The 501,867-nt window shown below is 38.1% G+C and overlaps 6 protein-coding genes across 6 annotated transcripts; 2 read left to right on the top strand and 4 right to left on the bottom strand.

The window, feature by feature from the left end:
* Nucleotides 1–16,992: 16,992 nt before the first annotated feature.
* On the bottom strand, nt 16,993–30,273 carry LOC139730890 (protein SSUH2 homolog). Its single transcript, XM_071641766.1, has 11 exons — nt 29,668–30,273; nt 29,026–29,168; nt 28,256–28,385; nt 27,616–27,676; nt 24,949–25,073; nt 22,282–22,344; nt 20,596–20,717; nt 19,821–19,913; nt 18,946–19,048; nt 18,039–18,143; nt 16,993–17,139 (listed from the first exon to the last, which is right to left on the bottom strand). The coding sequence occupies exons 1-11, from the start codon at nt 30,271–30,273 to the stop codon at nt 16,993–16,995; spliced, it is 1,698 nt and encodes a 565-aa protein (XP_071497867.1).
* A 9,372-nt stretch (nt 30,274–39,645) lies between these two features.
* Nucleotides 39,646–51,167, bottom strand: LOC139730878 (protein SSUH2 homolog). Its single transcript, XM_071641754.1, has 9 exons — nt 51,039–51,167; nt 50,053–50,113; nt 49,174–49,298; nt 46,818–46,880; nt 45,893–46,008; nt 43,361–43,453; nt 42,376–42,478; nt 41,034–41,138; nt 39,646–39,792 (listed from the first exon to the last, which is right to left on the bottom strand). The coding sequence occupies exons 1-9, from the start codon at nt 51,165–51,167 to the stop codon at nt 39,646–39,648; spliced, it is 942 nt and encodes a 313-aa protein (XP_071497855.1).
* A 22,961-nt stretch (nt 51,168–74,128) lies between these two features.
* On the bottom strand, nt 74,129–96,285 carry LOC139730889 (uncharacterized). Its single transcript, XM_071641765.1, has 15 exons — nt 95,553–96,285; nt 94,347–94,505; nt 93,779–93,892; nt 88,963–89,128; nt 88,155–88,409; nt 87,063–87,221; nt 86,196–86,442; nt 83,846–84,090; nt 82,244–82,627; nt 78,337–78,450; nt 77,507–77,744; nt 77,025–77,141; nt 76,036–76,178; nt 75,371–75,577; nt 74,129–74,195 (listed from the first exon to the last, which is right to left on the bottom strand). Exons 1-15 carry the CDS (start codon nt 96,283–96,285, stop codon nt 74,129–74,131), a joined length of 3,348 nt encoding a protein of 1,115 aa, XP_071497866.1.
* Nucleotides 96,286–104,142: 7,857 nt separating this feature from the next.
* On the top strand, nt 104,143–116,588 carry LOC139730888 (uncharacterized). The gene is made up of 11 exons (XM_071641764.1): nt 104,143–104,361; nt 105,037–105,267; nt 105,686–105,845; nt 106,925–107,046; nt 107,682–107,822; nt 109,154–109,286; nt 109,990–110,176; nt 111,320–111,402; nt 112,558–112,655; nt 113,310–113,405; nt 116,309–116,588. Exons 1-11 carry the CDS (start codon nt 104,143–104,145, stop codon nt 116,414–116,416), a joined length of 1,578 nt encoding a protein of 525 aa, XP_071497865.1. The 3' UTR covers nt 116,417–116,588.
* Nucleotides 116,589–127,171: 10,583 nt separating this feature from the next.
* On the bottom strand, nt 127,172–396,763 carry LOC139730887 (putative receptor-type tyrosine-protein phosphatase mosPTP-1). The gene is made up of 29 exons (XM_071641763.1): nt 396,003–396,763; nt 299,258–299,397; nt 294,727–294,946; nt 282,738–282,881; nt 277,620–277,728; nt 274,074–274,255; nt 267,294–267,460; nt 264,767–264,887; nt 216,247–216,432; nt 214,723–214,818; nt 199,539–199,844; nt 197,895–198,033; nt 166,709–166,779; nt 158,743–158,840; nt 149,273–149,363; nt 147,507–147,583; nt 145,665–145,701; nt 144,823–144,920; nt 144,250–144,384; nt 139,181–139,335; nt 138,241–138,376; nt 137,540–137,686; nt 136,360–136,447; nt 135,753–135,823; nt 134,958–135,089; nt 133,067–133,201; nt 131,466–131,629; nt 130,640–130,775; nt 127,172–129,999 (listed from the first exon to the last, which is right to left on the bottom strand). Exons 1-29 carry the CDS (start codon nt 396,058–396,060, stop codon nt 129,055–129,057), a joined length of 4,584 nt encoding a protein of 1,527 aa, XP_071497864.1. The 5' UTR covers nt 396,061–396,763; the 3' UTR covers nt 127,172–129,054.
* A 16,508-nt stretch (nt 396,764–413,271) lies between these two features.
* Nucleotides 413,272–480,253, top strand: LOC139730877 (bis(5'-adenosyl)-triphosphatase-like). The gene is made up of 6 exons (XM_071641753.1): nt 413,272–413,383; nt 418,266–418,385; nt 420,770–420,915; nt 426,199–426,228; nt 430,078–430,146; nt 479,906–480,253. The coding sequence occupies exons 2-6, from the start codon at nt 418,280–418,282 to the stop codon at nt 480,050–480,052; spliced, it is 498 nt and encodes a 165-aa protein (XP_071497854.1). The 5' UTR covers nt 413,272–413,383; nt 418,266–418,279; the 3' UTR covers nt 480,053–480,253.
* The last annotated feature ends 21,614 nt before the right edge of the window (nt 480,254–501,867 follow it).

Genomic DNA, 501,867 nt, shown 5'->3' with positions numbered 1-501,867 from the left:
TATACGAGAAAGGAGGGAGAGCTTGAAACACGAGTAAAGAACTATCTTATATTCAATTCTTTGCATTTATTTGTGCGGGTCAAAATGAACACACATGAACATGCTACATAGTATATACACAGTATTGAGGTTTCCTTCATAAAAGATGGAAGCACTTTCTTTCAGGATTTTCATGAATTCTTCATTCAAAAAAATATCATCCATTCAAATCTACTGACTAAGCACACGCAGCAGAGAATTGCCTTGACATAATTATGTTGTCATGTATGCAGCTGATCAAATTCTGGAATCATGTCCGAACATTTAAGCATCTGAACAAAACAGGAACAGAACAAAAACAATTAACAGAGACTATAAAGTGGGCAAACAATATTGAAAACGTGCTTACATGCATGAACAGTACGCATAAAGTCATACTCAAGCTACGCATGATCCAAAGTTTTCTCACCATGATGTCAATGCAGCTCTGCTGCAGTATCCACAACAACTCTTCTACATGTATTTCATCAAATTGCACAATATTAATATACTACATCTGACGATTAGATCATTCTGGCGGAATTTTGTTATGATTATTTACACTTTACTACAAACTCGTACAAATTACACATCTGGTATTGATAGTTCGAGAAAAAAATTACACGAAAAATAGTATCTACAGAAAATGTTTGAAACAATGTCAATAAAATACACAAATAAAACATTTGTTTATAAAAATATAAACATACCTATTGTATCATATACTATATACAGTATGTCATCAACGAATCATGATATTTCATTTTTATTATGTACATTCTAAACTGAACAAACCACACAGATTTCGTTGTTAAATAATATTAAGAGTGAGCAATGATGTAAGTAAAGGTAACTTATAGCATATCAAAGGGTAACTAACATGCGAACATACTGATGGCGTTATATGAAATTAGTTTCATAAAGGTGCTATAAGCATATTCATAGGAGGTTGAAGTCATGAGATGGTCGACCCCACTCTCCGGTACCAGAGTGACGACGAGCCCCTCAGAGGCTCTCGAGCTATATGGCTAGGAGGGGGATCGACGTCACCCTCGAGAGCTGGGAGAAGCTCTTGTATGGGAGGATAAAAGTAACCACGAATGCAGTAGTCGCAATGAAGAGAAAGGCTGAAAGAACAGATTTCTGAACATGCATCACCCGAGCCATCTTATCAAATATAGGTCAACGCAGACTTCCGATTGGGTCCATGTCATTTGAAAGATAACGATATTATAGATTTTCTAGATGACATCAAGGAGTTATGCAATCTTGTGGATAATTTGACTATTATACAAGTTTTTGCGATAGTCAGTGCATTGGAATTCCATCTAGCCTTATGAATGTGGAGGTTGTCAGCAGATATTACTCTATAACTTGAACCACGCATTCATAAAGTACAATAAGATACCATAAGAATGGGATCGGGAAAAATTGCAAAACATATGATTAGATGGGCTAATAGAGTGAGTATGGCCATCAATAAGTGCAGACTTTTCAAAAAGTGGACATTATTTCTGAAACATGCCCGTCCTGACTCTAGCAACTCTCGATAATACCAAGTTGATGCTGTACAGGGATACAGAATGGTTCGGAACATAATGTATAGAACGTGAATATCGATCAGTTCCTATCTGTATGGCTATCAGCTGCTTTACGACATGTATAACAGTTTTGATATCATTTCTTTACAAGAGATTATCAATGTACACAACCCTAGCGAAAAACACAAATTTGACAGTAACTTTGAACAAGAGTATGATAAGCGAAGACCTGTGGTTTTATGGTTTTTGCAGACATTAAAAAAGGGCTGACGCAAAAGAAAATTAGGATCATCGGGAGGAAGGAGAGTAAGGAGGTTAATAAATTCAACGACTTTACCTTCAGAAATTCGTTGGTTAGTATTCTTTTGGCATTTACACACAAATAAACTTTGATGTGCCTATCTATGTTTTTATCTGATTGTTATCTTCATTTTTTCTTCTTTTTTATATTTAGGAGAACCGTACAAGCAACACCCATATTACTGCCCGAACTACCGAGTCAACAGATAGCACCGCCACCGCTCCGAGCACCACCCTAACCGAACACTGGCTGAAAATACACCACCGCCACCGCTCCGAGCACCACCCTACCAGCAGTACTAGCTTAAGCAGGTTAACGGGCGCCTGGAGCACTATAAAATGATTTTTGTTAAAGATTGTCGTTCTTTGTAAACTATTTATTTTAATGCGAATTACATCGGAGCTGGTTACATGGGAGCTGGTTACTCAGTAAAGTTAACTCTTTGTCTGCCATGAAAAAAAAAAGGTACTTGAAGGGTACCTCGCTTTTGCTTCTGGAGAAAACATACCAGGGTTTCATAGATTTAAGCGGAATAAATATGGGGAGTACCTCATCCCCATCGGCTACCTCATGACTATGGGAACCATTATCAGATGAGGAGGAGGAGGACGGTCTCTATTGAGGAGACTACGTCATGTAAGTAGCCTCTATCGTGTTATCTTTGATAGAAACTTTAGTTATGTTTCACAAGTTGCCGAGATCGTGGTGCGTATGTTGCATGATATATTGTCAGAATGGCATTTCGCTCCTTGTAATTATAGGTAAATTGCCAACTGATGGGTTAATCTGACCACCTGATCTAAAGCCAAGTTCATTTTAATTTTATTGTACTGTGACATTTAGCGATGCATCGAACGGTTTTGACGGGTTGTACGTTTGAGTAGAGTATACGAAGTTAGCACGGTGTCGTCAGAGTCGGAGTTTGTAAAGGCGGTACATACAGAGGAAATCTACGGGTCATGTTTGGTGCTGTAATTCATCGTATATTTAAAGCTGACGTATTAAATCTAAGGTATATATATATATATATATATATCTGCATCTCTTGTCTACGGATATCTCGAGGCAGAAGTATTTCACACTTGACACCCTTGACTAATACCTGTATACACATCACCAACTCGCTGGAACTAAACTGTCATCGCCCGCACCCCTAAACCGTCATCATCAGCAGCTCAAAAAAAAAGAAGAAATCCCTCAGTGCTCAGTATTCCCCAACCGCCGAACTAGACGAAATACGCGCAGGGTATGTCGCATTTTCCAGCGTCATCGAGGCTCACATATCGGGCTTTGAGTAATTTCGCCGTAATAAGTACGGGGATATATTGATACCTAAATGGTATCTTATGTCAATGGATACACAGCTCTGAGAAATCTATCAAACTGCTGCCCGGATGTAAGGAAATACATCAACAGGAGATTCATCTTTTTTTTTTATTTCGAATGCAGACAGGATCTCATGACAAAGTGACGCAAAGTGACCACGGGCCTGTCTTTAAACACATTCCAAAACGCGCACGTGTATGTGCGTGGCGTGTGCCTGGATGTCAAGAGAAGAGAGAGGCAGACATTCATGCATGGGGTAGCTATTCATGGGGTCAGAAGAGACTGCTGAAAATTAAAGCCATTCAGTCGACGTGATGGACACAAGAAGCCCTGCTATACTGGGTTAGCGAGGAACTCAAAGAAAAAAGGGGGGTCAAACTTGGCTCCAAGATCGTAAACAGCTACGAAATCTGGCACTACCCTCGTTAAACAAATTACAACCCCAAAACCAAAAAGGGCGGGCTCTTCAACGAATGCATCGACCTCTTCCTAAAGGCCAAATAAGAGTCGAGCCGGTGGCCTTCCGAATACCTTTCGGAGACTGGCAAAATAAATGCTAAGATCCTAGAGGCAACGTGAAATTACATCGATTCCTACGAGAAGAAAGAGGGGGCGCTGTTAGACGAAAATACAATTGAAAAGAAAGTTGGGCTGCGTGTCGTCTCCAAAATCTGCCTCAACTCTTTCTTGGGCAAACTGGGGCAGCGTAACAATTTTGACTTAACAAAAACCGAATTTTGTGAAAGTCCGGAAAGATTTTTCTCCATCCTCACTAACCCAACTGTAGAGGTCAAGACCGTTGACTTTCCTCACGAAGACCTCGCTCAAGTGCAATATGCCCGCGATGACGACTTTTTAGAAGTGCTCCCAAATACAAATGTCGTGCTGGCAGCATTCATTACTTGCCATGCAAGACTCAAACTGTATACTTACTTGGAAAAGTTGCAGAAAAACGATCTGGACACAGACAAGGCTCTATCATCTACCTCAAAAACGATGATCTAGATGATGTTCCCACTGGAAATTTCCTGGGTGACATGACGGACGAGTTGGAGAAAGATTTCGCGACTGGGAGTTATATTACTGAACTCATTGCGTTAGGTCCCAAAAACTACACCTACAAAGTTTTTTTCCAGTAAAGAGAAAGCCGAAGTTGTGGGGGCTTGTAAGGTGCGAGGAATCACTTTGAATCATAGCAATGCACAACTTGTCAACTTTGACAGTTTTAAAGAGATGATTCGGGGTGAGCGTGGCCTCACTACAGTCACAAACCCCCACAGAATCGCACGCACGAAGGACGCGGGTGTCGTGACGCGAACGGAGACCAAAATCCATCGCGTTGTCTGCGACTTTCGTGTCTTCAGAAGAGACAGGGAAGTATATAGAGAAGAAAACACATGCACCTTGAAATCCAGATGAAAAGAGAAGACATCCAACAACCAGTTGTAGTGCAATGAACATAAAAATAGCAGCTGTTACAGAGCGCCAATGTCTTTAAAGAAGGAATAATTCTGAACACTGTGGTAGAAATTAAGAGCGCAAAAGAAATAAAAAGAAAAGAATCAACGAAGGCCTAAAAAAAAGAAAACAAGAAAAACATATAAAAGACATTATAGGAACCCTTTTATGGAATATTGGCGGGAAAAGTACACATTTTTTATTCAATACGCGACTTTTCGCCAGTTGACTGCGAAGCAAACGGCACTTGAGTGTAAAGTAAACGTTGTCACCTTTTGTTCTTTACTTTCTCCCACGGACTGTAAAAAATAAATCGTATTGACAAAAGCCGAAACCCACTATTCCCCCCCCCCCCCCCCCTGGAGCATAAAGCAAAGAGTGTTCCTGGCTATATAACGAAGGAGAACATCCGCCACCGCCCCGAACACCACTCTACCAGCAGCATTGTCTGAAAATACACCATTGCCATCACTCCGAGCACCACCCTACCAGCATTACTAGCTTAAACAGGTTAGCGGACGCCTGGAGCACTATAAAATGATTTTTGTTAAAGATTGTCGTTCTTTGTAAACTATTTATTTTAATGCGAATTACATCGGAGCTGGTTACATGGGAGCTGGTTACTCAGTAAAGTTAACTCTTTGTCTGCCATGAAAAAAAAAGAAAAAAAACCTGGTGTCCCCGCATTATTATGAGACACTAACGTAGTCATGCTTTGGGAAAACTTTTTGTTGTTTAAATCGATGTAACTTTTACAGATATATGTTAAGTTAGGCATGTAGTGAGCATATTTGTAGGGAAAATGTCAAACTTTGTTTTCATGTAAATTGGAAGGCCAATCTGTGATTGTTTTCCTCTAAGGGGACAATCCATAGACGATTTCATCATTTCACATCATGTAGTATACAACCTGTCTTGTTTCCGTCCAATGAGATGTAAGTATCAAGGCGCTGTCACTGACAAAGTTGATTGCCTGTATTACCGTACCGGCTGTCTCATCACTGTTTCCCGCTACATATTAATCGTTCTCGCAACCAATCAGATCTCTGTACATTATATTACGTGTCACTGTCAAACTTGATTTCGTCCAAGGAGGTACAGGTATTGTGACCGTATGAGGTACAGGTATTGTGACTGCACCGTTGTCACTGACAAAGTTTTTCCATCGCAACCCGCCAGATTCGTATCTTTAACCATTTGTTCTTTCCGATGAGTATCCCGACGGGTGTGATGAACGGTCTATCGTTTATCACTCGATGATAGACATCGAGTATTTCTTCCTCTTGAATGAAATTAAGACAATGATGTTACAATCAACTACTTATCTCTTCCTTTGAGTAGACTCATAGAAAACATAACGATGTTTACCGCAGAAATGTTGTTTGTCTTGTCAGCTAGATTGGGTTCCTCTAATTCATCCATCTCCGTAAAAAAAAAATTGACAAGTTTTTGTCGTCAACGCAATGTTTCTTGACTTATCAGGCAGTTGGACATCCTCATTTGCTAATCATTTTCAGGAACTGACAACGAGATCTTGTGTCTAATATCGCGATTTATGGGTCCCGACTTGTTTCGTGTGCTACCCGTTAGATGATTACGTGTATTATACATCTCGTGTATACTACACTTTTTGTCCATTGGATGTTGTATTCCTCCTTACCGATAACATCAGCAAAACAAAACAAAGAAAAAAACAAGAAAAACATATAAAAGACGTTAAAGTAACCCTTTAATGGAATATTGGTGGGAAAAGTACGCGAAAATCGAAACCGACGCTCCCTCTGGAACGTAAAATAAAAGGTGTTAATCCTGCCAGAAAATACAGGTGTTCCTTCAAAGGAACCTTTTAAACGAATATTGAGGGGGAAGTACAAGTACACAAAAATCGAAACCAAAGGTAAAAAGAATGGACGAAGGCTTGAAAGGTGTTCGACGAACTAAAAAAGAAATGAAACGTATTGATTTTAAAAAAAAATCGATACAGACTTTCCGTCCTGGAAGGTAAAACAAAGAGTTAATCCTGGTAGGACTACCGCCATTCCTTCAAAGGAACTCTTTAAAGGAGTATTGGTGGGAAAAGTACACATTTTTATTCGATACACAACTTTTCGTCGGTTGGGTACGAACCAAACGGCGACGTCTTTTGTTTCTTACTTTCACCTCCGTGAATTATAGATCTCTACATATACAACGATATCACGGAACGCCTATTATCGTCGGGGTTGTCTAGCCCTCCTTGCTAGGTACCGTGCGCTTCGAGACGACTGAAAATGAAAAATACATCGAATATAACGAAATCTCTACGTATACATCGCTATCACGGAACATCTATTATCTTCGGGGTCGCCTAGCCCTCCTTGCTAGGTATCGTGCGCTTCGAGACGCGTGAAAAGTGAAAAATACATCGAATATAACGAAACTGAATAATACACGATGTCCGACTAGGAGACATACCATAGAATACCGCTACTGTAAACATAGTGGTCGATCGATAAAAGTTGGGATATGGTAATGAATGTTAAAGAAATATGAAGGAACCTAATAAAAAACAAGATTGTGAAGCGTAGGTTCCAATTAGGTTTGAGCTACAGATTGATACGCGGAGTATGGGTACAACAAATGACTGAATCGTAGAGAAAAAAAATACAGAAAAAACAAAAAAAAACACAGAAATATACTGAGATATTACGAATTCTTCTCTCATGTAGGTCTCGAAACGTGGATCAATGTATAATATGTACGGTACAGGGTTTAATCGGTTTTAGAAAATCGTTCATTACATGTCTTCAGAGAGACAAGGAAGTATGGAAGACGAGAACGCATGCACATGGAAATTCAGATGAAAAGAGAAGACATACAACAACCAGTCGTAGTGCAATGAACATAACAGCTGTTACAACGTACCAATGTCTTTAAAGAAGGAAGAATTCTGAACATCGCGGTAGAAATTGAGAGTGCAAACAGGTGGGTTAAAGCGGTTCAAAGAACCAACGTTGAAAGCAAAGCTCGAAAAAATAAAGAAATAGAAAGAAAATACAAGAATATTCGGGGGAAAAGTACAAAAAAAATAAAGAAATATAAAGAAAAAATGAAGAAATATAAAGAAAAAATGAAGGAAGGCTTAAAGCGTGTTCGTGAAACAAGAAAACAAGGAAAGTAAACGGTAAAATAAAGAAATAGAAAGAAAAGACAGGAATATTCGGGGGAAATAGTACAAAAAATAAAGAAATAAAAAGAAAAAACAAAGAAATAAAAAGAAAAAATGAAGGAAGGTTTAAAGCGTGTTCGAGAAACAAGAAAACAAGGAAAGTAAACGGTAAAATAAAGAAATAGAAAGAAAAGACAGGAATACATGTATTGCTGGAAAAAGTCCGCGAAAATCGAAACCGACGCTCCCCCCTGGAACGTAAAATAAAGGTATTAATCCTACCCGGAATACAACTACTCCTTCAAAGGAAGCCTTTAAAGGAGTATTGGTGGGAAAAGTATACGCAAAAATCGAAACCGACGCTACCCCTGGAACGAAAAATAAAGGGTGTCACTGGTTATATAAGGAAGGAGAACATCCGAGAGGAGCATCACCCATTTCGATTTCAACGTGTCAACAATGGAAGATTCAACGAATTCAACGAAGAAACCATCCTGTTGCAATGGAGTATCCCCATCGGAGAAGGAGGGATCCTCCCACAAAGGGTCCCCCGCGCCGGAGGGACCATCCGGCAACAAGTTAACATCGGAATCGGAGGGGGGACCTTCTAGTAAGGGGGGTCCTCCCTCGGAGGAGGGAGCATCCTCCAGCAAGAAGGGGGCATCCCCCGAGTACAAGTCTTCTTTCGCGGTACCGCCACCGACAAATTCAATCAATGACGAATTGGACGAGGTACCGGAAGGGTACCTCGCTTTTGGATCGGACGCAAATATCCCCGGGCTTGAAAAATTCTCCCGCAACAAGTATGGGGAATATCTTATACCACTATGGTACCTCATGACAATGGACACGCAGCCATTGTCGGATGAGGAGGAGGAGGAGGACGGTCTCTATTGAGGAGACAACGTCATGTAAGTACCCTCTATCGTGTTATCTTTGATAGAAACTTTAGTTAAGTTATATTTTATATATTGTCGAGATCGTGGTGTGTATGTTGTATGATAAATTGTCAGAATGACATTTTACAAATACAAAACAAAACAAAACAAAAAACCTGCTGTCCCCATTATTATGAGACACTCACATAGTTATGCTTTGGGAAAACATTTGTTGTTGTTTTTTTAATCTGTGTAACTTTTACAGATATATGTGAAGTTAGGTATGTAGTGAGCATGTTTGTAGGAAAAATGTCACACTTTGTTTTCATGTAAACTGAACAAGGACGATACCAAGAAATGCGGTAGTGTTCATTGCCGTGGAAACGTACATTCTGCAACGTGGAAACTGGCTTTAAATTATACCCACATCTCTTGCCTACGGATATCGCGTCCTTTAATCTGCATCTCTTGTCTCCCGATGTCTCCGGCCAGAGTTACAACACATAGTTGCATACATAATCATCATGAACAACGACCTTCTGGAACCGGCAAAGGTCATCGCCCTGATACAAGCTGTGCTTAGTCGATTATGCTACAAACAGTTTCTTGCTGATCGTGCCACGAAGGCGTCTCATTGCCATGGTCTTGTCTACGGATATCTCGTGTCAGAACTGGTTTCCCCTTATCTCATAGCTGTATAATCGTCATGAACAACGGGTTGACGAATCGGACAAACGTAGGTAAGTCCCATTATACCCGCTTTGCTCCATATCCGAGTCAAGAACGCGAGCACTATTTTACCGTGGCAACCGAGAAATCATTCAAACAGGCGCCATTTTCCTCTCTCGTCTCTTCTACAATAAAAAGCAGCCATTTATTCCCGCCATTATTTAAAAAACCCGCCAATTTTCGAACATTCTACCGCTTTCCCGCCAAAAATCAACCGCTATGTTGTTTGTTTACCCGTTGCTTAGTTACCAGAGACGTCCATGACCTTTCTGCGTGATCTCCTATGCAAATTAGCCCATTGTTATGCTAATAACGTTACGTCATCGCACCCATTGTTCGTGCTCACTCAAGCATTTGGGTCTGATTGGACTTCCTTATTCTCTCACGCGTCTCATGATGTGGTGAGCGCATTGTTTCAGAGCAACATAAGGCGAATAATGGCAAACTTTGAGAAAAGCGATAAGGTAGGCTTTGCCATATCATCTTCAAACTTGAAGCAAGATGTGGGCATACCAACACGAGTAGATGGACTTAAGTTGGAGCGAATCCTCGCTCTTATCGAACATATACGATGGCGATGTTTTGACTTTTCAGGAGAAAGAATAATGTTGCAGATTTTTTAAATTTACTTTTGAACATCTGATCTTTAATGTATAGCCGTAACAAAGCAAGTTTGATTTTACAAAAGGGATTAAAAAAGCAGACAGACAAGGAACGAGAGCCTTGACTATAAAACAAGAATATAAAGTTTAAAAAAAAGATGGATGAATTTTCTGAGAGGGGCGGATATGAAACGTTCTAAAAGAAACATCAGAAAGTAGTGTGGAATTATTTCACACTTGATTTCTTCACTATGCATCATCACCGAATGCTTTACAACAGGATGCTCACACTGAAGTGAAGACCAAAAATCATCAACAAGAAAGACCAAAGTTGCCGTTCCCTGCCCGGGTAATTGAGCTGGAGAAGGAATTGATGAGAGCTTTTTGAAAAGAGGAGGCAAGCACGATGCTTTCGATGCGGAAAGGCGGGACATTGGAAGAGAGAGTGCCCTGTTAGACAAGAACACGCAGGTAAGAAATTTGGTGAACAGTGTCTCTGTCAGACCCGTTAGATCGCACTAAATTCGTGTTCAACAAGAGAATCATAACGCACGATTTTAAAACTATGTCGTGTACATGGTTACTGTCAAACGAAGAAATCATTCGAGTTTCTTGCACTACTTTTTTTTGGGGGGGAGGGGGGATTACATACTGTCGGTGAATTTCAGTTTGCATATTGCGATGATAAAGACTAATGTAGATTTCTTACAAGAGAATTTTATAAGGGACAGAAGTGTATATCGTATTAACCATTTTCTGAGAATATCGTTAAGTTTTATCATAATTACATATAGTTCCGGATCCTTGACAAGATTTCGCTGTGATATCCTTTTGTCGATTTTCGCAACCTTATTTTAATATAAACAATAAACGAAGAAAAATGCTGCATGCTTGTTACGTTACCCTCGTGTATTCTATGCAACTGTATAGTTTAACTCTGCATACCTCCATTTCAGTTCAAGAGTTACTGTAACGCTCTTTGGTACAACGCCTTTTTTCTTTACCAATGTGACGTATTGGAAACGAATTGGACGAATTGCACATTAATCGATAGTTATGTGAAAGTTTTTGTGTAGATATCGAATCTGTGATTGTTTTAAGCAGTTTATTTTTGTCCAATATGACAACAATCAGTTGTAACGAAATTGACGCCAACCACAATCTGTTATCATATTGGAATTTTCTATCATATATATGTATGATATGTTTTAAATGGACGAGATGTCGATACATTTTGTTAAAGTTTATTTGGCAAAACTCAATACGATGTAGTCTTATTTCGTGTGCTTTCTTCTTTGTTTGTTTGATTGATTGATTTTCCATCTGACAAGATGGTTGGATAGCCCATATTCGGCTGTATACTAGGTTGGTCTTCCCTCGGGTTCTGCTGGATGACGTGACGGAGCGACTACAACACGGACCATAGTTGCACCAAAGATAGTGCGTGACTTTCAGACAAAGAATATCTACACCACGTGTCAGAAGAACAATTACAAGGTAGTATTTACCAAGAGAGTCCACCTGGACGGTGGAAAGAATTTACCGTATGGTCATATTGACCTCCCCACGGTATGAAAAACAGTGTTTTGTACAGACAGTTCACATTTGAACATTTTTCGAAGTTGCGTCAACTTCAAGATAAGTCATGGACCAACTGACTATCGATCATTTATGTCGATCTAGAGTAACACCAACAACGAAGAGACCATCCACGTCGGACCTGTCGGAGGAGGGGGGATCCAGCAACAAAGGATGCCCAACGTCGGAGGGAAGACCCGGCGTGAAAGGATGCTCTCCGTCGGAGGGAGGACCCAGCGTGAAAGGATGCTCTCCGTCGGAGGGAGGACCCATCGTTAAAGGATGCTCCCCGTCGGAGGGAGGACCATCCACCAACAAGGGAGCATCCCCTCGGAGGGACCATCCACTAACAAGGGAGCATCCCCTCGGAGGGACCATCCACTAACAAGGGGGCATCCCCCTCGGAGGTACCATCCACTAACAAGGGGGCACCCCCGCCTACAAGCCACCATTCTCCGTGCCACCACCAACGAATAGTATAGATGACGAACTAGACGAGGTACCTGAAGGGTACCTCGCTACCTGAAGGGTACCTCGCTTTTGCTTCCGGTGAAAACATCCCGGGATTTCAAAAATTCCGGAGAAATAAGTATGAGGAGTACCTGATCCCCATCTGGTATCTAATGACGATGGATACAGAACCATTGTCAGATGAGGAGGAGGACGGTCTCTATTGACGAGACTACGTCATGTAAGTAACCTCTATCGTGTTATCTTTGATAGAAACTTTAGTTAAGTTATGTTTTACAAGTTGTCGAGATCGTGGTGCATATGTTGCATGATAAATTGTCAGAATGGCATTTTTACTCTTACTGATTTAGACTGATAATTTGGTAGCGCACACATGAGATTGTAATGCAGTCTGTTTTTAGTATCTTATATCGTATGTATATATGTATATGCACATATGCGTATCTATGTTTTTATCTGATCGTTGTCTTTGTTTTTCTTCTTTTTATATTTAGGAGAGCCGTGGAAGCAACAAGCATTACTGCCCGTTCACCGTGCACGCACCACCCTACCATCAGCGCTGCCCAAACTACCGGCTCGGGAGCAGACAGTACCGTCACCACCACTCCGAACTCCACCCTATACAAGTAGGGATATTGTCAAACTTGTTTTCACGTTAATTTAAAGACCAATCTGTGATTGTTTTCGTCTAAAGGGACAATCCATAAACAATTTCATAATTTCGCGTCCACGGACTGCCAAAATACATCGTATTGACAAAAAAAAAAAATCGAAACCCACTCTCCGCCTCAGTGGAGCGTAAAACAAAGGATGTCACGCCCGTAGATTAGGATATCTACGTATACAGCGATATCGTGGAACATCATATTGTCGGGGACAATACGATTTATTTTACTATCCACCAACAAGGGATGCTCCCCTTCGGAGGGACCATCCACTGACAGGGGATGCTCCCCATCGGAGGAGGGACCATCATGCAGCACCAAGGGAGCATCCCCACCCATCTAACCACCTTACTCAGTACCCCCGAACACCATTAGTATTGAGGAACTAGACGAGGTACCGGAAGGGTACCTCGCTTTTGCTTCCCCGGCAAAAATATCGGGATTTCAGATATTTCGTCGGAACAAGTATGGGTAGTACCTCATCCCCATATGGTATTTAATGACGATATACGCAGAACCCTGTGAAGACGACGAGGAGGACGGTCTTTATTGAGGAGAGGACAACATGCCAAAAGGCGTCATCTTTTGTTTTTTACTTTCTCCCACTGACTGCAAGGCTATGCTCGCGGACGAACAACGTGAAAAGGAGTGGCAGGTGGGCTACATTGAGAGAGAAGAAAGGGCCTTCTTTTTCAATGCGACTCTGGGCACGACTCAATGGGAAAGTCCGGTCGACGATGTGAGCGAAACAAACGGCACTCAATCCACCCCCTTGAAGGAGCAGAGGCCATTGGAGGAGGATGAGTGGGCAAAATTTTTCAAACTGCTGCCGGATATAAGAAAATACATCAACAGGGCCAAAATTTTAGCCCCCCTGCAGGAGCAACGGAACGAGATGACCGCTTTCCTGTAGGCCTACATACAAAGAGGGCAATCTAAAGTAGAAGAGCGGGGATGCAGCCGTTCCAGACGATTCCGGAGTCGAAGGCTCATCCATCAATTGAACTCGGAGAGGCTATGCTCGCGGACGAACAACGTGAAAAGGAGTGGCAGGTGGGCTACACTGAGAGAGAAGAAAGAGCCTACTTTTTCAATGCGACTCTGGGCACGACTCAATGGGAAAGTCCGGTCGACGATGTGAGCGAAACAAACGGCACTCAATCCACCCCCTTGAAGGAGCAGAGGCCATTGGAGGAGGATGAGTGGGCAAAATTTTTCAAACTGCTGCCGGATATAAGAAAATACATCAACAGGGCCAAAATTTTAGCCCCCCTGCAGGAGCAACGGAACGAGATGACCGCTTTCCTGTAGGCCTACATACAAAGAGGGCAATCTGAAGTAGAAGAGCGGGGATGCAGCCGTTCCAGACGATTCCGGAGTCGAAGGCTCATCCATCAATTGAACTCGGAGAGGCTATGCTCGCGGACGAACAACGTGAAAAGGAGTGGCAGGTGGGCTACACTGAGAGAGAAGAAAGAGCCTACTTTTTCAGTGCGACTCTGGGCACGACTCAATGGGAAAGTCCGGTCGACGATGTGAGCGAAACAAACGGCACTCAATCCACCCCCTTGAAGGAGCAGAGGCCATTGGAGGAAGATGAGTGGGCAAAATTTTTCAAACTGCTGCCGGATATAAGAAAATACATCAACAGGGCCAAAATTTTAGCCCCCCTGCAGGAGCAACGGAACGAGATGACCGCTTTCCTGTATGCCTACATACAAAGAGGGCAGTCTGAAGTAGAAGAGCGGGGATGCAGCCGTTCCAGACGATTCCGGAGTCAGAAGGCTCATCCATCAATTGAACTCGGCGAGGCTATGCTCGCGGACGAACAACGTGAAAAGGAGTGGCAGGTGGGCTACACTGAGAGAGAAGAAAGAGCCTACTTTTTCAATGCGACTCTGGGCACGACTCAATGGGAAAGTCCGGCCGACGGTGTGAGCGAAACAAACGGCGCTCAATCCACGCCCGTTCGTTTTGCATGCAAAATAGAACAATTCCAGAGGTATCTCCATGACAAAGGCTACCAAAATCGCTGTGTATGTCAATGGTGGAACGCATGGGCTCATATACAAGGGGCCGGAGAATGGCAAATTGTTGACCCTTTTCTTCCATAACGGGCATTATGACGTCATCGTCGCCATGCCCGCTCTCCTCCGTAAGAGCTATTGCTGTAGGGTTTGCTTCAAGGGGTACGATCAAGTATCGAAGCACGTCTGCCTCGATACGTGCAATTGCTGCGAAAGTAAAACAAAACTGTCGGTTAGAGAAGTGGGTACAGTGCCCTGACTGTGGCAGGTGTTTCAAGAGCGAAGGGTGTTTCGAAAATCATCAGACACCCTTGCAAACTGAAAAACAACGATCAATCTGCCAACTATTTCACAAGTGCAAGAAGTGCAACGTTTTAATCGACGTTAGAAGAGAAAAATCCGAAAAAGTGAATATTGTGAAAGTCCGGAAAGACCTGCAGAGGTAAAGACCGTTGACTTTCCTCACGAAAACCTCGCTCAAGTGCAATATGCCCGCGATGACGACTTTTAAGAAGTGCTCCCAAACACGAATATCGTACTGGTAACATTCACTACTCGCCCCGCTCGTCTCGGACTGTACACTTAAATGGAAAAACTTCAGAGAAACGTTCTCTACACGGACACTGAGCCCATCATCGACCTAAAAAAAAGATGATGTGAATGATGTTCACACGGGACATTTCCTGGGCGACATGACTGTCTTGGACGAGCTGGAAAAAGATTTCGGAGTGGGGAGTTATATCACGGAGCTTGTTGCCTTATAGGTACCCAAAACTACGGTTATAAAGTTTTTTCCATCAAAAAGAGAGCCGAAGTTGTATATATGCTTGTACGATATAAGAGGAATCACATCGAATTATCGCAACACACAACCAGTCAACTTTGGCAGTTTCAAAGAGATGATACTTGGAGAACGTAGCTTCACGACCGTCCCAAACCTACAGTTATAAAGTTTTCTCCACCAAACAGAAAGCCGAAGTTGTAGATGCTTGTAAGATGTGAGGAATCACATTGACTTATCGCAACGCACAACTACATGTAGTCAACTTGGACAGTTTCAAAGAGATGATAAGCGGAGAACGTAGCCTCACGAATGTCACAATCCCTAATAGAATCGCGCGCACGAAGGACAATGACCGTGTCCTGTAAAATTGTGTCATTCCATCGCAAAGACTTCAAACAAAGACAAACATGTTATCTGTTGGACTCCATCCATCGGTTTGGAGCTGTTTTGTTGTCAAGCAAACATTCGAACAGACGCAACAACACGTGTATTTCAGTACCAGAAATAACTTTCACACGAATTAAGCCCTCTTTTCATTCTTCTTTTCGTCTGTTGCTGTTTTCCTGTTGCTATGACGACCAATAAACACGGACTTTGTTTGTTTGCCAGTAACTTTACTTACCAGAGAGTGCGTCGACCCTCTCGTGACTTCGACTTCATAATATATGAATGTATACTAATATACCTTTACAATGCTATTTCATAACGTCATCAGTATTGTTCATATTATGTTGTTACTATGTTATTGAGGTACTTTGCGTCATCGCTCACTCTTATGCTAATGAAGTTACGAAACATATCATTGTCATGCTAATATGATTACGTCATTCACATTGATTATGCTCACTCAAGCATTTGGTACAATGGCACTTCCTTATTCTCAGCTCTGGATGAGTTTATCTTTTTTTTCTTAAAGTTGACATTCCTTAGATTTTCTTCTAATAAATATCCATATCATAGTAATGAATAATAAAATCTGACTTTTACAAACCTTTCAAAATGAAATTCAAATTCGACCCCTCTGTTATGTTTTTTGTTCCAGATGCTTACTGCACATTCCAATCATCGAACATACGACGACATCGACATCTGTGTTTTAACCTTTCTCCATTCATAACAAGTAGGGAAAATGGCGATATCAGATTATGCTCACCATTTAATCTAAGTCTTCAATACAAAGTTTACAAATAGACTGGACCCCGATTTTATCGACTTCCGATGTTGATATCTACAAGCTGCAAGAGCGAGACATATATCATCTTTTCAAATGAAATGAGTTGAATTTTGAATTGCTGGATTTTTAACTAACTTAATTTTCCCCTTTTCTGTTTGTTTCTATAAGCAGAAGTATAGACAAAGTAATTTGTAATGTTTTTTTCTTTATTTTACAGTTACTCTACTGACATACTTCTCTAGTTTTCCTCTATTTTTGTTTCGGGGAGGGGGGATCCATCAATATTGCCACCTCACAATATAGAGCACCCCCAGCAGCACTGCATGGGATACTCGGGTGCGTACACCTGCCGCTCGAACCCGTAGACGAAGAATACGAAGGACTTGTCGTTGTACTGACACTTGGCTTCCGCTACCGGAATGACGCGAACGTTATGCCGCTAGGTGACCGAAACGGAAGGGTAGGAAGAAGAACAAATATTACATAACAGAGAGGAATAACGACATCACGTGTTCCATTCCAAAAGCATCAACAGAACAGAATCAATTTATAATGCGATGAATTCCATCGTCAGTAAAAAAACAACTAAAAGGAAAAGAAAAGAAATGAAAATCTTATTTTGCAAAAAGAAAAGAAACTGAATAAAAATAAGCGGAATTACCAAGATTTTTGATAATTGCATTAAGTCACAACTAAAAATATCACATGGATGGAAGAATTTACTTCAAATATATTTAAAACAACAATAGCAAGAGAGCTTTAAGTTTACTGCCAACACGTCATGGTAGGCCTATATGCTGCAATTATTATGGAGTTCCAAAATAATATGTTCAGTGAACCCGGCTTTATGGTTGCTGGACAATTTCATAACGTTTGATGAGCTGAGAAATGATGAATTACACGCATACTAGCGCTGGTCCAAGAATTCCATTGATTGAGAGCAGCGATCATTTTCAATTGCAGATTCAGAAATGGAAACTATGGTATAAAGACAAATGGTCAGAGCGATTTCTTTGACCTAATTTTAATGGTCAAGCTCATTGTTAGTATAAGAAAAATCACTAGTGCTTTTGACAGTACACAAAAATGCACATTAACCCTGCTATGCTTCTTATCACTTGTCACAACAGACTATAAAAGTGTGATGAAATAAGCATTCATCCCCATGGAAAATGATTCTAAGCAACGTCATCTAGCCCGAATTTCTGCACACACTATTGTTGCTAACAATGCTTGCACATGGTTCTAACCTAAGCTATAACAAAAGACTTTTTAGCATCATCACTCAGTACTCTACTCATAGTTTGTGTACCGACACAGAACAATTAAGATACTCACCTGTCTGTGCAGCAGCTCGTTTCTGTAGGCTTGTTCATGACGTTTTACAATCTGGGCGGACGTGTCGTTAATTGCTCTGTCTGGAAAGTGGCTGATTGGCCAGACCTGTTATTCAAAATTTAAATTTCAATACTCTCAGAAACGCCATTTATATATTATATAGACTGCCATTATAACGAAGTCCTCGAGACCAGCAGTTTTCTAGCGTTAAACATGTATCGACATTTCGTTATAAACGGAGTGCACTGATTGGTATTACGTTCAGACGATTTAAGTTAATTGTCACTGACTGGACAGGGGTTAATAATGAGTTGATGCATTGCTTAATTGTAAAGATCATAGTTACAATGATAATAATTGTCATACACACCAGTGTGAACCGTGAGTGTGCTCACTTTAACAAATTTGGATCATCAGAGGCTTTAGTTCTCTTAACGCTGAGCAGTGAACACAATAAAATTGTCAGTGATGTATAAGGTGATTTCAGAATTCTATTTATAGGCCTTTCAATAGCATGTCAACTATAATTCAGACCTGGGGGGCATTTCATGAAGCATTTTGTCCGACAACTTGTCGGACAAAATTTGCTTTCAGCCAATCAGAAGCAAGGATTTCAGTAGCTTTTAACAGTTTGTCAGACGAAATATCCGACAAATTGCTTCATGAAATGCCCCCCTGGTCCCATATACTTGCTATTTTGGACGGCACCCTCAGTGTGCCATGTGGTATGTGTGTGTGTGTGTGTGTATGTGTGTGTGTGCGTATATATATATGTGTGTGTGTGTGTGTGTGTGTGTTTGTGTTTATCCTTAACGTTTTCGGTTTTTTATTTGTTTTTGTTTGTCTGTTTTCTAAAGAGCCCCATTTCCGTGGCTGCTTTGGAATACGGAAGCACTGGAGGACTTACTTTCGGATGTTCCTCCTGGAAGACTGTCTGACCAGACACATTTCGGATGAGTATGTCTGGAAGGTTCGTTCGCTCTACTATGCCTTCCTCCTGGTGGTTAACCCTGAAAAGAGAATCCATTGGGAGATGTTTAAGATTGGTCAATGGTCATCATTGCTTTTATTTCTTCGTGATTTCTTAGAACCTTTGATATGACAAACATAATTCTTATTGTATCAGTGTCAGTCAGTTCAGGTGAAAGTCAGTAGCTTAAATAGTTCAACACGTAACCCCGATAAAATGGTATCAATAACCAAACTTGTGTGGTGATAAGTGTCTTTTTGACAGTAATCATCCTATTTAAACAAAAAAGAAAGTAAAAACCTGATGCCCACGATGCATAAGATGATACGTCTACATGATATGGCATTTAATTTCGACAAAACTTTGAGCTGCACTAGGAACGTGCGGTCAGAACTATTCCAGAAGGCCGATGTAGCCCACATATTGATGTAAGAATTGAATATTATTCTATACAGAAATGCATTTCTGCACAGAAGGCATAAAAATGGTAGTCCCTCTTTTGACATTCAGCAGCGTGCGTCCATCTATGCAGATTTCTATCACAATGCTTATAATGTAGGCCAACCAGTGACCCGTGTAAAAATTGTTTGTGCCATGCAGTTCCGCAAGCTCAAAACGTATACCATTCATTCCAATTGGATAAGCGTTTAGGGGTGTGACCGCTGTTCTAGTTCCTAATTGGCCAATATAGCACTTTCCGGTTAGACGAGATTGGTGAAATTCCCACGGTCACTAGTCCGTATACAAATATTCCTCACCGAACTACAAGAGTACCTGCAGCGTACAAGTTTCATATACGAAGTTATACACACCACTCAACAGTGAGCCTGATGTAGAATTTGAGCTGGGTGTTTCCGTCACAAACTCTGCAGGTAATACGGCCGTAACCGCTGCACCGAAAGCACCTGCATGGCACGAGAATGAAATACATGATAGTGATAACAGTAATAATGATAATAATTATATCAATCTATAAAGTGTAGGACTTAATTATGTACAATATTATGATTCTTCTGCGATGCAAGTTCTGATTTAAAATAATACAATGGTTTTAAAAAAATCGTGTTTTGCGTCTGCAATTTAATGATGGCTGATACAGTTAGAGGTTTTTTAAATTTCTATAATATAGAATTTTACTCGATTATGTGTTTGCCTCTCGTACGATTCCTATGACTTACTTGGTTGTACCAGAATTCTATCACTTCAACAATTTTATTGACAATCGTTTGTTTTGTTTTGTTTTGTTGTTGTTGTTGTTGTTTTTTTTTTTTGTGGTGGTGGTGGTGGCCGGTGGTTGGGGTAAATCTTATAATCAACAGGTACGCAAAGATAGCGACACTTCATAGTTTTCAGTCTACGGTTAGTTCTTCATCTCCTTTAGTTGTCATCATTGACGACTGATATCTGATCGACTTCATCTGTCAGCGTCATCGTTTTTGTTGTTGTTTTTTTATATTTTCAACATAATTAGCATCCAACTGGGCTGTGGTAGTCCATGGATCATGGCAAAAGCCTCAAGTCGGGATATGAAAGATATTAGAAGAGAGAATTGCATCTAATGCTTTTGTTTCAAACGGATTTACGTACGTTTTTCGCCCGTCGCCGCCGCAAGAGTAGCAGATTTCCCTGGTGTAGTAGTGACTTTGCGTCGACGAGTTGTATCGCCGGACATTCCGCATTCCTCTACCGCTGCAACGCCGACAACGGATCTGTGACACAGAAGAAGAGACATTCTTTGTTTGTTTGTTTGTTCATTTCCATGTGAGAAGATGGCTGGAAAATCTATATTCAGCTACGCTATAAAGCTGGTCGTCCATGGGGTCCAGTTGGATGTGAGGTGGGACCACTTCACCGGCCGGGTTAAACACATCCTACCTGCTCTTTGCGTTGAATGAATGAAGCGGGCTCTTATACGTGCATGAGTTGTGACTCTTCACGGGACCTGCATTTTATGTCCTATCCGAGGGACAGAGTGTTTTGCCTCTTGCTAGACGGGACGGTATGCTTACACACAACATTGCTCAGTCCAGACTCGGGTTCAAACCCGGGTCCTTCAGGATTGGGAGGCAGACGTACGCGCTACCGACTGAGCAAACTCAACGACATGTAGGGAGCAACGGTATGTGAACAGATAATGATGATGAAAATACTATAGACAATCATGTAAACAGCCTGACCATGACTATTTTTCTTTAGCTCATGCAGGTTTACACAATAACGATCTCCATTCATTTCCAATCAAATTATACAAAATACATGAATTCTCTTTGGTACTATATATACTATAAACATATAAGAGGATATTTCTTTTCAAGATAACTGAGATACCGATCATCCGCTATCATGTTTCAATATAACAAATTAAATAGAAATACAGCAATGACCGAAGGAAAAATGGAAGTATAATTATTATATCTAAATAAAACATATCTCCAATCTCACCTCACTACCATCTCCTATAAACCATACCTCTTTACTATACACTATCCGACCAAATAAATAAATGAATGAATAAATGAATAAAAAATGAATAACTAAATTAATTAATTAATAAACATAAACCCCACTCCGTCTATACATAATTACCCATCCTTTCCTCCCCTACACTCTCACACAATTTTCTTTACTATTTTCACACAAAGATATTTGTGTTCGAGTGTTCTGATATAACTTGCATGCACCCAATTTCACTGGCTACCACTATAGTTTCGCGTTCCATTTGCATTATTTTCCCCGTTCTGTACCCCTTGGGTTCTTTGCAGATTGGCGTTCTGTCTCTCAAGCGCGAGCAGTGGACGAACAGCGGACGAACACTGGATGAACATTGGATTTCTTTCCGGTATAGGTCTCCGCGCGAACACTGGACGTCGAGCGGAACCGGAAATCCTAGAACGTGGTCATAAGCGCGCGCTTTGCATCACTTAGGCCTACGTACGTTGAAAAACAAACAAACAAACAAACGTGTATGTACACTTCACTGTGCAGTATGCAAGCATGCAATGTGTATGCAAGTAATGACAATAGAATCAGTGATGACAATATTAAAAATCTGTAATGATTTAATAACTAAGGTGTGATAGATATTTTTGAATAAGCTATAAAGAGGAATATCAAATACAGCGTATTATAGAATCCCCCCCTACACACAACACTCGCCGCGTTAATCACACTATGCAACTATGGCCGTTTTAACAAAAAAAAAAACCAAGCAAACAAACAAAACAAAACTAAGAATAAACCCCCCAAAATCAATCGTCAGCATAATTTACTCACCCGCCCTCTGCCGTAGCATCGTGGGCAGCGTACGTATCCACAAGCTCGACAGTTATGACAGGGCTGTGGAGGAGAAACGTGATACTGTATTCACATCTTTAATAATTATCTTAGTCTTTGATATCTTACCTCTTTTCAATCTTAGTCACGACGAATCCCATGCAGGGAATAATTGATTGTTTGATTGATTTCATTTTTGCATTTCTTCTTCATACATAAGTATAAGTCAACTGAACAAAGTTATTAAGTAAAGTTTGAATCTTACAGTGGAAACGATAAAGCCTAAACGATTATCTGAAACGCATAACACTATTCGATGATTTGTTTTTATGATAAAAGAAATTAAATTCTTTCAAGGCTTCCTTACTTAATATATTGTTGTTGTTACTATTCTTCTGACGATGCTAGGATCAACAACTCGATGAGTAAATTATGTATAAGTCTGTTGTGTGTTTGAAGCGCCTTGGGTGTTTTTGTTTTTGTTTTTGTTTTTTTTTTTGTTTTTTTTAGTGCCTAACACAATATTTGACAAGAAAAATGAGTATGAGCTGCGTTTAAAGTTACAAACGAGATATCGAGACTTTATACTAACATTACGCAAGTCAGCACGTTTTTGCAAGGATATGATTAATCAGGTCGGAAATATATTCATACGAGAAATTCTTGTCTGCTGGAGTAATTTAGTTTTTTCTCAGAACCCTCCTGACAGATATATTCATAATCAGGTTATATGGAATAATTCTTGCATTAGAATTAATGGAAAAGTTGTTATTAAGCATAATTGGATAAATAAAGGTATTACGAGAATTTATCATATTTTGAATGAACAGGGTAATTTTCTTTCATTTTCACAATTTAGAAATAAATATGAAATTCAATGCAATTTTTTGGATTTTTTTTCCATCATATCTGCAATTCCTCTTAACTGGAAAAATCTTGTTAAAAAACCTCAAACTCAAGATAAAAATTATCAAGAAGAACTGATTTTTGAAATTAAGAAAGCTCCTAAAGTATGTAGATTTATTCATAGAAAATGCGTAGATAATTTTCGTGAAGTTCCAAAATCACAAGAAAAATGGAATTCAATTTTGATAGAACCAGTCACTGACTGGAAAAAAATCTATCTCATTCCTTTTAAAAGTTCATTGTCGACAAAATTGCGTTATTTTCAGTTCAAGATTCTACACAACATCCTCGGGGTGAATAAACTGCTAAAACAAATTGGTTTGTCAGATTCTGATTTATGTACCTTTTGTTTAGATACAACCGAGACAATTACACATTTGTTCTGGGAGTGCCCTTATACTCAACGTTTTTTGAGAGAGTTCCAAAGACAAGTTTTGAAAGATGAAGTTATTCTCACATTTAACGATTTCATATTTGGAATCTTAAATGGTCCTTTCACTACATTGAATTCTGTTTTTTTATATGCCAAATATTACATATTCGCCACAAGATGTAAGAACGGTACATTATCTTTGGCGTTATTTCAAAAAGCTTTGAAACATTATTATGAAATTGAAGAAATTATATATTTAAAACAAGGTAAAATCACTGTGTTTTTAGATAAATGGAGACATGTTCAACTTATTTGAACTGTCTGATGTTGTTTCGTTACAGTGTATTTCATGTTTCTTGATGATTCAAGGATGGGGCTGATGCAACACTTTCATTTGGTTCGTAGTCAAATATATGGAGGTATTTTCTCTCGGAAACTGGTAACATTCGATTTTGTTTGTAGAAAATAATTCCATACTTGGAATCCACCTTGCATACATTTAGTTGTTGCAACGTCAGGTGGATATTGACGTGTTTACGGGTTGCCTGGAGCAACCTTTGCCGGGGAGGTATGCATGAAAATAGTTTAAAGGTCTATGTACCCGCGAGTTTCTTTTAACGTTGTTATGATGTAATTTTATTTATGCATGCTTTCGGGCAGGGTATGGCAACCCGGTGGCTTTCTAGGAGCCTACCTGGGTGTGGCGTGTGTAATGTAAATGTATACACTGTACATACTTTCGGGCAGGGTGCATCCTTGGCGTTCCAATGGCTTGCCGGAAGTCCGCTGGGGGCCTGCCAGAGCGTGGGGACGGCGGGTGAATTTTGTATGCTAATTTCTAGATTTTCTGTCCATGGGGCCTATTAGTATTTACGAATTTCCTTTTATTAGCTGTACATTGCAATGTGGCTGTGCGTGGCCCTGTCGCTGTGCTCAAGTGTTACACTTGTGTACGGCGGCGGGGCTGTGTGTAGTCAATTGCAATGGTCCTGTGGAAGTTATTCAATGTGCACTCGTCGTCGCCATGTCGGGCGGGCCTGGGCGGGCTTTCGGACTGCCAAAAGTTATTTTATCCTATTTTCGCATTCTCGCATGTACGACCCTTTATAGTATGTTTTTTTAGTAAGAAGATATTTAAATATTTGAAAAAAAAAGTATAAAAACACAGATATGTGTTTAAATTGTTTGTATCAAAGAAATGTTTTTGTGTTGAAGTAATAACTTTGTAATTCATTTATCCTCTGTAAAATTATGTTGCTTCGAGAAATCAATAAATTCTATCATTTGAAAAAAAAAAAAAGTCAGCACGTTTTGGATCAAATGATCCTGGGTGTTAAGTTTTATTTTCAGTTAGGTAACATGTACTTGCTTCTGCGTTCACCACTTACCTTCACCGACGCTGTGTGGGGTACTTCAAGTCGGTGGACGTTGTTCTGAAAGAGAGCTGGTATGTTCACGGGTATGGACCAAGGAAGAGGGGCGGGGCCGTTATACGGACCGTCGATTGGCTGGCCTGCATGAAAGTGAGAGTGAATGAAAGGTTGTATACAGGCCACTATGCAAAAGCGAATACTTAACTGTATAAGGGGATGGTATTATGTGGGTTTGGTTGAGATGGGAATTTCTTATATGAAGTGTTAAATTGCATAGCAGTTCTGAGAGGAATTACAAGTTGTTGTTTTTTACGAAAATCGGTATTGACATGGCTGATATCTAAAAACAAACTCAAAGAAAGTGATTCTAAAAGGTGGACCCACGCACATTACGATCCTTTTTTTTAACTTTGTACTGGAATATCTTAGTCATCTCAAGAGCGATTTCACAAAATACACTTTTAATTCCTCGTGTTTGTTCTTTAATATTAGTCCTACAAAATAGAGCAGTTCGAATTTTAAACAAAGCGTGTCCCTACAAACGAACATATGAGTTATATGATGAGTCCAAAATATTATCTATTGATAATCGCTGGAAGATAGGAAATTTGACTATGTTATTTAAAGTATTTCATAATATGACCCCTTTTTATTTGTCATCGAGGATTAAACTACGAAGTAATTTATACAATATAAGAAATAGTTTTTTAAAATTACAATTACCTAAACCCAAAACAGAGTTTTTAAAGCGAAGTTTTTTTTACAGCAGCATTAAGTTATTCAATTCTTTATCTCAAGAAATACGGAGCATAAATAATATCAACTCTTTCACTCGCTCTCTCAGAAGTTTAACTTTTTAGACAATTTATAAGTTGAACAGATAATTGTGTTATTTGTTACTTTTTCTCAGGTTAAGGTAAGGAAACCTCACTAGTGTTCACTATGTTGTTGTTGAACTCAAATGTGTCCTATTACTAACCTTCTTATGATGTTTTTTTTTCCTCTGTGTACTTTACAATTTCACATTTGTTTCAGTCAAATTGCTTGCTTGTTTGTTTGTTTGTTATTGTTTGTACTTCGCATGTTTCACTAATTATGAAATTCTGGTTAATTATGTTAAATTACCATACTGTCATTGAAAAATATATTTATGTTGTGTTCTAGTTGTAATTAATATTGTGTTAATTTTATCAACGCTTTCGCAAATCCTCTTCATTGTTTATTCTATGTATCTTTCTTGCCTTTAATCAATTTCACCAACCATTTGTATTACCATGCCGACCCTATATTCTTTATACTTCTTTTATATACTATGTAACTAAATCTTGTCTTAAAACCGTATCCGTTCATTTATGACTTATGTTTTTTACTTGAATATTCATCTAATTATGAACTTATTTTTATCATTCCTAACAACGAAGTTGGTTTTATCTTGAAAGTATTATCTAATTCAATTGCATGATTTAATACTTTTTTATACAGTCTTTTTATTCATCATTGTTTTATTCTGTTTAAACCATTCCTTTTTATTCTGTAGACATATTTGATTTCTAATTTGCAAAGCATTTTATATTTAATTTCATATGTTTTGAATATTATTCATATTTTACATGCTTCATTTAATTTGTTACTTATGTTTTTAATTGATTATTGATTGATTATACTTTTAATAAATATGATTTAATTTAATCAGATGATTCAGTATACTACCGTATAAATTTTCAAAAAAATGTTTCAGTTATTGTTTTATTTATCGTTTTTGTATTTCCTAAATCTGTTAGATTATTATTACCATATTAGATTAACAATTGGTAAACTATTGTATGATTTATTTCTTCATTTAATGTTTCAGACTATATTTTTACATTTATTTTGTCTAATCTATTTGTTAATTTCTTTGTTCCCATTTGACCACTGTGCAAAATCTTATATATCTTGTTTTTTCCCAGTTTGCTGTTATAGAGTTATCATACGTTTGTATTTGTTCATTGTTTTGTATACGTTGTATTTTTACATGTATGTGGACCCCTTTGGAAATCAGTCTTGAGCTGAAAGGGCTATCCACCCTATGAATGGAAATGAATAAATAAAAAAAAAAAAAAAAAAAAAATATAAGTGATATTGATTTTCTCGCAAAAAGTGAAAATCTGAATCCACAATTAAACCAAACCTATGCTACCCCTTAAACATCACGCGAATTTTGGCGTTCAAATTCAAGCACGCATGCTCTCTATTGTTGCAGGATGAAGAGAGAGTAAACGAGAGAGGGACAGGGACAGGATTTATACGTAGATGATTTATCTGTTGCAATCTATGAATGTCTTCAAAGACATTGAGAAACTTCAAATACCTATAGTTGTAGAAAAAACATCAAGTAGATATATGTTGTTGGTTTTTTTTTAATGTGATAGATAATGATTTCAAATCAATCCTGGGAATGTCAGGTATATACAGACATTCTGTTTTCAAAAAGATTCAGATACAATTTATATGAGAAGAGTTATAGGTAGAAAGAAAGACAGACAGACAGACTGAAAGACAGACAGAAAAACAAGAAGAAAGAAAGGAATAAAGTTTTAAAAAAGGTGGGTAGACAGACATGGATGATGAAATTATACAGAGTAGCAGAGAATAATATCATGAAGAATGGTGGAGGGGGATAGAAGAGGAATGTGTGCTTACCGACGTATGGTTCATGGACCCATTTGGTGGATCGCTTTTCAGTAAATGTCTCCAAAGTGTACTGCAGAATGATAATCGAAAAATACATAGAATATATAAGCAAAAATCTTCATGATTGAACGATCGCCTAGTGAAAATGCACAAATAATCGTAAATGACGTATGATAAATATAATCGCTTTGTTTGGTTATGAATTATTTGAATCTTCCCATGCATGTCCAAGCCAGTTTGTTTGGGTTTTTTTTAATCTATAAATAAGAGAGAGAGAGCGCATGTAGGTAAGCCTATCAATATATTTTTCAACCGCAAGTAAAATACACCTGCACCCATTTCACTTCACTCAAGAAATTTTCAAGAATTTTCACTTTAGCTCAAACTCGGCTAAGAGGATCTGGGAGACTATGATTTCAACATACGAATATTTCCCGCGTATTGAGGAATGACGCTTACACAAAATGGTCACTTTGAGTTTGAAGGCTAGACATGCTTTCCTTCAAACGAGGTGCTCGTTGTCCTGAAATTTAGAATTTCTCGATTAAAACTTACCATGTTAACAACTTTGACACAAGGAACTCAATGAATTGTTCAATTTGGGCTGCTGTCTTCCGGTTATACTATAATATTATCTACATGTACTTACGTGGAAGGCCGTGGAGTGTTCGATTGTGGTGATGTTGAGTTCCTCGGCAGCCTTCTTGCCCCAGCAGCACTGCTCTGCGACAAACGAGAGAAGCGACTCGCGGGCCTCGGCGTCCGTGATTCTCGGTAGTCTGATAAAAACGAACAGTGTAATACACGTATTTAGTTTCCAAAATAATTATGAATATGGTAGCTATCATTATAGACATCAGTAACAACAATAATGATGATAATGATAATAATAATTATAATAATAATAATAATAATAACAATAATATAATTATTATTATCATTATTAGTATCATTATTATTATTGCTATAGTAATTTCAATTCTTATTGTTATCATCACCATTATCATCATTCTAAATGATTATCATTATTACAAACAAATTTATCCGAGTTTGTATGCTTATGATCGTAAGAATGTTAGCAAAATTGTGAGAATACCTGACGCGTCAGCTCAGATTACTTATCAAAATGTGCAATATATGCGTCTATATTCATGAACATGAATAAATGAAAATAAGTCATATTTAGATACTGATTAACCGTTGTTTATTTTCGACAATTTGTCAATCATTTGCGATGAAAACTTAATCGTGAAGAAAATGATATCAATCTATAAATTAAAAACAATCAATAAACATCATTAAACGAAGAAAAAAAAAGATTTTGAACATACATTTTGAAGGGAACAAATACAAATTGTGTTATTGGAGTTGAGAAGCGCACACAAAACACACGTCACGTCGCAACGCGTTGGTTCTTACTCATCGCCCAGCTCGGGAACAGGGGGCCTGGTGGCTTCCTCGTACGTCGGCGGTGGTGGTGGGAGAAAGTCTAGTCCCATGTCATAACCTTCCACTTTATCCATTGTGTCAAGGGCAAGTTCCTTCTTCTTGGGTTCCGCTTCCTGACACACAAACAAAGTACGAACAAGGAAATCAATAATAATTAGTTTTTAATTAACTATGGCTAAATAATGCCATCAAAATATTATATGTTTCCCATGTATATAAGAGTTTCTCTCTTGTGTTTCCGGTACATTCAATTTTGTTGCTGTTTACAAAGTATTTTCCTTGGGTATCATCTTTTTTAATGATAAGAGGGATAATTTCAACATACTGCAATAAAAATGTTGGGAACAATTTTCCGTATTGCTATTTTATCATTTCATAGCCATCTGCATCGCCTTTATCACAATTTCCATTAGCTGTTCCATGGACATGGTTAGACAATATATGCTAATGGTCGTTATCGCTGCTTAGGGGTTTTAATCATTACGATTAGTAATTGCTGTTTTGACAGGCATCAGTATTATGATCATCATCACTGCTATCACGAATACAAGTAGTAATAAAAGAGTATACTGCGTTGATTTGAGTCTATACAATAGGTCATCTGATTTATACCTCATCGTCGGAATCCCCAGAAACGTCTGTATCTGGAATGTCGTCCCCGTCATATTTGGTCGGTGCAGGCTTTGACGAGGGTGTAGCCGAGCCCTGGTCGGCACCCCCGGGTAGCGATGCGTTACCAGTTTGTACAGGGTTCGGTTGCGTTGGTTGCTGGAGTGGAGGCGGTTGTTGCTGAGGTGGAGGTGCTTGTTGCTGAGGCGGAGGTGCCTGTTGCTGAGGTGGAGGTGCTTGCCCCTGCTGTGGAGGAGGATACCCCTGCTGGGGTGGTGCGTAGCCTTGTTGGGGCGGTTGGTACCCTTGTTGGGGTGGTGCATAGCCTTGTTGGGGCGGAGGGTATCCTTGCTGAGGTGGTGCGTAGCCTTGCTGGGGTTGTTGGTACCCTTGCTGAGGTGGTGCATAGCCTTGCTGGGGTTGTTGGTACCCTTGCTGAGGTGGTGCATAGCCTTGCTGGGGTTGTTGGTACCCTTGCTGGGGTGGTGCATAGCCTTGTTGGGGCGGTGGGTACCCTTGCTGCGGCGGTGGGTAGCCTTGTTGTGGCGGGGCGTAGCCTTGTTGGGGAGGAGGGTAACCTGCCGGAGGTGGAGCGTGCATTTGTGCCATTTGGGACAGTGTTGACAGGTATTATTCTGAAAGAAAGATTATTGATGCAGAGGGATGAAAGTGTGCTATGGTGAAATTGTATCAATATTTAATTGCCCCCCTGCAATATCAATGTATATATAATTGTAAGATCGTAACATTTGATCTACATTTTAACAAACATGTCGGAATGAAAAAGGACCAGAAGGATTCAAACGTGTCACCCTCACCCGTCATATACTGCTTTCTGGGGCAGCGACACTTTTTTCAGGCTATCCCTGGTTAACCTTGGAACAAAGAGCCAGGCTCTGAAATTCCAAAATTGTTATCCTGAATATTCCATGGCGGACGTGGCTTGAATGGAAGAAAGACGTTATTAATGTAGTGGGGTGAAGATGTGACATGGCTCCTCTCTTTTTCTTTTTCAAAGGCGTTTTTTTTTCCAAATCAGAAAATCAAGATGAAAACACGGATTACTTTCAATGTAATGGTCAGAGACTCGAAGTGAAATGCAAAAGATGAAAAAGTATTTATTGATTTTTCTGTTTTTAAGCAGATTAAAATTTCCCTTGGAATAGCCCTACATTTTATTTTCAATGAAACTGCAGATGCTGAAATTCAATTGGTCTTCTTAGCTACACTGTGCACCCCTTCCACACGGTGACTTCACAAGTATAGAAGTAAACTATCGTATGCCTTATAAGCATGGTAATTACTATATGATCATTTGGCAGCACTAAAAATGTTTCCTCTCCCTCCTACCACGCCTTTGAAACTTACCTGGAGGTAAATAAACAGAGTAGGGCCTCTAGGATTTAAAACTAGAAATGTCGCTATGGCGACTGGTATGCCTCCGCCATAATGCATGATTCTCCTAATAGGTCTATAGTTCATGTGGCCAATCTTATGTGTGATTACATTTTCACAAAATTGGAAAAATATTTAGAATTACATGTTTGTGACAAATGTGTTGAATGTTCACCTTCCTCGACCTATGTTTAATTGGATGAATAGGAGAGCATGTATTTGGGGATTTAAGAACTTAACTTGACTTTGACCCTTTCATAAGTTTATGCACTGAGTAATTTTCAAGGCATGGAGAAAAAATTTGAAATCACCTCCATAGACTACTGTGCTAGAATCATTCTCGGACCGAGAATAAATGCAATTGTCATAGAGATCTTCATAGTTAATGTGTTACTCTCATTATTTTTGCATTCTTGTTTGTTTTGTCATCCATCTGAACATAATTAGACAGGTCAGGAAGCTCAGTTTTAGAATTTTTTAAATCGATCAAACACAATGTTAATCAGTGGTTTTAACTGAAGTTTATGGGTCTAACATCTGTAATATTATCAAAAAATTTAATTTTTGTTATAACATAAGGACCCTTGTGACCTTTGACCTTTGACCCCAAAATACCAGTGAATATTTGTCTTGTCATACTCTACCCTCACACCAAGTTAAACGTTCATGTCTTATAGTATGTAAAATACTGTACCAAGTTTTTTTTTTTCACAAAATAACCTGTGACCTTTGACCTTTGACCCCGTGATCCTAAAATCCAAACAAAGTATTATCCCACCCCCCCCCCCCACCCGATATACCCTCATACCAAGTTTGATGCAAAACCACCACACCCGTGACCCTAAAATCCAAACAAAGTATTATCCCCCAGGATATACCCTCATACCAAGTTTGATGTAAAACCACCACACGGTTGCTGAGATATCGACAAAAACAAAACGGGACGGACGTACGGACGTACGGACGTACGGACGGACGGACGGACGTACGTACGTACGGACGACCCGAAAACATAATGCCTCCGGCCACTTCGTTGGCGGAGGCATAAAAAAGGTAAACTAGCTAGATTTCCGCAAATAGATATTTGAGTTGTAATTTTCTTGTGAACGCTTATGGTTGTCTTCTGTGATGAGAATGTACATGTATGAAAGTATCACGCCGCCCATTTTTCCTTTTTTCCTTTGCTTTCTTTCTCTAACGATTATTTCTATTTCGTTGTACTTCTATGATGATGTTATATATATTTGCTTTCTTGAATGTTGTCACATAATTACTTTACCAATAAAGACTAAATTGTAAAAAAAATAATAACAAATTCGAATTGTCACTGTTGTGCAAACAAAAAAAAAAGTTTTTTCTTCCCTAGGATCTTGATCTATCTTTGGATTTCACTTTACAACTGTCCATAGTGTGATAGATAAGGTATTATATCGAATTGACAGGACAACTTGGACAAAGGTAACAAATACATGGTTGAGTGGTAACGATATCTCAGCAAACAGCGTTTGGCACATGTGCATTACCAGTAACGCTGTATACACCATCATCATACTGTTTAAAATATGTAATATCCGATAATGATGTGAAGGCCTCTGTCTAGGCAATGGTAAAAGAGCATAGACAGCCAAAAATAATATTTTGACAGTCAAGTTGTACTTTTAACCCTATTCGCGTCACAAACATTGAGGACTTACAATCCTTATTATTATGATCCTACAGCGGTCTTTCCGCAGGCTTCAATATTATCTACAACAAAATAAACGATTATTAGTATGCTGTTAACAAGAGAAACAGCCTTTGAGTTTGTTCCAACTCTATATAATCTTCAACTATCACACAACAACAAAATATAAGAACTGAGTAAATTTGACTGAATCAGATCTGTTGTACAAATAAAATGTCCCGCCGGGAGTACATGTACTACGTACCCGACTTAAGTGAAGTAAGTCAAGTCGTGAAGAATAAAGGGTCTTTGAAAGTTGATGAGAAAGACTACGCGTATTAAAGAGAAAAACGGGTGCTGTCATGGCAATCACGCACGCTGCCGCGATCCCCGTGTACGTAGTCTCGAGATTTCAAGGCCTGAAGTGAACGATTAGGCGCACTCGCACCTATAAGAGTTTTGTAGGGCAATCATATTAGATCCACAAGCCTGGATTCACACTGAAAATGGCAACAGTATAAAGTCACTCTCTTACTTTACAAAATGATGAAACTATCCCCTGTGAACATTGTTATCATGGGGATGTAACCGCTTTCCAAAGCTATAGTAGGCAGAGTCTCGGTGCACGCGGTGCTGTGCGGTGTCTATCAATGCACTAGTTCAGTGCGTTCACAAATGAAAGTGCACTATGAAAGTCCATAGTATTAAAGTAACCCAAATGCAAAGAGCATTCACATGATGGCTAGCTCCTTCTAAATACAGCCGTATCTTAGAAAAACTTACCAAAACGGAAGGATCGAATAAGCGGAATCGCAAGCAAATGTGAAGTTTTCACTGAGACGAATGGAAACGCTTCGTAGTTAGACAGCGTAAAAGCAAACTCGAGTACAACGTCAAAGGGATCCATTGAGTGCCTATCGTTGACTAGTAACCGCATAACAAACCCTCGCTAGAATTTTGCACACGGCACGCTCAACTACCGGCTTCGCTTAAATTAGATGATTCCAGAATCGAGGGTGATGAGCTGTTATGGAGGTCTATACAGCACTCCTATTAACCAAAAAGAGTTGTTGGCGCGAAACGATGCCCATAGAATTTCAATGTTGTTATCATTGTAGGGCTCATACAGGTATTTTGAGCTCTCTAGCCACTCAACAGAAACAGACAGGGCAGTACACATATTGCTTCGATGGAGTCTCCTGACCAACTCACTTGAAGACAGTTTAGTGGTCAGATTATTTGGCATAGGTTTGCATGCATAAATATTCATACACCCAATCATCACACGATAACAATAAAACATGCAAATATGGAAACAATTATGAAACTAAATATTCATAGGATGTAAATGAATGTGTGAGCTTGGGTGAGTTGAGCATGTTTCAAGCATTCAAAAGAGACCAATCCGTGAGGAGTGAAAAGGCGGGAAAATGTCATGTGATGAGTAGCGTGTAAGCAGGGTGCATGCGCGGATGTGTGTGTGTAGATGTGAATATATGTGATGTGGGCTGATGAATTGGTGTATAGAGAGTTGGTACATGTTATGGCAGATGGGAGGATATAAGCGGCTGTAAAATGTTCAAAATAAATCCCTACATCATTATGGGGTATAGGAAGAGGGTTAATTAATCTTTGGTGAATTGCAATTCGGACGCCACCACCTCTCTGACCTAGCCGATTACGGCGTCAAATCAAGTAAGAACCTAGTCATCTGAGATTACACGGGCAGAGTCCACAACATCATTATCCGACTATGTTCCTGTAATACTGAAAATGTCAGGTCTAGATGTGTTGATAAACACATCCAGTTCATGAATTTTGTTTCGCAAACTCCTCACATTTAGAAGGCAACATGACATACCTTTGGCACGATGGTCCGGATGTGCACTATTTTGCTGTCCATCAGGACCAGGGTTGATTTCCACATCCCCAGATAAAAGCAAAGGAGGAGGAACACACAGATGCTTGAATTCAGACAGGAATGATGCCCTTATGGTCCTGATAGAACGAAGCTGGAAGGTCACACTGGAGTTTGTACACTTTGTGGCCAAAATGCCTGCCATATTGGTAAAGCATGTGCATTCAGCCCCTATTCTGTGTGCAGTATTGTAGAAGCACTGCGTGTGCATAAGTAAGGGCTGTCGAATGGCAGGTGAACACAAAGAATTAATACAAAAGCAACCAACTCGAAGAGACCCATCCTTACAGGCAGGTCACTATTGTGATGAACAATGGACTTCGCAGTTCAGTGAACTTGACTGGATAGTGTAGGCCTACAATAGAATGATGGCTTCATGCATTTGCTGTACTGGTCACGCCGGTCAGTATAAAATGTGAACAGATCATGGACCTACTACTACAAATGGACACTCATCATTTCCTTAATCAATGCATGTCTCAATGTCACAAAAGCACCTTAAACATTTTCCCTGCTTTGATCTCATGATACCCGCCGCCGTCAAGCAGGGACAAAACAGAAAGCAGCTTCGAAATATTACATGCGTACAACAACTGAAAATTTCTGCACGCTTCATTTTGTCTTTCATATCGAGGACGGTGCGCGCCAAACGAAATGCATGTGCGGTTGTGGTATAATGTTTATATATCACCGCTCAGACATTTACATTAGCGAAATATAGGCACTTTGGAAGAGAAAGCTAAGTTTTTAGCTAATTCATCATGATTTGTTATCTCATTTTCCAACGGCCTTTTCCACACATTTTTTCCAGAGTAAAAACAGAAAGTAAGGGAAGAGGATATGTCTGTCTTTAGGCAAGGATGTGTCGAGCGAATCGGTTACTTCCAATCCAGTGAAACGAGATCAGTCATGTCTTCTGAGGTTAGTGCTGCTTCTCGTTATTGGCGTTTATTCAAAGACTTTTCAGTCTGAAAAGGCGCGTCAGCCAAATAGAACCAGAATTAGGGAAACAACTCTTTTGTCAGTAACGATGCGTGATTATGCAATCATCATTTCCGAGACGCCTGAATGTACTCACTTGAGATGCGCATAGTCAGGTGGCGGCGGATCTCAGGTACTTCAAAGTGGTAGGTTTCGTGTCAGCAGGTCTATGAACAGATAAATCGAGTTTCTCTGCACAAATTTTTCCTGAGAGCTGTCCAGCAGAATCCAGAAACTTTGTTTAGAAGACTGATGACGTTGCATGTAGAGATGATGATGTTCATCAATAAATGATCGAGGAATATGAGGAGTTCACCAGAGTGCTTGTGCTTGAGCTTTTGCTTTTTTTTTTGTCCTGAGCAATGGTTGTGTTATAATCATGCAGGCCATTAATTTTTTTAATGTTTTGAATAAAGCAAAGAGCGAGTGTTCTTTGATTGTGGAATGACACAAGATTTTGCAAGCGGTGAAAGACGCACTATCCAGCTGCGCCTCGAAATCCTATTACAAATGTACTAGTATGACGCACTCCATCATGACCATTCAGTATTTTCTAATAACGCTGTGATCGGTGCTGCCGTGCGTATGTGTTTGTTTGTGTGTGTGTGTGTGTGTGTGTGTGTGTGTGTGTGTGTGTGTGTGTGTGCGCGCGTGTGGATATCGTTTTTGGTCAAATAAGTCATAAAATTAAGATTCACATATCTCTGTACAATGTTTTAAACTTTGTGGCATTGTGTACAATGTTGTTTGTGTTTGTACAATAATTTTGTTTTGTTTTCGTAAATGTGAATTGTGGAAAGAAAAGGAATTCGAACAAAGAACAAAAACGAGTTTGTCTGTGTTTGTGTATGTGTGTGTGTTCATATAAAAGATTGGAACATATAGCAACGAATGAAATCGAAAATTTTGTGGAAAAAAAGTGTGTGTGTGTGTGTGTGTGTGTGTGTGTGTGTGTGTGTGTGTGTTTGTAATAGCATCGTAAATGGCAAAGCTATCAAGGAACACAGTGTCAATGCCATATAATTTGAAAAAGAATGGAAAGATTTATATGTTCAGATAAAGGAATTGCATCCAGGCCTTTTTATAAGGAGAGCAAAGCACCAATTCTTGGTCAACCAATCAAATATCAAGATTTTAGAGATAAGATACTAAATCAGAGCATATAAAGTAGCCAGTCTCTCTCTCTCTCTCTTTCTCTCTCTCTCTTTCATTTTCAACATTGAAGGAAACTGGAGGCAAAACACATCAAATTCTCTTTCCTCATAATTTTGAATAAAAATCTCTATTTCAGAAAATATCCTTACCTGAATACATTTCAATTTACAAATTAAAAAAACAAACATTTACATTGTAAATATATGCATACTTACATAATTTTATATATACATATGTAATGCACAAATGTAATCACAATCACATATATATACATTTTTTTTTCCACAGAAAGCGCAATGACATGCACACCTGCACATGAAGTTAAATTAATCTGTTTCCAGAGCAAAAGCTCACAAGTACAACGAGGACGGAATCCTTAATGCATTTTTAAAGACATAATATACATGTAGATAGTCTTGTTACAGTTTCTTCCTGAAGTGTAAGTCCAGCATCATCTTAATTGGTTAACCAGAGAGTATTCAAATATATGCAGCTTCATACAACTCAGCCTCAAAGACACTTATACTTCTGTTTCTGTACAATATCAAAAATAACATTGAATGTTGCAATGAAAAGTGCACAGTCAAACAAACGAATAGACATAAATGTGATAAAAGGGAGTGGTTTAAGGTCTTATTTGGACCATAGAGTAGGAATTACATGCCTCCTCATAGTAACTGTCAACAGAAACTGGAGGACAAGATAGAGCCTACCTAAGAACACGTAAAAAAAAAAAAATATGTGTACTTGGTTTGAGAACGTAGAAACCCACATTTTACAATACATTTCATAAATCAAAGATGAAAAACTACAGAAAGAGTGGTACATATGAAGATAAATAGACCAATATATCACACACTTTCATTTGATTTGTACATCCAACTCGGATTAAAAGAGCAACAATGCTAACTATACTTTAAAAAACTAGACTCTTAAAACTTACCGAAGCTGTATAAGATAGGATGCATGACAGTGACTTTTTGAAATCACATTTTTTCATTACTATCATTATCATTACTATTATTACTACTGGTACTACAGCAACTACTACTACAACTGTATTACTTTCATTATATCTATTGTTGTTATCATCATTATTACTGTTACTATTATTGGCATTATTATTATCATCATCACTTCATTATCATCATCACCATACCAATTATTGATATCTCTATCATTATAATTTGATTACTGATGATATAGTTTGGTCTCCAGTTTGTCAAAATTCAGTACTGTGTGAACCCAGACTCACCTAGAGCTGTATCGATAACAGAGCAGGACGTTCAACTGGCCTTGCTCCGAAAGAGATTGATATCTTTCTTCTGTGTGTACATATGTCAAAACTGCATTAGAATTCCTCCAATATCATTTGCATTTTTCATTCGAATTGAGTTGTATTAATGTGGCAAATATAGGTTATGTTGTTACATGTTATCAGTATCGTTTACATTGAAATCGTTTTCATTATTTGAACTATGTACACTGTGTTACAGGCCCTTTGAAAAACAGCTCTTTATAACTAAAAAAAATACAAGTGATGAAATGAAAGGAAATTAAATTTTTCCATTGAACTACACTTTGTCTGGGAAGGATTTAGTTATGTACACAATATTCAAACTGTATATAACAGTGTTGAATTTCTCATGAAAAGCAATAGGCACCAATTGACAATAGATAAGATCCATACCCTGCACAACTTTGGCACACACCTTCAATGGAGATAACCTTCAACATCACCTACATGTTTTCAGACTCAAATCCGTATGATGATTTGTCATTGCTAAGCATTACACTGCTCTTTAAAGTTTTCCATCTCCTACTTTAACAAGGAAAATTTTCACAGGATTGACATTTTATGTTTTCCTTTAAGTCCAATAACACAGAAGCAAAAGCGTACACTCAGATAAAAAAGAGAGTAGACAAGATGTTCACATTTTCCTCTCTTTGTTTATTTTTGTTTTTGTTTTTCTGTTATCATGCGGTACACATGTTACAATATATCCCACATTGTACACCATGCCCCCCCCCAAAAAAAAATAATAACATGCCTTTATTTTTGTGCTATTCTACACCTAATGTAGTACGCAATATGCCAAAATGAAAATGTTCACTTTAACAGCACCTTTTATATACCTCCATTCATTGTATCAGCTCAGAACGACATTGCAATGTTTTTCTTTCATGAAAGAGTTGTAAAAAACAGAAATGACTGGAATGAAAGCGCTTGGTGCAATGTTGCAATTCAAGCAAGTACTAGCAGTGAAAATATATGCACTATTAGGGAGAAAACTGACACCAATGTTTATGGTTTAACAACATTTCATTGCAACCTATCTTCAGCAGCACAAACATTGTTGTGGAGGCAAGAGAAGTATTGTTAGGTGTCTCCATTTTCACTCCCATAACTATATAAGTGCTTTGATCATTTAAATGTTCATCCTGAAGTAAGTTTCTGTTGGAAACCTTGCATGCACATTTGGAAACATAAAAAAAAATATATAAATATAAATATAAATAGATAAAAAAATGAATGAATATATATATATATATATATATATATATATATATATATATATCATTCACTTAATAACAGTAACAGCAAAGTTTTGTATTTGTTTTTTTGTTTTTTGTTTTTTTGACAAGGTTTATTTCTACTCAATATCCAGTGGGTTAAGCCACATAAATCCAGATTTATGAAAAATTTTGGGTCTTAAGTCAAAAAAAAAAAGGAGGATTTTGTGCCACTGTGGGATGAAGAATGATGTATTTGTTGAGTACAAGTATGTCATGAGGGCTACAAACTTGGACGTTAGTTGCTCTGACATGAACCTTTACACAATTTGGATGTGAATGGGGCCAAGTAAGCCTACAATATACTACAGCCCCAACAGCACTGCATGGGATAATCCGGGGCATATACCTTGTTCTCAAAACCGTAAACAAAGTATGTAAATGACTCATCTTCATACTGGCACTGGAGTTCCACAACTGGTGTCACTCGTATTTGATGGCGCTGTGTGCAAGAACAAAAGTGCACATAGATTTTTAACTTAATCACATTCTGACAATCAAACAAACGTGGGTACATATCTGACAGGTACAGAAAGAACTGAGAAGGGTTTGCAAACTGATGTTTTTCCTTCAATTGCATCAAATTTATAATGTACTCATATATGCAAATATCTATATGTATTCAGAAAATTTGATTTTTGTATTGAGTAGGGATAAGAGGATAATAGATAAATAATTATTCCATGATTATGCAGTCTATTTAGTCCCGTTCATTAAAAAAAAATAACAATGATAATGCTGAATGGTTGTCTACGGAAAGCAGTTTATGTTCAGTACACTCCATACCTGTGCACCCCTAAATTCAGAAAAATAGAAATAACAGGAAGAAAATCATGCAAAAATAGGAATTTTCACCCTTCTCCGTTTCATTACTATTAGCACTTGTTGATAAAGACAGAAATTCAAGGTTGAATAAAGCTTCTTCTTTCCTAAAAAAAAAAAAAATAGGAATGTTTCTATAGGTTGGAACAATTGGCTGGTACAACACCCAAGAATCAAACGCCCCAACAGCCCCAAAACGCCCAAAACCCTGATTGCCCCGGCAGCATAGGGACAGTCCACATAGTAGCCCAAGTCTGGTTTCCAAACCATTAATTTTGCTAACTGTAGTCGCTTCCATAAAATGCCAAAGTAATTGCTAACTGTATAGTTCCTTCCATAAAATAGTCCCACAGCTGCCTTTGCCCAGCATCCCTCAGCAAAGGCAGCCACAGGACCATCCAGCTCAACCTGCTACCTTTGTCGTCGTTAGAGAGCATTAATACTCTGGGAAGCAAAGTAGGACAGGCAGCTGGTGTGGTAGTCAGACTATACAGTGGACTCCCATTATGACGAAATCCTCAGGACTGGCAGTTTTCTTTCGTAATATTGAAATTTCGTTATAACTGAACAAATAAACAATAAAAACACATAGAGTGGATATTGTTGCAGCCTGAATTTCTACTAACTTGTAAGCGGAATTTTGTTATAAACGTGTATGTTATAACGGGAGTGCACTGTAGTTCTTAGTCTAGTTGTATTAAAGATAAGATTTCTTTGGACTGTCCCAAGGAAGCTGGACCTAGTGTAAATTCAAGGTTAATTGAGCTCTTGGAACAGCAAGTGCTGATTAAATGCTTATTAAGCCCGAAAAATAGAGTCTCAGGTCTGCTTTGCCACCCCCATCCCACCCCCTACACTCACCTGCCGATGAAGCCTCTCCTGACTGTAGGCATGGGCATGCCGCTGGACCAACCTCTCTGAACCGCTGTTCACTTCAGCCACAGGAAAACATTTTATTGGGCACACCTGACAATTACAGGAAGAGAGAAACAGTTAATAAATTTAAAATATATATATATTTATATTCCATGTGAGATTGTAATCTTAGCTCCTACACTTTGCACGAATTCAGTTGTCGTGGGTAGATTAATTAGGCAGTGGTCCTAATTGTTTCCCTGTCTGATGTTAAAATGCTTTTTAACCTGCTGCTGACGGACTGATTTTGCTATAACACATATTTCACAAAGACACCTGCCCATGTATTCTCGGGAATCGTCTTCAACAGGTTGATACACATATTGTGAAGAGTTTATACGTGATATTGTTTGACTTTAAACATCCAGTCCTTGAAAAGCTAGACACCTGCTACAGATATTGATTTTTTTTTCATTCACTTTTCCCAGAGATTACATCACACATGTAACACAACATTGATGCACATTATCACATTCAGAAGGCCATTGTATTTCTAGGAGTGAAGCTCAGAGGAAAGAAAATTATAGTGCTTCCTTCCTAGTACAAAGAGCAAAAGACAATTTGCAAAAAAGTCAAATGAAACCACTGTAGAAGCGCTTATATAGCTCCATGCTAAAACATATACACCAAATGGGTTGCAAGTGGAAGGCATTACAAACTCTATACTGAGACAGGTAAAGACATTTAGCAAAAACATTTTTAGATCTATATACAGATCATTTCTTGTGAGAGTCACAGTGTCAAGTAGACAATTATCATCACCCATAAACATACCTACCATATCATTCATACAGTGCTTTGTGAAAGACTTGGTAGCATAAACTATAACTTTATGGCTTGCTTTCTTAGACCAATTTTCACAGACGTCATGAAACTGCCAATCATTGAGCAAGCATGTATAGCACACATAATCCTCTTAATTCCTGTTGTATTAACATATCTCTCATGGGACCCAACACTAGCTGCAAGAAGGTCAAGTTCAATGTCCTGCTATTTGTTTTGTTTTGTGCTGTTCTTAAGTGTGTGTGTGTGTGTGTGAGTTGTTTGTTTGTTTGTTTGTTTGTTGTTGTGTTTTTTTTTGTTTTTTTTTGTTTTTTTTTTTTTTGGGGGGGGGGGGCAGGGGATGGGGGTTTCATCCAAATCCTTCTGATATAGTAACTAAGCGCCTCAGGACAGGTCCTCTTCCCTCCCCCCCCCCCCCCCCCCCCAGAAAAAAATGGAGGGGCAGGGACTAGGAGATGTTACAATGTATATATGTACTGAGCTGTCAATTATCAAAGAGGATCACCTTGGGACTCTCCTCGTCAAAGACTGTTTTTCCTGTGACATTTCGGATGAGCTCGTCTGGTAAAGCTGTTCTTTCAACGATATAATCCTCCATATGGTTTTTCCTACATTGCAGCATTAATACAGGGATAAAAAAACGATCAAATTCAAGTTGAATTTACTTAAAACAATAAAATATTCAAAATAATGGCATAATACAATGAAGCAGTTCTGCAATACTTCAAATGAAAGGCTTGGGAACCCTAGAAAACAGAGCCTGTGGATGGGGCTCCTGCAGTATGAGTATATAACATATACCATATCCTACAGGATGGCACAATAAAACATATGTTCAATGGGTACAAGAATTTACAGAAGTATAAATAAAGCGCATGCATACAAGTGCAAGAAAGAAAATTTACAGTTGATATCTTAGAAATCCAAGTTGCTGTCCGATGCTGAAATGCATTGCTGTATGAAACATTTTTCCTCAGCAAGTAACTGATATTAAGACATCATCAAGAGACATCTACATTAACATCAATTGACACATTTCATTTTGTTGAAACATTACCATCAATAAATCAAATTATAATTTCACGATTAAGAATGTTTCCAAAAGGAAAGATTTCTTAACACTCAAGTATTTCAGTTTTCCTTCGTTTTCCAGGAACATGATCAAATGAAGAAGGTAAAACATCATACTTCTCTCTCAAAAAAGAAAAAAAGAAAAAAAAAGAATCAATACTGCTGGCAACACTATTATTATGATAATAGTAACAACAATAATTGCATTCACTATGATAGTTCTAACAATGATGATGATGATAATCACGATCATGATCATCATCATCATCATCATCACCATCATCACCATCATCACCATCATCACCATCATCATCATCATCATCATCATCAACATTATCATTACCATTTATTACATCCATCCAGGGCCAGTTATTAATTCATTGCTCTGGATTGTAAATCCATCACTTTGTAGCACTTACCACTCCACAGTGAGCCTGATGTAGCACTTCAGTTGGCCCTGCCCGATGCAGGTTCGGCACATCACCCTTCCACTTCCATCGCAAGGGGAGCATCTGCACAATCACACGGGGGAAGTTGTTTTCAGGAGTGACGTCGATCCATAATTTATAGAAATTTTGAATTGGTACTCCTCCCACCCCTCCCCCCAAAAATGGAAATGTTGCTATGGCGACTGGTATGCCTCCACCATAATGCATGGTTCTCCTGATACGTCTATGGTACAATGTCTTGACAATGCGTGATGACAGTTTCAATAACTGGCAAAATATTGAAATGACAGGTTTGTCACAAATGTGTTGAATGTTCAATTTCCTTGAACTAGGTTTACCATATTGTCTGAGAGTGCAGGTAGGCCTACATGTATTTGGGATTAGAAGATTTTTACTTGACTCTTGACCCTTTTAAAAGTTTATGCATTCAGTAATTTTCAAGGAATGAAGAAAAAGTGTAATTTTAGTATTGAATAGAAAAACATTTTGCATCTTAGCCTGGCCTTTCACCCTTGACCTTTGACCTTATGACCCTAAAATTCCAAAGAGAATCACTGTCAGGTACAACATGCATAAAAATATGTACTAAGTTTCATGATACCTTTCAGTCACTTTCAATATGTGGAGGAAAAAGTAAAATATCGCACTTTCACTTGAGCTTTGACCCCGTGACCTTTGACCTTTTGCGGGAAACTTCCCAGAGAATCTCCATTGGGTAATACATGTTTTAAAGAAAAATCCTGCAAGTATTGCATAAATATGAAATTTGAAGAGTTGAACTTGATCTTGGACCCCTGACCTCTGACCATGACCCCTGAATTTCCTAGATAGTCCCTGCCAGTCAGTACATGCATATGTACATGTACCAAGTTCCGTGAAGAAACCTTGAACCATTTGCGAGATATGGAGAAAAAGTGAAATTATAACATTTTAACCTGACCTTTGACCTTTTAACCTTTGACCTCATTACCTGAAACTCTCTGGAGAATCTTCATTTGGTAGGACATGTATACACTAAGTTTCAAGAAAATATCTTCAGGCATTGTATAGATACACTGTATGGGGAAATAGTGAAATTTGGAACATTTGACCTTGACCTTTAGATCTTTGGTCTCTTGCTAATTTCACTCAAAAACTATTTAATTAATAGCCCCATCATACATCACCTTTGGACCAAAGTTTGGTGAAATTGACTTCATCCAGTCTTGTGTTATCGCATAAACGGATACAATTTCATGATTTGACCTTGACATTTGACCTCTAGCCGATTTCACCAAAAACCTAATCAAGTAATTGTCCCATCATACTTTATACTTGGACCGAGTTTAGTAAAATTCCACTCAATATCACTCAAGTTACGCAAGTATAAATGGGGACAGATGTGAAGATGTGAAAATGTGAAAATATGAAGATTTTTTTCTTTTTTCAACCAATTTGGAATGAGAAGTGGCAGCAGAAAATGTGAAGACCTTTGTTTTTGTTTAATATTTTGCTTTGCTTTGTTATTTTGTGCTGTTGCTTGTCATGACCTATTGTCATTGGATCATTGCCCCCCCCCCCCCCCCCTTGGCAAAAAGCTACATCCACCCCTGCCATTGTATACAATAATTTTAACCTTCATGTATTTCAAGTGTTGAATGGCTCAGAAAGCCCTACAGCATTGTACACACTGTCTAATGTCCCTGGCACAGAAGGGGCTAAGAATTACACACCACTTTAGCCAATGTCACATTATCTTCTTATGCTGCTAGGATTTTCTTACGAGAGCTCAGCTGATAGCAGAGGACCCTCACTATAAAGCTAACATTGTTAATAAATATGGAACAATTTCATCCAAGGTAGATATGAAGATGTTTGGACTCTTTATCTAGATTTCAGTTGCTATCAAAATGTCACTTCAGAGTACAAAAGTTTTGTTTAGTTTAGTTTAGTTTAGTTTAGTTTAGTTTTGTTTAGTTTTGCTTTGTTTTGTGGTTGTTGTTGTTGTTGTTTTTTTTTTTTTTTGGGGGGGGGGGGGTTCGACAATACATCTGCATTTACTCCAACCTCTCATTCCAACAATCATTTCCTGAGTTTACGCAAGAACTCACAGTGAGATTTTGTAGCACAGAAGTCACATTTGTAAGAGGGCACTCAAGAAAGAATTTCTTTTGTCATGCTTTGCCTGATATAATGAAGTTCTAATTGGGTAATTTCTCTAGCTGTGTCACTATGTGTACATTCCCACTGTTTAGCACCCCCCCCCCCCCCCCCCCATGACATCTTCACTCTTTATACATTCGTCAGTATTTAACTCTGGGCAACCTTTTTATTTTGTGTCATACATTTGTAGATGGTCATGACCCTTTTATATCATTATTCGGAGACTGAGTTACCATTAAGACTAAATCAAAGGCTAACTGTAACTTTTATGATAGAATGTGTCATACTATTTTCCTGCATCTTCTCTGGTATCAGCAGCTCTAAGAGATGATTTTGAGTAATGTCATAATTGATACTGACCGTTTCCTGCCATCTCCACCACATGAGTAACAGATCTCATGGTCAGTGTAGCTATGGTCACCATCGTAGCGACTGACGATCCTCCAGCCATCCCCACCGCACCAGGAACACATGGTCTGTGCCAAGACGGAGCAGGGGTATCCAGTTACAACCAATGCATGCACACTGCACACACACACACTCACACACACACACACACACACACACACACACACACACACACACACACATTAGTAGTACAACCTGTTTTTCTGGCCATCTGTCAAGAGTGGCCTAGAGATATAGACAGCTTCTGCACTCGTTGTATGAACATCAAGCAAATGTAGCGTCAAGGAAACATGAGTATGGTGTTTTAAATTCATTCTTCCAGGATTCTTAAATCCAATGTATAGTTTGTACCTAGACAAATAAAGTTCGCATAATACAGGCAATGGGTTAGAGCAATTAACAGCATTGTTCAATGATTGGTCAAGCACAAAAATTGTATCAATATTACATAACGTGGTGCACATATGGCAAGTTTTGAGTGAATTTTATAACCTTGACAGGGAATAATTTTCCTGATATCGCATAGCAATTTGCTATTCATTTGGTATACTGCTATACAAAATGTAATTTGCATAGCAGTTTCATTACATAGACTTGTATACCATTTTGGTGAAAATTAAATGTTCATCAACAAAAATTGCTATTCAATTTTGAGAAGGAAAATTATTCCCTGCTTGACATAAGCTTTGCAAACTAATCTAACTATAATGTAGGGCCTATGTGTACTTGGGTACACCATACTAACGTACATCCTCTCTTACAGGCTGCATAGTGTCAAGTTACTTAGGAATATCTTTGTTTGAAAATTCCAGTCATCTATCATGGGTCTTCAGCCTTTCATTGATTCCTGCATAATGCTTTACGGGTAATAACTTACCGTTCCACGTCCAGAACATCTGACGCATTGTCGATAGCCAGAGCCCCGACAATTATGACAAGGCTGCCAATTAGAGAAAAACAGAAATGCTAAGAATTCATAATTGAAAACAGAATGATTCCTATATACCCCCATAAATACTATGTGTGGGTGGGGGTATAAAAAATCTAGAAATGTCACTACGGCGACAGGTGTATGCCTCCGCAATAATGCATGGTTCTCCTAATAGGTCTATAGTACAATGTCTTGACAATGTGTGATGACAGTTTCACACAGTTGGCAAAATATTAGAATGACAGGTTGGCCACAAATGTGCTGAATGTTCACTTTCCTAGAACTAGGTTCAATTGGATGAATGATTAAAACATCAGAGTTCAGGTATTTGGGGGAACTGATGATTTTTACTTGACTTTTGACATTTTTATAAGTTTATGCACTGAGTAATTTTCAAGGTATTGAGAAAAAGTATAATTTCAGTATCAAATGGTAAAATAGTATTATCTAAACCTGGCCTTTGACCTTTGACCTCACAGTTCCAAAGAGAATCACTGTTAGGTAGAACATGCATAAATATGTAAGTTTCATGATAATACCTTGAGTTACTTTTGAGATATGGAGGAAGAAGTGCAATTTAGCAATTTTTCTTGACCTTTGACCTTTTGGCAAGAAACTTCCCACAGAATATATATTGGGTTATACATGCATACATCAAGTTGAAAAAAAAAATCCTTCAGGCATTGCATAAATATAAGGAAAGTAGTGATATTTTGAGGAGTTGACCTTGACCTTTGACCCCCTGACCTTTGAACCATGACCCCAACCTCCCTAGATAATCACTGCCCATCGGTACATGCATATTATATGCTAAGTTCCATGAAGATACCTTGAACCATTTGCGAGATACGGAGAAAAACATGAAATTTAAACCTTTTTTTCACAAAATAGCCTGTGACCTTTGACCATTGACCCTGTGACCCTAAAATCCAAACAAAGTATTATCCCCCAGGATATACCCTCATGCCAAGTTTGATGCAAAACCACCTCACGGTTCTTGAGATATCGACAAAAACAAAACGGGACGGACGTACGGACGGACGGACGACCCGAAAACATAATGCCTCCGGCCACTTCGTTGGCGGAGGCATAAAAACTGTATTGTCAACACTTATCCCCAACATACCACAATCATTTCTGATAGAATATTCAAAGTTACATACTGATGTTCTTCAGTCTCTACATGACCACGATATGAGTAACCAACCATATGGTAATGTTTTTGATATCCATGTCACCAGTTTGAAGAAACTGTTGACAAATTTATACTTATCGAGTTGCATTAATTCGAACTACTCTCCTCTCCTCAGCAAGAGCTGAAGACAATAGCCTGGAGAAAGTTTGAGAATTCCCCTGGAATCACCTGCTTTTGTTGTTGTGTTGTCAGCTGTTTTCAGCTTTTTCATGACCTGGGAGGTGTTATTCCAGGATTCAGTGTTCAATATGACCCCTATCCTTTATTCCAATTTGCAAAACAAAACAAAACAAAACAAACAACATGTCTGTGTGTCATCCCATCACACTTTTTCATAATTCATGTCAAAACTCTTTCACTGTAGAGCAAAAACAGCAAATTTTTCAACCCTGACCTTTGACCTACACAAGTCTAACCAATGCTTTGGTCTGTCACACCAAGATAGAATTGACAGAAAGACAATTGGGTTTCTCTACAACAACCAAAAAAAAAATGTAAGTGGGAAATTTTCCCAAAATATACATTAGGATTGAGTGAGTGCAGCAAGTTAAGTAGAACACTGTGAGAGTTCGAGGGAAATCTGTTTTTGATAGTCCGCTCAAAATTTATGAATTTCACAATTTTGGTGTAGACATCGCAGCATAAGTCAATTACAACAGTCTGTAATGTCCCTGCAGGATGACGATATAGGCCTAAAGAAAAGATTAAGAGAACTTCAAAAAATTTCAATTCGTAAAAAAAGTGTTTATTCCTTTAGCTTGTAACTGACATATTGTTCCCTTTGCTTCCTAAAAGTAGCAAGTCACTCACTCTTTCACTATGGTGGAAAAATTAAATTTTGTGGAATTGTCCTTATATTTTCTTTATATGATTCTTCTCCAATGATGTCACACATTCTTGCAGTCTTCTCATCCAGTGATGGCAGCACCAAAACCTTATAAAAATTCATAACTTTTGAACGGATTGTCTCATTTTTCCAAAAATGTCACTGATGTGTTCTACTTATACTGCATTCACTTCACTCAATCCTCATGTGTACGTGGGGAAACTTCCCTTTAACACGTCTGACAAGGACGCCTGCATGCATTATCACCCTATCATTCTCACCTTGACAGAGGCTGTGTGAGGTACCTCAACGTGTTGGACAGCATTCCTGAACATGGTTGGCATCTCTACAGGTATGTTCCAGGGTGCAGGGGCCGGACCATTCATTGGGCCATCAATGACTTGATCTTTGATTTACAAGCAGGACATATAATTATGTAATAAAACACAGCATGGAACAAATTAACACAAGCACTATTCTTTTTTCCCAAGCAGACCATTTGCCATGCCTATGATCATTTCATGATTCAAAAAGGACAGTATGCAGTAAAATGTGGTGGGACACATTGGGGTATCCTCAGTATTATACCAGAGGCAGATATCATTAGGCCTGAAATATTCATTTTGAATTATATAAAAACAATAGAAAAAGCCTTCCATGTTGCGATGTCAGGCGAGATCACCATGTATTTGTAAAATGTAAACACTTAAAACACCCTTTGACTTAATTTCTGTAGAAAAGGTCAGAAATCCAAGCTGCGAGTATCTTGCAGTTTTATACCAACATACAAACAAGTGCATACTGGCAAAAGACATTCTCAAAACACACAAAACATACCTCTGAATTTATGTGCAAGTCCACAGGGTGAATTTATGCCAATTTGTATGAATTTCTGTTTTTTCCTTTAATTTGTCATTGGTCTTTATCTTTCAAACAGCACTGCTTGGAAGTTCATTAACAGAAGCATATGACATGAAAAGCTATTATGACAGGTCATTAGACCAGGAAAAACAAACATACAAACAAACCAATAATTAACAAAATATAGATTTGCCAAGCTGGAAACCCCCTAAAAAGTTCAAAACAAGAAAAGAAAACAGAAATAGCGATAAAACGAGAGGGAACTTAAAAGAGTGAGACCGTCTAATTCTACAACTCACCGACATATGGCTCATGAACCCATTTTGTGGACCTGCTTTCTGTATATGTTTCTAAAATGTACTGGAATAGAACAAATCATATGTTGAGAAAAATATGATAAAGAATTGCTTTTCAAAGACCATCAGATACTCCAAGACATTGAAGAACATACTTGCACGTAGATACACACAGTAGTGACGAAGAATAAGAAAGAGCAAAGCATGCATTACTGGACAATCCCCCCTCCCCACCCACCCCCTCACCTCTAACCCAACACATGCCAATAAAATCATCCCCCTTCCCAAGCATCGACTAGATAATTTTCAAAGTTTATCATAATTTTGTCTTTCATTGACATCAAATAAAATCTAAAAGCTGATTGTTCAGGGAGAGCATCTACAGTACATTTGTGTCAGAATAGCTATTACTGCATTCTTATGTGAATATATACTGAGCATGTGTCATGAAATCCTAAATTTTGTTGCAATCTCATCTTCTACTACGAAATCTACCTGCTCATGTCATCAGTCACAAATTTGTTTCTATTGTTTAATGCTACACTGTAATCATGGTACTCAAACATATATCATTCTGGTTTTTTTCTTGGGGGTACGTGGTGTTTTCAGTGATCGGCATACTCTGTAACCTGTAATCTTGGAGATTAGCATGTGTCATGAAATCATAAATTTTGTTAACATTTCATTTTTTATTATGACCTCTACCTGCATATATCATCAATCATAAATTTGTTTCTATTGATGAATGCTACACTGTGATCATGGTACTCAAACTTTTATTATTCTTTCAGTGATCGTTTTCAGTGATCGGCATTCTCTGTAACCTGTAATCTTGGAGACTGGGCACTGAAAGACAATGTCACAACAAAACAAATCACTACACTGCCCACATGGCAATGTATGGTCATACAGCCAATTGCTATTCCCTCAATATAGCTATTTCTTCTTCTTTTTTTTCCCCTTAAAAAACAACAAAATTAATGACTCACGTGGAAGGCAGCAGTGTGCTCAATATTTTTAAAGATGAGGTCGTCTGCTGCATCTCTACCCCAGCAGGTTTTCTCTTCCACAAGCGCGAGGAGGGCCTTCCTGGCCTCTTCTTCTTCCAGCTTTGGCATTCTGTTTGACAGGAAAGAACAAGAGCATCATCAGTGATATACAGGGATTGATATCACTGCTCAAATGTGTACACATGATGGGAGGGATATCTCGCCATATCCTTGTGGGCAGAAAGGACATTTTTAAGCACATTGGTACAGGACAGGAAGGGACTTATTGAATAAAAAATTCTTATCAGGCTTATCAGGCAATTATGATATGGTGTGGAATGATCTTTGCCAGACGCTACCAGAACAGGAATGTGGGCACACCAACATATCTGCAGGATGTGTATTAAAGGGATCGGGGCACAATGGAGCATCTCTACATGAGTGGGGTGCCCTAGGGCAGTTGAGCACATTATCAAAGGCTTGAGACATCATGCCACAGCACATATTCTAGGATACACACATACATCACACACACGTAAACAAAACAAGTGAAGAAATTTAAGATACTTTAAAGGTATACTTATGGTATACAAAATGATGTCATATCTTTGTGGCCAAATGCGAAAGCATTCTAGTTTGGGGGACTAATGAAGAAGGTCCGGGTCAAGGATTTTCAGCTACATTTACACTTTCCACAGGTTTTTCAAACTCATGTTTGAAAATGACCATTAAAAAAAAAATGTCTCCATCAGACATGACTAATACTGAATGCTATTGATGGGCCTACAAACTTACTCAGCAGTAAAGTCTCTCTCAGGCTGGGTGACAGCCTCTTCATACGTCGGAGGAGGAGGAGGGAGAGCAATGTCCATCATGTCGTAGCCAGCTACTGGGTCCATGCTGGCTGGCAGCAGGTCAGTCTCCTTGGGGTCACCAAGGTCAGGCTGTACAAAAATCAAAAGATTTAGAAATTCCCAGGCACTTTATTTGTCACTTCTCTGTCACATATTTTATCTCCCATCCGTGGGAAGAACTATTCCATATGTTTACATTGTATGTGAATGTTTTTCATAGTAGCTAAGCCAAAAGATCTAGTTGGTATCTTCCACTGGCAATTAAACGTCAGCTTACTCAGGAGCTTTGCTAATGTTCTTCAGGACGTGATATATGTAGTGCAAGCTGAAGTGCTGTAAATTGTGTTTTGTTTTCTTGAACTCTTTATATGTGCCACGTTTGCATGCCAGACTCAGTCGACAGCGTGCCAACTTCACATATTCCACTCAAACGCACAAACCCACCTAAACCGATCGATAAACCACCAAATGCCCCAGTACAATTAACAAAAGTATTTCTCGCGATTCTATCCCTGTCACTCATAGCTTGCACTTTATGTGGTGATTGACTATCAAGGGGTGTTCCCTACTGGATTGCGAGTAAATTTCAAGTTTCTGTCACTGCATTGTATGCAAAAGTCATATGCCTAATGCATCTACGGCCTACTGGTCATTTGAAAGAAAAGTAATCATACAATAAATTGTCATACAATTTATATCAAAGCAAAGCTTGGCATTTTCTCTACAACTTTGCTCCTAACATGTCAAGGGTAACATTTCTTTAAAAGTTGCATATATCTTTAAAGAAACAGAACATTTTCCCAAAGCATGACTACAATATGTTGCAGTCTCAGAATAATGTGGCACACAGTAGCTTTACAGCATGGCACACAAAGAGTTAACTGTGTCTACATCAGTCTACATCTAAGATTAATCAGTATGGACTCACATCTGTTTTAGTGCCATCATCAGCTCCACCAGGCAGGGCAGTGTTTGCAGCTGGATTACTGGTACTCGCTGCAGGCTGGCCTAGGTGTGGAGGTGGTTGGAGTGGATGCGGTTGCTCCGATGGCAAACTACCTGGTTTGGTTGGTAGGGGCGGAGCCTGTTGTGGTGGATATCCTTGTCGAGGTGGAGGCTGACCTTGAGGTGTAGGGTAGCCTTGTTGAGGTGGAGGCTGACCTTGTGGTGGAGGGTAGCCTTGTTGGAGCGGAGGCTGACCTTGTGGTGGAGGGTAGTTTTCTTGAGGTGGAGGGTAGCCTTGTTGGGGTGGAGGGTATCCTGGTTGAGGGGGTGCGGATGGGAATGCTTGCTGTGGTGGTGGGTAGCTCATTTTAAGCACTCCTTAAAGATATCAAGCAACACCTGTATCACCTGAAATGACATACATATAATAGTACAACCATACCATATTAATGTAGGGATTTATTGTAAACTTGGAATTTACAGCAGTATATCCTCTCCTTTACTTTAGGAGGATAAATTATGGTACAAATGTACATGTGATTAGAGCTCTAATCACACGTACGATAATTTATCCTCCTATACCAATTATGCATCTGTCCACATCACATGCAGAGCACACACACACACACACACACACACGCACACACACACACATACATACAATGACATGTACACACTCACATGTCCCCACCCCCCCCCCCCACACACACACATAATATGCACTCACATCCACACACCCTGATGCCTAGATATAAGATTCACTTAACACATATTATCACATGAAATTTTCCCACTTTTTCACTCCTCAATGATTGTGAGAAATTTGTTCTGCTCATATAGCCACTTAAAGGGATCGTATAGTTTTGGTTGAGACCTAATTTCAGGTTTCTAACATTTTTGGTGAGATAATGAGAAACCTTGTATGAAATAAGAAAGAGCATGTAATTCTATGAGGAATTCAGCGTTTATTTGATGAAAATTGGTTTTAAAATGGCCAACCAGATATCCAAAAAAGAGCAATTCTAATAAAGTGTGGGACCCACACTTTATTACGATTGCTTTGTTTTACTTTGTTTTTGGATGTTTCAGTCATTCCAAACCCGATTTTCATCAAATAAACTTTGAATTGCTCTTAAAATGGTATGCTCTGTACTATATCATAAGTGTTCTTGCACGGTACATGTATCTCGCAAAAAGTTAAAAGCCGAATTCTCATCTCCACCAATACTGTACCATCCCTTTTACTTAAGCTTTTATACCTGTAGCCATTTAAATACAAGTATACTGCCTACTGGTATTCAGTTTCAGTTATTGTGTTCTCATTTGCATATTTTGTTACAATTTGTTACATAGAATATCTATGTTGAAATTTGAATGTGCTTGTAAGCCTATGCCAATCAGTGAGTTGGCCAGGAGACTTTATCAAAGCAACAAACGTACGCATAACGTAGTGTGCTGCTTCATCTGTTTCTGATGTGTGGCTATATTAGAGAGCTGAAAGAACCCAATTACATATTAAAGCAATATGAATTACATCCAGGACCAATATAAAAACAAACTTAACAACAACAAGGTAGCCGTCATTGCAGACCATCTCTTAACACCCATGCCCTACACAAACACCAGAAATTATCATCCAAACAAGTTCAAATCCATATACCGGCACGAACCCGGCTATACCAGAACTCCTTTTTTCCGAGGACTATACTGGCATGGAATGCGCTCCCAATCAGCATCCTGGCTTCCACCTACAATGTAAGCCTTCAAGGGTGTACTCACATCACTCAACCACTAAATGATGTGGCTTAATTTGCACCTTGTATTATAAGCACCATCTGTCTGCACTGCATGGGACACTCACTAGTCTCCTCGATGCTACATTCAGATCTACCAGTGATGGATCCTGTCGAGTACCGAAGTAGAAGTAGAAGTTAATTAAGATGCAGTGACATATAATAGTTGCCTGCACCTGAAAGAAAATACCCTGCACAAAAATTAGACTTCATGAAGAATGCTACTAACATATTGAAACATTCATAACGTTAGATATTTTTATAGGTAGGGTTAACATGTTAGGCCTACCATATTCTTGTTAAATAGTGCTCCTATATGCTCTCCGAGTTCCCATTTTGACTGGGTATCTATGTATAAGGTTGATGATAATTAGGTTCTATAGAGCTAGAGCTCTAACATTAACGTTTAACTCTTCTTCTAATCTATCTGCTGGCTGACTCAGTAGGCCTAAGAACAGATCTTTTTGTTTTAGGCTTAGAATTAACTCTTACTGATGCTGCCTTGATTCTGTAGAATGAAAGGCATGGCTCGGATCCTTATTTTTCCCTCCAGGGCCTAAATAAAAAAGAATAAAAAAAATGTTTGTTCTAGAAATGTCGCTATGGCGACTGATGCCTCCGCCATAATGCATGATTCTCCAAATAGGTGTATGGTACAATGTCTTCACAATGTGTGATGACTTACAAAATATTGAAATGTCAGGTTTGTCAGAAATATCTTGAATGTTCACATTCCTTGAACTAGGTTTGCTATAATTGTCTAAGAGTGCAGGTACACGCATTTGGGGAAGTGAGGATTTTTACTTGACTTCTGACCGACCCTTTTGTAAGTTTATACATTGAGTAATTTTCAAGGTATGAAGAAAGAGTGTAATGTACAGTATAACATAGATTTTTTTTTTTTTGCTGCATTTAAACCTAGCCTTTGACCCTTAACCTTTGACCTTTGAGAGAATCTACATTAGGTACCGGGTAATTCATGTAAGTTTTAAAAATTATAATGCAAGCACTGCATATGATACTAGTTAATGAGGGAAATTGTAAAATTTTGAGTTGACCTTGACCTTTGACCCCCTATTGACCCTTGACCCCTAAATTCCCTAGATAATCCCTGCCAGTCAGTACATGCGTATGTAGGGGAGAGCGGGGTGAGTTGGGACGCGGGTCAAGTGGGACACGTTCTCTGAATCAAAAACTGTTCAACCAATCAGCGATTGGCTAATATCTACAATAAGTCCCTAGCAACCATACATCACATTAAGAAAGCCATGCAGTTCGGCAAATTCTAAGTGTGCATAAATTGCTATTGAAAATTTTCCCCCAAATATGATTTTTTTTTAAAATCAGGTTAATTACCCTGTTGTCTTTGTATTCATGATTTCAAGGGCACAATTGAAGCTGGTGGTGAGCCTTATTGATATGCAACTAATATAACTTGTTTTTGACAAATGCCTGCATGGTTACTGAGCAGTTGTACATATCTATGTATATGCCATGTGAGGGACAGTTGGGACAACGTGTCCCATTTGTCCCTCATAATAGCATTACATGTAAAACAGTTCAGATTTTCAAACATGTTGTTCAAACTTGTTTTGTTGAAATAAAGATCATTTTAAAGCATGTTTGACTGTTTTCATTACCAATGTTTCATTACGCCTTCAAACTTTGACTTTTCCGACATGTTTATAGGATGTCACACTTTACCCCACTTTACCAACACCGTCCCATTTCTCCCTTGCCGTTGTCCCACTTTACCCACGGGTGGGTCAACTTCTCCCCCAAAATAAGGTTTTTTCTTTTCATTAACTGCAGAAAATTGAGAACAGTGCCACCCCCAGTTTATAGCTCTTTATGTAACCTACCATATGAACCTTCATGCAAGCCCGCAAGGAAATGTAATCATCTCTTTTATAAAAAGATATCAGAAGAAAATCGGCGAACTTGAAATAATGTCCCACTTCTCCCCGCTCTCCCCTACCAAGTTCCATGAAGACACATTGAACCATGCATTAGCAGGAAGTGAAATTGTAACATTTTCACCTAACCTTTGACCTTTTGACCTTTGACCTTATGACATGAAACTCTCTCTGGAGAATCTTTACGCAGTAGTATATGTCTACACTAATTTTTTTTTTAAATACCTTCGGACATTGCATGGATATGGGGGAATAGCAACATTTTTAGCATTTGACCTTGATCTTTCGACCTTTGACCTCTTGCCAATGTCACTAAAATCAACTCAACTAATTGCCCCATCATACATCATTTGGACCAAATTTGGTGAAAGCTGCTTCATCCAGCTTGAGTTATCACGTAAACAGTTAAATTTTAGGATTTGACCTTGACCTTTTGACCTTTGATCTCTGTCCAATTTCACTCAAAAACTAATAAAATAATTGTCCCATCATACATCATCCTCGGACAAAGTTTGGTGAAATTTGCTTGATCCAGTCTTGAGTTATCGCGTAAACGGATACAATTTCATGATTTAATTGACCTTGACCTTTGACCTTTGGCCGATTTCACCCAAAATCTAATCAACTAATTGCCTCATTATACTTTATACTTGGACCAAGTTTGGTAAAATTCCAGTCAATATTACCCGTACTCAAGTTATCGCGTAAACGAATGCGGACGGACGTACGGACGGACGGACGGACGGACAACCCGAAAACATAATGCCTCCGGCACCACTTCGTGGCGGAGGCATAAAAGATAATAAGAAAATATTGGGGAAAAGAAATAAAGCACTGACAGAAAAGGGGATCCTCGATCGACACAGACACACAAAATGATCCACGTACGAAAACGAAAAAAGCCTTTCATCCAATACACATAGTAAAGCTATGGGGCCCTGTTGTGTGGTGTGTGGCCGTAAGTGCACGAACGTACGTGTGCAGATCGTCGCTCGCTTCCCTAGCGACGACAGACGCTAACGTATAACGAACAGGCACTGCCGTAACAGTTAGAAGGATGCTCACAAACTTTTGGTATTGTTTAGTAGATCTACTCACCTTTCCTTGTAGTTAATATCGCCGAACGAGTCACTTTAATATGGTTTAGTTATGTAAGGTGCAACTTTACACGGTGTGTAGTATGCTGGCTATAGTAATCGAGCGAAGTGGTAGAGAGCGATCCAGTCTGCCGATGTTTATGAGCTAGCGGCTAGCCAGCTAGCTAGTTTGCGGTCTCCCCAAGGGGTGTTTCACTAGCTAAGTCGAACTTAAAAGTTATAAGCTCGACTTAAAATTATGGTATGCCGTTACTTTCTTTCTTTAGTTTATCTAATGTGTTTAGAATCCACTTCAAATTTGTTATTATAATTTACAAGAAAAAAACACTGTCGCTCACTTCTTTTACCAATTAATGCTTTGATGAAAAGTTTCGAAATTATTGTCATTCTTATATAAAAGTTAGAATATTATTGAAGCCACACACGGCCTACCATAAGTTTAAGTTAATCTGAGGTCGACTTAAATTCTGTGTGAACACCCTCATTGGGACAACCTGGGGGGTGTTTCATCAACGTTTGTCAGCGCTGACAAACGTTGATGAAACACCCACTGACTCCGCAAATCGCACGCTTCAGTAAACTTTCAGTCTCATCTTTGGTCTCATCATACAGTATCACCCAGCCGTATAAGAGAGAACCAAATCATAAAGTGGGCCTGTGATCACTCGCATGCATGGCAGACTCCCAAATCCAACTGCAAATATTAGCCGACCGTCAGTGCATTACTCAGTCTATTGATTTACGCTTTTATATGAGAGATTCATCTCGACTTTTCAGTTTCATTTATGTATATGTTTGATTTTTCTGATGCTCATTAATATGCCGTTATCTGGGGCTACTATCCACAATCATCATAACAGTAGGCCTGTACAATCAACAACTTTAGTATCACTCTCTGTAGCTCATACAGTGCACTAATAATGTGTGGACTATGAACCATCAAAAAGTTTGCTCTGCGAAGACTTGGTAATTCATGCGGCCGATCGTCATTGAAAAAAAATGAACTAATAACGGAATCCCCTTCCTGTAAACTCGGCGATAAAAGAAAATTTAGAATTTTGTTCAGTTGAAGAATCAGTGACACTAATTGAAAGTCTAGAGGAATATATCGCGGCTATACGAGGGTTAACAGTGCTTGACGCAGAACTTAGTAGGAGATTGGGCCTATACGGCAAAAGTTGAAGCCGTATACCGTCAATTCTCTACATAGTGGAAGCCTTGTAAAAAGATTCAATTTAAAAGGATTGGAGGGGATTTGAAGGAGCAGCGATGAAAATTTTGATTTCTCACTTGAATTCATGACTTTAAAGAGACTTTGTGCATATTCTACTTTTTTGGTATATATTTTGTATACAATGTTTGTGATATTATTCCGTGTCATATTACTATATTCAAATGAGAAGGATGCGAGAGTTGGCCTAATATTCTACGTTTGCCTCATCTTGTGAGCAGAACTAACTACCTCGCCCATTATACAAAAATTATGTCGCTGAACGAAGAAAATAAGATTTCTGGTATTAAACGAAGGGAATTCTTTCCCGAGAATTCGACAATCGAGAAATATGTGAACTTAGTTGAGGAATCGGTAAGAATTGATAAAGTCTAAATACAAGAAATTTAGGGCGGCAAAAGCATCTTTCGCTTCGGAACTTCCGTCCAGCACTTTATACAAGTATTACATGTATTATAGTCATAGTAAATGACTTTACTCAGGAAATAAACTCGTAATTGAAAGTAATAATTAACATCCTCTGGTGGACGTCCTGCAGATATTCAAAGATAACGGCTCTTCGGGAATCGCGCAAGAATTAGAATTTGAACACAGAGTTTCTGAAATCTACAAAAAAAAGATAAATAAAATCATACACACCATTATTTCTTATGATCCACGATCTTGTTATAATTTGCTTGAAATGTGGTAAGCTATAAAACGGAAACATAACAAAATTGTTCTGCATTAAAGACACTGATTTTATGAAAGTGAACACGCAATAGCTGCTTACAAAGCTATCTCTTCTCCCTCCTCTTTCTCTTTCTCCCATCCATCGTGTATCTATCTATTTATCTATCTCTATAATATTGATATATTTCTTCTGTACAAAGAAAGCGCTGAAAATGTAATATTATGAAAGATTATGTTCACAAACACAAGTTTCTATGTTTTTACTTATCACACAACTTTTCAGTACCATCACAAATCTAAAGCTGAAGGGAAGTGGTAGCAGGGAATAATGTGTCTTATATACACTTCTATGTTTCATAAAGGTATAAAAGCTAAAGAACACACAAAGCTATTTTGCCATGTAGCATAACATTTCAGTAACTTAACTCCCTCCCCCCCCCCAAAAAAAAGAATACATAAATACATGCCCAATTTGAATTCACCTGCCCGTAGCCGACGAAGAGTTATTGTACACAACATTCTGAATTTCACTGAACCCCAAGAATTACTCCAAAGCTGAGTCATAGCATATATTATTATTATTAGATTTAAAAAAAATTCATGATCACTTATGACCTGTACAAGAAACGTTCAGACGAATGGACTTGTGCTACATCCTATACTTCTTGTGTTTCTGCTAAAACTTTTCCGTGTCGTACATATAGCCATAATAAAGAGTTTGATAGCAAAATGTGTTTGCCGCGATGAACTCCATTCCTGTTGAATTGAGATATTATTTCTTAAAGCTTCGGAAAAAACAAACAAATAAGATATGGATGGGATACGTTTAATCATACAACTTCAAGAATACAATTTATCATATTGTTACAAGTGTGGTTTCACTTTAAAGGTTTTATTCTGCTTTATGATGACGGAATTAATTAAGAATGTTCAAAAACGATGCTTACCCCTACTCATATTAGTTTTCCCCCATCGGAGCGGATCAAGGAATTTCATACAGGGAAGGCGCCTTTACTAAATTAAAAGGGCGCAGCGGCCCATTTCTTTTTAATTTCTTTTGTTTAAAAAAATAAAAATAAAGAGGGGGGGCGCCCGGTGCGCCCCCTCTGGATCCGCCACTGTCCATGATATTACAACGTATTGATGAACGACGAGATTAACGAGTAGTTTTAGACAGCTCAGGATTCCTCTTTTTTTATCAGGTATGTGAATAAAAAAGCGACTCACAATAGATTGGCTCTGTATGCAGTCAATAACAAGAGAAAGTGAAGATTCCAGGGTATAAGCTCGAAAACTCCTCCAGAATGCACCGGTGGGATATTTCCCGTAATACGGCATTCCTCTCAATTTCAATTTCAATCATAGTTTATTTCCAATCAACGAAAATCAAAAACATAGTACAATGTATACATGTCATTAAATGATATTGTTCAAACGCTTGCAAAAGATTCATGTATAACAATATACGAGACAAATTATGGAACAACATATATGTACAATAATACAGAGGAACACTGTACAAATACTACGTGCATGGGCGAGCGGAAAATAAATTCGATCATGGAAAATAGTGATCCACTAAAAAGCAAAGCTTGTCGGACGTGGATCGCTAGATAAATAATGAGTGAATGATATACTATTCTATAACAATATACATGTAGTTATTTTGAGATACACAGGTCGGGAAAAAAAATATAGAATGCCAATGCTATAGTGCCTGGACACTGTTCATTGAACCACGTGTACCGGGAAAATATGACAAGGACAATACATTCGTACACACATTCAATTACCCACACGCATATACACTGTTGGACGCGAGACAGTACCGAGAGGAGAGAAGACGGTAACAATACAAGTCTACGAAGAACAATAGACAGGAAAGGAAAAGGAGAGAAGAAAGAAGAGAGGTCTGCACACAGAACACGCCAAGTGCTGCGACATCAGGACAGGTGAAAGCTCAAGCATAAATTAGAGCAATTTAAATTATCTAAGATTATAAGTAGAAAGTAAATGTTTTCTGAGTTTATATTTAAATGTGACAAATTTGGGGGAATCTTTTAAACTATTATCTAAATTATTCCAAAGTCTGGGTCCGGTATAAAGAAATGTATTTTGGGCATGTGCGGTTCTCATTAACGGAAGATGGAATTCGTCGGATCGTCGCGTGGGATAGTTATGAACATGACTGTTTCGATGAAATAAATCGTGGAATATTTTAGGTAAAAAGTTACTGTTGTAATTAAACATAAACTGACCAAGTTGAAACACATACAAATCATTTACTTTTAATATTTTATGGTCAGAAAACAAAGCATCTGTATGTTCTCGGGTATGTAAATTAAAAACAATTCTAAGCGCTTTCTTTTGCAATAAAAGAAGTTTATCAAGTAACATCTGATATGTATTACCCCAAGCAAGAATCCCGTAGTTTAAATAAGGGAGTATCAAACTAGAATAAAGAGTTAATAATGCAGATGAAGGAAGATAATATTTTAACCTATTCATTACGCCAATGTTACGTGAAATAATTTTACATATGTTATCAATATGATTCCTCCATGAAAGCTTGTTATCAACGCAAACACCAAGAAATTTAAAAGAAGAAACTTCTTCTAAGGGAGTAGTATCAAATGTTATATTGCCTGGGAGGCTATCTAAAGAATTACTAAAAAGCATAACTTTTGTTTTTTGAATATTTAATGACAATTTGTTTGCGTATATCCATTGTATGACCTTTATCAATTCTTCATTGACTGTTCTTATTAAGATATTTGGGTCAGGGTGGGAAAAAAAAAGATTAGAGTCATCCGCGAATAATATGAATGATAGTTTCTCCGAGGATCTATGAAAATCATTAATATAAATAATGAATAACAATGGGCCTAATAAACTCCCTTGTGGAACACCACATGCAATTGTTTTACTTTGAGAGTCAAAGCCGTTGACATGTACAAATTGGGATCTTTCTGATAGGTAACTCGTGAACCACTCCAAGGCCTTTCCACGTATTCCATAATGAGACAGTTTGGCGAGAAGTATTCCGTGGTTAATCGTGTCAAAGGCCTTGGAGAAGTCCAAGAAGATACCTATTGTGTGTGAAAGTGTGTCGAGTGCGTGTGTGACTTTGTCGATGAGGGCAAGTAGTGCGTGTGTTGTGCTGTAATTTTCCCTGAATCCAAATTGAAAGTTTGAAAATATGTCGCAGGTTTTAAGAAAACGTACTGTCCTGATGTAGACTATTCTTTCAAGAATCTTAGAAATAGAAGATAATAAAGATATGGGTCTATAGTTATTGACATCATCCTTCTCCCCTTTCTTATAAATAGGAATTACTTTCGCAATTTTCATGCTATTTGGCACATGGCCAGTTGCAAGCGATGAGTTGATAATATATGTACTAAGGGATCCACTATTTGAGGAATTATGTTTTTTATCAAATAGTTCCGTCGTGGCCAGGACTTTTACCTTCTTTCAAATTGGCAACAATCTTTATTATTTCTTCTTTATATGTTGGGTCAAAAAATATAGTTTTGGAGTTAGGTGTATCTAAAAAATCACTAAAAGATTTACTAGAAAGAGGAATATTTTGAGAAAAATTTTTTCCAATTGAAGAAAAGAAGTCATTAAAGATTTCAGTCATGCCAGCGGGAGTGTTGCTGGAGGCATTGCCCCACCGAACTTCAAAAATATTAGATGAATTGTTAGGTGTATTCATAGCATTCTTTAATGTTTTCCATGTGTTTTTAATGTCATTTTTATATTTGCTTATCTGATTAACATAAAAAAAATTCTTCTGCGTACGCAATAATTTGGTGAGTGTGTTTTTGTATGAAACATATTTTTTCTTATTTTTTTTCAGTGGGATTACATCTATATTTATAAAACAAATTATTTTTCCTATTTATAGATCGTGATATAGACTGGGTTATCCACGGGAGTCTTGGAATTTGCTTATATCTATTTTTTATGTTACGTAGGGGAATATGGTTATCGATTTCGGAGGTAAGAGTAGATATGAAATAATCATAAGACAAATTGACATCGATAGTGTTGTATACAGAAGACCAATCGAGTTCTTTTAAACTGTTTTGGAGACTTGTAAGATTATCTGCAGTAATCTTACGACGCTTATAATAATTATTTTGTTTAGTCAGTTTAATTGGAACCTGAGCAAATATAGGAAAATGGTCAGTGATGTCTGAGAGGACGATACCAGACTCAGGAAGTGGAAGAACATTGCAAAAAATGTTGTCTATGAGGGTAGCCGATTGGCTGGTGACACGGGTAGGCTTGGAAATTAATGGTAAAAACGAAGCAGACATTAATGTTTCTATAATTTCTTTTGAACTGTTTTGGGAGTTACATTTCATGAGATCGATATTAAAATCGCCCATCAGAAATGTATCTTTAATAGATATCATGGGATTTTGTACTAAATCCTGCAAAACTGTCAAAAAATCATTCAAATTCGACCGAGGGGGCCTGTAAATTACACCAATCATAATGTTTTTTCCATGTGGATTTATCAATTCAATAAAAAGGGATTCGAGTACATCGCTCATAACACTAATCTCCTCATGTATAATATATTTAAATTTTTTCGAGATGTACAAACTAACTCCTCCACCAACTCTCTCATTTCTATTTCTAAATACAAATTCGAATCCGGGTAAAGAAAATAAATGACTGATATTAGAGTTCAACCATGTTTCTGTTAGCCCTATGATGGAGCAAAATTTATGATCTGGGTTTTCTAAGAGTAAGCGCAACTTATCAAAATTTTTATTGATACTGCGTATGTTAAAGTGAGCTAACAAAAATGTTTCATCAACTGTATTCGTGATCCGATTTTTATACTGATTTTCGGTCAAATAAACACACGATGGACTCTGGACTGGATCATTTGAGTCAAAGTTATATTCAAATTCTTGTGCTGAGGTATTGTATTTATCGGATATGTAATCTTCATATAAACTGGAGATAATATTTGCATGATCAGATTCAGAGTGCCTTACTGTGTTATAGAATTCATCATTATTCAAGGAATTAAAAGCAAAATTTATTGTGTCAGCCATGGGTTAGAATATAAAACATTCGGGAATTAATAACTGGCCTCCCGCCTGGTCCTAACTCAGCAGCTACGTGGGGGTATGCAGACCTAAAAGAAGAAAGGAAACCGAAATGCGTACAGAGAAACATGAAACACAGAGAAAACAAGGAAACGAACATGAACACAGATGACACAGAATCAACATCGTTGCGGATGGTACACAAGGCCATGGCCTCGTATACAATACCTAACATGAACTTATTTAACAAACAAAGACGTGTGCTACACGTACTAGGCAGCGTCCACGAGCATATTAAACTTCTCGACCACTTAATGACAAAATAAGGAACCAGTTATTGTTGTGGGGTTTTTTTTGGTAGTCGGATCGCCTATCCAAAATAACTAATTCTTATACCATTGGGATTTATAATCAGTACGAACAATTATATCAAAGTAATGCAAAAACACATACACACAAAAATGCAATTCCATTGTTATTGTTAAAATTTTCATCAAACTGATATGCAAATACAAACAAAATTGCCCAAAATACGAGTACACAATGTGTAAATACATAGATAGCCCAATCTGTCTCACTGAGTGAGTACCCTAGATAAAAGAGCGAGGGAGGGAGGGAGAGAGAGAGAGAGAGAGAGAGAAAGAAAAAAGTGAGTGAGAGGGGGAATGAAAAGAGAATCTAGACAACAAATCTTAACGAACTGAACAGAACGGCTATGCAATTAACTTATAACATTCGTGGGTGTACATGTGTCTACAGGTGTGTGTGTGTGCATAAGAAGGCAAAAGCAAAGCCGAGAATAGATGAAAAAAATAAAGGCGTGTTGTCACCTGGGAAAAATATTTGCACAATTATTACGTCATTACACTCTTGCATAAAAATGACGTTCTGACACAGAACGCCTCCCAATCTCCAGTTATTTTAAATATGTTATGGCTTTGAATTTTAAATAACTAATACATTAAGACAGCCAACGGCAGTCAAGGGGCCAACATCACCTGATATGATACAATAAATTGCCATAACTATCCATGAGTATAAACAGCACCTATAAACAGGCCCAAGTAGTACAGCAACGAAGGTTGCTGGACGACGGTGTCCCAAAACAGGTGATCCGTGTCCCTCCCCCCCCCCCCCCTCCAGCTACCGCAAAGTTCATAATAACAACATTCCAGAAATATAACAAATTTTGTCAAACATTACTTCTTTAGTGTTAAACGGATGCATATTTTCCGGCGGTGTACAAGTAACAAACACAACATAAGACAAATTACTGAGACAGCTTCGTGTAGCAGAGCTTTAAATCAATCTTATCGTATTACATTACTAACAAACATTTTATCTTTATTAAGTATAATTATATATAAAAATGATTATATGAGTTAACTTTCCCCGGAACTGTTACCAAAAACAAAACATAAAATGATAATTCTGATTACCGAGAAACTATTACAAATACAAACATGTATTTAAACCTGGTTGGTACTGGAAAAGGGGGGCTCGTACAACAAATACATATATATCTTAATTTGTGATCAACTTTATCCATTACACAAACAACCAAATGGGGTTTATGTAGATCGTTTTCCTATTCCCTTTCTTCCTTATCATCTAATTATTTTTTTTTTCAATACTGGGTTTGATCTGAAGGTCATACATGAGAATCAGCATTCCACACGAAAAATAAAGAACTTGATGTCAACATGGACATACATTGTGGAATAGATACTATGAATAAATGCGTACTGTATGTATTACTTTGTCTTGACTAGAAAATGGAAATGAAAAGGGAAAAAGAAAAAAACACTTCATATTATGCGTATTATGCTTGGAAAATTTTCAGACACATACAAAAACAAAATGTATTAAACTTTGAAGTCAGCTTTAACACATGTTTCAGTCATTTTAACAAATAAAAGGATTTTTCTTTCTTCATTCTCCTCTTCCTTGTTTATTACAAAATGGAAATAATTCAAAGAAGAAAAGGTGTGAAATGATGTCACGCAGCAAATAACCTGCTTTAAGTTTACTTTCACTATAGACCTATTTCATGATACAATTGTAAGTATAACAGGTAAGGTAAAAGCTAAATCCAATTTACCTTCATCTCCTCCCTCTCCTCATTGCTTTTTTTTTTTTTTTTTTGGTGCAATTAAGAGTGGGTCTGTGAAGGCTTAACTTATCTAATCAATGAAGAAAGGATATACACGGAGAAGTATAGAGTCATTGCTGTGTATAGGCAGCACTGATATACAATATTCACAATCAGTATAAAAGGTTAGTATATACAAATATTTTTTGTTCTTCTTTTTTTCTTTTTTTTTGCGCTTGCATCGTTTGCGCTTGCATCTTGCGCTTGCATCGTAGATTTATATGCCCCTCCGCGCTGCAGATCACTCGCGAAAACAAAAGAGAACAAACGATTTTAAGCAACGTACCATCTGCTCTGAAATGCAATCTGACACAAAATTTTAGGGAAAACCACTCACCGCAATTATGGTCACAGAGATCACCAAAGCCAAAGGGAAAAATACAATAACCCAAAGATTGTAAATTAGAAAAGGAAAAGAAGGAACCACGAAAGTAGAAAGCACATAATCAACAAGCGAACGACAATGATGACTTATCATGTAGACCTGCACAGGCCTGCAGAACATCACAACGTAAAAAGAAATGGTGACTGCTTATCGTGTTTCTTTTTTATTTGAAACCATATTAGGCTCTTATATGTATACTGATGTAAAAGTCAATATCATGGTCAAAAGAAAATCTAAAAAGATTTCTTCACTTAATCGTGTGATGTGAGAACAAAAATGAAACATGCAACGAAACTTTCCCCCTCAACGCAGGAAGAATCTGGGAATGAAAATATGTCCCATAATCATTAAAATTATGATGTTAATTGTATAATGTATATGCGCCAAACATTTTACAGGCTCATTATACCGTAACTATACGGATGGGGTGGCAAGCAGTAGGGTCCACTTCAACAAAATTGACATTTTCAAAATATAAACACTGCACCCAGACAGGAGCAATAAATGTCGCAGAAGTGGTATGTCCTGTCACTAGCTATGTACTCCATGTAATTAAAGACAACGTGAGTGAATAATGATATCGTAGTTGATTTTGACAGTAGGCCTAAATACAGTAATTAAATTTCAAAGTTCAGAAGTGTCCTCTGCATCATAATGTTTTGGACAACAAATTTATCGGTATATAGTGATATACTAGTAGTTGAAAGAGTTTTATGTGTTTATATGAAAAATTGGAAAGAAAAACGGGTTAAGCACCATTTTAAAACCTTTTAAAGTAAATCCATCATCAGATGAAGCAAATTAAAACCTTGCAGTGATGCATCACTTGTTACATAACAAGAAATATTCTTGAAGTTATGATTAAAACTATTTCACAATTTCTTATTAAGAAATTGTTTTTAGCAGCTCTTCATCCATCATCGAATGGAGTTAATGCATTTTGTTATCAATCTCTTCATAATACATGTAATACCCTTTTCAGCTATTTCAGAATGTTGGCATGTTTGACTCTCCATAGTATAATGCATATACTATTTTGAAAATGACATCATTTCTTTCTTCTTCTTTTTTTTGACGTCATATTTTTTTTATGTCATTTTCGAACTAGTGCACTATTTGTGGAATGATGTCACAGTTAGTTATACTTGTGATGAACATACAACTCTCCCGGCCATTACGAAAGCTTGAATGCCTGCAATGGGCAACTCCTCCGGTGTAACTGATCTCTTGACCCCTCTACTGAAAGTTCAGGTAGAGATCAGTGTGTCACGCTCCTTCGTTTTTGTTTTTGTTTTGTTTTATTTCGTGGTTTGTTTGTTTTGTTTTTTTCAATTTCCGATTTCCGGTTCAGAGCTTGTGGCCAGCGGCCGGAAACCGATAGAGCGCCAGCTTCCGATAGGACATAATCAAATGTAATTAATAAGAGCTTGTTCTTTTTGTCTCCTTTTGTGTAACTGTAGTGAGAAATGGAGGGAAAAATGCTCGGGAGGACCCATTTTCACATTCTTTGCGGGCATTCTCATGGAAGGCAGAATGGCCTATTTGATCACTCCATATTGTTTCCACTATTTGCGTTTTAAATACGAGGTGCCCCATGAGGTACAAGTGAATTTGTGCAAGAAATCGGGGGGGGGGGGTACAAAAAAATGCCATGTTACTCTTTCAGGGCACACATCTAAAATAAAAAGGGGTACTTTTTGCAAAATGTTCATCTACCATACATTTCATGATGACTGTTGATCATCAAACTGGAAGTACATGTATTCATATTTTTAACACTTTTCACTTCTAGTTTGTTTGTATGTTGGTTTGTTTATGTATGTATCGGTTGTTTTAATTTTATTATACGAACTTGATGTACTGACATATAATATGTTTATTGTGTACGAGCCCCATATTCGAGCAATTCTGTACCTGCTAGGGCAACTTATGGAGGAATGAGTAACAAAACATACAGATGAACAGGCAGATTAAATGAAATAAAAATGTCAGTGTATTGAGTAAGGAATATATACATGATTGAATTGATATATGGATAAATAATAGTGTAATTAGAAATAATATATATAGATAATTAGATATTTGGGAAAAAAACCCACACAAACAGACCAATAAACAGCTAAATAGTATGGACCATAAGAAAGTTAATACATCATACTGTAGATGTACCTCCCGATTACTGGAAACATTTTAGGTTAGATGGAAAACTATCAACAAGGCCATCAGTTTGAGGAACAAGGTGGTTAATTTTCTTACAAACATATCAAAAGATATATGTAGTATCACTTCTCCATGTGAAACTTCACAAGTTTCTTGCTTTATTATTTGATGTCCCATTTTTGTGAAACTTGTACAATACTGCTAGAAACATTTTTTCCCCTAGTACATTCAATGAAACAGAGATAGAGAGGCATGTCTGGTATTATTGGGAATTTTAGTTAATCTATGACTGATAATCAAAATGCATATTTTTTAACCATGCCACACTGGCTCTAGATGTATAGAAGAAGTCAAAGAATGCCTCTTTTTTTTTTCTTTTTTTTTTGTGCTTTAATTGCTTATTTTCCTTATTGTTTTGGACTGAATGGGAATGTCGATCTTAATGTAACAAACAAACGAACAAACGTAAAATGCACTTTGGAAAATACACACACACACAAATGACAACAGCGTAAACAAGTATTTTTCCTATACAATGTACATAGGACTTTATGACGAAAGACGTTTAGCTGGACGGGTTTTCAAGATTTCATGCATACTTCTTTTACAAGTGATGCATACACATTTTATCTTCACAATCACTATCATTCAATCATGCATAATTATTCGCTGAGAAGACAAATCAAGCAAAAGAAGAGCCTTTGGCAACTGTTACAAAAAGACAAAATTATCACCTTAAGATGTAGCCAAGAAAGGCACTGCAATCAAATCCCAATGAAACCTTTGGTGCATGTAGTACATAACCTCTTAAGACCTCAAAGAATAAAGGAGAGATTGAAAGTGTGCATTGAGGAAGTAATGGATGTAAACCTTGCACACCTTGCATACATTTGAATGCTTTATCTTAAATCATAAATGCACAGATATTCAAGTTTTATGACCATAATGGTCATTAGTCACATTACAAAGACATAGATTTGAACGTTCATAGTACATGTAGTTTCTCCACCAATATTTTGCCATTATACTTTAAAGGTGCATGGTCCCGGTGTTTTAGTCAAATGCGTACGCGAGCGCACGGCGCAAGTTTCCTATAGAGACCTACGCTATTGACTCCTCTTTAGCGGTAACGCTTTGGCCCACTTCCCCGAGTCCGAAGAAGTCCGATCCACTGTAGTCAGTGGTCCGATCACAGTTCGGCTCATGATTCGGCTGAGGGGGATGACAGCTTTAGCAAACTTCTTTTGTGATGTCATAATAACAAGCACATATGCACACATCCTGGCATTACTACAGACTGCGCGATGCGCAGAGAAGACAATGAAGGCAACGTTACTTAGCAACACCTACGCACTTTACTCTTGATGACAGCTCAACTTCGGTAATCTTCGTATCAATGCTAACGGTAATCGGCAGTATCATCAACAGCGCCCTCTACACTACCGGGACTATGCCCCTTTAAGTTCACTCCTGTATACACAGCCAGCTCTGCCATAATAGATATTGTAGGCAATCATATTGCTTTAATTTGCCATCATAGCATAAAGTGGACTTTGGCTACTTCCCATGCACCTATGCACCTAGCATCTACACCAGATACCTTGTCTTGGATTACCATTGCCGTAGACAGGCAGGAGAATTCGGTACATTGATCTGTCCGTACCAATCATGGAAATGAGGATCCTCTCTATTATGAAACAGTAAAGTAACCCTGCTTCACAAAATTATCCATCTTCAAAACTAGTACCATTTAGAGTATATAGTATACAGCTAAAGCCTAATAGAGATTCCCAGAAGAAACATTAACATGAATGTTAGAATTGTAGCTTTTAGAAATACACATGCATCTATCATTCATGACAGAAGATACACACACAGTAGACTTCCCCACAAAAGTTGCATAGAAATTCATGTGCACAAATACTGGAGATACCAAGCACTTGGTAAGGCAGAAATTCTGAAAGTTGAACGTAAGAAAGTCAAAATGTGTGGTTTTAGAGTCGCATTTGATTCATGACATCGAAGTATAGTACATTCCCATCATAACAAACAAAAAATAACGAAATTTCTCGTTACAGCAAAGTAAAAATTCAGGCCCCAAGATTATCATCTATATATCTTTACATAATTTACTGTCTGGCTATAACAAAATTTTGATGTAACAAATGAAAACTGCCGGTCTCAAGGACTTTATTACACCAGGAGTTGCCCGTACCATTCATAGTAATTTTCTCTTGAAATTACGTAGTTGCAGGAGCAACTCTATTTTGGAGTAATAGGCAATCAAAATAAAGAATTTTAGTATTGTCAGTTTGCTATTCTTCTATTTCTTTAGACTTGTCCTTCAAAATCAAAGTGCAGTGTGTTATCCTCTTTCGGTTTTCCAGGCTGAATTTCTTTTTTAAAGTGATGAAGTACTGCACTTAAAGCCGCTATATGCTCTTAATTGCATGTACACTCAATGACATTGAAAGCCATCGAAACATTCATTTTCAAAACATGTGGTCCCTTATTCTCATCTCTATGGATTCCATTCTATACAATGCTCAATATTGTCACATACAGCCCTGTGCACCTACTGGCCAAAATGATTCGAAAATTATTGCATCATGAATACTAAAGTACACACTCTGTTATGAATATAAAAGGTGACTCTATGAGTCAGAGGATGAAAGATACAACATATCTAATCCTGTAACATGCAGAGACTGAAGGTGCTGAATGTGCCTGATAATTGATTATGCATATTCATATATAAATATCACTAAGGCTCAAAAGGTCTCCAATAGCTACAACCATTATTCTGGTCAACGGGTTACCCTGTACAAGCGATACATATAAATAGATATAAAAACCTTTTGTCTGCTACATCTATCTAGCACTGGAATGTGGGGAAAAACAAATTGCTCATGTTATAACAAAGCATGGTTGCTTTGCAAGTAAAGTTATACTGCAATTTATGATCTCCATGTATAGGGAATATTACCTCAAGCATCACATCAGCAAATTTATTCACAGATCATGTTTTCAGCGATTGTTTATATATTGTTATGTGAAGACAGATTTGGACATTTTGTCCATGAGTGCAGCAAAGTTTCAAATAATTTACCACAGTATAAAGGCACAACTTTGAATCTATCAGAAGTAAAAACTAAAGTTGACTATGGTTACACGTTGTGAATTTTCTACTGTTCATATGTGTATAGGCCTACATTTGCAGTACAGGATGTACTTTGCCAATTCTGCAAAGTGTCAAGATATTTTGGATAAAAAGCATCATAAATATCTATTGCCACTTTTGAAAAAATCAACTTCTATGAAACAAGCAACTAATATAAAAAAAACATAGTATTTCACTGAACGAGTTGAGCGTACTAACATGATACATAAAGAGTTTAAAATCAACGTTCACCTAGGCAGACACAGTCTCTCTGCATTACAAGAAGAAATGTATAACCTTTAAAAAAGACCCTGCACATCATGAATGGTACTACATTTCAGTGAGGTGAAATGGCTCGGTGAAGCCACCAGACTATTTATAGCAATACACAAATCTGATGGTGGATGAAAACTTTGAATCTCTAGTGATTTGTCATGCATAGAAACTTGAAGAGACACAAACTGTAATAACTGTGGCATATGCAACTATAAATATAATGGTAACCCAAATTATTGTGAAAAAAAAAGAAGGCATGAGTAATACTGTTGAAGGAAAATGTGCATATGATATTGAAATTAACGTTGAGAGTTTCTTAACGGTGCTCATACTGAGAACATAATTAATACCAATGAGCATGGTGGATGATATGACACTAAACTTTATGATCAACTGTCTGTAGTTGGTGAGAATTAGTCTTGTTTCAAGGAGAGACTTTTAAAAGTTGCTCACACACTGCTCTCAGCCTCGTAAATTACTTTGGGAGTGAGCTCTATCTCTGTAATCATTTCCTAAAAATGGAGTACAGCTGTGCATTTCCACCATCCCAGGCAGAACCTATCCATCGAGGGGGAGTTGCTCAAAATGAGGGACAAAAGGCAACTTAAAAAAGCAAAACAAAAACAAAAACAAACCCAAAATTAAAAGTAGAACAGTCACCATCTTTCTTTTCTTCTTTTTTTTTGTTTATATGGAATTTCTCAGGATACCAAATGCCCTCAAGAACTCTCCCTGCAGCATGCATGAACACGGAGGAAGACACTCTCATCAGTTTCCACACATTGTGTGCATGGTTTTTCATCTTTACAGGATTATTTGTGATGACCACGAGTGCCAACCGAGGTATTGGGGGGGGGGGGGGTGGGGGGTGGGTCTGTTCACTATGGCAGTATTTTTTCAGTTTGTGTGTGTGTGCGTGAGTGTTTGTTTGTGAATGTGTGCATGTGTATGTGTGTGTATGTATAAGATATATAAATATATATGTCTAATTTGGAGTGTACATGCATGTATGGTATCATACAGGTGTATCTGTGCATCTGTGTGCCTGTTTTAGCTCTGCAGCTTGGCTGTTTCATTTCTAAAAATGCATCAAACAACAGTTTCTTGTGCATAAATGCCCCACGAGACATGTTTCAATGGCGAATGAAAGCAAAGGACTCCTACACCAGCTAGGTGATTGCTGTTAAACTTGTCGACAAAACGTTGCTCCTTTTATTTGCTATCTTATCCCTCTTTTTTTACCAGGATAATGATAGCTGACATTTTATCCTGTGCATCTCTGCAGACAGCTTGATTTGGTCATCTCCCTAGCCCTGACAAGTCCATGGTAGCACATCTTTCTGCCTTCAGCAGAGTTTTGTCCAGCTCCAGTCTCCCTCACGCAACGAGATGACTCCGAGGGGGAAGTCTCGACAGCACACTGTCTGCTCTTGACTCCATGTACCTGGAAAAGAGGTGTGACACAAAACATTGCATTTAAGCCTCGTAAAACACTTATAAAATGGTGGGGGGGGGGGAGGGGAGAAAGGTTAGTTGAATTTATCATCGCAGTAATTTGATTAAATGATCAAATCTGAATTGTAAATTATAGAGTGCTTTTCATGTGTGAACACTACCTGCACACATGTAATATATTGTCTTCTATCACACAATTATAGATGAATACCAAAAAGTGCTTTTGATATGTTGTTACTGGGGGGAGGGGGTCACACACATGAAATGGGATTTAGGATTTAGCCATTTACAGATGTCATAACTCTATTTATCGCATGCCACATATAACATTGATCATGCACTCATTCAAAGCATGAATAGCACTGAATCATTGGAATACTACTAAAGCCCTGCATTTTTCATTCTTTCTTCAAGGAAAAAGTAGTATTCAATGTTCTCCATGGTTTCTTGCCATTTCTTGAATACGAGATTTGAATAACAGATCCACTTTTTTAAAATCTGCATTTGCTTTGAATGGGTCTGTTCTCTGGACATTTCATCTCTTTTTGCAATCCAGGGCCCCAGAACATAAATTTTTGCAGTCAAATCAATAATTGCAGCAAACAATGACTATTCAAAATACCTGAGTCTAACTCGGCAATCTATATTGCATTTGACTGCTTTTATCTGCTCGCCCCACTTGCGGAAGTGATTGATTTGGGATTGGAAAACACTTAAAAGGATGAATGCCATTGTTCCAATCTGTGAAATTACATCACAATGTCAAGTATAATTGGAAATGAGTGGATGTATGTTTTGCAAAGTATTAGCTTTCAGCAAGTCCAGTTGGCACACACAGTACCAATGCAAGCCCATATGAAAAAGAATGAAGCCTCTCATACAGTAGTATCTTCCATAACTCCACAGGGAAACTTTTGAGCATGGATAGAGAGGAATAGTGAATGTGCAGCCGTTTGGTCCAAGGAAAGAAGCAGTAAGGGCACATTGTTCCCACAAATATATTGTCAATTTCAAGATGCAAGACTTTCCCTATTTATAACGCTTACTGGACTTAGTGCCATTGTGTTCATCGATTAATGATGACAAGGGTCACAACTGATTAACAATGAATTTGAATGATGGCAAGGGTCAGTATAGGAAGCTGTAAAGCAGTCTCCTCCTCACCGTCCACTGGTATGGGGCCTGGGAGGCAGAACAACGCGGTGAAAAGACTGCGGCCGGCTGCTGGCTATCGATGAGGTGGATGACTGGATGAGTCCCGAGTGGTCATCCAAACCGGGCAGTGCGACCACGCTCTTCTTACCCGAGGGGTAGGGGCCACCGATTTCCCCACCCCAGGCAGACCTTGGCCCGTGCTTCCCTCTACTGGCACTGCAAAGGAGCAAAATATAGAATACGATGGAATTCCAAAGTGAAACAAAGGCAAGACGCAAAGACATGGCCAGCACTCACCTGAGGGTCACTGCTTTTATGCAACAACATAGTAAGAACAACTTCACCCTATCCTGAAAGATAATCTGCTAAGCTAGAATGGCTTCTGTCATATTTTGATACATACCAGGTTTTTATATTTGTTTTTTAGACAGATAGATAAATGTTCATTACAGTTGGTATTGACCGCATCTGTTCAAAACCCATTTAGGAGGCAAAGGCCACCTCAAGAAAAAGTGTTTTTTCACTTTTTTTAAAAAATCCACTACGGCACTCACATATAACATAAACTCGACTTGATTGAGTTGGCAGGAGTAGGAAGAAGAATTTGATTCCTTTCAACTTTGTAAAGGAATGAAGGGAAGACATTAGCTGCCGTATAAAGCCCAGCCCCTTACCTGAACCTGAAATCCCTGGGTAGGTGCTTCCCCAGATTGTGGTCGTTGAGGGTTCTTGAGAGTTGCTTCTGGAAGTCTTTCTTTGCATTGCCATAGCCATTAAAGATGTGGTCACAAAAGAGCAGCTTACCACCTCCGTATATCTGTGAGATATCAGGTAACGGGATTAAGATGAATAACCATGAATAAACACTTACTATTCAGCTTTTATACACGCCAGTAGGGATGATAAAAAACTAAAAAACTAAATGGAGAAAACAACCAGAATCAAGCCTACATCACTTCACTCTTTCAAACTCACATTCCCTTCCCTAAATTGAAACAGCTCTGTTTCATGAGAGGCATTGCAAAATTTGGCATTAATCATATAAAAAGCACAGTACATTATCAAATATCAAGATGAATATTTTTCGTGTGCCACGGTATAACTGAAACAATTCCAACAGTTGCTAAAAAGATGGAGTTATCAAACAGTGTACGGGATATATCAGAATACTTTTGTCCCTACCCTTTTTAATGTCTGTGTACAAATGGATGACAGACTAAATGGCAAATTATTGCTTGCATTTATATCCAATTACTGTAAAACGAGGAATTTTCGCGTGCATTTTAATTTCGCGAATTTCGCGAGTGCCAAAATTCGCGAAATTAAAATGCACGCGAAAGCTTTTGTCAGCACTACATGCATTGAATGCCAGCAGCAATTCGCGAAAATTTCATGCCACGAAAAAGGCTGTCGGCTCCAATTCGCGAAAATTTCATGCCGCGAATATATCATGTTTTACAGTATCTGTGGCTTGTTTTATTTCCTTCTTTTCAGTCCATGCTCTAAGCACAATAATTTGGTGAAAAGGTACTTTCTAGATCAATTTCGTTGCTGCTATCATAATCTCAACAAATGTTTATCAATGCATGAGATACTACACTTACAACTGATCAGATCATAGGAATGAATAAACAGTGTGAGAGTGGAGTCACTCTGTTCTTACCATGAACATTCCAGGAACTGCGTTGTGTCTGCGGTACAGCTCTGGTTGCTTGTTGGTGGTACCCTGTATTGCACCGAGGGTGTCATATATCAACAGCCTGTACCTGTCACCGCGACACTGTGCAAGGAATGAGAATGAAAAAAACAAAAAAACAAATTGACAAAAAGCTTACTATTCTCCTACAAGATTCATTTGTGTGTATACTGTAATCAAATGTGTGTGCTTGTGCGATGTGTACTTGTATAGAGTGAGGCACGAAATGCAAACATCAGTATGCATGTTGCGCAGTAAAGTAGTACCGAGTACATCCATTTTCTTGAATGGAAATATATCTAATCAAGTTCTGTCTTTGCTATGAATTAGCAGCACACATACGAGTAAGCAATTGTGCACTGTGAATTTAAGAGCTTTTACATGCTTTTGAGTCCCTCAGTGTGAAAATTTAATTGTGCGAGTGTAATAACATTTACAGCATGCCATACCTGGTAGCAGGGCTTGGTCCTGTTCCTGTTCATGTGCTCATAGAGTCTAACCAGCATCTCTCCACAGGGCATGGCCCCAGGGAACATGGAGGACACCACACACAGGACCACCAGCTGATCCTTGGGCACCTGCTCCGTCAGGAACTTGTCCAGCTCCATGTCGGTGATGGCCGGGATGCGGTGCCGACTGCACTTGCACACGGCCATCGTGTCCCCAAGGAGCTCCGACCGAAGAGCACTGGAAGGAAATTTGTCTTGGTAAAGGAAATTTTACCTTTAAAGGACAAGTCCACTTTCATATACATGTGGATTGAGTGAATGCAGCAAGATTAGTAGAACACATCAGTGAAAGTTGTATTTATATCATATTATATTATATTTGCTGAAAAGCTCAACAAAATCTCAAACAGCCAAGTGCTGGACACTAAAATGGATCATAACCAGATGGCTTAGACTTGCTGTTCTTTATTTTATTCAGTCTTTTATTCAAAAGGATCCAGGAATGCAGCCATTCTTGTGTTTGATTAGACGTTTACCCATACTGTCTTTAATTTACCACATGTCATGTCCAATGGCATACCTTCTTTGCTTGTTGGTACAGATGTCATTTCCTGAAACTAAGGTACTTTTGAAGAAAGGACAAAATTAATCTAATCATTGTGGTATCAAACTGACCTCCATGTGGGGATTGTCACATCTTTACACACGGGTGATTATGCTTAACTTGCAAATTAATAACATCGTGAGGAAATTGACTGAATGCCAAACAAATAGCCCAGCAAGTCATTGTTATCAGATGCATTAACCCAATGTAGATGACTAAAGGATACACTGGACAGCCAATGAGGGGGGCAGCCTTCCGCTGTCTGTCTCCACTCCCTTCTGACTCCGGCACACTGGTCTTCCCTGACATGAGTCTGTGTGGACTGGTCAGTCTGGTATTCCTTTAAAACATAAATATAGAATATAAATTGACTCTTGAAGTTCTTATGCTCATATTCCTTCACTAGGCCTTGTGAAGTATTAATGGGTTTATCTGGCAATGCTGAACCACTCACACTTGTAACACAATCACACTTCCAGTTACTTTTTTATTATCAAATCAATTTTGTTGACTCTTTTTGTCTTTTGACTTTGTAGGTGGCCATATTAACACTTGCTGTAAGATTGTTTTGGTTTTGGTTGATCAAGTTGTCGATAGTTCATTTATTATGACCTGTTTTAGCTGTCTGCATTCAAGCTTTCTATGAAGGCAGCAAATTTGTGCAAAAGTGTTTCATTGAAATGCTTATCTCTGACCTCTTTGGACTGCAAGCCCGCCTTCTTTTACAGAATGCTCAGTCACCATTCAACTTAAAACAAGTGTGATCAAGTGTCTGATAGTGTCTCTCTGGAGTTTAATAGCACTCACACAATTTGATCACAAAATATAACTGTTGACCTTAGACTCAACATTGTTTCAAACATTAATTTCTGTGCTTGTATACTGGTCAGGTTTTCAGACTTCCTATTTGATTAAGATTTAAAGTGCTCGTGATCATGAAAAGAAAGGAAAGCTCTTTACTATGGCACTTGGGACGGCTAACCAAGTTTCCATAGCTTCACTGGATACTACTTTTATTTAAATCATTATGAAAAAAAAACAGTTACATGATACACTGTACGTACTGAACAGGGAAATTGGTTGTCCCTACACATGTCTCAAGAATGACTAATTTGATATGAGAGTATCATTTGGTAATGAACATTCAAGGATATCAAAAGAATATGAAATACAATGACATTCAATGCACAGGTTGACATTATGTTATCCTTTCTAATACAGTTTCTATATAATTATTCAAAGGGGAATTCCAGGGCAGTTGAAAGCTACTAGTCTGAAAAGAAAGAGTAAAATCATCTTAACACAACAAGGAAAATTTGACCAACATCAGATGAAAAATAGGGAGGATATGACATTTTGAAGTTTTGCTAATTTTTTTCAGGTAACAGTTCTTGAACAGTCAATATGAAAATGCAAAGAATGAAGCGATGATGTCATCTCCTCACAACTTGCCTTATAGTTTGTACACAAAATTTTGAAATTCCATTTTTTCACTAAAATGCAATTATGCCCTCGTCTCAAATCCTGATCATTAGTCTGAAGTTTTTCAACCAGGCATAGCATCATGTTTTACACTTTAAAAACAGCAAAATTGATATTTTTTTTTTTACACTGTCAACGGAAAATTGTGAGGTGATGACATCATCAACTCACTTATTTGTATATTCATATTAACTTTACAAGAACTGTTCTGCAGAAATTAGCAGAATTAGCAAAACAATTTCATAACTCCCTAATTTTTATCTGATTCTGATCAAGTTTTTACTGTTGTATTCATAAGGTTTTACTCTCTGTTATTAGACTAATTTATAACTTGACTGGAATTCTTCTTGAAACAAAGTTACCAGTAATATTCATGACAGTATGATGACCAACCATCCTACCAAACCTCAACAAGTGGTGCATACAAAGTGTGTAATGCAGTGTGCAAACCATTCAACCAGTGCTACCGTGTAGACCGAATGACCCAAATATGATCCCGTCTGATAATACTCTGTGCATTTACCTTCAACAGAACAGATGATGATACCATACATGTACACTATACATTATCTTTCAAACAGAAAACAGTACAATCAAGAGGTCTCCACAGTTTTAAATGGCTTCAATAAAGGAGTATGGTACTACACTGTGTTACTAAGACCTGATGACCAAATAAATGTGAAAGTGTCTGGTGAAAAGATTCACAGGAAAGGATTGTAGCTTTCATCTTTGCCAATATTGCTCATCTATTGGAACTGCTGAACACACACACAAAAAGGGAGCAGACAAAGGTCATACTACAAGCAAGAAACTGTAAAAGGGTCCACATGTCACATCTACTGGATGTGGTATCCATGAGTGAAGATTCACTTGTTGACACATCGTGGGGGAAACCCCATTTCGTATTCATCGTGGATCATAATCATCATCATCGTCCCACTTCATATGCATCTGTGACTCTTAGGCCTGAATTCACGTAGGTGGTACAATTGAAACCATGGTTTAAACCATGGACAAAGACCGTAGTTTTGTATGGGGCGCCAAGTGTCGCATGGTCAACATGTATTTCATTACAAAATCAGTCATTTCGTTGACAAAATGATCATTTCATCGATGTAATGTTAACATATCGTAACGAAATGAACATTTCATCGATGAAATCGACGAAATGACTGATTTCGTAACGAAATATGCCATGCGACATTTGGCGCCCAATACAAAACTACGGTCTTTGTCCATGGTTTCAACCATGGTTTCAATTGTACCACCTTCGTGAATTCGGGCCGTAGAGATTTCACTTTACCATCAATACATGACATATCTAAAACTTAACATTACTTTTCTAATTTTGGGTCTGATTTTCATAATGTTTAATTTCAACATATCGTATTAATCTAATTGATGATGGAGTGAAGTTCCACTTGGGGAGCTGTGCAAGGTGTATTAAAGCAGGTAGTTTCTGGGAAATTCCCTGTGGGATAATGATTTTGGTATTTCTGACATTTATATGTATCCAATTAAGAGATTCCATTGGCAGACTTTAATTTCTGTCTATTTGTTTTGTTTTCAATGCATGTAAATGCAGGCAGCAACAATGGTCACCTTCCACAAGGCATGGATGACCAACAAAAAGGGTTTGAGCACCTCTTGACTGTAATCTTTTCCAACTTTTTTTATTCTTCCACCATACAATGTAACTCTTTGACATACACGGTTGTACAACAACACAAATAACACTGACACAGATATCCAACGCCCTTGCACTCTTTAAAAGAAAGAACTCATAGACACAAGACTAGACACTCTGGACATGTGGGGGCTGCCTTACCTGAGTCGCACTATTAGTGAACTTTCTTGAACAGAACCTGTTGAACTGCAAGCACCCACCGGTACCATTAAATAAATGGCCAAGTTAGGAGCAATCAACATGTTAAATGCAAACTTATCTGGGTCGTCACTGTGGGTCAATATGCTGTTTGGGTACTCAAGGAATTACATTATTCAGTACTGAGCATTCAGGTTATATTGGAAATATTATGTTGATACTACACAGCTCAGGTGAACACATTATCCATCACATAAGATTATAGACTCTCTTTGTTAGAGCCATATTGGAGAAGATATTGTGGCCTTCGAACTTTTATCTCCTTTATAAGATAATTTCATTTTGTAGCACTAAGATATGCATAGGATTAATCCTCTCTACCCATTTACCATGCAGTTTTGAAAATATCAATTCCCCTGTGAGCTAGAAAATAACACCATAAAACACAGCACTTATTAGTAATATGTTAATGTAAATAGAAACAAATCTCATTCTATTGGGAAGAATGGTTGTCTTATATTCATTCTTGGGCAAGATATTCTGATTTACATTTGCTTTCAGTTTACATCTTGTGCATGCAATGCATGGCTACATAGTAGGACTCTGCTTTCTTTCATGGAACAATATACTTTATCAAAATAAATCACACATACTCCTATGAAAACTAACAAAAAAGACATATCTAAAGTTTGTTAGTATTTTCCACAAACACATTTTGTTCTCTCTTTCTTTCTGTTTCAGTAAATTCTTTTTCAATTTTGATACATCATCCAAACACTACTTCAGCTCCACACTCACACAGAATTGCAGCGCACAGACATCATACCTGCTGAGGGATGAGCCAGCCCTAGAGGTAGCGTACCCCTGGTCGACTCCATCCACCTCGATGCGCACCTTAGACTGCCTCCCCATTCCGTCCTCCCTCTTCGTCCTGTCAGAGAATGAGGATCCAGGTCGCGACCTGTGCAGCAGGGCCATCGGGGGAGCCGAGGGCACCCTGGCCGGCATGCTGGGGCGGGGCAAGAATTCAAGGCTGTCGTTCGTCGCCGAACGGGGTCGCGCCGGGCCGGACTCGAGGAGAGGCTTGGCCGATTTGATGAGGCGGGTGCGGTGCTTTGTCGGCGGGGCCGCGCTGCTGACACGGGCAAGTTGGGGGTGGGACACATTCAGACACATGCGATAGTGGTCCATCCACTCATCCAAGAGATACCTGTCCGGAAAATTACATATAAGCACTGTTGCAAAGCACTGGGATTATCACAAAAATATTCACACATGACAGACCTTTGAACAACACTCTTTGTATTCATTCAACAGTCTAGCACATTTAAAATTTACTAGATTTGAATCTGAGCACATTCAATTCATATTTTCTTCACTCTTGGCAAGAAATGGATCACAATTTTTCTTCAATTTTCAGTGCAATTTTTTAACCCAATGCTGCTGCTTTAGGCTGAGTAATCACATGCTTTGGAATCTCCAATGAGGGATTTATGGTGAGGTGGCAGAAATCTCATGAGCATCACTGCTCTCTATACCCAAAAAGGTCTTGAATGCTATGTTCTTTTACTGACAAATACAGGAACAAATCCTGTGTACCAACACTTTTCATCATTTCACTTTAAAACAATATAGCAATAAGTTGACAATTTGTGGGGAAGGAAGTCCTTGCTAACGTCACTTTGAAACAATATAGCAATAAGTTGACAATTTGTGGGGAAGGAAGTCCTTGCTAACGTTGAAATGAAAACTAGAAATTCCTAAAATGCTTTTCCAAACAGCTCAATTAAGTGCACTGTAAAACAATCTATGTTCGCGGCACGAAATTTTCGCGAATTGGAGCAGACGGCCTTTTTCGTGGCATAAAATTTTCTCGAATTGCCATTGCCGTTCAATGCATATAGTGTAGACAAGAAATTTCACGTGCATTTTAATTTCGCGGATCTTGGCGCTCGCAAAATTTGCAACATTAAAATGCACGCGAACATTCCTCATTTTACAGTATATAAAATTATGTGGGTGTAGTAACTTAAAAACTGAACACATTATGACTGTGTCCCCTCTCCTTGATAGGAATTCCTCACAACAAATGACAACTGGGGCCTGTTTCATAAAGAGTTGTGATTGATCTTATGCTCGATTTATTGAGTGAAACTTGTTGAATCGAGCATAAATTCAGCATTGAGCGTAAGTCCTGCTTCATAAAGATACTTACGCTTGATTTCAAGAAAAATCAAGTGTAACGTTCAGTAAATTGAGCATTACTTGAGATCGATCACAAAGCTGCTTATGAAACGCAATTTGCAACTGATTGCAACTTACGCTCAATCTTTATGAAACAGGCCCAGAAGTGATTCCTAAGAGCAATGTTGTAAAAAGATTTGCATGCATACTTTGTGGTTCTTAAACACTTAATCAAAATCCCAACCTTGCTTTCGTTCTCAGCATCTCCAGCTCCTTCTCCGCCTGGATGCCATGCTCCCCAATGTTGGGCATCTCCAGACCCTTGATAATCTCGTCCAATGGGTTGACAGTGGGCTGCTTTGCCTTCTGGCTACGCTTCATCATGTTTGAATCCTTGGGTTTCCTGCGCTTGGGTGGGGCAGGGGGAGGAGGGTAGCTCTCCTTGGCGGCATTGGAGGTGTATGTGTCCTCCGGAAAGAGCAGGTAGCCCTGGAAACGTAAAGTGTGAAATGATTCTCATATCACAACATATATCTTACAGCATCTTCTTTCACAATCACATACGCAAAGGAGTGTATCATAACACTATCTGCTGATAAGTCTACAAACATTCCAATGCATCTACTCCATGAATATTAATCCTAACATCGATTTTCACAACCATTTAATGCAGTACACATACTAGGTATTTTGTTTTTCATGATACAGTGAAACCTGTCTTAGTGACTACCTGTCTATAGCGGCCACCTGTCTATAACAGCAACTTGTTCATCTCCCTTAGGTGGCCGCTGTAGACAGGTTTGACTGTAAAATGAATAGTGACAGTCATCTTTGTTGACCTTGTGACAATTGGTATGTAATTTTCTTGTTCCAGAATTTAACCAGCCTATTACCTCATTCTGATGTTTTTACACCTGATTTATAAGATTCTGGTGAATACTACTGAAGATTGAGCATGAATTTAAAAAATATATAATGCGAACCTACAACATAGTATCTACAGCATCCATAAGTGAAATAGCATGAAATCAAAATGTAGATCAGGCCAATGTGTTGATTTTTGTTCTTTTCGAACACTTTCAAATTTTGAATCAAAATAGAGTGTGAGGCAATGACACTTGCATGAAACAGCAAATACCCCCTTTTTTTAATCCCTCCACCTCCAAGTACATGAGTGAAACTAACACAGTAAGCTGGTGCCAGAGTTGTCACACATGTGAAACTTCCATGAATTGTAAAAAGAGAGGGGGCAAACAGCAAAAGGAAGCAAAGACAGCCCAAAATTGCAATCACAGGTGAAATGTGCACAGATATGTTGTCTTTCTTCATGTGCTACATTTGAATATTTCCTTTCTCACAATATGTCTTTGATATCCCACATGAATGTCATACAATTCACCATAGACCATTGCTCAGTACCTACAATTCAAAAGATAATTTCCACTGACCTCATTGTAAGTGATTTTGGTTTGCCAACAGTGACAAATAATAGCAAATAAAAGGATGACAGGTATCCATGCTTCTCCATTAACTTAACTGAGACTACTCTCTGTGACTGGAAGGGTGTGGTTTAGACAGCAGTTCTGAAGACTGACATTGTGAGTCATGGATCACTATATCTTTATTCATCAAAGACCTACACTTTGTAGCCTTAAGCTTCATAGAACTTTGGAATTGTTTCTTGACTGCTTTTGATAACAGCCAGTGCTGATTCAGATTCATTCACAGCAAATTCATAAGTGAGTGCTATTTGAATCTCCTCTGTGTACTGTGGCAAATAATTGAAGTAATAGAGAGCAGACTTGGCAGTAAAATGAAAAAGAGACAAAAGAAGAAGAAAAAGAAGAAGCAAACTCCAGTGCCTTAACAATCCTGTGCAGAGGGAATGCCATGATACATACAGAATTTGGCTGCTGATTTGTATCATTCTGTAATCCATCAACACAAACATTTGAGAAAAAAAAAGATAAGGTACTTGAGGAATCGCATTTAGAAAAACGAATGACGTATGAAGTTTTAGGGCAAGTACTGTAACTTGTGGAAGCAATATGGCATACATAATACTGACTTCTTTAATCACAAACTGTTTGCTTCAGATGTGTTGTAACATATTCTTCCACAGTCAAAATTGCAAGACACTTTTTTCACTTTATGAATCTTTGGTTTTGTCATTACCCTATCTCCCACTATGTTGGTATACATGATGACACCAAAGAGCTAATGAACCTTGAGCTGATTTTTTTTCGTAATGCATTATTCACATTTTATTAAGTAATATCAAAGTCAAATAAAAAATCAAGACAAAATTATAACTTTCTAGGATTGATTCTGCTGAAATCGCATCTACAAAAGTACTTTACAGGACAAATTCAAATGATCTTCCAAAGCTTGTACTATCCCCCTTGACGAGAAGATTCTTTGGGCAGAGCACTCCAAAAATAGGGGTTTTCTTATATTTTTTCCCCCAGATTTTTGTGCCCATTTTTTTTTCTTTAAATTGTAGAGTCAAAATGTGGAGGGGTGCAGACAGCCCCCCTCGACCAGTTCCAAACCCCCCTGTATGGGATCTTAAAAGTGCACAGATGTAAACTCACCATCTCCTCCTGGGACTGCGGTTCTGAGGCCATGATGGTCTGGCCCACATGGATCTTGGACGACTCCTTGTGGCTGGTGAAGGTAAGCGTGACAGCCGCCCGGTTGGCACAGCGCAGGGACATCTGGTCGTTGATCTTGAAGACCACGGGATTGTTGAGCTTGAGGTGGGGCAGGGGCCACTCCCACCTGGTGGTCAGGACACCCTTCTCGTCGGCCATCATGCCCCCCTTCTCTGTGCACCACAACCTGTGGGTGTCATTGGGATAGAAGTCAGATCAGGGGTCTACTCATCCTCTCAACCCCTCCCTTTTATTCACTGCAGGTAGAGCACTGAATACTACCATTCATTGGTGAAGAGACCCAGTTACACAAACATTTCTGCATATTTTCACACACCATAACCCTGGATGGCTTCAGAAGAAATTAATTTAATGCCTGAGGTTTAGAGATAATCTTGAGTAGCCCTTTTGGTTTTGCAAATGCACATCACCGCTGGGGTGACAAAACCTTGTATCTCAAATTTTGGTGAAAATCCCTTTTTGGGATTAGTTGTCAGATAATCAGGTGATAATCAGGCGATGTCCTGTCCAAATCCTAGCTGTCTTACCCCAAAAATGAAGTGACCACAGTATATCAAAGGAAAGGTAATCCCATTTGTAGAGGTGCATTTGCTGCCATTTTTTTTTTTTTTTTTTTGCTCTCCTGAACATGAGATACGAGGTTTTATTGCCTCAACAGCAATATACAATTTGCAAAGGTGCAAACAGAATTGTGATCCCAAGAGCAAAACTAAGGATGCAGCTCTTTTCTTGTGAAATCAACACTGTTGTGAAGGTGCCATTCAAACTAACATGCCCATTTCTTACCTCACGGTTCCCTTGCTGTCATAGCAACAGCCTCTCCCCGTGGGAGTGAATACAGCCAGTAGAGGGCTCTCTTCACTGTCCTCGTAGACCAACGTGTAGTGTCCCTGCCTGTCATCCCCTGCAGGGCTGGTGATGACTGCTAGGCGACCAGACACATAGCTGGTTACCAAGAAATTAAGGAATCACTTTTTAAGCTTTTCTGTACTTCTTGCCATTAAATGCATTTTTCAGATATATACAATGTTATATAAAAGCACTTCATAATTCCTTCTAAATCTAGAATTGTATATGTTTTGGTTGTGTTTGCTGCTTTTTTATCTCTCCTGAAGATCTTGTATTACCTCTGATTTACATCCTGTGGCATGCTTCGGAGGGAAAGGACTTAATCTTTTGATCTCAAAGCATAATGCATCCATACAGCTGTCATCAATTTCTGCTTCTTTTCGAAGCCATTTCTTGACTCTAAACTTTACATTTGACTTTAATGCCTTTATTACTACACTGTGTCTCTTCATTGCACACAATCATTATCACTTTTTTTCTAGCTTGAGAAACTGCAAAAAAGAGACTAAGTGCAATATAGCGACTAATAAAGAACTTCATTTTAGTAAAGGTAGGGGCTCTGTTAGAGATTTTAGTTCCTCACAATTTCCCATCATGTTCATCAAAGCAGCACATAACAATTTTCACACTGACCTACAGTCAGGTTTGACAAACAGAAAAATGAGAACATACCTTCATAAAAATGGTACACATTATTGAGAAAGTTTGTTCAAATTTCATTTCAAGATCTAAAAGTCAACAAGAACACAAATGAATAGGAAGTTGTGCAATCATGCAAAATCACGCTGGTTTCTGTCGAAATGCAATTCCCCAAATACCCGTGCTTTCACAGTACAAGCAATATGATTTCTAATATCAAATGGAGATCATGACCTTGAATGATGAGTTGACATATGTTGACTATGCTGTAAACAAGGTGTCACTATAATGCACATATAAATGGCCTCCAAAAGTATTCAAATAATGGGAGCATCTGTCATTATAAAGAATTAAAACAATAATTGAAGCTAATTTCTATGTGAAGGATACTGCACAGTAGCTGATCCATCAGGAAGGGTTGCCATGAACTTTGGGCGGTGGTCCTCGGGGCTTGGCTGGGGGAGCTTCGGGGGAGGGGGCAGCTTGTGGGAGCTTCCCGATAACCTGGGTGCCACTGCCACTGTTGTCGGCTTCTTGTTGCTGTTCATGTACTTGGCCATTGCCTCCCGCTTGGTGTCGCCATAGTAACGCTGTGACAGCGGGTGGGTGTGTCCCTTCTCTTTGGCCTCAAAGGCAGCCACTTTCCTGTTTGTGATACAGAGAAATGTGCAATAATATTCTTATGTTAGATCATTGCTACCTGCACTTACGTATGCAGTGGGATGAAGCAATCGATATTTGAAAGTTGCAAAATTGGGCAGGTGGGACTTTGCCCCTAAGCCCATAGAAGCCACGTGTACTATTTGACCAATTTTGTAATCCTGCCCCTAGTAAAGTATGGCTTAAATCTAATCATACACTAGAAGGAAAAAAATCTTTTTTTTTAAATTCCAAATTTTTGGCCTTAGTTCCCCCACCTTCGCATCCTCTTTCCCTCAGAATAATCCCTGTACCGGTAATGTATGGTTGAAATCTGATCGTGGGTTCAAAGAAGAATACACGAAAAACAAGAAGACATTGGATGCAAAACATCTGACAAAAAAGGGATAACAAAAGACAAAAATTAAAGAAGAAGAAGTAAAGACAGAGCACTGGGAGACAGCTATGGAACACTAAAACATTTGCCCCACTATCTTTTTGAAAGGAAGGAAGAACAGTACGGCGTTGTGCACCTCGTATATCTCACTCAAATACTCACGCCTCCTGTGATGATTGGTTCAGCCGAGCGACGATGGTCTCCAAGATGTTTCTCCTCATCGCATCATCCTCGTCCTCATGCTGTATCAGCCAGCCCGTTTCCTCCTTAGCCTTAGTGATGGAGAAGCTGATAACCTGTAGGAAGCTGGGTTGAGCCACACCTCCTCCTGCTTGAGAAATAGACAAAAGGGTTATATACAAATTTTATATATATAGGTAGATAGAAAGATAAAGATAGATGGATAGATAGACAGATAGATAGATGAATGGATGAAAAGAGAGATGGAGAGGTAGAGATAGATTTGTACATCCACATATATTATAACTCAGATGACAAAATCTCAGATCCAAATAAACATGAATTCTCAGGAGAGAGAAGGAAATTAACTTTTGCATTTTCAAAAAAAAATAACACCAATGTCAGATTTAAATAATGTAGAAACTTTGTTTTGGATCACATTAGTGATTGTACCATTTTAAAACTCAAATCAGTACTTTGTATTATTGATATTCAAAATTGGGTTAGGAGGCTTTTAATTGTGTGCTAACTGAGATAGGTGGTCTTGACACCCAAGGGACAATAGATGGAGTGACAGAGATAGACTGATGATATTGATTTATTGATGGATTGATTGAAGGAGTAACAGAGATGGAATAACAGAGATAGATTGATGATATCGACTGACTGACTGACAGATGAAGAAGTGGCAAATATAGAAACAACACATACATATATTGAGTGACTGAGAATGAGGATGGGAGATAAGGGATGGAGATGCTTTCTGACTATGAAGCATGGAGAACATCAGAAAGATGAACTCTGACACATACATACACATGTAACACCCACAAAAACATTGCAATCATATTAGGCTGGAATCCAGCCCCTTGCAGTGAGGTACTTGTATCTAAAGAGATGACATAAAGAGGAATGGGCATAGAAAATGAGTAAATATACACATAATTATGTAAACTTTCTCACTCAATACTTCCGACAATGTACAGGCAGTCACAATGCTGTCACATTGTAAAAAACAACAACAAACAAATAAAATCTGCACTCAACATACAAAGATGCTGAACTTCAGAATACCAAGTTCTTATAATTATCTAATATGCTATGTCACAAATTTTGAATTCAGTCAACAAAGTGAAAACAAAAAATGCATGCAAATTGCCACTCATAAAATCAAAACATGCATTAGACTAACAGAAAAATACAAGATCTAAACGAAGAGTGAAATCCCCTCGACAAGAGGAGACAAAAACAAACACTCATGCACACACAACCCCATCAAAAAAAAAACCCCAAAACAAAACAAAACTAAGAGATGACTTTCTCCTTGAATAAAAAGGATTACAAAATAAAACAACAAAGGAACGCTAGAAAGGAACCATGAGCCACAGCAAACTGGCAGATAGATGCTGACAAAGGTGCCTTTCTACGCTCTGCCACTAACATCACTGCAAAGCAAAAGCCATCCTTTGGATAAAGCCATTTAAAAACACTCTCCTGAACAAGATCCTTCTCATGAGCCTTTTCATTTGGATCCACCCTGCCAATTAAGTAAATCCCACACTTATCTGCCTCTCTTTAACTACTCCAGCTGCCACTCAACAGGTTTTAATTGAAGGTGTTAATCTCGTTTAATCCATTTGAGCTCTTGACTGTCCAATAGCCACAATAGGCATTTTCCCATGGGTGTAAAGGATACCGCTTTTAATGCACAGAGAATAATAGGATACTGTCAGGTCTAACATCAAGAGCAATGGGAGAATGTTTCACTTTCTTCACGCCATCATTTTCAGACCTACATAATACATTTTGTATCAAGTGTAAATATAGCAACTTCAAAACAAACTAAAAACAAAATATAACAAACAGTTGATTCAAGGTCAGTATCAGTCATTTTTTTCAGTTGTTATGGGGCTACTTGTTCAATGAAGCCTTATTTGGCTCCTGGACATTCAAGATGTAGTGTATTAGTTTTTCTTTTCTTTTTTTTTCCCACCTGATTGAAGCAAGTGAGGATTAAGAGAAAGAACTATACATGTATTTCAAAGTTCTTAATAATCACAGCAACCCGTTCATGAAAAAAAAAGTTTTGCATGTATTTCAAAAGAGAAAAATGAACAAAAATTTCATCCTGCTGACAGAAAAGGTGGTTGTTCACACAATATTCCTCTGACTATACATTTGACTATATCAAATTACAAGAAGGCAGAGAACAGTCATATAGATGGTTGGTGTAACATCCAGAATAAAACAAAACAAAACAAAAAACAACATGTATTCCATTTCAGGCGAGTCATAGAAAGTAACTATGTTGGAAAGCTTAGCTCATTAAACTACAAGGAAATGTCTGTGTTGGTGTACAGAGTTACAGTCTGCTGCAATTGTCACAATGAGATCCATACCAGCGACTCTAGAACCTCAACACATAGCTCATTCAGTTTACAAATCAAAGAACTACATACATGTACACGGCACTGATCAAAGAGCTAACCATGAGACTCGAGATATTCTCACACAAACAATAGGTGTACTGGGTGTAGCCTATGCATCTTTGTTTGAGGGTGTAACACCTGAGGCTATTTAATGTATACATTCAGTGGCTTTACAACAGCCACACTCTACCAGTGCCATGATTTATGCATGGTTATTGATTATTCGCCGCAAAGATGACAATTTGTGTTATCTGTTGTGTGATGCAACTAAGAAATACATGACCCATTGAAACAATGTTGTTGTTTTTTTCCCCCTACATTGGCACTGGAGTGAGACTGAGATATGAATCCATGTGTGGCACTCTAACATGTCTGTATGTCTATTCTTCAAACTTAACAAAGTAAAGAACAAAATTGGTGAAAGTATTTGGTAAGAACTGCGAAGCCCAAATACACTACAAATACATAAAAAGTGCATAGCCTCTCTGAATAACAGGAAACATAACAATCCATTTTAAATCTGAAGTGCCTGGGGATGATGGGCCACCAAAAGATAGCATTTCCTCAACTTTGGTGGCTCAACATTATTTTTAAATGGCCCCAGGCCACTGAGCCACCACAAATGTCATGCCCGGTATGCATAGAAAATACAAAAGAATCAAGAAATGAAATACAGGAGATTCAAGCTCATATACAGTACTACACTCCTTTGGGTCCATTGGTCTGGCTCTCCACAAGCAGCATCTTATTATGAAGTATACATGCTAAAGGTACACCAAGGCCAAAGGTGTGGACTCTTTCATGGTCAGCAGACATAAACCAAAGCTCAGACAGCTGCCACAATTGAGTATTCAATGTGCATTTTTTCTTTTAAATCACAATTTGGATGAAAATCAGTGGATTTGTCAAAATGCTGTGAGTTGCTCTTGAGGTGCTTCCAGAGTGCAACTAAGGGCATAGAGTGCAGCACAATTATCTACACTGTGCTATCATTGGGAGTTTGATTGTCATTCCCCTACTGTCTCAGCACTCCTCTTGTATAATCATGTTTGGTTCAAGCGTCTATTACTAGAGCTCCATTACCTGTAGACTTATTGCATTAGGAACATCCAAAAACGTTTCTAACAATGGCACTCAGCAAAGCTGATTGGCTGGTCCTACAGTCTTTGCTATTGCTATAAATTACTATCATGAAAAGTTATTTGACTGATAGCACTCTCAATAGCATTCTACAAGTGTAATGTTTCTGACCAGGTGCAAACGATGCATGTAAAACTACCTGCCACACATTTCTACCACATCCATGCTGCCCAAATATGTAATGCATCTTTCTCTGTAAGACAACCCAGCAAGCATACAACATACTGTGTAAAACCAGAAATATCTGCTCGCATGAAACATTTGCGAATATACGAGGAGCCATAATTCTTAGAAGTAAAATGCATGTGAAAGTTTCTTTCTTTTTTTTTTCTGCACAATGCAATGAATGTCAGTGGCAATTGGCAAAAGTTTCATGCCCTGAAAAGAGCTGTCAGCTCCAATTCATGACAGTTTCATGCTGCAAATGTTTCTGATTTTACAGTAGATTGCTTCAAATGGAATTCAAAGGAGAGATTGCTGATAAAAACAAATTGCAGCCAAACAATACCAGTGGTTGTTGGGTTTAACAGGTTTCTATCACAATATCACACATTGGAGGGAAATTCATTTGTGTTTTATCACACGAGATCCTTCCTGCCAAACCAGCCGATGGGGGAATGGAAGTTTGTCAGAAATTTGTATTTGGATGCTGTGCCTTATATGGCATTTCACCATACAGGAAAGTTGAAGGTAACAGTCACAGAGTATTGTAGATAACGAGATCATTCCTTAAAATCATTTTGTTTACCACACTTTAATGCAAAATGCAATGTCAACATCTAACCCATGAAAGTCAACAATTTCAAGTCCAAGTGCACTTGCTTTCTGGTTTCCAGTGAATTTTAAAGGGTTTGTTCTCAAGGAAACCTACCAATGAAAAAAGCAGATTATCAAGCATTGGGTTTTTTTTCTTCTTCTTCTCCTTTTCTTGGAACAACTTTCTTGCTGGCACGTGGTATATTAAAATAAGCCAAAACATGGTGACATATTTTTTCTTTCTCTCACTTCTTTTCATCACGCACTGTTATTGTTCAGCTTCATCGCAGGAAAAAAGAATAAAAGAGCAGTGAAAATGCAAGTGAATCAAAAGCAATAAAACAAAACAGAAAAAAGTCTGTTCTGATCAAATGAAAAACATTCTAAGAAATCTGCACGAAAAAAAAAGAGCGAATTCGAACCCATGCTGCTGCTGCAAAACAAAGAAAGGCAAAAAACCTCTACTCTCTGACCTGGATGAAAGAAATCCATTACTGTGGCTGCATGCCTACGTCCTTTCTTCACGTAGCGCTTTGTCACTGTGCTAAGCTTGTCCTCAGACTTGACTGTAGTTGCAGATTTCTGACCTACAACTTCAATGAATGGGTGGTGAAGTGAATGTGTGGCATGTGTATGTTAGTTTTTTTTTTTTTTTAAAGAGAGAGACTCCCACTAGAAATATTTGGCAGTCAGTTTTACTCTGTACACATGTATACATACAAAAAATTAGGATTTTCCTTGGTAGAAATAAAGAAAAAAAAAACATGATCCACAGCAACTGCAGGCAAAAATGCGAATGGCTGGGGTTTAATGGTGATGTACTGTAACTACCACTGTGTGTATTTGTTTTTATGTTACCCCACAAAATTACCGAAAACAAAGTTGAAAATCATTCATTGACGTCACAGGAGGAAGGAAATATATCTGTGAACATCCGTTCATTCTCAAACCGAAACATCACATCACATCACATAATAGACAATATGAATATTGGTAGACAAAAACACAATCACCAAACCTATTAACAGGTCTCTTTCTTACCTTCTTGTACTTCACCCGGGAGATCAGCCGTCTGCGCTCTTCTGCTTCCTGCTGGCGTTCTGCTCGTGGACGACAGCCTGCCACCAGTATCCCGCCCCGACTTGACCAAGCAGCGGCCCCCAGGCGCAGATTTGGCCGTGCCGGGAGGAAGCTCCTTCCCTATCCAGTCACAGAATGGTGAACACACAGCAAAAGGCATCAAACATCTTAGCTCATTTGAAAAGCATTATACCAAGATGTCACAGGAAATTGGCTCATAATCGTGACACTAAATGCAATGCACCTCAAACATTAAGTAACAATTATGCATGCTGACATGCAGTACAAGCTGCACATTTCACTTCCTTGGCACAAAGTGATGCTGAAGAAAATGAAAACAAAACAAAATGTTTGCAATGCGACAGACTCGTGCAGCAATAAACCACACTTTGCAGTGCATTTTTAATACAATACCTTTACTTTTGAAACATTCCTTTTTAGTCTGCGTCAAGCGAAGAATCACTGAAAGCAAGCAATGATATTCAGTTGAAGAGCTTAATTTATCATTCAAGTCAATGAAAAAATAAACATGATAAACAATACTGGGATCAGTGCATTTAAAAACAACTTCTCAATACCCATACAATGGTTATGATAAGCGGGACACTAAAATTAACTTTTGACTGACAACTGTTTAACAAGAAAAAAAGATGAAATGAGCTAAAAGACAGAACAAAACTGAATCAAAAGGGGAAAAAATGAGAAACTCTTGCTGATTTATGAACATGATTGCTCCCTCTATAAAAAGTATAGTGAAACAGTATGCACATGTGTACAAAGTTTTTACCAAAATCAATGAATATACAGTATGAAGAGTTTCTTCGCAAAAACTGATAAATCCCTTTTTGAAGATTTTGAAGTATGGTCTCTGTCATAAAGTACAAAATAATACCTTTTAAATGATATATTGGTCACTAAATATAAAAGTACATTTTTGAAGTTATTGTCAAAAGAAGCAAAAATTTTCTTATTATTCTCTTTATTTTTCTTGACTTTTAATCGCAAATATCTCCATTTGGCAAATATGGACTTATCGGTTTCTGCGAACAAACTCTTCATATATGGTAAGCAAAAACTGGACAGTTCCAATACATCATCACTGACAGAAACAAAGAACTGTCTGTATTCATTTGATTACTGATTGGTAGATAACAGCTAGGTACTTACCATGACGGTTTCTTGAGGTGTTACCTCCATCAGGGCATGGAGTTGTGAGCTCATCTGAACTTGACTTTTTCTTCCTCCTTCTCTTCTTGCCATCAGTATCATCCCCTCCGCCTCCATCTAGTCCATCTTTGTCATCATCCATCATGTCGGCTGCACCTTCCTTGTCCGCATTGGCGCCATCCTCAGGGTTGTTCTCCATGCACTGCCACTCAAAGTTTTCATACTGCACCTCGCCAATCAGGTCCTCATAGCTGGAATTCAAGCAGTTCATCAGCTCACGTGGCAAGTCTAAATGCTGGTCATGGAAATGGTACAGGATAGATGTGAGCTTAACGAGCAGTGTTGGAGCAGCCTGCACCGACTCATGGTAAAGCTCCCTCTGTGTCTGCTCGCCATCGAGCGTCAAATTGTCAAAGCTACTCCGGAAGATCTGCCTGTAGAGTTCATTGTTGGAGAGAGCAAAGAAACTGTTGCCCGCTTCCTCAGAGCTCTTGATGAGCAGGCTGGAGTGCTCGGGGTTGATGTTGAAGTTCCCCTGGCCCAGCTCTGCCTCCTGCTTTTTCTTCTGCCGCTCCTGGCTGCTGAGGAAGGCAGCAAGCCGTGGATTGAGGTTGGCAAAGCGCAAACTGCGGGGGAGCTCCTGGGGCTGCTTCCGCCGCCGCTTCTGGCGCTGAATTACCTTCTTCTGGTCATAGAAGTATGGTATGGGGTTTTCTGATGTTGGCCCAAACATGTTGGTCTTTCTCTCCAGCCACCCTTCAGCCCTCTCTTATTGATGACAGAAAGTATGCTGGTGCTACCTAGAAAAATAGATAAGATTTATTTTATCATGAAAACCTCTACTTTTCCAGTGGGGTTAGTCCACAGGGTTTGGTCAACTTTTGTGATGTACTTAGTATTAGAACTAAAACTCCAAGCCTCATTAAAACCAAGAAAATATCTGCCAGTAATGACTTCAGAAAGAAAATGGTATTCACACAAAGTTTTACTGAGCACTCAAGCACCATGGGTATTTCAATTTCAGACCAGAGAATTGAATGCCAAAGTTATGCAATATAAATGTCATGTCCATGTATAACGGAGGTAAGAAAATCAATTTGTGGTGCAGCAAATGAATGGAAGATTTCTGATTTGTATTTTAGGATCTAAACGTGCACCACTATAGCAGTGGGCAAAGTTCAAGCCAACTCTTACTCAGTGACTTCTGTAATATGATATTGGTTGCTGTAGCAAGTTGGATCTAGATAGATCTACTTAAAGGACAAGTCCATCTTCATATACATGGATTTCCAGAGTGGATGCAGCAATATTGGTAGAACACATCAGTGAAAGTTTGGGGAAAATCGGACAATCCGTTCAAAAGTTATGAATTGTTAAAGTACTGTAAAACATGATATATTCGCGGCATGAATTTTTCGCGAATTGGAACCAACGGCTTTTTTTGCAGCATGAAATTTTCGCGAAATGCCACTGGCATTCAATGCATATAGTGTAGACAAGAATTTTCGCGTGCATTTTAATTTCGTGAATCTTGGCGCTCGCGAAATTCGCGAAATCAAAATGCACGCGAACATTCCTCGTTTTACAGTATATCTGCGTAGTCACTGCTGGATGAGAAGACTACTATAGTGTATGATGTCATATGCGTACAACCATATAAAGAAAATAAAAAGAGGGTTTCACAAAACTTTACTTTTTGAATTAAGTGCACATTTCTTCGACTTGTTACTGACATATGTTAAGGGTAATATTATTCCCCCTGCCTTCTGAAAGAGAAAAGTCAAGTGTTCTTTTGTTAATGTTATGCAAGAAAAGTGAGAATATGTTGAATTTTCTTTATTCTTTCTTTATATCGTTGTACTCATGTGACATCACAAGCTATAGTAGTCTTCTCATCCAGCCTTGAGTGAGCAGAAACTTCAAAAATTCATAACTTTTGAATGGATTGTCCGATTTTCCTCAAACTCTCAATGATGTGCTCTAACAATATTGCTGCATTCACTCAACCAATATGTCTATGAAGGTGAACTTGTCCTTTAATGTTACAGGACAAGTTCACCTTCATAGACATGTGGACGTCATGAGGCTCTCCGGAGGCCTCGCCTCGTGAGGCGGAGGAGTGCTCGTACGTCGTAGTCGTACGGGGTAGCAGGCCTCATCACAGTTCGGGAAACCCACTCACAAGGGGGGCCCCTCCTTATAAGTAACCCGTCCCCCTTATAAGTAACCCCGTCCCCCTTATAAGTAACCCCCGGGGCACCCCTTATAAGGAGTCTCCACGCTTTTTTGCAATGCAGCGCGAAAATGAAAGGACTGCGGCAATTCGCTTGATTATGTCCATAAAGCTTCACAAGTTTCCTAGTTACTCACGAAATTTGAGCAAAATCGGTTTGAGGCATCATATCTAAAATCATGGATTTAAATGCGATGTCAAACGACCCATGCGAATGCTGAAATGCGAGCGATTACTGGCGTGAGTGTCGCCAGGCGCGGCGGCGCGGCAATGCTTGAGTGCAGACGTGGCGACTGAGCACGTACTCAGTCGCCACGTCTGCACTCAAGCATTGCCGCGCCGCCGCGCCTGGCGACACTCACGCCAGTAATCGCTCACATTTCAGCATTCGCATGGGTCGTTTGACATCGCATTTAAATCCATGATTTTAGATATGATGCCTCAAACCGATTTTGCTCACATTTCGTGAGTAACTAGGAAACTTGTGAAGCTTTATGGACATAATCAAGCAAATTGCCGCAGTCCTTTCATTTTCGCGTTGCATTGCAAAAAAGCGTGGAGACTCCTTATAAGGGGTGCCCCGGGGGTTACTTATAAGGGGGACGGGGTTACTTATAAGGGGGACGGATTACTTATAAGGAGGGGCCCCCCTTGTGAGTGGGTTTCCCGAACTGATCATGAGCGGGTTTCCCGGACTGAGTTTACCCGCAGTTGGCCGCAAGCCGAGTTTACCCACAACTACGATAAATGAGTTGAGCTAGGGGAGAGTTCTAACAGCGTTAGAACTTTTCTGCTATCTAGTTAGACTTTACAATCTATTCTAATTACACTTGGCATCAGTAAATTCAGTGTGAACAGTGCGCATGCAGCTAAAAAGAGACTAGCACAGACACCCATTCGCAATGCATAAACACTTGACAGAAGCAATGCATACACAATCCACTCAACGCAACGCCACTCTCTTCTGTTAGTGTTGGACAGTAATCTGCGCTGGGGAGTCTGCTTGTGCATTGTGTATGGTCGATTCTCGACAAGCTCGAAACAATCTTCGAAAATGGAGGCCACATGACATTTGTGAGGCTATGAATCATTCTATTATCAATATTCAGCATTCTAAACATATCATAACTTACATGTTGGGACACTCAGTAGCCTTTGGTTTAGACATTTCTTCTCGTAAATCCGAAAACAGAGCTCAGAGCTCGAGTTAACTCTGAGTGTTACGCCGCAGAGTCCAGTAGCAAACTGCAGACAGTGGACGTCGCCATTATTCTGTTGCCAGGCGAATTGTTGATGGCCATAGTCTATAATCCAGACGTTATTGTATGATTTCCTCATATAAGTTCCACCATAATGGCTCAGAAGTCAAATTACCTGAATCATTTTATATGTAAGATAATTTTGATGATGTAAGGATATGAATAGGAAAATTAGTGTCAAGTTTTCTCTTTAATCAGTCCTACTTAAGAAAATTTTCAAACCACGATAATGGAGTAGGCTTCGTTGCATAGACTAGCCGTAAAGTGCTTCGGTCCTGATAACTGCACAGATAAAGTGGCTTGCACTAAAAACAACAACTACAACCGAAAACGTTCTCCCATCATATTGATTAGGAGAGGCAGGTGCATTGTGATCAGTGGTTGTGTTTTCTAAATAGGAACACTTTAAGATGACAGTAAAAGAAAGAGAAGAGTACAGGTGTACCCATCACCTGCACCTAACCAAAGACATGCACCCTCAGAGCAAACAGAGAGGAGAGATCGAGAAGAAGAAAGGTACAGCGGGAAGGGGGGGGGGGGGGGGGGTGGCGCGAGGACGGGGCGTTATCTGTTGTTGTTTTTGTTTTTGTATTTGAGGCGCGTCATTCAGATATGAATATTTGTTTGTATATACAACATATATATTTGTCAAGTTTTCTCTTTTCATATATATTTGTCTGTTTATACAACATATATATGAATATTTGTTTATATATCTGTTTATATAACGTAGTCTTGATCAAAGACAAATTGCATATACCACTTATTTGTATTCAAAAACATCATCTTTGTGACAACTCGAGATAAAGAATTTAAATAAGAGTCCAGAAGACATACGTGCAGGTAACACCTTAAAATAAGCAGCAGCAACAACAAACAGAACACTACAGACGAAATGCGGGAGAGTAGGCCTAAAACAATTAACCTTGTGGCACTCGGACATGAAATAGTCATTATCAATTATTTCATTCATTAGTCATAAACATTAGATTATTTATAAAATCAAGAAGAAGAAATAAAAAAGACTATCTGATCAATATAATGATAATTAAGAGTCTTTATACCTCCGGTTATATTTATACCTATACATCCTTTGATAAAGCAAGAAGCTTTGATCAAAAGGAAGAAAAAAATAGGCTTAAAAAAGACATGAAGTATGAGTATACTCTGCACATAATGCTTTCCATGTTAATGTTAACTGGTGGGTTGCGTAAATAGTTGAGACAAAAATAGCACAGAAAAAGTTTCATTGAACCTAAAAAGAAAGAAAAAAGAGAGAAAGATGGAATATATATAGACAGGATTCTCTTTGTTACGCAATCCCAGAACAGTCACACGCAAATAGGATTATGTCCTTTCTTTTACATGAAAATCTAGGCCTAGTATGAGACATTATATAACCGTTAGATAAAAAGTAAAAGAAGATGAGACGAGCTGTTAAAGGAGAAACGACAAGAAGAAACCGGGTTGATTTAAAGAAAGACAAATTCTATAGTCATTTCATTCCATTCATCTCCAACAAAATAATATGATTATGATACTTGAATATATACATTCACATGATTTTTCATTGTTATGAAAAACAAATGAAATCTGAACTGAGACTATACTTTACAATTAAAAAAAAAAGTTGTTGGAAGTGGAAGGGACTATAAAAGCAGGTCTTGCAGGTTGCAGTCCCCTCATTATCAATCGTATCTATAATTTCAAAACTGATGACAAACTAGAAAAAAAAATTTGCAGGAAAAAAAAAGAAGAAGAAACGAAACACAGAAAAGAACTATAAGCTAAATATGGCCGGCCTACATTTAGGCAACTCTCTTGTATGAGAAAAAGAAATTAAGTAAGCATAGAATGAATGACAGGAAGAGAATAATGGACAGAAAAGGGAGAAGGGAGATGAAATAACGGGTCCCAAACATCAGGACATGACTTGTGACGAATAAATGGGCTTACCAATAAGGAGTCATGAGTTGTAGAAGGACAAGATAATATTGTATCCAAGAATTGTAATTGAAAAAAAAAAATGTAACTGAAATGCAAGAATTACTCTGAAATTTCTTTAAATTAGAGGGACCGCAAAGTACTGGTTGAGGTGGGGATTCATGTTAGTTGAACATTCCTAAGTGAGATAATGAGAAACCTCCTATGAAATATGAAAGAGCATGTAATTTCAAGAAGGATTCAACGTTCATTTGATGAAAATTGGTTTTCAAATGGCTGAGATATCCAAAAAAAGTGATAATGATAAAAGGCGACAGGCCATGCCTTTTATTGGGATTTCTTTGTTTCACCTTGTTTTTGGATATAAACTCAGCCATTTCAAAACCGATTTTCATCAAATAAACTTTTGATACCCCTTAGAATTGCATGCTCTTTGACATCTCATAGAGTGGTTTCTGAATATCTCGCAAAACATTAAGAGCTAAATCCTCACCTCGATCAGAACTGTACACACCCTTTAAAGGTGAATGTATTGAAACTAAATGCTTCTTTTAAATTGCTATTGAAAAAAAAAAATCTATTTCGGACCCGAAAAGAGATTTCATTAAGCGAGGATATTCCTGTGATGGTTACGCAAAGACAGGTGAAAATCTTTGCGATTGTCGGGTAGAGCAAATTGGTGGACAAGTTTCATTTTTGATGAACATGGACACTGAATCAAGATCTATAATCATCTTCTCTGGAGAAGGCCTATTAATATGTAATTGGCTTTGAATCTGATGCGTGTTTTTTTTTTCGATAAAAGAAATAAAAATCTTGAAAAAATTTGAGCGACATCCAGACAAAGAATGAGATGAATTCAGAATATTAGCGAAAAACAAATTCTGAAATATCGTAGGTTTGATTGTGAATCATGGCTATTTTTACTAAAGCATGGGGAAGGGAAACCTAGCTTTTTTTTATATACTTGATCCCCCCCCCCCCCCCGGCCCGGCCCCTCATTTATAGCCCCTCACCCCCCCCCCCCCCCCACACACACACACATACATACACACACTCTGAAAAACGCTGTGCGGCCCCTGCTGGACCTGTGATGGTGATGGTCAAGTTGATTCCAGTACATTCAATGTTGCTGCGACATTCTTTTATTGATAAGTTACGTATTATCAGATCATATTGACAAGAAACTATATAATGTAAATATAAAGAAATTGTTACAGAAGTAGGGGCGGATCCAGGAATTCTGTAAAGGGGGGGGGCAACTGATATTTCTGGTGCCACTTCCGGGTTTCATTTCATTTTTTTTTTCATTTCATTTCTTTTGTCTTTAACGAAAAATAAGGGGCGTGTGCCGGTTGCGCCCCCCTCTGGATCCACCACACCACCGTAATCGTTTGAATTGGAATTTCTCCGTCGGCCAGAAAAAGAATCGATCACACAATCTTCTTGATCGATGGCATATTTCTTGGATGGATCATGTGATAAGTCATGTGCTAGGATGCAGCAGCATGAATGAAGTTGTGCACCATTGGGTACTACTCAGTATACTGCACATTCACAAGACACGTCTTATGTAATCCAATACCACGCACGCTGCCATGCCGAGAGAACTTCCGACGAAGGTATCACGGGCTTGAAATTTATTCACCCACCCAGGCCCACACAGGCAAGGAAGGACGTATACCGGCGGCCTACCTGTGGCCTGTCCACCCGGCGGCATCGAGTACGAGTCCAGTCCGCGTCCGGTCATACTCCGGCCCTTTGTATCCTACGCTACAGCTACAACAGCCGGTGGTGAAGGAATCGCGAGCGAGAGAGGCTAGGGAGTGTAGGACAGGTCGTCAGGTTATTCGAGTTCAACACAACGCCAACGGTCAACACTTCAACGACAACACCAACACGTCAACAGATCGACAGACGGCTGAACGTTGAACGACTGTCAAATCTCAAGTTTTCAAGATTTGACCTCAGGTAGCACATTGTAGATTTACTTACATTTGTAGGTAAGGTTTTTGGCCCTTAAAAAAAGTAATTTACTCTTCCCTCCCTTGGAAGTTTTTAACTGGATTAAACTTTAATTGATAACTGCCACACTGCTGCCATGGCATGGGCATAGTATAGGTTCTACCATACTAGATCTATTACTAATTAAACATTAGCATGATTAGATTCTAGTGGAAACTAGTTTACCACGTCCATGATTCAATTCTATTACTAGACGTCTAACGTTAGGCCCTAAATTTACTAGCATCAAATTATGAATATGATGTTCAAACATTTCTTTCACGACATGAACAAAAAGTGTGAAATCGTGAGTTTTTGCCACCAATGAGCAATGATGAGGGATGCATGGGCAGTTGGCTGGGCAGGCAGTCTGCTTCATCTTCATTCAAAAATGATCAACAGAGTACAGATATTTGCAGACGACAGAACCGTAATAATTTGCATAACATTAACAGTAGTCTTGGTGGCTTGCTGAACTTTGTGTTTTCTGTCTGGTTGCAGGGGCAGGGAAGAATCCAAACCTTATCAAAAAGAAGTTACTTGACAAGTAATTATTATGATTTTTATCTGCAGTGAGTTTTCTCATTTGAAAATCTCCCAAGCTGACATGCAATCTTGTTGGAAATATCATCACAGTGTTTTTATTCACACTCCAGTCTACAATTTTCTGGCAATGTTTAGGGTACCGCATTTGCTGGCACAGTTTTACTTACCAAACCAAATTTCACTGAGCTGTTGTAATTTTTTACCATCACTATGTTTCACTGGAAGTCTGAATGGTGCCTGGAGTAAAATACCCTGTTTGCGGTAGGCTTTGTACGGGGTGCCTGTTTGTGGCAAGGGCCATTTCATTCATTAATGAAAAGGCCTTATCGGGTGTCACTTCCCATAACACTTGCAAGTAACTCCTGCTTGCGTTCTAATGTGGGACCAAGCACACATGATGTTCATTGGCTGTTTTATTAATGAATGAAAGTGCCCCTGCCAAAAATAGGCACCCTGATGCATATTGGGTATTTTACTCTATAATATTTCAGATTGCCACCTACTTAACACTCAGAATAGTTTACATCAACAGGACTGAATTTTAAGCAAATTCTATTTCAGTTACCACAGTATGGTATCCCAAACTGCAGGCACTGATCAGATCATGGCACTGCCCTTCACCATGGGAACCGTCAGCCTCATCGCTGCAGTTGTCTTCCTGGCCATTTTCATCGGCCGGATTCGAAGGAGACGAAGAGCCGGTCATTCGTTCCGCAGCGAGCACATCATCGTATTCACACGCTTCCCAGCGCCTGGTATCACAAAGACCCGGCTTATCCCTGAACTCGGTGAAGCCGGAGCAGCCAACGTTCAGCTTCTAATGGTAGAATCTTCATTTTGATCTTTGACTGTTAGTGCTTTAATTGTTTGTGCATGTGTATGACATGTATGTGTGTGTTTTTTGTGTTTTGTTTTGCTTTTTGTTTCTTTTTCTTTTGTCTTTGATCATCCATAGTGCAGTGAGAGTCTCAGTTTTTGAAAACAACGGAAGAGGCAAGTTAATCCACTTCATTGTTTTCCATGAAATCTAATGCATCATATCTCAAAAAAGGTGGAGCAGATAAGAGGAAGGAATGTTTGCACCACCACTCAAGTGTCAGTGCATCATTCAAAAACTCTTTTCTATATCTGCACTTCAAAGTGGTTGTGTCAATCAATATGTGACTGCCATTTTGGTAGGCTGTGTCATGTGACCTTAGGACGTGTCTATTATTAGTATTAACATTATATCCTTGATGTATCTTGCATGCAGTCATTCAGGGTTTCGAGTGAATTAAATTTGTAAAATGTATGTCATCAGTGTGCAAGCATTCACATTACCACAGACATGAGAGCAGAGAAGACATTTTCACTAATCATTCTTTCATTCTTGCTGTTGTTTTTACATCATAACAACTTGAGGTGTGTGTAAACATATATGTTAGCTGATATGTGTTGATATGTGTTTTTGCATGTGTGTAGCTATAATATCCCTTGAAATATTCACCCACCTCAACAGACCAACCACATACTGGAGCAACTGCAGCTGGTGCAGGCCAAGCGCCCGTGGGTGTCTGTGGAGATAAAGTACACGGGAGGCACCAAGAAACAGGTGGACTTTTGGCTCAAGAGCCATCGTCGCAAGCGGCTCAGGTGCCGCTGGTCCGAACAGACGGGTGTGACCCTCGGGGGAAGGATGGCCGATGCATTTGCAGCGGCATTCGCTCGCAAGAAACAGAGGGTCATTCTGGTATGTGAGCAATGTTTCTTTGTTTTCGCAGTTCATCTACTGCTGTGATATCATCGCGTATAGAAAAGGGTTCTCATTTAAGTCAAAATGATTACTCAAAAGAAAAACTTTTGCTGCATAAATGAATGGGAGCAGCTTCTTACTGTTTGGAATAGGCTCTGTAGCTTAGTGTCAGTATTATACCTGCCAATCAAATATTTGACATGTAATTCACTTTCACGTTGAATAGCTAATGTGCATTATCTCGTATGTTCTTTTATGATCATCAGTTTCTAAATATGTATCATAGTTGCAGCGTAAGTCAAATTATCCATGATGTACAACGTACAATATTTCAGAATTTGTTAATTTTATATTCATCTCATGCACTGTCTAAAGTGGGGGTGTCTCAATGTTGCGCCCTCTTTGTTCCCTGCAGGTAGGGAGTGACATTCCGTCCATTGATGCAGACATCATATGTAACACATTCGACAAGTTGGCTCTGGGCTCTTGTAACATGGTGCTGGGACCAGCCAAAGATGGCGGCTACTACCTCATAGGCCTCAGTCAAAATGAAGGGGAAGAACGCATCAATCTGGGTGAGACGTTACGTTATTACTACTGTGAAAATTGTACTCTCATGATGTAGATCTATTAGTATTGCATGGAGCCATTTCAGACTTACAAGAGAACTCATTTGTGAATTAACTTAGAAATATGCTTCATTCTCATACTAGGGAATTAGTATTATTTTATTTCAAAGTCTGAAAGCAATCGTAATTGTGCATCTCCCAACATGTTTGTGGCTTTATGCATGACCAGTTGAGTTATTTGTTCGTTTGTTTGAATATTTCCAATCAAGATTGGCCTGATTTTTTTGTTTACATTTCTGGTCTGAATGCTCTGACATCTAAAACATGAATGAGGACATGGAGCATGACTTTACCTGGCATTTTAATCAACCTTGATGCATGTATGTCTCATATAATACTACAAAAGAGGAAATTTTCATTCATTTTACACTATCAGAAACTAGTGGAAAATTAAAAGCACACAAATGTTTTGGCTTGTTTCACATTACACTGTTTAATGTTTTGATAACGCGTAATTAAAAACATGCAAAATTCATCTTACCCTCCTGACTGCGAAAATTTACTTGTGCAAAAATTTCCACTTTCAAAGTACTTGTGCTTGTATATGTGGATAGAGAGTTGTGTGATTGATTGACATTCATATATGCTTTGTGACCTTCCAGATATATGGAATGTCTTTTGCAGCTTTCTAGTGGCAGACAAAGAGATTCATTTCAGTGTGTGAACATTGTATAAAACTGAACATGAAGGGGAACATGTCTCAGAAACTTGAATAAAAATGAATATTTTTTTTTTTAGGCTGACTCCCACTTATTTAGAATACAGATGAATTGTTTTTTGGATGTACAAAACTCTGAACTTAAGCTGTTGATTGCTCTAATTGATGAAAAAACAATGACAGCATTATTTTCAGACACCAGACGGTATTTGAAGTAATGAAGTTATAAATGAGCGACAGTTTAATCTTCTTCTTTAAAAAAAAAAAAAATCTTTATCCTGAATCCTGGATTGCAAAATCCCACACAGCCCGCAATATACAATTTTATACTTAGACCAAAATAACCCTTCTCTCTCTCTCTCATCAGATGCATTACTATGTGGATCTGATATACAGTGGGGCTCAAGTAAAGTACTTCAGCAACAAAAGAAAGCTGCTCAAAGACTGGATGTTAGGCTGGAAATTCTTCCGAGAATACTCCGAGATATAGTGAGTGAAGTCATTATGAGACATTTCTTTCTTGCCATGAGATTGTTGTTACAAGTTGAACAATAACAACTTTCACTGCATGATCCTTATACAAGATATTGGGCTTTAATAGGCATTTTAGTTTTGTCTTTGGGGAAAATGTGTTATTATCATTACTTTCACCAAGGAAGGAGGTCATGTGATCAAAAAGTTGAGGATGGATTCGAATGAAACTTGCAGGAAAAGTCAATAATGACGCAAGGAAAAGATGATTGAATTTTGGCAGTGATCCGGGGATTTGTGTGGATTTTCGATATTTTGGCAAATAAGGTCTATAAACATGGGAGGTTAAGATGCGTGTACTGGAGGTTTACATACGTGCGCTAAAGCGCATGCTTTGCTTGGGGAAGGTGCCATGCAGCTGGAAGCTGATGACATACATGTATTACAAACAAATTTAATGTATGTATAGATAGAAATTAGTCGTTGGCTTGGCGGAGGTGTGCAATCTTCAAGTGCCTTTTTAGTTTGCAGACATTTTTCTTTTTTCAATGTACTTTGATATGTTTACATGGGCATTGATATATTTGTATTCTTTGAATTGTTTGCTCATGTATTCATGTTTGTGCTTATGTTGGGATGCCTCCTATTTCCAGGACAACGCAGAGGACTTGGATGACCTTGAGCAGTATATGGGGATCACCGTGGACCAGGTCAAAGCTCCATTCCTGTCTGTAATCATTCCAGTATTCAATGAAGCCAGGTGCATTCGGCAGACTCTCCAAAGTGTCATTGATGTAAGTCTAACTCTGAACAAGTGTCTGGCCTATTTAGGGTCTGTCTTGCTGTGGGGGGAAAACCATATCTCATATCTGTTACATTTTTGCAGTATATTATGATCTCCTCATGTGATAACAAAGATGTGTTTCTCTTTTCCAAATGTTGATGTACGGGTATGTACTGTCAAATCTTCGCTAGATATTTATTTAGTTGCATTTCATACAAGTTGGATGTCTCCATCATTTGCTAATTGTCAGAAATGTCTATAATATCTTCAAATATTGCCAAATAACACCAACATAAAAGACTTTTGTTGCAGGCATGCAGCTGACTTTGTATGATTTGCACATAATGTCAAGAATGTTATGCTGACCTCATAACTTTTACCACTTACATGTCAGTGAGAAGTGATGGACTTGATTGTATTTATTACCTTCCCCAAGGGAGGAGGTTATGTTTTCGTTACCGTTGGTTTGTGTGTTCGTTCGTTAGTTAGTTAGTTTGTCCGTGTGCAAAATAACTCAAAAAGTAGTTAACAGATTGGGATGAAACTTGCAGGAAAGGTTGAGAATGACACAAGTACCAAATGATTAACTTTTGGTAGTGATCCGAGAATTTGGGGGGAATTTATAAAGGATTTTTGATATTTTGGCAGGTAGGGTCAATGAACTTGGGAGTTCAGGCTGCGCGTATTTGAGGTTTGCTTGTGCGCACCGTAGTGCGTGCTCTAGTTTCTGCTAGGGTGAGGCGTGCCGTGCAGCTGAGGGTTTATGACGTAACAAAGGCTTCTATCATTGGGAAATGGGGCGACTTTCAGCACACAATGCGATATAAGTACTTATGGGTGGAAATCACTGATATCTCTATGGAAGAACAAGATCAGTGGTGGAAATGAGCTGCATGCTTGCGGAGGTCTGCGCTCTCAGAGTGCTTTTCTAGTTTTATATTTATTCATTTAGTTAGTTAGTATTCTTTACCCAGGGTAGCCCCGTCAGTGGTTTATGTACTGTTATTCTTAGGGGTCCTGCAATGAAATAAAGTAAAAATTGATTTGATATTGCATACAAAGTCAATGAAATTTCAAATGCACATGGAATGACAGTGAATGGCCATTGTAAACTTATATTATCATTTCTATGAGAGATAACATACATCTGGGTTGAAATTGTAGAAACTAGCTATAATGAGTATCATATTTGTATATATTATGTTTGATTATATTGCTAAAAAAATGTAAATGATGCCACACAGAGAAGGAAGAAAGAAATCAAATCAAATCAAATCAAGGGCATGAATGTGAAAGATGAGTGGCATCAGAACGTCAGTGCTGGTTTTTTTTTCTCCGCAGAACTGCTCATTTCCCACCTTCCTTGAAATAGTGGTATGTGATGGGGGAAGTGAAGACAACACAAGGCAGCTTGTGGAAGAGTTTGCAGCAAGCAGTGATGAGGTTCCTGTGAAGTTGGTGACAGGGTTGAAAGGTAACAGGACACACATACAAACACACCAATAGCATACACACGCACACACACACAGACATACATTGTACACACACAAGCGGATACTCAATTCTCGGGTTTTTGTGAGTCTCAAATTCCATCTACATCTGTATGTCTACGAAGACCATTCTCTGTTAAAGGATCATTGGATGGTTTTTGATGAAAACAGAACAAAAAAGGGAGCATTCTCCTTTGATTAAAACTCATTTTTATTTTTGAGAGAAAGAGAGGGTGCCCATAAGTGATGGGATGTCAAACAAATATTTCTTAGAAAACTTTACAAGTCTAAAGCAATCTGCATAGGAAATAGTGAAGAAACCTCTTTAGGGAGGAAATATGATAGTCTCGGAATATGTTTGTAAAGCAAATTCCCTCCTGTGTGTAATGAAATCATGATGGCTGAAGGAAGAGTAAAGATGGAGGTCTTTGTGATAGATGAAAATATATGTTTATAATGATGGTGAAGCTGATTCTAAACTTCAGTAAGTGATGTATAATGTGTATTCCCTGTGTGCTAGAATGGAAACATGCTGACTAGATCATCATATAAACTCTGTTGTAATGTGTCAGAAAACAAACAAATTGAAGTACAATATCAGAAAGCAGCCATAATGTAGTTGCAGGTTCATTCATTTGTTTGTTTATTTGTTTTTGTCCTGATTACTTTTGTGTTGGTTATTTGCAGGGAGGGGGAGACAGCTGAACCGTGGTGCCATGTTCTCCAGAGGGGACAATTTTCTCTTCCTTCACGCGGACACCAGGCTACCTCAAGGGTTCGATGCCTCTGTGGTCCTCACGCTGTCCACTCCGGGGGTGAGCGCAGGAGCCTTCGAGTTTGGGCTGGACATTCTGCATTGTCCAGAGGAAGAGAGGTATTGACCTTCGAACTACCCAGTTCTCAAACCCAGTCTTAATTTTAGCCACTATTAACCCCCTTGAGGACGAGTCCCGAGTATACTCGGGCAGGTGTCTGTGGGAAATGCGTGTTTTGGCAAAATCTGTCCATCCTCAATGGGTTAATACTACAGTACTTATAAATGTGTTTCTGTTGAAGAGGAGTTTGCCTTGCTCTCTACTTGTATTACTGTGAATCTAAGCTGTGAGCCTTAATACTGTCAGTTTATGTTTGAACCATCAAGAGACAAATCTATGTGTATTATTGCCTCTGCCAAGGGAGGAGGATATGTTTTCATCGGCATTGGTTTGTTTGTTTGTTTATTTGTCCGTGTGCAATATAACTCAAATGTTGTGTACAGATATGAATGAAACTTGCAGGAAAGGTTGAGAATGACGCAAGGAACAAATGATTAAAGTTTGGTAGTGATCTGGAAATTTTCATGGATTTTATGAAGGATTTTCGATATTTTGGCAGGTAGCTATAGGGTCAATTAACTTTTTGAGGTTTTCATATGCGCACTAAAGTGCATGCTCTAGTTTCTGCTAGGGCGAGACACCCCGCACAGCTGAGAGTTTATGACATTACAGACTGAGGCTTCTATATTGGGAAATTGGGCAATTTTTCAGCATGCATATGCATGGTTGGAAATCACTGATATCTGTGGAAGAGCAAGATCATCAGTGGAAAGTAGCTGCTTGGCGGATGTGTGTGCTCTCAAAGTGCTTTTCTAGTTGGTAACATGGAGTCACTGGCTGACTTGCCAAGTGCTAAATTTGTATTGGCATATTAATGTAACATTAGTAGGCATGGAGAAAAGGTTGAAAGTGAAAAGAATAAAGCTGAGACTTAAATGATGAGTTCAACACATCAAGTGCTGTGTGGTTAGTCCCACCAATGCATTTCATTGTCTGGTATCCTTTTTTGTTTTCACAGCACATACTTGTAGCATACATTTTCATTCATTGACACATGCATTTGGGAGAGTCTGAATGGAGGAATATAACCGAAACATCTATTTTTTTTTTCTTTCTCTGTATATATCCATCTATGCGCCCATCATTATCAATCTTGTTTTCTGTCTCACTCTCTCTTCCCCTCACATACTTTTTGTTACTAGGGCTGCCTTGGGCTACTCAAGATTTTTTATGACTGAAATGTGGTTGCTTGAATGGGGAACCAACTTGAGGTCTACATATCTCGGTATGTCACTATGTATTTAGTGTATTTGTATGTAAAGCATATAATCTTTAATACCCATGATGCATAGGGCCATTCTATACAGCCTTCTTGCAATTCTGACTCTATCACGCCCTAGCTGTATTGACAGTCATTTGCATCTTTAAATCAAGATGGCAAAAATATAAATATGATTTTCTTTAGTGATCTATAGGAAGATATTGACATCCTCCACTGTGGAAGATTTATGTGAGGACATAATGGCATATACAAGATGTTACGAGCAGAGTCATGAAGAAAAAAAATAAAATCTGAGAAAAGAGAAAGTAATTACATTCTGTATACAAAATATGGGATAAAGTTTACATATGCTACAAGATAAATGGTTCCCTTGCTTTTACAATATACATACAGCTGTATTAGTGTAAATATGATTTTACCCTTGATTTCTCTTAGCAGTTGCTTTGTCTTACTGCCTTGATTCAAAATAACACCCTCTTCACGGGAATTCTTCAAAATGTTGAATGATGTACAAATGTAGTTTCATTATAGAAATGAATCCTTCATGTTAAGAGTTTTGAAGGATTCATTTGTGTTGCACTGTACCAGCAGTAATAGATCGTCTAATGATATTTTGAATTCTGTACAAGCTGTCATTTTCACGACTGAGGAGGTCACAGACATTTTCACGAGATGTTGTTTTTGCATTTTGACACTGAGGCTACCATAAGTGCACCAGTGTCTGTCTGTAAATCTAATGTGATCAAGATCAGGTTGCAGTATATTTACCTGTAGTGTATTTGAATTCCAGGCCCAACAGGGATTCACAATTCGCTAAAATTAAACCCTATGATTAAGATCTCATAAAAATAGCTTTTACAGTAACAAAAGAGATGTTGCAGTTTTCATACATTGTACTTATTCTCATATCCTGTAAGTCTCAAGAGAATGTTTCATTCTCATTCTCATGGCAAGAAGTTTACGCCATCTTCATCTTAAGAGTGTCTTGTTACATCATGAGTTTTAGCTTTATTTCAACCAGGTCTACAGTGGTATGAAAATCTGCTCTTTTGACAAAGGGTTAATGTCATGTATGGAGATTAAATCTTTGACCATTCATTTCACGTTTAAAATGCATAGACAGATTAATGTGGTCCTATTTTCCTTTTCTGATTTCAGAGCTTCCATACGGTGACCAAGCTCTGTTTATGACCAGAGGGCTCTTCAAGAATGTTGCAATGTTTCCAGACTATGTCATAATGGAAGATTATGAAATGGTATGTGTATAGATGGGACTAAACATCGTAACAATATGAAAAAGACTACAACAGTTAAATGCATTTGATGATGATTGAAAAGAAAAAAGAGAGTGAAACCGTCTCTGTTACCTTGTTGATAAGAAACAGCATTCTACGGATTCTATTGATAAGTGTGAATTTAAGTATATCTGTGCTTCCAAAGCCATGAAATATTTTGTACACATATCATTCTAGGCAACATCACAGTTTATGAAGGGATTTTGCTTTTGTTATCAAATGGTTATTTAGCCCACCTGGGGCCCGTTTCATAAAACTTGTCATCAGTGACAACTGCCACATTTCTATGACAAATTTGCTCTCAGCCAATATCAGATGCAAGGATTTCAGTAGCTTGTCACATCTATGACAACTTGTCATTGATGACAAGTTTTATGAAACAGGCCCCTGAGGTGGGCCTACCAGCAGTATAATTTGATAGCTTCATTTTGCAGAAAAATAGATTGTTGTGTGTGTATGTGTTTGTATATATCTTCAAAGTGAAGTGATAAGTATATATCTTTTTTTAGGTAATATAACAGAAAATATTATTTTGAGATGCTGGTTTGTTTTGGGACTGTATTTATGTGGACCATTTTTAATTTTCTTCTCTTTATTTTTGGTGCTATTGTTTAGGTGAAAAAATTGCAAGGAGAAGGACATGTTCAAATTGTAGAAGGAAAAGCAGCGATTACGTCCAGCCGACGATGGCAAAGATATGGCGTTTTCAGGGTAAGTGTGATGGGAATTTTCTCAGAATTCTTTTCCAAAAAAAAATTTATGCCAGAGACATATTGGCCATAAGTATATTTATACCCCCGCCAAACGAAGTTTGAAGGGGGTATATAGGAATCAGCGGACGGTCGGTCGGGCGGTCGGTCGGGCGGTCGGGCGGTCGGGCGGTCGGGCGGTCGGGCGGTCGGTCCGTTGCAAATCTTGCGTCGCGAACTACTTCCTCAGTTTTCAACCGATTCCCATAAAACTTGGCACAGATGTGTGCCTTGGGTTGTAGATGTGCAAGACATATTTTTTGACAGTACCCAAAAGTACGTTGCCATGGTAACGGCATATTATGGGCAAAAATGGGTACAAATCTTGCGTCGCGAACTCCTCCCACAGTTTTTGATCAATTTTTATGAAATTAGGTACAGATGTTCATCTGAATATGTTAATGTGCAAGACACATATTTCCGCAGTGGCAAAAAGTGCGTTGCCATGGTAACGGCATGTTATTGGTAAAATATAGGGCAAAATGCTTCATGGCAAAACTGCTTCATCAGTGTTCTTCCAATTCTCATGGAATTCATATTGAATGTTTGTCTTAGGATATAGGTCAGCATGACACATTTCTTGACAGTGACAAAAAGTATGTTGCCATGGTAACAGCTCACATATTATGAGCCAAAATGATGGAAAATTTTGTGTTGCAAACTACTTCCTCAGTTTTTGCCCAATTTCCATGAAACTTGGTACAGATGTGTGCCTTTGGTTGTAGATGTGCAGACGCATTTTTTGACAGTACCCGAAAGTACGTTGCCATGGTAACGGCATATTAATGGCAGAAGATCAAGGAAAGATCTTGCGGATTTAACTACTTCCTCAGTTTTTTGACCAAAGCTTATGAAATGTGGCACACACCTTGATCTTGGTGGGAAGATGTGGAAGACATATTTTTCGGACGTGTCGGAAGCTGCGTTGCCATGGTAACGGCATATAAATGGCAGAAGATCAAGGAAAGATCTTGCGGATTGAACTACCTCTGTATTCGACTGAAGCTCATGAAATGTGGCACACACATTGGTCTTGGTGGGAAGATGTGCAAGACATATTTTTTGGACATGTCGGAAGCTGCGTTGCCATGGTAACGGCATATTAATGGTGGAAGATCAAGGAAAGATCTTGTGGATTGAACTACTTCCTCAGTTTTTGACAAAAGCTTATGAAATGTGGCACACACAATAGTCTTGGTGGGAAGATGTGCAAGACATATTTTTCGGACGTGTCGGAAGCTGCGTTGCCATGGTAACGACATTTAAATGGCAGAAGATCAAGGAAAGATCATTCCTTGGGTAAGACTGTCGTCACGGGGCGGGGGTATTAATCACCTTAAGTGATATTTCTAGTTATGATTTGTATTACATTTTGTCTTTAGGAAGAGCATTAGTCCCTCAGAAGATCTGCAATTTTAATGGCAGTTTAAGCAGATCTTGTGATGATATTGATGAGCTCACTTTATATTTTGATCATCTGAAAGAAAGAACCAGGAATGTTTTAGGACAAAGTGACTTGAAGTTGAGTACATATGTTTTCAACCTTGTGTGTGATGTGAGGAAAAAAAAATCTTTGAAATAACTACACACTTCACTGCTGAAGTGGTCTTATTCCTGATACTGTAAAATGAGGAATGTTCGTGTGCATTTTAATTTCGCAAATTTTGCAAGCGCCAAAATTCGCGAAATTGGAATGCACGCAAAAGTTCTTGTCTACACTACATGTATATGCATTGGATGCCAGTGGTAGTACGTGAAAATTTCATGCCACAAAAAGGGCTGTCGGCTCCAATTCGCGAAAAATTCATGCCACTAATATTTTATGTTTTACAGTAATCATTATTCTGCTAGGGTTATTGTGATACCTGGATGTGGAGTTTCCATACATATCCTGTAGTGAAATTTTATGTTAATGTAACATCTCTGTACAAAATTATGCACATTCTCTCTAAAAGGGTTGCTGAATATCATGTGATCAAAATTTTGTGGTATCCTTAGCTTTTGTGTGTGAGTGCTGTACCATTAACTATATCAAAGCAGTATCTCCTGATGTACAATGTACAACAACGCTGCACACTGGCACTGGTCCGACGGTCCAGGACCAGTAAAAATCACTGTGAGACCAGTAACTTTTTCAAGAATGGACCAGTAAAAAGTGGAAAAACTGGGTACCCACTTGTCGAACAGACAAGTTGGACCAGTAGAAAAAATGGGTTAGCCTGCATCCCTGCCTGCAATGTATTGTATTTTGCACACTGGCACTGGTCCAACGGTCCAGGACCAGTAAAAATCACTGAGACCAGTAACTTTTTCAAGAATGGACCAGTAAAAAGTGGAAAAACTGGGTACCCACTTGTCCAACAGACAAGTTGGACCAGTAGAAAAAATGGGTTAGCCTGCATCCCTGCCTGCAATGTATTGTATGTCACTCATTTTTTTCTGACCTGTTATTGTTTTTTTCCTCTGCTCCAAGTCATTATCACATTTATCTCTCATAACTTTCCCCCAAATAATGCATACAGACAACAGGGCTCCACTCTGAAAGTTTTCTATTGGTGGCCCATTCACCACTAAAATCTTTGAATTTGAAATTTTGGTGGCCTTAAATAGAAATGTACAGGCCTGAAATAAACAGAAACATAACAATCCATTTTGAATCTTAGTTGCCCTATTTGGCTTCCAAAAGATTAACTTTTTGGAAATTTGGTGGCCCGACATCAGTCTTTAGTGGCCCCGGGGTGCTAGACCACCGCTAATGTTGAGCCCTATGTCAATGGTTTCATGAATCTTTATTGTGTTCATGTATAGTGTATCTTTCCCTTCATTTTATGACTGTCCTTTTTCTGCCTTCTCCAACACGCCCAGACAACAGGACTGAATTCTGTGATGATCTTGGCCTACAACTTGGGAATCCACCCAAACATCCTGGCAAGGTATTACTACGGCCGGCGAGGCCACCACCAAGAAAACTGATCCCCGGACTGACAGGGATCCTGAGAAAGAGGGCGCTCTTTTCGTTGAAGTTCTTCTCTTCCTCATAACATCGTAGAATGCAGAAGTGGGTTTGAATGCACCATTGGTTGAGGTCCCATCCTGGGGAGTATGATCCCCATCAGGATTTCACGTCGACAGAAACAAAGCAGCTCAGGAGAAATCTTTGTGGATCCACAATGTCAGCCTTGTGCTCCAAGTGCAACAAGTGTGATAGAAAATGCTGTATCCTTGTTTCATTCGCAATTCATAATAATTATCATCTCTGTTTATGTTAATGAAAATCATCATTCTGTTATGTTAACAAAATCGTCTATTCAGGAGAAAGATAATCTGTTATGGTTACTTTATTCATTTGTTGTGTTATTGTAATCCTTCCTTCTTCTTTCATCTTTGTTGCCATCACTATTGTTGTTTCTATACTCCTGGAAAAGTTGCAAGAGAAGCAGATGTCTTCTCAGAGACTTCGAAAAATTGGATTCAGAAATCATGCTTGAGATCCGTTGTCATCATTGTCTTGTTGATAGTAACGATACCAAAATCATGATCATTATCGTGATCATCATCATTATCTCTGTTTAAAAGATCACTAAATGGCCTGCTGGTGGGATAACAAAATGCCTTGCCTATCAATTTAGTTTTCTTTTTTTTTTAGTTTATTTGTTGTTAAGAATTTAGTGGCAAGGGAATATGATAAATATGCTGCGAGTAGCAGTTGCTTGGGTAGGTTACACATTGCAACACAAATCCCAACACATTTATAAATGCAAAGTACTTAACCAAACATGCTGTTTGCTGCGATACAATAGGACAGCGTGATATGAATGACATAAAAGGGCATGGTGTTCAAGCAAAGAGGTTTTTCGTTTTGCTTTTCTTTTTTTCTTTTTGGTCATGCCACCTGAGAGAAAAGTTCCATGTACAGACTAATGTGTTGTGATCTAGGCAGAATATCAACAGGCACTCCACATCTCATCTCACCTATTGTATGACCAGACAAGGGTTATTGTTGTAGAAGCACTCTAATGTCACAGTTATATACCCTTTGCAGTCCATTTGCTCGGGAAGAAGGTTTCATCTACTAAAACAACCCGGTGTTTGAATAGCTTTTAATCATACACTCTAACACAGATGACACACCTGCCTGTGTATATAATGTACGTGCAAGTAACTATTAAGGGTAGTAGTGTGCAGGTAATATGCCTGGAAGTAAATTGGTGTTAAAATATGCAGGTGATAAACCTTTAACTTGGTGTTATGAGGTGATATGCCTGTATAGTAACCTGGTTTTAAGGTGTGCAGGTGATACACCTATGACTTGGTGTTAACAGTGTGTGGTTATACACTTTTGACTTGGTGTTATGGTATGCATGTGGATGGGCTGCATTGTGTATTACGAGGCTCTTATGGAATAGTGCATTCATTGGTGTCAGAAAAGTTTGACACTGATAAAAAGGCAAAAAAGCTCTCTCAATATCAAGATCTACTGTGTGAATGGGCATGAGGGAAATATCCTTGTGTGTGCAATATCTGCAAAGATGATTGGCTCAATACTTTGTATCTCTACAAATGTCACTGTGTCAAGAAATTATGATTCTATTATTAATACATAGCAATATATGGTCTTATGCATTGCCTATTGGTGTGGGAGATGCACAATGCCAACTACATTGTATGTGGAAATTCAAAGACATAGCAATATTCTACATATTAAACATTCTCAATGACCTGTGTCTTATGATGCTTTTTTTTTTTTTTTTTTTTTTTTTGGGGGGGGGGGGGGGGGTGTTTACTGGGTAATTTTGTTTTTTTTTTGGAATGGAGTGATAGTGGTATAGGTAATGTTTTGGGATGATTTATGATAATGTTGCTCTAAAGTTGTAGCCAGCATGAATGCTGCCTATGGGAACACCAGTGGCAAGTTACTGAAGGAGATTTTAAAAGTTCAGGACAAACAGTGATCAAGAAATAACTTTGCTTTCAACTTCAAGCTATTATCATCACATAACAGTCTATTCATTAAAATCTTTCAATCAGCTTTCTGAAATTGTAACTTACACATACTGTCCATGGGGTGGTCTGTCCACAAGAAATGAAACAGGGGGCTGAAGGAAACAGACCAGTCAATTGTATTCAATTTTGTCATACCATTGTATGAATTTACTGTCTGTTTTTCTATGAACTATGAGGTCTCTACATGACTTCAAGCTCAAAAATGACTAACTAGAAATTTCTCCATGTTTGATACAGGGTAAAGTTCTGAATATGCTATGTGATCAATTGCACAAATGTACATAGGGTATGGGCATTTATCAGAGACCTTATTATGGCTATCAAGGATAATATGATATCTGATTTGTGTTCCCTGCAATACAACATTTGTACCAAAGGGTATTGCAAAATGTACACTGATGCTACTGGAGCTCTGTAATGTTGCTGTGAAATTAAGTTGAAGGTCACACATTTCATAGCTGAAGTCTACAATGTACCTTGATGCAAATAGCTGTGCCATGTAGCTTGCAGTTGCATCTAGTTTGCATACAATCATTTTTGTGTGTTTGGGAGGGGGTCATGGGATGGGATGGGTAGTGGAGAGTGGGAGAGTGCTGTTGTAATTAATTCTGCAGTTAAAAGTAATACAAAAAAAGGAAAAATAGGAAAAAGGAAAATATCACAACACTTTGCTGGAGGCAGTGATTGCATCTGAAGAATTATAAAAAAGACAAACAAACGAAAGCCAACAGAATTTTTTTTTTTTTTCTGTGTGTGGACTCGTAGGCAAAAAATAATGAATTTGGTGATGAACACCTTTATTTTATGTGTGGCTGCTACAGCAGTGAACCCACACTGTACATGGCTATATCAAGTATTGTGTTGCATTGCATCACGGAAGATGTATTGGGCATATACATATTGTGTAATGATGTTGCAGCTGCTTAAGGTGTGTGATGTAATTATTGATACCACCAGTCGTTGGGATTATGTAATGACACTCTCCATGAGAGGTTCAAAGCTGTGGTCTTATTACAGCTAGAACCTGGTTGTAGAAGGAGAAATTGAGCCACCACTGTTTTGTATCTTATTAATGGTCCTATATGTGACCATGCATGACAAAACTAATTTAAAGTCGCACACCCTGATTTTATGTGAGCACTCAAAGTAGGGGAATGGGTCAACCTAGTCAATTTTGAGTTTTTCATATTTTTTGAAAGATCAATTCTTCTACACTATTCTAAAGTTTGGGATCATAGAATGAATGGGGAATTCTGTTTTCAGCAGTTTTTTTTTTTTTTAACTTTAAAAAAAAAAAATAGAATGGTGTTAATACCTACCGGCATTTTATGTCTTAGAGGCCCCTTTTCATTTCTTAAAAGCCTTTTACACACTCTTCACTTTCAACTCTAATAACGTTTGAAAGGATGGTGCTACTGCTTTGAAAGTTGGTATTTGTCATGAATAGAATGTGGTAACAAAGCATGTACATAATGTAGCTCAATCTGACAATCCCTTCAATGTTGTTACTATGGAGTTTTATATCCTACTTTTGTCCCTTTCATTGCACAGAGCACAGCTTGGTATGATTAAGCGCTTGAATAGGCCCTGGCTTATACTTCAGAGCCGCTTTTCTCGCTACACTTTTCCAGAGTTTGTGCTTTCTTTCCAATATTTAGAGGTTTTAGGTGAGTCCATTCACATTGAGTTATACATTATTGTAAAGCTTAAAGTCTTTTTTTTTTTCCAGAATCTGCCCTTAATTAAAAATCCATGTCTGGCGACTTTTTTGTTGATTTTGTGGGGCGGGATCACATGATGTAAACATACAGCTCTGTCTCTAAACAATGGCAGCTTCATAGGTAAGATGTGTTGCCTCTGTTTGCAAAACAGATGGTAACCAGAGATACAGTAGGTCTGCCCTGTGAGGTCTCTACAAATGTGACATAACATCACAAAATCACTGTGAACAAATCGCCAAATGCTGATATACCAATTTCGATACGATACAAATGCAGTAGTATATTCCACAGCTTTCAAGTAGTGTATGATTTGCCCTGCTTTAACCCGTTGAGGAGGGACTGATTTTGCTACAACACGCATTTCCCATGGGCACCAGCCCGAGTATACTCAGGACTTGTCGTCAGCGGGTTAATATTCCAAATCCTTCCCAGAGAAAGGGTAAGGAAGCTGGCCACCACACATTCACATGAAAAAAAAAAAATGCTACCTCATATGGCATAGTGTTATCACGTCATTTCTGTGGAATATTTGCATGTTTCTGTTGCATAATTAGATTTTAACCAAAGAACCAAAAACTAGCTGCACATATTTTCTTTGAGATTGTGTGTTACTGGGTTTGCACCAAGGAGTAAGAAATGCTGCGTACACAACAAAGATTTTGATGGCATATAGAATGCATCATAGGTGTGGCAGTGTACGTACATTTGGAGAAAACTATAAATATTTTGTTGTGAATAGTGAAATCATATTGTTATGTGACTTTCTTCTTGTAGAGAGAATGTTGAAAAAAAAAAAAAACCCAACCACTATATCAAAATAATGATCTAAAATTTGCTGGGGCCCACAAAAATTAAAGACTGTAAACATTTGTTTACGTATTTTCGTTAAATAAGAAACACAGTGCAGAGAGTGTGTTTTTATGAAAATGATTGAGTGACTTATCTTTTATTAATTTTAGTTGTCCTAATTCTCTCTCCCCCCAAGGATTCTGAAAGCTACAATTTTTGTATGTGAAGCTCTACCATGACCATATTTCTGAATTGAAGCAGAGCATACCATCATTAATTATAGTCAAACCTGCTTTAGTGGCAACCTGTCTATAAGCAGGCACCAAAGAAAATTCCCCTTGAGAAAAAAAGCCATGTTAAAGATCTTGTCTACAGCAGCCATTGGCTATAATGGACATTTTTTTTTATCTCCCTTGGGTGGCCGCTATAAAGACAGGTTTTGCTGTATATTAAAAAACAAACAGTAGTGCACATGTATGCCTGTGCTTTAACACAAAAAGAAATCTAATCAAGGTTGCTTAAACATTCCTTTACAAAATCAACTTTTGTATAATTCATATGTATGTGGGATGTGAAATGCTTGCGAGTGAGACTTATATCTGATGTGGACAAACAAATGACTGCCCTGGAGCTGCATTTTGCATTTACAATGGAAGACTTGTGTCAGAATGATTAAAAAAAGTAGCTTAATTTAGCATGTGACACCCAAAACAGGAATGTACCTACCACAGTTAGAAAGTCTGAAGTTCAGCCATATTTATGAGACGTGCATGTATCAGCAGACTGAAGTAAGCTGCCAATTTTGTGATCACCAGTTGAGGTTGTTTTGGTGATCAATGCATGCATTGTTGTACGTGTCGACCGTCACAGAGCCGGTGTGCAAGAATTTCATACTTTGGCATAATAGAATTCAGCATTTACAGACCAGGTGGGCAGGAAGAATCATCTTTATAGACTTGAATGGCACTTGGCTTGTTGCATGATTTGTAAGGCCTTTTGGTTCAAAGGTGCACACCCAACAACATGACCAGGGACAGGGGTGGAAGTACCATCTGTCTATGCTTCATGATGCACTAGTGATCACAAAATTGACTGCTAACTTCAGTTCACTATTTTTGCACTGTTTATCTAGCTTGGTGTGTCTGTGTGTATGCAAAGTGTGATTTTAAGATAATGAAAGAAATCTAATAGAAGGACTGTGTATAGGTACATTTTTTTTTAATCTATCCAGAGAGGTAACTGAAATAATATCCTGTTTATATTGGAACAGTGGATTGTGCTACAAGAATGCAATGAAGATAACAAATTATTGTGTGCATCACGTCATTAAGTGATTATATGATTTTAAATACAGTAATGAATAAAAGCTCAAAGATTATATTTGTGAATACATGTATCATGTGGTTTTGCTGTGTGCATGGTATTTTAAGGTCATATTTTATTTATTCAAAAAACATCAAACTACTGAATTACATAACCAACAAATGAGCCCAGCTGAAGCCATGGCTAGTAAATTACAATTTTGACCACAGTTCAGCCACCTTGACCATGACCATCTTTCCTCTTCTTTTTTTTTTCCCACTGACTTTGCTATTTCATGATTTAATGTGAGTTCATTCATTTGTATTCTACCTACAATATATTACCACTGGACATTCATAGCTGAAGTTACAGCTACAAAATACAATACCATTTTAGCCCAAGTGCAATGACCTTTGATATTTCAACTTGAACAATTTTTTTATTACTTTTTTTTTTACTGTAAAATCTAATCAGGGCATCCGTACCTCACTTGAGCATACCTCAGCCAGGTACCGAAGAAATTCAAGGGTTTTTCTCAACTTGCAGTAATGAAATCTGTGATAGATGAATTAAATGGAGCTACTAAGCTCTATGAAGTGACAACTTGAAAACATAATGCCTCCAGTTTTGCATGTAGCAGAGGCATAAGAACCGCAGGCTTGGGTAAAAATGGTTCTAAAAAGTGCACCCATAGTAGCAAGTCATTTTGAAAGAGGGATGCCGACTTGAAAAAAGTTGACTTGAAAAAAGTCTTTGTTATTCTGTGCGAGATTTTGCTCTTGCTTTAATCCTGCCAAGTCCTTATCATCCCAAGGGTGACAAGATCTTTTATCTCTTTTTGGCACACATCCAAAAACCTAACTCAATTTTGAATATCAAAAATATTGATTTTGAGTTTAAACATCCAATTACTGATGTACTAACAAAAATGTTTCTACATTATTTGCAGATATTGTATCAACATTAATATCAATTTCTGAAAATGTTACAAAAATGAAAATGTTATTCTTTTCTCCTGAAAATTCATGTTTTGAGATTCACGGTCTTGTCACCTTAGGGACTTTAAGTCCCTAGACAAAATGTTTTTACCCACCATGTCCCTCTTGACCAAGGTGTATAAAAAGGTACTGTAAAACCAGAAACATTTGCATGCATTTTAGTTTATTTAATTAATTCAATGTCGTGAGAGCCAAAATTTGCAAAATTAAAATGCACATTAACGTCCTTGTCTATGCCAAATGCATTGAATGCCAGTGGCAATTTGCGAAAATTTCATGCCGCGAAAAAAGCTGTCGGCTCCAATGCGCAAAAATTTAATTCTGAGAAAATATATCTTGCTTTACGATGCTGGAGAACATGCTGCTTCAACCTGGCACTTCACTCTACCAAGTATCATAGGGTTATCCCACCACAGGATCACACACACCACATAAAAAAATCTAGTTAAACATATAAAACGTGTGCCGGAGCTTTACAAATGACTGAAATCCATACATACAGCTGTACACAAACAGACACACACACACACCACTTTCAATAGTTACAATGATATTGATCCATTTATTTTCCTTTGTGAAGCATATATAAAGACAGCCATGACGTGCTACAGAAACAAGGATCACGTACAATCAATGCCAGGCTTCCCGCTTTCCTATTTCAAGAGGGATTCTTCCCTCTCGCTACAAATCAGATTCCTTTCCGCATCAAGCAAACGGTGGTTCTTTACAGAGCAACACTTCATCATGTATACCGGTAGATATATATATGTAATAAAAAAACCAAAAAAACCAAAAGAACAATGGCTGATTAGTCTTTTGTTTTAAATATATTACAATATCAGTTCTGTGATATATAAATCTTAAACATTGATAAGGCATAACACTTGACACATTCTCCTGTTTCTATCTGCCACAGACTTCGGGAGTAGAAACAGCAGCACACAAAAATACAACAATCACATTTTCAAAATTTGCATCTTATCTCCTTTACCTCCATGCCCCATACATTTGTTTTGCATGTGGGGCAGGACTTCTAACAATTGCAAGAAGAAATCATACCCTCTGATTTACCCTGAACTACAACATATCGAGAAATAAATAGACACAATCATTCCTATCACGGCATCTACGACAGGATGAATCTTACACTACTAGAGTGGCAAGTACTTGATTGCTAGAGACAACACATGAAACAATGACATGTACACAAGTGCAACGGCCTCTATCAATCATTTCAAACTACCTGGTCCCTTGTAATAGACTACAATATAAAGTGATACTTTAGTTGCAAACAGATGCACCCCTTTCCTAAAATTCCATCATTTTTCAGAGAAAGAAATAGCTAGCAGACACTGATCTTTCCAGGCAATAATCTGTAGATTCCACTCTACATGGAAAAAAACTTCAGGTGGCTTCAAAGCCTGAACACAGACCCTTCAAGTATGGACATACCATTCTGCTAGAAACTACTGCATGTACTTGTACCATTTCACCTGATTTTATAATTTCCTCTTTTCTTTTTCCCTGTCACAAAAGAACAAGTAAGAGGGGGACCATTTTGCTGTACTATCATTATCCTACTGCCCTGCAAGAATATCAACTAAGAGGTAATACTGGGAATGTGTCATCTTTCATATCTTAATATCTTACATTATGTATGATATCTGTCTAGGCACTTACTGGATTTTCACCTATAAGTGGGTCACTTATACTATGAACAGTATTTTATTGTATCTGATTGGTACCACCTTATAAACCCACAGACAATTCACATGAACTATGACTAACAAACGAATTCTTCAGGTTGAACACAGTTCTTTCATTGTTATCATTTTTTACTTACTCGTCTCCTTTTTTTCTGACCACACTGGGATAATAGATTGACAAATATCATTGATGAACTGGTTATCAACATGAAGGGTCCAAAATTGCTGAAACTTCAACACCATCAGCACTAGCATTCCTACCTAAAACCTAGATAGGAATGTGTTGGGATGTGGTACTTTTAAATAATGCCTGCATTCATTGCACATGGTCTCTTATTCATAAGAGTTAAGTTTTCCACTTTTGGATTCATTATCATAGCCTAACAAATAACAGAGTAGTTTTGTGAAATTTTATCACAGTATTTTATATATTTATTTATTTATTTGGGGTTTTTTTTGGTCAGAAATGCATACAACAAAATCTGGGCAAAACACATATCAACTTGCAAGGATATATTTCAATATTGCAAATAAGCTCCATCAATTCATATTATCAACATTCAAATGTTTCTTCATCATGATTGTGTGGAGAGAAAGAAAAAAAAAAATTGTGACAGCATTGGGACTAGTACAGAGGTCTTTAGTTTTGGGGACATCTTTGGTGATGCCCAACAAATCCTAGATATCAAAATATTGGCAGATATCCAGACCTCTCTCACAATCAACTGTGTGAAATTCAACTTTTCCCTGGTATTTTTCAGTGAGTACAGTGCTTGTTAATGCTGCCATCAATATACTGTAAAAGTGGAAATTTTCGCGCATTTCATGCAACCTGAAGCTAGCGCGAATATAAAAGCGCGCAAATATTTTTGCGTGCCATGTTCCAGCAGTTGATGTCTTGATTCCGCAGAATTAAAAACACACGAAACTCATCTTACCCGGCCAAGCACGAAAAATTAGTCACTCGAAAATATCCACTTTTACAGTAAACAAAATAACACAGTTCTGCGTCAATGCAGATAGCTTTCTTGCTCTTTCTCCACATTAACTTTGGCATGGCATGGTTTCAAGATTTTCTAGTACTTGAAATAGATATAAAACAAGTAAGAAGAAATAAAAACAAGTATACAATTGTGACTGAATTCTCAGGTTTCAAATCCATGTTCTTGTGGCAGAATAGCAGCAGTGCACAGTGCCACAATATTACAAACTTGTACATTGTAACTTGCAAAACTGGAAATGTAATTGAAAAAATTGTTCCAATGTCACCCAATGAACTTCACTCACAGGAATGGAAAATCTTAGAGTCATTATCTAATCTGGCACATCTATTTTACTGCACTGAGGATACAACACTCACATGAAACAAACAGGTACAACAAACAAACAAACAAAATCATCAGAAACTAATAAATCAATCCACAAAACTCATCAAAATACAGAACTTTTTTTTCAACATTTGGTGCATAAATGGGCAAGAATAAGGGCTTACAACTACGCAACATTAATACAATGATTTTCAAGTGCTGCAATTTTTTTTTTGCTAGAGTCCAGAAACAACTATTGAATGAAAGAATGAGAAGATAAAGAGTGTGATATATTTGGAGATCAATTAAACTGTCAATAACTTGCACAAACGCGTTGACCATTAGCACCATTGGATGAATGAGTTTTGAGAATCTGAGATATGGAAACCTTCAATGAAACTTATGCCTAATGGCACACAACACCACACAGGATGACTGCTAGGTTAAAAAACAACAACAACAACAATAAAACAATCAACAAACTTTTTTATAGCAATTTCTGGATTGGGGTGCCTACAGCTGTGATATAGACAGTGACAGCATTACAAATTGGAAAAAAAAAATTGTATGAGAGCAAACTACCAGGTAGTGCTGCTAACGTAGTGAATTCCATTAAGTTGGAAAAAAAAAGGACATGACAATAAACAAACATACAGCAATGCTCTCTTTGAAGTTAAAATAAGATGCCTTCCCTTGCCTCAAAGGGCAATTACAGGCTGCATAACAAAAACTTTTGTAACGTTAATGAGGCATTTAATGATGTTTAAGAGGTTCATGATAGTAACGTTCAGCCAGAGTGAGGAAGACAAATGTTCTGATACAAAAATTAGTTTACTCTTTAAACAGTTCAGCGGGAGGTTGAAAATATTGTGCACCAAACCCCCCCCCCCCCAAAAAAAAAAAAAAAAAAAAAAAATTAAGAGAATAAAGTTGCAAACAATCATGTTGTGTATCCTCTTTCCAGGCAGGAATGATACATCTTTGTGAGTTGGCTTTACGGGCAACATGTGGCACCAGTCAGTGTGCTATTCAACAGTGAGCCAAAACATGCTGCACCTACATGTACAAAGATATGTTGTGATACACATTATGTGGTTCAGAGCCACTCACTACTAGTACCCTGACATCAACGTAAGCATGTGGGACTAAGCCAACCAAGCCCAATTCATATCTCCCTCATTGGGGTGAAACTAGTGTGCTACCTACAATGTATGTATCCTTTCATCAAATGCATGGGCAACGGAGCCACAATAGTATGTAATGTTGATTACATCACGAATTATTGGCAAGGTACATGTACACATGGTGCCCCAAGCATGATAGACTTGCACAATCTTTCATGTGATACCTCATGAGACTTTCTTTCCTTGCTTGCATAGCGATAAGAAAATGGGCTTCAAACACATAGAAAATGAGGATCACACACCCGTGAAGAGACCCTGTTAGTTACCAGAGTAGGAACATGCAAAAACAATCAGGACATGGCATCAGGATGAGCATTAGCTTGACTGTGGACCCTATAACTCAAGGTTCAGCTGGATACCAATAGTGTATGTAAGCAAACACTGAAATCTTCAAGGTCACACAAAAATAATAGCCATAAAATTTGTTGTAGACAATAGTGCTATTAAAGAGATTGGAAGATAATCTTTTTTGCACTGGTTTCTGGCTGAAATTCAAGCGATCCCTTCTAATCAAAGTAAGCTTCATAATGATGTGAAATGCCACTTGATTTATAGTGAAAGTTTCCCCATCCACCCCTCGGCCTTCATTCAGTCAGCATCTTGAGGAAAACATTACAGCCTTGGAAAGACACTGCATTCATTTGTGTACCAGGTTCAGGGACCTATTTAGTTCTTAGAGAAAACATCAGTGTCAACCTGTCCAAGCCATGCATCACCCACAGACAAACACACACATACACACACACACACACACACACACACACACAAACATGAGTGACATGATGCAATGACCTCTGATGCTGATGTTTTGCCAGGTATACATACCACAAGATTTGACGACGTGTCCAAGTGGATCATGAGTGTTGCTTTCGGCAAACCATAAAAATACAGGGACAAACTTTGATAGTTGAGTAGCAACATGTTTCACAAGTTCACCGATATATACACTTGTACCATTGCTTTTCCTCCCTTAGATGAAACATGCTTCGTGACTGAAGTAATGAGATGCTATCATGATACATGATGTCAATGACAACACATTCTCACCGGGAGAACCACAAGTTGATCCTAATCAACAGCTACGGACACTAATGCCGTTCCGACAGAGGCGATCCTAAACATGGAATATTCTGTATGATACACATCCACATACACTGTACAAACAACATTTAAATCTCTGTACAAAAAAAACAAAACAAGCACTTTTGTGGGCATGACGTAACAACAGGCCAAGCGACACCCAATACAGATTGTTAAAACATAATATATGATGCCATTCTTAACTCTCTTAATGTAATACTGCAAAGGAGTGCTCTATACATGGAATATAGTCATTTAACACAAATGTTTGGTTCACAGAATATAACTCAGGACAAAGGGACTACAGGACACTTTCCTGCTGCATCAGGGAACTCAATGCGGCCTATTATAACATATGTTCCGCTTTGGCTTCTACTGTTGATTGAATGCGTTACTTTGGTTATGCACTTAAGGTCTTAAGTGATGATCAGTTTAAGGACTCTTGCCACCAAATGGTGTGGTAAAAATAAATCCCAAAGCGTCCAGCATGGGTCGCACTGCTTGGAGGAGGTAGAGAGCCTCACGCTGACTCTATGTGGAGTGGATCTTCCTCGTGTGCACTGTGAACAGACTCCTGACTGTGATAGCTATGGCGATTCTGAAACTTAGCTTTCACTCCCATAGAGATATTGAGCGGAGCACTCTCCTCATTCAGTTCTGAAGGGTCTGTCTCCATGTCCCCATTGTTTGTGTCTTCAAACAGGTCCACAGCACCGTTCACATTCAGGTTGACAATGTCGCCATTCATGTTGGCATTGTCCAGGTCCTCAGTGAGGGGGCACTCGTTGGCTGGGATGTCATCGTCTCCGTCGTCATCACCGTCAGTGTCCATGCAATCCCTGTCATCATCACATATTTGCGAGACTGGCCTGTATGCAGAGTCCGCAGCAGTCTCTCCTATGTTGCCATTGGAGACGTCCGCTGAGGAGACATGGATTTCTGGAGCAACAAGCGGCTGTCCCACGGCACCAGCGGTCTGTCCGTTGATCAGGACAAACTCCTGTTCGCTGTTTGGAGTGTTTGGTTGAGAGTCTTTGGACCTGACATTGACCAGTTCGTACACCTCTCCGACGGACTCACTTGGGGTGTTGTCTCCGGGTGTGGTGGCTGAGGAGCTGACATTGTTGCTGCCATTATTGGCGGAGGGTTTTCGTTTCTCTGATTTAGTGCGACGGTGCCAGAACTTGGACGGTCTGGCGTGTCTGTTGGGGCCAACGCTGGCCATCGTCTGGCTACGAGTCCGATAGAAACCATCACTGTCTAGCGAGCTGTTCCGGACAGAGTCAGACAGCCGTAAGCTACCAGGGTCCACATGACCAGGGCTACGGAGGAAGTTCCAGTCCCTCCCATGTAGACCAGGAGCATCAAGGATGCCGCGTCTTGATCCCTGGCGACGCAAGCTTCTGATCTGTTGCTCAGCGGAATGACAACTCTGCAGGGCCTTGAACAGGAAGTAATAGTCCTCCTGGAAACAAAAAGCAAAAAAAGTGTACAAGGTTGGTTACCACTGTCAGTAAGTCTGGTCTGTTACTCACACGTTTCCTCAATCTCAATCTCATTCAATTCCTCAATATTCTTTTCCTGCTGGCTCTATCCTAACCAAAATCAGATTATGCCCATCTCTCACCAAAGCAATGATTAGCTGAATTCTTAGTTGTCCACAATTATCATTTTGCTACAGTTACCAGAACACAAGTTCACTGTACTAACAATGCATGGAAGATAATTCACATGGGTTCCGGCAAATTTGGTTCAATGTAACTCAATCTGACTTTGCTAAACTACATGTTCATTCAAGTTATGGAACTGCATATACAGTACATGAAAGGAGTAATATTTATATTCAGAGCAAATCAGATGTCACGGTTCTATTGCATCATGATCTAGCCACGGAAATTATGTCATTTGAAGGAAGCAGGTTCAATGAAGCAGATTATTGTTGATACTTGGAAAGTCAATTGCTTTAAAATTCTGGTATAAGAAAGCCTTAAACCATATCTTCAAACAAAAATGAAAACAGTGGTCTAAAAAAAAAAGTTTACTTCAGAGACAGCTCATGACACTACAGATGAGAGAAGGGGTGATCTCTGAACCTCTGAAGATACCTTTGTGGGGATGAGGTTGGGCCTCTTTGCGGCGTACAGCTTCACCGTCTTGTAGATGTCCACAGCCTCCTCGTGGATGAGCTCCTGATGGAGGGTAGAGAGGGCACAGAATGTCCCTGCCTGGCAACCACCGTTCCTGTATCATGGATACACACAAATAATGTGAATTTGAATGTGAGATTTGTTATGATGGTGACACGACATTTGCTCCTGCGACAATTGCTCCGGTCTTTATTTTCTCCAAAGGACTGAGGGTTAGGGTTAGGGTTGTGATAGGGTTTTAGGTTTAGTTTGATGTGTGGATTAGGATTTGGGTTAGGGTTCTGTTTGTGGGTAGAATTTATGTTTGGCTTAGCGTGCAGATATTTAATGAGAGCAAATGTCGCAGCAGCAAATGTCATGGAACCAGTTTTGACAGTAGGTACATGTGTAGATGTCCCCATATGTAGGTAGTCCCCATCATACAAGAATATATACCATATGCCTTTCATTGGTAGGACTATTACTTTGGAATCTACAAATTGTGTACAAGCAGAGTTACCTCTTCTGAAAGAGCCCCCAGCTGGATTCACCATATGTGCATACCTAGTGGCAAAAGTGCTACCATCATTATCACTTTAATCATCATCATGGTCAAGATCATGATGATCATCATTATCATTATCATCATCGTCATCACCCATCTCCATAATCATCATCATCATCAGCAGCAGCATCAGCAGCAGCATCAATATTATGTATCATTGTCATAATAATGCATGGAAAGAATCATGTATCATGATACAGTCATTTGCTCCAGACAAAACAGTCACACCAACCAACCAACCTGTCGTGCACAGTGATGGGTCCTACTGTGTCCTTGTTGGATCTCTCCAAGAACTCGTTCCTCTTCTGCACTGCGTAGATGAGGTCAAAGGCCGTGTGGAGCGGGGAGCAGCACTCGGGCCAGTAGCTGCAGTGGTACTGCCTGACGTTCCACTGGTCATCGTCCTGCAGAACGAATGTGGAAAAGACTTCTATCAATTAAGCCAGCTCCTGATGCCAATAACAGTTTCAACTCCCATTACAGCCTGTAGTCACTGAGCAAAGTGAACTACTAGATGATAGCAGTTTTCAGATTTCCATTCCTAGGTTCCAGTAAAGGCACTGATACTTTTTACACCTTCCCTGGAAATCTCTAATGCATGTGTCATATTTCCTCAATGTTTTTGTCTGTGGTTGCCAGTTTGAACCATCAGTATCCTTTACCACTTTCCATAATCTCTTCACTTTGATCATGAAATAAAAGATTCCTAAAATTACTTGCATTCTGGGGCAATCTATTTAGAGCCGTCTCTGATAACTGAACCCAGTAATCCCTCCAAGAGTCCCTTGTCATTTTCATTTCCCAAACCTCTTAACCCGTTGAGGACAGACTGATTTTGCTACAACACGAATTTCCCAGACACCTGTCCAAGTATACTAAGTTGGGACCTGTCTTAAACAGGTTAATGATCAGGAATGGTCTCGGATGTCCTTGGCATCCCATCTAAATACACTTTCTCTCATCCTTGAGGATTGGACCTGAAACTCCCCATAGCCCTGTCCCATCCTCTTCCTCCTCATCAGTAAATTTTGGACAGACCAGGGACTCCATCTTCCTTGCAATCCTTTCTTCACGGTTCTCATCCACATGCATTGGGAGAAAGGAGTTCATTACCTTCCCATCCCCTCCTCTCGGAGGACCTCACTAGGGCAGCGAGGTGACTCGGTCGGTAGTGTATCCGCCTTTCAATTGAATGGCTTGAGTGCAGACACGGGCTCAAACCCAAGTGAGTCTTACTGAGCAATGTTGTGTGTTATCGTGCCAGCCCCTCTGGGAGAAGCAAAACACTCTGTCCCTCTGATAGAGCTTAACATGAAGGTCCCGTGTGTGACAGAGTCACAATCCACGCACATAAAAGATCCTGCTTATAACAAGAAGGTCCCATGTGTGACAGAGTCACAACCCACGCACATAAAAGATCCTGCTTATAACAAGAAGGTCCCATGTGTGACAGAGTCACAACCCACGCACATAAAAGATCCTGCTTATAACATGAAGGTCCCGTGTGTGAGAGAGTCACAGCCCATGTACATACAAGATCCTGCTTCATTCATTCACTGCAAAGAGCAGGGTCCATATACCCAGTGAATTTGGTCCACCCCAAGTACTCACAACTGGACTCCATGGAAGACAACTGAATATGGGCTATCAAGCCATCCTGTCAGATGGAAAATTAAAACAAAAAACTAACAAACAAACAAGCAAACAGCCACCCTACCCCACTTAGTCTCCGATTACTGAAAAACAGTGCCAAATATCCTATCTGACCCCCATTGACTATAAATCTGAACTCGCTGCCACTCCATCCCTGACACACTAATATGAGAACCCTACCAACTCACCTGAGAGGACTGGACCAAGAATTCTCTGGTGATGAAGGAGATGTTGGAATGTTCCTCCTCACATAGCGTGATGGTCAGTGCCCCGAGGGTCAGGGGCTCCTCCTTGCTCGTCGGCCAGTAGATTGGTTCATCCTCCTGCAATATACCATGATATGTGAGGAGTGAGTAGAAATTCATGGTGACAGGTAATTAAGTGGTGATTTGGCCTTGGCAAGTAACCCTCATCTTTATTGATGTTCTAACCCTTTGCCAACATCACATTTGTAAATGTCCTTTGGTGTAATATTTCATAGCAACAATCACAAAGTAACATAGCTACACATTTTCATCATGCCACGCATAATTGTGACATACCAAATAGCGTCCCTATATGCCATGACTCATTATAGTCTACAAAGATATGACTGTTTGATAAAATCGTCACGAATCAATACTGAGAAAAAAATGGCACAGTTGCAACCAATTCAACTGCTTTTCAATTAACAGCTGTTATTGGTGAAAGATTAAGCAGGATATATCTATTTGTTAATGGCTGCAGAAACCACGTTTTATTTCAAAGATGCAATAAGATTACACTAAGCAATGTTATGATAAAGCAAAGAGCAGCATAGGTGTTAAAAAAGAAATGACACTAAGCCAGTTTTTTCCCGCTAGGCAGGCTCCTCCTGTTTCACATTTCAGTGATCTTGCTCTATGTTAATCACCCAAACTACACTTGTATACGCAAATGGTATACCATCAAACAATCAGTCTCATAGAAGAGCACAATACCCTGGCACAGATATTCATTACAGCATTGCTTTGTGCAGTGACTCCCTTCACAGAGAGTCTCTATTGTAATAAATAGTTTGAAAGTTTCCAGTTTTTATTTATACAGCAGGGATTACATTATTTATGAGCCTTTTCGATCTCTGTCTACTTAATCACACACCACAATATCTCCCATTAGAAAGAAAGAAAAAAAAAATCATCATCGACTCATATTCTAGCATTTCTGTGGAGATCGAGAGTGGCGGCCGAAAGCAAAACTTGCCAGACTGAGTGATATACTTTTCATCTTTATTGTTCTTCCAATGGTTTATTTATATACAGCTCTGTATCATTGCCATCTGTGAGGAATGATTTATCTAAACTGTGCCTGTCACATTGCACTGCATTACATCGCAACAGATTCCATTACCCTCCTTTGGCTTTTTGCCAACATACCCTATGCAATGAAGCATGATGCATTTTATGAAGCTGACACTGGAAGATTTCAATCCATAGATTTAAAAAAAAAAAATGCATTCACTCTTGCTTTGAAAGAATGGTAGATATTTGCAAGCATAGCGATAGTTAGATGCCAGCAAAAAAAAAGATATATTTTTATACATTTCTCAACATTTTGTCAATGATGTCATTTTGTCAGAGATGTTGATGAGTGTACAGCATATGGCAACTTAAGGAAGGTAATGTTTGCTATTAATTGTTCCAAAATGACAATGCAACAGCTATCCTGCAAGCATAGTGATAGTATAGATACAGGAAAAAAAAAAGATACATTTTCACATTTCTCAACATTTCGTCAAATGCAGAGATGTCGTCCTAAGAGTGTATAGCAGATGGCAACTTTATAGGTAATGTTTGCTGTTAACTTTTAAAAATTGGCAACTCCACAGTTATCTGCAAGCAGAGTAATAGTTAGATGCCAGCAAAAGAGATACATGTTTTTACATTTGTTCACATTTCTTCAAATGCAGAGATGATGCCTGTTAAAAGTGTCCATACAGCATGGCAACTTTAAAAGTGGAAATGTTTGCTGTTAATCGTTCTAAATTGGCAACTTAAAGGAGATGAGTTGGGCGAGAGTGGAAGGAAAGAAAGAAGCAGCGGATTGACACAAGACCTTCACCTGGTTCTTCTGCTCGTCGGTCAGCGTGATGATGGTGGTGGAGTTATGCTCCCACAGCATCTTCCAGAAGTCCTCCATGGTCTCCTTGGTGGGATACTGGGTCACGATGTACTCCGTCTGACGCCGGTAACCCTGGAGACAACACAGACAAATGAGGGTATCAGATGACATCTTCCTGCATACGGGCAGGGACCATTACTTGTGACCCCTCTTTTGAAAAGAAAAAGAACAGCCCTGCCATTTGCTATAACATTTTCATCATTACCTTGCCATTATTACCTCGTCTTTCTTTCTTTTCTTTTCTTTTTTTTTTTGGGGGGGGGGGGGGCACTGCCATCAATTATCAAGCACCTGCTTTTAAGGTGGCGGACTCCTGCTTTATTTTTTCTCCTTCTCTCAAACTGGAATTCATTGTACTGTTGACTACTTTGATTTAAATGTATATGTCATACCATTTTGAAAATTATCCTGACTTATACACAGTAGATTTTTGTTCAAATATATCTGCTGCTATTTCATGTATGATTTTATGGCACATGCAAATAACAAAATCAATCTGAATCCTAAACTGAAACTGATAATCACCACTACCATCATCACCAATCATCAATATCATTATCACTATGTCAATCAATTCATTCCAATAAACTACTGGGATTCCAATGACTCGCCGATGACAGCTTTGATAGGCTGCACTAACGACGTCTTGGACCAAACTGCAATCATCTCATTTGATTACTCTAGCGAACAACCAGAAGTTGATGCAAGGAATTCCGAGCCCATTCCCGTCCATACCTGAAGGAAAGATGCATTGATGTAGCCATCAACTCCAGGCACACCAGAGATCGGAACTCGACTTCGCTCAACTATGGGGAAGGGGTGGGAAAAAATTATGACAAAATGTGAGTTGAACGAGAAACTCAGAGCAACTTCAAGTCTCTTTCTGATGCTGATATATGAATACTTGTTCAGTAAAACTGTACAGAAAGAAAGGACAAAAACATTGGATTCATTTTTCATGGGGTTAGGCTACATTCCCTCTTTCAATAAGCCTTCATTTTATAACTTTGTTTGATACACTGCTGTATTATATACTTTATATTCTGCTGCATACACCATCAGCTTTGATTTGAAAATATAAAAATACAGAACAGGTCTCTCATTCATCACACACAAGAACCTAGTTGGACCATGAACCATCATTTGCGCAACCAGATTTGCACTTTATCATCATCATATCATTTTAAAAATCTTTATGCCCTATGACTCACGCATAGTTTAATTTTTTGCAAAATTGTCGACAGGTGCCTAAATAAACTCCAAGAATAGTGGCATGTCTCCTGAGCAAAGCTGCAATGGAGGAATAATTCATAAAATGGTTTGAAGAAAAGTCATATCTCACCTGGTATGAGATCCATATTCCTGTTTTTGTGCTTGCTCTGCCTTGCCTTATTGAACTCATGATCTCTAGGCTTCATCCTTGTTATTAGCTGCAAACAAAATTCAATCATCAGGTTAGTGTAAATAATACATCATATTTATTTGATGTATTCATACAACTATACATCTTTTAATAATGATAATGATAATGAATAACATTTATATAGCGCTTAATACTGATGTTTCTAAGCGCATCAAATCGGGGAAAAAATAATATATACAAATAACATAAAAACAAAATACAGCATTATGTACATGTTATGATAACAACAGCAACAACAGCAGCAAAATTAAGGTTGTGTAAACAGATGAGTTTTCAACAATAACTTAAACCTATCAACATTTTTAGCATTACGAATATAAAAAGGGAGTTTATTCCAAAGGAGTGGGAAAATAACTGAAAAAACCCTATCACCATAACATGTACAGGTGTGGGGACCACGTGATAATTGGAGAGTGGAGGAAGAACGGAGAGAACGGGTTGAAGTGGAGGAGCGGAAAGAAATTAAATCTTTAAGATAAAATGGGGCAAGATTATTGCATATCTTGTAAACAATAAGGAGGATTTTAAAAGTGATACGTTGATGGATGGGGAGCCAGTGGAGGGATTGGAGAACTGGAGTAATGTGGTCAGATCTTTTTGTAAGGGTCACAAGCCTAGCAGCTGTATTTTGAATTCTTTGAAGTGGTGCAGTACTTGAAGCAGGGAGACCAACAAGAAGGGAATTGCAGTAGTCAAGATGAGAGTGTTGTAAGCTGTCAATATTGATCTTTGATTTAAACCAATTCTATGAGAAGATAAATCATTTGTCACATTTTCCCTACAATCTAAGACAGTCTGTATAACAAAAGTCTAATCAAAATGCTTATTTGTGATAAACACAGGACCATTTTCAACTATTAAATTGTTCAGGCTATTCCAAGATTCATCCAAAGATTGCTTCTGCAAGAACAATGCAAATGAAGTTTCCTTCCTCTCTTCAATTTTTGATGAGTTCACTGCTAATATTGAATATTCAAGTTTGCAGGCATTCTCTAAAAAACAAAACAAAACAAAACAAAACAAAACACAACAAAGACCCATTACTCCTCAATAATGAACTTGGTGCATGTAGTCTGAAGACTAGTTTGTAGACACTCACATTGAACTGCTCGTCCAGCACAATCTTGCCGACCTCGTCCGGAAGGGTCATCCTGTCCACGTACTGTCGCAGCTCGGTTGCCTTGACGACGGTGTTGCCAGCCCTCAACCACTCCAGAAGAACATCATGGATGAATACGTATTGCTCCTGAATGGAGAATGCCGAAAATACATGACTTAAAAAAAACTATTATGTTGACTGTGTGATATGTTTGCAGCATCATTTTGTAATCTACTAACTTAGCTTTATATCATTCATGCTCTTTTTAGAACTGTAGAGCAAGCACAGCAAGTGTATCAACTGTTGGATTCTTTTGTTCTATTTATAACAGTGTAAACAGCTGCATTCAATGAAAAAAAAAAGTGTTTGAATTTCACCGTGTATCTTCTTCCCATATCAAGGAAATAAACATACCACATGGACAATTTCAAAATTCAGTCAACACTAAATAAAAAGTAACCACCATGCTGTTGATGGTGGCACTTAATGTATTTGAGGAGAGTCATGTAATTGGTGCCCTGTGGTATCTTTGACAGCAAGATAATTCAACCAATTGAATAAAGAATAAAGAGTAAAATTAAAATGTAACTGCACATCTTACAAATATGAGATGCTGCTACACAATTCCGATACCACAGGGTAAGACGTGCCGTATCAAATATATATTAAAAAAAAAGAAATCCTCATGTACAAAAACTGACCTCTGTCTGCACCAAGTAGTTCCTCTGGGTCCTGATCCGCTTCAGGAAGCCAAAGACGTTGACCTTCTCCTCAGCCTGCATCTGTTTCAGCATGGTGTCAATCACAATGTAGGTCCCCGTCCTACCCACGCCGGCACTGTTAAGACAATCAGCGGGTGAACAGTAAATAAAAGGGTTTCCCGTCTTCTGAGATGAAGAACTTTACAGCTGAAGTTTTTACAAACTTAATAGGCAATGCTTTGCAGGTATCTATAACTTCACTTTTGTGGTCAATTGGACAATTTGGAACATTTCAAAGGCCTCATTCAAGACTCACATTTTTCACCACACATTCAATTACTAAACTCTCTTGGAGGAGTCTGCACCTTCGAATGCTTTTTAAACAGATACAGTGTATATGGTGCCATACAAATGCTGTGTATTGTCATCATCATCTTCGTCGTCATCATCATCGTCATCATCTTCACATGAAAGATGAAATGTCTGAATCAAAGGGCAGGGGACACTTGGACATGGAAACCACAGTCATGATCAAATTATTCATAGTATATTGTAAAAGTGGAAATGTTTGAGTAAGTAATTTTTCATGCTCAGTCTGGTTTAATGAATTTTGTGTGGGATGAATTTCCACAGAATCAAAATAGAAAATAGCATTATATATAGAACAAGCAAAAATTTTGTGTGCTCTTACTTTCATACTAGTTTCACATTGTGCAAAACTTGAAAAAATTTCCACATCGCAAAAATGTCCACTTTTAGATTAATTTTTATTTGACAAATGCAAACAGAAGGAAACTGACCAGAACTGAATATAATTCATTAGTGGACAAATGAGCAAAGAAAATGGAATCCCATTTTCTTTGCTCATTTTTCCACTAATATTTATTTGCTTACACATACCCATATTTTTCATTCCATAAAAGATTGGTTTCATCTTTACCTGCAGTGGACAATGATTGGACCAGCGTCGGCCGGATTGGCTGCTGATGACCGCTGGACGAAGGACAAGACAGGCAACGTGTAGGGTGGGACCCCGTGGTCTGGCCAGTCGGTGTAGTGGAAGTGGTAAACCCTTCTCTCTGGCACCTTACCATGCTGTAAGAATGGTGGGAGTCAAACAAGAACTGGTTAGTACCAGTCTGCCTCATGATTCGTGGGTGCAGTGAATTCATCATGACCACACAAAGTGTGACACGATGTTCAACCACCACAAAAAGATCTCTATCAAGTGCACCTCTCAGTCTCTCATATTGGAAGTATCAGAGATGTGCATCAAAATCAGGAGGTACAATCGAGAATGGTATCACAGTACTTTCAGAAAATCAGCCACTGAAACTATTTTTCATTGTCTGGACCAATCAAACTTCTTTAAAACCTGTGAGATTGTGCTTTACCTTTGTTTTCTTCTGGTTATGTCTTTTTTTCTTCTTCTTCTTCTCTTTCTTTTTTTTTTTCTGCAATGCAGAGCTGCCAAGGTTTTGACCAAAACACACCACCAGAGAATTTTGGGCTCACAGAAGTCCATATAATTAGACTTGGTTTGTCTGACGACCCCACGTGGTGTCAAACCCCTGTATACTCCTAGGGCAATAATTGGACAAACAGCATAATGCATTCATGGTACATACAGTGTAAGTGTCCGTGATGGAAGCTACCATGACAACACAAAGATATGATATCAACCCATCTGATTGCTGTCATAGAAGCTTCTATTGAACAATTTTACTTCTGCATTTATATGTCTTTTGTGTAATGGGCCCGATTTTTCAGACTTCAAAACTTATTTAACTATTCACAGCACTTTTTGTACTTTCCTTGGTAACAATCTCTAACTAGTAAAATTTGCAAGTTTTCATAGATCATCCCATTGCAGACCACACTTCATCTTCCATGAGTAAAACACAATAATACAAGAAAAAAAAGAGATCCAGGATTTTGACCAACATCTTAGGGAGTGGTGCACAGATAGATTTTCAGGGTGCACTGCCCTTCAGGAGCGCTTGTTAAAATTTGTTATCATGCTTAATAATAAGGTGGAAGAGAGCAATGAAACACACTTGCACAAGAGAAGCAGCTTTGGAAGAAAGCTGTTACAGCAGAGTCAATACATGAAAATCATACTATTAATGAGAAGATGACTGATCAAACAGCATCTGTCTGTAATGGCTCATGATTATCTGGCATTCTTCCTTCTAATTTTTTGATAGCTTTTTAACACTCTTAACCCATTCAGCAGTGACATTGGGATCTACTGCTAGGTTAACAAAGTTTGTAAAAAACAAATAAACAAACAAACAAACAAATAAATAAACAAAAACCAAAGGCAATATTTTCTCCAATATGGTTTCAACTACTTGGGCTGCAGAGTCAAAGACATACATTGTACATGCTGCTGTAGGTTGTCCAGTTTTGCTGTTTTTAAAGATACGATGTAGTTAAACAATTTACACACAAAAAAAAAAAATGAGGAGTGTTGCATTGTTATGCATCAGTGACACTGTTAAGATGCAGATCTCTGGTGTAAAATATCATGTGGAGTTACACAGGTCCTGTTAAGAACAACCTCAAAGGGAAATCTACCCTAAGAATAAGTATGCTGAAGAGCATCACAAAAATAAGAGGAACACGGTAGTGAAAGCTTGACCGAATTCTGATTAAAATACTAGAAAAAAAGTAATAAAAATCAGAGGTGCACGTACGATTGGAAATTTACTTGATGGGAATATTATGTTTCATTTAATAGTACAGGGCAAATGGGGGGGGGGGCTCGTTTGTGACATCACAGAACTGCCAATTTGTGTTTGATTTCAATTCAATTCAATTCAATTCAAATGAATTTATTAGGAATTTTCTGCATGGAATATATATTACAAACGAAATACAGTCATATATATTTCGTTTTATTCTCAAGACAATAACACATACAGTGTGTACATCCAAACATAATTGAGATATAAATGTACAGATTGAAGAAAAGAATAAGAAAACACATCAATTGGGAACCACTTGGGATATAGTGAATCAAATGATCTGACTGAATTATGGCGCATGTATTGGGAGAGTGAATGCAGAAGACTGACGTCAAATAAGCATATAGCCTGAAGATACCACAGCCTTCAAAGAAAGGGGAAAAAAGAAGAAGAAGAAGAAGAAGAAGAAGAAGAAGAAGAAGAAGAAGAAGAAGAAGAAGAAGAAGAAGAAGAAGAAAAGAGAAAAAGAAAAAAAAAATTGTGTTTGATTGATCAAAACTTTAAAAAAAATCAAAAACTTACTTTTTTTTGACAGAATTTGCTCACACTTTCACTGAAATGTTCCTCTTAATTTCTCTGCTTCTATTCACACAAACTTGTTTTCAGGGTAAACTTCCCCTTTAAAATGACAAAATACACAGGGCATTTGCTGTAAAAATGAAGATAACACCATATCAGATACACATGGATGTCAAAGGTCCGAACAACTGGCAAATTGCATATTAAGAACAAATCGATGAGTTATAATCACTAGTGGTGGATATATATATATATATACATGAATGTGATCATTTCAAATACATATTACATTACACATCCACTGAACAAACACACTGAGACACTAATCAAACAAATGCAAGAAAAGAAAAGAAAAGCAAAAGAAGCCAAGAGGCCCTAGAAACTGAACAACATTAGAATTCACCTTTCTCTGAAGGCAATAGTCACAGTTAGACCTCAACCTTGTCATTTTCACATGACTTCCAGTAAGCATTTCACAACACCTTGAGCCATATGACCAGAAATGAAAGTAAGATTGCAAGGGGGCCAAGGCATAAGCAGCACTACAACTAAATTCAGACATACATATACACGTACACACACGTCCAACACTCAATGCATAGACACATAGTCACAAGAGTCATGCATATATAAATAGATATACATTCTGCATATAGTCAGAAAAACTTGGCAAAAGTAAATCAACTTTGACAAAACTTCACTACAGTAAAAATGAAAACTTAACAAAGCCAAACCAAAGTCACGAGGATACTTTTTGTTTTTGTTTTGTTTTTTGTTTTTGCTCTCCACTTCAACATAACGGTTGGAGCTAGTGTTAGTTTGGAGTAGGTTTATGAATGAAAATGAAAATGAAAAGGTAAAAAAATCATGTGAAATAATTATAGTAGGATGGGGAAAAATGAAACTAAAAACAATGAATCCTGTTGTAAATTTACACTCCTTGAATGTGTGTGTGATAAATAGAAGGTATGTGACTTTAATGATGACCCATAGTTTTAGAATAATAATCAAGGGAAAAATTAAGAGTCTTGGGAGACTTAAGCACAGGACAAGGACACAACAGGCACACTCAAACCAGCATGCTCTCAAATGTTGGAGTTGTATCTCTGTGCACGTGTTTGGTAGGGGTAGAGATTATAGGGGCAGTGCTTTAGGGAATCTAGTCACACATGAAATGTTCTCCAAAAGAATACCATACTGGTAATCAGTTTACCAACGCAGGATGGGTAAACAAGGAAAGAGCACTGGGCAGGGTAGGGAATGTGGGGGTCAACTTCACAACTTCACACACATGACTGCAAACTGCATTTTAAAAAAAAGAGAGAAGGAGGAAATTTTGAAGAATACCTCTTGTTCACAATTAAAAATTTTGATTCCATTTTGATTGTTTTATGTGCTCACATATGTTTTATTGTGATAAAAGTCATGTTCACTGGAATTTTTTTCCTTAGGATCAAAATGACATGTAAGTTAGTATGGAAAAAAAAATATACATATATGTATATATATCTGATATCAAGTTTTTTTTTCTTCTTTTTTTCTTGTGAAAAGAATAAAGAAATTACATTTAACCAAGAAATCATAACCATCAAATCAACAAAAACTTTAACTTAACTCTTAAAATGAGCACAAGGAGTTAGATTTGTATGGGATTCTGATTAAATCAAATTTAAGCTCTTTTTTTTTTTGTGATAACAATACAAATCATCAAAAGCATTATATCACTGATGAAAGAAAAAACAAACAACCAAACAAGTGATACATAAACACTGAAAAAAAAATGGGAGCAAAAAATGAAAGGGCGAAGTGCAAATAATAAAGTGATAAACGGAAAGGAATTTGAGACCTACTGGATTCACATCCTGCTTCATCAATAATTACCGAGACGAGCAAGTAGAGAGAGAGAGAGAGGAAAAAATGACAATATAGAGATTGGTAAAGACATGATACCCTGAAACACATTAGGGTGCTGTTGCATTAAGATATCTTATCAAAGTCAGACACAAAGCTTGAAAAAAAAAAAGCATTTCAGCCAGATATCTAATCCACAACCAAGATGTGTTTCATTTGTTGTCCTTTTATTCCTTTGACTTTGACTTCAAGATCTTATGCAACAGGTATAAGAAGGCAATGAATAGATCATAAAGCTCACAAGGGATGGTAATACAACAAACGCCCTTTTAGAATTTACATATCAGTGTTCCTGTTCAGTATTGGTGGTAAAATCCAGTAAAAACAAACAAAAATTACATGAAGGCAACAAGCTAACTTCCAAGATAATGGAGATTTTGTTATTTTTTTCTCCCATAATGATGGAGTGTTACAGTTCACTTATACCTGGTATATATACAATCTAAAGAAGAGTCACCATCTCCAGCTGATAGGCAACATCCATAATGCTTTACACAATAGGGTGGAAAGTTTGGATAAGACACAATTTCAAAGTTCTTTACTGCACGTGATGGATTGACATAGAAAAAGAAAGTGAAACAACACAGCTGGGAATGAAGGTAAAATTTCTATAGATTTCAGTGCATGAGAAAAAAAAAAATGTTTACTCATAAAAGTTGATGTACATTTTCTCTACAAATATCTGTGTATGAAAAAAAAAAAAACTTTTTCAAAAGATTCATTCACATACATCAAAATGATGTTGCTAGCTCTCTTTCTCCCTGCCAGAATATGTCACGACTTCTAAAAAGAAAAATTGTCTGTCTCATGCTACAAGTCCCACACATACCTTTTTGTGTCGGTGCTTTAGGAGAAACGTTCTCAGTGTGTAGCTGGCAAATTTCTCCTTCGTTTCAAGGGTGACCTCGATCTCATTATAGCGCTCGGGAGTGCCCTTGGCTGGCCAGTAACGATCACATTTCCTCTGAATTTAGGAGGGGGAAAACATTTCTTTTTAAAGAGGAGTTGAACCAAGAACTAAATATCCCAATAAAAATGAATATCACTATTGATATCATCATTATCATTATTGATATTATCATTGTAATCACAATTATTATAATTATCATCCTCATCAACACTACTACTACCACTACTACTACTACTATTACAACTACTACTACCACTACTACGATTGCTATAACTACTACTACTACTACTACTACTTCTATTACTACTACTACTATGACTACTACTACTATTACTACTACTACTGCTACTGCTACTACTGCTACTCTTATTATCAATAGCAGTAGTAGCAGTCAGAGACTGAAGTAGTTGCAGTACAATTGTTATTATCAATATTCTCCTCCAATTTTCACCACCATGATTAATTATGGGTCTCATTTCATCCAACACTCACCCTTCCTCTTTCTTCCAGCTTTGTAATCATGACGATGACAACTGACTTCTGTTCCCAAACCAGACGCCAGAAATCATCGAAGGTCGATTTCAGCGGACCTGTAGCACACAACGGAACATATCGCAGTTTGAGAGTCATGTTCCAGCGTGAGGGTTTGCACGTAACAGAATAAAGCTACACTGCATTAACCTTTTCTGCGCCAGGGACTTTGGACAGCATGTACAAAACTATGGGGTTTTCTGTGCCAATCATGACTCAAAGTGCACAAAGGATTAAGAAGCCATCTTCTGATTCATAAGGCTGGAATAAGATGTGTTACTAAATGTGGACACATTACATTCAGGGGCTTTGTTTTATGGCACAGGGGTTGCATATATATACCAAAATATGGGTGCATATTCAAAGGCCCACAAGATCAAGACAAACTCTGTACTGCCCGTATATTTACTGAGTATCTTGGCAATTAAAAAAAACAATCATGTTCATTTGGAAGAGTAAGCTAATGAAGAACTGGGTGCATTTAAAAAAAAAAGGTTACTAGGAATTTATACATGATACTGCATATTCACTTTGGTTTATTTTTCCCCCCACGATAATACAGTGTATGCAGAATTAGAAATCTGTTGCTTTTTAATGCATTTAACCCGCTCTATTAGAACTTTTCCACAAGTTTACTTCCTTGCTTCTTTATTCAAAATTTTATTTCGAGGTGGATAGCCCCCAATAGGGTGAAAATATCTACAGGAAGAATATGTGTATTAATACATGGACTTCAAAGACAAATATGAATTCTGGACCATTCTGGACCACATAGACCACATTTCACAGCCTGGAGTACTAACCTTGTGTTGCTATGTATGCTTTCTGTCTGTTGAAGCCCTGTGGAATGAGATAAAGACAAGAAAGTTTGGAGAAATTAATTTCTCAGACTATGAAATATTGTATTACAATGTACCACTGTCCAGTCTGTCAGTTTGATCTGTATATTGCAAGTGTGGACTTGCCATTATACAATCTTTGCGTGCCATGTGACACTAGTGATGTCCACAAAATACCATGCTGTATATTTCTGTCGAATGACTGAGATATGTATAGGCACTGTATACGGTATTGCATTTCTTGGTCATCCTAGTAACTGATATGTTTTCTTACAAACATGTTCCAATCTTCTGTTGAAAAATCACTGGTTAAACAGCACACTATATTGATATGATTTGCTGTTTACTACCCATGGGTCAAGAGCCATACAGAAACTGAAATAAACAAATACTAAAAGCTCACTGAACATGACAACAGTCCAATGAGGGTATCAAGTTGCCAAGGCAATGCAGGGATTTATTGGCAAAATCTATAGTAAGGTACCGCGCTAACATGCAAGCTTGCTTGCGTAACACAATTCTCCCGGGGTATCGATTTTAGTGCTGCAGCGCGATCAGGTTACTGGCACACACTAGCATAGGCCAGGCCCGGCTGTGATTTCCTCGGCAGATCAGTTTTCAGAAGCGACACAAACAGGGGATAGAGCATCGGAATCAATTCGTTTTATCCCTTTCTTTTCTATGTTTCAGTGAGGATCAGTAATCTTGGCCCGCATTTTTGACTGTTGATAGATATGTTTCCAGGGTGCCTTGAAACAGATGTTCCACGGAGCAGCAAAGTGTTGCTCGATGTTGAATCCGAGCTTCATGTTACGCACCGACCGTGACACAGAACTATGATTATCAGACGTAGGACTTCAAATATATGTAAATCACGTACAGGTTTGTTGTAGTCCCTTTTTGTATATTGTATTCCAATACACACATTACACAAATGCAAAATGTAGTTGGGTCTTTTACTTAGTTCATCAAATGTAGCTTTTCTAGATGGTACATTCTCCTCGTTTCTTGCATTTGTTTTGTTTCGTTTTTTGCTATGCTCTACTGTTACAATGGACTCATGGTACAACAATAACTGAAGCAATGCAACAATATTCTTACATTTATCCCATATATTGTTAGGTTTACATGACAGATGTTAAAACTCCCTACTTGAGAGCACAGAAGAGTTAAAGGGTACTATGACACAGCATGCACAGAATTCTGACAGAAAGGATAACTCCTTGTGATGGCAGGGGAACAACTGCTGCAACGAGGTCATGGAGAAATAGAGTGGTGAAAAACTAAGGCAAGCCCCACCTATCCAGAATACACCGCCGAGACTGACCTCTAGATTAGTATGGACCCCTTTGTCTTTATAGAGTCTTTTCTTTCTTTCTGTCTTTCTTTAACCCAATAGGTAAAATGGTTTACCTTGGATGATTAAGTAACCCTAAAATACTGCTTTACATTTTTAAAGGAAGCCGCCCCACTGAAACCTAGACATAAACAACTAAATAAGCTGGAAGATGCTACAAACTGCAATTTTAAATATCTTACTAAAGGGAGGGCAAGTTAAAATATAAAACAAATTGAAGTTCATTTATTATTTTTTTTTCTTTGTAAAGGAGAGCTATGTATAGCACTGCAGCCATGTTTCTGCACGTACACACAAGCAAGACTTCCTATTGAAAATGGAACAAAGAGTTCCTTTATCACTAGATAACAGCCATGATGAAAACCTTGAATGGAATGAGAGAAGAACTTTCACTTTCAATGTGTCAAGTTTGGATTTAGAATGCTACAGTCCTCAAGCATCTTACTTACATCTATGTAATTTGCGTTGATGTACTCCGAGTCTGGCACTCCTGGAACTGGCTGTAGCAGCACTCTGGATGACTCGTCTAATACATGGAGGAATATAGAAGAGATGAGGGGAACACATAAAAATCAGGCCCATGACTGATACTGGTGTCATATACACACATCACCACCATCTTTATCTCTGTGATCATTCATCTTTTTGATCTAACCATCACCATCATCATCACTCTTATCACCATCCTCATCACTATCATTGTCATCATCACCACCTTCATCATCATCCTTAATCATGATCCTCTTCCTCATCTTCATCGCTGTCATCATCATAATCATCATTGCTGTCATCATCATAATCATTGTTACTGTCATCACATCATAATTCTCACCACCATCATCACCATCATCATCATCATCATCCCCATCATCATCCCCATCATCATCTCGATCATCATCATCCCCATCATCATCTCCATCATCATCATCCCCATCATCATCACCATCTTCATTATCATCAATACTCAAACAATCATTCCAAAATTAAAAACACATTCTTTGATCATCATCCTGTACATCATCCTCACAGCACTCTGGAGTAGAGTCATATTAATATCATGATATCACTGGTTCATAATGCCATTACCAATATGATATAAAGTGGTATTATTATCACCGACACCATCACCATTGTTATCATTACTGAAACCATTGGGATCGTAGACATCGATTTCACCATTATCTTACTGTCATCATCATCATCATCATCATCACTATCACTACCACCACCATCACCACCACTATTCTCATCATCATCATTCTCATCATCATCATCGTCGTCGTCATCATCATCATCATCCATCATCATCATAATCATGGCAAACACTGCATTCAGCACTTCAATCAAACACAGCCATCGTGTCAATCTCATGCCACTCTTCATCCTTGATTGTCGTCACCTAAACCTTTGTCACTGATACAGACCCAGCGGATGGGCGAGAAAAATGCAAGTCGGTGGCGTAGGAGGAGAAAAGGAAGTGATTGATTACCGGGGACAGCGGGGATTCCTGTGGATCCCTGAATTAAGGGGGGAAATCCCTGACAAAGAAGCATGCACACCTAAGTCACCAGGTTCTCACATTAAGATCCTGGCTTAATCCTCTTGGATGCAAATCTGTTACTATGCCCCCCCCCCCCCCCCCCCCCCCCCCACTTGCACGAAGCAACAAAATGCAGGCAATGGATTATGTGCTTGAAGAGGATATCAATCTATCATCATGATTGTTATTTTTTAAAAGTATGCACATCAGCAGATGGTTGACAGAACGGCATACATTCTCCTGAATCTAAATTGGCAAATACATCATCCTCTAAAATCCCCTTTGGCATTTAAACAAACACACTGTCTTTTGTAGAATCTTCTTCTTCCTTTTGTTTTACCTGCATAGGATTTCTTTACACAAAGAATGTACATTAGATTCAAAATCAAACTGTTTTTTTCTTCAACAGATGACAATAATATTTACTTATAAAGGTAACATATTTGTGAAGCTACACACACTAGCATCATACTCCTCTTTCTCCAAATTTCATGGCAGCTAGTTTACATGTAGGAAGATCGAAGTCTTGCTATTTAAAAACAACTTCAAAGTGACTGGTATTTAGTACATTAAGATATCATGACTCGCCCCCCCCCAAAAAAAAACAAAACAAAAACAAACAACAACAACAACCACAACAACAACAAACAAACAAACAAACAAAAATTAACTCACATGCTACAATGTTGGTGTATCTGTTCTTGGGTTTGTTGACAGGGTCTGTACTTGCTGCAGATGGAAATGATGTAGGAACTCTCTGGATTTCCTGTAATAGATACACAAGGGAAAGAAACATACAAACAAACAAACATAAATCACTTCATGTGCTCATCCCTAGTGACCTTTGTTCTCCAGAAAGCAGTTGGGAAACAGAAGCTCAAATTTTGCACCATTTTATCTATTTAACTAAGGAAAAAAAAAAAAACAAATTTTGATATAAATGAGCATTGAACATGTTGTCTAACAAATGATATCAAAGACCTTTTTCACGAGTAACATCTTCGAGGATAAAAGTCTACAAAATTCATAACTCGGAAAAATGAACTGACTACATAGATGTACTGTAAAACGAGAAATGTTCGCATGCATTTTAATTTCGCGAATTTCGTGAGAGCCAAGATTCGCGAAATTAAAAAGCATGCGAAAGTTCTTGTCTACGCTAAATGCATTGAATGTTAGAGGCAACTCGCGAATATTTCATGCCATGAAAATGGCTGTTGGCTCCAATTCGCAAAAATTTCATACAGCGAAAATATTATGTTTTACAGTAATATGTACAGAAAATATGTTGTACCATGGACATACACTGTACAATGGTGTAGCTGCATACAAAGTATGTGTTCAGTGGGTCTATACATGATTAGCACAATCACCACTACATTGTCCATGATTCATCTCTTTTTGATGCACAGGAAAAAAAAAATGGATGGGAGAGGATATTGGAGGACCACCGAATCTCACAGAGACCATGCATCAGGGATCTAGTCAGCTCATGTTGTGTGACATGGCTCTTTTCACTGCCTATTAGAGCGAGAGGAAATTGAATGATCTGCATGTTGCGAGCAGACCCGGGGATGAGTTTCACACTGGCGGCCCCTCAAAATCTTCTCCCCGTGGGGCTAGCCAGAAGCTGAGGATGCCACAAAATGTCAAAAGCCAAGTGGCTGTACATCTTTTGGGTCTTTTTTCCTCTTGTTTTTGCTTTTTTTTTTGGCACGCTGGCATGCACATTAAAACAGGTCCCGACACACTTCTGAAGTTTGTGGTAAAATGGCTAGTTTAAGAGTGAACCACATTTCAGATCACGATGATGAATTGATAGTACAGAAGCTGTTCATCATCATCAGCTGGTAGTAGCTGAAAGAATAAGGTTAATCTGTTGTCTCACGAAGCCAGGTAAACTCGACTTTACCTCGCTTTGTGAGACAACGGATTAACCTTATTCTTTCAGATGATATATTAGTACGGATGATGAGAACCGATTGATATGTATGCCCATTTGTCTACATGTTAAGTTCTTGCCAAAATTCGTTGACATTGAAATGAAGACGTCGTTGTTAATTATTCCCTGCTCTACGGCGGTGATGTGGATCAGTCTGTACTACATCTACCTTGCAATCATATGGCTCAGATTCAAGTCCCATAGGCCCGAATTCACAAAGGTGGTACAATTGAAAGCATGGTTTAAACCATGGACAATATACATTGTATATGGAGCGCGAAGTGTTGCATGGCCTATTTCATTATGAAATAAGTCAGTTTGTCTATTTCGTTGACAAAATGTTCATTTCCTTAACGAAATGATCATTTCGCCGATGAAATGTTGTCATTTCGTTACGAAATGACTGATTTCGTAACAAAATAGACCTTGCGACACTTGGCGCTCCATATAAATTGTCCATGGTTTGACCATGGTTTCAATTATACTACCTTCGTGAATTTGGGCTATAGAGTCTAGCTGAGCCATGCTGTGTGTAATCATGCCGTCCCCTCTTGTAAGAAGCAAAACACTCTGTCCCTCGGATAAGATTTTCCATTGGAGGACCTGTGTGTGAGGGAGTCACGACTCACACACATCAAAGATCCTACTGCACTTTCTTGCAAAAGAGCAGGGTGATATAAATCTGATGAAGTGGTCCATCCCACATGATACCCCAAACTAGAAAATAGGCGATTGACGATGACCCCTCATGGCTATCCACAAGTGACTAGCAATACTGTAAAACGAGGAATCTTTGCATGCATTTTAATTCTGTGAATTTCGCGAGCCGAGTTTCGCAAAATTAAAATGCATGGTACAGATCTTGTCTACACTACAATGTATATGCACTGAATGTTAGAGGCAACTCATGAAAATTTCATGCTGCGAATATGGCCGTCAGCTCCCATTTGCGAAAATTTAATGCCGCGGAAATATTGTGTTTTACAGTAGTCAGCAGATGGTGTCAACCAGGCACATTGTGCCACACAAAGAAGAAGAAGAAGAAGAAGGAAAAGAATATTATCTGCTGATAAAAAGATAGAGCATAAATTCCCTGAAGTGGTTTATCTATATATCAATCTACATTTATATCACAAGTGTGGGATTGAGAATATCTAGTAAATTATTTACAGTATTAATGGCCAAACTAAGAAAGTCCACACAAAAACTAGGAACCAAGAATTCTACCCTTCATCAGATAGTTCATTGGATGTCCAATTGTTGATTCATGGTTACAGATCTAATTTGTTTGTACATATGATTGCCTCTGAGGGTGAATTGGTTAGTTGTGTCTACTGCAATGCTGCCAAGGGGGGGGGGGGGGGGGGTGGAGGAGGGGAGTAAGAGCTGCAGTGTTTCTTCCAACCACTCCGTCTGTGGGTTGTGCCACAGTTGGCTTTCCTGGCATTCCCCACAATGAATATTATACAAATTGCAGAAACATCCAAGTATGACTCACTTTTTACCCCTTTCAACCACTAGCTTTGTGGTCTGCTGTTGTTGTTCCTGTCATATTGGCTATTTATCTGGTTGTGTTATGCAAAAGGAAGAGATCACAGCGTTGCCTGTCATTGCTGGATTTCTGGCCACAACAGGACATTGCAAATTATGAATTTCACCCAAGCAACACTTGCAATCAAATTTAAGAAGTGTAGATTGAGGATGAGGTAGGGTCTACAACTTAGGTATAAAAGTGGCATCAAAGAAAAAAATAAATATGGTTTTTGGAAGGTGGGTAGGCGTGTACAGGTATGACTTCAGTGAGGTTATCAAAAGGTCACAAAACAAAGGAAGTTAACTCATAATTATTACATTACACACAAACAACACACACACGAACACACGCACGCACAAACACACACACACACACACACACACAACCACACGCACACAAATACATTAATTTGCTCGCAGTCATGCTTTCATTCAAGAACACACACACACACACACACACACACACACACAAATGCACACACAAATAATAGAACATAGGGCAACCTCATTCTACCATGATGTAATGACAGTCATATGAAATGCAAACTGCAGTGTCTATTTCAGCATTACTCATGAAACCACCTCAAAATCTGAACCATACGAAGTATATTGCAGTTACTGTAAAACCAGAAGCTTTGGAGCCTATGGCCTTTTTCATGGCACAAAACGTTCGCGAATTGCCTGCCATGTTGGTGTGCAGCATTGTATTGGCATTCAATGGATTGCTTAGACAATGACTTTTGTGTATATTTTACTTTCGCAAATAGTGGCTCCTCACGAAATTTGCATAAGTTTCATGCATGTGAAAATGTCTGGTAATTTACAGTACAGAGAGTACTGTAAAACGAGGAATTTTCGCGTGCACTTTAATTTCGCGAATTTCGCGAGCGCCAAAATTTGCGAAATTAAAATGCACGCGAAAGCTTTTGTCTACACTACATGCATTGAATGCCAGTAGCAATTCGCGAAAATTTCATGCCACGAAAAAGGCTGTCGGCTCCAATTCGCGAAAATTTCATGCCGCGAATATATCGTGTTTTACAGTATACTTAACTTCTGTTATTGCTATCTTGCCTTAAGTGCAATTTAACACCAATTTCTAGTTTTCTTTAGTGAACAGTAAAGTTAAACAGACCAAATGGGATACAGGCCTCATCAAAACCAGATCTAAAGTACATAAAAGTTATTAAAGTTTAGTTGTCCATGCTTTCATTAATCTGTAATACAACTTTAAATACTCAAATTGGCAGCAGTGATGATGTCATCACCTGACAAATTTCCAAATGAACTACACACAAATCTCCACTAAATACCTTTTTTTTTTTACACAAATCAATGAGAACAAGCTACATCCTTCATATCAAATCATATAGTACATGTATCACATTAATCTTGATTTTCAAAATATGAGTCTTGTTTACAAATAGGGACTGGGATATTCTCATTTATTTTTTTGTCTTACAACCACTGTCAAAGATTGTGTGCACACATAGCATTTTATCTAAAAAAAAAGAAAGGAAAAGAAATGATCACACGATGCTGAATTGTCAGTGTCCTGGAAAGTATTGCAAGTATACTGTAAAAGTGGATATTTTTGCACGATTAATTTTTTGCGCAGAGCCAGGTGAGAAGAGTTCCGCATGTTTTTAATTCTATGATATCAGGACATCAACTACTGGATCATAAGGCAGGCAAAAATATAAGCATGCTTTTATTTTCGTGCCAGTTTCTGGTTGCGCGAAATGCATGAAAATTTCAAAACAGCAAAAATGTCCACTTTTTTAATACAGTATCTTAGAATTTGAAGCAAAGTTTCTGGAGTATCCACCAGAGGTCTGTCCTAAAGAATCAGATAAGACAGGATGGGGGAAGCCAATATGAGCTCAATGGAGGAACATGGGATCTCTCACAGGTCTTCCCTGCATCACAAACACCAGTGAGCACAGCTCTCCTTTTGCCTTTCCTTCAACTTTGATTACCCAAGATACGAAAAACTTACAGCCCACCTGCTCTTCATTAAAAAAAAAAGAAAGAAAAATGACAACTTTGACTATTATTCTTCCTTGCCTATCGCACACTGCAAGCTTATCTGCCCTGCTTCTAAATTTAGATGGACCCCAACACTGCTGGAACACTCACAAACAACAACAACAACAACAAAAACGGGACCCAGGCTACACAGTTCCTTCCAAGTTCTCGTCCTGTGAATATTAACTTGTGCGTCACTGAGAAGCAGGTTGCCATGGAGACCCTTCACCCCCTTCCCTCTTTCCTGCTCTTCCTTGTTAGGTGATGAGATACATGTGTCATCTTAACCTTTTGCTCAATTATTTGAAGATGGAAATAATTGTCTAGTGAATGCCCCCCCCCCCCACCCCACTCCTAATTATACATGTACCCAACCTTGTAAAGAAAGTTCACATCCCATCTTTTCATCTTAACATTAAAAGAGGAAATAATGGAAGAACACAATGGTGAGGCAAAGAAAGAAAAAACCCAGGGCTAAGTATATTGAACAAAAGCAAGAAACAAAATAAAAACAGCTTTTCAACAACAAAAAAAGTAGGGAAAAGTATTGCTTGATGTTTGTCTTTCCTCATCAATTTAAAAAGAAAATATTTTTGTTTTTAAGAGGAGAAGAAGAACAAAATCACCAGCATATAATTCTTAAACCATCCCCTAATAAAGATATAGAACTTTATTAAATCAGCATATCCCATATATTCATTCGTATGTCCCTACATGTACATTGGAACACACACATACGATCTTCCACAGTCCCTTTGAAATTTCCTCTTGATGTGGTTTCCGCAGAAGATAAAGATCGAACTGAAATTCGCACTTGCTAATATTCAGTTCAAATACAAGTTTACGTCTTGCTTCTCATGGGGGAAAAATTAAACTTTTGCCAAAATTTAAAGCGGGACTTTAAAACATGATCGCCCACTTTCTCACCTCAATATATTTTTTTCCTAAAATGCAAGGTTGGCTTGATTAGCTGCAACATTAAACTGACACAAGCTCTTGGGACAAGTTATATTTGGAAAAGGGAAATTTCCATTTTCGTTGGTATTAACTTGCGTGCTCGGTGATGACATTACCCAACCTATCAATTTCTACTGTACGGGTGTTTACCGGCCAAATTAAACAAATTTGAAACTGTCTTTCCACACATGATACCTAATGATGACAGCAATGTGTGTGGCACACTGGATTCATTGCAACATTAAATAGATAGTCATATATTAATTAAAAAAAGAATCACTGACAAGCTTTTCTTCATACTCATATTCAATAACAAACAAAACACTGAAGAAGTAACTCATGTCAATCTTGAGCACAAAAAAATTGAAAAAATAAAAATGCAGATTTTTCCTTAAAAATCTTGTTGTTACATCACTGTCTGATGAAAATGTCTAATTTCTCATCTACATTGCACTACATACAAATGTATATGTGTGGTAGAGGTGATGCGCTGATACATCTTCTACAATACATGGTGATAGGTTGCCTATGCAATGTCATAGATATGCAAAGTATCTTCACACTTCTTGCCCACATCTCTTGGACTGAGAAATGTCAACATTCTAACTTTTCCCATCAAGGAAGCCAGGATGAGTAAAAAGCCTGGATAGATCTATGATGTCATGCTCTTATCATATCAGAGAGATGCTTTTCTCTTGTGCCCTATTTAGAGCTAATGGCTCATGCTGCTATATTTTTAATATCACATAGAGTGTCTGCTATACAACATTTATGACAATCCCATGCAGCACACAATTTATGAATATGTCTCCCCATATGTATTTTTTTATTAGACGTAACTTGATTGCCAAATATTGAGCCCTGATGATATTGTGTCTATCAATTCAAGCCTTCCCCCCCCCAAAAAAAAGATAATAACATTAATATGCAATGAGAGTAAGACAAACAAAAGGCAAAACATATAAAACAAACCAAACAAATTCATGATCTGTCTCTTTACTGAAGGATGAGATCATATAGTGCGTGAACCAGCAGCTGCAAAGATTTGCTGAATGTGTTTGAAAGATGTTGAGGTTTTTGTGTGCTGACAAATGGTCTCAGTGGTTTCAAATTGTCAAACAGGTCCCTCATCATCTCCTTGAAGAGCCCTGTTATTCTTCTGCAGGGCTGTGGTTCCTCCTCACAGGTGCAAAAGGTCACTGTGTTACCCCTAAGACACACGTCAAGCACATCAAAGCATTGAACTGATCATGTGTCTGGAACTGATTGACTTTCAACTGTCTGAGCGATACCTAAGCTCGGACCTCTGTTTTGTTTTGTTTGCTTATTTGTTTTTTGCAAGACCTTTTTTACATTCCATCAAATTTCCCTGTGTACATTCCATCAAATTTCCAAGTGTACTCTAGAGATGACAATTCTATTGAGATCTACATGAATCAAACTATTAACTTGAAATGAATCACAATTTGGTAGTGAAATAAACCTCTTCATATTTAAATATTCCCCTTGTGTGTTCAAAACCATTTCCCCTTATGCCTACTTCAGGTTGTTGTTGTTTTCTTGTCTTTAAATAAACTAAGCATGGAGTTGAAATTACTAATATAATATTTTCGTGGAGGTACAATGTATCACATTATACATTATACATAATTATATCTTTGCAGGTGAATGCTTTTGACATACATGAACTGTCCATAGCCTTAGTTGGTAGGGCGAGGAATGAGTGGATAAAGAGAATGGAAATTCAATCTCTCTGCGCGTTAATCTCCCCACTGGACCTTACTCAGTGTCACGAAGATAATCTCAAACATGGAAGAAATGTCACCGCGCCATCCAGGAACACAAGTCACAAGAAATAGCAGCCATCGGAGCAAGTAAATCAAAGTGTGCAACAGGCATCATCAAGGTAAATTTCGGAAATGGACCGAGAGTGACCCGACGAAAGGAAGATTAGTTCTACGGCTGTTGGGAGCACACGCGTACTGGCAGTCGGGACGAGGAGAAACTTGGGTCATGTGAACAAATGGAGGCCACCTGGTTTTGGAATTGTGAGGATGTGTCACCTGCCAAGCGACATCAGTCTAACATCCCGTGGACGGCGCGAGACAACACCCTGTGGCCTGTCAAAGCTTGTGAAAAATAAAAAGCCTTCAAAAGATTTTTTTGTGTCAATAAATTGACGAAAGAGGAGTGAGGTTTTCTTCTGTCTCCACTGCCAGAAAAGGGCATGAAGTGCAAGGTTTGACCTCCCATGCCACATGGTGGATGAAAACAAGGCAGGGTATGCCGTATCTTATCAGGACTTTATCACATGACGCAAGCACGGATGAAAAACTTTGCGTAAGATGTTGTCATCACTACAATTTGGGGGAAGGGGTATCAAAAAGATTTTATAGATGCAAAAATAGCATCTTTATTCCAGAATCAATAGTCTCTGAAGGTGCTATTTACATGTCAAGGTTTGTACTTTATCTTGAGCCCACTAGAAGATTTACACCACAAGTTCTCAACATAAAATCTGAGCAAATTCATCCCATATTTTCACGACTCTTGGCAAACACAGGCAGGATTATGATCCAATATCTAACACATCATATTCTGATGCTAAAAATGCCATCAACAGGTAAAAGTTTTTGGAAATTGTGAGTACAGGCAATAGAGGGCAGCCATTTATTCGTAGGTTGCCTGGATCATCTGATCAACCTGTTCAATTCAAGCTGATCTCTCACAAGCCTAGTTCACACTGAGCTAAATTAGTTTCAAATTTAATTTGAATTTAGCTTTTAAATTTTGATGATAGTGGAGCACCAAGTGACTTCAACTTGAAGTTAGGGACAGTGTGAATGCTTTCATAATTACTGAACTTCAAGTAATCCTGGACATTCCTTACCGCAAGATTTCTTGTGGTTAAGGACAGCTCGATGATAAGAGTATCCCCCTCCCCTGTTGAGCATTGCACGTGGCAGGCCCGAGTGCATGAAGTTTTCAATATTAAAGTTTTTAGTTAAGCTCAATCCCCCTGACAGCTGAACAACTTCTGACAAAAAAGAACACTTTGAACTGTTCCGTTTTGTATATTTCGAGTGCATGCTGCTACTTATTGCCACTGGCAGCAGCTCCACTTTAACATTTTGGGCAAATGCTCACAACGCTTGAAACATTGGTTATTGCATGCGGCACACCACACTTCCGCACTTTATTATCCTGTGGTACTCACTGATAAAAACTTATCATTGATGACAAGCATGATGTAAACAAGCTTGTAGTTAAAAGGTAACAATGTCACCTACCAACAATGGCAAGGTGTTCAATTTAATTAATGAATTCAACTCAAGTACGTGTGCCCATGATTTTTCATCGTGGCTACTACTAACACACTGAATAATCAGCGCTTATTGAAGTCGATGCAGGGCATTTTGTCAAGCAGTTGCCATGGCAAGGTTACCATGTGAACATAGCTATAAACTATGCCGGTGTCCTTTACTGTAGCTAATTGGGTAATCTCTTTAAGACATTAAAGTTTCATGTTGCTAATGGAAATGGCATCTCATCAGAGGAAATCCTTCTCACGCTCTGTTTTCTCTTTGTATTTACACCTCTCTAAAATATGGTTCTGCCTTTAATAACTCGTGGATGAAGGACACCAGCTTTGCATGAAATGACACTACTCGCAAGATGGACTAACCTCATATTCAGCTGCAAATCCACCATCGCTGTTGGCGTGGTTGGCGATCACGTGACTCTCAAACTTGCTGATGTGAATAGCCGGCTCCTCCAGGTCATCTGAGGTCACGAGGGAAGAAAAACAATACCACAGAAAGAAAATAAAAGAGTGGTGAAAGTTTTCATCTTTCCAAACTTGGGACGCTACTTGATAACGTCAGAAATCTTGTACAAATCTTTTCCTTTATCATGCTGTATTCATCTTGGGGGCACTATGGCATAGTGGATAAGACTCCTGACTCCTAATTGGAGGACCCGCGTTTGATTCCCGCCCATTGCTTACACATACATCATGGACAAGATGTTTTCACCCACCATGTCCCTCTTGACCCAGGTGTATAAATGGGTACCTGGCAATGCTAGGGTAATAATAATGGCAGGGCCCTCTAGTAGAGCAGTGGCAACACTGAAGAGGCTACCCGGGATAAATAAAACCTTATTAATATCATCTTTAATATGGACACAGAGAGGGAAAGAGATGCACTGTTGCACAGTGAATGGGACTCTTGACTTTCACAGGAGGTCCTAAATTCAAATCCTACATTGTGCAAAGGTTCTTGGAGGAGATGTTTTTACCCATGATGTCCTCCTTTATCCAGGCATAAAATCTGGTACCTGGCAACGCTGGAGTAATAATAATGGCAGGGCCTTTTGCTAGAGCAGTATTAACACCGAAGAGGCTACCCTGGACAGGTAAGGCTATGTTGTAATGATAATGGCAGGGCCCTCTGGGGGAACAATGCTATAAGAACACTGAAGAGGCTACCCTGGATAGGTAAGGCTATGTCATCACTATCTTCATTATCTTTGCCAAGGACAGATGATGTTATGTTTTCATCAGTGTTTATTTGTTTGTCCGTGTGCAAAATAACCAAAAAAGTTGCAAACAGATTTGGACGAAACTTGCAGGAAAAGTTGATAATGACACAAGGAACAGATGATTAAGTTTTGGTAGTCATCTGGGAATTTTTATGAATTTTTGATCTTTTGACCTCTTGGGCCAATGAAATTGGGAGTTCAAGCTGCATGTATTTGAGGCTTGCATGCGCTCACTAAAGCCCATGTTCTGTTCAAGGCAGCACAAAGCAGCAGGACTTGTTAAGCTGATGACATCAGCACAAGGTTTCCATATTGGGAAATGGGAGATTTTTAGCATGCATGTATGGGTGGGATGAGTTGCTTGGTGGAGGTCTGTGCTCTTCAAGTGCTTTTCTAGTTGTTACAATTATATGGGGGGGGGGGGGGGGAGAAGAAGAAGACTAAGGTTGAGTATAGCGCTTTTTTCCAAGGTCAAGTACTAAATTTTTCCAATAAATCCTGCAATAATTTCAAGCCTAACCCTTCACTGCCATTTTGCTTTGAGATATAGATCAAGTGACCAACTTTTGAACATTCTCTTTCACTCGTTATGGAACAACACTCGTCCCAAACCCACTCAAGTTTTTCATCTGCTGTCCCAATGGAATTTAAGGTTATACCCACAAGATGTAGTTCTTCCAACACTCGAAAGTAAGAGCATAATTATCACTTTTGATACATCCTGAACAGCTAAACCTACATGTGTGTAGTTGAATCAAGAGGCCAGACATTCATACCATGTATGGCACTGGGTGAGTGTATAATAAAAACGAAAAAATACACAGTACATTACAACAAAAATGAAACTGAGATATGCCTTGACCAAGTTCTACCGGTAATAGCCATCATTCGACCTAATCAACACTCATCTTTTGTGATGATAATGGGGCACTTTAATTTGACAGGAAGTGCAAGATGTGTTCTCATGTGGTATCGGAATACCACTGGCCCATAAACAATGGCAACAACTTCCCTTTCTGGGTAGGAACTGCTGATCAATTTCTTCTTCAATATTTGGGCCTCTGCATGCATTAGCTGTATGGCTAGAAATGATGATATGCAGGCTTTACTACGGTCATACAGAAACAAGAAAAAAAAACACACACACACACAAACACACACGTGTGAAATTGAAAGTGCAGTAGAAGTGGAAATTTTTGTGGTTTTGCTTGCTATATGTACATTGTACCACCATGTGATGTCTTGATTCTGGGGAATTAAAAACACATGAAATTCATGTTACTCAGCAGAGTGTAACAAATTACTCGCATGAAAATATTCCCTTTTACAGAAGCACAATGTGTTATGGAATACAACAGAATTTATAAGGGGACTGTATACAACAGGTTTCTAGAATACAAGCCCCTACATAACCATAAGCTACAGCGTACCATCTAATCCCTAACCCCATCAACCCCTCCCCCCCCCCCAAAAAAAAAGAGAGAAAAATATCTATATTGACCTTTATGTTACTTTTCTATTGCATGGGGGCAGAGGTTAGGTTGGTGAATCTTTCTTAAGTTATTCTTAAGGTGAATGTGACAGACAAACATACAGACAACTAAATCGATGTAAGTACACAGTGAGGGGTCAAGCTGTAGCTATCATGGCAGAACTACATAAATTTGGACTGGAAGCACAATGTAGTTCGGCCAGAATCTTTAAAAAACTTAAGTTGTGTAACACTGTGCTTACTGTAGAATTACCTGTTGAGGACGAGTCCCGAGAATACTCGGGCAGGTATCTATGGGAAATGCATGTTACAGCAAAATTAGCCCATCCTCAACAGATTAAAAACCCTACCAAGTCAACATCCACTTATCAAGGCAAAGATTCCAGGTACAGACTTACTTATCATATTTACAAATCTTTAATCTAAAACATAAACAAAAACAGATTTCTCATGTTGCTTGTATGCAGCCATTCTTGGCATAGTGATGGAAAGTGAAATTTGTAGGGATCTTTCAACGGTGGCCTAAAGAGCACCGACAGCCGACGACGTCAGTTAGTCAACTTTCTTGACATCATCACATCGCACATATTTTCACCAGGGCATCCTTTCCTGGCTAAACATTTAGGTAGGAGCATGAACATTGGGACAATGGAGGCTGAAACATGAGTCAGGGACCATAAAAGATACTGTCACATGATATCAATCAGTCCTTCATGGATGGCTCTTTCTTTGCCATGTCTTCCTAGGAGGAATGGGGTAGGGGAGGGGGGATTGAGGGGTGAGGGGTTAAATTAGGGGTGATGAAAAGATGAGAACACTTTTTGAGTCTTCTTCAATCATCATGCTAACCATATCATGTTGAAGGCAGCATCCTCCCCAATTGTATAGGATCACAGAAGGCTGGGAAGGGGGGTGGGGAGGATAGAGGAGATAGAGGGATGGGGGGGGGGGAGGGAGGACATTCATATAGACATTGAATGATGACAGCTTTCAGTCAGAACGGTTTCAAGAGACCTTCAGAACATTATGCTGCAATTGTATGTTGCAGAACTTTACCTCCCCGAAAGGCGAAACCAAAGACCATTGTTGTGCGCGCACGCATGGTTTAGATGAGATAAAATGAAGGATTGCTTTCGAGACTATTATTTCATTGCTGCATCAATTTGCGTGATGCCTCACAGAGATATATCATCATACACAGCTCTTGACTAGTTGTGAAATGTGATTGTCATGTCTCGTAGCACACGTCCAATTTGGGACTCAGCGTGGCAATATTGGAAGATGTTGAGATTATGAAATAACATAGTCTTTTTTACCCAGGGCAGTCCTCTTCAGTATTAGCACTGTGCTTTAAGAAAGACCCTTGCCACAATTATTAGCTATCCCAGCAATTATACTGTTCTACTGCTATCACGGCACAAACAGTTGTGGTCTTCCACTCCAGTGATGGCAGCACCAACACTGTAAAAATTCATCAGCTTTGGAATGGACTGTCAAATTTTCCTCATGCAGTACAGTCATGTTCTACTAATATTGCTCTGTTCATTGAATCCACATATTTGGGCTAAAGTCCCCTTTAAGCACTGCCAGGCACCTATTTATATACACCTGGGTAGAGAGGTACATCATCGGTCATAAATCTCATTCAATGAGGGAAGCACTCTAGGCTTGTTGAGTCTACCTCAAGGACCTCCTCTTTTAGGGCCCACAACATCGCCTAGCACTTCACAGTACTCGGAGCAAACTCAAGGAAATCCCTCATTTTGCTCCATCTCCCAATACTTTGGGCTACACTACATGACATGTTATTATTGGTATCTTGAGGCACATATACATTGTACTGTATATCAGATTGGTAGACAACAACAGTTGCATGAGACTACTGCTGTTCAGCTAAGTATCACTTGCACATAATAAGGGGCATATTACTGTCATAAAAAATTCTCACAAAATGACAAACTTTACTTCTTATGAAGTTTTCTTTAAAAAAACCAACAACAAGGTAACTTCTGGGCCTTGTTGCACAAAACAAAGGTAACTTTATACTTTAGGTAACTCGGCAAACCAATGGTAACTACCATAGCAACACTTTTCAATAGCCAATCAAAGCCAAGAAATTAATGATGACTACCATTAATTGTAACATTACCATGGTTCTATGCAACATGGTCGTGATCACAGTGTTTTATTCCCCCGACAGAATTGACATGCTTCCACTTTTTATCCCAGGTTGTGAATGAGTAATTTTCATGAGGGTCCCAAAGAAGCCATAATCTGATGACTAATGAAGGAAATAAATTAGTGGGACGGAACAATTGCCAGCAGGTATTTTTGAAGTATATACTACATTATATATATTCAGTATGGAAACCTTGAAACTCCATGATTCAGTATGGAATCGGCGTTTCCCCTGCACCAAGGAAAAGACCCGTCTATAAACAACTTTGTCTTAATTTACGCAAAGCTGAGAGGAGCTTCGAAGGGGATCTCTCAGAGAGTTTCAAGGGAAATTGTCCAGCAACCATTCCCAGACAACAGTCAGTAATGTGTGTACTATACCATGAGTCAGCAAGGTAGGAAAAATCACATTATTACTGAAGAGATATACAAAAAATAAACAGAGACAATAACAGATAAAAACACAAATAGAATACAGATTTACAGATGAATTTGGAAGGGAGATAAATGGGATAGATACATGTATAGATCAATAACTAGACATTAAGTGGTAGATAGAAACAGACATAAAATATATACATATACAGAAATAGATAAATAGAAGCAGATTAAGATAGAGGTGATGTGGTCGACAAATGGGAATACAAGAAAATATTCTTCCTGACAAAGTCTGAGCAGAAAGAACAAAAAACACTAGCATGAATAAAATGAAACATGCATAGGAGTACATGTAGCAAGCATTCATGAGAGAAAGCAGCCACATATGTGACTAACTCCAGAAAGAAGACAAATCCAGCCAAGGGAATATAAGTATAAAAAGTTTAAAAGAATCATGTGAAAGAACATAAATATGGTTATCACGCAGTTGATGATCAAGTAGGATAATGATGATGATGATGATGATGATGATGATGATGATGATGATGATGATGATGATGATGATGATGACAAGAAGATGATGATGATGATGATGATGATGATGATGATGATGATGATGATGACAAGATGATGATGATGATGACAACATGATGATGATGAAGAGGATGATGATAATGATGATGATGATGATAATAATGATGATGACAATGATGATGATAATCAGGGGCAGATCCAGGAATTCTGTAAAGGGGGGGGCGCAACTAATATTTCTGGTGCCACTTCCGGGTTTCATTTCATTTTTTTCTTTTTATTTCTTTTGTTTTTAACGAAAAATAAAGGGGGGGCGTGCGCCGGTTGCACCCCCCTCTGGATTCGCCACTGATAATGACAATGATGATGATGATGATGATGGTGATGATGATGATGATGATGATGATGATGATGATGATGATGAAGAAGAAGATATATCATGTGCATGTGTGCGAGTGTGTGTGTGTTTGGGTGTGTACTGTCTGGATGTGCTGACAGGGGTAAAGAGAGAAAAGGCAGAGGGGGAAACTTGAAAGGAAAATGAGGGGAAAAAGTGGGGACCAAATTGCTTGTCCTCTTGGGGGGATGTGGTTTCATGAATCATCATCACAGGGCAGGAAGAACCCTGCAGGATGAGACTGCTTGTAGAGGTGACAGACCCAACACAGAACCTTATGGCTGGGACTGAGTGAAACACAATAGCCTTGTGGGGCAAGTAATGTTGTCTGCAGCAACCTGCCAGAACTACTTCATGGTGGAATGACTAGCAAAAAAATTTAGTCTAAAGCACCACAGAAGCCTTTACTTTTCCCCATTCCAGGAATGACCTGTTTCTCTTTGTGTTCTACATTTAGTTAAACAAAGGATTAATCAGACAGTACCAAGCACCCTTGTGTTCATAGCGGAACTCACTTATCATATGACAGATGATATTCACGAACTCAAAATAACATAAAATCTAGAAATAGCACCGAGAAGTTCTGGATAATGTCCGAACATCAGGTAATATTCACTAACGAGAAGGGCTGCCAACATCCACACACTTATAACTCCGGAAAGTTCCAAAAAACAATACGGGAGATACATGGCTGTTTCATGACAAAGTCATTGTCAATTCAGGCTTGCTTTTAGATATTTGTTTATCAGACAAGAAAATATGCCTGCAAGTTCACAGGGAGCCTCCAGCAGCACAAGGGACACTTTGCAGCTCTGAATTCAAGATACAATGAAAAGTATTGTATATCCCACCCCAACCCCCCCCCCCCCCAAAAAAAAACAACAACAACACTAGGGCAAAGTCATGTCGTCACAGCTTTGATTTTATTGGTAGGTTAAGTTGGCCTTGTTCAAAGTACAACCGTTGTACAAATGTGTATACTTATACACATACTTTAACAACATTTCAATCCATGAATGCAAAGACTTAATGTGCAATACGTTCTTTTGGGACAGATGTTGCAATATATCTGTTGAATGGATAATTATTTCTGTAATAAGTCTCTCTGGTTAGGGACATCCCCATCCTCACTCCTCTCACCATCCCCTCCCCCCCCCCCCCCACCCCTACCCCAATCCCATTCCCTTCCCCCCACCCACTAGGGTACTATTTGTTGAAGATCACAAGATGACATGTTCCAATTTTCTGGCAAGCTGCAGCCCACACTGTGACAATGAGACCAGAGAAACAACAAACATGGCCATTGCCAATTTTTTTGCTCAGAACACAAAGCAAAGAAACTTTATGTTTCTGCTCTTACATCTTGCCAATAACCCAATCTTTGGAACTGTGCAACAAGACAAAGGCTTATGATGGTGTAAAAAAAAGAGAAATAGTTGATAAGTTTTGTGTTGTTCAAAACACAATAAAAACAAATGCTTGTTTTTGCTAATACATCTTGCCAATACAGTGTGTGCCAGACGAAGTCTTACAATTTTTGTTATCTGGTTGAGAATGTTTGTGTTTGAACATGCTCTGAATACAAAGGACACATGGTTTTGTTTCTCCGTCAACAACGTGCCAATGATGCTTTCTTCTGGGTGTGACAGGACAAAGCCCTATGATTCTGAACAGGTGGCAGAAATGAATAGTCATTTACATTGGAGCTTGGGGTTCTGGAAAGGTTTTTTTTTTTTGGGGGGGGGGGTAGTAGTGGTTGGGAAGAGAAATCAAGTCATATTTTAGGGTTGAAGGTTGGGGTAGGAGAATAAATCGATCCAGAACAGACAGTTTTTGCACTTAAAATCTTAGAAGCAGCATTTTAACAAAATAGATTATGATGGTGATGGTGGTTTTGATAACAATAATGATGACAATGACGATAATGATGATGATGATGGTGACGATGATGATGATGATGATGATGATGACGATGATAAGACGATGACAATGATGATAAATGATTATGATGATGACAATGTGTATGAGATGAAATTAATATGTATGATTTTAACTATGAAACATCACTATAATCATCATCATCATTACTCCTACTACTATTACTGTTATCAATTGATAGTGGGAGCAACATACCTGGCCTGCAGAAGGTGGGCAGGGTTCCGTTGCCATTCTTGACAAAAGTCATCCGGTCCTTCTTTCGCATCCTGGACAGAGAGGGAGACACACAAAAGAGACAAGAAAAGAAACAGCTATATTAACTCCATGGCTATTCCATTAGCGAGTGAGAGACTGCAAAGAAGAAAACAAACTTATCATCAAAAGTGCTAGATAAAAAGAAGGCATAAAAATTTATCACTATCTGAAGTTCCAGTGTTTGAGATGAGAGGTCATCCTTACTATCAACTAGAGGCAGAATCAAGACTGTCGTCTGGTAACTGCAATCACACGATATCACCAGTATATGTGCTACGATCACAATATGCATGTATTAGAGGTGCAACATCCAAAACTGAGGAAAAAGAACACAAAAAAAAAAACGGAGTCAAAACTTGATCGCCAGATATCACGACTGAAATTTGAATTTGACGAGTTCCTTGCATATCCTTGTGCGTGTGTATGTCAGGGAGTCACAGGTGATTGTGTTGGGAGAATGAAAGTGGCAAAGAATCCAAAATATCAAGCTGTACATGTATATATACCTCAGTTTACATAGCAACTTCCCTTCGTTTTAACCCTGGAAGACCTTGTGCACTTTCTTTCCTGTTATGCTATTCCCACATTCTCTTCCTGAGGATATTCTTTTTTTAATCTCCCTCATCTGATTTATTCTTTCACAAGAAACTGCATTGCATTTGATTTAGTTCTGATGTCAATCTTTACAGAAACAATGGTGGTGTACATTGTACATTCTTCTAGAAACTGCATTGCGTTTGATTTAGTTCTGATGTCCATCTTTACAGAAACAAAGGTGGTGTTATTTGTACATCCTTCTTCTGGTGAGAGGTTTGAGTTGCCAATTCTAATGTGCACAGTTAACGATCACTCATACACTGATTGGGAGAAATGACTGATCATTTTTCCCAAAAATAATATATGTAACTTCAGGGAATGCAAACATACCAGTACTGCACATCAGTGAAGTTTGAGGAACAACAACAACTACAACAATTTGTGATGTCACAGTAGAGCAGTAATATACATGTATTACTAATATTTCTTCATTCAATGAAGCCACATGTGCATTCAAGGTAAATTTCCCTGGTTTTAAACACATCCTCCAACTTCTCATTAAAAAGAAGAAAAAAAGGAAGGATATTGTAATTTGAGTCGAGAAAGAAACAAGTATCAAATATGCTTTAAAAATACTAACTTGGGAAGACTTTTACTTTCCAATATCTCTGAGAGTGATAGTGAATACTAGTGTTTGTTAAATCATGAGATATTGTAAATTGAACCAGTCAAGTTCTCTACACTACAGAGAGTGCCGAAGTTACTTTAAGGAAAAATGCATTTGATGTTTCACGTTACGCATGATTAATCATCATTTGCAAACCAGCAAAGCCACTTTTTCTTTGAAATCACACCAAATTTCGGTCTAAAATTGTCACAAGATAGACAATGCCTTCTACCACTAGATTATGCCAAAAAACGCACATTCGAGCATTTTGTGTTCTTACACACACATTCTTTCTCCATGCACTAAACATCATTGTACCTATAAGAACACAAGAAAAAAAATGCCACATTGTGATGTTTGATATAAATGCTGACATATTAGAAAAGAATGCAAGCGTCACGCACTACACATCGTAGGCATCGTACATTTTAGTTTCTATATCACGGCTATAAACAACATGAAGATAACAGGGAATGTGCCAAGTGTAATTACTGCATGTCATTATCCTTTGGCTGAATTTGGGTGAATCATGCACATTTCTGATGTGTTTGATCATGTGATCTTTTGGAGGGAAGATTACACAGTTTATGTATGCAAGAAAAGTTTTGACCGCCAAAATCTCCACTTTCTTATCAACATTTGAACCAAGGAATTTTCTATGCATTATCGATACCCCCTGCATATCCTATATGAATGTCAACACTTTAAAAGTAAGCCTACGAGTGGTCTCTAACAAATTTATTGACTTAAAGAAGCCATTGAGGCTGAGAATACAAAGAAATTCAAGTGACTGGTCAGTCAAACCAATTTTTGGCCAGTTTCTCTTAACACATATTTCCATTGCCTAACATAGAAAATGATTAGATAAAATCCTGCCAACCATGAACCTGTGCCATTTTGAAAGTTTGATTAACTTCCACTATCAATTTTGTTGTTGTTGCCGTTGCTAGAGTGTGCACGAATATCCGCAGACGTAACAAATTCACAGGATGCCAGCAGCATGAACTTCCCATACACCAAATTCCCAAATACCAATTAAAGAATTCCCACAGATGTAGGAAATGTCAACTGAAAAAAAAAAAAAAAAAAAAAAAAAACTTGTGCATAATTCGAAAAGGGTTAGAACGGAGGAAGAAAGCAAGGAAATGAGGTATATGAATGGGGAGATCAGAGGGGCATTTCCTAAAATGTGTGTGTGTGTGCATGTGTGTTTGTGTGTGGGTGAGTAAGTGTCAGCAAGAGTAAAAAGGCCCATTCACACTCGAGAGTTATTTGATTATCTAATCGCACAGCAGAATCTGATATGATTTGCCATCTAAAGTAATTCTGCTGCAAGTAAAGCACTTTAAATCTCCAAACTGTGCATGTCTTAACACATTCTGTACCAATGAATCAAACTTGCACAATATTTACATACTATCCTATGGACGGGTAATGAATGTGACACGCAGAGTGTTGACTGTGACCAGAGCATAACCCCCCGGAGACCCTCATGTGTAACCATACTATGGCGAGTTTCAACATGAGATTAAAAAAAACAAACTTGACTTCGGTTTTGTTTTGTTTTGTTTTGTTCTGGTTTTTTGCCTGCTGTTCACACACACTGTGTGAGACAAATTACTTTATATCATAAAGGAGAACAAACACAAATCAAGATAGACCTTTCTTTTTTTTCTTTTTTTTTTTGTAATCATGCTGTTGAGCACATAATTCATGTGTTTTTTCCAAAAACACGAATTAACGGTTTTCGCACCATCTTGCAAAAATCAGTTTTTGAAAACAGTTTGATTTCAGGTGTGTGTAAATGGGACTATAGAATGGAGCAAGACTGATATAGCCTTTCCTGAGCTCAGTCATCTCACAGATGGCATCGCCCATTTAGCAAGATTGTCATCCTATATCAAGTCATCATTCTGTATGCCAAGTGGTAAATACTACCACTTCAGATTTCCAAATCCTTAAATTCTCTTAAGTGTCAAATTCCATACTCCATACAGTCCAGATGGAGTGATAGGAAACCACTTCTATCAAGGCTCTCCTTATCCTGAAACAATAATCAATATGGGCTCTTATCACAGGATGTTGCGTGATTATTACGAAGACTCAGTTACGACGAATTAACTTTGGCGGGAAACATAAATTTATCATTGCACTTTCAATGGGGGATTCTCTGACCATGCAGTGCCATTGCATTCATTTTTAATGTAAGAGGACGCCAAAGTATGTGATTATGTCAAATCTATTGTCTCCATAAACCACTACAATTGGCCATAGAAACACGGAAATGTGCCCACAAAGCTCAATGGGACGTAAATTGAGGCAACACAAAGTGTTGTTGTTATTGTTGTTTTCATTGTGATGACCAGACACAACAGCAACAACTAGAATCCATGCAGTGATTGAAGATGTTGTCTTGGCACATGCAATCACTGAAATTTTGCAATTGCAGCAAAAAAGAAATAGAAAAAGAAAAAGAAAGGAATGGACGTGGAGGCATTATGTGGACATGACACACAACCATTCCACAAGGTGCATCCCTTGTACATGATGTAACAATGAATTCCCCCAACATACAGTTCTGTGGTTTGGTACTGCATCTTTTCTTTTTTAATCATTTTTTTTTATAATACTTATTTTTAATCATTATTCATTAGTTACAATACAAGCTTACACTTCATTTGAGCCCTGCTTTGGTCATTTACCATTTTTTATTTCAGTTGTAGAATTATCCAAAGCCTCTAGTCTGCTAGGTTTGTAACTGATCCTTGAAACTGATTAAAGATAAACTTTCTGTCTCAAATTGGCAATTTTTTTCTTTCTCTTTGACTTTTGTACAGTTTAATTTAATGACCTTTATATCCAATTCCATCTCACTGTTCTTCGATATAAGATATGTACTAAAATTCAGAGTTGCCAATTTAGTAAAGACAAGGTGATACTTTCTGCTGCTGAAAATCATCCAAGGACTTGATGGATTAATAAGTTTGCTTTATACAACCTTTATGACTGACTCAACACTGGATAGGAACTTGCAATCTATGTTGTGTGCAATCCACAAAATAAAAACATTGTATGTGTTTCTACTTGATGCCTCCTATTACCTCATATTACCACAAATTTGTGTCACCTACATCACTTTGATTTTTTTACAACTTGAACCATTTCCTTTGAGGAACCAGATACTGTATATGCCATATATTTGGCGAGTTTAAATTTTTGTGAATCAGAACTTCCTGTGGTTAAATTTGCGATCATGGCATATTGTACTGAACGGAGAAATGTATGTGTGCATCACATTCACATTGAGATCAGGGTCTTTATTTTTGTGGGTCTTTAATTTCGCAAATAGCACTGGACTCGCAAAATTTCACGAAAATAAAAACCTTGCAAAATATTCGGCTCATATAGTATGCAGTGATAAGAGGCAAAGCAAGGGATCTTGCAAAATGTGGTAAACCATGGAGGAACTTGTGTATAAGGTCAAAGGTCAGGTTGCTGTGATGATCAATTGAATAATGTACGGAATCTCTTTTTGACTTTTTGACACACTGCAAATTTCATTATCCGTTCTGCTTCTACTGAAAATCGTCCCACGCATTACCTCATATCGACCACCTAATAAGGTGGACAACGGATCAACTCGCTTTTGTTTTACTGTGGCTGCCAACACTCATGATATGTAACATATTTTGTTTCATCAGGTTATAAATTGTCAGTACGCAGCATGGACATCTCCACAAACATTTAAAGGGATAAATATAGGCTGCTGAATGACAGTCCGCAAATTTTGCTGTTTCCTTCGTCACAGCCAGGTGCTCTGCTAAGAATAAACAAGTGGCAGTGAAATCTGTTGACACATTGTCAGGAGAACAACAAAGACAAAAAAAAAAAATCAAGCCCCTCTGATAAACAGTGAGTCCCCAACAAAGTTTATAGTGACACAAAAATACTCTCTCAGGTTTTGCCTATCAAAAAAAGGACAGGCCACTAGAGGTCACGGAAAAGCTGTCATTTCACAAGCACGCACGAGACATTTAACTCATTTAGTGTCAGGAACCAGGTAGTCCACGTATCCAAGTCTGTGGCAACTGCTGAACACCACAGCCGACGGGTTAAATCAGCTGTGGTGTAACATGGTACAAGTTTCCCACGATAGAAGTGTGATCTCACACAACCATGCCTCTGACGAATCTAGTTGGGGTTGGGGTGTGATGGGGAGAAAAACGTGTAAGATTAAGAATAGCTTCAAGGAAGAAGAGGTGTTGTCGATCAAAAAATGTACGTAATAAAATAACTAATAATAGAGTCTCGTTTGTCCAGGGTAGCCATCTCAGTATTGTTGCTTCTCTTCCTACAATATGTACCAGACCATCACTATTACCCCACTATTACCAGGTACTGATTTCTTACTTATTCTGGGTCATGAGGGAACCTTATGGGTATACAATAGTACATCTCATCCAGGGAGGAATATACTCTCGAAGAATCAAACTCTGAATGCAGGATAGGGTCTTCTGTTTCATTAAGAATCTCGGAACCTCTGTCATTTTACCGCGGTGTTCTCAGATTGAACAAACTTGTGCATGACAGCAAAACTTTAAAACACCATGAATTATGGGGATCTCCAAGACAAATAAACAAATAATCAAACAGACATTGTAATAAAGAAGCAAAATTGACTTGATTGAAAATTGAAATGCCACTTAAACAAATGAAAAATAAAAACTGCTGTGGATGAGGTAATGATAGCTGCAAGAGTTGAAGCGGTTCCTATAAAGCAGCAAGAAAATGCAACATCACTTTATGTCTGTTGACATATAGGTTTTGTGCCATACAATGTGCTTTCATGAAGAGAATTTAAAAATATCCAATTACAAAGTGCTGTACAAGAAAAAAGAATACTACATGTCCTTTCACAATTAGCAACTGGACAGACAATATCAAGTTAACATCTCGTAAAAGAAAATGTCATCATTAATGTTTTGAGATTGGGTCACAGAATGTTAACTCAATGATGCAGTCCAAGTCACACTCACAGGGCCCGATTCATAAAACTTGTCATCAGTGACAAGTTGTCATAGATGTGAAAAGCTACTGAAATCCTTGCATCTGATTGGCTGAGAGCAAATTTGTCATAGAAATGTGGCAGTTGTCACTGATGACAAGTTTTATGAAACGGGCCCCTGATCATGAAGGCACATTGAGAGAGAAAAAATAAATAACATGCCATGAGCAAATTAGTGACCAAACCCAAGATTCTGAGTAATAATAATAACAATAAATAATAACGATAACACACTGTTCCTAAACTTTCAGTTTAGGTTGAAAACTTAACTCTCGATGATTAGCTTGTAGTTTAGCGCTGTGTGGACGCACTTGAAAGTATGAAAGCAATCTTAAAGTTTAGTTGATGATTAGAACAATAAGATATCTTAGGGTTTACGCTCTATCCATAAGCCACAGGGGGTCCCCACTAGTAGTTTCGCTCCATGTGGGCACAATAATCAACAAGCTTGTGAGTTAGTGTCAACTCGCTTCTCGTTTGCTTCCGGGTCAACCTCCAGCGGCACTATTTTGTATGGGCATAAGGTTATAGCAAAGACTCTTCACTTCTGGCACAATCATCCCGCTCGTAAGTTGTATCTACAAGGTTATGAGCACGTGCAAAACCTGTGTCGTGAATTCACAAGTGTAGCTATTTGTAATCATTGACAGTTAAGTTATCAACCTAGAACGTGAACGTAACTAATGTGGTCAAGGACTGTGGTATTTTCTAGTTGGGTTGTTTTTTTTTTTAATGTGAACCCCCACCCCCCCCCCAAAAAAAAAAAAAACAAGAGACCCGCGGGTCTAGCGCTCACCTGAGTATCGCAAGTTCACCTTTCACGCAGTCACTAATCTAAATTATTCACAGCTCTACCAAAATTTGACCAGGCATTCTGAAGTAGAAGATGAAAATGTACAATAAGGGCCCAAATTTTTAAAGATTCCTTAATTTGGGGAATTGGGGGCCCCCTGGGGCCCTCTGGGTGGGGCATGGTGCCCATTTTGATAAATTGAGATCCTGACCCCCTAAGGATGCTACCTGCCAAGTTTGACGAAAATCCATCATGAGGTTTTCAGGAAGGAGATGAAAATGTACAATTCAGGCCCCCATTTGGACCTTCCTAACCACCCCCCCCCCCCACCCCTGCCCCCAAGAGGGGCACCCCTGGATCTCCTATGAACAAACTCGAAACTACAGTCATTAATGTACTCACTCATAGTATTATCTTAGCTGTATAACTTCTGATTCTAGAGAAAATTTTTAACGATTCCTTCATTTGGGGGTTTGGGCCCCCCTGGGGGCCCCCTGGGTGGGACATGGTGCCCATTTTAACAAATTGAGATCCTAACCCCTTAGGGATGCTACCTGCCAAGTTTGGTGAAAATGGGTCATGGGGTTCTAAAAAAGAAGATAAAAATGTACAATTTAGGCCCCATTAGGACCCCTCCTCACCTCCCTCCCCTGGGTCCCAAGGGGGGCACCCCTGATTCTGCCATGAACAAACTTGAAACTGCAGTCATCAATGTACTAACTCATAGTATTAACTTAGCTCCATCACTTCTGGTTCTAGAGAAGAAGATTTTTAAAGATTCCTTAATTTGGGGGGATTTGGGCCCCCTGGGGGTCCCCTGGGGGCCCCCTGGGTGGGGCATGGTGCCCATTTTAACAAATTGAGTTCCTAACCCCCTAGGGATGCTACCTGCCAAGTTTGGTGAAAATGGGTCATGGGGTTCTCAAGAAGAAGATGAAAATGTACAATTTAGGCCCCATTAGAACCCCTCCCCACCCCCCTCCCCTGGGTCCCAAGGGGGGCATCCCTGATTCTGCCATGAACAAACTTGAAACTACAGTCATCAATGAACTAACTCATAGTATTAACTTAGCTCTATCACTTCTGATTCTAGAGAAGAAGATTTTTAAAGATTCCTTAATTTTGGGGGGTTTGGGCCCCCCTGGGGGCCCCCTGGGTGGGTCATGGTGCCCATTTTAACAAATTGAGTTCCTAACCCCCTAGGGATGCTACCTGCCAAGTTTGATGAAAATCGGTCTTGGGGTTTTCAAGAAGAAGATGAAAATGTAAAAAGTTTACGCACGACGCACGACGGACGACGCACGACGGACGACGGACGACGGACGACGGACGACGGACGACGGACGACGCACGACGGACGACGCACGACGGACGCCGGACGAAGGGCGATCGCAATAGCTCACTTGAGCCTTTGGCTCAGGTGAGCTAAAAAAAACCAAAAAAAAAACCCAAAAGAAAAAACCCACAAAAATCCCCAAAAACTGCAAGATATCATGCTGTTTTGAAAGAAAGGAATCAGAAGCTGTGAAGGGCCAGCCTTCCATCCATTGCCAACATCAATTCAAACCTGACAAACTACAAAGATCATGCTGGTTTCAGATTTCCCATATCACTGTGGTCTCTAAGCTGGTGACATTTCTGGTCTACTATTGTCAATTTTTCTGGTTATTTCCCCACCAAAATTCCTTTTCAGTCCAGGCCACAATCCGAGAGCAATGTCAGGGATATACAAATGCAGTTTTCTGTAAACTTGGAAAAAAAAAATGTCTGAAGAGAATGCGAAAAGATTATTAAATCTTTGATTAAAAAAATCTGCATTGTCTGCTGAGTCACCCCAGTATTTCAGTTACATGTATATGCACACCCAAAATTTACTCTGCTCCTGGAAATACTGTACAGGAAATATTTTCATAGTGTGAGCAGATTTTTGTTGTGAATTTTACACTAATTTAAAAACTGTTACGATGATTATATTGAAAAAAAAATGAATATGCATGTACAGTGTTCATTTGGAGATACACTCAATCATGTAAAATAATAGGCAGACAGAGTTGCCTAAAATCAACATAACATGGAAAATTGATAAAGTGAAATTTCACTTTTCCAGTATATATACATTTGCTTCTCCATTGTTCAAATACCTACAATAATTAGAGTAAACAAATGCTTCAAGGATCTAACATCTACTCACATGATAAAACTTTGGCATTGATACACGTACTCATCAAAATATTTGGAAAATCCTAGTGACAATCTGCCTTGGGAATAATGGCAAAGGAGGTCGGTAGCTTACACAACCTCTGCGGCCTATATTGCAAGTTTATCTATATCACAAACCCCAGGATGCACACACACAAGCAACGACATGAAACTGTAAGAACAATATTTAGACAGCTTCCCATAAAGTGCAGTTTCATTTTACATATTCAGCCCTTGAAGAAAGAGAGAAATGGGCATGTTTATCTGACTTTCAAGTACCAATACAGGAACACCTACCTAAAAGTGGCAAACTGAATGACAATTACCAGTTCCCCGGTATTTTTCAAAAAACAAAAGAAAAGTTCAAAGCTCTTTTTATATACACTATCTTTGCTGGGCAGAAGATTTATCAGGGACTTGAAAAACTGAAAGCTACTTGGGAAGTGTGAAAGAAAACATAAAAAAAAACTAAAACCAACTTACAAACATAGCAAAAAACCTAAAGGAACCTAAGACAAAATAGAACACACAAAACAACAACAAAACCACTCTCACATCAAAGGAACCTGTGCATTACGTGTGCAAATGAGTGTTCATTTGCCATTTGCAACTCAATCTCAACCCTGGGGATTTTGTTGGGGTGCTATTTTCAGTTAACTGCAGGACTAACAACAAATTCATTTCATGGGATTACCGGGGGGAATGAAATGTCTGCCCATATCATCTTGTATAGGCAGTTGGAGATCAAAGTGAGATATTGACGTATTACCCAGAGTGCAATAGGTTAAGGGATGCCCCTTTGAAAAATTGGATAACTACGACCAAGAGGATTAAGTGGGATTAAAAAGAGATCTTCATTCCAGACTGATCAGCCAAATCCAAGTCTGACACGGATTTCAAGCCCTGGAGATACAGGGAAAAAGCTCTTTTCTTTCTTTCTTTGGGGGGTGGGGTGGGGGTGGGGTGGGGGTGGGGTGGGGGCGGGGGAAGAAAATAAAAACTGATCAATTGTATTTTTCAGAGGGGGAGCAACAGAAGGATGACAGTTTACAAGATCATTTGATTTATTACATGTCTGGCAAAATATACATTATACATCTTGATGTGCTAAAAAGGTAAAAACCTATATTTTTGTCACTCATGTCACCAGACATTTTTAGCATTATAAGATGATATCATATCCTACAGAAAATAGACAAAACAAGGACTTGGTGGGATGGTTAGTTTCCTTTTTGAAAACAAAAATATATATAATTTCTGTCAATTTTTTTTTACAAACTGCAGAATAACCATGAAGAAGAAAGTAAGCTGTGTTTTTTTTTCAATGACATGTGATATCCTGAATTTACACAAATGAAAACTTCTGCCATTTCCTGCTAAAAAAAAAAGCAAGTAACACAAAGATTAAAAAAAAAAGGATATGGCAAACCTGGTTGCATGCTCAGAGTACTCTACACTACAACTTCAACTAAATTTGGCCACTTCTCACAGCCTTGCTGTTGGGTAACCGATGTACCAATCCACCATCTGCACAGGTGCCTTGAGGAACAGCAGTGCAACCACATTGATAACATGACTAAAATTTCTGACTCTTTGGAGAAATGACATTCATGCACACACACACACACACACACACACACACATACATACAAAAGAAAAAGATAGAATACAAAGAAAAAGAAAAAATGGGTCAAATACATGTATGTCTGATGCACAATAGGTAGGGATGCAGCTGTGGCTACATTACCCATCATCCCTTGTACCGTCTACTTCTGACAAGAGACAAGGCTGTTTGGATGCAACCTTGAAGGTACACTGTACGTGGCAGCCATCTTTGATAAGCAGATGAAGAAGATGGCTGGCCTCAGTCATAATCACATGACAGGTTTCGGGCCAAACTGCAAACCTAGTTGTGTATTGAGACATGGGAATGCTCTTGAGAATTCACCTCTGTCTCACTTTCATTGCATTCTCTATGGCACACTTCAGATGATAAAAACAATGGTCTCATTTGTTTGGGCAAATGTCATCACTGTGACAGATTTCAAATTAATTAGTGGAAAAATGAGCAAAGAAAATGGAAATTCTGATGGAATCCCATTTTCTTTGCTCATTTTTCCACTAATGAATTATATCAATTTCTGGTCAGTTTCCTTCTATTTGCGTTTATTAGAATTCAAATTTGGTGACTCAGGTTTACTGCATCAGGTTTACTGGTTACCATTCCCTTCAATACTTGTACATATTTCACCTCCTCAATTAGATGTTATGTTCCAAAGATTCCTGAATATATTCTCGTCAGGCCATTTTTAGCAATACATAGTCTCCTTGCAGTTGTACACTGCCTGGTCTTTATAAGTAAAAGGTCTAGTTAACCTTTGGGAGCAGTGATTTAAAAAATGTTTAAGATATCACATTGATGCATATGTGTAGGTCAGTTGTATAACAAAACATCCTACCATATAAGAATTTTGCAATAAAACATAAATATAAGGAGATATCACTTTTTTCCCCTCAATTAATTGTAACTATAGACAAGTTAGTCTGGAAACATTTTTATTATAACCATTGTTCACATTTTATATGTTTAATGATACTTAGCATTCATTGATTATACTAATTCATATTTTTACATTCGTCGTCTCTATCCATAACTCACATTTTAGAACTATTTTGAAGCACTAAAGCTGGATTTTTATTTCTTCTGCAAATCGTAACTTATGCCTTTCAGGTGGTGTCTAAATCTGTAGCTCTACATGGTGGTTGATACACAGACAAGATCAACTTGGTACATACACACAACACAAGGCTGGTCCTCATGCTCAACTGCTAGATATTCTATGTGTTACCTGCTGTAATGCATTTTTTGACACTTTCACAGATTTCTCTTTCTTTTGACCTATCTTATTCATCTGACATCATATCCAATGTTTCTCTGGTAAACAGGAAAATGAGAGAAAACCCTCATGTGAGGATATCCTAATATTTGTCTTTAGTTTCATCAGCATCTCACTTCTTGCTTACTTCTTGAGTTACATGGTACAGAAAACAGTGGCCACTAGAATTCCCCCCCCCCCCACCCCCCGATATCTTCTTTCTTTTACAGCTCCGTTTGAAGGAATAGTTTGAAATATCAATCGATGAATTTCTAGCAACAATGGACACAAAAAAAGATGAACAATAGAATGGAATATTGGGAATACATTCATTGGGAAAGCGAAAGTCAGGATTGTTGATGAGGCTCCAATGAGAGGAGGTTTCGGCCTCTTTTCACACACACTTGTGTTTGTGACCCAGAGTTCCTCTAATCTTCCATCGAGGAGTGATTGTTCAATAACTTTCTTCACAAAGTCTGCCTCTTTAAACTGCTATAGTCTCTGGAGACACATATGTCGGGGGTTTATATTTTTGGCCATTTTTAGCTGCTTTTTAAACTCTTTTCGCTGTGAGTCAGGCCTGTGTCGAATTTTAATGAGTCTCTTCCGCGGCTCAACGGTGGACCTGGATACTGTGACATGTTGATCTCTTTGGAAACTTGGGACAGTGTACACACCATTTCCACCACCTCTAGTAGAGCAACGACAGGAAAGGGTTGGGTTGTGCATATGTGTGCAGTATGCAAACTGCATGTAATAAGAGGCACATCAGGGGAAAAGAAAACAGTATGAGGGTCCATCATAAGATTGTAAAGTGGAAAAAAATGGAAGGGAAAGAGAGAGACTGACAGACAGACAGACAGACAGAGACAAACAGACAGACAGCTGGAGAGGCAAATACAAGCAAAGAAAAGGGATATGACATCCTTCACTCCACTTAGTTCAGGATGTAAATCATCTCCTTGATTTCTATGTTGCATGCACAATAACTGCATGGGATGGTGTTCTATTTATTCTCCCCCCCCCCCCCCCCCCATGCCAGAATGCATTAGATATGCCACTTACAAATCCATCGCAAAAAGGTCACAAACTTTGAAGAACAGGATATCTGTGACAGGATAAAATATCGAGTAAAAGTCCACTCTCCATTCCTATGAAGTATAATATCAAAAGGAGCCCAGTGAACATGAGTTGAATGCACCTTATTTCCTAAGTGTCTCATTTGCCAATCTTTTATCATAATCCCATTAGGTGTCCTCAAATGGCCGACAGTAACCGTCATGTGATGAACAAGAGATGCATAATTCAATTAGACTAAAATGAAACGATGCGAGTATTGTTTCCTCACTGTAACCCCTCCTTTAAAAATCTGCATCACATTCATTATTTATGAAAAAAAAAAGAAGAAAAGTACAGGAGAGCATTTGAACAATCCTGACTCGTGATCATGAGGAGATTAGGCACAGACATGGCCAAGCTGTACCAAGGGAACTTTGATCGGCTTTGGATACATCCTGACACTGGGCAAGTGGTTTTACAAAAGAGACAGGCCTTTGATGGGCACTTGCGAACAAAACACTTAATCGCTGCGGTAATTATTTCATGTGATGCATCTCAGCTCCTCCAGGGTAATTCTAACGGCTTGATTACTGGGTCAAAAACCACACTGACGTCTGGTTTAAACCCAATTTTTTTTTTCTTTTTTTCCACCTAAAATTGTCTTCTCCTATGTGTTTCATACAAGGATATGACTGTAATGGGTATAACATGCCATATCCTCTTCAATGAGACAAGGAAAGAATTTTGGAGGTGGTGGTGGTGGGGGGGGGGGGGGGGGGAAGATGGGCAATGGAAGTAGACAGATAAGTGAAACATGAGAATCCAGAGTGACATGAAAGGAATCCTCTGACAGGCCTTTTCTGTCGCATCGGTTTAATCAGCGACCAGTCAAAACGGTCTGCTTAAAATATAATGGCTTCGTCACCTTTCAATCAACTTTGGGCTCTACTTCATTAGCTAGGGGCAATGTAGATATCATTTGCATTGGTACAATGATATTGACAGATAATCACATCGGATAGAAGTGCCTATGGTATACATATTTGTGTGTGGGGGTGTATGTGTATATGTGTGTATGTGTGTGTGTGTGTGTGTGTGTGTGTGTGTGTGTGTGTGTGTGCATGTGTGTACACTTATAAATGACTGCACGTGAAGGCCATTGCAGGAGAATACACCTGCTATTCAACAGACCACTGAAACACAAAATAAGACTGGTTTACTTACATATAAGATAACTTCATTGATACATACCTGTACCTTAATAACAAAAATTGCTCCTTTCAACATGAAAGCTTGCCAGAGGCTTGCCTGACAAGGCAGCAAGTACTGAATTTCAAATATCAAAATGCACTTTGTGGGAGCTGGGCACCTTTGAATGTTTCCACAGATAAATGGTGCTATATAAATGCTGTTTCATCATCATCATCATCACTGGGTTGGTACAGGTGCATGGAACAGGTTGTTACTAAATCCGGTGGGGTGGATACAGGGGAAATCGACCCATTGTGGACTTTAATTTGTTTTTACCAACAAACCCAAACTGAACATATTTCTTCTTAACAACAGTCATCCCTCACTTTACTAGAAAACAGTCACCAAACAGACTCATTGCCAAGTGAACATATTCTGATTAAAGCCTCTCATTTTTTTTTTGTTTTTTGTGTGTATGTTTATATCTCAGTTCTTTGTTCGGTGACACATACATCAGGAAGGAAACTGAATATATAAAAGAAGCAGATTGTATCAGCATGGCTGAGTGTTAAAAAAAAGAAAAAAGTGATTTCAAAAGATGTGTATCTCCCTGCTACTGGCAGCATGCCCACAGGCGTGGGAAGATGTGAAGGTGGGGACGAGCCCCTTATACAAAATTGTCCCCCCCCCCCACCCCAACTCCTGCATAAAAAGTCTGCTTTCAAACTGAAAATATTTCTCCATTGCAATCACGTTCCAGAAGCGCGTTTCTAAAAAGTGTATACAGTCATGGAGTGTTTTAGATAACATGAGTCTCTCCACCAACCGCAAACTACAAATGGCACTGAATACAACAGCTGTGTCGAAAACCACATGACCCATCAATCAAACATGCAACTTCTAAGAACCCATGCCCGCAAGAGTACATTCGAGTTTTGAGAACATGCATGTACCATACACATACATGTGTAGAGACAATTTATTGTCGAGTGAAATAAATGCAGGTTAAACTAAGATTCGTCTTTTAAAACATGTTCTGAAAAGGGTAAACCATTTGGATACAAATGTACAATGAGAATTGAAACTGGATTGGAAAGGGGCATATTCAGGACTACAACTGGTTACAAGCAGTTTGAAAAAGAGTGCATTGTAGGAAAACATAAAAGTGATTCTAGTTTGCTTTCAGACACCTGTGAAAAATTACATTGACTGGCAATACATATGTTTCTTTTGACGCAGCCACGAACGAGTGCCTGCTGTCGATCTGAAAGGGCTGTTTAGGTCGAGGGTGGGTTCAGATCGCAACGTAAACCATTACCGGCTGTGCCAGGGCTTGAGGTGAGAAAAGCTCACTCTTCCTCTGTGGAAGCAAAGGTGGATATCTGGACACAGGGTCTGCGAGGGGGAAGACGGGATTACCGATCCCCCTGGAGGGGGGGAGAAACTGGATGATAGATTTCGCTTTTTGAGAGTCATTACTTTCTTGTTGCAGAGATGGAATTGATGCGAAAGGGGGAACGGGGGAAATGAGAGAAAGAAGGAGAGAGACCGAGAGAGAGATGGAGAAAGCGAACATGCTACCCTAAGGAAGACTTCTAATTCATCAGGGCACGGAGATATTATCGGTCATGAGGTTATGGCACTATTTTCGGGGGCCTGCTTTAGTTTTCTAATAATAGCATCCTGGCATATATTGAATGATGCTTTCCTTCTTTCTCCCTTCTTCTCATCTTGGTCCCTCTCCACCTAAACCTGTTTTCCCTTTTTTCCGTCTAAGATATGGACAACACTTCAGAAATCAACAGACAAAAAAAAAAAAGAAAGAAGAAGATCTGTTTGATTGGATCAACTGGAGCAAGGTTACAAGAGAGAGAGAAGTGGGGCTGGTTGCTGTTATGCTCATGCAAATTTATTTTTGGCGATGGTCAGAGGCAAAGACAACAGAAGGAAGTCACATACGAGCTTCATAATGGATTATTCAGCATATGTGAACTGGGCAATATCTGACATCACTTGTCATCACATACATGTATGCGGTCGGCATGGGCTTTGATACTTACGAGAGATACAAACCACTATGTATTCTTGCTGCTAGCAAATCAACGGTTCAAGAATAGCATCACGCCACATACCACTCATCAAACAGAGTCAAGGTCAGTGAGAATATCACTCTGCGATTGTCGTTCCTACGAACTCGACTCATTTAACGAAGCTCCAAGGTTCACAACATTTGACACAAAAACACTCACGGTATGCACACGCCAGTGTACAAAGGACATGATCATAAACAATACAGGGGAGGGGTTACCAAATCAAAAATGTGATGCCCTAGAAAAGTCCTTACACTCCGACACAATCCTGTGGTTTGTGATATCAGCACATTAATGCGCCTTCAGCATACTGGAATTGGTGAAATCTTCTGCATGTTATGAATTTAGAAAAAAAATTGTGCATTACATTTTAGGAATGATGTGGAATACATTGGGTTCCAAATGTAGCAAACAAGGAGAAAGTAACCAAAGATGCAGAACAAAAGTAATCATGACAGATCTAAGGTAGAAGTTATCATAACCAAAAGGACTAAACCTTCACATCAATCCAGCAATGGCAAGGGGTGATCCTCTAGTACTTCCCCTGCTCCTGATATATCCTGTACATATCCAACATCCCTTCACATAGGCCAACAACAGTACTCTGCTCAATACGTGATGTAAAAAATGGAAATATGAGCGCACAGAACTACATCTAATAGCAGACTCGAGTCAGCGATCACGTGTTACTAATAACTCTATAAAATGGCACAAAAGAGTGAAGACAGACTGGCCATCGTTAACCTGATGTGAGCTCCTATTTTCTTCAGGTAGTCTCACAGTTCCGCTGCAAAACCTGCTCTACCCAGCCCATCCTGCGTCCCTTCTTCCTTCAGACTTCTACCTCCACGGTAGTTTTTTTTTTTTTTTTTTTTTTTTTTTTTTTTTTTTTTTGGGGGGGGGGGGTGCAGGGGGTATTATGGATGCAGCAAGGCAGAGGCAATGTGACCATGATGATGTTGATGACGATGATGATGACGATGATGATGATGGGGGGGGGGGGGGGGAGGGAGAAAGCAAGGGAGAGGGGAAGTTGACCACACAGTTATATTCAAACTTAGCATAATCTCACAGTACTGAAAGGAGAGAAACTATCTAAAGCCAATATATGGGCTCTTTACAAATCCCTCATTGACTTAAAGATACCATAGACATTTCTGGAACAGGATGCAATCTCTTTTTTCTCCCTTCCTGAAGTTTGCACTGGTATATGACATGGCAAATGTTAGCTGTAACAAAATCGCCATGTGACAAAATGAAATCGTGGGAGACACAGCAGGATATACTTAATAGGGATTGACCAGGAACTTTGGCTACGAGATCCTGACGTGAGAACATAAATCACATCAAAGCAAAACTGGAGTCTGCTGAAGACCACATGACATTGACATGCACTTTGTTTACGTGACAATAGGGTAAATTGTGATGTGATTCTGCGAAGATTTTTAACCCGTTGAAGACGAGTCCCAAGTGTCCATGGGAAATGCGTGCTGTAGCAAAATCAGTCCGTCATTAACGGGTTAACAACATGACGTTAAATTCACACACATTTTATTCACATGTTAAAGAAAGTACAATTGTATTTGATAGATTTCTGTTCAAATTTGAACCATGATGGCCAAGAGGAGGGGGGTTGATATGTAAAGGAAGAACAGACATTTTTCCTGGTTAAAATGTCATAATGGCTGTATTACTGGTATTGAGCAATGGCCTTTTCACTTTAACACAAACCACACACACACACACACACACACACACACACACACACACACACACACACACACACACACACTCACAACTCAAACAAATGACACAAGAAAGGGTGTGGGGTTACTAGGACTATCTTTCCACACAAGAAAACTACCCTTAGGATGCAAATTTCAGGGTGAGTTGAGGCTACAAAATAGCAAATTTCCACACATACGCACAATGAAAACCACTGATAGCAAAAGTATGAGACATATCTCTGAATGGATTCAACAAATTATTTGTTGGTATGTGCAAAAGTTAGTCTTACCATCAAAATGAACACCATACTTGGACTATAATTGTAAGTTCAGCAGTTGGGAATCATGACCTAAAAGTGAAGCTTTCAGCATTACTTCCACTAATGTTCAGTTCTTCCAGGACAAAATCTTACTAACATTCAAACAAGATGAAAATGTTGGCACAAATATACTGACACAAAAGTGATGTTCATTCAAACCAAGAAATTAATGTAAATGCAAGTTGCAGGAAAAAAACAAACAAACAAAAAAGGATTTAGCCCCTCTTAAAGGCCCTATTTACCTTCGGGAACAGCGAATTCAAAATTTTTCAATATGACATTTAATGCATAATGTGTAGGTCTGTTGTACCACAAAACATTCCACCATATAAAATTTTTGCCAGAAAGCCTAAAATATAAGGAGATATCTGTATTTTTCTCAATAAACCGTAACTATGGACGGTTTAGTCTGGAAGCATTCTTATTATGACTATTGTTCACATTTGGGATATTTAACATCAATTTTACCAATTCAAATTTTTACAGTGGTTGTTTCTATCCCTAACTCACATTTTTAGAACTATTTTGAAGCACTAATGCTGGGTTTTTGTTTTATCTGCAAATGGTAAATTATGCCTTTAACTCTTATCTTGCATCCTGGGTTCACAAGACTGAGCTGCTTGGGTTTGGAAACAAAATATCAACCCAATGACTATGGCCTATACAGACATTCCCAACCAATCCCACCTTGACTCAACCCAAGCTGAACACACACACACACACACATACAAAATGGTCAAGTATACATGGAAATGAAACGCCAGCAATGCAGTGATGCAACACAGACATTTCTAAGCATCCCGGAATTCGAAAAGATATTATGAAACCAAAATGGTAGACATTTAAAGAGTCATACAGGAAAAATAAATATAAGGCATGAATCATGGTCAGATCGTTTGTGAAATTAAGGGCAGGCATGTAATTAAAAAAGTAGCGATTAGTTACAGAACTGCATTGATGAGTGATTGCGCAAAATCAATTCTGCACTAGGTAATTAAGAAAATATAACAGAGGGGATATTGTAAATAAAGAATTGATCAAAGCTGAAGGATGTCTATATTGCTCCTGTTTGTGTATATGTGTGTGTGTGGGAGGGGGGGGGGGGGATGGGGCAGAAAGGGGCGGTACAGGGAAGGAGAGAGGGGGGAGAGGGGACTTACCAGCACCATATTCCCCATAGTGCCAGCATGTGCACTGAGGAGAAATCCTCCAGGAGATTTGGTATGGACGGAATGTCCAGCTTCAACTTCTTCAGGGGATTCTTAAGGGTCACCGCCCACTTTCCAATCGGCATGGTGACTTAACTAACTCTGTTCCCAGAGCAGTTCCCAAAGAGAGAGACAGGGGTAGGAAAACCCACTTTTATGATGATTTCACAAGTCCAAGGGTATAGGGCACCAATGTCAGTTGCACGTATCTGCGGAGGGAACCATTGCTACTAGATGGGCGGAGTCTGGATGCCGGTGCACAGCGGAAAAGTGGGAGTGGTAGCGAGTCTGTGATATTTCGTCACCCTCACAACCAAAGAATGAGGTGCTCCATGGGCATACAACAGCTGTACTGGAATTGTTTGATACACTGAAAACAATATGCTTCACCCCGACACCTGCTTGCTGCATTAAAACAGGTAGAGATTCCAATCAATGCTAGATGACAATCATCTCTCTCTTATCCACATCAGGAGAAGGCTGGTGTGTGGTGGTGAGCTTTAAGCTTTCTAGAAACTAGAACCAGATCTACGGAGTCATATGGCATAGGCCCACGATATGTTGTTATTTAGTGCTAAACACAATAATCCATTTTCCAAATAAGGAACAAATACAAATGTACATGGTACATCGGGATATGTTCATTGAAATTGGAGCACAACATTCATCCAGGCTTTCCCATAGCCTCGATTGCACGCATTCAACAGAACAAGTTGAGCATGTTTATGGTTTCCGAACATAAAGTTACATCTGCCAGCTACCAGGACCCACAAGGCACACGGGCAAAGACATACAGTAGTGGCAAAACACAAGGAAAGCTATCATGGAATCCCTTCTCTAGATTGGTATTTAAGTGGCTGTTGTTGCTTTTCCAAGTCCACTCGCCAAGAATCTATCCACTGCGCTTGAGAGAAAGGTGTACGGTCATCTCCTGCAGTGTACTTTACAAGTACGACTCGCTCCTCACAGTCTGAACATGGAAAAAGTCCTCTCAAATGGCCTGATCTGTGTCCGGATCTTCAACACATTCATGTATCTCTTCAAATTCATCGAACATGCAGACAGTTTTTAAGGCGGCAGTCCGACACGAAGTTTGGGAGATTTGGAAGGAGAGGAGGAAAAAGCAGCAGAGCTCTCCTCAAAACACAGACAGCCCTCTTGTCAAATCTATCTGCACAGTGGCCGGGCGTCCTTCAACTCTCGAAAAGACTGGCCACATGCAGGCAAGCAGAGTATCTTGCAGAATTTTCACGTTGATGGCGCATCAGACTCGACGCGGTTAAAAGGCGGATCGAGGGAAGAAGGTTAAGAAAAGGCTACGGCCAAGGGAGGAATGGCACCAATTTTCGGCCCTTTCCACTGGCTTCCTCCTTCTGGCCTATTTTAGGCAGTTCCCCCTTTCGACTTTCCGCCACACCACGGTCCCTGCTCATCGCTCGCACAAATCTATACAACCCCGCACCGCTCTCTCCGCCTGCACTCTGCAAGAAGCAAAGGTGCTGACGCAGCTACGGCGAGTGCTGCACAAACACATGCAGACGGACACACCCCCTTCTCTGCACACGGCTTGAAATGTACGGACGCATCTCTTGCGCAGGTCACACACAATGCATCCTGCCATCTCTTCTTCTCATTCGGGGGAGGGGGAAGGGGGCAATTTAAGACTTATTCATCACCCTTTTAGCCAAAATCCTACACATTACAAGTGTGCAATGTTGAGAATATACAATGTACATGTACCACAAGATGGGAAGGGGAAGAAACAAAATCAACAAAACGTGACCACATAAACAGAGAGAAGACAAAAGATAAAACTAACAAAGGCCAGACACAATTACCAGCATAAAGTGCTACTATCAATTATTCAGGACTTACATGTGTATGAACAATTTCCAACACACACTCATACAATACACAAATTTTGTGAGAGATTACAAATGTGAGCCCAAGTGTTATCTTATAGGACGGTTCCAAAATGAAATCACCATTTGACCTACATTCACAATGAAATAGCAGAAGCCCACAATTTGCAAATGAATTTTGTAGTAGATTTTGATAATTTGTAAACTGTTGACTTAATATTGGAAGCATTACCACATAGAAAATTTGTTTACAACAACACAAGTTGTCAACACTCACATTATGAATGGTTTTAGATAGCATTGATTCAAGAAATGCATGTTTAACTATCAAATCGGCTCACAATTCAAGCTTTCCATAGCAGCTAGGCCAATTGTATGTCCATCGAAAACAATAGGATTATGAAACATAATGGGTTTTCAATCCTGATACAGTGTGGTCATTATTTATTAATATTGTGCACCATAACATGTCATCATCTGACCACAATAGTATTCACAAATTAATTCTATACCTCGGATTGAGAGGAATACTGTTGTTTCTTTTTTTTTAAACGGTTTGCTTGATGGTTATGCAAAATTTATTTTACTTGCTGCTGTTCACACACGCTGCACAGGAAAATTATCACGAGAGTTTTAAAAAAATTATCAGTGGCTGTAACATGACTCAGGGCATACAAGTGTGTAGACCTACTGTACCGTGGCGAGTTGCAGTATGGGATTTAAAAATTGATAAAGTCTCTGTGTGCTGTTCATATACACACAACACAAGGCAAATTTTTCACAATAACTTTTTAAAAAATCAAGCTGAACTGATTTTTGTTGATCGCCAAAGTTAACAGATTTTATGTGTGTTCACACACACAAATTAATGGTTTTGCATCACATTTTTTTCTTCTTCCAAAACTGTGAATTTCGGGTGTATGTGAATGCAGCTGTTCTAGGTAGTTAAAGTATTACAAAACCATTTCTTCACTTACAAATGGATTACCAACATTTTGTACTTCAGAAGGCTAACAAACGCACTTTATTTTCCTTTTATAGAAAATAAACATACTTCACGTGATGCATGTCACACTTTCATGCAGCTTGGGTGGCATAGGAACTGCTTTTTACCTACTTTGATTCAGCGCCAACAAGTGTGGGGATTCTTTTTTTTTTTTTTTGGGGGGGGGGGTCATTTGGGTTTTTGTTTAGTGTTTTCTTCCATGGAGCTCACTACTTTCACACCATCAGCACCCTTCTTCCTCGAAGTGACAAGAGCAATTTCCAGGAGGAAAATTAGCTTCACAGTGGTTTTGTTCTCATATATATCCCGCATAGCAACTGATTTTCTAGTTAAGGTACTCTAGGTGGGGAGGTAGCCATCATGCTGCTACCTGAGTTTTATTATGTCCTTCGTGTCAATCTATAGTCGCAGACACACTTATCTTGCCCCGGCATTCTTCTTATTTTCCAGTCTCTAGATGGGGAAGCTCTGATGGCTACTATTGAAAGGGAACTACACTTAAATATGATGACTCAGAGTCGATGAAAAACGTGATAACGTTGCACCAAAAGTGGCAAATGCTGGCTTGTAACAAGTCTGCTTAAATATGGGTATTGGTTTCTTGGTCTGTTTACAGATATCATGCATATGGGTCTACTACAATCACAGTGACAAGATAGAAAATTTTCAATTTTTATATGGATCTTGAATCAAATAAATGCATTGAAAATTTTTGTTTCTGTTCTGTTTAGCAATCTTGCCATCCTTTCATTGGTGTATTCATTGCTTTGTAAATTGTGATTTGATATTTTTGAAATATTGAAGGTTTCTTTTTAAATGTGGTTTGTATTTTTTCATACAAGATATTTTAAATAGTATAGTGATGAATGTTATATTACGATAATCAATGCCACATAAATCTGCAACACTGAATGCACCTGGCAGGGATATAGGTTAGGGTGGTCCGCGGACTACAGTTATTTAGTGAACTTGCCCAATGTCTGGCAGCCCTGTCAGGTGCATCCAGTGTTTAAGTATTTTTGTGTTATTGTAATGATTAATTTTTTTCAGCTTTGTAATTGATTTTATACTGTATGTTTTCTGCAAAATGAAATAATAATAGAAATGATTAAAAAATATGATTGCACTTATTGCACGATGACCACTCAAATTTGATTTTTAGTGCTACTTCTGATGATACTGACTGATAATCATGGTGAAAGCAAAGAAGTATGTCTTAGAACAATGCTATGATTTAAATAATAAAAATAACAATGACAAAAATACTACACTATAATAATCATAAAGATAATACATGATGATGATGGTCATATCATTGTCATAGTGATGATGATAATAATGAGGAAAAAATATTTATCCTTAAATCAATGCTACATTGCAGAAGGAAAGATTTGCTACATGAATTAAAACAAACAAAGAAGGAGAAGCAAGAATGAAAAGGAACCTCAGCCAATCTCTTATACAATTCTGGCATTCACCTGGTGCTACAATACACAACATGTTTTTGAAAGTACATTTTGAGAACTTTGCCAGAGGAAAAAAAGGAAAAGGAAAATGGGCAAAAACATCCTGCACTTGCCATGGCAGTGAACTAGTGACCTTACAACAACCTAAATTGTAAACTTGGGCAATGCACACTCTGGAATTCATGTCTTTCACACACACAAAACAGAATAACTGAAAGTGCTGAAGAAGAGAAAGCATGGAAATACCAGCACCTCATGTCTCAAAGGAAAGGGCAAGAAAATATTCTTGTAATAAAACATGGTCCAGCAGGGAGACAAAACAAAGAGTTCTTTTGATGACATCCTCAACACATCAGTCACAAAGTCAATTTGTGCTGTAATTCACAAATTGTTTTCAAATTACAAACCTAGGTAGGGCAATTTGTCGATCACTTGCAATAAAATCAACCTGATGCAAGAATTCATTAATTTGAATAGATTAGCAGTACCCGCTGACACCAGGAATAACAACCAGCACTGGCTGTCGGGTGAAAGCTCGGTACAGTAGTCTAGTGGATGTGACGCCTGTCTGGTAATCAGGAAATTGTTGCTTCGAGTCCAATCCAAGCATGTACAACTGTATGCCCATGATTTTTTATTTTTTTCATCATGGCTACTACTAAAACACGAAATAATCAGTGCTTACACTATATTGTACTTATGTCGATGTAGAGCAAGTTTGTCAATCAGTGGCATGTTAGAAATCTGTTATAAAATCATTGAGTCAGAAGAACAACATCATTTTCTACGACAAGACAATTATGCAAATCACCCTACTGCACAAAAAAATTGCAATAAAGCAACAAATATATGGAGACATCACTGATTTTCTCAATAAACTGTCATGGTGATGGTTCATTCTAGAAAAGGCTTTTAATGAAACTATTGTTCGCATTTTGTACATGTATACTTAACAGTATTCATCACGAAATATACTGATAAAAATTTTCATTTTTTTTTTTGAAATCCCTAACTCACATTATTAGAACTACTTTGAAGCACTAAAGTTGCTTTTCTTTGGGTTTTTTTTTAACTTTCTTTTTTTACTTTTTTTCTCCTTCAAATCTTAGCAAGGGGCTATAAGAATTAGTTTTAATATGGATTAAGAACCTATTGAACTTTCTGCCGCCCACAAAGATGATTCCATATGTGACCCTGCACCTCAAAACAAACAAAAAGTCGCCAGACATGAATTTTTAGTTAAGACCACATTCTGAAAGAGCAGACTTTAAGCTTTAAAATGATGCATAACTCAAATCAAATGGACTCTCCTAACCTATCTAAATATTGGAAAGAAAGCACAAACTCAGGAAAAGTGTGAACTGAGAAAAGAGGCTCTGAAGTACAGTGTCTATTCAAGCGCTTAATCCTTGCCAAACCGTGCTGGCTGTGCGATGAATGGGACAAAAAAACAGGAAATAAACCACAAGAGTAACAACAATGAAGGGATTATCAAATTACACTAAAATTAAGCATGCCTCATTAACACATTCTGTCCATAATCAATGCTAACTTTCAAAGCAGTAGCAGTATCTTTTAAAAAGTTATTAGAGTTGAAAGTAAAGAGTGTGGACAAGGTTTTTCAGAAATGAAAAAGGGATTCTAAAGACACACCTAATCACACTATTCTACCAAAAATATTGGAGATAAACTGCTAAAAAAAACAACACTTTCCTGCCCGTTTTATGATACCAAATTTCAGCATAATGTAAAAGTAGACCCGCTCTTTCAGAAAGTATGAAAAAGTCAAGTTCGGCTAGGTTGACCCATTTCACTTATTTTCAGTCCTCACGCAAAATCAGTGTGTGCGACTTTATGTTCGTTTTGAGGTGCACGGTCACATATAGAACAAAGGGCTTGAATAAAAGTTTGTTTTGCTTCTCTATCTTAAGAAAAAAGGGCAATAAATAGTAAAAGACTATGGTGTAGAGACATGGCACCAAACTACAGAAGTGTTGGTTGAAGAACTTGAAAGGTCAAAGGTCAGCCACATTTTATAATACAGGCATTAAGAGGGGTAAGGTGTAGGCCTGGAGGTCTGTTGATGTACCTGGCAGGCAGCTCCCTGAGGAGTTCTGTTCCCCGACGCACGACGTTCTCAAGCTTGTTGAACATTTCCTTCGTCAGTTCTGCCATCTTGGAAAAAAAAAAGAGGGTTGCCTGAAATCCTCAAGATATTAATCCAGGGGAGCGTGTGTTCAACTACAAAATTTTCCGGACCACACTCAAGCAGTGCGCGCGGGAAAACCACAAGATATCACGCTCACTTCCTTTAGGTGTTCTGTTGTAGCATGTGCAGAAAGCAGTGGAGGAGCACTGGCCTGGCTCAGCATGCAGTCACATCATGAACATTAAGCTGGTGGTCCAGACGATGAAACCATAGAAGCACTACCAATTCCGTCAGACTCCAAGATCGACGTCAACTACCAGAAAGCAATCTCATGTGTCATGTAGAATGACCTTTAAGCACACACAAATCTTGCAGTGAAATAGAGTGTTATGCAATGCAACTCCTCCCCAATTGAAGCCATACAGTCTCCCTGATTTTGACCCGTCTCTCTGTCATGTGGCGCACATAAACTTGCGGTAGATCGCTTGCGAAAAATCTAACCATGCACTCGAGAAGAGTCCACAACCCACCTTTGCCAGCTATCCCCAACTATGCTGGGTGCAAGGGAGCTGAGCAAACCAGCAGTTCTGAATGTCCTGGCTATAATATTTCAAGCGACACCTAAACCGGGGCGACGTAAAACCTGAACGACAGGCTTGTTGTGGCAATGAGGAAGTGAGAGTTTGCGGACCACGTTGCGAAAACAAAACTCCCGTCCACTATATACCTTTTGAGCTGGTAAGGGGGATGGAGGTTGAAATGAGATTCAATCTGTAGTAATTACGGCTGACACGTAATGGGGGTCACATTGATAATAACAAAACCAACTTTGTGGTGTGACTTATTCAACCTCCTCCTCTCCCCTCCCCCCCCCCCCCCCCCATCTTAATGGCTATTGTCACTTTATTTCCTTCCACTATGCAATACTCATGTCCTCAAACACCCACAAACTGCACAGGGCTAATTGTCTTTTTACACACTATGAATTACACATAATAAATCCACAAAGCCATCACCTTGCTGCTCATCTCATCTGCACTCAGTATTTTCGTGACCATGAAAGACAATTGGGTGGTAAAGACGAAGCACGCATGGTGTGGTGTCAACACGCCAGAGATGATGTGTGTATGGGTTTCTGGCTATGATGAATAACCCACACTGAGGAAATCACAATGTACTGTGTGCATGTACATGCACTACATGGAGCAGAGACACGATTAAAACTTTGTGCATGTGTATCCGTATTCAGGAGTCAGGAGAAATTCATCAAACCCAACACTGAACACTGTTATAAAATTTTTGTGTTTAATCTATTGGCATAGATGATTACCACTTCTTCAAGGGTTAAAAAAAATCATCAAATCAATCATTATCACCAATACAAATGCTCAAGATGACTATTTTGGAATATTTAAGAATATAGCCAAAAACCAAACAAAACAACAAATGCATTTAATAGAAGGAAGAAAGGAATCAAATCTTTGTGCAGATGTATCTGTACTCGAGGATCAAACAAATTTATCAAACCAAACATCATCACTAAATCAAAAATTTTAGGATGAATATTTTGGAATTGATCAGAATATATCAAAAACAAACATATCAAAACAAACCAACAAATACAATCCATTCAAGCAAGGAAGGAATCAAAACTTTGTGCTTGTGTATTTGTATTCATTTCTGCATAAACAGCAAGGACAACCATTTTCTACGCAACATCACATTCACACTTCCTTTGGTGAATTCCGGCGCAATATTTTATAGATGGTTGATATGTATACATATATTGCTTCCTCAAATATCTGACTCCATACTCTGATTTCCTGTCCAGGTTTCTGAAAAAAAGACTTTAATAATATCAATACCCATACAGGAAATACTGACTCTAGAATTACAATCGGATAGTGCAAGGTCCTAAAATCAACAATTTTTGTCATATGTAAGACCGTAATAAATTTTTTCTTTTTTTGAGGATAACAGAAAAGACAGAGACTAGATCAAGCAGATAATATTCCACTACAAAAGTGCGCTATTGACTTGATAACTTGCCTAATGAAGAGCTGTAAATATTCAATCATTCTATATCCATTTTGTTGTCTTTTTCGATCAAGATTTTTAACTTTCTTTCTTTTTTTCCTAATTCACATACAAGTAAGTTGTTCTTTAGGCAGGTAAGCACAGACAATTTCAGGTTAACTTTGGGGTCACTTCATGATCAGACAAATCAGTTCATGAACTTATCTTAAACATCAGGATGACTACATATTTCTTCTTTATGTGTCTTGTCCCCACTTAATTACTCATCGCACTAATTTTGTTCACAGGTATTTCTACTGCTGGTATATATCTTGTCTAAATCAGTTATTGCCAGGTCAGGCAAGCTTGCAAGTAAAACCTCTAGCTGACCGCAGTCTAACTTCAATGGTTGACTTTTTTTTTTGGACAGTGTATGTAAAAGATGACTTTAAAAAGAAGAAGAATAAAAAAAAAAAACACCAACAGAACGTATCCATAATCCCTGAAACCAACTAGAATGTACTTTGTGTAAAATGTATTTTTAATCCAAGTGTGTCTGTATTTTACGAGATTTTAAGTGTTTTTAGGACATTATCGCTAGGATGCAATACCTTAATTACCATCAATGACTCAACACTACATCGCACTTTGGAAGATGATGCTATCAAGAGCTATATCATTTCTGTCTGGCTGATTTTATGAAGTGTTTTTGCTGGCATCACTCTTCTCCCCGTTGTGTTGATTTCCCTCCGTAGAGGATGACAGCGCCTCGCAGAAGCTTAGCACACACAACGTGTGCAAGGAGCATCTCTGACTGTCAAGGAAATTATCACTGGTGATGGTCCTCGTTACATCGAGGGCAAGATAAACATTTTTGTTGGAGTTCCAGTAAATTATTTCCTCTTACTCTTATGAAGCCACTCTGTCATGGAAAGAACTTGCGAAATGCAGCGAGGAACCCTGGAATAATTTACGGAGTTTGGCATCCTTCATTTGCATACAATTCATCTAAACTGGTCTCTGGCAATGTGTGACAATTCACTTCACATTGTGTATATACTCCATCATTTAATGCACCATCAAATCAATCTCATCCTTTGAACTGAGACTCTTTCTTTGTCAGTGTTGGCTGGAAAGATGCCTCATGCATTCAAAGATGATTACCTGGGAATTTCACACAAATATCAGACATTCTTAGCAGGTAATAACTCATTCCTTATTTCTCATTCATAATGCAATGTCGTAACTTGGCTGAAATTCCAATCGCTGTCTGTTCACATCAGAAGCAGAATTAGGAAATCAATATTTGACATTTCTGATGAGGTTGCCATGGTGATGAGTCACATATTACTGTTGAAGTGGATATTTTCGCGCGAGTAATTTTTCGCACTCGGCTGGGCAAGATGGATTTCACATGTTTTTAATTTCACGGAATCAAGACATTAACTACTGGAACATATGGCATGCAAAAATATTCGCGTGATTTTATTTTTGCACTAACGTCTGGTTGCGCAAAATGCGCGAAAATTTCCACTTTTACAGTACATTCTAAATTTGCTTTCATTCTGCATCCTTACCACCAGCAATAAAGTGCATTATCATTCCTGTCATCAAAACCTCTGGTAACTAGTGCTTACTCATTCATATGAATTGTTGCCACATACATAGCACTTAACTAACACGTCACAAAATAAGCAAGGAAACAATATGACAGTGTGACACACCAGGATATTCTTCACATAACTGATCTTCATTGCACCGAATAGCGTTATACTAAGTTGGCTCACTTTGCCAATTCTTGAGTGTTAATGGCAGTCTCAAGTTCAGTTTGTATTTCAGACTATCATTTAATTGCATGCTCAGATGAACGCAGTGGGGGTGCTTTAATAATCTAGCAGACAGACAGACAGAGAGACAGACAGACAGAGAGACACAGACGCACAGACACACGCAAGTGAAAGCTGATATCAGGGCCACCAACCTCTGCATGTTAACTATTAGTTGAACAGTAAAAATATAAATTGATTTTGAGGATGAACATTATATTTTGGTGAAAAACAACTGGGAAAATACTGAGCATGCTAAATCAAATTTCAAAATGACATTTTTCATCCCAAAAATATAATTTCTCATTTCTAAATCTGAGAAAAAAAAAAACCATACTCACATATCATCATCACATGAAATTATCTCTTGGAAGCTCTGCAATTTTTCTATTTCTCTTTTTCTTTTGGTAGGAGGGAAAAGGATTGACTTCCCATACCAGCAGGGATTTTCTTTAGAGGGATGGTATAGCTTTGGTTGAGACTTGGCCTCAGGTTTCAAGCTTTTTTTGATGAAATAGTGAGAAATTTCTAATGGAATATGTAAGAGTTCATGTAATTCCAAGAGGAATTGAACGTTTATCTGATGAAACTTGGTTTTGAAATGGCTGAAATATCAAACAAAAGAAAAAAAGAAAATAAAAGAGATCCTAATGAAAGGTGGGACCCAACTTTTATTATGATCACTTGTTTTACTTTACTTTTGGGTATCTCAGCCATTTCAAAACTGATTTTTATCAAACAAAGTTTGAAGTTCTCTTAGAACGGTATGCTCTGTAACATTTCATAAGTGGCTTCTTAGTATCTCACAAAAAGTTAAAACCTGAATTCCCTTCTCAAGCAAAACTAAACCATACCTTTACTTTGCATGGACATCCATGAACACATGAAGGGGACATCTTAATTTTTTCCCCCATGAACAAAACCAAAACAAAACAAAAAACAAGTACACAAGTACATGCTGCCAATGTTTCATTAAACTAACCACATGGAAGTACACTTGGACCAAAATTAACAGACAGACCCACTGACACTCTGCTAAACTTCTTTCTGCACTGAATACTGGACTCACCTGAAGACCACGAAAGCGAGTACACCCAGCGTGACGGCCAGTAGAACCAGGAGGGCAAAGACCACGCCTATGACACGCCCAGCATCCTCCCTGGGGTTTATTGTGGCTCCAGGGCCAGGATTAGGATCAAGGGTTGCAGCTGTTTTTTTTTTAAATTATTTGTTGTTGTTGTTGTTGTTGTTTTATTTCAAGGAGAAAATCAAGTAGAAAGAAAATCAATAAGAAAATATGGAAATACACATCATATATCTAGAGTTTAAGTCTTCAAAGGTCACAGGTGATACCTAAGAAAGACAAAAACAGTAGGACTACCACACGTCGTACGTAAAAAAATATGCATCAATTTGTCACAGGCACATCTGAAAGAGATGCTCCTTCATGTTCTTATTCGGTAGGTTAAAATTATTCGTCAAATTGTATACTCGGGTATTTTCATGTTCATGTTACCACACACAATCCTCTGATAAGTTAATACATTCGTAAATTTGAATGAAACTAGTCAACAAAATTAATTCTCATCCCCATTAGATAAAGGGAAATAACATCGCTTCACATACACACTATTGTGGTGTTGTAAAGACCGAAAAAGAAAGACAGCTACTCCTTGTATGTCATACACTGGCAACAGAAACCAATTCTCAAAGGCTTGAAAGAAAGAAAAAACAAACACTAGAGAAAGAAGAATAGACTAAACTCAGGGAGCATGACTACATAAAAAAGTAGAGAGTCATAAGGAGGGGTGTGAGATGAACGCATTCACTGTATGGAACTTTAAGCATTGCCATACACATTGTAGTAAATAAGTTTGGAGATTAAGATGATAGATTTTGACCTTTGACCTCCACAAATGACCTTTAACCTCTTGCACGGAAAATTTGCTTCTTACTCTCATTTCATTCTTTCTACCAGAGAATATTTTCACTGGACATATCTGGCAGGTGTTATGGCTGGAAATATCACATTTTGAGTCAGAGTTCAATGACCTCTGCTGGTCTTGAGGTCTGACCTTTTACCTCTGCTACTTCATATTACAAACTGTTTTTTTTTTTTTTCATCATTTTCTTCCTGTAACCACTGCAGAGCAAGAGACAGATTTCATTAAATAACATATGGGCACTCTTTTACAATCTTACTTGGATACCAGCAGTAACTAACATTTTGTTATTGATAAAAAGATAAAGAATGAGAAACAGAGAGACAGAGACAAACAGACAGATAGAGAGGAAGAAAGAGAGAGAGAGAGAGAGAGAGATCATGTGTGTTTGTGTAAAGTTGCAAATTATACAAATTTTCATTGTATAATTTGCAATAATCAAAAGTGCAGAGTTTGTGCGCACAGAACTTGGATGACAGCCAATATCAGTGGAAATGTCGCCCCCTTGTGGCAAGCACTATAAACCTGAAGAGGATATATCCATAGCCCAAATTTGAGTGGTATCTTGAAACATGTAGAAGGAAGAGAGGATTGGCCAAAGTATAAAAGCTAGGGAAAGACTGCAAAGAAGACGAGCTGTCTAACTTAAAGGCAGGGTGATTTTTGGAAGAAATGGAGATAGGAAATTGATAGGATGTATAGGGAAAGCGGTTAGCAAGGAGGAGGAACAGGGCAGTTTCCAGCGTTACACAGGAAAGGATCATACTTACGGACATACGACACCCGAAACCTCTGCGGGTAGGACGCCTCCCCGAGGAGCAGCCCGCGGCCGGGGAACGTGCTCATGGTGGACGCCCTCACGGTCAGCTCGTAGATGCCGTCCACCACGAGGTTGCGGAGGACATGGCTGGTGTTGTACTCCTGCATCTCGTAGGCATAGTCGGTGTTGTTCACCTCGCGGTAGAAGATGGTATAACTGTCGATGGAGTTGTAGAAGATGAGCGGCTCCATCCAGGTGATGCGTGCGGTGTTCGGGGCAACGATCTTGACGGTGATGTTGCGGGGTGGACCAGGAGCTGAGGGACAAGGATTAGGAGGGGAGGAAAAAAAATAAAGCCATTAATTTCAATTACATTCCAATTACAAGGAGGCATCCAGTAAATGAAGAGTTTTGAAATCATATGTGATATCATCATAAAATCCTGAGTACATGAGGCTGTTTGCCGCTGTGGTCAAACTACATGGAAATACCAGGCACTGAACTACAATATATGCAACCTTACTATTTTACACACAGCCTTTGTCACTAAAAATGGGTGTTCATTTGTGTCTGTGCCGTCTACTACAGACATATTCAGATAAAACTCTGAATACTTTAGGCACATCAACCACCACAACCACAGTAGAAGTATGTTGCTGGTGACTTGTACACATGCTATATTAGACTGGGGATATGTTCTTTCACTTTACTCACATCAATAGAATAGTTGACATACGATTCATATGACATCCTTTTGCATACATTTGTACATGACATGAATGTTGTCTGTGCTGCCATGTTCTCTTTAAAATGAAAATGTGCATGGGATTTTTTTTTTTTTTTGTACAGCAGCTCTGATTCCATCGGAAGTGGCAAACTTTTGCATTCAGGATCTACACACAGACAATGAAATTTGTGTAAAACCCTGCAAAACCACTGTAGCAGGGAACTCACTGGACATGATAACATATTACTGCATATGGCATTTATTTTACATGGCTTTTAATTTTCGTAAATTTTGCGAGTCACGTGATATTCATGAATTTATAACAACATGCAAAAACATAAATTCTGATCCAGAGATGAATGCAACATGTACAGTGTAGCATACATTTCTCAGTTCATTAACTGTACTCCACAATTGCGAATATAACCATGTGCAAAATTGTCAGAAAGTCCCGATCCATTTGATTCACTATTATGGCATATACAGTATATTGATCAGAACAGGTGAGGAGTGAGGATCACAAGGAAGAAAGGAGGGGGGGGGGGGGACATTTTCATGTACAGGTTTAATACCCTTATAGCTGACAGCAACCTGACATTTTCTCACTTTAATAAAGCCAGAGGGGGAAACTGGGAATGCAAAACAAAAGAACACATAGATAACTTTGAATGCCAAGGTTCCCATCTGTGATATACCGTACACCCGTCCAATCAAAACACTCATCGCATAATTTCCCTCACGACTAAAGTCATTACTTACAGCCATACATCACTTCCTACACAAGTTTTGCAAGACTTAGACCTGTCAAAACATCATCTATATTGTAGTGGGATACTTTGAATAATACCGCCATTAAGAAAAAAATAATAATAATTGCACCTATTCATCAATCCTGGTACAGATGACACGATGACTGGAAAAAAAAAAAACATATTTCTTTAAATGCCTCTGCCTTTCTTTGCATTAAAAAAAAAAGATGTGTATCCAGTTTCAACACTTGACAAGCCATTAAGAACAACTTGAAATTATCTTCTATGTTATTACTACCTTCCTAGAGTTACACACGTCCATTATCTTGTCACAGATTAATGGATTACAAATTACCCTCCATTAATTCATTTGATCTCACACTGGAGACCATGACCTCTTGTGCAGTATATATGACAATTCAATAGATTGACAACTAGCGACCATTGTAAGGGTTTCTGTGCTCAGTTCTGAATAGTCTGTACCTTCTGAAAGTGCTGGGGCAATGTTCAGACACACCCAAGAAAGTGGATCAGGTGTTAAGTCACATGCTATGCATATGATTTACAAATTTGCCTCTAGATGCAAACTATTGGAGTATTACATGTGAGAGCCACAAGACTACATTGTGTTTAGAATGGAATGATATCGTTACCAGCAATGTACATGTAATAGTATACAAATAATGCAAAGGTGGGGTGCATTTGTAGAGATGCAGTGCACTCAAGGATGCAACATCCACAAGACATAGTCAAGTGCATGTTGCACAACATTGTGATTACCGGAGAATGTGCTGCATCTCCACTAACATCAAAACCTGAAACTTGTGCATTATTTGTTTTATAAAAGAGATCTATGAACTATGATATCACCTAGTAAAACTTTGTACTGCAATACCATGGGGCTACATTTTGATTGGTTGTACCATATAGACGACCGTGTGAATCAAAGCAATTATTTGGGTTTGTGCTGCACACAGCAAACACTGCACAGAGCAATCAGCAATTTGCAATGGGATTACATGCAGCAATGAGCTTATGCCATTTTGCTGCTCACTTTTTGCACTCCAGTGCATTGGAGGAAAAAATAAAGAGAGCACATAACTCATTTCAAGGCTTCTGATTAGCTCCATTCTTAATCCCATCTTATAATCAATAATCAGTAAAAATATTAATTATCATTAAGTTATGCATACAAAAAATGATAAGAACAAAGAAAACAGTGTGATTTCATTATCTTTGCACCTGCATCTTATACAAGTCACATAAACTTCCCAAGATAAACAAAAATACTACTACTACTACAATTGTACTATTGGTAGAAGTAGCAGTAAGAGTAGTATCGTCATCATTATCCCCATTACCTTTATCATATTTACAGTTGTTTTTCAACTAGTGCTTTTATATCATGACACATTACTCAAAGGAATCTACCAAACAGAAGTAAGGTGTGCAAAAAAGTGTAAAGTGGATGGTGAGTCTCTGTAACATTAGACAAAAATCACTTTCACACAGCACTTCAAAGAAAAAAAAAAGAGAAAAGGAGCAGATATCAGTTAGACTAGAAATATAACAATATCTGAGAATCTCACATACTCTGTTTCTCGCACCTTAGCCGGTGATAGGACATTTACTGTGTCTGCTTCAAAGCACTGGAACAATTTACACAGTCTCCATCAGTCAGTGTGTTCAAAAAAGCCTTGAAAACACATCTTTTCAGTAGCAACTAGTTCGTAGCTGTAACATTTATCCATTATTTTACATACTGTCGTACATGTTTTGAATTGATTGTAAGCGCTTTGGGCCTTGTGGGAAAAGCGCACTATAAATAATAGTAATAATAATAATAATAATAATCTACGAGAGAACACTCACCAACAGAAGTCTCAAATTACGAAGATCCCAATCATGAAGAAATACCCTTATGAAAAGCCACAATGTTTGATTTGAGTGGAAAAAAAAGGAGAATTCTATTTTCCTGAAGTTACACTCAATGAACTTTCCGGAAGCAAAAACACCAGCACAAAACGATTCACGAAGAGCTGGGAGGAACACGAGCCAGGCAAACAGCCAATCACAGGCACAAGATGATTCAAGAAAGCTCGAAAGTCATATCATGCGGGTTTACATCAACTTAAGAATCCTGTGGGATGCAAAGTGACATTTGGCTCCAGCGAAATGTCTCTCTGCTCATCCTTCCTCAGTGTCACGGCTTGATCTGGGGAGTTAGAACAGGTGCCTTAGTCTTCTTAAAAGGAGCAAGGGATGAGGAGGAGGAGTACAAGGCAAGGCGTGAAACTCTCACACCTTCATCCAGGCAGGTACATTGACCCCATTTCATCAGCCCTCCTGACTGGCAGGAAATGGGTTGCTAATAGTCTCCCCTCAGACTTAGTGGAGCCAAATCAAGCTAACTAACCCCCCCCCCCCTTTTTTTTCTTCCTAAGTGCAACAACAAGTGGATATCCAGTCAGTGTCCCCTGGAGAAACATGGGTGCAGATTCCAGGAAAACACTGCCTGTCAGCAATGTGCGATAGACAATTCGACTACTGTAAGAGTGGCAGTTTTTATGGTGTGGAAATTTTGGTAATTAAGTAATTTTCAGTCATGAATATCTTGATTCCCAAGTATCAAAAACACTAGAAATCCATCTCATTCAGCTGAGCATGAACAACTACTGACGCAAAAATATCTATTTAACTTTCTTTGTGTTTGTTAACCCGTTGAGGACGAGTCCCGAGTATACTCGGGCAAGTGTCTATGGGAAATGCATGTTGTAGCAAAATTAGCCTGTCCTCAACGGGTTAATACCCATTAAGCATAAACTTCAAACACAAAAGATTCCTTTGACAGTCACAGAGACTTTTATTATGATCACTTTGTTTTACTTTGTTTTTGGATGTCTCAGCCATTCCAAAATCAATTTTCATCAAATAAACTTTGAATTCCTCTTAGAATGGTAAGCTCTGTATTATTTCATAAGTGGTTTCTTCGCTATTTTGCAAAATATTAAAAGCCCAATCCTCATCTCCACCAATGCTATACTATCAGTTTGATATACCGTATATAAATAAACGACAAAAAATGTATGCTCAAACCATCGTTTTGATATACAAAGTTTATTCCTATGATGTTTGAATGCATGGGCATTTAGACACATTAAAATATCCTACAATTGTATATCCCCATTATACTCTCTAGACTGAAAAGTGAGAAGGGGAGACTGGTCCTGTACACCTTAGCTAGGTGCCTAGACTCTGTATGTTTTCTGCTAATTGACAAGTCCTGGGGGCCAATCAAATTGGTCCAGTATTCCCTGTCAGCCAGTAGACTCCACAGTAAGACAGGCCTGGGGGAAATTTGGAAGGAGACACTCTACAATCCATTTAGCTCAGCTGCTAATCCAATTTTGAATGCTCTGCTGTCATCACATGAGGGAAGAGGGACTAGGCATGTAATATGGCCAATTTTTTTTTGCAGCCATGCATTTGTGTAATTGCTCTTTACAGCTTGCTTTTGTTTTGATCATACAGGAGGAGTTAATGCAGACATGTGACTTGTAGGTAACTGGGAACTTTCATTAGTGCATGATGCCGCAGACAATTATAATTCACACGCTGAAAGACTTTGTCAGGAATCGGTCTCCCTTGACTATTATCACTTTTCCACTCCAAGATCTAATAAGCAATCACGATTCATTCATTAAAGAACACACTACAACTGTATATATACCACAATTCATTTCTCCACCTGCTGAAACTGGATTTCTGTGCACACAGAAACTGAACTGGTCATTTGGAGCACCCAAACTTTTGTTGACCATCAGGCTGTCTGGACATAAGTGATCGTGAGGTTGCGACTTTTGAGATCGGGACCTGGTCCCACATGTGGGAGGGGGTTGCTCCATGTCACAACAGATGCTCCATCCTGCTCTAGTCCACTTTACTATCAACTACAATTATTGTTTGCCTTTTTAGAGGGAAGGGTGTTAAGGGGTTAATCTTTAATAAATGGGCTAACATCCAAGTCATCCAGGAGAATCAAGTATTCTCCACTCACATCATGCCACAGAAACCAGAACAAGATCTGGGGTAATGGGCTATATGGGAGCTCTACAATTCTAAACTAAAACTCTGCCCGTGGATAATTTGTCATCATGACTATGATTTCCTGGCCCCCTACCATATTTCTTCCTTCATTTTCTTTTCTTTTCACAATCTGATATCATATTTCATCAAGTGCTTGACAGGATCACTTCTTAGTCCTAATCAGCATCAGCACAGAAAAAAAAAATAGTTCTCACTATGGATGCATTGTTTGCTACAGCTGAATGCTAGTGCAATTTCTTCACCTACTGGCACAGATATGTCGACAAAATAATTGTTAATGAAAAGAGATTACCTAATCCCCTAATCCTTCTGTGTCACTATGACCTTCTGGTTAGAGTAAGGCACATTGCTACACTTAGTGGGCTTGCTAATCTACAACCATGTCAAGTCTGTGTGAGTTTTAACTGAATGCTGACAATTGCAAGATTTGCAATCTATTCATGGCTAAGTGTCTGGGCATATAAAGAGTTAACAATCTTACGATGCATCATAATAACAAACAGACCCCATGGAATAATATCAAGTTACAATATGTAACTCACACGTTAAAGTGATACTAAATCATAGTGCCTTCACCGACAGTTCTGTAGAACATTCATTAACATGTCAGGTTGCCAAACATATCCTCCATGTTTGGGGGCAAAAAAATCAAATCCACAGATGAAGCTTTAAAGGACAAGTTCACCTTCATAAACATAAGGATTGAGAGAATGCAACAATATTAGTAGAACACATCAGTGAAAGTTTGAGGAAAATTGGACAATCGATGCAAACGTTATGAATTTTAAAAATCTTTGTGTTGGAACCGCTGGATGAGGAGACTACTACAGCTTGTGAGTCATATGCGTACAACAGTATAAAGAAAATATAAAGAAAATTCAACATATTTTCACTTTTTTCGCATAATAAAAGAGCACTTGACTTGACTCTTTCTAAAGGCAGGGGGAATAATATTACCCATAACATTTGTCGATAACGAGTCGGGGGAATGTGTACTTTTTTCAAAAGCTGAAATTTTGTGAAATTCTCTTTATATTTATCTTATATTGTTGTACGCATGTGACATCTAAGTTATTCACACACTGCAGTAGTCTTCTCATCCAGCGGTTACTGCACAAAAACTTCAAAAATTCATAACTTTTGAACGGATTGTCCAATTTTCCTCAAACTTTCAATGATGTGTTCTACTAATATTGCTACATTCTCTCAATCCTTATGTTTATATAGGTGAACTTGTCCTTTAATAGTCTCTCTATCTTCATTCATCTCGGGCAATCATACTCAATACCAATCTGTATCATATGGAATTATCATTTGATCATACCCTCACAGGTTTGAGAAAATTCTGGCAGTACACCTTGAGTCAGGATTATGCATAACATTTAAGTTTATTCATAAATACAATTGTACTTTATACTAACATAAAAGGATGTTAAAAGGGGAGGGAGGGCGATGCAAGATTTGACTCTTCTGCTTATGACATCAATGAATCTGGACAGGTGTGAATTTTGACGGCTCATAAAAGAGCTTGCAAGAGCATGCTGCATAAGGAAATCACTATGAATACATCGACCAAATGAATTAATTATGAATGGCTACCCATCAAAGACAGTTTGATGTAAGATTTGATTATGACTGCTTTGATCGCAAAAGGGCTTGCCCAAAATAATCCCTACTCAAGACCAGTAGCCATAATAACTGCCACCTCAGAATCCAGTGTGATAAATGACTGCATTAAATTTCTTGCCTGACACTTCTGTTTGACAAACTGTTGCTGCATCAAAAGCACTAAATTTTATCACTCGCATGGCACTACTTCACGATGTCATTGTTATGACATAACTAAAATTATCACTGAAGGTGATTAATACCCCCACCACTAGTGTTGCTTTATAGTACGTGATGTCATGAGGGCAATGACGTTAATACCAAGTTTGTGCACTTGTCGAATTGGAAACAGAATAATTTTAGTTTACTGTACAATTACAGAGTTGACACCGAGTATTAAACTTACAGCAAATGGAAACATGCTATCACCCAGCATCACTACACTTAAAGACCATCATTCACACCAAATTTGACCTTCATAGCTTGAATGGTTTATTTTGATACAAAAATGAGTGGTTACCATGGCAACACATTTTCCTTAAACTAACACGTTGGTGTCTTGCAAAACTACACTTTTAGATCATGATACATACTAAATTTGACTTTGATTGCTTGAATGATGGAAAAGTTATTCGATCTGCAAGGTTTTGGTAAAATCGTGGTAACCATGGCAACGGTTTGTGTGACAAACACAAAAATTATGTGTTTCACATCTATACCTCAGGGCCATAATGCCTGTACCAAATTTGGTTTCAATTGCTTAAAAACTGTGGAAGAAGTTCACTCCACAGGATTTAAAAAAACAAACAAACATGCGGTTACCATGGCAACGCATTGTCAGATACAAATACAAAGGACATTTTGCAAAACTACACTTAAAGAGCATCATACACACCAAATTTCACCTTCATAAATTAAATGGTTCAATTTGATACAAAAATGAGTGGTTACCATGGCAAAACATTTTTCTTATATTAACACATTGGTGTCTTGCATAACTACACCTCCCAATCATCATACAAACTAAATTTGACCTTAATTGCTTGAATGATGTAGAAGTTATTCAATCCACAAGGTTTTGGTAAAATTATGGTTACCATGGCAACGCTTTGTCCGACAAACACAAAAATTATGTGTTCCTCATCTATGCTTCAAGGCCATAATGCCTACCAAATTTGATTTCAATTGCTTCAAAGCTGTGGAAGTTGTTCACTTCACAAGATTTCGAAGAAAACATGCGGTTACCATGGCAACGCTTTGTCAAGTACAAACACAAAGAGTGTCTTGCATAAGTACACCTATAGATCATCATACATCTTGTAGATACCAATTTTGAAATTGATTGCTTAAATACTATGGAAGTTATTCAATCCACAAGGTTTTGGTAAAATTATGGTTACCATGGCAACACACTGTCCGACAAACACAAAAACATGTCTTGCACATCTATACCTCAATATCATCATTTACCCTAAGTTTCATTTAGATTGCTTCAAAGCTGTAGGAGGAGTTCGCGACATAAAATTTTGCAACAGACCGACCGACCGACCTCCCGCCCGACCGCCCGCGCGACCAACATCACGGTGATTCCTATATACCCCCTTCACACTAAGTGTGGCAGGGGTATAATGACATGTCTTTTATGTCAAAATATGCATGGTTTTAATTCATCTTGGCATGAACCCCCATACCCACCCCACTAATTACCTCCACCAAGGGAGGAGGTTATGTTTTCGTTACCATTGGTTTGTGTGTTCGTTCGTTCGTTCGTTAGTTAGTTTGTCCGTGTGCAAAATAACTCAAAAAGTAGTTAACGGATTGGAATGAAACTTGCAGGAAAGGTTGAGAATGACACGAGTAACAAACGATTAATTTTTGGTAATGATCCGATAATTTTTGGGAATTTATGAGGGATTTTTGATGTTTTGGCAGGTAGGGTCAATGAACTTGGGAGTTCAGGCTCCGTGTATTTGACGTCTGCCTGCGTGCACTAAAGTGCGTGCTCTAGTTTCTGCTGGGGCGAGGTGCGCCGTGCAGCTGAGGGCTTATGACGTAACAAAGGCTTCTATATTGGGAAATCAGTCGACTTTCAGCACCGATGCTGTGTGTACGTATGATATCTCTGTGGAAGAACAAGATCAGCATGGTGGTGGAAATAAGTTGCATGCTTGGTGGAGGTCTGCGCTCTCAGAGTGCTTTTCTAGTTTCTTTTGTGTTTACTTCTAGAGACAATGAAGTAAAACTTGAATTGGCAGAAAAGAGAACTGTCACAGAAGTATATACTCCCTAAAGCAAATTGTCTGTTTATGTTGACTAATGAGAGTGAAACTGCTGCATCTATTCATGGACATTTGTAAAATAATCAGTGCTGTCCTCGCGTGCTCGTTAATAATGTTCCCATGTGGATATACAGACTTGCACGCTGAATCTTCTCGTCTCAACCGATTCCTCTGTGTCAACGACACAGAAACAAGTATCACTTCAACCCTTTATAGATCAGCACCTTGAGGCTCCTTGCATCGCCAACCCTGCTCTACCTATGGAGGAAGTACCAGCTTTTACACTATTTTATACAAGTTTAGACAAATAGATGGTGTATTTACAGAGATTACTGTATACATCAAAAAATGTCTTTTGAATATCTGGAGCTGTTTTATTCTCACAAATTTGAGTATCAACTGATATTTTGCAACATTAACAATTTGACCTCCCCCCCCTAAATATATATATATATATATATATTGATATGACAAAATTGTATTAATCATCTCTAAATGTGCAAAAATTTAAACACCATAAAAATTTCTAGTTGTACAGAAGTGTGGTACTGAGGAATGACATTAACCTGGCAAAAAAAAAAAAACAGAGAAAAAGAATAAAATAACATATAGAACCCATGCACACACACACACACACACACACACACACACACACACACACACACACACACACACACACACACACACACACACACACACACACACACACACACAAACACAAACCCACATACAAGGGTGATCATTGGCTGTTGGGTGCCAAAGGGTTACAGTCCTGTCCAGAAGAGTACAAAGTTTCATCTTGGATGATTTACAACCTCTCCAACAGACCTGCAGAAGCAGGGAGTACATGCAGCTACAAATGTGTAGCTGCTAAGTAGATTACTGGCCTGAAACTTGCACTGGTCATAAATCTATCACAAATCACAAACTTTCATAAACACTTACGCTTGGTTTACATGTCATATAAGTGACCAAGTCTTGAATGATTATCTCTATGCAAAAGGAAGCAACAACAATTTAAAAACAAAATCATTTGAGACAAACTAAACAATGTCTTGGTATGGATGTGTAGGATGATTCTAGGGCAATTACTCCCTGAACAATTACCCCAAACCCTTCCCCTGACCCCAACCCTAATCCTAATCCTAAACCTCATCCTAACCATAACCCAAACTCTAACCCTAAACCTAAACATAATCTTTATTATAACCTTATCCCTACCTAGTATTTAGTGGGGGGGGGGGGGGGGGGGGCAACTGCCCTGATTGTTTCAATCTACCATAATCTAAAATGATGCTCTAGCATATACGCTAAAAAAAAAAAGCCTCTATTTTTTTTTATGTGCCATAATATAAAATGATGTTAAAGTATGTATAAGTTTTATGTATTAAAGATATTAATACTACAGATCAATACACAGTGATTCAGATGCACAAGACTGATGTGACATATATCCACATGGAATACCAGTACTACGATTCTCTTATCTGGATGGGTGGGGGAGGGGGTGGTTATCCATTATTCCAGAATAGGGAAATATAGGAGATAGAAGAGAAAGAGGTGGGGGTCTTTGAAAAGCATAAGGAAGCATGTTCAGTCACAAGCCTGTGATGTTACCAAGGGGAAACATCCAGGGCATTATATATCCCAGCCAGAGGGAGGAGGTCTGCAGACTACAACCCAAGTGCCTGACACCTTTGGCCTGGCTCCGCTCTTCCCCCACCCCCCCCCCCCCCCCCAAAAAAAAGATGACATTGAATAGTGCGTCGTTTGTAGGAAGCACTGCATTACATAGTGGATTAGTTCTCTTGCCACTTGCTATTGTGTTGTCTGAATCTCACAACCGGAAATACAATGCACCTCACACTTCAACCTCTTGCAGCTTGAATTTTGTATATGATACTAATCCACAGGGGAGGAATGATATTTCTAAAAAGACAGGGAAAACAAGTTATAAGGTCAACCCAATAGCTATGATTGATGGTGATGAATACCTCTGGAAAAGTGTTCCATGGGGAGAAAAAAAGCACCTCCTCTTCAATTTTTCAATTTGGATGATTTTGAAACATGGGGATCAAGAAGCTGTTCATATTTGCAAAAACAAAAACAAGACATTCCCTTATTCACACTTTGTCTTTGGAAAGAAATTAAAAGCACAAAAAACACAGGCACACAATTTTTGGGAAAAAAAATTCTCATCTTTGAGAGGAAATTTAAATAAGACGAATAATTAAATGGTACAGTATCCCATGAGCCCATAACTTTAAGAAAATTCTCATAAGATGATAAGGGAACCATAAAATGAGACCTCTAAGTTTGTGTCTGACCTTATTCAGTTTATTACAGTCCACTTGATGCAGAATTAAACTTAAAAGGAATACTTGTGATATGCTGCTTTACATGAAAACAGAAAAGTCATCACAGATTTAGGAAAATTTGGCAAAACAATCTGACTCATAAAAGAAATTTATGAATTGTAAAAGTTTAGAGAGTGCCAATGGTAAGATGAATTGGCAGCTCTATGTGATACTGGTATTGAGCAGCTCTCCATTAGGTTTGTACAAAAATATTCAACAATTTTCATCCCCCCCCCCCAAAAAAAAAAAAAAAAAAAAAAAAACATCTAAAAAAATCAAAAAAAAAGGATTAAAGAGTGTCCTCCATGCATCTTTCTCAGGCATTCATTGGTCTGTTTCTCTGATTCTTCTACGTTCATACCACGCAATACAACACTAGGCTGGACTTGCCCTTTAAGCTTGATAGGGTCCAATATGCACTGTGCTGTACACTCTGTACGTGGTATGAGTGCACTTGGCAACGAGGAATTATTATAGGTTCCAAGAATTTCAGATGCAGTTCTTGTTATTGCTATTGTTGTGACTCCTGCTTGTGTTGTCAACAACAGTTTACCAAGAATGAATCCAAAGTTGTGGGATCAGTCAATGAGAAAAAGCTTTGAGTCATTTTTCTACACACATGATCACCTCACAAAATGATTCATTCCTTCCAAACCACTTGGAAAATATCATTTCTGTCATATTGGAACCAAAAAACAATAATTACATGTGCTTATTAAATTTCTGCTTTACATCAGCAAACCTCAACAAACAGTCTACATGCAGACATGTGCAATGTGTTTCATTCTCATATATCTTCAATGATTACTGTTCTGGAGGATGTGGTTTAAACAAAATATACAAAAAGGATTTTTTACATGCATTACTTGACCAAAGTTTCTATTAAAAAAAAAAAAAAAAAAAACAACGAACAAAATCAAAGCTGAAGGGTTTAACATGCTGCCATTGTCTCTGATGTTGTGTCAAATTAAAGTTATGAAAAACCCACTGGGTACCATCTTAATTGGTTATTGAATATTTGAACACATAGAGAAAGTCAATAAAAGACCAAATTTACCATACTTGCTTTTACTGAGAGTAGTGATAAAATAATAAACGTAACACTATGACAACATAATGATATGGTCTTTGGTATTTAGGGTAGCCTCTTCAGTATTGCCACTACTCTACCACAGAGCCCAGCCATTATCATTACCCTGGTGTTGCCAGGTACCCATTTATACACCTGGATCAAATGGGATATGGTGGGTAAAACATCCTGTCCAAGGACAAGCAAACCTGACAAGATTTGAACCTCCAAGTGAAAGTCAGAGTCTTATCCACTGTGCCCCCATTAATAAAATAATCCATTTTGGATACATATATACTAGCACATCCTCACAAATATCTTGATCATGGCAGCATTTTTTTTTCTTCAAACTTGTAGATGCTCAAGAGTTTCCTCATCCATTTGCACACCATGAAAATCGCTTATCATTGCAAAGTTTAACGCTTTTGACATTGAGCAAACAAACTGTTAAACGGTGTCTTCAAGAAAACTAATTTTAAACACATCTGTGACTCCAAGTGGTCATCGTGCAAATGAATTGAAGACTACACATAATACATACACCACATCCAATGATTCATCTCCAAACAGCTGAACCCAGAAATGCTGTGAAAGGAAACGCCAAGTGGTGGCACAGCGCCCTCTTTGTCCAAAAGACATATAGTCTGGGGCTATGATCATATTCATTATTTTACTACAAACAGTGGTTGCACTGCACAAAACTGATCAAAACAGCTGAACCTGAAACTGCAGTGAAGGAAAGCACTGGTTAGTGGTATGGCGCCCTCTCTGTCCATAGGCATACTTTGCAACAGACAGTGGTTGCACTGCTCAAAATTGGTCTCAACAGCTGAACCTGGAACTCAGCAAGGGGAGTACCGATTAGTAGAATGGCGCCCTCTTTGTTTAAATGCATAAAGTCAGATATTGACTATATTCACTTGCAACAGAAAGTGGTTACACTTCACAAAATTGGTATCTAGAAAAGTACTCAGAGAACACAGACCTCCGCCAAGCCAGCAACTCATGTCCACCCTCACACGCTTGCAATTTCCCAATATAGAAGCCTTTTGTTTACGTCATTACAGGGCACCTTGCCCTAGCAGAGTTTGAGCACATGCTTTAGTACGCGTATGTAAACCTCCAGTACGCACAGCTTGAATCCCAAGTTCGTTGACCTTATATGCCAAAAGATTAAAAAATCCTTTAAATATTAATAAAAATCACTGATCACTACCAAAATTGAATGAAGTGTTCTTTGTGTCAATGTCGACTTTTTATGCACGTTCCATTTTAATCCGTACACAACTTTTTGAGTTATTTTGCACACAGACAAACCAACGCCGATGATCACTAAACCTCCTGCCCTGGCAGAGGAAATAACAGCTAAACTCATAAGATCTCACACCTGGGAATAATTCTCCATAAACACACGTTAAAAAAAACTTAATAAAATCATATAAAAGACACATAAGATTCAGTGTCTGTGGTGTGTTATACCTAGGCAACAAACTTATTCTACTCCAGTCCTGAAATTTGGCAGGGGATTTTTCTACTCAAACTCTGCTCAAAAGTCCTTAAAGAACGACTACGGCTCAAAACTTCACGTTTTCTAATTTCACACTGAAGCAAATATAGTCCCCCTAAATACAAAAGAGAGAGTGTTCTACCTCCAAATGGGGTGTATTATTAGGGTCTACCCTCATCAACCATACCTGTTGTTAGTTTTTAACAGGCTTGTGTGACTTTTTTTTTTTTCCAGATTTATTTTGGTATCTTTATTACAAAAAGTGATGTTGGTTGGGCTGGTGCACGTTATTTGAAGGTTGAACAGTGATCAGTGGCATGGCACCCTCTTTGTTCAAAGGCATATACACTGTACATGTAGTCTCGGAATTTGACAATGTTCACTTACCACACTGTACATACAGAATGATGGTGAAAAATTAGTGCATTCTCACTACACATGATCATTCTGATCTGAAAAAAAAAAAAAAAAATATATATATATATATATATATATATGAAAATATAATGTTTTCATTGTTTGCTCTATTTCAATGCAGAAATATTGGGCATTGCTGAGGTTGATAACATGACTCGTTGAAAGTACACAAATACCACTATCTGCCAAGTTTGGTGAAAATTCAACATGGGTTTTTCAAGAAGAAGGTGAAAATGTAACAAGTTTACACAGGATGCATGAAATACGATGCACGAAGAATAATGAATGATTGCACAAGCTCACCTCAGCCTTTGGCTCAGGACTGGTGAGTAAAAAAAAAAAAAAAAATCCAACAATGCATATTTTCTCCCTACCTGTTACATCAGTTTTCTCGACAAGCTCTGTGCTGGTGGTACCCTCTCCAGCACTGGTGGAGGCAGAAACCTTGATCTTATACTGCGTGAAAATTTCTGCAGGAGGATAATACAAGTGACACATAACATGGCTTAATCAAGATTTATTGAAAATGCATATTATTAAAGGACAAGTTCACCTTCATAAACATTGGGATTGAGAGAATGTAGCAATATTAGTAGCACACATCATTGAAAGTTTGAGGAAAATCAGACAATCCGTTCAAAAGTTATGAATTTTTGAAGTTTTTGTGCAGTTCCCGCTGGATGAGAAGACTACTGCAGTGTATGATTAACTTAGATGTCACATGCGTACAACAATATAAGGAAAATATAAAGAGAATTTCACAAAATTCCATCTTTTGAAAAAAGTACACATTCCCCTGACTCGTTACCGACAAATGTTATGGGTAATATTATTTCCCCTGCCTTTAGAAAGAGGCAAGTCAAGTGCTCTTTTATTATGCGAAAAAAGTGAAAATATGTTGAATTTTCTTTTACATTTTCTTTATACTGTTGTACGCATATGACTCACAAGCTGTAATAGTCTCCTCATCCAGCGGTTCCAACACAAAAATTTGAAAAATTCATAACTTTTGCATCGATTGTCCAATTTTCCTCAAACTTTCACTGATGTGTTCTACTAATATTGTTGCATTTTCTCAATCCTTATGTTTATGAAGGTGAACTTGTCCTTTAACAATATGATGGTATTAAATGCATAAGAAATAGCCGTCCTGTTCAAGCACTCAGACAGTTTCATATGAAGCATGGTTTCAAGAACTGTTACCTAGTGTCATTATTGCTATTACTATAGAAACACTGCGAGACAGATAAGCATATACAGACTGACAGATAGATATCTTATGTAGATAGATAGATAGATAGATAGATAGATAGATAGACAGATAGATAGAAAGATAGATAGACAGATAGATAGAAAGATAGATAGACAGATAGATAGATAGATAGATAGATAGATAGATAGACAGACAGGCAGGCAGACAGATTTAGATTTATATATGGTTGGCACAAAGAGAGTCAGACATAAAACTATACTGAATGATTAATTGATTGATGAATGCTGATTAGATTAATGTTTGAGATAGAACAAAAAAAGAAACAGGGGAATTAATGAACAAAAAAAAGAGAAGTGGGCAGGAAAAAAAGGGGTAATATAAAACCAGAAATTTTCGTGTGCGTGAAACTTTTGCAAGTTTTTCAAGGAGCTGAGATTTGAGAAGGGAAAATGTAGGCGGAAGTTCTTGTTTACACAAAGCACTGAATGCCAATGGCGATTCACAAAAGTTTCATGCCATGAAAAAGGCTGTCAGCTCCAATTCGCGAGAGTTTCACGCCGTGAATATTTCTGGGTTCTACAGTCTACAACCTTACTGCTATGTAGAAGGACAGGTGTAATGACAGCCAATAGACTAGGCTGAGATAGGATATGAGTCTGGAGGCAAGCACAAATGGTATACCTACCCAGGGCTGTGAAGAGATGGTGCTGTTGGAAGACTTTGAACCTTCTCCACGAGGACGCCCCCTGGCGCTTAATGTAGGCATAGTAGAACACGATCTTGCCATTCTCCTGGTTGGGTTTGTTCCAGAACACCTGGAGGCTGGTCGGGTTCTTACCCACAAGGGTTACGCCATGGGGAGGACCGGGGGCTGGATATGAGACGGGAGGTATAAACAGTGCAAGGGGGATTAAACTCTATTCATCAACAGTTTCCAACTGAATTGAATTGAATTGAGCTGAATATTTCATTGTCCACAAATACAATTTAAGCCTGTAGAAATATGCTTTTCACCAGTGATAGTATACACAAGAAATATTTATACACAAACAACAATTGTTCAAAGAATATCATATACATTAAACACACTGCAGAGAACATCTGACAAAACAAAAAAATCTTTTACCATAATTGTTGCAGAAAATAATAAATAATGATTACATTGTAATATTCAAAATGCACCTTGCATATTATCTAACTGGATTGGGTAATTTAAAGAAATTCCATGATAATATCAGCAGCACTCTCATGGAAAACACATTCTTTGGAATAATTCACTAAACATCTATATAAAAATCTCAATATATTCATTTTCATCACATTGTTTGTTTGTTTGTTGTTTTTTTATGGGGGGATTACATTTAGAGAAACACACAGTGTGCAGGGCAGAAATAAATTTCATATCTAAAAAGAGCAAGGTCAAAAGTCTCAACAGGTGTTAAGTTATACAACACATTTCACACACTGAGATTTGCACTGTGATTGAAAGTAAAATTATTACTGAATTAATGTCATTACTAGCCAAATTTTGAAAGAAAGTTCTTGGATTAAATCATACACTGTTCATTTTAGGGATGACTAAGCAACTAGCCCTTCAATAGTTTTCAAAGGTCAAGACAACAAAAGCACAAGAATCAATACAAATCATTGTATATTGCTTTATATCAGATGTAAAGAACACTGACATTAGTTACATAAATGAGCACATGACAAAATGTCCTCCTTTTCCTAGCATTAAAAACTCACGCTGTTTTGTTTGAAACAGCCATGTATACACAGAGAAGACCTTTCCAGTCACACCAACACTCTACATAAGCAGAAAGGACAGCCTGTTTGCTGCCATCTCTTGGTCAATAAGAGAGACAGTCAAGAATCTGTGGCACTGTGGAATACTCAGTGTGCTCTATCCATCAAATAACCACAGATAGGCCAACTGGGCCATACAATTACATGCTAAAACTGCTAAATTGCATAATGAAACAGGCAATGGCAGAGGCTCAAACACACCAAATTATACTCATATGATGTGATTATTTCATCAAGAGTTCATTTGTTTCCGTCAAAAAAATAAATAAATATAAAATTAAAAAGCTATACTCTAGTTGCCAGAAAACCGATTGCCATTAACACTTGACCAATTTATCATCAGTTTACCTTTTTTCCCAACCCCAATTATAAGGGAAAAATAACCAAAAGGAAAAAAAAAGTCGAAAATTATATTTCAGTCCAAAATCATGTGAAAGGGCATCTTCTACGTATGTATGTGAGTATCAAAACAAAAAAAGGAACACTGAACTAAGTTGGATAGACAATAATTGAATATACTACAACATTATCTGCAGTTGGGAAACAAAACAACAACAAAACCACACATTCTGATATAATTTCCTTGTCCTTTCAAAGTGTATTCTGCAGGCAAAATACACACATGGTTGCAAAATATTGATATGGTACAAGCAAAGTATATATACTATGCAACATATAATTGAAGACTAGTGAAATTCTTTAATAACACATTTTTTTTTCTTTTGGATGCAAAACAAAACAAACTTCATACTAAATATGGTAAAAAAAAACTAGTTGACAGCTTTACCTTTCACCCTTGAAAGCAAGTCTACAGATGTGATAAATATCAATCATGTGCACAAAAAGTACCATCCCTCCCCCCTAAAAAAGAAAGAAAGAAAGAAAGAAAATGAATGAAGACAATCCCTCTTGTCAACAACAAACACATTTTACGTTGCCGTTATTCAAAATAACCTAACAGCAAAGATACATGTATAGCTAGATTTCACAGGAAATGGTCTAATGACTTCAATTGTCCCCTTTCCCTTTCCCTACCCCCCCCCCCCCACAACTACAGACTGAAATCAGAATAGCAAAATGTGGCCAGAAAGATCATTCAATTTGGCTCTGTTTCCCATCAAATCTTGTACGCGAAGAAAAAGCAGCCACAAATGGTGTGGATATTTACCGGTATTTGGTAAATTGATACAAATGTGGGATAGGAGTACTAGTGAAAAATCATCTATAATTTACAGCTGTGGTTTACAATGTACATTGATGGAGACCATAATAACTGAAAGTGCAATCCACTCTAGATTCCTGTTGTCTGTGAAGAATTGAATGAAAATATGAGTGGATAAATTTGAGTGAAACCATAAACAAACAGAATGAAAGGAAATCCATTACATTAGGATGTGAAGTAAGGAAGTTATGCGACTGAAGAGCATTGTTTGGTTTTGGTTTTCTTTTAATGAAATAGTACCATTAGTCACAACTACACACACAAATTTCATGAGGTGATGATTTTATTGCCTTACAAGGCTCTCATTGATGTACACATTTCATTTTTCCCAGAAATTACAGAAGTCAAAAAGGGACTAACTTACAAGCATCCATAGCATCAATGTATTGCAGTGTCGTTATTACTTGCAAAACTGCACAATGGTCATTCTTGAGTAATTGTAACTTTATTGAAAAAAAAAAAAATCAGTATAAATACAAATGGAATAGCTGCGATGAGATGATATCATCTTTTTATCTCATTTGCATGTAATGTGATGGCAACTGATGTCACTGTTTAATAAAACTACAGCTTGAAATTTCAACTCACCACATTTTTTAATTTTGGTGTCTTAATTTTAATGAAACTTTACCATTCTGTGTTTGATTATCGCCAATAAATTATTGCTGATCAAACATTAATGAGTGCATCAATTCATGAGAGAACCAGGATATTTTATAACTGTAAAAAATATGGGAAAGCAATAGAAACAGGCAAAATAAAAACACACTTTTGTTAATGCTTAGTAAAACAATAATGGCAGACTCAAAAAGGTCCAATATGCCGAGTGACATCAGGAGACACAAGTATACAATCATTACCTATATTGTTGTTGATATATTCTTCCTTCATGCTGTTTCTCAATTTCTAATTCTCTTTCCCTCTCTCTCTATTGATCTATCTCTCTATCTATCCATCCATGTATGTATGTTTACATCAACATCTCTATATATCTGTCCTTCTATCTTTCTTTCCATCACACTAGTCAGAATACCAACATCAAACCATCTTTCTCTCTCACTGAGCTGTTGCAGTTTGAGAGGGGGAATGACGGGTGAATGCTGCCAGGGATTAACCGGGCAGCTCCTCTGAATGAATGACATCCGACGTGGATAGAGCAAACCTCTGCAGCATGTCACCATGACAACCATGACAGACGCGAAGCAGCTGCTCAGAGATCGCAGCCTGGTTTTAGGAGACATGACACGGACCACATAAGCCACAGCAGGCACAAGTCGGCCCCCCATCACATCTATTATATAAATCCCTTCCGGCACCTATTCACATCGATTTGTTACTACCTCTACTTAAAGGGTTATGCACAGCAGTACTTCCTCTCAGAGCCAGGAGCAAGTCAGCCCCCATACAATCTATCATATAAATCACTTCCGGCACCTATTCACATCCATTTGTTACTACATTGTACCTCTACTTAAAGGGATATTAACAGCAGTTGCTTACTCTCACAGCAGCCCTAGTCACATCTACTATATAAACCTCTTCCAGCACCCATTCACATTCATATGTTGCTACATCTACACGTACTTTAGTAGGGACAGGTATACATGTAGTTCACTGCTTACTCTCAGAGCAGGAGCATGTCGGCCCTGATCACATCTACAATATAAATCCCTTCTTGCAAAGTAATTTTGTTCTGTGAACCTCATTTGCACATACACTGAATATGCCATATGTCTTCTCTGACTGTATGAGAAAAAAAAAGGCAAAGCACCTTTTGTTTTGTTGTCTTTTTTTTTGGTGGTGGTGGTAGTAGTGGTGGTTTCCTCCACAAAATTATCAGAACTATGAGGTAACTTTCATATCCAATGGGGTGCCAAAAAGGGTCCACTTTGGGGGGTAAACATCACAGTTGACCATGAAGAGAATGAGTAGTACATAAATTTATACCATGACTCATCAGTTCATTTAGTACAGTGCCGTGTTCCAAATCCCTTTGATGCATTGCGACAGATGGTTAAACTTCTATTACACATTCAGAAACAATGGCCATGTTTTCAGTTGAGAAAGCGAAAAGGGGGAAAAGAGGGGTTTACTTCTTTCTCTGCAAAAATACTGATATTGAAACAAAGGTTTTTAATAAACCTATCATACCATCTCCACATGAGATTAGAAGATTATTGAAATAGAGGTCTGTTTAGTAACTGTTTACTGCCTTAAACTATACTTTACCTAACCTTTGAGGAAGGTCCGGTTAGAGTCAGTAATAATATCTGTTAATCCTAACCCATTCCGTACAGGAGCCTGGTGGCCTGCGTATTAAGTCTATGGGCATTTCAGAATTCAGTATGGAACGGGTTAAGAGGCCAAATGTTTAGTGGGCTTATCTTGTGTGAAGAAAATATTAACTTTCTTTTTCTCCAGTTGCAGTCATTAGTTGTCCTAGAGGTAGAATGTTAAGTTGGCATAATAATAATTTATCAGCAATACATTCACATCTAGATTTAAACAATTCAATGTTTGAAGCAATCATGCCTATGTTTCTCTCTCTCTCTCCCTGAGAAACATAATTTCAAACACGTGTTTTGTCCGTGACTTAAAAAACTATAATTTTACTTTTGACAACCCACGAAAAATAGACTGGGAATTTACTACAAAATAAAAGATATGGTGAAGTAAAAGGAAGAGAAAGTTATATAATTGGGCTTCATGTCCTTACAGCTATATCTCCATTCTCCTGTCTTAAGTGTCAGAGTGATGCATGACACACTCAACTGAATCAAAACATTGTCATGTATATGGAATGTTGCCAGTGACTTACATGCTTCCCACACTAATGACAGAAAAAAGGGAAATTTGATAGGGCATACATAAAGGGCTTTTTATATAGCCTTATACCATGTTTCATATACACTGTAAATGCCATTAACATGGACATGAGAAATATATACTTCATTATTAACCCAATGCAACAACAACAACAACAACAACAACAAAAAAATAATACTAATAACTCCTGTATGGAACAGAATGCCCTGTTCTCCTAAACCCCTCCCTAACACAATGCAAGGGAAGATGTACTATTAACAGCCCCCACCTCCACTGGTTTAAAAGGAATAAGTGGATTGTTCCGCCCTCCCCAACCAAAGCTCCCTGTAAACAAGTCGTAATGGCTTGTTTTTGTCGGAACACGTGCCTGAGTGTGAAGCCTGATTGGGAAGGCCGGCCTCCCATGGGTCAGTGGTAACGACACCACTGTGCTGGGCATTCCCACACTGACCTGGTCCCACAGGGTTGGTTGCCAGTGCCAAAAATTACTAGCACTGAAGGCATATGATCAGTACAGCACTCACAAACGTACTAAGCGACAGAAACACAGACACACAGAGTATATTAAAACACATAGCAACAAGTGACAAATCAACAGGTACATGTTTATGTTATTCACAGGTGACATAAGTTGGCCTTCCATACATTTTTTCTTTTGTTTTGTTTTGTTTTGTTTTGTTTTGTTTTTGCCCAACTTCTACATTTCCAATTCTCTCACTAAATCCCCAGCCACAGAGGGGCCAACTGATGTGACCTTGCTAAAGTCACTCTATCACCTGGACCTGCTACTATCTCAGTTTTAATCATTTTTTAAAACATTGTCGCCACCACGACAGGTGCAAATCAACAGGAAACTTTCACCCACTCTTCCACCACTCACACACACACATACTGGCAGAACATGTTCTTCAGATTTACTTGGAACCTTCATGAATTGAAGACACCCCACATTGACAACCAAACAAAAAACTCAGCATTTTCGACATACTCCCATCTGTCCAGTCCATTGCTAACATCAGCTAACAATCTAACAGGTGCAACCTAAAGAAACATCACTATACAACCATATTGCAGGGTTTCCCATACTCAAGATACATCACTTGACTTTGGGATGATAGCATTCATAATTCTACGTCCTGCACTACCATGTCAGGGTAGGGAGATATTTTAGAGCACATTTTATTCAACAGGATATCGTTAGCTCTGCATGCTTACAACTGGTCCCCCAAAATCCTGTAATACACTCAGATTTATAACTTTCAGCATCACAAAATAAATCTTAACCAACATAAGCACTTTTCCCCCTCCTAATAGCTCTGCATGTTTGAAGCTGGTCCATTAAAATCCTGTAATACACAGAGATTTAGAACTTTCTGTGTCATGAAATGAATCTTGACCAACATAAACCATTTTCTCTTCCAAACATAATCCTATTATTAAAGCTGTCCACTGGCTCTATATGAAATCTTTGCAAGCATCATATACTTTTCCCTTCAAAATATAATCCTATCATTAAAGCTGTCCACTGGCTTTACTTGACAAAATCTTTGCAAGCATCATATACATAGTCAGCACATCCTATCATTCCTAGTGGGCAGTTCAGTGGGTACAGACTGGAAGACTGGGGCTTAGCTGGGAGATGGACGCATCACTCCACTGTCTGTTACATTTCCTGTGACAAGGGATGTGTGTCTATGTCTCTAGCCACTAGCAGCGCGAGCAGGGCAGGATGTCTTCAGAGTTTGGGTACACATCAGGGTGGGGTCAAGACGGTCAAAAGGTGGGGTAGATCATCGTTGTAAGGGGTATGCCATGTACTGTACACCAGGGATGTGGTGGGCATCAGTGATGGAATACTATGTCTGGGGTCTAGGGCAATTGCCCCCTGGGCAATTACCCCGGAGCCTTACCCTGACCCTAACCCCAATCCTAATCCTAACCCTATTCCTAACCCTAACCCTAATCTTTACTCTAACCTTACCATTTACCAGTATTTAGCTGGGGGGTAATTGCCCTTGGGGGGGGGGGGGGGGTAATTGCCCTGTTACGCCATGTCTGATCTGATGTTGGGTGTGACTATCAGATGTTAGGATGTATGGGTGGGGTCAATATCAGGGGTGGATCAACTCTAAACACAGGGTGCATATCAAGCTTTAACAAGTGTATGTGAGGATTTCTGTAAAGTGTCTCCATGGTGAAATAAGTGAGGAAAAAACCCCTCTTAGTTTTCAGAACTTCAGACAGCTAAATCTTCTGCCATTCAGAATGAATGAAAGAGTAGCAGCAGGGTAGGACGCAAATGCACAGAGATGCTGCTAAGTCAGTGTGGCCATGTGATAAACATAGAAATATCTATTGCCTCCCTTATTTCATCTTTAATATCAGCTTGGAATAAAAATAGACACATTTTCATTTCTTGGAAAGGTAGACACACAGGGGAAATAACATGAGGGAGGGGGTAACAAGCACAACACTATTTTCATGTGGCTTTAAACATTGACTCTTCATCTGATAAGGCCTACTATAACCACGCTTTTTCTAATTTTAGACATCTCAGAATTTCCTACTCTAACTGTTGGCAAGATACATGTACGTGTAAGTGTGGTTGAGTAAAATAAGGCAGTGCAGTGTTGGAACAGAGGGACAGTGTTTGGTGTAGGCTATTCTCCCATATATCCTCTACTACAATTCTTTGAGTGGTGATTATTACACCTTTTTCTTATCACGCTTTAGTTGAAAGTTGCCAACCTGAAGTGACTGGTTTCCCTCAAGTTCCTGAAGGCATGTGAATGAAATTGTTCAGATATCACATATCTGGGAAAGTGATTTTCCGTCTCTATCTGTCTGAAATCGGGCAAGTTCACATTTCATGCTACAAATTCCAACACACTGCAAATGTAGTCTCCCAGTGTGAATTAATCATTTCTAGCTGTTGTGAGTCATACAGACACTAAGCTACTGATACTAATTACCAATTAGTCTGAATGTGGAAGCTTGGAAGACAAAATGAAGACAACTCTCTTTCCTTTGTCTGAGTGCAATCCATTCCCTACCACACTTTGAAATCTCCATTCACTTTGTACGGGGCTCATCAGGTTCTGAAATGCAATAGGTTAATGCCACCTTTTCCCTTTCCTTCAGGAATCTGAGCAGGGTGGGCCAGTAGGGAAGATATCGCGATATTAACCTCGGATGAAACTGTCCTTTGTGGATCAAACAATCAGGACGCGATGGCTAAACTCACACTTTCTCTTCCTCTCACGTAGTAGAAGGAAGGAAGGAAGGAAGGAAATAAATGAGGTAATCAGCTGCATAAATATATCTGGGAGAAGGTTCCTGAAGGATGATTGGACTGCATGCGGAGGACACTACGGTGGAGCAGGGGTGGAGGTAGATGACCGGAGCTTCAGTCAGTCAGTCAGTGTTGGGTGACGTTCTGTCTTGATGATGATGAAGAAAGATGGGGGGGGGGGGGGGTGGTGCTACGGAAGAGGCTTGTTCGATGGATTTTTTTTTCTCTCCAGAAAAGAAATCAATGAACATAGATGGGGGCCTATGTGGATATTCCACGCTTCATGAAAATGACAGGAGTCACACGAAGGGATGAGATAAGGGCAAAAAGAAATTAATAACATATTTCCCTTCAAACACCTTCTATGGAAGCATACTCGAGACTAATCTTCATCTGGTTAAGTTGTGAACAGGAGCCATCTTTGAATGCTGAGTTCACAACCTCCATATTCTGGTGTAATGACCTGATGTGTCATGTCAATGCAAAGGGCCACAAGAAGACGCTTCTATTTTCAGGTTTATGATCTTGGTACAAAATCGCAGTCCTAGTGTTGAAAGGCTAGACGGAGAGAGAGAAAGGCCTACTAACATTCTTGAGAACTTGACCTGGATAATCAGGGCAACAAGTTGTAATGGGATAACTGGCAATGGGGCAAGGACATTTAGATAAGCTCTACAGATTTTTTTTTCCTTCTTCTTCTTCTTCTTCTTCTTCTTCTGTTTTTATGTTATATACTCCCTCTGTCTGTAGAGTTAGCCCAGTTTAGTGATAATTAATGATAGAGCCAAGGTGCCAACATGTGCTTGATCAGATTAAATCAGATTTGATTTACTCCTGACCCTTTGACCGAGAGTCTGAGAGGTGATAATGCACAGGCCTCGGTCAGTCACTGGTCTGGAGGATCCTAGTGGAGCAGTTCAACAGTTCAGTGTACCTCAAGGGTTATCCTATTACATGAGTTATTGCTACAAATTGAAGCAAGAAGCACTTACTTCTCTGAATTACCCAGTGGGAAGACTCTAAACATGGATTTATAATGAAAAAAAAATGGCAGGTTTTTAAGACTACTTCTGCTTCATAATATCGCAATAATTGAATGGTAAATAATGTGCTACTTTAATGACTCAGATATTGGGTTTTTTTCATATCAACCTTCTGTTATGGCTTGGTGAAACAATTATAAATACATGTTTAAAAAAAGCACAAACTTGTAATAATTCTTGTGTATCTGGTCAAGTAAATTCATAATGACCTTGACCTTTGACCATGTCCTCGTCCTCTACAGAGGTAAACTGGCCACCCTTTAAATAGTCATCCTTGCATAAGTATACCAATGCTAGAAAACTCATTTGCTCTGTCATAGAAAAAGGAAGGAAAGTTAAGCATAGAAAAAAAAGTAGACTTTTATATGGACTTATTGCAATCTTGACAAAGATATAAACTCAAAAATACCTGTAACAATAACAAGAGAATCATGACCAATCATGCTCCTGACACCCTTGGGGCAGATACCAGTTAACAATGGTTCAAATGAACCAAAATTTTAAACCATCAAAACAAAACAAAACAAAAATAAGGATATCAGTCACTCACTCATTTCCGTAATCAAACTTTCTTTTCTGTTTTTGATAACAAGCTTGAATGTTAAGAAAAGAATGTTCTTTCACTGCAATCCATGGCATTGCTCGTTACAACTCTCTATGTCTCATTGTGTTATTTTCAGATGACCTTAGTCTCCTCATGTGCAGAATTGAATGCCAAACTAGCTTCTTTACAGAACATTTCCTTCACTCGTTTCCAAACCTGAAGACAGTTTCACCCCTATAAAAGTGAATGTGTATGCCATTTGAGTTGCATTTCAACCTTGTAGATGAAAATCTGATGAGGAAGGGGGGGGGGGGGGGGGGGCTTGTGATTAGGGCTACGCCCATAAACAGTCAGTCATCAATGTTGCCCTGTAGTAACACATGCTAGTTTGATGACACACATGCACACGTGCACACACACAAATGCACATGTATGTATACATACAGTGCTGATCACGTTAAACTTACCTACGCGTTACCCCAAAAACGCGTCGGTACGTGTACTTCCGCGTTGCGTTTCGCCATACGCGATCGCAACGCGTACACATTGTACAGCAAAATATTCCCTTCCCTTTCACTATTGTGGAATAGCGCCATCTCGCGGGCAACATTTCATTATCTGTACTTGTGTTCGCGCCCGCGCTCCCACCGCAATGCGATCCATATCGGGCCGCGCCATGATATTGACTCAAAGTGAAAGAGCTTTATAACTGACTGTGAATTGAAGAAAAAGAAGAAAACATGTGTGCTTTTATAGTTTTTATGTGTCACTGAGAAGGGGTGATGTATTCAAAAATGAATAAACACGTATTTTCGGCGTTGACTTGCTCATTTTTACCTGTCGGTACTGAATATTGCTTTAGCTTGAGTTTCATTTTTATGGCATGCTTGCTCTTCATGTTGATGTTTCTTTCATTCCTTGGTGGTTGGTGTTGTTTTTTTTTTTTTTTCTGTGAGGTGACCTACTAAGTATCTTGTTTTAGTGTACGGGCTGAAATTTTCGCGGTGGATTTATTTTCGCGAATTCCGCGAATTTCGCGAATCGCCTTTGAACCGCGAAAATAACAACACGCGAAAATAACAACGCGCGAATAACTAAGTTTAGTTTACTTAGGCCCTCGCAACCGCGAAATTAATAACACGCGAAAACGTCCCCCCAAATAGCAATTTGCAAAAATATCTGTACGCGAAAATTTCAGCTCGTACAGTAATTCCTATCGTTCCGAACGCATACAATCGCGTTAAATCACAAAAAAAAAACGTAATGAATAAACACGTATTTTCGGCACTGGCTTGCTCATTTTTGCCTGTCGGTGCTGAATTTCGTTGGCTTGATTTTCTTTTTCATGGCATGCTTGTTCTTCATGTTGATGTCTCTTTCATTCCTTGGGGGTTGGTGTTTTGTTTTTGTTTTTTCGTGTGAGGTGACCTATTTTGTTTTAATTCTTATCGTTCCGAACGCATAAAACCGCGTTAAATTAAGAAAAAAATAAAAAAACACGTAATGAATAAACACGTTTTCACGGCGCTGCCTTGCTCAGAGTCATTTCTGCCTGTCGATGCTGAATTTCTTCAGCTTTAGTTTCATCTTTATGGCATTCTTGTTCTTTATGTTGATGTCTATTTCATTCCTTGGGGATTCGTGTTTTGTTTTTTAATTCTTATCGTTCCGAACGCATACAACCGCGTTAAATCACAAAAACGTAACGAACAAACACGTTTTCACGGCGCTGACTTGCCCTTCTTTTGCCTGTCGGTGCTGAATTTCTTTAGCTTGAGTTTCATTTTTATGGTATGCTTGTTCTTCATGTTGATGTTTCTTTCATTCCTTTGGGGTTGTCGATTTTCTTTTTCTTTTCTTTTTTTTCGTGTGAGGCGACCCATTTTGTTTTAATTCCGCCTGTCGTTCCGAACGCATACAACCGCGTTAAATCACAAAAACGTAATGAATAAACACGTTTTCACGGCGCTGCCTTGCTCAGAGTCATTTTGCCTGTCGGTGCTGAATTTCTTCAGCTTGAGTTTCATTTTTATGGTATGCTTGTTCTTCATGTTGATGTTTCTTTCATTCCTTGGGGGTTGATGATTTTTTTATTTTTTTTTTCGTGTGAGTTGACCTATTTTGTTTTAATTCTTATCGTTCCGAACGCATACAACCGCGTTAAATCACAAAAACGAAACGAACAAACACGTTTTCACGGCGCTGACTTGCCATTCTTTTGCCTGTCGGTGCTGAATTTCTTTAGCTTGAGTTTCATTTTTATGGTATGCTTGTTCTTCATGTTGATGTCTATTTCATTCCTTGGGGATTCGTGTTTTGTTTTTTTAATTCTTATCGTTCCGAACGCATACAACCGCGTTAAATCACAAAAACGTAACGAACAAACACGTTTTCACGGCGCTGACTTGCCCTTCTTTTGCCTGTCGGTGCTGAATTTCTTTAGCTTGAGTTTCATTTTTATGGTATGCTTGTTCTTCATGTTGATGTTTCTTTCATTCCATGGAGGTTGGTGATTCTTTTCGTTGTTTGTGTGAGGTGACCTACATGTATTTTGTTTTAATTCTTATCGTTCCAAACGCATACAACCGCGTAAAATCACACACACAAAAAAACAAAACACGTAATGAATAAACACGTATTTTTGGCGTTGACTTGCTCATTTTTACATGTCGGTGCTGAATTTCTTTAGCTTAAGTTTCATTTTTATGGCATGCTAATTCTACATGTTGATGTTTCTTTCATTCCTTGAGGGTTTGTGATTTTGTTTTGTGTGTGTGTGTGAGGTGACCTTTTTTGTTTTAATCTCTATCATTCCGAAAGCATACAACCGCGTTAAATCACAAAAACGTAACGAACTTTACACGTTTCCACGGCGTTGACTTGCCCTTCTTTTGCCTGTCGGTGCTGAATTTCTTCAGCTTGAGTTTCATTTTTATGGCATGCTTGTTCTTCATGTTGATGTTTCTTTCATTCCTCGGGGGTTGGTGATTTTTTTTCGTGTGTGTGTGTGTGTGTGTGTGTGTGTGTGTGTGTGTTAATTAGGTGATCTACCAATACTAGTATTTAGTTTTAATTTCTATTGTTCCGGACGCTATGTCCAGAGCGTCTATACACATTGGAACTCGGGGACTTTTTGTAGCAGAATACTAGTATCCGATGCGCGTATCGAAGTTTGGATACGAAATCGCGGTAGAGTGCATTCTTCTTCACAAATTTTCACCACAGCCAGTTTTACAAAATGTACGCATCTTAACACGTAACGCTATATCATGAATATCATGGAGTATGTTTATATGACAGAAATAAATCGAAGTGATAACAGAGTACACGAAATATGTTCAGTTTCGGGAAATAAAATAAGATTTACTTTCTGAGATTGCATCATCGAAGGATTAATCGTGAAAAAGCTTTTTATTCCCTTTCGACAAAATAAATGCAGGAGACTAAAGCTGTGATTGTTGTTTTATGAACTGTGTACTAGTATTGGCATTCAGTGCTTGTGCAGCAGTGAAACAAAAATTTTATTCCAACCCATTTGTTCACACATCTTTGCCATATGCCACACGCAATTTATCGAAGCGTCCACATCGTCCTCTGATAGCGGAAATGGGCTCCGGGACATTCCATTCAATGACGGGGTTTTTATTTTGCAACGTTGTCAACTAACTCTCGTGTAAGCAAGTTCTTGCTACGGCTAATCTATTTTATGATGCATCATAATCTATTTATGCTTAGATAACCTAAATTTGCAGAGACATAGAAAAAGATTTGACATTCAATCGTGATACGTTTAACTACTCATTCACCCTGTACTGTAATCCGCATGAGATTGTCTGCTCCGCACGTGTTTTCGCTATTGACCGATTCTGTGACGCGCTATGTGTATTTTTGGCATGGGCAGCGCCATACTGGGTGTATCATCCGACCCCCCCCCCCCCCCCTCCGCACTCCCCCACCCCTCTCCCTACATTAGCACGCGCGCAGAATGAAAAACTACTTTAGCCAATGGGCGTCTCGTACTGAGTGCGCGAATGCTTGCTAGTGCGCGAACCTTTGTTACAAATGCGTGATAAACATGTTGCCCGGGGGTGGGGGAGAGCAGGGGGGTCGGCTGATACACACCGATACACCCACTATGGCTGCGCCCTGTGCCGTAAAATGTCTGCTGCCCTCAACGAACCCGAATCGGTCAATACTGAGTAACTAAAAGTTCGATCGCGATGGTACGCTGTGTGTGTGTACCATAGAGCTGTATTACCGATTCTCTACGGTGTGTACTGGCTGTGAAGGGTGTACGTAGTATACTGTATGTACGGCGCAGCACGTGACTTTTAATGGTACCAAGGCACAAACAAATTGGATATACGAAGTCGTACATTCAAGAGCTAAAACAAACAAATGGCGAAATCAAACTCCACCACTGAAATGGTATTGACACTTTAATGTAATGAGTATATTCCACGCTCATGTTTGACCGCGTTTTGAGAAGAAATTCTATACTTTGTAAGTTTTCCTCGCATGAGATATTAAAGGAATGTGATCGGTGAGATAGCTACCCATACAACAGTAGTGTGTATGTGTACTGCACGCATGAAGAACGGTCCCTTTCCCTATAATATCCCATACATACCAAAGAGTACTGCAGTATACCAAAATGAGGCAAGAACGTTAGGAATGCACCACGGTGTGCTGCAGATTCTTGGGCGAAATTTGCCTTTATTAAAGCCCTTCTGGTATTTTATATTTTATATTCTATATTTCATATTTAATTCTTATTCTTCATAAAATCACAAATAAAACTACTTCATACATTTACAATATATTTTGTGTTTCTTTTTTTTTTCAGTCTAAGAAATCTGGTTTCGGATTAAAAAAAAATAATATGTACAGTTCTTGACTCAAGTCTAAATTCCATGCACCTTCTTGCAGTTACCCATGGATAAGATGCATTTACGTAATCAGCTGTTACGGAGTTGTTATATAGGCCTACGGTACTACGGTACCTACAGCCCCTGCATGTTAGACTGTAATTGTGACTGTCATTTTATCGGTGGCGTTTATGATTTTATAATCTTACCCGTTCAAAAAAAAAAAAAAAAAAAAGAAGAGGCAAATTCGAACATTATGGAATGGAGTAAGTTTTTGTCAGAATTCCTTATCAATATCAATTGTTTCCATGACAGTTTTCAGATTTCACTTGCTTCATTATCAAAGCTGTTGTACATCTTGGTTGCTTCATAAGAAATCACCTTTGATTTATGATTTTACAAACGAATTTTCATCGTTCACCTATTTTTTCTTAATTTCATGTTATAATATTTCACGATGGTATGTGCATGCAGGGCTGCCAACTCTCACTCATTTTGGTCCTTTCTCACTCTATAACTTTATTTCATTTGCATCTCACTCATTTTGACTCCTGTCCTAAATTATAGCATTGGCCTATGGGAGTCCCACTCTCAACTAGTTTCCAATGTTGGCAGCCCTGTATGTGTTGTCTTCCCATGGCAAGATATGGCATTTTTTTTTTCATCCAGGCTCAAAGAAGAAACCGACAGGAAGGAAATGAAAAAGGATAGAATGAAACACCAGCTCAGCAGGCTCTTTTTATCGATATGACACAAATAGTGAACGTACGTAGCTGCATTAGAAATTCGATAAAGTTCTGAATAGTGTGATATTAGTGGAAAAATGAGCAACAAATTTGGGGGATTCCATCGGTTCGAGATCAAGAACTAAATAGAAACTAAGTACATTACAGCAGTCTGGACTTGATGCAAACCTACTGTCTAGCTATGATTATAGTATTATGGTCTATAGACTCTATCTAACGTTAGATAATTCTCTAACATAAAGATGTAATGAACTGAGAACACGTGGATCATTGACGTGCGTGACATCGAAGATCCTATGTTACGATCTGTATTAGACTAGTTGTGCGTTGACCTCTAAGCTAGCTGGATATGAGCACGGATGATGAGCCGCAACCACAAAAGTGGCCGCAACACACAGACACATACACATACTGCGTTCATCTGCAGCACACTGGGCATTTTGCCTGAAATGGTAATGGTATGGTAGGAGACTCTGCTGTTTTGGTAGGGGTAGGTGCGCGCGCTACCTATCACGCCTACATAATCATACGGTGTATGTACACACACCATAGAGCTAGCTGTACGTATAATACAGTACACACACGTCACACTTGCTTTTCCCCCCACGATGAGATGAGCGAGCATGCTGCATGCTGCTAGCTAGCATGCTGCATGAAAACTGGCGGGTAGCTCGCGGCGCGGTACGGTACGCAACAGTTACTTTGTATAGCGTGTTAGGCTATGTCGCCGGTAATGTACATGAACAACAGCAGGTCTACTACATACTGGTACTCGTATACTACAATGTAGTAGTACGTCGGTGTCCAAGACTGCATGCATTGTAACCAAAGTCACTGGCGAAAATCTCTTTGATTGTAACGTTTATAACCGACACCCCATTACTACCAAGCTATAAATAGATCAAAGAGATTTTTGTCCTCCCCACCACTGCAGTGTAGCATTGGGGGTACCACCTATCGTCACCCTAAGGATCTGTAGCTTGTTTATTCTAAAAATTAATATAACACAAATTCGCCTAATTCGTACCTCAAATATGCCATAAATAGTGCAGTTTTGAATGTCGTGACCGTCTCGTTGATTATGAATCTCCGTTTTAAAATAGCGCAATTTTAGTGCGTGCGTTCCGTTTTCTTAGCGCAGCTTAAAAGGGTACCTAGCGATCGGCACCACTGTACCCCCTCCCCTCCATAGGTAATACTCAGTACACGTGAATTTCACAGCCATGCGTCGTTACTGAGCGGATGTGTATTGAAACGTTTAGTTTGGTTTGTTGGTTTGTTTTTGAGTTTGATTTTCGTTTCTTCATTTTTATTGTTTTTATAGCTCATGACACTAAGGAGACTACTAGAGGTTATGACGTATGAGTGGACTACAGTATAAAGAAAATATGAAAGGAATTTCACAAAAATTCACTTTTCTAGCAAAATGAAAGAGAACTTGACTAAACTGCTTTCAGAAAGCAGGGGGAATAAGCGCTAACCCTAACATATGTCAGTATCAAGTTGATGGAATGTGTAATTTTCATGAAAAATGAATTTTTATTGAATTTCCTTTATATTTTCTTTATATTGTAGTCCACTCATACGTCAGAACCTCTAGTAGACTCCTTACCCAGCAGTTCCAACACCAAAACTTCAAAAATTCATAACTTTTGCATCGATTGCCCTATTTTCCTCAAACTTTCACTGATATGTGTTCTACTAATGTTCCTGCTTTCACTCAATCCACAGTGTTCTTTGGGTTTACATTCCCTTTAAGAACTGATCACTAGTCGGTCTTAAGTCCTTCTTAACTTTAAGAACGGCTTTGTGACACCCTCCCCCCCCCCCCCCCCCCCCCCGCCCCCAGGCCACGCGTCGACCATGGCCATCGACTTGACGTGCGTTTTGCGCATGCTCAGAACATGTTATTTCCCCTAGCCAGCTAGCTCTGAGCGTCCCCGTCGCGAAAATCATAACGGCGCAACTGACTGCATCGAAATATTAACCCACGGGTATGCGCTCGAAGCAGTTATATTCGAGTTATAATGCCGTAAAATAGCAAAATTCTTTTTTTTTTTTTTTTTTTTTTTTTTTACTTGTGAGCATTATTTTTGTTTGCTGTTGGTTTTATGAATAAATTGACTTAAGCATGTTGAAAAATAATGTATTTATCATTCTGGATAGTCACCATAATTTTATATGTTTCAATGACAATACAGACTGTAGGGCCTATACTGCCTTAAGGTGTTTGGTTCAGAGGTAATTTTGTTCAACAGATTCTAAGCTGTTGACATTACAAAGATACATTTTACCTATCTTTCTAAATGATGTGAAAAGTGCCTGTCAGTTATGCATGTTAGTCATTTTTTAGAGTAATTAGTAAAAGATTAAAAAGACAATAGTTCATGATGTTAAAATATGACTATTTTGCAAAACTTCATTGATTTATCTATCATAGCTGTAACTTTCATACATTAGCGCTTTTTCTTCTTCTTTTTTTAGTTCTTACAAGGTTGTCTTCGCGAATACTTCCATTCTTTCATAATGGATGGTTCCCAGTTTGCTTTACATTGTTATTCGGACTAATCACTACCAGGTTTTTACAGTTTTGTTGAGACAACGCAGTTTGTGTTTCCCAGCTGAAGAAAGCAGCGTTAAGCTTTTCTGTGAACTTGAAGGGAAAATTTTGTTTACAGGTGTTTTGTCCGATAATTTTCCAAATCAATTTCACAGAAGGTCCCGGACACAAATTGGTCTCAAATAACCCTATAAGGGACCGAAACTGGAAAAGAAATTTAAGAAAGGAAATTCTTTACTTGAAATTTGGGCGGTAATAACCACATTCTGTGTAAACACCAAATTAAAATTCAATGGGGATAGAACTGCAAAATTAATCGTGCTTTCGAATTTTTCCTTTTCCAGTACTGGGGACTTAAAGTTCCTCTGTTTACTTACTTTGGTTGTTCTTGTTACATTTCGCGTAGTTTTTCTCTTTATGATGTTGTAATGTATGGTCCATTATAGTTTGCTTCATATTGCAATTCGTACTAAATCACTACCAGTTTTTTAAAGTTTTGTTGAGACAACGCAGTTTGTGTTTCCCAGCTGAAGAAAGCAGCGTTAAGCTTTTCTGTGAACCTGAAGGGAAAATTTTGTTTACAGGTGTTTTGTTCGATAATTTTCCACATCAATTTCACAGAAGGTCCCGGACACAAATTAGTCTCAAATAACCCTATAAGGGACCGAAACTGGAAAAGGAAATTTAAGAAAGGAAATTCTTTACTTGAAATGTGAGCGGTAATAACGACATTCTGTGTACACACCTAATCAAAATTCATTGGGGATAGAACTGCAAATCATGCTTTCGAATTTTTCCTTTTCCAGTACTGGGGACTTAAAGTTCCTCTGTTTACTTACTTTAGTTGTTATTGCTACATTTCGCTTAGTTTTTCTCTTTATGATAGTGTATGGTCCATAGTTTGCTTTATATTGCAATTCGTACTAAATCACTACTAGTTTTTTACAGTTTTGTTGAGACAAGGCAGTTTGTGTTTCCCAGCTGAAGAGAGCAGCGTTAAGCTTTTCTGTGTGAACTTGAAGGGAAAATTTTGTTTACAGGTGTTTTGTTCGATAATTTTCCCAATCGATGATTTCACAGAAGGTCCCGGACACAAATTGGTCGCAAATAACCCTATAAAACAAGGGACCGAAACTGGAAAAAAAATTAAGAAAGGAAATTATTTCCTTGACATTTGAGCGCTGATAACCACATTATGTGTAAACCCCTTATCATAATGAATGGGGATTGAACTGCAAATAATGTTCTTGAATTTTTCCTTTTCCAGTACTGGGGACTTAAAGTTCCTCTGTTTACTTACTTTAGTTGGTGTTGTTACATTTCGCGTAGTTTTTCTTATAGCAGTTTGCTTTATATTGCAATTCGTACTAAATCACTACCAGTTTTTTACAGTTTTGTTGAGACAACGCAGTTTGTGTTTCCCAGCTGAAGAAAGCAGCGTTAAGCTTTTCTGTGAACTTGAAGGGAAAATTTTGTTTACAGGTGTTTTGTTCGATAATTTTCCAAATCAATTTCACAGAAGGTCCCGGACACAAATTAGTCTCAAATAACCCTATAAGGGACCGAAACTGGAAAAGAAATTTAAGAAAGGAAATTCTTTACTTGAAATTTGGGCGGTAATAACCACATTCTGTGTAAACACCAAATTAAAATTCAATGGGGATAGAACTGCAAAATTAATCGTGCTTTCGAATTTTTCCTTTTCCAGTACTGGGGACTTAAAGTTCCTCTGTTTACTTACTTTGGTTATTGTTACATTTCGCGTAGTTTTTCTCTTTCATGATAATGCATGCTTCATAATTTGCTTTACATTGCAATTAAATTGCAAGTCGATATGAGAAGAAGGATGGGGCCTCATGGGGCCCATGTCTCCCGCCACGCGAGCCAGAGAGTCATCATGCAGTCTTCTATACAAGAAAAACTAGCGGAGGAGGTATCACTGGGAGCCGGCAAGCGATATTATCTGTTTTAATTCCTGAAGCAGTCACTATACGAGTCAACGGGCTCCACAGGAGTGAAGAAGATTACTGTAAAAATAACCTCGAAGCTCGAAGACTTCCGTATATACCATAATCTACAACCTGTGAGGTCCTTTTAACGACGAGCTCTGAGTAGGGACATTCAACTTGCCACAGGCTATACCATCTTGATCTATGGACGCGTCTTGCTCTATACCATCAGGCGGGGTGCAGGCAAGGCCTAGGCTGGGCCCCTGAAACAACGGCTCTTTTTAGAGCCACCAGAGATTCAAGAAAGAACAAAGAGATATGCTCTCATGATTGAACATAATATCACTTTCTCAACTTTCTTCCCTATCTTTTCCTACCCTATATTTATACGAATAGCATGCTCCCTATATAATTGCATGCATATGAAACTGTTTTTCATCCCTCTTTTCCCTTGCCTCCAATGTAAGAAATGACTATTAGAGTGATTGTGTGCTATTGACAATGTTATTACATCATTTCTCTGCAAGTGGGAGGTGAGTTTCTGTTCGTGTGTTGATGTGCACTGCAGTTGAAAAGCGTTCGAAATTCCTTTCCCGTGTATCGTGGAAACTCGATAGATCTAGGCCTACTACAGGAGATCTCATATACAAGGAATACATACATCAAAATATTTTTTCCGTTCCCAATGAATTCACTTCCTTTTTTTTTTTTGGTCGTTTATTGACAGTTGATTCCATAAGAATGTTGTGGCCTATATGTTTAAGTTACCAAATAATTCTTTATATTATGTTCACAAATTCACTCTAATAGTTTGCAATTATACTGTCGATCAGGGACACTTCCCATTCCAGTAACTATGGACGGCGTGTATCAAGCCAGAAACAGATAGGTCCAGTATTATTATATATCATTCCCTGTTGACCAGGTTATATTTACATTGGTATATATACATCCGAACACAAACAGGCTTTCTATGATAGCGGTTATATAAGACAAGCATATACGCATGTATTCATTGTCTTTTGCTGTTGTAAACCGAATGTCTGCCTTTTGAAATGAATATGCAAGTAGTATGCCTTAGAGTGAATTTGTCAACATTATAAAACATTTTTGGTAACTATATAGGGCACATACACCCCCCCCCCCCCCCCCCCCCCCCGCCTCACCGAGGGACATTTCCCATTCCCGTTACTTCGGCGATGTCATTTCTATTGAGCATGTGTATCTACACGTTTGGTGGTTATTACGCATAAAAATGCGTTCATTCGATACCTTTACTTGCAATAATGCGAATCTACACGTTCTATACGTATACACGTTTCAAACACAGGAGGGCGGTTTTTTGATGCACAAAATATCGTGCGTACTAAGGACTTTCACGATTTTATAGAGACTATTAAAGCTCACATTATCCTAATGAATCATGTAAACATTTAAGACATCAAGCCAGATACAGATAGGTCCAGTAGGTCTATCATTCCCTGCAGACCAGGTTTATTTACATCGGTATATACATCCGAACACAAACGGGCTTTCTAGCGGTTATTGAAGAGAAGCGTATACGCATTTATTCATTGTCTTTTGCTGTTCTAAACCGAATGTCTGCCTTTAGAAATGAATATGCAAGTATTCCATTACAAAAGGGATCTGCCACATTAATTTCTTTCTAACCCTAACCCTAACCCTAGTCCTAATCCTAACCCTAACCCTAGCCCTTTTCAACAGCAAAAAGTAAGGATAATAAATGCGTATGCATTACAGTGAATTTGTCAACACTATAATGCATTTTTGGTAACAATATAGGCCACATACACCCTCCCCCCCCCCCCCCCCCCGCCTCGCCCAAGGACACTTCCCATTCCTGTTACTTCGGCGATGTCATTTCTATTGAGCATGTGTATCTACACGTTTGGTGGTTATTACGCATACAAATGCGTTCATTCGATAATTTACTTGCAATAACGCGAATCTACACGTTCTATGCGTATACATGTATTTAAACACAGGAGGGTGGTTTTTTGATGCACAAATATCGTGCGTACTAAGGACTTTCACGATTTTTTAGAGACTATAAAAGCTCACATTATCCTAATGAATCATGTAAACATTTAAGACATCAAGCCAGATACAGATAGGTCCAGTAGGTCTATCATTCCCTGCAGACCAGGTTTATTTACATCGGTATATACATCCGAACACAAACGGGCTTTCTAGCGGTTATTGAAGAGAAGCGTATACGCATTTATTCATTGTCTTTTGCTGTTCTAAACCGAATGTCTGCCTTTAGAAATGAATATGCAAGTATTCCATTACAAAAGGGATCTGACACATTAATTTCTTTCTAACCCTAACCCTAACCCTAACCCTAGTCCTAATCCTAACCCTAACCCTAGCCCTTTTCAACAGCAAAAAGTAAGGATAATAAATGCGTATGGATTACAGTGAATTTGTCAACATTATAATGCATTTTTGGTAACAATATAGGCCACATACACCCCCCCTCCCCCCCCCCCCCCCCGCCTCGCCCAAGGACACTTCCCATTCCTGTTACTTCGGCGATGTCATTCCTATTGAGCATGTGTATCTACACCTTTGGTGGTTATTACGCATACAAATGCGTTCATTCGATGATTTACTTGCAATAACGCGAATTTACACGTTCTATACCTATACATGTATCTAAACACAGGAGGGTGGCTTTTTGATGCACAAAATCGTGCGTACTAAGGACTTTCACGATTTTTTAGAGACTATAAAAGCTCACATTATCCTAATGAATCATGTAAACATTTAAGACATCAAGCCAGATACAGATAGGTCCAGTAGGTCTATCATTCCCTGTTGACCTGGTTTATTCACATCGGTATCTGAACACAAACGGGCTTTCTAGCGGTTATATAAGAGAAGCATATTATATACGCATTTATTCATTGTTTTTTGCTGTTGTAAAACAAATGTCTGCTTTTTGAAATGAATATGCAAGTATTCCATTACAAAAGGGATCTGCCACATCAATTTCTTTCTAACCCTAACCCTAACCCTAGCCCTAACTCTAACCCTTTTCAACAGCAAAAAGTAAAGATAGATTATGCGTATGCTTTAGAGTGAATTTGTCAACGCTATAATGCATTTTTGGTAACAATATAGGCCACATAGTCATATACACCCTCCCCCCCCCCCCCCCCCCCCCCGCCTCGCCCAGGGACACTTCCCATTCCTGTTACTTCGGCGATGTCATTTCTATTGAGCATGTGTATCTACACGTTTGGTGGTTATTACGCATACAAATGCGTTCATTCGATGATTTACTTGCAATAACGCGAATTTACACGTTCTATACCTATACATGTATCTAAACACAGGAGGGTGGCTTTTTGATGCACAAAATCGTGCGTACTAAGGACTTTCACGATTTTTTAGAGACTATAAAAGCTCACATTATCCTAATGAATCATGTAAACATTTAAGACATCAAGCCAGATACAGATAGGTCCAGTAGGTCTATCATTCCCTGTTGACCTGGTTTATTCACATCGGTATATACATCTGAACACAAACGGGCTTTCTAGCGGTTATATAAGAGAAGCATATTATATACGCATTTATTCATTGTTTTTTGCTGTTGTAAAACAAATGTCTGCTTTTTGAAATGAATATGCAAGTATTCCATTACAAAAGGGATCTGCCACATCAATTTCTTTCTAACCCTAACCCTAACCCTAACCCTAGCCCTAACTCTAACCCTTTTCAACAGCAAAAAGTAAAGATAGATTATGCGTATGCTTTAGAGTGAATTTGTCAACGCTATAATGCATTTTTGGTAACAATATAGGCCACATAGTCATATACACCCTCCCCCCCCCCCCCCCTCCCCCGCCTCGCCCAGGGACACTTCCCATTCCTGTTACTTCGGCGATGTCATTTCTATTGAGCATGTGTATCTACACGTTTGGTGGTTATTACGCATACAAATGCGTTCATTCGATAATTTACTTGCAATAACGCGAATCTACACGTTCTATACCTATACATGTATTTAAACACAGAAGGGTGGTTTTTTTTTTTGATGCACAAATATCGTGCGTACTTAGGACTTTCACGATTTTTTAGAGACTATAAAAGCTCACATTATCCTAATGAATCATGCAAGCATCAAGACATCAAACCAGATACAGACATGTCCAGTATAGGTCTATCTATCCCTGTTGACGAGGTTTATTTACATTGGTATATTCATCCGAAAGCAAACAGACTTTCTAGCGGTTATGAAGCATACGCATTTATTCATTATCTTTTGCTGTTTTAAAACGAATATCTGCCTGTATTATGCAAGTATTCCATTACAAAAGGGATTTGCTACATTAATATCTTTCTAACCCAAACCCTAGCCCTAACCCTAATCCTTTATACAACAGCAAAGTATAATAAATGGGCTCTATGAGTTAAGTTACCAAATAATGCTTTTTAGTGTTGACAAATTCACTCTAATATAATTTATGGCAATTATATTTCAATCATTACTAATCCAAGGACATCTTCCATTCCTGTAACTTCGGCGATGTCATTTCTATTGATCATGTGTATCTCCACGTTATGATTGTAACTACGCATATTTATGCGTTCATTTGATACCTTTACTTGCGATAATGCGAATCTACACGTTCTGTATACATGTATTTAGACACAAGAGGGCGGTTATTTATTTATTTTTTTATGCACGAAAATAATCATCTATCGTGCGTACTATAGATCTTTCGCCATTTTTAAGAGACTATAAAAGCTCACATTATCCTAATGAATCATGTAAACATTTAAGACATCAAGCCAGATACAGATAGGTCAGTAGGTCTATCATTCCCTGTTGACCTGGTTTATTTACATCGGTATATACATCTGAACACAAACGGGCTTTCTAGCGGTTATATAAGAGAAGCATATTATATACGCATTTATTCATTGTTTTTTGCTGTTGTAAAACGAATGTCTGCTTTTTGAAATGAATATGCAAGTATTCCATTACAAAAGGGATCTGCCACATTAATTTCTTTTTAACCCTAACCCTAACCCTAATCCTAACCCTAACCCTAGCCCTAACTCTAACCCTTTTCAACAGCAAAAAGTAAAGATAGATAATGCGTATGCTTTAGAGTGAATTTGTCAACACTATAATGCATTTTTGGTTACAATATAGGCCACATATACACCCTCCCCCCCTCCCCCGCCTCGCCCAGGGACACTTCCCATTCCTGTTACTTCGGCGATGTCATTTCTATTGAGCATGTGTATCTACACGTTTGGTGGTTATTACGCATACAAATGCGTTCATTCGATAATTTACTTGCAATAACGCGAATCTACACGTTCTATACCTATACATGTATATTTAAACACAGAAGGGTGTTTTTTTTTTGGATGCACAAATATCGTGCGTACTAAGGACTTTCACGATTTTTTAGAGACTATAAAAGCTCACATTATCCTAATGAATCATGCAAGTATCAAGACATCAAACCAGATACAGACATGTCCAGTATAGGTCTATCTATCCCTGTTGACGAGGTTTATTTACATTGGTATATTCATCCGAAAGCAAACAGACTTTCTAGCGGTTATGAAGCATACGCATTTATTCATTATCTTTTGCTGTTTTAAAACGAATATCTGCCTGTATTATGCAAGTATTCCATTACAAAAGGGATTTGCTACATTAATATCTTTCTAACCCAAACCCTAGCCCTAACCCTAATCCTTAACAACAGCAAAGTATAATAAATGGGCTCTATGAGTTAAGTTACCAAATAATGCTTTTTAGTGTTGACAAATTCACTCTAATATAATTTATGGCAATTATATTTCAATCATTACTAATCCAAGGACATCTTCCATTCCTGTAACTTCGGCGATGTCATTTCTATTGATCATGTGTATCTCCACGTTATGATTGTAACTACGCATATCTATGCGTTCATTTGATACCTTTACTTGCGATAATGCGAATCTACACGTTCTGTATACATGTATTTAGACACAAGAGGGCGGTTATTTATTTTTTTTTTTATGCACAAAAATAATCATCTATCGTGCGTACTATAGATCTTTCGCCATTTTGTAGAGACTATAAAAGCTCACATCCTAATGAATCATGTAAGCATTTGAGACATCAAGCCAGATACAGAAAGGTCCAGTAGGTCTATCATTCCCTGTTGACCTGGCTTATTTACATCGGTATATACATCCGAACACAAACGGGCTTTCTAGCGGTTATGATAAAGAGAAGCATATTATATACGCATTTATTCATTGTTTTTTGCTGTTGTAAACCGAATGTCTGCCTTTTGACACGAATATGCAAGTATTCCATTACAAAGATCTGCCACATTAATTTCTTTCTAACCCTAACCCTAACCCTAACCCTAGCCCTAACCCTAACCCTAACCCTAACCCTAACCCTAGCCCTTTTCAACAGCAAAAAGTTAAGATAGTTAATGCGTATGCTTTAGAGTGAATTTGTCAACACTATAATGCATTTTTGGTAACAATATAGGCCACATATACACCCTCCGCTCCCCCCCCCCCCCCCCCCCCCCCCCCCCGCCTCGCCCAGGGACACTTCCCATTCCTGTTACTTCGGCGATGTCATTTCTACTGAGCATGTGTATCTACACGTTTTGTGGTTATTACGCATACAAATGCGTTCATTCGATAATTTACTTGCAATGACGCGAATCTACACGTTCTATACGTATACATGTATTTAAACACAAGAGGGTGGCTATTTTGATGCACAAATATCGTGCGTACTAAGGACTTTCACGATTTTTTAGAGACTATAAAAGCTCACATTATCCTAATGAATCATGTAAACATTTAAGACATCAAGCCAGATACAGATAGGTCCAGTAGGTCTATCATTCCCTGTTGACCTGGTTTATTTACATCGGTATATACATCTGAACACAAACGGGCTTTCTAGCGGTTATATAAGAGAAGCATTACGCATTTATTCATTGTTTTTTGCTGTTGTAAAACGAATGTCTGCTTTTTGAAATGAATCATGTAAACATTTAAGACATCAAGCCAGATACAGATAGGTCCAGTAGGTCTATCATTCCCTGTTGACCTGGTTTATTTACATCGATATATACATCTGAACACAAACGGGCTTTCTAGCGGTTATATAAGAGAAGCATATTATATACGCATTTATTCATTGTTTTTTGCTGTTGTAAAACGAATGTCTGCTTTTTGAAATGAATATGCAAGTATTCCATTACAAAAGGGATCTGCCACATTAATTTCTTTCTAACCCTAACCCTAACCCTAACCCTAATCCTAACCCTAGCCCTAACTCTAACCCTTTTCAACAGCAAAAAGTAAAGATAGATAATGCGTATGCTTTAGAGTGAATTTGTCAACACTATAATGCATTTTTGGTAACAATATAGGCCACATATACACCCTCCCCCCCTCCCCCGCCTCGCACAGGGACACTTCCCATTCCTGTTACTTCGGCGATGTCATTTCTATTGAGCATGTGTATCTACACGTTTGGTGGTTATTACGCATACAAATGCGTTCATTCGATAATTTACTTGCAATAACGCGAATCTACACGTTCTATACCTATACATGTATATTTAAACACAGAAGGGTGTTTTTTTTTTGATGCACAAAATGTAATATCGTGCGCACTAAGGACTTTCACGATTTTTTAGAGACTATAAAAGCTCACATTATCCTAATGAATCATGCAAGCATCAAGACATCAAACCAGATACAGACATGTCCAGTATAGGTCTATCTATCCCTGTTGACGAGGTTTATTTACATTGGTATATTCATCCGAAAGCAAACAGACTTTCTAACGGTTACGAAGCATACGCATTTATTCATTATCTTTTGCTGTTTTAAAACGAATATCTGCCTGTATTATGCAAGTATTCCATTAGAAAAGGGATTTGCTACATTAATATCTTTCTAACCCAAACCCTAGCCCTAACCCTAATCCTTTATACAACAGCAAAGTATAATAAATGGGCTCTATGAGTTAAGTTACCAAATAATGCTTTTTAGTGTTGAGAAATTCACTCTAATGTAATTTATGGCAATTATATTTCAATCATTACTAATCCAAGGACATCTTCCATTCCTGTAACTTCGGCGATGTCATTTCTATTGATCATGTGTATCTCCACGTTATGATTGTAACTACGCATATTTATGCGTTCATTTGATACCTTTACTTGCGATAATGCGAATCTACACGTTCTGTATACATGTATTTAGACACAAGAGGGCGGTTAATTAATTTATTTTTTATGCACAAAAATAATCATCTATCGTGCGTACTATAGATCTTTCGCCATTTCTTAGAGACTATAAAAGCTCACATCCTAATGAATCATGTAAGCATTTGAGACATCAAGCCAGATACAGAAAGGTCCAGTAGGTCTATCATTCCCTGTTGACCTGGCTTATTTACATCGGTATATACATCCGAACACAAACGGGCTTTCTAGCGGTTATGATAAAGAGAAGCATATTATATACGCATTTATTCATTGTTTTTTTGCTGTTGTAAACCGAATGTCTCCCTTTTGACACGAATATGCAAGTATTCCATTACAAAAGAGATCCGCCACATTAATTTCTTTGTAACCCTAACCCTAACCCTAGCCCTAACCCTAACCCTAACCCTAACCCTTTTTCAACAGCAAAAAGTAAAGATAGTTAATGCGTATGCTTTAGAGTGAATTTGTCAACACTATAATGCATTTTTGGTAACAATATAGGCCACATATACACCCTCCGCCCCCGCCTCGCACAGGGACACTTCCCATTCCTGTTACTTCGGCGACTGTGTCATTTCTATTGAGCATGTGTATCTACACGTTTTGTGGTTATTACGCATACAAATGCGTTCATTCGATAATTTACTTGCAATAACGCGAATCTACACGTTCTATACATATACATGTATTTAAACACAGGAGGGTGGCTTTTTGATGCACAAAATCGTGCGTACTAAGGACTTTCACGATTTTTTAGAGACTATAAAAGCTCACATTATCCTAATGAATCATGTAAACATTTAAGACATCAAGCCAGATACAGATAGGTCCAGTAGGTCTATCATTCCCTGTTGACCTGGTTTATTTACATCGGTGTATACATCCGAACACAAACGGGCTTTCTAGCGGTTATAAGAAAGAGAAGCATATTATATACGCATCTATTCACTGTTTTTGCTGTTGTAAACCGAATGTTTGCCTTTTGAAATGAATATGCAAGTATTCCATTACAAAAGAGATCCGCCACATTAATTTCTTTCTAACCCTAATCCTAACCCTAGCCCTAACCCTAACCCTAACCCTAACCCTAGCCCTTTTCAACAGCAAAAAGTTAAGATAGTTAATGCGTATGCTTTAGAGTGAATTTGTCAACACTATAATGCATTTTTGGTAACAATATAGGCCACATATACACCCTCCGCTCCCCGCCTCGCACAGGGACACTTCCCATTCCTGTTACTTCGGCGATGTCATTTCTATTGAGCATGTGTATCTACACGTTTTGTGGTTATTACGCATACAAATGCGTTCATTCGATAAGTTACTTGCAATAACGCGAATCTACACGTTCTATACGTATACATGTATTTAAACACAGGAGGGTGGTTTTTTTTTCTGATGCACAAATATCGTGCGTACTAAGGACTTTCACGATTTTTTAGAGACTATAAAAGCTCACATTATCCTAATGAATCATGCAAGCATCAAGACATCAAACCAGATACAGATCCAGTATAGGTCTATCTATCCCTGTTGACGAGGTTTATTTACATTAGTATATTCATTCGAACACAAACAGACTTTCTAGCAGTTATGAAGCATACGCATCTATTCATTATCTTTTGCTGTTTTAAAACGAATATCTGCCTGTATTATGCAAGTATTCCATTAGAAAAGGGATTTGCTACATTAATATCTTTCTAACCCAAACCCTAGCCCTAACCCTAATCCTTAACAACAGCAAAGTATAATAAATGGGCTCTATGAGTTAAGTTACCAAATAATGCTTTTTAGTGTTGAGAAATTCACTCTAATGTAATTTATGGCAATTATATTTCAATCATTACTAATCCAAGGACATCTTCCATTCCTGTAACTTCGGCGATGTCATTTCTATTGATCATGTGTATCTCCACGTTATGATTGTAACTACGCATATTTATGCGTTCATTTGATACCTTTACTTGCGATAATGCGAATCTACACGTTCTGTATACATGTATTTAGACACAAGAGGGCGGTTAATTAATTTATTTTTTATGCACAAAAATAATCATCTATCGTGCGTACTATAGATCTTTCGCCATTTCTTAGAGACTATAAAAGCTCACATCCTAATGAATCATGTAAGCATTTGAGACATCAAGCCAGATACAGAAAGGTCCAGTAGGTCTATCATTCCCTGTTGACCTGGCTTATTTACATCGGTATATACATCCGAACACAAACGGGCTTTCTAGCGGTTATGATAAAGAGAAGCATATTATATACGCATTTATTCATTGTTTTTTTGCTGTTGTAAACCGAATGTCTCCCTTTTGACACGAATATGCAAGTATTCCATTACAAAAAAGATCCGCCACATTAATTTCTTTGTAACCCTAACCCTAACCCTAGCCCTAACCCTAACCCTAACCCTAACCCTTTTCAACAGCAAAAAGTAAAGATAGTTAATGCGTATGCTTTAGAGTGAATTTGTCAACACTATAATGCATTTTGGTAACAATATAGGCCACATATACACCCTCCGCCCCCGCCTCGCACAGGGACACTTCCCATTCCTGTTACTTCGGCGATGTCATTTCTATTGAGCATGTGTATCTACACGTTTTGTGGTTATTACGCATACAAATGCGTTCATTCGATAATTTACTTGCAATAACGCGAATCTACACGTTCTATACATATACATGTATTTAAACACAGGAGAGTGGCTTTTTGATGCACAAAATCGTGCGTACTAAGGACTTTCACGATTTTTTAGAGACTATAAAAGCTCACATTATCCTAATGAATCATGTAAACATTTAAGACATCAAGCCAGATACAGATAGGTCCAGTAGGTCTATCATTCCCTGTTGACCTGGTTTATTTACATCGGTGTATACATCCGAACACAAACAGGCTTTCTAGCGGTTATAAGAAAGAGAAGCATATTATATACGCATTTATTCACTGTTTTTGCTGTTGTAAACCGAATGTTTGCCTTTTGAAATGAATATGCAAGTATTCCATTACAAAAGGGATCCGCCACATTAATTTCTTTCTAACCCTAATCCTAACCCTAACCCTAGCCCTTTTCAACAGCAAAAAGTTAAGATAGTTAATGCGTATGCTTTAGAGTGAATTTGTGAACACTATAATGCATTTTTGGTAACAATATAGGCCACATATACACCCTCCGCTCCCCCCCCCCCCCCCCCCGCCTCCCCCAGGGACACTTCCCATTCCTGTTACTTCGGCGATGTCATTTCTATCGAGCATGTGTACTTACACGTTTGGTGGTTTTTACGCATACAAATGCGTTCATTCGATAAGTTACTTGCAATAACGCGAATCTACACGTTCTATACGTATACATGTATTTAAACACAGGAGGGTGGTTTTTTTTTTCTGATGCACAAATATCGTGCGTACTAAGGACTTTCACGATTTTTTAGAGACTATAAAAGCTCACATTATCCTAAAAAATCATGCAAGCATCAAGACATCAAACCAGATACAGATCCAGTATAGGTCTATCTATCCCTGTTGACGAGGTTTATTTACATTGGTATATTCATTCGAACACAAACAGACTTTCTAGCAGTTATGAAGCATACGCATCTATTCATTATCTTTTGCTGTTTTAAAACGAATATCTGCCTGTATTATGCAAGTATTCCATTAGAAAAGGGATTTGCTACATTAATATCTTTCTAACCCAAACCCTAGCCCTAACCCTAATCCTTAACAACAGCAAAGTATAATAAATGGGCTCTATGAGTTAAGTTACCAAATAATGCTTTTTAGTGTTGAGAAATTCACTCTAATATAATTTATGGCAATTATATTTCAATCATTACTAATCCAAGGACATCTTCCATTCCTGTAACTTCGGCGATGTCATTTCTATTGATCATGTGTATCTCCACGTTATGATTGTAACTACGCATATTTATGCGTTCATTTGATACCTTTACTTGCGATAATGCGAATCTACACGTTCTGTATACATGTATTTAGACACAAGAGGGCGGTTATTTATTTATTTTTTGATGCACAAAAATAATCATCTGTCGTGCGTACTATAGATCTTTCGCCATTTCTTAGAGACTATAAAAGCTCACATCCTAATGAATCATGTAAGCATTTGAGACATCAAGCCAGATACAGAAAGGTCCAGTAGGTCTATCATTCCCTGTTGACCTGGCTTATTTACATCGGTATATACATCCGAACACAAACGGGCTTTCTAGCGGTTATGATAAAGAGAAGCATATTATATACGCATTTATTCATTGTTTTTTTGCTGTTGTAAACCGAATGTCTCCCTTTTGACACGAATATGCAAGTATTCCATTACAAAAGAGATCCGCCACATTAATTTCTTTGTAACCCTAACCCTAACCCTAACCCTTTTCAACAGCAAAAAGTAAAGATAGATAATGCGTATGCTTTAGAGTGAATTTGTCAACACTATAATCCATTTTTTGTAACAATATAGGCCACATATACACCCTCCCCCCCCGCCTCGCACAGGGACACTTCCCATTCCTGTTACTTCGGCGATGTCATTTCTATTGAGCATGTGTATCTACACGTTTTGTGGTTATTACGCATACAAATGCGTTCATTCGATAATTTACTTGCAATAACGCGAATCTACACGTTCTATACATATACATGTATTTAAACACAGGAGGGTGGCTTTTTGATGCACAAAATCGTGCGTACTAAGGACTTTCACGATTTTTTAGAGACTATAAAAGCTCACGTTATCCTAATCAATCATGTAAACATTTAAGACATCAAGCCAGATACAGATAGGTCCAGTAGGTCTATTATTCCCTGTTGACCTGGTTTATTTACATCGGTGTATACATCCGAACACAAACGGGCTTTCTAGCGGTTATAAGAAAGAGAAGCATATTATATACGCATTTATTTTTGAAATGAATATGCAAGTATTCCATTACAAAAGGGATCCGCCACATTAATTTCTTTCTAACCCTAATCCTAACCCTAACCCTAGCCCTAACCCTAACCCTAACCCTAGCCCTTTTCAACAGCAAAAAGTTAAGATAGTTAATGCGTATGCTTTAGAGTGAATTTGTCAACACTATAATCCATTTTTGGTAACAATATAGGCCACATATACACCCTCCGCTCCCCCCCCCCCCCGCCTCCCCCAGGGACACTTCCCATTCCTGTTACTTCGGCGATGTCATTTCTATCGAGCATGTGTACTTACACGTTTGGTGGTTATTACGCATACAAATGCGTTCATTCGATAAGTTACTTGCAATAACGCGAATCTACACGTTCTATACGTATACATGTATTTAAACACAGGAGGGTGGTTTTTTTTTTTCTGATGCACAAATATCGTGCGTACTAAGGACTTTCACGATTTTTAGAGACTATAAAAGCTCACATTATCCTAAAAAATCATGCAAGCATCAAGACATCAAACCAGATACAGATCCAGTATAGGTCTATCTATCCCTGTTGACGAGGTTTATTTACATTGGTATATTCATTCGAACACAAACAGACTTTCTAGCAGTTATGAAGCATACGCATCTATTCATTATCTTTTGCTGTTTTAAAACGAATATCTGCCTGTATTATGCAAGTATTCCATTAGAAAAGGGATTTGCTACATTAATATCTTTCTAACCCAAACCCTAGCCCTAACCCTAATCCTTAACAACAGCAAAGTATAATAAATGGGCTCTATGAGTTAAGTTACCAAATAATGCTTTTTAGTGTTGACAAATTCACTCTAATATAATTTATGGCAATTATATTTCAATCATTACTAATCCAAGGACATCTTCCATTCGTGTAACTTCGGCGATGTCATTTCTATTGATCATGTGTATCTCCACGTTATGATTGTAACTACGCATATTTATGCGTTCATTTGATACCTTTACTTGCAATAATGCAAATCTACACGTTCTGTACATGTATTTAGACACAAGAGGGCGGTTATTTATTTTATTTTTTTTATGCACAAAAATAATCATCTGTCGTGCGTACTATAGATCTTTCGCCATTTTGTAGAGACTATAAAAGCTCACATCCTAATGAATCATGTAAGCATTTGAGACATCAAGCCAGACACAGAAAGGTCCAGTAGGTCTATCATTCCCTGCAGAGAAGGTTTATATACATCGGTATACATCCGAACACAAACGGGCTTTCTAGCGGTTATATAAGAGAAGCATAATATACGCATTTATTCATTGTCTTTTGCTATTGTAAACCGAATGTCTGCCTTTTGAAATGAATATGCAAGTATTCCATTACAAAAGGGATCTGCCACATTAATTTTCTTCTGAACCCTAACCCTAGCCCTAACCCTAACCCTTTTCAACACCAAATGATAATACAGTAAATGCGTATGCTTTGGAGTGAATTTGTCAACACTACAAGTATAAAGCATTTTTGGTAACTATATAGGCCACATACACCCTCCCCCCCCCCCCCGACTCGACCAGGGACACTTCCTATTCCTGTTACTTCGGCGATGTCGTTTCTATTGAGCATGTGTATCTACACGTTTGGTGGTTATTACGCATAAATATTTAATATGCGTTCATTCGCAAGCCAGACAAAGATAGGTCCAGTATAGGTCTATCATTCCCTGTTAGGTTTATTTACATCGGTATATTCATCCGAACACAAACAGGCTATCTAGCGGCTATAAGATACAGTAAGAGAAGTACAGCTGTATATGCATTAATTCATTATCTGATGCTGCTATAAACCGAATGTGCGCCTTTTAAAATGTATATACAAGAGTATTCTAGTACGGGTTCTGCCCAGCATGCAGTTTCCAGTTCATAGTGGTACAAAAACAGATGTCATAAATTAAGTATTGCCACATTAATTTCTTTCAGTGGCCTATTCTGAGCATCAATCTTAACACAATCATATTTCGCTCAGCAAAAATCATTCCAGAAGTAGGTTATTGAGGGACCAAAATGCTCTTGTTCGTATTAGGCGGGGGGGGGGGGGGGGGTGTGTTTGTGGCCTATGAATTCAGTTACCAAAAATGCTTTATATTGTTGGCAAATTCACTCTGATAGATGGGAATTATATTTCAATCATTTATTACTGAACAAGGAAAACTTCCCATTCCTTTTACTACTGCGATGTCATTTCTATTGAGCATGTCTATCCACACGTTTTGGTGGTTATTACGCATACAAAATAAAATGCGTTCATTCGATACCTTAACTTGCAATAATGCGAATCTACGCGTTCTACGTATACATGTATTTAGACACAAGAGGGCGGTTATTTATTTATTTATTTTTTTTTGCACAAATAATAATGTATCGTGCTAACTATAGTCTTCAAGATATTTTAGAGACTATAGAAAAAGTTCACATTATCCTAATGAATCATTAAACATTTAAGACGTCAAGCCAGGTACAGGAAGGTCTACTAGGTCTATTATTCACTGCTGACCAGGTTTATTCACATTGGTATATGTATATTTATCAGAACACAAACATGGCTTTCTAGTGGTTATAAGAGACATCATAATTATTCAATATCTTTTGCTGCTGTAAACCGTATGTCCGCCTTTTGAAATGTATATTCCATTACGAAAGGATTCTGCCCCGGCAGTTTCTATTGAAAGTGGTAGAAAAACATGTTATCAAGAGATTATTGCCTCATTAATGTCTCTCAGTGGCCTATTCTGAGCATCAATCTCGACACAATATTATTTCGCTCAGCAAAAATTATTCCAGAGGTAGCTTATTTAGGGACTGGAATGTTCTTGTCTGTGTCAAGGGAGGGAGGGAGTTGTTGCGGCCTTTGTGTTATAAGTTAGCAAATAATGCGTTATATTGTTGACAAATTCACTCTAATAGATGGCAATAGTCTTTCAATCATATTAACTACTGAATTCGGAATACTTCCCATTTCTGTACTACTGCGATGTTATTTCTGTCGAGTATGTTAATTCACACGTTTTGGTGGTTAATAAGCATATTGGTTCATTCGATACCTTTACTGGAAATAATGCGAATGTACGCGTTTTGCGTATATTTAAACAGAAGATGGCGCTTATTCGATGCGCAGATAATCAATTAGGTGTACTACAGATCTTTCATGATTCTGTAGAGAGTATAAAGGGTCACATTAATGTTTACAAGATTATTAGGACTATGTGAGCCTTTAAAATGCTTCAAAATCTCCCGCTACAGAACGATAGCGAGCTGCTGTTTTTTTTTTTCATTCTATACAGTGCGTACATTGTATAAGAGCCATTTTCATTGGTATAAGTTTTAGGCCAAGTAAAAAAAGAAACCAGTTTCTCGTCCTCGCGCGCATCGATTTTGGCCGCCGCATCGATTTTTTTACTATTTACTATTTTCAAAATGGCGCTGACAATACCAAGAAATTCATAATTCTCGTCCCAGCCCGCTCCCCGCCCGCTACTGTAATTCTTGTTTGTTAAGCTTTTTCTAAACACCAGCGCAAATATGGGGGCAAATATATACTGTAGAGTAACATACAGGCTTTCTTTACCGTAACTTGCTCGGTATTTTTACGCTGTTGGTGCCCAGCGGGAATGCGATGATTTCATGAATCATTTCGGCTGTAATCTTGTACACATGTACAATGTATGATCGTTGCGCCCAAATGGATTAAAAATGCGTTCTTTATTTTCTTCCGAAAATCTCTTCGCGTTTTGTACGACCGTTCTTGAAAATATGTAACAGGATTGAATGTGGGAGGTTGTCATCCTGTTTACGCAAATCTGTACCAGATCTATTCAAACTAATACATGCGCTTGTTTCTTTTTCTGATTTAGGTTAACATGCGTCATTCAACTTTTTTTACGCTACTGTCACCTGGCGAGATCGCGATGATTTCAGAGTAACATACGTGCGTTGTTTACCGCTAACTTGCGAGGTATTTTACGCTGTTGGTGCCCAGCGGGAATTCGATAATTTCATGAATCATTTGGGAGTAATTTTATACAATGTATGATCGTTGCGCTCGAAGGGATTAAAAATGGGTTCTTTGTTTTCTTCCGAAAATCTCTTCGCGTTTTGTACATCCGTTCTTGAACTGTTGAATGCGTTTGTTTCTATTTCCGAGCACCGATTAAGTAGGTTAACATGCGTTATTCAACATTTTTTACGCTACTGTCACCCGGCGAGATCGCGATGATTTCATTCATTATTTCAACTTTAATCATACACACTCATATTTAAATTATCATTCGTTAGGCCTGAATGATAATGAACACATCCAGATCTATTCAAACCAATACATGCGTTTGTTTCTTTTTCCGAGCACCGATTAAGTAGGTTAACATGCGTTATTCAACTATTTTTACTCTACTGTCACCTGGCAGGATCGCGATGATTTCACTAAATATTTCTGCTTTGATCATACACTCTCATATTTAAATTATCATTTGTTAAATGATAATGAACAAATCCAGATCTGTTCAAACTAATAAATGCGTTTGCTTCTTTTTCTGAACACCGATTAAGTATAGCTTAACAAGCGTTACTCAACTATTTTAACGCTATATACTGTCACCCGGCGGGATCTGGGCGATGATTTTATTAATTCGCCTTTAATCATCCAAACTCATATTTGCTCAAAACCAGCAAAAGAGCTAATATGGAAGTCGGAACTAAAATAGGAAAGGATATAATGATGAGTTGCACACGCATTCCAATTGTCCATTTTTGGTCAAATTTTATTGTCGCTACATGAAAAGTTTTTGAATGCGTTATCTATTTTTTTCTCGTTGCGCTGTGGTCTGACCTCATAATCACGCACGCGTTTCTCGCGACAAAGAAAACCGAATGATTATGTTTAATAATTAGCAGGAACATCGGAAGGTGTTCCTGTGTCTTATCGCGTGATTAAGAAGAAAACATGGAAGGAACGGTTCTCTGCAAAAAGGGAAAAGACGTGGATAGCGAGATTTCGGTTTCCAATGTTTCATTTGTCGCGTGTTTGAAAGCGGCAATTTGGTCAAGAAAATGGAACCTCGTTGTATCCGGTCAAATTGCTTATGTTTTTCTTCATCATGATTTACCGAAATTGTCCTCGTTATAACCGGAATCTCGTTATAACCGAACACGTTATAACCGATTCGTTCTGCCATTACACGCAAAGGAAAACGGGACCGACGCGATCACCTCGTTATAAGCGGTTCCTCGTTATAACCGAACTCGTTATAACGGGGTTTCCCTGTAGTAGAGGAGACCAGCCAGCCAACAATAGCATGCGTTCTGGAGCTGGAAAAAAAAAAATCGTGGAGTGATGGAGAGAACCGATCTCAAGCGCACGTGTGCACAGAGAACGGCTTTAAATATTGAATAAAATAGTATTCAACTGGTTCGTATTCTGTCTTTCAGTAAAAAGGAAATCAGGTGGTTGCTTCACAGGGTTGACAATTGGCAGTACTGTCTGCGGCATTTTAAATCCTTGAGCGAATAAGTTTTCATATGAGAAAAGATCTAACTCAGTAAGTTTGTGTTGTGTTGACAGGCAATAATAATGCTATGCATTTCCAGAGATAATGGTTGGATTCATAGGTTCAACAAGTGATGCATAAATGTGTATATTTTATGTTAAAAAAAAACGTGTTTTTTTTCCCATACCTTTGATATTATGACTGAATGAATACAGGCACAGTGTAGTTAAATTGGTATACTTGTCATGCATAAACAGCAATATACGCAGATTTGGTATTAATTGTGCATCACTCAAATGATAAGTGGTTTATATCACACATATTACTTTCATTTTGACAATCCTCGAAAAAATAGTAAGATATCAAATAGTAAGGACCTCCCTCATCGCCTTGCTCAAAAAACCCGGACGAGAAACTACTTTCTTTTTTTACTTGGCCTTATATTAAGGTTAGCAACTAATGCTTTATAGTGTTTACAAATTTACTCTAATAGCTGGCAATTATCCTTCACTCATTTATTACTGAATCAGAGACCCTTCCCATCCCTATTACTATAACTGCGATGTCAGTTCTATTGAGCATATGTATCTACACGTTTTGGTGTTTATCACGCATATATACGCGTTCATTCGATACCTTTGGTTACAATGCGAATGTATGCGTTTTACGTACGTTCTAACAAAAGTGGGTGGTTCTTCGACGAACAAAATAACCTATAAAACGTGCAAATAATAGAACTTTCATGTCTTAATAGTAATATTTGCCTAAATAATCGTAACGGATTTCATGAACACTTTAGACATCAAGCCAGACACACGTAGGCCCAGTAGGTGTTTCACACTCAGTTGAGCATATTTATTCACATTTTGTCCATTCAAACTCTGTGGTGGTTACAACGGAAATATATTCATTTTTTATTACCTTTTCTGGTTATGATGCGAATATACGGGCTTCACCTACATAATCTATATTAAACACAAGTGGACGTTTATTCAATGCAGACGTTTTTTTTTTTTATTTAACGTCATACGATAGATTTTTTCACGATCGTTTATACGAGGGAAAAAACATATAGGCCGATAGAATCATAATGGAACTTAGGAACTTAGAAGTCACGCAAGGCACAGATAGACCGAGTCCGTCTTGCACTATGAAGCATGTTTGTTCATGTTTATGCACACTTTGTGTTGGTTGTAATCCAAATATACGCATTAATTCACGTCGTTTTGATGATTACAGCGAGAATGCATGCGTCTGAAATGCATAAGAACCAATACAAGATTCGTAGGTGATATCCAACGTTATGTTTAGACCAATCTAAAATAATTGTCAACATAATAACAAACACTATCAACATAATAACAAACACTACCATCCATGATTGATTTTTCACGTCGCTACCCTGCTTTGGACTTTCCAGGTATCCTTAGATATATAATTATCAGTATACCTGGGGATGGACTCGTCAAACCATCATTGTTGGTACTAATGTGACGTAGATATACACAGCGCGATTAAATGAAATGCCTAAAATATATATGTACACGAGGTACATTATCTTATTATCACTTTATGTTGACTTATATGTTTCAGTTTAAATGTGGACACCTTCATCCAAATGAAAAAAAAGTATTCGAATATGATCTTACATGTACGTACAATCTGATTGTAATCTATGTTATGAAAGAAGTGTTATGCATAATTATCATAATAACAGAGAAAATTAATTAAAGTGCACATTCTATATTATATGATCGTACTGAAAATATTCACCCTGTAACCATATTATCATACATTTTACATGATATCATAGGTACACTGTGTAATAATTACGAATACATGTATCTATCATGTTACACCGATAATGATTTCTCAATTACTCTTAATCATATCATGGAAGCTGGAAATATGCAGATGTCAGTTGAATCAGTACTGTCAAAAGAAACCAGTTAAATGGAAGAAGTGACAGATAAGCATTGAACCAAAATCATTCATAACGCAGTCATAATTATGCCTCATTCACTTTGTCAAAACGTCGGGAAGAACCTCAATCAACATTAAGCACTTCAAATTCTGTCATTCAGAAGTTGTGCATAACTTTATGAACAGTTTAAAGAAAAATACTTGTATCCCGGATTACGTAGTCTCCGTTTTATAAAGGGCTAGTTGTAACATATACCTTTAAAGGTACGTATAAAATGCAATATAGTCATGACCGTAATTTCATGTTCACCTGTCTGCTGATAATAAACGCTTAGTTGCAATAAGCATATCGAACAACGCAAAGGATTACATGGAACTTAATAATAAACGCGTACGGCAGGCTGTCATACGAGATGTATACATGGATACTTTAGCCATAATTCTTTTAAATAAAATTTCATAGAGCAATTGAAATATCAAAAAAGCTGAAACAATACGAAAAGTATTCAGTGATACAAGTGGTATATTATCAACGCCTTTTCAGCTGCATGAGGATTCATAGCCTTTCTAATTGTTCTTGAATTTCTAATGTATAGGCTAAGCAAAATGTGGAAAGGTTACAAATTCGAAAAGGAATTACTTGACTAGGGGAAAAACAATCGAAACACATAATAGAAACTAATATTCACTATCTATTTCATCTCAGAAAAGGTAGGACTCTGACAGGAAACAGATTATAGATTGTGGTCATCAGAAATACGTAAGTTGCTTATCGCACATTTCCAGCTATGAGGAGAAAAATAATACATCACCACTATCAGAATGGACAGTTGGTTTTCTTATAAACATGACCACTTAGACATACTAAGTGTGTATACATTAACAGACATTCACCAGGAGAAAATATGCAATAAAATACAGTCTGTCAAAAGATAAAAAATAAAAAAAAAACCACAGAAAGACACCGTTGCAGGGTAATTGGGTTTTCTGAACCAGGACGGGAACTTTCCTGGACACAGGGTTTGAGAACATGTGAATAGTAATAATGATAATACGTTCTGTACTAAACCCAATCGAATTCTCCAATGAAAGTTGTAAAACTACTGCACCCATGTCCCTGTTTTCATGACATCATTTACACGAAATAGCTTTGAACAAAAATTGTCGACAATTGCAAGTATTTGTATGAGATTGGGTGTGTATGCTCTATTGGTTTCCGTTGTTCACAGACCCGCTGGCCGGAACGTTCCCCCCTCTGTTTTTAAAAGTCCATAAAAAACAAGCGTGGAATTCTTGTTGTTGCGCATGCCAGTGTAGCAGACGTTTGTGCCAGTGTCAGTAAGTATGTCGAGTGAGGGTCTCGAATGTGGACACCAAAGCCTGGAAGATAACTGAAAGAGAAACGGTGAGAATATGAACGGGTTTTTTTTTCTAATAACGCATAGTAATGACGAAAATAAACTGCCACTTTGGGCTCGCTGCACGAGTACTCGACTCTGAGATCAACCCGATTTTGATAAACCTAACCTGACCAAGCAAAATAAGTGAAAAATTAATCACACTTGAAAGAAAGGTCATGGACTTTTAATTTCTCTATAATATTTGGAAATTTTGATTTGTATTCTGCAAATGAGTGAGACTCAGTAAGCTAATGACGACATAAATCTACTTTTTTTTTTGTTATTAAAGTGAATTGAATCGGAAACATTTCAAGTCTTTTAGACGTACATGAATAATTGCAAAATGTACATAAGATAAGCTACAGTGAACCGAGATATAAAAATTTATTACAATAATGGTTTATGTCTACATTTCTATTGACAGCTGAATAATATTTAAACGAACATTACGTTAAAAACAATTCAATTTCGTTGTAGTCATATCAAACGGTTGAATGTAAAGAAGGTATAAATTCCTATTCATAAAATTAACAGCACTACAAAAGTTTTGCATTTCTTTATAGCTGATTTTAGAGAGCTTAACATAATTAGAACAAGAAAAAACAAAACAATATAACAAAGACATCCATGCTTAACTTTATTTGAAATAGATTTGAATAGATAATTACAGAGTACTACGCTTTACACTAACAAATCATCAGTTGCTGGAATGGGCGCAACCCAAATGAAACAGCGTTGTCATATCAAGGCGGAAAAAATATTAGAATATACGAAATGTGCAATTTCAAATATCTACATGACACTAAAAAAATAAGTATTCCAAGTAACACAAACACAAATTCAGTAAAGTATAGAATTCAAAACCAACGGAAAATTATTATTTGAATAATAAATTTCGAACAGTAAAAACAATGTAAAAAAAAAACAACTTACGTGTATAAGTACATAACGGGTACAAGTTCGGCCGTAACAGGAACAGTGACAGCAACTGCTCATGGCATCACAAATTAATAGCAAAACAAAAACCAAACCAAACAAAAATAAAACAAGATTTTATAAAATAATCTGACGAACGAAAAAAACAAACAAAATGCCACAAGCGTCAAGAGTTGACAGAGGCGCCAATTTAATGCTTGCCCCGGCGTAAAACATTTGAACGTGCACTCCTGGATAGCTGTTGCCCCGGCGTCAGAATTTCGAAGGCGTTCGCTTTCAGCGCTTTCTCCGGGTATTGTTTTTTCGCTTTCAGTTCGTTATTCCGAGTGTTCGTTACTTCAAAGGTTCTCCGAATGCTCGTTATTTCAAAGGTTCGCTTATTCCGGCTATTCATTAGTCGGAAAATAAGGGATGGTTTGTTAATCTAGAATAACGAAACTCCAACGAAACGACTAACGAAACGACAATCGACCTTCGGAATAACAAACGCCACATACTAAAATTGTGTTTGAATGAAGCAAGCTTTCCCATTTTCGACCTAAGGAATATAACTATCGGTATTCGCAATTTGCGTGTTTCGGAATAACGAACCCTCGGAAATATAAACCTTTCGAAACTAACATCATCCGGAAACAGAGATCAATGAGATAATTTAAAAAAAAAGAATGACTGATCGCATAATTATCGTAACACGATAGTTATCGTAACACGATAAAAATCAGATAAACGTCAACACCATTTGTTGAAAAAAGTAAACGAGATAAATTTCACCTCAACGTGTTCAAAACAAAAATACAACGAATTTCACCGCCATGTTATGTTAATAAAGTAGGAAGTTATAGCTAAGTGATAAATCATTTCACTTGGCTAATATTTTTTACAACCAGCCTTATTTTTTTTTTTTTTCACTGTTGACTTTTTTTTTTTAGTCGGGAAGATGTTCATCATCGTGGTAGAAACTGAAGGAAATAAAGCTGATCTGCTGTCTCACGAAGTGAGGTAAACACGAAAAAATAAATACTACTTTGCCAGACAAAGGCGAGACGAAGGCGTAAAACGTTTGAACGTGTCATGCACTCCTGGATAGCTGTTGCCTCGGCATCAAAAGTCAAGGCGTTCGCTTTCAGCGCTTTCTCCGGGTACTGTTTTTCCGCTTTCAGTTCGTTATTCCGAATGTTCGTTATTTCAAAGGTTCTCCGAATGCTCGTTATTTCAAAGGTTCGCTTATTCCGGATATTCATTAGTCGGAAAATTAGGGTAGGTTTGTTAATGTAGAATATCGAAACTCCAACGAAACGACTAACGAAACGACAATCGACCTTCGGAATAACAAACGCCACAAACTAAAATTGTGTTCGAATGAAGCAAGCCTTTTCCATTTTCGAACGAATGAATATAAATAATGGTATTCGCAATTTGTGTGTTTCGGAATAACGAACCCTCGGAATAATAAACCTTTCGAAACTAACATCACCCGGAAACAGAGATTAACGAGATTATTAAAATAAAATGATTAATCGCATCATTGTCGTAACACGACAAAAATCAGATAAACGTCAACACCATTTGTTAAAAAGAAAACGAGATATATTTCAACTCAACGCGTTCAAAGCAAAAATACAACGAATTCGAACGTCATATTAGGTTAATAAACTAAGAAGTAAGTTATAGCCAAGAGATAAATCATTTCACATGGATAACATTTCACGACCAGCCTTTTTTTTTTCATTGTTGACTTTTTTTTTTAGTCGGGAAGGTGTCCATCATCGTGTAGAAACTGAAGGAATTAAAGCTGATCTCCTGTCTCACGAAGCGAGGTTAAAAAAAAAATAAAAATGAATAGTACTTTGCCAGCCGACGGCTATCTATAGCAGACTTCGCGGCCGAAACGTCGTATTAATTTTGTCGCGTTTACCTCGCTTCGTGAGACAGAAGATCAGCTTTATTTCCTTCAAACTTTTTTTTTTGTATGAAAAGGAGGTGCCGCAATTTAGTTTCAATGTTTGAGAAATAATGTATCAGCGGAAAAATAAGCAAAGAAAATGGGATTCTATCGTGATAGCGTCCGATTTTATGTGCTCATTTACCACTGATAAAATATATCAATTTCTGGGCAGTTTCCTTCTGTTTGCGTTTTAGAAAAAAAATACAGATGTGTAACGATTTACTGACGGACATAATAAAACAGTTCTGACACCTCATTTTCATAACTTTGAGAATCATTAATGAAGGATAAATTCGGTAGATCGTTTGGAACAGCAATATAAAGGGCTAATTAACGAGTGCAAAACGTCTTTAAATCGAGATAGACCAACAACGAATCAACAGGTCATTAAAATGAAAGTCCCGACTATCTGTATTACCAGACACTTATTTTCTGTTGCCGTGAATTCCGTCCTCAGAGGCTGAAAAGCGAGCGAAAAGAAAAGGCACCAATTATTCACAAAGATCTTAACATTACGAGTGTAAAGAACTAAGTGAATCACTCTCTTCTGTTCCGCTGCAAAATATACAAATATTGTGTTTCAATGCGACATTTTGCGCGGCGCAAAATCGCATTGCAGCTACGCGCGATACTTTCACTTAGGCGCCGTAGATGGCGCTAGACACTTTGACCGGCGGAGCTCCGTCGGTCGATGCGTTCGCGTTGAAACGTGTTTGTGAACGCGTTACCGATGCGCGGTTCTACGCGTAGTAAGTTTAACGCGATCAGCACTGTACATATTACAACATACATACACATTTGACCTTTCGTGGGGTATATGACACATAATATATGACGCACGCAGATTAACCACATCTCGATAAACCCATGACTTCGCCATGGAGCTCCATTCAGAGAAGCACTGTAAAGGTTCATTCATGTTGACCATGGTGAGGAGATTGAAGGAAAAATATTCACAGAATCTGATATCCAGCTCCCGTTCACTATCAGTAAAAATGAGTGAAACTCTAAATCATATGTTCATACAACTTTTGTTATTTCACAACTTGTTGAAAGCACTTACACTTTCACTCTGTTGTATGGTTCCTTGCATATAGGCCTATATATACAGTGTATGTACAGCGTATGTGTAAATGTATGCTATCTATACATGTTACAGAATATATGGCTCCTTTTATTTTTTTACCCCCTTTCACATTCTGCTTTTCTGTTTCTACTTCTCCTGTAGGATTTAAAAAAAAAAATTATAATTTTCACACAACTTTTCCAGGAAAAAGAAGTTCATCGAAAGTCAAATTAAAATAAGTAGTCTCTTTTGTGCAAAACTAACTGTGCACTATGGAGGATTTGTCACAATCATGCAGCCGAAATGGCCATTCTCAGATGCTACAAGGATGACGTATTCATTCAATTATTTACATTCATATTGGCAGAACCTCCCACCTTGTAGATCTGATTGTTCCTAATTTTAACTGATCATTTTCATTGTTTTTCTTTTCACTGATTGATAATTTAAAAAAAAAAATATCTATAGGTAAATTCTCTGATAGATAAATTGTGTTTACTCAGCACACTATATCCCTCTTGGCTCTCACTCACTCTCCCTCGCTCTTTCTTTCTATTTAGGTCATTCTGATCTGTCACGCATCCTGCACAATCCATCACTAGACATGGGTATCAAGGCATCCATTCCGCATTGCAATCACGACTTTGCAATATACATTTCTGAGCGAACACCAACGGTAATGGAAAATGGCATAATCACTGTAGAGGATCGAAACGATCTGAACCTGAACCCTCTCCAAGATTTCACAACCCCCCTTAACATGTTCCCCAAAGATCAGCTGCGCTTCATCTAAACGGGAAAAATTGTCACCCTGTCCAGAATATCTAAAATTAGGCATGTACAGCATTTTGGATCCAGCTCATCGATATGGCGTACAACTTTTTTTCCTTCTCTCTTTTCAAACGGTACATCTGATCATGGCCCCTAGCCAGAAACATTTTTTTTTTTTTTTTTTTTGGGGGGGGGGGGGAATTTTTTTTCCTCAAAAGCCACTAGGGTTAAACCCATATAGTCTGAGAAAACCACATTTCTAAAGTTTGATGCGACATCTCTTTATATAACTTCTTAATATTGCAGTATGCTAAGGGCTGAAAATTCATCTTTGGTGGAAAACAGTATTTTTACCTTTCCTGCAATAGACATTAGTACTAATAGAAATTGGGAAAACAAATTTTCACTGAAACTGGCAGTATTTTTGGATGTAGAAAAAAGGTGCAAAATACTGGTACTACAAGAAAAAAAATCAACAACCAACTTACAATTGGCATCTCTGAAATACTGCATCCTTTTATATTGATTTTGATGACAAATTTCTGTGTTTGATAGTACTTTATTCATAACAGAGCAAACTTGAAGATGGTGTAGAATGGCTCTTTAATTCGGCTAACATTTTGGTTCAGTCTGGGTCATGGTTACTGTAAAGGAAGGGGGGGGGGGTTATAAATGGAACAACAAAGAAAGGCACGTCCTGAAAGAATGACAGAGAAAAACATTACTGCCAATACCTGCAGCAATTTCAAGGTAACAGCGCAAGACTGTAAATTCTGGGTGGTGTTGGTACACAAGGTATTTTTAGTTCTGAGTATTTTTTTTTCTGCTGGTTACTGTTAGGCCATTATACTGGTAGAGAAAAATAAGTTTAAAAAGCAATATTTATCACATACACATTATTCTGGCTTTATGAGCTGAAATATTACTTAAAAAAGAGAATTCTTTTGCTTGGTACTTGACCTGCTCATGAAATGAAAGAAATCCGCACCACTCTGCACCACAGGCCAATGTTAAAGCATCACATGATCCATTCCACAATGTTTTCCAGCAGTTAAAATCCAGCCATCCTAATGGTCATACAACAGTATCTATATCAATATCAATATCCGACATTAGAATTACAGTCAGATTTGCTGTGAAAAAAAATTTCAACATTTGTTGTGTCACTGCTGGCCTCCAGGGACATTCTGGTGGTAGTGTCGCTGCCCTGAAAGTAGTAGATGACAGGTTCAATTTCTGCTGGTTCCTTTTTCTGACATGTTTGTTAAAATGTAAATCAGCAGTTGTGATCTTAAGAAAACAAACAAACAAACAAACAAACAAACAAACACAGAGAGGGTGACAAATGATAACAACTTCTTACACCAAATCTCCCCTCAGCATTAACATTCTCTATCTATCGGTGTCAGATGTGATGAAACTATCATCACAATATCAATATCAACATAATTAAGAGTTAATTCGAAATATTCAGGAGAGAAGCCTACATTGTGGAGTCCTGACTTCCAGGTCAACCTCAGCAGGAGAAATGCGATAGAGGGCAGCAGCTACTATAAGTCTCACTCACCATCCTCACTCGTCGTCGTATTGACTGTTGGACTGAACGGGCCCGTCTCGTTGGCATTGTTCACCACGGCTATGGTCACCACGTACCGCGTGAAGGGCTTTCGGTCCTGTATCACTGTGCTCTGGATAAGATCAGAATGAGATGGGCCAGAGAGGTTTACTTATTGCAGGCAAGCTGTGCTGCTGTGGAACTGAGCTGACAGCCTGAGCCACAAGAGAGAGCCCACATACCTTAATTCAGCTTCAAATTGAGAAAAAAAAAATCAAATTGGGATGACATCTAAAACTGCATGCTGAATGTGTTGAGAAAATCTGTGACAAATATGAACAAGGTTGTACATTTTGGAATTTGTGCCACTTAAGCTAACAACCTCAGCACACTTCTACGCGTGTTCTTGTTATCATGTGACCGTTATCACTTTAAATGTCCAGTACCTGCTGCCATTTGTACATAAACTGTCACAAATTTCACATCTTCTGGAGACAAACATTATTATCATTTTATCAGTTCAAGGCATATTGTAATTATGTTCTGATGAACACCTTCAAGAAACCAATTACTGCCACTGAAACAAATCAAAACAAAAGAAAATCCATAGTTTGGCTATTTTATATCCAAAACATGACACACAAGACTGGTGTGAGCTATGCATGTAAAATATGCACACATTTTGCACTGAGAGTGGAAGATACTTAAAGACAAAATTTGCTCTTTCATATCATTTGATTTGAATTTTTTGTGTAAATATGCAGCAGTAAGAGCAACTAGATGACTAACATGTAATTTAGTACTACTATTAAATGTTGTTTATCAGTAGAGCTGGTAGTGAAATGAGATATTCCTTGCAATGATGAATGAGAATATGCAAAAACTTTCCTTTATCAAATCAGCGTTTAATACCACCGCAACTTCTGCTCTTTCACATTAGAGATCTACACTGCATTCCACCTGCCTCAGGAGCATTTGATTTCCAAAAATGTCAAGTGTTTTTTTAACATGACCAAACTGTGACTGACGTGCAAAGCCATTTTAGAACCGCACCGACACTATTTCTGTACGTGACCCTAAACAACACCTTGTAAGTAAGGGCATCATCTGCAGGAAATACGACATTCACTGCACGTACGGCGCACGAACAACATAAATCGTTTTTCCCACGTTCACTGGTTAAGGAGGAGCTGTTTATGGACGCAATATTTGTCTTTAAACATGTCACTAGCAGGGTCATTCTGCATGTCAAGCAGAGCACAAAAACTGCAGAAAAGTCGGGGGAGGGGGGAAAAAAAGAATTACAGCAGGAAGTGCAGTTGAACTGATTTCGCGTAGAAACCTGCATCTGCAGTTTGGAGAAGGAAAGGGGGGTTTGTCAACAGTTGGAACAGGTTTCATTGCGGGGAGGGTGACGGGGAGAGGGGAGCGTAGTCTGGCGCACACGCGCAGGCGGGAAGCCTTAAATGAAAATGGATTCCCCCCAAAATAGCCAAGGAAGTTTGGCTCCTTACAAACACTGAGCCTCAAACTCAGAGAGAGAGATGGGGGGGGGGGGGAAAGAAACAGAGAGAGAATAAGAGGAATATAGAGAGAAACATAGAGAGAGAAAGAGAGAGAGAGAGAGAGAGAGAGAAAGAGAGAGCAGTGATAGCAACAAAGTGGTTTAAAGGATGTGACCTCACATTTTTTGTTGAGAACCATTTATTTTTTGTAGTCCAGTGAAAATGTTTCATTCACTTCCCTCCATGCCCTTGCTACAGGTTTATACACATTTTCTCAATCTATATATCATTATAAATCAATTGATATCAGATTCAAGCCTAACACAGCAGAAACTTTTTTTTTCCACCTTGGCCACTGGCTACTGGCATGGACCTAGCTATTTGAAATATATTTTCAAAATTAATCACAAACCTTGGCCAATGAATTCAATTTGTTTCAAAGATGGGGACAAGTAACAAAGGAAATGGTGAAACATACATAAATTAAAAATCTGATGACAATATTAAATCATTTAAAAAAAAAAAACAGATTAAATTGTCAGTTGTCATGGATACAATACTGACATGATCAAAACATAGGTTGGCTTAGCAAGAACACCATCATTGTGCCTAAGATCGAAACATATATAACATGAGTGTAACAACACTGGTGCTGATATCTCGTCTCACTAACTTTGAAAGCCCTACATGGGCTATTGTAAAAGAAGAAGCTTCTATGTGATTAATTTTTTTGCTCTTAGCCAGGTAAGGTAATTTTTGCACATTTTTAATATCATGGACATTTATGACAATTGAGCAAGCACTTCAAACATCTCACCATTGCCACCTGTGGCAGCACGTACTATGGTATAGGGTAACTGGTCTAAATTGGCTTGCATTTATTTTAGCACTACTTTCATGTCACACAACTTTGCGAAAATTGCTATTGGAGTTCCCCTAACGAATAAAAAATTAGTAACTACAGATTTGATGTTTTTCATTAGCTGATGAGTGTGACCTCTAACCCTTGACCTTTCAACATGATATAAGTGTACCTCTGTGCTGGGTCCCAGCTCGATGACCTGGCTGCCTGGTGACACCATGACCTTGTACTTCTTGAGGACACCCCGGATGCTGTTGGGCGAGGGCGGCTTCCACGAGATAGCGATGGCATTGGGGCCCTGGGCGACCACTGTCACGTTCTTGGGAGGTTCCGTTGGTCCTGAAAGATTTGTCATTAATCCACATACGTGAAGCTCTTTGTCTCATGTACAAATATTGTACCTCAATGCAAAAGTAAGAATCAAAGATCACGTTTTACACAGAACGTCATGCACAAGCAAAGCAGGAACAGACATTCAGGATGTAGTTTACACATGTTTTGTCTATCAACGAAGGAGGCGAGTATGTAGCCTTTTCTTGTGGTAAATATAACTCTATGCTATCAGATAAGTAAATCAAATCAGTCTCTGTTTTGAAAACACCAGCACAAGATGCATACATTGTATAAATAATCTCTGAAGACAGCTTGAAATGTGTGCATCTACAAGATTACAGAGTAGCTTGAAACACAAATCCAGGACAAATTGATTAATCCACTTCCAAAAATCTACAGTGATTAGGGTTTTTTTTTTTATTCATCTGTTTTCTGATGCAGACTGACATGAGTATAGAAATATCGACTCTTGTGAATCAAGCATTTAATGTGAATTAAGATTCAACAGTTGGTGTTTGTTTATCAATCCAACCTGTTGACAGAAAATGCAACCCTGGCATACGCCACGGCATCTCAAAACGGTGATGAATACTTTAATACAAAGTCTTATATCACGACAGCAATTTGGATCATGATCAAAGTCTTGTCATTTGCTCCTTCCTTGGCCAAAACTTAACCCCTCTAATCAAAATCTATCTGTAGGCTGATTTTTGCTAAACACTGCCAACATACACAAACACACATGCATGTAAGATGCTTCAACCAGGGATATGATAGTTTGTTCGAGGTATCCGGGCAATTTCCATTATTTGTTCCTGAATTTTTTTTTTCTTGATAAATTGACTAATTGATATTGAAAATGATAAAAATGATAATCAAATTCAGTATTATTATGTAGTAAGTAAAAAAATTAGGCTTCATGTAGTATATATGTGCATAAACAACAATTGATTAATTGACTGAGAGCATACAATCCAGGATACGAGTAAAAATTGTCAAATTTTCCTATTTGAATAGTGAGAAAATAATTCACCTACAAACAGGTCCTAAATATGCAGAACTGGCAAGTGCAACACATAACTGTACCCCTAAAGTACCCCTAGGGCCATAAGAGGGTGCTTTTAATTCTAAATACTCTGAACAAATGGTATATGTCTAGTGTAAAATGTATCCTCAATTGCTTGAAGTGAGACACTACATTATCCCCTACCGAAGCCGTTTACGAGGACACACAGACACACTACAAAAAAAACAACAAATGCACACAGGCAATATGCTAACTCCTTTACAAAGTTATATCTTCACTATTAAGCTAGCATCTCACTGCATATTAAGGACTGCCACAGCAAAATATGAAAGTTTCCATGACCTTCTCAAAATGGTAGCATTGCTCTCCAAAATTATATCACAGGAAACAATCTAATGAACCTCTAACTACATTCTGCATAAAAAAGCACTCGGAGAGTGCAGACCTCCATCAAGCAGCTCATTTCCATCCATACACACATACATGTACAGAAGGTATGAAAATTGCCCTTATTTCCCAGTGATAAAGAAGCCTTTCTGTTGTGTCTCAGAATCTCCCTAATCAGCACCTTACTGCATGCTGCATCTTGAACGCATGCTCAGTGTACATATACAACCCTCAAATATGTGCAGCTTGAACTCCCTCATTTGTTGGCTCTATTTGACACTGATAATCATTCAAAAACAAAATGAAATAAAAAGTACCCTAGATCCAGACAGTTATCTGTATCACTACCAAAATTTAATCATCTGTTCCATGTGACATTATCAACTTTTCATATAAGTTGCATCCAAATCCATTCACAACTTTCGGGGTTATTTTTCAAACAGACAGACAGATAAACAAATGAACAACCCAATGCCGACAAAAACATAACCTCCTGGGCGGAGGTAATAAATCACGAGACATGAAAACTCGTCACATTGAGGACGAGTTAGGTGATACGCTTGTGGTCATCAGATGACGGTCATCTGCGATCGACAAAGAAAAGAATGTGATATAGGCACCTTGAAAATATATTGAGCGTGCATGCCAAACCGTTTCTGTAACCACTCGGCCACGGGTCATCCACGGAAATGGTAAGACAAAAAAAAAATACACACAACAATGTATAGATATAACAGGGGGAAAGTCAATGCCCACTCAACTATTAAACGTGGCCGTGTGAACATCTATTGCATTGCTAGACGGAAAAGCGGCCTTGTAACGACTGAGGTCGCTATGCCATTTCTGGCAACTTGGGAAAAATACGTCCCGCAGACATAAAACCTATAATCGGCTGGTTTTTGATACCTTGCCTTTAATCACGCACGTGTGCAACCTTACGTCTCTGAGACGTCGCCTTTAACCTCTCAGTCATACGTCTCGACGAGAAAATATGAGGAACGTAAACTTATATGTGAAAGATGACTCAGGAATCGTTTCGTCCATCTTCCATTCTCATTTTCAGTGTATGCTGCAAAATACTCAACCTGGTGAGAAGATTAAAAAAAAAATAATAAAATGTATGATTACTGCAGCTTATTGTCTCAGCTACAACATACTTAAGTTTCAGAGGAAATCAAAATCAAGTGAGGTAAAGGTGCTCGAGCGTTATCGAGTCAATGCATGGATAAAAAACAAAAATCCCCTTTCATAGACATAACGTACAATCTTCGCTGATTTCGATATCTCGCCTTTAACCATACCTCCTAGCATGATGACGTCATCAAATTAGAAAATAACGATATGGACTTGAAAGGTGTTCAATGTATAACATATTCATCGTACGTTGTCAGTTTGCTATTGACATAACGATCAATCACATGAACATGAGGCAGCTATTAGTACCTGTATGAAATTATTATAGGCATGGTTATCAAATTCCCCTAAAATTTTCTTATAATTGCTTTATTTTTACACACAGTTAAGCTATCCCTTTAAACTCGTCACAGTTTAATTAGAATCATTAACATCATACATTAATACCATATTCAGTTCCATAGCTGATCACGTTTGCTAATTAATTAAGATTAATTGTCTAGAATGTGTCATATGGCCAACCTGTATACACACGTACACACACACGCAATGCTAAATGTATGTATCAAACCTCTGTAACACAACTTTGAACTAACTGTAGGAATTATCGCTGTACTTATCATCTATACTTTTTATCACTATCTGAAACTCCACAAAAACCACTAATTGACAAATAATCATCAATACAGAAGACTGACTTAAAGGAACAATTCAAATACCTTTTTTACAATGTATAGCTTGTTCCATGTATAAATCAGCACAAAGTAACCACGACTACATTGTGTTACTGAATTGATATGAACAAATTTCATTTTATTACAATATTTTAAATCAGTTTGAAAAGCCCAGCCTGCAAAATTTTGCAGCAGTCGAAGTAATGCAGTCTCCAACGCAAAACAAAGGGATACTATGTGAGTGTGTGCGTATAGTTGTGTTTACATGCGAACGTGATTTCTACATGGACGAAGGTGTAGTACTCCATTGAAGAAAAAACAAATTAAAAAAATAATTATTTTCTTTCGTGCTCTTGTGAGGTTCGAACCCGTACGTGTGCAACCTCACGTTTCTGAGACGACGCCTCTAACCACTCGGCCATACGTCTCGACGAGAAAATTAGAGGAACGTAGATTTATGTACGTGAAAGATGAATCAGGAATCGTTTCATCCACATTCCATTCTCATTTTCAGTTTTAAATTGCAAAATTGTCAACCTCATGAGGAGATTTCAAAGAATAAAATGCATGATTACTGCAGCTTATTGTCACAGCTACAACATACTTAAGTTTCAGAGGAAATGAAACAAAATCAGCTGAGATAAAGGTGCTTAAACGTTGTTAAGTCAATGCATGGTTTAAAAAAAACTCACCTCCCATAGACAATACACGTAAAATTGTCCGATTTTGCGTCTTTACCTTTAATCACAATTTAAGGTATGATGACGTCATCAAATATCAAAAGCATGATATGGACTTAAAAGGCAAATGTTCAAAGTACAACATATCTGAATTTGGGATAATATTGAGCTTAAACAACAGAGATACGAGTAAATGAATGACAGAAACAGTACCTCAAAAAAATTAATTCCACTTTTTTGATTTCAGATGATGATATGATGACGTCATGAGTTTTCCTGGCAATATTGGTACTTGAAACGTTAGTTCCAATTCATATGCTTTTGTAATATGCAATAGAAATATAGGGTCAATGGACGATTTAAAGAGCTATGCTGAAATAAACAAAGACTTGTTTTTTCACTATATTTGCAGAAAGACGCGCGCGCGGAATTTCAACTTTGACGCCAGTGCATTTCTTTGTTATAGGTCAACATCGATCGGAAATCAATGGATATTGTTACTCAAAGTATCAGGAATCCAAATCAGTCAAAAAAAATGCATTTTCATGTTGCTTACGCCCTCTGCGCGCGAAATTGCGCGGACGGACGCGCACGCGAGAAAATGTTTGAAACGCTTAAAATTGTCTGAAACTTCGAGATTTCCCATTGGGAAGTCGTTTTGAGTCTTTTAAAATTTTGACGCGCGCAAACGCGCGCGTAATGAAGACCTGGGTAACTAGCGTTAAAAAGTAAGATAGAGCGTGACCTGAACTTTATGTCCACCGAAAATGATACAGAAATGATATCCAGTTATGAAGTTATGATCGATCATGTGACAAGGTCCGAAAATCACAAAATGGCGCCTAGATGACGTCATAGATATGTTACTGTCATGAAAACCTTATTGTGGCTAGATTTTGTCATGAGACATGTTGACTGAAAATGTCATGTTATTCCGTAATGTCATTGTTGAGATATTGACGACACAAAATGTGGCAGAAAGAAAGAAGAATAAAAAAAAAGAGAAATTTTGGCAATCACAATAGGTGATACGCTGATAGCGTATCACCTAAAAAGACAGACTCTTTCCATGAATGAGTTGTTGCCATGTTTGAAAGTCATTCAAAGAGCCCAAAATGAGCCCTTAAATGTAGCTCACCTTGGATATCATTTACATTGCAAATATGTGTGACTTTTGTATCATATGACAAAAAGAGTTTGTTGCACACATGACTTTAGCAAGCACATTCCCTCACCATTATTGCCGCTGTTTGCCAAGTTTTAAGACATTATCAGTTCTTTGAGCACAACACCAACAGCACGTCTTAAAATTTTCAAAGGTTGTCACTGAGTCACTATTTTATAGACAGCTGGTATGGAGTCTTTCACACTGAGAAGACCTTCATTTGTTCAAACACATGTGCTTTCTCTGGCAAAGATGTCATGCATGCACAATTTCTTGACTTTTAAAATCTTGTATATAAGGCTATCCCCTCATTGACCTCAACGTTTTATACCTTGCAAAAGAATTGTGGAGCTTTTACATGATGATCTGTGACTGTGATATGCCGACACATTCCTTCACACTGGCCTTCGAGCCTTATCAAATACAATGCACAATGTAATCTTGAAGTGTCTTCATACTCTAGAGGAGGAAATACACAGAATTCCACACAGTGGTTGGCTAAGGCCTCAATCTCAGAAATTTGAGTAAACATTCTTATCTCAATCATTCAATGCAGATGATAGGTGCACAAGGGAACACAGAGAATGTGCCATCCATGTGGTTTGAAATACTATTGAGGGACTGATAATCTTTAAAAAAAAAAAGGGGGGGGGGGGATCAATAAACCAGAGGATGAAATAGTCTGTATACTACCAACAAAAACCATCAGTTTCATATGTGGTGCATCATTACATTACCCATAGGCCTATAAAGTCAAAGGTCATAAAAGGAAGAAAAATATGCGTACAGCTGACTTTGGCAATGTAACCTTGACAGAATTCTGTTTTTACTGTTTTTTTGATATCATCTTGATATGAAGTAGAAAAATCATATGTAGAGTTAAAGCCTAACATGTGACAAATTCATTGCAGATCTGCCAAAAACAATCAAACAAACAAAAAAATTACTTTCCCAACATTATATGGCCTTCATGATGATGCATCACTAATGTACATGTACATATATATTATGTCAGCAAGACAAAATACTTAAATGGTAAATTTTCTCACTCATTATTAAAGAATATAGGGTAGATATTGTCTTCAGACAGTGACTTGTCATTTCAGTAGTTAGTAGTAATTATAATAATATTACATATGACATACATGTACGCAGGTTCTGTACACCACATTTCCCTATGTGCCACATATTACCACAATTTTCTTTCCTGTGTGTGTGTTTTTTTTAGCATTGCATAAATAATTAGAATATCTTCTATTGATTGCTTATAAAGATGCCATTTGATTTATTGGTGCCGTTTGTTATTCAATAGTATAAAAATGTTGTCCAAATGATTCAACATATCAAAATGTCCTGCCCATGGGCAAATATTACAAACTGTCCACCCTCTCACAGTTACTTTCATCCTACTGCTGAATGGCATAATATCAGCATAATAAAGAAATACATGATTCTCCCTCACTCTCACCCACACAAAAGAAAATGAATAAATATAAAAAGAAAGAAGAAAAGAAATGGAAGGCATTAAAATTTGGGGTAATGAACAACTCACTGGCTGGCGCCGTGCGGATGAGAGTGGACACAGGACTGTCCTTGTAGTAGCCGGTGGAAAAGTGCGCCCTCACGTGGAAGAAGTAGTACGAGAATGGCTGGAGGCCAGTAACTGTGTAGGTGGAGCTGTTGCCTGGAGGTGGGTTGTCGGCTGTCTGCCACTGGTACGTCTCATTTCCAGCACTACGAATGTCAAAACGAATGCAACGTAATCATGATTTTTTTTTTGTCGATACTTTTTAATCATGATGGTAATGATGATGATGATGATGAGAGCTGGTTTCATTATTGATATTATTATGATAAGGATGAAGATGATGATGATGATGATGATGATGATGATGATGATGATGATAAAGATGCTGATAATGATGATATTCATAAGAATATCATTAATAATATAGTAAGAAAGTATCTTAAAAAAAGGACAAAAAAGGTGAGGAAGACAGTTTCTATAGTCACTAGACACAAGCCAGAGCCTAGAGCCTAGAGCCTTGATGTCTTCAAGAAGAACCTTCAGACTTTTCTTTTTAATATCAATCTGTGACTGAATTTTGTTGTTAAGTGCTGTGAAACCAGTCACTGACTGTGTCAGAGTGCTATGTAACATCGCTGGGGCGACAAGACCTCGTATCTATAAAATGTCAAATGTTCAGGAGAGCCAAAAAAACATGGCGGCCAAAGCACTATAGCAAATGAGATAGCCTTTCCTTTGACATGCCGTGGTGGCTTCATTTTTGGGGTAAGACAGCTAGGATTTGGACAGGATATCACTTATCTGATTATTTGACCATTAATCAAAAAAAGTCATTTTCACCAAAATTTCAGATACAAGGTCTTGTCACCCCAGCGACAATAAATGATCCCACTGTATTGTAGATAATCACACCCAAGATTGAATAACTGCAAAATGATCTGTCTCGCATTATCAGAAAAAATTCATGGACCTACATGTACTGTACGAGCTGAAATTTTCGCGGTGGTTTTATTTTCGCGAATTTCGCGAATCGCCTTTGAGCCGCGAAAATAACAACACGCGAAAATAACAATGCGCAAATAACTAAGTTCAGTTAGACCCTCACAACCGCGAAATTAACAACACGCGAAAATGTCCTCCAAGTAGCAATTCGCAAAAATATCTGTAATTTCAGCTCGTACAGTATGTCATTCCAGCACATCGGAAAAGTACAAATATCAACTATTGGATATTGCCTATAAATCAGATCAGTGAAAATTTCTTCAGAAGTACAAACATTACAGGCACCCTCCATAAGTATTTACACACATTACACCTATCAATAACTGTTGCATTATCTTTTTTGGTAAGAATCCAATTTCAATTTTTTGTTTGTTGAAATTCTCTATATCTAATTTGTCTTTGATTCAAACATGATCTTTAATTTCCAATCTCTCTGTCTTTGATTCAAATATGACTTTTAATTTCCACAGAAATATGCCTAATGAGGATCGAAGATCATTCCTTAATGGGTCATTAAAAGGAGCATAAAAATGATCCTTACAGACACGTTGTGAGGAATATTTTAAAAGCCCCCCCCCCCCCTTTTCCCCCTTCAGGGATGTGCTCGTAATCAGATTATCAGTCGCGGCAGAAGAAAGGTAAATTCAGAGCCATTTCAGAGTAGTCCACAGGATCGAATGACATTTCCATTTACGACGAGCTACGTTTTTTTTTTTTTTCATGCATCGGCTTGCAGGCTGTAGTCATGGCAACGGTGCAGGCAGCACGTTGTCGAAGATGTTGGCAAATAATACGGGAGCAGAAGTAGGAGGGATGGAGGGGTGGACAGCCACGCTGCCAGCGATGACAAGTGCAAGGAGAGATTCTGCTTGTTTAACCCTGCGAATTCTCGGTCCCGCAAACCACACAGGAAAGCATGGATGCCCAGATTAGTTATGGACGTGTTGTGATCACGCTACTGGAGGTGCGAGAACTACGTAGTTTGCGACATTACTCCGACATGTTGGCAAAACAATGGCATGCTCTGACATACGCCGCTGATCATGAATATAGCAAAAAGTACTTTATGAGCAGAGAGGACATGTATGACTTCCACACAGGTAATGATGGTGGACTAATGGTTTAGAAAATGCTGTTAGTCAGGGATGCGTGAGGAGAGAGGAGGAAAAAAAGATCTTGTCACCTCAATGTTACATGCTGTCCAGCCTATGTATATATTTTTCTTTCTTTTTTTTTTTTGGGGGGGGGGGGGCAAATCTCCCCTCATTATCTCCAAAATCCTGACTCTTTATTTCCTTGCTAGTTTACCATAATGAAGTTGAGGTTCACAGAGTAAATGATGGCTGTACAATTGTAAACTGCACATCCTTTTTTTTTGGACACAACATGACTTTTTTTTAATGAATAAGGCTCATATTCGGTACACTAGTCTCCTTTGGCGCTTTATTTTGCACAAGTTCTACAATTTCAGACTTTCATGCAGCTTTACACATTTCATCACTTAACCGGTTGAGGACCAGTCCCGAGTATACTCGGGCAGGGGTCTATGGGAAATGCGTGTTGTAGCAAAATCAGTCCGTCCCCAACGGGTTAAGATGAATTTTAGCGAATTTTCTCAAAACTGCATTACTTTGTTTTACGTTCAGATAAAAGATATCATTTTTGTCAACCTTCTACAACCATCTCAAGATTTTAATACTAGAGACTGTTTCATGCTTTCATTACAAAGAAGTATGAATAAGTAAATGTCTTCTGCTGTCACTGTGAAAAGGACAAGGGGAACTGCTAAGGGTTTAAAATCTCTATACAGAAAGTACTGGTGACATATTGGAAAAGAGGAAAGGGCTTTGCAAAGGTTTGAATAGATGACCATGCAGGTTCTGGTTTGCTTATTTGTTTGTTGTTGTTTTTTCCTCTCTTTCTTTCTTTAGCTTGAAAAAGGTAAAGAGAAACAGACAGAGAGAGATAGACAGAGAGAGAGAAAGAGACAGCTTTCAATTGATAATAATTCAATTCTTTGAATAGACAGGTATTGCTGCAGTTTGAGTGTAGAAAGAATAAATGACATGAAAGCTACCCTACAATGACTGCAACACTGAAAACTGAAGTCAGAGTAAAGGGGAAATGGAATAGTTTAAACTGTACGACAGTTATATCCTTTGGGATTTTTATAAGGCATTTAATCATTCTACTACAGTTGTAGAAGAACAAAAAAAAAGTTGCCTTTTGCAAGGAAATTGTCTAATCAAAATAACTGTTAAGTAACTCTGTATCATGCAGAATGACATAATTACCACACACAAAAAGAGGGATAGAGCTGCTATGTTTTCATGCTCAACATCTTTCTGCATTCAAGAATCTATATTTTCCCTTCCTTTCCCAGTTTTCCCCCCTAATTTGAAAGAAGCTTTACTTTGAAGCTTATTTCTTTCTTTTTTTTTAGTCTTGCACTATGCCATATAGGGCATCATCTTTTTCTGTGTGCAACAGAAAATAAGATGTATTAAAGTTGGAAAGGACTTGAAACTAATTTTAAACTGCCCTTTTGAAGGATTTTCCAATGCTTACCTGTAGCTGACGGTATAGTTGGAGACGGGCCCGTTGCTAGGCAACCATGACAATACGACAGACTTGCTGCTGACTTTCACTGCCTTCGGCTGGCCTGGGGGATTGGGTTCTGACAGAACACAGGAGGAATGCAGCAAAATTCAAGGTTTAGACAGTTGTGAAGGCAACAAATTCTCAAGTACACATAGCACTTGGAAAGCTGCATGTATTACCTACTGGTATTATAGATTTGAGTATGTCAGATTACTTTAACCTGTTTAGGACCAGTCCTGAGTATACTCAGGCAGGGGTCTACATTAAATGTGTATTACAGCAAAAGCAGCTTGTCCTCAACGAGTTAATGGTATGTGTGCATGTTAATGTGGTATAGCTATGTGTGCTGGGTTAAAATTATGGTATGTGTGTGCATGTGTACCTGAGCACATGTGTCTGCTTTCCAGGATGAAGCTATGTCATTTACCAATAAAATCTGCATACAATACTTTACATAGCTATTTAAAGAACAAATCAATCATTAGCTATACAGAATACATAACACCAAGAGTATATAACCACGACATCATTTACAGAATTTTTTGGGCCATGTGAAAGCGCAAGCTTCGGGGCAGTTTAATTGGCTATTTCTCGAATCAAGATTGCTCCCTCTGATTCGGTAATCTCCCGTCTTTCCTCTCAGTTCCTTCTCCTGTGTAACACAGGTCTGCAACTTAATTCGTGTTAAAGTTCATTTTTGAAAGCTCAGTTAAAGCTCAGTTTTGAAATGCTACCCCAAAAATAATGCACAGTTGTCATTTTATTTCATAGCACGCTCAAAGAAAATAATTCATGAAGTGCCTCAGTAAAGATACAGTTCAAACAAAAAGTGATTTCAGACAGGCAATTGTTGTAATGAATAGAAAATCAATATCTGATGTAATTCACGATATGAATCATATACCAACAAATGTTCTTGTTTCATACAGTGATACAACAACTTCTTCATTTTTTTTTTTTTTTTAACAATTTACTTTGGCTTCAATATATGGTTTGTCAACAAAGTGTTTCTGAATGATAATGCACATACAGCTTTACCTCCTACACGTAGAAAGATCATTCAAACAATTATTTGAATAATTTTCTTTGTCTGAGTACATTTCCATCGGAAAAAGAAAAACTTTACAGGGGCCTTTAGTTGGATGACTCTGCACTTTCATCTGGTGCAATGAGTTTGTACCTCGAGGGTCATGAGGGGCTTACCAAAGCTTCATAGGAGGTACAATGTATTAAATCAAAAATATTCATGATATAGCTTGTTCTTTTAATGTAAACGATGCAGACGATGAAGGAGCCCCCTCTCTACTCTTACATTTTAATGTTTCTAATAAAACAGTATGGGTGAGGGTGACTGATGGAAGTAATAGGGCCCTGGAAAGGAGGAGACTCTTTAGGCTATAGTATTCATAGCTCAGAGTTTATTCAGCCTATGACAAGGAAATATTATGTAAATATGCTGAGCAAAGCTAGAGACAACACTCTCAAATAAGTAAGATCACTATCTTGGTAAGAGAGTCCACGGAAATTCAATGGCTATTAATCAATTTGCATTGAAGAGGGGAGAAATATGCTCGTCACACTTTCAAGATAAGTCAAAAGAAAAGCAAAGTTAGCTTTTCACGTTTCCATATTTATGTTTCAGCAAAAGGCTTCAAACATGTACTCTTTAGGTATAGTGCAAATATGCATCAATCCACTATGCTCACAGCTTGATGAAGTTAGGGCATGAATGTGCATGAGTGCTGGTTGGCAATTACTGTAGGTCCATGCCAAATTAGCCTCCCTTTGCTTTCATGTTCAATGTGTATGACGGGGTGGAGAACCACGTGAACTTTCCGGAGATCAGTGGAGCAAGGAGCATAATGTCGGGGGTCTACTCTACATTCACGAGTGGGCGTACTTCTGAAAGTTTGACCTTTTCCATCGCAGTAGTATGCAGCATAATCTTGGAACTTCCCCCTTACGGCCGTCACACTGTCCTATATATGTTCTCAAGACAGTTTGATTTTCGCACATTTGCAAAACAACCCCATTAGGTGCATCATTACCCCCTCCCCCGCCACCTTTTGGATTCTTCTGAGGTGCACTATCGATTCTTTCACTCAATTTGCTTGATAAAGCTGGGCAGTTCCTTCAGGCCATGTGACATTGTTCGGAGTTGAAGGCAACGGGGAAATCTAAAGTAAGAATGTATCATCGTTTTCAAGACATACAGTGTAGGGGTGTGTCCAAATGTTGTATTGGTTGTGAAGTATAAAACCTTTATTTCTGTTTTGAAAAAAAATAAAGAATAAAAAATGAATTGCATTTCACTGCAAAATTGCACCTACACACCATGATCACTTTATCATCCAATTCACTGCAGTCCCCCAAAACTCAAATTTATTCTGATTCCAAAGACAATAGAAAACAGTGGAAATAGTTACGTACAATTAACCTCTTTTTCTTTAGGGTAAATGGAGGAGGGGAAGAGTTATGAGAGAAACTTCAAAATATTTTTCTTTTAATTGGTGCTAACTTTCTTTAAATGAGATAATTTGAACCCTGTTTGGCTACTACTAAAAAACAACAAAAAACAACAAAAAAACAGAAACCTCTTTACATCACAATTGTCACTGGCATACCTTTATGCATCGTAGTGCATATGGCTGTGGTCTTCCAAAGTATGTTGTATTTATCTTTCATCAGTTACTAGCCCCTTAAAGTAAATGTTTAAATGTTAGCATTTCATCCCTAATTTTCATCCCTGAACGTCAGCAGATTTTTGTTCAAATCTGAGGCACAATTCCCCCAGATATGGGCTGTTGTAAATATTGATCAAAGAAATAGCAAAGAAATAGCTATCAAAGAAATAGCTAGCATGAACTTGAATAGATGTGATATCTCATGTAACTAGGTAAAACACAGTAAAATTTTGTGTAAAAGAAATATTCTGATTTTCATTGAGATTATTACTGCAACATGCTGACTTGAGACCTAAATACCAAGGAATTCCTCATCATGCAAAACATGCTTTTATAGCTATTCATTCTTAAATTTCAAACAGAACCCACAAAATTCCAAATCAAATCTTAATTACAGATAACCTTTCTGCCATGCACAAAGTGCTTCCAGTTCTACAGTTTTGTTAATGGATGCAAATTGCATGCATGCACGCAGTCCCTATTATTTTATTATCAAAGAGAGCATTCTCATGCACCAGAAAGTCTACCTGTTGATTATATGAACTCACCTTTTGCCCATGTCTTTCACTGCTTTTTCTTTTTAAAACAAAGAATACATCTTTCATTTTCTTTTTCATGATGGCGTTACACTATTGTCTTCCTGAAGTTTACTTTGCCAAATCACAGGTAAATGAACTTTATTTTTTACTGCCAGAAACTTTGGTGTCTCCAGACATAAATGTCATGTACTTCTTTCTTGTCCCCGATTCGAGCTCACAAGTTATGCTGCCATGCTACGCAATAAATCACGCAGTTAGCGTGAACCGTTGACAGTCTTTTGTTCCCAGGCCCATGATAAAGTTAAAAAACGGCTCAAGCACAGCAGATGACAGAGGACTTAGCCAATCTGACCAACTACAGAGCCAATTTGAAAAGCTAATTCGGTAACCTACATCCCTAAATCAGTCTCAACGACAAAGAAGGGAATGATTTAAGGGGGAGATAGAGAGAAGGGGAAGACAGACAGACAGACAGATAGACAGACAGACAGACAGACAGACAGACAGACAGACAGACAGACAGACAGACAGACAGACAGACAGACAGACAGAAAAAAAGGAAGAGATAGGAGGATTCTATGGAATCTACAACCCAGGAAAACAAGAAATCAAGTTTGAAATATAATTTGTATATGATGCAATGATTCTACAGATGAAAACGTGAGATGGAAAATGTGAGCTGGACAATATCGAACATTGTCAGCCTCACTCTTAAATAAAAAGAAAAAAATGTAGACCTCATTGGCTAAACATAGCAGCTCATTGCACCAAAAAACTGTAAACAACCACATTATGCGTCCCCCATCATCCCTTGCAATGATTACAAAGAAATAATACAAACTCCCCCATACTAATCAGCAGATGAAAAACATCCAACTTCAAGGCAAGAGGTTTTTTTGTGTGTGTGTTTTTGAGGAGAGTAAAGACAAGAAAAATTGTTTACAAGGATTTCAGTGCTGTTGAGAAGTATCACTAGTTCAACTAGTGGCTGTTGAAAGTTTACTTTGAGGCTGTTAAAGGTATTGCTAAAAAAAAATACCTTATCTTTTATTATGAAAATTGATCCCAGTGGCACCATAATTCCAATAAAGTATCACAAGGGATTAACTTGAGGAAGAAGTAGGGATTTCCCCTTGATTCAAGAGTAATCATTTTCTAGGGTTGTTTTTCAGTCCAATTTCTTCTTTTTTTTCTTTCTATTTTCTACATGGGACAATTCAAAGTCTATATATATATATTTTTTTTGTTTTAGATGAGGGGGCCTTTTACACCATCAGTGAAATATCGCAATGTTAGAAAATCTGGCAACACTGGTGAAAGTTACTCAGCAACTGTGATTACAACCTGCTGAAATATTACTGGAGACATTGCACGCTGAAAGCATAATTTCTCTTGACGCACATGAAGTCACCCACAACAATTTGGAGTAACGGCCCTTATCACAGAAATATCACCTGTGAATTGCAGCTAGCCGGCTAGCTAGTATTTTGTTCATGTAACATTCCATGGTTGTACGCAGATTACAGAGCCAATAGCGCATGTGCAAATGCACTGGCAAAAAACAAACAAAAACAAAACAAAAACAAAACAAAACAAGACCCAAACCCAAACCCAGACCCAAACCCTCAAAATTTTCCCTGGTGCAGGAACATTGCAATTTTTCCTATCAGTGTGAACACATAAGGTCGCACATTGCAAATTTTGCTGTAGCCGTATTTCCCGATGGGTGACAGCCTATCAAATCAGTTGCTCACTGAGACGACTTTCATCCAAAAGGTTCCCCAAAGACCTCTCCATTACCGGTTTACCCCCACACATTCCCTTCTCACAGACAAATGCACCATCGTCTCTCCCTTTTTTACCTGCAACAACCAGCTCAACTTCGCTGGTGTTCCTCAACTCAGTCTCCAGCAGTGGCGCTGGGGGCACAGGAGTTGTCGTCGTGGTGTTGGTTTCGTCGTACATGTACGTGGACGTTTCATTGCCATCTACAAGCTGGTCCGCTTCTGATTAAAAAATTAAAAAACGTGGTGAGAAAAAGAGGTAATTATAGTGCATGCACAAATAGCCATGAGAGGCGCCATAATTAATCATACTTACTTTGTATAAATGTACCTCCATGGATGTCCCTCTCTCATGCGTGGCAGGGATCAGACTGAAAAGCTTATTAGCCTAGATGTCTGTTAACAATACATGATAGCAAGAGAGAGATCTTCGCCCAAGAAGACTAGCTTTTGGGCTCTGGTTGTTGTTGTTTTCTTTCTTCTTCTTTTTTTACATTCGTAGCTTTTAAAAGCAGACTAGCCTATTTTACCCAGTCGGAAATAGCAGCAACGTTTCTGGGTGCAACACAATCGGGATGTCACAAAATGAATGAGCCATATTTTTTGTTATAGACTTTATAGTGGGGGGAGGAATTAGCCTCCATTTCAGGTTTGATGCTGGTAAAATGAAGATCAGAATAGTTCAATATATTCAAGGTGTTTTAGATCTACCCTTCCAGGTATAAACCAAAAAGGGATGGCTCTAATGTCATTAATGGGGTCTTCTAGCAGGTTTCAACTCAGTTGCACTTTAAATCAAGGGCTGGGGACAGGGGGAGAAAAAGTAAGGTTAACGTCAAAAGGTCGGGAGTAACGCACGGCAGGCAAACACCTGTCCCGAACCTTTATTCCATGTTACCACAGAGTGACAGAGATGTCCTTACATCCCGTTTGAGGAAATGAAGGCTTAAAGGGGAGCATTTCACAGAAATTCAGCAAAGAAGCTCCATATCAACGTGTGAGGCGCTGAATGCCTATTGATGCCCAATGACATGACACGGCAAAACTTGTGGAACTGGCGAAATCGCCACTTTGCCGTAATCATGTTGTATGCTGTTTAGTGGGTGCTCTCGTCTCTTGTCTGAACAAAGAATCGGTGTTATCAAACAAGGGGTTGCTCCTTCTTCTTTTTTTTCTTAGTTTTTCTTCTTTCTTTTTTTAAACCTATCATTAGTTAACAGTAATAGTAGAAGTGCATGCGTATGTTTACTGTTTTAAGAACTTGAAGCTTATTATGATAATATTGATAGGCTATTGGTTAGCCATGTTCATGTAAAGTAAGAAAGTTTAATTGTTCATATTTACTTGTGTTATTCGTGATTCTTAAAATCAATAAAATATTGAAAAAATGAAAAACAAAATGAATCTGCTAAAAACCATCAACCTTGCAATACTTCTGGATTAAGAAGATGCATAATGTACACTTTTGCTCCATTTTTTTTTCTTTCTTTCTTGGGCGATGGTTGACCTGGCCTTCACAATTATATCTGGAAATGCATCAAACCCATTTTGAGAACAAATTTGTGTTTTGGAACTTCTTAATACAATCATGCACAAAATACTGGATTTCTTAGTTTTTTAAGTCACATGACAAAGTTATGGTTACCACACGTTCATCTTGCTTAACTACAAGGTGGTCTTTCTTGACTCCAGATGAGCAATGACAGTTACTAAAAATTAATTGGTTTTCTTGTCTAATTTCTTTTTAAAAATGGAGGTATAAACCATGAGAACTAATAATTATTGCAATGCACATAAATCATGTCCCTAATTCACAACAGACCACTTCCCCCCAACCCCCCCCCCCCCCCCCCCCCCACCCCCGGGCCCTGGTTTATCAAAATATATAATCGATTTTAAATTTCCTTTAACACACTGGCTGCCATAGACTTATGATAGAAATCAACTTTATAATCAATCTTAACTCTTCAAAAAACAGGGCCAGGAAACATGACAACATGGTGCTGGTCAAGTGATAGTATAGTTTTGGTTGAAGTGGGACTTCAGGTTTCCAACTTTTTTTGTGAGATAATCAGAAACCTCTTCTGAAATATGAAAGAGCATACAATTCTCAGAGGAATTCAAAGTTTATTTAATGAAAATTCATTTTGAAATGGCCGAGATATCAAACAAACAAAGAGGTCCTAATAAAATGTGGAACCCATCTTTTTTAAGTACCACTTTGTTTTACTTTGTTTCTGGCTATCTCAGCAATTTCAAATTGAACCGTCATCAAATAAACTTTGAATTCCTCTTAGAATTATATGCTCTTTAATATTTTATAAGTGGTTTCTAATTATCTCACAAAAAGTTAAAATATGAATACCCCATCTAAATCAAAACTATACCATCCCTTTAATGTCTAACTCACACAGATGATTATTCTTTTCTAGCACTCACTCGACTATTTGTGTTCTCATTACAAAAATAGTCGGCTATTTCTGATCACCCCAGTTTCAAAAATAGAAAAACAAAAAATGTTTCAGAAATAAATGTGATTCATATAGTATTATGCATGTCATTCTCCCATCTCTGACCAAGACAAGCCGATGTCGAAATCATTTGATAATGTACACTGCAGCATTTACAGTTATATATTGAAAACATTTCTTGTGTACATTTTATGAACAACAACAACAAATATATATATATATATATATATATATATATATATACATATATATTGTTGTTGTTGTTGTTTATAAAATGTACACAAGAGAAACTCCATTTAGTAACCTCAATTCCAAAAATAATGACTGATGATCAAATGATTTTATCCATGAAAACCAACAGCAAGGCAAACTTAACTTCCAAATGTAACCCAGCACATTGGGTGATTTCAAGTTCGGTGCTAGTGCTAGTGCTAGTGCTAGCCCCCGAATAACAGCGTTAAATCGAGCTCCAACACCGACGGTCAGATTAACGAGGCGATACCGATCATAATTATCGATCACCAGCACTAGGTGTTGGAATCACAGCACCGCGAGCTCCGCGGGAATTGCGCGACGAAAAAAGTGATTGCGCGTGATTATAGTCAAATATTAAAAGATGTAGCCAAAATTGCTTAGTTTTAGGGACATAGTGGGGAAGAAATATTAAAATGCCACAAATTTCATCCACTCCCAAAAATACAACTATCTTAATTTTGCTCCCAGGCTCAGATTTATAAAGCCATGTCAAGAGTGTTCGTGTACGTTACGTGGGCGACCACTGCATTAGCATAGACTTTGCACGTAAAACGTGCATCTATTATGGACGTCAATATGAGTCTCGTACGGCAACGCCAACACCAGCACCGAACTTGAAATGACGAAAATGTTAATCCCTAGGGGCTAGTGTTAGTCAATGGCGAAAAAGCACGTAAATGGCTAACACAATCGGCGGAGCTCGGTTCAGCAGACGACATTCAACACCGAACCCAGCACCAGCAACCGGAATTACGTCATAATTTTGAGGTCAACTCCCAACACCGACGTGATTTCAAGTTCGGTTTTATCGCCGGTGCTAGTGCTGAGATAGCACTAGCACTAGCACTAGCACCGAACTTGAAATCACCCATTGGCTGGCAGATGTAGTCTATTTATAAGCCCAAAAATGCTTAAATTGGTTTGGTCACGTTCTGGCAAAACAGGATTATACAACATGAACATCACACGGTATCATTTACTGTCTGTTAAATTACATTTTTGTTGTTTGCAATTGTCTTGACCAGGTACACATAAACCACAAAAACTAAAACAAAAAACAAAAACAAACAACAGAACATGTTTGTTAAACAAACAACTAAACAAAAAACTAACAAAAATATTTTTTTGAAATTCAAAAGAATGAATGTATGACGCAGAGTCAGTGCTCACTTGAAGCACAGTTCAATTTCTTTCTTGAATTGCCAGTTTCATGAAATTTGATATATCATAAGAAACAAGTTTGATTGGCAGCCTATTGGAAGTACAAAGCATTTTGATTCTGTTGATGAGATTTTCATACACAACACACAATTGCATGACCATGCGGTCAATTTACATTTTCTAGCTCAGCATTATGAAAAGGCCCCATGACATGTGTACATAGCTGTAAAAAAAAAACTGTTTTAAAAATGGGGGGACCTGTACCATAAACTACTGGCTTGACACTCCAAACAGAACTTAAGCACAATCTTGCAGTTTCGACATCTGTTTGTAAGGAAGCCAAGAACTGGTTTCTGTACGTAATCTCTTGGCAAACTTCTCTCAGAAAGATTACAAGGGACCTCTAAGAGGTATCATATTGCGGATTCTCAAGTTGCCTGGAATGGCTTATTTTGCAGGATATTCACATTATTGCTTGTATCAAATACAGACATACATACAGAAACATACATACACACACATATATATAGATATATATATATATACAGTTATACAAGCAAACACACACAAATGTTTGCATTCAAATTTAAGCTTGTTGATATTTTGGCATATCTTACTGAACCATGTTGATCATTTCATTTCATTTCAAAAATTTAGTTGTTAAATTTTTGTCTTTCCTTTTAAAAGAAGCCCAACGTTAAAAGAAGTTAAAACTTGCACATTATGTACTCTCAGGGTAAAAACTTTTCTTGAGCTACTGTATATGGCCTTTTTTACGATCAGTGGTGTAACTTTTGTACGCAGAGGGTCAAAATTTCAAACACAATATTTTTTCATTATTCTGTTTGATTCCTGTTGGAAAGTATTCAAATTTTTGAAAAAATAACATTTCAGACCTTAAAGCTGAAGAGTTATTGGTGTAATTTAAGGAAAACCCTGGCACCTGAAGTAAATTTAAGCAAAATTTTGTTTTCATGAATTGCACCATAATGACAAAACTCTGTAGTCAAACTTCACCATGCAAAGTTTATATGGTTAACAACAATATATAGTTTGTGAATCAAAACTATTTGGGGGTTGAATATAAAGTGAATTAAAAAAAAAATACATGAGATTTATAAATTTTTGGTAAAAATACCAATTGACATGCAATTTTTAAGATTTTAACTATTTATTGGAGGGCAAGCCAGGTCAAACTCTATACTATAACAAGTCTTTAAGAAGGGCTACCTTCCTATGTAGGTTAAATGAAATTCCAATCATTTCTCTAAATCTTGGATTTTTCACACATGGATGTTTCGGAGGTGACAGTTAACATAATAGAATGTTTCGGAGGTGACATTGATATTAACATTCAGTTTTTTTGAGAATAAGTGACAATAACACAAAACTTTTTCTTTTTATCAATGTTTTTAATAAGTATAACTCGAGAACAAGAAATTAACTCCTGTTTCAAGCAGATAAACCACACAGAACAAGTATTTTTTTACACTTCATTAATTAGCATGGGCACCGGTAGTTTGCCTTCCATTTGGACACGGGTTGTAAGCTAAATATTGTAATCTGAAGAAACATGGCATTCCATTTTCTACCTTAAATTGAGATGAGGGTGTGAGATCATTTTAGTAATGTTTCCTTGTTCTCAGAACATTTTATTCCACAACACCAGGGAAGAATCACTTCGTTTCGGAGGTGACATTCAATGTTAACATTGTGTTGAAATATTCATTTACAGTAAGAATATGACGGACATAAGCTAGATATTGTAACCTGAAGAAACATGGCATTCCATTTTCTACCTTAAATTGAAATGAGGGTGTAAGATCATTTTAGTAATGTTTCTTTGCTCTCAGAACATTTGATTCCACAACACCAGGGAAGAATAACTTTGTTTCGGAGGTGACATTCAATGTTAACATTGTGTTCAAGTATTCATATAGTATGTCCCCCCCCCCCCAAAAAAAAAAAAAAAAGAAAAAAGAAAAAAAAAGTACAAAATACAAAATACAATTAGACTTTTGCATTGATAGCACCCAATATGATTAAATCAGCTAAAATCTACTTTGTGGTCTTAAATTATAACATCTTAGCTCTATTTTGCAGAAAGCAATTTTGGTTAAGTGGTCTAAAAGAAATGTGGATTGTTATAAAGGATGTCAGGAGTCTGATTCTTCCAAGTTTAGCACTTGGATGCTCTTGGAACTGCATATTAATGAATAAACACAATATACAGAACTTGGAGGGAAGGGATTCCTGACATGCTCTACAAAAATCCTCATTTCTCTTTGACCTCTGAAGCAAATTGAATGGGGTTTTCTGTAAGGTGTGGGCAATGAGTTATAGTTTCAATCCCTCAAATTGTATTTTAGATTGATTCACTATCTTTAAAGTTATCGTTGCGGAGGGTACCATTGTAATTTTTTGGTGGGGACATAGGTTATGAATGCCAAAAGCAAAAATTCTTATTTGACTTGTATTATGTTTTTGTTTGAACATAGTATTATAAATACATGTAGATTAATTCAAGGATGTTCATGAATTCTTCATCATTCTTGATAGCCACCATACAAATGTTATAATACTGGTGAAAGGTGTTTGGTTCATCTGGGATAAATTTTCTATATACCAGATTCATTTAAACTGTTGACAGTACTAAAATATATTTTATGTATCTTTCTGAATTGCTTGAAAATTACCAGCAATCATTAGTCACTTTTGAGAGTAAAAAGTATAAGATAAGAAAAAATCATTTTATTGTTTTGGAGGTGACACAACACAGAGACAACCCAACTTCTCAGGTGTTAACTACAAGTAATATATTGTGAACATTCATGTCTTTCCTCATGGCTTTAATTTTCAAATATAAGCTCTTTCTTTCAGTTCTTACTTGTTATTTTGTTTAGTTATTCTCTTTCATGATAGTGGATACTAGCTCATATTTTGTTTTAGATTGTAATTCATACTAATCTTTAGCAAGTTTTTACAGTTTGGTTAAGACAACAGTTTGTGTCTCCCAGCTGAAGAGAGCAGCATAATGCTTTTGTGTGAACTTATGGGGATTTTTTTTTTTTTTGGTTCAGTAATTTTACCCATCAACTTCACAGAAGGTCCCGGACACAAACTGGTCTCAAATAACCCTATAAGGGACCGAAGAAGGACAAGTTCACCTCAATAGACATGAGGGTTGAGTAAATACAGCAATATTAGTAAAACATCAGTGAGAGTTTGAGGAAAATAAGGCAATCCATTCCAGAGTTTTGAATTTTTGAAGTTTCTGCTCAGTCAAAGCTGAATGAGAAGATTTCTATAGCTTGTGATGTCACACGTGTATCAGGATATAGAGAAAGTATCAAGAAAATTCAACATATTTTCACTTTTCTTGCATAACAAAAGAACACTTGACTTCTCTCTTTTGGAAGGCAGGGTGAATAATATTGCCCTAACATACATCAGTAGCAAGTTGAAGAAATGTGCACTTTTTTCAAAAAGTAAAGTTTTGTGAAATTCACTTATATTTTCTTTATATCGTTGTATGCATGTGACATCATACACTGTCGTAGTCGTCTCATCCAGCAGTGATTGCATACAATGTAGATACTTTAAAAAAAAACATAACTTTTGAATGGATTGTCCAATTTCCCAAACTTTCAATGATGTGTTCTACTAAATAATGTTGTTGCATTCACTCAATCCACATGTATATGAAGGTGGACTTGTCCTTTAAGAAACCATTTTCTTTTCCTTGAAATTTCAGTACTTAAAGCCAAATTCTAAGATAAAACATAATAACAAAACAAGGTAAACACGTCATCAAAATTATATTGAGATAGAAATACAAATCTTGTTTTTGGATCTTTCCCTTTCCAGTCCTAGGGACTTGTTCCTCTGTTCACTTTAGTTGTCAGATAACTTCAATAATTTTAAAAAATACAATGTCATAAACAGTTGGTTCAACTTGGAAAATGTAATAATTATTGCAATATTTAAAAAAAAAATCACATAATTTTGTTTATGATTACCACGTTGTACATGGAAAAACAACAACTAAGAATTCAAGAACAAGTTGTGTACCAGCTATACATGTAGGCATGTGGCCTTTTTGTGGAGTTTGATTATTTTATGATTTTTTTTAAAGATTGTTGACTACAATGTAGGGCATGCATGAACTGCCGCATGTATCACTTTGGTATCAAGGGAATTCTGGTGAGCTAGGTATACAAAAGTCACTTCTGTTGTGATGATTTTGTAGAAAATGTTAATAGATAGTGAAAAGAAACTGAAGTCTTGCCTTTCACTATCACATAACAATATGGTGTTAACAAACAATGTCACCTCCGAAACACAAGAAAAAGCAACCTACATGGAAAGCTGTGATTCGTAAATCCTCACAACTAAATTGCTTAAATTGGAAATCAAGCTTCTAAGATGAAAGCATCTATATGTTTACTTAACTAAAGCAGGAGAATTGATCTTGATTACAATATTATATATACAACAGATGGGTGTATTTTGTGCATTCTCTTTGTTAAAAAAGTGAAAAAATGTAAATTTGCCCTAAAACGTACAGTATAGTAATAAAAATAAGAGTGAGAGTGTGTTAGTTGATTTCTCCACTTTGAGACTTATGTTACTAAAATAAGTCAAACCATTGGTGTACATGATATGGTTTCTCTTCAATAGAAATGAGCAAAAACTCTTGTTAACAGTGTTTTGTCACCTCCGAAACAGTAATTCTTAGTTTTTATTAGATCTTTTATTAATCTCCAGAAAATTCTCACTTCCTGTTGCCATATTACTATTTTCATCCAAAAGAGATTCCTGTCAATTGGACAGAATCAAACAAAATTGCTTTGTCTTCGAGAAATTATCAAATATAATACGCTTGCTGTTTCGGAGGTGACGATTGTTTCGGAGGTGACAAGTGTTAACGGAAAATTGTAAATTGCTCCGAAATGAAAACAACAGGCTATATTTCTACTACCTTCCTTCAGAGATAATGTGAGGGGATATGTTACATTTTTGTAAATGTAATGTATAACTGATGTCAAGAACAAAAAAATCAAATACATAAATCTGTTGTCTCGGAGGTGACAAAAAAGTTAACGGAAAAGTTGCATAAATTTATAAACACTCACCAAAAAATGATAAGCTATTTGAATCAAATAATCTTTGGATCGAAGTTAAGTCAGATTGATTACTATTCTGTTTTGATGGAAATTAGCAAAGTTGAATTTTATAATTGTGAGCAAGAGCTAACTCAAAAGAGGGGTTAATTGTTAACGGAAAATGTCACCTCCGAAACATAAAGTTTGGACAATTTCAGTCTTTAAAGAAGACAAAGCAGAACCTGGTAAACATAATAGTTCTTAATGTTGGATACCTGTCTATCACCACAACAACAAAAATAATGAAGAGGAATGAACAATTTAATATGCTAGGTCTGACAAAAAAACCATGTCAGAGTGCATACACCAAAAGTGTTGGATTTCAAGCATGTAAGTGCATGCCACATCTGAAAGAAAAAGAGAGGAAAGTTCATTAAGGTACCCAAGGTAGACACTGTGGGTGGTAAGTTTATGAGAAAAAATAATGCATATCTGTCAGTGTATAAGAAAGTTATACACCAACTAGTGCCAAAACCGTGTTTTACACCACTGATTGTAAAAATGGCCATATGCTATATATTTAGCAAATCTAATATTTTGTGAATAGGGACTTCCCGCTAATTTTTGCGAGTGATTGAATTCACGATCTTGGAGCACAGTAATGAACAAAGGAATGTACGTGCATGCGTCACATTCACATCAGGTTTAGAGTTAATATTTCATGTGTTTTTAAATTTGCATATAGCACGAGACTCCCCCCAAAAAAAATATGGCGTATGCAGTATTTCCCTGGGGAAACCTTCAAAAAAAGGAGACTTGAAAGAACATGTGAGACACACTCAGTTCATTGCCACACAGAATGGAATATAACTCTGCTTGAAGATAACACCTTTCTCCTTTGTCAGACATAAATAGACACCACATTTCTGCACTGATAAGAAATTTTGTGCACAGTTTCTCTGTATCGATACATCCATTCCAAGTGCACTATAAAGTCATGTGTCTACACGCAGCTTACCATCGCGGAGAACACATTCAAAGAACTTTTGGGGGGAAGCGCAGCCGGAGGGGTTGGAATGTTTTATTGGACTGCCACCGATATTGAGCCATTTCCTGCCGCATCTAAGGCATTATGTCACGTGTGATTTGTGCCGAAACAATCGGTGAGGAATTCCCATGCCATCACATTGTGTCATGAACGTGTCACATTTATGACATCCACATTATCATATAAAGCATTTTGTGACACCCCTATCATTGCTTCCACTTTTTTTTTTCCACTACGCAACTGCCACTATCAGAGTCAATGACACAGAATTCAAGAATCCTTTTGTCTTTCAGAGTAGCCATATTTACACAAGTGTGAAGATTACTTTTAATGAAACATATGATTTCCTAAGTAACAAAAATACATAAATCTTTTAGAGAAGTTTGTGTACCAAACTTAATAAGGTAAAATCACCATAACAAGTACCTTTTTAAACAGGAAATTTTTCCTTTTAAGTGTATATCAAAATTGCAATTGAAGTGTGTAACTGCAGTATAACAACTAGTATAATACAGCAAGCATGGTTGCCATAATACAAAGTAACAAAGCACAATAGTCTTTTTTAGGTCAATCTTTCTTTTTAAAGTAAGGTATGCAAATGAGAAAGCTTACACCACAAAATCTATCGCTGATGGCATTTGACATTCATTTGACTGCAAATCAATACATTCATGTGTTGTCATTGCAAAACAATGAAATCATTTGCTAACAGATGAACCATGTTGCCTTTAAAACCTAAACTGTGGATAAAGAGACAAGGGGGGGGGGGGGAATAAAAAGTCATGAGATACACAATTGATGGTCACATCAGATAACATTTTTTAAACCAGAATAAAAGACAACAACAACAAAGCTTTACATAGTATTTAAAAGTTGATCTAAAACCAGAAGGGTTCAAAATTCATATACTTGGTACAGTGTTAGCTCCCCTCTGGTTATTAGCTGGTAATAGTTTCCATGAATCGCAAGGAGATTGGGCAAGATGCAAGCATGCTAGTCTCGGAACCGGGCTCAAGATCCTGCTCTGACACTTTATCTAGAATGATTTTCAATAAGTAAATCAACTCCTTCCAAATGTGAAATCTTCCTCAGCTTCAATAGCAGAGTTCTCCAAGATATCTGACAAGCTTCATCCTTTTTCCCTCTAAAACAAAAAGTTATTCAAATAACCATGTTGATGCAGAGAACATTTCCTTATTGTTTCGACAAATAAAACAAAATAATGACATCACAAATGAAACATGGAATGGAAAAAAAACCCACTTAGGTATCATATATCTTTGCAATGCAAGTCATGAGTTGAAAATATAGCTTTATTCAGTGTTTGAAATGATAACTCGCTGTAAAATGAAGCATGAAAAATTCAGCACTTTATTTTTAGTACATAAATATTGAATGTTCTCATTATTGTTCTCTTCAATGCGAAAATCCCAGGAAGCATTAAATCATCGTGACGACATCTACAGAAATTGATTAAACATTCGGAAATGGTCCAGGGCAGCATAAATGGTAATGTGGTGTTGCCATAATCATCTTCACTATAAACTTCAGTGATAGATCAAAGTGATGCCAGAGCAGGATAATGTGTAGGCAGGCAGCAAATGTATTTCCAGCACACATCTCAGACACTCCCTGTCATATCATAACGTTTGACACGGCGCTATTCCAGGAATTATAGTCAAAATAAATACTCAGCCCACCAGCAGCAGCTAGTTAAAAAGGGCTGCAAGATCAATCGCTCATCCTCTGGTGGGCTGGTCAACATTTCAAAGCTTCACTGGCCTGATGAGCTCGTCTGCGGAAAAAAAAAAGTTTGGAGCAAACACTGCATTCTGATGTGGTAAAACTGTTTGAAAACTGGGTAAATATCTGACTAAATTTTGTCAAGTGTCAGAAATGCTCTGTGGAATAAGACAAAAACTGCCAGCCTAAGAAAGGCACAACTCGTAGTCAAGATGCTCCAAAGTACCACATGCTCTACCCCATCCGCTTTGCTCCACCAAGGGAGGTGGGACACCATACCATACCTGTGCTGGTCAGCGTGGCCTGGGTGATCCCGACGGTCAGTCCGGCCGTAGGGGTGCTGAGGGAGGCGGGGTCGGCGATGCCCCTGGCCATGCAGCGGAAGGTGCGGTTGTCGTACCGCGGGTCCACATTGACTACCAGCAGGCTGTACTGTGGAGTGTCCAGCTGGTATCGTCCATTGACTGGATGGGATGAGTTGACCAGCTCCAATGATGTGTCCATCTGTTTGTTTGTTGTTGTTTTTTAACACAGTAATAAAAAAATACAATACAAAGCTTTAGTCCAATGAATTTACAAAGGCAGTCAGGATAAGATCTGAATACTTCTGACATATCTGGGAAAGTTGCATTCAATCCTAAATATAACAGGGGGGGGGCATTTCATGAAGCATTTTGTTTATAGATATTTTCTCTGAAAAACTGTTACAGAAATCCTTGCAACTGATTGGCTGAGAGCAAATTTGTACAACAAATTTGTTGGACAAAACACTTCATGAACTGCTCAACAGGATTGCAAGGCTCGGCAAGCTGCAGAAGGAAGTGATGCTCACATTTAAAAAAAAAAAATGAAAATATATATATGAAAAAGTAAAAAAAAATCATGATGTCATGAATGCATTTATTCAAAAAATGGGGAAATTATATATAATACAGAGCATAACAAATAAAATTTCAGGAAAAAAATACTTTCAATATAAAAAACAAATTTTCTTCTTTCAGACTACGAAAAAAGATAACGAAAAGAGTAAAAACAGTAGCTGGCAGCTCATTCACACCTTGTATGCAAGGCATTTTGGTAGAAACATACACATGAGTACTGTAAAACGAGGAATTTTCGCGTGCACTTTAATTTCGCGAATTTCGCACGCGAAAGTTCTTGTTTGCACTATATGCATTGAACACCAGTAGCACTTCGCGAAAATTTCATGCCACTAAAAAGGCTGTCAGTTCCAATCCGCGAAATTTCATGCCGCGAATATATCATGTTTTACAGTACGTACTGTTAAGGTCAGGGCCAACTTGATTGAGAGATTGCTTGACTGATTGATGAGTATATGAATAGAGAGCTGGAGTCACTTTCATTGAAGTTTCAATTATTGTTCTGTTTGGCTTTTACACTCCTTGTCTCAACACCAAGTGCCTTCATAGAGTTTTGGTAATCAGAGAAACACTTCATGATTTGGTTTCCTACATGGGACATTGTTGGAGTTGTGGTCAATAATTGCAACTGTTTCTATTTTAGTGTAAACAAGTGACTAGTGTATGTCTCTGCTTACCAGGAAATTGATAACAAAGAGAATATTATTACAGCAGCTTACATAATGAAATTTTGTCAAAGTTTGGAGCACTATCGTACAATTTTCTTTTCAATATCCCTTACTGATGAGAGCTATGTAAATAGTTAAGCAATAACAAATCTGAGAGGTAAACTATATCCCAAACGATCAAAATGATTCTTTTTAGTGTCAACTTCAAACTACGCATCTGTGATGTACTGAAGAAAGCGCTAAACCTGACAAAATTTGGCATGTTTCCAAGTATCATTGCTGTTTCAAAAAGAAAGTTTCCAAACAGCTATCAAATATTGAAGTGTCAGCGGCAACAAGGACCAGCAGTGCTCATGAGAACTTTTTCTCATTGAATTTACACGAACACTTGTAGGACGGCAACGTTCTCAGGACGAGGCTGAAGGGTGAGTTTGGGAACTTTGCCAAGTACATGGAATGCTTTCCGTCAATCCCTGGGAGTTTGCACAGGTGGGATGTTATTACTTTTGGTGAAGGCAAATCTTCTTGACAAGATTCGCTCGTTCGCTCATTCACCTCTCACCTGGTCACTTGTGAAGTGGCTGATTTGTCTGCCCTTCAGCTCAGGGAGAATGAGAGAGAGAGAGGAAAAAATATATATAACATATATCACCCACTTTTGAGATCCCAACTTGGCCAGATGGTTGAAACCTTGTACAGTTATTAGGCCAATTTCCTGGCCCTCTGACAGCCCTACCCCTGGACAGATATCATTGACCCTGTCGGCCATCACTGGACATATGTACAACAAGATGCTGCTGAGCCAGCTACCTATATGTGTTTGTGTCACAGGTAGCAGCGATGTGTCTACTTTCCCAATGATTTCCTAATAATGTTTTATTTATAAGTTATTTCTCCATTTGTGGTAAATACAGATATCCTGTGTATGAGGGATGATGTGTTTGTATAAATGTGTGCAAATGTAGAGAGATAGACTTGAAACTTATACATAAATATAGACTGACATTGATACTTCCTTCTCCTTGTTTTTTTTTAATTGCACATATTATGCAACTCAAATATAGAAAGACAGCACAAACCCAGACAAATGTTGGTCTGTGATACTGTTTAGGCGAATGTGGCCATTGAAGAATACAATTTCCAGCAAAACATTTTTTTTTTAAGTTTCTTGCCATCATAGCTGCTCTTGTAAATCTGAATAGATAACAAAATGTATTTAATGCATTACCTGCCATATAATCCAATATTTGTGGGCATTGTTCTTTCTTGAAAATGTACTGTCATGTACTCAAAACGGGGCTTGGAGAGGCTTTAATTTCAAAGCAGCATAGAGTAATGTGGTTCATCTTCGACTCAATTAGGCGGAATGTCCCATGGATATCCGAGTGGCTGGATGTCCGCCCCATGTCTTACGTGTTACAGGAAATGAAATTAAAAAGAGGGTCATGGCGAGTTTAGTGACTTTTCTCTTCCTCCCCTTCCCTTCTGTACAGTTTTCTCTGCCACCCACCCCCGTCCTTGGTAATGACATAGCATTGCGAGATAAAAACTGTTGTAACATTTTGTCCTGTTCTGGATCATGTGGAGTAATAGTAAAATCATAACGATGTAACATTTTCTTTCATCATAATGCTAATCACACTATAACCACACAAATTTGGGTACATGGGACTGGGAATATCCCAAAGGCAGCCTCTGTGTAGTCACAAGAGATCCATGCATGGACTGCATGTATTTCAAGAATTGCGACATTCTTCTTCTTGCTTTCTAAACCAATACCTACAAACAGTTTATCTGAAGATGGATTACTTTGCATTGTTTTTGACTGCATGTCAAATCACTCAAATTTGTTTGACAATTTGGCCATCAACAAAAATAAATGTACCATTAGTGTCAACTCCATTGATAAAAAGAAAGATAAAATGAAAGATTAAATTAAAGATTAAAGAATTTCATCATTCATTTTGGAAATGAAAAGATAGACAATACATGAAAGCCAACATATCTTTGTTTAATAAACATCAATTTGTTTCCTTGATTTGAAGTGCTGATTCTGTGTTCTGGCTGTGGATGTATGAGCTTCACACAAGCTCTCAGTTCCTCATACTCACTATCATGCTGGACGATGATGTAATAATGGCAGTGGAGGTTACTGCACTTCATCAAGGTCTTGATTGAATGGGAATTCCCCTCATTTTAATCAAAAGAGAAAGTGCTATTGTGGTTTTAACCAAAGAAAAAAAGAATTGAATAAATTCCCCAAATGGGTACATCATGATGCAACCAGTTGGTGGACTTTTGACATTACAATTGTACAAAATTTGAATGTGACAGTCAATTCTATTTGGCTTGTTACTTTTTTTTTCACTATCAAATTTTACAAGGCGATAGCAGCCTTCTGGTTCTTCACCACCGTTATATGGGTTGTTTGTTTTTATTTATGAATTTCGAAGAGCTTATCAATTCCAAATCTTTAACTGATTTTTAAATGGCAACATATTTCACAGGATTAATGTTTATGTTTCTCTATCTAATTTGCAAAAATAGAGTACATGTGTATTCTGATTTTATGCAGATTTAATATATATTTAACCACTTCCACCTGATCTTTCTCTAGTGTAGAAAAGGCAGTAAAATTCAAAGTTACCAATCTGATGAGGAAGAGATCGTTTAATTTCTACAACAAAATTAACCCTGGACTTCATGAGCCAGAGCAAATAAATTATAGGCATTATTTACCATTTGCAGATGAAACAAAAACCCAGCTTTAGTGCTTCAAATTAGTTCTAAAATTCAATTCAATTCAATATTTATTTCACTTTTCGACAAAAACATATAGATATCACTTTTTTGGATAAAAAAAACAGAAAATGTGAGTTAGGGATAGAAACAACCAATGTAAACATTTTAATCAGTAAATTCAATATCAAGTATTGTAATAGATATACAAAATGTGAACAACAGTTATAATAATAAAATTGTTTCTAGACTTAACGTCTACAGTTATGGTTTATTGAGAAATATAGTGATATCTCCTTATATTTCAGGCTCTATTGCTAAATTTTTATATGGTAGGATGTTTTGTGATACATATCTGACTTCACTTATGCATCAAATGTGATACTCGAACATTTTCTAAGTCACTGCTCCCAATGGTAAACAATACCTTTAATTATTTAAACCAGCCCTAGTTGTGGCCATAACGTTGTCACTTCTTTAGACTGCTTGCCATTGACAATACGCTACGAGTCTTTACATTTACTCACCTCTGTCCATGAGACAATAACGGTACTGGGGTTGACTCTGGCGTGCATGTGGAGGTACGCTTGGCAGGGAAGTTTGGCAGTTTGCCCCCGGAAGGCTATGATCGTAGTTGCTTGTGAGGAAGATATACACAGCAGCAGCACTGCAGGAAAGAAGACAAACACAAAAATGAAGGAAATTAAATCAAAATTTAATTTAAAAAAAGGATGTCTATCAAACAAATATCTGAAGCTTAAGCTTTTAAGGGTGAAAATACAGTATATGCAGTATATTTCACAATTTGTGACTTATTGTTGCAAGTAGACCAACGTTCATAAAAGTGGCAAATCATGAAAATGTTGTTCCCATAACCTGATGTACATTGTATATTGTATTTTGGGTGGAAAACAGTTCATTCTTTTCTTTAAAATTGATAATACTTATTTTTTTTTCATCGATATGGTTGTTGATTAAGAGTTCAAGCACTCATCTTACAATTGTTTTACAAGTCCCTGTCCATGAAATATTATACCCGCAAGATACAAGGCACATACAATGTACAGTATGGATCAGCTCTGACAGTGTGAGCTGAAGTGTAGAGGTCATTGATCTCAAAAAGACATATCATGCACAAACTTTTATGTCCATGGCTGACTGTGCTGAACAATGTGCAATAGTCATCATGGTCATCACATCGGGGAAAAGTAGCATCACAGGACGTTAAAGACCGGTGTAGTGTTGGGAAACATGGGTGGTACGACTGATTAATCTTCATTCGCTGTCCACCAGGGTACATTTGAAAAACTCATATAGCGCCCATCATATAGCACCCATCAGCGGGCGGTGAGTTGGCTCAGTCGGTAGCGCGTCTGCCTCACGATCACGCGGCCCGGGTTCGAACCCGAGTCTGCAATGTTGTGTGTAAGCATACCGTCCCCTCTAGCAAGAGGCAAAACACTTCTGATCTGTTCCTCGAATAGGACATAAAATGGAGGTCCCGTGTATGAGAGAGTAACAACTCATGCACGTAAAAGATCCCACTTCATTCATTCATCGCAAAGAGCAGGGTGTTTAACCCAGTGAAGTGGTCCCATGTCAAATCCAACTGGACCCCATGGAAGACCAGCTTAATGTAGCTGAATATGGGCTATCCAGCCATCTTCTCAGATGGAAAATGAACAAACAAACAAACAAGCCTCGTATCAGCAAATACATGTTGTATGTGCATCGAAGCTTACGCTCATTGGTAACAGTTGACTCCAGTCAAGATTCTTTGGCTGTGTGTGTACTTAACTTTACATAGAGGTCAGTGATAAAGCTGTACACATCTTATTATTGAGATTCTCAAATATATTCAATCCAGACCAGCCTTCCACTCCATGGTATCCCCATAAAAGTACTGTCATCTGAGACTACTAACCCGTTGAGGACGGACTGATTTTGCTACAACACGCATTTCCCATAGACACCTGCCCAAGTATACTCGGGACTCGTCCTCAACGAGTTAAGCACCCCGGTAGACCGCTAAAGAGCTATTGGTGATTCTTACTGTCCCAGAGTGGTTCTGGGTAGGAACGCCTAAAGAAACATTCGGGATGTTGTCTTGGTTGAGAAGACAACAGTCATTTACCTTCAGTACTTGACAGCCATATCTATGAATCTACCTAGTACCACATTGACTGATACCATGGGACACTGTATTAACTGTGATTTCATGACAAGTTACACAAAAGCACACACACAAATATGCACAAAACGGCTTAAACAAAAACTTATATTTAAGAATTACGCAAAATAAAGTATTTCATGGCTGTATATTTTTCATCTTAAAATCATTTCTTTTGTTCTGGTTTTATTCTCTTCTTACTTCAAATCTAAATCATGCTGATGCACTATAGTATATGACAGAATTTTCCTGAAACTGACTCATATCAAAGAAAAGTCAATAAAATAGAGCAGTACTACCATCTATCAGTATCTCTAAAATTTGGAGCTTTGTTAGCATTTGATGCCTCACATAGCTATAGAATTGCATGTCATATCATATTTCAAATACATTATACTGGTATCATGAAACATTAGATTCATAAATGCAGATGCCAAAAAAGGCAAAGAGCAAAACAAAGTGAAGTACAAGGCAACAAGAGTTCCAAAAATCAACATCATCTAAAAGTTCATCTCTCACAGTATGTAGTAATGCATTGCATGTAGGCTAGTAACATATCGTTTATCTATCATAAACGTATACATACAAAAATGTATGGGGCGACGGAAGGAATATATACAATTATGCTCTTAAATTGCATCACTTTCTTACTGTGTGAGGTGATTTAAAGAAGGTAAACTTTAGAGTTGTTTTTTTTTCACCTTCAAGCTAAGGAATTGACACTGTTTTCATCCCAGCGGACAGGAACGAATATGCATGCTAATCAATGCTGCCGTACGTCTCAGGCACGTTTTTCATCCAATTCGTGCTCCGTCGCAAAACAAGCCGACTGGACAAATCTTCCCAAATCTTCGACATCCTCAAGGGGGACTTCCCTCCCAGATCCCTCCCTGTATCAGCCCCTCATCACTCGCTTCCTCCAGACCGGATCCCCGCGCCGAAATCTTGGACCGAGTTCTCCACATTCCAGAGTGTCGAGGTCGGTAAACCCCCCACCTCCTGGAAGCGGAGGGGGCCCCCCGTGGATATCGTGCACCCCAAAATTAATTCCTCTCAGCTTCCTCTCAGCTCCTGACCCCTTTACTGAAATCACACACTACCGCAGATTTATGACGACACAGTATATGTGGCTACATTGAAATGATGAGCTGTAAGAAGAAACTTTTCTCTCTCATTTCTTTCAAAAGCATTTCTAAATATTACATCCAAGGTGTGCATTTATTTGTTGAAACTCTAAATACTGCAAATACCTAAAATGCACAATCCATTACGTAAATTTACTACTTAAATCTATTACGTAATGTAACTTGTCTCTGTCTTAAATGAACTTTTTTAGTGCCTCACACTCATTTCTCACCTAAATGCAAAATGTTTTTAAAAAACGTGGTCTACAGTGCAAAATGATTTATATACTTTCTTCCTTCATGAGCAAATTTCTACAATTTTCTCGTTGCCGCACAGCATATAGAGCACTCTCATGCTTTCCTGTTCTACTGTCATGGCCATGAAGCTGTCATAGCATACAGCCTGTTGTCTGGCATACACTGTACTTGCAAGTCTCACTGCAGCATGTAAGTGGTCTTCCCAGCATGATTTGCTGCTGGACCTTCTCTTGTCTGCGCCAAAAGATTTATCCCACAGCATACCATCCAATTAGTGCAAAGGCAGAAATGATTCTAAATAATTACAGAAAGAAACAAAGACACAGTATTTGTGTATCTTTCTTTTTTTTTCACAGTCCACCGTGACTTGGTTGGCTTGGAAACCTATGAGTGCACTACAGGAGTCTAACCCAGACTGTACATCCCACAGACAGAACTATCACCCACATCAAAGCTGTAGATTACGTTTACATTTGGTGAGCCCAGCTAAACGTTATATGATCTGAAATCAATACCACATTTGCGATTGTTGTAAGGAATACACTGTTTTTGCGGAAAATCAATTGGGGATGTATTTCAGCCAGTCTCGACAGAAAGGCATGATTGATTTTGGGGAGCTCCGATTGCACTGGGGGAAACTGTATTCTCAGGTTTTCATGGTGGAGACACAGTGGCTTAACTAGACTGGGAAAGAAATAGGGGAGGATGACTACATGACTACAAGATTATATTGGCAAAGACAGTCTCCGCTAATGTTCTTTTTCACAACAATAAAGTGCATGTCTTGAGCAATGATCTCTCAAAAGAAAAGTCACAGTATGCCTCTTCCTTGGCATAGACGACACTGAAACAGAATGTGGTTCCAGGCCCAGGTCAAGCCTAGACCAAGACAAGACAAAATGGGAGCAGGCATATGCTACTCAAACATTTCTCTTCTACAGTGTAAGCCTCAACTGTTCCCAGTTAAAGGGGAATTCCAGATAAGTTATATATGTTAGTCTGAAAAGAAAGAGTAACATTTTATAAGCACAACAGTGAAAACTTGACCAAATTTGGATGAAAATGACAGTTCTTAAATACCTGATATGAATAATTATGTCAACATCTTACAATTTTCCATTGGTCATGTACAAAAAGAAAGTGAAAAAAAAAATCTGCTATAAAAGTGTAAAATCTATATCATCGCTGAATAATTAAAAAAAAATGATCAGGCAGATATATTAGGATTTGAATAAATGCATTTGAACAAAAAGGAAATTTCAAGATTTTGCTTACAAACTATATGACAAGTTGTGAGGCAATGACAGCATCAACTCACTCATTTGACCATTCATATTGACTGTTTAAGAACTGTTTTGTGAACATAGGCAAAACTTCACAAAATTATCATCTTAGTATTTTTCATCCAATTCTGTTCAAATTTTCACTGTTGTGCTTGAGAAGTTAAAAAAAATCTTATCATATGAAGTTTTGACTGGTGTGAAATTCCCCTTAAACAACTAGCAACTCTTACCTTCAGACAGAACAAACCTCATGAGTTTCATTTACTTCTCTCTCCCCTTCTACCAGCATCCCTGTTTCACTGCGATGCCTGATTAAGGTTTTCAAGGATCCCGACAGATTGCTATCTTATTTGCGACCACTCTGTGACCTTTCTAGACATTCCTCGAGAGCTCATTGCAATGATGTTGTTGGCTTTTTTTTCTTTCTTTCTTTCATCTGAGACTTAAGTTCCATTGAAATGAATAAGCTGAGACAGTCCGGAAAACCAGATAAAAATCAAACATTTAATATTTCTCCTGTTAACGAAGATTGGAAAGAGTGTGATGGCCTTAATCATGATGGATACACGTGTCCCTCGCAATTTCAGCCATGCAGTTCATTTGGAGAGAGAGCCCGAGAACAGTGCCCTCATATGTTCAAAGAGTGCTGAATTATCGGCAGCCGCTTGCATCATGACGTTTAATCAGAACATTTGATTGGGAGAAAAGGTCATAATGTTGGCTCGATGACTGTGCAGGCAAATTGGATCAGGAGGAGCCGCAAAGCGCTTGCAAAGCAGTGGCAAATAATTCAGAGATCCTCTATATTTAAAGCACAAGTGCTTTAAATATTTGTCTGGCCCTACAATCGGAGGCAGAGGGAAACAAATTGGGATCTTGATTGCATGCCAGAACTGGGCATTCTAGTCTGGGACATATACATTTCCGTGTACATCATGCCCACAACTCTATAAAACTATGCCATGTTTGTTACAGTGACATCACATACAGTATCATTCAGGAATAATCCTTTTTCTTTTTTTACACCCTTTGGTTATGAAGGATAGTCAGCATATTATCCAGTGTGTTCAGCCTATTATCCAGTGTTATGCTCTTCTAAAAACTCAGGCTCAGAAATGAGGAATTCAGAGTACATGTAAGGTTGTTTCCTTGGGCGATCTTTAAAGGTCATGTCCGAATGAACAGTTAATGAATGTGACCATACACAAATATTTCTTGAAATGAAAAAAAAAACTAAAGTTTTACTATTCATGCCATCATCAGGAATAACACTGATATTCCATCAGCTGAGAACCAGAAGGGCAGTATTGCATTCCAAGATTTCAGCATACATAAAGATGACACAATCAATCTCCACAAAATAAAAAGTCTACATAATTAAAAGTGAGTAGATTCATGTAAGCATCATTCCAAATGGTAAAACATTGCCCTTGTGGTTTTGATTTTTAATATTTTACTGAAAATGATAATTTAAAATTGACACCATGATGCAGAAGAGATCAAGCTCTAAAACATGTTATAAAATGGGTTCAAGAATGTAGCCAATAGGAAGCGCTGAAATGAGACACACCTCCTTCCTTTACTTCAGTACAACTGCACTGCCTGTAATCCTATGGTAGATTGCCGATCGTCTGTGCGCGCGGCGGCTCCTTTGATGAATTGCGTACGCGCTGTCAATCCTGTAAACAACTTCTAGTTCGGGCTGCCGGCCGGCCGGCCTGTCTTCCCTTGTGCATAACATATATATTATGTGGCGTACGTACGTATACTGTACTAGCTATACGTACACTTTGTACAGTACAGTAGACCAAGCGCAAAATTATGGGACCGGACGCGTACATGGAGTCACTTTGAAGAGCAAATCCAACGATTTAGCAGGTTAATTCTCACGCCGTTTTCAGAGTATGTTGTCTAGTAGGCCTATATGAGGAGTCTATATCAAGTCTTTAAGGTAAAGGGTGCATATTCTATGTAAAATAAGTAAGTTTTCATGCGGGTGTCCGGAAACCCAACCCCCCATTATACTTATACTGTATGTGCGGGACTTCCGCGAGTGCGACGTGCGTAAAAGTTTGGGACGAACATCTTCGGACGTCTTGACCCACAAAGGTACGTGAAAAACGCTGAAAAATGATGTTAGTTTTCGAATTTTCGACCCATTTTATAAAACAAATGATGCACAGGATTATTTCGTGGCGTTAGTGTAGGCGTAGCTCACTCTCGGGTATTTACAATGTAGTGCAACATGCACTCGGCTTCGCCTCGTGCATGTTTCACAATTGTAAATACCCTCGAGTGCACTACGCCTACACTAACGCACTCTATCCTGTGCATCATTTGTATAATAGCAATAACTCAATACCCCCAAAAATTGCGAATTTGTTCTTTTGGTTCTCAGCCAACGATTTAAGAAGTCCAAAGGGTATTCATTGTATGAATAAAGGAGTTAAACACAGTTTTCAAATTTGTGGAAAAATCATTATCATTCATTCTGATTTACTGATACTCTAAAAAAAGACTCAAATTCATGAAGCACCTTCTTCAGCATTCTCTCTTTAATCATTCTTCCTCAAGCAAATTCAGTAATCCTGCTAAAAGTTATCCAAGCTCTTCCCATACAAGAACAAGGATGATTAAACGATGAGAAATCTGGTGTAGATGTGAATATATGACTTCCAATAAATCTCTGCAGCACTAGCTCTCTGCTTCTGTTTGTCAGTATGTCTCAAAATATATGTCTCTCCTACTCAATCTCTCCTTCTCTTTCTCTCTCTCTCTTCTCTGTGTTTATGTGTGTGGCCTGTGTGTGTGTGTGTGTGTGTGTGTGTGTGTGTGTGTGTGTGTGTGTGTGTGCAGTATGACACATGAGGTATTAGAGGTTTGCCTTTGTTGTGGTCAGTGTACATTGTAGTGCATGCCTTGTGTATATCATGGGTAAAGGGTGTATCTATACGTAATGTGTGTGTGGATGTGTGTTTGAGTGCAAGGTGGGTAAGTGTTGTTTAGTCGTGAATGTATGAGTACCAAGGTATGAGTACCAAGGTATGAAGTACCAAGGTATGAAGTGAATGTCGTGTGTGTGATCTGTGGTGGGTAAGTGTACATAATTTGCATGTAATTGTGTATCATTCCCTTTCTCTCTCTCTCTCATCTGCATAAACTGGCAAGCTTGCTCCACAACAATTCTCTTAACTTCTGTCTCCTTCACTTTACCGTCCCTGGTCTGTATGCTACCACTTTCCTTTCACCGCTGCTTCCCGCAGGGCATCCATGCTGCCCCCTTTTCCACCATTCCTCCTCCTCCTCCTCCACCACAACTCCTCAATTTTTGCCAATACAAGTCTTGCAGAATTCTGCAAACACATTTTCATTTGCACGTACACAAACACCAGATCAGTTTAATGGAGCCCGACATTTCAATACACCTGCTAAATGCCGCTACCCCTCCCCCCCCCCCCTATCATATTTCTGCAATGAGGGCTGGTAATGAGGGGAAGCAGGTTGATCAAGTCCCTCTCTTCTATCTGGAGATGATGGAGTGAAGGATGCCAGCCATGCCAGGAAAAGAAGTCGGTATAGGATCCATCAACGACATCAGCTGACGCGTCCCATGCCTCGATCTGAAGGGCTAGGAGTGCCTCAGGGGGGTCTGTGATCCTCTCACCAGCTTGGTGAGCATCAACTCAGCATGCACACTTATTACTCATACCTTCTCATATTCTTGTGTGGATCTGCCCCTTTAACCAGAACTGGTGCAAGGAGGAAACACAGACCAGGAAGTGGCATGACTTTCATGATGACAAGAAAAGTAAACGATGATCGCATCACCGGACTGAATATTTTTCCACCATGAAGCAAAATTAGGGCAAGTTTTCATAGTATGTGTGCATTAGGCAATACAGCATACAAACTCAAATTCAAATTTTAGTCTCATTCATTTGATTATCGAGTAGATCACGCTGTGAATCTTAACAGCCTGTCAATCAAAACAGCATGTGCTTAATCCACGATCTACTCTGCATACTGGGTTTATGTGTGGGGCATGGGAGCAGTTGGACATTTAGGGTGAGGAGATAGATACAGAGAAGGAAAGAAGACCCAACATTTATTTCTACACTGTTTTACATCAATACAAGGTATACTAACATAGTATTTTATCTATCTACCTCTTTCTAATATAATGGGAATCTAATTCCTTAATGTTGCTTGTAGTGACCTTGATGTGGTGGCTATCAACCACAGTGTTTTATCATGGTGTTCAAATCAGCTTTGCAATAGTGTACAGTATATATAGTGGCTAGTATGAACAAATATAGAGAAAATGCATACTGACTGAACAGTCAAAATACTTATGGAGAAGGCCAACCTGATGAGTTCATACATGTCAAAGTTGTTACTATTATTACAACATTTTATGTGGCTGCTGGAGTACAGTGTAATTCTTTAGAAAATTAGATGCACATATTGCTGCACACTGCCACGGAAGCTGATGAATAGAGTATACTTTTGGAGCTCTAAAAAACATAAGCTTCAGAGATATCAAGGTTGAAATATCAGCCATGCCTCTCCCTCAATTTCTGTCTCAATGTATATATCCCTCCTTCCTCCCTTCTCTCTCTGAATCCATGCATGTCATTCAATGAGCACATTCTAATGATTCACAGAGGTATGGGTGACTGTCTTATCTTGTTCATGCAAGCATAAGGAGAGCTAGACCGCCAGCACTGAAGGCCTGTGTGCATATTGGCTTTCCTATCCACACGGGCATCCCTTGCACATTTTCTCGGAAACATTGAGTACTGCATGTGGGCTGCAAACACGCACACTCGGCACTGTGCGCAGAAAAGATCGAGGCTGGCTTCTCCCTATGAATAAAACCCCCGGGGGAAGGCGTTCAGCCAACCTGCTGTCTGTCGTGTCGTGTCGAAGCCGTTTCATTTTCTACCCACGGAACCTCGTGAATTCCAGGACACCACAGACATAAATAAACATCGGGGAGCATCACTACGTTGTACCATGGTCAAGCGCAAATGACAGTTTTGTGTGCCATGCTGCTGGTCTAATATGACAGACAATTCACTTGCATCACAGTTGTGCTGCTTAATGAATGTACACTGGAGTGTGCCACACACCTCCAAAGTATCACATGAAAGATTGTGCATTAATGTGTGTGTCATTCTCATGCACTAAAAAAAATAACAATAAAAAGAATTAAAACCTCGCATATATTCTACAAAAACATTACGTGCTTTTAAAATACATGTCACAAATAATTTCCCACATACATTACAAAAAAAAAAAAAAATGCTTTTGCACCTCACAATTATTGCATTTATAATTATGTCATTACCAGAAAATGCATGTTTCTGATCAAAGAATAGAGAAATATCAGCGACACCTGTAATTTCACCTTTCTATAGTCATACAGATTACTATGGAAACATTCCTTTTCATTACATCTCAGAAAAGGAATCTGTCTCTGTGTAGACATTGAGAGTATAATACAAAAGCACAAGACTATTGAAATCTGGGCTAGTATCAAATTCATCACGAAAGGTCATGAATTAATGGCATGATTGATGGAAACTGTGATTTAGTTACCAACCACTTGATGGACAAACTCACATTCACCAGAAACCCATGGTATCGCATGGCCTTGGGTCTTTCCTCTCTGTTCCTCCCACTCTACTATTTACACATCTAATAAAGATAGCATGAAGAACTATACTGACCACCACAAGATCACTGATGTGTGGTTCCACATTGTGAGTCAGTGAAATTTCTTCCTAGGCAAGTTCACTGGTCATCAATTTTAAACCTCATCACCCTTTATAGGACTCCATATATGGCAGAGGTCAAATTGCTGCATCACTGCAAATCTTATGGTCACTTCTTACAGTACTGTATCTTCTGACTGCATTGCAAATGCATGTATACTGTACGTGTATGCAAAGCACAGTATTTTCCATCCTTCCAAGCTTATTTACCCAGGAAAAATATAAATTATTATGTATTTATTGCATTCTAAGGATAAGCATAATCAATATTTTTGCACATATGCTTTGATATACTATATCAAGAAAGTTATTCATTATTGAATCTTGCAGCCTTGATGTCAAGATACAGTGTCGAAAAATAAACCTATAGATATCAAACCTGTACAAATATCTTCTTCTTTTTTTTCTTTTTGTGGAAGGTATAGCATGCAATCACAAAACAGCAATAGCAACAACATATTTTTCAGTTTGATTTTTAATATACATATCTGGGTATAACTGTCTATCTAGTGAAATTAGCAGAAGCAATTTCTCAAAGTCACTCCCTAAGAATAAAATGGATTCAGGGCCAACAAGTATAACCGATATTATTTCCATGGATATATTTCTTCTCTCATCAAACAACATACAATACACTTGGGGATGTTATCCCTTAAAAAGAAAAATACACTCTCCATCCAAACATCTGCTAAAATTATGAGGTTATTGTATACAAGCCATTGTTCTCAAATGCACAAACAGAAATTACAATAGGAAGGGCGGGGGGGAGGGGGCATAGAGGAAAGGAGTCATATAGCTTGATACAGGCAATGCCAAGAATGCGTCATTATACATGCCGCGAATAATTGGAGGAGAGCAAGTTCGTTGACCTCCCATTTCAACAGCTGAGCTGAGTGAAACTGCTCTGTGGGGAGGGTGGAGGCACTCAGGCTATTTGTACCAGACAAGACTCCTCCCCGCGGGAAGAGTAACTTGCCCGGCTGTAATTCTACTCCTAGATTAGCTGGAGCACTGCATTGATCCCCTGATGGAACAAAATTTTATCACGCGCACAAACCACTGTAAATCAAAGCTGAGTGCGCGACGAACGAATGAACGCAAAAAAACATTTCAAAATCACCTTCAGCTTGCTTCCTCCCCTACTCTTCTCCCTCAGTTCTTCTGCCTTTCTCATCCAGATCTAGCTTCTTAACTATCTACAAATATATTGCCTTTATCATAAACAATAATTTAAGTTGTTTTTATGATGGCAGCAGCAACAGGACTAAAAATGTATTTCACTATCCGCCAGCTGTCAAACTACATAGGCCTAGTGACACAATTTTTTCAGAGCAATAAACAGTACAAGTAGGACCTACTTGATAACAAAATAAAATCACTATTTTCTTCAGATTACTCTCGATCCAAAGTCTCATTTTCATCGTCCATATGACATCTTGTGGCGAGGAAGTGACAGTAATACACTGCCTTATGGTTACATCACACAAGATGAATACACTGAATATCACACAGGTGACTTGCCAGAACGATTGATCAACTACAGTTGTAAGCAATGAATCTACTGATTAGTCAATTGATACCTTTTCCAAAAAATATCACATACACATGGCAAGGTATACTGCTGGCAGGTATCGAACTCCATGCTTTAACAATGCCAGAGCAATACTCCACGATTCACCTGGCATACTTTGCATGTGGTATGCTGTCTGCATGCTGCTCTTCTACCAATTGCGCACACTCCCTCCATATTACTGCCGCCTTACTATCACCAGCCGCATTATTCAATCCTGCTGATGAGTCACTACCTGCACACAGAAATGGAATCGTGGCATTCTGACCTACCTAGGGACATTCCCTGAATCGTACTCAGGTTATGAGTTCGAGATTGAAATATTTGGTGTCATATTCTTTGAGTAATCGTGTTTCTTTTTGGTTGTATCTCTCTTGAATCTTGTCCATATGTTGCACCAATTGTACTGCTTTAGAGCTACATGTAAATATATGAATACCTGTGTTGTATACCAAGGACAATTAAGTCAATCTCTAAAGAAGCAGCATTTTTGTTTTATTGCTATATATTGCATATATTCAACTCCAGACAGATATACTTCAACAATGATTACAAGCAAACTACAATTTATCTGGCAAAGCAGATGTACATTGCTAGGAATGCTTTACGATTTCATTGCATCTGTTATATTTGGCGAATCTTGGTGCATCATCTGCTGTGTCTAGGGAGCAATTTCTGCCATGTGCCAGACTGCTCTTCTTTCCAGCACCTGCTACATTGTAGCTCTTTATGAATTTATATGGTGGCTATTAAACAATGCTGTCTGTGATCCCCTTTTATCTGTCATTTTGTTTGGTCTGGTTTTGTTCTGTTTTGCTCGGTTTGGTTTTGGTTTATGGAGGGGGTAGGATATGAGGGATATTTGAACAATGTGCGCATAGCAAATAAAATTTGACACACAGGAGATCTCCATTACAGTGTGAACGCCTCCCCACCTCCATTAAGGACACACATTTCAGAACTCTTCATTACTGGCAGGGAGCCCATAGTATTCCACGGTCGCTTTGCATTCATGCACAGCATTCACGGAGCGTACACCCTAGGGAGATGGAGGCACCCCTGCACACCTCACAGGGGGAGGATAAACGAAGAGACGATGACGACGACGATCGCTGACAATGGCTGACCTGCATTCCGCGTTTCTTATCGCAGTGCAGCATTCTGGCAGACGGGAGGGACTACGACCGAATTGAACGTGTGTCATCATTGCCATGGCGACAACACACTCGCTGTCAAACAATGTACGCGCCGCATAATGAAAGAAACAATATGGCGCTATCAATTTGGCTTTCACTTTTCTGTCATTATCCTCTCCTCCCTCTCATTCTGTATGAATTTATCTATCTCTCTATCTATCAATTTATCTATCTCTCTCTAACTCTCCAGTGAAGAGTAATTATAATCTATATTTGGGTAAATAGCTGTGCATTCCCATTTCCATGATTGGATACACTTTAAGCTCTGATACCAAAGACAGAATGTTTTTAACTTATATATATCTCTACAGGACAGATATTTTTAAGCATTTTATATAAAAAAAATTAAAAATCTAATTTTCATGGAAATAATTTTACAACTACCAGAGAGATCATATGAAAGGTAGAGATATTCATCTACTTGATAAATACCATATTAAAACTAATCGGTAGCTCTGCAAATTAAGGTCATATACATTTTGTTACATGTAATTTCTGCTACAGGTTAAATGTACACAGATTGCCACTAGAAAGAGAAATGCCATCTCTTGAGCTCTTGAGAAGCAAGAGGGGTATGATATTCACCCCAGGAATTGTGGAGAGAAGAGTAGATGTTTTGTTGCTGCTGCTGCTGCTGTTGTTTTAATCTCTGCTGGACACAACATATAACATCATTCATGGGGTATAATTCAGTTACAAATACAAAATTTGAATAACTCTCATCCCATGATTTCTGCCAATACCAAGGATGAATATAATGTGCTAATAAGACATGTTCTCAACTTTCCCGATCCAACTTGTGGAGTTTACAAAAATATAAAATCAAATTGCTTACTGAAGTTCTGTCAATGCTTGATAAAATGAATGAAAACATTGGGCTCAAGACATATCCAACCAAAATCCCTTCACCCCCCCCCCCCATCTAAAAAAATAAACAAACATGGAAATCCTTACCACAGGAGAGAAGATGAATCAAATTTTCTTCAAGTCATTTTGCAATTTGCAGTCAGTATGAACAGAGCATCAAATTTCTTCTACATCAAACAGCCTCTCAGGGGACGAAAACATATGAAAACAAGATCACGAATTGAAACTTTTCATTCAGTTATGCGACAACAGACTTGGATGATATTTGCTTTCAGATCATCTAACCTGATGTTGTTATGAGATACCAGTTCATATGTTTGCCAAGATTCAAATGATTGAGCTTGATATCATGAGCATCATCTCTCTTTCTGTCTTTTTATTTATTTATTTAGTTTGAAGAAAAGCCAAATCATAACTCATTTCTTGTGTCCTATTTCTGGAATTAAAAAAAATCATCCAAAGAAACTGAAAGAAAAAAGGTTTATCCTTTGATGCAGAATCTCTCTGCCTGTGGGCATCTTCTGCTTCAAGCATTGATGTATTTTAGTTGATGCCAAAATGTGAATATATCTTCATCCATCAACCCTTCTTCGTTTGGCGGGATTGGAGGGGATTGAACAGGGGAAATACAATTTTCCAAAGGTATCGTAGATTGAGGGTGAGCGGCCACTATCAATGGTCAAATCTTTCCATTCCATCCAATGTTCTTCTTGTAAAGCCTTCAATATAATTTACTTTCGTGAAGTTTGAAAAGAAAAACAATTGTTTTGTAAATGTATATGAATGAACACAGATATCAGTTACAATAGACCAATTTATTAACAAATTTAAATCTTATACAAAAGGTATACCTTTCTTAAACAAAATTGTTTTTACATAATTTCTTTTACATGTTGCTATGTTACTTTGGCTGTGTTCCTTTGTTATTTTGTGTAATCGCTCTCTCTCTTTCTCTCACTCCCCCCCCCCCCTCTCTCTCTCTTTCTCTCTCTCTACTATAACATAAACTAAGCATTGCTGCACTCATCAGGTTCACTTTTTTGTATCTCTCCATCTCCATATCTTTCTTTCTCCTGCTCTTGTTTTTCATCTCGCACCATACCCATCAATCTATATCTACCATGTGATTAATTATGCTATGGTGTGTCTTACCACCTATTCATCTGTAACACCGATACTCAAGGCAAATTAAAATGATGCAATTAACTTACCTATCTAATGAGGGTTTTCATAATCATTCCTGCACACCGGGATGTGCGCTTTTCTAAAGGATTCTTATGACTACACTCTATGAGAGAGAGAAAAAAGATGCAATACTACCCTGACTGTGGTGGACCAGGTTTATAGACCACTTTACCCCATTACACAGCACATGGTAGTGTCATGTGTTTTCTATTCTGCCTTTCAGCATTTTAAGTGGAATTACTATCTTTCCTCTCTTCTTTTGCCCTAAAAAAGGGGGGATTTTTTTCCCCTACGGTCAAGTGTCAGATTTATGACTCACTCTTTCAAGAGACCATTTCCTCTGCCGAAAAGTAGCATTTCCATAAAAATGATGAATAAAGCACTTCCACCTTTGCTCCAGGAAATTTTTTTCAAGCCAGATGGCGAGCGAAATTGCTCCTGGCACTATCGCAGAAAATGTGCATGTAATCGGAAACCTGGTGAAAGGAGAAAGATTTGTGGAAGCTCTATGAATCTTAAATTGTGAGGTATGAAATAAATTCACCATATAATAGTGGATTCAGGACTCTGAAACAGGCGATCTTGGGTTTGAGTCCTGTCTGCTACTTTAAACATCACTAGACTATCAATGTCAGTCCAGGCATAAAAAAAAATAATTCTGCACATGAAATTCTATAGCTTCCTTGAACTAAATGAAGAATGTTACTACTTGGTCTCCTCTAAACATAATGAAAGCAATTGAAGACACATAAGTGAAACCAATAGTAGATGCTGTCAAAACTGTAGAAATCAATCTAAGTAAAATATAAATACTGTAAAACGAGGAATGTTCGCGTGCATTCTGATTTCGCGAACGCCAAGATTCGCGAAATTAAAATGCACGCAAATGTTCTTGTCTACACTAAATGCATTGAATGCCAGTAGCAATTCGCGAAAATTTCATGCAGCGAATATATCACGTTTTACGGTAGTCTTTAAAGTTTACAAATTCTGTAGGACCAAAAGCCCTTTCACGTGGGGGGGGGGGGGGGGGCAAGGTAAAAATATAGTTCTACAGAAATACAACAATTTGACAGAATTCACTCTTGTGGGTTGTATTCATTTTACAGGTGGGAATAGTATTAAATGGTCCCACCAGAACAAAAATTTATTTTCCAAGTTCTGATCACCATATAATGGATACTTCAAAGAGAATGAAAGCGGGCTCATGGGAGAGAGGGTGGGGGGGGGGGGGGGGGGGGGAGGGGGGGAGAGAGAGACTGGCGACGGTATCAAAAACAAAAATGACTGCAAAGGAGAAGTCTAAGGAGGTTATCCTTTCGGAGCAGTGTTCCCAAGGCGATACCTGTTATCTTACCTCCTCTCTTTCGCTCAACCAAACATCCTGCCACTACTGTACCACAGTCAGGACCGGCCTGCCTGGGCCAACGAATGTGGGTCATGGTTACATTGAGGGGGGATGTTACAATACAGCCATGCACTTAGACTTTAAATCCGAAGGACTACACAAGAATGAACTGAGGTCTTGACGTACAGGTATTATGACTGTGGCCCTCCGTCTTCCGGGTGCATTTCGTGAGAGTTCGATCCTAGGTCACGATTTGGGTAAAAATAGTGCATAATCATACAGGGGCTCTCTCTTCTTGCGAAGATTTTATGTGGTAATATGTGCTTGTAACTGTGAGTTGTTGTTCACAGACCACACACATGCAAGATATGAAAAAATGAGGTGGTTAAATTTTGAATGAAGAATATACTGCACATAATTATTCATTCCTTGCCTCATATCAGTAATTAAAAGGGAGATTGTCTCAGATGAATTATTCACCAAGAGAAAAACTTTGGATATGTTTTGTTTTTGTTTTTTGAAAACATATCAAATAAACAATGTAGCATTCCAGTTCTTTACGACATGATTCTGATATGTTTGGTGCAGGGAGCAATTTCCATTCTTGAAACTGAATAACAATGTCAGTTGAACTGACTTAAAACTACTTGCTTGTACTTTGCCGTGGATATTTGATTTAATTTTACATGGAATTAGACGAGATATATGTGTCATATATAAGACATATAATATATACATATAATCAAAAAGTAAGGAACAAGACTTCTTGCTGTACTGTCACTGCAAATCGGTGAGACACTGGGATGTGGAATCACATAAATCCCTGCACCACAAATGAGGTGTTTTTCATGGAGGCTGTATCGGATGCTCAAATTCCACTTCTCCTCGTATAAAGGGGGTGGAGGAGCCTGGGCCTGTGCTTGGGGGCGTTCAAACAAGCTCCCTCTCAAGTTCCGCAGGGCGAGGATATTATGCAAGACAGCCCTTAATCCTTTATTTCCTTTGAGATGTCTCTCATAGTAGGAAGTTCGCGGAGGTAAACGGTGGGGGAAAAAAAAAAAGAACCAAAAAGGAAAGTCAGGATGCGGTGTGTTCCGCAGCACACAAAAGGCCTGCACGGTGGCATGATGGGAATTTTGCCATGGCTGCCACGATGGAACACACACTCTCTTTCCTATTCGTGTCACCAAGAATACCACCTGACAGGGCAAAAACACAAATGTTAACTTTGATGTCAAAGTCTGCCAAGGTGCCCTTCCGATAAGCAATTCGGGAAGTACGTGTACATGTAGAATTACCTATTGTGTCCCCTTTCACAATGATATGATTGAGATTCTATCAATGGGACACAACCGTCCACTTACTAGTACTACAATGTACATGACATAAATCAATATGGCTATAATTTCAGTTTTAAAAAATATATCTAGAAAAAATGTTAAAATTACAACTATAATGCTCCAGTAATAATGATTACAGTTAGAACAGCACATACGAGGCATAGTGGAAGCAAAAATAGATAGTACCATATAGTGATTATAGTATTTTCCACTACTGTATACAAAGTCTGTGATTATCTATTGCCAGCAATAAAGCTAAATAGCTACTTTTGATAGTAATTTCATAATTTTCAAAATCCACAATTCTGAATTGATCTCTGTTTTCATTAAGCATAAAAATATCAAAAGGTACTGACATACAAACTTGATAACATCATGTAAGAATTTTTTGCTTTAATAGTATTCATAGCTGGCTTTTATTCAATATGTAACAGGAAAGGGTAATGCATTTTCCATCTCATGGAAAATATGAAAATAAAATGCCTAAAACCATTTGTACACAAATTTTCATGCACAATGCAATTGTTGGTAGACAGCTAGATAAAGGAAACCATACCTACATTGTACATCCAATGTAGATCTGTAGTTTGTTTCTGTTATAAGACAGTACCTTGACCAAATGGGCAAATAACTTTAAGAGCTGTACAGATTCATGCTTCACATAAATTAGCATATTCTGTTGTAATGGACAATAGGGAATAAACACTAGGAATAGAAGCATACACTACAAAAGAAGGGAAAAAGTCCAGAATTTGAGCACACATTTTAGTACAGTTTTTGTATACTGTAGGCTTCAGTGAGTGTACACAGGCAGAATAAGTTGCTTGTCCGTGATGACAAAAATCTTGGTAGTATGACCAGGCACTTTTGGTAATACTCTGATAAAAATGATAAAAGCAATTATCTTCAAAATAACCTAGTATACAGATGACTCCATAGATGTTGAACTTTATATGTTGTGAATCTGTCAGTTGCAGTATCATTGTGGCAACAGAATATCCAACTGGCATTATTTGCCTCTTGTGGTCAAACTCTGCCAGGGTACTTTTTGTGTCGGAAATTTGGCACTGCACCCCTCCACATAATCTGGTTAATTAGGCTACTAATTCCAGTTCACAGGGACATGGCACGGTAACTTTTCTTTGTACTTTTCACGCAAATGCTACACCAAATGTGGTGCTTCGAATATTTCGTTGATGGGCTCATGTTGTACATTAAAGCTGATGTAAGGTTCGTACTAAAATGCTTTCAATTGGCTCTGTAGTGTATCAGGTGACAACAAAGGGACTGAGTGTCACCACTAAATTTGCTCTGTAGTTATGCCCTTCTGATTCTGAAATAATGATCAATTCTTGACCGAGAGACCTACCAAAAAGTACACACAGCTGAAAACAACCAGCAAAAAACACTAATGAGGGACAGGAATATAGGTAAAGGGGACAAGGTTTTGTGGGTGTACTTTGATTTCTTTTGCTACAGATCTACCACTTCCACAAAGTCATTACTTTGTTGTTTTTTGCAAATTAACCCGTCTGTTGTCATTCTTCACATTTCACGTAACATCTGCTGTGTAAGCTGTCAAATTAGTATGTATCAATGAACTGACCTTGTGCTTTACAAAAGCTAAGCAAACGTGTACTACACCTAGCATATTGTTGTTGTAACACTTCTTGTGATTGTGAATACACGCAAATGATCACTTTACTGTAAAAACAAATAAATAGCAGACGGGTTTGTAAAAATTTCGATTACTTGAATCTCAGATTTTACATCCTAGACCATAATCGGCAGAATTACATGGCAAACAACAAACATAAAGAAAAAATTAAACCACACAAATGCAATGAGCACATCACCAACACTGGTTATCATTCAGTAATCATTCCATAACCGGCCTCATGTCCCTTTCACATAATTCTTCAATTCAATACACCTCAGGTTGTAACATTGAAGTGATGTCTTCCAAGCATCAAAATTTGTATTCATCAGTCTACGTACTACACACACACCACACAGACGACTGCAGACTTTAATGAGAGGTTTAGGTGAGGGAGGATCCTGCTGGACCAAGCCAGTTCCTGGGGATCTGCGGGGATGTGTTTAGGGGGAAGAAGAGGCCGAAGGGGGGGGGGGGGGGGGGGCCTCTCCCCCGCGTGCTTCGCCCGACAGGCCGCGGCCCGTTGACAGATGCAATTTAACTGCCGAATGTATCTTTGTCAACTGTTTTGAGCAGATAATGATACAGACAAACACGCGGCAGTCTTAAATCGTCCGGCAGCACCCCCTCCCTCCGCGATAGCCGACTGTCATCACAGCAATGCGGGTTCAAAGATGATAATTTTTGTTGTTGTATTCTCTTTCTTTTTAAATATAGCCTTGCTCCTCTCTCTTTTTCTCTCTCCCTCTCTCCCACTATCTCTCTCTCTCTCTGTCTCTCTATCTTGCTCTCACTCTTCTTCAAAAATACATATGATGAAATGAAAAGATCTGGTGTGTAATAATTTATCCATACTGTGAAACATCCCCAAAAGTGGACTTGTCTGTTTACCAAAAAAGAACAATAACAGCAATTGGTATCACAGTATTAATATTACAATACTTTCCAACCAATCATTTTATTACCATTCTGCACTGTTTGTATGATGATTGAAACAATGCCATTACATTATTAACACAATTCACAAAATTTGAGAAATCTATGTTTTAGATATTTCACAAAATTAATCATTTGGCACAAGCTGGTCAAGCTAATGTTGCTATTTTTTTTTCTTCTTTTTTTTTGGCGACACTTGCCATGTCAGAAAGGCAGGGTCTTGCAAGATGCTGAGAAAAAGAAGGTATTAAACAGTCCTGGACTAACACCTGGGATTGACAGCACTATCATGATCAATAATTTCAACTCATTATCATCAATGGAAAGGCTTCTACTGCTCACACATCTACAGTGATACTACAACTCAGAGTAGCAGATAGCAAAGTGTTGCTGAGCACATGCACCACCATGTACATTCACAACAAATACAACCACAGGGCAGCGATGTTGACAAACTTTTAACACTGCAGACAGTCCAAATGCCACTGGTAAAAAAGCTCTTGTGCAGTGTACTTTTCATGAATATTCATCATACAGTGCCTGATGGAGTCTATGCTATCAACTGAAAAGCATGCCCAGGTTATACAAATGGTAAGAAATGAAAATGCAAGAGATGGGGGGGGGGGGGGGGGGGGGCAGAGGCAAGGGGCTGTGGTGGGCAGGGACAACTTGAGGATAGTGCCAAGATAAAGGATAAAATACTAGTACCCCTTTCATACTGGTCACTCAGGGGATCCCCCAGGAGATTCAACAGGAAATCAGACACGGAACACCCACGAAAAAATTTCTTTCAAACTAGAGAATGAGCTCCGGGTTGAATATCTCTTGTCAGCTTTTCTGCAGTTGAAGTACACATTATGGCACATGTGTGAAATGGTCCGTAAGACATAGTTGGTATGCTGATATTTGCTTTTCACCCAGGAGATTTTAGTTTATCTATGATGCCTTTCACACTCACAGCATCACCCTGGATATCCCAGGGACACTCCAAAGTTTGCCAGGGACAGTTCAAAAGCATAAAATTTCACAAAAGTCACCCTGCAATTTACCCAGGATTTCATCCCTGAGACCTTTCGTAATTCAGAGATCTCTTGGGTGTACCCAGGAGATATTGGGCGAAATTTGTCAAGCGTGAAAGGGGTAAAGTAAAGAAACCCCAGAGAAAAGGGGCACACCTCCTGACAAAGCAACTTGACCTCTGTAGAGCAATGTACAGGGTTCTACATCATGTACGGCTTCACTGTGACATTTTTAAAGCATATTCAAATGGCAGAAACGTGTAACAGCATTTGAGATCAAGAGTCTCGACCACAAAACTGGATCAACGTCCTTTCAAATGACATTTTCAGCCAAGTGGGGGAAAAATCAGCGGGGCATAGGATACAGCTCATACATGATGAGCAGCATGTACAATCATGAAAAGAATCGACAAGGCTACGTGATATGCTCTTGTCAGTCATTGCAAGACATACTTGATCTAGCCCTGATTAAGCTGTGCTCTCATCTTATGATCTTACTGCATCTGTTCCAGTCAGTTAGCTTCATCTGATAGTAAATAATTTACAGCCTTTCTGACTTGCAGCGCATTGTGGTAATGGGCTTTTGATGTGACAAGACATCAGAGTGTGAAGAATAACCAAAAAGTCAAATAAGCTGATCAAACAGAGTACTGTAAAACACAATATTTTCGTGGCATGAAATTTTCGCAAATTGGAGCCGACGGCCTTTTTTGCAGCATGAAACTTTCGCGAGTTGCCTCTAACATTCAATGCGTATAGTGTAGACAAGAACTTTCTCGTGCATTTTAATTTCACGAATCTTGGCTCGCACGAAATTCGTGAAATTAAAATGCATGCGATCATTCCTCATTTTACAGTATAGTATCGTCCTAGAGAAATCCATCTCGTTGATACAAAACTCCATAGATGAAAATGAAGTCATAGAGAGAACCTGTCAACAAATGATAATTGATCTTAATGACAACTGCAAGGCTGCTCAAATAATCAATTAATCCTCTTCAGCCTTGCCGTCATACATGTTATCAAATAAAACTATCAATAAAACTATTGCAGATGTCACTTCCATTACTTTCAAAAATGGGGATATCAATGATACTTATGATAAACACAGTACTATCATTATCATTCCTATCATCATCATTTTCATTATCCACCTTCAACAATGTCATTATTGTCACCTTTATCATAATTCAACCAATTGAACATAAGTGAACTGACATCACGTGACTTTCAGTGGATACCTTGGGGGAGAAAAAAAAACTGGAGCAACTTGGTCATGTGACTTTTGGTGGCTAACTTCCCTTTAAAATTTGTCCTCCTGCCCAGCGTTTGGATATTCACAGCCATTTCCTTCCACATCCCTTTTATACTGTCAGACTCCTCTGACCACTTTCCTGTCTCTGCTTCCTGTTATCGCAACTCGGCAGAGATCTCCCAAAATCACATGCACCTTTTTTTTGGGGGGGGGGGGGGGTAGGGTGGGTGGATGGGTGGTAATATGCATTGTGTTAGACCGCACATCTCAGACCATCACCCAACAAGAAGGAACTGCATAGCCATTATATTAGCAACTACCTGCAAGGAAATACTATGAGATTCACTGCCATACTGATAGCAAAATGACAGTCAGAATTCACCTACACATGACCTTCTTCAGCTGTGGCTTTGGCAATGAAGGGTCTGGCTCAAAGATACAGAACAATCTGTGCATAAAATTTGCATATTTGATGTGCTTTGCATCATCTGACCTAAATACATACTCCATACTCAGGCGCAGAATTATAATTTCACTATTGCTACAGCAAGGTTAAAAGGTACTATGTACCTGCTATTAAAAAGAACTGTGTGGTTATTTGGGCGCATAACATGAAAGACTGTCGCTTGAAATCAATACCTTGGAAATATGGCAAATGTTCTATTCTTCTTCATTATGAGTAATTTTGACACGAGTCAGTATAAGTGAGCAAAGCGTTACTGGAACTATGAACATTCCAAGCTATTTCAGAACCATAAAAATATTCCAAACTGATAGTAAATAACACTTAGATCTGTTCCCTCCTCTTTGTGAATAAATACATAGAAAGAGTAGCATAAAAGGAGTTGTTAAAAGTGAAAGAATTAGCATACAAGGAGTGCTATCATTACAACTTGTAAAAGAAAAAGAAGAAGAAGAATATATCCAGTTACAGACATCAACTTAAGCCCTGCCCCAAGAAGTGGGGAAAAACATGTCACTCAAGAAAGGATGTTCTCTCAGCAGCCAACCAACCATCAAATGGCTGGAGGTAGACGGCAGGTCTCTCTTTACATTATCGCTTAATGCTCCGAGGCTGTTATCAGCAGCCAGCAAATTGGATAATGATTTCTAACTAATGAAAGCTAGACGTTGTGCTCATGTGGCTTGCATGTACATGAAGTTGACTAGCAAAGTTGGGTAGGAGGGGAGAGGGAGAGTGTGGGCATAAACCTCTGTAGCTATACGTATCTGCTTTTAAAAATACCTCATCTCTTAAATATCAAGACGGCGAGTTTCAATCTCAATTGTAATTTAGCATACAGCTGTGAGACGGGCTCTCACTGCCTTGCAAATTGAGGCTGACAAATTTGCTACCACTGGAAGATGTATGCATTTTATGGTAAATTATTGTAGTGTACTGCCCAAAATGTATATGCATCTTATATTGGGGGGGGGGGGGGGAGGGGTTTGATGATATGACATCCCTTGGTCCCCCCATCCCCCCCCCCCCCCCCCCACCACACACACACACACATCGACACAATGTTGGTACACATGATTACTAGCCTTGGTCAAAGTTGAATATGGTTGCATTATCATTCAAAAGAAAACTACTAGAGAGTTGTTCTAGGTATCAAGAAATGTCACTTACAGATATCTCTTCTTTTTTTTTTTGGGGGGGGGGGGGTTGCAGTCTATATTTTTAAATGATGCAAGGTTTGGGTTTTCCTTTGTTGTGTCTTGTTTCATTTTTTGTAGATGAGAATATCTACTGTATCTGCTATCAAAACAACTCTTTGGACAATACCCAAAATGATGCCCCATGTAGATGCTACCCATTGCCAAGCATGAGAGACAAAAAAAATGAAACCAAACAAACAAAAGCCAAGAAGGAAGTTGTTTTTCTCATAAATCCATACATCGTTAGTGGAGACCCACTCCCCTCCTTCCTCTTCATTCCGCATCACACGGGCTCTGTTCTAACAAGACAGATGGACTCGGAGGCTAATCTCACTTAAGGGGGGTGGGCTGATCAGCCATGCTGAGAAGATAATTCTGGCTCAATTAGTTCACATGGGTAAACATGATTCTCCTCTGCCTCTGCTTCTTCCTCTTCTTTCTTTTTGCCATATCAACAATGTAACTATACAACACACACAGTGCCTACAATACCAGTTCCCTGCGCACTACCCTCATTTCTGAGAGAATTATCTTCCAACTAGAATTTGATGAGCAATTTCAGCTGATGAATAATATTTCAAATGGTATCCTATACACTTCTATATAGAAGAAACTGCTACACAAAAGAAAGTTTGTGTAGCAATGGCATTAAAAAAAATGCTTGGCAAATTGTGATGCCATACCAGGAAAATTATACCCCGTTTCTTTGTGAATAAAAGTTCCTTGTTAGCAGAGAAAATATTTACAAGGCAGGTGCAATGTTGAGTCCTTGTAGTAGTATTCCTGATGAAACATTGAAAGGACCTATGTCAATCATAGCAGGAACATATTCAGAGATGACAGTGTTTTATACTGGGCAACAACAATATGAAAAAAATCCTTCTTTTGTTCTGTTTTGTTTTGTTGTTTGTGTCTGCAATAAAGGAACACACGCTACAGCAATCAAACTTTACATCACACAAATGGGTATTTTAGTCACTTGCCTATACAGAAATCATGGCAAATATCTTACAGACTCCGGCCACTTGATGTCATTTGAAAAGCAGTAACTGTCAAAACCTGACTGAAGAAATCAGCGCATTATTTCAAGTACAATCTATTTCTCTCTTTGTTTTCTTTTCTTTTTTTTCTTTTTTTGTCAAGAGTAGAACAGCCACCAATCAACCTTCAGTGATGGCAAGCTGTAAAGAGTACCTGCATATTTTTGGATGACTGGAAGTAAATGGTAAAATGGTCACACAATATGTGCTATTCAGGAGACTCCAGTATCGAATGACGACTCTCCATACCTTCCCTGTTCTACAATGCACGGCCCCTTCCATGTATACTGTATGTCTCAAATCTTCCAAGTATTGATTTTTTTTTTTTTAAATCAAAATTGCGGTTTTGGTGATGTACAAAAGACAGATTGTAAAAAAAGCAAGGTAAGATTGAATTATGGAACTGTATTCTCTACTCTTAACAGAATGTAATTTAAATGGCATTACAGATCTGGTATAGAATAGAAAGGAAGTCAGGAGTTTGAAGATTTGTGGGAAAGATGAAAATATATTTGTGTATTGCATGACCTATTGTATGTCATTTTGTGATTGCATTTCCCCCAAGAAGACACAGCAAGAACTGTAATAAAAAAAAGTGAGAACAATTTATTTATATGAGCCACTGTTAATAAATATTGATGCCAGATTACAACCAACAAATCTTTCAAAAGAGAAAGAAAACATAAAGAGAGTTTAGTCTAAGGAAATTTATACGTGAAATCCATTAGTATGAAGATGTTCCAAAAATATATACATGTATATGCCATCTTGGCACACATATTCCCTTGCATCTTATTGCACCACAAAACATAAATTCTCAATGAGCAGGTGCTATTTGAAGCTACCATAGTTCACATCCCTTTCAGCGCAGCTGGTACCTGGAGCGAGGGATAGGGGAGACCCAGATCAGATGTCGAATATTCATAACTTTTTTTCCCCCTATTTTTTTTAAGATGAGGAATTTTAGAGTCCTTGGAGATTGGGTTTTCTGAGCCCTATACCCTGGGATGGAGATATGAGAAGTTGATTATGCGGGCCTGAACTTGAGATTCTCCTCCCTGATTCGCTTCGCTGGGTGGAAACCTTTAACCCTCCCTGACCCATTACCTCAATATGCCATAGACATTGCATACACACAGTTTGCTCGTGGCAATGAACTAGGTAAAGTACAACTCTTTCAGCACAACTCCCAAACCCAGAATCTCTTTCAAAACTTCCCCCTTCCTTCGCACTTTATTTCCATTTCAATCGGCAGAAACTTGGGGATTTTTTTTCTTCTTCTTCTTTTTCCCTCCTCCATCAACGGAAATGAGATTTGGGAGGGGAGGGGGCAAAGGTGGGGGTGTTGTGGGGGGGGGGGGGGAGGGGTAAATGCCACCAGGTCCTAATTTCTGCACCATCTCTGTAGCAATGTGCACATGTCTGAGCCCTTTCACCACTCTGCCAAAACACTTTGAAATGCACCTTCACACATGGACAACATCTGTAGGTCACAAAGTTTTACCGTCTGGGTTTTCACCTTCCTCAGGCGAATATCCTATGCACTGCATCACTACAACTCTGAAAATGAATCCCAACTTGGAATTGCTTATTTCACTCTCCCACAACCCCCACCCCAAACAGAACCCCTCCTCCCAAACATAAACACACACACACACACACACAAAAAAAAAAATTATCCCACAATGAATTATTCAGGTGGGACCACGCTCCTATGCTGATTAAACTGATTGGGCAACAAGAAAATTTACGAGCCATTTTCATCTAAATCCAATGGCGAATGTGCACCATTCGCAGTCAGGAGGGGGGGGGAACCGTAACAAATGAACAGACAAAGAACATAATTGATGACTCACTCCCACACATGGCTAACACACTCCTTGAAAGACTGGCGTCCACTCCTTCAGGCCAAATTGAGATTATTGTCCAAATTGGTGGGGGGGGGGGGGGCGGATTTTGCCCGAGAACGCACAAAAAATAACAATCCAGGCATTCATGCCACATATAACATACATGTACATACATGGGGACTTATCCTACACATACAGCATCATCACAAATGTCATGTTTTGCATCCTAGAGATGTTAAAATGCTAACCTTATATTTCTTCATTTGGTGCTGGAGAGAACTATAATACTATTAATTTTAGATGCATCACAGTACAGAAAGGAAGAACATGGGTTCTCTCCCAAACCATACATTAAGCTTGTTAAGGTGAACAAAAAAATATATATATAAAATCCATTCATTTTTGTAGAGTTGCCAGTCAAACTTATCATCACACAAACTACTCTGCATCAGCAGCAGAAATGTACCACTTCAAGGTCACTGCATATGTGCATACAGACTCATCATGAAATGAATTACACATGATTGGTAGATATACTGCAATAGACCAGTCCCTATGAACAAAATTGTTGTATCATCATCATCTTCTTCTTCTTCTTCTTCTTCATCATCATCTTCTTCTTCTTCTTCTTCTTCTCCTCCTCCTCCTCCTTCTTCTTTTTCTTCTTCTTCTTCTCCTCCTTTTTCTTCTTCTTCTTCTTCTTCTTCTTCTTCTTCTTCTTCTTCTTCTTTTCTCTCTCTCATTTTTGTTTTCATCTAGAACAGAGAACTAAAGGTTTGTGAAAGATAAAAGCCTTCCAGCATGCACTAATGAGATCTACAATTTATTGTATAGTAACTTGGCACACCCGAGGATCTGAAACCTTATATGCCTTAACAAATGCCTTTCAAGAGGACTAACTAGGTGTTTTCTTCTTGTTGTTTTTCCACACACACACACACAAACTATCTACTGTGGAATATAAAGCACGTTCCTGAACCACACTTTCACATGCATTTGTGCCAGTAAGACCAAAGAGCCGAAAATGCTTCCCTTTTTTGTGTGTGTGTGTACAAGGTAGATCATGCAAGAGGACTCCTCATACCTGACCACTCATCGAGTCATAACCACTTTTGAGATCTGAAATTACAGCACTATTTTGTGTACGTGTTGATGTGATTTTCTGTTTCCAAGCTGTCCAGGGTCCATTGCCTGGTAAGAGAACAAACCAATGACAAAAATAGGCTTTTTACACTTGTAAATTTTTGCTTAGCCCCGGACCAACGGTGGGGCTAAGGGGGGGCCTTAGCCCCACCGTTGGTACGGGACTATCCTTAGCCCACTTTCTGTTTACATTCGTTTTTGCCAAAGTGGGCTAGCCCCACCGATAGTACGGTACTATCTGGCCCTGCAAAATAGCAGGGGTTAGCACCGCAATTGCGGTGCTAGCACCGCAATTGCGGTGCCAAGCAAGTGAGTGTAAACAGAACGAAAAAATAATCCTGGGCTAAGCGACGGAGACGAAGTCCGACCCTCACCGACCAATCAGAAACGAGGTAATCAAGTGCTGCCGGTGCGTGCGTGTACGTGTACAATACACAGCGTAATTATGAATATTCAGTGGTTTGGAAAGTCCGGGGCTAAGAAATACGAGTGTAAAAAGGTCAGTTTTCTCCTTAGCCCCGGACAAGAGATAGTACGGGACTAATTGGCTAGTGTAAAAAGCTGAAAAAATTGGTACGGGACTAACGATAGTCCTGGGTCAGAGAAAGTCCGGGGTTAAGAAACACAAGTGTAAAAAGCCCTAAAGATCCCAGTATAATATAATTTTGCCACTGGTCGTGACAGACAACGCAAGGATATGCAAGAAATGTACATACGATGCACATCGACACGTGCAGCTGAGAAGGAACAACATTTAAGTGCACATAGCCCAGACATTCACCCACTGGCATCAATCAATGGGCCAGATTGAATGTCTGTTCCAGCCAGAATTGGTGGCACCTAGTAATGACATAAAAAAAGGTGCGAGTACAAAGAGAAATACCTGCACTGCGGACAATACTAGTTATAGCAACTCAGAAAAAAAAAGAAGTATTAAAGCAAGTAGAAGAATGAATTATAAGTGTCATCCCACATTTAAGTTATAGCTTTGATTTATTGGCTAAAATCGGTTAACAAAAAGATAAAGTTTCATGAAATTGGACCTAGACTAAGAAAAATAAAGATCTTTGCATTTTCCTATGTTTTTACAATCCAGTGATATCAGCCACAAGCACATATTCAAATGTGACAAGGGTAATAATATATCCCACTATCAAATCTGCATTAGATTTCCTTGTTAGACTTGAAAACAATTTACAAAAAAAAAAATGTGCATCCCTCCCATCACTAATAGCGAAAACGAGAACATGATGATTGCAGTCTACAGTTAAAAAAAAATACATCCAATCACATCTTGCAATGATTCATGGTACATGTGATGTATGTATGCATGTGATTAATGACTCTTTCTAGTCTTTCTCGATAGTAAATTGCACACTCCATTTATCATCATTATTCCTTTTTTAATAAATCATCCACCATACTTCCTCGTTTGCTCTACACATTTTTCACATTACGAACAGGAAATCTGAAACAAAGACAAAAAAACCCCAGTACAATATAATTTTGCCTCTGATAGAAAGAGCTCAATTGCTTGCAAGGTGCCCCTTCAAAAAAAAAAAAAGAAGGAAAAAAAAAGAAAGGAAAACAGGCCAAAACTTACAGTGTGCCTCAAAGTGGGGGCGGGGCAGGTGCAGAGAGGGAAGAATCAGTCTCTTATGAGGTCAGTGCCCCTTCCATCAAACTACTTCATGGCCCCCTTTTCAGGGCAAATTTGATCCAATTTACCCACTTTTTGCCCTTTATACATTTATACTTTATCTTTGGGAGGGGGGGGGGTTGTTGTGTTTTTTTTAACTTGTTACAGAAGGAGTGGTGTTTCGATAGATATCAACCATGAGATGTATGCAAAGTTTTGCCCACTTCAGTGTTAACCCGACACGAGCGAGAACGGATGACATCATCCCGAACTGATAACTAATTCATCGCCAGCCTCTGTCATCGTCTGTCAGGTCGAGTTGGACGCTGACAGGTCACTGCCCGATTCCCATTCATCAACTCTCCGTCTGATAAACCTTGATAATCCATACCATGCTCCCCACAGCTCCCTACATAATCGAAACACTATTTCATACCTTACAAACTGACCAACACTGTCAATGTTGGTACACGTTTATGTCATGTCCTTGTACTTCCAAATAACCTTGCCCAGATTTGTGGTACATGTATACTACAAGTAAGTTGAGCCACTGAAAACTGCATCATTAGGCTTGTTTTCTATTTCATTGCCTTGATTCTGCATTATATCGTTTTTATCTGAAGGTGCAGGTATGAATCAGCTCGCACAGTTACGCACTGAACATAACAGAGTGCACATTTCGCAATGGCAGACATGATGCATACTCACACACAAAGTTCTCTTTTCTCAGAATAAAATCAGTTAGCTCTTCAAAAAAGAAAAGTTCTCTTTTCTTTTCTTGTTTAAATTGGAATGTATTTGAAAGGAATCGACACTGGTCAAAAGAAGTAGAGAAATGAAACAGAAACAGACTAATGACAATCTGAGTGAGAAGTGAACGAAATATCATGAGAGTTCTGACAATTACAGTGAAGTGCTAGTGAGTCACTGAAGATGGTGCCCTCTTGGGACCTTGGAAGAGCTTCTCTGGTCATGTGACTGTGAAGTCACATGCACAAGGTTTCTCACACTTTTTTTCATGTGGTGTCCCTCATTTCACACCTTCCTGACAGAAACATTTCACGCATACTGCCCTCAAATCTAAATCGCAGCACTCATAATCAAAATGTAATTACTATGAAAGTAGACAATGCAATAACTGGATAAGAAACAGTTCAATTTTTATTTTAAAAAAAATTAGAAAAGCTTCAACAAGTGAGACTTGCAGATTGGACATATGCAGATTGAATGAGCTTTGTAAAACCATTTAGTTTTCACATGTGAATTGGGGCTTCTAGAGGGACACCAGAATGGCTAATGGCTGCACTGCTGAGATGCAGGTACTTCGGGTCAATCGGCATCTTTGCCTCACTTTCACCTGTTCGTTTTAAATTCCACCGCTATGAGTCATCGCATTCGAAAAGCTCGAGGAGTCACCACCAATCTAACAGCATAAGGGTTTGCATAGGGTTTTTTCTGTCTTTTGCTATTTTTGTTCTCTCACTTCCACTCCTAGAATTTGAGTTGTTGATATCCCGAGGTGTCACTTTCCAGCACCAGGGGAGACCAGGTATGACAGCCAAATGCACTTGTTCCAGGGTATACCTTGTGACCCCTATTACCCCAAATCTGCCAGGCACCCTCCTCCTAGTATAGATGAACAGGCTTTTGGATGTACTGCATGTATTACAGATTCTCTTGTGGTTACTTGCCCATTGACCTTATTGCATCTTCCACTCCCTAATGAGCAAGACTGTCCCTCTTTTCTCTTACTGCACCTCTTTGCTCTTACTGTGTAGTCGAAGTGAATCACATACTTAATAATTTGTCTGGTGTTTATGATTTAAAGATTGCAAACCCACAAAGAATTGAAGTTAAATTTTGCCAATTCTTTGAACAGATCAGATATGCATCATCAATCCTGCACATCCTTGTGCCCTATATACCCTGTCAGGTCGATTCCCTCCTCTTGAAACCATACATCTCACCTCTCCCTTTCCACTAGAAACCCCCTGTCAAAAACCACCATCTTGAAAGTGCCACTGAGAGTGAATGTATGCAGGCTGCCTACGATAATGAGAGGGTTAAAGTTACAATGCTGCTCCTTCAAATTGACCCACCTTCCTCACACTAGCCCCCTCCCTTAACCCTTTGAGGATGGGCTGATATTGCTGTAACACACATTTCTCATGGACACCTGCCCGAGTATACTGGGGTCTAGTCTTCAACGGATTAACTGTACACCTGCCATTTCTACTGCCTACCTGCCATTTCTACTGCCTCTCCCTCTGTCCCCAAGGCTCCCTTTCTCCTCTATGTCTTTCTGAGCACTTTCAGATTGACACAGAATTTGTTTATAAACACATTTGGAGACTTTTCATGCAGTTCTTTTTATAATGCCTAAAAACAAATTAGAATCACATTGTTCCCACACATATACTCAAAATCAGGAGGTGTAATCCATTTGAGTTATGCTAAATTTTGGGTTAATGTTGGAGGTTTGGAGTGCTTTGACACCTAGAACATGCTTGTCAAGGAAGAGCTTAGCTTGGCCTGGTGGTATTCACTTTCACCATGATATGTGCACATTGGTTCTCACTCCTGAATAAGAGTTGTATGATTGATTGACAGGGCCACAAAATTTATGAAATGCATATCTGTGGCATGGCGCTTGCCATAAGCAGTAGTAGCAAGTAGACTCCTGTCAATGTCATAGGCAGTCTGGAACTTGTATGACATTTAGGAGCACGGTTTAAGAAATATTATGATGAGCAAGCACTCCAGAAAGTGTGAAACCTCCCTTATTCTTTCTCTCTCTCCCTGCCCCCAGATCGGTCCCCATACGATCCAAACACCTTTCCTCTCCAGAGGCCCCGCTGACAGCAAGATGTAAAGACAGCGGCACTCAAATCCAAGCCATTCCATCATCCAATCACTGCTTGGACATCACTCACTCTCCTTTTGTTTCGTTTCTCACCTTTTTTGCAGCGATGAAAACTGCTAGACTCAGATCCTTTCCACAGGATATAGCTTATGGCCAGGGAGGTGAGAAGAAAAATGGCATATATGTCAACCATTTTAATAGAGATGAACCTAAACAAAGCCCTACACACCTCCCTTCCCTCTCCCCCCCCCCCCATTTGCATATTCATGTTGACTATTAAAAAAATATTGTGCAAATTAGCAAAATTCACAATTTCATAACTTCCCACAAAGTTTCATCCAATTGGGATCAAATTTTCACTGTTGTACACTTACTTCCAAAACTATACTCTTTCTTTTCAGACTAAGTTATAACTAGTCTGGAATTTCCCTTGAACAGCTACACAAGAGAAGGGAAGAAGGTTGAACTCCTATTCCACCAGGAAGCCACATTCACTCTCTGATAGGACCGACCCATGGCTGCAATAGGGTTAAATTCAACAACCGAGATGAATGGGGAGGAGTGGTAAGAAAGGGGATGGGTTCAAGACATAGGGGATTCCACGTCACACAACCACCATGTACACAGGGTAATGGGCAGTCAAGTGCTTGAGCTAGCATACCGCGCAGTGCGGGCCAAAATGTGACTACTGCATTACTAGCTCTCACAGCATAATGTGGGTACCCTGAGAAATTCTCTTCGAGGAAACTTTTCCCTAGTTCAAGTTTCATGGCCCATGTGGTCAACAGGTTCTATCAGACTCAAATTTCAGGCAAGTCTTTAATTTTTTTTTCCTCCATCAAATACTGAATTGCCTCTCAAAAAAGAGATTTCCTTCCTTCTTCCTTCAACAATGAATAATCACGAGGGAACTTGAATGCTAAAAATCACTCCTGCCTCGTCATCTTCACTTTGATTGACAGATATTTTAGGAACTTGGATGGTAGAAATAAATTGTCAGTATTAAGAGGGACATGCATTTACAAAAGTGAATTTCCATAAAGAGGACGGCTTCAGAAGCGGCAATATTCTGACAGGCACTTACAAAAATGGGAGCAAGACATTTGAATGAATTCATAAGAACTTGACAGAATTGTACTGTGTAATGCTCCTTCTACGGCCCAAGGTCACCATGATAATCTATTAAAAAACAAAAAATGGAAAGTATTCATAGACTAGAGCGGGCCTTTGTCATATTTACATCTCTCTGACCTTAGAAACTTCATGTGAGCATCTATCAGCATCTCAATTTAATAAGATACACACATTATATGTGACCTAAACAGAATTAGAGCTGCCATGTCAACTTTGGTGACATTTTGAAATTCTGAGCACTGCATGCCACATCATTGCCATATGAGAGAAGGTGCATTCATGAAGGAAGCGGTGCTCGCAAAATATTGAATAATCATTTCTTTAAAGTTTGTAGGCAAGTTTGAAGGTACTTATCGAAACTACACTTAACAGACAAAACACTTTAAGAAAGAAAAAATGGATCAATTTCCCAAATCAAAAGAAAAATGAGGCTTCGTGACCAAATCAGAGCTAATAGAAATGCATCTCTAGCCATACTATACTATACTCCTTTTTTCTATGCTTAATTTGGATAATATATGGCACGCCCACATCAATGTGCTTATTTGTATGCTTAAATGCATGTATACTGTTTAAAAAAAATAAAAATATGATATTCTCCAAATTTCTGATATCATGCCTGATTACAATGAAACTTCATCATTTTGTTCATCAGATTTTACTCCATTTGTTTTTACAAGCAATTTCTCTCTCACACACATACATTGTATATAATACATAACATCACGCACATCATATCACGTATGTAGATTATATTTGTACATAATATATAAAAGCCAGTCAGAGATCTTGCCTGGGCCGCAGCCATTTAGGGAAATTGACGAAGCAGCTGGAATGGGAGGGAGATGGATTTGTCTCACATCTGTCATTTCCTCTGTGCAAAGTCTCTAGGTGGAGCTTCAGTCTCCACAGCCAGTGTAGGTCAAGTGGAATGAACTCAATCAGTCTTCAACTGCTTTAACATCCTAAAATTCACTTGCTGAGTGTGATATCTGAGATCAGAGCAGCTCTTTCACATCATTTTCTCTTGCAAAAATCCCAACATTCATGATTTTTGTTTGTTTTAGTTTCAGTGAATGTAAACATATACTATATATATAATTTGATAAACACAAATTATGTCAATATCAAGTGCAATAATTAGATACATTAATTCATATTCTCATAATTATAATAACAAATATACTTTGCCTTGTGAGTGTCTGAATAAGAGTATGGGCAGAGGTGACTCCAAAATACTACTATTCACTGATCGGCACAACCCCAAACTTAATAGTGTAGTACTTTGGGAGGCACTGTGGTCCATAGTTTTAACCAGAACCTAAAAATCAGGCAGAGTACATCTGTTTGTTTTATTTTGGGGATCAAAAATTTAAACAAGGGAAGGGGTAAAAGGAAGGCGAGACGTCACATGGTAGATGCGATATTGTGGAGGGTTCCTACAGTGTCTGTATGAAGCAGGGCGTGATGTCGGAATTGCTTTGTGATGTCACAATAGCTTATTTAGAAATTGTTACATTTTACAAATTCCTTTATGGTGTTACAATTATTCTGTTACATTTCACAAAGAGAAAGCTTTGTGACATCATTTTACAAACTGTGCATTATTTTGAAAATGTCAGCACTAAACAGTTTATCATTTTCCAAATAGTATACAATGGAGTGTCAAACAGGCCAACATTCTAAAATAGTTACTATTATATTTTGGATCAAAAATTTGTCTTCCATTGATGTCACAATCACTCTTCTTTACAATCAAGTGTACCCGTCCAGTCCCGAATTCTAGTGTTCAGGTTTGCAGCGGCCATACGATCGCTTGGATACATGCGATGGGCAACTCTAGCGGTGTCACCGCTACTATGTTTTTCAATTTCCGATCTCTCACACTGTTGCGTATTGAAGGCGCTGCGCTGCCGCCGCAGTGCGGCTAAGCCTAAATAATAATTTTCACTTTTTATTCAAATTTTTGATCCAAACTATAAAACAAATATACTTTGCCTACTTTCGAGTTTCTTGTTAAACTATGGGCCTCGGTGACTCCAAAATAGTACTATTTACTTCGGGGCTGCGCCCCTCAGTGAATAGTACTATTTTGGAGTCACCTCTGCCCATAGTTTTAACAAGAAACTCTCAAGGCCAAGTATATTTGTATACTATCAACTATGCTCCTCTTAAACCTTAAACTATGGAAGAAGAAGTATCTACATTTCAAATTTCCCTTTCATTTTCTTCAGTATAAAATGCTGCAACATGAAGGTACTCCATTTAAATCCATTTAATATGTCTTTGTAAATGTCATCTACATGTCAAATGAAGGTATGCACCACATGGCAGCTAAAAAAAAAAAAAATGTATGACTCATGCTAACCAAACTCTCCTTGGTAGATTTCAAGACCTTTTCTTCAACGTCAAGCTAGGATTGTGAAGAAAATTGTGCGTAAAGAAATGGCTTGGTTGCCCATAGCAACAGGGATTTGTAGAGCAATATCATGCCACATGCAGATTTTGTAGTTAAGCAAAATCTTGCCATATAGTTTGTGTGTGTAAATCATACTGAACAACACACACATGTATTGCATGCCACCCTGTGTGGCTAAAATTCATCTCAAGAGCAAATCCTGCATAATGAAGAATTTCACTGCAAAAACAGATATATTCCACTTTCACATTTTTTAAGTAATCATCAATTAGAGAAAGTCAAATCTTTTCAATGATACTAAACTTGTTATAAAACAAGAAATATTTCAGAAGATTATGTTAAAATCATCATATATTTCAATAATTTCAAATTGATAAAAATCAATATATCAGTGTTTGCACTTTAGCTCTTCATATGATTTGTCTTTGCCAAATATGCTTATATTTTACATTGCAATCATGTAGATTTTTTTTTTCAGGCAAACCTACACTGTATGTCTTTCCTGATGATCATGTACATGTATACTAGAAGTTGCCACATACAGTTTACTGGTTATCCAAAAGAGATTGAGGGTATGTAAGTTAAAGGGATAGTACAGTATTGGTGGAGATGAGAATTTGGCTTTTAAGTTTTTGCAAGATACCAAGAAAACACTTATGAAATAGTAGAGAGCATACCATTTTAAGAGGAATTCAAAGTTTATTTGATGAAAATTGGGTTTGGAATGACTGAAACATCCAAAAACAAAGTAAAACAAAGCGATCATAATAAAGTGTGGGTCCCACACTTTATTAGAATCGCTCTGTTTTGGATATCTCAGCCATTTCAGAACCAATTTTCATCAAATAATCGTTGAATTCCTCATGGAATCACATGCTCTTTCATATTTCATAAGAGGTTTCTCATTATCTCATCAAAAAATGTTTGAAACCTGAAATTAGGTCTCAACCAAAACTATACGATCCCTTTAAGTTACATAGTATGTACAGTATACAGTATATCAATTTCTGAATGCAAAAATACTGGGGAGTATGATGTGTATAGATTTCTGCCATATTTTCAATAGATTTGGAATCAATCTATATCATACCCAACACACTATTTCATGTTGTATTATGAAAATGTATTTCCTTGGAACATATTCCTTATTTTGTATCCCATAGAACATACCAACACACAGACAGGCACAAATTTGATTTGAATTACCATGAGAGTAGACACTGGCCAGTGACTGTAAGTACAACTTATCATATTTTACGCTGACACAGAGAAAAATCATCGGCATTATGACTAGATTTTGACAGAAATATAAGGTCAAACTTCCTTCCTTCAAAACAGTAAAATAAACCAAAAATCAAACAAAATTACAAATGGAGGTCACAGACTAATGCTTTGATGATACCCTCATAATCCAATTCATAATCAATAATAGCATGTGCCTAACTTGCTGTATTATACGTCATCGGCTGTGACTCATGTTGTTTGCGAAGCGAGCACAGCTGATTGAAGACAAAAAAAATAAAAACACACAACTCGCCAATCATCCGTCACAATCTGTGCATGGCCCGTCCAGATTTTTTTTTTTTTTTTTCGGGGCTAATTCAATATGTCTTAATCCTCCCCATGTTTGTAAGTCATCGCCAGGAATCACTCTAGTGGTAGTCACGGTAACAGCCCACTGGCAAACTCCAAATCAAGATGACAGGGAAGTCGCTGCGAGCAAATATCGGGCGCATTATTTGTGTCTTGCGCTAAGTGCAGTCTAATTTTGCCATCACCCCTCCCCTCCTCTCCCAATTTTTCATCCCGCTTTCCCTTCCCTTTACCCCCCCCCCTCCATCTCACCAACCCCACCCCACCCCTCTTTCCTTCATCTCGGCTCTTCCTCCTTAGCTCCTCCTCATCAATCTTCATTTGGGAGATGAGCAAAGCATCCCTGCACTGTGACCAGGAGCAATTTTTCGCTGCTTTGCCTACATGAGAGAGACAACGGGTCTGACATCACCAAGACCTAGGCCATGTATTGTCCAAGCTCTGGTATTACTGATGAAGATGCCAATGACAGGGTATCATATCTGCATATATACTTTGAAACTAGTACGACATCTGGCATGTATGCAAAAGACATGTTTGCCTTACCAGTCTCATGACCACTTTTTTACAATATAGTCCACGTTAGAACCATTTGAAGAAGAGTAAACAGCAAAGAAAGGTGTGTCCGCTCAAGAAGTAAAACAAAAGACAAATTTGGATTTTTTTCACCAAGTCATGTCAATACCAGAGCAAGACTTGGAACAATAAGTGCTCTATTTTTTTAATCAGTGTGAAACTCAGGTGTACATAGAAAAAAAAATAGTGAGATAGACATGTTAAGAGAGGGAGAGAGAGAGGGAGATAAAGTTGCGTGACAAAACGGGGGAAATACATGACTGATATTTATACATGAGCCACACAAATTGCAACATATACCTTGTAGAATTATTGCAAAGCAGCAGCATGGCAGTACACAAGTTTACAACCAAAACAACAAAAGTCATATGAATGTCCTCTCGTTACATTGAGTTTTACATTCACCAAACCTTTTTGCTTTAAACAAAACATACCTACATACTTTATATAATATTTTACTACAACTTTCTATCAGTTTTAATCTGCTTTCATAATCAGACTGCTTGCTATTCTGTATCATTCAATACTGTATCATCCTCATCATAGTAATCATTTGTCTAGAGCATTATGCAAAGTAAAATCTTATTTGCAATTATTTATGCAGTGAACCACTGGTCACACTATCTCAATTTCAAAAGTCACAAAAATGTCAACACAATTCTAAAAGACATATAGAAAATCATGGCACATAAAGTCATATGAAGTAGGATCACAACCACATTCAGACTGGATTCAAAATGATGATTACTATCGCGGTCTTTATTCACACAACTAAAATTAGCAACACTGTGTAATGTGAAAGGGAAATGACGTGGGCTGATTTATAGCTGACATAAAATGCATCAGGAGTATCACTTCCACTTTGAGTACAAATTTGGAAAGTCCTCAGAACAAAACAAATGACAACAATATTAAACTTGCTCTCCTTTTCTGCTCACTTTAATAAAGCAAAACGAAACTAGAAAAGCACTCAGAGAGTGTAGACCTCCAACAAGCAGCTCACTTTCACCCATACACTAGTGCTGAAAATCGCCCATATTTCCCAATAATAAAGAAACTTTTCTGTTGAGTCTACCTTTGCATGTTGCGCCTCGAGCGCGCACTCAGTGCACTTATGCACTCCTCAACTACCTACAACTTGAACTCCCTTCTTTGTTGGCCATATCTGCCATTGATAATACTTCAAAAACAGTTTAAAAAGTATCCTGGATCCAGAGGGTTATCTGGATCACTACCAAAACGTAATCATCTATTCCTTGGGTCATTATCAACTTTTCTTGAAGTTTCATCCACATCTGTTCACAACTTTTTGAGTTATTTTGCAAACAGGTTAACTAAGAAACAAATAAACACATGCCAACAATAACAGAACCTCCTTGACAGAGATAACAAGAAAGAAAAGACATTATAAACATACCAGAAAAGCATCCCATAAAAGAATATACAACACTGTATATACCATCAAACTACTATGACTATCATACATCCATCATATTTACTACAAACTTCATATATTTATAGAATTCCCACGAACATGTCAGTGTAATAGTACTTTTCAGCACATACATCAACAGCAAGTGTTTGAAACTCTGTTCTACCATAATAACAAGTCCACTATCAAACATTTCCCTGCAGAGTAAAATGGAAGGGGAGATTGCCCTTTGGTGATCAATGCAGTAGATGCAGCAGAGTTAGTAGAAACATGATAATCCGTCAAATGGTTTATGATGGTTTCTAATGAAAGTGCCCTATATGGCACTTGACCCCTATTGCAGTTTGATATAAATATGAAGCTGAGTCCTGGAAAATAAGGTAAGTTCATCATCTACATGCAGAAAATATCTGCAGGGTCTTAAAAGTCAGATTATTGAGACAAACTCACAAAGCATGCATGTTTTCTCTCCAAGCATCTCAAACTCACCACTTTCACAGACCATTTGACCCCATCCCCTACCCGCATCTCTCCTGCCTCCTATCCCAATATGCACCCCATCCCAACCACACCTAATGATCCCCTCCCCCAACTGTGAATCTTCTTCCTTTGCCCGAGCACAATGTGCCCAGTAAGATATCTTTGTCGATGCCGTTTGCTGTGGTAGAAAGATGATACCGTGCCATCTTTTTCTCTGCGATTTGAGCGCGCAGAGTACGAGAAAAGCAGATGAGAGTGAGCAAGCGTCCACTTCCAATCCTTTGGCCAGACACAGCCAGCGAGCCACAGAGTATTAGCACAAATGTCTGGGTTTCCATTTACACTGCAAAATAAAAATTCAAAATGACGAAGCATCTGGTTCCACCACAGCGGCAATCCGCGGCACAGTACGCAAGTACACTTCCTACCACATATTGCAAAGATAGGTGCAGATAGATCTGGGATCTGCAGCTGTGTTGGATGACCAAGCCCTTGCTTGGACTTGAGGAGGCAAGGGGTTGACCTTAAACCCAGACCAGTCTCTACAACAGAAGTGATAGTGACAAGATGATAAGTCCCTATTAGTAGCCTACACCATATAATATTTCAATAGAGTCTTTATATGACAGCTCTGGTTACAATGATGACCTGCGTAAGAAAATAGATACATTTGTAAATCTGGTAAGGAATGATTGAATCAAACCATTTTTAGTGCATTGCAAGACAAATTGGCCATATTTTGTTATCAAGGTTGGCTATGTCCAAAATGAAAATTTCCATGCTAAAGAGTAACCAACAAACTTTTATCAAAGTATGAAAGAGAGAGAGAGAGAGAGAGAAAGAAAGATGATCAACTGTCCACGGACGTTTTCACAAAAACCACAGACAAGGAAATGAATACTTGAGGTAAGCAGGATCCAGTGCATAAAAAATATCTAAAATCCCAGAGAAACAAAAATCGATCACTGACCCATATTGGATCTGAGAAAAAAAAAAAAGCTACTCTAGTTCTAACATTAACTGAAACACAAAAATGATACCATCTCTGACGCAATTATAAAACACAAGCAAAAGTTTTCAATACTGTACTTCTTGATTCTATCCAAACCCTATATTCAGGCCTGCAGTCATACAAGCTGTAAAAAGCATACAAACATGTCATTCAGTTTTAAGATGGAGCATGCCAGAAGGTTGGTCCAGTTGGTGGAATCTTAGGAATATTCTTCGCATACTACAAATGTACCACACCCTTCACCTCCCTCCCCCCCCCCTTCCAGACGAGATTCTGTGACATACAGTGTAGTACACTTACAAGCAACTGCTTACAAGTACAGGGTACGACTCACTTATTGCAGTGAAACTTGAATCAAGTCAGGCAAGTTCTGACATTTTTTTTTTAAGTTTAATCAGGAAGAAAAATGAGCTGTATGGTCCAAAATGGGACTTGTATCTCTGATACTGCTTGAGAATGAAGCAATGAAATAGGTGCGTTTGAAAATGATTGCTATAAAAGTGTATAAGCCACCAAAAACATGAAAATCTGCGAGAGAATTTTCAAGTTAGTGAGTAAATGCTTGTGTAGAGGTCAATGGGAAACTGTCCAAGTCACAAAATTATTATTCTGTTCACTTTGCATACTTGCTGCATGCAACACTAGGTGATTGTAACTAGTTTTATGAAGAGACAAAAATTTGAAGTTCCACAACTTTATTTCTGATTTTAATTAAACCTTTTCTATTCCCTTTGTTTTATTTATGTCTATTCAAAAAAGTCAGCTCCTACATTGAGCAGTATTTACATGATATATTTATAAAGATCTGCATGCTTGCAAGCAACAGAGAATCTCATGGTAACAAAGCCTACATCTATCACCTGTATACTTAAAAATCAGGGACGCGTTCACAGCCACTCATCCACCTCAGGTATCTAACTATGCAAGTGATAAAGCATAGAGTGTGCAAACTAAAATCTGTTTGCTCAGAGTAAACAGGAAATCATGTTTTGTGTTTGCCAGGAGTCTGATTCAACCCATTACCTGTGGTGCTTATTCACACTCATGTAGAGCCCACCCTTGCCTTACTTCACCAGATATTGGGCCCCTTCACATAGCCATCAACAGTCACAATTACACATCATTACCAAATCTAAAACATGTGTGGACATAATAATCACTCCTAATAGTGAGATTCAATTCCCAACCCTTGCACCCCTAAGAGTGTGAAATTTCTGAAATAGTCGTAATCATCTGTAGTGCAAAGTGTGTATGAACAGTCCCTGTGAGATATTGTTACAATTTTTCATATCCCATAATGCAATGTGCATGTTGGACATGTCAGGACAGTTGGGTAAAAGTCAGGTCAAACTAGTAGACTCTCGCATTTTAAGTTTGGCCTCCCTAGAACCAGTGGAATTTAAATTGTACATGTAGGTCACAATTTTTCTTTGTGAACAAGTGCGATTTGGATTGTGATTCATTTTGCCTGTGTACATGTGAACAAGAATGCAAAAATGTGATTTAAATCGTGATTAGAATGGTGCTTTTTCAGTTTGTGTAAATGGGCCTACACAGATAGTTGTTGTCTTCTTGCACAGTGATCTCCTTTCAAGCTGCAACATTACAAGGTGAAACCTGTATGTACACATATGTGGGCCTACCTTGTAGGCCCTTTAGTCCCTTGTGATACAGGAAGTGTAGCCAGATTCAAATCACCTCCTCCCCTCCCCTTCTCCCCTGCCCCACCCCTCCCTCCTCCCCCTTTTTAAATACCTCCTCATACTGTCACACTTTAATCATTAGTTTACTTGTCTTTGATCAATCACGGGAGTGGTAAAGCCACACACCTATGAACTAAACCTTGACCCTGACAGTGTCAATATTTCTGGAACAAACCACAAATAAAAGGACACAACAGAAAGGAGGACCAACCCTATACTTATCACTGATGTGTGACGAAACAGAAGGCTTACTTTGAACAATTAAAACTATAGTTCTGATTTTTTTTTTTTAAGAAGAGAGAAAAGGATAATTTCAGCATACAACAGACATGAGCCATTTGGTACATGACACATAGATGTGTGGGCCTGACAGTAGGGCAAAAGCAGAAAGAATGCTGTTCTTTGTAGGTGTGTTTTTCCCCAGTGTCATCATGGACAGGGGAAATGGCCAGTTCTAGGGACACATCATATTAACCGGAGAATCCTGTGCCTCTGAATGTGAAAGTAGCAGGCCAACAACGCCCACCACTTGTAGGATTGAAAACAAAACATGGCCTCTCACAATGACAGCGGGAAACAATAAAAACCAGATAATCACAATTCACAAGATTATCCTCCTGAGCTTAAAATTTGATACTCTGATCGGCGGCAATTTCCTGCCGGCTGCCAGATATCGGATGTGCCCTCAAACCTATCAGTTGTACGTATCCTGTGCTCTGGCATGGTTTTCTATGACTCCACACATAAAAATCTAACATACAGTGTAGGGTCTGCTTCTGCACCAAAATACCCCTCTGAAGTAACAGCAAACTATGCATGTAAAGTGTACAAGCTGCTGCAAAGCAACACATAGCATTGTCCATCTTTTTATTGACCCTCTCAACACCAAACACCGGAATACAACAAGCACTAGCAATGACATGTTAAGACTCTAGCCCTGAAAGGGTTGACATGAAACAACAGGGCTGACACAAACTACAAGCATATATTTAAAGGAACAGAGCAACATTTATAATTTTTTCATAAATGTGTTTATCAGTCTGCAAATGTCAAAGTGTAGTAAATCACTATCAATATTTGGTAATTTGATTATAAATTACTGTACAATACAACTTTCTGTAGCCATTGATTAAATATGAAGCTTATAATGAACTCTATATGACACTTTTTACTTTTATGATCAATATCTATATAATGCTCATGAGCACTTATCCTTATGATTCCCAGAAATTTACTTCATATGTGATAGGGTGATTTGAAAATAAAAAGAGGTTTGATGGAAACATAACACACGTGATATACTACAAAGCAATGTAATGTAAACCATGCAATATTCCAACGCCTTTGCTTTAAATGTTATCACCCAATGGGGCATATTGCGGTAAATCTTGAGGTGTGACCATCACTTACGGGTGACCAGTACCTTTAACACTGGCTGTGCGTGCAAACAGGACAAAGCCAGGAAGATGTGGCATAGTCCTGAAATCGGACCCAAAAAACAGGAAACAATCTAGTGAAGAGTATGTTTCAAAGGCAGGTGCATACGTAACTTGAGACACTGGCCAACACCACCCAGTACAGATGAAAGAGCAGCTAGTTAGAGGCAAGTTCTCCTACCAATAAGAGAAGAGAAGCCGACACTACATTGAGCTAGACTTGTAAACGATAAACAATAATAAATGACTGTTCATCCATTAAGTGCTGCAGACATTCTGGCATGACAGTAATTAAAACAACAACAACAACAACAACAACAACAACAACCTTATGTCCCAGTCAGTGTAGGGCAACTATATGTTACTTAGAAGTTAGTAAAATCCTAGGCAACATTTTCCTTTCTCTATATTAGATACAAGACATTGATACACGTCTGTAGTGAAGAAATAACAGATCACGAAAAAAGAAAAAACACATATTTTCCTATGCTCATCTTTAGTTTCTTTGGAGACATTTTGAATAAATGTTTGCTCTTCATTCCTTGCATAGGCCTGTACAATGTATATGACATAAAATAAATCACTGTTTACACATAGAAAGAAATTCCTTTGGCACTAGTGATTCTCAAATCATACATGTGCAGTAGTTTGAGTGAACTATTGAGGTGCCACTCAGGAATATAACTGAGTCTCCAGATGGCATACACTTTGCTTTGTCATATTATCTTTTTAAATCTAAGGTACAGTTCAGGTGACCAAAATACCAGCCACAAACTCTTTAAAAGTTGTCCTGGATGACTATTAAGGCAGGGAAAATTGATCATCATACGGAAGCACAATACGAATATCAAACTCCAAAAATTGACTTTACAAGCTCCAATGTACTATATACATGTATGTCTTCTACAAGCTGCTGACACAGATATCAATATGTGGGACAAAATATATTGACCTCCTACCATCGAGGCTCAATGTACATCATCTTGTCTGTGTAATTGTGTTTTCTTTTTCTCCCTCTTTTTGTTTTCCCCAGCTGCCAGTCAATCCCTGGGCTGCAAGTCAAAGTGTGACGTCCGTCTGACTTGTTTTGGCAGCAAAGCAGACAAGGAATGGAAGAGTTTCGACGGTTTCGCTCTCCCCTGCAACTTAATTCCCGTTGTGCTGCTTGTTTTTTCGGTGTGTGCATGTGTGTGTGTGTGTTTTTCTTCTTCTTTTTTGCCTGGCTCCCGGAGCTCATTTGTATGCAGTGGACAGGCAGAAGGCTGAGTAGGAGCCGGGCCCTGGGGACAGCGTGTGAACCCCGCTCCTTAAATGCCACAGCGGAGAAGAGGAGGACAACAACACGCACTGACATACCAATACATTAATGTCCGCCATCTGCTGCAGTAAGATGCTGTATTGGCACAGTATGTTCAGGGGGAGAACAAGAAAAAAAGGGACAACAGAATTCTGACTGGCTGTCACATTAGAGATCTAAATGATACGTTTTTCGCTCGATCAGATTGCAATCAGGCATTCAGCCTGCTGTCATGTTGTAACATCAGGCAAAATATGACGAGACTCGTCTTGGACTAGCATTATAAACTCGACTTGATGGTAAAAACATGTTCACATGAAGTACACTCATCTTCACACAACTATTAACCACTTGTATGCAGACCTCGGGGGTGTTTCATAAAGCTGTTCTTAAAGTTACGAACGACTTACGAATGACGGATCAGTTCTTGTGCTGATCATTGAAATTCTGATAAGTTAATGCACATCAGAACGTGTTCCAGTTGTTTATAACTTTAAGAACAGCTTTATGACACACCCCCAGAACTGATGTTGTTACTGTCCATCCCGAGGCATCACTCCCTAGCAGTCCAAACTCGTGTCCCTCTGAACGCTTACATCATTTCACTTGCACTGTCATAACACACTCAGAATTCCATAACAGTCACAATGATTGTCAAATCTCAATGAATCTCATGTCATTCTCTTTATCTAATTATCTGATATTAACATGTTTAAAGCTTTCTTGACTATGGTGTGAAATTGCATTTGGAGTAACGACATCTAGACCTTTCTCTACAGGACAAAGTTATAGCATTAGCACACAGACCTTACAAGGTTTTATAGGGAAGGCAGAAAACCCCTCTAAATTGAATATTATTCATCAATGGGTGCTATACACATGATGTGACACTTTAATAAATGGGTGATGCATCTGATTCACACTGTTACATAATAGCTCATCTTAATGAGCTATTCAGTTGAGCTGGCCAGTTTATGTCATGCTTGCTGAAATGCACGTTGCAGTATTAAACTAATTACTCTGATCATTCCACACTATACTAATCACTGATGCAGTCCATTATCTACAATGTTTCTTCTTGCTTTTTATCCTACACATTCAATCTAATATCCTCATTACTGCTAGCTATGAAAATTTACTTCATAGAGAAGTTGGATACAGAATAAATATACTGACCTACTTTAAAGATGCACAAAGTCTTACAATACATTTTATTTGTATTTGTATCACCACTATGTGTGTCAACAAATGAAGCACAGGGGCGGATCCAGGAATTCCGTAAAGGGGAGGCACCTTTACGAAATTAAGGGGGGGCATCCCCCCCCCCCATTTTTCATTTTATTTCTTTTGTTTTAACAAAAAAGAGGGGGCGCGCACCCGGTGTGCCCCCCCCCCCCCCTGGATTCCCAACTGGAAACGTGTAGGTATGAGTGTGTGGCTATAGCCCTATAATTTCTGATTTGTTTGTCATGATCATATAATATACCATGAGGAACATTGTTGTTACTAAATTGCTTGTAAACTTTGTTTACTGAATTGATAGCGAAATAAAGGCAGTGCAGAATTCTTCAGAGATGCTGTATGAACTCTTACGACACTCTGCCAACCTCATGGCAAAATATCTCACTTCATTCTGGCAGTATGAGATTTATTGCCCCTATGCAATATTCATGGAAGACCTTGGACTATCTTTTTTCAACCCATTTTTTTTACTGTTAAGTAAGTCATCAATTATAGCATCCTACAAAACATCTCAAAATAGCTCTCTCGGTCACATCACTGTAGCACTGTTTGCAGACAATTCTTCATTCTGTAAAACTGGATTCTATAAATTGTAGTGATTCCACATTTCTGCGAAAACATAAATGGTGTCTATGAGACTATACTGAAGAAAGCTTTCTGAAATGAACTTTACAAACAGTAAGACAGCAAATGTATATTTGAAACCTTTTTAGCAAAAAAAAAAATAAAAAATAAAAAATCATGCTCCAAAACAATTTGCACTTTAAAGACAAGGGCAAGATTTACATGTATGTTGTGAATAAAGACAAGATTGTAAGTAAGCAGGAAGCAAGGTTTGGGTATAAATGAAACATGATGTCTATACTGACGACCTTCTCCTTTTCAATCCTTTTTTCTCTGGTTCTCTGGTCCTTTGTGTGCATTGTGAGTGATACAGGCTAAGTCTCCTTCGAAGTACGAAATATTTCCATCTGCTTTGCAGAATGCTTCTGTAGGAGAAGAATGTTTGATGATCTAGAATCTGTTCCATCTGGCATTTAGGGCTATGGTGTATGTCACTGCAAGGTTGTCATCACTTCAGCAGGATTATTCCTGAAAGACATCTGTGTGCATTACTACAGCAAGTATGTGGGAAGATTCTCAGGGTTGTTGTAGGGAGTGAATGAATGGACTCGAGATACACACTGACAAGGATATTAATTAGTCATATCTTAATTGGTCCGTTCCTCTTTGTGACAAACATGGTACACACACACATACACGTACCCACATAGACACACAGCACTTGCTAACATATCAGATTCACTTTACAAGTTCTGTGTGTACATCAGACGTGTATTGTAGTAACACAGGCACGCTATCAGTACTTCTGCACTCTGAGGCAGCTGAGGTTATAATGGCATACAAGACACTGCAATTTAGGCCACAGTTTTTCACAGACATTTTAATATGTTCCCAAATTTAAATGGCAAGTCATTTCCTGCCAAGTTTGATTGTTGCATTCTCATTATCCAAATATATAACTGATTATGTAAATGGCCATGCCTTTTCTATGACTCTGTGATATTCAGTTAACCACGTATACAACTGAATATGCCTCTACATTGTACATCCTCTTCCACATATATCAAGGTTGTACATCTTGCCTTCAAGTTTAAACAACACGGGTAGTCTCACTTAAAAGAACCACAATCCCGTGCATTCTTTCAGCAAAATTTCGATATGGTCATCTGTCAGAAAGAAAAAACAAACAAAGAAACAAACAAACAAACTGATGTTATGGTGGCCCTTGTTGCCAATCATGACTAACTGCTATTGTCACAATACCAAAAATTGAGCAATTTTTGGCACAAAATCCATGTCAGGCAGACAATAGGGGGCCGGTATTAACGAGGGTCTAGACACAAATACCATCTCATGAAACTCTTCCTGCTTTCCCTCTAATCTCTTTTCAATTCTTGTCGTCCGCACGGCTGCAATCCCTTTTTCTAACTGCCTTGAAAGGATTTCTGGTCAGCAGAGCTCATGATGATCAGGCTTGTATCAAGTGTCAAAAGCCACGGATTGATCTAGTTCTTCCAGAGGGATAATTCCACACCCCATCAGCTCCACAAAAGTTGCATCCCACAAAATAGGCCTTGATCATCTGTGGAATTCAAACACAGCGCCCGATACGTTTTGCCGAGTATTACACTTCCAGGAAAGATAGCATCCCTGAGGAAGCTTTGCACTCCTTCAGAGCAATACATTTTATAAGGAAGACACATGCAAATCTGTACTTTATGAGATTTCATACAGTACTTTCAATTCCTGATCAAGCAGCAATACTGAATTGCAGTGATTTTCTCAACATATTTTTCTGCTAAAGAATCTTTACTGTTGACTGATTATACATAACATGGTGGGTTGAAGAATTCACCATTGAAGTGTCTCAAAATTTCTACATTGGACTTCATCACACATCACTCCAATTTACAGTAACACCTGGCACAATTTTGCCTCAATATTAATGTGACATGAATACCACTTGTAGGCCTACATACAATGCAGCACCCTGTAGATACAGGGTGCTGTATTACTGTTTCACTGCAGGTGCTCTACAGTCAGTCATACATGTACATGTCTACAGGTTGCTTTTGTAGGCTGGAATGACACTGATAAAGGGTTACCGGTAATGGGAAGGATTTCCTCATGTAGACCTACTGTCATACAGACTAGTAAGGCTATCTTGTCACATACAATGTACAGTGTATCAAGGTCATCCATGGGAAAAACTTCAAAAGATGTTACAGGTGGTCACCATGTTGTATGGTGACCAGTAAGAACTAAAAACACTTGAAATACAGTGCTGATCGCGTTAAACTTACTACGCGTAGAACCGCGCATCGGTAACGCGTTCACAAACACGTTTCAACGCGAACGCATCGACCGACGGAGCTCCGCCGGTCAAAGTGTCTAGCGCCATCTACGGCGCCTAAGTGAAAGTATCGCGCGTAGCTGCAATGCGATTTTGCGCCGCGCAAAATGTCGCATTGAAACACAATATTTGTATATTTTGCAGCGGAACAGAAGAGAGTGATTCACTTAGTTCTTTACACTCGTAATGTTAAGATCTTTGTGAATAATTGGTGCCTTTTCTTTTCGCTCGCTTTTCAGCCTCTGAGGACGGAATTCACGGCAACAGAAAATAAGTGTCTGGTAATACAGATAGTCGGGACTTTCATTTTAATGACCTGTTGATTCGTTGTTGGTCTATCTCGATTTAAAGACGTTTTGCACTCGTTAATTAGCCCTTTATATTGCTGTTCCAAACGATCTACCGAATTTATCCTTCATTAATGATTCTCAAAGTTATGAAAATGAGGTGTCAGAACTGTTTTATTATGTCCGTCAGTAAATCGTTACACATCTGTATTTTTTTTCTAAAACGCAAACAGAAGGAAACTGCCCAGAAATTGATATATTTTATCAGTGGTAAATGAGCACATAAAATCGGACGCTATCACGATAGAATCCCATTTTCTTTGCTTATTTTTCCGCTGATACATTATTTCTCAAACATTGAAACTAAATTGCGGCACCTCCTTTTCATACAAAAAAAAAAGTTTGAAGGAAATAAAGCTGATCTTCTGTCTCACGAAGCGAGGTAAACGCGACAAAATTAATACGACGTTTCGGCCGCGAAGTCTGCTATAGATAGCCGTCGGCTGGCAAAGTACTATTCATTTTTATTTTTTTTTTAACCTCGCTTCGTGAGACAGGAGATCAGCTTTAATTCCTTCAGTTTCTACACGATGATGGACACCTTCCCGACTAAAAAAAAAAGTCAACAATGAAAAAAAAAAGGCTGGTCGTGAAATGTTATCCATGTGAAATGATTTATCTCTTGGCTATAACTTACTTCTTAGTTTATTAACCTAATATGACGTTCGAATTCGTTGTATTTTTGCTTTGAACGCGTTGAGTTGAAATATATCTCGTTTTCTTTTTAACAAATGGTGTTGACGTTTATCTGATTTTTGTCGTGTTACGACAATGATGCGATTAATCATTTTATTTTAATAATCTCGTTAATCTCTGTTTCCGGGTGATGTTAGTTTCGAAAGGTTTATTATTCCGAGGGTTCGTTATTCCGAAACACACAAATTGCGAATACCATTATTTATATTCATTCGTTCGAAAATGGAAAAGGCTTGCTTCATTCGAACACAATTTTAGTTTGTGGCGTTTGTTATTCCGAAGGTCGATTGTCGTTTCGTTAGTCGTTTCGTTGGAGTTTCGATATTCTACATTAACAAACCTACCCTAATTTTCCGACTAATGAATATCCGGAATAAGCGAACCTTTGAAATAACGAGCATTCGGAGAACCTTTGAAATAACGAACATTCGGAATAACGAACTGAAAGCGGAAAAACAGTACCCGGAGAAAGCGCTGAAAGCGAACGCCTTGACTTTTGATGCCGAGGCAACAGCTATCCAGGAGTGCATGACACGTTCAAACGTTTTACGCCTTCGTCTCGCCTTTGTCTGGCAAAGTAGTATTTATTTTTTCGTGTTTACCTCACTTCGTGAGACAGCAGATCAGCTTTATTTCCTTCAGTTTCTACCACGATGATGAACATCTTCCCGACTAAAAAAAAAAAGTCAACAGTGAAAAAAAAAAAAAATAAGGCTGGTTGTAAAAAATATTAGCCAAGTGAAATGATTTATCACTTAGCTATAACTTCCTACTTTATTAACATAACATGGCGGTGAAATTCGTTGTATTTTTGTTTTGAACACGTTGAGGTGAAATTTATCTCGTTTACTTTTTTCAACAAATGGTGTTGACGTTTATCTGATTTTTATCGTGTTACGATAACTATCGTGTTACGATAATTATGCGATCAGTCATTCTTTTTTTTTAAATTATCTCATTGATCTCTGTTTCCGGATGATGTTAGTTTCGAAAGGTTTATATTTCCGAGGGTTCGTTATTCCGAAACACGCAAATTGCGAATACCGATAGTTATATTCCTTAGGTCGAAAATGGGAAAGCTTGCTTCATTCAAACACAATTTTAGTATGTGGCGTTTGTTATTCCGAAGGTCGATTGTCGTTTCGTTAGTCGTTTCGTTGGAGTTTCGTTATTCTAGATTAACAAACCATCCCTTATTTTCCGACTAATGAATAGCCGGAATAAGCGAACCTTTGAAATAACGAGCATTCGGAGAACCTTTGAAGTAACGAACACTCGGAATAACGAACTGAAAGCGAAAAAACAATACCCGGAGAAAGCGCTGAAAGCGAACGCCTTCGAAATTCTGACGCCGGGGCAACAGCTATCCAGGAGTGCACGTTCAAATGTTTTACGCCGGGGCAAGCATTAAATTGGCGCCTCTGTCAACTCTTGACGCTTGTGGCATTTTGTTTGTTTTTTTCGTTCGTCAGATTATTTTATAAAATCTTGTTTTATTTTTGTTTGGTTTGGTTTTTGTTTTGCTATTAATTTGTGATGCCATGAGCAGTTGCTGTCACTGTTCCTGTTACGGCCGAACTTGTACCCGTTATGTACTTATACACGTAAGTTGTTTTTTTTTTACATTGTTTTTACTGTTCGAAATTTATTATTCAAATAATAATTTTCCGTTGGTTTTGAATTCTATACTTTACTGAATTTGTGTTTGTGTTACTTGGAATACTTATTTTTTTAGTGTCATGTAGATATTTGAAATTGCACATTTCGTATATTCTAATATTTTTTCCGCCTTGATATGACAACGCTGTTTCATTTGGGTTGCGCCCATTCCAGCAACTGATGATTTGTTAGTGTAAAGCGTAGTACTCTGTAATTATCTATTCAAATCTATTTCAAATAAAGTTAAGCATGGATGTCTTTGTTATATTGTTTTGTTTTTTCTTGTTCTAATTATGTTAAGCTCTCTAAAATCAGCTATAAAGAAATGCAAAACTTTTGTAGTGCTGTTAATTTTATGAATAGGAATTTATACCTTCTTTACATTCAACCGTTTGATATGACTACAACGAAATTGAATTGTTTTTAACGTAATGTTCGTTTAAATATTATTCAGCTGTCAATAGAAATGTAGACATAAACCATTATTGTAATAAATTTTTATATCTCGGTTCACTGTAGCTTATCTTATGTACATTTTGCAATTATTCATGTACGTCTAAAAGACTTGAAATGTTTCCGATTCAATTCACTTTAATAACAAAAAAAAAAGTAGATTTATGTCGTCATTAGCTTACTGAGTCTCACTCATTTGCAGAATACAAATCAAAATTTCCAAATATTATAGAGAAATTAAAAGTCCATGACCTTTCTTTCAAGTGTGATTAATTTTTCACTTATTTTGCTTGGTCAGGTTAGGTTTATCAAAATCGGGTTGATCTCAGAGTCGAGTACTCGTGCAGCGAGCCCAAAGTGGCAGTTTATTTTCGTCATTACTATGCGTTATTAGAAAAAAAAACCCGTTCATATTCTCACCGTTTCTCTTTCAGTTATCTTCCAGGCTTTGGTGTCCACATTCGAGACCCTCACTCGACATACTTACTGACACTGGCACAAACGTCTGCTACACTGGCATGCGCAACAACAAGAATTCCACGCTTGTTTTTTATGGACTTTTAAAAACAGAGGGGGGAACGTTCCGGCCAGCGGGTCTGTGAACAACGGAAACCAATAGAGCATACACACCCAATCTCATACAAATACTTGCAATTGTCGACAATTTTTGTTCAAAGCTATTTCGTGTAAATGATGTCATGAAAACAGGGACATGGGTGCAGTAGTTTTACAACTTTCATTGGAGAATTCGATTGGGTTTAGTACAGAACGTATTATCATTATTACTATTCACATGTTCTCAAACCCTGTGTCCAGGAAAGTTCCCGTCCTGGTTCAGAAAACCCAATTACCCTGCAACGGTGTCTTTCTGTGGTTTTTTTTTTATTTTTTATCTTTTGACAGACTGTATTTTATTGCATATTTTCTCCTGGTGAATGTCTGTTAATGTATACACACTTAGTATGTCTAAGTGGTCATGTTTATAAGAAAACCAACTGTCCATTCTGATAGTGGTGATGTATTATTTTTCTCCTCATAGCTGGAAATGTGCGATAAGCAACTTACGTATTTCTGATGACCACAATCTATAATCTGTTTCCTGTCAGAGTCCTACCTTTTCTGAGATGAAATAGATAGTGAATATTAGTTTCTATTATGTGTTTCGATTGTTTTTCCCCTAGTCAAGTAATTCCTTTTCGAATTTGTAACCTTTCCACATTTTGCTTAGCCTATACATTAGAAATTCAAGAACAATTAGAAAGGCTATGAATCCTCATGCAGCTGAAAAGGCGTTGATAATATACCACTTGTATCACTGAATACTTTTCGTATTGTTTCAGCTTTTTTGATATTTCAATTGCTCTATGAAATTTTATTTAAAAGAATTATGGCTAAAGTATCCATGTATACATCTCGTATGACAGCCTGCCGTACGCGTTTATTATTAAGTTCCATGTAATCCTTTGCGTTGTTCGATATGCTTATTGCAACTAAGCGTTTATTATCAGCAGACAGGTGAACATGAAATTACGGTCATGACTATATTGCATTTTATACGTACCTTTAAAGGTATATGTTACAACTAGCCCTTTATAAAACGGAGACTACGTAATCCGGGATACAAGTATTTTTCTTTAAACTGTTCATAAAGTTATGCACAACTTCTGAATGACAGAATTTGAAGTGCTTAATGTTGATTGAGGTTCTTCCCGACGTTTTGACAAAGTGAATGAGGCATAATTATGACTGCGTTATGAATGATTTTGGTTCAATGCTTATCTGTCACTTCTTCCATTTAACTGGTTTCTTTTGACAGTACTGATTCAACTGACATCTGCATATTTCCAGCTTCCATGATATGATTAAGAGTAATTGAGAAATCATTATCGGTGTAACATGATAGATACATGTATTCGTAATTATTACACAGTGTACCTATGATATCATGTAAAATGTATGATAATATGGTTACAGGGTGAATATTTTCAGTACGATCATATAATATAGAATGTGCACTTTAATTAATTTTCTCTGTTATTATGATAATTATGCATAACACTTCTTTCATAACATAGATTACAATCAGATTGTACGTACATGTAAGATCATATTCGAATACTTTTTTTTCATTTGGATGAAGGTGTCCACATTTAAACTGAAACATATAAGTCAACATAAAGTGATAATAAGATAATGTACCTCGTGTACATATATATTTTAGGCATTTCATTTAATCGCGCTGTGTATATCTACGTCACATTAGTACCAACAATGATGGTTTGACGAGTCCATCCCCAGGTATACTGATAATTATATATCTAAGGATACCTGGAAAGTCCAAAGCAGGGTAGCGACGTGAAAAATCAATCATGGATGGTAGTGTTTGTTATTATGTTGATAGTGTTTGTTATTATGTTGACAATTATTTTAGATTGGTCTAAACATAACGTTGGATATCACCTACGAATCTTGTATTGGTTCTTATGCATTTCAGACGCATGCATTCTCGCTGTAATCATCAAAACGACGTGAATTAATGCGTATATTTGGATTACAACCAACACAAAGTGTGCATAAACATGAACAAACATGCTTCATAGTGCAAGACGGACTCGGTCTATCTGTGCCTTGCGTGACTTCTAAGTTCCTAAGTTCCATTATGATTCTATCGGCCTATATGTTTTTTCCCTCGTATAAACGATCGTGAAAAAATCTATCGTATGACGTTAAATAAAAAAAAAAAACGTCTGCATTGAATAAACGTCCACTTGTGTTTAATATAGATTATGTAGGTGAAGCCCGTATATTCGCATCATAACCAGAAAAGGTAATAAAAAATGAATATATTTCCGTTGTAACCACCACAGAGTTTGAATGGACAAAATGTGAATAAATATGCTCAACTGAGTGTGAAACACCTACTGGGCCTACGTGTGTCTGGCTTGATGTCTAAAGTGTTCATGAAATCCGTTACGATTATTTAGGCAAATATTACTATTAAGACATGAAAGTTCTATTATTTGCACGTTTTATAGGTTATTTTGTTCGTCGAAGAACCACCCACTTTTGTTAGAACGTACGTAAAACGCATACATTCGCATTGTAACCAAAGGTATCGAATGAACGCGTATATATGCGTGATAAACACCAAAACGTGTAGATACATATGCTCAATAGAACTGACATCGCAGTTATAGTAATAGGGATGGGAAGGGTCTCTGATTCAGTAATAAATGAGTGAAGGATAATTGCCAGCTATTAGAGTAAATTTGTAAACACTATAAAGCATTAGTTGCTAACCTTAATATAAGGCCAAGTAAAAAAAGAAAGTAGTTTCTCGTCCGGGTTTTTTGAGCAAGGCGATGAGGGAGGTCCTTACTATTTGATATCTTACTATTTTTTCGAGGATTGTCAAAATGAAAGTAATATGTGTGATATAAACCACTTATCATTTGAGTGATGCACAATTAATACCAAATCTGCGTATATTGCTGTTTATGCATGACAAGTATACCAATTTAACTACACTGTGCCTGTATTCATTCAGTCATAATATCAAAGGTATGGGAAAAAAAACACGTTTTTTTTTAACATAAAATATACACATTTATGCATCACTTGTTGAACCTATGAATCCAACCATTATCTCTGGAAATGCATAGCATTATTATTGCCTGTCAACACAACACAAACTTACTGAGTTAGATCTTTTCTCATATGAAAACTTATTCGCTCAAGGATTTAAAATGCCGCAGACAGTACTGCCAATTGTCAACCCTGTGAAGCAACCACCTGATTTCCTTTTTACTGAAAGACAGAATACGAACCAGTTGAATACTATTTTATTCAATATTTAAAGCCGTTCTCTGTGCACACGTGCGCTTGAGATCGGTTCTCTCCATCACTCCACGATTTTTTTTTTTCCAGCTCCAGAACGCATGCTATTGTTGGCTGGCTGGTCTCCTCTACTACAGGGAAACCCCGTTATAACGAGTTCGGTTATAACGAGGAACCGCTTATAACGAGGTGATCGCGTCGGTCCCGTTTTCCTTTGCGTGTAATGGCAGAACGAATCGGTTATAACGTGTTCGGTTATAACGAGATTCCGGTTATAACGAGGACAATTTCGGTAAATCATGATGAAGAAAAACATAAGCAATTTGACCGGATACAACGAGGTTCCATTTTCTTGACCAAATTGCCGCTTTCAAACACGCGACAAATGAAACATTGGAAACCGAAATCTCGCTATCCACGTCTTTTCCCTTTTTGCAGAGAACCGTTCCTTCCATGTTTTCTTCTTAATCACGCGATAAGACACAGGAACACCTTCCGATGTTCCTGCTAATTATTAAACATAATCATTCGGTTTTCTTTGTCGCGAGAAACGCGTGCGTGATTATGAGGTCAGACCACAGCGCAACGAGAAAAAAATAGATAACGCATTCAAAAACTTTTCATGTAGCGACAATAAAATTTGACCAAAAATGGACAATTGGAATGCGTGTGCAACTCATCATTATATCCTTTCCTATTTTAGTTCCGACTTCCATATTAGCTCTTTTGCTGGTTTTGAGCAAATATGAGTTTGGATGATTAAAGGCGAATTAATAAAATCATCGCCCAGATCCCGCCGGGTGACAGTATATAGCGTTAAAATAGTTGAGTAACGCTTGTTAAGCTATACTTAATCGGTGTTCAGAAAAAGAAGCAAACGCATTTATTAGTTTGAACAGATCTGGATTTGTTCATTATCATTTAACAAATGATAATTTAAATATGAGAGTGTATGATCAAAGCAGAAATATTTAGTGAAATCATCGCGATCCTGCCAGGTGACAGTAGAGTAAAAATAGTTGAATAACGCATGTTAACCTACTTAATCGGTGCTCGGAAAAAGAAACAAACGCATGTATTGGTTTGAATAGATCTGGATGTGTTCATTATCATTCAGGCCTAACGAATGATAATTTAAATATGAGTGTGTATGATTAAAGTTGAAATAATGAATGAAATCATCGCGATCTCGCCGGGTGACAGTAGCGTAAAAAATGTTGAATAACGCATGTTAACCTACTTAATCGGTGCTCGGAAATAGAAACAAACGCATTCAACAGTTCAAGAACGGATGTACAAAACGCGAAGAGATTTTCGGAAGAAAACAAAGAACCCATTTTTAATCCCTTCGAGCGCAACGATCATACATTGTATAAAATTACTCCCAAATGATTCATGAAATTATCGAATTCCCGCTGGGCACCAACAGCGTAAAATACCTCGCAAGTTAGCGGTAAACAACGCACGTATGTTACTCTGAAATCATCGCGATCTCGCCAGGTGACAGTAGCGTAAAAAAAGTTGAATGACGCATGTTAACCTAAATCAGAAAAAGAAACAAGCGCATGTATTAGTTTGAATAGATCTGGTACAGATTTGCGTAAACAGGATGACAACCTCCCACATTCAATCCTGTTACATATTTTCAAGAACGGTCGTACAAAACGCGAAGAGATTTTCGGAAGAAAATAAAGAACGCATTTTTAATCCATTTGGGCGCAACGATCATACATTGTACATGTGTACAAGATTACAGCCGAAATGATTCATGAAATCATCGCATTCCCGCTGGGCACCAACAGCGTAAAAATACCGAGCAAGTTACGGTAAAGAAAGCCTGTATGTTACTCTACAGTATATATTTGCCCCCATATTTGCGCTGGTGTTTAGAAAAAGCTTAACAAACAAGAATTACAGTAGCGGGCGGGGAGCGGGCTGGGACGAGAATTATGAATTTCTTGGTATTGTCAGCGCCATTTTGAAAATAGTAAATAGTAAAAAAATCGATGCGGCGGCCAAAATCGATGCGCGCGAGGACGAGAAACTGGTTTCTTTTTTTACTTGGCCTAAAACTTATACCAATGAAAATGGCTCTTATACAATGTACGCACTGTATAGAATGAAAAAAAAAAACAGCAGCTCGCTATCGTTCTGTAGCGGGAGATTTTGAAGCATTTTAAAGGCTCACATAGTCCTAATAATCTTGTAAACATTAATGTGACCCTTTATACTCTCTACAGAATCATGAAAGATCTGTAGTACACCTAATTGATTATCTGCGCATCGAATAAGCGCCATCTTCTGTTTAAATATACGCAAAACGCGTACATTCGCATTATTTCCAGTAAAGGTATCGAATGAACCAATATGCTTATTAACCACCAAAACGTGTGAATTAACATACTCGACAGAAATAACATCGCAGTAGTACAGAAATGGGAAGTATTCCGAATTCAGTAGTTAATATGATTGAAAGACTATTGCCATCTATTAGAGTGAATTTGTCAACAATATAACGCATTATTTGCTAACTTATAACACAAAGGCCGCAACAACTCCCTCCCTCCCTTGACACAGACAAGAACATTCCAGTCCCTAAATAAGCTACCTCTGGAATAATTTTTGCTGAGCGAAATAATATTGTGTCGAGATTGATGCTCAGAATAGGCCACTGAGAGACATTAATGAGGCAATAATCTCTTGATAACATGTTTTTCTACCACTTTCAATAGAAACTGCCGGGGCAGAATCCTTTCGTAATGGAATATACATTTCAAAAGGCGGACATACGGTTTACAGCAGCAAAAGATATTGAATAATTATGATGTCTCTTATAACCACTAGAAAGCCATGTTTGTGTTCTGATAAATATACATATACCAATGTGAATAAACCTGGTCAGCAGTGAATAATAGACCTAGTAGACCTTCCTGTACCTGGCTTGACGTCTTAAATGTTTAATGATTCATTAGGATAATGTGAACTTTTTCTATAGTCTCTAAAATATCTTGAAGACTATAGTTAGCACGATACATTATTATTTGTGCAAAAAAAAATAAATAAATAAATAACCGCCCTCTTGTGTCTAAATACATGTATACGTAGAACGCGTAGATTCGCATTATTGCAAGTTAAGGTATCGAATGAACGCATTTTATTTTGTATGCGTAATAACCACCAAAACGTGTGGATAGACATGCTCAATAGAAATGACATCGCAGTAGTAAAAGGAATGGGAAGTTTTCCTTGTTCAGTAATAAATGATTGAAATATAATTCCCATCTATCAGAGTGAATTTGCCAACAATATAAAGCATTTTTGGTAACTGAATTCATAGGCCACAAACACACCCCCCCCCCCCCCCGCCTAATACGAACAAGAGCATTTTGGTCCCTCAATAACCTACTTCTGGAATGATTTTTGCTGAGCGAAATATGATTGTGTTAAGATTGATGCTCAGAATAGGCCACTGAAAGAAATTAATGTGGCAATACTTAATTTATGACATCTGTTTTTGTACCACTATGAACTGGAAACTGCATGCTGGGCAGAACCCGTACTAGAATACTCTTGTATATACATTTTAAAAGGCGCACATTCGGTTTATAGCAGCATCAGATAATGAATTAATGCATATACAGCTGTACTTCTCTTACTGTATCTTATAGCCGCTAGATAGCCTGTTTGTGTTCGGATGAATATACCGATGTAAATAAACCTAACAGGGAATGATAGACCTATACTGGACCTATCTTTGTCTGGCTTGCGAATGAACGCATATTAAATATTTATGCGTAATAACCACCAAACGTGTAGATACACATGCTCAATAGAAACGACATCGCCGAAGTAACAGGAATAGGAAGTGTCCCTGGTCGAGTCGGGGGGGGGGGGGGGGGGGGGGGAGGGTGTATGTGGCCTATATAGTTACCAAAAATGCTTTATACTTGTAGTGTTGACAAATTCACTCCAAAGCATACGCATTTACTGTATTATCATTTGGTGTTGAAAAGGGTTAGGGTTAGGGCTAGGGTTAGGGTTCAGAAGAAAATTAATGTGGCAGATCCCTTTTGTAATGGAATACTTGCATATTCATTTCAAAAGGCAGACATTCGGTTTACAATAGCAAAAGACAATGAATAAATGCGTATATTATGCTTCTCTTATATAACCGCTAGAAAGCCCGTTTGTGTTCGGATGTATACCGATGTATATAAACCTTCTCTGCAGGGAATGATAGACCTACTGGACCTTTCTGTGTCTGGCTTGATGTCTCAAATGCTTACATGATTCATTAGGATGTGAGCTTTTATAGTCTCTACAAAATGGCGAAAGATCTATAGTACGCACGACAGATGATTATTTTTGTGCATAAAAAAAATAAAATAAATAACCGCCCTCTTGTGTCTAAATACATGTACAGAACGTGTAGATTTGCATTATTGCAAGTAAAGGTATCAAATGAACGCATAAATATGCGTAGTTACAATCATAACGTGGAGATACACATGATCAATAGAAATGACATCGCCGAAGTTACACGAATGGAAGATGTCCTTGGATTAGTAATGATTGAAATATAATTGCCATAAATTATATTAGAGTGAATTTGTCAACACTAAAAAGCATTATTTGGTAACTTAACTCATAGAGCCCATTTATTATACTTTGCTGTTGTTAAGGATTAGGGTTAGGGCTAGGGTTTGGGTTAGAAAGATATTAATGTAGCAAATCCCTTTTGTAATGGAATACTTGCATAATACAGGCAGATATTCGTTTTAAAACAGCAAAAGATAATGAATAAATGCGTATGCTTCATAACTGCTAGAAAGTCTGTTTGTGTTCGAATGAATATACCAATGTAAATAAACCTCGTCAACAGGGATAGATAGACCTATACTGGATCTGTATCTGGTTTGATGTCTTGATGCTTGCATGATTTTTTAGGATAATGTGAGCTTTTATAGTCTCTAAAAATCGTGAAAGTCCTTAGTACGCACGATATTTGTGCATCAGAAAAAAAAAAACCACCCTCCTGTGTTTAAATACATGTATACGTATAGAACGTGTAGATTCGCGTTATTGCAAGTAACTTATCGAATGAACGCATTTGTATGCGTAATAACCACCAAACGTGTAAGTACACATGCTCGATAGAAATGACATCGCCGAAGTAACAGGAATGGGAAGTGTCCCTGGGGGAGGCGGGGGGGGGGGGGGGGGGGAGCGGAGGGTGTATATGTGGCCTATATTGTTACCAAAAATGGATTATAGTGTTGACAAATTCACTCTAAAGCATACGCATTAACTATCTTAACTTTTTGCTGTTGAAAAGGGCTAGGGTTAGGGTTAGGGTTAGGGCTAGGGTTAGGGTTAGGATTAGGGTTAGAAAGAAATTAATGTGGCGGATCCCTTTTGTAATGGAATACTTGCATATTCATTTCAAAAGGCAAACATTCGGTTTACAACAGCAAAAACAGTGAATAAATGCGTATATAATATGCTTCTCTTTCTTATAACCGCTAGAAAGCCCGTTTGTGTTCGGATGTATACACCGATGTAAATAAACCAGGTCAACAGGGAATAATAGACCTACTGGACCTATCTGTATCTGGCTTGATGTCTTAAATGTTTACATGATTGATTAGGATAACGTGAGCTTTTATAGTCTCTAAAAAATCGTGAAAGTCCTTAGTACGCACGATTTTGTGCATCAAAAAGCCACCCTCCTGTGTTTAAATACATGTATATGTATAGAACGTGTAGATTCGCGTTATTGCAAGTAAATTATCGAATGAACGCATTTGTATGCGTAATAACCACAAAACGTGTAGATACACATGCTCAATAGAAATGACATCGCCGAAGTAACAGGAATGGGAAGTGTCCCTGTGCGAGGCGGGGGGGGAGGGTGTATATGTGGCCTATATTGTTACAAAAAATGGATTATAGTGTTGACAAATTCACTCTAAAGCATACGCATTATCTATCTTTACTTTTTGCTGTTGAAAAGGGTTAGGGTTAGGGTTAGGGTTACAAAGAAATTAATGTGGCGGATCTCTTTTGTAATGGAATACTTGCATATTCGTGTCAAAAGGGAGACATTCGGTTTACAACAGCAAAAAAACAATGAATAAATGCGTATATAATATGCTTCTCTTTATCATAACCGCTAGAAAGCCCGTTTGTGTTCGGATGTATATACCGATGTAAATAAGCCAGGTCAACAGGGAATGATAGACCTACTGGACCTTTCTGTATCTGGCTTGATGTCTCAAATGCTTACATGATTCATTAGGATGTGAGCTTTTATAGTCTCTAAGAAATGGCGAAAGATCTATAGTACGCACGATAGATGATTATTTTTGTGCATCAAAAATAAATAAATAACCGCCCTCTTGTGTCTAAATACATGTATACAGAACGTGTAGATTCGCATTATCGCAAGTAAAGGTATCAAATGAACGCATAAAATAATATGCGTAGTTACAATCATAACGTGGAGATACACATGATCAATAGAAATGACATCGCCGAAGTTACAGGAATGGAAGATGTCCTTGGATTAGTAATGATTGAAATATAATTGCCATAAATTATATTAGAGTGAATTTGTCAACACTAAAAAGCATTATTTGGTAACTTAACTCATAGAGCCCATTTATTATACTTTGCTGTTGTTAAGGATTAGGGTTAGGGCTAGGGTTTGGGTTAGAAAGATATTAATGTAGCAAATCCCTTTTGTAATGGAATACTTGCATAATACAGGCAGATATTCGTTTTAAAACAGCAAAAGATAATGAATAGATGCGTATGCTTCATAACTGCTAGAAAGTCTGTTTGTGTTCGAATGAATATACCAATGTAAATAAACCTCGTCAACAGGGATAGATAGACCTATACTGGATCTGTATCTGGTTTGATGTCTTGATGCTTGCATGATTTTTTAGGATAATGTGAGCTTTTATAGTCTCTAAAAAATCGTGAAAGTCCTTAGTACGCACGATATTTGTGCATCAGAAAAAAAAAAACCACCCTCCTGTGTTTAAATACATGTATACGTATAGAACGTGTAGATTCGCGTTATTGCAAGTAACTTATCGAATGAACGCATTTGTATGCGTAATAACCACCAAACGTGTAAGTACACATGCTCGATAGAAATGACATCGCCGAAGTAACAGGAATGGGAAGTGTCCCTGGGGAGGCGGGGGGGGGGGGGGAGCGGAGGGTGTATATGTGGCCTATATTGTTACCAAAAATGGATTATAGTGTTGACAAATTCACTCTAAAGCATACGCATTAACTATCTTAACTTTTTGCTGTTGAAAAGGGCTAGGGTTAGGGTTAGGGTTAGGGCTAGGGTTAGGGTTAGGATTAGGGTTAGAAAGAAATTAATGTGGCGGATCCCTTTTGTAATGGAATACTTGCATATTCATTTCAAAAGGCAAACATTCGGTTTACAACAGCAAAAACAGTGAATAAATGCGTATATAATATGCTTCTCTTTCTTATAACCGCTAGAAAGCCCGTTTGTGTTCGGATGTATACACCGATGTAAATAAACCAGGTCAACAGGGAATAATAGACCTACTGGACCTATCTGTATCTGGCTTGATGTCTTAAATGTTTACATGATTGATTAGGATAACGTGAGCTTTTATAGTCTCTAAAAAATCGTGAAAGTCCTTAGTACGCACGATTTTGTGCATCAAAAAGCCACCCTCCTGTGTTTAAATACATGTATATGTATAGAACGTGTAGATTCGCGTTATTGCAAGTAAATTATCGAATGAACGCATTTGTATGCGTAATAACCACAAAACGTGTAGATACACATGCTCAATAGAAATGACATCGCCGAAGTAACAGGAATGGGAAGTGTCCCTGTGCGAGGCGGGGGCGGAGGGTGTATATGTGGCCTATATTGTTACCAAAAATGCATTATAGTGTTGACAAATTCACTCTAAAGCATACGCATTATCTATCTTTACTTTTTGCTGTTGAAAAGGGTTAGGGTTAGGGTTAGGGTTACAAAGAAATTAATGTGGCGGATCTCTTTTGTAATGGAATACTTGCATATTCGTGTCAAAAGGGAGACATTCGGTTTACAACAGCAAAAAAACAATGAATAAATGCGTATATAATATGCTTCTCTTTATCATAACCGCTAGAAAGCCCGTTTGTGTTCGGATGTATATACCGATGTAAATAAGCCAGGTCAACAGGGAATGATAGACCTACTGGACCTTTCTGTATCTGGCTTGATGTCTCAAATGCTTACATGATTCATTAGGATGTGAGCTTTTATAGTCTCTAAGAAATGGCGAAAGATCTATAGTACGCACGATAGATGATTATTTTTGTGCATCAAAAATAAATAAATAACCGCCCTCTTGTGTCTAAATACATGTATACAGAACGTGTAGATTCGCATTATCGCAAGTAAAGGTATCAAATGAACGCATAAAATTAATATGCGTAGTTACAATCATAACGTGGAGATACACATGATCAATAGAAATGACATCGCCGAAGTTACAGGAATGGAAGATGTCCTTGGATTAGTAATGATTGAAATATAATTGCCATAAATTATATTAGAGTGAATTTGTCAACACTAAAAAGCATTATTTGGTAACTTAACTCATAGAGCCCATTTATTATACTTTGCTGTTGTTAAGGATTAGGGTTAGGGCTAGGGTTTGGGTTAGAAAGATATTAATGTAGCAAATCCCTTTTGTAATGGAATACTTGCATAATACAGGCAGATATTCGTTTTAAAACAGCAAAAGATAATGAATAGATGCGTATGCTTCATAACTGCTAGAAAGTCTGTTTGTGTTCGAATGAATATACCAATGTAAATAAACCTCGTCAACAGGGATAGATAGACCTATACTGGATCTGTATCTGGTTTGATGTCTTGATGCTTGCATGATTTTTTAGGATAATGTGAGCTTTTATAGTCTCTAAAAAATCGTGAAAGTCCTTAGTACGCACGATATTTGTGCATCAGAAAAAAAAAAACCACCCTCCTGTGTTTAAATACATGTATACGTATAGAACGTGTAGATTCGCGTTATTGCAAGTAACTTATCGAATGAACGCATTTGTATGCGTAATAACCACCAAACGTGTAAGTACACATGCTCGATAGAAATGACATCGCCGAAGTAACAGGAATGGGAAGTGTCCCTGGGGGAGGCGGGGGGGGGGGGGGAGCGGAGGGTGTATATGTGGCCTATATTGTTACCAAAAATGGATTATAGTGTTGACAAATTCACTCTAAAGCATACGCATTAACTATCTTAACTTTTTGCTGTTGAAAAGGGCTAGGGTTAGGGTTAGGGTTAGGGCTAGGGTTAGGGTTAGGATTAGGGTTAGAAAGAAATTAATGTGGCGGATCCCTTTTGTAATGGAATACTTGCATATTCATTTCAAAAGGCAAACATTCGGTTTACAACAGCAAAAACAGTGAATAAATGCGTATATAATATGCTTCTCTTTCTTATAACCGCTAGAAAGCCCGTTTGTGTTCGGATGTATACACCGATGTAAATAAACCAGGTCAACAGGGAATAATAGACCTACTGGACCTATCTGTATCTGGCTTGATGTCTTAAATGTTTACATGATTGATTAGGATAACGTGAGCTTTTATAGTCTCTAAAAAATCGTGAAAGTCCTTAGTACGCACGATTTTGTGCATCAAAAAGCCACCCTCCTGTGTTTAAATACATGTATATGTATAGAACGTGTAGATTCGCGTTATTGCAAGTAAATTATCGAATGAACGCATTTGTATGCGTAATAACCACCAAACGTGTAGATACACATGCTCAATAGAAATGACATCGCCGAAGTAACAGGAATGGGAAGTGTCCCTGTGCGAGGCGGGGGCGGAGGGTGTATATGTGGCCTATATTGTTACCAAAAATGCATTATAGTGTTGACAAATTCACTCTAAAGCATACGCATTAACTATCTTAACTTTTTGCTGTTGAAAAGGGCTAGGGTTAGGGTTAGGGTTAGGGTTAGGGCTAGGGTTAGGGTTAGGATTAGGGTTAGAAAGAAATTAATGTGGCAGATCCCTTTTGTAATGGAATACTTGCATATTCATTTCAAAAAGCAGACATTCGTTTTACAACAGCAAAAACAGTGAATAAATGCGTATATAATATGCTTCTCTTATATAACCGCTAGAAAGCCCGTTTGTGTTCGGATGTATATACCGATGTAAATAAGCCAGGTCAACAGGGAATGATAGACCTACTGGACCTTTCTGTATCTGGCTTGATGTCTCAAATGCTTACATGATTCATTAGGATGTGAGCTTTTATAGTCTCTAAGAAATGGCGAAAGATCTATAGTACGCACGATAGATGATTATTTTTGTGCATCAAAAATAAATAAATAACCGCCCTCTTGTGTCTAAATACATGTATACAGAACGTGTAGATTCGCATTATCGCAAGTAAAGGTATCAAATGAACGCATAAAATTAATATGCGTAGTTACAATCATAACGTGGAGATACACATGATCAATAGAAATGACATCGCCGAAGTTACAGGAATGGAAGATGTCCTTGGATTAGTAATGATTGAAATATAATTGCCATAAATTATATTAGAGTGAATTTGTCAACACTAAAAAGCATTATTTGGTAACTTAACTCATAGAGCCCATTTATTATACTTTGCTGTTGTTAAGGATTAGGGTTAGGGCTAGGGTTTGGGTTAGAAAGATATTAATGTAGCAAATCCCTTTTGTAATGGAATACTTGCATAATACAGGCAGATATTCGTTTTAAAACAGCAAAAGATAATGAATAAATGCGTACGCTTCATAACCGCTAGAAAGTCTGTTTGTGTTCGGATGAATATACCAACGTAAATAAACCTCGTCAACAGGGATAGATAGACCTATACTGGACCTATCTGTATCTGGTTTGATGTCTTGATGCTTGCATGATTCATTAGGATAATGTGAGCTTTTATAGTCTCTAAAAAATCGTGAAAGTCCTTAGTACGCACGATATTTGTGCATCCAAAAAAAAAAAAAAACACCCTTCTGTGTTTAAATACATGTATACGTATAGAACGTGTAGATTCGCGTTATTGCAAGTAACTTATCGAATGAACGCATTTGTATGCGTAATAACCACCAAACGTGTAGATACACATGCTCAATAGAAATGACATCGCCGAAGTAACAGGAATGGGAAGTGTCCCTGGGGGAGGCGGGGGGGGGGGTGGGGGGAGGGTGTATATGTGGCCTATATTGTTACCAAAAATGCATTATAGTGTTGACAAATTCACTCTAAAGCATACGCATTATCTATCTTTACTTTTTGCTGTTGAAAAGGTTAGGGTTAGGGCTAGGGTTAGGGTTAGGATTAGGGTTAGGGTTAGAAAGAAATTAATGTGGCAGATCCCTTTTGTAATGGAATACTTGCATATTCATTTCAAAAAGCAGACATTCGTTTTACAACAGCAAAAAACAATGAATAAATGCGTATATATGCTTCTCTTATATAACCGCTAGAAAGCCCGTTTGTGTTCAGATGTATATATCGATGTAAATAAACCAGGTCAACAGGGAATGATAGACCTACTGGACCTATCTGTATCTGGCTTGATGTCTTAAATGTTTACATGATTCATTTCAAAAAGCAGACATTCGTTTTACAACAGCAAAAACAATGAACAAATGCGTAATGCTTCTCTTATATAACCGCTAGAAAGCCCGTTTGTGTTCAGATGTATATACCGATGTAAATAAACCAGGTCAACAGGGAATGATAGACCTACTGGACCTATCTGTATCTGGCTTGATGTCTTAAATGTTTACATGATTCATTAGGATAATGTGAGCTTTTATAGTCTCTAAAAAATCGTGAAATTCCTTAGTACGCACGATTTTGTGCATCAAAAAGCCACCCTCATGTGTTTAAATACATGTATACGTATAGAACGTGTAGATTCGCGTCATTGCAAGTAAATTATCGAATGAACGCATTTGTATGCGTAATAACCACAAAACGTGTAGATACACATGCTCAGTAGAAATGACATCGCCGAAGTAACAGGAATGGGAAGTGTCCCTGGGCGAGGCGGGGGGGGGGGGGGAGCGGAGGGTGTATATGTGGCCTATATTGTTACCAAAAATGCATTATAGTGTTGACAAATTCACTCTAAAGCATACGCATTAACTATCTTAACTTTTTGCTGTTGAAAAGGGCTAGGGTTAGGGTTAGGGTTAGGGTTAGGGTTAGGGCTAGGGTTAGGGTTAGGGTTAGGGTTAGAAAGAAATTAATGTGGCAGATCTTTGTAATGGAATACTTGCATATTCGTGTCAAAAGGCAGACATTCGGTTTACAACAGCAAAAAACAATGAATAAATGCGTATATAATATGCTTCTCTTTATCATAACCGCTAGAAAGCCCGTTTGTGTTCGGATGTATATACCGATGTAAATAAGCCAGGTCAACAGGGAATGATAGACCTACTGGACCTTTCTGTATCTGGCTTGATGTCTCAAATGCTTACATGATTCATTAGGATGTGAGCTTTTATAGTCTCTACAAAATGGCGAAAGATCTATAGTACGCACGATAGATGATTATTTTTGTGCATAAAAAAAAAAATAAATAACCGCCCTCTTGTGTCTAAATACATGTATACAGAACGTGTAGATTCGCATTATCGCAAGTAAAGGTATCAAATGAACGCATAGATATGCGTAGTTACAATCATAACGTGGAGATACACATGATCAATAGAAATGACATCGCCGAAGTTACAGGAATGGAAGATGTCCTTGGATTAGTAATGATTGAAATATAATTGCCATAAATTATATTAGAGTGAATTTGTCAACACTAAAAAGCATTATTTGGTAACTTAACTCATAGAGCCCATTTATTATACTTTGCTGTTGTTAAGGATTAGGGTTAGGGCTAGGGTTTGGGTTAGAAAGATATTAATGTAGCAAATCCCTTTTGTAATGGAATACTTGCATAATACAGGCAGATATTCGTTTTAAAACAGCAAAAGATAATGAATAAATGCGTATGCTTCATAACCGCTAGAAAGTCTGTTTGCTTTCGGATGAATATACCAATGTAAATAAACCTCGTCAACAGGGATAGATAGACCTATACTGGACATGTCTGTATCTGGTTTGATGTCTTGATGCTTGCATGATTCATTAGGATAATGTGAGCTTTTATAGTCTCTAAAAAATCGTGAAAGTCCTTAGTACGCACGATATTTGTGCATCCAAAAAAAAAACACCCTTCTGTGTTTAAATACATGTATAGGTATAGAACGTGTAGATTCGCGTTATTGCAAGTAAATTATCGAATGAACGCATTTGTATGCGTAATAACCACCAAACGTGTAGATACACATGCTCAATAGAAATGACATCGCCGAAGTAACAGGAATGGGAAGTGTCCCTGGGCGAGGCGGGGGAGGGGGGGAGGGTGTATATGTGGCCTATATTGTTACCAAAAATGCATTATAGTGTTGACAAATTCACTCTAAAGCATACGCATTATCTATCTTTACTTTTTGCTGTTGAAAAGGGTTAGAGTTAGGGCTAGGGTTAGGGTTAGGATTAGGGTTAGGGTTAGGGTTAAAAAGAAATTAATGTGGCAGATCCCTTTTGTAATGGAATACTTGCATATTCATTTCAAAAAGCAGACATTCGTTTTACAACAGCAAAAAACAATGAATAAATGCGTATATAATATGCTTCTCTTATATAACCGCTAGAAAGCCCGTTTGTGTTCAGATGTATATACCGATGTAAATAAACCAGGTCAACAGGGAATGATAGACCTACTGGACCTATCTGTATCTGGCTTGATGTCTTAAATGTTTACATGATTCATTAGGATAATGTGAGCTTTTATAGTCTCTTAAAAATGGCGAAAGATCTATAGTACGCACGATAGATGATTATTTTCGTGCATAAAAAAATAAATAAATAACCGCCCTCTTGTGTCTAAATACATGTATACAGAACGTGTAGATTCGCATTATCGCAAGTAAAGGTATCAAATGAACGCATAAATATGCGTAGTTACAATCATAACGTGGAGATACACATGATCAATAGAAATGACATCGCCGAAGTTACAGGAATGGAAGATGTCCTTGGATTAGTAATGATTGAAATATAATTGCCATAAATTATATTAGAGTGAATTTGTCAACACTAAAAAGCATTATTTGGTAACTTAACTCATAGAGCCCATTTATTATACTTTGCTGTTGTATAAAGGATTAGGGTTAGGGCTAGGGTTTGGGTTAGAAAGATATTAATGTAGCAAATCCCTTTTGTAATGGAATACTTGCATAATACAGGCAGATATTCGTTTTAAAACAGCAAAAGATAATGAATAAATGCGTATGCTTCATAACCGCTAGAAAGTCTGTTTGCTTTCGGATGAATATACCAATGTAAATAAACCTCGTCAACAGGGATAGATAGACCTATACTGGACATATCTGTATCTGGTTTGATGTCTTGATGCTTGCATGATTCATTAGGATAATGTGAGCTTTTATAGTCTCTAAAAAATCGTGAAAGTCCTTAGTACGCACGATATTTGTGCATCAAAAAAAAAAAACCACCCTTCTGTGTTTAAATACATGTATAGGTATAGAACGTGTAGATTCGCGTTATTGCAAGTAAATTATCGAATGAACGCATTTGTATGCGTAATAACCACCAAACGTGTAGATACACATGCTCAATAGAAATGACATCGCCGAAGTAACAGGAATGGGAAGTGTCCCTGGGCGAGGCGGGGGAGGGGGGGGGGGGGGGGGGTGTATATGATATGTGGCCTATATTGTTACCAAAAATGCATTATAGTGTTGACAAATTCACTCTAAAGCATACGCATTATCTATCTTTACTTTTTGCTGTTGAAAAGGGTTAGAGTTAGGGCTAGGGTTAGGGTTAGGGTTAGGGTTAGAAAGAAATTGATGTGGCAGATCCCTTTTGTAATGGAATACTTGCATATTCATTTCAAAAAGCAGACATTTGTTTTACAACAGCAAAAAACAATGAATAAATGCGTATATAATATGCTTCTCTTATATAACCGCTAGAAAGCCCGTTTGTGTTCAGATGTATATACCGATGTGAATAAACCAGGTCAACAGGGAATGATAGACCTACTGGACCTATCTGTATCTGGCTTGATGTCTTAAATGTTTACATGATTCATTAGGATAATGTGAGCTTTTATAGTCTCTAAAAAATCGTGAAAGTCCTTAGTACGCACGATTTTGTGCATCAAAAAGCCACCCTCCTGTGTTTAGATACATGTATAGGTATAGAACGTGTAAATTCGCGTTATTGCAAGTAAATCATCGAATGAACGCATTTGTATGCGTAATAACCACCAAACGTGTAGATACACATGCTCAATAGAAATGACATCGCCGAAGTAACAGGAATGGGAAGTGTCCCTGGGCGAGGCGGGGGAGGGGGGGGGGGGGGAGGGTGTATATGACTATGTGGCCTATATTGTTACCAAAAATGCATTATAGCGTTGACAAATTCACTCTAAAGCATACGCATAATCTATCTTTACTTTTTGCTGTTGAAAAGGGTTAGAGTTAGGGCTAGGGTTAGGGTTAGGGTTAGAAAGAAATTGATGTGGCAGATCCCTTTTGTAATGGAATACTTGCATATTCATTTCAAAAAGCAGACATTTGTTTTACAACAGCAAAAAACAATGAATAAATGCGTATATAATATGCTTCTCTTATATAACCGCTAGAAAGCCCGTTTGTGTTCAGATACCGATGTGAATAAACCAGGTCAACAGGGAATGATAGACCTACTGGACCTATCTGTATCTGGCTTGATGTCTTAAATGTTTACATGATTCATTAGGATAATGTGAGCTTTTATAGTCTCTAAAAAATCGTGAAAGTCCTTAGTACGCACGATTTTGTGCATCAAAAAGCCACCCTCCTGTGTTTAGATACATGTATAGGTATAGAACGTGTAAATTCGCGTTATTGCAAGTAAATCATCGAATGAACGCATTTGTATGCGTAATAACCACCAAAGGTGTAGATACACATGCTCAATAGGAATGACATCGCCGAAGTAACAGGAATGGGAAGTGTCCTTGGGCGAGGCGGGGGGGGGGGGGGGAGGGGGGGTGTATGTGGCCTATATTGTTACCAAAAATGCATTATAATGTTGACAAATTCACTGTAATCCATACGCATTTATTATCCTTACTTTTTGCTGTTGAAAAGGGCTAGGGTTAGGGTTAGGATTAGGACTAGGGTTAGGGTTAGGGTTAGGGTTAGAAAGAAATTAATGTGTCAGATCCCTTTTGTAATGGAATACTTGCATATTCATTTCTAAAGGCAGACATTCGGTTTAGAACAGCAAAAGACAATGAATAAATGCGTATACGCTTCTCTTCAATAACCGCTAGAAAGCCCGTTTGTGTTCGGATGTATATACCGATGTAAATAAACCTGGTCTGCAGGGAATGATAGACCTACTGGACCTATCTGTATCTGGCTTGATGTCTTAAATGTTTACATGATTCATTAGGATAATGTGAGCTTTTATAGTCTCTAAAAAATCGTGAAAGTCCTTAGTACGCACGATATTTGTGCATCAAAAAACCACCCTCCTGTGTTTAAATACATGTATACGCATAGAACGTGTAGATTCGCGTTATTGCAAGTAAATTATCGAATGAACGCATTTGTATGCGTAATAACCACCAAACGTGTAGATACACATGCTCAATAGAAATGACATCGCCGAAGTAACAGGAATGGGAAGTGTCCTTGGGCGAGGCGGGGGGGGGGGGGGGGAGGGTGTATGTGGCCTATATTGTTACCAAAAATGCATTATAGTGTTGACAAATTCACTGTAATGCATACGCATTTATTATCCTTACTTTTTGCTGTTGAAAAGGGCTAGGGTTAGGGTTAGGATTAGGACTAGGGTTAGGGTTAGAAAGAAATTAATGTGGCAGATCCCTTTTGTAATGGAATACTTGCATATTCATTTCTAAAGGCAGACATTCGGTTTAGAACAGCAAAAGACAATGAATAAATGCGTATACGCTTCTCTTCAATAACCGCTAGAAAGCCCGTTTGTGTTCGGATGTATATACCGATGTAAATAAACCTGGTCTGCAGGGAATGATAGACCTACTGGACCTATCTGTATCTGGCTTGATGTCTTAAATGTTTACATGATTCATTAGGATAATGTGAGCTTTAATAGTCTCTATAAAATCGTGAAAGTCCTTAGTACGCACGATATTTTGTGCATCAAAAAACCGCCCTCCTGTGTTTGAAACGTGTATACGTATAGAACGTGTAGATTCGCATTATTGCAAGTAAAGGTATCGAATGAACGCATTTTTATGCGTAATAACCACCAAACGTGTAGATACACATGCTCAATAGAAATGACATCGCCGAAGTAACGGGAATGGGAAATGTCCCTCGGTGAGGCGGGGGGGGGGGGGGGGGGGGGGGGGTGTATGTGCCCTATATAGTTACCAAAAATGTTTTATAATGTTGACAAATTCACTCTAAGGCATACTACTTGCATATTCATTTCAAAAGGCAGACATTCGGTTTACAACAGCAAAAGACAATGAATACATGCGTATATGCTTGTCTTATATAACCGCTATCATAGAAAGCCTGTTTGTGTTCGGATGTATATATACCAATGTAAATATAACCTGGTCAACAGGGAATGATATATAATAATACTGGACCTATCTGTTTCTGGCTTGATACACGCCGTCCATAGTTACTGGAATGGGAAGTGTCCCTGATCGACAGTATAATTGCAAACTATTAGAGTGAATTTGTGAACATAATATAAAGAATTATTTGGTAACTTAAACATATAGGCCACAACATTCTTATGGAATCAACTGTCAATAAACGACCAAAAAAAAAAAAGGAAGTGAATTCATTGGGAACGGAAAAAATATTTTGATGTATGTATTCCTTGTATATGAGATCTCCTGTAGTAGGCCTAGATCTATCGAGTTTCCACGATACACGGGAAAGGAATTTCGAACGCTTTTCAACTGCAGTGCACATCAACACACGAACAGAAACTCACCTCCCACTTGCAGAGAAATGATGTAATAACATTGTCAATAGCACACAATCACTCTAATAGTCATTTCTTACATTGGAGGCAAGGGAAAAGAGGGATGAAAAACAGTTTCATATGCATGCAATTATATAGGGAGCATGCTATTCGTATAAATATAGGGTAGGAAAAGATAGGGAAGAAAGTTGAGAAAGTGATATTATGTTCAATCATGAGAGCATATCTCTTTGTTCTTTCTTGAATCTCTGGTGGCTCTAAAAAGAGCCGTTGTTTCAGGGGCCCAGCCTAGGCCTTGCCTGCACCCCGCCTGATGGTATAGAGCAAGACGCGTCCATAGATCAAGATGGTATAGTCTGTGGCAAGTTGAATGTCCCTACTCAGAGCTCGTCGTTAAAAGGACCTCACAGGTTGTAGATTATGGTATATACGGAAGTCTTCGAGCTTCGAGGTTATTTTTACAGTAATCTTCTTCACTCTTGTGGAGCCCGTTGACTCGTATAGTGACTGCTTCAGGAATTAAAACAGATAATATCGCTTGCCGGCTCCCAGTGATACCTCCTCCGCTAGTTTTTCTTGTATAGAAGACTGCATGATGACTCTCTGGCTCGCGTGGCGGGAGACATGGGCCCCATGAGGCCCCATCCTTCTTCTCATATCGACTTGCAATTTAATTGCAATGTAAAGCAAATTATGAAGCATGCATTATCATGAAAGAGAAAAACTACGCGAAATGTAACAATAACCAAAGTAAGTAAACAGAGGAACTTTAAGTCCCCAGTACTGGAAAAGGAAAAATTCGAAAGCACGATTAATTTTGCAGTTCTATCGCCATTGAATTTTAATTTGGTGTTTACACAGAATGTGGTTATTACCGCCCAAATTTCAAGTAAAGAATTTCCTTTCTTAAATTTCTTTTCCAGTTTCGGTCCCTTATAGGGTTATTTGAGACTAATTTGTGTCCGGGACCTTCTGTGAAATTGATTTGGAAAATTATCGAACAAAACACCTGTAAACAAAATTTTCCCTTCAAGTTCACAGAAAAGCTTAACGCTGCTTTCTTCAGCTGGGAAACACAAACTGCGTTGTCTCAACAAAACTGTAAAAAACTGGTAGTGATTTAGTACGAATTGCAATATAAAGCAAACTGCTATAAGAAAAACTACGCGAAATGTAACAACACCAACTAAAGTAAGTAAACAGAGGAACTTTAAGTCCCCAGTACTGGAAAAGGAAAAATTCAAGAACATTATTTGCAGTTCAATCCCCATTCATTATGATAAGGGGTTTACACATAATGTGGTTATCAGCGCTCAAATGTCAAGGAAATAATTTCCTTTCTTAATTTTTTTTCCAGTTTCGGTCCCTTGTTTTATAGGGTTATTTGCGACCAATTTGTGTCCGGGACCTTCTGTGAAATCATCGATTGGGAAAATTATCGAACAAAACACCTGTAAACAAAATTTTCCCTTCAAGTTCACACAGAAAAGCTTAACGCTGCTCTCTTCAGCTGGGAAACACAAACTGCCTTGTCTGAACAAAACTGTAAAAAACTAGTAGTGATTTAGTACGAATTGCAATATAAAGCAAACTATGGACCATACACTATCATAAAGAGAAAAACTAAGCGAAATGTAGCAATAACAACTAAAGTAAGTAAACAGAGGAACTTTAAGTCCCCAGTACTGGAAAAGGAAAAATTCGAAAGCATGATTTGCAGTTCTATCCCCAATGAATTTTGATTAGGTGTGTACATAGAATGTCGTTATTACCGCTCACATTTCAAGTAAAGAATTTCCTTTCTTAAATTTCCTTTTCCAGTTTCGGTCCCTTATAGGGTTATTTGAGACTAATTTGTGTCCGGGACCTTCTGTGAAATTGATGTGGAAAATTATCGAACAAAACACCTGTAAACAAAATTTTCCCTTCAGGTTCACAGAAAAGCTTAACGCTGCTTTCTTCAGCTGGGAAACACAAACTGCGTTGTCTCAACAAAACTTTAAAAAACTGGTAGTGATTTAGTACGAATTGCAATATGAAGCAAACTATAATGGACCATACATTACAACATCATAAAGAGAAAAACTACGCGAAATGTAACAAGAACAACCAAATTAAGTAAACAGAGGAACTTTAAGTCCCCAGTACTGGAAAAGGAAAAATTCGAAAGCACGATTAATTTTGCAGTTCTATCCCCATTGAATTTTAATTTGGTGTTTACACAGAATGTGGTTATTACCGCCCAAATTTCAAGTAAAGAATTTCCTTTCTTAAATTTCTTTTCCAGTTTCGGTCCCTTATAGGGTTATTTATGAGACCAATTTGTGTCCGGGACCTTCTGTGAAATTGATTTGGAAAATTATCGGACAAAACACCTGTAAACAAAATTTTCCCTTCAAGTTCACAGAAAAGCTTAACGCTGCTTTCTTCAGCTGGGAAACACAAACTGCGTTGTCTCAACAAAACTGTAAAAACCTGGTAGTGATTAGTCCGAATAACAATGTAAAGCAAACTGGGAACCATCCATTATGAAAGAATGGAAGTATTCGCGAAGACAACCTTGTAAGAACTAAAAAAAGAAGAAGAAAAAGCGCTAACGTATGAAAGTTACAGCTATGATAGATAAATCAATGAAGTTTTGCAAAATAGTCATATTTTAACATCATGAACTATTGTCTTTTTAATCTTTTACTAATTACTCTAAAAAATGACTAACATGCATAACTGACAGGCACTCTTCACATCATTTAGAAAGATAGGTAAAATGTATCTTTGTAATGTCAACAGCTTAGAATCTGTTGAACAAAATTACCTCTGAACCAAACACCTTAAGGCAGTATAGGCCCTACAGTCTGTATTGTCATTGAAACATATAAAATTATGGTGACTATCCAGAATGATAAATACATTATTTTTCAACATGCTTAAGTCAATTTATTCATAAAACCAACAGCAAACAAAAATAATGCTCACAAGTAAAAAAAAAAAAAAAAAAAAAAAAATTGCTATTTTACGGCATTATAACTCGAATATAACTGCTTCGAGCGCATACCCGTGGGTTAATATTTCGATGCAGTCAGTTGCGCCGTTATGATTTTCGCGACGGGGACGCTCAGAGCTAGCTGGCTAGGGGAAATAACATGTTCTGAGCATGCGCAAAACGCACGTCAAGTCGATGGCCATGGTCGACGCGTGGCCTGGGGGCGGGGGAGGGGGGGGGGGGGGGGGGAGGGTGTCACAAAGCCGTTCTTAAAGTTAAGAAGGACTTAAGACCGACTAGTGATCAGTTCTTAAAGGGAATGTAAACCCAAAGAACACTGTGGATTGAGTGAAAGCAGGAACATTAGTAGAACACATATCAGTGAAAGTTTGAGGAAAATAGGGCAATCGATGCAAAAGTTATGAATTTTTGAAGTTTTGGTGTTGGAACTGCTGGGTAAGGAGTCTACTAGAGGTTCTGACGTATGAGTGGACTACAATATAAAGAAAATATAAAGGAAATTCAATAAAAATTCATTTTTCATGAAAATTACACATTCCATCAACTTGATACTGACATATGTTAGGGTTAGCGCTTATTCCCCCTGCTTTCTGAAAGCAGTTTAGTCAAGTTCTCTTTCATTTTGCTAGAAAAGTGCATTTTTGTGAAATTCCTTTCATATTTTCTTTATACTGTAGTCCACTCATACGTCATAACCTCTAGTAGTCTCCTTAGTGTCATGAGCTATAAAAACAATAAAAATGAAGAAACGAAAATCAAACTCAAAAACAAACCAACAAACCAAACTAAACGTTTCAATACACATCCGCTCAGTAACGACGCATGGCTGTGAAATTCACGTGTACTGAGTATTACCTATGGAGGGGAGGGGGTACAGTGGTGCCGATCGCTAGGTACCCTTTTAAGCTGCGCTAAGAAAACGGAACGCACGCACTAAAATTGCGCTATTTTAAAACGGAGATTCATAATCAACGAGACGGTCACGACATTCAAAACTGCACTATTTATGGCATATTTGAGGTACGAATTAGGCGAATTTGTGTTATATTAATTTTTAGAATAAACAAGCTACAGATCCTTAGGGTGACGATAGGTGGTACCCCCAATGCTACACTGCAGTGGTGGGGAGGACAAAAATCTCTTTGATCTATTTATAGCTTGGTAGTAATGGGGTGTCGGTTATAAACGTTACAATCAAAGAGATTTTCGCCAGTGACTTTGGTTACAATGCATGCAGTCTTGGACACCGACGTACTACTACATTGTAGTATACGAGTACCAGTATGTAGTAGACCAGGGGGGCGTTTCATCAACGAGTTCGTCGGGGGTTTTCACCGACGAATTTGCTATCAGCCAATCAGACCAAGGATTTCATTAGCTTTTAACAGTTGTCAGTGTAAATCCTTGCGTCTGATTGGCTGATAGCAAATTCGTCGGTGAAAACCCCCGACGAACTCGTTGATGAAACGCCCCCCTGGGGGGCGTTTCATCAACGAGTTCGTCGGAGTTTTCACCGACAAATTTGCTATCAGCCAATCAGACGCAAGGATTTACACTGACAACTGTTAAAAGCTAATGAAATCCTTGGTCTGCTTGGCTGATAGCAAATTTGTCGGTGAAAACTCCGACGAACTCGTTGATGAAACGCCCCCCAGCTGTTGTTCATGTACATTACCGGCGACATAGCCTAACACGCTATACAAAGTACTACAGTAACTGTTGCGTACCGTACCGCGCCGCGAGCTACCCGCCAGTTTTCATGCAGCATGCTAGCTAGCAGCATGCAGCATGCTCGCTCATCTCATCGTGGGGGGGAAAGCAAGTGTGACGTGTGTGTACTGTATTATACGTACAGCTAGCTCTATGGTGTGTGTGTACATACACCGTATGATTATGTAGGCGTGATAGGTAGCGCGCGCACCTACCCCTACCAAAACAGCAGAGTCTCCTACCATATCAGGCAAAATGCCCAGTGTGCTGCAGATGAACGCAGTATGTGTATGTGTCTGTGTGTTGCGGCCACTTTTGTGGTTGCGGCTCATCATCCGTGCTCATATCCAGCTAGCTTAGAGGTCAACGCACAACTAGTCTAATACAGATCGTAACATAGGATCTTCGATGTCACGCACGTCAATGATCCACGTGTTCTCAGTTCATTACATCTTTATGTTAGAGAATTATCTAACGTTAGATAGAGTCTATAGACCATAATACTATAATCATAGCTAGACAGTAGGTTTGCATCAAGTCCAGACTGCTGTAATGTACTTAGTTTCTATTTAGTTCTTGATCTCGAACCGATGGAATCCCCCAAATTTGTTGCTCATTTTTCCACTAATATCACACTATTCAGAACTTTATCGAATTTCTAATGCAGCTACGTACGTTCACTATTTGTGTCATATCGATAAAAAGAGCCTGCTGAGCTGGTGTTTCATTCTATCCTTTTTCATTTCCTTCCTGTCGGTTTCTTCTTTGAGCCTGGATGAAAAAAAATGCCATATCTTGCCATGGGAAGACAACACATACAGGGCTGCCAACATTGGAAACTAGTTGAGAGTGGGACTCCCATAGGCCAATGCTATAATTTAGGACAGGAGTCAAAATGAGTGAGATGCAAATGAAATAAAGTTATAGAGTGAGAAAGGACCAAAATGAGTGAGAGTTGGCAGCCCTGCATGCACATACCATCGTGAAATATTATAACATGAAATTAAGAAAAAATAGGTGAACGATGAAAATTCGTTTGTAAAATCATAAATCAAAGGTGATTTCTTATGAAGCAACCAAGATGTACAACAGCTTTGATAATGAAGCAAGTGAAATCTGAAAACTGTCATGGAAACAATTGATATTGATAAGGAATTCTGACAAAAACTTACTCCATTCCATAATGTTCGAATTTGCCTCTTCTTTTTTCTTTTCTTTTTTTGAACGGGTAAGATTATAAAATCATAAACGCCACCGATAAAATGACAGTCACAATTACAGTCTAACATGCAGGGGCTGTAGGTACCGTAGTACCGTAGGCCTATATAACAACTCCGTAATAGCTGATTACGTAAATGCATCTTATCCATGGGTAACTGCAAGAAGGTGCATGGAATTTAGACTTGAGTCAAGAACTGTAGGCCTACATATTATTTTTTTTTAATCCGAAACCAGATTTCTTAGACTGAAAAAAAAAAGAAACACAAAATATATTGTAAATGTATGAAGTAGTTTTATTTGTGATTTTATGAAGAATAAGAATTAAATATGAAATATAGAATATAAAATATAAAATACCAGAAGGGCTTTAATAAAGGCAAATTTCGCCCAAGAATCTGCAGCACACCGTGGTGCATTCCTAACGTTCTTGCCTCATTTTGGTATACTGCAGTACTCTTTGGTATGTATGGGATATTATAGGGAAAGGGACCGTTCTTCATGCGTGCAGTACACATACACACTACTGTTGTATGGGTAGCTATCTCACCGATCACATTCCTTTAATATCTCATGCGAGGAAAACTTACAAAGTATAGAATTTCTTCTCAAAACGCGGTCAAACATGAGCGTGGAATATACTCATTACATTAAAGTGTCAATACCATTTCAGTGGTGGAGTTTGATTTCGCCATTTGTTTGTTTTAGCTCTTGAATGTACGACTTCGTATATCCAATTTGTTTGTGCCTTGGTACCATTAAAAGTCACGTGCTGCGCCGTACATACAGTATACTACGTACACCCTTCACAGCCAGTACACACCGTAGAGAATCGGTAATACAGCTCTATGGTACACACACACAGCGTACCATCGCGATCGAACTTTTAGTTACTCAGTATTGACCGATTCGGGTTCGTTGAGGGCAGCAGACATTTTACGGCACAGGGCGCAGCCATAGTGGGTGTATCGGTGTGTATCAGCCGACCCCCCTGCTCTCCCCCACCCCCGGGCAACATGTTTATCACGCATTTGTAACAAAGGTTCGCGCACTAGCAAGCATTCGCGCACTCAGTACGAGACGCCCATTGGCTAAAGTAGTTTTTCATTCTGCGCGCGTGCTAATGTAGGGAGAGGGGTGGGGGAGTGCGGAGGGGGGGGGGGGGGGGGGGGTCGGATGATACACCCAGTATGGCGCTGCCCATGCCAAAAATACACATAGCGCGTCACAGAATCGGTCAATAGCGAAAACACGTGCGGAGCAGACAATCTCATGCGGATTACAGTACAGGGTGAATGAGTAGTTAAACGTATCACGATTGAATGTCAAATCTTTTTCTATGTCTCTGCAAATTTAGGTTATCTAAGCATAAATAGATTATGATGCATCATAAAATAGATTAGCCGTAGCAAGAACTTGCTTACACGAGAGTTAGTTGACAACGTTGCAAAATAAAAACCCCGTCATTGAATGGAATGTCCCGGAGCCCATTTCCGCTATCAGAGGACGATGTGGACGCTTCGATAAATTGCGTGTGGCATATGGCAAAGATGTGTGAACAAATGGGTTGGAATAAAATTTTTGTTTCACTGCTGCACAAGCACTGAATGCCAATACTAGTACACAGTTCATAAAACAACAATCACAGCTTTAGTCTCCTGCATTTATTTTGTCGAAAGGGAATAAAAAGCTTTTTCACGATTAATCCTTCGATGATGCAATCTCAGAAAGTAAATCTTATTTTATTTCCCGAAACTGAACATATTTCGTGTACTCTGTTATCACTTCGATTTATTTCTGTCATATAAACATACTCCATGATATTCATGATATAGCGTTACGTGTTAAGATGCGTACATTTTGTAAAACTGGCTGTGGTGAAAATTTGTGAAGAAGAATGCACTCTACCGCGATTTCGTATCCAAACTTCGATACGCGCATCGGATACTAGTATTCTGCTACAAAAAGTCCCCGAGTTCCAATGTGTATAGACGCTCTGGACATAGCGTCCGGAACAATAGAAATTAAAACTAAATACTAGTATTGGTAGATCACCTAATTAACACACACACACACACACACACACACACACACACACACGAAAAAAAATCACCAACCCCCGAGGAATGAAAGAAACATCAACATGAAGAACAAGCATGCCATAAAAATGAAACTCAAGCTGAAGAAATTCAGCACCGACAGGCAAAAGAAGGGCAAGTCAACGCCGTGGAAACGTGTAAAGTTCGTTACGTTTTTGTGATTTAACGCGGTTGTATGCTTTCGGAATGATAGAGATTAAAACAAAAAAGGTCACCTCACACACACACACAAAACAAAATCACAAACCCTCAAGGAATGAAAGAAACATCAACATGTAGAATTAGCATGCCATAAAAATGAAACTTAAGCTAAAGAAATTCAGCACCGACATGTAAAAATGAGCAAGTCAACGCCAAAAATACGTGTTTATTCATTACGTGTTTTGTTTTTTTGTGTGTGTGATTTTACGCGGTTGTATGCGTTTGGAACGATAAGAATTAAAACAAAATACATGTAGGTCACCTCACACAAACAACGAAAAGAATCACCAACCTCCATGGAATGAAAGAAACATCAACATGAAGAACAAGCATACCATAAAAATGAAACTCAAGCTAAAGAAATTCAGCACCGACAGGCAAAAGAAGGGCAAGTCAGCGCCGTGAAAACGTGTTTGTTCGTTACGTTTTTGTGATTTAACGCGGTTGTATGCGTTCGGAACGATAAGAATTAAAAAAACAAAACACGAATCCCCAAGGAATGAAATAGACATCAACATGAAGAACAAGCATACCATAAAAATGAAACTCAAGCTAAAGAAATTCAGCACCGACAGGCAAAAGAATGGCAAGTCAGCGCCGTGAAAACGTGTTTGTTCGTTTCGTTTTTGTGATTTAACGCGGTTGTATGCGTTCGGAACGATAAGAATTAAAACAAAATAGGTCAACTCACACGAAAAAAAAAATAAAAAAATCATCAACCCCCAAGGAATGAAAGAAACATCAACATGAAGAACAAGCATACCATAAAAATGAAACTCAAGCTGAAGAAATTCAGCACCGACAGGCAAAATGACTCTGAGCAAGGCAGCGCCGTGAAAACGTGTTTATTCATTACGTTTTTGTGATTTAACGCGGTTGTATGCGTTCGGAACGACAGGCGGAATTAAAACAAAATGGGTCGCCTCACACGAAAAAAAAGAAAAGAAAAAGAAAATCGACAACCCCAAAGGAATGAAAGAAACATCAACATGAAGAACAAGCATACCATAAAAATGAAACTCAAGCTAAAGAAATTCAGCACCGACAGGCAAAAGAAGGGCAAGTCAGCGCCGTGAAAACGTGTTTGTTCGTTACGTTTTTGTGATTTAACGCGGTTGTATGCGTTCGGAACGATAAGAATTAAAAAACAAAACACGAATCCCCAAGGAATGAAATAGACATCAACATAAAGAACAAGAATGCCATAAAGATGAAACTAAAGCTGAAGAAATTCAGCATCGACAGGCAGAAATGACTCTGAGCAAGGCAGCGCCGTGAAAACGTGTTTATTCATTACGTGTTTTTTTATTTTTTTCTTAATTTAACGCGGTTTTATGCGTTCGGAACGATAAGAATTAAAACAAAATAGGTCACCTCACACGAAAAAACAAAAACAAAACACCAACCCCCAAGGAATGAAAGAGACATCAACATGAAGAACAAGCATGCCATGAAAAAGAAAATCAAGCCAACGAAATTCAGCACCGACAGGCAAAAATGAGCAAGCCAGTGCCGAAAATACGTGTTTATTCATTACGTTTTTTTTTTGTGATTTAACGCGATTGTATGCGTTCGGAACGATAGGAATTACTGTACGAGCTGAAATTTTCGCGTACAGATATTTTTGCAAATTGCTATTTGGGGGGACGTTTTCGCGTGTTATTAATTTCGCGGTTGCGAGGGCCTAAGTAAACTAAACTTAGTTATTCGCGCGTTGTTATTTTCGCGTGTTGTTATTTTCGCGGTTCAAAGGCGATTCGCGAAATTCGCGGAATTCGCGAAAATAAATCCACCGCGAAAATTTCAGCCCGTACACTAAAACAAGATACTTAGTAGGTCACCTCACAGAAAAAAAAAAAAAAACAACACCAACCACCAAGGAATGAAAGAAACATCAACATGAAGAGCAAGCATGCCATAAAAATGAAACTCAAGCTAAAGCAATATTCAGTACCGACAGGTAAAAATGAGCAAGTCAACGCCGAAAATACGTGTTTATTCATTTTTGAATACATCACCCCTTCTCAGTGACACATAAAAACTATAAAAGCACACATGTTTTCTTCTTTTTCTTCAATTCACAGTCAGTTATAAAGCTCTTTCACTTTGAGTCAATATCATGGCGCGGCCCGATATGGATCGCATTGCGGTGGGAGCGCGGGCGCGAACACAAGTACAGATAATGAAATGTTGCCCGCGAGATGGCGCTATTCCACAATAGTGAAAGGGAAGGGAATATTTTGCTGTACAATGTGTACGCGTTGCGATCGCGTATGGCGAAACGCAACGCGGAAGTACACGTACCGACGCGTTTTTGGGGTAACGCGTAGGTAAGTTTAACGTGATCAGCACTGTAAGGTCGGAGTATTAGGATTCTATTTCACCACAAATTAGTGCTTTTTGTGATAATCTTCTTCTTCTTCTTTTCAAGTCACTATGCAAAGGGAATGGTAGATTCTTCCAACCCAATGTTGGATGCACTGCCTGGCACAGGGCATTAGAGCTGCCAGATCTTCTTGTGTGCAAGGTTCTGGTAAAAGTGGCCAGACCAGGAGATGTTGCATACACATGTAGTCTGCTCCTCTCCACACAGGCACGTGGTGTCATCATTCTCACTATACCCTATGAGGGAATAGGACACCCATCAAGTGTTTTGCACTCACATGAGTACAAGTTTTAACATCTGCTATCCTTCCTCATCCAGTCACTGACATACAGTACTACCGTACATGATGTAATACTATGGATTTAAGCCCACAACTCCATACTTGCCCCCTCCCCTTTCTTTGCTCTGTCCAAGTTTTGCAACATCTACACTGCAGGTGTAAAGAAATTTCAATGATTTAAAAAATGGATAGAGAGTTAGCAAAACAAGTTACATGTACATGCATAAAACACAAAAGGTCCAGTATTTATAACACTTCTTACATCTCTGATGATTTTAATACAAATATATTATTATATGTTTATACATATATTTAACATATCATATTTACCAACTTTTAAGGCTCAAGGCATGCTTATTCCTACCATGTGGACAAGCACCAATAGCTCTGAGGGTCAACCTCTGAATCACTGACCCAAGGTGAGTCTCATGAGGTGTGTTATGACTCAAGAAGGAAGCAAATGTTTGTTTAAAGTATGCACACACTATGCAGAAGTTTAAAGAGAAGAGTCATTCCTGACAGTGCAAGTGTACCTACAGTGTATTATCAACACTGCCCAGCCTTTCCATGTACACTCTCTATACAATGTACACCTGTTGGCATTTGTGTACAATGTACATAATGGATGTCACAGAGCACGCAAGCACCAAACCCTCAAAGAAAAGATGGCTTGCAGTGACTACACTGTTCTCACTGCACACTCTGTGAATGCAGCATGAATCTGCATTAACAAGATATGATGAACAAACATCTTTGATGTCACAATGAAAGTTGAACTACTGACCTTTTCAAGAGACAGATGACTATATCTTTATCTAATCGTAGGATCTTGCATAGAACAGAGTCATGTACGCGATAAAAGACTTCGCAGTCAACATTCGATTATTTACTCAATGCCAAGATTCCAAAGATGAGCTACAGTGACAGCTGTAAATTTGTAATGGTTGTACCTAGTAATACTGTAGAGATAGCAAAATACTAGTGTAAGACCAAACTGTGCAGCTTTCATCCCATATGCCGGCACAACCGACTCGCTTCTTCGATTTCCACGCAGTGAATTTCACAACGGTAAATGTCAAAGCCCATATCACTTGCCTTCGTACATAAGACATCAAGCTCCGAGTCGCAGTCGTTTTTTACCAACTACAACCAAAAAAAATTGACACCGCCTGGAGAGGCAAGTGCACCAATGCCCTGTTCACTCTGTTTAAAGTAGGTCAACCCTGGTTCAGGAAATTACAGTTTAATGAAATGCAAGCTGTAAATAGAAGTACGTGTGAGTGTGAGTATGAGTGTGTGTGTGTGTGTGTGTGAGCTTGAGTGTGAGCAGGGAGGGGGAAAGTAGTCTTTCTTTCCACCTCCCTGGTGTGAGTGTGTATTGTATGTGTAAGAGATACAAGTAGTGAGGGTCTGACAGTTTAATACAAAGGCACTGTTAAGTTAAAAAGTAGATATGCAATGGATATAAAAATACAATGTACATGTGTATCAATAGTCATGAAAAGAAAAATGAAGGAATACGGCATTGTTGCACGATCTCTCACAGGTTTATCATGCATACAAGTTCATACACATTGCATACTTTTTACTAGGTAGATAATACACTTCTTTGCAACATGTGCAACATTGTACAATTTTATGTAAGGTGTATTTTACGTACTTCTATGTCTATATGTTAATTGTACAGCCTCAGGTATAATTGTACAAAATGTAGTGTATTGCATATTATACACACATATTCTTCTGACCAGCATCTAAAGCTTGTGTACGACACACCACAGTCTGAATATATAGTTTATAAACAAAGGCCTCCCCCTATCTCCCCTTAATAGTCAAACATGACAGTCCAGTCAACACATCTTGTTTACCATAGACTCCACCTTGCAGGTTTACAACCATGCTCTGGGGCTCTTTGTCAATATGAGGATGACAGATCTGTACAGAACACTGCCTGGGAAATCTTCCACAGACGTACAATTGTACTGTACATTTTATAAGCCAGACAGTCTGTGGGTGTGATTGATGCTGCAGGCTTGCAAAGTACATCTTTAGTTTAATATGGGGAGAGTCTTTTTTTTTTTTTGTCTTATAGCTCCATACTTCTACATAAATACTGCAATATATCCCTTCTCTCAACTTTTCTCTAAAATTCAGGTACTGTATGCCCTTCCTCGTCCCTTGAATTTGTTTCTGTCTGATCATATTCCCTTTTGTGTTGCCTTTCTCAGCTAAAGATACTTGTAGAAGTGGAGAAATAATAGGCCTACAAACTGAAACTGAAAGTCTATTTTTCAAGCACTTACATGTAAATATTTGTACAATTGTATACTTCATGAAAAGAGCACAAACATGTATGTGACATGAATGATAATTCTGACAGGTATTTTGTGTCTAAATACAATAACTGTACAGAATATACAATGTACATACATATATCATAGCATACATTCCTACTTCAATGCTATTTAAACACTAGTTTCAACAACACCTGCATTCTGCTGTGTTGATTCTACGGGCAAATGCAAACGGAACTATTGATGAAAACAATAATGATTTGTTTACATTTACTGGAAGACAGCTGATATCCAACATAAAATGTAATCAAAGAAGTTAAGAGTCATATTTCAATTTAACTGTGACACAGAAAAAGGATGGTGTCAAACCAACATTAACATTCTAGTGTAAGAAGGGAATATTTCACTATGTCAATCTGTTGTACATGTATATTACATAGTACAATGTATGTGTCAATCTTGTGCCTCCCGGCTGATGATGTACCTGACCAACATACTTGGCTTCAACCTGCGATTACTGACACACTTCATATGAGTCTGGCCTTGATTTATGGTCACAATAAAATCTGATATGAAATCTGATACAAGTGTACCCAGTTGGGTTAATTATTACATGTATGAAATATAATGCCACACACTGTAAATCATAAAATGAGAATCTGTTATTTCTGTGTCCTGTTTGCATTATACATAAACATGAACAAGGTCCCAGACAAATACACAAATATCAAAGTAATATGGTCAACTTGGAAAAAAAAATAAGGGATCTTTCTCCGTAGAGCATATCACAAAATAAGCAAGAAAGAGCAATTACATGCCAGTACTGCATGCATTCAAAATAAACAGATCAATAAAGTAAATACCACTAGAGTGGCCTGAAGAAATTGACACCCTGTATTTTATTCCAAATCAATACAAGCACACCACTTTCATCTACATAGTTAGGAGTAGCATTATAAACAGAGACATCAGAGGAAAGGTTTGGGTCCTTTTGACTCATTGAATACACACATCATATTGCTTTATGATGTACAATGTGAATCTATAGATACCTTTCTGGGGTTTTTTACATGAGAAGTGGAATAATTTTGGAACCACAGTTCACATTTTGCTTTGGATCTACAGACATCACAAACTGGTAATTTTTGGGTTGATGATCATTGTTAAGATTCTAAGAAAATTTGTTGGCCAGTAAAATTTTGCATTCAACTTTGCTTTTCAAAACCAATTCTTCTTAGGTACATGTATTTCCAACTGGAACATAAACTTACTCTCCATTTAAATTGATTATCCTGCATACACAACTGTATACACCCATTTCAATTTCAGGTTTTTAAAACAAAAATTACTTCTGAATATGCAATGGGTAAATAAATGAACTTTAAATTACACATAATACTGTAGTTTGTATTCCAGATATTTACAATGTACATTTATACACATAGTTAACTGTAACAATACAAATATTTTGTAAGAAATATTGAAAGATAATCTATCAAATTTTGCTGCACTGCAACCTACCTTTGAATGTGAAAAAATATAAATGATGAATAAGACAACACAAAACAAAATTAAAACAAAATTACAGTGCAGTATGCAAAATACAATATCTGTAAAAATTGAAAAGACTTACATGTACGCTTTTCAACATGCAGGTTGTACAACCTCTACTGTGTACAGTACGCATTTCTGCTCTTGAATAAGGCATGAAATGTAATTTGCTTTTAGCATGAACGTGGTCTCCTTCACAAGGATCATAATTATTAATATTGATGGCATCATACGCAAGGGTCAAAGAAATAAATTGACATTCAGCACACGCACAAACACACACACAACACTCACTTCTTTGCTTAAAGGCACTGTTTACCATTGGGAGCAGTGATTTAAAAAAATGCTTATCCATGTGTGTAGGTCAGTTGCATCACAAAACACCCAACCATAACAATTTTGCAATAAAGCCTAAAATATAAGGAGATATCATTAATTTTATCACTAAACCATAACTGTAAACGGTTTAGTTTAGAAACAATTTTATTATAACTATTGTTCACATTTTGTACAATTACTTAACAGTGATTATACTGATTAACTTTTTTGCACCGGTTGTTTCTATCCCTAACTCACATTTTAGAACTATTTTGAAGCACATTTAAGCTACAAGTAGGTTTTTGTTTTATCTGCAAGTGGTAGATATTGCCTTTCAAAAAAAATAAAATGAAATGAACACAAGCTTTGGTATATAATTGCTTGAATCATGCTTTACACTGTAACTTCTTTTTTGTGTGTGTGTGTAAGATCTCACTGAAATTTCATGTCTAAAAGGGCCAAAATCTTTGAAATCATGTCCTTCAAATCAACCACATCAATATTGATGGTATCATACATTATACCTGCAAACACATAGGCCTACATGTAGTGTACAGTATAAACACATAAACACACACACACACACACATACGCGTCTATGGTGGAAACCGAGGACCTGTTTTACCCATAAGAATTTTACCACATAACCGAAGACCTGTGTGTCAGTAGGACTCTTGTCAATCGAGGACTCATTCGTATATTACCATCTACCCAAGGACTTAGACTTGTATTACAATATTATGCTAATCGAGGACCTACAAACATCATGTACCCCTACATGCAAAAGCATGCAAAAGCAGACTGTTTGGAATGCTCTGCGTACCGAGGACGTCCTCGGTTCTCTGTGTGTCCTCAGTTTAAATGTCAAGTTCGTATGTGTGTCCTCATTTTACACCATGGATAAGTGCACACACACACACACACACACACACACACACAAACTCAACATTCACTTCTTGCACATAAAAGAAAATTATCCACAAACTTCAGTGCATAATTTTTGTGATGATGCTTCATAACTTTTTTTTTTGGGGGGGGGTGCATTAAATCTCACTTAATTTCACGTCTGTTTAAAGGGTCACCACCTTTAAAATTTCAGTTCATACAGTAGTTCAACTACTCCCTCCTATTTGCAATGATTCACAGTGAGTGACAAAGACTCTCATTTCAGCCAAACCTCTACACTTTGCATGGTGCAGCAGGTTATTCCAATTCAATTATGGCTGGGGGCCATGGTTGAAATTAGATTCTTAAATTGATTTTTTTCCCCTTCCTTGCCCTTTAGGGACACAATCCTCCACTATCTCTTCTAATAGGAAAAAAAAGCATATACCTAGCTTTGCTTTTATTGAAATTTTTCCCCAATAAAAGTGAGGGGTCCATGTACAGGAACCCACTTGCATGGATATTGAAAACTAGTGTGTACATGCTTGTCATCATGTACAATTAAAGAGCAATATATCTTTAATAAACAGTTATTTTGAATGGAAGCTGGGGAAACAATGAGTGACAGGCCCTGTCTTGGGTTCACAAGCAGTCACACAAACATCAGGAATGGTGTATCATAAATATTTATTCTACCAGAACACTAATACAGGCGAACACAGAAGTTGTGATTACTTTTGGAAATGTTTCTGTAAAATTTATCACCTGTTTCATCCATCAAACAGCACTATTTTCCACCTTAATAGGTGATACACTATCAGGGTATCACCAATTGTGTTTAAATGTTTGGATTCTTTTTTCTCCTTTCTTTCTGCCAATTTTTGTGAATACAGTTCTAAAAAGCCATCACCAAGTCATGTGAACTTTGCCATCGGTCATTTCTCATTGATCTAGCCATTGAAAGTTTTTGATAACGGTCTTTTACCTACATGTATTACAACATACAAACGTGTATGTCATCCAGGCACTATTTTGTGAATTTTTAATAATGTCATACAATCGATCACTTCTTAACCAAAAGTCTTTTTTTTAAATCAAATTTGGTAGGCCTATGCATATAAAACTTTTAACATGATGCATGCCTACAATGTATGCACTAATTTCAAAAATGCTCAAAATTACTTGGAAATTTTTTTGCATAGCCTATATGTTTCAGGCCATTTTGAGCATACTTCCAAAATTTGGCATGCATCATTTGCATCCGTTTGCTCGTCCGTAAAGCAGATAATTATTTTCACATGAAATCACTTTGTAATATTATGGAGAATGTGTTTACTAAATTTCAGGTCAATCCTAATTTATATGACATCATACAGGCCCTTCAAAGTTGAAATTTTCATGTATGCATCAATGGCCACATACACGTGTACAGTGTAAAATATCCTGTATCTTAAATCCATTATAGCTCATTACAATGCAAGTTGACCCAACCTCTTTGTTGAATATTGTGAATGGTGATGGGTTGTAAATGTCACCTGATGGGTCGTTGACAAAAAAAAAAATTAGACAATGATTTTCTTACGTTACAAGTCATAATCTCACAATTATAATGTCTCACAAAACTTTGAATCACTCTAAAATTTTATCCAAAAAGAAACTGCATACACATAACAAAAATGAAAAACATAAGTTTTGCACATTAGACATTAGAAAATTTTTTCACTAGATTCTTAATCTCAAGTGCAGCACACAACCTACATTGTGCCTATCATCAAGTCTTGTCCAGCTTAGTTCAGTGGATGCCCTCACTGTTCGTACTTGAAATGTAGCCTGTAGATGCCCTGATATTCTGAAGCACTATTATGAGCAACAGATTCCCTGCTACAGAGTATGTTAAAGGTGAACAAGATTAGCATACGAACGTGACCACTCCAGAATCCCTCCAGTTTCATCAGCATCTATTGTGGGACTTTCCACAGGGTGTAACGTGACACCGGCGCCTCATCATCACCTTTAATCTCTTGCCCAAGTGAAGAGTAGAACCTTTATATTGTAGTTTATAAAGGATACTCCAAATCCACAAGCACATATCACTGTTTGCCACTGGGCAAGTTGATGTAATATAGTTCTTTGTACAGGTTTGAACATTATTGCAGAACATTGCACAGTATAAAAGCAACTGTTCTGCTTTGTTTTGTTTTGTTTTGTTTTTTCATTGGTAAAGTCAGTGTGCTCATACATCATCATGCTTGTAGGAGGAACAAAACATATTTTGTCATAATATGAGTATGAATAATATCAGGAGAAGCACAAGTAATTTAATGATATTCATTGTTAATGTGCATGTTATAGGGCCTACTGTATATAAATACATCAATATTAATCTGAACATATTCTTAAGTAATGTTAACCAACAAAATATCCATGGCACTGAATGCTGTTTTGTGTGTGCGTTCATGCAATGCTTCATTTTAGGCAAAAGACTTTAGTTTTACTGTCATCAGTGAAGAGAAACTAATTAAATGATGCTTCAGATGTAAAATTGCAGCAATCAAGTATTTGTATTAAAATGTACTGTCCAATGCAAAAGGAAAGTTCTAAAAGCATTGCATATAATGCAAGCACAATTACAACAGACAATGTAAAACAATGTGCATGTTTGGATGTAATGCTACACAAAGAGGCATACAGTGTATGAGGGACTCAGATGGAACTTCAACAGCCATACAATTCTTCTACATTTCTGTCATTCTAATTTCACTATCATATCAGACAATCACTGTGAAAGCAGATATTTTATTCCACTTTCAGATTGATTCTACTATATACCTTGACCTACTGTACAATATGAACTACCCGTATGTACATACAAATTGTATACTTCCACATATCTCCTTAATTTAGTTTTTTCATTCTTGTCAAGATATTTGCTAGTGGATTCAACAACAAGAACGACAAAATTTCATTACCCTTTATTGGTACCAGAGGCAGTGCAATCTCTTGGCAGAGCCAGGGCAGAGTGCATGCAATGGCACATACACTTGTATGTAAAGTACAGCTGTATGCAGCATAAAGTACACCATACAATACTACAAATACACCCTACAAAGTATGAATCCTCACAGTACACAGTTACATTGTATTTAAAGGGCATCAATGAATTAATCTGGTATGCAACTACTTTGTTCTTGTGATTAAAACCCACACAAAAATCTATTCAAAGACCATTGTTCCTGTCCTTTGTCCCAGTTGTGTATTCATTTTGTAAGCGCTTATAAAGCAGCTCCAAGGTGATGGTTGTCAAAGATCACGCAATTAGGACAATTAGCTAGGCAGAGGACCCCCCCCCCCCTTTGTCAAGTTCATCCTATGCTAATTATCCCGAATTGGGGAGGATTACCAACAGTGCTCTCACACTGGGGTTTGTCATCTCAAAGCAAGGGGGCACCCCCGAGTGACCCCACCCCACAGGTGTTTGCTTCATGCAGAGGAAGTCCCTCATAGTGACAGGCAATACAAGGAAGGGAGAAAGACAAGGAGAGATATTACAGCCTGGCTGTGTACAGCTGTGAGGGTGAGCGAGTGCTGTAAACGTCATTATGTATGCGAGCATGAGAGAAGAGACCAGCCATGGGGCGTTTTACAGTGTTCACATTTTAAATACTTTTTGCACAGTACTATTGACACAGGTCACCTTATTTGCAATTCTGCCGTAACATGACCCCCTTAGCTTAGGTAACAGTTGCGACATAAATCAAATATAATCTGTACATGAACAGCATTCAAGCAAACTTATCATCAGAAAAGGATCACACAATGGGTTGGTTCCCCACCATGTAGGACTACAAGTACATCACACAGAGAACTTTAAAAAAGCCAAAACAAGCAAAGGTCATACAATTATCTAATTCTTTTAACAAAAAAGACGTCTGAAATCTAGACAGATCTACAGCGCATGTGGAATTGCACAGTGATTCAGTGACAGATGCAAGATGACACACATACACATGTACACATACACATACACAGGTGTTGTCTTGCTTTCATTTAAACATCCAATTAGACAATTTCCTGCACACCCTAATTTATGCTGACCACTGCCAGTATTGTGTGCATCTACAATGTCGTGGATGTGCAAAATTTGTAGGCTATACGATATTCTTGCTCCTGCAAACAGTAGATAGAATAGCAAGGTTTACCACAACATTATACACGTGAATGCAATCCTGCAAAATGTCAAGAGAATCAATCTTGCAAAGGTTATGAATTTTTTGATGACGTACAGTGTAGTTAGTTGCAGAGAAACATGTGTAGAAATGTGAGCAAAATTACACACACACACACACACACACACAAAGACAGGTCAAATAAGAAAATAGTGACACAGAAAATGCCATTCTCTTGTTCAAGTTGTTGAATGTTGCATGAAACAGTCAAAGAGATACAGGTAGGTGTTTTTGTTGCATGGTGGTAATGAAAACTGCTTGTGAAATATTCCTCACTTGCATTTTTATGTAAAATACATGATGCTTTACCGGTACTATTTCTTCAATACTACAGAGATCTGGCTTTTTCCCAACTAGACATTTAAATTACACATTGTTCTAAGAATGTGTTCTAAGAATGTGTTCCCGGTACGGTCATTGGATAAAGATGTACAAGCTTGCATTCTCACAATCATATCAACACAAACAGGAGGGAAACAAATTCTAGTTTAGCCCAAATACGGTATTTTGTGAGAGTAGCCAGTACACTGACTTAAAAAAAGTAAATCAGCACTTACAATCACCTAGAAATAGAATGCTAGGTGAGGAACTGGCCTCAGATAAATCAAAGTAACCCTATTGAAAAATGTTTCTTGATATTCTTTACTTTTGTACTTACACAAATGGATTTGTTGACCACTTAAGCACCTCATTACCTTACCAAACAGGTGAACATGGTAAGAATCTGCATATAATTTACACAATGGAGATGAAGCCGTATAGTCTGCATGGTTACTCAAGCAGAACAAGAGGCAGTCGAGTGTGCAAGTTTAGATTGCTGTGTGCTTCAAATAGGTACAACACAATTTTGAACTGTAGCGTGACCGACAGATCCAGTGTGCACAATGAAGAGGAGGGTTCTTTAGTGTTCCATATGAATTGACATAAAACAGGCCACACAACTCAAACATATTTGATGTTTCACACAGGGTGTGATAAGTCATTTGTCACAGGTGATATGATACTAACTGGATCGTGCCAATTTCTTACTTCTTTCCCTTTACTGATTACAACTTCAATTTTCTACTGAATCCTGCCCTACTGTATCATTTTTTGACATTTACAGCTCTCCCAGATGTAGTCTCAAGGGGAACGTATCCCTAACAACAAAATACAGATCGATCGTTTGGTCAAGTTTGACTTGTGACATGCATCAACACTTTAGCCACTTGATTTTTTCAAGTGGTTTCTAACTACTATCTTCTCGAATACTGTTACTACTATAGTATTATTTGAGAATCTACCAAATATTTATCACTTATTGGAAGTCCTTATTTAAGTTATCCTGATCGACTCAGAAGTATCATCAGTTCTTTCTTTTTTTCACAATAGAAACATTAACATTGCCATATTTGGTTGATTTGCTAAAATCAACTTTTGCGCAAATCAACTTTCATTCATAAATTCAGTTTCATATCATACTCTTTGCAGTACCGGTATATCATGTAGTGACAATACTAGTTTCTACAGCAAACAGAGAAACTGATGAACTTCATAAACTTACCAAGAGAAAGAAGTGAGTATGGTGCCATGACCGGTATGTGTGTCCTATCACTGGCCATTTTTACATCTGGAACTTTGCAGACGAATGCAATAGGGCCCGAAGAAGAAGGCTCTCTCAATCAGCTAGTGCAGATTATGATAGAACTCTAGCAGTACTTCGCTTTGCCAAAATATTCAAGATACTCGTCAGAACAATGTTGGGTGGTGTGAATGTAGAGACATAATAGAGGTCTATGCACATTACATATATTTCTTGGTATGAAGTTACTGTTGCAAGTGACAGCCAGACGACCGACCGACCGTGCGACGTCAGCTACACATCGTGAGCTGCGTCGAATCACCCATCCAGCCAGCCAGCAAGTGCGCGAGAATGAATGAGAAACCGAGGTGTGGAGCTTGCACCGCTGTGGATGAATGAATCGAAACCAAGCCACCGTTCCTACTTGTTTACAAAAACAAAGCTCCCTTATACCACCTAATTGAAGTGGTCAGACCGTACAGGCTAACCAGATGTAATCGAGTGTTGATATAGTTCCAATAGTAATCCGTAGGAAGGAGGAAAAAGTTAGAAATTCATGGAATACAACGACGAAATGGGCACTGGTGATTCCCGAAGTGATCCAGCCTCTCGGTCAGCGCTCATGCGTAATTCGTGCATAAGCGTGGTATATGGGCACACAACAGATTCACAGTATAGCAGCCTGATAGCAGCTAGCTCAGCTCGCTCAACTTCGCCGCTTCTCTCAGCTAGCCAAGCCCTGATGCATGCTGCGAGTAGTAGACGTGTACGTGCGTATGTCAAAGAATCAACGCTTTTCTCCGCGCTGGGTACCAAAAGCAATTTGGTTTGCGAAAACCTCTAGTGAGGGCGCGGGTGCTCCATACGGCACCGAGAGGGGCAGGTTGTTCGCTCGAACGCCCAGGGTCTTTCTTTCGACAAAATTTTTACGCGAAAGCGAAATTGCTGGACTGGTCATGCGGATTTGTCGCATTGCATCCTCGACTACTATTAACCTTATCTAGCTAGTTACCTACCTGTATCAGTTCCTTTTCTCTACATTACAAAGACCTTTTACTTATATTACAGAACATCTATGAGCTCGCACATTTTGTCCACAGTATTATCCAAAATAAGTAGTTTTTTGAACAAAAACCTAGCAACATCACAGCGAGTTTGACAACTCTAAAATCTTCCCTTGTCCCTGAAGAATCTCTTCTATACCCTCCATCATTTTGAAAGTATGCAACATATTTTATGCTACACTCTCCGTCTTATCTGCTTCTTTTCCCGGGGAATGTTTCACTAATTATGCTCTTTCTACTTAAAAATCACCTCACATATGAAATAATAAATACATATCTGTTAATGAGGACTGTCTTGGGGTTTAAAAGATATAAGAGAAACCATGTAATTCAAAGTATGGCGGGCTGCGAAATGTGATAATGCAGGAACTCTTCCTTCAAACTATAATCACCATTCCCACCACCGCTGCACTACCTCATCATAATTACTAAATTTCGTCATAATTTTTTCTCTGTTCAAAAATATGACTAGGCCTACTATCTGTCTGACAAGAACAGCCTTCCTCCATAGTTTGTTTGCTGTTCTTTTCTCTCTTGTTGGGAAATGATTGGCTAAAGATATCTTATTTAAAACACTGATGCGATCACAATAGTCCTACATTGTCAGAGATGAACAATAAATGATAATAATATTTGGTTTCACCACGGTGAGTAGATCTGCGCACCGCCGGCGCCACGTGGGGGTTTGTTCAGCTGACAAGCAAAAACAAAAACAAAAACAAAACAAAAAAAACTAAAAGGTTTCTATCCATTCTTTCTACTATTCTAGTGCCACTTACGCGCTTCCGGGGGGAAAAAAGTGCCCCCCCCCCCCCCCCCCCGGTTCCGCCAGCCCTGACATGCACTGCGTACCGTAATATATTGCTAGATGCACGGACCCAAAATTGCTATTAACAAAGTCAACATCATCTACAAGGGGGCACAAAGTTTCGACAGTGTCTAGAAACTGGATTTTTAGGGAAGAAAATAAACAACGACATTACAAGATTCCACTGTAAATCTTCGTAATTATAGTTTCTCACGTGGTACCTGAAGTTATAAACACGCGCCATATGGATGCTGGACGGATGCTTCTTTTTTATCTGCATGGCCTTTCCTTAAAAGTTTTTTTTTTTTTGTCTCCATAAATAAGAAAAGTAGAAAGTTTTGAACATTGTGCAGCCACAATATCTTGTTTTGTAGTCTTTCCGTTCCGCAACTTCGTGACAGAAATTTACGGAGAACTTGCGCGCAAGTCAAGTAGTGGAGCGGCATAGCTTGAAAAATTAGAGGAATTGTGCATTTTATGATACAAGCACCAAATTTCGCACACATGTTGACAATTACATTTGAAATAAATTCAGATATTGGGTCATCGGAAACAGCGCCCTCAACGGCCATGGCAGCCATTGTTAAAAATGGCCGCCATAAATGCCATTTTTGTAAAAATTAAAAAATTTCAGAAGGGAAAATCAATATGATTTTGCAAACGAGTGGGAAATAACATAAGAAATTAGTTTAGATATTGGGCCATCGCAAATTGCGCCCTCAACAGCCATGGCAGCCATTTTTTTTTTCAAAATGGCCGGTATAAATGCCATTTTTCGTAAAAAGTTTAAAAATTTCAGAAGGGAAAATCAATAAGATTTTGCAAACGAGTGGGAAATAACATTCAAAATAAATTTTGATATCGGGCCATCGCAATTTTTTTTTTTATTTCCTGATTTCACAAAAGGAAAAGTCATTAAGATTTTGCACACAATTTGAAAATTATGTTCGAATGAATAAAGATTATTTGTATTAGATTTTGTTGATATCTGTGTCAAAATATAAAGAGATTAGATAGGCCATTGTTGAATTGCGCCCTCGAAAGCTATGGCAACTATAATTATATGAATGGCTGCAGTAGATGCACGGCTTTTTTATTCTTAGAAGAAGACAATGAAATTTTGTACACAGATTGACAATCAAAGATTTTTGTTATATTAACTCTAGATGTTGTTCCTTCGCAAATTTTCAAGAAGAAAATAAAATCGCTCACAATGGTAATGGCAGCCTTTTCTAAAATGGCTGTCACAGATGACATTTTTCTTTTATGAAGATGTGAAGAGTTTGTTTGCAAAAATCGATAAGTCCATTTTTGAAGATTTTGAAGTACAATATTACAAAATAAAAGTACAAAATTTAAAGTACAATATAATATCTTTTAAATGATATATTGGTCACTACATATAAAGGTACATTTTTGAAGTTACTCTCTAAAAAAGAAAGAGTGAATTTTCACTCGATTTTCACTCCCCTTGGTAGTGACGTCAAGGATCACTAGAAGTGGAGTGAATTTCGAGTGAACAGAAGTTTCACTCCAAAAGAGAGTGAAAAAAGACGGAAATGTTTTTGGTGGGATGTTCACTCCTTTCTCACTCTAAATTCACTCCTGACGTATTTCACTCTTTTGTCAGTCGTTTTTCACTCCTTTCTCACTCTCAATTCACTCCTATTGTATTCACTCTTCTTTAACTCCGGAGGTTTTTCACTCCTTTTTCACTCTTTTTTCAATCCTTTTTCAATCTTTTTTCAATCCCAAACGGAATTACACTCTACATGAGCACACATCTCTATCACCATTGATCAGCACTCAGTGCACTAGTTATTCAACCCTGGAAGAAAAAGTGACAATATGGTGATGAATTTGGGAATAATCTAGGTGGTCTGGAGTCATTTTTGGAATTATGAATACCAATCAAACCAATACAAGCAAAAACAGCAAGCAACGTTCATAATATAGATATTTGTTAATATTAATGCATGTATTTAGAAGCCAACGATCCACCACTGGTAGCCCAGTGCATTGCCAACTTTGTGTTCCAGTTTTGAAAGTAATTCCTACCCGAGCTGGATCAATACATGAAACTGAATAAATATAAGCTAGTAATCCAAATGGCTGTTGTTTCATTCTTTCTTATTAATTTATTCTTTCTTTAAGTAGCATTGAGGGGGATATAAGAAGATAATGTACTAAATGCTACGCATGTTATGTTTTTTTTTTATGAGCTGATTCTCTATATTGAATAAATGTGTAATGTCCACTGGATCACCTGAAATTAAAAAAAAAAAGGAATATACCTCTTGAATTATCTAAACTTCAACTGCAGAGCAGTACACCATTACAAACAGTCTTCATGTGCTGAGTATCTGGTCTTCCATGAATTATGTGGCCAATAATAATTATACATATTTTTATCATTTAAGAACAACTGTCACCATAATCATCACAAGGTCCCTGTAAATATGCTATTCTAGCTGTCATTCCCAAAGCTCTACAAATGGAGAGTTTGTTTGCAAAAACTGCTAAGTCCACATGTGCCAAATGGAGATATTTGCGATTAAAGGTCAAGAAAAATAAAGAGGATAATAAGAAAATGTTTGCTTCTTTTGATCATAACTTCAAAAATGTACCTTTATATGTAGTGACCAATATATAATTTAAAAGGTATTATTTTGTACTTTATGACAGAGACCGTACTTCAAAATCTTCAAAAATGGACATATCGGTTTTTGCGAACAAACACTTCAAATATTAACATCACACATTTCCCCGAAAATATGCCAAATTCATAAAGTTTGTGCAAAAGTGAAAAATTTTACAAGTACCCTTCCTGAACATGTTTAATTTTCGACTACAAGTGAATATAATTATTGCATGTCCAATGATAAGCTACAAAAGACTTGCAAAGTATAGTCACCATTATCTATATCATAATACAAAAACAATTACACATGTAGTAGGAATTGTGATTGCTTCGAAAAATTGACAAAAATACAGAAATTTTCAATACTGCATGGTTAATCAAGTTTGGATCCTCTGTCATGTAACACAGTGATGCTCTACAAGTACATTGTACAAATACCTAAACATACTCGATCAGAGAAGCATGGTCTTGACTTTAAGTAGGCTTTAGGTGGGGTATTTATGTAGATGATAGAGCCAGAGGGGGGCCTCCCTGGAACCCCCCAGACCTCGGCCATCAACCGTGCGATCATTACAAAATCCACACACAAATTGCCTGTGACATAATCTATAAAACGGTAATGTTGATTTTCAACAACAGAAAAAAAGTCACTTGGCTAAATTATGCTAATTTGAGCATGAAATCAGATCATTTGCCATAAATAAAGTTCCAAAAAGGCACATTTTTTGTTTTTTGTGTAAATATTCTTTCTAGTGTCCATAGCAAATGAAAGAAAAAAACTGTGCCATCAAAAAATTCTGAAGTATCTATTTTTTTCTATTTACTCATGTATTTCTTTGTTTCTTACTTATTGTTTTTCATTGCCTTTTCAATGAAATTTGTCAGCAACACGTCCAGCATGAAAATATTTATGTTATTGATTACAATCAATAACCCCCCAAAGTAATCATGCCTTCATGAAATTTGGCATGGAATGTCAAAGGGAAGGAGGGCTCGTAGCCCCCCCCCCCCCTCAACCGGGCCTACTATTTATGGAAAGAGAATTGCAATCAATACAGTTGACACAACATGTATCATATCATTGATCTTCTTCACCTAAATAAGGCATATCATTGCACAATATTGAACACTTGTAATCCTTCCGAGTTTTGCCAGATGTAGCAACAACTAATGCATGCAAACTGAATTTCTTACAGAGTGATTTCATGTGACGTCATGTTGGCCACCATAATGGTGGCTTCCATAGCAAAGGCGATCAATATTCATTCATGCATGCCTCTCTAACAAAGGTGTTCTTTTGCCTTAGGTTTCCCTGAAGTAAACATTGCTGCAGCTTTTGTATGCAGTCTTGATTTCTAGTCGGTTTAGGCAATTGACTTCATTAGGTTGCGTTCACATAGGAGTATACGGTATTCGCTATTCGCTATTCGGGCACCCAGTACACCATCACCCGCACCGTCAACTCGCCATCCCATGCAGTGAGGATTTCTTCCTCCTACATCCCAGCAAATCTTATTAACAATTTCTAAACTGCATCAGAATGTCAGTCTACATGCTTATTTTTGCTAAAGGGCAAATCCAGACCAAAATTTTCATTATTTCATAAACGAGAGATGGTATACGCTGCAAGAAAATCGAACAAGCTCATTTATTTTCCCACTTTGCTATACTATTCTATGCTATTCGGTACATTCAAATAGTGCCCTCTTATGTGAACCGGTGTTAGGAAATCCTATCGTTCGATTCAAGCTATTCGCGTGCCCTCGAAAACGAGCCCCAAATACCCAATAGTATACTTCTATGTGAACGCAGCCTTATGGTGGGCAATTGTGACATCACTGCTAACACTCTACATCAAAATATGATTGTCAGTTGCAGGTTATCTTAATAATTTGTTACGAGATCAAGGGAAGAATTATCCATAAGTTTGACTTGGCACATTAGTGAACTAATCTATTTAACTCCATCTACTCTAATGCCGTGGATTTATCAATGATGGGCTGCAGATGTTTCGTGGAAAAAGAAGTTGAACCAATTGAGCTTCTACCCACAAGTTTTTCAAAGTACAGTACATCAATTACATTAAGGTGAAAATGTACAAAATAACTCTGGGTCCCGTAACCCTAGGGATCAATGATTCCCATCAATTTTGTTTTATTCTTTTTAAAGATTTTTCCCCCTACTCCAAAGAAGATGGATGCCATAAATTTGAGCACATGCATATTGTACTGCATCAATGCTAATCAAAGGGGTGACAAAGGTATGTGGTAACTTAATCACAACATGGAGACATGATCTTCATCCCAAGAGCATGGATGACCATTGGAAGATTCTACTATTTAACTGCTATTTGTAGCATTCCCCCCCCCCCAAAAAAAAAAAAAAAAAAGGGAACGAAAAAAAATTACATACGAGTGTCTGTCAACAGTTTTCTCTCTTGAATATTAGACCATAAAAAGGTTTTATTAAAGCAAGTCAGAATTGCCTGGAGAGAAGGGGGGTGCTTAATCATGAGCGCAGCCAGATTCGTATCATGCGGAATGCCAAGTTGTGTGTGGCCAAACATTCTTTGATATGCTTGGAACACCTCACAGATGAATGTATTGATTAACATGTGGCCATGAAGAGATTTTTTTGACTATATAAGTCAAAACTATTTTCAGTTACTAGTATATAGTAAATTACAACAATCAACAATTTAAAACATTAACAATCACACATTCTATGCAACAAACTCTTTTCATCGGCGAGCCCTGTTCTACTTTTAATGTTGAAGTGCTGCAGTACATCCTGGTAATGTTCAGCTTCATGCTAAACTACCGCTGAGCCTGATGAGGCTGACTCTTCAACAAGAATGTAAGTTCCAACGTCAGAGGAGCATATGCTGTATCTCAAAAGAGGAAAAAGCAAGGGTATTTAGACCTATACACCGATGGTAGCTGTCTCTTCTCATCTAACGTTGGAATGGTGCTCGGTCAGGGTCTTGGTGGGAGCTGCAACTACTCTCTCTCTCTCTCTCTCTCTCTGCCTGAGGTGATGTGTGGTGTCATAGCTCCTCAAGGTCTTCAAACGATACTCAATGAATCCATGATCCTTGCCATACAGGTATACTCCTGAAATATAAAAATGCATTGTAAGTCAAAGCTTTTTCTTGAGTCTCAACAAATTTGACTTTGGCACAGAGTTGACTATAACTGATGAAGATCTGATAGCAGTAGAAATACATGTAGTGGCATTCTTATGGAAGAAAACGAGAATAGGTTTATTATAAATGAACGGCGCAACTGGCATGTTGGAACTTAAAGTTACATTACGTTACATTGAAGTTAACGTTCATCGAACCTAAGTCATGGAATCAGGCCAATCTGCACACAACTTTATTAGACATCTATCAGAAGGTACATCACAATCCCCACATTGCCTGTATATTTGCACAATCAGTTAATTAAGAAATAGATGCAATTTCCCTGTAAAGGCCATTTTTTTTTTTTTTTTTTTTTTTTTTTGGGGGGGGGGGAGGGTCATGCCCATAATCTGAAAAACTTTGGGTCCTTGCCCCCTAACTAAACAAGGATGATCAACTCCTCGTTTGTTTGCTTAATTCTGTCCACTAGCTCTTGAGAAAAGTTGACAATGTTGAAGTTTTTGCAAGCTAGATGAATAAGATATCATGTATGTCACTTAATCTTTCTGCTAAAGAGGGCTAAAAAAAGTTGTAGATCACATAAACTTACGAGTATACACTTACATGTCCTTTTGCACCTTGTGTGGTGTCTCACAAAGTGGGGTACTGCATCGCAACTGCCTTGGCTACAACATCCTTTGCTCACTACTTGGTATCTGAATTTAAAAAGAAAGCAAGAAAAATGTTAATCATATTCTATGACGCAAACATCAAAAATTTGGCCCTCATTTTAATCTTTTAAGGGGCTGAACTATTTTTATGTTTTTTTTTCTTGGCATCAATTTCTATTGCTATTCAGTACCACTGTTTCAAGTACATTTATTGCTACTTGAGCCAGATATCAGTTAATACATATGAAAATTTCATGCAGATAGGTTAAGTGTGAATGTGCACAGTTAGTAGAAAAATTTATACAAGATGTGATTATCCATTGAACTTCATGGCACATCAACTCCCACTTTTTTATCAATCATTGTGATGATTAAATCATAAGTATTAGGACTATTATCAAATCAATATACATGTGGCCCAATGGGGCTACCACGAAAATAAGTCAGCGTGGAGTCTTGTACGTACACTCTGTTTACGTGTTTCATACAAGTATACCAGTCTTTATTTTTAAATCTATAACCATCACTTCATTAACAATGTTACACTTACCGGTCCCTTCTACTTTCTTTCATTTTTTTTTTTTTTTTTTTTTTTTTTTTTTTGGGGGGGGGGGCAAATTTTAGTCTGCTTTTCTCTATACTTGAGAACACCAAAAAAACAAACAAACAAATGAACAGGCAAATTACATGGTTATATATTGGATGGAAATGTACATTGTAGTACAAGACATGACAATGGGAAACTGGTATTCCAGACCAATTTTCAAATTATAATAATAATATATGAATAATAATAATATTTTAAATAATTGAACTTACACTGTACAGTTTTCTGCTTCCATTTTCAACAACAAATATGCTGCAATGATCTTGATGTGCAGATGTCTCCTCGGAACAGTCAGAACTCCTTCCCTCAGCTTTTGAAGTATCTCTTCCCCCTTGAAGTGATGTGTGTGTTGAATTCCTCGGCAAATAAGTAAAATTTAATGGTTTTATGAATAATACAAATGGCATGAGGATAGTAGGTTCCTCCAGTTTACATTATAAACTTGAAGAGCAAAATCATTTAACATACATATTTGACATAAGCAACAGCTCTACTTACACAACTCAAGACTGACCATAACAAGGTTTTCACTTCTGTCAATATGGCAAGTACCAGTACACAGTACACATTACACAGTACACATTTTTCTTAAATACAAGTACTAACCTGTCAAGACATTCATTGTCAGAGGGAAGGACAGCTCCAAAACTGCTCCATGAAGTATCTTGAAAATCATTTCTTCAAACAAAATAAAACCAACCAAGCATTCAGTCTCTTAATGTAGCCTCTTATGTAATTACTAAGACTCTAGAATGTAAAATAAACATAAATCAATTTCAAACTAGTCTCCCTTCATTAATCATTGTGGAAAACAACAGAATAGCTTACAGCAGGGTTAATGCAATGGAAGTCCATATCTCAGAGGCTCCTTCGCTGATGTTGGCCCGGTGTTTCCAGCATTCGTCAACCCTGAATTCAATGGCTAGTCGTTGTATGACCACATCTGGTACTTTGCAATCTGCACCGGCCCTCTTCTTGTGACAGAGACTGTACAGCTATCAATATCTGTCTTTGTCCTCCAAATGATGACCCCTACACCGAGTTCCTTTAAATCACCATCACTCCCGAAGAGCTGTCATGTCTACGTCCTTATCTGGAGGAAAGTATGAAAACACAAGGTTCAGAAATGGATTTAGAACTCATTTCCACAAGACAATATGCAGTTGTTTTGTCCACACAAATACTAAGTGAGCACCAATACAAAAGCTAGTAGGCCTAATTACTTTTTTAGCAACATCAGCATATTTAATGTTAGAATTAAAGACCCAAAGATGATCTCTGCCAAATTTCAATACCTAAGGTCACCTGTAACTTTCATAAAAAACAGTGTTGAAAATAGTACCAGTCATCGTCTGCTACAAGGGGGATCGATCTCCATGATGTGTGAGCACGCTGATCTTCAGCTAGAAGTGTGATGTCACAATGGACCAACACTTAACTCGAACAGTACAGGCATCATACTTCTAGTACAGTAGTAGATGATCACGACACATGACGTGGGAGCTAGTGTACGTGGTATTCTCCCAGCTGTTTGGATGCTCAAATGTAGCGGCAAATAAAAGTCCTTTTTACTACATACAGTGTATATAATGAACAATAATCATAAATCACCAAATTTCACCATTCTTTATTACCGTACTGATCGAGATCACCATCTAGCTCATCTGGCAACACAGACCAGTGTCAGTGATTCGGCTGTCAACTCAACAATAGCAATGTAGAGTACGTGTCTGGCGCTAGGCACTTCTAATGTATCGCTTTAATTAGCGCAGCTTAGTAACAGTTAGGACCCTATAGTATAAGTTCGATCTCTACACTCGACCACAGTAATCTCTGTGTGATGATATGCTTACGAATGTCAATTCAATGACTAACGACCAACGTTTCATTCATCACTCATTTTTTTTTTTTTGTTGAATAGTTCAAGCCCTAGATCCCAACGTGTACAATTAAAGTGTTGTCTAAAGACTCAACGTATTACTGTATTAGATCCCAACACCTAGCGTGTACCATCAGCTGAGTTTCGGCCTCGGATGCTAGCTGTTCGTAAGGTGTTCTATGGTATGACCAGCCCCATAATAGCTAACTGTGTACAAACCATTGTACATCAATTGTTCGAAGGAGCGCCAGTACGGGCCCGGGGTCATTCGTATAGAACCCTAAAGGTAACTTACATAATAAATGGTCGTTTACGGAGAGGTATAATTAGATCGATCTATGGTTTGCTTACCTTAAAAAATGTGAATAATATCTCCGCCCCACTCAATTTGAAGACAGACATTTTCTCCCGTCCATCACGACATCCAGGCTCAGATTCTCACGATTGCACTTACACGCACGTAAATCTGTGATCCTATGCATAATACACGCACAGCTAGCACACAGCACGCAATTGCACACAGTGTCACAGTCCACGCACAGGCGACGCGTCGCTCTTCAGGTAAACCTGCCCGCGCCCAAGCCAGGGGAAATTGCGGCTGGTGATTGGCTTAGAGTAAACACATGACAGGGGAATTCTCAATTTCTATTGGCCTAGCCAAATGCGTTTAATTATGTATTCACTCGGAATTCACTCGGCTTAATTTTCACTCGGAATTCACTCGGCGAATGGGTTTCACACAAATTTCACTCGTTACAAGAGTGAAATTCACTCGACAACGAGTGAAAGTCACTCTTAATTGAGTGAAATTTTATTCACTCCTTCCAAGGAGTGAATTATTCACTCGAAATTTTTTAGAGAGTATGGTCAAAAGAAGCAAACATTTTCTTATTATTCTTTCTATTTTTCTTGACCTTTAAACGCAAATATCTCCATTTGGCAAATATGGACTTATCGGTTTTTGCAAACAAACTCTTCATGTGCTAATGCCGGAAGAAGACAATTTTTTTTTTTCGCGCAAGTTGACAATTACATACCAAGAAGTTTAAACATTGACCCATCATAAGCTGTGTTCTCAATAGATATTTCAGCTATTTGTCAAAATGGCTACAATACACTCTTCTTTTTTGTCATTAAAATTTGCTTAATTTCAGGAGAAGGCAGTAGAATACTCACGGAGACATTATATAATCTTCAATGTTGTGTTATTTTGAGGAACAACGAAAAATAAACAAGGCAAATGCTTAGCGATTATATCTCAAAAAAGTATATGAAAACTCAATATTCATGGACAATATCAATGACTGAAATTGGGATCTGTCACCTCTTGCTCTGCATATTTAAAATAAAAACAAGAAAAATAGATATACAGGGACGATGTAAACGGCTACATCATTTTTTATTTTGTGCTATCTCGTACTCAGTGTTCCACGCTTGCGTCTTTGTTGTACTTAAAAGTCCGTAGAAAATATACAGAAAGGGACCGTGTGGAAGGGGCTTCTCTCTTCCAAAATCATGAGGGCACTTTTACACTTTCTGAATTAAGATTCAGCGATCTAATGCATATTTTAGGTGGCAAACATGAAAAATTTCCGAAAAAGTGTAATATGAATATCAAGGGACAATTGCGCCATATATTAAGTTTGACAGTAACGCTATATCCGTCAATATTATAGTTATGGGACTATATGACGTAGATCTATTTTAAAATGTAATTTCAGAAGTATTCTTAAGACAAATACGAAAAATGGCCTTTCAATTTACAAAAAAAAAGTGTACTTGCTATGTTTCCATAATACACATACCTTTGATATCCACACTGTTTAGTGTGAGCCGTCACACGCGAAATACTGTAAATAAAACTAAACTGAAAACATGAATTTAGAACTTACCCACTAATGAAACTCCTTTTTTAATATTCATTTCTTTGAGCACCAGGTTGCATTAGTTAATGGCTGTTTAGCAGTATTCTATTGGTTTCTCCTTCTGGAATAAGCAATCGGAAAAAAAAGGGAAAAAAGGAATACCTCTGACGGTTTTTTAGATACGCTGTACACAAAATTGATTACGGACGGACGGACTGAAAATATAATGCCTCCGGCGACACTTCGTGGCGGAGGTGGCGGAGGCATACAACAAGAAGACGTCCATGGCGGTCAGTATGGCCCTTGAGGGCGCCTTCTAAGACGACCTTATACTTAAATCTATTTTTTTATTGAACATAATTTTCAACTTGTTTGCAAAATCTTATTGACTCTTCCTTCTGACATCAGCATTTTTTTTTTGCAAAAAAAAAAGAAGGAGGGGCATCAATGGCAGCTGTTTTGAAACATGGCTGCCATAGCTGTTGAGGGTGCAATTTTTGATGGCCTATTGTCAAATTCAATTTGAATGTAATTTTCCACCTTTGTGGAAATTCTTATTGACGTCTGCAAAAACTTTACGAAAAAAAGACATTCATAGTGGCCATTTTGAAAAATGGCTGTAATGGCCATTAAGGGGGCAATTTGCAATGGCCCAATTTCTAGATTAACTTTTGAATGTAATTTCCCACCTGTTTGCAAAATCTTGTTGGCTTTCCCTTCTAAAATTAGCAAATCTTCTGAAAAAAAAAAATTTTATGGCGGCCATTTTCAAAAACGGCTGCCATGACCACTGAGGGCGCAATTTCCGATGGCCCAATATCGAGATTTATTTTGAATGTCATTTCCCATTTATACGCAAAATTTCTTTGACTTTTCCTTTTCAATTTAGCAGTTTTTTAAAATGAAAAAAATGGCACTTACGGCGCCCATTAAAAAAAAAAAAAAATGGCTGCCATAGCCATTGAGGGCGCAGTATCCGATGGCCCGATATCTGGATTTGTTTTGGATGTAATTTCCCGCTCGTTTGCAGAAAATTATTGGCTTTCCTTTCTGAAATTTGCAAATTTTTACAAAAAAATGGCATTTATGACGGCCATTCTGAAAAAATTGCTGCCATGGCCGTTGAGGGCGCAATTATTTCCGATGGCCCAATATCTAGATTTACTTTGAATGTAATTAACATTTAAGGGCAAAATCTTATTAACTTTTCCCTTCTTAAATTTGCAATATTATCGAAGAAGTGGTACACATGACAGTCATTTTGAAAATTAGCTGTGATGGACGTTGAGGGCGCAATTTACAATTGCCAAATATTTAAATTCATTTTAAATGTAATTTCCCACTTGTTTGCAAAATCTTACTGGTTTACCATTCTGAAGTAAGCAAATCTATTGAAAAAAGTGGCATTTATGGCGGCCATTTTGAAAAAAGGCTGCCATGGTCGTTGAGGGCGCTATTTCCTAAGACCCAATATCTAGATTTACTTTGAATGTAATTTCCCATTTGTGAGCAAAATGTTATTGACTTTTCCCTCTTAAAATTGACAAATTTTACAAAAACATGGCATTTATGGCAGCCATTTTGAAAAATGGCTGCCATATACGTTGAGGGCGCTATTTACAATGGCCCAATATCTAAATTTAATCTGAACGTGATTGTCAACCAGTGTACAAAATTTGGTGCTTAATTGTATCACAAAATGCACAATTGTTCGGCTATGTATGCCGCTCCACTAAAGGGATTGTGAGACGAAAACACAGTTCTCATAAACGTTACCTGGAAACTCGGGGCTTATGACCATGATATTACACGTACTGATTCTCAGCATGTGGATTTTTTTTTTTATTCTCATCAATTGCATAACTTTTTTCTATACCCGAAACTTCTGCTGTGATAGTTTGTTTGATGTTACTCACCCGATGAACCCCTTCATCTGTATCATCTTTATTGCAACACCGTCAGAAGATGCGAATGGAAATGTCATAATTATGTCAGACATCAGGATGACAGTATCCATTCTTTGCTTTCACCCACCGACCCCCCCCCCCCAGTCATAAACAACAAATCTTCAACTGAAGGTATACCTATGAGCACTATTCTGCAACCTTAAACATTGATTCCAGTAACCTAAAAACGAAGTAGTTGTATAAATGTATAGCCTACATTTTCGACTTTTACTGTGGTCTCAAAATCTTCACCGCGCATAATTATTTTTTGATACATCTTTGTAAAAGAACAGACCAAAAACAAACAGATTTTTTTCCACTCACAAATTACTGATGATAGAGATATTATGTCCTTTTGAATTTTAACAAAGTGACTCATCAAAAATCTAATCACAAAACTTATTTTTGAGATGCAGAATCGAAACCACATACATGTCGTGATTCGGGCAGGACACAATGGGAATTGTTTCATCTCAATAATTGTCCTATTTTTAAAGTTTACACAACACTTGCACCCAAAAGGCATATTAGAGAAGAGTTTTTTTTTATATATTCTGCTGAATCTGTTACATCATATATCTATCAAAAGAGGTAAAAATAATCAAAACTAAAATGATCATTAGAGTAGCGCTATAATGCATTGACCCCCGTATGCTTAATTTTTATCAACAAGAGCATTTAAAACTTATTTTATTGGTGTAAGTTATGTACACTGCAGGCCGGCAGAACCGGGGGGCCAGGTAGGCTCCCCCCCCCCCCCCCACTTTTTTGCACCCGTACGAGGAATACATAGGGTGTCACCACTTCGGACCCCCACTTCTTCTCTTTTTTTTTACTCCGGAAGTGGCAACTAGAGGGAAAAAAAATAAACATTTGAGCGAGGTACAGGGCCTTTGTTTTTGCTCTTAAGACCTTGTTTTTGCGCTGAAGACCTTTGTTTTTGCTTGTCAGCTGAAGAAACCCGGAAGTGGCACCCAATGTTAGGCCTTTCTTTTCTTTTATTTTCTTGTGCCCCCCCCCCCCCCCCCCACACACACACACACTTTTGAAAACGTGGAGCCGGCCTGTCCATGCACTGTATGTGTATGTTACAACTTTCAGTTCTCTGTCAGTCCGTCTACTTATTCATGTAAGTTTCACACTTCATAAAGTTTCAACTTGTGTTTCATAGGCGAGTGGGTGGGCGCGTGCGTGCATTAAGTTTTGTCCGAGTGCTTGAGACTCTTTAAGAAGTGGAAATTTGCGCATTTCGCATTATCAGAAAACCAGTGCTGCAAAAAGCGGATATTTTGCTTGTTTAATATTATAATGTTGCATAATGTCTCTATTCCTCTCACACACAAAGTGCACAAGCCGCCGTGAACGCGAAAACTTCCTTTTGCTGCTTATCGTTACTGATGTTGCTTCTATATGGCTCAACGTCCACATGCAGTCAAACCTGTCTTAGCGGCCATCTCTCTATATAGAGGCCACCTGCCTATAGCGGCCACTGAAAAATCCCCCGCACGAAATTGCAGTATTATGGACTCTTTTATATAGCGGCCACCTGCCTAACGCGGCCAGCGGCCACTTACTTTGTATCAAGAGGTGATGAATATTTACCTGCGTATAGCGGCCACAAAAATTCAGCTGAACCGTTAAATCAGCCATAAATACGATGTCTTTTACGTTCATTGCGTGAATTCTACCGAGACCTAGCTTAGTCACAATCACACAGACACGTTTGGCAAATAACTCTTTGCCACGAAAAGCCGTCTTACCACTAACTTGACTAATTATAGATCTAGGCTTCAGTAATGCCACCCTGGATAGATGCTACAAAGGCAAAGACAACTTCCAATAACATCTTAGAATTTTACTAGAATGCCCACTAATTTGTGTTGAGTCCCTTTGAATAAGAACGATATGGTACATGTACTTGTCTGGGTATTGTTTGTTGTTTACGCAAGCTTCACACCAAAGAGTATAGAAGCGTAGCTTCTATACTCTTTTGCTTCACACATTATCAATCTCCATTAGAACTCGGCACTCGTGAACCCCGTTCATGCATAGCAGTTCCTCAGGCCCGAAATGTTGTTTTTAAAATCAAAAGAACAGAAGAAGGCCAACAAAAAAAAAAGTAAAATGAAGTGAATTGTACAACAAAAATCCCCAAAATAGCTGCACATGCAAACTTATCTACTGGTTGTTGCTGTTGTTGTTTTCTGCTATAATAAAATGCGAGTAATTTGTATTGAAATTCAAAATGACTACCAACTGTCTATAGCGGCCACTTTTGTTGTTTTCCTTGGGTGGCCACTATAGACAGGTTTGACGGTATTTCTGTGCTTCAGACACTACTAGTTCGTAGTACATAAGCAGAAGAAGTTAACGAATTGTGCCAGCAGAGGGCAGCAGCGTATACACTCTTTGAGAGTCATCCTCACCAGATACTGAAATAAAATAATTTGAGAAAGTATGAAAGCAGTGTAATCGATTTTATAATTTAAAAAATGTTTAAATTATAATTAAAAGGTAATTATTTTCCTTAAAAGATAATTTTGATAAAAAAATATAATCAAATAAAAGAAATAAAATACACGAGCCTAACATGTCTGCGCCCATTGTACATTATACTTTGTTGACGCTTGTACAGTGTACTGCAGCAGGCTACGGCTACCGCCATTAGACTCAGTGGGATTCAGAGGTTTTATTTCTCCTTATTCTGAATCTTCTTCTCTAACGTTAGGGCAATTTGCTCCTTTCGACGTCAGCAACGGTAAAGCTAATTGTTTTGACAAATTGTTATTTATCTTCTGCATGCAGCTTGCTTGTCGGGCTACGACTGTTTTACGAGTGTGAAAGTTTACTGTGTGATGTTATTGTGAGTGTGTGCAGCCATTATTTTGTGTGTGTGCTCCGCTAGTCAATTTCACAAAGTAGGTCTAAAGTTAGTGTCATTTATTTACAACATATGAATATAGGTCTATTTCTATATACCGTAGTTATGGGTAAACTCGGCCTAGCGGGTAAAGTCGGCCGCCAGCGCGCACAGTACAATTTTATGTACTGTGCGCGCTGGCGGCCGACTTTACCCGCTAGGCCGAGTTTACCCATAACTACGGTAGGCCTATAGGTTCTAGATAGGCTAGATCTACAATGGAGTGCAAGTGAAATCCATAATTTCTTAATCTGAGGCAAAATTAGTCGAGGGACGTAGGACTAGGAAGTCCTTCCGCATCTGAAAGGGAGAAAGGAAAGAGAGAACAAAGCCAATGGGGGAAATGAAATTGAAACAAAGCTTAAGGAAGGATGGTAAAGACTTCCATATGTACTCCCACTATTTATACACCTACATTGTATGAGCTTCCTCTGAAGTCCGCATTTCCCTAGGACACGGAGATCAATGTTACCCTAACTCTAACCCTAACTCTAATCCTAAAGTTAAACTGAGTAAACTCTAATCCTACTCCCAAAGCCATGCCACCTTAACTTATTCATGTTACTTATACATAATGCATAGCGGGGGTACATGTGGAAGTCTTACCGAAGGATGCAAGATACAGTACTATGCTGTGGAAATTGGCCCTGCCACTGCACTGTTAATACTAATCATTACTATCAATCATGCATAAATGCCGTTTAGTCACTAGTGGGCAAGTGGTGGGGCTGCATTCACAAGCTCTAGGGTATAAGAGTACAGGTATTCGGTCACATACCGGTATTCGGTCACTTATCACTATTAAATCACCAGCCAGTAAGTTCTACAGTCAAAACACACACAAATCACATCAATTCACATACTTGTACACTCGTTCACAACAGGAAAGTCCCTTAGTCCCCTCCAAAAATCCATCCAAAATCCCAAATTCCACCATCAAAAGTGCATAATGGGCGCGACTTTCCCAAAGCGTGTGCGGATTAAGCCCAGTTTTAAGAGTACGTGTCGCCGAAAAAGCGCTAAAAATCGAGAAATGCGCCGTTCTTGTGCGGGATTTTTTGCTTATCGCAAGCTCAGACACGGAGTGTGATGGTATCGTCAAAAACGCAAAAGAAAAACAAAATTTCCGTACGTGCCAATACAGTGACTCGATGTACAAGGGTTGAATGCAAGTGCCGATTCCCCAGTATTCGGTCACCAACGGGCGCCGCCACGTCCCTGATGCAATTTTACGCCAACAAGGTAGTGCATGCGGTGCATTTTCCAGCTGCCGTGATCCCAGCGTGAACACGCATTGACTTTGAACGCGCACATCACGTGACTGAATACTGGTTGCGGTGACCATATTCTGGGGGATTTTCAAGGTGATATATTCTGGGATTTTGTGCAATTCTGTGAGATAACAGAATGAAAATTGAGATTAAAGAAATTTGATATATTTCACATACATTGCTGTAGATATGATGTATGTATGTTGTATTTTAGTTTAAAAAATATTGCAGAAAAGCTTAAATGACCGAATACTGGGGGTTTTACCCTACTGTACTTCTGTAGAAGAAAGCCTCACCACTGGCACTGTGCTTATGCTCAGTGAATGCCACACAGTGTTCGTAAGTAGGGCTGAATTCAGGAGTGTAGCAGGAAGGCCACCATATATTGACATTATTAATAGTACAGACAGGCAGTGGTGGAGCCAATTTCACGAGTTAATCTATGCCATTTTACTATGAATATGAGCTGCAGTTACATCTTCCTCAAGAAGGACTTGAATACCACAAGGATGGTTGAGTCAGCTGGGTCTGCTGGTCTAGCTAGGTGGTTCCAGTCACTGGCAATTCTGGGGAACAAGAAAGAGGAGATATTTTTACATCTGATTGGTGCAAAATGGTGTTCTGAGGCTGGAATCATGCCCCTTTGCAGATGATGTTGATTTCTGAAGGTATTGATGCCAGTCATTATATCCACCAGATCATAGCAGATGCAATACAGCACTACAAGATGGCTTTGTAGATGTCTGCTAGCAAGTGATGGTCATTGTAATCCATTTAGCATTATTAGCATTATTGTAGGCAGTAGTCCCAACCCCTCCCTGCCTGGGTACCTGGGGTTTGTCCGGAGGATTCGTGAGGAGATTCACTTATCTGTCCAGGTGGGTTAGAAATATATCTGAGTTTGTTGGGGGAAAATTATTTAATCTTGTCCGGATTGATTGGACCGGGTTTGAGGATAAACGTTTAGATTAGAATTTAATAGAAATATTATATTCCTCAATGTATCTAGACTAGAGCTAGTTCAAGTAGATTATATTGAGTTGAGGAATATTTGTGAGTGCCTTAAATATACTTCCTGGCCTGTTTGGGAGGTTGCTGGGGATTTCTGCTCAACTATTTCCCAGCCTGTGCTAGTGTTGGGGACTTGGCCAGAGATTTCGGCAGGGGTCTAGGGCAATTTTGTACCCCCCGGACAATTACCCCGACCCTTCCCCTAACCCTAACCCTAATCCTGAACCTAATCCTTACCCTAACCCAAACTCTAACCCTAATCTTTATTCTAACCTTATCACTGACCAGTATTTAGCCGGGGGGTAATTGCCCTGATACATTCTACAGAAACATTGCCCGGCCTTTCAGGACTAGACCAGTACTTGGCTGGGTAGTGTAACAGTCTAAAAATGCAACTCGATGAGTCAATGCAAGTCCCAGCCATCCTGAGTCCTGGATACTAAGGGTTTTTGACTAGTACAGCTGACAAGTGCATATTTGAAATCTGAAAGATTGGTATAGATCTATATCATCTGGATATGTTTTTCAGAGACTACATCTGGCCTCACTGTTTGCAAATCTCTCTCCCAAAAGAAATTCCTGTAAAATACTATAGGAAAAGAACCATAAAAAAGGAAAATAATCATCCTTGAATATGTCTAAAATCATATAAGAGTTCACAAACATCCAAGGGCAACAAGGCAAGCAAACCTTAACTGAGTGCACCACTGCCATTGCATTATGTTCAGTGATCAAGATACCTTTACAGCATGGCTTTATCACGTACAGTCAACCTTGCCAAAGTCAAATAGATTTGGACAGAAGAAATAGCTTTGACTTGGAGAAAATTTGACTTATGAGGGATTAAAATCAATAGAATATGAAGAAAAGAGGACTTGAAAAGACCTTAGACTCAGGCAATTATTCGACTTATGCGAGGTCAACTTAAGGAAGGTTGACTGTATCTATATCTATATCAATGCACAAATAATTACCTGAACAGTTTAAAAAGTCAGAGTTCTCTCTCACAAACAACAGCATGCAGGTTGCAGAAGATTTAAGAAAAAGCAGGAATCTTGGCAAATCTTTAAAACTCACACTGAAAGAAAAATATCCTTGAAAAGAAAGAAAAAGACTTGGATTGCAACAATTGAGCAATATATCAGATGCTTTGAAAGTGGTAGTACATGTAGTGACCTCTGATTTTGTTTCCTTTTAAAGAACATTTTCTTGAACATAAAAATGTTGTCATCAGCTGTTGGTTGTAAATACACTGTAAGTAGGTACGTTTAAAGGGATAATTTTGGTTGAGCTTGGGCTTTAGGTTTCCAACTTTTTTGTGAGGTAATGAAAAACTTCATATGGAATATGAAAAAGCATTCAATTTTAAAAGGAATTCAAAGTTTATTGGAGGAAAAATGGTATTGAAATGTCTGAGATATCCAGAAACAAAGAGGTCCTAATAAGAGGTGGGACCCACCTTTTATTAGGACCACTTTGTTTTACTTTGTTTTTGGAAATCTCAGCCATTTCAAACCTATTTTCATCAAATAAACTTTGAACATCTCATAGAATTGTATGCTCTTTCATATTTCATAAGTGGTTTCTAATTATCTCACACACACACACACACACACACGCACACACACACAAAATAAAATCTGAATCCCGCGTCTCAACCAAAACTATACTATCCCTGTAACCATCAGGAGTTGACACCACTAAGGAAATGATGAATTTTGTTGCTGATTAAAAGTTGAACTTTCTGAGTATTATGTTCTAGTAGTTGGTGCAGTTGGATGTGTTGTTGTTGTTTCTTAGACTTTCAACTGTGGATTGTTAGAGTTTGATATGCTTAGATATTGCAACACGGATATTTACCTGTAGGAAAACACTGACATCTATTTAAAGATGAGGATGTGATGTAGAAGATGCTGAAACTAACAGCGTTCAAGTGCAATTCAGTTCATGTATAGTATGAGAAGAACAGTTAATGCTTTCATATTGAAATGGATGTAAGTGTACATATGTATGAGATTATCAGTGTATGTAGTATTAAAACTAAGGAGATATGGACTAATTCTGTAAAGCTGATAACTCCTGCAAATGTGACAATGGATGAGGTAACTGATGTGACAACAAAATATGTTTACACAACTTGTGTGAGATTGTTCTATGGAATGACATTCTTTAGTTTCCTTTTTTTGGGGGGGGGGGTGGTATTGTGTAGTTTGCAATATCAGTGAGAGTATAATGTACACTATGTTTGAGAAATAAAAATTTCAAACTTACAAGATAGTGGCACATTATGATGTATGACACAATGTTTTTGGTAGTTCTTGGTAAAGCATTTAGATAAGTTTGTGCCAATCAAAACAGGGCATTCTCTTGATATGAATATTAATAGACACATTACATTTTCATTTATATGCATATTTCTCTATTTGCTTTGATTGCAGATCAAGTGTACACCATGGCCACCTACACTTTTGGGCAGCATGTTATAAAGTCATCAGTTGTCTTCTTTCGATCACGCCTCTCATTTGCCTTCGTGAATCGTAAACCAGTGGTGCCTGGTCGTATCCTTTTCTGTTGTTGTTTTTTTTTTTTCTCACATGTTTAAAGAGGAAATTCAGTCCAAATATAAGTTAGTCTGATAAAAAAAGTAAAATTTTATGAGTTCAATGGTAAAAAGGTGACTGAAATCGGATGAAAAATAAGGAAGTTATGAAATTTTGAAGTTTTGATAATTTCTCCAAAACAGTTCTTGTACAGTGGGTATGAATATGCAAATGAGTGAGCAAACCATGTCATACCCTCACAATTTTCCATTGATCCTGTACAACAAAAAAAAAAATGATGAAAACTCAATGTTTAAACATGATGTTATTTCTGGTTGAATAACTGCAGAATAGTGATCAGTTAGATAATATGAGGATTTGAGCCTTGGGCATAATTGTGTTTGAATGAAAAATGGGAAATTTCAAAATTTTATGTACAAACTATATGGTAAGTTGTGAGGAAATGACATGCTCACTTTTGCATATTCATATTGACTACTCAACTGTTTCCCCCAAAAATAGCTAAACTTCAAAATGTAATAACTTCCTTAATTTTCATCCGATTTCTATCAAATTTATACTGTTGAACTAGTAATATTTTACTCTTTCTTATCAGACTAACTTATATTTGGACTGGATTTCCCCTTTAATGAAAAAAAGAAAAAAACAAATATATATGTCAGTGTTACATTCCATCCAAAAAGTTTCAAAATTGAAAGGCAGTGGAAACACTTTCCCCCTTTTTTTTTATATTTATTTATTTATTTATTTATTTATCTATTCATGGTTTGAAAAACAACTACCATAGCAGCCTAACAAGGCCGAATTGAGGTAGTTTACACAGTAAAAACATACAGCAAAACATTAACAATATCACATACAAATTGCCTATGAAAAAAAAACTTACATTACAGAACAGATATAATTATATGATTTTTGTAGCATTGCTTATTCATTTCACAACTCAATTTCCAAAACACAGTAACATTAAAAACCATCAGACATTAAAACATTCATGTAATACAAATAAAAACGGATACAATTACACTCTTGAACACACTCGACATTTTTACCCCTCACATACAGCGTACATCTCCCTTTGGCAAAAACTTTGGCACATACATCACATATTCTCATACACCCACACAAACATACACATAATATACTCCGCATTGCATATCGTAACCCAAATATTTTGCGAAAGGGTATTATGTAATCGATACGTAAACGACTTCCGGCGTTATGGACACACTTGCATCTACACCCAAGCTGACGATGCATTTTGAACCTTTTCCTTTTCCGCTCTTTTAGAGTGTGTTTATAATCACATGATGTGGACTAGTGCACATGAACACATACTAGGGGCTTGACACACGCTTGCACGCATGCGTAAAAGCATACGCTAGCGTTCACACACACATTATTATATGCATTCACAGGGTTATACCTTTAAATATGAACAAATACATTTAAGTAGGCGACTATAAACTTGGCCAGTATAATGAGAGAAAGAAAAAAATAGCAAACTTGAAGAGAGAGAGAAAAGGAAAAAAAAAAGTGGCATTGACATCTTACATTACAGAACAGGTATAGTTAATGATAACATTGTAATATTGCTTATTCGTTTCACAACTCTGTTTCCAAAACACAGATATAACATTGAAAACCGTCGGACATTAAAACATTCATAAATGCAGATAGAAACTGATACGATTACACTCTTGAACACACTCGACATTTTTACCCTCACATACAGCGTACACCTCCCTTTGGCAAAAAACTTTGGCACATGCATCACATATTTTCATACACCCACAAAAGCATACACATTTATATACTCCGCATTATATAGCGTAACCCAGATAATCGCGAAAGGGTATTATGTAATCAATACGTAAATGAATACCGACGTCATGGACACACTTGCATCTACACCCAGCTGACAATGCATGTTTGCACCTTCCCTTTTTCCGCTCTTTTAGAGTGTGTTTATAATCACATGATGGATACACATACAGAGCTTGGTGGTATTACGTATGGAAAATGTCAAGTATGCATGTAGAAGGGAAGCAAATTATAAGGAAGTTTGCAAGCATCAGGACGATGTCAATGCAGCAGAAACACTCCTTGCTAGAAAGCGTTATAGGAGTATAGAAAGATAATCTGAAACCTCTGTGACTGAGTGCATTTTCAGCTGGAGGTAATAGTTCCCATGTATGCATGATTGATAAGGATGATGGAGATTAGATGGATTTCACATCAAAAGTCAGAGTCACAGATTTTTAGCCCCAAATCCAGTCAGATGCTGTAGTTCATCAGCCTGGGTGAGATGATGTGCTGTATTGTTGGCAATGGGGTGATGATGATTCTTGTTTTCCTTAACCTGTCCTCTGTGACACCAGATGTCTTGGTGTCTCCACTCAGGCCAGTGGAGAGATTCCACGATATGACGTGCGATGAGGTCGCTGACCTTTTCCAGAGCACTCAGACAGTGTCAAAGGTCATTGAAAGTGCATTTAAGGCATCATCAATGTCAATAGCAATGCAGGTCAGTGCTATGAGTACCATTACTAATATACTGTGTATACCATGTATTTGGCGAGGCATTTTTTTTGTGTGTGTGTGTGTGTGTGTGTGTATCGGGACTTCTCAACAATTTCATGAGTGGTTCAATTTGTGATTGTTTGATACAGAGTACTGAACAAATAAATGTATGTTGGCACGTCACTGGGATCAGAGTTAATATTTTCATGTGTTTTAAATTCGCGTATAGCACCCTACTCATGAAATCTGTGAAAAGTAAAAACCTTGCAAAATATCCGGCATTATATGTACAGAAGTTTGTGTGGATTTGTGGACAATGCATTTTTTTGTGCATCAGGGAAACTGATTTTTGATGATCCTTGTCCAATTTGTTTTGAATAAGGTTATTTTGTAGAATATATGGTGACTGCCAGAGAGTTGAGTTTGTTTCACAAACACAGAAGCATTTTAATTTGTGCAAATCAAGATTCTGTTCAAATTTAGAATAGGAAAATTGATTAAAAAGGTACTTTGCAAGCATCTATTCAGGCACTCTGATGCTGGGAAGGGCTATTCACTTTAACAATGACTAAAAGAGATGCAGACACATGTACATATATCCTGTTTACGTCATATGTTTTGTGAGTATTATATATCGCCATTGGGGCTTGTAAGACAATTTTGCAAGAACCACTTTGATAGAATGGAAAAGAAGTACAAATGTATTGTCACTTTCCAAGAAAAAACCTAGTGAGTTCCCACCTTGGAGATGGAAGAGAAAATCCATTTGTGTTCTGAGAGACGATATTTTCAAAAGTTGTTAATTTAGCGGAAGTAATATAACGCTGACTCGAATAAAACTTTCCAAATTTGCAACAACAAAAAATATAACACTACAATATAATTATACTGAACAAGGGCAGAGATCTACCTGATAGGTAGCAAAATGAGGGAATTTATTTCCAGAAATTGAGGTGAATGCAGGGACATTTTTAAGGTCATGAGGTGGGAAGGTCATTCTAAAGTTTGAAGCCCATGAATGATGATCAATGCCCTTGACATTTTTGCTGTTATTTATTGAAATTACCAATACCATACATCATTGTCAGAAGTGATATATATTGGCAGCCCATTCTATTTAATCTGTTCAGCTAACATGCACTGATCTTGTTAATATCCTATGAGATTAAAGGCTTCCTGAGTGGGATATATTAAAATGCCAATTCTGTATATATGTTTACAGATAATACAGGGCTGCACACTGGCGCCGGTCCGACGGTCAAAGACCGGTAAAAGTCACTGTCGGACCGGTAACTTTTCAGGAAATCCACAAGTTACCGGTCCGACATGACCAGTACAAAAAAAAAGCATTGGTGGGGTCAGTAGAAAGGAAAAGAGCAGCCCCGATCAGGGAGAAACAGAATGCAAGATATCGCACTGTTCAACAAGTTTTACGCAAGTTTTCGTTTATGTCTACAGGTGCAATTTGTACAGTAAACATAGTTTTGAGCACTAGCAGTCGACCAGTTACATTCGCGCTCGCTTGCGCATTTGGCGCTGCTCACGCCTTGCCATGCAATGCAATACATGCAAAGCAAACGATGCAAAGCATGTACAGTGTAACTGCTTCTCGTTTGCTTGCAATCGGCGGTCATGCCAGACAAGAAGCATTGAAAGAAGCGCACGCATTTCTGGGTCATTTTACTCATGATTTTTTAACGTAAGATCGATCCGATCCCGGCTTCGCAGCAGCGTGGCAGTTATGTTAGAACTAATTTACTTGTGTCGATTTTTAGAAAAAGTAAAAACACATTCGATATTCAGCGATACAGTAAATGGATCTGATTGCGTTTATTTTCATTTTGCACAGTCATTTCACAAATTGATATTTTCATTCGCTCAGAATGTTCTCATAACGAAGATAGGCGCAAAAAGGATCACGAAATCGGCCCTTCCGTGTACTTATAATACTAGGGAGAAAAATGAAATCATGGCAGTCCCGCTTACATATTTCAGGTAGAAATCGTCCCAAAAAGGATCATGAATTCGACCGGCCGCGTCGTATCTTCCAAAAGATAATGTACGAAATGCGAAGAGATTATAGAGGAGAAAAAGAAAAAAAAATAAAGGACACATTTTGGTGAGTGCATCATAAACGATTACAGCCGAATAACAATTCATGAAATCAACGCAATCCCGTTGAAATTTGAGGAAATAATAGGCGCAAAAAAAGATCTTGAATTCAGTCCTGCATGCCGTCTTGGTTATCAAAAACGCATACACAAATGCGACGAGATTATCGGGAGAAAAATAAAAAAGACATTTTTACCCTTCTGGTGCGTGTATTTCAAAAGATTACATCCGAAGTAATTCATGAAATCGCCACAATCCCGCTGATATTTGAGGTAGAAATAGGCACAAAAAGGATCGTGAATTCGGCCGTGTCGTATACCTTGTAGATAAGAACACATGTACGAAATGGGAAAAGATTAGCGGGAGAAAAATAAAGGACACATTTTCACCCCTTTTGGCGCTTGCATCATATAAATTACAGCCAAATAGTAATTCATGAAAATTTCGCAGTCCCGTTGGAATTTGAGTAAACAATAATAGACGCAAAAAGAATATCGAATTTGGCCCTGTATGCAATGTATAATTTTGAAAACGCCAAATACGAAGAAATTATCGGGAGAAAAATAAAGAACGCATTTTCAACCCTTCTGGTGAATGTATCACAAAAGATTACAGCCGAAATGATTAATGACATATCGCAATCCCCCTGATATTTGATGTAGAAATAGGCCCTAAAAGGACCGTGAATTCGGCCGTGACGTATAGGCATGTACGCAATGCGAAGTGATTATTGGGTAAAAAATGCAGCACACATTTTCAACCCCTTTTGGCCCGTGCATCATAAAGATTATAGAGCCGAGTGATAATTCATAAAATCATCTCAATCCCGTTGAAGTTTGAGGAAATGATAGGCGCAAAAGAATCATGATTTTTGGCCGTGTCGTGTATCTTTTAAGAACGCCTTTACAAAATGCGAAGAGTTCGGGGAAAAATAAAGGACACATTTTCAACCCCTTTTGGCGCGTGTATCATAAAAGATTGCATCCGAAGTCATACACGAACTCATCGCAATCCCGCTGATATTTGAGGTAGAAATAGGCGCAAAAAAGGATCGTGAATTCGGCCATGTTGTATATCTTTCAAGAACGCATGTACGGAATGCGAAGAGATTATGGGGAGAAAAATAAAGAACGCATTTTCAACCATTCTAGCTGGTGCGTGCATCACAAAAGATTACATTTGAAGTTATTCATGAAATTGCCACAATTCGTCTGATATTTAATGTAGAAATAGGCGATAAAAGGATCGTGAATTCGGCCGTGTTTTATACGCATGTACGAAATGCAAAGAGATTATTGGGAGAAAAATACAGGACACATTTTCAACCCCTTTTAGCCCCTGCATCATAAAGATTACGGCCGAATAATAATTCATGAAATCATCGCAATCCCGTTGAAGTTTGAGGAAACAATAGGCGCAAAAAGAATCATGATTTTTGGCCGTGTCGTATATCTGTTTAGAATGCATTACGAAATGCGAAGAGTTTATCCGGGAAAAATAAAGGACACATTTTCAACCCATTTTGGCGCGTTTATCATAAAAGATTACTGCCGAAGTTATTCATGAAATCATCGCAATCCCGCTGATATTTGAGGTAGAAATAGGCGCAAAAATGATCGTGAATTCGGCCGTGTCATAGAACGCATGTACGGAATGCGAAGAGATTATGGGGAGAAAAATAAAGAACGCATTTTCAACCATTCTTGCCGGTGCCTGCATCACAAAAAGTTACATCGAAGTAATACGTGAACTCGCCACAATTCCGCTGATTGAAGGAGAAATAGGCGCAAAAAGTATCATGAATTCGGCTGTGTGGAACATCTGTAAGAACGCTCTTACGAAATTCGAAGAGTTTATTGGGAAAAAATAAAGGACACATTTTCAACCCCTTTTGGCGCGTGCATCATAAAAGATTACAGCCAAAGTAATTTATGAAATCGCCACAATTCCGCTGATATTTGAGGTAGAAATAGGCGCAAAAAGTATCATGAATTCGGCTGTGTGGAACATCTGTAAGAACGCTCTTACGAAATTCGAAGAGTTTATTGGGAAAAAATAATGGACACATTTTCAACCCCTTTTGGCGCTTGCATCAGAAAATATTACCGCCGAAGTAATTTATGAAATCGTCACAAACCCGCTAATATTTGAGGTGGAAATGGGCGCAAAAAGGATCGCGAATTCGGCCCTGCATGTCGTGTACCTTTCAAGAACGCATGCACAAATGCGAATAGATTGTCGGGAGAAAAATAAAGAACCCCTTGTAGCGCGTGCATCAGAAAATATCACAGCTAAAATAATTCATTAAATCGTCGCAATCCAACTGACCACCAAGAGCAGGTTACGCAGCAAGTTCGTGTGCCGATGTTTAGAAAAAGTCACAAACGCATTTGATACAATCTGATTTCGTTCATTATCATTTTACACTATAATTCACAAACAAACATTCTATTTTTTTCCTGTCTTTTTTTTTAATTTTTTGTGCAATAAATAATGCAAGTTTAAAAAAAATATTAATCTGTAAAATGTACATGGGTGGGGTGGGGGGGGGTACGTCCATAAAAAACAAGAAAATAAGTTTGCAAGTCATTTAATGTTTTTTTAGGTTGTTGTTGTTGACCGGTAAATTTTCTGTTCGGACCGGCAAAAATGGTAAAACGGGGCATCTACCGGTCCGACAGAGACAGGTTGGACCGGCAGAAAAAATGGGTTAGTGTGCAGCCCTGGATAATACTATTTTATGTTGGTGCAAGCTGTAATGCTATTGTTTGTTTATTGTGGTTTTCATCAAGATCCAATGAATCAGTGACCATATTTTACAAGTCATCTGAAAGATCTCAAAATATCTTTTATAGAAAAATGCACTTATTTTTACAAACCAGTAAATTATTGTTAGAAAAAAATAAAAGCTGCATGTCTAGCAATATTCGTCAGTATTTTTTTATATTTGATGTTCATTGTATTCCATTCAAATTTGATCCCTTCACTTACCCCCCCCCCCCCAAAAAAGGAAAAAATATATGTAGAAGAACAGAGTGAAATCGAAAGTACTGTTAGAAAGAGCAAGTTGCATGAACTAATAGAATTACAAAAATATATTGTTACTTTTAAATTTTGAGTTTTATTTTGAAGGTTTATTATGAAAAAGATATTGATGTGCTGTTGTTCCGTACAGGATGGCCCTGATGCTGGACAAACAGTATGGGTAAGTGTCCAGTTCATTGTAGGTTCTGTAAATAGGTCTATGAGTGAGCCACTTGGGAGCATCGCCCTGCTATGTAGAGATTTCCAATACTTGAACAAGTGATGGTCTGTCTTTTTTTTTTTGTCTTCTTGTTAATCGTTAATCTCGTCTGCAATGAGGCAATACAGTACCTCATAGCACTGTTAAAAAAGTCAACCTTTACCAAATGGAAATGTTTCATACTATGATTTGTTAGAGTACTTGTCTGCAGTCCAAAACTCGGATTATACGATATATCTGAATGAAAATGAAGGCACATTTAACCTTATCTAAATATGTTTTATCAGACAATGAACTTTATATTAATATTCATATCATATTCAGGAAAAACACTGTGATATTTTCTTTGCCATTATCTCATGAATATCAAATCTAGATTATTTGTAAGACAGCAGAATAGCCTGGAAAGGTATTGCATATCATGATGCTGATCTGTTCTAATGCAGGCTGTTTTCTGCAAGAAAACCAAAGAAACATGACAATCAGTTGTCAGACGAAAGGGTTTTGAGCTAGAATGCTGGCAGTCTAATTCAGTAGACCCTGTGCCAAGTATGGTATAGTTTTGTGATATTGTGGAGGGTGAACACATAATGGAGGCTACCTGTTGGAGGGCAAAATGAGTACACTGGTCATGATTTATGGCTTTTTCAATGCACTTCTAAATTTCTAGATCATTTAGATTACCCGCCATCTGGTATCTGTTAAGTGGTGTGCATCATACAGAGGCAACTGTGTGTGTCATACATAACTTTCTATTTTTCCCCATTTCATATTTTATATTGAATCATCTGAATACATATTTTAGCCTAGAATTAAAAAAGAAATCATTGATAGAAGAGGGAGATCTTGCATTGTCCAAATTAAGACTGTGACCTTTGAAGGGCATTGAGCAGAGTTCCAAGGAAAAATGAACAAAATAAGGGATTGTTTTAAAAAAAGTCCAAAATTAAGATATGAAAAGGAATTGTTAATGGGAAATTATAAGTGAACTGGTGGCTATAGTATGAAAATTCACATGTGGTCCAACAGTGACTCAATTTTGGTACCTGTGATGCCTAACTATGCAAATAGTTTTCAATCTTGGTATTGAAGCATCATCCAAGAGCTATTTGGATCTCAAATAGGTCATTTTTTTTTTGTTGCCCAGAAGGAGCCTGGAGATAGGATACAACAACAACAACAACCCAAAAGAAACAAACAAACAAATATGTACAAAAATAAAACAAAACATAAGTTTTTTATTTTTTGTTTCTAATCCATGATCCAGAAATGCTAGAGGAAAGTTTTTGTTACATATATTCAAATATCTCAGTTTATGAACAAATTGGATTGGCCGTAACATCCTTGACTCGTTGAGAACGGGCTGATTTTGTTACAACGCACATTTCCCATAGACACTTGCCCAAGTATACTCGGGACTCGTCCTCAGTGGGGTAAAGGGATGTCAGGATTTGTAGGGGTGCACTCAACAAAGAAATAAACACGTTATCTTGATCATCTTCAAAATGTACTTGTATGTTATTATTCTAGGCAAACTTGGCAGGACTCATCAATATGTTGAGAAGATGTCAGTAAGTTTAAATTGGGACTATACTCCACAGGGGCGTGGGGGCAGGTCACTAATGGAGTAATGCACGGTTATCTCTTGTGCCATCACCACATGTAAAAGGAATGATAGTCTTCTGAACATCCTCCTTGGTCCAGAACTGTCAAAACCAATTATAGGTCGTGACAAAGTGTAATGGTGGGTGAAGAAAGGAGGGCTCTTTTAATGATATTAGTACCCTTTGCCCAGCATTCTTTCCAAACAAAAAGTCTTATTTCGTTACTTCAGTAATATCTAGGTGCATATTTTGCATAAAAAAATAATTATAACCTACCAAGAAACAATTACAAATATGTTTGCAATGACCATTAATCGTGGAAACTAAATGTCTGTTGCCCCTAGTATTTGTTTATATACCAGAAGCTGCCATATGATAGTTGTTTTAAATGGGGCCCCATATGATGCTTAGGCACGTGGTAATTGGTAACATTTCAAAGGTCTTTGAAAGGTTGAAGAAATCAAAGTCTCGGGGGGGGGGGGGGTAAGGGGGCAACATGTGCATGTGTTTGTGGTCTTTCACTTGTTTTGTTGTTGTTTTTAAGTCATGCAACTTCAGCAATAAGGTTCATCCTTGAAATTAGGTTTTGTCTCTTTTGGAAGCACTGTGTTACAAAGGGTTATTTTCAATCCACATTGGTTGGGCAGTTGCCACTGTGACTTGTAATGGGGTATCGTGCAGCTGTCAGTAGGGCAAAACTGTGCTACTTTGTTGGGCAGTCTGAGTCATGCCTCTATGGCAGTAATTAATCGCATCCAGAGAGATATTTCCTTATCTGGCCCTTAAATCCAGGAGTGATGCACGGCCATGATCTCTTGTTCCATCACAATACATGATGAATAATATGTTTGCGGACAGTCGTAACCCTTTAGACTCTGTGAAACTGTCATCATATCATTAATTCGGGACAAAGTTATATTTGTAGCTGCGACGATCTTTCTACAGCACGGTACATCTTCTACACATTTTGTACACATAAGATAAATGGCAAAACAGAAAAAGAGGCAAATTCAGGAATTGAATTAGTGAACTTGATGAGCGATCTCTCTGAAAGGAAACTAGTTTAATTAGCATAAACTGAAGCAGGCTGGTGATTGAAGGGTGACATAACAATCTGTTGGCTATATCTTTTAGAGGGGTGGAGAAATGGGGTGGGGGTGTACATGTAGGTACTGGATGCAATTAATGCATGTGACGTACAAGAGGAAGGAAGGGGAGTGGACGTTAAGGTGTGGAAATAGCATGGCTCATCTTCTATTTATTGGAGGGCATCTGTTTAAAAAGAAAAAGCGACAGTTGTGTCCATTTACAGAAAACAGCCAAGCTTTTTGTATATCAAAGCTGTTTGGACTGAAGAAAGGGCTAGCTAGGATGTACATGTATGGAAGTGTGAATAGTTTGTGTGAATGTGTGTGCGTAGCACATGTACTAATCTTGTAAGCAATGTAACTGTAGATTGGATGTGTTTTGGTAGTACTGCACACCACAATCAACGATAGGACTACAGTAGTGTAATCATGACAATATGGCACTGTAAAAGTGGAATTTTTTGTGTGATTTAATTCTTCCCGCTCGTCTGGGCAAAATTAATTTTGAATAATTTCATGGACAGTAATGACAATTGAGCTACAACCTTGTAGCACTTCAAACAGCTCAATGCTGCCATTGCGTATAAAGGCTTTGACAGTGTGTATTCCGATAAAAGGTATCTGGACTACATTACGACAGCAAATTCACTCATGTTACAGGACTAGCGCATGGGAAGACAACTATGAATAACAATGATCATATTCCTACAATACACCTACACTGTACCTTGAGAGCAAAGATATAAAATGATACAACAAAGTATAACAAGCCAGAAATTTGTACTCCTTTCGTTTAGCACTAGTTTCATGTTGCACAAGAATTTCCACACCACAAAATTTCCACTTTTACAAAACATCCTTAAACTGATATGATGCTGTGTATCCCTTCTGGTTTTGAAAATGTGCCTGTCTATTTGGGGTTGTGGTTTTTTTTGCTAACTTCTGTCAACAAGATATGTATTAAGGCATATTTTCATTCAGTATATATGAAAATGGCTTGTTGCTTACTTTCTGATTTTCAACATGAATGTGCATTTATAGTTTGTGTCTTTTTCACTGTGTGTTGTATAATGTATTTTTATGTACTTCACTTCTGATTTTCTCTTTTCTGCTTTTAGCATGTTCACGTCCATATACTCCCTCGCAAACCTGGGGATTTTCAGAAGAATGACGACATTTATGATGAGGTAATGTTTGGTTTCTGGTGTAACTGGTTTTATTTGTAGCTGTGTAATTGCAAAATAGGAAGCATAACCTTTATGACCATGCTTTCTGATGAATGCTTTTTTATGCAGTCGACTGGTCAGTATACCTTATTTCCCCTAAAAAATTACAATGGGACCCTCCGCAATGATAGCTTTAAAGACAATGAATCAATCAAAATACAATTTCAGGGTATGAAACTATAACTCATTGCCCACATCTGACAGAAAACCCCATTTGATTTGCTTCAGTGGTCAAAGAGAAGTGAAGAGTTTTGTAGAGCATGTCGGGAATCCTTTCCCTCCAAGTTCTGTCCATTGTGTTCACACATTGATATGCAGTTCCAAAAGCATCCAAGTGCTCAACTTGGAAGAATCAGACTCATGACATGCTTTACAACAATCCACATTTCTTTGTAACCGCTTAACCAAATTGAATGGGGTTTTCTGCAAAATAGAGCTAAGATGTTATATTTTAAGACCTCGAAGTAGCATTTAGACAGTTTAATCATATTGGGAGTTATCAATGCAAAAATCTGATTGTAATTTTTTGGGGGACATACTGTACACATACATCCAGTGTCAAAGCATGTCTACCTACAAGTTGAGTATACATGCTTTTCAACAGACTTGGACAACAACCTGTATGCCTATTTTGTGTCGGTACTTACCTGTTGCCCATGTTTCTAAATTTATCCTCTTAGCTGATTTTTTAGTTTCACTGAATCACATGAGCTAAACAAGTGGTGTTTCAGGTAGATGCCCCATCTGGAAAATATATCATGTATATTTTTATATTGTGTTCATATTCTGACTAGTGCCTTCTCTCATTCGATGATATCCTGTTGTCCTTTGCTAGATTTTGGCCATTCAAATTACTCTGTTGAGTCTGGTTCTTCATTGCTCACAATCAAAGCATTATAGCAAGCTAGCAAGAAAAAGGTGAAACAAAACAAAACAAAGTGGCTGTCCCCATCGGGCATAGCAGTGTTCGGGTAGTATTCAGATATATATTCTGTTGACTTTGTGTCAATTTTTGTTTTTGCACATACTGAAGGGAGAATTGATGATGACAATGATTATTGTTTCAGTTTCAGTTTGTATTATGATAAAGAAAGTGAAGGAGAAAAATAGAAAATCAAAGCCAACACTTTACACCAATGTATGCCCAGCGAAATCTAGTCTCTATCCATGCAAAAGTTACATGCTATTCTGCATTTTTACTGCACAATTTTGAAAGGCTCATGTCCTTTACGTGTTGTTCCACATTTTACCCCCATGAGGAAAAGTTGAGCCCCTGTGGTATAATAATACTGGCATATTACAGGGCATCTGCTCACAACAGACTTCACATTCGTTGACGTGTTTGATCCAGTGGAGTGACATCAAAAACAAACAGACATGCAATCATAGGCCTTTCCCCTTATGTTGCAAGTACTAGGGGGGCCGGGATTAAGTCAGATCAAAGGACATCGTGTTGTGAGCGTGCTATCTTCACTGATTCTGTCATTTTGGATTCACTATGTGTGCCCCATGAAAACTCACCCCCTTCATGTTTTGTTTTCAAGTGTGTGTGTATGTGTGTGTGTGTCTATCTGTGTGTATGTGTGTGTGTGTGTGTGTGTGTGTATGTGTGTGTGTATGTGTGTGTATGCTTATGTGTGTCTCTATTTTGTTTTTGTTTTTTCCTTGTATGGTACATTGCAGCCAGGAATAAAGGCCCCTTTCATTGACATTTCGATATGAGATCATGCCACAGATGTCTGAAGACATGAGTTGATGTAATCTATGTCAGAATGCACACGTTAGTAGTCAACCTAATTTCTCTGTGTTTTAGGCTCTGCACTGAAGCAATTTCAAACTGCTTAAAGTCATGCTGCTAATTTGTATTTTCCCCCTGAGAACATGCTGCAGCCCTCTGGCCCTTACAGGCAATTTTACATCAGTCTGTTGAAAAGAAAACGCCACAGATTTGAGTGATTGATTGGAATTTATGTCTACTCTGTTTTCACAAAAGCAAATAAACAAATGTAACTGAATTACAGTAATTAGTACTATGCAATAAAATTTTGTCTTTTTATGATGAAGAAGGACAATTGAACCATATATGTACTTTTGACAACAATACTTTGCAACAAAAGGTGATACAAAATAGTCATAATATTAAGTGGGGGGGGGGGGGGAGCTAAATTAAAAGCTCAGTGTTTATTACATAGGGTCCCAAAAATTAAACACATAGCAAAGCATAATACAGTTATACTGAAATGGTTTTAATTAAAAAACTAAAATAAATTTCAAATAGACTGGCATGTTATAGCGTCTATGGCACTGCTTTGCTTTAAAGGTCTGGGGTAGATTAATAGCTCAACGTGTTACATAGATCATCACCTCACTGAAAGTTGTGTCATGGATTTGAGTCATCACAATGCAATAGTTTAGTATATGACACACTGACACAATCAGTTATCGTCTCCAAAGCACCCCAGTGCAGCGCATCACGAGAAATTGTTTGGACGATTCCAACAGCACACCATATTATCTGTATTCATATCATTGCTTATTTTTGCAAAGGTCCATAGTCAAATTCTGCATATGAGCACCATTAGTTGTTGGTCATAGTTTGATGGTCAAGTGATCAAAATGTACTGGTCTCTGTGTAACTTCCCATTTCTTCAAGATAAGATGATAAAAGTTGATATGCACACTCTGGCCTGCAAAATGCCAAACAATAGTGTAAAGATACATACATCCATATTTGCAGCTCGTCTGTCATTTTGTTAAATTTCTTCTTTTTATTTCCTGTGTCAATGAGATTAAGAGGTCAAATATGCTGGAAATTAAGGACAGAAAACTTAGAAAATGCCACAGAAAGACAGAAATCACAATTTGTAAGATAAAGTACTCGGTAAAACATTTTGTAAGCTAAATTTTGCAAATTACATGTAGCTGTGAGAGCATGTAAAGAGTAAAACTACAAAAACATAGTACTATGCATTTTAGATGAAATCATAGTAATAAACAAGATCAACAAAACATTTTAACTAACAAATTTTTCAGTCAATTTTAAGTAAACCTGGTAAGCCTGTTGATTTTCTGGGTGTTTTTTTTTTCAAGTATTATTTTATTATGCTGCTGCTGCTGGCAGCAGAGAATCAGGGACTACACTAATAAGAGTCAGTGGTATTTCCCACTGAACCCCATCTAAAGAGGTTTTTCTCATTGCCTATAGAGGGCAAACTACATTGTATGCAATACTGTCTATGATAACATGCTGCCACACATGTTACTCACTTCTAATGGCAAACTTTGCGCTCAAATAACATTTTTTTACAGTGCGTATTTGAACTTTTACGCGAGTACGCACTCCTAGATTTGGCAGCACTTGGGTTGCTTGTATGCTAACATGTTAGCATGAGGAGTGAGCCTACCACCTCACATCTCCCCATGTACCGGTAATCACAGAGCAATTATACTGGGCATATGGCCAGTAAGCACTCTACTTCCTACTCATTATAAGCTCTTTGGCCACATCAGATCCTCCTGCGGTGGTATATTGCCCTCAGTTGTTAAAAGATTTGTTAAGTTTAGTGTTAAAATCGCTTTTGATACTTCATATTGGATAAAAGGAAATACACGTATGACAACTGTAAGAAAAAAAAACAATAACATACACAAAAACAACAAAGAAAATACCAAGGGAGTATTAAAAAAAAGAAAGAGGATGAAAAGTAAAAAAACAGACTTTAAAAGATAGGGAATGATTAAAAAACAAAGAGAAAAGAAAAGAGAGCTCTGTAAACATCTGTCATCTGTCTTTGGAATGGAAAATGAAACACGTAACTTGGTAACTTGTAACTTGTGTTACCTACCGAGATACTGCTCTTTTTGATGTCCCCATTACTTTCCCTGTAAGGCAAAAAAGCGTTATGCTACCATGTATGTGCTGAATATGTCACAAAAGATTGATAGCTTACACATATCCCTTCTGGAGTGGTATACTGCTTGAAGATAAATGGACAGAGTGGACACAAGGGAGATCAAATCATGTACAATGCATGTAAAGTAATTCCAAACCAGACATGTTTCGCCCCAGATATGCTAATTCATCCGTAGATCAATATAAAACTTAGATACCATCAATTAATCTTGCATCTTTTGGAACAACTATTTGAATGAGAGTCAGGTTTAGGCTTATAATCAATCTGTCAATCTCAGTGGCAGGCTCTAGTGGGCTGTAATGGTTCAAAATCTAGAGCAGTTTCAGTACTCTAATTAGGTTCAACTACCATGGGAGAAGAAAAGTGAGCAGCTTGAAGGGGCTTGGATTTGATGGGATTTCAACAGTAGATGGCGCCATTTTCTAAATGAGGTATCACCTACAAAGGGCTGAACCCTTGGCATTATGTATACAGGTACTTTGTATCACATACAAGCAGGTAGACAGTGATATTGATAGATAGATAGATAGATAGATAGATAGATAGATAGATAGATAGATAGATAGATAGATAGATAGATAGATAGATTGATGGATGAGCAGAAATAGAAAAAGAATAATTTTCAAGATTATTTTCAGTTTTGTGGATTTAAAAGACCTAAAGATCCAAACAACTATTTAAAAAAAAAAGCTCTGTACAGGCATATATGTCAGTTTGGAGATCAAAGTTTCTTATAATGCGATAATATATAAATGATGTGTTACTCTATGTTAATTTGCCACAGCAAAAGAATAGCCAGTCTCTGCAAGAATGGTGTATTTTCATCAGTCTAGAATATGAACATTATGACATGTTATCAAGAAGGATAGTGATTAGGTTAGTATGAGTCATGCTATATCTTCTAAGCACCTATCCCATGAGGCTTATCTTTTATTTTCATTTTTAAAATCATCTCCTATTTTCACTCCATTGCAATGATTTACATATAAACTCTATTGCATGTACAGTGTAGTTGCTCTGTAGATCTATGTGATGTTGGAGCAATGCAAAATAACTCTTTATTAAAATAAAGAGTTATGTAGTAGTTTTGATGCTTGACAAAATAACTGTCAAGCATCATATACTGTGAAAGTGGAAATTTTTGTTCATTTTGTGTGACATGCACTAAGTGCGATAAAAAAAAAAAAAAGCATGTGAAAATTTTTGCTCCCTATATAGGGAATATTTTGAGTCCATGAGATTAAAAACATGTGAAATGCACTTTACCTTGGTGAGCACAAAATATTACATGCAAATATCTACTTTTTTAGTAGCTTGTCCAACATTGTTGAATGGGGGAGGGGAGAAGATAATGTATTAATGATTATATGAAATATGGGATATGATTCAGGTCTTGTAGTGAGAATGATTTCATCAATAAAATCAATCTCTTACAAAATGTAGAACCATTTCCATAGACCAAAGATAACAATATATCAGATGGCTGTTTAAATAAGAGGTCTGATCCTGTCTTTGTCCCATATTTCCAAGCACTTTGCATCGATACACACCGCAGGATGCTACTTCTTTTCTAAAATGACACAGTAATGCAAGATCTCACCAGAGAAATGAAAAGAAATCCCTGGAGCACTGTCATATCTTTCTTTTCTTTTCTTTTCTTTCAGCATTGTCATTGTGCATTCTTTATAGCACATCACATGTCAGGGTCTCCTCCCATGGGTACCATTACCCATGAATGCTTCCACAGTTTGTGTGTGTACATGCACTATTGATTACACTGCACTTCTGCTGTTGCTTTGTTAACCCTTTCTGTGGCATTGAGTCAAATATGCATACATGTCACACACAAACCTGTGGACAGTTAATCAGTATGGCACACAGAAGGTTAACTGAGTATAGAGGGTTAACAATCTATTTAGTGGAATAAAAGTTACTTTTTTCCCCCATTTTCCTGCAATCTAATTGTGCTCCTTGATTTTATGATTTTTGAAATCCATTTATTTATTAAAGTGACAATAGGAACAATTAAAAAGGAATGGCCTTTGATCTTTAAAGGGATAGTACAGTATTGGTGGAGATGAAAATTGGGCATTTAAATTTTTGCAAGATACCAAGAAAACACTTATGATATAGTGCAGAGCATACCGTTTTAAGAGGAATTCAAAGTTTATTTGATGAAAATCGGGTTTGGAATGACTGAAACATCCAAACACAAAGTAAAACAAAGCGATCGTAACATTTATTAGAATTACTCTTTTTTGGATATCTCAGTCATTTCAAAACTAATTTTCATCAAATAAACATTGAATTCCTCATAGAATTACATGCTCTTTCATATTTTATAAGAGGTTTCTCATTATCTCACCAAAAAATGTTAGAAACCTGAAATTAGGTCTCAACCAAAACTATTCAATCCCTTTAAGATGCTATGCCTATCATACATTCACGATTTCTACATGTGGGAGAGCTCAGATACGGTGGATACTTTCATACTACAGGGATATTTCCTGCATGCAGTTTTTCCTGTTGTATTTTTTATGAACATTTTTTGTGCCATTTTTCCTATAGCCCTGCCTTTTTGCCCATTTAACATACTGTAATCAAAATAACACTTGTAACAATCTGGGCTGGTTCATGTTTTTTCTTGCGCACATGTACTTGTTGCGAGAATCTACAGCTTATTGAAGGAGGCAGACTTAACCAGAAAAAGAAGAAGAAGAAGAATTGAATTGATATTAGCAGAGGAGGATGAGGTGTTGAAACATGCTGTTTACCCAACATCTGGTACCTGGTACAGCTTCAGCCACAGAAACAAATACAACAGCGCCCCCTTGAGGTACAATGCTGACAACCGTAAATTTCAAAAGTCCCTCAACCCACATTCATTGATTTTCATGGTGCGTCCATTGTCTAGGGGAGAAAAGGGGCTTGAGTATTCAGTGCCAATGAAGCGTTCCAAAGACTACTTGGTTGTAACAGGCAAGTTACATTGTACAGGTGTAGTGGCTAAAGAGAATGGGATAGTAGCTTCCATATATCGATCCTCCATGCCAAATAGATTCTGTTCTTCAGAAAAGGATTGGGGAGGTACCATGACTTCAGCTCTCTTTGAGGTGGATATCAATAGCTGCATTTGCACCTTCCCATGCATGAAATGGCCATCTCCTGTACTTCTGCCCAAATGTTGCACATCCACCCCAGATAAAGTTAGGCAAGTCCTCCCAACTCCAAGTGTGCAGCCAACATGACCAAGTGATATTCTCCGCTGACTTCTAAAACAGAATTAACGTCTCACCATGATCAAGGCGACTCTCATTAAAATGATATGAAAACAAGCAAACGATGTGATAGAAGTTCAATTACAGTTTGACACAAAAGAACAATGTTGTGGAAATTCAAAGTTAGAATTGTACATAATGCTTTCATGAAACAGCATTTTAGGTAGCACTGCACATGCAAATTAAATAAAGTATTCATATCATTGCCTTACTGCTGGTTTTGTGGCATTAAAATATCATACACATCATGATTTTAGCCAATGATTTAGGAACTATAACTCCCTTTCCCTTCTGTGGTCGTCATAATGTGGTCCACAAATCTATAATTAATATATTAATGCAATAAATACAAGTATGATTTATTCCTTTTGATTTCATTTCAAACCATTGAAGTCTAGTTAAATTAAGACAATTGTGCTGTTAAGTTGAAGACTTGTGAGTTTACTGATACCATTGCCTTGTGTAATATGAAATTTTGATTCTGATTTTGATTCGAGAATTGAATTCCCAAGGAAAATGGAAGAAATTTAGTCCAAATATTTGACAATAACTTAAGTGTACTTTTTTTTTTGGGGGGGGGGGGGTGGGGGGGGGGGGGGTGGGGGAGGGGAATGATTCATTTTAACCCCAAAAGGTTACGGACAGACAAAATGCAACAGTTTTTTTCTGTCCATGTAACGTATATGTCACACACTAAGTCTAGAAATGCTATGATACACAATGTTTAAGAGAGTTCCACTTTTAGAGTTAGATTTTCTCAGGAATATGAGACCACTTAGTAAAAAGAACAAACAAAGTTTCAATGAGCATTCATTATATGAGCTTCATATGTTATTACATAGACATCTGTCCAGCATTACATATGTTACCACAAAATAAATCACTCTGGCAAAAATTCTAATAGATACATGTAGCTTCTCTTTGAAGCAATGCTGGAGCAATGTTTTCTCTCAGTATTGGAGGGTTCTAAAAGATGGTATTGTATTGGATGGCAATGCACATTGGAACAGAAAATAAAGCGACATCCCTGAAATGCTCCCTTTTACTGTGGAAATGCCCTAATACAAATGCAGTTTTAGACAAAAGTAACATCATATGGCAGTATTCACTACAATAGTCTCTCACTTTAACATCACCAATGATAAAAGGTCAGTCAGAGTCAAACCAACTGAGCAGTACTAATGAAACAATACTTTATATTTTATGCAATGACATTATATTCCACTTGAATATATTGACACATTAAACCATATTCCACTTGAATATTATATGTAAACATATAAATCATATTCCACCTGATTCACGATAGTGTCATTCATGAAATTGTCAATGGCGCAGGAGTACACACTCACACACTTACCTGCACACACCTGCACACAATTTTTGATAAGGTCATATTGACAGAGTTCACTCTCCCTTGACAATCAATGATCCTTTTATAGGCTCTGGAGAACCATAGAGTTTCAGGTAGATTAATCATGCTAGCTAGACCGTGGAACTATTGGCCAAATGTTCACTCCATGTTTACGGGGTGGGGGGGAGTGGGCTTGGGCTTGGAGGAGGTGGAGTACTGTATAGTAGATTGCATAATCTGCTTCCCAGGCTTTTTGAATAACATTACATTTAAATGATATTTTGTTTTCTTGAACTGTTTGGTTGTCTATATTTGTATGCTTTGTGAAATTGTAATGTATGATATCATGTGACATGTTTGTGAAAAAAAAATATAGCAGTGGGGAGAGATTACAAACCTCTACTCCAGCCCCCTCCTCTCCCCCCCCCCCCCAAAAAAAAAAAAATAAAAAAAATAAAAAAAATTGAAAGATACTTGATGAAAACCATGTGGATGTAGGAAAACTTTTTATAGCCAGCCAGAGGTGAATCGGTAGCTTTTAAAGCACATAGTGTTTAGAAGATGTTTGTGGATTATTTCAGGTGTGTGGAATTCTCAGAACATCTAATGGATTCTTATTCACTCATTTCAATTTCTCACACTGTCAGTGATAACAATGATGAACTAAATTAAATTTGTGTGTGTAGCAAAATACAAATGTTCTAAAAAAAAAAAAAGCCAACAAACCAACTGCATCACTAAACAAAGAATTTTGTTGTCCTTTTATCTGGTAATGAAGAGATTAGACAGGATTTGTCTTAACACCCCAATGCTTCAATTTTTTTAGCGGCCCCTCCTGGCCTGTCTGCACCAGTGCAGATGGATCCAAACAGGGCACTGGGAAAGAGAACCTCCCAACTTCCTTGCAGAAGTGACTGGAGGGGGTGGGAAGGGGTAATGGTCATAGTATATAGCCCTCACCTGTAAAATGTGACAAAAGTTACAGGTAGAACCAGGTCCACTGGAGTGGAGTGATACCACTTATCCGGTAGAATTAGTAGGTTGTGTAATTCAGTGTCATGATTTTGTAAGCAAGCTTTTGTTTTCCTTGCAAGGGAACTTAATTGGAAGACTTCTCCTATGGTGTATATATCAATTGAAGAAATAATTTCAAGCAAGGAAAGAAGAAAAAGAAGAAAGGAAATGCAGGAAACTTGTGTTCCTCTTTTTTTCAAAGTATATTGAAAAACAATGTAAGATCATGAAATAATGCTGAACTAGTACTTAAGATTGAGTTTGTTGAAACTGGTTGACAGTATGGGACAACTGTTTTTCTCAGGAGTCATTTTAAGACCCTGGAGTCCTGTAGGATGGAGTTTTGACGAGGTGACTGGTCATCGCAGTCTACAATGTAGCTGCATTCACTGTTTGAGGGGTGGGCCTTTGTTACGTCAGGCTGACCACCTTTTGTGTGGGGGCGAGCCCCATTTTTTTTTTCTTTTCTGTTCGTACTCCCTTTTTTTTGATCCCCTATCCCGGGGAACCCACGCAAGCAGGTATCGATTCTCTAATCTCATTGATCGGTTGGGATGAGGGGAAAGAGCTATGCTGGGCCACCAAACAGCCTGGGCCAAGCCACTGATATACAGTAGCACACGTGGCATATGTGGAACTCCATGGCTTATACTTTTTTTAAAAAGTACCGCGACACGCACTCTTCCAAAAATCGGAGAAGAGTGTGATGGCATTTGCATGTTCTATTTACATGCCTTCGCGTGAAAGAGCCAATAAATTCAAATGACCAGTGTCACTGCCCTGTCTATTTCCAATACTCATAAAAACCTGAAGAGACATATGGTAGGGAGAATAATGCTCCACCTTTCGTCGTGGTCACTTGTATGATACATTGTCAGTTTTTTGGGGGTTTTTTTAAGAGAGAGTGAATTTGATTGCAAAAGCAGACTTTTCATGAAAGTTTCAACTGTTTGAACAACTAATATGGCACACTGTACAGACATGTCACTACTAAAAATTACTTTATCACATGCAAGTACACACACACACATACACACAAACAAACAAACAAAACTTACTTTTTCATTACTTTATTTCATTACTTTACTTAGTTTTGTGAGCATTGCAGGGCTGAAATATGGGACATTTTATACCTACTTTAATTCCATAAATTTCACCTTTTAGGCTATAAAAATGTTATGATTTGTACTGGGCATACATTGTGCTTTGCCATGTTAGTAAAATCAGAGACATTCAGAATCAGTGTATAGGGACTTTAAACAAAGAGCCTCATTCTCATTTTGCATATTGGAGGCATTTTTATATCTTAGCTACCCATCATATGGCATATGAGATTGATTGAAGACAGCTAGAGACTTTAGCTTCAAACTCAACTATTTGATGAATTTTCTTCATTTTTATGGATGGACTTCTTCTTTGATTCTTCAGTGTTTTTCTTGTTTTTCTTACCAAATTTTTCATTTTGCTTTCATTCAAAGTGATATGCATCTTTTAGAATTGACCCTGCAAATGCCTTTTTTTTTTCTATTATGGCAGAGATGATGAATTATTCTGAGAAACTGAATTCAAGGATCTTGTGCAGCGGGGATGACAAATAATGGATAATGGACTCAGCAGTTAGGAGCAGAACTGTGATCATAATATAGCCATGTGCATTTCCAAAGTTCCCACAAATTTTTCTTTCAATTCCTTTTTTTTCCCTGTAATTATTAGAGAAGCTGTCTGATTGCCATTAAGATGATCAACTGTGCACACTACACAGTTTCCCAACTGCTAGATCTGATTTTGATAGGCAAATTTGAAAGAAGAGGGAATTTTTTATATCAATTTGTCTAGAACAGTGCAGCATACTTTAAAGCTGCAATCACAGTTGTGGATATGCCAGTAATACTGTCATGAAGGGTTTTTATTCTTTTTTTTTCTTTTACTATAGATATGTATTATATTTGATTAACCCAATATTTAATAAATTTTGCGATCGTTGCCATGTATTTTTTTTCTTTTTTTTTACATTTGTGTGCAACGAATTGTTTACAGTGAAAGTATGATAAGGATGAAACTGAACGATATAACTTTGAACGATTTGGCGGATGGCTCCTAAAAAACTGTATACCTGCTTTAAGTGTCATTCATCCTCAGGTCTAATCTACTAAAAGCATGGATGAATAGAAATTGTGTGTACTGGGCATACATGAGCAAACAGACCCGTCTCCGACCTGTTTGTACTGATTTGACGATAGGGGAGGCTTTGGGGGCAGCGAGTAGGGGCTGCAGATGGACTAGTCGCATGATGTGATTTGTATATGATATAGTGGTGTACGGTAGATTCTGTTGTTCAAAATATGCAGCCTGATTTCTTTGTGGCTAATGTATGATGGCTTGCTGCACGAGTTTTACTTGGATATGATTGTTGAGAGGTCTCATTTGTGCTCTACAACCTATTAGAAATGAGGTGTCAGGAGGCTGAACTATTTCCTGATTGTTCTCTGTCTATCTGTACATACACCTGTCTATCCTTCTATCTGTCTATGTATTTATCTGTACATGCCTATACACCCACACAAAGGCACACACAGACACACAAGCATACTCATGCAAGCATCCATATGCATAAGATTACATTGCATGCATGCTGAAGTCTGGAAACATGACAAGACAGAATACAGAGTTGAATGCATTTCTTTCACATTTTAGAGATATATGAAATCCAATGTTAATACAGTCACACCTCTCAATTCATTCCAGTTGCATTATGTGGACAGTGAAGATAAAAGAAAACTCAGGATATTCAATTTCAATTTATTTTCACAGTCATAAATATCATACAAACCAAAAAATAAGTAATGAAAACAGAAATTTCAAAGTACAAAATAGTTCATAATACCTTCTCCTGAATGTACAAGTGTCTTTATATGAAAGTGAATATAGTGGTCTGTTTGTAGTAGTATTGGACTATAATCCTTTGAAGTAGGAGAAATATGGGGCTTACATGAAGCAAGCTTGTTCAGTTGTAGGTCATATTAGATGGGATTCAATTTATTAGCCCTTAAAAAAAAAAAAATAGATTTAAAAAAAAGATGAGAAAACCTATTTCAGACCATCAAGTAAAGCCAGAAGCTGAACCATCACGTGTGCAGTCATTTGTGCCTTTTAATTTTCATTGCTCTTGCAAGTGATCTTCTACGAAGTGAGACTACCAGCAATGATATCAGATTGACATTTTCATGGCATTTTTCTTTCTTCCTTTTTTTTTAAAGGGGGAGGGGGGTTAGGGTTAGGGTCATTAAAGGGTCATTGGTAAGCAGATCCTCTGTGTTTGGTCAGTGCTGAAAATACTAGTTAATGAGCCTTCCTTCGAAATGTGATGCCAACTTAATTATTACCTGGTATGGCCGAGACATGCAGGGTGTGTCCGATGCTGGCAAAACAATTTGTTAGTGAGTGTGTGACTTGCACTGACCGCTCTGAAGCAAGTCGTGGTCTTAGTGTTTGCTGGTGCCATGTAAACTATTAAGTAATGAAAGTTCTCTTACCTGCATAGTATCAACCAAGGGAAATCAACCTAACAGCCTGTTTGACAGTTTAGTGTCAACAAATGTATTGGGAGAAGTTTTCCATTGACCTGCAGATATACATATATGATTGGTCAGTTCACAGAAAGTGTAAATTTTGTAATGTTGAACAACTTGGTCTCGCAGTTACATACTTCGATAAATTTGTACCATGTAATGCATACAAAATGTTTTGACAAAAAGATCCATGTTTGAATGATGTCACCATTTTCATCTACTGCCACTTGTGGGCATGAATGTGAGAATAGTACAAATGCACCTACAGTGTATTCACATGTGTACAAGCTTGTTTTTTTTTTTGTGCATGACTCAGTATATTCATCAAAGCTTGACAATTTGTTTTCTCGGGAGATTGTGATTCAAGGGGGTGGGGTTGAAACATGGGGTATATTGTGTAGTTCCTGATCATTACATAGATGTAGTACTCAACTTTTGAAAACATAAAAAGCATTCTTATGGTAAAAACAATAAAATCTATACAGGATTGATTAAAGAGAGCACCAGATGTATGTCTGTTTGTATCTATTACAGCACACAGGAGACTTTTGTGTGTCGTGAGAAATATGAATGTATGTTGACCAAGAAATTACAGGCATACACGTGTATATAAAAGCAGGCGTACAAGTTGGAGTTCATAGTACTCAGAACAATGAATGGCTCCCTCTCCTGGTCATATTAATAACATGCTCTCATTCATCGATACAGTGACTTACAGCTACATGTAATCTGGAATTAGCATACACTAATTCTACTTTGCTTAGAACTGCTTGATACAGAGTCAATATCTTTGATTACAAAGTGTGCACGACACATATTAAGGACTTTTTAACGTCATTTTGCCAGATTGATTCTCCCCACCATACAAAGAAAAAACAGGGAAAAAATCTTTACAAGTGTGAGTGGCGTGATGTGAGAGATTTGACGTCATCTCCCCGCTGAGTATTTCAGAGTATTGATTGTGTACCCTCGCAATATGCCGACCAATTTTTAGGGGACCGCGCTCGATCCCCACTCGTCCGTCCGTTCGCTCCAGATTGGAATGGGATGGATGTTGACTGCAGACCTCTGGGGTGAGGGAGATGATGGTGTAATCTCCCCCTCCCCCATCCCTCATCCCCCCTCCCCCCCCCCCCCCCATCCCATCAGCATCACTTCCCTCTCCTCTCTGAGATATTCCTGTCTGACCGATTTCGAGTCACCTTCCGAGTGACTGCTTTCGTTGCCACGATGAACCTCATGCAGGTCGGACTCTCAGTAGAGACAATCAGCTGTCATGCTTGTTCATTTTTCTGTTTGTTTGTCATTTTGCTAAAGTTCGTTCATTTCCAAGGTCATTGACCAGCTTTCCTAGGTCCCTCCTTCTAATATCTGTCCATCAGTTCTTATCATTATATAAATTGGGAAAAAAGGAAAAAACTGCCCGCACATAGTTTGACGCCATGTGTGAATTTTATGCTTCAGTTGAATTCAATACTCCGAGAAACAAAGGAAAATGTCTTCATTTAAAATTCATTCACACTCCCTGGTACTAATCATGAAACTATGTACACCCTGGAGAAAGCTTACTGAAGCAAAAAAGACTATACTTTAATAAAACAATGACACTGAAATATCTGGTGAGCCTTTATCTATAGTAGTTAGTTTTTATAGTGATAGTACTGCAAGGAAACACTGACAGAGAGTTAAATGTCACTTCAACTTTTCAAAGACTTTAGTAGGTGAATTATAGTGGAGAAGCAGATATTTAAAAAAAAAAATATGTCCACATCAAAATCAGATATAAATGGAACTTATGGAAGTGGAGATTTTTACATGTTTCATGATAAAGTGTACAGTTGCAGCCACCTACATACACAAAGTACAATGTAGATAGGGTGATGGTACATGTAGTATTTCCTCACAATGCTGCCATCAATTTGTTCTTCTTTGATATCATAACAATCATATTTTTTGTTTAAGATTCAGCCACTATAACCCTAATCCCCTCATTATTCGTCCTTGCTAAGTTATTGTTACTTAAACTTTGATAGGAAAGATGACACTATTTTTTTTTTGTACTCCTTTAAAAATTCATTTCAAAATAGGAAAATTAAGGTCAGTGGGGATGCTTGGTAAGTGATGATGTCACAATCTCATCTGATTTGCAAATGTCATTTGAACAATATCATTATCTCATGAAAACATGTGAAATCTTAAAACTCCATAACTTTCTTGTTCAATATCTTTTCTTTTTGATATTACACATTTGTTGATCTGTTTTCAGATTTTTCTCTATTCAAGTCAATGTAAATGTTTAGCAGATTTATACTTGATTTCTATTAAAGTCATTGCTCTTTTGGCAACTGTGCCTTTAAAATAAGGTCCTCAACCTTTGCTTAGATTTTTAATTCATGATGTACAGATTATACTTGTATATATTGAGGATTAAGCACGTCATCAAGTGCCGAGCCATTTGACCACTGAAAGTTCATGGTATACATTGCAGGCACCACATATGTATTGGTTTTGTTTGTTTTTTGCATCTTACAATGGCATGTACTTTGGATACCAGTGCCTTGCAGAAAAGGTCCTCAACCTTTGATGAAATGTTCAACTTAAGATATAGATAAAGGGTTAAAATGCTCCAAAAAGGTCAAGTTCTGTGATCAATGGTAGATCAGAGCTTGCATTGCAGGTACCAGGTGGATATCATTTTCTTGCTTTTAAGAATGTCATGTACTTTGAACAACTGTGAACCTTATGAAAAAGGGTTTTCAACCTTTGATCAGATTTTTTATTTACAGCGTGTATTGAGGGTTATATAACATATGGAAGGTGAAACCGTTGAACCTCTGGAAGTTCATGACTTTTATTGCAGGTACCATGAATATCATCTTCTTTTTTCTTTTACTTGTAATTCACAGTGAGTACACAAGAATGCACAGATGATGATTTTACACTTCCAAGATTATAGTACAACCTCTCAAACTAGAGAAAACTTCGGAGAAGGCTTCTTTTCCGTCAATTTTTGTTACTGATTATCATTTTATACTGATTGTCAGACATACAAACTGTAGTTAAGTGTCAGGGATCAATTTAAAGTGCTTTGGTTATAAAGACAGGTACTGCCATATCTGTCTATGATCAAAGTTAAGGTCTTTTTTTTTTTTTTTTTAGCAGTAATTCCATGCTACAAATTCTGTTCTATATGATAACACAGTTCCCATGTATGTATATGTAGTATTAAATGTATAGTCAAGACAAAATATAATTCACAATAATTTCTGAGGCTACCTGTCCAACAGAATTCTGCCAAAAAGAAAACCTAAAACCTTACTGTATCAATGCAAGAGTCTTGGAATAATTTTGTGTTCACTTATGAAAATTTTCCCCTGTATTGATTTGTAAATTGAACTTTTGACCCTGGCACCTTAAAGTCATTTCCCTTGTAACAGGTTATCTGCCTGCATTTTTTCTCTTATATATTATGTCATAAGACCATGAAAGAAAAGAAGTAAGTTGTCTTTTAAAGGGATAGTACAGTTTTGGTTTAGATGGGGTGCAGGTTTCCATTTTTGTATGTTTGTGTGTGTGTATTTGTCAGATAATGAGAACATGTAATTCTTAGAGGAATTCATGGCTTATTTGATCAAAATTGGTCTTGAAATGCCCAAGATATCCAAAAAAAGCAATCCTAATAAAACACGTCAGGCCACAACTTTATTAGAATCTCTTTGTTTTACCTTGTTTTTGGATATCAGTCATTTCAAAACCAATTTTTTCACCAAATAAACTTCCAGTCCCCTTAGAATTGTATGCTCTCTAACATTTCAGAGTGGTTTCTGAATATCTCGCAAAATGTTAAAATCTGAATCATCACCTTATCCAATACTACACCGTCTGTTTATTTCATAGAGTGGTTTCTGAATATCTCTAAAATGTTAAAAGCTGAATCCTCACCTCAACCAATACGATACTATCCCTTTAAAGACATAAAGTCCTGATGGGTACCCAATAGTCTGATCGCACCCAGATCATTTTGATGTCAAAGTCAACCAATCCCCAGTGTCACAGAATAGCATCTTAGAGTTGGTTAAAGGGACTGTACAGTACTGGTTGAGGTGGGGATTCATGTTTTGAACATTCCTAAGTGAGATAATGAGAAACCTCTTATGAAATATGAAAGAGCATGTAATTTTATGGAGGATTCAATGTTTATTTGATGAAAATTGGTTTTCAAATGGCTGAGATATCCAAAAAAGTGATAACAATAAAAGGCGATAAGCCATGCCTTTTATTAGAAACTCTTTCTTTCATCATGTTTTTGGATATCTCAGCCATTTCAAAACCGATTTTCATCAAATAAACTTGTGCTACCCCTTAGAATTGCATGCTCTTTGACATCTCATATAGTGGTTTCTGAATATCTCCAAAATGTTAAAAGCTGAATCCTCACTTCAACCAATACGATACCATCCCTTTAAAGACACAAAGTCCTGATGGGTACCCAATAGTCTGATCGCACCCAGTTCATTTTGATGTCAAAGTCAACCAATCCCCAGTGTCACAGAATAGCATCTTAGAGTTGGTTAAAGGGACTGTACAGTACTGGTTGAGGTGGGGATTCATGTTTTGAACATTCCTAAGTGAGATAATGAGAAACCTCTTATGAAATATGAAAGAGCATGTAATTTTACGGAGGATTCAACGTTTATTTGATGAAAATTGTTTTTCAAATTGCTGAGATATCAAAAAAAAGTGATAATAATAAAAGGCGACAGGCCACGCCTTTTATTAGGATCTCTTTGTTTCACCTTTTTTTTGGATATCTCAGCCATTTCAAAACCAATTTTCATCAAATAAACTTTTGATACCCCTTAGAATTGCATGCTCTTTGACATTTCATAGAGTGGTTTCTGAATATATCGCAAAACATTAAAAGCTAAATCCTCACCTCAACCAGAACTGTACACACCCTTTAACATACAGTGGAGCACCGAGGCCAGGACAGGTAGAGTTTATAGATGCTCAGTAAAATGAGTTATTACCAACTCGCATGATAACCACTACACTACAAAAAAAAAAAAAAAAACTGTTAAAAATCAGAAAATCCCTGACTGTAGCAGTCTTCAAATCAAGATTCAAAACACTTTTTTTTTTCATTTAACTGTGCATGATTGTTAAGCATATCAGATACTCTTGCAGCACAGAAGAATATGTACATAGGTTATGCACTCCATAAATTGATATCAGTATCATTATTTTCATATGTGAGCCTCCAATATACTACTGATATCAAACATCTCATACTATTTTGTTATGCACCTGCAGAAATGACTATTGACATTGATGAAACTTCTCATCAATGTAAAGGAGCAAATCGCCTTGAAATGAACCTTAGCATAGTATAATTGAATGCCATCTGCAGCTGCATTTGAATGCCGTAGATGAAATTGATATAAAAAAAGGATTATTTTGGAGTGTCAAATGACCTGGATAAACTGAAGGCTGTTGACTGATATCATGGTATTTATGAAAGTCTTTTTATTCTGAATGATGAATGATACTTCTCCTTGGAGGTATAATTCATCATTCCTGGTGGTCTTTCTGTTCATTTTTTATGACAAAGCAAAAGAAAGAATATCTAATTCATGGTGTTATTCCCATACACTGAAAAGGTTAAAGGCAGAGTATACACTCCTACTTTAATATTACACAGATATTGCCTTTCAGAGGTATAATATAACACCTAGACATCCCCAAGGGAGTTATGTCTTGAGAGAAAAGTATAATTCCTGAGGAACTGGTAAAATGTTACATACAACAATAGACAAGGCAATATTTTTCTATATTTCATAGTCTACATTTGTTACACATCATTTTATTCTAGCCTGTCCGCAGCCAGTCAGATTTTGGAATTATACTGTGTGGCGTTTGGTCACTGCAGGCAATGTAATAACTTTGATCCTCACCACACCAGTCACATGATTTCATAATGACCAATCATTGCACAGTATTTTTATGTAGACCATTAAGAAAGTACAGAAGGCTATGTCGTTGCTGTCGATCAAGGTTGTTCAAAGTTGTTGTTGTTGTTTTTTTTTTTTTAATACATTTGTAGATCATGCATTCGTATATTTTTGTACAGGCTGATCCTTTTCTGTGTACTCTATATACCAAATTTTGATCATAGGAACATTAACAAATCAGTTTCTCCAGGAGTCCATTTCATGACATCTCTCATAGTTGTGTCTTATGAGCAGAAAAAAAGTTGCTCATGAGACTTTCATGAAACAGACTCCAAAACATAATGACAAATGATCTGTGAAATGTGTGTAGATCTGCAGCATTTATATCATGAAATGATTGTTTGATTTGAGCAGTGGCAATGCAAAGCTGCAAAGTGGTAATGATTGTCTAAAGACCTTTTGCAGCCAAATGGCAGAAGCACGCTCCTGGGGGATCATCAGTGTGGGTATATAGCCATGTTGCATAACACAATGTTATTTGCGAGGTATCGATTGTCATGTAGCCCTCCGTGGTCCAAAAATACACCCACGTGATGTTGTATACTCGTGGCCGATGCATGGCTAGGTCAGCAGTGGTCTGTGGGGCACTGAATGTCACTTCTGTCTGGTCACTGTTAGCACCATGCATGAAAAGAAATATTGACTGCTATATTTAGAAGGCCTGTGATATGGCTATCTGATCCCTGTGAGCAATGATTATTTCACAAAATATGTAGTGATGAATCTGTGTGTAGTAGTACCATGTATGACCACTTGCCTGATAAAACCAGCAACCATGGATTTGGTTTCCACTGGACAGTTTACTACTTTGTACAATGACTGCTCAGTGATGCACTATGGCAGAGTATAACCAGCTTAATACTATAGCTTTGATGGTCGTTGCATCTGTCAATTTGATGCTAAAACTTGAATGATGAAAAACTGTCTGATTCAAATTCTATTATACTGTGCCCAATCAGTTCATTCAATTGACTTTGTATTTCATTTATGTATGAAAAAGAAATTCAGAAATAAAATCAAAATCAGATCAATCAAAAGTGAACTGCTGTGCTATCACAAATGACTTCTATAGTAAATGCATACAAATACACAGGATTGCATAGCAATATATACGTGTAGCTGCATGTATAGTGGTATCTGGTGGTGCTCTACATTCAATCATATGGCACATTCAAAATATCTACCATTGATGGCTACCACACTGAATCTGTCTACAATGACCACCTGTATGTAATGACCACATTTCATGTCTTCCTTCAGTGGCCATTGTACTCTCTAAAAAAAATTGAGTGAAAACATTCACTCTTAAAGGAATGAATACAAAAAAGAGTGAAATCGGAGTGAATTTTGAATGAAAATGTTCATTTTTCACTCATTTTGGAGTGACCTCAAGGATTACTCGAATATTTTGGAGTGATCCTTGAGATCACCCTAAAACGAGTGAAAATGAACATTTTCACTCAAAATTCACTCTTTTTTGTATTTACTCCTTTAAAAGTGAATGTTTTCACTCGATTTTTTTTAGAGAGTAGAGAGGTTTGACAGTTTTGTAAATGTATACTTTACCGAACTGTTATGTTATTATTAAATTCTTTTTTTCCTAGGTCAAAATGTACCTAGATATATCTACTGGTGACACTACCGAGTTCAGAATTTCACATTGGTGAAACGACAAACTTCACATTAGCATTTTAGCAGTGGCGATCACGATTGCAGTGTTGCACTGCCTTTGACTGCCAACGCACTGGCGAAGTAGTACCAGCTCGCACACATGAAAATTGTACACTAAAATCTATGGGAAGTGTGCCAAAAATACACGGTGAAAAGTGTGTGCATTTTTTTTCTTCTACCAGGGCTTACACCACCGGTGAGTGAGAGTGGTAAATCACCTAGTTCATGAATTTGTTATAACTACTGGTATTATCCCCCCCCCCCCCCCCCCCCCCCCCTTGTCGTCTTTAGTGCAAGACCTGGGAGCTGTAAAGCAACAATAACTGTGCATCAGGCAGTAGATATCATTTGTGGACTTGTCAATATTTCACCATAACAACTTGGGGTTTTTTATGTGTGGTGTGCAGACAAAAGTACATAATTTTGTGAGTAATATTGATGCATGCTTAGAATTCCTGTTGGCAAAAAAAAACAACAACAGCAACAACAACAAAGACATCAACGAACGTTAAACTCTTGTTAGCCACTGAACTATGAGCATACATTGTGTATATAAATGCAGAGGAGAATGTTCTGTTCAGGGGCCGCGGAAGCGGGGGGGGGGGGGGGGGGGGGGGCTGGGGGGGCTGTAGCCCCCCCCCCCCCCACACTTTTTGATCGTGAAAAAAAATATCAAAGAAAAAAAAAGAAAGAAAGGGGAAAAATCGGGGGAAAATCACATTACCCGAATTTCTCACAAAAAGTGTGCTTCAGATCACTTTATCTTGATTTCAAAAACGCGAAAGCTCCGTCGATTGGGAGGGGGCATCCCCCTCCCACACCCTCCCCCTCTACCTCATTAGACTTTGTACATACACACAGATGATGCACACGCGGAATAAGAGCTAAATGCCGTGATTTTGCTATTTAGTATTAACACTTTCCTGAAAAAATCTAAATTATTTCCGTAAATATATTTTTTTTTTTTAGGGGGGCTGGGGGAGCTAGAAAAAAATCCCAGTATTGCACCAAAAGTTTGCACCAGATCGCTGAATTTCAGGTCTGAAAATGTAAAATCACCTTCGTGTAGGAGGAGAAATACCCCTTTTGTATACACCCTCATGAGCCTGCCTTTTCTGTTTGATTGCTTAACAGACAACATTCATGAAATCAATTGTAACAATAAATTTATACAAGAAGTTGATTCATATGCTACCACTTTATAGGCAAATTATTCAATAATAATCCACACCAAAATATCCTGCTATACCTTAAACAAGTGGGGCCGTTTCAAGTCGATAAAAGACGGAAAACATGCATCAAATTGCACCAGTTACAACATAAAAATGCAAAAAGTTCTCACCGTGGGAGGGGGAACACCCCCCTCCCACACTCCCCCCGTGCCCTAAGCTCACTCGGACTCAGTCGCTTCACTCCCTGGCATAGTAACCACCGCCCTCCCAATATCACAAGGTCATTATCCAGGCTACGCCGGTGCGTGTAAGCGGGGTGGGGGGGGGGGGTGGGGGGGGGTATAAGGGTTTTCTAATGTATCCAAATTACATGCATAACTGTGTAGGGAAGGCATTTTTTACTGCCAGAACATCTTCAATATGATTTGATCAACATATCAGCAGCTATAAAAAACTGGATTCCAAGCAATTGTTTTGTGTCTGGAAGAGGAAAAAATGCATTTTGAAAGCATGTTCAGAGGATACTCTGGGGTAAGAATGTCCATGGAATAATAATTATCTTTCAATTCACCAGTAATCTGAACTATTTTACTAGTGTGCAGATGAATGGTTAATTAAAATCCGCAGGACATTAACCCTAATCTTTTCTTCTTCTTTTTTCAGAGGATTTCTATGATATCAGATAAATGCTTATTTCACAATGAGTAAACTGGATGTGGGAAGTGTAAAATTTTCGTATATATCCACATGTAAACACATTTAATGCCAGTTCTACACAAACATGGTAGTAAAATTGCTTTCTCAAAATAAGGAAAAGGAGCCTTCAGAGTTCATTTAAATGTATACTTGACTGAACTTTACATTTCATTGAATTTAAATGGTCAATAATCATACCTTCACTTGTGCAAATGAAGATATTTGTGCCAAAAGGCAAAGAACAACACAATATTCTTGTTGTCATCAGTTTAACCTGTGATTGATTCTATGTACACATTATGATAGAATGGAAATTATGAAATATCACAAGATGTAAAGCTTTAATACTCAATAAATCTTATCAGATTTCAAATAAAATGGATAAATCTTTTTCTTTCTCAGTGCTATGAATGACTTCTATCTGTTTTTAGATGAAGAGGGTCCGATGAAATTTCAGGATTAGACTTTTCTTCCTCCTGTCAATACCGAGAGACCTGGCTGTTGATGTCAACCTTTCTGTTTCACTACTGAAGATTGGATCATATATTTTGTGAAAACTGGTCAAGCATGATAGAGAGAATTTTGCCTTTAATATGACTGTAGGTGCCATGCACTTGTCTTCCAGGTAAAGTCTTTGTACTTTTTTCCTACAGGCATTGTGTCTGGCAAAAGTGTTCCCACCTGGCACATTTGTCATTCTCTTTCCTGGAAAACTACCCCTGAGACAATGATTACATTTTCTTCTACTCCAAGCCCCCCCCCCTCCTCCACCCTTTCTGTTTATTGGCCTGCAATGAAAATCATTACAGGCACATAATCCTTTTGCAGTGTGAAGGATTGGAAGTGCAGAGAGAATTCCTAGTGGCTCATTTTGGGGATAGTAATATCGAGGAACAAAAATATTGCTAATGTTTGCTATTATTTCACAGACCAATCAAAGCAACAACAAAAATCATCACAAAGCATTATACCATTGACGAAATGAGACAGCTGTGATTTCATCATCAGAATTGATGAATTACATGTTCATTGACTGAAAGTTAAAGAGTTATAAAAAAAAATGTGATAGATACTGCTGTGTATATCCAAAGACATAAATGAAATTTTGTCTGCATGCTGTTCTTCCAACAATTATGAAATCAGGACTTGTGAGTCAGTTTCCGATTGGATAGATTTATGATTGTAAGGCACAGTGACAGCATAAGAAATATATATATATATATATATATATATATATATATATATATATATATATATATATATATAATATGTATATATATATATATATATATATATATATATATATATTTTTTTTTTTTTTTTTTTTGCTTTGAAGAAGCAGAGCTGGTTTTCTCACCTTATGGATCATGAGATATATTTATGTCTCTGGAGGCAATGTTTGATATAGTGCTAATTCATTTTCTGATTATCTGTCAACTGCAAAATTCATGAATATGAAACCCCTACATAATGTGTGGCATGTACAGTGCAGATCTTGTTGTCATACTTGCCAACATTTTCATGAGAGAAAGTGGTAGAATTCAGGCTGCCTATACAGGCAGTGCTACATTGTACATCATGTAGCTTGAAATCTCTCAGAAGAGGTAGTCTACCACCAAAAGTGGTAGAGTTGCCAAGTATACATTGTAAGCTCATGGTGTATGTTTTACTAGTGTTCAGAATTACACTTATTCTTTGCACATGTGGAAAAAGAAAGAATTTGTCAATATATAGCTGAATGAAACTATGACCAGAACCCAGTCATCAGGGAGGCATTTCATGAAACATTCTGTCCGACAAAGTTGGCGGACAAATTTGCTCTCAGCCAATCAGATGCAAGGATTTCAGTAGCTTGTAACAGTTTGTTAGAAAAATATCCTACCAAAACGCTTCATGAAATGCCCCCCAGATTGCATCCCATCTCATGCTGTGGAGGCCGGGTTCCTCCCAGATTCTTGGTCACCATGCCGCCTGGGATGTTCTGGCGCCTAATTGCTCCCTGGTGATGTTGGGACTGCTCCAGGGAGACAACTGGTCCCACACTGAGCCAGAATGGACTCCAGGGGTCAGTTTACCCTCTTTCCTGGTCATTCCCTCCCCCTTCCCCCTTTTTTTTTTCTTTTTGACCTCTTTCCATCTCATCCCTCTCTTCTTCTTCACATTCCTCTTGCCTCCCCCTCACCACCTAACCCTTCCCCCTTCCTTGCCTGTCCCTTCTACAACTTTCCCTGACCCTTCCCAATGATGCTGGCTGGACATCCTGCTATTTGTTCACTACATGGTATGTGTGCTCATACCAATGTTCAAAATACAATTCGAGGAAGGGGAAGGTTAATTTGGAACCCTGAGAGATAAAGATAGAGGTTGTGAAGTTTCCAGCCGATTGTTATGCGTTCTCTGAATTACCCTTCATTTGTTTGCGCAGAAATTGCCAGAATTTAAGTTCATTTCACCAAAACCTTTTAGTTAGGGATGTATCAGAGTTTGATCTGATTTCAGATTTTGGTTTTGGTTTTTACTCTCACCAAAGCCCACTTTTTAGACTTCTTGGCAATTTAAATGCATTGAAATGTTCATAGTTTAATGCACCTCACATTTGTTATCATGTGACTCTTAGATTTTGTCAGATTTTTTTGCTGCAAGTGTAATACACACCTTTGGCTATTCCGTGATGACACGTCTGGGATGTTACACATTCATGTATCCTTCCAATGCAGAATGTGTTGATTGGACCACTGTTAGTTTGATAGGGTAGGTGTCTTTGAGTTTGAGGGAATGGTAGACCAGCCATCTTAACTGACAGTGCATTGTCTTGATGGAGATGGTACTTATTATGCAGTACATTTTGCAATGTTTTTAATTGTGCATATTTTGTAAGTCAGCCGATTTTTTTCAAAATCAACAACCCATGAAAAAATTGCCTCCCTTTACACAAATGCATAATATGTCGGAGCTATTACAGGTGGGAAATCACTTATTTTTATCCTGAAAGTGATAGTACTTCTTTGCATTCCACCATTGTGTTTCTTGATCATGAATTCAACCACTCGCAAAGTTGTCTGAAAAGCTTTGACTTTGTAATATGAGATATACATGGCGGATACAGCATTTTCAGTATTCATACTCTAAGTTACCAAATCTACCCAAATTTGTATAGCCATGCACTTTTGATCATTTGTCCTATTTGTTCTCATGTACACTGTATATATTTCTGGCTTTGTCATGAGTTTGACCTTACATCTTGGTGAGCTCTATAAGAATTAAAGCTTTGGTGGGATAATCATCTTAAATCTTGAAAGGAATGGTATAGTATTGGTGGAGATAAGAATTGGGCTTTTAACTTTTGCGGGATACCAAGAAACCACTGATGAAATAGTACAGAGCATACCATTTTAAGAGGAATTCAAAGTTTATTAGATGAAAATCGGTTTTGAAATCACCGAGACATCAAGAAACAAAGTAGAACAAAGTGATCGTGATAAAAGGTGGGTCCCACCTTTTTATTAGGAATACTCCTTTTTGGATATCTCAGCCATTTTAAAATCGATTTTCATCAAATGAACGTTGAATCCCCTTTAGAATTACATGCTCTTTCATATTTTATGAGAGGTTTCTCATTATGTCACCAAAAAAACCCCAAGAAACCTGAAGTTAGGTCTCAACCAAAATTATACGCTCACTTTAAAGTTTGGTTTAATCAGACTAACAAAAGGAGCGTAGTACTGCAATTTTTTTGAGTTCTGCCCCAAGAAGTTTTAACTGAGAAAGGTGAGTTCTCCTTGGATTGTCTGAAAGAAGAATTATGTAGTCAAAGGAGATCCCTGTGTGTTTTACAACAACATCTTAAAGCTTGTGGCAAGCCATTCACCTGAGGCTGAGTGCGGAGGAGCCATGCATTAGGGCCGTTTTGTTGATTTACAGAAAAAAAAATGTGTCTTCTAGTGATGTAGCCTCACAACGTTGCATGCCTGAATGCTGATAATCTCCTGAGCTGTCCTTCTCTCCAATGCTACCTCAATCTCACTTATTCTTACCAAGGAGCTACAAATGTGTGATAGCTCCTTACTCTCACTGACACAAACATCTGCCTTCCCCCCCCCCCCCTCCTCCTCAAGCATTCACTCCTCTTTGTGCCAAAGTGTGGTTACTGTAAAACGAGGAATGTTCGCATGCATTTTATTTTGTGAATTTCGCGAGCGCCAAGATTTGCGAAATTAAAATGCACACGAAATATCTTGTCTATACTACATGCATTGAATGCCAGTAGCAATTCGCGAAAATTTCGTGCCGCGAATATATCAAGTTTTACAGTACCAGATACCATGATAGAGATCGCAATTAACTAAACAAAGTGATTATACTGTATGCCCTCACTTCATAATAAATACCAGCATGACATACTGCACACACATACACTTTTTTTTCTCAAATAATGTTTATTCAGTTCAAATCAAATAATACAAGAAACATCAATTCACTTTGGTATTACTGTACAAACACAAGATGATAATTCTTTTAAAGGTAACTGAAATAATTATACATTTTCAAGTTTCAATGTAACAAATAAAATGGCAATTGTATGACAAATACCGAAGAAAAAAAAGATGGAAGTATATTATATCTAAATTAGAAGCCATCCCCCTAGCTAACCCAACTGCCCTTCCTAACCATATACTACTTTACTATAGACTACCCCCCTCCACAAAAAAGAAACATAAAAGGAAACCCACTCTGCCCATCCATAATTACTTATCCTTCCTGCCCACCCTTACCCATTACAATTTTGCTATTTTACCACCCAAACACAAACCACTCATTAAAAAAAATAATAAATCAGTTACCAATATAAACACACATTAAAAAAAATTCATTCACAATCCAAAATGTGTTTATGCACACATAAACACTTGCACATTCACACACACACACACACACACACACACACACACACACACACACACACACACACACACAAACACATACACACACACACTCAAATACACAAACATGCACTCACATTCTTTTTCTCTCCTCTGATTGCCTTTTGAAAGAGATATAATCTTGAATAAGATAACTAACCTTCAAGGAAATTCAGCCTATTTATCCCTAAAAAAAACCCCCATAAATAAAGCTACCTCACCATTATTTGTCCTGCTAAATGTCATTGAATGATGTGGTGTTCATAGTCTATGCAGATAGAAAACATTTACTCAGTATATTGGTACAGAAACCCCCATAGGGTTGTGCATACTGTTCAAAGTCCCTGGCAGAGGTTTAAAGGGTTATGAAAGTGTACTTCTCCCTCTACTTCTAGCTTCAAAGGATGGTATAATTTTGGTTGAAATGGGTGAAGATTTTAACTTTTTGGGAGATAATGAGAAACCACTAATGAAATATTATGGAGCATACAAGTTTAGGAGGAATTCAAAGTGTATTAGATAAAAATCAGTTTTGAAATGAGTGAGATATCCAAAAACAAAGTAAAACAAAGTAGCTCTCAGAAAGATGGGTCCCACCTTTTATCAAAACCTCTTTGTTGTTATGTGGGGGAGGGGTATCTCAGCCTTTTAATCAAATAAACTTTCAATTCCTCTCAGAATTGTATGCTGTTTGAATGTTTCATAAGAGGTTTCTCATTATCTCACAAAAAGTTGAAAACCTAAAGTCCTATCTCAACCAAAACTACACCACCCTTTAATCAAAGAATACCACAACTTTGGCAGCACTGAAATTCATTTTGTAGCACTATAAGTGGGATTCTTTTTATGGCAAAAAAAGAAAACATGCTAAAGAAATAACCCCTAAAAGAATGGTATAAATTGAGATGGGTTCTGGTTCATGGATATTCTTAACTTCTGGTGTCTTATATTACAAAAGTTTCAAGGAAGGCCTGATGATCAAAGAATGGTTTGTGGAAGTTCATGTTCCAATTATCTTCTTTTTTGTGCAGAAAATAAGTAATATCTCTGCAACAAGCTTGTGTAACTGTAGGTGTAATAAAGGACAGATAGAAAATAAGAAACAAAGAAAAAATGTCAAATAATAGATCTTGTCTATCATTAAATTCTGGAAGAGACCAGAATAAAATTGACCCCAAGGGATTTAGGAAATCCAATCAAATTTCCTCCAAACTAAGACAAAGGCATCACTTCCCGTTCTCAGCTTTAGGAGAATCTATTTAAGTGTGACATTTAAATGGAAGAATTTCTATGCAGGCATACTACCTAGTATGTACAATTTTATGCGCTCCTTCTTGAGGACCTGAGCATGTATGCAATGACATAGGCCCTACAGTAGTTCCTGCCATTTCGTCATGGGATCCTCAGCAATGTGTCATAAAAAGAAACATAAAAACCTAATATGACTCCTTCAATTACATGCACTTACTGTGCGTAGATTTATGATTGAAGATTGCCTGCTTGAATATGAGAACAAAGAAATCATACCCCACATCACAATAACTTTTACTAGTACAAAACGTTATAGTTGAAAAATACTTCACACTCTTCATCCTCATTATCACCTTGACTTTAACTCCTCGTTATCTCATTGTTCATGTTGGACTCGGGGCTAGGAAATGCAACAATGTTTGTGAATTCACTTCCGTCAGGAGGAGAGGATGAACGCCACTCCTGCATCTGTGGCGTGTAGTGCGTTCACTCTCTTACAGGGACCGCATCACGTTGCAGGGCCATGATTGTCGTCATAATTGTCCATGTTGTATAACACTTACCTTCAATCAGGCAGGCAGCTTCTTTTTTTTTCTCCCCCAAGCTCCGTTTTTCTTTTTTGTTTTCTTTATATAACCGCAATGGCTCCGGTGGTGCACTTGCAGGTCAGAGCGCCGGGAACCCTGGATTTGGCATCGCACTCTGCGCGGATAATGAGACTAATAGACTGTGGCACCGTTAGTGACGGTTAATGCCAGGACTCCACACAGGGATCGGGATTGACAATAGATCATTCGGGAGGGGTGATGAGGGAATGGGGGGTGGAGAAGGGGGGCATGAGGGGGATGGAGGCTCGTAGATGGGGGAAAGGATAGTGGGTGAAGAAAAAGGGGGAACAGTGTTTTAATATGGGGAAGGAGACTGTAGAGGTTGAAAGGAGAAGGGAGAGTTACTTTGAGAAACTACATGAAAACCTGTTTAAGGGTGAATGATTTAGCACATTTGATTTTGTTTTATCACACATTATGAAATGCAGCCTGAATACATAACATTCATATGTAAACACAATCAAGGGAGTTTCATTTATTTCAGTCGTTTATATTCCGCTGTCATTTGTCTCATCTGAATTATGTAATGCATGAGTATGTCCATTGTCCAGTGCTGCATTTTTCCTCATTTTAACAATTTGACATCCACAGTGCACGCATTTTGGCCTTTAGTTCTCAAGTGAAGCTTGGTAATGTGGTTTTTTTTAAGTCTGTTATTTGTCATGTTCATTTATGCTTCTGTAGAGCAGAATGCCAGGATTTTGTGGCATACTCACGCTATCCAACAGCACCAAAAGTTTTGTATTTACTTGTGATCATCTCACAAAAGATTTTACTGCCTGTATTGTGCGTTGATACATGTACATGCATGATATAACACGATCCTATTGTATTCTTACTGGACGGCTGACTCTTTTCTTGTAGAGTAAACAGTAGAACAAATCTCCCTGAATGCGACTGAAAAGATTTTGTCATTCGATTTGTGCCACTTGTACAATAGCAATGTGGATAATTCAATGAGATAATTTGCAGAAAGACGGCTTGAGAATTCTGAGGAGGCAAAAACACAAGTGGCCTTTATTACATGTCTTGCAAAATTTAAAGTCCTACAGCATGACTAATTCCTGTGAACAATCTCATCCATGTGCATCATTTGTGTATCGCCTTAAGTCTGGTCTTTCTCCTCAATCAACCTTTGTGTCCTAACTGTGCAAAGCACTACTAATCCTTTCCTGCATCCAAGCATAGGGAGTTTACTTGCCTGTTGTATCATTCTTACAGTTTACCTGTACCTGATCAGCTCAATGTGTACTATGGTACGTGTATAAACCCCCTATGTGTCTCATTATTTTGAGACTGCAACGCACTGGCACTTTTGGAGAGCATCTTTTTTTTAAGCCATGTAACTTCTTAATGAAACTTTTATGCTAGATATGCAATGAGCGAAATTTGAGAGAAAATACCAATCTTTGTAGTGATATCATGACATAGCTATGATTATTTTTCTTTAAGATGACCAGTAGCAGCATTATTTTGCCCTTTTTCAGGAGGGTGACTTTTGCAGATGGTGCCACAACAGAAATTTAGCATTTACCCGAAAAATCTAACACCGCTATTCAATCATAAGGCAACACAAACTACATGTGCGAGGAATAGATACATGAGTGAAGCTTTCATTGTACTGTGGCATTTGGCGACTTATCGTTCAGTTTCGGCAGGTTTGTACATTTGAGCAGAATATGTGAACTTGACACGCGGTTGACTGAGTTGGATGTGTGAACGTGGCACATTAAGATAATACCTACTTCTTACCATGTCTCTCACGGGCTCTCTTTCTCTTTCCTTTCATTTTAGCTCAACAGAACAACAGAACAATGCATGTAAAAATGCAATAGAGCATTAAAACAAAATGAACTAGAAAAGCACTCTGAGAGCGCAGACCTCCGCCAAGCATGCAGCTCATTTCCACCACTGATCTTGTTCTTCCATAGAGATATCAGTGATTTCCACCCATACGTATAGCATTGTGTGCTGAAAGTCGCCCGATTTCCCAATATAGAAGCCTTTGTTACGTCATAAACGCTCAGCTGCACTGTGCGCCTCGCCCTAGCAGAAACTAGAGCACGCACTTTAGTGCGCACATGCAAACCACAAATACGCACAGCCTGAACGCCCAAGTTCATTGACCCTACCTGCCAAAATGTCAAAAATCCTTCATAAATTCCCCCAAAATTCTCGGATCACTTCCAAAAGTTAATCGTTTGTTACTTGTTTCATTCTCAACCTTTCCTGCAAGTTTCATCCCGATCCGTTACGTACTTTTTGAGTTATTTTGCACACGGACAAACTAACGAACTAACGAACTAACTAACTAACTAACAAACAAACAAACGGTAATGAAAACATAACCTCCTTCCTTGGCGGAGGTAACTATAAAAGCACTCAGAGAGAGAGTGCAGTCCTCCTTAAATCAGCTCATTTTCAGTCAAATACACTTATGTGCTAAAAAGGGTCCTTTTTTCCTCCTGAACGAATCCTTTGTCGTGTCTCTACTATGTACAATGTATCTTTCAGCTTCTTGCTGTGCCTTGAGTGCATGCTAAGTACCTAATACACACACCTTTTAGTCCCTCATATTCTGGTCCTATTTCCCAATGATAAAGTATACTGTTACTTCAAAAAAAAATTTAAAATTCCTGGATCCTTGTGCCATTTTCAGATTTTCTTGATCATTGTATCCAAATCCATCCATATTTTTTTTAGCTTATTGTATAACAAGTAGGCAAACAAACCAACAGACAAACTGACGCAGACAAACATGTGACCTCCTCGGCGAAGGTAATGAAACAACATCGTGACCTTGCAATATATTGTGTAGCAGGACGTGATAAAAGCTCTACATCAGGTGAAAAGAATCAGGTCATTTCACTTGAAGTGATTTCACAGTACGATCTGTAGCTCTGCCTTGTACGATCGGCGTTTTGCTATTTACGTTTCTGTGAAAGACGGCATTAAGACAGACCTGGGTCGGGAAACGAAAAAGTTGTCACAGAGTTCCAAAACAGATTTTATTATGTCTATTCCATCATCATATTTGTTTTTAGGTGTTGTTATAGGTGGACTGTCACTCTATATTGTAAAGATCGATATTTTCGCGCGATTGATTTTGCACGCTGAGCAACTCCAAAACATATTCGCAGGTTCTTTAATTCATGCTATGCGATTGTGCACCCATTCAAAATGTGTCAAGAAAGTTGTAAAGATTTTTTTGTTGAAATTGGACCATCCTAGCACATTAAAAAATTGATTGAAATAAGAAAGAAAGAGAGAAGAGAGGATTTAATGATTAGGGTCACTCAGGCATGCAGAGCCGAAGTATCGATGAAAAATATTCCAGTGAAAGCTGCATCTGTCTGGAAAAATATGGTCCAGAAAAAACTGTTGATATCTTGAATTTGGTCTTGTTTTAAGCCTCCGTAATGATATTAAAGGGACTGTACAGTACTGGTTAAGGTAGGGATTCATGTTTTGAACATTCCAAAGTGAGATGATAAAAAGCCTTTTATGAAATATGAAAGAGCATGTAATTTTAAGAAGGATTCAACGTTTATTTGATGAAAATTGGTTTTCAAATGGCTGAGATATCCAAAAAAGTGCTAATAATAAAAGGCGACATGCCCCAATTTTATTAGTATCTCTTTGTTTCACCTTGTTTTTGGATATCTCAGCCATTTCAAAACTGGTTTTCATCAAATAAACTTTTGATACCCCTTAGAACCGCATGCTCTTTGACATCTCATAGAGTGGTTTCTGAATATCTCACGAAAAGTTAAAAGCTAAATCTTCACCTCTACCAGAACTGTACACACCCTTTAATAATAGTAATAACAATTCAAATAATGATAATGATGATGATGATGATGATGATGATGATAATGATAATAATAATGATAAAAATAATAATAATAATAATAATAATAATAATAATAATAATAATAATAATAATAATAATAAAAATTGATAGTAATAATAGTAATAATATAGCAACAAAAATAGTAATGAAAATAATTCACAATATTTACAAAGCACTTATCACTTTATCATCTCTAAGTGCTGATATGTATATCATAGCATTATTCACTGATCTTCTGCACAAGAGTGAATGGCATGCAGCATTGGGAAATATGATTGCTGTGGCATGATCGATCATCGTGTAACATTCTACATACCTACTGCTGAATGAGTAGGGGGCTTCAGGAATAATTCTTGTCTGCTACGATTTTAAGACTTTTGATCTCAAAATACTTCAAAACAAGTCGTTATCCTGGCAAATGGCATTGGCCAGACAAGTTTCTTGAGTTGAGTTAAGTTGAGTTTATTTATTTATTTATCTAACCATGGTAAAAAGCTTGCTATCGGCTATAAGCTGTTTTTCAGCAAGGCCATGAAATGATAACAAAACATAGAAATCATACAATGAAGAGGATGCAAATCAAAGAAAAACACAAAATAATCATTACAAACGAATGCAAAAAAACAAACAGAAAAAAGTCACAAAGTATACAATGAGTAAGTATAGACTTAGATCCTTTCAATGTACTGTAAAAGTGGAAATTTTCGCGCAAGCTTCTGGTTGCGCGAAAATTTCCACTTAAAATACTCCAAATACTCCACTTAAAAAACTCAAAATAAAAGCACACAAATATTTTTGCGTGCCATATGTTCCACTAGCTGATGTCTTGATTCCACGGAATTAAACACACGCAAAACTCTTCTTACCCCGCCAAGCGCGAAAAAGTAGTCGCACGAAAATATCCACTTTTACAGTATTGCAAACAAATTTCAAATGGTCAAAGATATGAATTCCAAACCCTTCTGAGAACAATGCTTTTTAATGCCTTTAACATTGATAAACAGCAACTTTAAAACTTGGCAACCATTTGCAAGAACAGGTGGCATCCCAAACAACTTTTGTGATGGTTAAAAACAAAACCAACAAAATATCTCATTATCACAGAGAGTGAAGGAAAGTGAGCAACCTGCCATGCTGTCATGGATGTCAGGGAAAGTGATATGTGAGACAGGATGTAGAAAGTACTGAAAATATATGTCTATGGCATCATATACGGTACTTGGCTTTTCAGATGCCCTCTTTGGGCAAAAAGGTCAAAATTCTAAGCTTTTAAATTCCTTTTACCTCACAGTGAGAGCAACTTGCTTTGTTCACTTGCGTAGTGTAAAGGAAACAAAAACACACACAAAAAAATCTTTGGTTCTCTGTGACCTTTTAGATGTACATGTAGATTTTGGATGAGACAAATTGCGGGTTGTGTTTTAGATGTCAGTGTCCATGCGTCTGTCTGTTTGACTGTGTGTATGGATGTCTGTGTATGTGTTTCTGTCTCTGTATATGTGTATGTGTGACTGTTGTGTGTGTGTCTGTGTGTGTCTTTATGTGTATGTGTTTTAAAAGCAGGTCATGTGAAAGTGCCGCATTTACAAGTGGATGTGTACCATAAGTGATACTGTGCAAGTCTTGATTTTGATTCCCACGACTCCCAAGTTTTAAAGTGGGTGGATATGGTAACCCTGGTATGGTTATCCTATGCAAATATATACAGAGAGAGATGTGCCATGGAGAGAGAGAAGGAGAGAGAGCGAGAAAGAAAAAGGAGCTCGTGTTGCCCCTAATGCAATTCCTGCATCCTGATTTGCATTTTGATTGCTTCCCAGAGAGCCACTGGTGGTAGTTTGGGCACTTTGCTCGGAAAAAAAAGGAAGTAAAAGCAAAGAAAAAAGGGAGATAAGAAGGACGATTCTTCTTGCAAACGAAGGCAGACACAGCCACCTCTTAGTGCATCATTCGCATCCATTAAAATCCAGTGACTTGTCACATTTTCTTATTCCTTCACGCGTCACATGAGATATTCCCCTTTTTGTAGATGCACCGGGCCAGAGGAAAGGAAGACACATGAAGATGAAAGAGAGACAAGAGTGGGGGTGGGGAAGGGGGGGGGGGGAGAGGAAACTCTGAGCTGCTGTGGGGATCACGGCAGCACAAACCTGGAGGGATTTGGGAGGCAAATGAGGCATATTGACGTCAAAGGCAAATTTGATAAGTGGAAAAAAAAAGACAAACATGAAAAAAGCAGTAAAGCTAGCTCAGAAAGTGGATCGACAAATCGTAAGATGTATCTTTATTGTGATTAAGTTTGAACTGCAAATTAACGCTAATTTCTATACCACGGACGGATGAGCCATCAAACGCTATCAGGAAACGATATCAGGCTGTGAACCCTGTGTGTGTAGTGGTCAAATTAGCAGGAATCATAGCTCACAGCACCTGCACTAAGCATTTAGGGCATTTGTTTCAAGTTTATCATGTCGGTTGGTAGGGCCATTGTCGGGTGCGTTTTTAGCAGTAGGCTGCAGGTTCAAATCCCATGCTGGTTCTGCTCTTTTCATTTGGCCTGTTGCAATTGAGGTCAAGCAAGAGGTCGGTCTTAGTAGAGCTACAAGGTGAATAGCAGAAAACTTTTTTTTTCACAATGTTCGGCTATGCCACAAAGATGGTGGGCCATCTCCTCTCATGAGGCATCTCAATTTTCGTGAAAAACCTCATCTGAGCTTGGCAAGTGGCACCACAAATTTTGAATGTTCCATGTTTCCAAACTTTGGACATCATGCATCGCCCAGCTTAGAAGGGAAGAACAGTGTTGATATGGGCCAATATGACAAAATATGCATCCCTCCTCTGCACATTTCTCATTTTCATGACATCTTCAGTCATCTGAGGATGGAAAAAAAGGCCATCGTCAGTGAGGTGTGCAATTCTGTATCAAATGTCTTTGTTCTACATAGGCATGAAATGAATTGAAATCTCACTGTCTTTCCTTTTCACCTACACATTCATTTTGGTGCTGTGTATAATGTTACAGGACATGCACACGAGAATGACCGTACGAACTGTAAGTAACCGATGATGCGATACTGGATCAGCCTAGGCCATTAGCATCTCTACCCTAGGAGTCGAGGCATTCTGGTGATCACTTCCCAGTGTACAGTTACCTGTTTTGCCACTCTCCCCATCTGTCCTGTATTGCCCATAGCAACGGCAGAGTGATGGGTGCCTGCCACATTTTGTCCTTCTAAAAATAAAAAAAGAAGAAAGAAAAAACGGGAAAAATAAAAGAACTGGCACATAATTATGTGTATAGTGCCGTGTGTTTGTGCATGCATGCATGTTCTCCTTGCCTTTGGCAAAATGTATGGGCTGTTTTAGAGCAACAGTTCCCCACAATAAAGATAAAATAGTTTTAACCTTACTTAATGCCTTCCCCCAAGATATTATGCAACCCTTTTTGCACACTAGTTACAATAAAAACAAAAATAAACAAATAAACAAACAAAACAGAAGAAAGAAATCTGTTGCATTTTCCATGAGATGTGATTTCTTGTAAAGAGAAATCCATACTGATATTATGCCGATTTGTATGAAAACAGAAAATCAGAAAGTAGATCAGTGACAATTTGGGGGAAAATCAGACATGCACAAAAAAAACCAAAAAACTATGAGCAGATAAAGTTTACAGAGTGAGGAAAATTTGCAACTCTGTGTGACATAGGTATTGAGTAGCTCTCCATTTGTTTTGTACACACAATTTTACGTATTCTAATTTCTCAATTATTTTGGCACAGACGGAACTTCTCCTGAGGAGAACATGCAATGTATATATATATATATATATATATATATATATATATATATATATATATATATATATATATATATGTATATATTACTCTCATTATATAACAAGAACAGATCTGGACTTATTTTGGCACAGACGGAACTTCTCCTGAGGAGAACATGCAATGTATATATATATATATATATATATATATATATATATGTATATATATATATATATATATATATATATATATATATATATATATATATATGTATATATATATATATATATATATATATATATATATATATGTATATATATATATATATATATATATATATATATATATATATATATATATATATATATATGTATATATTACTCTCATTATATAACAAGAACAGATCTGGACTTTTTTTTGTGAGAAAAATTAAAATTAGTGACTTTTTGTGTACAAATTAATGGAATAGAGAGCTGCTGACATCTATGTCACACAGATCTGCCAATTTGCCTTACTGTCTAAACTTTAAAAGTTCATAACAATGCATAGCTATTCATAGCAATATAAAATCAGGGTGGAAGTCCCTTTTCAACATTCCCATGATATTGCTCCATATAAAATTGTCCATTATTGGTAACAATGAGATGTAGAGAACTTCATGAGCTACTCCAAAAGTCCCAAATTTAGATATTTAAAAACTTGACAGAAGTATATTGTAGCAGTGGGAATGCAGTCTTATTTCAGTTGACAATAAGTTGAATGTGGAAGGTTAAAAGAAAAGAAAAATCATCTCTGGAACAAAATTTTGACAAGTTATGAGGGCTTCCTGTATAGATATTCATATACCAATAGAATAATTGTGTTAGACCAACATGTTTATCTCCATACTTGTACTTTGGAGAACACATGCTTTTCTGTTGATGAAGACTGTCTTGGAGTTTTACAAAAAAAAAGAAAGTTAGTACAAAAACAAACTTGGCCACTTTCTGTTCAAATTGTTTGTTAAGTAGAGGTTATACATTTTATATGCAGCACTTTAAAGATGGCATACAGAAAGAGGCATTTGTAACAATATAGCAAATCATTACGAAGTATGTTTTCCAGGGCATGTTATCACATATATTTCTTGACTAATTGTTACATCAACCTTGAATCTAATGTATATGTTAGCAGTTGTGTGTGTGTGTGTGTGTGTATGTATACATGTATGTGTGTTTTCTTCTGCTGAGGGCATTTCTCAAAAGGGGTTGATTTCACCTCTCTCTGTGCATGTTTGGAACTGATCCAAGAGCAGTTGCGCAAGACATGCCAATATAACCCAGACAAGGTGGTAATATGATTACAAATATACCAGCAAAAAAAATAAAGAAAAAGAAAAAAAAAAGATAGGCAGAGGGAAAGAGAGAAAGAAAGAAAAAATTAGCCTTTTCAAGAGAGACGTACTTGAAATGTGGCGGCATGGTTATCACCTCTTGTGTCTGCGTCTGTTTACATACCCATCCATCAAGTCATTATCCGGCCCTCCATTTGGCCCGGTGGGCCTGAGAGCTGCTCCCAGGAAGGCGATGTGGTGGGGCCAGAGACCAGAGATATGTGCAGTATGAAGTAGGAGGGTTGGGGGGGGGGGGGGGGAGGGGTAATGGAGGAGGGCAGTCGAAAGAGGGAGGAAATAACTCATGTCAGACTTTAATCGAAATTACCTAATCAAGAGCGCCAATCCTTCTTCACCAATTATTGGTTAGAAAACTGCATACCCATCCTAGTCTTTCGCCTGCGCCAAGAACTGACACATGCTTGGAGGAAATTTTGGCAAAGAGTTCCTAATAGGATGCAGAGATGAGCTTGAATGTAAAATATCTAGCAGCCAGCATTTAGAGCCATCAAAACCTTTCCTTTTATTGAATTACTGATTTGACATAACTCTGCCTGCCTTCCATCATTGCACAACTGCATGAAGTATGGGAAAGTTTCTTGAAAAGACAATGTCGTTGTCGATAATCGAGTGTTATTATTCTACTATTTTTTTTAGCTTTCAGGAATATGACGAAAGTGGCCAATTAGCCGGGGATTATTTTTCAAACCTATGCTGGCTGTGCCATGTCATGATATTCAATGCTTCATATCAACTTACATCTCCTATTATGGTCTCCTTATCGTATCAAATATGCTTGTCTGGGATGATTTTCTCTCCTCGAATGTTGGTCTACCAGGAGATGGCTGGGTAACGGGGAAAAATTACTGGAGAGCTGATGGGTAAGATATTGAGACTGACTCAGCGTCTAGGGCTCGCTACATGAAAGATTCAACCAGGCTTACCTGGGACCATCACTGTTACCTGTTAGGTCAATACCCTGCATGGTGATTTCCCCTGCCATTTGTCTTTACAGATTAAATGAAGCATGCTAAAGATAGAAACTCCTATTAATGGAAATGCCTTGGGACGCTGAATGCAACATGAAAACTAAAATGATCACCAGAGAAAATACAAAGTAAGAGAAGAGTGAGAAAGGTATGCGTGACCCCCTTATCAAATTTCCTGGATTATATAGCCACAGTATTAAAGCTGAGAAAACTACAAAATGGGGTGATGTGGCTGGAAAAAGAAGAAGAACATTTTATATACTGAACGTCAAGAGTTGGATGATTAACCACATCCTGCTTATGCTTCAAAGTCATTTCAAGAATGATTTGAAATTCTCAAATTTACAATATCTATGGCATATGTTACAATTTGGGGGGGGGGGGGGAGGTAGATTTTGAAATTACCAGGTGTGTGTAAATACTTAATCTCCTATGGTTGAGACCATCCAGAACCTGAAAGCTGACTGTCTTTAGAAAATTGTCTATCAAATCCAGTAGAGGTGCAGGTGATATATTGAGAGTCAACAGGAAGAAGAAAGGGGAACAAGATAGATGGAATCAGACAAGTCAGTCAGATTTTGCAGAACAAAACTTGGTATAAGGACATAAATTGAAATGATTTGAAAAGGAAAAGATGAATAGAAATAAAATTTATACAAATAAGGGATTCTTGCACCAAGATATATTTTATTGTTATGATGCCTGCCTATCAATCAAGAAGGCATGGGATAAAGTCCTGCTCATGTATTTATGTCCATGATTTTTTTTTTAATGCGGCTATTATTAAGATGCTAAGTAATTGGTACTTTTTTATGCCGATGAAGGGCAATTTGTCAGTCCATTGCAATAAAACAAAAGCTGATCCTAAACCACAGTGAAACATAAGCAGAAAGGTATGTGTCATGTCCCATCAACTTGAGATCTGTTTTTATTACCGCTGTTTCTTCCTTTTCTTTTTTTTTTCTTTTTTTCCCCCTATTTTGGGATATCTGTGGGTCATGAATCAGATAGAGCTGTTTGGAGGGATATGCTCAGGGACTAATGCAAACAAAATGCTCTTCAAAATTTTGTAAACATCTGTGGGCACAATCCCAATATGTTCAAATTGATATTTTGATATAACACAATTATTGAGCATATTCTAATCTGAACTAGAACTTACAGACTTGATCATAATCTTTTTGATACTTTACATTACTTACACTGTATCTATTTTATGCTATGCATGTAGGAATTTTATGCTTAAACTTGCTCAGGAGAAAATGATAAACAAACATGCAGGAGACTACCCTCATAATCAAAGCTTAGATTCAATTGATTCCATAGAACATACTGTAACATAACATTTATACAAAAACAATACAAATGATCTTGAGTACACAATAATTGGCTGTACAATGAAAATTTGAGGTACAGATAGGGTAACAAATTAAAAGCATGTATACATAGTTTCATTGCAAACTTGTGATATCATCCACACTCTGAGGGGCAAAAATGGTGTGTTTCATGGAAAAGCAGAGCTTGTAAGGTGTGGACAAAGATAGAATAGTGGCCTAAAAACAAAAAAGAAATATGCAAAAATGCTGGCTGAGCAACAATGACAATTAGATTGCAAAAATAGAATTGAGTGAATAATTATATGAAGTCTTCTTGCAGCATGCTTTACTTTAATTCCACTGTACCAAGTTAACTATTTGTGTGCTTTGAGTGTTGATTAGCACAGAAAGCTCCATAGCATTGTATACACTGTCCAAAGTACATTGTACTGACAGGGAAAGGGTTAAGATTAACAGGGGGAAAAAACCGGGGGGAAAAAAACAAAAATTAATAGACAGCATGATTATAAGTCAGAATTATGTTGGCGGAGGTAACTAACAAACAAATCAACACCGATGAAAACATAACCTCCTTCCTTGGCAGAGATGATTACTGTCATAAAGACATGTCTTCCGTAGAGAGTGGCTGGTCTTTATGCAATGACACATGAAACATTATTGCGTTCCTATCTGTGTGGCAGATCCAGTTTGGCACATACTTCAAATATTCTTTGATTAGCGGCATCAAACATGGGTTCAAAGGAAATGAGACCATTTCGACTCTTGTCTCTTGAACCTCCATGATCAAACCAGCACATTATACAGTGGTGGTACCTCCAAGGGAGGGGGTAGGGGATTTAAATGTTCACTTCTTTTATTTCACTTTAATACCAGGATCTTTCACATGCCATAAAGTGGATGTGTGTTAATGGCACATGATGGCCTAGAACTGAATACTGCAGTGTGCATCATGTTTCAAACTTCAGTAGTTGCACATACTGTATACTCACACTTCTTACACACGCAAACATGTACATACATATATGATATATATAGTTGTGGCCCGAAAGCCCCTGAAAAAAAAAAAAATTGATGTCGGGCCACCAAATTTCCAAAATGTTTATCTTTTGTTGGCCCAGTCATGCCACTAAGATTTAAGATGGATAAAAGATATATGTATTATATATTCATATATTTCTTTACATTCATGAGTATGTTAATCATCTATGTGTACATTGGTATAAAGCTATGGATTGTTTCTCTTTTAATGAATCAAACACTTTTTACTGTCTATGCAGAATTAAAATCTTTTGTGCACATGGCTCTTGCAAACTCCTATAGTGCATTGTATGTAACTGAAAAAAAAAACCTCAGGAGCAAGTGATGATGTAATGGGGTGGGGGGGGGGGCAAAGATTCCCTCGGTTTTGATATTCACCAATGTGGCTTTATAGATGTGCACAATAAGATCGATCAGATGATGTAATCAAATGTCACGTCAATGAACCAATGATGACCACTTGAGACCCAGTTCACCATTCTGGGACTGGGAAAAAAAAATAGTGTCACATCAAGCTCTTAGCATAATCTTATGTAGAAGGCTATTGGGTATCTTCTCCATGTTAGCCTTCAATGTCGGAGATTATGTAATCGAGGCAGATAAAATGCCACTCGTTGGAGACATTACGAGGAATCTGTGTGTCTCCGAATTTTGTCATTACAAGTCAGCTGACCACTTGAAGAGATGTCTCTGTGTGAGTAATGTGTGCATGCCTATCACAAGCTTGAAAGAATAATTTGCCGGTAATGTAATTTGCCTGTCAGCATAACATTCATTGGATGTGCGTTTTTTTTTTCAGTTACAGTTGGAGTAAAATTTCACTGTGCTCACTGAAAAGTTTATGTTGATTTTCAAGTGTTACATTAAAAAAAAAATGCTATGTAATAAAATTTTTCCACAGAATCTTTCTTGGTCGATAATCCTGTACCCATAACAGCTTCCGTTTTGAAAAGGTCATTTCATGCAAACTTGTGACAACACTTTTGATGATTTGATGTGGTGGATGAGGTTTCGTATTTGTGAATTTATAATTTAGGTACAGGAAATACTGTTACAGATCTGCGTGCAAGGACATGCTGTAAAACGAGGAATGTTCATGTGCATTTTAATTTTGCGAATTTCGCGAGAGCTAAGTTTCATGAAATTAAAATGCATGTGAAGGCTCTTGTCTACACTGTATGCATTGAATGACAGAGGCACTTCGCGAAAATGTCATGCTGCTGAAATGTCATGTTTTACAGTAGGTGACTTTAGAGCTGATGTCATCATTACCTACCTCATCTAATTTGCCTATGTGAAAGTTATTAACAATCACGATTATGTCGGGGAAATGTGAAATGTGAGAGATTCATAAAGTTGTCAATTTTTGCTAGATGTTAGTGAAACTCACTGTTTGAAAAACCTGCTTGTAAACATGATTGGAAATACTTTTGATGGAGATGTTTTATTAGTGTCAAAAAATAGGCTAAAGTACAGGGTTTTTTTTAATGAAGTTTTTGAAATTACTCTTCGTAGGTTACTAGTATGTCAGGTGTGGTTTCCAACTGAGTTTTTTAGATTCTGGATGTATATGTGCCAACCCAAATGGTTATGACTCCAAAATATTTTACTAATGCAGAGGCTGAACTTTTTTTTTTTGTTTTTTGTTTTTGGAGAGAGAGAGTATATTTACTTCTACTGACAAACCGTATGCTCAGATTTATGAGAGTGGTTGTGCATCATTATATAGAATGCAGCTCTTTCGTGAATGCATTTTGAGTTGTGTGTGTGATTGACCTGCCGTGGAGTTTTTCCACGCAGCTTTTGTGTGGAATGATATCATCTGCAATTTTCTGGGTTTTTTGTTTTTTGTTTTTTGTTTGTGTGTGTGTGTGTGTGTGTGTTTGTTTGTTTTGTCAGAGAGAATGAGAGGGGAAAGCATATGAATGATGAGATACTCTGAAATGATCGGAATAATATATAGACAAATCAAATAATGATAATATAAAGTTGTTGTTTTTTACCGCCATTCGAAAACAAACCACAGAAGTCGAGCCAAACTTAAAAGCATTGACGATACTGAGCCCTCATAATGTCTTTGCCACATCGCATTGTATTCATAAATCAAATGTTGTGACATGTTTTTGTGATGAGTCCTCATTCTGGCAAGATGTCAGCATAATCTCTCCCCTCCACTTTGAAAATCCCAGCAATGATTTGAAAACGAGAGCAACTGCCACCAGGGGATCCATTACCAGGCCAAAATATGACGAGACTGATTTGATTTCATACCCTCAAATTCAATCACATCAGTATTCTTACTCATGTGCATCAAGTGTGTATTATCTTACGATATGGCATTGTTTTGATTTGTGTTGCTCTTTGAAAACCCCCAACGAGCATTACAGCAGAAGCATGTATAACTGCATGGCTCTTGGCTCTTGTATGTGTTTTTTCTAGGTGTGTATGTACACATCGTGTATCAAGCATGACAGTCCCATTTATAACTGTGTAATAGCAACAACCACCTACGTTACATGAGTTAGTCAAATACTAGTCAGCAATTGGATAGACATAATCATGTGATACTGGACCACTTATTATATTCTACCATGGGTAGAATATCTTGGGATGTTTTCCTGTAAGAGAACACTTTTTTTTTAAACAGTTGACAAATGATACTTAATGCTAGAGCATTTTTTATTCAGTGCCCTTTCCATTTTTCAAAATCATGCTAGAAACTGAATACTGAATGACTGATAATTTGTAGCATATAAAAAGCTGGATATACACAGTGGACATGCAGTGCAACAGCTATGCTGTTTAAGGTTGGAGGTATGTGTTTTCGAAGTAGGGCCTACTTTGACTATAAACCTATATTGTATGTATAGTGGATGCTGACTTTGTAGAATGTTTTGATCTCACATTTTTTTAAACGCCAATGCATGAAGTTTAAAGTCCCTTGACTTCGTCCAGGGACTGAAAACTTTCGTACCTTTTTAAAGCCCTTTGGATAGTGGAACATTCTGCATGTTTTCTCACCCACAAGACATCATTTAGACGATACCTGTGTTAAGGGAATGTGCTCTCTTGATGCATGAGCACTGCCAATTGTTGCTGATAGTGAAAGAGGAAGAGTATGGTAAGGGTACCACCTATCGGCAGGGTACCTTGACATCGGCACCCTGCGTATCATGGCTGTTTGCGTATAGAACGAAAAGGTACGCGCGGGATTAAGTGTCATTAGCTATAAAAACAATAAAAACGAAGAAACGAAAATCAAACTCAAAAACAAACTAACAAACCAAACTAAACACGTTTCAATTACACATCCGCTCAGTAATGATGCATGGCTGTGAAATTCACGTGTATTACCTATGGAGGGGAGGGGTTGCCGATCGCTAGGTACCCTTTTAAGCTGCGCGAAGAAAACGGATTGCATGCACTAAAATTGCGCTATTTTAAAACGGAGATTCATAATCAACAAGACAGTCACGACATTCAAAACTTCAGTATTTATGACATATTTGAGGTAAGAATTAGGCGAATTTGTTTTATATTTTTAGAATAAACAAGCTACAGATCCTTAGGGTGACGATAGGTGGTAGCCTCAATCATACATTTTGTGTCTCGTTGCGTAAGATCAGGTCATTGATCTGTAAGCAGATACCTGTCATTGTGCTTATGTGCAAACACCCCTGAACCCTGAAGCGGAAAAACAGGCAATCAAACATAAGTCAGAAAAATCAAACTTATGTCGGGTGTCAGCCAATGAGAATTTAGTATTCAGAGACTTATGCTTGATTTTTTTAAATAGGTTTGATCTCAACTTTTGTGCAACAGTGCCCAGAATGATTGTCAGATGATAGACAGATGAATGGCTGTCCCAAAGATAAGTTAGCATGCAATTGGCATGCATGGCTCCATCCTTTCATCAGCTAGGGAAGTCTCTCTGTCTCTTACAAATCATCTTCTTTTTTTTGTCTGCTTGTGGTCGACTAACCTTGAATTAGGATAATGACAGTCGGTATGATAAAGCGCAGTGCTAACTTGTTACTCTGCGCCCGTGACATAAATAATGGGGAGTGGTTTTGTGCTCCTTGAAATAACGAAGTCAACTGTGGGCATCGAGATGGCGCGTTATGAAAAGAATCTGGTGATAATCTGATGAAGATTGCTGTCATTTCACCAGTCAGTGTCTGCTATTGTCAGACAGCGGAATCTGACCGCAGCGTCATCAAAGATTATGTATGTAATGCCATTTAGCACTGAGGCGTGATCCAAGCTCAGTTTCCTCAAAGATCAAGTGGAACCCTTCATTCAAATTGTGGGCCATGCAGCTCTTCTGTTTCTGTAGCAGCTGTTCCCGAGCTGAAAACAAACAGTAAAGCCGACCAAGTATTGTGATTAAGTGGCTGCGAGGGATCGGTTGGATCTGCTGAGTCCCGCCCACGCTTCTTCACTGCGTCTCACTCATATGCCCCTTTTTCTCGTGTAGGTTTGGCAAATTCTGCATGCTATTTTCAGCAAAAAGTTGTAGTCTCAGCTGCTAGGCACTAGATTACAACCCCGTACTAAATTATCTCCTTTTTTTTATAACTCAAGAGTATTTTCCATGTCAGAAACTATAATATTGTGTATCTATCTAAATATTTGTTTCTTCCTTCTTTCTTTTTTAGGGGGATGGGTCATGGCATAGTCCTATTTTCGGTCAAAGCAGATGAAATGTGTACTTTTAAAGGAATAAATCTAAACCATTGGCTGGAAAGAAGACTGACATGTCATGGTTCAACAAGCCCCAGAAATCAGTGTTCTGATTGAAACACAAATGCAAACATGAAGTTTCCGCATCATTGCTGGAGTGCTTCAGTGTCACATGTATGTGACAAAGATCAAATAATTTATGTTTTTGTGGGGTTTTTTTCTTCTTTTTTTTTCCAAAAATTTTTTATTTTCAATAACTTTTTTTCAAGGTTGGGGTATTGTCATTTTATTTTGTCTGAGGAGATGTTAGACAGAAGGAATGAAATAAGGAACTGTTACCATGTTTACAGCTATTGTAAAAATTAATGTTTTGTTTTGTTGATCAGGTTTTCTAGTTGTTTGTACATGGTCTAATGATTTTTCAATGCAGTTCCTGCAGCATGCAAAGATTCTGTGTAAATTCTGTTGTTCAGTCATCATTGCTTGCTCTTTTTCAATATCTGTTCTCTTGTTCTTCTCTTGGGGAGTTTCTTCAATGTTTATATCATTGCAGTCATAGGCGTATTAGCTCTGACTTGTTTAGATATGAGTTACCATTATGGTACACATGGTTTTGATTTCATAAACTAGTGAGGAAATCTTGAACAGGATTTTTCTGTCTTTTTGGTGATTCTCAGGCATTTCTTATATAGTTGTCATAACCTCTGTAACATATCTTTTTGAATGTACATTGTATGCATCTTATGCCTAGACTTTGACTTGAAATGAAATGAAATCGGTGAAATAATTGAGTAGGTAGTAGTACATGAATCACTCGATTAATCAATGTAGAGGAAAAGGAGCTTTTACGGTATGGTTTAATGAAAATGGTAGAAGGAGAATGAATGTTAATATATGTTGAGTGAGACATTAGATTCAAATCCCAGTTCTTATGTCAATATGACACTCATACTACCAGCCAACTTGCTTAAAGGGACTGTACAGTACTGGTTGAGGTGGGGATTCATGTTTTGAACATTGCTAAGTGAGATAATGAGAAACCTCTTATGTATATGAAAGAGCATACAATTTTAAGAAGGATTCAACGTTTATTTGATGAAAATTGGTTTTCAAATGGCCGAGATATCCAAGAAAAGTGATAATAATAAAAGGCGACAGACCACGCCTTTTATTAGGATCTCTTTGTTTCACTTTCTTTTTGGATATCTCAACCATTTCAAAACTGATTTTCATCAAATAAACTTTTGATACCCCTTAGAATTGAATGCTTTTTGACATCTCATAGAGTGGTTTCTAAATATCTCGCAAAACGTTTAAAGCTAAATCCTCACCTCGACCAGAACTGTACACACCCTTTAAGCTAAAATTTTGCTTCTGTTTTTTGATAGCCCACATACAATAATTCATATTGGTTCTCATGTATTGCATTTTGTGTGCCCCTGCTGTGCATACTTTCAAAGACTTTCAATACAATTGTAAATCCCACAATACAATGTCTGCTTATATTCTCATGGCTGGGTATACGTCACTTCCGGTATAGCTGGAGAGAGAACAAAACAGCTCTCCTGTACAGTACATGTATAAGAGCTGGAGTGTGAATTGGTGTGAATGCTGCATGTGCACAAGCATGCTGTGTACAAATCTCTGTGGTGATACAGATGACACGGCATCAACGTTAAGAATCTTCGATCTTCCATTCTTTTACTCTATTTATCAATAACATTTCTTGTGGCTATCAGGGATGTTAAGATAGACCATATCTGACAGTTTCGTGGAATTTCAAAGCCAATTATGGAAGAAAAGTAGATAGTTTTACCTAAAAAGTACGCCCATCATGGGTTTGTTTTCATTCCGACCCCCCTAAATATACCCAAATGTCCACCTGAGAATAAGGGATTGAGCTCTTGGCTGACTACATCAGCAAGAGTTGCTAGCAGTGAACCAGATTCATTCCTGTTAGAGTCACACCTATGTAATTTTCTCCCCCTTACCTTCCCCCCTCACCCTGTCTCCCCCCCCCCTCTTTCTTTCTCCTCCTGTCTAACTCTCTTTTACCCTCTCCCCCCCCCCTCTCTCTCTCTCTCTCTCTCTCTCTCTCATATTTAGCAAGCCCAGTGTTTCGGTGTTAAGCCGTCTCTTGTTATTGTGTCTAAGATGCCTTGGTGAATTTAATATTCAACACGAATCAATTCTCCTTTACTGGGGCAGGCAAGAGCTATCAAATTAATACACTCAGTTTGTCATTACGTTTGACAACATAACACGCGACTTTAGCTTGTGTTGTTGTTGTTGTTCTCTCTCTCTCTCTCTCTCACACTCTGTGCCTCAACTAGGTGGCTGCTTTCAGTGTTTCGTACTTGTGGCACTATCAGATGACACTGATGATCTCAAAGCCACTATTTTACATTGGGAATAGTGATTAAAAACATGTTTGAATTATCACATTTGGAAAAAAAATTTTGAATGATCACATTTGGAACAAAAAATTTTGATTTATCACATTTGATGCATATGTATAGCTCAGTTGCATCACAAAACACCCTACCATATGAAAATTTTGCAATAAATCCACACAAATATATGAACATCTCACTAGTTTTCCCAATAAACCATCAGAGTGACGGTTTATTTTAGAAATTTGCCAACTGTGCAGATATGTACTGGCAAATAGATATCTTTACGACAAACTTTTGTCAGTTCCTAGAGATAAAGGCATGTCAGAGAGGTAATGATGCTACGTAATTGAAGTGCTATTTAGAGAAAGCTAAACAGTTGTTGGAAGCTGTTGGCTGCTGAGCACCAGTAGATTATTTTGAATATGAATCCCTCAATGTCTGACCGTCAACTTCTTTCATGAATTCCACCGGGGATTCTTGATGATTATGAATTTTTACTCATTTGTTCACATTTTGACTCCTTTTTTTTTTCTTTTTTTCTTTTTTGCTGTTTGATTGAAGTTTTGCTTCACTTTTATGCAACCTGTCAATGTTTGAACTGTTAGCTAACTGACTTTACTCCCTCATCTCCCCTTCTTTCTCTCTCTCCTACTCCTTTTCCCTCCCCTCTCTCTATTTCTATATCTCTTTCTCCCTTTATTTCTATCTCTTTTGTGGCCCTCACTTTCTATGTATATTTTGATCTCTCTCTCTATCTATTTATCTATTTCTCTATCTATTTCTCTCTCTCACTCCCTTTCAATTACCCCACAGGTGGAGCACCATGATCATGTCAACTTTGACAGCAGTGAGAGCAACAGCTGGCGGCTGGAGGATGAGCTCATAAAGGAGGCCAGCATGCTCCGAAAGCTGTTCCCTGCTCATCATACCACAGATATCGATTTGACCCAGAGCCTATGACCCTTGACCCTTCTTGACCCAACCTCCCCATAATACTTTCAACCAATGACATGTGTTGACCTCTGAATTTTGCAATCAAATCCAGCGGGATATTTCACAAAGAATTTAAGTCAGATCTTAAAAGTTAAGAGTAGTATGCCTGGTGACATTTGAGGACGGATTTTGGGGCAGAATTCAGGAGCAGAAAACCAAGATTGCACAATCGAGAGGGACAGCTCCTGAATCCTGGCCTCTGATTGGTTAATTAGCCAAAACCACACCCATCGTGAGATGAGTCATCCACTTGCTCCTGAAAGCTGGGCAGGATGGCGGGGCAAGGAGCAAGGAGCAGCAGTTTGGGATGATGTAATAATCCGGCATCGCGATGCGATCATCAGGTTGAAGACGGTCACGGTAAGATGTTCTTAATTTTCATTAATTCATTGATCATTCAAAAAAATGCATTGTTTTGGAACGTTAGTGAAACTCCGTCATCTTAATTATTAAATGTACAATGTACACTACACAGGCAAGTCTCTGATATCAATCATGTAAAAATGATACCATTGTAGGGTAGATATGTGACCCTGCACCACAAAACCAACAAAAAGTCGCCAGATATGGATTTTTAGTTTCGGGCAGATTCTGAAAGAGCAGATTCTAAGCTTGAAAATGATGTATAACTCAATTCAAATGGCCTCCCCTAACCTACCTAAATACTGGAAAGAATGCACACACTCTGGAAAAGTGTGAACTGAGAAAAGAGGCTCTGAAGTACACTGTCTATTCAAGAGCTTAATCTTTACCAAGCCGTGCTAACTGTGCTTTGAAAGGGACAAAACACAGGATGTAAGCCACTGGAGCAACAACAATGAAGGGATTATCAGATTAAGCTGAAATTGAGCATGTTCTATTAACACATTCTGCCCATGATTAATGCTAACTTTCAAAGCAGTAGCGTCATCCTTTCAAAAGTTATTAGACTTGAAAGTGAAGAGTGTGCAAAGGATTTCAAGACATGAAAAGTGGCCTCTGTGACATACCTGATCATTCTGCTCTTCCCCCCAAAAAGGGGTTGTAGAAAACTGCTAAAAACACACTTTTCCATTCATGTTAAGATCCCAAACTAAAGAATAATGTAAAAGAAGGATAGCACTTTCAGACAATATGAAAAACTAGAGATTGACTTGGTTGAACCATTTCACCTTTGTTGAGTCCTCACGTAAAACCAAGTGGTGCGACTTTTTGTTTGTTTTGTGATGCACGGTCACATATGATATGCGTTTTGCTGCACAGGGCAACAATTCTTTGCCCCTCCCATTCCATTTTAAAAGGGCCTGGTGTTTGTTTGCCATATTGCCTGTGTTCCTCTGTGTCTGTACATGGAAACCAGTTGCATTTGTTATTCTCGTACTCTTTTCAAATGCTGATTTCATCAGCCTGTCGATGTTGTCTGCCGCTAGGGCTATGTACACAGAATCCGTATCCATCTCAATGTACTGGTACTGACACTAGTCTATATACTTGTCCGTGGAGTCGAAACTTATCTGTAACATTCGAAGCTTAGCATACTGATTCACAAGGAAACCGATTGGTAAGAGTAGAGCCTCTCTGATTGTTTTGGTTTTTTTTTGCCATCATTATTCCATGACAGTTCATTGTCACCTCATCAATGTCACGAAAGAGTGGTTCATTGATCTTCTTGCTCTCCTCATTGTCATCTGCTTTCATATGTTGGTGATCGTTTTCCCATACAATGAATTGCTGATAAGTTTCATGGTGTCGGCGATGATAGCTTTTGACGGGTCGGCATCTCCAGTTCTCCTTGCATCTGAAACAGCGCCCCCGAATGTTTTGAAGCAACTCTTAGGCATGTACTCGACTACTTGGTAGAGGCCAGTCACTTCTAATCCATGCGGTAGATATCATTGCAAGAAGATGGGTACTATCTCTTCCGAAGTATGGTTTCAGTTCGTCAGATACATTTGTACTTGATTGTCGCATTCAATGCAACCGATGAGTTCATTGTCTCTTATAGCCTGTAGTGTCTGGGCATCGGTGAGGGTGCGTTGGTGAAGTAACGGGGGTTTCATCGCCTGTAGGAACTGCTGCAAGTCATGATTGGTTTGTGTCATATTTTGAAATTGACATTCCCAAATGCTGACATACTCGTATCTGAGATCTTCAACATATTGTTGCTTAATAAGGCTCTTCCTGCATCTCCTTGAACAAATTCACCATGGTCGTATTTCTCCTCATATTCCATGATTTCCTTGTCATAATTTCACAATCAACCATGCCTGTATCATCCGTTGAACTCAAACATTTGATTGATTTCATAGCAGAGTCTGTGCACTGGCAGTCTGCGTGGACCGAGTCTTTTCTCCATGTTATTTCCGTTGTGCCGAATGCGAATATTCCGTTCATGGGCCTCCCATCTTTACCAATCTTGAGCAACGTGAGAAACACTGGCATTCTTGTCCACAGCAAAGTCTGTCTCTGCTCGTCTGCGAATGTATTCTCCAGTCGGCATTTCTTGCATAATAGCCCAGAGGTAATGGGCATTAGCATCGAAACAAATTACCTCTTGACAAGATTCTCCCCCCCCCCCTCGAATGCGAGTCACATCTACTTCGTGGTACCAGTGGAAAATTATGGACTCTCCACTGACCATATTGCTTTTAATGTGTGGTGGAGATCTTTATTCTTTTCATCGATTATGGAATAGTTAGCCTTGGGATTGGATTGAAACAGATTTGCATTTCATTGTCAACCCAGGAATGGAGATACCATCTTTGAAAGTATCTATTCCTCATTCCCGGTAAAATTGGTCCATTTTTTCAATGGCTTCAAGGAAAGGTTGTACATCAAGATTGTTATACCAAACTAGGAAGTCTCTCATGGTTTCCATTCCATGAGACATCCAATAGATATTCAATAGAGTCCAGCCATTCATACGGAAAGAAGTCTTTCTTGGCAATGCAATCGTATGCTTTTATGAATTACGCATTAATGAATCCGGGGGCTAGAAAGTGTTAAATATCCAAGAACCTCAAGTGTGCGGTCATGATGCACATATGGGTGTTTAGGCTTTGGCCATGTAGCAGATCCTGTCATGCTGTTATGGATATTTGTAAAGGTAATTAAGGTTTGATCACATTGATATCGTACTTTCTGCTGTTGAAGCCTTTTACTGACATTTGATCAATGTATTTTTCAAATTTGTTTTCAGCCCTTGCAAGTGTTTTTGCTGCTTTTTTCCTTGGTCATCTCTGCTCCCATCTCTTCCTTCTGGGTTTAAGCTTTGCAAGCTTGTATCGATCTCGTCATACACTGGTTGGTACATCTCCTTCAAAAGTCGATTGCTGTGTCCACTAACTTGTAGGAGTCAATTCAACACATTACTGAGGAGTACAGCGGGATTGCCGTCTGAAATGAAGCACATCGGGGATTGGTATCCTGGTGCGTTACTGCACACCGATGCACTGATAGGAACGTGTTTGGCCTCCCAAGATAATTATTGTTCGATGTTTGTGTGGCGGCATCAAGGTAGACTTCAAAATCGAACACCGTTTGGTAGGGATAATATCTCTGTTCCTCAGAAACCCTGATGCCCTCATCCTCGAGTTGGTCAAAGATGGCTGCTGGTGTGACGTGATATCGTCCAGGAAATGTATTGTGTCCCATTCCCATCGCATTTAGGATCGTGATGGTGTAGCTGTCTACCAGATTTCTATAATTTGTGACGCATTTTTGCAGATGAACGTTTGTACGTGTAGTAGTTATCATTGCTCGTGATGTAGCTAAAACGATTCTTGTGTAGATTAAGGTACATAGTGGTGTCAAACCTATCCAAACTGCGTCAGACCAGTCTCGCTGCCACTGGTTCTTTCGATACGTTGATTTCAGAATACGGTTCATTTGATTCGTTGGTGAGACTCTTGGTGTCCTCATTTCCATCATGTTGTTGGTGTGTCTCTTCATCAGGTTCTCTATTTGCCGACACTTTTTCTCCCTCTTTGTCACGAACTATTTCTGTGAGTTCATAAACAACAATATTTATCTCAAACATTTCCTCCAGAACACTTAGTTCAGATAGTTGCGCTCCTTTCAATGTTTTTACAGATGCGTTCAAATATTTCTGAAACAACTCCACTGTTTTCCTTTCCACAGTTTTTCTGTAGTTACCCATATGAAGCAACAATCATCTGAAAAAAACACAGATGATCTTGATACGGCTTGTAGGTCTCTGGATCATTCATCAGAGAACTCACCGAATTGTTCTTCTTAATGTTATCAGGAAGTCCTGATTGTGCACCTGTGGAATGGTCCAGTAGGCAGTATACATAGAATGTTATGTTTGTCACTACATCTACTACCCATTTCGTGTTGGGTCTTTGACAACGTGCATACTCTAGTGGGTCTTGCTGGTGCAAGATGTCCTAAAAAGAAAACAAATCAGTTTTATTTCGGATCAGGAAAGGTTCACTCAGAAGTCGTGTATTGGTGGAGGAGTAGTGGTACTTCAACTCTCCAGTCTTGTTGTTTTTCAGAACAAACCAAAAAGCAACATTTATTTTGAAGGCGTGTTCAGCGAACATACACTCTGCCGAACAAGTGATGTAATCAACATCTGTAGACAGAAGCTTGTGATTGCAAGTAGATGGAACTTTTCCGTGCAAGGTGGAGTCTTTGATCATCTTCCTTATATATTGTTTTTGATACACATCTTGCAATGCTGGCTTGTGTTTTAGAAGTTTCTGCAAGTCCTTGGTAGTTTTTCTTCCTTTGATGCGATCATGACTTTCCTTTGTTTTTGTGGGTGGAAATGTTGCATTGTCCTCAAGGGACATCTCTGCCTGGGTAGATAGTTCTAAAAAATATGAAGATAATGATTATCATTAATGCTACAATTAAGTGATCCATTGCATTATGTTCAAGTTTAATACTGCTTGAACACATGGAATGATTCTCAATGAGCCCATTTGAATCTAATCAACAATGCTTCGTGCCAATCTTAATAGACAAAAGTGGGCAGTGCATAGCCTGTGTATGCATGCATTTCCGTTTTGCAACTTGTGGCCTGTCTGTCAAACTGAAAAATTAATCTTCTAATGGTTAAACACACTATGTAGATCTCAGAATTGTAAAACAAATCAAGCTGTTGAAAATTAACGCAACGAATTAAATCAACTGAAGAGGAAGTCGACAAGAAAGCGTATAGATCTAACAGACTACCACGGAAACAGAACAGCTCTTCATTCCAAACATAGTCTATCATGCAATAAAAACAGAGAAGCATACAGGATATTGACAAATACATTCATGTGCTCATTTACAAGCAGGCCAAATCAATCTCTGTCAGAAGTGATAGGTCATTGTTTCTGAAGCTGAATGACACGCAGGCAAAGAAAATGTACAAAACGATACAATAGATAATCTTGATTACAGGTTCAGCGCAAATAGCATGAACACTTTTTAAACCATATAGCTCAGTGAGTTTATCAACAGCTATAACCTCACTCTGTTTCTGTTGTGAAGTGTATACTGTTTATATGTGCCCCTTCCTGCGTTGTAGAATCAAACCCCAAGGTGAGGTTGTTTGTCTTCATTGCTCGCTCAGCACTCTTCAGATCTGCGATGGAGTCCAACTCATGAGTCACTTGTTCTATTGTCCTCCTGTGAGGAACCGCACTCCACACCTCACCCCTTCTTCTTGCACTGCTTAGAATTAAGGATGGTATATTTTCTGTGGGGACCTGATTGACCACAGAATCATACACAAGCATTCTGATGGGAACTCCGTAAAGTCTTTCCGTCTTTCATTGTGCTACTGCTGGTCTCTTTAGATTGGCTAGGGTACTCTTCCAAGCTTTCCTGTAGATCTAGTTTTTCACCTTGCAGAATGCAGATTAAGTCATCTTTTTTCCTTCAGTTCATTCTTTTATAGCTGAATGAACTCTTCTTGTGATGCACTTGAAGCAGCCTTCTTCAGCTTTCGATTTGCTTTGTGTGATGCCTAAGCAGCCTTCTTTAGCTTTCGATTTGCTGTGTGTGATGCCTTTCAACGTTTATGTTCGCATAAACTACAATGGTATCATCTTTATGTGATTGATATCAGAGACTTGCCTGGGTTCTTCATTTCATTTCATTTGTCCATGATCATAATCTGCATAGTATACTTTGAATAATTAAGATGATGGAGTTGCACAAATGATTCAACACAATGCATTTTTTGAATGATCAACAATAATGACAATCAAGAACATCTCACTGTGACTGTCTTCAACCCGATGATCACATCGTGGTGCCGAATTGTCACATCATCCCAAATTGCTGCTCCTTTCAGGAGCAGGTGGATGACTCATTGCGTGATAGGCGTGGTTTCGGCTAATTGACCAATCAGAGGCCAGGATTCAGGAGCTGTCCCTCTCGATTTGATTTGATCTTAATCTGGTTTTCTGCTCCTGAATTCTGCCCAGAAATCCACACTCAAATGTCACCTAGTATACTACTGTTAAGATCAGCTTAAAATTATGGTATGCCATTGGTTTTTTCTATTCAGTTTTATATAATGTTCTCAGATTTAAATTCAAATTGTTAAAAGTGTACAGAAAAATTTCTTTGTCCCTAGCTTCATTTCATATATTAATGGCTGCATAAAAAGTCTCCACAAATTTTATTTTCATTAGGAAGTTAGAATATCACTGAAGACACTTATTAGTATACCATAATTTTAAGGCAACCTTGAATTTGAAGTTTGACTTAAATTCTTTGTGATACACCCTCAGTTGTCTGGAAGTAATTCATAGAAGCAAAAGGCTGCAAGAACAGTTTGATTTATGAACTTTGAATAAAGTGAGAAATGTAATTATTTGTAAGTATAATCTGTTATTTTCATACGAAACTGGCTTTATGGCCATGTGCCTAAGGTAGATTGCAATAGAAAATATTAAGGACAAAAAAAAAGTAGATGTCTGTGTAACAATATATATATATATGAAATAGAGAGAGAGAGATAAAGAGAAAGGAATTATGATAGAGTATAATGATCTTGTATAGATGTAGATAGAGTGTAGATAACTTGAATAGTATGCAATACACATTTCTTATTTCTCTCTCATGGATGCATGAAGACATAAAACTTTTTCATGTATCATGGGAGAAAGAAAGATAAATACAGGGAGTATGCTTTAGACGACAAAGATGATTTATGTGACATAGAAAATTCAGACATTCGTAAACAAAAAATCTTGAAGAAGGTATGCCATATGATATTATCTTTCCGTTCCTCTTAATGTCATGAAAATCCACTCAACCTGAAAGCTGACAAGGGTTCTTTGAAAGAATGAGTGACGTGAATGATCATCTGGAATGTGCAGGGACCAGCATATGGCCTTGTTACATGCATAAATGTGATGTTGCGGTTCATGTGACCTTGTCTTGCATCAGAAGAACAAAACGCCCGCATTCTTACATACATTTGGCCGGCAAGAATGCTAGTACGTCGATTGTTGGCAGTGACTTCATCAGTCAGCATTCTCGAAGTGCTTTGAACTGTTCTGGGAAAAAAAAGAGGCTTAGTCCTGACAAGAGCAACAGCAGCAGAAAAAAAAAGATGCAATGCATTTATCTTTCAATACACGCTCAGTTTTCATCAAATTCCAATCATACTAGCTGAGAAGCGAAATATGGCAAGGGAAGTTGTAATGTTGCCCTCAAAACATGAGAAGAAAATCGGGACGCACCCTCCCTCCAGGGTAATTGGGCCACATGTCTTCGTGATGCAAAGTTTTGCTCATGCAGAGACGAATCCCTCGCAGTAGATTAAAGGACAAATGCTGTGGCCACAATTTTGCCCATGTGCATTTTTGCACTTCTTCCACATTGCTGTGCCTGTGTAAAAGACTACACTCAATCAAATGTCCACACTTCACCAGTTGGTCACAGTTTATGCAATCCCAAATGATTTTCTTCCTTGTGATAAAATGAAAGCAAGTAGAGAATGTTGGTTCCAATGAGCATGAATGTTGTATTTGTTAAAGTCGGTAACAAGTATGCTGTAATTTAGGTTTTTAGAATGCTTCTTAAATTCAACAGTCCATCCCCCATCGAGACAGCACTGGATTGCCGACGGCTGTCATTCTCGAGACATGCAAGCGAATACGGCGAAGTGTATGATATCACTCGCAAAAGATGATTTATGCCTGTGATATCGGCAAATCTCAATAACAAACAGCACCGCAGGGCCCTCTTCCTCCCCTCCCGTCCCCCCCCCCCCCCCCAATCCCAGCTCTTGCCGTTTCGTCAATTTCATAAGAGTCCCCGGTGCCAATAATGCATCTGATCCTTGACTCTCAAATTGGCCTCTATAAAGCCAACGTCATCTTACTACTCAAGACCTTCTTCCACATAAATCATGTCTTGCATTTTGAAAGCTCTCCACCTTCCCCCTCCCCCCCCCAAAAAAAAAATATATATATATATGCATGTATATATATATATATGTTTCATGTGATCCCTGGGGTGGCAAGACCTTTTATCCCAATCAGTGTATATCATGGAGCCTCCTAGCTCAATTCTGAATATCAAAAATACTGATTTGAGTTTTAAAACAGATTAACTACTAATGTAATGTTATTTTGCAAAAATGTTGCAATTTTTTCCTTCACCCTCCTGAAAATTTATGAGTTTGAGATATGAAGTCTTGCCACCCCAGGGATGAAATGTATATATGAATACATTTATATTTGGCTCTACCAACTTAAGAACAAGTCCCTGAATGTAAAAATTTTATGTTTTCTTTTATCTATGTGGTATTTCAGGGGCTGTAATATCTAGTGAATAAAGATCCAAGGAGAGGTGCATTTTCTTGTATTTTGTTTTTGTCACAACTAAATTTCTTTCAGTAAAGAAAAAAAGGGAAAATATGACAATATCAAATCAAACCTATGAGTTTTTGGTGGCAAATAATCCGCTGCATGGTTTTTGTGTATGTTTGTTTGTTCTTGTTGGGTTTGTTTGTTTGTTTGTCTGTGTTGCTCTAATTAAACTTTTAGATTCATAACTTCAGGTTCATATTGAGTAAAGTAAAATATTATAATTCAAAGAATATATATACATATATTGTAAAGAATTATATTCCTTAAAATATTTGAACTCCTCTGTCACTGCTTATGTTCTTTTTTAACGACATGATAGTGTCAACTTCTGCATGAAAAAAGAAAAACAACAGCAACATTGATTCAGTTCCCCATTAATGGGGTGCTTTTATCTGCTCCCAAACCATTGATGTCAATTCCTCAAGCTCATGCATTTTAGAATGTCGCACCTCAGTAATGAAAGTGGACCGTTGGATGCAGCCACGTCTTCAATCTTGCTGTCACCAAGGAACTAAAACAGATATTTATACTTGTGTTTTCTTTCTTTCTTTTTAAATATATATGTATATTTTTGAGAGGAAGCAGATGTGTCCTCTACAAAAGAGCAAAAAATAAAACCACAGCAAGCTGAGGAAGGATAATCCTCAAGAGATTTAAGTGATGGCAAAAGACTTTTTGTGAGTCTTCTGCCAGCTTTGATAAATGCGTTTTCTTCTGCAAAGAAGAATCCATGCATTTTCCCGGCTTTGAAAATCGATACATTTGATGTATGTGTCTGCCGTGTGAAACCTCACGAGACAGCTGTGCTTTAAAGTAGCACAGACCTGTCATACAGTGTTACAGTTGTTGGGTATAGCGACATATAGAGTAAGGCAGGGCTTACTTAAAGGGTGTGTACAGTTCTGGTCCAGGTGAGGATTTGGCATTTAATGTTTTGCGAGATATTCAGAAACCACTCTATGAGATGTCAAAGAGCATGCAATTCTAAGGGGTATCAAAAGTTTATTTGATGAAAGTCGGTTTAGGAATGGCTGAGATATCCAAAAACAAGGTGAAACAAAGAGATCCTGATAAAGTTGTGGCCTGTCGCCTTTTATTATTATCACTTTTTTTGGATATCTCAGCCATTTGAAAACCAATTTTCATCAAATAAACGTCGAATCCTTCTTAAAATTACATGCCCTTTAATATTTCATAAGAGGTTTCTCATTATCTCACTTAGGAATATTCAAAACATGAATCCCCACCTCAACCAGTACTGTACAGTCTCTTTAAGAATATTTGTGTGTGTATCTAATAATCTGTTGTGGCTTAGAGGTTAAGACTCCAGACTCTCATTTATAAGTTTCTTAGTCCAAGTCCACATTCAGCACCAGAAGTGCCCTTACGTGGGGTACTGCAATCTTTGTTGTGGAGTCCTTTAGTAGGGGCTAAAGCCATCAGCCCTGTGGGGTAGTTAATAAGCATAAGATTGCTTTCCTAGGAGACAGACACTGGAAAAAGAGAGAAGAAATGAAAAGAAACGGTAAAATCCAAACTCAACTCAGAATTCAATTTATCATACTGTAATAGTCACAGAGGGGTTGTTAAAGACAGATGTCATAATGTATTAACCTTGGAGATGATATGGATCATAATGGATGCCTGGTTTAAAAGGAGTTTTTCTTTTTTTTAATCGTGACTTTGTAAATGTGAAACAACTTATGTAATGTACAGCATGTACTGTTTCCATCTTTTTTCCAATAGATTTACATAATTACCAATTATATATTAAACAGTTTCCACGGAAATATAGTAATGCTGTGTAGATTTTATGAATAATCAACCTGCTTCTTGGTTATAGTAGATTACTTTGTATCATTTGACTGTATAGACCTTGAATCACTTTTTGGTGATACAGTGTTGTGCTTAAAATTCATAAATGCAGCATTGTTGATGTGTATGAAATAAGGCTTCTTTTTGTTGCCATGGTAACCTCACATTTTTGTATCGAGCTGAAGCATTTAAGCTATTAAGGTCAAATTTGGTGTGTATGAAGATCTATAGGTGTATTTCTGCGAAATGCTCTTTGTGCTTGTCCCAACAAACCCTGGTTCAAATTCTTTTTCATAGGAGTCGGAGCTGCTGGAGCGGGAGGTACACTAATCACCTTCAGTTATATTTCTAATTTCTAGTAATTTTTGAGAATCAAAATTGTTTTTGAAAGGCATGCAGTTCAAATTGCGGCTAGTACTTTCAGGTCAAGAACGTCTCTGTCTTGCAGCACAAAAGTCAGTCAGTCTGATGAAATCAAGTCATGAATCATGGGAGAACAATTATGTGCCATGGGTAGGAATGTGATCCATTAGTTTATGTAGCCACACCCCTGACCTTTCTGTACGGCAATCAGTCACATGATTTTGTACAACAGTGAGCACTTAATAGCTATTGCTATCCATTATTTATGGAATGCAACAAATCTTGATGATACTGTTGTGTGCCTGGTAGAACAACATGAATGCATGCAATTTAAGGAAGAAGTGCCCCAGAGAATGACGCGAACACTGGCAAGTCCCATAAGTATAAAGCACGCCTTGCGTGCGTTCGCGTCATTTTCCTGGGCACACCTTCCTTGAATCATGTGCATTTGCGTCGTTCTCCTCAGGCAAGTGACGATACTTTATGCTTGAGGCCCGCTTGGAAAGTGTTTGAAACCATACAATGTTATCACAAAATTTCTCAAAACCCATTCACCTCTATGGGGTCCTCACAGCAGAGATCTTGGCGGATGTTCTTTGAAAATTATCTCAAACCAGGCAATGTAACGTAATGGAGGTTGGGTTATTTCCTGTAGATTGAATAAAAAGTAACAACAACACATTTTTTTTCCCTCTTCAGATTACAAGTAACGAGTCATGTATGACAGCTTATAACTGGCTCACAAACAATGGAGGGAGTGGTATCAACTGCATAGTTGGTCATTCTGAACTAATGAAAATTACCTTTTTTTTCACTTAGTTGCTTACTATAGAAGCTATTGACCAAACCTGCTAGTCTTGGTCGCAGTGTCTGGATATAGAATTGTCATTGTATTATTAGCATTGCATTTTGTACGTCAGTGTTGCATTGTAAGGATCAAATGGCCAGTAGTTTGTACGCATGCACATTTCACACAAGCAGTGTATACCTCAGAGTGTACTGAAGTTTTTAGAATATCATTGTAGTCATTATTTTAACAGTTTTGATAAATGTGCATCTTTTAACAACGAATGGTATTTGTGCCTACAATTGATTCTTAGATGTTGACGAGTCCTGAAATAATAATCTTGGGTCATGAAATGTGTATACGTCAGTATGATGAAGGTGTTGATATCTTTACAAATAAAATGTAATTTTTATACATTATATAGTGCTCATAGTGTTTCATATTGGGTTTTTTTTTTGTGTGTATGTGTATGTGTGTTAAGGATGAATGGTGTCACAGAAATGCAAAGGTCTCTCATCATTAAACATAAGTTTTGATTCACTAAACAATTTTGAAATATTCAATCTTTATCATAACATCTCAGTTCATGCTTGATTTATCTGTAAACCACACCTTACTTTCTGCATATATATATATATATATATATATATTGATATTTATATATATTACAAGTTTCATTCATGAATGATATATGAAGAGTTTGTTCGCAAAAACCGATAAGTCCATTTTTGCCAAATGGAGATATTTGCGATTAAAGGTCAAGAAAAATAAAGAGAATAATAAGAAAAATTTTGCTTCTTTTGTCCATAACTTCAAAAATGTACCTCTATATGTAGTAACCAATATATCATTTAAAAGGTATTATTTTGTACCTTATGAGAAAGTACTTCAAAATCTTCAAAAATGGACTTATCGGTTTTTGCGAACAAACTCTTCATATACTTTGTATCAATAAATATAATTGGAGGACTATCTATCTTCTTGTATGAAATGTGTTTGTGTCTCTCTCTTAATCTGAATACTTGTGTGATAGTATGATGATAATTGCTTTAAGTATACACTTACAAAACCCTTACTGTCCAAGTTTTCCATCAATGACTCATAATAAGGGATTACCACCCTATAAATAAAGTAGTATTTCAGATAGTGTGACAATCCCTGTAGATTTTATGTTAATATCTTTTATCCATATAAAGGAATCAATGTATAAAAGTGTGCATAAACCAAATTCAAATCATTCTTATGCTTTCACCTGGGTGGAAAGCAACTATTTCATATATGTTTTGTACATGCAAATGCTTGATAAAACATGCACAAAGTGTGTAGAAATTTAGATTATTTTATGGGTGTTATACCACCCCCCCTTTTTTTTAACCATTAAACGTCTGTATATGCCTTCCAATATGACTAGAACATAGCATATAGCCCGTTGTATTGGCAAGAAGTTGGCAACTTATAGAGTTCCATAACTAATATAATGTACACCTAGCCATGGATGTTTCCATATCTTAGGTAGATATCAACTTACTATCAGAATTCAAGCAAGTTTGACACAATGAATATTTTTTTTCCCATCCTCTTTATCTTTTTTTTTTCCTGTCTTTTCAAATCTGGTTTTTGGTTTCCTTGCAACCCAGAGTAAGAGTACTATATTTGCCTTAATTAAAATTTCAAATTCTTGTACATGTATATTCACAGATCTGGGATCTTAGCTGGAATGCAAGATGGCTATATTTAGGCCTGTGAATTTGATCTAGGATCAGAATGGGTGATTTCACCAGATAATTTCTCCCTTTCTCTTCATTTCCATCTCCAACCTTGATTGAAGAGAACAGTAAATGCGGCCTCTACTCTCAACATCTAAATCTCTCTCTTTTACCTTACCTCATAGGTTACTCCCCCCCCCCCCCCTCCAACCTGTAAGTGTGAAAGAGAAAAGTAAAAAGTCCTTCCTCAACATGTGTCTTTCCATCTCCGCCTTTGTTTCTATCCTCCTCTCCTCTTTCAATCCATCTTTCTGGTGATATTTTTTTTAATCTACCTACCCCCTTGCCTCTCTTCCCCCTCTCTAATCTTAGATAGCCTTCTCTCCTCTCGACACCCCTCTTTCTTTTGATTTTTTTTTCTTTTGTCAGTCCACCCACATGTCTCCGCCCTCTCTGTTCCTCTCTTCCCCACACCCGTCTCCCTTTCCTATTTAAGTCTATATTTCTTTCCCTCCCCTCCATCTCTCTCACCCACCTGCACACAAACACTTGCACACACACCCACACACACACACGCACACACACATACAGGACACATGCACACACGCACACATACAGGACACATGCACACACACACACACACACACACACACACACACACACACACACACACACACACACACGAGACCTCGTTCCCCATCCAGTCTGTAAGTGTTAATTAAAGTCTGATGCCCAAGGATTTTGACCCTTTCAAAAGGTGAGGGGCCGTTCATGCATGAGATAAAGTACCTCCACCTGTCAGATCGTGTTGTTCTCCTGTCTGGACTTTAGACTGGAGCGTGTGTATCCGTGTGTCACAACAACCTTAGGCTAGCTTTTTAAAGGTGCATTCTTGCGGTCCACTCTTGAGAATTTTTTTCTTCCAAAATGACATTTGACGATTGAAGAACAGGGCCCTGTTGCATAAAACCCTTACCGCTCCTTTCTAGCGGTAAGTCTTCAAATTAGCGGTAAATTTTAGAATCCTTGATGCTGATTGGCTGTGATGCCTAATTTGACGGTAGTTACCATTGAAATTCAACGGTAAGTTTTATGCAACGGGCCCCAGATTTCATGCGTCAATATTATTGGTCAAGATGCCAAATTAGTTCAAGTATACACAAACAAAACAAGCCACCCTCTCTTGCGCTAAGTGCCCGATTTTTGTGAAAAAGTGTACATATTTTTTATTGTGAGTTCGGCGTCGAATGTCTAATTTCACATGAAAATGTCACAATATCAAAACAGAGAAAATGATTTTGTAAACTTACCACATGACTTGTTCCTTTGTTGATGTGGATCGAGAAAATGAGTGTTTTGATGAACTTACCACGTGGTGTGTGGCTTTGTAGAAGTGCTCAAACACACATAATAAATCAAAATGCCTATCCTACCTTTAAATGATACACTCTCTCAGTGCGATTGAAACTCCCAAGAGCATTGGCGACCCATTTCTCACGAGATGTGTTAGTAATGAATTAAAGAGAAGTTGGCAGAGACGCAAATCTTTGGTGCAAAGTTCGTATAAGGTGTAGTCAAGAAGAGCTGATAATGATGATGATGACGATGATGGATTTATCAAATTTTGTGGTTACGTGGCAACCCATCAATGCCGCAGCAGGTGGTCGCAGAGGATGTGGGCTGGAGAATGATGGAAGGAAAAGTGTGGGCGGGGGTGAAGGTGAGATCGGATGACCGATGGACTTTCTCCTTCAAAGTGTAGGGTGTGTGCGTGCGTGCGTCCAGAGACAGCTATAGAGAAAGGGGAAGACAGACAGACAGAGGGACAGATACAAAGAGAGAGACACAGAAAGCGAGGGGGTGGGGCAGAGGGAGGGATGGGGAGGGGGAAGCAGGCGAGATGGAGAGACTGTCTGTCTTTCAGAATGCGATCACCGGAGGTCACACGGAAGAGTTGGACGATAATCCGCGGAACGAGGAATCCGCTAAAGAAGCGACGACTGTTCCTCTCGTAACTCTCTGGCTAGTGTACTGTGAAGGCAGAGGTTCAAGAGATGGCATTCACACCTGAAAACTGGTAATATCCCTGGAGTCTTCATTTTCTTGTTGGTGACAAGACATTTGCTCCTGCGACAACTGCTCCGGTCTTATTTTCTCCAAGGACTTACGATTGGGGTTAGGGTTGTGATAGGGTTTTAGGTTTAAATTTGATGTGAGGATTAGGGTTTAGGATTATGTTTGTAAGTAGAATTTATTTTAGTGTATTTGTTTATTTTTTTTTTTTTTTAGCTCAGCGTGCAGATATTTCATGGGAGCGATTGTCGCAGGAGCAAATATCATGGAACCAGTCTTGTTGCATTCCGTGTCCAGGAAACCAATGGCATCTCGTATTGAAACATCATTGAGCTGGATGCGTTTATACGGCCGCTGAGATTGTGGAGAGAATTGTATACATGGTGATGTAGATCATTATAACCGTCAAGAATGTGATCAGCAGTATTCCCAAACATCCATTTGTAGAAAGTCTTAACTTTTTATAATAAACGTATAGATATTAACTGTCACTTGATTGTTTCTATCCGAATGCTTTGCATGTTGTCTTTTCAAGCAGATTTTCTCCCTCTCATCAAGGCAATTTTCGTATAGAATACAAAGAAATATACCGTATTTACAGTAGTGAGTCAAGACAGACATTTTGCGTGGGTAAATTAGCTCAGATGAAATATACACATTGATGATGATTCCAATTGGAAATCTCATCGTTTAAAATTCCTGTACGATATCAACAACACAACATCAAAGAACCCTACTCGAGGCCTGAGGTTGGTTGGAATTAATATCTTGGCACACCCAGTTTGATATGCGAATGTAATGTTACTGTTGAAGGGCATTCTTTGCGTGCCACTCTCTGCCCGCTTTATTTTATCTTCTGATATCACATCAAATAAGAAACCTTCTTACACCCTACACTCGAGCAGTTATTATTTCTATGACTTGAGGTAATTTCAATTTTACCGCAGTCACAAGTTGTTTTTGTTTTGTTTTGTTTTGTTTTAACTGTTAACTGAGATTGTCCATAATTGTTACAGGACATCTACTTGTAGAAAAAAAAATCGCCGTCTTTTCCTCTGTTCCTCTTCTTTTGTTTTTATTTTGTCTGTTTTGTGTATGTGTGTGTGTGTATGTGTGTGTGTGTGTGTGTGTGTGTGTTGTAACACAATTGCGCAATTTTCTAAGACAGGTGAATTACAGAGTAATGCCTTCAGGCACACTTTGTGCACTGGGCATACAGAACATCAATCGCATGGTAAACCGTTCGACACTTGAGCAGCCGTCTGCTGAGAAAGGACTATAGATTGGCAATAACCACGCAGCCATTTACCCTAATCTTATTTGCGACTCACTCTCTGTGCGCTCCAAACTTTATTACGAAAGAAGACTGGTATGACATGACCATCACGCCCTATAACCTCATCCCTTCCCCCAAACAACAAAATTGAATAAAATAAAATAAAATGAAGGGGGAGGAGATCACAAGACTTCAGCCATCGCCGAGGATGCTATGGATCTTACAAGTGCTGAAAATTACACCTGAAAGACGATTCTGACATATAGCTTGTAAAGTAGGCGCAAAAGCATTAAAAATTGGTCATGATGACCATGCAGGGGGACGCAAAAATTGACTAATCACATTTTGCTCCCCTTAGACCTATCGTAGCTGGGTCACATGTTGCAGCGACAATTCCATCTAGTTTAAGTCGATTGTTTTCTCGAGCAGGAGCCGGTGATGTATATCATGTTAGCAAAATCTCTATACGTTATCGTTTAAAGAGCAGTCATATCATATTGGTTTAAAGGGGCGCTTTTCTTTCATTCTCAGTATTTCTCCTCAAACGATTGCCGGCAAGTTGCTCAGCAGTATGACATCGACCCCCCCCCCCCCCTCCCCCCCCCCCCTCCCCCCCCCCTTCATCATTCTCCCTTCCACCAGTAGATCCTGGCATTGTTTAGGGTGTTTTGGTCATGTCTACCCTCCCCCTCCAAGAATAATGACAACAAAACAAATAAATGAAAATGAAAATGAAGATAAATTACTTCAGCATAACAATGGGTATACTTTGCACTCTTTCGTCTTTCCTATACATAATGATGTGTAATTGCAAACCATGCTTGCGTTGTCTGCTAATGGATGATGGATTTAAACTTATCCTGCAGAGTGAAATGGAGAGTGTATATCATAATACTAGTACCTATCAAAAAAAGCAATTTCTATCTCAAGACTTCATGTCGTTTTCCCCTTCATTTGGCACTGTCAATCCAGGGAGGTGAGACGTCTCACCTGCCTAAATGCCAGATAACAATAACATACATCCAGAGCTTTCGACAGCAATTAAGGTTTTCATCATCAAATGCCTCTGGCTTTGCAACCTGTCCTTGCTGTGAAAATCATTTTTTTTTTAAGAAGAAGAAGAAGAAGAAAAGAAAGCAAATCCAATCCGAAAAAACAAATCTTCTCAAATAAATTGAAGATGGAAAGTTCCACTACGCTCTAAATTCCTTATTCATTTAGCTGTTCCTTTTGGTCAAGGTATCAAACATAATATTGGCAACTGTCATTCAGACTATTTCAATGAAAAAGTCAAGAGAAAAAAACAAACAATACAAGCGACAATGTACCTTGGCTTGGTATGTCACATGCACACTTTTATTTCTACATGCTTGATTCTGATTGGTTAAAAGTTATGTTTTCGTCTGACTTTAAACATAACTAATACATATGGCAAGATTCAACCAGCACAGATATCTTTTGTTCTTTATGGGTTATATTGATATTGATGTAAGTTTAATTTATGCTTGGGCTGCCATTGGCCTCTTCCCACCCACTCAAAGAAAAACAAAAAGGAGCGTCGAAAATTATATTCTCCCTTTGACATTTCACGGGGGTAATTGTAGTGCTACATCCAGAGACATTTACAAGAGTGTAAGCGATCGTAGACAAGTCGTAGGCAACAGAAACAGGTGCATGCTAAATCTGTGCCCCAGGTTTAAAGATTACACCCGTAGAGGTCCAGGGGAAAGGAACAGCCACAGTCTGTCTCCATCCTGAGCACAAAAATAATCGTCTTCAGTGCTGTCTGTCTGCGGCGCGTCTACGAGTTTGAGACAATGATGCCAGAATCAGTGCAATATCAAACCCTGTGTGTGTGTAGTGTGTATGTGTTCGCCTGCTTTCGTATACAATGGCGACACAACATTCTATATATAGTCTCTATATACAGGTGTTTCTTGATAGCGAATTGCATTTGCAGGTCTACTCGCAAGCGCCTCATTCTGTATGCATCGTGACCTCCGCTCACGTACAAGTGTACTGCATGCATGCGGCCCGACTGCCTGAATGCAAGGTTTTGATTGATGGAGCCTTGTCCGCTCGTTTTCAGCTGATCATCATGACATTTGTCGGTATTTGGAATATTGGGAGAACGATTGCTCTGAAGGAGAAACACTTAAAAACAAAACAACAGCAATCAGAGAGGCAGATCTTCGCCCTATCGCTGTGTCGCTGGAGAATCACTTCACTGTGTGCAACAACGTATACTTAACCACAGCATCCTGAGTGGAACCCTCGTGTGATATGCCTGTTTGCCCATCAATAATAAGACTTCTTTTGAAGAATAACATCTGTGAGCTATCAGCCATTCTTCTAGACATTTTGTCATAAACTGAGAGGAACTTCGATAAAATAGCAATTAAAATAGACTAATGAAGAAATGTCACAGAGAAGAAGTTCACCTTTTAACCAAAGGATGTTAAATCCACAAAACATTGTACAGAACACTCGTCGAACAGCATTTACGCATTGTATCCTTTAAACGCATTTCATTTGTTATTTTTTTCCTTTCATTGTCAACTAATATCTTATGATAGGTGAATGTCGAGATACAACAACTTTGAAACTAATATTTCACCCGAAACAGTCTCCTTATTCATGTTCACATTACACCTTTCGATCCCTAATTTTGCCATAAACATAGGAGCATATAAACGAGTGATAATGTATAGTAATCCATGACAGTGTAAAATCCGTTCTGTCAATTTTTGCTTTCAGTTTAAATTTCTTGAATTGACAACTTGTAACAGTTTAAGCCATCATTAATGTTCCCCATTGTCATCGGTGATATTAGCCATTGTGTCATAGTATACTTATCGCTGTATCAAATAGTTTTGAATTGGGATAATATTTCGTATCAAATCGCTACTTTAAATCACGATGATTTTCGGTAATAAGTTAGAAGTATAAGTTGGAATCAGGTAATGTGCCATTTCTGCTAATTCCTGGTAGAATGAAAGCATATATACATTAATACAAATACACACACACACACACACACACACACACACACACACACAAATACAGTACAAACACAGAGATATTTCCTCTACCCATGCACCTCTCTCCTTCCTCTTGCAGACTATCGAAGTCTCAGACTTTGTTCTTATTCTCTTTCTCGATAATCTCTCGATATTTCTACGTCGCACACACAGATAAAGCACACAGAAGCATATTCCAATATCACACACACATTTGACTCACACACACACACACACACACATTCCTGAGCTGGTCAAAGTGACCTCCTATTTGCGAGAGTTTATAGCTTTGTTAATTAAGAGGTCGAGACTTTATAGAGGAGCTTCGCTCCCTTCCAAGGGTGACTTTAATCGAGCGAAGTCAAATAAGACAGAACAATAAAAGTTTTATTCAACCCTGCAAATGAAAAGAACATTCTGGAACCTGTAACGTTTCCACTGTTTTCTTTAAATGTTGGCATCGATCGCAGTGGAATGATCACTTCTAATTATGCAAATTATAAATAAGGTGATGATGTCAACGCTTTGTAACTCTCCTTTTTTGTTCTATTTGAAAATACAAAAAGTGCCTGGCGAAGAAATCGCAGGCTTATTTAATTTTGTATATCGGTCATTGCTATCGATATCACTGTTCTCCGAAGACTGTTGATATCTAAAGTTTCAAAACTTTTTTTTTTCTCTCTCTCTCTGTCCGAGTTCTATGAAATTTCTACCACACCCAGGGGCGGATCCAGGAATTCCGTATGGGAGGGGTGGGGCGCCTTTACAAAATTAAAGGGGGCGCACGCGCCTCCCCTCCCCCATTGTTTCTTAAAATTTCTTCTGTTTTAACAAAGAGATAAAGGGGGCGCTCCCCCCCCCCCATAAGCTACTGAAACCCTTTGTTTGATTCAAAATCTGTTTATTTGAATTTCCACTAAATGAAGATGAAAATGGAGCGGATATTCTCTTTAAGTCAGGAGGCTGGTGAGTCAATATTTTGTTGCCACGTCACTGTTTCCAGAGAACATCGAGTCTGCCCAAATGAATGTCACCAACCCCTCGATACGTCCCCGATTCTCGGATAAAAATGCTCGCTCCATGGCAACCGGCTACCCAGGCAACCAAACCAACCCAAGCTTCAGGCTTCACACCTGTAAATACAATGAGCCTTTTCCCGGCCCCTGTAACTTCTCTTCCCGAAAGATGTATGGGGTAGAATAAGAATAACCCCCTAAAAGGAATGCTATAGTTTATAGCAAAAACTGAACAACTTTATTGGCCCTTATATAATTGTCAAAAAGTCACATTTGAATGATTCATTGAGGGGTGGGGCTCTCGTTTGCGTCGGTCTGGAAAAAGAAAGAAATCAACAAACAAGCTAGGAATCTGACTTTGATTGCCATCGAAATATCAGCCTGATAGGTATGTTGATTCTTGACAGAATATCTCTGTAAACATATTGTATCTGTCACGTATTTGACATACAATTTGTTATATTTCATCCCCAAATCATTTCTATTTCATTGCCATACCTTCAAGACTCTTATAATTGTCATAATTTTATGAATGTCATACCGGGTACTCTTCGACCTAATCTGATCGATAGGGAAGTTTCACAGTATGCTAGAATTCATTATGATGCACAGGCTCAAGTGAATCTGTTAAAGGGGAAATCCAGTCCAAAAATAAGTTAGTCTGATATTAAAGAGTAAAATCTTACGAATTCAACGGTAAAAATTTGACTGAAATCGGATGAAAAATAAGGGAGTTATGAAATTTTGAAGTTTTGCTAATTTTTGAAAAACAGTTCTTGTACAGTGGATATGAATATGCAAATGAGTGAGTTAACTTTGTCATACCCTCACAATTTTCCATTGATCGTGTACAAAAAATGACGAAAATTCAAAGTTTCTTTCATTGAAGTCTTAAACA

Source organism: Diadema antillarum, unplaced genomic scaffold, assembly GCF_040938485.1.
Source record: "Diadema antillarum isolate AM-2024a unplaced genomic scaffold, OU_Dant_1.0 seq00000341_RagTag, whole genome shotgun sequence".
NCBI classification, from domain to species: domain Eukaryota; kingdom Metazoa; phylum Echinodermata; class Echinoidea; order Diadematoida; family Diadematidae; genus Diadema; species Diadema antillarum.
Note: the sequence above shows the minus strand (reverse complement) of the source record. Positions and strands in the feature narration are given on the sequence as shown.

Excerpts from the sequence above, each read along its gene's own strand:
- LOC139730890 (XM_071641766.1), bottom strand. The coding sequence starts at position 30,273 with ATGGCACAAATGCACGCTCCACCTCCGGCAGGTTACCCTCCTCCCCAA. Across the intron at positions 29,169-29,667 it reads CTGGGGATTCCGACGATGAG|GAAGCGGAACCCAAGAAGAA; the intron begins GTATAAATCAGA and ends TTTGTGTGTCAG. Across the intron at positions 28,386-29,025 it reads GTTCCCGAGCTGGGCGATGA|ACTACCGAGAATCACGGACG; the intron begins GTAAGAACCAAC and ends CGTTTTTATCAG.
- LOC139730878 (XM_071641754.1), bottom strand. The coding sequence starts at position 51,167 with ATGCCAAAGCTGGAAGAAGAAGAGGCCAGGAAGGCCCTCCTCGCGCTT. Across the intron at positions 49,299-50,052 it reads GGTTCATGAGCCATATGTCG|ATCAAGTCATTGATGGCCCA; the intron begins GTGAGTTGTAGA and ends TGTAAATCAAAG. Across the intron at positions 46,009-46,817 it reads GATGTTCTGGACGTGGAACG|ACCATGTGTTCCTGGTGCGG; the intron begins GTAAGTTATTAC and ends GTCTTGGCACAG.
- LOC139730889 (XM_071641765.1), bottom strand. The coding sequence starts at position 96,285 with ATGTTTGGGCCAACATCAGAAAACCCCATACCATACTTCTATGACCAG. Across the intron at positions 78,451-82,243 it reads GCTGGCTCATCCCTCAGCAG|GAATACCAGACTGACCAGTC; the intron begins GTATGATGTCTG and ends TATGTTTTAAAG. Across the intron at positions 77,142-77,506 it reads GGACCAAGCCCTGCTACCAG|TGTCGCGGTGACAGGTACAG; the intron begins GTATGGCATGCT and ends TTCCTTGCACAG.
- LOC139730888 (XM_071641764.1), top strand. The coding sequence starts at position 104,143 with ATGGCACTGCCCTTCACCATGGGAACCGTCAGCCTCATCGCTGCAGTT. Across the intron at positions 105,846-106,924 it reads GGAAGAACGCATCAATCTGG|ATGCATTACTATGTGGATCT; the intron begins GTGAGACGTTAC and ends CTCTCTCATCAG. Across the intron at positions 107,047-107,681 it reads CGAGAATACTCCGAGATATA|GACAACGCAGAGGACTTGGA; the intron begins GTGAGTGAAGTC and ends TCCTATTTCCAG.
- LOC139730887 (XM_071641763.1), bottom strand. The coding sequence starts at position 396,060 with ATGGCCAGTGATAGGACACACATACCGGTCATGGCACCATACTCACTT. Across the intron at positions 277,729-282,737 it reads AGTTGAGCTGGTTGTTGCAG|AACCCAATCCCCCAGGCCAG; the intron begins GTAAAAAAGGGA and ends GTGTTCTGTCAG. Across the intron at positions 147,584-149,272 it reads ATACACCAACATTGTAGCAT|ACGAGTCATCCAGAGTGCTG; the intron begins GTGAGTTAATTT and ends TCCATGTATTAG.
- LOC139730877 (XM_071641753.1), top strand. The coding sequence starts at position 418,280 with ATGGCCACCTACACTTTTGGGCAGCATGTTATAAAGTCATCAGTTGTC. Across the intron at positions 418,386-420,769 it reads TAAACCAGTGGTGCCTGGTC|ATGTCTTGGTGTCTCCACTC; the intron begins GTATCCTTTTCT and ends CTGTGACACCAG. Across the intron at positions 430,147-479,905 it reads ATGACGACATTTATGATGAG|GTGGAGCACCATGATCATGT; the intron begins GTAATGTTTGGT and ends ATTACCCCACAG.